Genomic DNA, 576,716 nt, shown 5'->3' with positions numbered 1-576,716 from the left:
TTTCAGAATGTAACTGGCTTTTACTGCCATTTCAAATTAAACTCAATAAAACAAGTCTCCAATATTAGGAAAATGTCGATACATTTCAGCTGTTCTCAAAAACATTGCTCTGCTATTAACATTCATACTGTAGGAGCTGTTGGCAGCCGTGCTTCAAGGGGGGCAACTGTTGTTCGATACCTCTAGAGGTAGCGGTCGAGACGTGGAGTATTTGAGTAAAATGTGTAGTCAACAGTACTTTTACAATAGTAAGTGTGAAGAGGCTCTTACGGTACTTCCTTGAACCCTCTATGAGCAGCATGCAACAATTTCAAAGATTGTACCGAGTTCAGTTCATAGAAGGAAATCAGTAAATTGAAATTCATTCATTAGGCCCTATGGATTTCATATGACTGGGAATACAGATATGCATCAGTTGGTCACAGAGACCTTACAAAAAGGTAGGGGCGTGGATCTGAAAACCTGTCGGTATCTTGTGTGACCACCATTTGCCTCATTCAGCGTGATGCATCTCCTTCTCATAAAGTTGATCAGGCTGCTGATCTTGGCCTGTGGAATGTTATCCCACTCCTCTTCAATGGCTGTGCAAAGTTGCTGGATATTGGTGGGAACTGGAACACGCTGTCATACACATTTATCCAGAGATTTCCAAACATGCTAGGTCATCATTGTAAATAAGAATTTGTTGTTAACTGACTTGCCTTGTTAAATAAAAAATAAAAATGATCAATGGGTGACATTTCTGGTGAGTATGCAGGCCGTGGAAGAACTGCGACATTTTCAACTTCCAGGAATTGTGTACAGATCCTTGTGTCAGGGCACAGTGCATTATCATACTGAAACTTGAGGTGATAGCGGTGGACGTATGGCACAACAGTATGCCTCAGGATCTCGTCACGATATCCCTGTGCATTCAAAATATCATCGATAAAATGCAATTGTGTTCTTTGTCTGTAGCTTATGCCTGCCTGCCCATACCATACCCCACCGCCACCATGGGGCACAGCAAACCACTCGCCCACACGTCACCATACATGTGGTCTGCATTTGGATGTACTGACAAATTCTCTAAAACAACGTTGGAGGTGGCTTAGGGTAGAGAAATTAACATTAAATTATCTGGCATCAACTCTGGTGGACATTCCCGCAGTCAGAACTTGAGACATCTGTGGCACTGCACATTTCACAGTGGCCTTTTAGGATCCTCAGCACAAGGTGCACCTGTGTAATGATCATGCTGTTTAATCCACTTCTTTACATGCCACACCTGTCAGGTAGATGGATTTTCTTGACAAACTAGAAATGCTCACTAACAGGGATGTAAACAAATTTGTGCACATAAATTGAGAGAAATAAGATTTTTGTGCATGTAGAACATTTCTGGGATCTTTTATTTCACCTAATGAAACATTTACATGTTGCGTTTATATTTTTGTTCAGTGTGTATCATAAGGCTTTTCTTTGAGGGCCTAATTATACCCTAGCACAGTTGTATCAGAAAACTCCTGGTTATGCTGACTTATAAAAGGGATATGTTTATCGCTATTGGAATAAAGAGTTAGGCCGTACAACAAATGCCACTTTCAATCACCCACAACCCACATTCAGACTACCAGGGTAGAGAAGATTAATGATTAATGAGACTCATTTAAACTGGAACAACCATCTCAATCACAGGTACAATAAGTCCACCTACTAACAGATTGGTTTAGTTTAGAATAATGTCTGTCATTTATGTTTGGTAACAGTTTAATCAACCAATAAATGCAAAAACACAGATATTGAAGCAATCAACTCAGAAAATCAACCTGCAATAGCGCATGTTGGGAAATTATGATGTGTGGGGTTTTGAGTGTTTTACCCAACACAGAGTGGAGGGGAGGGTAGCCTAGTGGTTAGAGCATTGGACTAGTAACCGCAAGGTTGCAAGTTCAAACCCCCAAGCTGACAAGGTACAAATCTGTCATTCTGCCCCTGAACAGGCAGTTAACCCACTGTTACTAGGCTGTCATTGAAAATAAGAATGTGTTCTTAACTGACTTGCCTGGCTAAATAAAAACATTTTTTTAAAGAGTAAAAATAACACAACCACACTCAACTCTAGTGTTCACTGGGGTTATTTTACACCGCTAAGTGTGAATTTAACTACTGAATCAACAATAAAAAGTTACACTGACAAATCAACACTAGTAAAACTGGCCAATTTGCTGAGTACCATACAATACACTGCTAGTTCAATCATCCTCCTTTCTATTCTCCTACTCTCTGCTCAATAAAATAACAACAAATTATAATTTGAAAGACATGGCAAAGATCATGGAAAAGATATCAAATACACTCACTGGACAGATTATTGGATACACCATCCCGTTCACTAAAGTGGATTGCTCCTACAGTCAGTCACGTGGATGGGGCTTGCTATATAAAGCAGACAGCCAGGCATCAAGGCATTCAGTAACTGTTAGATTAAATCAAATCAAATTTTGTCTCATGCGTTGAATAAAACCAGTGTAGACTTGACCGTGAAATGCTTACTTACAAGCCCTTAACCAACAGTGCATTTCAAGGAGAATTAAGAAAATATTTACCAAGTAGGCTAAAATAAAAAGAAACACAATAAGAATAACAATATTGAGGCTATATAGACCTGTACAGAGTCAGTGTGCGGGGGTACAGGTTAGTTGAGGTAATTTGTACATGTAGGTGGGGGTGAAGTGCCTATGCATAGATAATAAACAGCGAGTAGCAGCAGTGTACAAAAAGGAAGGGGGGTCAATGTAAATTGTCCAGCGGCAATTTTATTAATTGTTCAGCAGTCTTATGGCTTGGGAGTAGAAGCTGTTGAGGAGCCTTTTGGTCCTAGACTTGGTGCACTGGTACTGCTTGCCATGCGGTAGCAGAGAGTCTATAACTTGGGTGACTGAATTTTATGGGCTTTCCTCTGACACTGCCTATTGTATAAGTCCTGGATGGCAGGAAGCTTGGCCCCAGTGATATACTTGGCCGTTCTCACTACCCTCTGTTGCGCCTTATGGTCAGATTCCGAGCAATTGCCATACCAGACGGTGATGCAACCGGTCAGGATGCTCTCGATGGTGCAGCTGTAGAACCTTTTGAGAATCTGGGGACCGATAACAAATCTTTTCAGTCTCCTGAGTGGAAAATGTTTTGTCATGCCCTCTTCATGACTGTCTTGGTATGTTTGTACCATGACAGTTCGTTGGTGATGTGGACACCAAGGACCTTGAAACTCTCGACTCGCTCCACTACAGCCCCATCGATGTTAATGGGGGCATGTTCGGCCTGCCTTTTCCTGTAGTCCACGATCAGCTCCTTAGTCTTGCTCACAATGAGGGAGAGGTTGTTGTCCTGGCACCACACTGCTAGTTCTCTAATCTCCTCCCTAAAGGCCGTCTGATCGTTGTCGGTGATCAGGCCAACTACTGTTGTGTCGTCAGCAAACTTAATGATGGTGTTGGAGTAGTGTTTGGTCATGCAGCCGTGGGTGTACAGGGAGTAAAGGAGGGGACTAAGTACACACCACTGAGGGGCCACAGTGTTAAGGATCAGTAGACGTGTTGTTACCTTCTCTTAGGTCCAGAATCCAGTTGCAGAGGGAGGTGTTTAGTCCCAAAGTCTGTAGCTTAGTGATGAGCTTTGTGGGCACTATGGTGTTGAATGCTGTGCTGTAGTCAATGAACAGCATAATCACATAGGTGTTCCTTTTGCCCAGGTGAGAAAGGGCAGTGTGGAGTACGATTGAGATTGCGTTATCTGTGGATCTGTTGGGGCAGTATGTGAAATGGAGTGGGTCTAGGGTGTCCGGGAGGATGCTGTTGATGTGACCCATAACCAACCTTTCAAAGCACTTCATGTTTACCGAGTGCCACGGGGCGCTAATCATTTAGGCAGGTTACCTTCACTTCCTTAGGCACAGGGACTATGTTGGTCTGCTTGAAACATGTAGGTATTACAGACTCGGTCAGTGAAGACACTTGACAGTTGGTCCGCACGTGCTTTGTTTACACGTCCTGGTAATCCGTCTGGTCCAGCGGCTTTGTGAATGTTGACCTGTTTGAAGGTTTTGTTTACATCGGCTACTGAGAGCGTTATCACATACTTATCCAGACCAACTGGTGCTCTCGTGCATGCTTCAGTGTTGCTTGCCTCGAATCGAGCATAAAAGACATTTAGCTCGTCTGGTAGGCACACGTCACTGGGCAGCTCGCGTCTGGGTTTCCCATTGTAATCTGAAATAGTTTTCAGGCCCTGCCACATCCGACGAGTGTCAGAGCCAGTGCAGTAGGATTCAATCTTAATCCTGTATTGACGCTTTGCTTGTTTGATGGTTCGTCTGAGGGCATAGCGGGATTTCTTATAAGCGTCCGGATTAGTCTCCGGCTACTTGAAAGCGGCAGCTCTAGCCTTTAGCTCTATGCGGATGTTGCCTGTAATCCATGGTTACTGGTTGGGATATATACGTACAGTCACTGTGGAGACGACGTCGCCGATGCACTTACTGATGAAGCCAGTCTGTTTAGCAAAAGAGTCCTGTAGTGTAGCATCTGCGTCATCTGTCCACACGAGTCACTCGTACTTCCTGCTTTAATTTTTGTAAGCAGGATTCAGGAGGATAGAATTATGGTCAGATTTGCCAAATGGAGGGCGGAGGAGAGCTTTGTATGCATCTCTGTGTGTGCAGTAAAGGTGGTCTAGGTCTTTGGTAAAACTGATTTAAGTTTGCCTGCATTAAAGTCCCCGGCCAATAGGAGCACCTCTTCTGTGTGAGCATTTTCTTCATTGCTTATGGCCTTATAGAGTTGGTTGAGAGCAGTCTTAGTTCCAGCTTCGTCCTGTGGTGGTAAATAGACGGCTACGAATAATATGGGATGAGAACTCTCTTGGTAGATAGTGTGGTCTACAGCTTATCATAATGTACTCTACCTCAGACAAGCAATACCTCGAGACATCTTTAATATTAGACATCGCGCACCAGCTGTTACTGCCAAATAGACACACACCCCACACCTCGTCTTACCAGAGGTAGCGTCTCTGTTCTGCCGGTGCATAGAAAATCCAGCCAGCTCTATATTGTCCATATTGTCGGTGAAATATAAGATGTTATAGTTTTTGATGTCCCGTTGGTAGGATAATATTAATCGAAGGGCATCAATTTTATTTTCCAATGATTGCACATTATAGCAAGAATGGATGGCAATGGGAATTTGCTCACCTACGGATTCACAGAAGGCTGCCCGATCAGCGGCCCCTTTTCCTGTGTCTTTTCCTCACACAAAAGGCGGGGATCTGGGCCTGTTCCAGTGAAAGCAGGATATCCTTCTCGTCGGACTCGTTAAAGGAAAAAATTGATTCCAGTCAGCGGTGAGTAATCGCTGTTCTCATGTCCAGAAGATCTTTTCGGTCTTAAGAGATGGTAGCAGCAACATTGTGTACACAATAACTTCTTTTTTTTAAGTTACACAAAACGCAAAAAACCTAACAAAATAGCACAATTGGTTGGGAGAATGTAAAATGTAAATCGTCAGCCATGTTCTTCGGCTCCATCACTGAACATTGTGAATGGCAAAACGAGTGACCCAAGCAACTTTGAGACTTTGAGTATGATCGTCGGTGCCAGGGGTGCCGGATCAAGTATCTTAGAAACGGCCACCCTCCTGGGCATTTCACGCACGGCAGTACTTTGGGCGAAAACATCTCATTGATGAAAGAGGTCGAAGGAGAATGGCAAGAATCGTGCAAGCTAGTGTAACCGACGTGAAATGGCTAGTTAGTTAGCGATGGTGCGCGCTAATAGACACCGATGAAAGGGGATATATATATATATATATATGAAAGGGGCGGCAGCATAGCCTAGTGGTTAGAGCATTGGACTAGTAACCAGAAGGCTGCAAGCTCAAATCCCCAAGCTGACAAGGTACAAATCTGTCATTCTGCCCCTAAACAGGCAGTTAACCCACTGTTCCTAGACCGTCATTGAAAATAAGAACTTGTTCTTAACTGACTTGCCTAGTATAATAAAGGTAAAATTTAAAAAATATATATATATATACATATCTTTACCATAAATAAATATCATCAACTTTTTTGGCACCAGTAGATTAGCTATCTAGTGTTATAAACCACGCCCATCTGCAAGCAAGCCTTCTCTGATGTTGGTTACAAGGCAATACTTATTTAAATTAGGTAAGAGAATATCATATTACCATTGGTGTCTTAAAATGAGAGTTAAGGTAATGTCACCATTTCTCCTTAATAAAGAATCTTAGTGCTTAACGTGGCCGAGGGGACCAGTAACTTTATGATCAAATATTATGAATGTAGAAGCAACAGTTTCCTTAGGACATCAAACAATTTTATAAAAAACCTGATTTTGACCTTTCATGGCATTTAATTATTACAAATAGAGCAAAGAACATTATTGTGAACTGCAAAGAACCATTGAAGGGTTCAAAGAGTTCTTTGAGTCATTATGGTTACACATAGAAGCATAACCATTCCCAAATAACCCTGTTTTTAGTGTGTACTACTGCCAGTCTCTACAGAGGGACACACACATGCACACACACACACACCTGCTATTCCTTAACAACCCACAGACAAGCAACTAATCTCAGGCCAGCCCAGCCCTCTAGTCTGCCTCCCCTGGCACTTCTCTGAGCTTCTCTAACCTCTCAAAGTCAATCAACTCTCTCTCTCGTCTGCCCAGGGCGGAGACAAACCACAAACGGCAGACTTGTCTCACTTTTTCTTTCTTTCTCACCTCTCCTTGAGATGATATGCTGCTGGCTCAGGATCTGTTTAGAGTTTAACACCTGTAATTATGAAGCGATGAATAATGAAGACAATACAAGGAGGGAGCTGCTTAATTCTTAATCACATCCCTGGCTTGGTGTCTCACTCGCAGGATGAACACTCAGAAACCACTCAACTCCACAGTTCGAGTCCCGGCTTGTTTGATCTGCGTGCTCGTATTAGTGCAGTAAATGATCCCTTTCAAACCTGGTTTGTATGTCTTCTCCTGAAGGTTATGAATTTCCCTGAGAATAATGTGTATTAATTAGTCCTCTGACTGATGAAGGCTCATTCCACTATATTGACTGTGTGTGTGTGTGTGTACTCCAGCTCATTCCACCATGTTGACTGAGTCAATGGAGGAATTACGTAATGAAGGAAAGTATAAAATATGTAAATGAAGTGAAAACATAACTGGGAAAATCTCTTTGAAGTACCATCCGTTCATTTTGATTTGTGTGCTTGGCAAGCGTACAACGTAAACGAAAAGCTGACAAGGATAGAATATACCCCTTGTCATTTGTGTGTGTGTGCTTTTGTGTGGCCAATATTCGTTGTTTCGTTATCCTCTTTGTCTCAGTAATATATTTTATGGTAGCCCTTTCTTGCAGTCAAATGACCTATTGGCCTCATGGGTGGAATCTTATTAATATTTTTCATAATTTACAAAACCCGCCAAAAATCTGGTGATTCTATGTCGGTTTGTTATATTTCAGTCTTCTGTGATGTGTAATATTGGGATGCAAACTCAAAATGGTATGCATTTTAACTCAATATCTGACATGGTACAGGTGTCTTACTTTTTTTAAGGCTGTAACCATGTGTGTGAGGAGTATACTTTTGTTTCAAAGTAGATTTGTTCAAACTACCAAGAAACCTTGTGTGACCCTGATTTAGTCCACTGCAGTAAAAGGTTAAACATCCTTTACTAGACCTTGATTTGAGCATACATTTACTTTTGCAGACTTCGGTGTAATATCACAGGCATCAATCGTATAGGGTAAAGGTCATAGGTTATTAAAAGGGTGAAGAGAACGAAGCAGTGTTCTGATATGAAAAGGACGATTCAGATGAACTCAATCGAAAGACTTTAAAAAGTTCAAGAAAACATCTTACTCTTACAATCATTTTTGTCATATAATATAGATGCAAAACAGCCAATCAAAACAGGAGTAACCACATGAGAAATAGAATTTGAATGAAAGACAGAAACACCAAATAAGAAGAGGGGACACTATTGGGACTGTTATAGGGAGCTAGTGAGTCACTCACCGATCCTCCAAACCCTTTCTGCATGCCTGATGACTCCATAACATATTCCCTTAGTGTCACAGTGGACCCAGGGTGTGTGTTTGTATTATATTTGATCATAATAGTCATCTTTTATATGCCTATCCTGAGGATATCCATACTGATTAGGACAAGAGTCACCTCTATCCATTAAAGACTGTGAGCTGGAGTTGGGGCTCCCTACCCACACAGTGAGGGGGTCTGTTTGTGTGTGTGTGGGTGTGTGTGTCTGTGGTGTCTGCTTGTCTGTGTGTGTTTGTGTGCTTTTCTTAAATTGCTTGTAAATATTGTATTTTTTTAATGTGTTGGAATTGTAAGTTGTGAACTTGTTTGATAGTGTGCAGGGCTGCCTTGTAGAAGATTCCATGGTCTCAATGGGATTTACCTGTGTAGATAAACATGTGTGTGTGAGGGAACAGGGAAGAAGCAGGGGTAAGACAGGGGGAGACTTATTGAGGAGGAGGAATGAAGAAGATTAGAGTATTGATTTTTTGGGGAGAAATTGTCAACCAGTCGCGAACGGCAGAGCAAGTTTTTGTGGGAGAGAGGGAGGGGGACTGAAGAATAGAGGGAGGAGAAAAATAAATAGAGCTAAATACAGAGAAAGAAGAGAGAGAGAGAGAGAGAGAGAGAGAGAGATCAAGAACGGAGAAAGACGAGAAGATAGTGACATGCAAAGTTAAAATGCTGTCAGAGGGAGAAGCCGAGGTCTCAGGCAAGGTTATCATACAAAAGCTGTTCATCGAACCCCCTCTGTTACACAGACACCTCTCTGACCTCTTCTCTATAATCTCTTTCCTTTAAGCACACACACAGACAGAAACCCTCTTCAAGGGAGGCAGGCAATATGAAACAGACGACTATACACTCCACGAACATGCAGTATTTATCTTCTGTGCCGTAACTGTAAATGTACCAATCCATACCCATTCATTTAACTCTGATGCTGTAGGTGTGACTGGAATGATTAACGTATGTTACTCACTTCTTTTGTAGGTATTTATTGAACCAGATTTAGCTTGTTTACAGAATATCAAAATGGACATGTACAGCAGCTGACCAGCTTGTTTGGACATATTGATCGGCGTCAGCCCAAAGAAATCAAACTGGACGGGTAATATTTAGACAGTACTGGACCCACATTTTTCTTCTGAAACAGATTTTTAAGGTTATTTTCAGATTGGATGAAACAGATAGAGAGAGAGAGAGGGGAAAACAGAGGGGAGAGAGAGAGCGAGGTTGCAGACACTGTAGATGTGTGCCAGAAGCTGAAAAGCATTGACACTTAACATTAGAAGGTTTGGGCTTGGTTATGTGATACTCATGGTGAGGTGGTGAAGTATTGCTTTTGTCAGTAATGGTAAATGCATTTTACCGATCTGAAAATGCATATAATTTGAAATCAGTCATAATGATAATCAGTAATTGGAAAAGTTTATGCATTGCCTTTCCAGTCAACTTCTAGAAAGTTCATGTGATAGGAAGATGCAGAACATTCTACAGTGTGGTCTATTGCTGCCACACACACACACACACACACACACACACACACACACACACACACAAACACACACACACACACACACACACACACACACACACGTACGTGCAGGCACACGAATATAGACGTGCACTCTCGGGCAGTCACACACACACACACACTTAACATACACTGGCACACACACAGCAGATGGCACAGTGGGCGTCAGGTACAGTAGCTATCTCCTGACACCACCAACAGCTGTTACCATTACAGCTAATTGCCATCAATCAGGACAGCACCTTGGTGGATTCATACGCAACACTCTGTGTGTGTGTGTGTGTGTGTGTGTGTGTGTGTGTGTGTGTGTGTGTGTGTGTGTGTGTGTGTGTGTGTGTGTGTGTGTGTGTGTGTGTGTGTGTGTGTGTGTGTGTGTGTGTGTGTGTGTGTGTGTGTGTGTGTGCACTGCATGGCATTTGGGGAAGTGATGTCTATATCTCCCCTGGAGTGGTGTCACAGTGCCAGGGTGAAGGGTCTGTGTGTGTGTGTGTGTGTATGAATGTGTAGGGCAGGCTGACAGCTTGTTACTGTTGCACCCAGGCCCTTGTAGCACAAGGAGCAGAGGCTGTTGGTTGTATTAGTGCCATGTCTCCTCATGTCCTCTAATTCAACGACAAGACCAATTGGTCTGGTTAACAAAAATGTACATGTACAGTGCCTTCGAAAAGTATTCAGACCCCTTGACTTTTTCCACGTTTTGTTACGTTACAGCCTTATTCTTTAATTGATTCAATCGTTTTTCCCCTCATCAGTCTATACAATACCCCATAATGACAAACCAAAAACATGTTTTTAGACAGTTTTGCTAATTTATTACAAATAAACTGGGCCACTCAAGGACATTCAGAGACTTGTCCTGAAGCCACTCCTGCGTTGTCTTGGCTGTGTGCTTAGGACCGTTGTCCTGTTCGAAGGTGAACCTTCGCCCCCAGTCTGAGGTCCTGAGCGCTCTCAAGCAGGTTTTCATCAAGGATCTCTCTGTACTTTGCTCCGTTCATCTTTCCCTCGATCCCGACTAGTCTCCCAGTCCCTGGTGCTGACAAACATCCCCACAACATGATGCTGCCACCACCATGCTTCACTGTAGGGATGGTGCCAGGTTTCCTCCACATGTGACGCTTGGTATTCAGGCCAAAGGGATCAATTCCTTCGACCTCATGGCTGTTTTTGCTCTGACATGCACTGTCAACTGTGGGACCTTATATAGACTTTCCAAATAATGTGCAATCAATTGAATTTACCACAGATGGACTCCAATCAAGATGTAGAAACATCTCATGGATGATAAATGGAACCAGGTGTCACGCCTTGGTCTTAGTATTTTGTGTTTTCGTTAATTAGTTGGTCAGGCCAGGGTGTGACATGGGTTTATGTTGTTGTATTTCGTAGTGGGGTTTTTTAGTTATTGGGATTGCGGCTGAGTAGGGGTGTTGCATAGGTTTGGCTGCCTGAGACGGTTCTCAATCAGAGTCAGGTGATTCTCGTTGTCTCTGATTGAGAACCGTATTTAGGTAGCCTGGGTTTCACTTTGTATGGTGATGTAGGTTTGTCCTTGGAGGAGGTGGGTTATTAAGGTTGTCCATGTACCCCATCTGTGCTTGGTGGGTTGAGGGGGTTCACATTTGACATGGGAGATATCATGTGTGTGTGTGTGTGTGTGTGTGTGTGTCAAAGTGGACCAGCGTGCTGCCAAGGACCTAGTGTGAGACCCCCTGGTGCCACCAGAGAGATGTGTTTGTGTATGTTGTGATTTGCGCATGTGTGTGTATTTATGTGTGTTTGCAGCGATGCCATTCGCAAGCCATGCCAAGAAGCCCGTGCTTCACCCCTCTGTCACCACTCCTCCCCAGACTCCCTCCTGACTCACCCGTCTGTCCGTCGGAAGCTGAAGCCCATATGTCTCAGTCCTTGTGAGTGTGTGTGTTTTGTGTGTGTGTGTATACCAAGTGTGTGTGTGTGTGTGTCTGTGTGTGTATGTGTGTAGGGGGGTGTTAGATGGGGAGAATCATGAACCCACTCTGTTTTTGGAAGCAGAACCCTGCTTGGTAAAGACATGGTACAGTAAACAAGTAGCCCGGTGTAGTCCCTCTCTCACACTGGGTTTTGTACTCTTCTGTCTCCTCGCCTTAACTTCACCTTCATCCTGTCTTCTCCCCTCCCTCCACTCCCCTTCACGACACCTCCTCAGCAGTTGCAGGTCCTTCCTCTGCTCTCTCTCTTTTTCTTTCTGTTCTCTCTCTCTCCCTCTCCCTCTTCTCTCAGTCATCAACTCAGAGTATCTAACCTCAGTCAAAGATCAGACCTTGGTTACATATAAAATTGTACCCAATTACATATATAGTCCCTATGGGTTCTGGCCAAAAGTATTGCACTATATAGGGAATATGGTGCATTTGGGGTACACACCTTGAGTCAGGGTTATTGTTGAGTTAATATTATCTGAAAGAACAAATCACACTCTCGTGATACAATATCACAAACTGTGTGAGTAGATTTGTCTCTCCTCAAATGCTACAGACAGACACACAACCACAGACACACAATCCCACACAAATACAAATAACATTATCGCCCGATGATCATACACATTTTCACAACTCTCTAATCAACCTTTGAATAATCTACATATTAAAATATTAAAATATTAGTTTCAGGGACATTTTTAGAGGGAATGTTGTAAATAGAGATTGGGGAGGACAGCAAATAAAACCTTTTGCTTTCAAAGCCTGTAGGTCCAATTTAATGTTTAATATGTTCACAAGCTATTGCACAAGCACCAAATGTTGTGGATGCAGGTATTACAAATTACATTTGGGTGAGGGCTGTTTGGAAACACGAGTGGAAGGCTCCACTTTTTATTCCTTTTTATCAAAATTGTTGCCAAGTATACGCACACGCACACACACATACATACACATGCATGCGTGTTAGTGTGTGACTGAGAGACCAGCAGACTCCAGTCCTGGTTTATGGACATGAGGCAGAGAGGCATGCCAGATTCCCTGTGGAACTGACTCTCAGACAATCACCTTCAACACACACATAGACGGTGACACACACACACACACACACACTTGCACATCCAGTCTGTTGGGTTGGCAGACGTACTGCTGACTCTGTCACCTGTCTGTGTGCATGAAGGTGATAGTGTGTGAGTCGCCATAGTAAGGAATTGTGTGTTTAGGTGTGTGTGTCAGCAAATACCTGATAGTTAGCATATATATTATTGTGTGTGTGTGTGTGTGTGTGTGTGTGTGTGTGTGTGTGTGTGTGCGTGCGTGCGTGCGTGCGTGTGTGTGCATGCATGATAGCAGACAATATTGCCACTCCTATTTGCCATCTCTTCAATCTAAGCATACTAGAAAGTGTGTGTCCTCAGGCCAGGAGGGAAACAAGAGTAATTCCACTCCCCAAGAATCGCAAAGCACCATTTACTGGCTCAAATAGCTGACCAATCAACCTGTTACGAACCCTTGGTAAACTTGTGAAAAAAATGGTGTTTGACCCGATACAATGCTATTTGACAGTAAACAAATTAACAACAGATTTTCATTGGCTAAGAGAAAGTCACAATAAAAGATTGTGGAATCCGTTTTCTTAGACTTTAGTGCATCTTTTGACTTTATCAATCATAATCTGCTGCTGGAAAAACATGTGTTATGGCTTCACATCCCCTGCAATATTGTGGATCTTTTGGTATTTGTTTCATTAGTCCATTGCTGACATAGTCACACAATTCTTTGCATGTCAGCAATCAGGTTTTCAAGATATGTAACTTTCAAAGTACAGAAATCTGGCCCGTATCATATGATGTAAAACGCAGCATGTTATGATGCAAAATGCATATAACCAGACAGATATGTGTATTTTGAAAGTTACATATATTGAAAACTTGATTTCTGGACATGCAAAACATTTTGGGAAACAAATAACAAACAAATACCAAAAGATTGTTAAAGGAAAACGCCACACAAAAACTAAGAGCTGCAGTCAATTTCAGAATGGGTGACAAGACATAAATAAGTTAACTAAAAGCGTTTGGTACAAATCATTCACTAAACCGTAAACCTCAGCTAAATCTTGCAATGAATAATGTGGAAATTGAGCAAGTTGAGAAGACTAAACTGCTTGGGTAACCCTGGATTGTAATCTATCATGGTCAAAACATATTAAACACAACAGTAGCTAAGATGGAGAGAAGTCTGTCCATAAGAAAGCGCTAATCTACATTCTTAACATCGCTATGAACAAGGCAGGTCCTACAAGCTCTAGTTTTGTCGAATCTGGACTACTGTCCAGTCGTTTGGTGAGGTGCCACAAAGAGGGACTGAGGAAAATTACAATAGGCCCAGAACAGGGCAGAACAGCTGGCCCTTAAATGTACGGAGAGCCAACATTAATAAAATATAAAGTAGTGACTTCAGCACTACTTGTATTTGTGAGAAGTATTGACATGTTGAAAGCACCGAGCTGTCTGTTTAAACTGCTAGCAGACAGCTCAGACACCCATGCATAGCTCACAAGACATGCCACCAGAGGTCTCTTCATAGTCCCCAAGTCCAGAACAGGCTATGGGAGGTACACCGTACTACATAGAGCCATGACGACATCTATTTCACATCAAGTAACTCATTCAAGCAGTAAAACCAGATAAAAAAACAGATTAAAATATACCTTGTGGAACAGTGGGGACTGTGAAGAGACATACACACAGCAACACATACACACATACACACACACATGATAGCATATGCACTATACACACACACATGATAGCATATGCACTATACACACACGTACACATGGATGTGTTGTAGATATGTGGTAGTAGAGGCAGCAGCTAATGAGGATCCATAATACAAACAAATACAAACTATATATCTGTATTAATTCTATCTGTCTCTGTAGTACTTACAGCACCTTCAGAAAGTATTCATACCCTTTGTCTTATTCCACATTTTGGTGTGTTAAAGCCTAACTTCAAAATGGTTTAAATAGACGTTTTTTTCACCTATGTACACACAATAACCCATAATGACAAAGCGAAAACATGTTTTTTGAAATTGTAGCACATTTATTGGAATTTAAATACAGAAATATCTCATCTAAATAAGTATTCACACCCCTGAGGCAAAACTTTGTAGAAGCACCTTTGGCAGTGATTACAGCTGTGAGTCTTTCTGGGTAAGTCTGTAAGAGGTATCCACATGTAGATTCTGAAACATTTGCCCATTATTTATCTTCAAAATTCTTCAAGGTCTGTCAAATTGATTGTTGATCATTGCTAGACAACCATTTTCAGGTCTTGCCAAAGGTTTTCAAGTAGATTTAAGTCAAAACTTAAACTTAAAACTCGTCCACTGGTAAGTAACTCTAGTGTAGACCTGGCCTTGTGTTTTTGGTTATTTTCCTGCTGAAAGGTGAATTCATTACCCAGTGTCTGGTGAAAAGCAGACTGAACCATGTCTTCCTCTAGGAATTTGCCGGTGCAATTTTTTTGGGGCCTGTGGTCCATTCAGTTTCTATTTTATCATGAAAAACTCCCCAGTCCTTAACCATTGCAACCTAACATACCCCTAACATGATGCAGCCACCACTATGCTTGAATATACGGAGAGTGGTACTCTGTACAGTTTTGTAATGAATTTGCCCCAAACATAACACTTTGTATTCAGGACCAAAGGTTAATTGCTTTGACAAATGTCTGCAGTGTTACTATAATGCCTTCATGCAAACAGGACACATGTTTTAGAATATTTTTATACAATAATCATTATTTTCACTCTGTCAATTAGGTTAGTATTATGGAGTAACTACAATGTTGTTGATCCATTCTCAGTTTTCTCCTATCACAGCCATTAAACATTGTAACTGTTTTAAAGTCACCATTGGCCTCATGGAAAAATCCCTGAGCGCTTTCCTTCATCTACGGCAACTGAGTTGGGAAGAACGCAGGTAGCTGTGTGGTGACTAGGTATATTGATACACCATCCAAGGTGTAATTAATAACTTCACCATGCCCAAAGGATGATTCAATGTCTGCTTTTTTGTTTTGTTTTACTCATGTATCAATAGGTGCTTTCTTTGTGAGGCATTGGAAATCCTCCCTGGTCTTTGTGGTTGAATCTGTGTTTTAATTTCACTGCTTGACTCAGGGACCTTGGAGATAATTGTATGTGTGAGGTAGTCATTCAAAAATCATGTTGAGCATTAATAATTGCACACATCGTGAATCCATGCAACTTATTATGTGACATATTTTTACTCCTGAATATATTTGCCATAACAAAGAGGTTGATTACTTACTAACTCAAGACATTTCAGCTTATAATTTTGGATTAATTTGTCAAATAAAAAATAAACATTATTCCACTTTAGCATTATGGGGTATTGTATGTAGGCCAGCAACAAAACAATCAAGGGGCATGAATAGTTTCTGAACGCACTGCATAAGACACGTTAGAGCTGAATCTCTAGTGATGAGATTTTAACAGAGAAACACTTCAAGTCCCCTGCTGTGGTTCGTTCTAATACTGATATCTCTTTAAGCTACCTTTTCCTACCACAATGTAACGCTCGTCGTCGGTGGAAGGAAGAGTGGACGAAAGCGCAGTGTGGAAAGTGTTCATGATATTTATTTTCAAGAAACACTCAAACAAAAATAACAAATCCAAAAACAAATGCAAACAGTTCCGTCAGGCACAGACACTAAACAGGAAATAACACCCCACAAAACCCAAACGGAAAATCACAACTTATATATGATCCCCAATCTATAGACAGTTGCCTCTGATTGAGAACCACACTCGGTAAAACAACAAAGAAATAAAAAACCAGAGTCACACCCTGAACTAGCCAAACATAGAGAATAAATAAGGATATCTAAGGTCATGGCGTGACAGTACCCCCCCCTCCCCAAAGGTGCGGACTCCGGCCGCAAACCTGAACCTATAGGGGAGGGTCCAGGTGGGCTTCTACTCTCGGAGGGGGATTCGGTGGGGGCTTCGGTGTGGGACGCAGACCCCGCTCCGCTTTAGGCTCCCCCCACTTTGGTGCTGCCTCCAGTGCAGGGATCGTCACCGGGACCTCCGGACCGTAAATTGTCGCTGCAAGTTCTTGACCGTGGACCGTCGTTGGAGGCTCCTGACCGTGGACCGTCGTTGGAGGCTCCTGACCGTGGACCGTCGTTGGAGGCTCCTGACCGGGGACCGTCGCAGGAGGCTCCGGATCGGGGACCGGCGCTGCAGGTTCCGGACCGGGGACCGTCGCTGGAGGCTCACACCGGGGACCGTCGCTGGAGTCTCCAGACCGGGGACCATCGCTGGAGGCTCCGTGCCCTGGGGACCGTTGCTGAAGGCTCCGTGTTCTGGGGACCGTCGCTGGAGGGTCCGTGTCCTGGGGACCGTCGCTGGAGGGTCCGTGTCCTGGGGACCGTCGCTGGAGGTTCCGTGTCCTGGGGACCGTCGCTGGAGGGTCCGTGTCCTGGCGACCGTCGCTGGAGGCTCCGTGTCCTGGGGACCGTCGCTGGAGGCTCCGTGTCCTGGGGACCGTCGCTGGAGGGTCCGTGTCCTGGGGACCGTCACTGGAGGGTCCGTGTCCTGGGGACCGTCGCTGGAGGCTCCGTGTCCTGGGGACCGTCGCTGGAGGGTCCGTGTCCTGGGGACCGTCGCTGGAGGCTCCGTGTCCTGGGGACTGTCGCTGGAGGCTCCGTGTCCTGGGGACCGTCGCTGGAGGCTCCGTGTCCTGGGGACCGTCGCTGGAGGCTCCGTGCCTGGATTTTCTCTGCAGGCTCCGGGCCATGGATCATCCCTGGAGGCTTCGTGCCATGGATCATCACTGGAGGCTCCGGGCCATGGATCATCACTACAGGCTCCGGGCCATGGTTCATCACTGGAGGCTCCAGGCCATGGTTCATCACTGGAGGCTCCAGGCCATGGATCATCACTGGAGGCTCAGAGCCATGGTTCATCACTGGAGGCTCCGGGCCATGGATCGTCACTGGAGGCTCCGGGCCATGGATCGTCACTGGAGGCTTCGTGCCATGGATCATCACTAGAGGCTTCGTATGTGGAGCCGGAACAGGTCTCACTGGACTGAGGAGACGTACTGGAGGCCTGGTGCGTGGAGCTGCCACAGGGCATACCAGGCTGGGGAGACATACTGGAGGCCTGGTATGTGGAACCGGAACAGGTCTCACCGGACTGAGGAGATGCACTGGAAGCCTGGTGCGTGGAGCAGGCCCCGGATACACAGGGCCATGAGGCGCACTGGAGGTCTCGAGCGTAGAGCAGGCACAACCCGTCCTGGCTGGATGCCCACTTCCACCTGGCTGGATGCCCACTTTCTCAAACTATGGTATTGTTGTTTCTGGCTCATTAACATATTTTTAGGCGTGCCCTGTAAGAGTCTATATTTGTTGCAACCTTTAGTTTTTGCTGTACCAACTTAACTGAAATCTGGTAGTAGTTCCTTAAAGATTTAATGTCTATCGGGGACAGATCAGAGCGGCACCAAGTCTCAAACCTTTAATGATTGAGTGTTTAGTCATGTCGCTTAACCTCTTGAAACTCCCCATCCCGGATCCGGGATTGTGACTAAGCCTCAGGCTCATTAGCATAACGCAACGTTAACGATTTCTGAAAATCGCAAAAAAAATTAAAATAATGCGTTTGCTCTCAAGCTTAGCCTTTTCTTAACAACACTGTCATCTCAGATTTTCAAAATATGCTTTTGAACCATAGAAATTGACTAATTTGTGTAAGAGTATGCAAAGCTAGCATAGCATTTTGTGTAGCATGTAGCACGCAACATTTTCACAAAAGCCAGATAACCAAATAAATAAAATCATTTACCTTTGAAGAGCTTCTGATGTTTTCAATGAGGAGACTCCCAGCCACATACCAAATGCGCAGTGTTTCCTGAAAGCGTCTGTGTGTAGGAGAAATCGTTCCGTTTTCTACATTGCGCCTGGCTACCGAAACGAACCGAAAATGCAGTCACCTACAACGTGAAACTTTTTCCGGATTAACTACATAATATCGACCGAAACATGGCAAACGTTGTTTGGAATCAATCCTCAAGGTGTTTTTTCACATATCTCTTCATTGACATGCAGTTCATGGAAGCTTGCTTCTCTCTCTGTGCCCCATGGAAAAATACTGGCAGGTGACTTTTGCGCACCAATTTCGGCGCAGGACACCGGGCGGACACGTGGTAAATGTGGTCTCTTATGGTCAATCTTCCAACGATCTGCCTACAAATACGTCACAATGCTGCAGACACCTTGGGGAAACGACAGAAAGGGCAGACTCATTCCTCTTGCGTTCGGTGAATTCACCAATTTGTAAGTCGCTCTGGATAAGAGCGTCTGCTAAATGACTTAAATGTAATGTAAATGTTCACAGCCATATAAGGAGATCATGAAAGACAGAGCCTCAAAAATCCTTGTCATTTCCTGGATGCCAAGTCATCTTGGTTTTGCCTGAAGCTCACGTTAAAGGGCACGCACAGAGAAGATATTTGTATTTCTGGACACGTCAGAGTGTTTTCTTTCGAACAGTAGCAATTATATGCATAGTCGAGCATCTTTTTGTGACAAAATATCTTGTTTAAAACGGGAACGTTTTTCTTCCAAAAATGAAATAGCGCCACCATAAGTGTAAGAGGTTAATCTGTTTTGCCTAGTGATGTTACGTTTGACACTGAAGCTCTGAGGCTTGCATCATAAGTGCTAAGCAGTGTGTCGATGCTTGTATCACTTTATCAGAAACACGTGATCAATGACATCCAATGCTTTGTTTTGTCAAACAACCACCTGATTGGTTTGATATTGGTTTTGTTAGAAGACAAAAATGTAACCCTGTGCAGGTGTTATGGCATGTGGGAGTCATCCATAATAATTTGGCTGGTCTAAATTCTTTTGACCAGCAGGTGCCATTAGTGTAGAACGTGTTGATCAAAGCCTTGAGATATGAACCAAGTTTTGACACAATTGATTGGAAATGCTCAATGCTTTATGTATCTTTGTTTCCCCATCACTACCAATCCAATGTATTTACAGTAAAATGCTGTAAAATAGCAATATTATGATTACAGAATAGGTATGTAGATGTTTTAGAATTGTATTGTAATCACTGCTCTGATATTACAGTAACGTAAAGAAAGCTGGTGCCAAGTTACTGTGATTATTATAGTAAAATACTTGGCATTAGCCAGAAACGGGCAAACAAACATCAAACTGCGCCTTTTTTACAACTACAAAATACCTTGAAGACCAATGTACACTTAACTTCAACAACATTCTCAGTAAGTTACAGAAACGTTTTACTTGCTATGTCTGTGATGTGTTTTTTTAATCAACCTTAGTTTAATGCACTGACTGTAAGTCACTCTGGACAAGAGCGTCTGCTAACTGACCAAAATCTAAATCTAAATGTAAAAATTAACATTTGCAAAGCCCATTGCTGGATATTATTAAAATTTGGCCTTGTTTTGCGGCAGAGCTCATTAGAATAATACCCAGCAGTGTGCTTTGCAAGAGTTCATTTTTTATATTTACATTTTGATAATTTAGCAGACACTCTTATCCAGCGCAATTTACAGTCAGTGCATTAAACTAAGGTAGATTAACAAGAACATATCACATTCATAGCAAGTAAAAAGATTATGTTATCGTTATTGAGAATGTTGTTGTAGTTAAGCGAGCTACTTGGTATTTGTTTTACATAAATACACTACTGTTCAAGTGTTTTGGGTCAATTAGACATTTCCTTGTTTTTGAAAGAAAAGCAAATTTTTTGGTCCATTAAAATAACATCAAATTGATCAGAAATACAGTGTAGACATTGTTAATGTTGTAAATGACTATTGTAGCTGGAAACGGCTGATTTTGTTATGGGATATCTAAATCGGCTTACAGAGGCCCATTATCAGCAACCATCACTCCTGTGTTCCAATGGCACATTGTGTTATCTAATCCAAGTTTATCATTTTAAAAGGCTAATTGATCATTAGAAAACCCTTTTCCAATTATGTTAGGACAGCTGAAAACTGTTATCCTGATTGAAGAAGCAAAAAAACTGGCCTCCTTTAGACTAGTTGAGTATCTGGAGCATCAGCATTTGTGGGTTCGATTACAGGGTCAAAATTGCCAGAAACAAATGAATTTCTTCTGAAACTTGGCAGTCTGTTCTTGTTCTGAGAAATTAAGGCTATCCCATGCGAGAAATAACCAACAAACTGAAGATCTCATACAACGTTGTGTACTATTCCTTTCACAGAACAGCGCAAACTGGCTCTAACCAGAATAGAAAGAGGAGTGGGAGGCCCCGGTGCACAACTGAGCAAGAGGACAAGTGCATTAGAGTTTCTAGTTTGACAAATGCTGGCCTTCTAGGCAGAGTTTAGTGTCTGTTCTTTTGTCCATCTTAATAATTGTCCTTTTATTGGTCAGTCTGAGATATGGATTTTCTTTGCAACTCTGCCCAGAAGGCCAGTATCCCAGAGTTGCCTCTTCATCAATTAGCCTTTTAAAGTAATAAACTTGGATTATCTAACACAATGTGCTAATGGAACACAGGAGTAATGGTTGCTGATAATGGGCCTCTGTACACCTATGTAGATATTCCATAAAAAATCAGCCATTTCCAACTACAATAGTCATTTACAACATTAACAATGTTTGCACTGTATTTCGATTTATTCGAAGTTAATTTAAATGGACAAAAAAAATAGCTTTTCTTTCAAAAACAAGGACATTTCTAAGTGACCAAAAACTTTGGAACGGTCATGTATGTTCATACAAAAATACAAAATGCATGTATTCTAATTAAACTGTTTCAAAATAAATTAATTGGATGTCAGGCCAAATACCTGAAATACTTGAAACTATTGAAATATGTATATCAAATACATACAATATAAATGCTGCCCACAATGTAAATCTGCAACTGTGTACTACTGTTCTTCCAGTAATGCAATGTAAATTCTAGAAATACAGCATGTTGCTGTTGAAAGGTGTTATAGTATTTTGCTGCAAGTTTGTGTTTTCAGTAAAAATCCTGCAAATCTACAGTAAAAAATACTGGTTTTTACTGTAAATGTACAGTAATCTCCTGGCTACTCTGCTGCCAGTAATTTACTCAAAAAATTACAGGATATTTTTTACAGTGCACATCTTATGCCTCATTAATCTGATCGGAAACTCAGAAATGTCCGACTTGCTAACTGGTTGTAGTTGAACACTTGCTGCATTCAACAAGTTAGCAAGTCGGATATTTCAGAGTTCAGACAAGCACGTGAATGCGACATTACGCAATAGTCACACAAACACACACACACACACGCACACACACACACACACACACACACACACACACACACACGCGCACACACACACACACACACACACACACACACACACACACACACACACACACACACACACACACACACACACACACACACACACACACACACACACACACACCATGACAGAGTGTGTCGGCCTTTGACTAGCATATTCTGTGAACCCCCCCCCACACACACACAGATTATCCTGCAAACAAACAGACTAAAGCATGTGCTCTCGGACACGCAAACGCAAATCGTTTACCATTCATTGATTCAAGTTACTACATTAACAGTCAAGAGTTTCACCACCTCTCCTTTCCTTGCTCCATTTGCAGATTGATTGTTATTTTCTCCCCTCTTTAGTCACTTTCAATCTAACACCCAGCAATTAAAATCAATCGGCCATTGGATTGGCCTGCCTCTGAGGAGCACATATAAGATGGCTGCCTGACAGAGGGCAGACAGGGATTGAGTCCCAAATGGCATCCTATTCCCTATATAGTGCACTACTTTTGTCCATTGCCCATAGCAAATGTAGGGAATAGGGTGCCATTTGGGACATATACTCTGATTTGTCCCACACAGACACTTAAATTATCTTCTTTTTTCTTCTCTCATTGGTGCTGCTTCTTACCTCATGCACACGCACACGCACACACACACACACACACACATGCAAGCACACATGCGGACACGCACACGCAAAAATACCACTACCAGGCCACTGTTGGCAGGACATGACACACAGGGGAGGACATGTTTACGCTTTGAAATACTACTGTCATCCATATAAAGGGGAGATGGTGGAGGGGGGAAACAGGGGAGCAATATGTGTGTGTGTGTGCATGTGCGTGTATGGATGTGTGTGTGTTTGTGAGTACGTTTGTGTATGTGTCTGTGCGAGGGGGTAGTATAGGTAGGACAGAGGGAGCTATGATGAAGTGTAAAACTGAGATGGAGGACATAATAGAAAAGATAATAAAAGGTGTGAAGGATTATGGGTAGGTGGTGGCGAGGGCCATTTCACACTGAAATTCAATCTGCTTCGTGTGGAGAAGTACTACACTCACTGTGTTGTCCACCCCCCCCCCCCCCACTCGCTATCAACACACACACACACACAAACACAAACACACACACACACACACCGATGCTATATTGCTATTGATCAACAGCAGTTATCAGACATGAGAGAGGCATGGTACTGCCTGCGAGAGCACAGAGAGAACAATTCACTATATCATATAAAATACATCATAAAACGCACAGGGAATCTCATTGGAAAAGCAGACTAAAAGCCACCAATATTGATAAAATGACTTGGGTTCTGTCCAAAATGACACCCTATTCCCTATACAGTGTAATACTTTTGACCAGGAAGTGCACTATGTAGGGAATAGGGCAGAATTTTGGATGCAAACTAGGATGCACCACAGTGGATTGCAGTGCAGTGATATGAGAATCCACTGGAATAAAAATGTATAACTTATAGTTATATTCTATACTGATGTCTTGTGTGTTGGAGAGTGTTTGGTAGGATGAGTACAAGTTTTTCAGTCAAGTTTCATATTACATTTTTGGACTACGACTAGTCGCCAAGGATCCGCCCCTTTTTTTTCAATTTCAGCCTAAAATGACATACCCATATCTAACTGCCTGTGGCTCAGGACCTGAATCAAAGATATGCATATTCTTGATCCCATTTGTAAGGAAACACTTTGAAGTTCGAATATAACACATTGGATCTGGTGAAAGATAATACAAAGAAAAAAAGCATTTTTTTGTATTTTTTTTGTGCCATTATCTTTGAAATGCAAGAGAACGGTCATAATGTATTATGCCAGCCAAGGTGCCATTTTGATTTTGGTCACGAGGTGGCAGCAGTGTATGTGCTAAATGTTTGACTGATCAAATGAACCATTGCATTTCTGTTCAAAATGTTGTATCATGACTGCCCAAATGTGCCTAATGTGCCTAACAATAGCAGGGTATTATTTCACTGTAATATCTACTCTAAATTGAACAATGCATTTAGATTAACAAGAATTTAAGCTCTGCCAATATCAGAAAATGTCTTGTTACTTATAACCACATGCTAATCACATTAGCCTATGTTAGCTCAACCATCCCACGGTGGACCCACTGATCCTGTAGAGGTTTAACCTAGTTCATTCACAGCCAAAGAATTCGCTGTTTGTAACTCTACCCACACAAAGCAACACCTGGCCTGTGTACTAATCCTTTCAGACCCCCCTCAAGCTCTGGAGCTCCATCACTCCCCTGGTGACCTGAGCTAACCACACTAGCTACTGTAGCTCCCTTCTAGCATCAGGCTAAATCCAGCTGGAGTCCTCAATGCGAATGATAGATTCTAGCGCTTTTGGGAGGTAAAAAAGAGAAAAAACTGAATTGTAACCGATTCAGTCCATTTTTTAAACTGCTTTGGGAGAAAGGGTAGATGGGGGAGACGAGGGGGAGGCGAGAGGGAGGGATAGAGGGTGGGAGGGTGCAGTATTAAATTCTTCCAAGAAGTTCCCCAAAGCTTTGGCATGCATATTTCTGCAAGATTTTGCAATCCAAGTCCATCACACACACATCCAGGCCTAACCAGTCCCTCGGAACCCTGCTGCCCCCGGCCCAGTTTCTCTGGCTCTGTTGTAGTAATTGTATGGGAACGCCTGTGTATTAATTACATTTATATGGATTTCTTCCCCCAAGCCACATTAATAGCCTCTGGTCTCCCATGTATGGAGATAATGGTAATGAGATTCAATAAACTATTAAACTGTTCACTCCATGCATCCACAAACTATTACAAATATATCAGCTCTTCACTCCATGCACCCACAAACTATAAAACATATATAAACTATTCATTCCAAACACCCACAAATGACTAGAAACATGTAAACTATTCACTCCATAAATCCACAAACTATTAAAGAGTAGCAGTGGCAGGGTAGCCTAATGGTTAGAGCGTTGGTTAGAGCAAGTTCAAATCCCCGAGCTGACGAGGTACAAATCTGTCGTTCTGCCCCTGAACAGGCAGTTAACCCATTGTTCCTTCATTGAAAATAAGAATTTGTTCTTAAATGACTTGCCTAGTTAAATAAAGGAAAAATAAACTATTCAACACATACATCCACAAAATATTACAAATATATTCAATTTCATACATCCACAAAATATAATAAAAATATTCAATACATACATCCACAAAATATTATAAAAATAAAACTATTCAATACATACATCCACAAACATATGAGCAATTCAAACATTCATTCCATACATCCACTAACTATTATGAATATTCACAGAGCTCATAGTACACTTTTTAACAGTCAGTTTAAAACTGAAAAGCAGAGTCAGAGTGAGGGTTGTGTACTAAAAACGCCTTGTCGATAGAAATTGTTAGTTGTAATGCATACAACTGCAAGTTGTCATTCATAGGATAGGTAGTCAGTGTCAGTGTTAATGTTACATTTGAGGGAGGGTCTGGATAGCCATTAATAGCTGTAATGTGTAATGAGGGGTAAATTAGATAATATATACAGTAACAGTTAAAAGTTTGGACACACCTACTCATTCAAGGGTTATTTTTTATTTTTCCTATTTTCTACATTGTGGAATAATAGTGAAGATATCAAAACGATGTAATAAAATATATGGAATCATGTAGTAACCAAATAAGTGATAAAGAAATCGAAATATGTTTAATATTCTTCAAAGTAGCCATCCTTTTGCTTTGATGACAGCTTTGCAGACTCTTGGCATTCTCTCAACCAGCTTCATGAGGAATGCTTTACCAACAGTCTTGAAGGAGTTCCCACATATGCTGAGCACTTGTTGGCGGCTTTTCCTTCACTGCAGTCCAACTCATTCCAAACCATCTCAATTGGTTTGAGGTCAGGTGATTGTGGAGGCCAACTCATCTGATGCAATACTCCATCACTCTCCTTCTTGGTCAAACGGACTGTACACAGACTGGAGGTGTGTTGGGTTATTGTCCTGTTGAAAAGCTAATGATAGTCCCACTAAGAGCAAACCAGATGGGATGGAATATCGCTGCAGAAAGCTGTGGTAGCCATGCTGGTTAAGTCTGCTTTGAATTCTAAATAAATAACTGACAGTGTCACCAGCAAAGCACCCCCACACCATCACACCTCCTCCTCCATGCTTTATGGTGAGAACCACACCCACGGAAATCCTCTGTTTGCCTACTCTGCGTCTCACAAAGACACGGCAGATGGAACTAAAAAGGACAGATTTCCACTGGTCTAAAGTCCATTGTTCATGTTTCTTGGCCCAAGCAAGTATTTTCTTCATATTGGTTTCCTTTAGTAGTGGTTTCTTTGCAGCAATTCAACCACCAAGGCCTGATTCATGCAGTCACCTCTGAACAGTTGATGTTGAGATGTGTTTGCTACCTGAACTCTGTGAAGCATTTATTTGGTCTGCAATTTCTGAGGCTGGTAACTCGAATGAACGTATCCTCTGCAGCAGAGGTAAGTCTGGGTCTTCCCTTCTTGTGGCGGTCCTCATGAGAGCCAGTTTCATCATAGGGCTTGATGGTTTTGGTGACTGCACTTGAAGAAACTTTAAAAGTTCTCGAAATGTTCCGTATTGAATGACCATCATGTCTTAAAATCATGATGTACTGTCATCTGCACATCTATTACTCCAGTATTAATTGCTAAATTGTAATTACCTCGCCACTATGGCATGTTCATTGCCTTACCTCCTTACTTAATTTGCACACACTGTATACAGATTTTCCATTGTGTTATTGACTGTACATTTGTTTATCCCATCTGTAACTCTGTGTTGTTGTTTTTGTCACACTGCTTTGCTCTATCTTGGCCAGGTCGCAGGTGTAAATGAACTTGCTCTCAACTGGCCTACCTGGTTAAATAAAGGTGAAATATCTATATTTTTTAAATAATTTTCTTTGCTTATTTGAGCTGTTCTTGCCATAATATGGACTTGTTATTTTACCAAATAGGGCCATCTTCTGTATACCACCCTACCTTGTCACAACACAACTGATTGGCTCAAATGCAATAAGGAGGAAAGAAATTCCACAAATTAACTTTTAAAAAGGCACACCTGTTAATTGAAATTTAATCCAGGTGACAACCTCGTGAAGATGGTTGAGAGAATACGAAGAGTGTGCAAAGCTGTCATCAAGGCAAAGGATGGCTACTTTGAAGAATCTAAAATATCAAATATACTTTTATATGTTTAAAAAAAATTGGTTACTACATGATTCCATATGTGTTATTTTATACTTTTGATGTCTTAGTAATAAAAACCCTTAAATGAGTAGGTGTGTCCAAAAGTTTGACTGGTACTAGATAGATAGATAGATAGGTAGATAGATAGATAGATAGATAGATAGATAGATAGAGTAGAAGTAGTGTGTGTGTGTGTGTGTGTGTGTGTGTGTGTGTGTGTGTGTGTGTGTGTGTGTGTGTGTGTGTGTGTGTGTGTGTGTGTGTGTGTGTGTGTGTGTGTGTTGTGTGTGTGCGTGTGAATGCGTGTGTGTATGTGTGTGTGTGTGTGTTTATAGGTTTGGAAGGTAAGGAAGATGAGTCCTACCTTGTTGTATCTGCAATCTCAGAAGAACTTGGTCTGGAAAGATGATGTCCACTGGTGTCTGATGCTCCTCGCTTTCTATCACACACTCAGCATCTATACTCTTATTCACGCTTGAGAGAGAGAGAAAGGGAGATAGAGAGAGAGAGAGAGAGTGTTGGTTAGTGAATTCCCACAGGGATAGATTGTGTGTGTGCTGACCTTATCATTGAGCTGTGTCGATATCAGTTCATGATCATCACCTCTGTCTGTCTATATGTGAGGGTACAGAACCAACCCCACACACACACACACACCAAGGTATGGGGTCAATGCAAAGGTGTGCTGGCGGGTGGGCAGAGAAACAGGGAAACTCAGCAGTAGAAAATAGTAGAAATAGTAAAAATAGTAGAAGTAGAAAGACAGTTGTACTGACTGTGTGTATTGGTGCTACAGAGACACAGAATAAGATTGTTCTGAAATTGTTAAATAAGATAAGCATTCCGGAAACATTATTTTGTTGAAATATAATTTGATTTCTGAGGAAATGAGGTTGTGGATTGCACCCAAATTGTCTATTTGAATTTATAGGATTAATATAATATTCAATAATTACAGTATCTCATCAGATTTGGACCAAAAGCCATCCACGGACACCCCACACCCCACTCCAATCCCACCTCAACAACGAGTATATACTATCAGTTCTCTATGTTTGACAACTAATATGTTGCTGCGTCTTGGAGTATTGTTTCTTCATCCAATGTCATGTATTCTCAGTGAATGTGGTGATGTCTCTTTTTTTTCTTTCCTGTTCAGATAAATTTGTCTTTGAAGTTGTTCGGTTTATGTCCAATCTTACAACCTGATATTGCCAGGTTCTGACCTCTGACCTCTGTTCCTGCCATTAGGTAATTGTTTTTTTAAAGAACGTTAGTTTGTTTTAGAAAATATTTAGGACTTATTTATTTCTTGCCACCCACTCTAAAACTAACTGCAGCTCTTTGTTCAGTGTTGCAGTGATTTCAGTCACTGTAGTAGATTACTTGTATAATGTTGAGTCATCTGCATACATAGACACACTGACTTTACTCATGTCAGTAAAGATTGAACAAAGTAAGGGGCCTAGACAGCTGCCCTGGGGAATTTCTGATTCTACCTGGATTATGTTGGAGAGGCTTCCATTAAAGAGCACCCTCTGTGTTCTGTTAGACAGGTAACTATTTTTCTATAATATAGCAGGGGATGTAAAGCCATAACACTGAAGACTAACCAAACAGCCCCCACAACATTTTAATCATAAATGTCTCTCAGCCAATCATCAGTAATTTGTGTAAGTTCTGTGCTTGTGTTAATATCCTTCCCTATAAGCGTGCTGAAATTCTGTTGTCAATTTGTTTACTGTAAAATAGCATTGTATCTGATCAAACATTTTTTTTCCCAAAAGTTTACTAAGGGTTGGTAACAGGCTGATTGGTTGGCTATTTGAGCCAGTAAAGGGGGCTTTATTATTCTTAGGTAGCAGAATCACGTTTGCTTCCCTCCAGGCCTGCGGGCACACACTTTCTAGTAGGCTTAAATTGACAATAAGGCAAATAGGAGTGGCAATATCTTCCACTATTATCCTCAGTAATTTCCATCCAAGTTGTCAGACCCCGTTGCTTGTCATTGTTGATAGACAACAATACTTTTTCATCTCTTCCACACTCACTTTACAGAATTCAAAATTACAATACTTGTCTTTCATAATTTGGTTGCTGTCATACCTGGTCCATAGACTGCTTACAGGGAAAGAAAACCAATATTTCATTTTGTAATGTGATTGAACTATCACTTTAACAATGTGGGTGTGAGGGATTCCTTAAAAAATTATCACCTAATAGCAGGAACAACACCATCTAGACGTCAGAACCCGGTAACATCAGGATGTAAGATGGGACATAAACCCAACAACTTCAATGACAAATTTCTCTGAACAAAAAATAACAACAACATTATTCAATGAAAGTACAAGATGAAGAAATAATACTCCTAGCCGCAACTCCATACAACTTGTCAAAGACAGAGAACTGACACGATATGCACGTTGTTGGGGTGGAATTGGAATGGATTGTGGGGTGTGAGGTATCCATGGCTTTTGACCATTTCTTTGGAATGCTCATGTCTATCTCATTGTTAGAACAAAGGTTAGTCCAAATTGGATGTTAGGTACTATATTTATTGAATATTAAAATGGCCAATTTGGTTGCAATCAATTAGCTTAATTTCAACAAAATAGTATTGCACGAATTCTTATCCGATATCTTTCTAACAACAGAAATGATTTTCAGAACAATCTGAGATGGTGGGTGTCTAAATCCTTTGAGGTGGAACGACCGAACTGTGTAGTGTGCTTTGCAGTATGGTGTCTTGGCAGAGATGAGGGGGACTGTCATCAATCCGTTGGCCTTGCACAGACTGCAGTGACTCAATACGAAAAACATTTATTTTCTCTCTCTATTGCTCACGTTCACTCTCACTCTCTTAGATATACTCTCCCTCTGTGTCCCGCTTGAACCTCTTTTACCTATTCTTCTCTGCCTCCAGCAGCCAATACAGTACATATATTTTACCCCTCTCTCTCCCTCTCCCCTATCTTTTACTCTCCTTCTCCCTCAGTATCCCGCCCTCGCTCTCTCTGCCTCTCTCTCAGTCACAAAATAAGGACAGAGAGGACTCAGCTTTCCTGAAGAGTGGAAAGTGAAGCGGTAGAGCAGAGGAAAGGACGAGAGGAGGAGAGGCCTGGGGCGATACACAAACAGGATCAACACTTCAGCCAAAAATACAGCAGGCTGTATCTCTCTTAGAAACAACCCAGGAAAAGAGAGGGGAAATGAAAGAGATGGGGGATGGAAACAGAACTAGCAAGAGAAAGAAGTAGTGTGAAAAACCCAAGGTGCAAGAGAGAGAGAGTGAGGAGAAAGATGGCAGTCTCACCCAGGCATGGGGGGGATTAGTGAAATCTAAGCCCCCTCTCTGTGCTGCTCCTTTTGGGTTTACTGTCAAATAACAGCCCTTGGCTTTGGCCTATATATTGCTGCTGAGAGAGAGGCTGTTGGAATGTTCCTTAATTTCATTCTGAATTAAATTAAGGGGTGGTTTGGAGAGTCATGTCTGGGAACTCAAACTGGGAACAGAGGAATGTGTGTGTGTGTGTGCTTGTGCGTCTGTTCGTATGAGTATGCGACTGGCGAGTGTGTGTGCGTGTAGTCAAATCTACAACTATTATCTTCATAAACAACTTATAAAATTGTAGTATATAAAAGCATATTGTTTTGTAATTTCCATGCATTTTCCGTTATGATTTCAATGAATGTATCTTTTAAAGATAAAAGACAAACAATAAACCAACAACATATGTCCTTCACCTAGACACAGTTGAAGTCAGTGCACTAAACATTTAGTTAAAGCCTGCCTGATTAAAACGTATTTAGAGAGGAGTTGGGTACAAGAGAGACACTGCAGAGAGTCAAACTCAAAGCACTAAACAATTACCTTGCCAGGGACTACAGGAACATTACCATATTAAAGGGACTGGGACACTTGAGGACAAAGATAATGATGGTGGGATGAAAATAGCTCACACTTTAATTTGGACACACAGACGTGCAAACACACACATGCACGCACGCACGCATGCACACACACACACACACACACACACACACACACACACACACACACACACACACACACACACACACACACACACACACACACACACACACACACATAACACCTATGCTGAGGTGTGTGTGCGTGTGTTTATGTGTGTGTTTGTGTGTGTGAGTGTGAATGTCCAACATAGTTTCTGCTCATTCCATGACAGCATCACTGTCATTGTCAACAGTGACATGGCTGAACTTGGAGAAACTTTCATTTTCAACTGCTGGGGAATCTCGCAGCTCTGCCCTTCCAGCCATGGCCGCGTGCACATGGATGTGTGAGTGGTTTGTGTGTGTGTGTGTTAGTGTGTGTTAGTGTGTGTTAGTGCGTGTGTGTGTGTGTGTGTGTGTGTGTGTGTGTGTGTGTGTGTGTGTGTGTGTGTGTGTGTGTGTGTGTGTGTGTGTGTGTGTGTGTGTGTGTGTGTGTGTGTGTGTAGAGACATGGAGTTCAGTGGCATGGAACTGATTGCCCTGCCAAACTCTGACAATTACTATATGGGCACAGAGACATTGCCACTGACACACACACACACGCGCACACACACGAACACACACACACACACACACACACACACACACACACACACACACACACACACAGACACACACACACACACACACACACAGACACACACACACGCGCACACACACACACACACACACACACACACACACACACACACACACACACACACACACACACACACACACACACACACACACACACACACACACACACACACACACACACACACACACACACACACACACACACACACACACACACACACACACACAGCCTCCAGACGTCTGACCCATACACCTCTCTGAGACGGATGTGAGAATCCTGTTCCCTGCTGACTGGGTTCACGGGAGCAAACACATACACAGTCTCACACACACAACACTTTCACTATCCCAATATAACCTGGTCACACACATCAGACCCAAACATTCATACACTGTATGCATTTTATTCTAGTAAACAATGCCAAAGAATGAGTATGAAAGAAGCCCTATAGTATCCAATTACCTCAAATCCTGAAGTGAAACTATGAGATTAAGTTGCAGGCTGCAGACATTGTGTAGGATTAATGTAGTACTCTGTTGAGGCTTTTTAGCTGTATATGTGGAGCTAATACACTGTGTGTGTGAGCCTGCGTGTGGCTAATACACTTCTCTGACTAGCCTACACCTGCTAACCACAGCTATCCATCAGAATTAGACGTTCATCAGTGCTTCTCAAACATCAAACTTTGAACTTGTTGCAAATGTCAAATTTCAAAGTGTTTAAGGTTGTTTAGGCATTAACTCCAAAATCTTAAGGTTAAGCATTACGTCCGAATAGTTAATCTAAGGGTTAAGGTTTTAAGTACGCTTAAAACTAAAATCTCAATAACAACTTTCTATCACTGGATACGAACTTGCAACCTTTAGAGTCAAAAACACGTTCACACCCATCCAACACCATAAGCAAAACCAAAACCTACTTGAAGGTAGCAGCGCTTGCTCACTGTTGCCAGACATTGTCAGACATGGATGGAGGTCGAATACTGACCTGTATCACGGGTGACCTGGCTGGCTAATCACAATGCATCTGTATCTGGACCTTAGTTCAACACCATAGCACTATTGGGGAAGAGAGAATAGAGAGAAAAGAGATAGCATAGCTCTCTCTAGCTCTCCTCTCTGTCCTTCTCCTCTCGTCTCTCCCTTTCTACCACACATCATCTCTATCTCTTTTTAACTCCTACTATTTTTTATCCTCCTGTTTCCCTGCTCAACCTTCTCTCTCTCTCTCTCTCTCTCTCTCTCTCTCTCCCTCTCTCTCTCTCTCTCTCTCTCTCTCTCTCTCTCTCTCTCTCTCTCTCTCTCACCTCTGTTGTCTCCCTTTCCACAGCTTCTGATCTCTATCCGTAGCACTCACTTCTGTCATCATGAAGTGCTTTGAGAGGCTCGTTAAGGATCATATCACTTCCACCTTACCCGACACCTTAGACCCACTACAATTAGCATACTACCCCAACGGATCCACATATTACATAATCGCCATCGCACTGCACACTGCCCTATCCCATCTGGACAAGACGAATACCTATGTAAGAATACTGTTCATCAACTACAGCTCAGCCTTCAATACCATAGTGCCTTCCAAGCTCATCGCTAAGCTCAGGGCACTGAGTCTGAACCCGCACTGTGCAACCTGGTCCTGGACTTCCTGACAGGCCGACCCCAGATGGTGAAGGTAGGCAACAACAACTCCGCTATGCTGATCCTCAACACAGGGGCCCCACAAGAGTGCATGCTCAGTGTGCTCTCTCTCTCCTCTCTCTCTCTCTATCTCTCCTCTCTCTCTATCTCTCTCCCCTCTCTCTCTCTCTCTCTCTCTCAATTCAGTTTTTTCAATTTAAGGGGCTTTATTGGCATGGGAAACATTGACAAAGCAAGTGAAAAACATGTACGTTAAACATTACACTTACAAAAGTTCCAAAATAATAAATACATTTCAAATGTCATATTATGTCTATATACAGTCTTGTAATGATTTGCAAATACAAAAGGGAAAATAAATAAACATAAATATAGGTTGTGTTCAAAATGTTTGTTCTTCACTGGTTGCCCTTGTGGGCAACAGGTCACACATCTTGCTCTCTCTATCTTCTTCTCTAACCCTCTCTTGTGTTCTTCTCCTCCTGTTTCTCTGCTCCTCTTCTCTCCAGAGTACAGTTGTCTCTCCCACTGTGATTCTATCAGATCGATCTCTCGCTTATTCATTTTTCATTGATAGCCTGAGAGAATGGGATGAGTGTTTTGAAAAGCAGTCTAACCTGCCCTCCCACCTCAAACGAACATGCACACACTCACACACGCACACAGTCACACCCACACACACACACTCTAACACGCGCACACACACACACAAAAACACATTCACAGGATTTACCATGAGCCCCGGCCTCACACCAATTCCAAAAAGAAAGAAAACATTAAAATACATCATAAAACACACAATCTCACGGGAGAAACTGACAAAAAGGGCTCATAAAAATATGAGTCTAAATATCTCCAAAACACTCACAAAATAAGGCCTAAACTCTCACAATGTTTTGTAAGTCCTAAACCCCTCCCAAACACATCACAAAGCCTAAGCCCTAACTTCTCATCAAGGTCCCTTAAACATTTCAACACAAGACACTGTTGACAGCTAGTCATAGTCAATTAGGCAAATTAGCGGTTATTTCTTCAACAGAGTCCTTTACAGAATGAGCAATAGTGTTGTAATGAGTTTAATGCTGATAATACTGGGGTTGCTTTGCAATCACGCACTCTGTTGTCTACAACAACGCTAGAGGCATCAGGGTGAGGACACTCATGAAGACATGTTTGTGTAAGTCCGCCCACCCGTCTGTCACTTTCTGTCTCTGTGTGTGTGTGTGTGTGTGTGTGTGTGTGTGTGTGTGTGTGTGTGTGTGTGTGTGTGTGTGTGTGTGTGTGTGTGTGTGTGTGTGTGTGTGTGTGTGTGTGTGCATGTGTGAGTGCGTGCGTGTGAGCATGTGTTACAGCCCCAAGGGATTCCCTAGCATGGTGAGAGCATTTTAGCAGGCAACACTCTTTCTGTTCATGAGTTTATCAGTGGGATCTTAAAACAACAAAAAAATCACCAAGCTTTAGAATCATCCCATTCATGTCTAAACAGGTTGACAAGTTGTGTGACATTTTGTTTCTTAACACCCTAGAGTCGATTGACACACCGCATCCGCCAGTGTCGCACTTCCGCATCTGCAGTGAAAGGTCGCAGAGCTAGAGCTGTGTTTGTCAGGCCATGAGACTTCTCACATGAATGTCTGCAGCGTCCGAACAGTTTTGCTCTACGACCCCCACAAGTGTCAGGCAACTCGTCCAAAGTCAGTACAGTCGATATGACAACTTCTGTTTGGTAGCATCCGAACCGTTTGGCCTACAAACTAACGTTACCGTTGTGGAAAGGGGAGATTCTCACGAATACGATGGCGTTCTCCATTTTGCTCTACAACCCTCACAAGTGTCATGGGACTTGTCTGAAGGTTAACAGTACCGGTTTTAAAAAACAAATGGAAGTATGAAGGTAGTTTTGTTCCTACCCCAAAAAAGGGGTTAAATGTGTGTAAAAAAAAATATAGAATTACGACAGACACTTCAAAACCTTGTTTCTTACGATGTATTTTTTACTGTCCTTTTTGCCATTTATGAATGTGTTAGTCAATGCGTTTCTATGGGCTATAGTAGTCAGCCAAAATCTACATTTTATAAAATCATGCCTAAATGATACCTAAAGGGATCCTCAAATTCTAAATCAAATAGCTAAATGATCCATAGTATGATCATCTTAAAACAGTTCCATTTGTCAGTTTAGCCCCCCTCTACCCCAAGAAGAATTAAGAACAAAGGTGCCATAACCACTTGGTATGTGTACTGGTAGCAGAGGTTCAGGAGAGAGAGAGATAACAAGACGGCCTCATCAAACTGTCATTAATCATGGTAGGAAAGAGGGGGAAGGGTAATTGGAGGGATGAGGGCGGGAGGGAGAGAGGGAGGAGAAAAGGGGGAGGAGGGCGGGAGGGAGGGTTCGAAGGAGAGATGGAGGAAGGGATCAGTTAGATTTTCTTGTAAATACAATTCAACAATAAACTACTGTATTGCTATTTTGGTATATGTTTACCCCAGCAAACTGGAAATTATGGTGGATTGTGGAGATATATTATGGGGAAGAAATAATTGCTGGCTCATTAACATATTTGAAGGCGTGCCTTGTAAATGGCTATATTTGTTGCACACGTTAGTTCGTGTCCTGTACCAATTTAAGTAATATATGGTAGTATTTTTATTCCAGCAATTAAGTGTATATATGAAACAAATCATAATGGTGGTTGGTCTTAACATTTTTAATGGTTGAGTATTTATCTGTTTGCCCTGTTATCACGGCTAGTTTGGAAACCTTTGTTTAGGTCTCTAGAAGTTTAACTGATTTAAAAGACCTAATATTCATTAATATACTGTATTATGTGATGTCTACAGTCAATCAGCTTGCTCTAATCCCTTGTTATTACAGTACAATAATGTGGATGTCATTTGAATGACAGTTGAATAGTCACTTTTACTGCATTGTACTGTGTTTCATTGCTCTTTCATCAAGTTACCATTAATATCTCAGTAGTGTATTGGTGTAACAGTATAGACTTTACGTCCGTCCCCTCGCCCCGACCTGGGCGCGAACCAGGGACGCTTTGCACACGTCAACAGTCACCCTCGAAGCATCGTTACCCATCGCTCCAAAAAAGCCGCGGCCCTTGCAGAGCAAGGGGAACCACTACTTCAAGGTCTCAGAGCGAGTGATGTCACCGATTGAAACACTACCAGCGCGCACCACCGCTAACTAGCTGGCCATTTCGCATCGGCTACATTGGCATTATCCAGAGATGGTCAGAGATATATGTCTTGTTGTAGTTAAAATTATTTTGAAGACCAATATATTCTTAAGTACAATAAAATTTTCAATAACAGTTATAGAAACATTTGACTTGCTATGACTGTGATGTATTTTTTAATCAACCTTGGTTGAATACACTAACTAAGTTGTTAAGGACAAGAGCATCTACTAAATGACCAAATTGTACAAATGAAAAAAAATGTTTTACAGTGTATCAACACATTTAGCTTTCTATCTGGGCATTCAACATTTGTATGAACTGTAATTTGTGTTGTTTAATGTTTTAGAAACTCCAAAGCAAACTAGCAAACCAGGCTGTCCTCTTGTGAAACCCAGCAGATGCAAAAGTAATTGCTAACTAGCTAAAGCATTTTCTGCAATTTTAATGTGCAATTTTGTAAGCTTGCCTTGCTGTTCATGAAAAAAACATATTTTAAAGTAAATCACCTGTCATTGTTCTTTATTGTTGTAACGTTAGAGATTGAAGATATTCGCCAATGCAGGCAATGTAGCAGTAGCTAAGTCGTGCTTATTGTGTAGTGCAGGATGACAATACCTGAATTCTATGGATGAGTAGCTATGTAGCCGATCTGTGCATGGACCCTATGCTTAGAATAAATATTAGTTCAGAACGGTGGTTTTAATTGTTCTAGCTACAATGCTCAAACTGGTAATGACTGAGTGATGGAAATTTGACTGTTACATGTCAAATTGGTATGGAATGAAAGTCCTGCTTCAGTACTACTTCACATTGAACCACAGCCAGAGAATGGGTACATTATGCTGTTCCATCTGCTAGCCCCGCCCTGCTAACTCCCTGAACGCTGTGTCTCCCGCTCACTCAACGTAGTAAATGACTACCGACTGTTCCCTGTTTCATCTAGTGCTGCTCATTGGACTTTATGATCACTCGGCTACACAGCCGATGCCTGATAGACTGTCCATTAACACAAACCGAAACCCCCAACAGAAGCTAGCCAGCTAACTAGCTACTAGCTAGTAGTCAGTTAGCCACTACTAGCGGTCATCAGCTAACCTTAACCCGGTCAACTCCTGCCAGTCTGAACAGCACGATTCAGCCCATAGCATACCGGACTGCTTTTTCTAAACCAAATCTCCATATCTCCGGATTCCTACCGCAAGCTCTAAACCTTTTTACCTGGATCAGCGCAGCTAGCTAGCTGCTATCCGAGTGGCTACTCCTGGCTAACATCCCGAAGCAAGCAAGCACCAATTAGCTAGAAACTAGCCCCGTGCTAGGCCCATCTCCCGGCCTACCTATTTTGCCTATTTTGCCTATTTGGCCTGTACCCCTTTTACTGCCAACACGGAGCCCCGCTAATCCACCACGACTGGTCTACCAATGTAATCCGCTCCAGGGGGTTTCAACAGGCTCCTCCGTCATGACGTTCCCTGAAGGCCCATCCGCTAGCCTGCTTGCCGTGGCCCGCTAGCTATCTAGAACTTATCGAACTGTTAGCTAAAGGGGTCCATCAGCCAATTTGTTGGGCTACAATACCTATTTTGCCAATTGGCCTGGACCCTTTTTACTGCCTACATGGAGCCCTGGAGATCTATCACGACTGGTCTGCTGATGTAATTGTCAGAGGGGAATACAACAGACTCTTCTGACGCGAAGTCCCCTTAAGGCCCTTCTAGCCTGCTATCCCGCCCCGCTAGCTGTCTGAGTCACCGTGTCTCCACCTCACCTAACTATTCACTGGTCCCTATGATCACTCAGCTATGCATGCCTCTCCCTAATGTCAATATGCCTTGTCCATTGCTGTTGTGGTTAGTGATTATTGTTTTATTTCACTCCGATTTGACACACTGAACTCTGTCTGGGGAGTAGTTTGTGAACCAGGCGAGGCAGTTATTTGAGAAACCAAGGCTGTTGAGTCTGCCGATAAGAATGTGGTGATTGACAGAGTCGAAAGCCATGACAAGGTTGATAAATACGGCTGCACAGTATTGTCTCTTATTGATGGCGGTTATGCTATAGTTTAGGACCTTGAGCGTGGCTGAGGTGTACCCATGACCAGCTCGGTAACCAGATTGCATAGCGGAGAAGGTACGGTGGGATTCGAAATGGTCGGTGATCTGTTTGTTAACTTGGCTTTTGAAGACCTTAGAAAGGCAGGGTTGGATACAGTGCCTTGCGAAAGTATTCGGCCCCCTTGAACTTTGCGACCTTTTGCCACATTTCAGGCTTCAAACATAAAGATATAAAACTGTATTTTTTTGTGAAGAATCAACAACAAGTGGGAAACAATGATGAAGTAGAACGACATTTATTGGATATTTCAAACCTTTTTAACAAATCAAAAACTGAAAAATTGGGCGTGCAAAATTATTCAGCCCCCTTAAAACCTCTTGATGCTATGGGGGCGCTATTTCATTTTTGGATAAAAAGACGTGCCCGTTTTAAGCGCAATATTTTGTCACAAAAAGATGCTCGACTATGCATATAATTGATAGCTTTGGAAAGAAAACACTCTGACGTTTCCAGAACTGCAAAGATATTCTCTATGGGTGCCCTAGAACAGGAGCTACAGGCAAAACCAAGATGAAACGGCTTCCAGGAAACCAGCAGGATTTTTGAGGCTCCGTTTTCCATTGTCTCCTTATATGGCTGTGAATGCGAGAGGAATGAGCCTGCCCTTTCTGTCGTTTCCCCAAGGTGTCTGCAGCATTGTGACGTATTTGTAGGCATATCATTGGAAGATTGACCATAAGAGACTACATTTTCCAGGTGTCCGCCCGGTGTCCTCCGTCGAAATTGGTGCGTCTTTTTCAGCTGCTGGTATTTTTCCATGCGATTCTGAGGGGAAAGCAGGCTTCCACGAACTGCATATCAATGAAGAGATATGTGAAAAAACACCTTGAGGATTGATTCCAAACAACGTTTGCCATGTTTCGGTCGATATTATGGAGTTAATTCGGAAAAAGTTTGACGTTTTGGTGACTGAATTTTCGGTTCGTTTCGGTAGCCAAATGTGATGTACAAAACGGAGCGATTTCTCCTACACAAAGATTCTTTCAGGAAAAACTGAACATTTGCTATGTAACTGAGAGTCTCCTCATTGAAAACATCCGAAGCTCTTCAAAGGTAAATGATTTTATTTATTTGGTTATCTGGTTTTTGTGAAAATGTTGCGTGCTAAATGCTACTCAAAATGCTAAGCTAGCTTAGCATACTCTTACACAAATTAGTTATTTGCTATGGTTCAAAAGCATATTTTATCTGAGATGACAGTGTTGTTAAGAAAAGGCTAAGCTTGAGAGCAGGTGCATTATTTTCATTTTATTTGCGATTTTCAGAAATCGTTAACGTTGCGTTGTGCTAATGAGCCTGAGGCTTTATTCACGATCCCGGATCCGGGGTGGGGAGTATCAAGAGGTTAAGTTAATACTTTGTAGCGCCACCTTTTGCTGCGATTACAGCTGTAAGTCGCTTGGGATATGTCTCTATCAGTTTTGCACATCGAGAGACTGAATTTTTTTCCCATTCCTCCTTGCAAAACAGCTCTAGCTCAGTGAGATTGGATGGAGAGCATTTGTGAACAGCAGTTTTCAGTTCTTTCCACAGATTCTTGATTGGATTCAGGTCTGGACTTTGACTTGGCCATTCTAACACCTGGATATGTTTATTTTTGAACCGGTCCATTGTAGATTTTGCTTTATGTTTTGGATCATTGTCTTGTTGGAAGACAAATCTCCGTCCCAGTCTCAGGTCTTTTGCAGACTCCATCAGGTTTTCTTCCAGAATGGTCCTGTATTTGGCTCCATCCATCTTCCCATCAATTTTAACCATCTTCCCTGTCCCTGCTGAAGAAAAGCAGGCCCAAACCATGATGCTGCCACCACCATGTTTGACAGTGGGTATGGTGTGTTCAGGGTGATGAGCTGTGTTGCTTTTACGCCAAACATAACGTTTTGCATTGTTGCCAAAAAGTTCAATTTTGGTTTCATCTGACCAGAGCACCTTCTTCCACATGTTTGGTGTGTCTCCCAGGTGGCTTGTGGCAAACTTTAAACGACACTTTTTATGGATATCTTTAAGAAATGGCTTTCTTCTTGCCACTCTTCCATAAAGGCCAGATTTGTGCAATATACGACTGATTGTTGTCCTATGGACAGAGTCTCCCACCTCAGCTGTAGATCTCTGCAGTTCATCCAGAGTGATCATGGGACTCTTGGCTGCATCTCTGATCAGTCTTCCTCCTTGTATGAGCTGAAAGTTTAGAGGGACGGCCAGGTCTTGGTCGATTTGCAGTGGTCTGATACTCCTTCCATTTCAATATTTTCGCTTGCACAGTGCTCCTTGGGATGTTTAAAGCTTGGGAAATCTTTTTGTATCCAAATCCGGCTTTAAACTTCTTCACAACAGTATCTCGGACCTGCCTGGTGTGTTCCTTGTTCTTCATGATGCTCTCTGCGCTTTTAACGGACCTCTGAGACTATCACAGTGCAGGTGCATTTATACGGTTAAAAAAGTTTGAAATATCCAATAAATGTCGTTCCACTTCGTGATTGTGTCCCACTTGTTGTTGATTCTTCACAAAAAAATACAGTTTTATATCTTTACGTTTGAAGCCTGAAATGTGGCAAAAGGTCGCAAAGTTCAAGGGGGCCGAATACTTTCGCAAGGCACTGTAGATATAGGTCTGTAGCAGTTTGGGTCTAGAGTGTCTCCCCCTTTGAAGAGGGGGATGACCACAGCAGCTTTCCAATCTTTGGGGATCTCAGAGGATACTAAAGAGAGGTTGAACCGTCTAGTAGTATGGGTTGCAACTATTTCAGCAGATAATTTTAGAAAGAGAGGTTCCAGATTGTCTAGCCCGGCTGATTTGTCGGGGTCCAGATTTTGCAGCTCTTTCAGAACATCAGCTGTCTGGATTTGGGTGAAGGAGAAATGGGGAGGCTTGGGCAAGATGCTGTGGGGGGTGCAGGGATGTTTACCAGGGTAGCCAGGAGGAAAGCATGGCCAGTCACAGAAAAATGCTTATTGAAATCTTGATTATCGTGGATTTATCGGTGTTGACAGTGTTTCCTAGCCTCAGTGCAGTGGGCAGCTCCATGGACTTTACAGTGTCCCAGACCTTTTTGGAGTTTGTGCTACAGGATGTACATTTCCGTTTGAAAAAGCTAGCCTTTGCTTTCCTAACTGCCTGTGTATATTGGTTCCTAACTTCCCTGAAAAGTTGCATATCGCGGGGGCTATTCGAAGCTAATGCAGAACGCCACAGGATGTTTTTGTGCTCGTCAAGGACAGTCACGTCTGGAGTGAACCTGGGGCTATATCTGTTCCTGGTTCTACATTTTTTCAGATATTTTTTTCATTTGGGACATTTCAAATGTCCCAAATGATTGCACAACTTGTAATACGATAGCCTAACATGATCCACTATTGCTAGCGATCCTCAGGAACAACAACACGGGCGTGATAGAGGACAAAATGTAATGTAATCATACAAAATGTAAGGCAACTAACACTAAAGTGACAGTTATAAATGTATGTGAGTATAACTGACAGTTGCTATGGATAGTGGCTAATATTGAACACATTGCATACAGTGAAACATCTGGGCATATAATTAAAACATTGTAGAAATCATAAATCAACTTGGTAGGTTTGGCGCTATACTGTCATTTGCGCATGGCGAAGAAGCCTATAGTTGGGTCTCCAAATTTCATCCTTGCAAGTTAGAAACCCAGCATTTCATAAACTTCACAGTGGAAAAGGTGAAATTCTACCTGTTCCACATTTGTCTCCAGCAATCATAAGGAAAAATAGATCCAAAACAATTGTCATGTATATTTACAATCCCCTCATCCAAACGGCTTACTCATTTACCTAGCTCTATCAATAGCTCTTATCAATTAGTCAATTACAGTACATGGATAATGGTGTCATTTATATTGGAAAAAAATTAAGTAGATGTTGTTCTACTTGGAACCGACAGGTTGCTCAACCTTATTCATCGTTTAATCGCATGCAAAGGTGGTGAAATTATGAGGGAAGTCTAGGTCAGAATGTGTTTTATCTGTATCTTTTTCAATAAATATGAATCAAATGCAACCACCAACTGTTTACTCATTGCTGTTCTAAGATGGCAACTCAGCAGAAAGACGCATGTGCACATTGAATCTAAACAAGGAAACAATCTGTGGTGGTATTTGATAACGTTTATTGAAAAAGTATGGATTTCAGCAAACAAAGAAATGCACAAAAGGACAAATATGGACATTTCAATTATTGATTTTGGTCAAATCAATGTAGTCAACTTAATTCTACAAAGCCTGGAATGGGTTAAGTCCCTTTTTACGTTCTGGAAAGTTTACAGTTTTTCGCAATTGCTAAAAACACTAAAACCCATTTGGCTGAACAGCGTTCTCAGTTGCCTGGACTCATTTAGCTAATTATGCCTTAAACCATTTCACATGGTAAAACACAGTCTGTTGTCAATACCTTCAACCATTTCACATGGTAAAACACAGTCTGTTGTCAATACCTTCAACCATTTCACATGGTAAAACACAGTCTGTTGTCAATACCTTCAACCATTTCACATGGTAAAACACAGTCTGTTGTCAATACCTTCAACCATTTCACATGGTAAAACACAGTCTGTTGTCAATACCTTCAACCATTTCACATGGTAAAACACAGTCTGTTGTCAAAACCTTAAACCATTTCACATGGTAAAACACAGTCTGTTGTCAATACCTTCAACCATTTCACATGGTAAAACACAGTCTGTTGTCAATACCTTCAACCATTTCACATGGTAAAACACAGTCTGTTGTCAATACCTTCAACCATTTCACATGGTAAAACACAGTCTGTTGTCAATACCTTCAACCATTTCACATGGTAAAACACAGTCTGTTGTCAATACCTTCAACCATTTCACATGGTAAAACACAGTCTGTTGTCAATACCTTCAACCATTTCACATGGTAAAACACAGTCTGTTGTCAATACCTTCAACCATTTCACATGGTAAAACACAGTCTGTTGTCAATACCTTCAACCATTTCACATGGTAAAACACCATTTGCAGATCTCACTTAGACTTTTCAGCAAAACTCTAAACACATTCTCATTCTCAAAACACATTCTGCATTCTAATGCACATGTTGTCCATACTGGTAAACACAAGTGGCAACAATCAAATACAAATAGAGAACATATGTCATTGATTGAACACAACCACTCAAAATTGATTTAACCTGTTTCAAATGATGCGACACAACCAATATAAGCCAGTTCAGAGAGCAAACAGGTTGTTGAAGGTGGGAAGGAGAAAGTCTGAGAATGGATACGGTAGTACAGTGCATTGTAGGCTGTATACTGTACAATGGACAAATTGTATGGCCCTGAACATTGTGCTTTCCATTTATTAACAGTTCTGACTGCTCAATAGATTTTGACTGGTTGCAGGTTCATATCAACAAAGAACAAGAATTACAGTATCACAGAGACAAAGGACAAGTTTGTGAGATGCAGGGTACAGTACTGTAAAAATAGGGGTACAAGGAGGAAGAACAAAAAACAAAATTGCAAAGAGCAAAGCAGAGTAGTAATATCTGATCAATTTTGAGATACTATGATAGAACATGTTTTCGTTCATCAAAACACAATGAGGGGAAAAATATTAATATTTTTTTAGATTAAAAATGTACTTCTCCCTGAGAATTGTATGCTTTGAACAGTGTTTTCTATTTTCCGGTGTATTGTTTACTGACTGCTTGAGTGTATATCATTTTGATCACTTTGTTTATGATTTGAGAGCAGTGTTTTATTTTGAACACAGGTAAAACTGTTTTGAGGCGAATGTTTCATTTTGCAAGAGGAGTCAGAGGTTATGTAAATAGTGCTTGACAACCCGGTCAACATTCCGCCTCGCTCCACAGGTAGTATCACATTTTCATTTCACTTCATTACAGTACAACGGTTTGATTTGTTTGATCGTAGCTAGCTAGCTACATAGCCGTCTTTGTATCTAAGACAATTGTGTAGTCTGGAGCGATTTTCTAGGTTAGCTAGCCAGCTATTGTCTTTCTTTTAACGTAACGTTACGTAATCAACACTGCTAGCTAGCCAGCTAGCCCCCGAATAGCAGCACTGTAGAAACTATTACACTCGACGGAACGACTTGATTAGTGTAGTGTCAACAACGTAGCCACTGCCAGCTAGCCTACTCCAGCAGTACTGTATCATTTCAATCATTTTAGTCAATAAGATTCTTGCTACGTAAGTTTAACGGTCTGAACATTCGATAAGTGTAGTCCACTTGTCATTCCAATCTCCTTTGCATTAGCGTAGCCTCTTCTGTAGCCTGTCAACTATGTGTCTATCTATCCCTGTTCTCTCCTCTCTGCACAGACCATACAAACGCTCCACACCGCGTGGCCGCAGCCACCCTAATCTGGTGGTCCCAGCACGCACGACCCACGTGGAGTTCCAGGTCTCCGGTAGCCTCTGGAACTGCCGATCTGCGGCCAACAAGGCAGAGTTCATCTCAGCCTATGCCTCCCTCCAGTCCCTCGACTTCTTGGCACTGACGGAAACATGGATCACCACAGACAACACTGCTACTCCTACTGCTCTCTCTTCGTCCGCCCACGTGTTCTCGCACACCCCGAGAGCTTCTGGTCAGCGGGGTGGTGGCACCGGGATCCTCATCTCTCCCAAGTGGTCATTCTCTCTTTCTCCCCTTACCCATCTGTCTATCGCCTCCTTTGAATTCCATGCTGTCACAGTTACCAGCCCTTTCAAGCTTAACATCCTTATCATTTATCGCCCTCCAGGTTCCCTCGGAGAGTTCATCAATGAGCTTGATGCCTTGATAAGCTCCTTTCCTGAGGACGGCTCACCTCTCACAGTCCTGGGCGACTTTAACCTCCCCACGTCTACCTTTGACTCATTCCTCTCTGCCTCCTTCTTTCCACTCCTCTCCTCTTTTGACCTCACCCTCTCACCTTCCCCCCTACTCACAAGGCAGGCAATACGCTCGACCTCATCTTTACTAGATGCTGTTCTTCCACTAACCTCATTGCAACTCCCCTCCAAGTCTCCGACCACTACCTTGTATCCTTTTCCCTCTCGCTCTCATCCAACACTTCCCACACTGCCCCTACTCGGATGGTATCGCGCCGTCCCAACCTTCGCTCTCTCTCCCCCGCTACTCTCTCCTCTTCCATCCTATCATCTCTTCCCTCTGCTCATACCTTCTCCAACCTATCTCCTGATTCTGCCTCCTCAACCCTCCTCTCTTCCCTTTCTGCATCCTTTGACTCTCTATGTCCCCTATCCTCCAGGCCGGCTCGGTCCTCCCCTCCCCGCTCCGTGGCTCGACGACTCATTGCGAGCTCACAGAACAGTGCTCCGGGCAGCCGAGCGGAAATGGAGGAAAACTCGCCTCCCTGCGGACCTGGCATCCTTTCACTCCCTCCTCTCTACATTTTCCTCCTCTGTCTCTGCTGCTAAAGCCACTTTCTTCCACGCTAAATTCCAAGCATCTGCCTCTAACCCTAGGAAGCTCTTTGCCACCTTCTCCTCCCTCCTGAACCCTCCTCCCCTCCCCCCCTCCTCCCTCTCTGCAGATGACTTCGTCAACCATTTTGAAAAGAAGGTCGACGACATCCGATCCTCGTTTGCTAAGTCAAACGACACCGCTGGTTCTGCTCACACTGCCCTACCCTGTGCTCTGACCTCTTTCTCCCCTCTCTCTCCAGATGAAATCTCGCTTCTTGTGACGGCCGGCCGCCCAACAACCTGCCCGCTTGACCCTATCCCCTCCTCTCTTCTCCAGACCATTTCCGGAGACCTTCTCCCTTACCTCACCTCGCTCATCAACTCATCCCTGACCGCTGGCTACGTCCCTTCCGTCTTCAAGAGAGCGAGAGTTGCACCCCTTCTGAAAAAACCTACACTCGATCCCTCCGATGTCAACAACTACAGACCAGTATCCCTTCTTTCTTTTCTCTCCAAAACTCTTGAACGTGCCGTCCTTGGCCAGCTCTCCCGCTATCTCTCTCAGAATGACCTTCTTGATCCAAATCAGTCAGGTTTCAAGACTAGTCATTCAACTGAGACTGCTCTTCTCTGTATCACGGAGGCGCTCCGCACTGCTAAAGCTAACTCTCTCTCCTCTGCTCTCATCCTTCTAGACCTATCGGCTGCCTTCGACACTGTGAACCATCAGATCCTCCTCTCCACCCTCTCCGAGTTGGGCATCTCCGGTGCGGCCCACGCTTGGATTGCGTCCTACCTGACAGGTCGCTGCTACCAGGTGGCGTGGCGAGAATCTGTCTCCTCGCCACGCGCCCTCACCACTGGTGTCCCCCAGGGCTCTGTTCTAGGCCCTCTCCTATTCTCGCTATACACCAAGTCACTTGGCTCTGTCATAACCTCACATGGTCTCTCCTATCATTGCTATGCAGACGACACACAATTAATCTTCTCCTTTCCCCCTTCTGATGACCAGGTGGCGAATCGCATCTCTGCATGTCTGGCAGACATATCAGTGTGGATGACGGATCACCACCTCAAGCTGAACCTCGGCAAGACGGAGCTGCTCTTCCTCCCGGGGAAGGACTGCCCGTTCCATGATCTCGCCATCACGGTTGACAACTCCATTGTTTCCTCCTCCCAGAGCGCTAAGAACCTTGGCGTGATCCTGGACAACACCCTGTCGTTCTCAACTAACATCAAGGCGGTGGCCCGTTCCTGTAGGTTCATGCTCTACAACATCCGCAGAGTACGACCCTGCCTCACACAGGAAGCGGCGCAGGTCCTAATCCAGGCACTTGTCATCTCCCGTCTGGATTACTGCAACTCGCTGTTGGCTGGGCTCCCTGCCTGTGCCATTAAACCCCTACAACTCATCCAGAACGCCGCAGCCCGTCTGGTGTTCAACCTTCCCAAATTCTCTCACGTCACCCCGCTCCTCCGCTCTCTCCACTGGCTTCCAGTTGAAGCTCGCATCCGCTACAAGACCATGGTGCTTGCCTACGGAGCTGTGAGGGGAACGGCACCGCAGTACCTCCAGGCTCTGATCAGGCCCTACACCCAAACAAGGGCACTGCGTTCATCCACCTCTGGCCTGCTCGCCTCCCTACCACTGAGGAAGTACAGTTCCCGCTCAGCCCAGTCAAAACTGTTCGCTGCTCTGGCCCCCCAATGGTGGAACAATCTCCCTCACGACGCCAGGACAGCGGAGTCAATCACCACCTTCCGGAGACACCTGAAACCCCACCTCTTCAAGGAATACCTAGGATAGGATAAAGCAATCCTTCTCACCCCCCCCTTAAATGATTTAGATGCACTATTGTAAAGTGGCTGTTCCACTGATGTCAGAAGGTGAATTCACCAATTTGTAAGTCGCTCTGGATAAGAGCGTCTGCTAAATGACTTAAATGTAAAATGTAATGCTTGAAGATGAGGTTTTGTGTTTAATGTTTTCAGGAAATGGAGCAAGGTTTCAGAAATTGTGTTTTGGCAATTGAGAAAAACTGTAATTGAACATAAACGGTGCTGTATTGAACGACCAGTTGAAAAATAGGGAGGGATTGGGTTGTGAGTTGTGGGTTGGCATGGCTACTTCATCACTCAGTAAATACGTCACTCAATGCTTCAAGCCACACCCCGCCACACCCACGAAATGGGAGCAAACATACCTCAAAGTCTTTTCAAGAAAGTACAAGAACGTTTTGTGGAAACCTGTCAAACCATTCCGCAACATAACAAATGCTCACGAGAACTGAACACACCTCAGGTCTCGGCTCTATGTTATTGGGGAAGTTCATCAGAAACTTCCTTCACCATGGCATGGAGTTTAGTCTGCTAGGAAGGTTATTGGTTCTATGTGGAGCCAAAATGACTCAAAGAAACCTTTGAGCCCTTCAATGGTTCATTGCAGTTCAGTTTTTTCCTATTTCAGTGATAATTAAATTGTTGGGCTGCAGCTCATTCAAATATTTTGGGGCGTGGTTTGCGCACAGCCCTTTTCGTGCACTAGTGAGTGAGAGTGTAATTCCAGTTTATCTAATCTTTTGTGTTATGCTATTATATGCTAAATATGACTGGCTAGTTATGGTGTCTTGTGGAAAGACTCACATAGTGCCTCAACTGAGAACAGTAGTCTAAATAAGTAGTCTCTACCTAGGGACTCCCATCTGTTACAGAGCTAAAGTAGCACACTGATTCAACTTCCAATCAAATCAAATCAAATGTTATTTGTCACATGTGCCGAATACAACAGGTTTAGTAGACCTTACAGTGAAATGCTAACTTACAAGCCCTTAACCAACAATGCTTTAAGTTGTTAAGTTGTTGTTAAGTAAAAAATATAAAATAAAACAAAGAAATAATTAAACAGCAGCAGTAAAATAATAATAGTGAGGCTTTATACAGAGGGTACCGGTACAGAGTCAATGTGGAGGCTTTATACAGAGGGTACCGGTACAGAGTCAATGTGGAGGCTTTATACAGAGGGTACCGGTACAGAGTCAATGTGGAGGCTTTATACAGAGGGTACCGGTACAGAGTCAATGTGGAGGCTTTATACAGAGGGTACCGGTACAGAGTCAATGTGGAGGCTTTATACAGACAGACGGTACCGGTACAGAGTCAATGTGGAGGCTTTATACAGAGGGTACCGGTACAGAGTCAATGTGGAGGCTTTATACAGAGGGTACCGGTACAGAGTCAATGTGGAGGCTTTATACAGAGGGTACCGGTACAGAGTCAATGTGGAGGCTTTATACAGAGGGTACCGGTACAGAGTCAATGTGGAGGCTTTATACAGAGGGTACCGGTACAGAGTCAGTCAATGTGGTCAATGTGGAGGCTTTATACAGAGGGTACTGGTACAGAGTCAATGTGGAGGCTATATACAGAGGGTACCGGTACAGAGTCAATGTGGAGGCTTTATACAGAGTCAAGAGTCAATGTGGAGGCTTTATACAGAGGGTACCGGTACAGAGTCAATGTGGAGGCTTTATACAGAGGGTACCGGTACAGAGTCAATGTGGAGGCTTTATACAGAGGGTACCGGTACAGAGTCAATGTGGAGGCTTTATACAGAGGGTACCGGTACAGAGTCAATGTGGAGGCTTTATACAGAGGGTACCGGTACAGAGTCAATGTGGAGGCTTTATACAGAGGGTACCGGTACAGAGTCAATGTGGAGGCTATATACAGAGGGTACCGGTACAGAGTCAATGTGGAGGCTATATACAGAGGGTACCGGTACAGAGTCAATGTGGAGGCTTTATACAGAGGGTACCGGTACAGAGTCAATGTGGAGGCTTTATACAGAGGGTACCGGTACAGAGTCAATGTGGAGGCTTTATACAGAGGGTACCGGTACAGAGTCAATGTGGAGGCTTTATACAGAGGGTACCGGTACAGAGTCAATGTGGAGGCTTTATACAGAGGGTACCGGTACAGAGTCAATGTGGAGGCTTTATACAGAGGGTACCGGTACAGAGTCAATGTGGAGGCTTATACAGAGGGTACCGGTACAGAGTCAATGTGGAGGCTATATACAGAGGGTACCGGTACAGAGTCAATGTGGAGGCTTTATACAGAGGGTACCGGTACAGAGTCAATGTGGAGGCTATATACAGAGGGTACCGGTACAGAGTCAATGTGGAGGCTTTATACAGAGGGTACCGGTACAGAGTCAATGTGGAGGCTTTATACAGAGGGTACCGGTACAGAGTCAATGTGGAGGCTATATACAGAGGGTACCGGTACAGAGTCAATGTGGAGGCTTTATACAGAGGGTACCGGTACAGAGTCAATGTGGAGGCTTTATACAGAGGGTACCGGTACAGAGTCAATGTGGAGGCTTTATACAGAGGGTACCGGTACAGAGTCAATGTGGAGGCTTTATACAGAGGGTACCGGTACAGAGTCAATGTGGAGGCTTTATACAGAGGGTACCGGTACAGAGTCAATGTGGAGGCTTTATACAGAGGGTACCGGTACAGAGTCAATGTGGAGGCTTTATACAGAGGGTACCGGTACAGAGTCAATGTGGAGGCTATATACAGAGGGTACCGGTACAGAGTCAATGTGGAGGCTATATACAGAGGGTACCGGTACAGAGTCAATGTGGAGGCTATATACAGAGGGTACCGGTACAGAGTCAATGTGGAGGCTATATACAGAGGGTACCGGTACAGAGTCAATGTGGAGGCTTTATACAGAGGGTACCGGTACAGAGTCAATGTGGAGGCTATATACAGAGGGTACCGGTACAGAGTCAATGTGGAGGCTATATACAGAGGGTACCGGTACAGAGTCAATGTGGAGGCTTTATACAGAGGGTACCGGTACAGAGTCAATGTGGAGGCTATATACAGAGGGTACCGGTACAGAGTCAATGTGGAGGCTATATACAGAGGGTACCGGTACAGAGTCAATGTGGAGGCTATATACAGAGGGTACCGGTACAGAGTCAATGTGGAGGCTATATACAGAGGGTACCGGTACAGAGTCAATGTGGAGGCTTTATACAGAGGGTACCGGTACAGAGTCAATGTGGAGGCTATATACAGAGGGTACCGGTACAGAGTCAATGTGGAGGCTATATACAGAGGGTACCGGTACAGAGTCAATGTGGAGGCTTTATACAGAGGGTACCGGTACAGAGTCAATGTGGAGGCTATATACAGAGGGTACCGGTACAGAGTCAATGTGGAGGCTATATACAGAGGGTACCGGTACAGAGTCAATGTGGAGGCTTTATACAGAGGGTACCGGTACAGAGTCAATGTGGAGGCTATATACAGAGGGTACCGGTACAGAGTCAATGTGGAGGCTATATACAGAGGGTACCGGTACAGAGTCAATGTGGAGGCTTTATACAGAGGGTACCGGTACAGAGTCAATGTGGAGGCTATATACAGAGGGTACCGGTACAGAGTCAATGTGGAGGCTTTATACAGAGGGTACCGGTACAGAGTCAATGTGGAGGCTTTATACAGAGGGTACCGGTACAGAGTCAATGTGGAGGCTTTATACAGAGGGTACTGGTACAGAGTCAATGTGGAGGCTTCATACAGAGGGGAGGCTTTACCGGTACAGAGTCAATGTGGAGGCTTTATACAGAGGGTACCGGTACAGAGTCAATGTGGAGGCTTTATACAGAGGGTACCGGTACAGAGTCAATGTGGAGGCTTTATACAGAGGGTACCAGTACAGAGTCAATGTGGAGGCTATATACAGAGGGTACCGGTACAGAGTCAATGTGGAGGCTTTATACAGAGGGTACCGGTACAGAGTCAATGTGGAGGCTTTATACAGAGGGTACCGGTACAGAGTCAATGTGGAGGCTTTATACAGAGGGTACCGGTACAGAGTCAATGTGGAGGCTTTATACAGAGGGTACCGGTACAGAGTCAATGTGGAGGCTTTATACAGAGGGTACCGGTACAGAGTCAATGTGGAGGCTTTATACAGAGGGTACCGGTACAGAGTCAATGTGGAGGCTTTATACAGAGGGTACCGGTACAGAGTCAATGTGGAGGCTTTATACAGAGGGTACCGGTACAGAGTCAATGTGGAGGCTTTATACAGAGGGTACCGGTACAGAGTCAATGTGGAGGCTTTATACAGGGGGTACCGGTACAGAGTCAATGTGGAGGCTATATACAGAGGGTACCGGTACAGAGTCAATGTGGAGGCTATATACAGAGGGTACCGGTACAGAGTCAATGTGGAGGCTTTATACAGAGGGTACCGGTACAGAGTCAATGTGGAGGCTATATACAGAGGGTACCGGTTCAGAGTCAATGTGGAGGCTTTATACAGAGGGTACCGGTACAGAGTCAATGTGGAGGCTTTATACAGAGGGTACCGGTACAGAGTCAATGTGGAGGCTATATACAGAGGGTACCGGTACAGAGTCAATGTGGAGGCTATATACAGAGGGTACCGGTACAGAGTCAATGTGGAGGCTTTATACAGAGGGTACCGGTACAGAGTCAATGTGGAGGCTTTATACAGAGGGTACCGGTACAGAGTCAATGTGGAGGCTTTATACAGAGGGTACCGGTACAGAGTCAATGTGGAGGCTTTATACAGAGGGTACCGGTACAGAGTCAATGTGGAGGCTATATACAGAGGGTACCGGTACAGAGTCAATGTGGAGGCTTTATACAGAGGGTACCGGTACAGAGTCAATGTGGAGGCTTTATACAGAGGGTACCGGTACAGAGTCAATGTGGAGGCTATATACAGAGGGTACCGGTACAGAGTCAATGTGGAGGCTTTATACAGAGGGTACCGGTACAGAGTCAATGTGGAGGCTTTATACAGAGGGTACCGGTACAGAGTCAATGTGGAGGCTTTATACAGAGGGTACCGGTACAGAGTCAATGTGGAGGCTATATACAGAGGGTACCGGTACAGAGTCAATGTGGAGGCTTTATACAGAGGGTACCGGTACAGAGTCAATGTGGAGGCTTTATACAGAGGGTACCGGTACAGAGTCAATGTGGAGGCTATATACAGAGGGTACCGGTACAGAGTCAATGTGGAGGCTTTATACAGAGGGTACCGGTACAGAGTCAATGTGGAGGCTTTATACAGAGGGTACCGGTACAGAGTCAATGTGGAGGCTTTATACAGGGGTACCGGTACAGAGTCAATGTGGAGGCTATATACAGAGGGTACCGGTACAGAGTCAATGTGGAGGCTTTATACAGAGGGTACCGGTACAGAGTCAATGTGGAGGCTATATACAGAGGGTACCGGTACAGAGTCAATGTGGAGGCTTTATACAGAGGGTACCGGTACAGAGTCAATGTGGAGGCTTTATACAGAGGGTACCGGTACAGAGTCAATGTGGAGGCTATATACAGAGGGTACCGGTACAGAGTCAATGTGGAGGCTATATACAGAGGGTACCGGTACAGAGTCAATGTGGAGGCTTTATACAGAGGGTACCGGTACAGAGTCAATGTGGAGGCTTTATACACAGGGTACCGGTACAGAGTCAATGTGGAGGCTTTATACAGAGGGTACCGGTACAGAGTCAATGTGGAGGCTTTATACAGAGGGTACCGGTACAGAGTCAATGTGGAGGCTATATACAGAGGGTACCGGTACAGAGTCAATGTGGAGGCTTTATACAGAGGGTACCGGTACAGAGTCAATGTGGAGGCTTTATACAGAGGGTACCGGTACAGAGTCAATGTGGAGGCTATATACAGAGGGTACCGGTACAGAGTCAATGTGGAGGCTTTATACAGAGGGTACCGGTACAGAGTCAATGTGGAGGCTTTATACAGAGGGTACCGGTACAGAGTCAATGTGGAGGCTTTATACAGAGGGTACCGGTACAGAGTCAATGTGGAGGCTATATACAGAGGGTACCGGTACAGAGTCAATGTGGAGGCTTTATACAGAGGGTACCGGTACAGAGTCAATGTGGAGGCTTTATACAGAGGGTACCGGTACAGAGTCAATGTGGAGGCTATATACAGAGGGTACCGGTACAGAGTCAATGTGGAGGCTTTATACAGAGGGTACCGGTACAGAGTCAATGTGGAGGCTTTATACAGAGGGTACCGGTACAGAGTCAATGTGGAGGCTTTATACAGAGGGTACCGGTACAGAGTCAATGTGGAGGCTATATACAGAGGGTACCGGTACAGAGTCAATGTGGAGGCTTTATACAGAGGGTACCGGTACAGAGTCAATGTGGAGGCTTTATACAGAGGGTACCGGTACAGAGTCAATGTGGAGGCTTTATACAGAGGGTACCGGTACAGAGTCAATGTGGAGGCTTTATACAGAGGGTACCGGTACAGAGTCAATGTGGAGGCTTTATACAGAGGGTACCGGTACAGAGTCAATGTGGAGGCTTTATACAGAGGGTACCGGTACAGAGTCAATGTGGAGGCTTTATACAGAGGGTACCGGTACAGAGTCAATGTGGAGGCTATATACAGAGGGTACCGGTACAGAGTCAATGTGGAGGCTTTATACAGAGGGTACCGGTACAGAGTCAATGTGGAGGCTTTATACAGAGGGTACCGGTACAGAGTCAATGTGGAGGCTTTATACAGAGGGTACCGGTACAGAGTCAATGTGGAGGCTTTATACAGAGGGTACCGGTACAGAGTCAATGTGGAGGCTTTATACAGAGGGTACCGGTACAGAGTCAATGTGGAGGCTATATACAGGGGGTACCGGTACAGAGTCAATGTGGAGGCTATATACAGAGGGTACCGGTACAGAGTCAATGTGGAGGCTTTATACAGAGGGTACTGGTACAGAGTCAATGTGGAGGCTTTATACAGAGGGTACCGGTACAGAGTCAATGTGGAGGCTTTATACAGAGGGTACTGGTACAGAGTCAATGTGGAGGCTTTATACAGAGGGTACCGGTACAGAGTCAATGTGGAGGCTTTATACAGAGGGTACCGGTACAGAGTCAATGTGGAGGCTATATACAGAGGGTACCGGTACAGAGTCAATGTGGAGGCTTTATACAGAGGGTACCGGTACAGAGTCAATGTGGAGGCTTTATACAGAGGGTACCGGTACAGAGTCAATGTGGAGGCTATATACAGAGGGTACCGGTACAGAGTCAATGTGGAGGCTTTATACAGAGGGTACCGGTACAGAGTCAATGTGGAGGCTTTATACAGAGGGTACCGGTACAGAGTCAATGTGGAGGCTTTATACAGAGGGTACCGGTACAGAGTCAATGTGGAGGCTATATACAGAGGGTACCGGTACAGAGTCAATGTGGAGGCTATATACAGAGGGTACCGGTACAGAGTCAATGTGGAGGCTATATACAGAGGGTACCGGTACAGAGTCAATGTGGAGGCTTTATACAGAGGGTACCGGTACAGAGTCAATGTGCAGGGGCACCGGTTAGTCAATTAACATTGTAATAATACATATGGCATCTTAACAATATAACATGGCTAACCAGAATAAAAAACACTGTATAGTTCTTCAAAAGGATCTACAAATAACCTTTGAGATTGAGGAAGGTTCTATAGAATAATTATCCATAAAGGTTCTAAAAAGAACCATAAAAAAACAGGTTCTATATAATCCCAAAAAGGGAACCACTATGGTTACAAGCCAAACAACCCCTACTTGGCACTTTATATTACCATTGTTTTTAGTGTGTACTGTACAACACTACCTTTACTTAATTATGAATACATAAAGATAAAGACAGTTGAGACAGAGCAAATACTAACTTTGTTCTAGTAAGTCAGAATACAGACAGCCTCTAAGAAATACATGTAAAATACTGTCTTATTTTGATTCTAAATACAGTATGTGGAGAGAGACAACTGAATGAACTGACAACACATCTTTTAATTACTTCTAGCAGATATCTGAGCTATATCTAATGAATTATGTTCCGTGTACAGAAGTGACATGGACAGCATGACTGTTAATGAATGCAGGTATCTGAGCTGTCCAGTGACAGGCAGCATGTAAACACCTACCATTACCTCTCCTTTAAACATGTTTTAACCATCTGCTGCATGTCCTTAATTACCACGCACACATTTATCAATGAATTACAGATAAATAAACACTGACTAGCACCAACCTGGCTACAGCACCATGTCACATCACATCACTCGCTCTCTCACTTTCTTTAGCTTTCTCTCTCCCCATCTCTTTTCCTACTCGCTTCCCTCCCTCCCTCCCTCTTCCAGCCCTTCTTCCCTGGTTCCAGTCCATATGTGTGTTAAGCCTCTTTAATATATGAAAGAGGACAGTGCTACACAGAGCTCCAGTAATTAGTGGACTAGGGCCGGGAACAGACTGTGTGGGAAAAGGGAACGAAGAAGAGAAAAAAAGGCGAGAGAGAAAGTGAGAGACATAAATAATAAAATATAATCCCCAGTGTCCACCAAAACAGAAGCACCATTCCTCCTTTATCTTATCCATCTATATATATCCCTTGCTTCTCCTTTGGTGGACGATTGCTTTAGCTAGGGATGCAGGGAGAGAGGGAGAAAGAGTGTTCCATGGGAAAGGATGCCAGCGTGTGCATGTCAGCTGACTGGCAGGCATGCAGTCTCCTCTCTCTCTTTTTCACTCTCGGTCTCTTCATTACACCATCTCTCTTTCTTTCTCTCACTCTCTCACCCCCTCCCTTTCTCTCCTTCTTTCTCTCTTCTAGTCAAAGGGCAGGCAGGTGAGCGCAGAAGGGTCTAAGTAGCACAGGGATTTAGGGATAGGGGTGAAGAGAGGTGGAGGGATAGAGAGATGGTGAATTGAGGTGGAGGTGAAGAGAGGTGGGGGCGGAGGTCTGGTTACACAGACTCGGCTGGACTCGACCCGTAGGGATCATCTCTGGCCGACTCAGAACACTGCTCTGGCACCACGGAGACGGCCGGGCTGTCTCTCACACACACACACGCACGCACGCACACACGCATGCACACACGCATGCACGCACACACGCACACGTACACACACACACACGTTATAGGTTCTTGTTTAATTTATCTACCAGTGGGCCATGCAGCCTGTCCATCCCTATCCCTGCATGGCCGACCCGGGCTGTCAGGCACGGCGTGTCAGAATATTTATCAGCTGGGAGAACAGCTTGTCCTCGTTGCTGCTGCCATGTCTATCTTGCCAGATGAAGCAGAGAGGAACGCAGAGCTACATACACTAACAAGGAGGGGTGACATCTCTCCATCCTACTCTCTCTTTTTTTATCAGTCCCTTTTCCCTCTCTCTTCTTCCATATCCTATCCTCTCTCTTCTTTCCTATCCTATCCTATCCTCTTCCACTTTCCCTCTCTCTTCTTCCCTATACTATCCTCTCCTCTTCCCCTTTCCCTCTCTCTTCTTCCATATCCTATCCTCTCTCTTCTTTCCTATCATATCCTATCCTCTTCCCCTTTCCCCCTCTCTTCTTCCCTATCCTATCCTCTCTCTTCTTCCCTATCCTATCCTCTCTCTTCTTCCCTATCCTATCCTCTCCTCTTCCCCTTTCCCTCTCTCTTCTTCCCTATCCTATCCTCTCCTATCCTCTCTCTTCTTCCCTATCCTATCCTCTCTTCTTCCCTATCCTATCCTCTCTCTTCTTCCCTATCCTATCCTCTCTCTTCTTCCCTATCCTATCCTCTCCTCTTCCCCTTTCCCTCTCTCTTCTTCCCTATCCTCTCCTCTCCTATTCCCCTTTCCCTCTCTCTTCTTCCCTATCCTACCCTCTCCTCTTCCCCTTTCCCTCTCTCTTCTTCCCTATCCTCTCCTCTCCTCTTCCCCTTTCCATCTCTCTTCTTCCCTATCCTATCCTCTCTCTTCTTCCCTATCCTATCCTCTCTCTTCTTCCCTATCCTATCCTCTCTCTTCTTCCCTATCCTATCCTCTCCTCTTCCCCTTTCCCTCTCTCTTCTTCCCTATCCTATCCTCTCTCTTCTTCCCTATCCTATCCTCTCTCTTCTTCCCTATCCTATCCTCTCCTCTTCCCCTTTCCCTCTCTCTTCTTCCCTATCCTATCCTCTCTCTTCTTCCCTATCCTATCCTCTCCTCTTCCCCTTTCCCTCTCTCTTCTTCCCTATCCTATCCTCTCTCTTCTTCCCTATCCTATCCTCTCTCTTCTTCCTTATCATATCCTCTCTCTTCTTCCCTATCCTCTCCTCTCCTATTCCCCTTTCCCTCTCTCTTCTTCCCTATCCTACCCTCTCCTCTTCCCCTTTCCCTCTCTCTTCTTCCCTATCCTCTCCTCTCCTCTTCCCCTTTCCCTCTCTCTTCTTCCCTATCCTCTCCTCTCCTCTTCCCCTTTCCCTCTCTCTTCTTCCCTATCCTATCCTCTCTCTTCTTCCCCTTTCCCTCTCTCTTCTTCCCTATCCTATCCTCTCTATTCTTCCCTATCCTATCCTCTCTCTTCTTCCCTATCTTATCCTCTCTCTTCTTCCCTATCCTATCCTCTCTTCTTCCCTATCCTATCCTCTCCTATCCTCTCTCTTCTTCCCTATCCTATCCTCTCTCTTCTTCCCTATCTTATCCTCTCTCTTCTTCCCTATCCTATCCTCTCTTCTTCCCTATCCTACCCTCTCCTCTTCCCCTTTCCCTCTCTCTTCTTCCCTATCCTCTCCTCTCCTCTTCCCCTTTCCCTCTCTCTTCTTCCCTATCCTCTCCTCTCCTCTTCCCCTTTCCCTCTCTCTTCTTCCCTATCCTATCCTCTCTCTTCTTCCCCTTTCCCTCTCTCTTCTTCCCTATCCTATCCTCTCTATTCTTCCCTATCCTATCCTCTCTCTTCTTCCCTATCTTATCCTCTCTCTTCTTCCCTATCCTATCCTCTCTTCTTCCCTATCCTATCCTCTCCTATCCTCTCTCTTCTTCCCTATCCTATCCTCTCTCTTCTTCCCTATCATATCCTCTCTCTTCTTCCCTATCCTATCCTCTCCTCTTCCCCTTTCCCTCTCTCTTCTTCCCTATCCTCTCCTCTCTCTTCCTCCCTATCCTATCCTATCCTCTTCCCCTTTCACTCTCTCTTCTTCCCTATCCTCTCCTCTCCTCTTCCCCTTTCCCTCTCTCTTCTTCCCTATCCTATCCTCTCTCTTCCTCCCTATCCTATCCTATCCTCTTCCCCTTTCCCTCTCTCTTCTTCCCTATCCTATCCTCTCCTCTTCCCCTTTCCCTCTCTCTTCTTCCCTATCCTATCCTCTCTCTTCCTCCCTATCCTATCCTATCCTCTTCCCCTTTCCCTCTCTCTTCTTCCCTATCCTATCCTCTCCTCTTCCCCTTTCCCTCTCTCTTCTTCCCTGTCCTCTCCTCTCTCTTCTTCCCTATCCTATCCTCTCCTCTTCCCCTTTCCCTCTCTCTTCTTCCCTATCCTCTCCTCTCCTCTTCCCCTTTCCCTCTCTCTTCTTCCCTATCCTCTCCTCTCTCTTCCTCCCTATCCTATCCTATCCTCTTCCCCTTTCACTCTCTCTTCTTCCCTATCCTCTCCTCTCCTCTTCCCCTTTCCCTCTCTCTTCTTCCCTATCCTATCCTCTCTCTTCTTCCCTATCATATCCTCTCCTCTTCCCCTTTCCCTCTCTCTTCTTCCCTATCCTATCCTCTCTCTTCTTCCCTATCCTATCCTCTCTCTTCTTAACTATCCTATCCTCTCTCTTCTTCCCTATCCTATCCCCTCTCTTCTTCCCTATGCTATCCTCTCTCTTCTTCCCTATCCTATCCTCTCTCTTCTTCCCTATCCTATCCTGTCTCTTCTTCCCTATCCTATCCACTCTTCTTCCCTATCCTATCCTCTCCTATCCTCTCTCTTCTTCCCTATCCTATCCTCTCTCTTCTTCCCTATCCTCTCCTCTCCTCTTCCCCTTTCCCTCTCTCTTCTTCCCTATCCTATCCTCTCTCTTCCTCCCTATCCTATCCTATCCTCTTCCCCTTTCCCTCTCTCTTCTACCCTATCCTATCCTCTCCTCTTCCCCTTTCCAACTCTCTTCTTCCCTATCCTCTCCTCTCCTCTTCCCCTTTCACTCTCTCTTCTTCCCTATCCTATCCTCTCTCTTCTTCCCTATCCTATCCTCTCTTCTTCCCTATCCTATCCTCTCCTATCCTCTCTCTTCTTCCCTATCCTATCCTCTCTCTTCTTTCCTATCCTATCCTCTCCTCTTCCGCTTTCCCTCTCTCTTCTTCCCTATCCTATCCTCTCTCTTCCTCCCTATCATATCCTATCCTCTTCCCCTTTCCCTCTCTCTTCTTCCCTATCCTATCCTCTCCTCTTCCCCTTTCCCTCTCTCTTCTTCCCTATCCTCTCCTCTCCTCTTCCCCTTTCCCTCTCTCTTCTTCCCTGTCCTCTCCTCTCCTCTTCCCCTTTCCCTCTCTCTTCTTTCCCTATCCTATCCTCTCCTCTTCCCCCTTCCCCCTATCTTCTTCCCTATCCTATCCTCTCCTCTTCCCCTTTCCATCTCTCTTCTTCTCTATCCTATCCTCTCCTCTTCCCCTTTCCCTCTCTCTTCTTTTCTATCATATCCTCTCCTCTTCCCCTTTCCCTCTCTCTTCTTCTCTATCCTATCCTATCCTCTTCCCCTTTCCCTTTCTCTTCCTCCCTATCCTCTCCTCTCCTCTTCCCCTTTCCCTCTCGCTTATTCCCTATCCTCTCCTCTCCTCCTCCCCTTTCCCTCTCTCTTCTTTCCCTATCCTCTCCTATCCTCTTCCCCTTTCCCTCTCTCTTCTTTCCCTATCCTCTCCTATCCTCTTCCCCTTTCCCTCTCTCTTCTTCCCTATCCTATCCACTCCTCTTCCCCTTTCCCTCTCTCTTCTTCCCTATCCTATCCTCTCTCTTTACTTTCTCTCTCCTCTTTACTTTCTCTCTCTTCTTTCCATATCCTCTCCTATCCTCTTCCCCTTTCCCTCTCTCTTCTTCCCTATCCTCTCCTCTCCTCTTTCCCTTTCGCTCTCTCTTCTTTCCCTATCCAATCCTCTCCTCTTCCCCCTTCCCCCTATCTTCTTCCCTATCCTATCCTCTCCTCTTCCCCTTTCCATCTCTCTTCTTCTCTATCCTATCCTCTCCTCTTCCCCTTTAACTCTATCTTCTTTTCTATCATATCCTCTCCTCTTCCCCTTTCCATCTCTCTTCTTCTCTATCCTATCCTCTTCCCCTTTAACTCTATCTTCTTTTCTATCATATCCTCTCCTCCTCCCCTTTCCCTCTCTCTTCTTTCCCTATCCTCTCCTATCCTCTTCCCCTTTCCCTCTCTCTTCTTCCCTATCCTATCCACTCCTCTTCCCCTTTCCCTCTCTCTTCTTCCCTATCCTCTCCTCTCTCTTCCTCCCTATCCTATCCTATCCTCTTCCCCTTTCACTCTCTCTTCTTCCCTATCCTCTCCTCTCCTCTTCCCCTTTCCCTCTCTCTTCTTCCCTATCCTATCCTCTCTCTTCCTCCCTATCCTATCCTATCCTCTTCCCCTTTCCCTCTCTCTTCTTCCCTATCCTATCCTCTCCTCTTCCCCTTTCCCTCTCTCTTCTTCCCTATCCTATCCTCTCTCTTCTTCCCTATCATATCCTCTCCTCTTCCCCTTTCCCTAACTCTTCTTCCCTATCCTATCCTCTCTCTTCTTCCCTATCCTATCCTCTCTCTTCTTAACTATCCTATCCTCTCTCTTCTTCCCTATCCTATCCCCTCTCTTCTTCCCTATCCTATCCTCTCTCTTCTTCCCTATCCTATCCTCTCTCTTCTTCCCTATCCTATCCTCTCTCTTCTTAACTATCCTATCCTCTCTCTTCTTCCCTATCCTATCCCCTCTCTTCTTCCCTATCCTATCCTCTCTCTTCTTCCCTATCCTATCCTCTCTCTTCTTCCCTATCCTATCCTCTCTCTTCTTCCCTATCCTCTCCTCTCCTCTTCCCCTTTCCCTCTCTCTTCTTCCCTATCCTATCCTCTCTCTTCCTCCCTATCCTATCCTATCCTCTTCCCCTTTCCCTCTCTCTTCTTCCCTATCCTATCCTCTCCTCTTCCCCTTTCCCTCTCTCTTCTTCCCTATCCTATCCTCTCTCTTCTTCCCTATCATATCCTCTCCTCTTCCCCTTTCCCTCTCTCTTCTTCCCTATCCTATCCTCTCTCTTCTTCCCTATCCTATCCTCTCTCTTCTTAACTATCCTATCCTCTCTCTTCTTCCCTATCCTATCCCCTCTCTTCTTCCCTATCCTATCCTCTCTCTTCTTCCCTATCATATCCTCTCCTCTTCCCCTTTCCCTCTCTCTTCTTCCCTATCCTATCCTCTCTCTTCTTCCCTATCCTATCCTCTCTCTTCTTAACTATCCTATCCTCTCTCTTCTTCCCTATCCTATCCCCTCTCTTCTTCCCTATCCTATCCTCTCTCTTCTTCCCTATCCTATCCTCTCTCTTCTTCCCTATCCTATCCTATCCTCTTCCCCTTTCCCTCTCTCTTCTTCCCTATCCTATCCTCTCCTCTTCCCCTTTCCCTCTCTCTTCTTCCCTATCCTATCCTCTCTCTTCTTCCCTATCATATCCTCTCCTCTTCCCCTTTCCCTCTCTCTTCTTCCCTATCCTATCCTCTCTCTTCTTCCCTATCCTATCCTCTCTCTTCTTAACTATCCTATCCTCTCTCTTCTTCCCTATCCTATCCTCTCTCTTCTTCCCTATCCTATCCTGTCTCTTCTTCCCTATCCTATCCACTCTTCTTCCCTATCCTATCCTCTCCTATCCTCTCTCTTCTTCCCTATCCTATCCTCTCTCTTCTTCCCTATCCTCTCCTCTCCTCTTCCCCTTTCCCTCTCTCTTCTTCCCTATCCTATCCTCTCTCTTCCTCCCTATCCTATCCTATCCTCTTCCCCTTTCCCTCTCTCTTCTACCCTATCCTATCCTCTCCTCTTCCCCTTTCCAACTCTCTTCTTCCCTATCCTCTCCTCTCCTCTTCCCCTTTCACTCTCTCTTCTTCCCTATCCTATCCTCTCTTCTTCCCTATCCTATCCTCTCCTATCCTCTCTCTTCTTCACTATCCTATCCTCTCTCTTCTTTCCTATCCTATCCTCTCCTCTTCCGCTTTCCCTCTCTCTTCTTCCCTATCCTATCCTCTCTCTTCCTCCCTATCATATCCTATCCTCTTCCCCCTTTCCTCTCTCTTCTTCCCTATCCTATCCTCTCCTCTTCCCCTTTCCCTCTCTCTTCTTCCCTATCCTCTCCTCTCCTCTTTTCCTTTCCCTATCACTTCTTCCCTATCCTCTCCTCTCCTCTTCCCCTTTCCCTCTCTCTTCTTCCCTGTCCTCTCCTCTCCTCTTCCCCTTTCCCTCTCTCTTCTTTCCCTATCCTATCCTCTCCTCTTCCCCCTTCCCCCTATCTTCTTCCCTATCCTATCCTCTCCTCTTCCCCTTTCCATCTCTCTTCTTCTCTATCCTATCCTCTCCTCTTCCCCTTTCCCTCTCTCTTCTTTTCTATCATATCCTCTCCTCTTCCCCTTTCCCTCTCGCTTATTCCCTATCCTCTCCTCTCCTCCTCCCCTTTCCCTCTCTCTTCTTTCCCTATCCTCTCCTATCCTCTTCCCCTTTCCCTCTCTCTTCTTCCCTATCCTATCCTCTCTCTTTACTTTCTCTCTCCTCTTTACTTTCTCTCTCTTCTTTCCATATCCTCTCCTCTTCCCCTTTCCCTCTCGCTTATTCCCTATCCTCTCCTCTCCTCCTCCCCTTTCCCTCTCTCTTCTTTCCCTATCCTCTCCTATCCTCTTCCCCTTTCCCTCTCTCTTCTTCCCTATCCAATCCTCTCCTCTTCCCCCTTCCCCCTATCTTCTTCCCTATCCTATCCTCTCCTCTTCCCCTTTCCATCTCTCTTCTTCTCTATCCTATCCTCTCCTCTTCCCCTTTAACTCTATCTTCTTTTCTATCATATCCTCTCCTCTTCCCCTTTCCATCTCTCTTCTTCTCTATCCTATCCTCTTCCCCTTTAACTCTATCTTCTTTTCTATCATATCCTCTCCTCCTCCCCTTTCCCTCTCTCTTCTTTCCCTATCCTCTCCTATCCTCTTCCCCTTTCCCTCTCTCTTCTTCCCTATCCTATCCACTCCTCTTCCCCTTTCCCTCTCTCTTCTTCCCTATCCTATCCTCTCTCTTTACTTTCTCTCTCCTCTTTACTTTCTCTCTCTTCTTTCCCTATCCTCTCCTATCCTCTTCCCCTTTCCCTCTCTCTTCTTCCCTATCATATCCTCTCCTCCTCCCCTTTCCCTCTCTCTTCTTTCCCTATCCTCTCCTATCCTCTTCCCCTTTCCCTCTCTCTTCTTCCCTATCCTATCCTCTCCTCTCCTCTTTCCCTTTCCCTCTCTCTTCTTTCCCTATCCAATCCTCTCCTCTTCCCCCTTCCCCCTATCTTCTTCCCTATCCTATCCTCTCCTCTTCCCCTTTCCATCTCTCTTCTTCTCTATCCTATCCTCTCCTCTTCCCCTTTAACTCTATCTTCTTTTCTATCCTATCCTATCCTCTTCCCCTTTCCCTTTCTCTTCCTCCCTATCCTCTCCTCTCCTCTTCCCCTTTCCCTCTTGCTTCTTCCCTATCCTCTCCTCTCCTCTTCCCCTTTCCCTCTCTCTTCTTTCCCCATCCTCTCCTATCCTCTTCCCCTTTCACTCTCTCTTCTTTCACTATCCTATCCTCTCCTCTTCCCCCTTCCCCCTATCTTCTTCCCTATCCTCTCCTCTCCTCTCCCCCTTTCGCTCTCTCTTCTTCCCTATCCTATCCACTCCTATTCCCCTTTCCCTTTCTCTTGTTCCCTATCCTATCCACTCCTCTTCCCCTTTCCCTCTCTCTTCTTCCCTATCCTATCCTCTCTCTTTACTTTCCCTCTCTGCTTCACTTTCTCTCTCCGCTTCACTTTCTCTCTAGTCTTTACTTTCTCTCTCTTTACTTTCTCTCTCCTCTTCACTTTCTCTCTCCTCTTCACTTTCTCTCTCCTCTTTACTTTCTCTCTCTTCACTTTCTCTCTCCTCTTTACTTTCTCTCTCTTCACTTTCTCTCTCCTCTTTACTTTCTCTCTCCGCTTCACTTTCTCTCTCCTCTTTACTTTCTCTCTCCTCTTTACTTTCTCTCTCCTCTTTACTTTCTCTGTCCTCTTCATTTTCTCTCTCCTCTTTACTTTCCCTCTCCTCTTTACTTTCTCTCTCCGCTTCACTTTCTCTCTCCGCTTCACTTTCTCTCTACTCTTTACTTTCTCTCTCTTCACTTTCTCTCTCCTCTTTACTTTCTCTCTCCTCTTCACTTTCTCTCTCCTCTTCACTTTCTCTCTCCTCTTTACTTTCTCTCTCCGCTTCACTTTCTCTCTCCTCTTTACTTTCTCTCTCCTCTTTACTTTCTCTCTCCTCTTTACTTTCTCTCTCCTCTTTACTTTCTCTCTCCTCTTCACTTTCTCTCTCCTCTTTACTTTCTCTCTCCTCTTTACTTTCTCTCTCCGCTTCACTTTCTCTCTCCGCTTCACTTTCTCTCTACTCTTTACTTTCTCTCTCTTCACTTTCTCTCTCCTCTTTACTTTCTCTCTCCTCTTCACTTTCTCTCTCCTCTTTACTTTATCTCTCCTCTTTACTTTCTCTCTCTTCACTTTCTCTCTCCTCTCTACTTTCTCTCTCTTCACTTTCTCTCTTCTCTTTACTTTCTCTCTCCTCTTTACTTTCTCTCTCCTCTTTACTTTCTCTCTTCACTTTCTCTCTACTCTTTACTTTCTCTCTCTTCACTTTCTCTCTCCTCTTCACTTTCTCTCTCCTCTTTACTGTCTCTCTCCTCTTTACTTTCTCTCTCTTCACTTTCTCTCTCCTCTCTACTTTCTCTCTCTTCACTACTTTCTCTCTTCTTTACTTTCTCTCTCCTCTTTACTTTCTCTCTGCTCTTTACTTTCTCTCTCCTCTTCACTTTCTCTCTCCTCTTTACTTTCTCTCTCCTCTTTACTTTCTCTCTCCTCTTTACTTTCTCTCTCCTCTTCACTTTCTCTCTCCTCTTCACTTTCTCTCTCCTCTTCACTTTCTCTCTACTCTTTACTTTCTCTCTCTTCACTTTCTCTCTCCTCTTTACTTTGTCTCTCCTCTTTACTTTCTCTCTCCTCTTTACTTTCTCTCTCCTCTCTACTTTCTCTCTCCTCTTTACTTTCTCTCTCCTCTTCACTTTCTCTCTCCTCTTTACTTTCTATCTCCTCTTTACTTTCTCTCTCCTCTTTACTTTCTCTCTCCTCTTTACTTTCTCTCTCCTCTTTACTTTCTCTCTCCTCTTCACATTCTCCCTCCTCTTCACTTTCTCCCTCCTCTTCACTTTCTCTCTCCTCCACATTCTGTTCATTCTCCCCCTGTCCCTTTCAACTGCACTTCTACCATTGTTTCCTATTTCTGTTTTTCATCCTCTCTTGGAACTTTATACTGCATGGCTCCATCATCTGTGGGATTTCATTTCTCCTTTAATTGATGATTCCATTCAACTTCATTGATCATTAATCACTGATTGAGTCCATTCACCTCTGCCCAAAATGTGCCTAGGAGACCCATGCCTGCCCAACCCATTCCACTCCAACCAGTCAACAGATGTGCATCCCAAATGACACCCTATTCTCTACATAGTGCTATACTTTTTTACCAGGGCTGGTAAAAAGTAGTGCACTATATAGTGAATAGGGTGCCATGTGGGACGCATAATTATTCCCTAACCCTTATTTCTCATTCCCTATTATTCTCATTCTCTCATTCCCTATTCCTCAGCCCAGTCTGCATTATCTAACACAGTGTTTGGCTATTTCTGTTGATTGCCTTTCATGTGAGTATTCCAGTCTCTGCGTGGTGCCTTGTCTTCCCACAGCTTCCCTGCTTCAAAAGACTGCCTGACCTCGTTTCCCTGCTCCCTGCTGCGCTGGGCCGGCTGCAGATGGCTAGGTACAGGGAGTCGATCGTCCTGCTGCACAACAACGCATCTTTGTTTCATTCATTTGCACTGGTAGGGGGGCCATGATGCTATTTAGGTATTTAGAATGGGTGGATAATGTGACTGTATACATGTAAAGGAGAGATTGTCTTATGTTGCTAATTGGTGTGGCGGGCTGAGTGAGACAGAGAGAGACAGAGAGCGACAGAGACAGAGACAGAGAGAGAGAGAGAGGGAGAGAGAGAGAGAGAGAGAGAGACAGAGACAGAGACAGAGACAGAGACAGAGACAGAGACAGACAGAGACAGAGACAGAGAGAGAGAGAGAGAGGGAGAGAGAGAGAGAGAGAGAGAGAGAGAGAGACAGAGAGAGAGAGAGAGAGAGAGAGACAGAGACAGAGACAGAGAGAGAGAGAGAGAGAGAGAGAGAGACAGAGACAGAGACAGACAGATAGTCACTTCATCCTCTCCTCCTTTTTTTACGACTGTCTGTCTACTATTCATCCCTCTCAGAATGACAACACTTCACATACACACACAGACGCATGCATACGTACACACACGGCTTGGCTAAGCCTGAAAATTAAGTACAGGATTGATGCGTAGGCTGTTTTCTGTCCGTTCCAGTCATAAAAATGCAGAGTGAGGCAAGCATGATTACTTTTGCCGCTACTCGCAAAGCTACACATCTGACACACACACACATGCACACATGTACACACACACACACATACACACTTGCAGAAAAATATTCACATACACTCACAGATACGGAAAGGGCACAAAGACCTTGAGACTTAAGAATGAGACTTACGAATAAAGTCAAAGAATACACAATGAAGTTGAATCTGGGAATCTGCTAAGGCAATCCAAACACACCTAAACCTTACCTTTCTATCCTAACAGTGCCCAATCACTAGGAAGTTGAAGTCTCCAAATCACCATGGAAACCAACAAATACTGGTTTTATTCACATGCAGCCGAAAAATCACATGAAAATTAGGATAGATATTCAAACATCTTAGTTTTGTGTTGTACTTACAAGTGAGTTTGAAAAGAAATGCCTCCATCTGCTTGCTAAGTATTCATACTCCGTCTACCTCAAGACACTCTCACACTGAGATTGACTGGTCAATAACACTCACACATGCACGCAGGCACACAAACACACCCGTGCGCATGAACACAAATACACACACACACAGACGCCAGTCGATCAGTCAGGCAATGAAGTTATTGAGGTTTTTAATTAAAGTGGAAGAACATGGGGAAACCAGGGCCTGGTCATATGACTGCCATAAATAACCACGCACGCACACACACCCACACGCAACCAAGCTCGCGCACACACACACACACACACACACACACACACACACACACACACACACACACACACACACACACACACACACACACACACAACCGAGCGTGCGCACACACACACACACACCAACCCACCCACACATGCACACGGAAACACACCACAAATACAATAAAATGTTATTTGTCACAGTGAAATGCTTACTTAGGGGCCCTTCCCAACAATGCAGAGATAACAATTATTTAAAAAATAAAAACACAAGGAATAAATACACAATGAGTAACGATAACTTGGCGATATACATGGTGTACCAGTTCCGAGTTGATGTGCAGGGGTACGAGGTATTTGAGGTAGATATGTGTATATATAGGTAGAAAAAAAATGACTAGGCAACAGGATAGATAATCAGCAGTAGCAGCAGCGTATGTGATGAATCAAGAGTTAGTGCAAAAAGGGTGTCAATGCAGATTGTCCAGGTAGCTATTTGGCAGTCTTGCTCAGCAGTCTTATGGCTTGGGGGAAGAAGCTGTTCAGGGTCCTGTTGGTTCCAGACTTGGTGCACCACTACCAAGTGGTAGCAGACAGAACAGTCTACAAATTGGGTGGCTGGAGTGTTTGACAATTTTTAGGGCCTTCCTCTGAAACCATGTGCTATAGAGGTTCTAGACGGCAGGTAGCTCGGGCCCAGTGATGTAGCTTGTCAACGTAGTCTCGTCAGAATGCTGGGAATTAGGGCCTGGACCGGAGTAAACAGAACGTTCAGAGCTGCCAAATCATTGAAGTAGAAATTCTCATTCAAATTGAAGTTAGTGATCGCTGGACGGATGTCCAAAAGTAGTTTTCGGTCATCAGACATGATGGGGGAGATATTACGTACAAAAACACTTCAGATCAGAGAAAAAAACACACAAAACAGAAGAATTGGTCACCCTTACAGAAAAACCACATGAATTTCACCAGATCACATGACCTTGAGTGATCACGTGATTTAATGTGAAGTTAATTTGAAAACGTGTGACGACATGTGAAGCAACGTGACAACTTGTGAACTAACATGTGATTACATAAAACTACACGTGACAACATGTGAGAACATTTGAGAACATGCATTCTTGTGAAAATAACGCAAAATAAATGTTACAACATGGGGAAGCAAAATGTCAACATTTGAGATTATGAAACTACACGTGACAACATGTCAACACATGTGAAAGCCGAGATGTCAAATGCAATTTAGAATACTTTAAAAGGCATAATTTATATGAATTCAATCAGTCATGTTCCCTTACAGGTTATTTCTAGTCTCCGGTTTGTTCTTAGAACATTGTGTCATGGTCCCCAGGAGGGTTTTGACAAATACACTGAAAATCTACAACTAGTCACTGTCTTTTTACAGCTAGGTTAAGGAAATAACAGTCCTTCATTACCTTAAGACATGAAGGTCAGTCAATATGGAACATGTCAAGAACTTGGAACGTTTCTTCAAGTGCAGTTGCAAAAACCATCAGGTACTGTGATGAAACTGCCTCTCATGAGTATCGCCACAGGAAAGGAAGATTCAGAGTTACCTCTGCTGCAGAGGATACGTTTTATAGAGTTAACTGCACCTCAGCCCAAATAAATGCTTCACAGAAGTAACAGACACATCTCAACATCAACTATTCAGAGGACACTGTGTGAATCAGGCCTTCATGGTGAATTGCTGCAAGGAAACCACTACTAAAGTACACCAATAAGAAGAAGAGACTCACTTGGGCCAAGAAATACAAGCAATGGACAGTAGACCAGTGGAAATCTTTCTTTTGGTCTGATGAATCCAAATTTGAGATTTTTGATTCTAACCGCAGTGTCTTCGTGAGACTCAAAGTAAGTGAACGGAGGGTCTCCACATGTGTGGTTCTCACCGTGAAGCATGGAGGAGGAGGTGTAATGGCGTGGGGGTACATTGCTGGTGATGCTGTTTGTGATTTATTTAGAATTCAAGGCACACTTAAGCAGCATGGATTCCACAGCATTCTTTATCGGTATACAATCCCATCTAGTTTGCGCTTACTGGGACTATCATTTGTTTTTCAACAGGGCAATGACCCAAAACACACCTTGAGTCTGTGTAAGGGCTATTTGACCAATAAGGATAGTGAATACCAAAACCAACTCTGAACCAATTACATCCATGTGGGGACAGGTCAAAAAGCATTAAACATTTATGGCAATTTAGCTAGCTAGCTTGCTGTTGCTAGCTAATTTGTCCTGGGATATAAACATTGGGCTCTTTTTTACCAAATTCGTTTCAAAATATTTCTCCACCTTCCTTCAGGCTTCAACTTCTTCTTTGGACTTTATATGGCCGTTGTCTAACGACTTTAAGGTGCATTACCACAACCGACAGGATTCTGAACCTCACTTCATCTTTTAATCATCCACGTGGGTATATGCTCCTAAATACCAATGAGTCGATGGCAAGTTGGTATATGCTCTTAAAAACCAATGAGGAGATGGGAGAGGCAGGATGCTCACTGATGCTCGCGATCAGTGTGGGTGCAATAATTGAATAATGTGTAATAATGTGTAAACGTATTTTGCAACGCGTGCACACGCGATGCGAGCGGTGTGTTCAGCATGTAAGGAGAGTGATGGAGTGCTGCATAAGATGACCTGGCCTCCACAATCACCCAACCTCAACCCAATTGAGATGGTTTGGGATGAGTTGGACCGCAGAGTGAAGGAAAAGTAGCCAACAAGTGCTCAGCATATGTGGGAACTCCTTCAAGACTGTTGGAAAATAATTGCTCATGAAGCTGGTTGAGAGAATGCCAAGAGTGTGCAAAGCTGTGTGTTATTTCATAGTTTTGATATCTTCACTATTATTCTACAATGTAGAAAATAGTTTAATAATGAAAAACCTTTGAATTAGTAGCTGTGTCCAAACTTTTGACTGGTACTGCATATGAACTCACTCTCAAAAAATAAGGGCATGGTTAGGGTAGAGTGCTGTTCCCTGGGGTACAAAAAGGTAAAAGGCACACTTCATAGCTACACATATAAACTCAAATGTTTGAGTTTGTAGAGTTTGGTACCTTCCTGTACAGTTCGGTACCTCCTAGGTATGGGAGATTTTTCAACCCAATATGTTGAATATAAGTTATGATCCTTACTGCGATTTAAAATATAGGAGGGGGTATGTACTGGTTGGGGCTCATTTACCTATTTGGGGCCATGGTTAAATATATGTGTTGGAGCAGTTTAAGTGTTTGTTGGTTATTCCAATGTAAAATGGGCAACTTGTTGCTGTGAATTGCTTACCTGGAAATTATTTCTCAGTAAGTTATTGTAAAAGTAATGATAATGTGCTTGCAAAATGTTGCCAGGAACCTATGGAACACTTGCTGCCACTAATATACTGTGCCTTCACTGATATTGCAGTTGACAAAATGTATACCAATCATTTGGTATACACTATACCAATCAGAAAATTTCAGGACGGGTTTATTCGAGGCGTAGTATTCATTTAGCTCTTTTTGGTGTCCCATGAAAGGGAATGTCATCCCAGTAAACGTAATGTATTCAAAGATGCTTAGTTTAGTATACTTTCAGCTCTGCAACCTTGTTGAGACAAAAGGGCCATAAGGAATGTTGTTAATAGCTAGTCACCATGCTACTGTAACTTTTACTTTCCTTCTGGACGTGACAGACTTGTTACAGTAAATTATTATGAAATTTACGACAACTCACTTGCAACTAGTTGATAGTAAATTATTAACCTCTGCGCACCGAACCCGTTAGCGGGATGAAATTCGACAACATACGGGGATCGCTACATACATATTAATATAAACATTAATGAAAGTACAAGTGTCTCACATGTTTCGAAAGCCTAGAATCTTGCTAATCTAACTGCTTTGTCAGATTTAAGAAAGGATTTACTGCAAAATAATATGATGCGATCATCTGAGGAAAGAGCCCATAAAAAATAACTATTTCAACCATCACAGGCGTAACAAATTCACAAACTGCAATAAAATAAATTGTTTATCTTTGACAATCTTCCTCTGTTTGCAATCCCAATGCTCATTGTTACACAATTTTTTTATTTTTTTTTTATTTTACCTTTATTTAACCAGGCAAGTCAGTTAAGAAAAAATTATTATTTTCAATGATGGCCTGGGAACAGTGGGTTAACTGCCTGTTCAGGGTCAGAACGGCAAATTTGTACATTGTCAGCTCGGGGGTTTGAACTCGCAACCTTGCAGTTACTAGTCCAACGCTCTAACCACTAGGCTACCCTTCCGCCCAGACAAAGAATGGTCTTTTGTTTGATAAAATCAATTTTTATAGCCTAACACAAAACATTTTGTGAACCGCTTGTGTCGTGAATTCCGTCTCATTCCATTATCGACGACGCATTCGATGTAAATACACACACTAAATGTGACTTTTCCAGTCATGTTTGGTTACATTGCAATCAACTGGTTTGTTTGTAACACAACCAATGGGTCATTTCGCGGGACGTATTGACTGAAAGAAACCGATTTGAAGACAACCTGTCATGACATCATTGTGCACCAATGATATGACTGCTGTTTCGTTGATTGACTGTATTTTAACCCAATGACCACTGATCGTCTTGAAATCTAGCAGGGTAGATAGCCAATGAGCTGAGGTAAACGGCAATTTGTAATGTTTATGTGTTGGAAGACCAACCCATGTAGTAAACTCCGGCGTAAAGTGGGTCATTCGCCATTGAAGTTTCATACCGGAAGGAGCAACGCATGTTACGCACAGCGTTGTTTTGGTAAAGCGCATCTTCAGCTGCTTATATATCAATGAGTATGGCGGCTAAGTCAGGGAAAGCTACATCTAAGTCTAGATATACAGATGTACACACAATTTTAGAAGAAATTGATCGGGAAAGTGAGACAGAGATTGTTGGAGGACGATTAATTTCGCGATTCCCAAATGGAGGAATATTTTTTTAAACGGAGAGGATATCGTTTTGGACTGGAAAGTTCTTCTCATGCTAATGCCGTTGTTTGAAATTAATAATATAAAATATTATTTGTGATTTTTTTACATTTTTGTAGCAATATATAAAAATGTAATGTAATGAAATGTGAGATGCGTGTCTGCTGCTCCACCCCCACATGAAATAGCCTATTTGAGGCTGTTGAGGGGAGGGCAGGCCCACAACAATGGCCAAAGTGAAATGGAGACAGTAGATACAGCTGGTCTGTTGTAATATAATAAAGACAGTAGATCTAGCTGGTCTGTCATAATATAATAGAGACAGTAAATCTAGCTGAGATGTCATAATATAAAATAGTCAGTAGATCTAGCAGGTCTATAATAATATATTCAACCTTATGTACTCTATATATATATATGTTTATTATACCTGTTGATACAGGGCTCATATGTGAAACTATTCTAACTGAACATTTTCTTTCACAGTGACTCTGACTCCGAATGGGAGCCCCCAGTGCCAAGGTGTCCATCCCCCACTGAAGCTGGTTCATCCAGCTCCTGCCACAAGTGGTGTTCATCTGCCCAAATGTATTTCTGCAGGCATGGATGTGCCTCAGGGCCAAAAGGGCACAGCATGGAGGCGTTGCTGTGTTCTTTGCAAAATGAAGTCCCCCATCACCTGCACCACATGCTTGGTGACCCTCTGCTTTTCAGGAGAAAGAGACTGCTATGGCACCTGGAATCAGCAGCATAATATTGTGTTGAGGACTGAGAGTCTTCCAAATATTGAAAGTGTTATTTTGTAAATGTATATATTTTTTTCATGTTTTTCTCCATTTTTGGGGGTGGTGTGTTAGAATACCATTTTGGTATTTTGTATATAGTTATTCCATTCCAAATGTATAACTTCACCAATTTGGCCACTTGGGTACATTTGGGCTACTTGTGTGGGACACCTGGGTGACTTCATGATAAACGCCATGTAGCACACTAATTTTGGAAGTTATCATTTTGAAACTTTGCACGAGTACTGTTGCCCTCTTGTGTTTTTCACTGAAATTGTCCCCATCATCCTATGTTTGTTTTGTCTTGTTCATTTTAAAGATGATGATACAACAATAAAAATGAAAAAATGTATGTTTTTTTCATTGTATTATCTAAACCAGGTCTATTGTGTTATATTATCCTACATTCAATTCCCATTTACACAAACTTCAGAGTGTTTTCTTTCAAATAAAATCAAGAATATGCATATCCTTGGTTCTGAGCCTGAGCTACAGGCAGTTAGATTTGGGTATGTCTTCAGGCAGAAATTGAAAGAAAGTAGGGTGTAGCTGTAAGAGGTTATTTAAAGGCACAGTCAACTTAGTGTATGTAAACTTCTGGCCCACTGGAATTGTGATACACTGAATTGTAAGTGAAATAATCTGTCTGTAAACAATAGTTGGAAAAATTACTTGTGTCATGCAAAGTAGATGTCCTAACCGACTTGCCAAAACTATAGTTTGCTAACAAGAAAATTGTGCAGTGGTTGAAAAACAAGTTTTAATGACTCCAACCTTCCGACTTCAACATTATATCCACACACTCTCAAATATAAAAGTATTTTTATGTTACAGTGTTCTTCTCAGGTGTACTAAAAGGTCAAAGGTACATACGGTACCTTCAGAGGTAGGAACTCACATGGCACTGAACAGTACCTTTTAGGGTAAATGTCTAGTACATAATCTAGTATAATGGTGAGTTCTTCTACCAAATACATTCAATATAATGATGCATTCATAAACATGCTGGAAGTGGGAATTTACCAGTTGGGAAGTTGTAAATACCAGTTGGAGGCATTCTCATGCTTTGAAGTCATTGAGAAATGCCATTTGGCTAATGTCCAACAAGCTCAATCAACCATAAACTAAAAGTGCAGCTATCATGCTTGCAAAAAAATAATAGAGTTTCAAAAACCATGTAAATAGATTGTTTTTATACATAATGTTTTGTTGTTTCATTGAACTGCAGAAAATGCTCTTTTCGAAGGGTAATTTCCTCAGTAGGTGATGTCAAAGTTCGTCATGAGGGAGAAGTCAGAACTGAGGGATGATTCCCACACGTAGTTACCAGTTGGAGGACCGTTAATGTGGATTTTTCCCAGTCGTATGTGTAATCTCCCACTTCCCCCTAGGCTACTAACGCAGGATGAGATACAATCATTTCTGCGTGTTGAAATGTAGGTGGGGGACAATGTATTAGCATACGTGGGTGCGTGATAAACATGGTCCCCAATGATGTCACCATTGCCCTTGATTCTAAGCAATGTTGTGCTGCTATTTTTATTGACTTGGCCAAAGCTTTTGATAGGGTAGACAATTCCTTTCTTGTGGGCCGGCTAAGGAGTATTAGTGTGTCTCTGAGGGGTCTTTGGCTTGGTTTGCTAACTACCTCTCTCAAAGAGTGAAGTGTATAAAGTCAGAAAATCTACTGTCTCAGTCACTGCCTGTCATCAAGGGAGTACCCCAAAGCTCAATTCTAGGCCCCACGCTCTTCTCAATTTACATCAACAACATACAGTGCCTTGCGAAAGTATTCGGCCCCCTTGAACTTTGCGACCTTTTGCCACATTTCAGGCTTCAAACATAAAGATATAAAACTGTATTATTTTGTGAAGAATCAACAACAAGTGGGACACAATCATGAAGTGGAACGACAGTTATTGGATATTTCAAACTTTTTTAACAAATCAAAAACTGAAAAATTGGGCGTGCAAAATTATTCAGCCCCTTTACTTTCAGTGCAGCAAACTCTCTCCAGAAGTTCAGTGAGGATCTCTGAATGATCCAATGTTGACCTAAATGACTAATGATGATAAATACAATCCACCTGTGTGTAATCAAGTCTCCGTATAAATGCACCTGCACTGTGATAGTCTCAGAGGAGGTGCTGTCCTCAGATAATCGCATGGTTTGCTTTTGCCATAAAGCCTATTTGAAATCTGACACAGCGGCTGGATTAAGCTTTCTTTTGATGTATTACACTTATATTTTTGTGAAGGTTGAATACGAATATTTCTGTAGTCTGAATTTGGTGCACTACAATTTCACTGGATGTTGTCAAATCAGTCCCGCTAACGGGATTCGCACTTAAGGGATCCATAAGAGGTTAACGTGTTCACGCTACACGTTCCCCAAGGGCGCCAACTCCCCCCCCCGCTCAACTCAAAAGGTGGCACACAGAATGCAAAAATATTCTTAAAAGTATTTAACCTCCACACATTAACAAGTCCAATAGCTCAAATTAAAGATAAACACCTTGTTCATCTACCCAGCGAGTCAGATTTCTAAAATGTTTTACGGCAAAAACGTAGCACATATGTATGTCAAACCACCACAAAGACACAGACGATATGTAGCCATTTTGTCGAACAAAAGATGCAATCACAAACGCAGGATTAAAAGAAAAATAATTCACTAACCTTTTGAAAATCTTCATCAGATGACAGTAATATGACATGTTACACAGTACATTTATGTTTTTTTCAATAATATGCAATTTATATCCATAAATCTCCGTTTACATTGATGCCATGTTCAGAAAATCCTCAAAAATGTCCGGAGAAATGATAGATAGCTCCGCCAGATAACGCCAGATAACAGCAATACACATCATAAACTTTGACTAAATATACATGTTCTACATATAGTTAGAAAGATACACTGCTTCTTAATGCAACCGCTTTGTCACATTTCTTTGTAGCGTTACAGAAATCGTTCACTATCACTATTCAATAATCTGAGGCGGCACTCAGACGTAAGCAATATTTCTCCGCTATGTTGGAGTCAACAGAAATACAAAATTACAACATAAATATTCCCTTACCTTTGATGGTCTTCGATCAGAATGTAGTGGAAGGAGTCATACTTACCCAATACATCGTTTTGTTTCAGTTCGTGTGTAGTTATAGTAGCATAGGCTACCCGTGTCAGCTGAAATGCATCCAAAATGACTTCTGGTCCCGAAGTTGCGCATCAAAACTTCAAAATTACATATTATATGTCGACTAAACTGGTCAAACTAAGTGCAGAATCAAGCTTTAGGATGTTATAAACGTACAAAACAATTGGCGATTCAACCGGACAAAAGGAATTCTTCTAAGACCTTCTGGAACGGAGGGATGACTGTGTACAATTCGCGCTCGAATGCGCATGTATTTTCTCGCGACACCCACTATTTTGCCTGCCAAATGGTCAAAGCTCACGGGATTTGCGCAATTAAACGCTCTACTGATAGAGGACATCTCGTGCTTCCAGATCCATAGCTGGTTGGGAAGGGTGGGGGCGATGACGTCAAAGTTGCACCAACATTCTGGATGCCAAAACTAGTTTGGGAGATTGCCTACCCTGTGAGTTCTGCTATACTTACAGACATATTTCAAACGATTTTAGAAGCTTTAGAGTGTTTTATATCCAATAATAATTATTATATGCATATATTAACAATTTTGGACAGATTTTGTTTCAGTTTACTATGGGCACGCAATTCATCCAAAGGGGGCAGTATTGTCCCGAGCCTTAACAGGTTTAAACAGCTTGGAAAATTTCAAAAAATGATGTCATGGCTTTAGAAGCTTCTAATTGACATCATTTGAGTCAATTGGAGGTGTACCTGTGGATGTATTTCAAGGCCTACCTTCAAACTCAGTCCCTTTATGCATGACATAATGGGAAAATCTAAAGAAATCAGACGAGACCTCAGAAACAAAATTGTAGACCTCCACAAGTCTCGCTCATCCTTGGGAGCAATTTCCAAATGCCTGAAGGTACCACGTTCATCTGCACAAACAATAGTACGCAAGTATAAATACCATGGGACCTAGAGATGAACGTACTTATGTGCAGAAGTGCAAATCAATCCCAGAACAACAGCAAAGGACCTTGTAAAGGTGCTGGAGGAAACAGATACAAAATGATCTATATCCACAGTAAAACGAGTCCTATATCGACATAACCTGAAAGGCTGCTCAGCAGGGAAGAAGCCACTGCTCCAAAACCGCCATAAAAAAGCCAGGCTACGGTTTGCAACTGCACATGGGGACAAAAATTGCACTTTTTGGAGAAATGTCCTCTGTTCTGATGAAACAAAAAAAGAAGTGTTTGGCCATAATGACCATTGTTATGTTTGGAGGATAAAGGGTGAGGCTTGCAAGCCAAAGAACACCATCCAAACTGTGAAGCATGGGGGTGGCAGCATCATGTTGTGGGGGTGCTTTGCTGCAGGAGGGACTGGTATAATTCACAAAATAGATGGCATCATGAGTGAGGACAATTCTATGAATATATTGTAGCAACATCTCAAGACATCAGTCAGGAATTTAAAGCTTGGCCGCAAATGAGTATTCCAAATGGACAATGACCCCAAGCATACTTCCAAAGTTGGCAAAATGGCTTAATTAAGGACAACAAAGCCAAGGTAATGGAGTGGACATCACAAAGCCCTGACCTCAATCCTATAGAACATTTGTGGGCAGAACTGAAATGCGTGTTTAAACATTTCAAATCATGTGGTTTTTCCATAAGGACACCCGCCCGTAACGGCGCCGCCATCTTGACTTTCTGAAATTATGCTAAATTTATGCAGGGGAAGAAAACATTAAATAAACAACCAATAACAACAACAGTAGTAAACATGCATAGAAACGCACCTTAGGCCCTTACACACAGATGGTCTCGAACAGGACGTTTCGTCTAATCAAAAAGCTCTGTTGGTCTCCAGCCTCCCGGCCAGCAACAGAGGGTAAACGGCCCTCATAGATTGTCTTTCACATCTGTCTGGTTGCCTAATATTTACACAATCACATTCACATACAAACCTGAACATACACTGAACAAAAAATGTAACGCAACATGTAAAGTCCCATGTTTCAAGAGCTGAAATAAAAGATCCCAGAAATGTTCCATATGCACAAAAGTTTATTTCTCAAAAATATTGTACCCAAATTTGTTTACATCCCTGTTAGTGAGCATTTTTCCTTTGCCAATATAATCCATCCACCTGACAGGTGTGGCATATCAATAAGATGATTAAACAGCATGATCATTACACAGGTGCACCTTGTGCTGGGGACAGTAATAGGCCACTCTAAAATGTGCAGTTTTGTCACACAACACAATGCTACAGACGTCTCAAGTTTTGAGGGAGCGTGCAATTAGCATGCTGACTGCAGGAATATCCACTAGAACTGTTCCCAGACAATTGCACGTTAATTTCTCTAACATACGTCCCCTTCAACGCCATTTTCGAGAATTTAGCAGTATTTCCAACCATCCTCACAACCGCTAATCACATCAGCCCAGGATCTCAACATCCGGCTTCTTCAACTGTGTAATAAAGCCCTTTTGTGGGGCAAAAATGATTATGATTAGCTGGGCCTGTGTAATAAAGCCCTTTTGTGGGGGAAAACGAATTCTGATTAGCTGAGCCTGTGTAATAAACCCCTTTTGTGGGGAAAAACGAATTCTGATTAGCTGAGCCTGTGTAATAAAGCCCTTTTGTGGAGAAAAACTCATTCTGATTGACTGGGTCTGTCTCCCCAGTGGGAGGGTCTGGCTACCATATATGTACGCCTATGCCCTCTCACCCCTGCACAGTCATGTGAAATCCATAGATTAGGGCCTAATTTATTTATTTCTATTGACTGATTTCCTTATATGAACTCCAAAAAATATTTGTAATTGTTGTGTGTTGAGTTTATGTTTTTGTTCAGTCTGCAGGTGTCACGCCCTGACCTTAGAGAGACTTTTATTTCTCTGTTATTTTGTTAGGTCAGGGTGTGATAAGGGTGGGCATTCTTGGTTGGTTTCCTTCTTCAACCCACGCGAGCCGTTACAGAACTCCCCAACATAAAAAGACCAAGCAGCGTGGCATGGAGGTTTGGACGTGGGAGGTGATCCTGGCTGGGAAGGATCGCCTCCCATGAGTGCAGAAGGAGGCAGCAAGGAGGGAGCAACCATACAAGGGGTCACGGCTAGCATGGAAGCCCGAGAGGCTGCTCCCCCCAAAAAATTGGGGGGGGGCGGCACACGGAGAGATTGGCGGAGTCAGGGTTTAGACCTGAGCCAAAACCCGTGGAGAGCGTGTGACAGGTCGGGCACCGTGTTATGCGGTGAAGCGCACCATGTCTCCAGTGAGCAGTCACAGCCCGGTGCCCTATATTCCAGCTCCCCGCATTTCCCGGGCTCGAGTGGGCATCCAGCCAGGACGGTTGGTGCAGGCTAAGCGCTCCTGGCCTCCAGTGCTTCTCTTTGGCCCAGGATATCCTGGCCTTTGAATGCTTTGGTACCTACTGGAGAGCTCCTCCTTGTCGACACCCGTTCAGAATTGTTCACATCCTCTTAAGCTTTAGCCTCAAACATCTCTTTAAGAGTTGATCCGAGCGTTCTGTACTAACGACAGCAGTCAAGCACCCAACTTGCTAGCTATTTCCAGCAGACACAAATGAGAAAACAGCTCACTGACCATTACTCGGTCTAGCTGAGCTGGTTAGGCTGTTTTTATGTTATACATAGCGTTAGTGACTGCAACTGTGCTGCAGTCGCTCTCGCAGAGTTCAGAGCGCACAATGGACGCTCTGGCCGATGAGTAGGGTTGATCCGAGCATTCTGACCCCACAACGCCAGTCAAGCACCGAAGCTAACTGGCTAACACTAGCTAGCTAGCTAGCTAGCTCCAGACACAAATGAGAGAACACCCCACTCTGACTATTTTACTCACCTTCGTGGAGCTGGTTAGGCTGTTTTCATATTATCCAGAGCGTTGGTGACTGTAAGTGTGCTGCTGCCAATAATTTAATTTAACTTTTTTTGTCTATGTTTACTGACACCAGCCATATTCAACAGGTAGTGAACGTTCGTAGATTCATCAGTTATTCTGCACTCTGGCACACTCAGACCAGAGTGCCCTGAAATCAGAGTAGTTGGCCAGACTGAATTTATGAACGCACCCAAAATGGTTACTTGCATAGTGGAGTCTTTTGTTAACTTCTTGAAACTCCCCATCCCGGATCCGGGATCGTGACTAAAGCCTCAGGCTCATTAGCATAACGCAACGTTAACGATTTCTGAAAATCGCAAATAAAATGAAAATAATGCACCTACTCTCAAGCTTAGCCTTTTCTTAACAACACTGTCATCTCAGATTTTCAAAATATGCTTTTGAACCATAGCAATTGACTAATTTGTGTAAGAGTATGCTAAGCTAGCTTAGCATTTTGAGTAGCATTTAGCACGCAACATTTTCACAAAAACCAGATAACCAAATAAATAAAATCATTTACCTTTGAAGAGCTTCGGATGTTTTCAATGAGGAGACTCTCAGTTACATACCAAATGCGCAGTTTTTCCTGAAAGCGTCTGTGTGTAGGAGAAATCGCTCCGTTTTTACATCACATTTGGCTACCGAAACGAACCGAAAATTCAGTCACCTACAACGTCAAACTTTTTCCGAATTAACTCCATAATATCGACCGAAACATGGCAAACGTTGTTTGGAATCAATCCTCAAGGTGTTTTTTCACATATCTCTTCATTGATATATCGTTCGTGGAAGCCTGCATTCTTCTCTGAATTCTGTGGAAAAATACTTGCAGCTGACTTTTGCGCACCAATTTCGGCGCAGGACACCGGGCGGACACCTGGTAAATGTGGTCTCTTATGGTCAATCTTCCAATGATATGCCTACAAATACGTCACAATGCTGCAGACACCTTGGGGAAACGACAGAAAGGGCAGACTTACTCCTCTCGCATTCACAGCCATATAAGGAGACAATGGAAAACAGAGCCTCAAAAATCCTGCTCATTTCCTGGATGCCGTCTCATCTTAGTTTTGCCTGAAGCTCACGTTCTAGGGCACGCACAGAAAATATCTTTGCAGTTCTGGAAACGTCAGAGTGTTTTCTTTCCAAAGCTACCAATTATATGCATAGTCGAGCATCTTTTTGTGACAAAATATTGCGCTTAAAACGGGCACGTCTTTTTATCCAAAAATGATATAGCGCCCCTAGAGTTTCAAGAGGTTAAGACATGTTGCTAGCTAGGTAAACATTGAACCATAATCCCAACTCATGACACTACTACCCTGCATGAATCTGCAGGTGGAGACAGGTGTTTTCTCTACCTCCTAAGCAATCAAACTCTAATTCCACTGATTTCCAAACTCTGTCCTCCAGAAAGTGGAGAGCAACACTTGCACAGTTCTACTACACGATACATAAAAAATACACATTATGCAGGATTATCTACACTTACTGACCAGCTCAAATAGACAGACGCTTGCTATATGGTAGATCAATTCAAACTCGTCTCTCTGCATGTCCAGCCCACTCATTATCTATGCCAATCATGGCTAGTGGGTAGGTTGCTGACTTTTTCTGTGGCTCAACAAACTAGGCTAGTAATTTAACACATGTATTTACAGTTGGCATACAAGTTTGTTATTAAGGTATATGACAGTTCATATGTTCCAGAAGGCATTTCTGCCCAAAAACACAGTTTGATTTAAAAAAAAGTTTACGTTCAAACGGCTCTCCTGTGAAAGTAGTGACCCGCGACATACGCCTATTTCCCATGAAAACATTGTACATTATTGTAAAGCAAGGGTTTCTGATTGTTGGTGAATGTCTAGACAATTACATGTATTCAAGGTCACTGACTGTACTTGATAAGGTAATAGTGAAGATAAAGAGGTAATAAGGGCTGTATATATGCACCATATTTAACCCTTTAGCCCTTAAACCTTTCACGCTGAAAGCTAAATCACGGCAACATTAAATGACGAGACACGCTGTTCAACATTCAATGACTCTACATGCACACAAACACGCACGCACACACACATTCACTTTATTCCCCAGCAGCAGACACTCCGCCACCTTCAGAATGGTGTGTTTAATGTGTAGTCGATAAGACCATAAAGAAGTCTATGAAACAGGAGTGATTGGTCATTGACTGCAGTGCCTAAACTATATAGGGATTATTTTACTACCGAGTGAATCTTGGGCAGAAAGATACATAAGAGCTTATAGAGCTGATAGGTAATTCTGTATTTACTAATAAAAGCAGGGGTCAAGATTTGCATAAAAGGGTCTGCTAAATTACATGTATTGGGCATCATCCTAATATGTTCCTTTGCACATTTATAAAAACATACAAGAACACATCCACCCAAACCTACACTGTAACAAATTATTCCATATTACTGTATAGTACTGTAAAAAGCAATGCATTATGGGGGCTCAATGGCATTCCGCTACACTGCTGTAATTTTACAATACAATTTTACAGTAAAGCAATGTATTACCTGTTTTGCTGTGTATTTTAAAGTGGCACACTGTTAATTATGGTGCATTATTGGAAAACGTTGTGGGCTGGGAAAGAGTCTATGGCTCATTAACATATTTTGAGGCGTGCCTTGTAAGAAGCTATATTTGTTGCACCCATTAGTCAGAATCCTGAAAATACTATACCACACAGAAAACAATACCATAATGTAATTCGGCAGTCTAAGAACCTTGACTTGTAAATCTATAGTAATTTATTGGCTACTGTGCTGCTAGTAAGTTACTGTACTGCCAGTTTACTGTAAAAAGTACAATATTTTTTTACAGTGTACCTGGAGAGACGAAAATTGCTTCGACTGCCCATCAAAATCCACAAGTAAATAAGTCATTGACTACACTCAGCTGCTCCCCATTCTTCATTTGTAAGGCATTCTGAGAAGTGGCAGGCAGGCAGCCAAGACAGTAAACACAAACGCGCACACACACACACGGCACTCAAGGCATATGGTGGACCTTTCGCTGGCCGAACACAGGGCCATATTGAAGCATGGGTGTGTGCTCTTTACATTTGCATTGGCGGAGCGGCTAGTGGGTTGTAATTAGCGGCAGTGATTAACCAGTCAGTGGAGAGGGAGCGCAGACCTGGGAAGAGCGGAGGACAGAAGGCTTGTAGATTGATAGAGCTGCCCCTACTGACCCTGGCATGCTGCGCTGAATCTTAAGCAGTGTGTGTGTGTATGTTTATTTGTGTGTGTGTGTGTGTGTATGTGTGTGTGTGTGTGTGGCAGCGTCCAGGCAGTATCCAGAGGAGCAGTGATTAATGTTGACACAATAAGAGGAGGCCAGGCTGTTGACATCTATTACTGCTCTCTGCATTAACAAGCACTGGGCCATATTCCCTTTATAGTGCACTACTTTTGACCAGAGCCATTTGGGACGCAAACAGGGAGACCGGGAATCAGGGATCATCCTTCCTTTCAATCCTTTTCATGGCTTCCACAGCACCTAGAGCACCTAGCATACTGGGAGAGAAGAGAATAACACCACCACTACCATCCCTCCACTCCACTCCAATCCCATCACAATAATTTCATCACCATCCCTTACATGGCTTCTACTGTCCATTCTGATATAGGTCATTATCAATACAATTCCAAAATACGGTGTGGAGCGTTAGATTGGGACGCAGACAAGGAGTCCAATGAGCCCGACGTGAACAACATACTGCTTTCCCAGGGAACGGGCCCAAATCTCTGTAATTTGCATGGAGAGACGATGAAGAAAAAGAGTACGGAGGTCGGGCTGCCTTCTGAGAATTTGCAGGCGATTGAATACCCCCCCCCCGGCCTTCCATTGTACTAGCTAACGTGCAATCATTGGAAAACTAAAATCGACGACCTACAAGGAAGATTAAACTACCAACGGGACATTAAAAACTGTAATATCTTATGCTTTACGGAGTCGTGGCTGAACAACAACATTATCAACATACAACTGGCTGGTTATACGCTGAAACAGCAGGATAGCAGGACAGCAGCGTTTGGTAAGACAAGGTGTGGCGGACTATGCATATATGTAAACAACAGCTGGTGCATAATATCTAAGGAAATCTCAAGGTTTTGCTTGCCTAAGGTAGAGTATCTCATAATAAGCTGTAGAACACACTATCTACCCGGAGAGTTTTCATCTGTATTTTACATAACTGTTTACATACGACCACAGACCGATGCTGGCACTAAGACTGCACTCAATGAGCTGTATATGTCACACCCTGATCTGTTTCTCCTGTCCTCGTTATTGTCTCCACAGCTGTTGCTTGTTTTCCCCAGTGTATTTATCCCCGTGTTTCCTGTCTCTCTGTGCCAGTTTGTCTTGTATGTCCAAGCCTAGAAGCGTTTGTCCCGTTTTCCTACTTTGCTTTTTCTCCATTTTTTAGTCCTCCCGGTTTTGACCCTTGCCTGTTCTGGACTCTGTACCTGCCTCATTTTGACCAATATCTTAAAAAAAAGCTTTTACTAATTGTTAAACAAATTGCATTTTTTCTGAGCAATTGTATTAGTATAAAATAACATAATTGCTTTATTTTTTGAGAACACAATATAGCTTAGTATTTGTATTATTTATATTATGGTATTTTTTGCTCATCTTTTTCAAGGGTGCCAATAATGCTAGACCTCGATTCACACCGACACAAAACATAACAGTCGTCCCTGCACAGCAAGGTTCAATAGCTGTGTGATTGCACAGAACCAATCTATCCCCTAGTTGAGTCATGCCCCCACTATTTAGAGTAACACCCCCACTAAGTTATGCCTCCAATATAATTCCCCAGTGTGCCTTGCCTCTTTGCGTGAATTATAGAGCTACCCCACATGACTATTTGTTAGTGACAAAGTTGTTGAATACATTCGTAGTAGTAGTTGTTGAATACATTCATGTTCAGTCCTGTGGCCTTCACCGAGTGTGTTCTTTAGGTGAATGTTATTGTAATTAAATTCTTAAAGACAATACATATGTCCTTACTTTGAAGCTTAGCAAAATTCTGGTAACTTTCCCAAAACTCCCAGTTTTTCAAAAAAAGCAGGATTGAAGGATTTCCAGGAACCTTCCAAATGGGATTTCTGGAAAAATGTACCAGAATATTGCAACCCTACCTGCAAATCACATTATTCTGGCTTTCAAAAGGATATGTAAATCCTATTGGAACCAAGCCAGAGTTAAGATATCCAGCAGTTTTCATTCACCCGCAACCTGCATTCATAATGACTGCCAGGATTAGGAACAGTGTGAGGAGACTACCTAAGCCATTTAAACTGGAACACCCATTTAAACTGGAACACCCATTTCAGTAACAGGTGCAAGGTGTCTAACTAAATCATTGGATTAGTTTAGAAAAATATGTTATTTATCTTTGTGTAGCGTAAGATTATTCAATCAATCAATGTACATGGAAAACACAGATATTATTTTAAGTAATAATGACTTTTCAGTTTGAGATCAACTTACTTGAGGTATTTGAGTTTACATTGTACCACTCTTTGTACTAGAACTAAGATCGCCATTACACTCACCTTCCATTTGACACTTCTCTTTTTCCTTGATCCCTTCTCATTATCACGATCTGTGACTTGTCTTTGAAGGAGCTGAGACGATAAAGCACCCAATATCAGCCAATCTCCACCTCCCGCTACCACACAACCTGACTCTCAATCAGATAGCGGAAACTTTGCAGTGGTGTGTGTGCGGTGGCCTTTCAAACCTAAACCCTGTTCAAAGGCAGCCCTTAGAAAGAAGATAAGCCCTGTTTATACTGAAGAGAATGGGACTAGAAGTCAATTACCTGCTCTGTAAAAGGTAATGGGAATGATTGCACAGCCCATTCACTGGGCTAGGTCTATGTTATATACAGTAACAGAAATGCCCCCATCCTAGTCTTTTTAACAGTAGGGTTTCCCTGCACTGTAAAAGGGGTTACCATGAATTTGACAGTAATTTACAGGTAGCTCAGTGACAAGTAAAATTCACACCTACTGTAATATAAATACGGTATCAAAGCAAACACATAATGCCGTAAATATTATGCATTATACTGTAAAAGTAAAAGTACTACCGAAATCAGAATTATTTAATTAATGGATGAATGAATTAATTGTAATGAGGGGAGGGGTTTGTATTTCACAGTATTTTACTGTAATTACAAGGGATTGGTGCAAGCAGGTTGACTGCTAGGTAAAGTGTTTACACATTACAGCATATTCATTCATATTTGATGTTTTAAATCCCTTGCACTTCTAGAGGCCTTAACAAAGGCTCCCAAAGTGCCAGTGACTACAGGACAAAACAGAACAAAAGGAAATGGCAAAATGTTCAACCATTAAAGGTTTAAGACTCACTGCCACACCAATGTGTCTCCATTACATTTTAAATTGATTGCGCAGTATAACCACATAGGAGTTAAATTGATGAAGCATTCCCTCAAGGGAACGGCCTAGGAACAGTGGGTTAACTGCCTGTTCAGGGGCAGAACGACAGACTCGTACCTTGTCAGCTCGGGGTTCCGAACTTGCAACCTTCCAGTTACTAGTCCAACGCTCTAACCTCTAGGCTACTCTGCCGCCCTCATGGATACAACAAATATAGCCTCTTACAAGTCACCTTCAAAATATGTAATTGAGCCAGTAACAACAATGCCATTCACCCACTAGTGGTCAAAATACTTTTGGAGCTCCAAAGCTACGGTACAGTACTGTATTCTGTGGGGTGAAATTACAGGACCATTTGAATTACAGAACATATCTCACAATGCACCATAATTTACAGTATGCTGCAGTAAAATGTTTCAGTTGATTTACATTTGATAATACCTCAAATTACCATATAAATTACAGTTTTCCATTACAGTGTGGTTTTCCTGAAATCCCAGTTGGAGTCAGAAGGGAATAAAGAGAATATTTGACAATTCTTCAACCAGGATTTCAGGAAAACCAGGGAATTTAAGGAAAGTTACTGGCATCATCCTAGATATCATTGCCTGTTCTTGTGCCATTGACCCATTGCATCCAACCCAAAGGCGTTTGTATGTGTGTCAGTTGGGTTGAATTGTGAACATTAAGACATATTTCCGTTCTCTGTAACTTTATGGACAATAAAGTACATCTTATCTAAACCGTCATTTTGCAACTGTAATTCACAGTAAGAGACTGATTAAAATGTTTGTACAGTATGTGTGTGTGTGTGTGTGTGTGTGTGTGTGTGTGTGTATGTGTGTGTGTGTGTGTGTGTGTGTGTGTGTGTGTGTGTGTGTGTGTGTGTGTGTGTGTGTGTGTGTGTGTGTGTGTGTGTGTGCGTGTGTGTACAGTTGAAGTCGGAAATTCTGAAATTGATATACACTGAGGTTGGAGTCGTTAAAACTTGTTTTTCAACCACTCCACACATTTCTAGGTAACAAAATATTGTGTTGGCAAGTCGGTTAGGACATCTACTTTGTGCATGACAAAAAAAATCAACAATTGTTTACAGACAGATTATTTCACTTATAGATCACTGTATCACAATTCCAGTGGGTCAAAAGTTTGCATACACTAAGACTGTGACTTTCAACAACTTCCAGAAAATTCCAGAAAATTATGTCATGGCTTTAGAAGCTTCTGATAGGCTAATTGACATCATTTGAGTCAATTGGAGGTATACCTGTGGATGTATTTCAAGGCCTAGCTTCAAACTCAGTGCCTCTTTGCTTGACATCATGGAAAAATCTAAGGAAATCGGCCAAGACCTCAGAAAAATAATTGTAGACCTCCACAAGTCTGGTTCAAAATTGGGAGCAATTTCCAAATGCCTGAAGGTACCACGTTCATCTGTACAAACAATAGTATGCAAGTATAAATACCATGGGATCACGCAGCCTTCATACCGCTCTGGAAGGAGACGCGTTCTGTCTCCTAGAGATGAACGTACTTATGTGCAGAAGTGCAAATCAATCCCAGAACAACAGCACAGAACCTTGTGAAGGTGCTGGAGGAAACAGGTACAAAAGTATCTATATCCACAGTAAAACGAGTCCTATATCAACGTAACCTGAAAGGCTGCTCAGCAAGGAAGAAGCCACTGCTCCAAAACTGCCATAAAAAAAGCCAGACTACGGTTTGCAACTGCACATGGGGACAAATAATGTACTTTTTGGAGAAATGTCCTCTGGTATGATGAAACAAAAAAATAACTGTTTGGCCATAATGACCACCGTTATGTTTGGAGGAAAAGGGGGAGGCTTGCAAGCTGAAGAACACCATCCCAACTGTGACGCAGAGGGGTGGCAGCATCATGTTGTGGGGCTGCTTTGCTGCAGGAGGAACTGGTGCAGTTCACAAAATAGATGGCATCATGAGGATGCAAAATTATGTGGATATATTGAAGCAACATCTCAAGACATCAATCAGGAAGTTAAAGCTTGGTCGCAAATGAGTCTTCCAAATGGACAATGACCTCAAGCATACTTCCAAAGTTGTGGCAAAATGGCTTATTAAGGCCAACAAAGTCAAGGTATTGGAGTGGCCATCACAAAACCCTGACCTCAATCCTATAGAAAATGTGTGGGCAGAACTGAAAACTTGTGTGCGAGCAAGGAGGCCTACTAACCTGACTCAGTTACACCAGCTCTGTCGGGAGGAATGGGCCAAAATTCACCCAACCTTTTGTGGGTAGCTTGTGGAAGGTTACCCGAAAAGTTTGACCCAAGTTAAACAATTTAAAGGCAATGCTACCAAATACTAATTGAGTGCAATGTAAACTTCTGACCCACTGGGAATGTGATGAAAGAAATAAAAGCTGAAATAAATAATTCTCTCTAATATTATGTACACTTTCAACTTCAACTGTGTGTGTGTGTGTGTGTGTGTGTGTGTGTGTGTGTGTGTGTGTGTGTGTGTGTGTGTGTGTGTGTGTGTGTGTGTGTGTGTGTGTGTGTGTGTGTGTGTGTGTGTGTGTGTGTGTGTTAGCGTGCCCACATGTGTATCCTGTAGTCATGATTAATGGAATTAAGTAGGGACTCTTCTACCTCCCAATTGGCAGCTTATTCCCATTGGGCTCTGGTCAAAAGTTGTGAGGGAATAGAGTGCCATTTGGGATGCACCCACTCTCTGACCAGTGTGCCCAGTCCATAACCACAGGGCAGCTCATCGCGTGGTCTAACCAGTAACAGTGGTCTCCTCCCTTCCTACTGACCATCTATCTATCACACCCGAGGAAAGCAATACCGGTCCCACGGACGTGCATGTCTTCTGCTCTTTAATATCTGTGTTGATATATAGTCAATATTATTGGCTTTGTAGGTTTTTCTACGAGGTCCATTTATTTTGTATATCATTTGCCAAATGGTGTTTGTCTCAAATATAGGGTTAACAGAAGGGTGTTTAGCTCAAGGTTATTTGATTTGAATAACGTACAAATAGACAGCCTGTGAGAGAAATAATTTTGAATGGTTTCTATGTCCGTCTGTCTGTCCTATTGTCTGTCCTATGTCACCATGAGAGGGAGGTGGTTGGAAACTGTTGGTCGGTATAAATTATTTGGGAATTGATTGAAGGAATGTGTTATGTCTATAAAGTGGCCATCTGCAATTGGGAAATGCATTTTGAACTTTTAAATGAATGATATGTACAGATTTGTTATTGAAGAATATAACTTAGAAATGCCTCATGAGCGTAGTTTAACTATCGCACCCCATCAGAACCCTTTAATAAAAACATCCTCAAAAGAACACTACCAAACCAGCCTGTCTGCATTTAAATCCGTGACCTCCTATTGACTCATTTCTCTCTTAATATCTGATGAGATAGCATCCAGGCCAAAACCTCAAGCCTCTAAACTGAAGGTTCGACTTGACTTTTGCATCTCTTTCTTCCTCCCTTTCTTGTCTCTGTGGTCCAATAGTATCGATTGGCCATTTGGAGCCAAGGAAGTCCAAAGAGACAGGAATAATTACAAGGAGATAAGGCAATCTACTGCAATTAACCGCTGTTCTTCCCCCAGTGGCCGAGCCCAGCCCTGCCAGGGCAGCAGCCCATCAGAATCTTCCTTTTAAATAGAAAATTAATTACCTCCCAGATTCTAGCTAACCTCCACCACACACACACACACACACACACACACACACACACACACACACACACACACACACACACACACACACACACACACACACACACACACACACACACACACACACACACACACAAACCACTGCCATTCCTGCCTTCGCACCACTGAAATGTAGAAACAATTAACCAGGAATTAATTCTAACACATGCAGCCCCTTATCACTAAAGGGGCATATTTTAACTGCGGCATTATAGCACTATTAAACTAAATTAATTGTAAACGTTGGGTTTTTGATCCATGGTAGTAAATCACAGGTTTTTACAGCTCTGTGGTAGAGATAACATTAAAGTCATTGTTAGACATTTTGTAAGGTCGCAGAGGTCTTTCTGAAAGACATTTCTTTGAAAAGGCTTTTCATTAAAATAAATAAATCGTGTCAAGTAATTTAGTCCAAAGCCTGTTCAGAGAGAGGGAAAGGAATTATCTTTAAATGTCAGGGACATATTTTTATGTTTTAGAAGCCAAAACCATTTTAGTAGTCAGAGCACCAATATATATATTATTAATCTGAACTGCCAAGTGATAAGTATTAAAACTATTGAAAAAACTATGACAATAGAATGTCGTTCTTATAAAAGAGAATAACCTAAATGGGCAAATCAAAGTAATAGATCATTCTCCTCAGGTCCAAAGGGTAGCATGTTAGTTTTGTCCTGAGAACAGGTCAAAGTCAAAAATGGGGTGAGATAGAGGATATTTCACCTTTTACTGTACTAGTTATAAATATCAATGAACACACATATACACACACCAGAGTGGGCTGGTGGGAGGAGCTATAGGAGGATGGGCTCATTGTAATGGCTGGATTGGAATAAATGGAACATATGGAAACTACATGTTTGACTTCATATATTTCATTACAGCCATTACAAAGAGTCCAACACACACACGCACACACACACCCACACACACACACACACCCACACACACACACACACACACACACACACACACACACACACACACACACACACACGCACGCACGCACGCACGCACTGGACCTGTTTATTTCAACTTCTGCAGCATCAACTCTCTCTCTCTTCCCCTCTCGCTCTCTATCTCTTCCTTTCTCTCTCCCTCTCTCTCTTCCCCTCTCACTCTCTCTCTTCCCCTCTCACTCTCTCTCTCCCCCTCTCTCTCTTTCTCTGTCTCTTTCTCCCTAGTTGTTGTTTATTTCAGAATTACACATTTCAGCCAATTTTACAGCAGATTACCGCAATGTCAGGCCTAGCCCTCCCTCTCCCCTGGTGAAGTGAGCGAGGGAGCAGTTTTATCATTTCTCCCAGAAAAAACTTTCAAGGCAGTTTTGGTCTCACAGCTCTTTGATATTTCTATGCCTTGTTCCCCCGGTTCCATGTTGTAGCCTGTGAGGTTAAAAACAAGTCGGAACTTTTTTGAAAGGGAATTTTAATAAGCATACGGTCACCCTGCAGGTAATTAGCAAGGGGATGATGAGAGAGAGGGGGGACGAAGAGAGAGAGGGATGAAGAATGAAGAGAGAGTGGGGGGAGAAGAGGGAAAGAGGGAGAAGTTGTCGGCTTGATTCAGCTCCAATTTGAACCGCCTGTTGTGGAGCTGGAGAGAGAGGGGGTGGGGTAGAGAGAGGGAGAAGGAGAGGGAAAGAGAGTGAAGCTATGTTAAAAGAGACAGCCTCCAGCCAGCCTGTACAGAGAGTGAACAGCCCAGTGTAGTGTACAGCCCAGTAGCAGCCTGCACGATGTTCTCCACACAAAACCTCATACCATCAAAAAGCATTTCAAATCCATTTGTTTCTCTCGTTTTCAGCAGGGACTCCCCCCTTTAATCACACCCGTCCCTGGCTGTCCTTTTCCCCCCTCTCTGTTCTACAGAAATCAGGCTATTCCCAAAATGTCCATGTTCCCCCCTCTCTGTTCTACAGAAATCAGGCTATTCCCAAAATGTCCATGTTCCCCCCTCTCTGTTCTACAGAAATCAGGCTATTCCCAAAATGTCCATGTCCCCCCCTCTCTGTTCTACAGAAATCAGGCTATTCCCAAAATGTCCATGTCCCCTCCCCCCCCCAAGTTTGAGGAAAACATGTTTTAGAAAAACAACAGCAAAAACAGCAAAAACAACAATACCACAAATCGCTTAGAATTATTTTAGACATCTCACCATGGAGTGTAATAGAAATTCACTGTCCCTATATGGCCGTTGCTAGCTGGGAATTTCTCTGGATCTCCCACTGTTCTGATACAGAAAAAATACAGACGTTGGCATAGTGGGAAAAAGCCATCAACAAGTAAAAATTTGGAAGGGGGTCTATTTCTAAATGCTCACTCAGCCAACTTACTCAGTACTTTGAGAGTCACTTCCAGGAACTGGAACTGTGTAAGCAACTGTTGATATTCACCCCCCTCCCTCTTTAAAGGGAAAATCCATATGTTTTCCATATGCAATAATCCGTTCTATAGGCAGGGCCCGGTTTTCCGATGGCGATGGAAGTTAAGCTTAAAAGTGTTTTAACGATGCATCATTTCTACAACGGTCGAAGGATTCACATGCGTTTCCCAGAACACCACATGGGGAGAACATTCAATAAGTGTGTCGATACTGATAGCATCGAAAGAAAGATATCTGCTCTCGGATCAGCAAACTCCATTAAAATCTTAACTTTAACATTAGATACTGACGATGGATCAGCTCCAAGAGAGATATTATCACCTATGTCTGCAAATATTCTAATTCTTAGCCTATACACGAAATCCAACATTTGCCACATCATTATGCACATGTTGTTTGAGGCAAAATTACAGACAGTAGCCTACAATTATCAAATCATATCAAATTTTACTTGTCACATTCGCCGAATACAACAGTGAAATGCTTACTTACTTACAAGCCACAAACCAAAAATGCAGTTTAAAGAATATGAATACGAATAAGAAATAAAAGTAACCAGTAGTTAAAGAGGAGCAGTAAAATAACAGTAGCGAGACTATATACAGGGGGTACCGGTACAGAGTCAATGTGCGGGGGCACCGGTTAGTCGAGGTAATTGATGTAATTTGTAAATGTAGGTAGAGTTATTAAAGTGACTATGCATAGATAATAATAGGGGCCCCCGGGCGTGCTCGGTCCTTCTTTTTCTGTAGTCCGCAATCATCTCCTTAGTCTTGATCATGTTGAGGGAGAAGTTGTTGTCCTGGCACCACACGGTCAGGTCTCTGACCTCCTTCATATAGGCTGTCTCATCATTGTCAGTGATCAGGCCTATCACTGTTGTGTCATCAGCAAACTTAATGATGGTGTTGGAGTCGTGCCTGGCCGTACAGTCATGAGTGAACAGGGAGAACAGGAGGGGACTGAGCATGCACCGCTGAGGGGCCCCCACGTTGAGGATCAGCATGGCGGATGTGTTGCTAACTACCCTCATCACCTAAGGACCCTGGGTGTTTAGTCCCAGGGTCTTTAGCTTATTGTTGAGCTTTGAGGGCACTATGGTGTTGAAAGCTGAGCTTTTGTAATGATGGTTTTGGGAAACAGCTTGGAGATTTAATGATGTGCCTACGAAGGCTATAACATTTAACTTGGCCTTAAGATGCTTTTTGGAAACCGGACCCTGGACAATAAAATATGTGATACAAAACACATGCATTTTTTAAACATAATTTGAAGTGCACATTATGTTTTTGAATAACACCTTTTGCATGTGGAATTGTTGTATAATTTTGTATAATCACCTTCCAGTGTAAATTTCAAAATTCAAAAACAGTTGTTTTAATTAATGAATTAGGCTGTTTGAGAAGGGTTGAATCCTAAGTAAGATGCATACACATTGTTTGAAGTATAATAGACCAACATAGCTAATTTAGTCGGTCAAAGCTGTGTTCTGCAAAACCTTGGTAGAGCATGGGTGGAGAAGGCATTGTGGTGCTCAGTCACAGCTCAAACCACCACATAGCACAGACAGACTTTTCAAACGATACCATGCTCTTTGACCAGACAGGCCAATAAGTATAAACAACAACATGAGTATGTCTCTCCACAAGGTTGTGATTTGGTATGTGTTAAATCTTACGACAAAGGACTTCGTAAAATGTGTAAGCAGCTGATGAAGGTCTTCTATCTAACCTTAAGATAGAACCTGCTTTAAAAAGAATTTCATCGAGGCTTAATATAAACTGTGACAGGAAGGAGCCTTTAACTCAGTGGCTGTGGCTGGCTCCTCCTGACTGACTCTGATCTGATCCTGGATCATTTAACACAGTAGCTCTGTCTGACTCCCGTCTGACTCGTTCTGATCTGATCCTGGATCATTTACTGCTGACATTACTCATCTGACCTCGTCTGGCCGGGGCAGTTCTGCCGGCGCCTCCCCACTCCCTCTGTCTCACAGAGTTATTTACCTTTGAACCTGCCAGCCCAGCTGAGCCCAGGACAAGGCAGAAACCAAAATGTGCACCCATGGGGGGGCCCCAGGACCGAGTTTGGGAAACCATGGTGTACGGCGTGGATTGGATTATGTGCCTTTTGTGAGTATGAGTGTAAATTCGGTATCAAGCGTCATCGCTGTTTGTGTGTGTGCCCAGTGACATGTCACACAGCGTGGTACCTGACAGCTCACCAGGAGGTGTGACATGGGGCGAAGCAGACGTACAGAGGTACATACAATCACACAGCGGTGACACAGAGGAGAGCCTCGGTAAAGGGCACGTTAGGGGAGATGGGACATATCTAAGCCCTACCACCCACACACACACACACACACACACACACATATACCCTTATACCGAGGATTGGTATAGCTAGCTAAGGGGCCAGGGGACTGTGGGGGGGAGCTGTCAGACAGTTCTGCTTGGATGCTCGGTGGCATCGAGGCTACACACACACACACACACACAAACCGCTGAGTTTGGTTGGCCTTGTCTCAGACAGAATCGGGCGTTCGAGCGGATCACTTTTGTCAAGTCTGTGGCCATCGTTGGTCACCGCCTTTTAAAGTGTGTTGCATTCTGGGGATAAAAATTGTCCGACTTGTGCCTACTTGTGCTGACTGCATGAACTTTACAAAAATCATGTGATTAAAGGTTATGAAGTTTTAACTGCATGTGTCAGCAGTTGCTCTTCACCAACTTTATCCTGAAGACATCACTTACATTGTGGGAGCTTCTATTGTCAACCAGTCATTTGGGTGTTATTGTTTGACCCACACGAACGTGACCAAAGACATGACTGAAACAGGAACCAACTTTCTTGTACACAGTGTAAATGTACAAATAAATGTAAGATGATGCTCTCTCTCATCAATCTATGTACAATATACACACATATGTTCAGTTTGTGAGTGTGTGATATGGGGTTTGGAGGCATTTATTTCAACATTATAAAAAAACAATTTTTATAAAGAATGTCATGTTGCACTGAACCTTACTGTTGGAAAACCTCATCAGTGTCTGACTTTCACCTGTTGCAGATGCACCTCCCCCGACTTCACTCCTCGAAATTTGTCTGTACTGTTGGTTGCTTTCACTTTACCACTCAAACAAGCCCAATATTTGTAACCACAGGGGGTGTGTCCATTGTTAATCACCATGGTGACAGTTGATTGACAGCCAAAAACAACCACCGAAAAGCACACAAAGCCACAGCAATGCAGCTGTCAACAAGCCGACCAACCAACCGACTCCTCAGCACCCACAATCTCCTCTGTCAGGAACAGAATGTAACTCTGCTCTGACAAATGACAAACTGAAACCCAGCTCTCTGAGAACATGGTCCGGCTGTTGTTGTATTGTACATTTGTGTGTGTGTGTGCATGCGCTCGTGTACATGTGTAATAGAAATAGGCTCTGTGTGTCATCCCTCGTTCAGTAGAGTGTGATGATGGAGGAAGGATGTGATGGAGGAGAGAAGACAGGTGACCTTAAGGTCACCACTGAGCTCTCCTCATCATCTTGAACCAGTGTGAGATCACATGCAGGGGGTCGCACAATCACTGGCCTAAACACATGGACACACACACACGCACAGACACAAACACACACACGCACGCAAGGGGGTGGAAAATCCTTGCCCTGCACAGCATCCCTGTCCAAACTTGAGTTAGCTGTTCGAAGGAGGAGAGAAGAACTCAAGATATAAGTTATACATACTAACTTGACAGTAAGATGGGTCTAGTTCATAGAGCAATTGGGCAGTAGTTTGCAAACAAAATACCTTTTGAAACAATGCAATGACGGGTTTGCTTGAATAAAAAGCTCCATTCCATGGCACATAAACACTATACTTTTACCATGTTCACCACGTCTTTTTCTCTTTAAGAATAGGTTTCATTACAAGTAAAAACAAACTATTGATTATTGAACAAACTATTGACATTGGGTTTTATTACACGTAAAAGTAGACTATTGATTCCAGTCTTCCCTCTCTTAAGTTACATCCCAAATCACACTTCATTCCCTATATTGAGCACTACTTTTGACCAGGGCCCCCAGAAGTAGTGAACTACATAGGGAAAGGGGATACCAAGTCAGGTGTACAATGTTTGTTTTTTTACCTTTATTTTACTAGGCAAGTCAGTTAAGAACAAATTCTTATTTTCAATGACAGCCTAGGAACAGTGGGTTCACTGCCTGTTCAGGGGCAGAATGGCAGAATGTACCTTGTCAGCTCAGGGGTTTGAACTTGCAACCTTCCAATTACTAGCCCAACACTCTAGCCCTAACCACTAGGCTACCCTGCTGCAACTGGGTAGCCTAAACTAAATGCATTCAACTGAAATGTGTCTTCTGCATTTAACCCAACCCCCCTGAATCAGAGAGTTGCAAGGGGCTGCCATAATCAACATCAGCACCTGGGGAACTGCCTCGCTCAGAACAACACATTTGTATTATCTTATCAGCTCAGGGATTTGATCCAGCAACCTTTCATTTACTGGACCAACACTCCTACCTGCCAGGCTACCTGCCATCCCGGGAAGTGAACAGGATTGCATTTGGGACACAACTTGAGAGAGGAAAGACTTGAATCTATAGTCTGCTTTTACGTGTAATAAAACCCATTCTTAAACAGAAAAAGACAGTGTGCTAAAGACTAGTGTTTGTCAGTTAGCACAGTGTTGATGGTGGAGAATGGAACGTTGTCAGGGGAACGCTTGATCACCTCATCTAATTGGTAGCTAGCTAGAATACCTACTCTACTCTCCAAAATAAAAACAGCTTTAACACCTCCAACCCTAACACAAACTCACACACTTGCAGACATGCATGCATGCGCACGCGCACACACACACCACACACACCTCCAAGCTAACCGTCTCAGACAGAGAAAAGAGAGAAACTTCCATCACTTCCTATGGTGAAGAGTGGGAGGATGGAGGAGGGTGTGACTATTTCTCTCTCTCTCTATTATTTCTTCCTGTTTTATGGTTCAAAGGCAGCCCAAAGCAGCATGATGGGTCGGAGGCATCTGCTTGATATGTTGGGCTGTGCGTCCCAAATGGCACCCTATTGAGCTCTATGGGATCTAATCAAAAGTAGTGCACTACATAGAGAAAATGGTGTCATTTGGGAAGCATTGTAGAAGTTCAAAGTGGGGGAACAGCAGACACAAACACATGAGGAGGAAAGAAATAATATTACATTTTCTTCAGAAAATACACCATGGCCTTATTGTAAGAAAAGCTGAGAAGTACTGAATCATTATTTTGATGAGTCAACGGATGCATCCCAAATGGCACACTATAGTGCGCTACTTTTGACCACTTTTGACCAGGGCCTTTCCCACTGGGCACAAACTGGTTAAATAAGTATTGTTTCACCGTAATTTGTCAACGTATTGTGAGGTGGAATCTACATTGGATTCGAAAAAAATGTATCAACATTAACTGTTGTTTTGAGGGTAACATTTCAATAACAGGATTATGTCATCATGGTAACCAAAATAGACAAACCTTGTATAAAATATGTTGAATCTGTACCTTTGAAAAAACATCAGATCTTCAATCAGATATCCACTATAAGAAAAGAAAAATAGTCTGGGCAGCACCTCCTACTGGAGCATTGATCTATCTACAGCTATCTCTTTGGTCTCCTATCCATTGGTTTTAACGAAGCCCTGCTCAGCTTTGATATTTGTCACTGACTGTTACCAATGTGTTATGGTGAGAATGATTGCTGACAAATCTCCAATTAATATATTCCCTGTTGCTATCGAAGTCATTCCAAAGGGTAGGTTCAACAGAGCAAATTAAATGTAACCATACTTTATCACTCATACAGTATATCATCAATGACGCTATTTTGGCCTATACAGCATTTGGGAAATCATCAACAGCTATTGTTTAAATTCAGCCCAGGATTCAACTAAACATAGACAATATTGTACATATAGATTTAGGGCAGGGGTGTCAAACTCATTCCATGGGGGGCCTCGTGTCCATGGGTTTTTGTTTTTAGACAACCAGGTGAGGGGAGTTCTTTACTAATCAGTGACCTTAATTCATCACTCAAGTACAAGGGAGGAGCAAAAACCCGCTGACACTCTGCACTCCGTGACATGAGTTGGACACGCGGCTTAGGGTTTCAAGCTTTGGTTGATTTCAAATGAAGTCCACAAGTTAATAATAAACATGTTGGACTCACGTCTCCATCTCAAACAAAAAGTGAAATAGTAGGTTTAAAATGAAATCAAACTGTGTTTAAAGTGCATGTAAAGTTTGATTTGATTTAGCCCTATTATTATTTAAATGGAGATGTGAATCCAACATTATAAATTATACATTTGTAGACAAAAAATAAATCTCGTTGATATTTGGTTGCGTTGACAATACGGTAAATAGCCTATTAGTTTACAGATTATATGTTGCATTCCCGTCTCCATCTAAACCAAAAATAAAAGTTACAGAATGAGATTAAGCCAATGGCTCAGATTGAACTATCCAATCAGTAGATACATCTCCTTTAAATGTTTCTATTTGGTTGCGTTGTCCACCAAACACAATTCCATATTACTATACAAGACAGTAAACAGCCTAATGACAAGGCTATCTCACAAACTAATGTAACAGTATCATTCAACCTTCAAATGAGTAACACATCCATGGCCACATACTGAGGTTACTGTAACAAAAATGTCTTCTTATGTAATCATAGAAACCGTGCATGTCTAGGGTCACAGGTCTGTGCAAATCTGCTACATTAACTGCTATAATAATCTGCACATAATCTCAAACGGCATTGATCACTTGCAACATGTACTTTAATGTAATCTCAACTGCAGGTCACAAGTAAACAAAAAGGTGACAAGTAAACCAAAAATCAGACATTGATTTCCCATTGGAATTTGGTTGTGCTTTTAGATGGTTGACAGCATAGTGATAACACATTGGGAATTCAACAAACTTTTGGCTGTGTTTTTGAGTGGGCGAAAATAGGTTGGAATCTCATTGATCAAAGTATCTACCAAACATTACCTACTTCTCCAAGTTGAAGTGACATGTTGTGCCCAGTGGGATAGGACTATAACAAAAAAGGTGCCCTTTGGGAAGCAACCATTTTATGTATCACTGCACTGATATGTATGCATTTGTGGTGTGAATACACCAATGTGTTTGAAATATATGATTCTGTACTGAATGTCTGTTGTTGCAGTGGTTAAATTGAATACTGGTTTTATCATCACTATGACATTACAGGCTAGCTTCTTTCTTTCTCTCTCTCTTCCTCTCTCTCTCTCCCTCTCTATCTCCCTCTCTATCTCCCTCTCTATCTCCCTCTCTATCTCCCTCCCTCCCTCCCTCCCTCCCTCCCTCCTTCTCTCTGTATCTCTCTCTCTCTCTACCTGGCTCACTCCCTCCCTCCCTCATTCTCTCTGTATCTCCCTCCCTCCTTCTCTCTGTATCTCTCTCTCTCTACCTCACTCCCTCACTCCCTCACTCCCTCCTTCTCTCTGTATCTCTCTGTCTACCTCGCTCACTCACTCACTCACTCACTCACTCACCACTCACCACCACCACCACCACCACCACCACCACCACCACCACCACTCACTCACTCACTCACTCACTCACTCCTCCCTCCCTCCCTCCCTCCCTCCCTCCCTCCCTCCCTCCCTCCCTCCCTCCCTCCCTCCCTCCCTCCCTCCCTCCCTCCCTCCCTCCCTCCTTCCTTCTCTCTGTATCGCTCTCTCTCTCTACCTCGCTCACTCCCTCACTCCCTCAATGCAGATCTGCCCACTATCCCTTTCCAGAAATAGAGACTAAATACTCTGATAGGGACAGACCGAGCATGGCTAAAAACCTTGCTCCTTTTGTGAGTGGCTCGCCCTACACAGCGCTATTCCACTACTCCTATTTTAAGGTGCTACCCTCCCTGATGTCAGTGACACACACAGGCACACACACACACACACATGCACACACAGTGAGCTGGTCACAACTGGCCATCAGAGGCACAACATGTTAGATCTAAAGCCACAGAGGAACAGGACCAAAGGAGAACACAGAATAATCTCTATTGTCCATACAACTAACCTCTAGCAACAGGATCAATGGAGAACACATAATAATCTCTATTGTCCATACAACTAACCTCTAGCAACAGGACCAATGGAGAACACACCACAAGAAATGTATCAAACTTCCTGAACAAACGCACTCCCACACTATCCTGTGGTGTCTTCAGCATTGTCCGTTAATGCCTTTCTGGAGGCTGTAAACTCACCATGACCAATGGTGTGACTTCTGAACATATCCCCACTACAAGTCCCAAGGTGTGTGTGTGTGTCTCTCTCTCTCTCTCTCTCTTCTCTCTCTCTTCTGTCTCTCTTCTCTCTCTCTTCTGTCTCTCTTCTCTCTCTCTCTTCTGTCTCTCTTCTCTCTCTCTTCTGTCTCTCTTCTCTCTCTCTTCTGTCTCTCTTCTCTCTCTCTCTCTCTTGTGTGTGTGTTATAGCAGCATCAGTCTGGATGACAGAGCACTGGACATTATCTAAGTGGAGGCCAGTAGGGCTACATCATTATATCATCCATCCAGGGGACTCCTCCAGGGCTGCTCGGTACTCAGTATACCTGGGAAACAGCTATCATTTCTGGGTAGTGCAGACTGGGATGAGGAGAGATCTCCAGATATGGTTTATAGCAGAGGGGTGCACAATTCCTAAAGTCTTACTGGTCTTTCCTTTGTCCCGGATTTTAATTGATCAATTAGTGTGTCTGATGTAGAAGTTGATCCAAACGTCAAACGATTAAGTGTTTTTTGACTGCCTGGGTTGTCTCCTCCTGCTCAGGTTTATGGTTTTGGAAAGGGTTAAAACGTTAAGTTTACGCATTCATTCCAAATGGTTAAGTTAAGGGTTAAGGTTTGGGATAGGGTTAAAATAAACAAATAAAATTGAGTGTGCACCACTGGAATTGAACATGCAACCTTTGGATCCGGACTAATGTTTGTACATCTATCTGGCACCCCAAACCACAACCCCCAAGCAAAACCCAAGCCTACTTGATGGTAATAGTGATCACGTTGCCCAAGTGGCCGGTTTTTAAGGTTTTTCCCGATGTCTTCAGTAAATGAACAGACGTCTAATTTCGAAGTCAATCTTGAGCAATCTGCCCGCTGAAATGTATAGTTTTTTAGTAGCCGAGCATGAATATCATAAGCGGCTAACATGCTGCTTTGAAACATCGGGACTGACTTTTTAATTTCACACTACATTAAGCCTTCTACAATGCAGGCTTAATCGCAAACAGTAAACTATCAAGAGAGAAATACAAACCTTACATGAAATCCTGCTATTTAGAATATTATGATGCAAACTGACAGACTATTGGTTCAATTTTCTCCTCCCCTGTGAGTTTGTTGGGTTTGATAAAAACATTCCTCAATCTAGGTGATGGTCCTTGATATATGCACGTCCTGGTTGGCGTGAAGGTTGTGTGAAAGTTGTGTGGATGTCACAGGGCTCATCAATGTGTTCTGCCGGAAGCCTAGTGAAGTCTTGACACTCCCTAGGGTAGACACTCCCTAGGGTACACTCACATATTGACTATAGAGTGGACACGCTCAATGTGCACTTAAAGAGGTCTGTCATTCATAGGTTGATATAAGGAGACATATAAAAGGGTGCGTTGCGGCCTGAGTGTCAAAACCTACATTCTACAGTGTAAACATTCTAGAATGTTTTAAGTTGGAATCAGAAAGAATTCCACAGGTTCTAGAGCTAAGATGCATTCTAGAAATTGTGTGATCACAAAACTTGAATTCGTTTTTAATTCTGAAATCAACCCTTACTGAAAAAACACATTAACTTCAAACGTGATCACGTTTCACAACATTTAAAATTAACATGTGATAACGTGTGACAACATCTGCAATTCTGCAATTCACATGTGAGGTGGAAACATGTTATTCTCCTCACGTGAAAAAAGGTGGTGTTAAAATATACTGAATACATGTAAACATAAGGTCTCACATGTGAACAACTGACCTCACATATGTTTATTTTGTTTTGACATGAACATTTCAGCTCAACATGTGAAAAGCCTATTTCCACCATGACCTGCTGAAATCATTTTCATTTCGGCACAAATGAAAATGTAGCTCTGACTCGCCCATGGCTTGACATTCCAGCATCTCAATGAAGAGTTTGGCATTCAACTAGCCATGCGCGCAGTTACAAGTTAGCAGCAGGTGGACGAGCAATATCTAGTACAGACGATGCCTGAGCTGAAATGTGAAGCTAATTAAGGCTAGTTAGCTTTAGAAAACCCGAGTAGATCTAGCTTGCTTCGTAGGTTACGACTCAGGTCACTGTCTCCATGACAACCCTGTCAATTCATTACCGCCTCAAGACCAATACTGACTCCTGTATCACCTTCACTCTGACACACACACACATTTTGCCAGAAGTTTGTCGACATGATACATGATGATGACTGCTAGCTTGCTAGCTAAGATTTTGAAAGTATGATGTTGACATGATCATTCCAATCAAAGCTAATGTACATATAACGTCATTTTATCTGTGGCCAATGGCCTTGAGCCTTCCTTGATGGGCACTTCTAATGTAACTCTATGGCAGCCCCCAAGGGGCTAGAATTGTCTAGCTCTCCCCTTAAACTTGGCGGTGACGTATAGTCCCCACGAGTGACAGAACACTCTGCCAGTCACGGCACAAGGCTCCGTATTTTCTGCTTGCTTTCCCCACCACCACAGAAAGCACAGAGCTAGGCTGAAACACCTGCATTTTGGAGCTGCCTTACTCAAGAAAAGAAACAAGAGACCATGTTTGCATGAGGCTTTATTAACTCAATGATATATATATATATTGTTCTACTTTTACTTACTTTTTGCTAAAAATGTGTCTCTGCCCCACCTGCCCAGAATGACGGGTCGCCATTGCTCCTGTCCTTTAACAGACCTCTGTCCTCTCCTCTCCTCTCCTCTCCTCCCAACTGGTTCCAGAGCCTGTCCTGGCTCTGTTGGTCTGTATTAGTATTGGTGCCCGCACCCATCCCTGTCAATTACCAACCAATGTCTCTCGCGGCCTCCTAACCCTCCTAACCGGCCCCAAATCAAATCAGGACCCAATCATCAGCCTAAAGGGCCCCACGCCGACCCACACACACACACCACCAGCCATCACAGACACAAGCACGCACATGCACGCACACACACACACGCACACACACACATGCACACGCACACACGCACACACACACACACACACAGTCTATCCATAATAAACAGGAGGAATGAAATAGATTCCCAGGTGAGAGAGAGAAAGCATTTACGCTGTTTAGTTTATGTTCCCCTTGTGTCCGACAGAGAGAGCGGTGTGTGTGTGTGTATGTGTGTGTGTGGGTAAATCAAATTGTTTAACAGCGTAACAGGCGATGTACAGAGCCCCGGAGCAATGTCAAAGTGTGATACACACACATGCACACACGCAAAAGACACACACACACACACCCTGGGAGGGGCTTCATTATCATATTTCCCAGCACAATTTGTTGCAGGTTGCTTTTTAGGATAGTTTGTTTTAATATCTATGTTTCTGCAAGCACATTGATTGATTAATTGATATTATACTACACAAAGATAAAAAAACATACTTTTTTAAAATAAACAAAGTTGTAGGTGGTTGGACTTATTTCACCCGTTATTGAGTTGGCTGTGCCAGTTTAGATGGTTTAGATAGTCTTGTTTATCAATCATCTTTACATTGGCAGTCATTGTTATTAAAAGTTCCAATTGTTATATAGCTGTTTTTACTGACTTTGAACACCTTGACAGATTCCCTGACAATTTTAGCGTAGGGAGTGTGACTCTTTTACGTTAAAAAAATGAGAGGACTCACCTGAAGAACTGGGGACCAATTACCCTTTTCAATTTTGATTGTAAACATTTTACCAAGGTTTTAACACTCAGAATGTCTTCTGTTTTAGGGGAGGTGATCCACCCGGACCAAACCTGTGCCGTTCCCGGAAGGAAGATCACGGACAGCCTGGTACTGATCAGAGATGCCATCTGTTATAGTCCTAAAGTAGTCCTAAATTTACATTTTGAAAATGCCTTTGATCGGGTCTCGCACCAGTACCTCTTCAAGGTACTGCGTCCGTCAGGGCTGCCCTTTATCTCCTCCTGCATCGAACCACTGGCACAGGTCTTGCGAAGGGACCAACGGATCAGTGGGGTGGGTATCCCGGGGAGTGGGGGGATGACTGCCAAGTGAGTTTTTTACATGGACGACGTGATGTACCAACCTTTTATCCGCCGACAGGACCCTGGACAGGACTGACTGGTACGGACGAGCCTCTGGGGCGAGGCTGAACAAAGACAAGACAGAGGCTCAACATTTCGGGCTGTGGGCAGACCCAGACTTGACCAGACTACCACTGACTGTTAAAACAATGGACATGAGGGTACTGGGGGTAAACTTAGACCGGGAGGGAGGAGGGAGCGGCAACTGGAGTGGGATCCTGGGGACAGTAAGACAGAGAATGGGTTGGGTTTTGAGGGCAAGGTTTTAATCATTAAAGCTGTGATTTTACCTGTGCTATTATTAATCAGTTCTGTTTTTATCCCCCCACGAACAAGTCTTTTAGCTCTGGAAAGGATGCTGTTCTTCTTCCTGTGGGGAAGCAAGTGGGAGAGGCTGAGGAGGGAAAGGCTTGCCTGGCCTCTACTTGCTCCTGGGCAGCCCCTACACAGCATTACATCTCACTCTTGCCACCTCCCTGGTCAACAACAAGACACAGGCCCTCGCAGAAGTTTTTAAGACATTTTAAACTGGAAAAAGAAGCAGTCACAGTTTTAACTAAACACCACTCTCTTCTCTCTCTTGTGCAGGAGCGGGAACCAGTGTGTCCAGTGAGCGGGCTTGCTATAAGCAAGCCCATAATGGTTTGGCGTAACGTGACCCATCCTGCTCTCCTGAATCGGCACCGGGACCTGTCCTGGATGGTTGCCCATGAGATCCTCCCGGTCAGGGCCATTATGCACTCCTGGGGCATGGCGAGTATATCCGCGTGCCCCCGACCAAGCTGTGGCCAAGAGGAGTCGGTGAGGCACTTGCTCTGGGAGTGCAGAGCCACCAGGGACCTGTGGAAGGAAGCAGGCCCCCTGATCTCACCGTGTCTGCAAGCAGGGGAGGACCTAACACCCCAGCTCGTGCTTTATCGGCCCACCCCACCGAAGGCCTTCACCAAGTTCTGGCCCACCCTCACAAGTCTGAAGGATGCACTGTGGTCCTCCCACAACCTGCTAGTAGCAAAATGAGTAGAGACCACCCCCCAGGCAGTGGCCATGGTAGCCACGGAAGCCCTGGGGTGGTACAGAAGAAAGGGGGCCTCGACCCCAGGTGAAGGGTCCCCCACAACACCCAAGTTCCCGGAGGCCACGGCCCGACAGCACTGCGGCGCCTAGGGTGATGCGCCTAGGGGAGGGACCTCATATGGGCCCCGAAGGACAGGATGGTGATTGATTCGGAAGAGCAGGAGGAGGCGAGTTTTATAAGGACTTACTCCGCTCCCGTACAAAGGACCGAAGACAGCTTTTTAACAAAGTGACTTTTTAACATGTTTTCCATGTCTTAAAAATGTTTTACTTTTGTTAAATAATTTGTACACATTTTAGATGGCTTTTACAGAATTGGATGTTTTACATAGAAAAGTACTTTTATGTATGGTTGTTTTTATTGGTTTTAACAACATGCACTTTTTAACTAATTTAAATGTAGTATCCAAATGCTGTTTTTATGCTTTTATGACGTTTTTATGTGTAAAAAAAATTATATGATCTGTTTAAGATAGATAATACAACTGGGTGGTACTGGTACCTCTAACATTCACTTGAGAGGCATCCTGGGAATGCAAATAAGGCTTTACACCCTACAGTGTTAAAACAACACCCTAAAACGAGTTACTGTAACACCACAGGTGTTCATTCCCTAACACTGAGAAAGTGTAACAGCATCAGCTCTAATAGATTTTTTATTTAAGTCAGAATACAATAGCAGGTGAAATAAATCCAAACACCTACAATTTGGAATAGTTTAATCAAGATAAATAAATTATTAACTCTGGTGTTATGGACCAACACTCTTGGGGTGTTAGTTTATCTTCACTTTGAAAAGTGTTAGTTTAATACTATTTTGGTGGTTCACATGCAATTACAATGAAAGTGGTCTGCATAGACTATGTGACTGACTGGCAGCCTTTGACTTTGAGCTCAGGGAAAAGATCCTTGAACATTTAAACTAAGGAATGTGACCTACGCATTCAATATTTACCGTTCCCAAAGCAAACACAGAAAAGCACAGTGCCGTATATCGTCAATGGGGCTAGGATGGCATTTGAGGACAGAGTCAATGTGTGCACTCCAAATTGCACCCTATTCCCTTTATAGTGCACTGCTTTTGACCAGGGCACTATTGACCTGTGTTGATTTTTCAGTGTGACATTTCTAGTGTTGATTCAGGGGTTAAATGCACTTTGTAAGAGTACAATGAACACTCAATGGTGTAAAATAACCCTGAGTATTGGGGTTAATAACCAGAGTTATTGTTTTAAACCGTGGAGAGAAAAACTGTCCCATTAAAACCACACCCATAATTATCATATTTCCCAGCATGATCTACTGGAGGTAGATTTTTTTAGGATTGTTTATAATCTCTGTGATTTGCAAGTATATTGATTGATTGAGACATCTTATGCTACAAACATAGAAATAACACATTTTTCTAAACTAATCCAATCAATTAGTTTGATTTATTGCAAGCATTACTGAAATGGTTGCTCCGGTTTAAACAGTTTAGGTAGGTATTTGTTTCATCAAGATTCTTAACCCTGACAACCATTTTGAATGCAGGTTTTAGTTGAATAACTCTGTCTGGATTTTAATAAGAATTACGTGACTAGCAGGCCTGATGTGGTCTGTAAACCAGGAGTTTCATAACTAGGCCATCAACTACTGTAGGCCAATAAGTAAGGTCTTATGATACATGTAATGTATTGTTATGGTTTCATTTACATGATTACATTCACCTATGTACTCATTTGTTGAAAGCCACAGACCTTGAAAAGGAAAGAAAATGAAATAATATTTGTCACTAACAAACACAGCCATGGGAGGTAAACTCTACAATTTACTCAAAATGAAAAGGGAACTTGGGAAATATCCAAATTACACTTTACACCATAACTGATTTACTGTAACACAACAGGTGTTAATTTCTTACACTGAAAACGTGTATTAGTGCCAGTAAAGTGAGTCCAGTTTACTCTAAGTAAAGTGTTATGTTTTACACTTAGGTGTTGCATATAACTCTACAGTAGAGCTTTGCAAACACCACAATTGAGTTTCTATGCATACTTTAAGAGTTAAAGAGGGAACACTGCAACAGAGTCACATTTGTAACACTTTCAAAAGTGTTATTTTAACACCAGTTCTGTGAGACTCATATGTTCACTGAACATAGTGTGCATTTTACACTTTCAGATTTAGAAGTACACCATTGATTTTGCTGTGTGTAGAAGGTAGGGTGCTGTTTGGAACGTACCCTGTCTAAGTGTCATACCAGTATTTCTCCCTTCCCAAATCTCAGAGACTTACAGCATCACATTCAGCAGTAGCAACTTCTTAGAAATGCCCACACTTTAAATCTCCATGAATAGATTGGAGAACAGACATTGGAGAAGGGCAGACTAGATATAATTTTAAATCATTAAGACCAATTCAGCGGAGAAATTAATATTGTTTATGTGAACGTTGGTGTCGTACAGGTATCTGGTTATCTATCAATTACACTGTAGATCTATACCTCTAGTTATTCTAGTGACTGTCTGCATCCTAAATGGCAATAGCGCCAATAGGGCTCTAGTCATGCACTACAAAGGGAATAGGGTACCATTTTGAGAACACTTCTGTCAAATCTTTTGGGACGACATCATCCACATTCAATCCAATGGGGTCTCACTCAATCAAAACCTGCATCAGGAAATTCTCAAGATGAGGCACAACAACTACCACCCCCTGCTGTGAGCACAAAGTATTAATCTAAAATTGTACAAAACAACATTCTCCCTCTCACACTGAGAGGGCCAAATACCCACAGCAAGCCATCCTCTCCCATCCCCTGCCATTGTTTTATAATCATTATTATTCTATACACTGCAGTGTTTTATATTACATTCGTTTTCCAGGCTATTGATTTCACTCAGAACAACATACATGTTTTAATGGATCATTAGGAAGGCCTTCCGTAGTTCCTGTAGAGTGTGTGGGGATGAATCTGCCCAAGGCTGCATTTGAGCAAATGTCAGAAAAACCAACGTGATATTCATGGAATTGCATCAAACGCTCAAAGAACAGTCTCAGAACCCTCTTAACTCATCCAAATCTTATCTGTGTCCCAAATGGCACCCTATTTCCTGTATAGGGCACTACTTTTAAACAGGGCTCTGGTTAAAAGTAGTACACTTTTATGGATTATGGTGCCGTTTGGGACATAGGGGCAATCAGCTCCTAACACAAACGGAGGAGACACGAAAACAGACTGACACAAACAATTACTGTGATAGATCCTCAATTAATCCACTGTCTTTTAGACGTTTGTGTTAATTGCAATTTAAACTTCCAGGGCTTGACAGTAAGTGAAATTCATTTGGTTGCTTTTAGGAACTCTCTGTCAAAGAGTATAATGATCGCCTTAACATAACGAGAGCGAGCAGCATCCTTTTCTCTCTCACTATTTGCACTAAAAGGTCATACAATGTCAGTTTACGGAGTGTGTGAGGCAGGGCTGAGGGCTATATGGTGTGTGTCTATGTATGTGTGTGTGACTGGGTGTGTGACTGTGTGTTTGTCGGAGGGTGTATGGTGTAGTATTAGCCATTCCTCTGGGTCAGTATGAACTCAAACAGATCCCCCACTTGGTAACATTTTACATGGACGCACACACAGAGACACACTTACACATACGCACACACATCAGGTTGTTCCCGGCCCATCCCTGCAGCTCTGAGGGGACTTCCCTAATACTGCCTCTCTGAATGGCTGTTTAATCAAGCACTGATTATTAACGCAAGTGTGGCAGAGCGATTGCACACACACACAAACACAGACTGACACAAACATGAATGCAACCATATACGCACTCACTCACACACACACACACACACACACACACACACACACACACACACACACACACACACACACACACACACACACACACACACACACACACAAACCCAATCTTGTGTCCCCCGGTGTCCCTAAGCAGACAGGCAAACAGAGAGGATGACCTCTGCAATACTAAAGTACCCGTTCACTACTCTCTGGCTTTCAGTACTATATGTTGTCTCACTTCTTTCATTCCTCTTTTTCTCTCTCTTTTTCTTATTTTATCTATCACTCTCTCTCTTTCTCTCTTTCTCAATCTCCAGTTTTTTTAAATCTCTTTTTCACTCTCTGTCCCCTCTCTCTCTCCCTCTCTGTCCTTCCTTTTTCATTCTATCCCGACCACGGGAAAAAGAGGGAAGTAAAAGGGGTGAGAAACAGAATGTCAATCTCTTTTTCTTCCCTGCTTCTTTATTTCCTGCTGTCCTCCGGCACCCTGACAATGAATTAAACATCAGGTCGTCGGCTTGCTGCCGTGGCGATGCACGCCAAGCCAGACACTTTGTATATGCAGAGAGGGATGTCATGCAAAAAAAATACTTGTTTCCTAACGGAGCAAAGGAACTAGAAAAGTGACAGGTGGGGAGAGTGTAGGAGAGCAGTGGATGGAGGGATGGAGGGAGGAAGTAGGGGCGGTACGTGTGACCTCCACTCTATGTCCTCTGGATGCTCAGTCTCTTTTTTCTTTTTCTTTTTTCTTTTTTTTGCTGCCAGTCTCAACTTTTCTGCCTTTAAATCTCACCAGATTGGTTTTCTGGTCCTCGCTTCGTTTCAGCAGTCTCGTCTCATCTCATCTTGTCCTGCTTTGGGTTCCAAGGCGCTCGTTGCGCCGCCACTACAAAGGTTTGCCTTCTCCACCCTGGTTACCAGTTTCAGACAAACAACAGAAGAAAAAATCTACACTTCTCTCTTCCTCTACTTTTTTCATATTTATTCTCTTTGACTTTTCTCCTCTGAGGGTAGCAGAGACTTGCTCTACAAGTCTGACAAAACTGTTCTGTAAAATATTATCAATGAACAGTAGGGAACTGTTAGAGTCCACTGGCATCTCATAAAGTTCAATTATATAGAGAGTGAGTAAATTACACTGGACATCACCCAAATACAATCCAGAGAAAGAGAGAGAGAGGGAGAGAGATCCAGAGAGCTAAAAGATGTCCTGACTTTTATCTCCAATAATTGACTGTCACCCTTAAATGGCAAGTTCCAGTTAAAAGGGATGATCCAATGAAAGGTTTTCTTGAAGCAAGATGTCGGATTATTATTATTAAAGTAATGATGCAAACGGATATAAGGAAAAGACTGACTCTCTCTCCTATTTTCCTATGTCATCCCCCTAATCTATTAAATCTCTCTCTCTCTCTCTCATTCCCATAAACACTCTTAAACCAGGCACTCGGCCCTGGGCAGTGGAAGACAGACAGATGAATACAACGATCTCCGAGTCTCTGTCTGCTAGTGATAATGCTTAACAATGGCCTATGTGTGTGTGTGTGTGTGTGTGTGTGTGTGTGTGTGTGTGTGTGTGTGTGTGTGTGTGTGTGTGTGTGTGTGTGTGTGTGTGTGTTAGCCCTCACAATGTATTCCCCATTTGCAGGTTGTGTGTGTGTGTGTGTGTGTTAGACCTCACAATTTATTCCCCATTTGCAGGTTGTGTGTGTGTGCTCGCTTTAGTGCGTGTGTGTTACTCGCTCTCCCTTACAATTCAATCCCGTTTCGCAGGTTTGTTTTCACAGAGCTGCAGCCAGAGTTTGGTTGATGAATGAAATGCTTTAAAGGAGGTGTCGGCAACAAGCACACTGGGACACTGCATCTCTCTCTTTCTACCCTTCTCTCTCTCTCTCTACTCTCTCCTTCTCTCCCTCTCTCCATCACTCTCACTCTCTCATTTTATCTCTGTCTACTTCCACTCTGTCCCTCTTCACCTTCTCTTTCTCTTTTTCTCTCTCTCTCTCCATCTCTGTACCTTTCTCTGTCCCTCTTTCTCTCTCCATCTCTGTACCTTTCTCTGTCCCTCTTTCTCTCTCCATCTCTGTCCCTCTTTCTCTCTCCATCTCTGTACCTTTCTCTGTCCCTCTTTCTCTCTCCATCTCTGTCCCTCTTTCTCTCTCCATCTCTGTCCCTCTTTCTCTCTCCATCTCTGTACCTTTCTCTGTCCCTCTTTCTCTCTCCATCTCTGTCCCTCTTTCTCTCTCCATCTCTGTCCCTCTTTCTCTCTCCATCGCTCTCACTCTCTGCCTCTATATTTCTCCTCCTTCACTTTGTCTCTCTCTAAGGCCTAGTGAGGGTGACTATGTCTGCATTCCATGCCTCTCCTGTGAGATTCACCCCTCCATACCTGGGCTGGTACACATCTTACCTCTTAGAAGAGCTATAGGAATCACAGTAACAGTAGGATTAAGACTGTAAAATTAACCCGTGAGAACAATGGTATGTACTGAGGCATGTAATCCGTCCCTTGCATTGTTTCCTTAAGCATCGTTTTTTATTCTAAGATCTAAAAGTTTACAGTTCGCTCAGATTTTCCAGAGAGGTTGGGAGCAGAATTCCCCTTTGGACCAAGGAACAACAAAGTAAGCGTGCTATCTACACTCACATGAGGGAATACTATATTCACATAGGTTTCTGATCATGTGCATATTAAACATCGAAGCATCTGCTTTCTCAAACACTGTTATCTATTCCCCCCCTGAAGCATTTGCAACAATAAGCACACAATTAAATGCTAACACTAACACCCAGCAAGGTGGCGCGATACACACAGAGACTGTATCCCAAATGGCACTGCATTATAGTGCACTACTATTGACCAAAGCTGTGGTCAAAAGCAGTTCATTATATAGGGAATAGGGTGCCATTTGGGATACACAAAGAGACTCCACAACACATTTGTTTTCATGTTTTAATTATTTAGCACCAAATCTGCTGATTAAAAGTCAGAGCAGCGCCGAGCTGAGGTGTTTTCGTCGTTTGCTGGCTTGCCCCGAGTGCGTGCCGTCGCCACGGCAAGATGAAGGTCGCTAAACTAGTTCAAAACGACAACACTGAACACGCACTCTGTTGGGTGGTTTTTGGTGTGTGTGTGTGTGTGTGTGTGTGTGTGTGTGTGTGTGTGTGTGTGTGTGTGTGTGTGTGTGTGTGTGTGTGTGTGTGTGTGTGTGTGTGTGTCAGATCCGATACTATTGATAAATAGAGAGAGCTGCATCCAGCCCCAGCAGAAATTAGAATATTTATATATGTTCCCTATTTCACTCTTTATTTCACCCTCTTTCCCTCCATGTTCCTTCCCTCTCTGTCTCTCTCTCTTTATACTCACCCTCTTTCCATCCATGTTCCTTCCCTCTCTGTCTTTCTCTCTTTATACTCGCCCTCTTTCCCTCCATGTTCCTTCCCTCTCTGTCTTTCTCTCTTTATACTCACCCTCTTTCCCTCCATGTTCCTTCCCTCTCTGTCTCTCTCTCTTTATACTCACCCTCTTTCCCTCCATGTTCCTTCCCTCTCTGTCTTTCTCTCTTTATACTCACCCTCTTTCCCTCCATGTTCCTTCCCTCTCTGTCTCTCTCTCTTTATACTCACCCTCTTTCCCACCATGTTCCTTCCCTCTCTGTCTTTCTCTCTCTTTATACTCACCCTCTTTCCCTCCATGTTCCTTCCCTCTCTGTCTTTCTCTCTCTTTATACTCACCCTTTTCCCCTCCATGTTCCTTCCTTCTCTGTCTTTCTCTCTTTATACTCACCCTCTTTCCCTCCATGTTCCTTCCCTCTCTGTCTTTCTCTCTCTTTATACTCACCCTCTTTCCATCCATGTTCCTTCCCTCTCTGTCTTTCTCTCTTTATACTCACCCTCTTTCCCTCCATGTTCCTTCCCTCTCTGTCTTTCTCTCTTTATACTCGCCCTCTTTCCCTCCATGTTCCTTCCCTCTCTGTCTTTCTCTCTTTATACTCACCCTCTTTCCCTCCATGTTCCTTCCCTCTCTGTCTTTCTCTCTCTTTATACTCACCCCCTCTCTCTCTCTATCAATCAATAAAGATGGATAGAGTGGTACCAAAATGAAGGGGGAAAGAAGGAGGGAAGCCTCTGCAGGGAAAACACTGCTTTGGAGCTAAGCCCTCCTTATCTGTTTAAAACCACTGAGCTTATTCTTGTCAAATCTTACATGGTAAGCCATTGAGCGCCAGAAAACAATAAACAACATAATTTATAGATAGAGGCAGAGACAGAGAAGGAGAGAGAGAGATCCTCTGTCATCTGCTGGGAGATTAGGTTAATATGCTCAACTAGAGGCACTTCAGTTATTCAGATTAAAACCTGGCCAAGGCTTTGTCATCCTTCAACGAGCACCAGGCATAATAAGGCATTACCTTGGAAAAGATTAAGCTGTGATTAAGCAGATCGGATACAATAATAATATGTGATCACGTCAGCGCATGACGAGACAAAGCCGGGGAAGCTGGGATGTGAATGGTGTGAATGGTGGTTATACAATAAAACCATGAGACTGGGATTTCTACTCACGGTAAAGTTAAGTTTTCCTTTCTGCATGATCAACTGTGTGAGAAGCGAATTTAGAAGTGATTTCTGAAATGTTCTCATTCAAGAATGATCTATTGTTGTATTCATGGGTTCCAACTCCATCAATCTGTCACGTCATGCCTTTATAATGAACGTTCTAAAAACACCTGGTTGTTTTGTCCAAATTAGTTAGTTAGCTAAATTCCAGTGCCGTCCCCTCAATCTTAGCTATCGCTAAGGTTAAACTGCATCTGAAGTAAATCTGGGGACATCACAAAAGGTTTTGATACAAATTATTTGCTTGCTTTTGAAGTGTCATTGTGATTCCCCTATAATACACTTCAGACAAAATCTTCATCAGCACCCATTGAGAACGCATTGAGTAGAATGTTCAGAACGCACTGAGTAGAATGTTCAGAACGCATTGAGTAGAATGTTCAGAACGCATTGAGTAGAATGTTCAGAACGCATTGAGTAGAATGTTCAGAACGCATTGAGTAGAATGTTCAGAACGCATTGAGTAGAATGTTCAGAACGCATTGAGTTGAAGGTTCAGAACGCATTGAGTAGAATGTTCAGAACGCATTGAGTAGAATGTTCAGAACGCATTGAGTTGAAGGTTCAGAATGCATTGAGTTGAAGGTTCAGAACGCATTGAGTAGAATGTTCAGAATGCATTGAGTTGAAGGTTCAGAACGCATTGAGTAGAATGTTCAGAATGCATTGAGTTGAAGGTTCAGAACGCATTGAGTAGAATGTTCAGAACGCATTGAGTAGAATGTTCAGAATGCATTGAGTTGAAGGTTCAGAACGCATTGAGTAGAATGTTCAGAACGCATTGAGTAGAATGTTCAGAACGCATTGAGTAGAATGTTCAGAACGCATTGAGTAGAATGTTCAGAACGCATTGAGTAGAATGTTCAGAACGCATTGAGTAGAATGTTCAGAACGCATTGAGTTGAAGGTTCAGAACGCATTGAGTAGAATGTTCAGAACGCATTGAGTAGAATGTTCAGAACGCATTGAGTTGAAGGTTCAGAATGCATTGAGTTGAAGGTTCAGAACGCATTGAGTAGAATGTTCAGAATGCATTGAGTTGAAGGTTCAGAACGCATTGAGTAGAATGTTCAGAATGCATTGAGTTGAAGGTTCAGAACGCATTGAGTAGAATGTTCAGAATGCATTGAGTTGAAGGTTCAGAACGCATTGAGTAGAATGTTCAGAACGCATTGAGTAGAATGTTCAGAACGCATTGAGTAGAATGTTCAGAACGCATTGAGTAGAATGTTCAGAACGCATTGAGTAGAATATTCAGAACGCATTGAGTAGAATGTTCAGAACGCATTGAGTAGAATGTTCAGAACGCATTGAGTAGAATGTTCAGAACGCATTGAGTAGAATGTTCAGAACGCATTGAGTTGAAGGTTCAGAACGCATTGAGTAGAATGTTCAGAACGCATTGAGTAGAATGTTCAGAACGCATTGAGTTAAAGGTTCAGAACGCATTGAGTAGAATGTTCAGAATGCATTGAGTATAACGTTCAGAATGCATTGAGTAGAATGTTCAGAATGCATTGAGTAGAATGTTCAGAATGCATTGAGTAGAAGGTTCAAGATGCATTGAGTATAACGTTTAGAATGCATTGAATAGAACGTTAAGAAAGTATTGAGTAGAAGGTTCAGAATGCATTGAGTAGAATGTTCAGAATGTATTGAGTAGAATGCTAAGAATGCATTGAGTAGAACTTTCGGAATGTATTGAGTAGAATGTTCAGTACACATTGAGTAGAACGTTAAGAATGCATTGAGTACATCATTCAGAATGTATTGAGTTGAACATTACAAGCACTTGGAGTAGAATGTTCAGAATGTATTGAGTAGAATGTTCAGAATGCATTGAGTAGAACGTTCAGTTGAGATTCTTCACAACCATATGGTGACGCAACGTGCAATCCATGAATATATTCCGAACTTAGTGGAAACAAACTTAAAGACAACAGAAACAGAAGACCTTATTTTGCTCATAGTGTTTCATTTCAACAACAACCAGAAAACATTTGCCCCTTATGGGGTTTGAATAAACCTTGATAGCTTTTAAGCTGAAACGTTTTGGTTTTTGCAACAATACAAAAGCATTTTTTTAACATACATATTCCTCCGAAGACAGAGTGGCTGAACATCTTTTGTAGATATAGCTAGTTTGTTCTTCTCATTTCATGCATCTTGCTTGGACTACGAAGTAGTGACTGTATGAAAACCCCAGAACACACTCTCACATTGTCCAAATTGGCACCCTATTGCCTACATAGTGCACAACTTTTCACCAGCACCTTATGGGCCCTGGTCAAAAGTAGTGCACTATGTAAGAATAGGGTGCCATTTTGGACGCACACTCTGTGATGTGTTTAACAGACTGATAGCATTCAGCTCTTGGTTTTTGTATTCCCTCAGGCTTTAGACAAAGCAGGCCTGTAGCTCCTCTGTACTTTCTCTACGCTCTAAATGAGATTTCACAGCTACACTGTGAGAGATGGAGAGCTAGCTGTAGGGAGCCTTTTGGGATGGGGGTGTTTGGAGGGGGGTGGAGAGGGAAATCACAGGGTGAACTGAAGAGAATGCAGTGATGAGAGCCCTCATAGACTTTCTTAGTGTCACTCTTTGACATGGATGAGGCTAGAGAGTATGTTCTTAGTGTCACTCTTTGACATGGATGAGGCTAGAGAGTATCTTCTTAATGTCACTGTCTTCTTAGGGTGTTTTGAAATATAGTCCTCTTTAAAATAACCGATCTCAGTCCTCTTTAAAGTGAACTCTGGGGTAAAAAATAAGCGATACAACTCAGTTCTTTTTGTATTCACACTGCCCTTGCATTTGAATGAGGACTCAACTCTTTTGCCAGATCACTTCACCTGTCTCCTGGAACGAGCAGGACCCACTCCAGGCATTAGTGACATAAGCGGTCGCTAAGGGCCCCCGGCTGCTAGATGCCCCCCCAACTAATAAAGATAAACAACTCGTCTGGGTTTCAACTTACTGTTGAGAGTTACAATAGTAGAATACACAAGGTGTAAGTTCAATATTTAGCTGTGCATCAACAGTTTATCTCTTGTTTTGTCTTTCACTGACAGTAACTCAATTGGCAATGTCAAATAACAATTTTTGTATTGGTAAGTTCGTCTAGCAAGTTATCTAAACTTAGAAATCATGGCCGAATACTGACGTGCCCAGAGGCCCTGACCTCCAGGGGGCCTCCATTGATTTTGTTAGTCACTCACACTCAGATATCATTAACATGGCATTGGTAATGGCAAAATGGGTAGAATTGCAGGTAATTAGCTTTAAATCTGCTCAAATGTATCTCTGCCCCGTGTCAAAATGAGTAGAATTGCATGACATTTGTTATAAACTTGTTAAATGTTATTTCTGCCCCACGGAAAAATGTGTAGAACTGCAGATAATGTGCTTTGAACCTCAAACGTGTATCACTGCCCCATGGCAAAATAAGTAGAATAGCATGACATTTGTATAAAATTGCTACAATTTCTCTCCACCCAACTGCAAAAGATGTAGAACTGTAGAAAACTTGGGAAAATGTGTAGTATTTACTTGAAAACTTACATTTTTCTCTCCAAGGTCAAAAAGGGGGCCATACATGTATTTTGCCTGTTTGGTCTCAACCAAATCTCGATTACGGCCCCCAAAATGCTAGAACCAGCCCTGGCGTCAAGCCCTCTTCGCATTCATATTCATTTGTTTAAAAAGGAACCAAGGTGCTTTTCCAACATTCACTCAATGCATGTTTTTTTCTAAAGTGCAGGAAGGAAAGCCATTCCATCAGAACAGGTTATCAGACAGCTGTATTTACCTCCTTACATTTGGGAAGCTATCAGATTGCATTTAGTTCCAAAATAAGACATAATAATTGTATTCAGAAGATACTCATAATTTTAACATGGGAATATTATTGGTAACAGAATAAATAGCTGCAAGTTAAATAATGCTGAAAAAGAAGTGAAAATGTTTCACCCGATGTAGGCTTGAATTGATTGTGTACTCTATGTTGTGATTCTCACCAAAAATGTTGTTGTGGTTGCACACTATTAAAACCCCACAAGTGATTAAACATCTTATGAAGCTCTCTTAGTCTATAGATCACATATTGCAAACAAATAATCTGAACTAAAAACTCCACACATATATTGTAATGTCTTTGCATCCTTGATAATCGCTAATCAATATCCAAAAAAAGCACATTTTTTTTCTGCGAACCTGTATGTGGAGAAACAGAGAGAGAGAGACAGCTGCATGTGAGCTCTCACGTTTTTCAACATATTTATTTTACAAAATGATAGATTTGGAGTTAGATAAACTTGTTTTTTTTGGTAGGGACATTTGTATGATGCTACCCTCCACCTGCATGGCCTTCGCTCCAGATCAAAACTCCAAACCTGCAACCTAATTTTGGCCGAAACTAACTGGATAGATTACTGCTACTAAGGTTTCCTGTTTCCAAGCTATACGGAGGGTGCTCTAGCAAACAAACAGCAGAGACCTGAGGACACCATCCAACATGGAACTGAGTAAGTATTGTTTGGTCCAATGCAATTTTGAAAGCCAAGAAGAAAAAGACAAATAAATGTTTTTTAAATAAAGTACAATACAATGATATATTTGACTTTATGGGGACTGAATGCTGTGTTAAGGCTGCCAGGCTTGAAGGGACAGACCAGATACAACTTCAATTAGCACTGAGGTGTGTAGTGAAAGGTGTCAAGGCCTTTGGGCCCAACAAGTGGCTGGAGTCTTTGAAGCCTCCTCCTGCTGTTCAAAGTCCATCCACTGGTATTTTCTATGAGAAATCTGCCTCCAGAAATAAAAGCTTCTCCCAAGTGGGTGTAACACCTACTCCTGTTGAATGCCGCACTGCTGCTTGGATTCCACCTGGCAATCTGTTCACAATCTTCCCTGGCCTGTCTCACCCTGTCTGGTACACGTACCCCCACCACACTCCCCCCTCTCTCCTGAGCTTTCGCTTTCCTCCAGCACACAGGTACTGTTAGGACGAGTGACTCTGAACTTACAATGGCTAGCCCAAAGTGGTTATATACACTACCTTTAAAAGTTTGGGGTCACTTAGAAATGTCCTTGTTTTTGAAAGAAAAGTAAATTTTTTGTCCATTAAAATACCATCACATTGATAAAAAAATATATAGTGTAGACATTGTTAATGTTGTAAATTATTATTGTAGCTGGAAATGGCAGATTTTTTTATGGAATATCTACATAGGTGTACAGAGGCCATTATCAGCAACCATCACTCCTGTGTTCCAATGGCACATTTTGTTAGCTAATCCAAGTTTAGCATTTTAAAAGGCTAATTGATCATTAGAAAAACCTTTTGCAATTATGTTAGCGCTGATTAAAGAAGCAATAAAACTGGCCATCTTTAGACTAGTTGAGTATCTGGAGCATCGGCATTTGTGGGTTCGATTACAGACTCAAAATGACCAGAAAAAAAGTACTATGTTCTGACACTCGTCAATCTACTGTTGAAGTTATAATTTTATATATATACATTTTTTTTTATCCCAGCACCCGTCGACACGCAGGAGGCCTTATGGAAGGCCGTAATTGTAAATAAGAATTTGTTCTTAACTGACTTACCTAGTTAAATAAAGGTTATATAAATAGAAATAATAAAAAATCATCATCTACTCTCTTTTGTGGCACCAATGTGAGGGGTTATTGCAGGGGGAACTGTGTTGCCGTAGTCTAGTGTGTGGTGGCGGGAATAATGACAAGTGAACCTGGGTAGCTTTGTGTTCACATTGCCCTAAAAAAAGGGAACCGGAACAAGGATTTCAAGCCAACCGAACAGACCACCTCTCGAGATGGTCTCACTTTGGTTTGCTTCGGCGGCTCTTTTGAGTGGTCTGAGTTCCTTTGGATTGTTCACACTAGACAAAAACAAGTAATCAAATCAAACTTTACAGTGAAATGCTTACTTACAAGCCCTTAACCAACAATGCAAATAGTCCGGGTAGAACCGCACTCAGATCACAAAAATTGTCTGAAAGGGACCAAGTGTGAAAACATCCTTAGTCTCAGTCTTAGACATAGATGAGTGTGATGTTCAGTAAATAGAGCATCGCTGACACTTTCTTTCATCTGAAAACAACAGGGTGTCCTCAGATCCCAATGGATGAGGAGCATGATCAATTCCAAAATTTCTTGCTTTATATGCAGTGCTGTTAACAATATAAGAGTACAATTCAGTTGTGAAAAAGTTACTGACTGACTAAAATCTATTAATTTAACCAGATGTTAAAGCCATTGTTTCACTGAAAGACCTAACATGTATTGCACAATTTACAATACACTGTAAACCATAAGGCATGTTTACTCAAATACTTATTATAGTTGAACTCAAAGTCAACTAAAAGTAAATATTACTGAAAAACTAAATGAGAAGACTAAATGAGAAGACACATCAACAATTTAAAAAATAAGTTATGACAACAAAGAACCTTTGTGCCCAGCATGCTCTACTGCAGGTACAGTTGATGTCGGGTGTGTACAGTGGGGCAAAAAAGTATTTAGTCAGCCACAAATTGTGCAAGTTCTCCCACTTAAAAGATGAGAGAGGCCTGTAATTTTCATCATAGGTACACTTCAATTATGACGGACAAAATGAGAGAAAAAATCCAGAAAATCACATTGTAGGATTTTTAATGAATGTATTTGCAAATTATGGTGGAAAATAAGTATTTGGTCAATAACAAAAGTTTATCTCAATACTTTGTAATATACCCTTTGTTGGCAATGACAGAGGTCAAACGTTTTCTGTAAGTCTTCACAAGGTTTTCACACACTGTTGCTGTTATTTTGGCCCATTCCTCCATGCAGATCTCCTCTAGAGCAGTGATGTTTTAGGGCTGTTGCTGGGCAACACGGACTTTCAACTCCCTCCAAAGATTTTCTATGGGGTTGAGATCTGGAGACTGGCTAGGCCACTCCAGGACCTTGAAATGCTTCTTACGAAGCCACTCCTTCGTTGCCCGGGCGGTGTGTTTGGTATCATTGTCATGCTGAAAGACCCAGCCACGTTTCATCTTCAATGCCCTTGCTGATGGAAGGAGGTTTACACTCAAAATCTCACGATACATGGCCCCATTCATTCTTTCCTTTACACGGATCAGTCGTCCTGGTCCCTTTGCAGAAAAACAGCCCCAAAGCATGATGTTTCCACCCCCATGCTTCACATTAGGTGTGGTGTTCTTTGGATGCAACTCAGCATTCTTTGCCCTCCAAACACGACGAGTTGAGTTTTTACCAAAAAAGTTATATTTTGGTTTCATCTGACCATATGACATTCTCCCAATCTTCTTCTGGATCATCCAAATGCTCTCTAGCAAACTTCAGACGGGCCTGGACATGTACTGGCTTAAGCAGGGGGACACGTCTGGCACTTCAGGATTTGAGTCCCTGGCGGCGTAGTGTGTTACTGATGGTAGGCTTTGTTACTTTGGTCCCAGCTCTCTGCAGGTCATTCACTAGGTCCCCCCGTGTGGTTCTGGGATTTTTGCTCACCGTTCTTGTGATCATTTTGACCCCACGGGGTGAGGTCTTGGTTGATTTCTTTTGGTTTTCCCATCAAGAAAAGAGGCACTGAGTTTGAAGGTAGGCCTTGAAATACATCCACAGGTACACCCCCAATTGACTCAAATTATGTCAATTAGCCTATCAGAAGCTTCTAAAGCCATGACATAATTTTCTGGAATTTTCCAAGCTGTTTGAAGGCACAGTCAACTTAGTGCATGTAAACTTCTGACCCACTGGAATTGTGATACAGTGAATTATAAGTGAAATAATCTGTCTGTTAACAATTGTTGGAAAAATTACTTGTGCCATGCACAAAGTAGATGTCCTATCCCACTTGCCAAAACTATAGTTTGGTAACAAGAAATGTGTGGTGTGGTTGAAAAACAAGTTTTAATGACTCCAACCTAAGTGTATGTAAACTTCCGACTTCAACTGTAGATATTTTGGAATAGTTAAATGTCTATGTTTTTGCATGTACATTGAGCGATTGATTGATTCATCTTATGCTACACAAATATAAATAACATGCATTTTTCATAACTAATCCAATCCTTTAGTCAGATTTTTTCCACCTGTTACTGAAATGGTTGTTCCAGTTTATATTGTTCAGGTATTCTCCTCACGCTGTTTGTAATCCTGGCAATCTTTATGAATGCAGGTTAAATAAGACATATGTTGGATGTCGTTACGCTGGCTGGAGTCCAATAGGAATTACACATCACTTTGCAAACCAGCATAATGTGACATGCAGATAGGTTGCAATTTTCTGTTCAATTTCCAAGGTTTTCCAGAATTCCAACTATGATTGTTTTTCCGGAATGTTACAACCCTACTTGTGGGCCTGATGTGGCCTGTAAAACATGAGTTTCATGCCACTGTATGAGGGTAAAACTAGGCCTCAAAACAAGGCCTTATGAGATACTGTATGTAATGTATTGTTATAAAGAGTTTAATTATAATGATAATATTTGCCACAGGACTGAAAATGATCGAATTCAACAACCATGTCTCTGTCACTAACGAATACAGTCATTGGTCGTAACTCTACAATTCACTCGAAAAAGCAAGGCACACAGAGGAATTATATTGGAGGCGTGGCTTTGTGGAGACATTACTCAAAAATATCAAGCTGATACAACTCAAATCCAGGCCCCCTACAGGGTCACAATTACAAAACCCAGTAACTGTAGTCAGATATATTAAGTGCAATGGGTTTCCTGAGAGGTGTTGAGTAATGACAGCACATTGGGGATTACGGTGCAGCCAACATCAGTGTTAGTGATATCCCTGCTTCAAGGCCCAGATGAAGGCAATTCATGCTGAAACATAAGCATATTGTTTGTGTGTCAGATTTACGTAGCAACAGAGTGCTCCTATTTCTTTATTCTCCGTGATAGTCACCAGTGAAGTATCCTTGGGTAAGGAATGTTTTGGGGATTTTCAAGTCCCTCAGATGAGCACCTGATCCCCCCTTTTTCATTTAAGCTGGGCTGAAGCGCCTGTGGGTATACCTTTTTTCCACCTTGCTGCTCTTGTCTGTGTAGCCTGCATTGAAACCTGTTCAGGTCTAGTGGTCTCCCTCTCTCCCTCTCTGTCTCTCCCTCCCTCCCATCCTCCCCTCTCTATCCACAGGCAGAAAATTACAGCGTCTCAGGCTCTACGGTCAGACGTAATGGAGGACATTAGAACAGCAGCAATTACCATGAACTGTCATTCTGTAATAGGAATTGAATTAGATCACTCACTCAGTCGAGAGAAGGAGACACAGAGAGGGGGAGAAGAGAGGAGGAGGAGAGAGAGTGTAGGGGAGAGAGGGAGGGAGAGGGAAAGGAAGATTGGAGGGGAGGAAGAGTGAGAGAGAGAGAATGTGAGAGAGATTGAGCGAGAGAGAGAGACAGAGAGAGAGCGAGGTTACCACATTTCCTGGTGCATATTTAGCCTCTACTTCATTATAAAGAGGCAGCAAACTGGAACAGGGAGAAAATAGAGGCAGTAAAATGGACTGGATAAACCCCAGCAAATCCATTTACTGTGCACAATTTCATTTCTACAACTCCAACAAAGATGAAGAAAAAGGGACCTCAGACTGCCATACACACACGGGCGCACACGCACACACACACACGCAGACGCACACGCACACGCACACACACACCCCCACAAATACTTGTAGGCTAAAGGGATGAGGTGGGGGAGTAGGGCAAGGCTAAAGGGATGAGGTGGGGGGAGTAGGACAAGACTAAAGGAATGAGGTGGGGGTGGAGGGCAAGGCTAAAGGGATGAGGTGGGGGAGTAGGACAATGCTAAAGGGATGAGGTGGGGGAGTAGGACAAGGCTACAGGGATGAGGTGGGACAGCAGGGCAAGGCTAGAGGGATGAGGTGGGGGAGTAGGAAAAGGCTAGAGGGATGAGGTGGGTGGTTAGGACAAGGCTAGAGGGATGAGGTGGGGGAGTAGGACAAGGCTAGAGGGATGAGGTGGGACAGTAGGGCCAGGCTAAAGGGATGATGTGGGGAAGTAGTGCAAGGTCAAAGGGATGAGGTGGGGGAGTAGGGCAAGGCTAAAGGGATGAGGTGGGTGAGTAGGCCAAGGCTAAAGGGATGAGGTGGGACAGTAGGGCAAGACTAAAGGGATGAGGTGGGGGAGTAGGGCAAGACTAAATGGATGAGGTGGAGGAGTTGGTGCGACAGGTTTAAGCCCATCCTCTATCTCCATCCACAACACCCTAGCAAGCTGCCAGCCTACTAGATGGTAATAGGCGGTCAAGTTGCCCCTAGTGGACGGTCTTGAAGGCATCTCCCGACATCCTACGGACCTGGGCAAACGTTGAATACTGAAGTCTATCTTGTGTGACCTGGCTGGTATAGGGATAAGGAGGGGAGCCAGACACGCTCATGCATATCACTGTATAATATGCTATTTATTTGTAATAATAATGAAGATGCGATTTCCTTCACATTCATTATGAATTATTATATGAACTATAACACAAGAAAGTGAGAAAATACCATTTCTTTAGAGGTCCAGTGAGGTTGGGTGAAGACACTGAACACATACACACACCAACACAAGCCCTTGAGTACCCGTTGAATCAGGGGTGTTAATGTTGGTTCTGGAACAAATATGTGCAGGCTTGAGAAATCCCCTGCACTAGAGTGAAGTCCAGCCTGGCTACTATGGCAACCATTCTGTTCCTTAAACTCTGAGGTCAGCCCTTTCTTTCACCCATAATTCCCTGTTTCAGGAGGAGCGAGCGGCCGTTTCCAGCCGGTCAGTCCCCATCAGTGTCCCTGCCAATCCCACAATAAACTGTGGCTAAAAGTTGTGTGTTTCATATCCCTTCCCTCCTTGACACAAATAGCCCCTGTCAGACAGAGGCAAATGCTTTCTACCCTGCGTCCTTCATTTTACTTGCAAAAACATGGCGGCTCTTAAGCTAAATACAACATAAACTAAATGCCTGAGACGTGTGTGGTGTGTGTGTGTTCCTTTACGGAAAAATGACATGAATTTCACGTGATCACGTGTTTCACATCACTGCATGACCAGGCACGACTCCAACACCCAGGGGCGCTACCAGGGATTTTGGGCCCCATGAAAAGACATCACATTGGGCCCCACCACGACAGGCCACACCAACCCTGTGCAATTGCTGTAACCACACACCTCCAGACCCCAATCGACCCATTCAGAGCTTTAAATAACTCTATCTTTGCAGGCTTGCAACTCTCTTGTAGTCCAATATTTACTGTACGATATTTACTGACAGTGAGCTGTGAAAATGTAATACTGTGCAGACATGCATGTAACATGCTGCATACATTGGAATTCACTAATTGATGCAAGACTGATACCCTCTATAAGAAATACATTTTACAGTCTAAATGTAATTTTTATGTGAAAAATATTGAATGGAAAATTCTCTTAACATGAATGAATAACTTCAAATAAATATAACTTAAATATACATTAACCTCTTCAATTAAAATAAATTAACATTATCATCTATAGAATGATATAACAAAAATAAACAGCAGCCGTTTCTGAACTAAGTACACAGTTGAAATCGGAAGTTTACATACACTCAGGTTGGAGTCATAAAAACTAGTTTTTTCACCCACTCCACAAATTTCTTGTTAGCAAACTATAGTTTTGGCAAGTTGGTTAGGACATCTACTTTGTGCATGACACAAGTAATGTTTCCAACAAATGTTTACAGACAGATTATTTCACTTCACATTTCCAGTGGGTCAGATGTTTACATACGCTAAGCCGACTGTGCCTTTAAACAGCTTGGAAATTTTCAGAAAATTATGTCATGGCTTTAGAAGCTTCTGATAGGCTAATTGACATCATTTGAGTCAATTGGAGGTGTACCTGTGGATGTATTTCAAGGCCTACCTTCAAACACAGTGCCTCTCTGCTTGACATTATGGGAAAATCAGAAGAAATCAGCCAAGACCCCAGAAAAAAACTGTAGACTACAAATTTAGTTCATCCTTGGGAGCAATTTCCAAATGCCTGAAGGTACCACGTTCATCTGTACAAACAATAGTACGCAAGTATAAAAACCATGGGACCACACAGCAGTCATTCCGCTCAGGAATGAGACGTGTTCTGTCTCCTGGAGATGAATGTACTTTGGTGCGAAAAGTGCAAATCAATCTCAGAACAACAGCAAAGGACCTTGTGAAGATGCTGGAGGAAACAGGTACAAAAGTATTTGTATCCACAGTGAAACAAGTCCTATATCAACATAACCTGAAAGGCCACTCAGCAAGGAAGAAGCCACTGCTCCAAAACCACCATAAAAAAGGCAGACTACGGTTTGCAACTTCACATGGGGACAAAGATTGTACTTTTTGGAAAAATGTCCTCTGGTCTGATGAAACAAAAATAGAACTGTTTGTCCATAATGACCAACGTTATGTTCGGAGGGAAAGGGGGAGGTTGCAAGCCGTAGAACACCATCCCAACCGTGAAGCACGGGGGTGGCAGCATCATGTTGTGGGGGTGCTTGCTGCAGGAGGGACCAGTGCACTTCACAAAATAGATGACATCATGAGGAAGCAAAATTATGTGGATATATTGAAGCAACATCTCAAGACATCAGTCAGGAAGTTAAAGAGTGGTCTCAAATGGATCTTCCCAAATAGACAATGACCCCAAGCATACTTCCAAAGTTGTGGCAAAATGGCTTAAGGACAACATAGTCAAGGTATTGAAGTGGCCATCACAAAGCCTTGACCTCAATCCTGTAGAAAATGTGTGGGCAGAACTGAAAAAGCGTGTGCGAGCAAGGAGGCTTACAAACCTGACTCAGTTTCACAAGCTCAGTCCGGAGGAATGGGCCAAAATTCACCCAACTTATTGTGGGAAGCTTGTGGAAGGCTACCTGAAACTTTTGACCCAAGTTAAACAATTTAATGGCAATGCTACCAAATACTAATTGAGTGTATTTAATCGTTTGAACCATTGGGAATGTGATAAAAGAAATAAAATCTGAAATAATTAATTCTCTCTACTATTATTCTGACATTTCACATTCTTAAAATTAAGTGGTGATCCTAACTGACCTAAAACAGGGAATTATTACTCTGATTAAATGTCAGGCCTTGTGAAAAACTGAGTTGAAATGTATTTTGCTAAGGTGTATGTTAACTTCCAACTTCAACTGTACATATCAACTAGAAAATAAGCAACTGTACAAGTGGAAATGGAAAATGGACAACAAAATGGAAATTTAAATGAAAAGGCCTGAAGGTGGCGCTAGAGGAAAGGTCAAGTGGTCACCAAATCAATAGGTTTCTTCCACTTGGGGTCTTGATTGTGCACATCAAATTTTATGGCAATCCAGCCATTACTTTGAGATATATTGTGTTCTCAGTCTGTTCTCAGTCTTGTTCTCGGCCTGTGGGCATCATGTGTGTAGTGATCCAATATCCATAGACATGCCATTTAACAGTTATCTCTGGCCCTTGCACAGCCTTGTTCACCAAGAGCCCAGCACCGAGCCTTCTTGTTAGCAAAGTCACTGATCAAGTCTTTGAAGTCCAGCTTTCTAGCTAACTGACTTTTAATGGACAGCATGGCAAGACTGCAAAGCCTGTCCTGGGACATAGTGGACCTCAAAGAGCTTTTTATCACCAGCAACAGACACAGGCAGTGTGCAAAATATATGTAAAGCAATGCACACTTCTCCAAAAATGCAAATTGCATTCGGGAGACCAAGAGGGGACAAGTTTAGGAGGAAACTGGCAGGATATACACTGTTCAGGTGTCTTACTTTGTGTTGAAACTCAGGTGTAAGAAAACTCTGGAATACTTCATGATCTCTGGTTGGCACACAGAAGGGACTTTATCCTCACTAATCTGCCCAACTTTCAGAACAGCAGAACATTATTCTACAGTTTTTGCAGTGATGTGGAACCTAAGTGACTTGGACATGAAATCAAATCAAATTGATTTGATTTGATTTAATGTCCAAGTCACTTATGGTGTTGTCCATAGCCATAGAAAACACTCTGTTCTGAAACACCGTTGCTGCAAAGCCCTGAGTCTCCTCTTGAGAGGTCTCATCATGGAATCTCTTCTTTTCCTCTGATGGCTGTGTTCCTTGCTAAATTGAGGTGCAACATCCATTTGCATAGCAATCAGTGTTGCCTCAGACAGGAGAGACTCCCATCCATCTCTAAGAGCCTGCATCTCTTCCTTTAAGGCTCTGATATTGGCTGCCTCTGTGTCAAGTGAGGTTTTTCCTGACTGGAGCTTCACATTTCTGATCTCAATGCATTGCAGTACCTGCAATTATGCCAAATGACATGTCATTCAATACAATGCTGTTCACCTCCTTCTTCAGTAGGAGTAGGGCTGGTTCAGGGGTATGGGCATGGGGAGACAGGGCTGCTGAGCCTGAAGCTGCATCTGTTGGGCCTGGCACCAGGCAGGGGCAGCAACAACTCATTTAGTATGAATAGCTTGCTAAAAGTTTGCCTGCATTGATTAAATGTTGGCTAAAAGAGGAGCGAAAGGTAAACACTCTGTGAAGATATTAAGTAACTAATGTTAGGAGAGCAAAAGTTGCCTATTTCACTAAGAACAAGCTAACAGGTTAATTTCCACCACTCAAGGACTACACCCACCTTCCTTTGTGAAGGATTGGGTGACCTACTGTCTTTCTTTTCTCTCTCCTGTCTTTCTTTTCTTTCTCCTGTATTTATTTTCTTTCTCCTGTCTTTCTTTTCTTTTGTTTTCGATATTGGAAGCCAGATTTTTCTTTTGGAAGCTGAGACATGATGCTCCACCAGCACTCCTTACTCGCAATTCTCTGGTAGGCAGTACCGTTACGCCTTTTTTGGGGGGCAGGACCGAACCTTTTCATATAAATAGAGGGAGTGGGTTGGGCAATACAGAGGCTTTCTGGATGGTATTATTTTTTGCCGAAAACAAGAAAAAGAAAAAGAAACCGTTAGTTTTATTAGTACATTGTCAATAAAATATTATATTAATGATGATGATGGTTAATCATTTAATATTGAAAAAAAAAACTGTCAGTCACAGGTCCTTAGACCCCACCCAAAACGGCGCCCCGACCAACACCATCGTCTAGTTTGCCGATGACACAACAGTGGTAGGCCTGATCACCAACAACAACGAGACCTGGCCTTGTGGTGTCAGGACAACAACCTCTCCTTCAACATGATCAAGACTAAGGAGATTATTGTGGACTACAGGAAAAGGAGGACCGAGCACGCCCCCATTATCATCGGTGGTGCTGTAGTGAAGCAGTTTGAGAGCTTCGAATTCTTTGGTGTCCACATCACCAACAAACTAACATGGTCCAAGCACACCAAGACAGCCGTGAAGAGGGCACGACAAAACCTATTCCCCCTCAGGAGACTGGAAATATTTGGTATGGGTCCTCAGATCCTCAAAGGGTTCTACAGCTGCACCATTGAGAGCATCCTGACTGGTTGCATCACTGCCTGGTATGGCAACTGCTCTGCCTCCGACCACATGACACTATAGAGGCTAGTGTGTACAGCCCAGCACATCACTGTGGCCAAGCTTCCTGCCATCCAGGACCTTTATACCAGGCGGTGTCAGAGGAAGGCCTTAAAAATGGTCAAAGTCTCCAGCCAGCCGAGTCATAGACTGTTCTCTCTGCTACCGCATGGCATGAGGCACCGGAGCGCCAAGGCTACTCTCTGTTATTATCTATGCATAAGTCACTTTAATAACTCTACCCACATGTACAGTTGAAGTCCATTTATGATATCTGGTAATGGTTGTATTCGCAGCATGTGACAAATAACAGTTTATTTGATTTGACATGTGATTACGTGTGATCTTATGAGAAGCTAATGTGATAACATGTGAAAACATGATTTCATGTTCAAAAATATGACATTGGGATGCAAATTGTCAACATGTGATTCCATGACTTTGACATTTGAAAGTTGTGAAAATGCAATTTCACATGTGAGAGTTACATTTTCACATAAAATGTTTGTGTAAGTGCAAATTAGTTTCCACGTGAAAAAAATGTGGACACTTTTAGCCGAATAGCGTGCCAGAGAAAGAGAAAGAAAGAAAAAGAGAGATAGAGAGAGATATAGTGTATCCTTTAAGTGGAAACAGGACTTCAGTCAGATAGCACTCTCCTCTCCTTCTTACGACTCATTTACCAAAGTGAACGTCTCTCAGACACATTAGAATAACTAATGCGCCCAACAAAGTTGTCAAGTTATATTAATTGCTTAATTAAAAAGAATGCATTGTCTCCCCGAGTTTACGGACAGCTTAGTCTCCCCTCACTGCCTTTAAACTAATACCATGTACCAGAACTATGGAGGACAGGGGGAGGATGGAGGGAGGAGAGGAGGGAGGAGAGGACGGGGGGAGGAGAGGGGAGGACAGGGGGAGGATGGAGGGGAGATGAAGAGAGGGAGGCATAGAGGATACGCCTCTCTACAGCACAATACAATAAACACACACACACACATACATAAACAAACACAAAAACACACATGCACACGCTGAAAGAAGTATAAAAACAGAAGTATAAAAAAGTGATATATTGCTTCAAAGACATCCGCTATCCATTTTCAGACTCCTACTCTTCCTCTCTGCGTGTGTGAGAGTCTGCTTGCCTGTGTGTCTCTCCACCTGCTCACCTCTGTGTGCGTGTGTTCGTGTGGCCCATAGGAGGAAGGGTGAAGTAGAGGTATGTGTTACGGTGTTGCCCACCTTGGTAGCTTCTGAGAGGGGCTCTCTGGGGGTGCAGAGCGGTGTGGAGGGGGTGTGGACACCCCTCTCTCTCTGGCTGTCACCATGTGAGAGCTGGATTAACGTCTCTCCTTGGCACAGACTATTCCCTCATCAGTGTTCCTTTCACTAATCCCCACACACTCCACCCTCACACAAACAAACTCTCCAACACACACATCCTTTTTGTGTGTTTTTACACACTCCAAACACTCCCTCCCTGTGCATCTCTGAAACACCTCCGGCCCCTGTTGTGACTAAAGCATGCTCCAGGAAGGATTGAAAAGAAGTAGAAGCCCCAAGAACTGATTTGAGGTCAGTTTTGTAGTGTACCTCCCATTGGTTATGGCTAAGATTAGGTGTGGTTTAGGCTAATCCTAGATCTGTTCTTACAGGTAGATTAGACCCCCAAGCATCCATTAAGGCAGGCGGGACAAGAAAGGTTATTTGGCAAACTCTCCAACGGGTCCAGAAGAGAACAAAAGAGTAAAAGAAGCACCGTCACTTTAAGAGTGGAAGTTATCTTCAGCCGAGCAGACGGTGAATGAATCACATTTACATAACAAATGAAATATTACAGGAATTAAGAGAGGGAACATGATGGATCTCATATGCTTTAGTCGCAGATACTTATAGTGATATGGTAGTAGATTAGACTTAGCTATACATGAATAATCACTACTATTTCCTTTGCATTCATAAGTGTTTCACACTCTGTGAGAAATGAAATAGTGATCTACAGTGGGGCAAAAAAGTATTTAGTCAGCCACCAATTGTGCAAGTTCTCCCACTTAAAAAGACGAGAGAGGCCTGTAATTTTCATCATAGGTACACTTCAACTGTGACAGACAAAATGAGAAAAAAAAATCCATAAAATCTTTTCTATTTTTGTATTTTTTATTTCAAGTTTAGCTAAGCAACTTGTCATGCCACAGAGCCAGTGGCCTGTTAGTAAACCTCAAAAAATGACATGCTCTTGGTATTTGAGTGTGTATTTGCAGTATAGAGAGAGAGAAAAAAGAGAGCGAGAGAGAGAGTTAAAGAGAGGGTTATGTATGCCATTCAATTTTGCTTGCGTGTGTGTGCTTGTGTGTGTGTTCCTATGAAAGCCTGGCCTGATGAGTTATGTACTATGATATTGACAGGCTGTGGTTAAGACGGGACAGGGCACACGACTCCTTAGAGGTGACATGTTATTGGTAGCTTTGCCTTGTCATCCAATCCAATAATGTCTCCTCAAGCCCTGGGCACATTGACCCGTGTGTGTGTTGTGTTGTGTTGTGGTGTGGTGTGGTGTGGTGTGGTGTGGTGTGGTGTGTGTGTGTGTGTGTGTGTGTGTGTGTGTGTGTGTGTGTGTGTGTGGACACTTTTAACCAAACTTGTAGGGACCAGAAGTCCCCACAAGAAGAGTAAACCATTTTTGGCGTCCAACTGGGGTCATTGTATTGGTCCCCATAAGGTCAAATTCTATATCTAGGGGGTTTATTGTTAAGGTTAGAATTAGTGTTAGAATTGGGTTTAGGGTTAGGAGCTAGGGTTAGTTTTAGGTTTAGGAGTTAGGGTAAGGGTACAGGTTAGGTTTAGGGAAAATATGATTTTGAATGGGACTGAATTGTATGTCCCCACAAGGTTAGCTGTGCAAGACTGTGTAGGTATGCATGTGTGCCTTTCACACACACACTGCCTTGTTCACTCTCTGGTTCTCTCTCAGCCCTGACATTCTCTAACAGTCTAATGTCTATTTCTATCAGTTCATAGTCTCCACTGTCATTCAGAACTATTGTATCTGTCTGGGGGACTAGCTGACCCTTGTTCCTGTCTCAACTCACATTAACTACATTATCCTGAATGTGCCATGGCCACCTGATAGGGAGACTCTCTGTCTGTCTGTCTGTCTGTCTGTCTGTCTGTCTGTCTGTCTGTCTGTCTGTCTGTCTGTCTGTCTGTCTGTCTGTCTGTCTGTCTGTCTGTCTGTCTGTCTGTCTGTCTGTCTGTCTGTCTCAAAGGTTCAACAACGAATCATATGAAGAACCATACATGTTTTTTTTATTCTGGTTAGGCATATTATATTGTTAAAATTCCATTGGTGTTATTATTGTGTTAATTGACCAGTTGAATAAGGTGTGCTAGCCCTGGAACAGCTGGGGGTCCCTGAGAAGAGGTCTGATAACCACTGACTTAGATGTGATTTCTCAATTGACCCAAGGCCATATGTGCATCTTTCTCAAGACACTCTCACTGGCCATAGTTATTTTTTAAATGTAATGGCATAACACCGCAAATGAGATAAACTGACATGACACTCTTACTCACAGTTGTTCTCAAACCATGCCCATCCCCCCAAAAAACATTATATTGAGATGCCAACCCTATATTTTAATCATCACTACCAGATGAAAGAACCCTTTCTGAACTGCAAAGAACCATTGAAGGGCTCAAAGAGTTATTTGGGTCAGAATGGTTCCACATAAAACCATCACCCTTCCCAAAGAACCTTTGAGGAACCCTCATTTTTCGTGTGCAATCTGTCCAAAAGTCACTAGCTTTGTTTCCATTAACTTGTCCAGTGATATTTTGGCAACAATTTGAAAGTTTGCATAGAAAATAGATGCAACAATTGCCTGCTAGGGTGCGTCACACCCCCCCAAAAATATGTTTTTGCAAAAACCTATAATGTCAAATAAAAATGTAGTGTTTACATTACCCATTTAGGCCAATTGTGAAATGATATGTTGTTGACAGCCTGTATGCCCTCCCACCTATTTGTTTCATGTCTCAGGTAGCCTGTATGCCCTCCCACCTATTTGTTTCATGTCTCAGGTAGCCTGTATGCCCCCCCACCTATCTGTTTCATGTCTCAGGTAGCCTCTATGCCCCCCCACCTATTTGTTTCATGTCTCAGGTAGCCTGTATGCCCCCCCACCTATCTGTTTCATGTCTCAGGTAGCCTCTATGCCCCCCCACCTATCTGTTTCATGTCTCAGGTAGCCTGTATGCCCTCCCACCTATTTGTTTCATGTCTCAGGTAGCCTGTATGCCCCCCCACCTATCTGTTTCATGTCTCAGGTAGCCTCTATGCCCTCCCACCTATTTGTTTCATGTCTCAGGTAGCCTCTATGCCCTCCCACCTATTTGTTTCATGTCTCAGGTAGCCTCTATGCCCTCCCACCTATCTGTTTCATGTCTCAGGTAGCCTGTATGCCCTCCCACCTATTTGTTTCATGTCTCAGGTAGCCTCTATGCCCTCCCACCTATCTGTTTCATGTCTCAGGTAGCCTCTATGCCCTCCCACCTATTTGTTTCATGTCTCAGGTAGCCTGTATGCCCTCCCACCTATCTGTTTCATGTCTCAGGTAGCCTCTATGCCCTCCCACCTATCTGTTTCATGTCTCAGGTAGCCTGTATGCCCTCCCACCTATCTGTTTCATGTCTCAGGTAGCCTGTATGCCCTCCCACCTATCTGTTTCATGTCTCAGGTAGCCTCTATGCCCTCCCACCTATCTGTTTCATGTCTCAGGTAGCCTGTATGCCCTCCCACCTATCTGTTTCATGTCTCAGGTAGCCTGTATGCCCTCCCACCTATTTGTTTCATGTCTCAGGTAGCCTCTATGCCCTCCCACCTATCTGTTTCATGTCTCAGGTAGCCTCTATGCCCTCCCACCTATTTGTTTCTCAGGTGCCTCTCAGGTAGCCGTATGCCCTCCCACCTATTTGTTTCATGTCTCAGGTAGCCTCTATGCCCTCCCACCTATCTGTTTCATGTCTCAGGTAGCCTGTATGCCCTCCCACCTATCTGTTTCATGTCTCAGGTAGCCTGTATGCCCTCCCACCTATTTGTTTCATGTCTCAGGTAGCCTCTATGCCCTCCCACCTATCTGTTTCATGTCTCAGGTAGCCTGTATGCCCTCCCATCTATCTGTTTCATGTCTCAGGTAGCCTCTATGCCCTCCCACCTATCTGTTTCATGTCTCAGGTAGCCTGTATGCCCTCCCACCTATCTGTTTCATGTCTCAGGTAGCCTGTATGCCCTCCCACCTATTTGTTTCATGTCTCAGGTAGCCTCTATGCCCTCCCACCTATCTGTTTCATGTCTCAGGTAGCCTGTATGCCCTCCCATCTATCTGTTTCATGTCTCAGGTAGCCTGTATGCCCTCCCACCTATCTGTTTCATGTCTCAGGTAGCCTGTATGCCCTCCCACCTATCTGTTTCATGTCTCAGGTAGCCTGTAGGCCCTCCCACCTATCTGTTTCATGTCTCAGGTAGCCTCTATGCCCTCCCACCGATCTGTTTCATGTCTCAGGTAGCCTGTATGCCCTCCCACCTATTTGTTTCATGTCTCAGGTAGCCTCTATGCCCTCCCACCTATCTGTTTCATGTCTCAGGTAGCCTGTATGCCCTCCCATCTATCTGTTTCATGTCTCAGGTAGCCTGTATGCCCTCCCACCTATCTGTTTCATGTCTCAGGTAGCCTGTATGCCCTCCCACCTATCTGTTTCATGTCTCAGGTAGCCTGTAGGCCCTCCCACCTATCTGTTTCATGTCTCAGGTAGCCTGTATGCCCTCCCACCTATCTGTTTCATGTCTCAGGTAGCCTGTATGCCCTCCCATCTATCTGTTTCATGTCTCAAGTAGCCTGTATGCCCTCCCATCTATCTGTTTCATGTCTCAGGTAGCCTCTATGCCCTCCCTTCTATCTGTTGCATGTCTCAGGTAGCCTGTATGCCCTCCCACCTATCTGTTTCATGTCTCAGGTAGCCTCTATGCCCTCCCACCTATCTGTTTCATGTCTCAGGTAGCCTGTATGCCCTCCCACCTATCTGTTTCATGTCTCAGGTAGCCTGTATGCCCTCCCACCTATCTGTTTCATGTCTCAGGTAGCCTGTATGCCCTCCCATTTATCTGTTTCATGTCTCAGGTAGCCTGTATGCCCTCCCATCTATCTGTTTCATGTCTCAGGTAGCCTCTATGCCCTCCCTTCTATCTGTTGCATGTCTCAGGTAGCCTGTATGCCCTCCCACCTATCTGTTTCATGTCTCAGGTAGCCTCTATGCCCTCCCACCTATCTGTTTCATGTCTCAGGTAGCCTGTATGCCCTCCCACCTATCTGTTTCATGTCTCAGGTAGCCTCTATGCCCTCCCATTTATCTGTTTCATGTCTCAGGTAGCCTGTATGCCCTCCCACCTATCTGTTTCATGTCTCAGGTAGCCTCTATGCCCTCCCATCTATCTGTTTCATGTCTCAGGTAGCCTGTATGCCCTCCCGCCTATCTGTTTCATGTCTCAGGTAGCCTCTATGCCCTCCCTTCTATCTGTTTCATGTCTCAGGTAGCCTGTATGCCCTCCCACCTATCTGTTTCATGTCTCAGGTAGCCTGTATGCCCTCCCATCTATCTGTTTCATGTCTCAAGTAGCCTGTATGCCCTCCCATCTATCTGTTTCATGTCTCAGGTAGCCTGTATGCCCTCCCATCTATCTGTTTCATGTCTCAAGTAGCCTGTATGCCCTCCCATCTATCTGTTTCATGTCTCAGGTAGCCTGTATGCCCTCCCATCTATCTGTTTCATGTCTCAAGTAGCCTGTATGCCCTCCCATCTATCGGTTTCATGTCTCAGGTAGCCTGTGAAAGTCCAGCATGGATAGAATGCAGAAATGGACTAATATTTGCCATATTCTAATAATTCTCATGTGCCAACGTATTGCCATGGTCTGTGGCATGGTGAGACTTACACTCCTGTAGATCTGGAATCATTTGATAGTGAAACACAATTCAGGCATTCTTGAAAGTCAGGACAATCCTTGTCCTGCAAAGAAACATTATTTTTTATAGTTAAAAAATATATATTTAGCAAGCAGTAGGCATTTAGAATTCAATGTGGAGTGGTGTTTATAGTTACGTGATGACATCACGTGTCCGCATACCTTTAAAAATATATGGCAATCATAATTTATTCCAAAAACACTGTTTCCATTCAAATTTGTGGCAATAAAGATTGACAAAACAAAAATCCACCCCTGTCGAATGAATGAACATTTTTGTACATTTATATCTGCCGTTTCCAATGCATATGTCGCAACGATTTTTTTTGCAACATTGCTTTTGTTGAATAAACCAATTGACACCTGCCTACAGTGTGTTAGAGCACTGGCCAAATGTCCTCCACTGCCCTGCGTGCATGTCTCACAGCTGAGAGAAGTTAGGTTTTTCTCTGCTTGTATTGCAAGGCACCAACAACTAAGTAATCCTACAATTATGGTGCGTAAAATGTCAATTGCCAGTCAGTGACCTAGAGAACAGTCTGTGTGTGGGTGAAGTCAGGAAGGGATTGGTATTAACACGACTACAGCTCATATTATACAACAAGCAGAGAGAGGGAGCTGAGAGAGAATTAGAGAGATACTGTAGATATATAGATAGATAAATAGATAGACAGACAGATAGATCTGCTCTCTCTCTCTCTTTGTCTCTCACTCTTCTCTCTCTCCATCTTTATCTCTCAACTGGCATGGCTGGTCAGGGCAGAGGCAGGATCAGGATTTATAAACAATGACACATCCTGCTAAATAAAAGCACCCACCATTAGACACACAGACACACAGACACACAGAGACAGAGAGACAGAGAGACAGAAAGAAAGAAAGAAAGAAAGAAAGAAAGAAAGAAAGAAGAAAGAAAGAAAGAAAGAAAGAAAGAAAGAAAGGAGAGTGAGAGCTGAGCGAGATGGACATTGAACCAATCACTAATCCAGACTGTCCAAATGATTAAATGAGGTCCTCTCCTCTCGTTCCCTACTCTCCACTTCCCCTCCTTTCTTCTTCCCCTCTTGTCCTCCTCCTCTCTCCTCCTCCTCTCCTCTCTTCATGTCCTCCTACTTTCTCCTCCCCCTCTCCTCTTATCCTTTGTCCTCTCCTATCTTCCTCTCCTCCCCCTCTCCTCTTATCCTCTGTCCTCTCCTATCTTCCTCTCCTCCCCCTCTCCTCTTATCCTCTGTCCTCTCCTATCTTCCTCTCCTCCCCCTCTCCTCTTATCCTCTGTCCTCTCCTATCTTCCTCTCCTCCCCCTCTCCTCTTATCCTCTGTCCTCTCCTATCTTCCTCTCCCATCCCTTTTCCTCCTCCTCTCCAGTCTATATATAGCTCTTGTATAACAGAGTGGCTGGGGCTCAGTGACTTTCTCTGTCTCAGGAGATTTAAGGTCAGGACGTCATGTCAGAGGCGAAGGAAGGTGGCTGTCAGCCAAACAAACGTGTCACCGGGCTGTGTCCAACAACTGTGTCCGAAATGGTACCCTTTTCCCTGTACAGTGCACTACTTTTGACCCTATGGGCCCTGGTAAGCATTGAGTCAAAGTAATGCACTATATAGGGAATAGGGTGCCATTTGGGACGCAGATAAAGACTGATGGGATGCTTGCCCCCGACCCTCTGCGTCGATGGCTGCTGCGCTGCTAGGGGCCAATCACTTACACCCTGACTTCTAACCACTAACCCTGAGCCCTAGCCCTGACTTGACCGTTGACCAGGTAGGTCACCCTGACCTCTCCTAGACTGTGACATCTCACTAGGACACAGAAAAAATAATTCATATCAATACCCTCTAAATTGTTTCCAGTGTCTGGGTATGGAATCGGTAAGAGTGTATCTGATCTTGTTTTCTGTAGCAGTTGTAGCTTTGTTGTAGATTATTTTCACAGGTATTGTCTCCTATTCTCTATTCTCCTACCCTATACTCCTCCCCTCCCTCTTATCATCCTCTCCTCTCCTCTCTTCTCCTCTCTTCTGTCTGTCTGTCCGGCCTGGTCCAGGGTAGAAAAGTCAGTCTGGTTAGCAGTACTGTCACAGACGGGTATAAGCTGTGTGCTTGGCTAAGTCTCCTCCCTGGGATCCTTCGGTGTAGGCCGTGCCAACCCTTTCACCAGCTAATACCACTTCACCCATTTTTACCCTCCTCCCCCATGGGCCCTTATTCAATGGCGCTATCTTCCCACAGCAGGCCTGTCAAATGCCCGCTGCCGCCGCCGAGCAAGGCAAATCAGCCCACGGAGAGAGGGGGATAGAGGGAGGGGAGGGTGGAGAAGATAGAGATATCTTGGTGAAGAGGATGGAGACTGGAGGAGTCAAAGGATAAAAGGATGGAGAGGTAGAGGAGGGTAAGGAAGGAGGGATGGGGCAGAGGAAGAATAAAGGTGTTGAGGGTTAAAGGGTGGAGTGGTGGAAAGGTAGAACGTGACAGTCGCGAAGGAGGGGAAAAGGGATTGAGAGCTGGAGAGAGAGGGAGAGAGCAAAGGACAGGGAAAAGTAGCGGTTCAATGGTAGAGGATAGCCCACACAGAAATCCCACATCAAACGTTCTGTAGGATAAGCTCTCTCTCTCTCTCTATTGCTCTCTCCATTGCTCTCTCCATCGCTCTCTCCCCACCCCCCCTCTCTCCATCAATATATCTCTATCCCCCTTTCTCTCCACCCCTTCTCTCTCTCCATCTCCATCTCTTTCTCTCTCTTTTCCTCTCTCTCTCTCCAGCCAGGGGAACAGTCAGATTAGCTGTTCATTGTCTGTGAGTCTCCAGTAGCCGTTGTCTCTCTGTCTCTGTCTGTGCACCAGTCTGGCTTTGGGTTGTAACTGTACCAGCATGTTTCCTGAGGGGGTTTGGGGGGGGGGGGGGGGGGGTAGTAGCTATTGTGTCCTCTTTGGATATTTCATTAATCGAGTTTGCATTTGATACCATATAAACAGTACATATGAGATGAGTAATGCAAGATATACAGTGCCTTGCGAAAGTATTCGGCCCCCTTGAACTTTGTGACCTTTTGCCACATTTCAGGCTTCAAACATAAAGATATAAAACTGTATTTTTTTGTGAAGAATCAACAACAAGTGGGACACAATCATGAAGTGGAACGACATTTATTGGATATTTCAAACTTTTTTAACAACTCAAAAACTGAAAAATTGGGTGTGCAAAATTATTCAGCCCCCTTAAGTTAATACTTTGTAGCGCCACCTTTTGCTGCGATTACAGCTGTAAGTCGCTTGGGGTATGTTTCTATCAGTTTTGCACATCGAGAGACTGAATTTTTTTCCCATTCCTCCTTGCAAAACAGCTCGAGCTCAGTGAGGTTGGATGGAGAGCATTTGTGAACAGCAGTTTTCAGTTCTTTCCACAGATTCTCGATTGGATTCAGGTCTGGACTTTGACTTGGCCATTCTAATACCTGGATATGTTGATTTTTGAACCATTCCATTGTAGATTTTGCTTTATGTTTTGGATCATTGTCTTGTTGGAAGACAAATCTCCATCCCAGTCTCAGGTCTTTTGCAGACTCCATCAGGTTTTCTTCCAGAATGGTCCTGTATTTGGCTCCATCCATCTTCCCATCAATTTTAACCATCTTCCCTGTCCCTGCTGAAGAAAAGCAGGCCCAAACCATGATGCTGCCACCACCATGTTTGACAGTGGGGATGGTGTGGTCAGGGTGATGGCTGTGTTGCTTTTACTCCAAACATAAAGTTTTGCATTGTTGCCAAAAAGTTCAATTTTGGTTTCATCTGACCAGAGCACCTTCTTCCATATGTTTGGTGTGTCTCCCAGGTGGCTTGTGGCAAACTTTAAACAACACTTTGTATGGATATCTTTAAGAAATGGCTTTCTTCTTGCCACTCTTCCATAAAGGCCAGATTTGTGCAATATACGACTGATTGTTGTCCTATGGACAGAGTCTCCCACCTCAGCTGTAGATCTCTGCAGTTCATCCAGAGTGATCATGGGCTTCTTGGCTGCATCTCTGATCAGTCTTCTCCTTGTATGAGCTGAAAGTTTAGAGGGACGGCCAGGTCTTGGTAGATTTGCAGTGGTCTGATACTCCTTCCATTTCAATATTATCGCTTGCAAAGTGCTCCTTGGGATGTTTAAAGCTTGGGAAATCTTTTTGTATCCAAATCACTCTTTAAACTTATTCACAACAGTATCTCGGACCTGCCTGGTGTGTTCCTTGTTCTTCATGATGCTCTCTGCGCTTTTCTATCACAGTGCAGGTGCATTTATACGGAGACTTGATTACACACAGGTGGATTGTATTTATCATCATTAGTCATTTAGGTCAACATTGGATCATTCAGTGATCCTCACTGAACTTCTGGAGAGAGTTTGCTGCACTGAAAGTAAAGGGGCTGAATAATTTTGCACGCCCAATTTTTCAGTTTTTGATTTGTTAAAAAAGTTTTAAATATCCAATAAATGTCGTTCCACTTCATGATTGTGTCCCACTTGTTGTTGATTCTTCACAAAAAAATACAGTTTTATATCTTTATTTTTGATGCCTGAAATGTGGCAAAAGGTCGCAAAGTTCAAGGGGGCCGAATACTTTCGCAAGGCACTGTAATTCGTAAAAATCCAAATAACTTCACAGATCTTCATTGTAAAGGGTTTAAACACTGTTTCCCATGCCTGTTCAATGAACCATAAACAATTAACATGCACCTGTGGAATGGTCATTAAGGCACTAACTGCTTACAGATCGTAGGCAATTAAGGTCACAGTTATGAAAACTTAGGACACTAAAGAGGCCTTTCTAATGACTCTGAAAAACACCAAAAGACAGATGCCCAGGGTCCCTGCTCATCTGCGTGAACGTGCCTTAGGCATGCTGCAAGGAGGCATGAGGACTGCAGATGTTGCCAGGGCAATAAATTGCAATGTCCGTTCTGTGAGACGCCTAAGACAGTGCTAAAGGGAGACAGGACGGACAGCTGATTGTCCGAGCAGTGACAGACCACGTGTAACAACACCTGCACAGGATCGGTACATCCAAACATCACACCAGCGGGACAGGTACAGGATGGTCACAACAACTGTCCGAAACTTCCAGAGTTATACCAGGAACACACAATCCCTCCATTCGTGCTCAGACCTACCCCAATAAACTGAGATACGCTGGACTAATGGCTTGTAGGCCTGTTGTAAGCCAGGTCCTCACCAGACATCACCAGCAACAACGTCGCCTATGGGCACAAACCCACCATCGCAGGAACGGACAGGACTGGCAAAAAGTGCTCTTCACTGACGAGTCGTTGTTTTGACTCACCAGGGTTCATGGTTAGATTCATGTTTATCATCGAAGGAATGAGCGTTAAACCGAGAACTGTACTCTGGAGTGGGATAGATTTGGAGGTAGAGGGTCCGTCATGGTCTGGGGCGGTGTGTCACAGCATTATCGGACTGAGCTTGTTGCCATTGCAGGCAATCACAACTCTGTGCGTTAAAGGGAAGACATCCTCCTCCCTCATGTGGTACCCTTCCTGCAGGCTCATCCTGACATGACCCTCCAGCATGACAATGCCACAAGCCATACTACTAGTTCTGTGCGTGATTTCCTGCAAGACAGGAATGGAAGTGTTCTGCCATGGCCAGCGAATAGCCCGGATCTCAATCCCATTGAGCATTTCTGGGACCAATTGAATCGGAGAGTGAGGGCTAGGGCCATTCCACCCAGATATTTGCAGGTACCTTGGTGGAATAGTGGGGTAACATCTCACAGCAAGAACTGGCTAATCTTGTGCAGTCCATGAGGAGGAGATGCACTGCAGTACTTAATGCAGCTGGTGGCCACACCAGATACTGACAGTTACTTTTAATTTTGACCCCCCCTTTGTTCAGGGACAAATTATTCCATGTCTGTTATGTCTGTGGAACTTGTTCATTTTATGTCTCAGTTGTTGCCTCTTGTTATGTTCATACAAATATTTACACATGTTAAATTTGCTGAAAATAAATACAGTTGACAGTGAGGGGACTTTTCTTTTTTTGCTGAGTTTACAAATATTTACTCCTTTTCTGAAGATTTAACTACCGGCAGGAGATACAGTCGGGAGTTTACATAGACCTTAGCCAAATACATTTAAACTCAGTTTTTCACAATTCCTGACATTTAATCCTAGTAAAAATTCCCTGTTTTAGGTCAGTTAGGATCACCACTTAATTTTCAGAATGTGAAATGTCAGAATAATAGTAGAGAGAATTATATATTACAGCTTTTATTTATTTCATCACATTCGCAGTGGGTCAGAAGTTTACATACACTCAATTAGTATTTGGTAGCATTGCCTTGAAATTGTTTAACGTGGGTCAAACGTTTTGGGTAGCCTTCCACAAGCTTCCCACAATAAGTTGGGTGAATTTTGGCCCATTCCTCCTGACAGGGCTGGTGTAACTGAGTCAGGTTTGTAGGCCTCCTGGCTCGCACATGCTTTTTCAGTTCTGCCCACAAATTTTCTATAGTATTTAGGTCAGGGCTTTGTGATGGCCACTCTAATAGCTTGACTTTGTTGTCCTTAAGCCATTTTGCCACAACTGTGGAAGTATGCATTTGGAAGACCCATTTGCGACCAAGCTTTAACTTCCTAACTGATGTTTTGAGATATTGCGTCAATATATCCACGTAATTTTCCTCCCTCATGATGCCATCTATTTTTTGAAGTGCGCCAGTCCCTCCTGCAGCAAAGCACCTCCACAACATGATGCTTCCACCCCTGTGCTTCACGGTTGGGATGGTGTTCTTCGGCTTGCAAGCCTCCCCTTTTCTTCCAAACATAAAGGTGGTTGTTATGGCCAAATATTTCTATTTTTTGTTTCATCAGACCAGAGGACATTTCTCCAAAAAGTACAATCGTTGTCCCCATGTGCAGTTGCAAACCATAGTCTGGCTTTTTTTCTGACAGTTTCGGAGCAGTGGCTTCTTCCTTGCTGAGCGGCCTTTCAGGTTATGACGGCAGCGTGGTCCCATGGTGTTTATACTTGTGTATTATTGTTTGTACAGATGAACGTGGTGCATTCAGGCATTTGGAAATTGCTCCCAAGGATGAACCAGACTTGTGGAGGTCTACACATTCTATTTCTGAGGTCTTGGCTGATTTCTTTTGATTTTCCCATGATGTCAGGCAAAGAGGTACTGAGTTTGAAGGTAGGCCTTGAAATTCATCTACAGGTACACCTCCAATTTACTCAAATGATGTAAATTAGCCTATCAGAAGCTTCTAAAGCCATGACATCATTTTCTGGAATTTTCCAAGCTGTTTAAAGGCACAGTCAACTTAGTGTATGTAAACTTCTGACACAGTGGAAACGTGATACAGTGAATTATAAGTGAAATAATCTGTCTGTTAACAATTGTTTAAAAAGTGACTTGTGTCTTGCACAAAGTAGATGCCCTAACCGACTTGTCAAAACTATAGTTTGTTAACAAGAAATTTGTGAAGTGGTTGAAAAATGAGTTTTAATGACTCCAACCTGTGTGTATGTAAACTTCCGACTTCAACTGTATATCTCCTATTGTTTACACCCCTCGATCTTTACCCTATAATAAGGGACTGATTTAGACTTGGGGCACCAGGTGGGTGAAATTAATTATTGGCAGCCTCCTGTCATTATACTGTAAGAGTTAAATACCCCTGGTATACATTGTTGTTGTATTGAAGCTTTCATTTTGGACCCACATAACAAGATACAATCAAATGTATTTATGAATTAGATTTTCACATGTGAAACTGCAATTCACATGGGAGGTGCAAACATGTTACTCTCCTCACATGTGAAAAGGTGGTGTTAACATGTGAACTCTAAATGTAATACCACTGACCTTACATGTGTCTCTTTTGTTTTCACAATTGAAAATTTCAGCTCAACACGATTTAAAGGTAGTTTTTTGTTTTTTAATTTTGTAAAAGGGAAACAATTAAATGATATTGGGGTTTTAAGGTAAGTGGTACGTTGTTCAGTTAAAATAGTATAAATATGTTTACATTTGACATGGCCACCAAGTGCTGACTGTTCAATATGATCCCACCTGGGATTTGAACTCCCAATCTCAGGTACACTGATTGTTCTGCTACGCAATAAAGTCTGCATCATGCTAAGAAGTCCCCTACAGATTCATTACCAATAATGTTGGGCTCCCGAGTGGCGTAGTGGTCTAAGGCACTGCATCTCAGTGCTAGAGGCATCACTACAGACCCTGGTTTGATTCCAGGCTATATCACAACCAGCTGTGATCAGAAGTCCGATAGGATGGCGCACAATTGGCCCAGCGTCGTTAGGGTTTGCCCGGGGTAGGCTGTCATTGGAGAAGAGTGCCATCTCTACTACTATTTTAGTTAATCTGATTTAATCTCTGATTTATTTTGACTTTTGACTTATTTCAGCAATAACATGGTTTATTGCATAACCAAGGAATGAAAGAAGGGAGTAGAGAGAAAGATTTGGTTGTCCCCATTACTGCAACGAGCATCACCTTGAACAAGATGCTCACTCTCTCTGTCTTTTTCAATTCCTCTCTTTCGCCCACCTCCTGTCTTTCTCTCTTTGTCTCTCTTTCTCAGTGGGAGCCTAAAAGACAAGACACTGTAAAAGAATGCCAGAGTGACAACATGGAAGAAAGGACTGTGTGTTTGTATTGAGGATATGTGTGTGTATGTGTGTGTGCCCATGTGGATGTTTGATGGTGTGTGTGTGCATGGGTGTATGTGCATGTCAAAACAAATCAAATTTTATTGGTCACATACACATATTTAACAGATGTTATTGAGGGTGTAGCAAAATGTGTGTATGTGTGTGTGTGTGTGTGTGTGTGTGTGTGTGTGTGTGTGTGTGTGTGTGTGTGTGTGTGTGTGTGTGTGTGTGTGTGTGTGTGTGTGTGTGTGTGTGTGTGTGTGTGTGTGCCTGAAGCCTCTGCAGCAGTAGATTTATGTGTGTATGTCCAGGCGGTGGGAGAGCAGGCATAAATAAGGCTGAGGGGAGAAAGCTCTGAACATAATCAAGTGGATCCTTTAGAAGACCATTTATCTCTCTCTCTCACATACACACACTCACGCACACATGCACATGCACACGCACACACAAACAGCAATGGCCAAGGAGAGGTCAGCGTATCACTGTGTATGGCTTAGTCCTCTGAAGTTACAATACAACACTGAGAATTACAGAAGAAGACAATTCTAGAATAGAACACAGAGTTCTATAATCATTCTCTACACACCCACTCAGTGAGTGAAATGTCACACACACACACACGCACCACTCAATCACACACACACACACCTGTGCTGAGGATAGGAGCTAACTCTCAAGGTGGTGGTAATGCGGTTAAAACCTCGTTCACATGTAAGTCTCAGTGTACATCCAGTGGTCTTTACTTCCTGTCTCCTCTCTCTAAAGCCTCTCAGTACAGCCTCTGAATACAGCTTAATTTCTCTCGTCTAAATACTTACAGACAGGAAGGAAGGAGAACCATAGTCTCTGGCTAGCATCTTAAAATGGCTCAGTGCATTCAGAAAGTATTCAGACCCCTTCCCTCTTTCCCAATTTGGATTTTTTTTGTTACGTTACAGCCTTGTTCTAAAATGGATTCAATATAAAAATAAAAAAACTCAATCTACACACTATACCCCATAATGACTAAGCAAAAACTGTTTTTTTTGTACTTGTGACCCGTTTCAGGAATCTAGGCATATGTCGCGGGTCACTACTTCACAGGAGAGATGTGTGAACATAAACTTTTTTTTAAATCAGAATGTGTTTCTTGGCAGAAATGCCTTCTCGACATGTGAACTGTCATGTGCCTTAATAACAAGCGTGTATGCCTTCTGTAAATACAAATATAATGTTTAAATTACGAGCCTAGTTGGTTAAGCCACAGAAAAAGTCAGCAACCTTCCCGCTAGCCATGATTGGCTGAGATAATGAGTTGGCTGAACATTCCGAGAGATGAGTTTGGATTGGTCTGCCATATAGCATGCTTCTGTCTATATGAGCTGGTCAGTATGTGTAGGTAATCCTATCTAACACAGCTTTTTTTATGTATTGCATAGCCAAACTTAACAAAAGACTCCAATATGCAAGTATCCATTTTAATAGAATGTCACTTCAACAACTGTTTCAGAGACTCTTGTGCCAGAGCACAGAATGACTTATGAATTTACAAATGCTCAACATCGGTTGAATATGGCCGGTGTCAGTAAACATCAGCAAAAAAGCTTAATTACAGTTAGTCACCAACGCTCTGGATAACATGAAGACAGCCTAACCAGCTCTGCTAGGGCAAGTAAAAAGGTCAGCGTTTGGGTGGGAGCTAAACCTAGATGATTCTTATGGCATTGCACATTGTCGTTGTGAACCAGAGTGACTTGAAACAATGGGCCAAACAAGCTGTACAAACAAAACATCCATGTATACGGGTAAGAGTCTAGCTCCAGTTTCAGATAATGTACGTTTCTAATTTTGTTAAAGCTTACTGTTAGCTAGATAGCTGACGTTAGACGGCTGGCTCGCTGGCTAACATTACGTTTATGATCTGTGTACAGTAATGTTATCTCAGAATGCCATTTCACATTGCTAGTTAAAAACTGTGAGATTCAAGCCCTGAATGCTGATTGGCTTACAGTCATGGTATATCAGACCGCATACCATGGGTATGTCAAAAACTTTATTTTAACTGCTCTAATTAACCAGTTTATAATAGCAATAATGCACCTCGGGGGTTTGTGGTATATAGCCAATATACCACGGCTAAGGGCTGTGTCCAGAGACTCAAATTTGCATCGTACCTAAGAATATCCCTTAGCCATGGTATATTGGCCATTTACTACTACTCCTCGGGCCTTATTGCTTAATTATAGCCTAATGTTAGCTAGCTAACTAAATTAGCTAACATTGAACATATTTGGTTAACTTTAGCTAGATATGACAATCGGTTTGTATTGCTAGTAATCTATGGATTGGGATTATGGTTCATTGTTTGTTTAGCTAGCTAGCCAGCTACATGTCTAAACAAAAGACCCCAAGTTAATGCTTACTGTTAGCTAGCGAGCAGACGTTCGATGGCTGGCCCGCTAGCTAACATTACGTTTATAATCTGTGTGTAGTAGTGTTATCTCAGAATGCCATTTTGTATTGCTAGTTATAACCTAATGTTAGCTAGTTCACTAAGTTAGCTAACATTTAACTTATTTGGTTAACTTTAGCTAGCTACGACAATCGGTTTGTATTGCTAGTACTCTATGGATTGGGATTATGGTTAATTGTCTAGCTAGCATGTCTAAACAAAATACTCCACTTCACCAGGGGATTACATGACCCATCAAGTTAGCCAGGTGAGTCTGACGGTGATTATGGCTATATGTTGCATAATAATTACAAAATATTTGTATCTGGACTTTGTCTTTCAGCATCAGTAGAGCACACCTGACTCTCCTCCACCATTCATACAAGGAGAATTGTCTAATGCCTCCAATCAAAAAGAGAGCTGGCCCAAGCAAGCACAGGTTACACCTGAAGTATGAGGACTTGCAGCGAGTTGTGAACTTCATCAACTGCTATGCAGAGGATAATGCAAGAGTATTACCACGAAGCCACCCAGGACACAAACACTTTGGTGGAAAGCTGCTGCCATCCCATGTGACAAAAGCAGCGGTGTGGTGTCACCACAAGGAATCGATGACAACACTTGGTATGTAAAGCATAAACAACGTTTTGATTATTTAATTTACCTCCAACATGATTGACACTACATTTATTGATCTCACATATTTGTTTTTGTTATTTCCTGTTTAACAGCTTCGATGCTCTGGAGCCTGGTGTTGTTGTCGCCAAGGAGCGTTCGGGACCAGGTTTCAACTGCTGTGCAACGCGGACATCCTTCCTCCCACAGATGGTCTGCCTGTTCAAGCACCACCTGGACTGGACACAGCTAGACAAACGTATCTTTTTGAGAAGATCCGGGAGTTTAGCGACAAAAAAGGCTATGGACATCACATGCCCTGCACCAAAGTCAAGGGCAGGACAGAAACAGGCTCTCCGAATATAGATTCCCTTGTTCATGCATGGTTCAGACGGACCAGTCATCAGCATTATCTGCAGTGCCTCTATTCACATGACTTTTTTTTCTGCTTCTCAGCCACTTTACCCCTGATTCTATGTATATAACTACCTCATCTATCACTGATATTGTTATTGATATTGTTCTTGTACATACTGTATATTATTTGATTTATATTGACACTATCTATATCTGATATTGGTACTATGCACGTAACCATTTGGCTGTACCATTTACACTTCCTGTAGAAACCCATCCACTTAGCAAGATGTGGCTGGTGTTACAGCATTTCTTTCATATGACCCATCAATATAGACAAGTGTGTCTGGGTAAGCATCATCTAATATTTATCAAATATTTTTATCTGGACACTTTCTGTTTACCTGGAATTTTTCCTTATTGTAGGCAGTGGTGTAAAGTCCTTAAGTTATGTTTACTTTTACTCAAGTTTGACAATTGGGTACTTTGTCCATCACTGATTTTAGGCTATTGCTTTTACCACTTTTAGTCTTAATCTTTACTACACTACTCACTGTTTAGCACATGACCTCACATGTGAATCCTTAAAGAGATGGGTGGGGCTGGCTTAAGAGGGTGTGAACAATGCTGAATGGGTGTAGACAAAAGAGAGCTCTCCAGCAGTAGTCCCAAAACATTCAAAGACCATTTTCTCAGAAATGAGGTTACAAGTTTATCAACTTTCCCATTGTTCTTCAAAATGCAGTGAACGCTATACCATTTTGTAACGCTGTGTCTCTACTTTTATCAAATTTAAACAACAGAGTTTAAAAGACCGGGAAAAGGTGGTCAGTCACATTTTAGCAAATTTATCAAAAAGAAAAACGTATTTACATAAGTATTCAGAACCTTTGCTATGACACAGGAAATTGAGCTCAGGTGCAAGCTGTTTCCATTGATCATCCTTGAGATGTTTCTACAACTTGATTGGAGTCCACCTGTGGAATATTCAATTGATTGGACATGATTTGGAAAGGCACACACCTGTCTATATAAGGTACCACAGTTGACAGTGCATGTCAGATCCAACACCCAGCCATGAGGTCAAAGGAATTGACGGTAGAAAACGGAGACAGGATTGTGTAGAGGCACAGATCTGGGGAAGGGTACCAAAAAATGTCTGAACACAGAAGGGTGAGAATGGCCTTGTTCAGGGAGGTGACCAAAAACCTGATGGTTACTCTGACAGAGCTCCAGAGTTCCTCTGTGGAGATGGGAGATCATTCCATAATGACAACCATCTCTGCAGCACTCCACCAATCAAGCCGTTGTGGTAGAGTGGTCGGACGGAAGCCACTACTCAGCAGTAGGGACTGGGAGACTAGACAGGATCGAGGGAAAGATTAACAGAGCAAAGTACAGCGAGATCCTTCATGAAAACCTGCTCCAGAGCACTCAGGACCTCAGACTGGGGTGAAGGTTCACCTTCCAACAGGACAATGACCCTAAGCACGCAGCCAAGACAATGCAGGAGTGGCTTCGGGACAAGACTCTGAATGTCCTTGAGTGGTCCAGCCAGAGCCCGAACTTGAACCCCATCAAATGTCTCTGAAGAGACATGAAAATAGCTGTTGAGCGATGCTCCCCATCCAACCTGAGAGAGCATGAGAGGATCTGCAGAGAAGAATGGGAGAAACTCCCAAATACAGGTTTGACAACCTTTAAGCGTCATGCCCAAGAAGATTTGAGACTGTAATCACAGCCACAGGTGTTTCAACAAAGTACTGAGTAAAGGGTCTGAATACCTGTGCAATGTGATGATTAAGTTTTTTATTTTGTGTAAATTTGCGAAGAAATATAATACACATATATATACACTATGTATAACCTTTCATTTAACTTTTAAACCTTTATTTTAGCAGCAAATACATAATGGGGCAGCAGGTAGCCTAGTGGTTAAAGCTTTGGGCTAGTAACCGGAATGTTGTGAGATCGCATCCCCCAAGCTAACAAGGTAAAAATCTGTTGTTCTATCCTTGAACAAGGCAGTTAACCCACTGTTCCTAGGCTGACATTGAAAATAATGTGTTCTTAACCAACTTGCCAAGTTAAATAATGGTAAAAAGAATTGAGACCTAGGTCTCTTTTTCAAAAATATCCTGTGTAATACAACATACACTACCGGTTAAAAGTTTTAGAACTGTCACTCCCTGATCTGTTTCCCTGTGATTGTCGATTATTTTCCCCAGTGTATTTATCCCTGTGTTTCCTGTCTCTCTGTGCCAGTTCGTCTTGTATGTTTAGTCAAGTCAACCAGCGTGTTTTCCCCATGCTCCTTTTCTATTTTCTTTTGCTAGTCTTCCCGGTATTGGCCACTGCCTGACTCTGGACTACTTTCCCGCCTGCCTGATCATCCTGCCTGCCCTGGCCTTGAATCTGCCTGCCCTTCGGTACCTATTGGACTCTGAACTGGTTTTGACCTTTGGCCTGTACATGGCCATTTTCTTGTCTACCACTTTTTGGATTCATAAACATTGTAAGACTCCAACCATCTGCCTCCTGTGTCTGCAACTGGGTCTTGCCTTGTGCTTTGATAAGAACATCTACTGATTCAAGGGTTTTTCTGAATTGTTACTATTTTCTACATTGTCGGATATTACTGAAGACATAAAAACTATGAAATAACACATAGAATCATGTAGTAACCAAAGCAATGTTAAACAAATCAAAATATATTTTATATTTGTGATTCTTCAAATAGCCAACCTTTGCTTTGATGACAGCTTTGCACACTCTTGGCATTCTCTCAATCAGGTTCACCTGGAATGCTCTTCCAACAGTCTTGAAGGAGTTCCCACATATGCTGAGCACTTGTTGGCTGCTATTCCTTCACTCTGCGGTCCGGCTCATCCCAAACCATCTCAATTTGGTTGAGGTCGGTGGATTGTGGAGGCCAGGTCATCTGATACAGCATTCCATCACTATCCTTCTTGGTAAAATAGCTCTTACACATCCTGGAGGTGTGTTGGGTCATTGGTCTGTTGTTCTGAGTCCCACTAAGCACAAACCAGATGGAATGGCGTATCGCTGCAGAATGCTATGGTAGACATGCTGGTTAAGTGTGACTCGAATTCAAAATAAATCACAGACAATGGCACCAGCAAAGCACCCCCACACCATAACACCTCCTCCTCCATGCTTTACGGTGGTTAATACACATGCAGAGAACATTCGTTCACCCACACCGCGTCTCACAGAGACACGGTGGTTGGAACTAAAAATCTTCAATTTGGACTCATCGGACCAAAGGACAAATTTCCACCGGTCTGATGTCCATTGCTCGTGTTTCTTCGTCCAAACAAGTCTCCTCTTATTATTGGCGTCATTTAGTAGTGGTTTTTTACAGCATTTCGACCATGAAGGCCTGTTTCATACAGTCTCCTCTGAACAGTTGATGTTGAGATGTGTCTGTTACATGAACTACCATGTTGTGTTGCTACCATGTTGTGGTAATGTTGTGATGCTTCCATGTTGTTGTCATGTTGTGTTGCTACCATGCTGTGTTGTCATGTTTTGCTGTTAAGTTGTTGTCTTAGGTCGCTCTTTATGTAGTGTTGTGTCTCTCTTGTTGTGATGTGTGTTTTGTCCTATATTTATGTTGTATTTATGTCAGGACCCGGTTACGAACCTGGGTCTCCGGAGTGAGAAACAGTCACTTAACCAACTGAGCCACGAATAGTCAGCAGAACCCAGAAGATGAGGCAGACACAGCAGTACTTAAGACGGTGTATTTAATAAAGTAAAAAGGAGAAGTCCTTCAATACAAAAATGGCAAATCCAAAAGGTGGTAGGAATAGCACAAAAAAGCCTCAAGAGATACTCAAAAACAAAAACAGAATTCCACAAGAGCATCCACCGGAATCGACAAGAATACACAGAACACTAGGACTGGGTGCTAACATACAAATACAGAGCACAGAACTGAGGGAAACTAAGGGTTTAAATACAATCAGGGGAAACGAGGCACAGGTGCAAATAATAATGGGGAACAAGGGAAAAAACATAAGGTCAAAAAGCACAATGGGGGCATCTAGTGACCAAAACCCGGAACAACCCTGGCCAAATCCTGACAATTTATTTTAAAAAAAAATAATCCCGGGCCCCCGTCCTTGCAGGAGGCCTTTTGCCTTTTGGTAGGCCGTCATTATAAATAAGAATTTGTTCTTAAACTGACTTGCCTAGTTAAATAATGGTTAAATAAGTATATAAAAACTCTGTGAAGTATTTATTTAGGCTGCAATTTCTGAGGCTGGTAACTCTAATGAACTTTCCTCTGCAGCAGAGATAACTCTGGGTCTTCCTTTCCTGTGGCGGTCCTCATGAGAGTCAGTTTCATCATAGCGCTTGATGGTTTTTCGGCTGCACTTGAAGAAACTTTCAAAGTTCTTGACATTTTCCGGATTGACTGACCTTCATGTCTTAAAGTAATGTTGGACTGTCATTTCCCTTTGCTTATTTGAACTGTTCCTGCCATAATATGAACTTGGTCTTTTACCAGATAGGGCGATCTTCTGTATACCACCCCTACCTTGTCACAACACAACTGATTGGCTCAAACATATTAAGAATGAAAGAAATTCCACAAATTACCTTTTAACAAGGCACATCTGTTAATTGAAATGCTTTGCAGGTGACTACCTCATGAAGCTGGTTGAGAGATTGTCAGGAGTGTGCAAAGCTGTCATCAAAGCAAAGGGTGGCTACTTTGAAGATTCCAAATTATAAAATATATTTAGATTTGTTCAACACTTTTTGGGTACTACGTGATTCCATATGTTTTATTTCATAGTTTGTTTTCACTATAATTATACAATGTAGAAAATAGTAAAAATAAAGAACTACTTCCCTGTATTGATCACTACAAAAACATTATATAGGGCAGTGTTTCCCTCCTCCAGTACTCCCAACAGCACACATTTGTGTTGTAGCCCCAGACAATCTCACCTGATGCTGGAGGACTGGAGTTGGGACGCAATGCCTGTGTACAGTAACCCTCTCATAATGCAACAATCTCCTTCTCAAATACACCACTAACCCACTGGACAGGTAATAAATAGCAAAGCTGGATGTTGTTGGATGTTGCTTTGCTGGCGTACAAAATAAAACATCATATTTTGGAGATTTAAATGTTGAATATAATAGTAAATCATCTACAAATTTACTACAAGGGACTGTACAGTTTTGTCAGCTGGAAGGTTGTCCTGATTTAAATACAACATATACAGTGGGGCAAAAAAGTATTTAGTCAGCCACCAATTGTGCAAGTTCTCCCACTTAAAATTATGAGAGAGGCCTGTAATTTTCATCATAGCTACACTTCAACTATGACAGACAAAATGAGAAAATAAATCCAGAAAATCACATTGTAGGATTTTTAATGAATTTATTTGTAAATTATGGTGGAAAATAAGTATTTGGTCACCTACAAACAAGCAAGATTTCTGTCTCTCACAGACCTGTAACTTCCTCTTTAAGAGGCTCCTCTGTCCTCCACTCGTTTCCTGCATTAATGGCACCTGTTTGAACTTGTTATCAGTATAAAAGACACCTGTCCATACCCTCAAACAGTCACACTCCAAAATCCACTATGGCCAAGACCAAAGAGCTGTCAAAGGACACCAGAAACAAAATTGTAGACCTGCACCAGGCTGGGAAGACTGAATGTGCAATAGGTAAGCAGCTTGGTTTGAAGAAATCAACTGCGGGAGCAATTATTAGGAAATGGAAGACATACAAGACCACTGATAATCTCCCTCGATCTGGGGCTCCACGCAAGATCTCACCCCGTGGGGTCAAAATGATCACAAGAACGGTGAGCAAAAATCACAGAACCACACGGGGGGACCTAGTGCATGACCTGCAGAGAGCTGGGACCAAAGTAACAAAGCCTACCATCAGTAACACACTACACCGCCAGGGACTCAAATCCTGCAGTGCCAGACGTGTCCCCCTGCTTAAGCCAGTACATGAAGTTTGCTAGAGAGCATTTGGATGATCCAGAAGAAGATTGGGAGAATGTCATATGGTCAGATGAAACCAAAATATAACTTTTTGTTAAAAACTCAACTCGTCGTGTTTGGAGGACAAAGAATGCTGAGTTGCATCCAAAGAACACCATACCTACTGTGAAGCATGGGGGTGGAAACATCATGCTTTGGGGCTGTTTTTCTGCAAAGGGACCAGGACGACTGATCCGTGAAAAGGAAAGAATGAATGGGGCCATGTATCATGAGATTTTGAGTGAAAACCTCCTTCCATCAGCAAGGGCATTGAAGATGAAACGTGGCTGGGTCTTTCAGCATGACAATGATCTCAAACACACCACCAATGAAGGAGTGGCTTCGTAAGAAGCATTTCAAGGTCCTGGAATGGCCTAGCCAGTCTCCAGATCTCAACCCTATAGAAAATCTTTGGAGGGAGTTGAAAGTTCATGTTGCCCAGCAACAGCCCCAAAACATCACTGCTCTAGAGGGGATCTGCATAGAGGAATGGGCCAAAATACCTATAACAGTGTGTTAAAACCTTGTGATGACTTACAGAAAACGTTTGACCTCTGTCATTGCCAACAAAGGGTATATAACAAAGTATTGAGATAAACGTTTGTTATTGACCACCATAATTTGCAAATGAATTCATTAAAAATCCTACAATGTGATTTTCTGGATTTTTTTTCTAATTTTGTCTGTCATAGTTGAAGTGTACCTGTGATGAACATTACAGGCCTCTCTCATCTTTTTAAGTGGGAGAACTTGCACAATTGGTGGCTGACTAAATACTTTTTTGCCCCACTGTATATTAGCAGTTTGTATATAATCTGTCTAATCAATTACTTAGATTAGACATTTAATTGAAATATACAACAAATAATTAATCCTAGGCAGTGTCTGTTGTCTGAACATACAGCAAGATTGACTTTGAAATAGCATGTCTGTCCATGTCCTGAAGATGCCAGAAAATGCCCTCAAATCTGGCCACTAGGGACAACAGTGAGTGCTGTTAACATTAAATAGGCTTGGGTTTTGCTAAAACATAATCCCATTACTCTGGATCCGATATTTGCGTGTTCAATCCCAATGGTAGACATTTTTTTCTATCCCAAAACTTTAAAGTCCTGCCCAGTCAAGCTATTTCACTAGTAAAAATAACCTTTGAATGACCAAAACGTCACCATGTCATGCCCTGACCATAGAGAGCCGTTTATTATCTGTGTTGGTTGGCGTGTGATAGTGACTAGGGTTGGACATCTAGGTGATTAATGATTTTATGTTGGCCTGGTTTGGTGTGGTTCCCAATCAGAGAGAGCTGTTTATCGTTGTCTCTGATTGGGGATCATATTTAGGTAGCCATTTTCCCCATTGTGACTTGTGGGATCTTGTCTACAGTTAGTTGCCTGTGTGCACACCAGTAGCTTCACGTTTCATTTAGTAGTTTGTTGTTTTTGTTCGGTGTTCAGTTATTAAAGGATAATGTACGCTTACCATGCTGCACCTTGGTCCAATCATTACATCGATCGTGACACACCCATAATATTTTTACACTAGAAAATGCTCAGAATTTTTTTCTTCTCATCTCTAACTATCAGGAAGCCCGAAAGAATAGGCTGAGTGGGGGGGGGGGGTTTATTCATGAGCTTGCCTTGACTGACTGCTCCTTGTGGTCGTTGCCAGGTAACAAGCTAAACAATTGGCCACATGTCATTAATGACGAGGTAAACAATGGGCAACATGTCATTCCGAGCATAAATAGTATGCCTCAACCCATTTTCTCTGCAAAATGCTCTCATGGTCAATAGATCATGGACTGTTGAATATCAGACAAACAGCAGCAATACCCAATTGCAATTCTATTGTTTTGTACCTAATTACAGAACACAGTTCACTTATACACTTCTTCACAAGAATTAGTAAATCACCTTAGAAGCTTAGACTTAAGGGAATGTACAGTGCCTTCAGACAGCATTCATGCCCCTTGACTTAATTTACATGTTGATGTTTCAGCCAAATCAAAAAAAAAATCTCACACATAATACTCCATAATGACAAAGTGAAAATATGTTTTTTCAAATGTTTTGCCACAAATTATTGAAAATGAAATACAGAAATAATTTATGTAGGTATTCACACCCCTAAGTCAATACTTTGTAGAAACACCTTTGGTAGCGATTACAGCTGTTAGTTTTTCTGGGTAAGTCTCGAAGAGCTTTCCACACCTGGATTGTGAAACATTTGCACATTATTCTTTTTTAAATTGTTCAAGCTCTAAATTGGTTTTTGATCATTGCTAGACAAAGATTTCCATGTCTTGCCATAGATTTTCAAGTAGAATTAAGACAAAACTGTAACTCTGCCACCCACGCATATTCACTGTCTTCTTGGTAAGCAACTCCAGTGTAGATTTGGTCTTGTGTTTTAGATTATTGTCCTGCTGAAAGTTGAATTAATCTACAAGTGGGTGGTGGACGGCAGACTGAACCCGGTTTTCCTCTAGGATTTTGCCGGTGCTTAGCTCCATTCTGTTTCTTTTTTTATCCTGAAAAACTCCCAGTCCTTAACGATTACAAGCATACCCATAACATGATGCAGTCAGCACTATGCTTGAAAATGGGGAGAGTGGTACTCAGTAATGTGTTGTATTGAATTTACCCTAAACATAACACTTTGTATTTAGGACAAAAAGTGTATTACCTTGCCACATTGTTTGCAGTATTACTTTAAATGTGTAAAATATTTATATTCTGTACAAGCTTCCTTCTTCTTTGACTATGTCAATTAGGTTAGTATTGTGTAGTAACTAAAAATGTTGTTGATCCATCCTCAGTTTTCTCATATCACAGCCATTAAACTCTGTAACTATTTAAAGTCACCATTGGCCTCATGGTGAAATACCTGAGCAGTTTCCTTCCTCTCCGGCAGTTAAGTCAAACACTAATATTGCACACGGAGTCCATGCAACTTATTATATGAACTCATTTAGACTTGCCATAATAAAGGGGTTGAATACTTATTGACTCAAGACATTTCAGCTTTTCCTTTTTAATTCATTTTTACAAATTCCGAAAAACATTAATTACACTTTGACATTATGGGGTATTGTGTGTAGACCAGTGACAAAAAAAACTATATTGAATCAATTTGAAATTCAGGCTGTAACACAACTAAATGTGTAAAAAGTAATGGGGTGTGAATACTTTCTGAAGGCGCTGTACATAAAAACAGCATACAATAAGTGTACTGGTCAATTTATTGATGACTCTTCATTCGCAATATAGCTGACAATATGTTCCGAATTGTATATATTGATCAGACTTTTATTTTAAATTTTACAATAGGCCAGCATAGCCAAAATATTTTTCAAAATGAACATTCTTCAGAAATAATGGTGAGACATCATTTGACAGAAAAAATATATCACAGCCTAATATACAGTGCATTCGGAAAGTTTTCAGACCCCTTTTTCCAACATTTTTTATTACATCCTTATTCTAAAATGGATTCAATTGTGTTTTTCCCCATCACCAATCTGCACACAATACCCCATAATAACAAAGAAAAACAGTGTTTTATATTTTTTTGCGAGAGAAAATAACAGAAATATCACATTTACAATTATTCAGGTCAATTACTCTGTACTTTGTTGAAGCACCTTTGGCAACGATTACAGCCTTAAGTCATTTTGGGTATGACAATACAAGCTTGACACACCTGTATTTGGGGAGTTTCTCCCATTATTTTCTGAAGATCCTCTCAAGCTCTATCAGGTTGGATGGAGAGGGTCGCTGCACAGCTATTTTCAGGTCTCAACAGAGATGTCTGATCGGGTTCAAGTCAGGGCTCTGGCTGGGCCACTCAAGGACATTCAGAGACTTGTCCCGAAGCCACTCCTGCATTATCTTGGCTGTGTACTTAGGGTAATTTTCCTGTTGGAAGGTGAACCTTCGCCACAGTCTGAAGTCCTGAGCCTCTGGAGCAGGCTTTCATCAAGGATCTCTCTGTACTTCAATCCGTTCATCTTTCCCTCAATCCTGTCTCCCAGTCCCTGCCGTAGAAAAGTATCCCCACAGCATGATGCTGCCATCACCATGATTCACCTTAGGGAAGGTGCCAGGTTTCCTCCAGACGTGACGCTTGGCATTCAGGATAAAGAGTTCAATCTTGGTTTTATCAGATCAGAGAATCTTCTTTCTCATGGTCTGAGAATCCTTTAGGTGCCTTTTGGCAAACTCCAAGGGGGCTGTCATGTGCCTTTTACTGAGGAGTGGCTTCCGCCTGGCCACCCTACCATAAAGGCCTGATTGTTAGAGTGCTGCACAGATGGTTGTCCTTCTGGAAGGTTCTCCAATCTCCACAGAGGAACTCTGGAGCTCTGTCAGAATTACCATCATGTTCTTGGTCACCTCCCTGACCAAGGCTCATCTCCCCCGATTGCTTAGTTTGTCCTGGCGGCCAGGTCTAGGAAGAGTCTTGGTGGTTCCAAACATTGTCCATTTAAGAATGATGGAGGCCACTGTGTTCTTGGTGACCTTCAATGCTGTAGATTTCTGTAGATTTTGTTGGTACCCTTCCCCATATCTCTCCATTGAGCTCTATGGACAATTCCTTTGACCTCATGGCTTGGTTTTTGCACTGACATGCACTGTCAACTGTAGGGCCTTATATAGACAGGTGTGTGCCTTTCCAAATCATGTCCAATGAATTGAATTTTCCATAGGTGGACTTCAATCAAGTTGTAGAAACAGCTCAAGGATCATCAATTGAAACAGGAAGCACCTGAGCTCAATTTTGTGTCTCATAGCAAAGGGTCTGAATACTTATGTAAATAAGGTATTTCTGTTAATTATTTTTTTAAATTAGCACAAAAAAACTAAAAACACACTAAAAACCTGTTTTTGCTTTGTCATTATGGGGTACTTTGTGTAGATTGATGAGGATTTGTTTTTTATTTCACCCATTTTAGAATAAGGCTGTAACGTAACAAAATGTCGAAAAAGTGAAGGGGTCAGAATACTTACCAAATGAAATGTAGGCACACAGACACCCTACAATGTGCAGGACCCCATCCAAACACTTTTTCTTTACTATAAGCCTAATAGGTACACCACCCAGTTCTTGAAAATGTTTCGCTCCTACAGACAGTGAGTCCCGTGGCAGTGGCTTGCTATATAGAGCAGGCAGACAGGCATCAAGGCATTAAGTTACTGTTCAATTGAATGTTAGAATGGGCAAAATGAGTTACCTAAGTGTCTTTGAGTGTGCTATGACCGTCGGTGCCAGGCCTGACATTTCCAGTATTTCAGAAACCTGGGATTTTCACGCATGACAGTGTCTAGGGGTTACCGAGAATGGTGCGACAAACAAAAAACTTCCAGTCAGCGGCAGTCCTGTGGGCAAAAGAAACCTTGTTGGTGACAGGACAAAGGAGAACAGTGGTGTGTAGAACGGCATCTCGGAATGCACAACTCATCCATTCTTTTCACGGATGGGCTATTGCAGCAGATGAGCTCACCGGGTTCTACTCCCATCAGCTAAAAACAAGAAGAAGTGGCTCCAGTGTGCACGCGATCAATTGAGGAGTGGAGAAACATTGCCTGGTCCAATGAATCCCGGTTCCCATCCTGCCTGTTGTCAACGGTATAGGCTGGGAGCGGTGTTGTAATGGCGTGGGGATTGACCCATGTACCCTGCTTCAATCAAGCAGGCTTCAGTCACCCACTTAGCTTCAGTCATCCCCAAGACTGAAGCAGGAGACAAATCCAGCAATTGCCTCCTCCTTGTTAGGCCTATCACACTGGATAGAAAGGGGTCCTGGGATGGACAGCTAGCACAGCCTCCCCACATACGGCGCTGGATCAAGGTGACCTCGTTGAAGTGTAAGGATTTGGAAAGTGAAATGCTAATAACCCCCTCCCTAATCATCATGATTAGCCCCAATGACAAAAGCTGCATCAACTGTAAGACAACAACCCACACACTCGAATGGCAAAATATGATTTTCAGGGGTGATTTACAAATACTATACACACCGGAAAAAAAACACATAGTGACTATCAGGTTTATTACAGAAAATATATAATTTACAAGTCAAAAGCAGCCACAGTCACAGTTGCATTATCTCATGTTAGGCCCCCAGATCCCCCCCAAAATGTTGGCTACCGTGTCAGACTCATCAAACTCTGATACTTACGTTACGGTCAGCACTTGCAAGATTCACTGTCAATGAAGGTATAGCATCCGTCTTCAGGATTATCTTCCTGGCAATACCCATTGAATGTTCTCCCTAGTTAATAAAGCAACTTCATTCCAAATGTGCACTGCACAGACGCTACATGATTGTAATTTCCGGTGCAGCCTGTCCACTCAAAATGAAAGCAGCCACTGCTGTCCGATGTCTTCATTCTTCAGAAAATAGCATAAGGTTAGATTTACACTATGGTATCCAGTCACAACACCGTGTGCATTTGCCGGCATTCTGGTAAATAGCTTGCGAGCTAAGAGTGTTGCAATTGCATGCAATAAGGTCAGAAACACTTTTAAACATTTCATTTCTTATTTCTTTCTTTTTATAGAAGCTAACGTATATAGTCTAATTCCATTCTTCTCTCTACTTAGAACTGTGTCTTTTCACTGTAATTACAAGCTACTTAACACTACTGCAATGTTCTGCTTCCTGGCTAAAGTAAGAGCCTCCAGGGGATATGGCTCCCAGTGTTACTGTCCTCACTGAGACAGGCAAACACTCTCTCATCCCAACAAACACGCCTACGCTCACACACACACACACACACACACACACACACACACACACACACACACACACACACACACACACACACACACACACACACACACACACACACACACACACACACACACACACACACACACACACACACACACACACGCACACACACACACACACACACACTTACTTCTTGGGACAGATGAAAACTAAAAGGTATCTTCACAAGCTCTCATTTCCATTGCTCAAACCTCAAACTCACATCACATATAGAAAATCATTTTTACATGAACAGACACAGAAATTCCCTGTTGTGTAGGAATACAGAGAATATAGGACAAATACTGATAATTATGGGGAAGAATTCAGAGAAATAGGCCTACAGAGAAAATCACTGCATAAGCTTCAGAGATGCTGTCTACCACACTCCCCATATAAGCCCAGAATCTACCCACAAACACTGCACACACAAACTCCTGCAGACACACTCTCCTGAAGACATATAGATCATACACACCCGCAAAATGCTGAACACTGCAGGTGCACTCCCACAGATACACACACCCCTGCTTACACACTCACATGCAAACACAAACACTCCAGCAGATACACACTCCTTGAAGACAATACATTCCTGCTCACAAACACACTTTCTTGAGGAAATGTTTGTACTTTCACGATACTAGAACATTAAACATGGTTTGGTACTAGAATGTGTGTTACTTTTGGTACTTTTGTCAAATGTGTCTCATGTCGTCTACTGATTGTCCCCTTGTAGCACGAGAGCACCGGGCCTGCTCCCCTTACTCATTGCTAGCTCTAGTCTGTCCTGAGGAAACACCGCAATCACTGGGAGTCTGGGCTGCATCACCACTTACACTGCACAGAAGTTAACACACTTGAATAATGCTACACAGCATGTAGAGATGTTGAATCTACTAATTACTGTTCTCAAAACAATGTTCAGTACGGAACACAACTATGCAAGAAGATACCGCTTCCAGCTTTGTAGGCTAACGTTCCATGCTAGCTTACAGCTGAAGCCAACCCTAGTACCTTGTTTGCGATAATATGCAAACCATAAAGGAACATTTTGCTCATAACAAAGCTGATTGCGACCACAAACGTTATTCATTCACTTCGTCTCCCCCGCCTCATGTCTCTCCCAGTCAATATCATCTATGCTCAAGCCTGGAACAGACTTTGTGTGTGAATGATGTCATTCATCTTAAAGAGACAGCACACACTTTTATAAAATAAAAATTATTTATTCTATGCAAATGTTGTTGATCAGTACAATAAAATAAGTCCAAATTGGAAGGTAAACATCATCTGTAGCCATGTGAAATCAGACAAAACCAACTCAACAAACTCAATGCATGAGCACACTCCTATTGAACATGCCCCCGCTGACAAGCTAAAGGCCCATATAGGTTTTTCTGTGGGACGTTGGTCTGGAAAGACAGAATGTCACAAATCACTAAATGTATTTAGCTCTACAAAGAATCTATTCCTAATCTATTCAAATGGACTTGATTGAACACACACACGCACACAGAAAATACACTCACACATACCACACTTGACTATGACAGACAAAAAATTCTGAGTTGTAAAAAGTAATCAGGAATGGTAATATCGTCTTTCACTCTATTTCGCTATCTCTCTCTCGCTCTCTCTCTCTCTCGCTCTAACTCTCACCCCTCTCTGCTGTCCTCAGCGTCAACGCAGCACTCTATATCTTATCCCTTCCCTACCTCCCTCCCTCCCTCGCCACCATCCATCTATATTTTACAAAAGAGAAGCGGAAAGCTGAAATGAATAAATCTTATCTTACTCTGAAGTCTGTGTGCTACACTGGTGATTCCACAAATCAGACGCTTCACTTCGTGGAGGAGAGGGATATAGGTTAGTGTAGCCACAGAGAGATACAGCTCAGGCTAACAAAATAGCTAGTGTTGTTTCCCATAATAAAACAGACAATACTAGACACTTCAATATGCCTCTTCACCAACTGTAAGACCGTAGAATCACTAGAGAGCCCCTGAAACTAAGTCTCACACTGACTCATATTCACACACGCGTTGTATATTTCATGTCAGTCCTAGACCCTTTATCTTGGTCCCGGTCTTGTGTCTGTTTCTGACCTTGTCGTTGGATCTCTGAGACCTCTTCACATTGATACCCTGAATAGACATAGACACACACACACACACACACACACACACACACACACACACACACACACACACACACACACACACACACACACACACACACACACACACACACACAGTCCAGTGTTGTCTCAGTAAAAATGTTTACATACTGTGTGACCAAGTCTACCTACATCCATGAAAATACCACTTTTCCACCAACCAGCATGACATCAACTCATATAATTACTCTGTACATAATTCTGTAGAAGGAGAATTTCATACCTTTGATTGCATACCTGTGTATGTATGTGTGTGTGTGTGCGCGCGTGCGCGCGTGTGTGCGTGCGTGTGTGTGTGTGGGCGGGTGCATGTGTGAGGTGTATGCACAAATGCGTACAGTGTAGGATGTACATTGCATTAACGTGTGATGGCTGGTGATTCACACAGTTTTGCCCTACTGTATTATCGTGATGAAATGTGTGAATATGAGACGTTTATTTACATCTGTGGATGTGTGTGTGTGTCTGAGTTCATATGCAATCACACTTGTATACACTTGTAAATGTGGGTACTATGTCTGTATTACTGTACGTATGACTAGCATGTGTGACCAGTCTTTCCCATGCTTCTCTGTGTGTTCAGTAATCACTGTATATGCTCTACTGTATGTCTACAGCGTGTGTACAGTGTGTGTGTGTACAGTGTGTCTGTGTGTGTACAGTGTGTGTCATTCCTCCATAAGAAACACAACTATTCCAGTACAGTAGTTACCGGGTCCTCCATTGTAAGAGAGTGAGAGAAGAGGATAGAAAATAATTGGCATGCGATAGAAAAAAAGAGTACTCACAGTTAGTCGTAGTCTCAAGGTCCTCTCTCTTCTCTCTCTGTCCTGTTACTGACTGCTGGCTGTCACTCTGCTGGCATTCTGTCTCTGTCTCCGTCTTTATCTCTCTCTCTCCTCTGCTATCCCTGCACTGGACACACACACACAGTTACACACTCCTCCGCTACCAAAGGAAGTGTTCAGAGCAAGAGAACGAGGGAGAGCGAGTGATGGAGAAAGCGAGTAAGCGAGAGGAGCGAGTGAGCGAAAGAGAGAGAGAGGAGGAGGATGAAGAGGAGGAAAAGGGAGGGCTGTGTGTGTGTGAAGTGATCTGTTAGCCAGTGTGTGATTGGGTCAGAGCGGATTCAGAGGCTCTACTGTTGCTAGCGTGTCTCAGTAGCGTGGGTCTAGTGTGCTGTGTTTGTGTGTGAGCGCTCACAAATTGCTCGGAGCCAGCACGGTACAAGAAACACACACACACCAACACACACACACACACACACAAGCAGACTCTGGATTCAGCGCTGACACAGAGAGAGGGGGAGTGAAAAAGATATAAAGAATGAGGCGCTCACACACACGCCTGTTCTGGTTGGCACTCGTTGAACGAGGGATGGAGAGAGAGGGGAGGAGGACGAGGAGATGGGAAAGAGGAGGAATATAGAGAGAGAGAGAGAGAGAGAGAGAAAGAAAGAGAGCACTGACCTGGTGCCAGTTTGATGTGTGTGCTTCAATGGGACCCAACGCAACACACACTGACATGTAATGAGCCACGGAGGACAGACAGACAGAGGCATCTCTCGCTCCACTCCTAATTTACGCCATTCTCTCCATCCCCCCTTCCTCTCTTCATTTACAAATAAATAGATTTTAGTCTTTCTGCGGCATCATCACGTATGTGGAGTCCAATGTTGTGAGTTCATAGCAGATTGAGGCAGGTTGGATGGCCCTGTCGCTGCACTGCCTTCTCCCCAGCCCTCTCTCTCTCTCTCCTCGATACGAGACACTGCACTCCACCAGATTCAATTAAAAGTGAGATTAGCAATTACCCAGCGCTCATGACCTAACACTGATCCAATGTAGCTCTGCTTGGCTGCCTACCCCACTCTGCTCGGACTGCTACTTCCCTCAGGGATCAGACTGTCATGAGGTGTCTTACTGACTCTGAAGATTTGTTTTTCACCCCAGAGTATGTGTCGGGTGGGGGGGTGGGGGGGGTGGGGGGGGGGATATTAGTGTGTGTGTGAACGTGTTTAAATATTCTTGAGGGGACCACAACAATTTGATCAACTGGGGACATTTTGTTGGTCCCCACAAGGTCAAATGTTACTTCTGAGGGGTTTAGGGTTAAGGTTGGAATTAGTGTTAGGGTTATAATTAGGTTTAGGAGATAGGGTTAGTTTTAGGGCTAGGGTTAGGGTTAGGAACTAAGGTTAGGTTTAGGGTTAGGATTAAGGTAACGGTAAGGGAAAAAAATATTTTGAATGGGTCAGTGTGTGTGTGTGTGTGTGTGTGTGTGTGTGTGTGTGTGTGTGTGTGTGTGTGTGTGTGTGTGTGTGTGTGTGTGTGTGTGTGTGTGTGTGTGTGTGTGTGTGTGTGTGTGTGTGTGTGTGTGCGTGCATGCAGGAGAAGCTATCTGCAAAGGTTGTTGCAATGTCATGATAGGTATTGGTAAAATTTGATTTCGTAGCCAAACCTACCTGTTACATTGCATTAGGTAAATGGAATATTAATGTGTATGTGTGTGTGTGTGTGTGTGTGTGTGTGAAGGGGTCCCTTGCATGTTCTATCACAGCCAGTTAACACCTCCACCCACCACCCAGATAGGCTGACATGAGACACATCCAAGCCAACCTGAGTGCTCCCTCACACCCCTGGTCCCCTGGAGGTTCCATGCAGTAACTACTACTCAACACCTCTATACAGCTTAATTCATTCATACCTGGAGGGACAGGGATTGCCTTTTAGTGTGTGCTCCAAATGCCACCCTATTCCCTATATAGTGCAGTACTTTTGACCAGGCCCATATCCCCTTACAAAGTGTCATGGCGTTGGCCTGTGGGTAAGGTTTATAAACCCCCCCATAAATACCTTTCTCCCTTTCCTCTCTTGACTCTACTGAAGGACGTTTGAAAAGCCTTTGTTAAACATAGAGAGTCGGGGAACATAAAAAGGTGGGGGGAAAGGAACCATATTTCGGTAATCCAACCAGTTGAAAATATACATTTGTACTTAATGAATATGATCTTAGTTCGGTTGTCATCAGAGACATTCTTATTAAGATAGGATGACATAAACTGTATCTTGGAAAGTCTACACACAGATTCACATGGAATTGTTATGCAATTTAAATGTTTAAATATGAAACTACTTGTGAAAAGATTAAATGTAATTTTAGCTTCCAAGTGAGAGAATTGGGTTTTCATAAGGTTAAAGCTCTGCTCCATCAGTGGCCCGCCCCTGTGAAGAGACATTGGTTATAAACTATGAAACACAACCTTCTCTCCCTCCACTATATAAGCCCTTTACGAAAATATAACTTTCTGTTCCGGGTACATTAGGGCGACGGTCCGATGTCAGAAGGATTCAGATAATAAGCTGTTCCGGGTACATTAGGGCGACGGTCCGATGTCAGAACGATTCAGATAATAAGCTGTTCCGGGTACATTAGGGCGACGGTCCGATGTCAGAACGATTCAGATAATAAGCTGTTCCGGGTAAATTAGGGCGATGTTCCGATGTCAGAAGGATTCAGATAATAAGCTGTTCCGAGGATGTGAGGACGACGGTCCCACGTTAAAAGGACTAACATGTCAATTACAGAACTAAGCCAACCTCAGCGTGAGCTTTGGTTGTGAATGGTATGAACTTTGAACTCCTATTCACTACAGAAGTTATACATCCTAGCCATTGAGTTAGCAGCGGCCGCTGTAAACGTGGGCTAGGAAAGGACGGACGACGGACCCAGTCTAACACACAACGACGATACTACAATGTATCCAGTTTACCACCAGAGACATTCTTCCGAGGACAGGAAGATCTCTGTTGGGCAACATGGCCAGCATCTACGATCAACCTACCGAAGCGCAGCTCAGAGTAAATATTGATAGCATTTTCCTTTTCCAAATGGCCGATAATTTAGTATGCATAAGATACTGTATTTACGACAGCATAGCTTCTCCCTTTGTTCCTCAGTCTTCCCGTTCTTTCACTCAAACCCAACCCCCTTTCCTTTGTTTAACCAGCCGTCATTTCAGCTCCGTTCACCCGGGACGTTTTCTGTATGACATAATTTGCATTCTGTGTATATGTAATTCTGTGTGATTATTTAGGTATTTAGTAAATAAATAATTAAACCAAAGTTTGTATTGCTGATTCAACTTGTTTAGCCAGGGTTCGTGAAGAGAGATGAGACTGAAATAAGGTGACGATTAATGTTGTCTGCTATTGATGTAAAATATTACCAAGTCTTTAAGAGTTTATTCGGATGATAACAGCTCTATAAACATTATTTCATGGTGCCCCAACTTTCTAGTTAATTACAGTTACATGATTAGCTTAATCAGTTAATATTAATTACAGAGAAAGGATTTGATTTTATAGAATAGCATGTCATATCACTTAATCCGGCATAGCCAAAGACACAACAATAGGGAATAGGGTGCCATTTGGGATGCAACTAGTCTGCTAGAGCTAGAGGCTGCCCTTGACCACAGATCAACGATCAGAATACCTTAGCCCTGAAGATATTCCTATTCATAATGGGATGATAAATAACTGTCCCTGTATCAGTGGTTGGGAGCAAGTTGGAAAGCCAACCGTTTTTAGAATGCAGAGAAGAAAATGTATTTTGTAGTAAGGACATACACTGAGTGTACAAAACATTAAGAACACTTGCTCTTTCCATTACATAGACTGACCAGGTGAATAGAGGTGAAAGCTATGATCCTTTATTGATGCCACTAGTTAAATCCACTTCAATCAGTGTAGATGAAGAGGATGAGACAGGTTATAGAAGGATTTTTAAGCCTTGAGACTATTGAGACATGGATTGTGTATATATGCCATTCAGAGGATGAATGGGCAAGAGAAAATATTTAAGTTCATTTGAACAGGGTTTTGTGGTAGGTGCCAGCCACACCAGTTTTAGTGTGTCAAGAACTGCAACGCTGCTGGATTTTCTACACTCAATAGTTGTTTCCTGTGTGTATCAAGAACCCACAGGACATCCAACTAACTTGACGCAACTCTGGGAAGCATTGGAGTCAACATGGGCCAGTATCTCTGTGGAACGCTTTCGACACCTTGAAGAGTCCACAACCTGATAAATTGAGGCCGTTTATCTTAGGAAGGTGTTGTTAATGTTTTGCACAGTGTAGAATGGTAATAAATATTCTCTCCCTCTCTCAGCCCCCACACTGAGGGTCACGGGATTTTGTGGGTGGCGTCTGTAAATAGATAATCATTTCCGTTGGCCTTTAGATACACACACACGTCAAACACATGTTCACACCAGTGGAGGCTCCTCAAAGGAGCATCATCCTCAGTGAATTTCATAAAAATGTAAATAGTGAAACATTTAAAAAGCTATCCTTTTTAGGAAAAACTATACTAAATATATTCACGTCACCAAACTATTGAATAAAACACACTGTTTTGCAATGAAGGTCCACAGGAGCCTCAGCAGCACGCTTTAGGGTAGCACCATGGTGTACCCAGAGGACAGCTAGCTTCTGTCCTCCTCTGGGCACATTGACTTCAACACAGAACCTAGCAGGCTTATGGTTCTCACCCCCTTCTATAGACGTACGCAGTAAATATGACAACTTCCTGAGGACGCCCTCAAACCTATCAGAGCTCCTGCAGCATGAACTGACATTTTGTCCACCCAATCAAAGGATCAGAGAATAAATCTAGAACTGAAAGCATAAACTACAGCTAGCTAGCACTGCAGTGTGTAATATGTGGTGAGTAGTTGACTCAAAGAGAGAGAAAGACAATAGTTGAACAGTTTTGGGAAAAAAGTATTTCAAAATGAAGGACAAATAAGAAAGAAAGAGGGAGAGAGATTTCCTATTTTTTTTTACTTTCACTTACACTTACTTAGCTAGAAAATGCAGCTAGCTAGTTTAGCCCACTGAAAGATAAAACTGGAACTCTAAATAAGAAATAAGGCCATACTCATGAAAAAGATTTTCCTCCCTCATCTTAAACGGCACTGACCGCCACTGGGTGATACAGCCTGACAGTATGCTCTCAATTGTACATCTGCAAAAGTTAGGGACCAAGCCTAAATTTCGCTGTTGCGCCTTCTTCACCACACCGTCTGAGTGGGTGGACCTTTTCAGATTGTCAGTTATGTGTACTCTGAGGATTTTGAAGCTTTTCACCTTCTCCACTGCTGTCCCGTGGATGTAGATGGGGCATGCTCCCTCTGCTGTTTCCTGAAGTTCACAATCAGCTCATTCATTTTATTGATGTTGAAGAATAGGTTATCTTCTTGGCATGGCCCTCCCCTCCTCCCTGTAGGCTATCTCGTCATTGTTGGTAATCAGGCCTACTTCTCTTGTGTTGTCTGCTAAGTTGATGATTGAGTTGGAGGCGTGCATGGCCACGCAGTCACGGGTTAACAGGGAGTGCAGGAGGGGGCTGAGCATGCACCCTTGTGGAACCCCTGGGTTGAGGATCAGCATAGTGGGGGTGTTGTTTCCTGCCTTCACCACCTGGGGTCGGCCAGTCCAGAAGTCCAAGTTGCACAGGGTGAGGTGCAGACACAGGGCCGCAAGCTTGATGATGAGCTTGGAGGGTACTATGTTGTTAAAGGCTGAGTTTTGATCAATGAAAAGCATTCTTACTTAGTTATTCCTCTTCTCCAGAAGGGTTGCGGCGGTGCGATGGCAATTGCATCGTCTGTGGATCTATTGGGGCGGTAAGCGAATTGGAGTGGTTCTAGGGTGTCAGGTAAGGTGGAGGTGATGTGATGTGATCCTTAACTTAACTTCAAATTTTGATTTGATTTGAAGGTGGAGGTGATGTGATTCTTAACTAGCCTCTCAAAGCACTTCATGATGACAGAAGTGCATGCTTGGAGGGATGCCTTCTGGTCTGGCAGCCTTGCGATGGTTAACACGCTTAAATGTCTTACTCACGTCGGTCATGGAGAGCGAGAGCAGTCTTGGGAGCGGGCCACATCTGTGGCACTGTGTTATCCTCAAAGTGGGTGAAGAAGGTGTTTAGCATGTCCAGGAGCAAAATGTCGGGGGTCTGCGACGTGGCTGGTTTTCCATTTGTAATCCATGATTGTTTGTAGACCCTGCCACATACGTCTCGTGTCTGAACTGTTGAATTGCGACTTCACTTTGTCTCTGTGCTGACATTTTGATTGCCTTATGGAGGGAACAACTACACTGTTTGTATTCAACCATATTCCCAGTCACCTTGCCATGATTAAATGCGGTGGTTCGCGCTTTCAGTTGTGCACGAATGCTGCCAGATATCCACGTTGTTTGGTTTGGCTAGGTATCAATAGTCCCAGTGGGAACAACATCCCCTATACACTTCCTGATGAACTCAGTCACTGTGTCTGTGTATACGTCAATGTTATTCTTAGAGGCAACCCACAACATATCCCAGTCCACGTGATCAAAACAATCTTAAAAGATAGATTCCGATTGCTCAGACCATCGTTGAATAGACCTTAGCAAGGGTACTTCCTGTTTGAGTTAATGCCTATAGGAAGGGAGGAGCAGGACAGAGTTGTGATCTGATATGCCAAAGGGACGGCGGGGGAGTAACAATGGTCAAGAGTTTTTGTTGTGCGAGTACTACAGGCAATGTATTGATAGAACTTCAGTAGCGTTTTCCTCAAATTTGCTTTATTAAAATCCCCAGCTACAACTACAGTCTCAGGATATGTGGTTTCCAGTTTTCCACAAATTCCAGTGTAGATCCTTGAGGGCAGTTGTGGTATTGGCTTGAGGGGGAATATACACGACTGTGACCATAACTGAAGAGAATTATCTTGGGAGGTATACGGTCAACATTTGATTGTGAGGTATTCTAGGTTGGGTGAACAAAAGGACTTGAGTTCCTGTACGTTATCACAATCACACCATGAGTAGTTAATCATACATCACCGCCTTTCTTCTTCCCAGAGAGTTTTTTATTCCTGTATGTGCAATGTACTGAGAACCCAGCTGGCTGTATGGATGGGGACAGAGAGAGAGCTGGAGAGAGCCATGATTCTGTGAAACAGAATACGTTACAGTCCCTGATGTCTCTCTGGAAGGAGATCCTCTTCTACTTTATTGTCCAGGGACTGAACATTAGCGAGTAATATACTCAGAAGCAGTGGATGCTGTACACACCTCCTGAGTCAGACTATAAGTCCATTCCGAATACCTCTTCTCTGCCGATGGTGTCTTGAAGCAGCCTCTGGGATAAGTTCAATTGCCATGGAGGGTAGAAACAAAAGATCCAATTCGGGAAAGTTGTATTTCTGGTCGTAATGTTGGTGAGTTACCACCGCTCTGATATCCAAACGTTTTTTCCAGCTGTAAGTAATAACAAACAAAGCATGCTGGGCTAATAATGTACGAAATAACACACAACAAAACAAAATAGTGCAAAGTTGCTTAGGAGCAAGAAGCAGCCCTGCCATGTCTGTCAGCGCCAATTTCTCCCTATCAGATTGACTGCTTATCAGATTGGAGGCATGGCTTTCAGATAGTTCTTTTCAGCCACCCATTAACGTAAATGTTATTCCTGTTATTCCTGTTAATCATTTTAGGTTTGTATACGTCGAATTTAACCTGATCCTGAATATTTATGCACATTAAGTACACACATTGAATATTGTACATATAATGTTCCAACTTTGCAATTTAAATAGGCTCTTGAGGAACTCATACTCCTCTGTTAGCCTTATTTAATTCACCAAACGGTCAGTGTTCAACCTTAACATGTGATGACTATCATGTTTCAGGTAAGACCCAGATGCCGACAGTGTCGAAGTAACAAAAGTGTATTACTAATACGGGGACAGACAAAACAACAGGTCAAGGGCAGGCAGAGGTCAATAATCCAGATAGGGTTCAAAAGGTCCAGAACAGCAGGCAGTCTCAGGGTCAGAGCAGGCAGCGGTCAACAATCCGGGTGTTGTGTGCGTACTCAACCCACACTAGTTGCTGGCTCCAGGTGGTGTGGTTGGCGGAGACCAGGCAGAGCAGAGTCAGGGTGGAACCTGTGGGACAGGCTGGCCGACGACCCAATGAGTGTGCAAAACACCTTCCAGAACCGGGTCAAGAACTGAGGACCCCGGTCGGAGACCATGTCCACTGGCAGTCCATTGATACAGAAGTTGTGCTGCACCATGAGCAGGGCTGTCTCTTTGGCAGAGGGTAGCTTGTGGAGAGGAATGAAGTGGGCGGCTTTGGAAAACCAATCCACTACAGTCAGGATGACAGTGTGGCCATCAGTCGGGGGGACACATGTGACAAAGTCGAGGGAAATGTGAGACCAGGGGCAGGGAGGGACAGGAAGAGGTTGAAGGAGACCAGACGGAACTTGCCGAGGAGTCTTGTTCTGTGCACAGATTGTGCATGTGGTGACGAACGCGGAGACATCAGGAACCATGGTAGGCCACCAAAAGCATTGTTGCACAAAGGCCAGGGTCTGCCGGGAGCCTGGGTGGCAGGTAAGCATTTAGAAGAGGGCCCACTCCAGGACCGAGGAGCAGACCGCATCAGGAACCAACATCCTTCATCTGGCAACCCCCCTGGGGTTCAGCTCGGAACACTGCACCTCACGAACCTGCTTCCCTATTTTCCAGCTGAGTGCCGTCACCAGACATGAGGTGTGAAGGATGATCTCAGGTTCCGGGGTTGAAGGGATATAGCGGCGTGACAGCACATCCGGCTTGACATTCTTGGACCTCAGCAGGTATGAGAGGGAGAAGTTAAACCGGGTGAACAGCAGGGCCCACATAGCTTGCCTGGAATTGAGGCGCTTGGTGGTGCGGAGATATTCTACATTTGTGTGATCCGACGAGCTTCTCCTTCACGTCTCTATGGATTAAAATGACAATTTTAACAGATGTTCCGCCCTCCAGTCAGTACCTCCACTCCTCCAATGCCATCATCACTGCGAGAAGCTCAAGATTCCCCACATCATAGTTCCTCTCCACGGCATTGAGGCGGGGGGAGAAGAAAGCGGAGGGATGTAACTTGAGGTCCAGGGCAGAATGCTGGGACAGGATAGCCCCCACTCCAACATCCAAAGCATCGGCCTCCACCACGAACTGGGTCAGGATGAACCGGGTCAGGATGAACCAAGATGGGAGCTGTGGTGAAACGGTGTTTGAGATCCCGGAATGCACGGTCAGCAGCTGGGGACCACGTGAACGGAAACTTGGGAGAGGTGAGTGCAGACTGGGGGGAAGCCAGGGTGCTGTAACCCCGGATAAAGCGACGAGATAAGTTGTCGAATCCCAGGAAACATTGCAGCTACACCCTGGACATAGACTGGGGGCAATCCTCCACTGCTCTGACCTTTCCAGGATACATTTGTACACTCCCTGCAGCGATAATGTAACCCAGAAGGGGCATGATGGAGCAATGTAATTCACACTTCTCTGCTTTACAAAGAGCTGGTTCTCCAGGAGGTGTTGGAGAACCTGTCGGACATGGAGCACATGTTCTTGGGCAAAGAGGGAGAAGATGAGGATGTCATCGAGGTAGACGAAGACGAACCGGATCAACATGTTGCGGAGAACATCATTAACCAGAGCCTGGAACAAGCAGGGGCGATGATAAGGCCAAATGGCATGACCAGATACTCATAGTGACCGCTGGCTGTGTTGAAGGCAGTCTTCCACTTGTCCCCATCCCGTATCCCCACCAGGTGGTCCAGTTTGGAGATCACGATGGCCCCCTGGTGCAGCTCAAAGGCAGAGGAGATGAGTGGAAGTGGGTAGCGGTTCTTCACCGTGATGAGACCCCAGTCGTCAATGCACGGGTGCAGGATTTTGTCCTTCTTCTCCACAAAGAAGAACCGGCAGGGGAGGCAGAAGGACGTATGAACCCTGCAGCTAGGGAGTCCTCAATGTAGGTCTCCATAGCTTTGGTCTCCGGGCCGACAGAGAGTACTGTCCCTGGGGCGGAGTGGTGCCTGGGAGAAGGTCAATCCCATAGTCATATGGTCAGTGCAGCAGAAGGGAAGTGGTCCGGACCTTACTGAACACCTCCCGGAGATCCTGGAACTCCGCAGGGGTGGGGCACATAGGGTGGGGAGAAGGGGCATAGGTCAGATATGGAGGGCCCTATATAGGGTGTGGCCAAGGTTTGCTTGGGGTGGTCATAACTGGTTGGGGTGTGGCTGGTGATGCTTTGGTCTGGCTGTAGGTCCTCTTGGCATGGGTTCTCTCGAGGCCTGGGAATATGACTGAATATAAACAGTGTAGTTATTCCCTCCGCAATGCAATCAAACAAGCAAAATGTCGGTACAGGGACAAAGTGGAGTCGCAATTCAACAGCTCAGACACGAGACTACAGGAAATCACGGACTACAATAAGAAAACCAGTCACATCACGGACACTGACGTCAAGCTTCCAGACAAACTAAACACCTTCATTGCCTGCTTTGAGGATAATACAGAGCCACCGTCGTTGCCCACTAACAAGGACAGAGCCCCAACCTCTCCTTCTCCGTGGCCAACGTGAGCAAAACATTTAAACGTGTCAACCTCTGCAAGGCTGCTGGCCCAGACGACATCCTTAGTAGAGTCCTCAGAGCATGTGCAGACCAGCTGGCTGGTGTGTTTATGGACATATTCAATCGCCTTCTATCCCAGTCTGCTGTCCTCACATGCTTCAAGATGGCCACCATTGTTCCTGTACCGAAGAATGCAAAGATAACTGAACGAAATGACTACTGCCCGGTAGCACTCACTTCTGTCATCATGAAGTGCTATGAGACTAGTCAAGGATCATATCACCTCCACCTTACCGGCCACCCTAGTCCCACTTCAGTTTGCATACCTTTCCCAACAGGTCCACAGACGAAGCAATCACCATCACACTGCACACTGCCCTATCCCATCTGGACAAGAGGAATACCAATGTAAGAATGCTGTTCATTGACAATAGCTCAACATTCAACACCATTGTACTCTCCAAGCTCATCATCAAGCTTGAGGCCTTGGTTCTCAGTCACGCCCTGTCAAATGGGTCCTGGAGGTAGGAAACAACATCACCACTTCACTGACCCTCAATACTGGTGCCCCACAAGGGTGAGTGCTCAGCCCCCTGCTGTACTCCCTGTTCACCCATGACTGCGTGGCCTTGCACGCCTCCAACTCAATCATCAAGTTTGCAGACGACACAACAGTAGTGGGCTTGATTACCAACAATGAAGAGACAGGGAGGAGGTGAGGGCACTTGGAGTCAGGAAAACAACCTCTCACTCAACATCAACAAAACAAAACAAAGGAGATCATTTTGGACTTGGGGAAACAGCAGAGGGAGCACCCCCCTATCCACATCGAAGGGACAGTAGTGGAGAAGGTGTAAAGGTTTAAGTTCCTTGGCGTACACATCACAGACAAACTGAAATGGTCCACCCAAAGAGACTGTGTGGTGAAGAAGGCGCAACAGCATCTCTTCAACCTCAGGAGGCTAAAGACATTTGGCTTGTTACCCAAAACCCTGACAAACTTTTACAGATGCACAATCGAGAGCATCATGTCAGGGTGTATCACAGCCTGGTACGACAACTGCACCGCCCTCATCCGCAAGGCTCTCCAGAGGGTGGTTGTCACGGCCGTCGAAAGAACTGGGCCAAAGCCCTGCGTGGTGAGCGTACATTTTTTCCTTTATTTAAAATGACGCCAACAAAACATTAAACCATACAACACGACTGTGAAGCTTAAGGACTATAGTGCCACAATCAGAGACAACTTCCCACACAGAAAGGAGGGAAAGGGCTACCTAAGTATGGTTCCCAATCAGAGACAACGCTAGACAGCTGTCCCTGATTGAGAACCATACCTGGCCAAAACATAGAAACATAAAATCATAGAAAACAACACAGAATGCCCACCCCAAATCACACCCTGACCAAACCAAATAGAGACATAAAAAGGCTCTAAGGTCAGGGCGTGACAGTGTTGCGGTCTGCACAACGCATCACCGGAGGCAAACTACCTGCCCTCCGTGACACCTACAGCACCCGATGTCACAGGAAGGCCAAAAAGATCATCAAGGTCAACAACCACACGACCCACTGCCTGATCACACTGCTACCATTCAGAAGGCGAGGTCAGTTCAGGTGCATCAAAGCTGGGACGAGAGACTGAAAAACAGCTTCCATCTCAAGGCCATCAGACTGCTAAACAGCAATCACCAACTCAGAGAGGGTGCTGCCTACATGTAGACCAAATCACTGGCCACTTTAAATAATGCCACTTTAATAATGCTTACATATCTTACATTACTCATATCATATGTATATACTGTATTGCACCTTGCCTATACAGCTCGGCCGTCGCTCATCCATATATTTGTATGTACATATTCTCATCCACACATTTAAATTTGTGTGTATTAGGTAGTTGTTGGGAAATTGTAAGATTACTTGTTAGATATTACGGCATTATTGGACCGAGAAGCACAATAATTTCGCTACACCCGTATTAACATCTGCTAACCATGTGTATGTGACCAATAAAATTTGATTTGATTTGATTTTACTTCTGTTGTTGGGGAAAGTGGAAGAAGCATTTTCAATCATTCCCTTGAGTGCTGTTTCCTGCTGGGTCCTCAGGTCATTTTTGCCCGTGTGAATTATGATGTGGCTGGGGGACAATAGTCTGTCCTCTGACAACAGCTCCAGGGCATGACTAGTGTTTGGGCACCAGAGTTTAGCCACTGTGTTTGGGAAAGTTTATCCTCTTGAATGTATTTGCCATTTGAGTCAATGAGGAGCACTATCTCTGGCTTTTGTGTGTCCTCAGTGGATGTGGGGGTGGGTTGTCAGGAGGGCTGTTAGGAGGGGGTGGGGTTTGTTGGGTTGGGTTGGGGGATCCTGTGTTGTCTGTCCCATTGTGGTGTTGAGGTTGTGGTCTGAGGTGGGCTGTTCTGCTGGCTTGTCTGGGGGAAGTGTCCTGCTCTCTGACATTCCTCAGCTTTCTGACCTCGTCCTTCAGTGCCATGTGTGCATCTTTAAGTTCTCTCAACTCAGTCCATAGAGCAGCCAGCTCTCTCAGACAGCCGTCCATCTCCACCTTCGGCCCTCTGGGTCTTGTTGGGGTGTGTTGTTGTGCTGGTCTGTTTTGTGGTATTATTCTGGTCTGGATTGTGTGGTCTAGCTCTCTGAAGTCCACCATCTCTCTCTCTCTCTTTCACCCCACAGCTCAAACACTTCCCTGTCATTCTCAAAAGGTCATTCTTAATACCCAAGTGCAATAAAAAGGGATATTTTTCTTATTACCAAGTCTCCTTATTCACCGGTTCCAATTAGCTAGCTGGGGTTAGGTGTAAATATGCTGGTTTGGCACGGTCATGAGGAGGAGTTTGTTGCCTGTGAGCACACACACAAAGGCACGCAACACACAGACACACACACATGCATGCACACATGCATGCACACAGGCAACACACACACACAGCAGCCCTAAATTTACTCCACAGCAAGAGACAGAAGAGGATATATATGAATACCTAACTTGGCCCAAGCTGCCTCCCGTGTTGGTGGGTGTGCTGCTGTGCTGCTGGCTAGTTAGAGCACAGGCACTAATCTCTTCTGCCAGGAATAAAGAGAGAATAGGGCAATATATTTAATCAAATCTCTTCAAATTTAACCAAGTTGGAAAATAATATTGTTATTGTGCTGTAAGAAGACATGCTTGTAAGTCTATTCATGTGACAAAACAATGTCTTGAAAAAGGTTTACTTAATTAAACGCAGAACTGTATAGATCTATCTGCCTGTGAGCCATCACATCCATTTCTCCCCACACAAACGGGCTGGTTGTTTGGTAAAAACATTGCTTGCTAAATGAACTATGCTATCGCAAGCCTGATCAAACATTGCTTGCTAAATGAACTATGCTAATGCTAGTCCCATCAAACATAGCCTATTTCAGTCTGTGATGGCAAAACAGTCCTGTAGTTTAGCATCTGCTTCATCTGACCACTTTTTTTATAGACTGAGTCACTGAGGCTTCCTGCTTTAATTTTTGATTGTAAGCAGGAATCAGGAGGATAGAGTTGTGGTCGGATTTACCAAATGGAGGGATGAGGGAGAGTTTGTACGTGTCTGTGTGTGTGGAGTACAGGTGATCGAGAATTTTTTTCCTCTGGTAGCACATTTAACATGTTGATAGAAATTAGGTAGAACTGATATGTTTCCCTGCATTAAAGTCTCCGGCCACTAGGACCACCGCCTCTGGGTGAGTGGTTTCCTGTTTGCTTATTTCCTTATACAGCTGAGTGCGGTCTTAGTGGCAGCATCTGTCTGTGGTGGTAAATAGACGTCCATGAAAAGTACAGCTGAAAACTCTCCAGGCAAGTAGTGTGGCCTGCAATTTATCACAAAATACTCTACTTCAGGTGAGCAAAATCTAGAGACTTCCTTAGATTTTGTGCACCAGCTGTTGTTTACAAATATGCACAGACTGACCCCCCCTTGTCTTACTGGAGTGTGCTGTTCTGTCTTGCCAGTGCAGCGTATATACCGCTAGCAGAATATCCATGTCATCATTCAGCCACGATTCCGTGAAACATAGGATATTACAGTTTTTGATGTCCCATTGGTAGGATATTCATGATCGTACCTTGTCTAATTTATTGTACAATGATTGCATGTTGGTGAGTAATATTGATGGTAACAGCAGCTTTCCCATTCACCTTCTGCGGATCCTCACAAGGTATCACAAGGGTGGGCGTCCGTAAAACTGCTGCCATTTCTTCCAGCGCAAGTCCCATCAAACTAGCTTCCTAAATGAACTATGCGATTGCTTGTCCCATCAAACATTGTTTCCTAAATGAACTATGCTATCGCTAGTCCCATAAAAGATTGCTTGCTAAATTAACTTTGCTTTTTTAGTGATAATTAAAACGTAGGAGACGGCGGCTCATTCAAATATTTTAAGGCGGCTCAATCAAATATTTTAAGGTTTGCGCACATCTCTTTTTGATCAACCATTGAGTGAGAATGCCAAGAGTGTGCAAAGCTGTCATCTACGCAAAGGTTGGCTACTTTAAAGAATCTCAAATATGTTAAACACTATTTTGGTTTTTACATTATTCCATATGTGCTATTTTCTGGTTTTGATGTCTTCATTATTATTCTACAATGTAGAAAATAGTAAAAATATAGAAAAATCCTGGAATGTGTAGGTGTGTCCAAACTTTTGACTGGTACTGCATATACAGTTGAAGTTAGAAGTTTACATACACCTTTGCCAACTACATTTAATCTCAGTTTCACAATTTAATCCTAGTAAAATTTCCCTGTTTTAGGTCAGTTAGCATCACCACTTTACTTTATGAATGTGAAATGTCAGAATAATAGTTGAGAGAATTATTTATTTCAGCTTTTATTTCTTTCATCACATTCCCAGTGGGTCAGAAGTTTACATACACTCAATTAGTATTTGGTAGCATTGCCTTTAAGTTGTTTAACTTGGGTCAAACGTTTCAGGTAGCCTTCCACAAGCTTCCCACAACAAGTTGGGTGAATTTTGGCCCATTCCTCCTGACAGAGCAGGTCTAACTGAATCAGGTTTGTAGGCCTCCTTGCTCGCACACGCATTTCAGTTCTGCCCACAAATGTTCTATAGGATTTAGGTCAGGGCTTTGTGATGGCCACTCTAATACCTTGACTTTGTTGTCCTTAAGCCATTTTGCCACAAATGTGAAAGCATGCTTAGGGTCATTGTCCATTTGGAAGACCCATTTGCGACCACTCTTTAACTTCCTGACTTATGTCTTGAGATTTTGCTTCAATATATCCACATAATTTTCCTCCTCATGATGCCAACTATTTTGTGAAGGGCACCAGTCCCTCCTGCAGCAAAGCACCCCCACAACATGATGCTGCCACATCCGTGCTTCACGTTTGGGATGGTGTTCTTCAGCTTGCAAGCATCCCCCTTTTTCCTCCAAACATATGGTCATTATGGCAAAACAGTTTTATTTTTGTTTCATCAGACCAGAGGACATTTCTCCAAAAAGTACAATCTTTGTCCCCATGTGCAGTTGCAAACCATACTTTTTATGGCGGTTTTGGAGCAGTGGCTTCTTCCTTGCAGAGCGGCCTTTCAGGTTATGTCGATATTGTGGTTTTACTGTGGATATAGATAATGTTTTACCCGTTTCATCCAGCATCTTCACAAGGTCCTTTGCTGTTGTTCTGGGATTGATTTTGCACTTTTTGCATTTTTCGCAAGTTCATCTCTAGGAGACAGACCGCCACTCATTCCTGAGCGGTATGACGGCTGTGTGGTCCCATGGTGTTTATACTTGCATACTATTGTTTGTACCGTTTAAAGTGGAACCTTCAGGCATTTGGAAATTGCTCCCAAGGAGGAACCAGACTTGTGGAGGTCTACACATTTTCTTCTGAGGTCTTGGCTGATTTCTTTTGATTTTCCTATGATGTCAAGTAAAAAGGCACTGAGTTTGAAGGTAGGCCTTGAAATACATCCACAGGTACACCTCCAATTGACTCAAATTATGTCAATTAGACTATCAGAAGCTTCTAAAGCCATGACATCATTTTCTGGAATTTTCCGAGCTGTCCCACTGGAATTGTGATACAGTGAATTAAGGGATATAATCTGTCTGTAAACAATTGTTGGAAAAATTACTTATGTCATGCACAAAGTAGATTTCCTTACCGACTTGCCAAAACTATGTTTTGTTAACAAGAAATGTGTGGAGTGGTTGAAAAGTGAGTTTTACAACTATAAAATAACACTTATGGAATCATGTAATAAGCAAATGAAAATTAGGTCGTGAGAGAGTTTCCAAAATCCTGAAGAAACAAAATATATACAATATATATATATATATATATATATATATATATATATATATACACACAGTGGGGGAAAAAAGTATTTAGTCTCTCCGTCTGCTCCCTCCAGGTGCTCCCGCCTGTCCAGCGCTGCCAGAGTCTTCCTCCTGTCCAGCGCTGCCAGAGTCTCCCTCCTGTCCAGCGCTGCCAGAGCCGCCCTCCTGTCCAGCACTGCCAGAGCCGCCCGTCTGTCCTGAGCTGCCAGAGCCGCCCGTCAGTCAGAACCTGCCAGAGCCGCCCGTCAGTCAGGAGCTGCCAGAGACGCCCGTCAGTCAGGAGCTGCCAGAGCCGCCCATCAGTCAGGAGCTGCCAGAGACGCCCATCAGTCAGGAGCTGCCAGAGACGCCCGTCAGTCAGGAGCTGCCAGAGACGCCCATCAGTCAGGAGCTGCCAGAGCCGCCCGTCAGTCAGGAGCTGCCAGAGACGCCCGTCAGTCAGAACCTGCCAGAGCCGCCCATCAGTCAGGAGCTGCCAGAGATGCTCGTCAGTCAGGAGCTGCCAGAGCCGCCCATCAGTCAGGAGCTGCCAGAGACGCTCGTCAGTCAGGAGCTGCCAGAGACGCTCCTCAGTCAGGAGCTGCCAGAGACGCTCGTCAGTCAGGAGCTGCCAGAGACGCTCGTCAGTCAGGAGCTGCCAGAGACGCCCGTCAGTCAGGAGCCGCTCTTCACTCCGGTTCTGCCGGAATCTCCCTTCACTCCGGAGCTGCCGGAATCGCCCTTCACTCCGGCGCTGCCGGAGTCTCCTGCCTGTCTGGTGCTGCCGGAATCTCCCGTCCATTTGGGACCCGCGGCAAGGGTCCCCAGTCCGAGGTCGGCGGGGTTTTTCGTTACCTTACAGAACTGTTTTGGTTTCGTTTCATTCTCTTTGTTATTTTGTGTAGTGTTCTGGGTTTAAATAAATATGATCATGAACACTTACCACGCTGCGCTTTGGTCCTCCTATCCTTCCACGGATGACAACCGTTACAACCACAGCATTTGGCTGCGATACTCCATCCCATCTGGTTTGTGCGTAGTGGGATTATAATTTATTTTTCAACAGGACAATGACCCAACACACCACCAGGCTGTGTAAGGGCTATTTGACCAAGCAGGAGAGTGATGGAGTGCTGCATCAGATGACCTGGCCTCCACAATCACCAGACATCAACCCAGTTGAGATGGTTTGGGATGAGTTGGACTGCAGAGTGAAGGAAATGCAGCCAACAAGTGCTCAGCATATGTGGGAACTCCTTCAAGACTGTAAAAAAGCATTCCAGGGGGGTTGGTTGAGAGAATGCCATGAATGTGCAAAGCTGCCATCACGGCAACATATCTTCCTACTATTTATTGATTTTTAATTTCTTAATATTGAGCAAAGTACAGTCATTGGAGCCAATTCATCTCACTGGAGTATCTAACATACTCTAGTCTTTGCAGCAAGTGTCGCTGGCTGCTGGTTAGCTTTCTTGACGTGGTTATACATTTTTGCCAACACATCGTTAACCTTTGTTTAATAAAGGTCCAATAAAGCAGTTTTTTATCTCAATAGCAAATGTTCCTATATAACAATCAAGTACCTTACTGTGATTATTTTTAATTTAAAATGTAAATAAAAAAGAAACAAAAATTCCTTCGGAGCATTTTCTCGACACAAGAATTTAGCTAGGACTGTCTGGGAGTGGTCTGGGTAGGGAGGGGACAACGAAAATTGTGCTTTTCTTGGCAGAGAGGATTGGAACTCTCTTTCTTTCAGGTCTATTAACTAATTTACCGCATGGTGATGTCACCGTCGAAGGCCAAAACTCAATTCCACCATAACAGGCTGAAATTTCAGGCGCTTATCATACAGCTCTTACACTAAATGGGCATTATCATAATTTTCACAATTTAAGAGGGCTTCTTGTAGTTTTTTACATAGTGTCACAGTTGTTATATGGAGGCGACCAAGGCGCAGAGTGGTAAGCGTACATACTTCTTTATTAAAGAAAGAACACTGAGCAAAACTAACAAAACAAACCGTAAAGCTATTATGGCTAGTGCAGACAACCAAATAAACATACACTCAGAACCCACAAAATACCCAAGGAATTTGGCTACCTAAATATGGTCCCCAATCAGAGGCATCGATAAACAGCTGCCACTGACTGAGATCCAATCTAGGCAACCATAGACGTATAAACACCTATATTTTCAAAAAACCCTAGACATACAAAAAAACCTAGACAATACAAAAACTAAACAAACCACCCTCGTCACACCGTGACCAAACCAAAATAATAAAGAAAATAAAGATAAGGTCAGGGCGTGACAGAACCCTTCCCTAAAGGTGCGGACTCCCGGCCGCAAACCTACACTTATACGGAAGGGTCTGGGTGGGCATCTAACTTTGGTGGCGGCTCTGGTTCTGGATGCCGCCACCCTTCCTTACACTGATCCCTCTGCCCTTGTAGCACTGACCCGTGGATCATCGCCGAAAGCTCTGGACTGGGGACCGTCGCTGGAGACCACAGGCTGGGGACCGTCTCTGGAGGCCCAGGGCTGGGGACCGTCGCTGGAGGCCCCGGGCTTGGGACCGTCGCTGGAGGCCCCGGGCTGGGGACCGTCGCTGAAGGTTCTGGACTGTAGCCCGTCGCTGGAGGTTCCGGACAGTGGCCTGTCGTTGGAGGTTCCGGACTGTGGCCCGTCGTTGGAGGTTCTGGAATGTGGCCCGTCGTTGAAGGTTCTGGAGTGTAGCACTGACACAACTCATCCTGGCTGGATGTTTATTTTCGCTGGCACAGGACGCACTGGGCTGTGCAGCCTCACCGGAGACATAGTGCGCAAAGCCGGTGCAGGATATCCTGGTCCAAGGAGGTATACTGGAGACCAGGAGCGCTGAGCCGGCAAATTCCTTCCTGGCTGGATGCCCATCCTAGCCCGGCCAATGTGAGGAGCTGGAAAAGAGAGCACCGGGCTATGAACGCGAACTGGAGACACCGTGTGCATCCCTGCATAACACGGTGCCTGACCAGTCACACGCTCCCCACAGTAAGCACAAGGAGTTGGCTCAGGTCTCCAACCGGACTCAGGCAATCTCCTCGTGTGCTTCCCCCAAAAAATACTGGGGCTGCCTCTCGGGCTTCCGTGCTTGCCGAGTCCCTTCGTATCATCCATGGCAGGGTCTTGTCCCATGCTATTACCTCCTCCCAGGTCCAGGATGTCCTCCACTCCCGGGTCCAAAATGTCTATTTCTCTTTAGCATGTTGCTTGGTCCTTTTTTGGTGGGTTCTTGTGTCACTGTCGTCATATGGAGGAGACCAAGGCGCAGCGTTGTAAGCATACATACTTCTTTATTAAAGAAAGAACACTGAGCAAAACTAACAGAACAACAAAACGAACCGTGAAGCTAATATGGATAGTGCAGACAGGCAACTAAACACAGACTAAGAACTCACAAAATACCCAAGGGTTATGGCTACCTATATATGGTCTCCAATCAGCTTCCCGCTATGCCCTGCGACGAACCATCAAACAGGCAAAGCGTCAATACAGGGCTAAGATTGAATCATAATATACCGGCTCCAACACTCGTTGGATGTGGCAGGGCTTGCAAAGTATTACAGTCTACAAAGGGAAGCGCCTCCGAAAGCTGTCCAGTGACACGAGCCTACCAGACGAGCTAAATCACTTCTATGCTCGTTTCGAGGCAAGCCACACTGAGGCATGCACGAGAGCATCAGCTGTTCCGGACGACTGTGTGATCAAGCTCTCCATAGCAGACGTGAGTAAGACTTTTAAACAGGTCAACATACATGCAGGGCCAGACGGATTACCAGGACGTGTGCTCCGGGGATGTGCTGATCAACTGGCAGGTGTCTTCACTGACATTTTCAACATGTCCCTGATTGAGTCTGTAATACCAACATGCTTCAAGCAGACCACCATAGTCCCTGTGCCCAAGAACACAAAGGCAACCTGCCTAAATGACAACAGACCCATAGCACTCACGTTCGTAGCCATGAAGTGCTTTGAAAGGTTTGGACCCAGATCCACAGATGATGCAATTTCTATTGCACTCCACACTGCCCTTTCCCACCTGGACAAAAGGAACACTTATGTGAGAATGCTGTTCATTGACTACAGTTCAGCGTTCAACACCATAGTACCCTCAAAGCTCATCACCAAGCTAAGGATCCTGGGACTAAACACCTCCCTCTGCAACTGGATCCTGGACTTCCTGACAGGGCGCCCCCAGGTGGTGAGGGTAGATAGCAACACATCTGCCACGCTGATCCTCAACACTGGAGCTCCCCAGGGGTGCATGCTCAGTCCCCTCCTGCACTCCCTGTTCACCCACGACTGCATGGCCAGGCACGACTCCAACACCACCATTAAGTTTGCTGACGACACAACAGCGGTAATCCTGATCACCGACAACGACGAGACAGCCTATAGGGAGAAGGTCAGAGACCTGGCCGGTGGTGCCAGAATAACAACCTATCCCTCAATGTAACCAAGACTAAGGAGATGATTGTGGACTACAGGAAAAGGAGCACAGAGCATGTCCCCATTCTCATCGACGCGCCTGCAGTGAAGCAGGATGAGAGCTTCAAATTCCTTGGTGTCCATATCAGCAACAAACTAGATTGTTCCAAACACATCAAGACAGTCGTGAAGAGGGCACGACAAAGCCTATTCCCCCTCAGGAAACTAAAAAGATTTGGCATGGGTCCTGAGATCCTCAAAAGGTTCTACAGCTGCAACATCGAGAGCATCCTGACCGGTTGCATCACTGCCTGGTACGCCAATTGCTCGGCCTCCGACCGCAAGGCACTTCAGAGGGTAGTACGTACGGCCCAGTATATCACTGGGGCAAAGCTGCCTGCCATCCAGGACCTTTACACCAGGCGGTGTCAGAGGAAGGCCCTAAAAATTGTCAAAGACCCCAGCCACAGACTGTTCTCTCTAATACCTTGTGTCCCACCACCTGCCAACCCCTCTTTTTACGCTTCTGCTACTCTCTGTTCATCATATATGCACATTCACTTTAACGATACCTACATGTACATATTACCTCAATAAGCCTGACAAACAGGTGTCTGTTTATAGCCTTGCTACTCTTTTTTATAAATTTCTTTCTGCAGTTGTTTTATTTCTTTACTTACACACACACACACACACACACTTTATTTTTTTGAGCAGTGTACATATTTTTTTAGGTCATGAAAGGATTATAAACCTTCATCATTCATTATGTCTGAATGTTTATGAATTTCTTTTTAAAACATTGTTTAAAAAATAATAGGTTTCCATCCTAAAGGTGGGGAATTCTTTATAAATAGTGGTGTTTGGGTATGGCATTGCACTTCCCAATAACCCAGTGTTTCGATTTTTTGCCAGGTCTGTATTGAGTGGGTAATGATCGGTCCAAACTGAGTACGGCAAAACTTACGAGATAAGGCAGAACATAGCAATGGTGTAAAAAGTACCCAACTGTCATACTTGAGTACACAATTGGTACATGATATATTCAAAAGTATGCGGACACAACTTCAAATTAGTGGATTCGGCTATTTCAGCCACATTCATTGCTGACAAGCTTATAAAATCGAGCTCACTGCCATGCAATCTCCATAGACAAACAATGTCAGTAAAATGACCTTTCTGAACAGCTCAGTGACTTTCAATGTGTCACTATCATAGGATGCCACCTTTCCAACAAGTCAGTTCGTCAAATTTCTGCCCTGCTAAAGCTGCCCCTGTCAACTGCCCCTACCAATTGTGAACGCTACCTGACCAAATACATAGTGTCAGCTGTAAAGTTTGGGGGAAGAGGAATAATGGTCTGGGGCTGTTTGTCGTGGTTCGGGCTAGGCCCCTTACTTCCAGTATACGGAAATCCTAACGCTACAGTATTACAATGAAATTCTAACCGATTCTGTGCTTCCAACTTTATGGCAACAGTTTATGGAAGGCCCTTTCCGGTTTCAGCATGACAATGCCCCCGTGCACAAACCGATATCCATACAGAAATGGTTTGAGATCAATGTGAAAGAACTTGACTGGCCCTGACCTCAACCCCATCGAACACCTTTGGGATGAACTGGAACGCTGACTGCGAAGCAGGACTAATTGCCCAACATCAGTGCCCGACCTCACTAATGCTCTTGTGGATGAATAGAAGCAAATACCCGCTGCAATATTCCAACATCTAGTGGAAAGCCTTCGCAGAAGAGTGGAGGCTGTTACTGCAGCAAAGGGGGACCAAATCCATCTTGATGCCCATGATTTTGGAATGAAAGTTTCAATGAGTAGGTGTCCACATACACTACATGACAAAAAGTATCTTCGATTCTATATTGAGATTGAACATTGCTTTGTTAAGTGGGAGCAGAGATGTTTTAGTGAGGTTAATCTTATAACTTGATATACTGCTGAATTGTCTGAATATACTTAATACATTAGGGACGGATAGTGATACATTGTCAAGGTACAATAGTATGTCATCTGCATATAATGAGATTTGGTGGTCCATGTCATTAACTGATATGTGCCCAATATCTTGGGATGTACATATTTGTTTAGCGAAAGGCTCCATTGATAGGAGAAATAGGAGGCTGGGCGCTGGACAGCCTTAACGAGTTCCCCGTTTGAACATAGTCAGAGTTTGTAACATAGTCAACGTCCTTTATAGAACCTTAGGCTTCTTTATGGCACCATATATGTTCAATTTAGAACCTTATGAGAATGGCTCTTTATTGGGCATTCAAAAAAGGGTTCTATGTAGCACCAAAAAGGGTTCCGCTATGCTTACAAGCCAAAGAGCCACTATCTGGTACTACTTCGATGTGTACATACAGTACCACCACAGTGACCTGGCTTCCTCGGTGAGCGAGCACCTTTTGTTAATTGGTTTCTTCCGTTTCGGTTTTGTTATGAAAGTTTATTGTAAAGGCTAATGTTAATGCATATTGTATCTTTGTTTTCAGCAACGTGTGAAGTATTGGACATTAATATGTCAAATCCGAGTTGGGTTATTGACATTGGCAAAGTTTAAAATATGTTATTTTTGTTCTCTAAAAAGTATTACGTATTTTTTCTCAAGCAATGTTTCATCATTTGTATATTTTTGTTAATATATACATCCTCTGAATCCAGTCTTCTCCACCTGCACTCTCAATGAATACCACCTATTTGTGCACCTGAACCTCAGTCTCAACTGTTGCTTCTCCACAACCAACTTAACCAGAATTTAAGCCTTTCGCCCAATATCAGATATGTCTGTCCTGGGAAATGTTCTTGTTTACTTACAACCTCATGCTAATCAAATTAGCCTACGTTAGCTCAACCGTCCCATGGGGGACCCACTGATCCTGTAAAGGTTTTAATAGACTGCTGGGCCCTCCATCTTATCAGTAACATAAATGCAACCAGAATGCAACCATGGCGGCAGGTAGCCTAGTGGTTAGAGCGTTGGACTAGGAACCGGAAGGTTGCAAGTTCAAACCCCCCAGCTGACAAGGTACAAATCAGTCATTCTGCCCCTGAACAGGTAGTTAACCCACTGTTCCTAGGCCGTCATTGAAAATAAGAATTTGTTCTTAACTGACTTGCCTAGTTAAAAGGTAAAATAAAAAAATATGCACACTGGTTGAAGTTGAATTGAGTCCTGAATCACAAAATATATTCTGAATGTGATTGCTCTAAAAAACAGTTACTGCCTATCTTCCACCTTCCTTCCAGATGTTGTAGCTGTTTACTGAGTCTTCTAGCACAAAATGGCTGCCGTGCATCACCAACACCCAGGTGGTTGTCAGTCATACAAACAACGTGAAGTGCTTTGAGACCTGAATGATGAACGAGCCTATATGAAAGCAATTCATCATCCTTCATCAGTATCATTAAAGTTGCAAAGCAACTAAGACGTGAATGCAACACCACCTACTTAAGGAGATATAACTATTCTAAAAAGTTACACAAACTCTTTCCCCAAAGTTCCAGTTTGGTTTTTGTGACTCACTCCCATTCCCCTTCCGTCTCCATAGCATCCCCGTTTTAATGTCGGGATGTCGCAACCCCCCCCCCCCCAAAAAAAGTTTGTGCAACCTAATCCTCTGCCACCAGTCACTTTAATTAACAACCAAGTTTTAATTAAACATTGATTACCTGCTAATTAGCGTAATGATAGCTCCCAGATATACGTGGAACAGGTAGGGCGAGTGACAGGCGAGGGGAGAATGAGGGATCTGTGGCACAGCCAAATTGTGTTGAAGACTTCCCCCTGCGGCCGATATTTCGTGATTATTTTTTTGTTATAAATGAGGCCTTCGCCGCACATTTTCTCTAATTGATGTTGCTCTGATGACTCCCGGATGACAGGCTGGCGAATGCGGTATGCACGGCATGGAAGATTGACTGTGTGCACATTTTCATCAGATTTAGGCAATTTTCTACAAAGCAATAAATACATTTTGAAAAGTCAGGGAGTCGCCATGGTGATGAATTAATCTCTGTGGTGATAATAAGAGAGCTTGTTTGTTGGAGAGAAATAGATGGAGTTACTGTCTGTCTACCTGTCTGCCTGCCTGTCTGCCTGCATGTGTCTGTTAAGTGAGACTTCAGTATCAGTTTTGCCAAAGACAGAGCCTCTGAGAGTTGTAGAGACATTGGTTGTAAAATTGTGTCAGGGAAAAAGTTGCATTCTCTCTCTCTCTCTCTCTCTCTCTCTCTCTCTCTCTCTCTCTCTCTCTCTCTCTCTCTCTCTCTCTCTCTCTCTCTCTCTCTCTCTCTCTCTCTCTCTCTCTCTCTCTCTCTCTCTCTCTCTCTCTCTCTCTCTCTCTCTCTCTCTCTCTCTCTCTCTCTCTCTCTCTCTCTCTCTCTCTCTCTCTCTCTCTCTCTCTCTCTCTCTCTCTCTCTCTCTCTCTCTCTCTCTCTCTCTCTCTCTCTCTCTCTCTCTCTCTCTCTCTCTCTCTCTCTCTCTCTCTCTCTCTCTCTCTCTCTCTCTCTCTCTCTCTCTCTCTCTCTCTCTCTCGTCCCTATAAACAACACCTTGCCGTGCGTGAGAGACCCCACCGACCCAGAGGACTGGGTAATCTTGCTCTCCGAGGCCAACGTGAGTAAGGTCTTTAATCAGGTCTACACTCGCAAGGCCACGAGGCTGGACGGTATTCCAGGAGCGCATGCTCAGAGCATGCGCAGAACAGCTGGTACGGTCATTTTCAACCTCTCCTTGTCCCAGTCATTAATCCCCACGTCTTAAGATGACCACCATCATTCCTGTTCCCAAGACCTCTAAGGCTTCATGTGACAATGGTTACCACCCTGTAGCAAGTGCTTTGAAAGGTTGGTTATGGAACACATCAACTCTGTCATCCTAGACACCTTAGACCCACTCCAATTTACACACTGCCCCAACAGATCCATAGACTACTCAATCTAAATTCCACCCCACACCTGCCCTCACCTACATAAGAGGAAAACCTATGTGAGAACCTATGCTGTTCTTTGACTACATCTCAGTGTTCAATGCCTTTGTCCCCTTCATGCTCATCACCAAGGTTAGCACACTGGGACTGAACACCTCCCTCTGCAAATGGACTTCCTGGCTGGCCGACCGCAGGCGTGGAGTTTAGACAACATCCCCTCCGCCACACTGACCCTCAATACAGAGGCCTCACCGGGGTGTGTACTTAGTCCCCTCCTGTACGTGCTGTTCACCCACGACTGCATGGCCATGCACGACTCCAACACCGTGTTTTCTAATGACACGGTGGTAGGCCTGATCACCGGTGACGATGGGACAGCCTACAGGGAGGAGGCCAGTGACCTGTCAGTGTGGTGCCAGGACAACAACCTCTCCCTCAATGTCAGTAAGACCATAGTTTGCTGGTTCGGATACCAGTTTTGACCTTGTGGGAGATCTGTCGAAATGCCCTTGGGGAGGGTGTTGACCCTGGTTGCTTCTGTGGTCGCTCTGGATGGGAGATTAATGAATGCCATGTAAATGTTGAGCGGCTTCACTGCAAGTAGATTGTATGTTTTAATATAAAAAATAGATGAGGTCCAAAGAGGTGATTGCCGACTACAGGAAACGGGTAGGGCGAGCCCCCGTCCACATCCACGGGGTTGCAGTGGAGCGGGTCGAGAGCATCAAGTTCCTTTGTGTCCAAATTACTAAGGACTTAAAATGGTCCACACACACACACACCCACACAGTGATAAGGTTAAGCAATCGAATGTAAATCCAATAGCAATAGCACCGCCCTCGATAGCACAGCTCTGCAGAGGGTGGTGTGTACAACCCAGTACATCACTGGGGCTGAGCTCATTGCCATTCAGAACCTCTATATCAGGCGGTGTGAAAGGAAGGCTCGGAAAATCATGAAGGACTCCAGCCACGCAAACCATAGACTGTTCTCTCTGCTTCCACACGGCAAGTGGTCTGACACCAACAGGCCCCTGAACAGCTTCTATCCCCAAGCCATAAGACTTCTGTATAGCTTACTAAATGCCTACACGGACTAACTATCTGTTGACACTTGTATTATTATTTTTAAAATTGCACTGTCTCTAAGCACACTCACAGGACACTACACACGCACACACATACTCACTTAATTTGCTTACACACACATGGGGTAGACATTTATACTGACTCTACACACCCAGTCACATACAATCATCATATACGCTGATGCTACTCTTTTACCATACTGTGCCTTTAGAAAATATTCACACCCCTTGATTATTTAAAAATGTTGTTGTGTTCCAAGGTCGGAAAAAAAGGGATTTCATTGACATTTTTGGCAATTCTCTACACAAAATAATCTGTAATGTCAAAGTGGAAGAAAAGTTCTAACTTCTGTAAAACAATATATACAGTTGAAGTCGAATGTTTACATACACTTAGGTTGAAGTCATTAAAACTCGTTTTTCAACCACTCCACACATTTCTTGTTAACAAACTATAGTTTTGGCAAGTTGGGTAAGACATCTATTTCGTGCATGACACAAGTCATTTTTCCAACAATTGTTTACAGACAGATTATTTCACTGTATCACATTTCCAGTGGGTCAGAAGTTCACATACACTAAGTTGACTGTGACTTTAAACAGCTTGGAAAATTCCAGAAAATTATGTCATGGCTTTAGAAGTTTTTGATAGGCAAATTTTAGTCAATCTGAGTTGTACCTGTGGATGTATATCAAGGCCTACCTTCAAACTCAGTGCCTCTTTTCTTGACACCATGTGGAAAATCAAAATAAATCAGCCGAGACCTCAGAAAAAAATTGTAGACCTCTGCAAGTCTGGTTCATCCTTGGGAGCAATTTCCAAACACCTGAAGTTATCAAGTTCATCTGTACAAACAATAGTACGCAAGTATAAATACCATGGGACCACGCAGCCGTCATACCGCTCAGGAAGGAGACTCGTTCTGTCTCCTAGATATGAACATACTTTGGTGCGAAAAGTGCAAATCAATCCCAGAATAACAGCAAAGGACCGTGTGAAGATGCTGAAGGAAACAGGTACAAAAGTATCTATATCCACAGTAAAACAAGTCCTATACCGACATAACCTGAAAGGCCACTCATCAAGGAAGAAGCCACTGCTTCAAAACCGCCATAAAAAAGCCAGATTACGGTTTGCAACTATGCATGGAGACAAAGATCATACTTTTTGGAGAAATGTCCACTCGTCTGATGAAACAAAAAAAATAACTGTTGGCCATAATGACCATCATCATGTTTGGAGGAAAAAGAGGGAGGCTTGCAAGCTGAATAACTTTAAGGGTGTGTGTGCTGGTGACAAGGAAGTCAGGCGCAGGAGATCGAACTTGGTATAAACGGAGCAGTTTAATAAGAGCTCAAAAACTTAGAAAACCAAAATTTACAAAATAACACAAGTGGGTTCAGAACCCGTCGCACACCAGAACATAACTTGCACATGGCTTACAAACAAACTATCACCGACAAGGACATAAGGGGGAACAGAGGGTTAAATACACAACATGTAATTGATGGGATTGGAACCAGGTGTGATACAAGACCAGACAAAACCAAAGGAAAATGAAAAGAGGATCAGCGATGGCTAGAAATTCAGTGACTTCGACCGCCGAACGAACAAGGAGAGGAACAACTTCGTCGGAAGTAGTGACAATAACACCATCCCAACCATGAAGCACGGGGGGGCAGCAGGCGATCATGTTGTGGAGGTGCTTTGCTGCAGGAGGGAGTGGTGAATGTCACAAAATAGATGGCATAATGACGGAGGAAAATTCTGTGGATATATTGAAGCAACATCTCAAGACATCAGTCAGGAAGTTAAAGCTTGGTCGCAAATGGGTCTTCCAAATGGACAATGACCCCAAGCATACTTCCAAAGTTGTGGCAAAATGGCTTAAGGACAACAAAGTCAAGGTATTGGAGTGACCATCACAAAGCCCTGACCTCAATCCTATAGAACATTTTTGGGCAGACCTGAAAAAGCATGTGCGAGCAAGGAGACCTACAACCTGACTCAGTTACACCAGCCCTGTCAGGAGGAATGGGCCAAAATTCACCCAACTTATTCTGGGTGTCACGGTCGTCCTCCTCTTCATCTGAAGAGGAGAGGCGAGAAGGATCAGAGGACCAAAACGCGGCATGGAATGTGTTCATTGTGAATATTTAATTAAAGAAAGTACTGAACACTGCATACAAAAACAGTAAACCGATAATGACCGTGAAGCTACAAATGAGACCTGTGCTGACACAAGCCACTAACATAGACAATCACCCACAAACAAACAGTGCAACCCAGGCTACCTAAGTATGATTCTCAATCAGAGACAACTAATGACACCTGCCTCTGATTGAAAACCATACAACTCCCCAAATCATAGAAAAACAAACATAGACTGCCCACCCAACTCACACCCTGACCATACTAAATAAATACAAAACAAAGGAAATAAAGGTCAGAACGTGACAGTACCTCCCCCCAAAGGTGCGGACTCCGGCCGCAAAACCTTAACCTATAGGGGAGGGTCTGGGTGGGCGTCTGTCCGCGGTGGCGGCTCTGGCGCGGGACGCGGACCCCACTTCACCATCGTCTTAGTCCGCCTCATTGTCCACCTCCGTGGCTTCCTAACCATGGCAACCCTTCTAAATGACCCCACTGGACAGAGGGGCAGCTTGGGATAGAGGGGCAGAGGCTCTGGCAGCTCGGGACAGAGGGGCAGGGGCTCTGGCGCCTCAGACTCCGGCAGCGCCGGACAGGCGGGAGACTCCGGCAGCGCCGGACAGGCGGGAAGCTCCGGCGGCGCCGGACAGACGGGGCCACCTGTAGGGAGGAGACAGAGAAACAGCCTGGTGCGTGGGGCTGCCCCAGGACCCACCAGGCTGAGCAGGCACCATACGCCCTGGCTGGATGACCACACTCGCATGACACTCTCGGGGGGCTGCCCTATAGCGCACCGGGCTATAGGCACGTACTGGTGACACCGTGTGCTTAACCGCATAACACAGTGCCTGACCAGTAACGCGCTGCTTATAATAAGCACGAGGAGTGAGCTCAGGTCTGCTACCTGGCTTAGCCCCACACCTCGTGTGCCGCCCCCAAACAAAATTTGGGGGCTGCCTCTTGTACCTGTCGCGCTGCCATGCTGCCTCCTCATATCGCCGCCGCTCAGCTTTCGCTGCCTCCAGCTCTGCTTTGGGGCGGCGATATTCCCCAGCCTGTGCCCAGGGTCCCTCTCCGTTCAATATCTCCTCCCATGTCCAGGAGTCCTGTGATGCTGGCCACTGTTGTTGCTGCTGCCGCTGCTGTCGTCGCTGTCCTTCACCACGCCGCTTGGTCCTGTTGTGGTGGGTGATTCTGTCACGGGATTCTTCTGTTGAAGGAGAGGCGGGAAGGATCAGAGGACCAAAATGCGGCATGGTATGTGTTTATAGTGAATATTTAATTAAAGAAAGTACTGAACACTGCATACAAAAACAATAAACAAATAACGACCGTGAAGCTACAAATGAGACCTGTGCTGACACAAGCCACTAACATAGACAATCATCCACAAACAAACAGTGCAACCCAGGCTACCTAAGTATGATTCTCAATCAGAGACAACTAATGACACCTGCCTCTGATTGAAAACCATACTAGGCCGAAACATACAACTCCCCAAATCATAGAAAAACAAACATAGACTGCCCACCCCAACTCCCGCCCTGACCATACTAAATAATGACAAAACAAAGGAAATAAAGGTCAGAACGTGACACTGGGAAGCTTGTAGAAGGCTACCTGAAACGTTTGACCCAAGTTAAAGAATTTACAGGCAAAGCTACCAAATATTAATTGAGTGTATGTAAACTTCTGACTCACAGGAAATGTGATGAAAGAAATTAAAGCTGAATGAAATCATTATTTCTACTATTATTCTGACATTTCACATTCTTAAAATAAAGTGATGATCCTAACTGATCTAAAACAGGGAATTTTTACTAGGATCAAATGTCAGGAATTGTGAAACACTGAGTTTAAATGTATTTGGCTAAGGTGTATGTAAACTTCCGACTTCAACTGTATATGAAAAATAAAAAACTAATGTACAGAGAGCTCCAAAAGTATTGTATAGGGACATTGACCATTTTGTTGTTATTTTGGCTCTGTACTCCAGCACTTTGGATTTGAAATGATACAATGACTAGGAGGTTCAAGTGCAGACTGTCAGCTTTAATTTGAGAGTATTTTCATCCATATCGGGGGAACCGTTTAGAAATTACAGCACTTTTGTACATAGTCCACCCATTTCAGGGGACCAAAAGTAGTGGGACAAATTAACTTATCAGCATATTAAACTAATCAACAATTTGTTGCTTCATTATTCCTAGCATACAATGATTACATCAAGCCTGTGACTCTAAAAACTTGTTGGATGCATTTGCTGTTTGTTTTGGTTGTGTTTCAGATCCTTTTTTGCCCAATAGAAATGGAAGGTAAATAATATATTGTGTCATTTTAGAGTAAATGTATTGTAAATAAGAAAATTACATGTTATTGTTTCAAATATGTTTTATTAAACACACACAAGAATGGTGTATAGGTATACAAGACAGGTATACAATTCTTATCTAAACATAAAAGAGCATTCAGGAGCAACAAGACCCAGATCCCTGGGTGCAAAACAAATAATACAAAACACGACATACAAAACAAGGACACGTAGAAAGAAAGAGGGTAGATGTCCCCCCCCCTCCCCCCCCCAACTGCTCGGGTGGCAGGGCCAGCACATGCTGCCCAAAGGTAGATTAAAATATTACAATTGAGAGTGCGTTAATAAGTACAAATTCACAGCGCCGACTCGACCAAGTAGGAGAGGAAAGGCTGCCAGATTTTATCAAATGTTGATAATTTATTGATCAGAATATATCTAATTCTTTCTCAGTGTACAGTGTTTGCCAATTCACTGAGCCATAATTTGGTAGAGGGCGCTTCCCTCCTTTTCCAAAACAACAAGATGAGTTTTTTTGCCGAAATGAGACCGTACGAGATTAGTTGTTTTTGGGGGTTGGTTAATCCGTTTAGGGACTCAGATACTCCCAGGATTATCAGAAGCGGGTCTGGATCTATTGAAGTCTCCAAAACTTCAGAGAGGATCCCAAAAATTCCACACCAATAACCATGCAAGCTAGAGCATAGGGCAAAGCAGTGGAGTAGTGTACCCTGCGCAGCCTGACATTTATCACACATAGGGGATGTATCAGGAAATATCCTATGCAGTTTAGTTTTGAAATAGTGTAATCTGTGTAATACCTTGAATTGTATGAGACGATGTCTGGAATTAATGGAGCATGTGTGGATATACTCCAAGCTCTCTTCCCAGTCTGCCACAGAAATGTCAGTCCCTAGTTCTTCCTCCCATTTTGCCTTGATGGCATCTGTAGAAGGTGTGCTAACAGATTGAAAAGCATCATATAGACGCAATATCAGTTTATCTGAGGTGGGGAATATTTTATGCATCCGTCAAACGTGGAAGGTTTAGCATTCCCAAATGTTGGGAGGTGTTTTCTAACGTAGTCTCTAATTTGTAGGTATCTGAAAAAATTACTTCTGGGAAGATTATAAGTTTCCCTCAGCAACTCAAAGGAAGCAAAGGTCCCTTCTATGTATAAATCCCCTATGGTACTTATCCCCAGCTCTCCCCATCGCTCAAATGTGTTATCAAGGTTAGAAGGGGCAAAGGAGGGATTCCTGGGACAGGGAGCATGAATGACATTGGTCTAAGCTCAAAGTGGACTTTAATTTGCTTCCAGATTCAGACTGTGCTATGTATAATAGGATTGTTACAATAAAGTGACATCTCCAGATTGACAGGCGACAAAATCACAGCGCCAATAGAGAAGGGGTGACACTCCTTACGCTCCATACTAAGCCAGCTGGATGCTGAAAGTGCGTCATCCAGCAGAAACGTAAAAACGCGGAGTTTAGCGGCCCAGTAATAAAAGATAAAATTTGGGAGAGACAATCCTCCTTCCATCTTGGATTTACAGAGGTGTTTTTTACCTATCCTGTGTGTTTTATAATCCCAGATGAAAGGATTTATAATTGAGTCCAGTTGTTTATGAAAGGATTTCAGTATGAATACTGGGATGTTCTGTTATAGGTAGAACAGTTGTGGGAGGAAGACCATTTTAATGGCATTAATTCATCTGAGCAGAGAAATTCTGAGAAGTTCTCCAAAATAGTTTGTTTGCTTTGAGTTTTTGTATCAGAGAGGGGAAATTCTCTTTAAATAGTAAGGAGTATTGTTTGGTAACTACAATTCCTAGGTAGGTAAATTTTTCTGAAGATAACTTAAATGGGAGATGTTCTAGCCAGGAGGTGTTTTGCGACCGTATGGGCATTAATTCACTCTTGTTCCAATTTATTCTGTATCCCGGGAAGGTACCAAACAAATTGATCACATCAAGAATAGCTGGGATACGAGCCTGGGGTTCTGTTACATAGAGGAGGATGTCATCTGTGTATAGGGAAATCTTATTTAGAGTATCTTTAGTATTATAGCCGTGTATTGCTGCATGAGATCTTATCGTCTGAGCGAGGGGTTCGATAATTAGGGCGAAGAGCATAGGCGACAGCGCACAACCCTGCCTTGTCCCCCTGTTAAGGTTAAATCGGGGCGACAATGATTGGTTAGTGAGTATTCTGGCACAGGGGTTCCTATATAAAAGCTGGATCCAATTTATGAACTCATCTCCAATATTACATTTCTGTAGGACCTTGAATAGATCGGGCCACTCAACTTGGTCAAAGGCCTTTTCGGCGTCAAGAGATATGATGGCAAAGTACACGTTGGGCAACCTCTGAAAATACAGAATATTGAAGAGGCGCCTGAGATTGAAGAATGAGTGTCTGTTAGGGATAAAGCCGGTCTGATCCGAATGGACCAATTTGCCAATTAAAGTGCTAAGCCTGTTAGCCAGAGTTTTTGCTAAAATCTTTTGGTCTGTATTAAGGAGAGATATTGGTCTGTATGACCCTACCTCTTCTGGATCTTTACCCTTCTTATGTATAACTGTAATGAACGCTTCGTCCAAAGTAGAAGGGAGAGCTCCATCCTCATTGGCCTGAACCAACATTTTGTGCAGGTAGGGAGAGAGCATGTTGCTGAATGTTTTATAGAATTCACCAGGGTATCCATCTGGGCCCAGGGTCTTGCCACTCTTTAGATATTTAATTGTTTCTCGAATTTCATCAAGAGATATTTCCTTATTCAGGAAGTTAGAATCTTCCTGGTTCAGGGCAGGAAGATTACAGTCCTCCAAAAATGTTTGCATAATTAAGGGGTTATGATCCACTTTAGATGTATATAGAGTCTCATAAAACTGCCGGAATCTGTCATTGATGTCTTTGGAGGAAAAGAATAATTCCCCAGATGCAGATTTAACTTTGTGAATCATTTGGTCACTCACATTTTTTCGAAGTTGTCTGGCGAGTAATTTGTGTGGTTTGTCACCAAACTCAAAATATTTTGGCTTGGCATAGAGAAAAGATTTAGCAATTTTAGCTGAGAGAATCAGATTATATTCAAATTTTAAAGACGTAATTTTTTAATGTTTCTCCATGGGTCAATGTCACCCAATCTCAGGGAGAAGGTGAGTGGACTGTGGTCCGAGATTATAATATCATGATACCTCACATTACAGGTATAGGGGAGTAGTCTAGCATCCAACAAAAAGTAGTCAATTTGAGTGTAAACATTGTGAACATGAGAGTAAAAGGAGTATTCCCTACCCGTAGGGTTAGCGATCCTCCATATATCAAATAAGTTTGAATTCTCTCTGTAGGTATTCAAGAATTCGCTTGAATAGGAGGTAGGGGTTCGCCGGGTAGAGGATCTATCCAAATACTGGTCCCCTCCAATGACCAGGTTAGTATGGGAGATATCTGGAATCAGGGCAAGGACTCTTTTGAAAAAAGAGGGGTTATCAATGATTGGCCCATAGATATTTAATAGAGTTACTGAGGTAGAGTGGATTTCTCCTATTACGACCACATACCGACCCTCTTTATCCGCAAGGGTGGTTTTATGTAGAAAGGGAATTCCTTTCCGTACCAGAATCGCTGTGCCTCTCGTTTTGGCAGAGAAGTTAGAGTGATACACTTGCCCCACCCACCTACACTGCTATGAGAGTTATTCTTCAGATGGGTTTCTTGCAAAAATATGATACAAACATTCATACCCCAGTATAACAATCTACACTGATTTAAAATATACACATACATAATCCTAAAATGCTAAGAGAAAATAGTAATAAAGTACAAATACTAATTATATGTATGCACACCTACACAGCCATAAGCACTAAAGAGGGCTGGTGGGACTCTAGTCGGGAGAGCGGCCCACGGCGAGACAAAGGCAGAACGGCACAAAACATCAACTTGCTAACCAGGTGTCTGCGTCTGCCCAACCATCACCCCCAGTCCCCTGCAAGCAATAAATAAATTGTATGGTAGTAAGAATAATGTAAGGATTGTAAAATAAATAACAAAAGAACAAAACAAAAGTGGGGGAATATAAGTATATCCATCCGAAGGTGTCAGTGATCAAACCTGGAAGTAAAAATATGCATCGCTCTGAGCACAGGGATGAAAGTGAATTTAACATTAAATGAGAGCTCTGACTTCCATCCATTGGTCGGCTCAGCGTCTTACATGTTCGGTAGCCCTTGTTGAGCCCGTTTAATATGGTTTCAACCAATATGGTATAGTATGGATTCGAGTCCAAGAGCAGGCCCTAACACGCAATGACAAGGCACTCTAACCTGTACGGGGGATTGGTGTATATCCCCGGATAAACTTCTCTGCGTCCAAAACCGAGGAGAGCCAAATCTTCTCACCGGAAGGCGGGGTAATTCTTAGTCTTGCAGGGAAGAGTAAGGCTTGGCGAAGATGGAGTTTGAAGAGTTTGGTCATGACATCTCTGTCGTCGCCGCGATGCTTTGCCACATCCTCATATACACGGAATGGATGCCCTTTATGTGACAGGTTGCCCCTCATTCGAGCTTCACGCAGGATAAGATCCATGGTCTTGAAACTGTGAAAGCAGATGATTACTGGGTGAGGACGTTGGCCCTGTCCAGGCACTGGGACAAGGGAGCGATGTGTACGGTCCAGCTGGGGAACCGAAGCCAAAACATACGATCCCATTGCATCCTTCAAATGCTTGGCAAAGAAGTCGGTGGGGCGAGAGCCCGCCTCTACCCCCTCTGCCAGACCAACAACTCGAAGGTTATTACGTCTGGATCGGCCCTCCAGGTCCACCACTTTCACAGAAAGCCTCTGCACACTATCCTGCAATGACGTGCATAGCTTCTCTAACTCGTCGATCCTACCAGCATTGAATTCAGAAGCTTTCTCAAGGTCCACAATACTCTGGCCATGCGAAGCGACCGTTCGAATGATGCTCTCGATTTTGGTGTCCAATTCAGCAATAGTGGCCTTAAGATCCTCAGCTATAGCAACACGTAGCTCCCCCAAAGCCCGGGTAAGTTCTGTAAGTGTCAGGTTGTTGCATGTGCCTCCCGCCATGTCTGTGTCATTGTTTAGTGGGGAGTAGGCCTCCGCTGTGGATTTATTGTCCTTTGGTTGCTTATTACTCGGCATTTTCATATAAAAAAGTTACAATCTTGTATTAGAAAGAAACGTTTGTTGTAAAAAGTGCCATAAAGTAGGTTAAATTCGATTATTTCGCAAAAAAGTTGCAGGAGCCTCTCACGCACAGCCGTTCACTCCAACATGCTAGCGCCGCCCCAAAATGATATGTTTCTAAACACATTTACATTAATGTTGCCACCATGATTACGGACAGTCCTAAATAACTCGGAAATAATGATCAGTGAGAAAGTTACACAAATGTCATACCCACAAAAACATGCTAACCTCCCCTGTTATTGTAATAGTGAGAGGGAAGCATGTCTTGGTTTGTGCATCTGTAACTTTATCACTTATCAATACTTTTGGTCACATAAAATGAGGGGACTATGTGCAATAATTTCTAAACAGCTTTCCTGATATGGATGAAAATACCCTAAAATTAAATCTGACAGTCTGCTATTTAACCTCGTAGTCATTGTATCATTTCAAATCCAAAGTGCTGGAGGACAGAGCCAAAACTACAAAAAATGGATCACTGTCACAGTACTTTTGGAGTTTACTGTATGTTGATTAGATAACTATTCAACCCCCTGAGTCAATACATGTTAGAATAACTTTTGGCAGCAATTACATCTGTGATTCTTCCTTGTTGCAAACAGGATGTATGTTTTGGAATATGTTTCTCTGTACATGCTTCCATCTTTTCACTCTGTCAATTAGATTAGTGTTGTGGAGTTAGTACAATGTTGTTGATCCATCCCCAGTTTCCTCCTATCACAACCATTAAGCTCTGTAACTGTTTTAAAGTTACCTTTGGCCTCATGGTGAAATCCCTGAGTGTTTTTTTTACCCTTCTCCCAATAGGACCTCTTCTTTTCGAGGCATTGGAAATCCTCCCTGGATTTGGTGGTTGAATCGGTGTTTGAAATTCACTGCTCAACCGAGGAAACTTTCAGATAATTTTATGTGTGGGGTACAGAGATGTCATTCAGAAATCATGTAAAAACAAAAATATATAATTACATAACGGTACTTTGGCATTATGGGGTATTGTGTGTAGGCCAGTGACAAAACAATCGCAATTGAATACATTTTCAATTCAGGCTGTATAAAAGTGTGTAAAAAGCCCAAGGGTGTGAATCATTTCTGAAGGCACTGTATGATGACTTGTCACCTGACCCCTATAGTGTACATATCTACCTGTATCACTCGAGTGTCCCTGTACATTGTAAATATGGCATTGGAACTGACACTACTTACTTTTTCTGTTTGTTCTCTTTCTTATTATTATCTCTTGTGTGTTTTTGTTCTACCTTGTGTTATTTTTAGTACTACATTTATATTCTTTACTGCATTATTGGGTTTAGAGCTGCAAGAAAAGCATTTCACTGTAACTTGAAATATGTTCACCAAAGTAGGTAGAATTGTGATAGAAATAAGTATCCAAGCCAGAGCATTGTTGGCTAGTTGTGACTTGTGAGTGAGAATGTATCTGTGTATTGATGTTGGCAGTTGGTGCTGCAGGCCACAGCAATTTTTATGTGGCTGAGATGTGTTTGTGACAGAGGATGGACACACACGCACGCAAACACACACACGCACACATACGCACACGCACACACACACACACACACACACACACACACACACACACACACACACACACACACACACACACACACACACACACACACACACACACACACACACACACACACACTCACACACACGCACACACAGGCTGAATCAAACAGAAAAGTCCTAATTGAAATAGGAATGACAGCTTATTTATTCATGGTCTGGCTGTTTGTGATGTGTAGCATTTATTCATGTATTTAATGCCATCCATACACATGATGACACATCCAAACACACATCACATGGCTCTCTACGGCATGACTGGGAATCATTAACACAGTTGTGCACACAGTTGTTCTCTACACACATGATTTCTGGCAATTATCTGCCATAAGCATAAGCGGTCGTGCATTTGAATGTTAAAAATATATGCTGAACAGACAAATAAGGAGAGAGAGAAAACAAGAGAAAAGTCAGAGAGAAAGAACGAGAGGCAGTGAGAGTCAGAAAAGAAGGGAGCGAGAGGGAGAGGTAAAGAGCAAGAGAAAGGGAGTGAGAGAGAGGTAAAAGAGAAAGGGAGTTAGAGAGTGAGGTAAAGAGCGAGAGAAAGGGAGTGAAAGAGAGGTAAAAAGCGAGAGATAGGGAGTGAGAGAGAGGTGAAGAGTGAGAGAAAGGGAGAGGGAAAGAGAAGTAAAGAGCCAGAGCGAAAGAGAGTCAGAGATTAGAGAGAGAGAGAGAGAGAAAAGCACTCACAAACTTTTATTGATCTGTGTATCTCTTCTCAGTTTGTTGGGAACAGAGACGAGCACAGAGGTAATGAGTGTCTCAGAGTGAAAAAGACGAGAGTAAGACGATAGAGAGAAACGGTGGGTGTGTGTGTGGGGGGGGGTTGTACACCGCTGTGACGATAACTGACGAGAATTCTCTTAGGAGATAACATGGCCGGCATTTGATTGTAAGGAATTCTAGGTCTGGTGAGCAGAAGGAGAGAAAGAGAGAGAGTGAGAGTGGGAGAGAGAGAGGCCTGTGTGTTTTGTGAGGGAGATGGCTATGGTACTTGTCTGTGTGTGAGAGAGAGAGAGAGTGAGAGAGGTGTGTGTTTTGTGAGGGGGATGGCAGTGTTTGTGTGTTTTCAGGAGTGGGTATAATTCTTGGTTTGTAGATAATGTAGAACCAATGTCCTCACTCCTCAATAGTCTTGCCCTTATCACCACACAAATCCCCAACCCCCTGGTCTCTGGTCTCTCTCTTTCTCTCTGGGTTAATTTCTCTCTGAGATCAGTGGTGATTACGGGCGCGGCGGAGCGAGGTGCGGCAGCACAGAAATGGATGACGGAAAGATCAATTTCTGTTTTTACCAGCTTAATTCAATACCGCCTATTTAAACTGGCAGGGCAGGCAGAAATTAGATTGTATTTGCTGGTTATGGATTTTTTCCCCTTCAGAAAGCAGCCAGAGCAAAGAGGTGTATGGTTTACAAGGCCCCGACTCCGTTTAGCCACCCTACACACGTACTGGGATAATCACAGAGAATTACTCTGCATTGATTATTCAATATTTTCCCAGATCATGTTGTTTTCATCTCAACTAAAAGTCCTAACAGGTTACTGATACTCAGTAAAGTGGAGTGGAGGAAGAGAAAGAGAGGGAGAGGGAGAGAGGCTTGGTGTGTAGACTAGCGTGTAGTGGGACTCCTTGTGTCTCCTCTTCTACCTGGACGGCAACATACGTGTGTCATGTAAAGAGAAGAGGGAACTAATGGAGTCAGTGTGTCTGTTGAGGTTACTGTTCACTCAGGCAATGGATAGAGTAGTGTGTTTGTGTATAAGTGTGCATGCCTGTACACATCCGCCTGTCCGTCTGTGTGTGTTTGCATCTGTCTGTCCGTGTGCCTGGGTGAGAAAGACCGGAGTCAAAACAGTGGCAAACAGAATGTAGGGGTGACAGCAGAGGGTCATTTCACTGGACAGATCTTTGCAAGAGTGTGGACCAAATTGAAAATCACAGCTTACTGTATAAGTCTTTATGAAAAACTATAAACTATCTGACTGTCTCTAATAGCTGGGTCAGATAACAAATCAGAAAGATAAAGCATGATTACAGATCATAACAGTTTACAAGCACTTTATGACAGTTTACTGATCCTGTTGAACATTAGTCAAATTAGGAACAGTTATAAATCATTAACATTTTTTTTTTAATCAGCCTGAACATAAATGTACATTCATATATGCAAATATATTATCTAATGTTAATATTCATATGACTATATGCATGTATGAACATAATGATTACTTTGCATGTCACTCTGAAAATCACGTAACCTCTGCCTGGCTGGGCTTTGGAGAGATACCACTTATAAAAGCTTCGTAAATGGCTTATGAGTTGTCATAAACAACGTATAAACAAATCAAATAAATAAAGGTCAAATATATATATATATTTTTTAAATAAACAAATCAAATCAAATTGTATTGGTCTCATACATTTGTTTTGCAGATGTTGTTGTTGGTGTAGCGAAATGCTTGTTTCGGAGCGAGGAACACCAGCATTTCGCTACACTCGCAATACCATCTCCTAAACACGTGTATGAGACCAATACAATTTGATTTGTTCATAAGCTGTTTATGACAACTCAAAAGTGGTATCTCTCCAAAGCCCAGCCAGGCAGAGGTTACGTGATTTTCAGAGTGACATTCAAAGTAATAATTATGTTCATACATGCATATGGGCAAACATATATTAACATTAGATAATATATTTGCATATATGAATGTCCAATAGGGGTACATTTATGTTCAGGTTGTATGTTCAGGCTGTTAAAAAGTCATGTTAATGATTACTAATATGACTCATGTTTAACAGGATCATTAAATGACAAAAGGCATTTTCCATATAATCCATATGAACACACACACACACACCTGACCCTGAAAGTCACATAGGTCAGCCTTCCCATCAACCATCTCTTCTTCCTGATTACAGGGCGCAAACGTTAGCCTTGGTCCTCCCATTAATTTCCATTCATTCTTATTCATGTTATGTAGATTAGTGTGTCGCAGGCCTTGGTACAAGGCTGGGGAGACAGACGCCTTACAGCAGATATCTTCTTAACCTTCTACAGTGTGGCCCTGGTCCAGATGAATTAAAGAGAGTCTGAGGGGAAATACCAGGGCCCGTATCCACCAATGTAGGAAAAAGTACCCAATTTTCATTCTTGAGTAAAAGTAAAAATACCTTAAAAGAATTTGACTCAAGTAAAAGTAAAGGTCACCTAGTAAATTACTACTTGAGTAAAAGTCAAAAAGTATTTGGTTTTAAATGTACTTAAGTATACAAAGTAAAAGTATAAATCATTTAATTTGTTTTTTTTTTGTATTTAGGGATAGTCCGGGGCACAGTTCAACACTCAGACATCATTTACAAACAAAGAATTTGTGTTTAGTGAGTCTGCCAGATCAGAGGCAGTAGGGATGACCAGGGGTGTTCTCTTGATAAGTGAGTGAATTAGACAATTTTCCTGTCCTGCTAAGCATTCAAAATGTAACGAGTGCTTTTGGGTGTCAGGGAAAATGTAAGGAGTAAAAAGTACATTATTTTGTTTAGGAATGTAGCGGAGTAAAAGTAAAAGTTGTCAAAAATATTAATAGTTAAGTACAGATACCTAAAAAAACTACTTAAGTAGTACTTACCGACCCGTTGCACTCACGTCTGTAGCCATGAAATGCTTTGAACGGCTGGTCATGGCTCACATAAACACCATTATGCCAGAAACCCTACAGCCACCCTAATTTGCATACAGCACAAACAACCTCTCCCTCATCGTGATCAAGACAAAGGAGATGATTCTGGACTACTGGAAAAGGAGGACCGAGTACGCCTCTATTCTCATCGACGAGGCTGTAGTGGAGCAGGTTGAGAGCTTCAAGTTCCTTGGCGTCCACATCACCAACAAACTAACATGGGCCAAGCACACCAAGACAGCCGTGAAGAGGGCACGACAAAACCTATTCCCTCTCAGGAGACTGAAAAGATTTGGCATGGGCCCTCAGATCCTCAAAAGGTTTTACAGCTGCACCATCGAGAGCATCCTGATGGGTTGCATCACTGCCTGGTATGGCAACTGCCCTGCCTCCAACTGCAAGGCACTACAGAGGCTTGTGCGTACGGCCCAGTACATCACCGGGGCCAAGCTTCCTGCCATCCAGGACCTCTATACCAGGCGGTGTCAGAGGAAGGCCCTAAAAATTGTCAAAGACTCCAGACACCCTAGTCATAGACTCTTCTCTCTGCTACCACACGGCAAACGGTACCGGAGCGCCAAGTCTAAGTCCAAGAGGCTTCTAAACAGTTTCTAGCCATATTCATTTTTTTGTTTGTATTTTCTTCAAACTGCATTGCTGGTTGAGGGCTTGTAAGTAAGCATTTCACTATAAGGTTTGTTGTATTCGGCTCATGTGTCACATACAATTTATTTTGATTTGAAAATGTTACTTAAGTACTTTACACCACTGGTATCTACAAAGCATCTCAGAGTAGAACACTGGTCGTACGTGCTGATAATAGAGACATTTTACTCCTACTCTTATGGGTAAAAATAAAAGCGTTGAGCAAAGCCTCTTTAGTCATCAGAGTCACTCCTAGTCGACAGATACGCTACATGAACAAAAGTACATGGACACCTGCTTGTTGAACATCTCATTCCAAAATGGGCATTAATATGGAGTTGGTCCCCCATTTGTTGCTATAAGAGCCTCCACTCATCTGAGATGACTTTCCATTAGATGTTGGAACATTGCTGCGGGGACTTGCTTCCATTCATCCACAAGAGCATTAGTGAGGTCGGAACTGATGTTGGGCGTTCTAATTCATCCAAATTCATCCCACATGTGTTCGATGGAGTTCAGGTCAGGGTTCTGTGCAGGCCAATCAAGTTCTTCCACACAGATCCATTTCTGTACTGACCTCGCTTTGTGCACGGGGGCATTGTCATGCTGAAACAGGAAAGGGCATCCCCAAACTGTTGCCACAAAGTTGGAAGCACAGAATCGTCTAGAATGTAATTGTATGCTGTTGTGTTAAGATTTCCCTTCACTGGAAGTAAGGGACCTAGTTTGAACCATGAAAAACAGCCCCAGACCATTATTCCTCCATCACATTACATTTGACACTATGCATTTGGGTAGGTAGCGTTTTCTTGACATCCACCGAACCCAGATTCGTCCTTCGGAATGCCAGATGGTGAAGCGTGATTCATCACTCCAGTGAACACCATTCCACAGATCCAGAGTCCAATTGCGGTGAGCTTAACACCACTCCAGCTGACCCTTGGCGTTGTGCATGGTGAACTTAGGCTTGTGTGTGGCTGATTGGCCATGGAAACCCATTTCATGAAGCTCCCGACGAACAACTCTTGTGCTGATATTGCTTCCAGATGCAGTTCGGAACTCAGTAGTGAGTGTTGCAACTGAGGACAGGCGATTTTTACGCGCTTCAGCACTCTCCGGCACTTGGCGGTCCTGTTCTGTGAGCTTGTGTTGTCTACCAGGGGAGAAATTTGACCAACTGACTTGTTGGAAAGGTGGCATCCTATGACAGTACCAGATTGAAAGTCAGTAAGTCAGTAAGTAAGGCCATTCTTCTACCAAAACGTATCTAAATTGGTCATGCCTATGCAGACGACTGCAATTAAAGGCATTATGTTAACTTTAATAGTGTTAAAGGAAAATGATAGATCTTTCAAAACATGTCAAATATGTAGCAACATTATCAGCAAGTTGCTTGATGTCTACTGTACCGAAGAGACAGAGTTGTTAAATGGGAGTGACGACGAGTGTGTTGATAAAGGTGAAATTGTGAAAATTCCGCTTTTAACAACCATCAACATTTTACAAAAAAAAGGCTAGGCATGCCAAAACATTAGGCAATAATTAAGAGGAGGCAAAGTGATCGTGTCAGGCAAAAATGATTTCAAATGTTTTACCATTACAACATTTGCTGTATAGTCACATTCACTGTGGATATCTGAAGGGTGCTATATAGAGTTCACAGCTGGTGATGCCTTATCATAATTAGTTATTCCCCATCATTTGCAACAATGTATATTATTTTGCGGTACCGCAAACTGTTGTGATTACCAGCTGAGATAAACTTTTATGAGTCGATTTTAATTTTAATGGCTCAGAGTTTGTCTGAGCAGTGTCTTATCATCCTAAAACCTACTCTGAGCTGGGATTTGTTTGTTGTTTTAACAGAATTCCTGGGAGGTTTTCTGAGATGATTTGTGGATACGGGCCCAGGTCTCTCCGGCTGCATCTGAAATGGCACCCTATTCAATATATAGTGCACTACACACTTAGAAGTAAAGGTTGCCTCACCGGCGGAACCTTTCCAGTTGAAAAAGGTTCCCAGAGGAACCCCTCTGAAAAGGGTAATCGAGGAACTCCTGTGTAAAGGTTCAAACCAGAACCTTTTTGTGACAGGAGAGGTTACGTTTCTTTTTACCATTTTAATAATATATCGTAGAGGAGGAGGAGCCTATCATATTGAAGGCATGGCTTATCGGAGGTGTGGTTTTCAGATGGTTACATTTGGATAATTTATTTTCATGTTAAGTTTGTATACTGCATGATAAAATGTCCTTGCATATTTCTTCATATTTCATACAGTAATATAATATTAGCATTGTATACAGTAATAAAGTGGTTACTGTTCTAACTTTAGGTGGCATTCGCTCTCAAGGTACTCACACGCCTCAGTTAGCCTTGTTGAAGCTAACTGAAACATGCCATGACAATACACAGGAACACATGAACAGGAATGACATTTACTCTAACGGGTGGCCCCCAAAAAATATATATCTTCAAGCCACGCCCCTACTAAGCCTTGCCTCCACTACGTTGAACCATTAAAGGTTCCTCCAAGAACCCCTCAATTAAACAAAGTTGCAAATATGAAACATTGACTAGCAATGGTTCCTTGAAAAACTCCAGGTGTTCCTTGAGTATCTCCAGGGTTCCCCGAGTCACCATTAATTCTTAGAGATTGACTAGCAATGGTTCCTTGAAAAACTCCAAGTGTTCCTTGAGTATCTCCAGGGTTCCTCGAGTCACCATTAATTCTTAGAGTGTACTTTTGACCAAAAGTAGTGCACTATATATAGAACAGGGTGCCATTTAAGACACAGACTTTGAGCTAGCCTCTAGCTTCTCCCCTCCCTATCTGTCTCTCTGGCACTGAAGGTGCCAGTGATTTGTAGCCATTGGATATTGAGTGCCTTGGCTTTGGATGGGATTGTGTGTTCTGCTTGCAGTTTAGAGACGGACAGAGCCTAAATCACTGTCAGAGCAGTGTATGTTCTGACATGCTCTCTCTCTCACTCACACACACACACACACACACACACACACACACACACACACACACACACACACACACACACACACACACACACACACACACACACACACACACACACACTGTTGACCAGTCAACATTCCAGACACAGTGTCAGGGCACTCTTGCCAGTGCCCCATGTTCTGACCTCTCCTCTCCTCTCCTCTCATCTGCCTTTCTCTCTCATTATCTAATAGCCTTGTTCTGCCTTCTTTTCTCTCTCTACCAGATGTCAAGTCTCTCAGCCTCTGTCCAGGCACAACGCCAGCATCACTTCAACTCCCTGTACACATACACATACACACACAGACACGCATGCACACACACACTCACATGAACATACACACACACAGAGTGAGAAGAGATAGGGATTGAGGAGAAGGAATTGGAGGTTACAATTAGGGACAAATGAAACGGTGTCTCTTCGGGATTCTCCTGTGCTCCAAACCTGCTACCTACCTCATGTAACTCTCCTGTAACCCTCCATTCATCAGACAATACCATCCCCCTACACACTTTGTGCATGTGTGTGTGAGGGCATGCATGTGTGTGTGTGTATGTGTGTGTGTGTGTGTGTGTGTGTGTGTGTGTGTGTGTGTGTGTGTGTGTGTGTGTGTGTGTGTGTGTGTGTGTGTGTGTGTGTGTGTGTGTGTGTGTGTGTGTGTGTGTGTGTGTGTGTGTGTGTGTGCATGTGTGCGTGTGAATGTCTGTGTGTGTGTGTGTATATGTGGCCTGCCTCTGTGGTCATCTCAGCGTACTCTCCAACAGTCTGGCAGGCTGTAGGATTAATAACACTTTTCACTCTGCTTCATTTTCTCTTCCTCCGCTGGACCGTCATCCTAAGGATGAGAGGAGTGTGACAGGTCTGACAGCAGATAACACACACACAGAAAACACACACACATGCACAAATGGACAGAAAAAACATGCACACACACATATACACACAGACAACTCAAATTGACAAATAACACATACACAGACACACACACACACACACACACATACACACAAGGAAAAAAACACACACAGAAGAAAACAGAATATACAAACAAACCAAAACTGACAAGTCGAAAAGACATACACACACACACACACACACTCAAACGCACACAAATAAGCATGTGGGCTATTCCAGGGGTATGAAAGGAGATGAGTACAGCAGAAAATAACATTCCAGACACAAAGGAATGAATAAATAAATCACTGTCTCGATCCCCTGAACAGTAACATCACACACACACACACACACACACACACACACACACACACACACACACACACACACACACACACACACACACCCACACACACACATCAACACCCCCACACACACACACGCACATGCAGGCACACAAATATCATATTTGGATTGTTTGAAACCTGCAGCAGAGCAGGGCTCCTCAAGGTCTTGTACTTTACACACATTCTGTCCTTGGATAAAACAATCAAATCAATGAGATCCATAGCCCAGCTACACCCAGAAATCAAACATGCCTAGGAAACCTTGGCCAGAGGAGAAGTAAGCAGAATGAAGAATATATTTCAATTTCTCAAACTACCATCATGAAATGGATATTGTTTGGGGAAAATAATTCACATAAAAGTTTTCTAGGATCTTGAAAAACATGGGTGTGCAGATGCACTTTCTTTTTCTCTCTCGCTTTTTTCCTCACTTGCTCTCTCTTTTTCTCTCATTCACTCATGCACTCTGTCTCTTGTTCTCTCTCACTCACTCTCTCTCGTTCTCTCTCACTCACTGTCTCTCGTTCTCTCACTCCCTCTTTCTCTTTCCCTCTTTCTCTCACATACAGTAAAACAACACCAAACAGCAACACAGAGAGAAAACACATCTAGAAATCCACCAAAACCACCGCCTCCATAATTTTTCACTAGAAAAACAATCAGCAGTGTGACTAACAACTCCTTTAATATGCTGCTCTCAGGAACACACACACAAACACACTCGCTCTCATTAAGCATCTCTAATAAACCCACCAAGATGACCAATTAGAACTCTCCGTAATAAATGTGTATTTATGACTCCAGATGTAAATTATTACGATGTGGAAATAAAAGTTGAATTGAAGGCGACAGTATGGGCTGTAAATCTGAGTGTGTGTGATAATTAGTGGAGCCTTAGTGACGATACATTCATCTCAATGATCTGATGTACAAAACGTGATGGATCGCTACACAACCTCGGGATATGGGCAAGATAAATCACACAACACGTTGGCCAACCAACGTCACTCCCTGTGTGAAAGAAACACAACAAATTGGACACACAATAGTGTTTCATGAGTGAGCGGCTTTTGTCTAGTGGAACTGCATTATGAGAGAAATGTGGTAGGGAGTAGGCTTAGCAATTTACCCCACAAAAATATACACACCTACTGTAGGCAAGCAGAGACCTACAGGATCTGTTCTATGGGAAATGCTGAAGTGCTTATAGAGTTGTTGGCCTAAAGTTTAGAGGGGGTGAGGTAAGTGTTGTTAAATAACCTGGAGTTACAGACAGTGAGGGCAACCAATCAGGAGAGAGAGAGAGAAACAAGACAGAGACAGTCCCAAGGTCATCCTCCAATCATATCGCAGAAAGCCTGAGGACTCCCATTGGAGAAGCCAAAACGCTATTTTCCAAATTGGCAAGGGTCGGCTGCGCGACACACATCTCCTTCCCCCCTGACGCTGGAGGGTCCATTACAGGGACGGACCAGGCAGGTAACGAGCGCGGCTGTCTGACCTCTGTGATCTAACTAGGTGTGTGTCAACGTTAAATCTGTCCCCTGTGCCCCACTCAGGGCCAGGTCTTTCCCTGAAGGACAGTTACGTGGTATTGTGATGCATAGGCTGACTGAGAACAGAGCGGGTAGAGGGCCTAGACAGACTGGTCAATACGACAGACAGAGAGAGAAAGACCTGGAGAGGATACACACACACGCACACACAGGGGCCAGGCCGAGGGCTTAGGGCTGAGGGTAGAGACAGACTGGTCAATACGACAGACAGAGAGAGAAAGACCTGGAGAGGATACACACACACGCACACACAGGGGCCAGGCCGAGGGCTTAGGGCTGAGGGTAGAGACAGACTGGTCAATAAATCAGGGAGACAGAGACAGAGAGAGAGAGGGGGGGGACCTACAGGAGAAAGACACAAACACTCACATGGGAAGACTCTACTGAGGATGCATACAGACACCTCTAAATGTTTGCCTGACTGTCCGTCGGTCTGTCTCTCTGTCCAACCTTTCCACCTGTCTGCCCACCTCTCCATCTGTCTGTCTGTCTGCTGTCTGTCCGTCCGTCTGTCCTTCTGTCCGCCTTACTCTCTAGATGTCTATCCAAAAAGCAACTGTCACTGAATCCAGTGTTCCGCCGGTCCACAATACCCTCTGTCTTTGGTTGCCTTCGGCGACAACAGTCTCTCCAGGAGCATTGAGACAGAAAATTAAGTCTGTGCTCAAATATGAGCCTTTTGACACAATGCTAGATTGTTATTCTTCCCCCTGCACACACTGTCATCAGGTGAAAGTCCATCTCAATGTTATCTGATGCAGAACTTAAGACACTGAGATGCATTGGTCTTTTTTATTCAGAGTCGAGGAAAAATTGACTCACTTTGATTAATCAAATGTAACACAATGAAAAGAGCCACGGATAACCTACTAAACACACATATGCTTGGATGCAAGCAAATTCTGACACATGAATGCACGCACACGCAAGCACACACACAATGATTTCCACTAATATGCACACCATGCACAGAAACATACTTATGTGTGTCTCTCAAAAAGCAGCCATTCTTAGGGAGTTGGTTTCTAGAGAGATGCCAGTTAAAAGAAGAAGAATGGGGAAAAGACTCTCCCTCTGGGGCTGTCACCAAGAAAAATGATGCTGCCACCAGAGCATTCCGCCTGGACTTACCCACAACTCACAGTGGCCTGCCGCACAATAAACGTTTATCAATAATACTGGAGCGGCCGGGACAGGGGGCGATTTCTAGCCTCCACACAGACCTCTGACAGCACTCTGGGGAGAGGCGGAGAGAGAGTGGAGAGAGAGAAGGGGGAGAGGAAGGGAGAGAGCAAAGAGGGAGGAGAGGTCTTCGAGAAAGGCCAAAACATTTGTAACTCGCTCCAGTCTAGGAAACTCCTCTGTAGAACTCCAGTGTACATTCTTACAAATATAAGACAACTTAAAGATGCTGCAGATAAATGTTTTGCATTTAAGAACATCTCAATGCATTGGCAAGACAAAAACACGTTGGCAAAGGCAGAATCTACCTGTCGAACAGCCACCAGCGTACCGAAACCTAGGATTTTAGACACAACACAATGCATTAGAGACTCTTTGGCATCATAACTGAGAAGAATGGAATAAGTGATGCTTTTAATCATACTTTTATCTCGGCATGATTTTTGGGGGAGATAAACGTTAGTAGATGCATTTCTTAAAATGTATGTTTTAACAAATCCACTGGAGCTGATATGCTTGAAATATTGTTGCTGCAGTTCACTGCCACCCTGAGTGCAGAATCACGAACCAATATGTTTTTACCACATGATTATACATGGCACTATCCCCAAGATTTGGAAGGCGGCCCATGTACTCCCCTTCACAGAAGTTTTGACCCTTGGGGCCTAAATAACTATTGCCCTATTTCAAAAACTTTCTTAGCTAGTTAAAATATTAGAATAGTTCATACATTTTCAGTTAAGATCTTTGTTATCTGTGAAATGTATTCTAAATGTACATCAGCCAGGTTTTAGACCAGGTTACAGCACTATCTCTGCTGTATCCCTAGTTATAAATAATGTTATTAGCTGTATTGATAAAACAGCCAGGTTTTAGACCAGGTTACAGCACTATCTCTGCTGTATCTCTAGTTATAAATGATGCTGTTAGCTGTATTGATAAAACAGCCAGGTTTTAGACCAGGTTACAGCACTATCTCTGCTGTATCCCTAGTTATATATGATGTTGTTAGCTGTATTGATAAAACAGCCAGGTTTTAGACCAGGTTACAGCACTATCTCTGCTGTATCCCTAGTTATATATGATGTTGTTAGCTGTATTGATAAAATAGCCATGTTTTAGACCAGGTTACAGCACTATCTCTGCTGTATCCCTAGTTATAAATGATGTTGTTAGTTGTATTGATAAAACAGCCAGGTTTTAGACCGGGTTACAGCACTATCTCTGCTGTATCCCTAGTTATAAATGATGTTGTTAGCTGTATTGATAAAACAGCCAGGTTTTAGACCAGGTTACAGCACTATCTCTGCTGTATCCCTAGTTATAAATGATGTTGTTAGCTGTATTGATAAAACAGCCAGGTCACCCATGATACAAGTCAGTATTCGACATCCATCCATGTCTGAGGACGTTGGAAGATGATGTGTAAACCGGCCACTAGGGGCAACAGTGAGTGCTGTTACCTTCAAGTAGGTTTCAGTTTTGCTAAGGTGCTGTACATGGGGATGGTGGATGGGTGTAAGCATCTGCCTCTGCCTCTGATTCCAAAGGTTGCAAGTTCAAATTCAGTGAAAAATTAAGCCTATCCCTGACCTTACCCATTCAGAGTTCATGCCAACCTTAATACCTTGGAGTTCATGTCTAAACTTAACCTTAAACACTTCAAAATGTGATGTTGGGAACAACTTTGAAATGTTGACATTTGAGAAACATGGATGAACATCTAATTCTAAGGTACAACTGTGAGAGCTGGTAGGGATCAAAGCAATGTTGTGCTTCCCTAAACAAACCCCAAAATCTATGGATATCATTATTGGAATTATGCTGTAGTAACAACAACCAATCCATTAGTATTGTGCTGGGCAAGATGGTTTCCAACCCAAAAAGGGTGCCTAATGAGTTTAACTCATTTTCATTCAGTTGCCAGTAATATGGTTGACAACTTACCCAAGACCACTGGTTTGTTTGGGACTGACCAAGTCAAGAACTACTACACCAAGTTAGGGGCCCAACCAAACTGGGGTGTCAGGGTAGCCTAGTGGTTAGACCTGTAACCAAAAGGTTGCAAGTTCAAATCCCAGAGCTGACAAGGTACAAATCTGTTGTTCTGCCCCTGAACAGGCAGTTAACCCACTGTTCCTAGGCTGTCATTGAAAATAAGAATTTGTTCTTAACTTACTTGCCTAGTAAAATAAAAAATAAAATAATATTTCTCCTTTCAAAGTGTTTCAGTAGCCAAGGTAGCTATAATTCTAGCTAAGCCTAACTGCTCCAAGGTCATGACATGGATGTTATACCAGCAAGGTTTTAGAGAAATGCAGCGGTTCGAATTGACCCATGGATTACTCATGTCATTACCCTCTCTCTCTATCAAGGTACATTTACATGAAAATGGCAAAAGTAATGCCTTTGCACAAGAAGGCGCATAAGACCAAGCCTGGGAACTACAGGCCAGTCTCAATTCTCAGTTTCACATCCACATGACACGCGCCCAGACGTTCTGGTTATCTCAGAGAACTGGTTGAATAATTAGATAATGGATAGGGATGTTGCCATTACGGACTACAACATCTTCAGATGTGATAGACAAAGAAAAGAGGGAGGGGTGAGTATTTCTGTAAGATTTTCTAGATAAACTGTCTCGTTAGCTGATTGGCAGCTATTTAGGATATTGAGAAATAGGTGCACTGCCTCGGTTAACCTCTTGATGCTATGGGGGCGCTATTTCATTTTTGGATAAAAAGACGTGCCCGTTTTAAGCGCAATATTTTGTCACAAAAAGATGCTCGACTATGCATATAATTGGTAGCTTTGGAAAGAAAACACTCTGACGTGTCCAGAACTGCAAAGATATTCTCTGTGCGTGCCCTAGAACGTGAGCTACAGGCAAAACCAAGATGAGACGGCATCCAGGAAATGAGCAGGATTTTTGAGGCTCTGTTTTCCATTGTCTCCTTATATGGCTGTGAATGCGAGAGGAGTAAGTCTGCCCTTTCTGTCGTTTCCCCAAGGTGTCTGCAGCATTGTGACGTATTTGTAGGCATATCATTGGAAGATTGACCATAAGAGACCACATTTACCAGGTGTCCGCCCGGTGTCCTGCGCCGAAATTGGTGCGCAAAAGTCAGCTGCAAGTATTTTTCCACAGAATTCAGAGAAGAATGCAGGCTTCCACGAACGATATATCAATGAAGAGATATGTGAAAAAACACCTTGAGGATTGATTCCAAACAACGTTTGCCATGTTTCGGTCGATATTATGGAGTTAATTCGGAAAAAGTTTGATGTTGTGGGTGACTGAATTTTCGGTTAGTTTCGGTAGCCAAATGTGATGTACAAAACGGAGCGATTTCTCCTACCCACAGACGCTTTCAGGAAAAACTGCACATTTGCTATGTAACTGAGAGTCTCCTCATTGAAAACATCCGAAGCTCTTCAAAGGTAAATGATTTTATTTATTTGGTTATCTGGTTTTTGTGAAAATGTTGCGTGCTAAATGCTACTCAAAATGCTAAGCTAGCTTAGCATACTCTTACACAAATTAGTCAATTGCTATGGTTCAAAAGCATATTTTGAAAATCTGAGATGACAGTGTTGTTAAGAAAAGGCTAAGCTTGAGAGCAGAAGCATTATTTTCATTTTATTTGCGATTTTCAGAAATCGTTAACGTTGCGTTATGCTAATGAGCCTGAGGCTTTAGTCACAAACCCGGATCCGGGTTGGGGAGTTTCAAGAAGTTAACAGAGTCTGCCATAGCGTTAAGGAAGTAGTTTGATTTGACCTGTTTAACTCTTGAAACTCCCCATCCCGGATCCGGGATCGTGACTAAAGCCTCAGGCTCATTAGCATAACGCAACGTAAATGATTTCTGAAAATCGCAAATAAAATGAAAATAATGCGCCTACTCTCAAGCTTAGCCTTTTCTTAACAACACTGTCATCTCAGATTTTCAAAATATGCTTTTGAACCATAGAAATTGACTAATTTGTGTAAGAGTATGCAAAGCTAGCATAGCATTTTGTGTAGCATGTAGCACGCAACATTTTCACAAAAACCAGATAACCAAATAAATAAAATCATTTACCTTTGAAGAGCTTCTGATGTTTTCAATGAGGAGACTCTCAGTCACATACCAAATGCGCAGTGTTTCCTGAAAGCGTCTGTGTAGGAGAAATCGTTCCGTTTTCTACATTGCGTCTGGCTACCGAAACGAATCGAAAATGCAGTCACCTACAACGTAAAACTTTTTCTGGATTAACTACATAATATCGACCGAAACATGGCAAACGTTGTTTGGAATCAGTCCTCAAGGTGTTTTTTCACATATCTCTTCATTGACATGCAGTTCGTGGAAGCTTGCTTTACTCTCTGTATCGTTTGGAAAAATACTGGCAGGTGACTTTTGCGCACCAATTTCGGCGCAGGACACCGGGCGGACACGTGGTAAATGTGGTCTGTTATGGTCAATCTTCCAATGATCTGCCTACAAATATGTCACAATGCTGCAGACACCTTGGGGAAACGACAGAATGGGCAGACTTACTCCTCTCGCGTTCACAGCCATATAAGGAGACCATGGAATACAGAGCCTCAAAAATCCTTGTCATTTCCTGGATGCCATCTCATCTTGGTTTTGCCTGAAGCTCACGTTGTAGGGCACGCACAGAGAAGATCTTTGTATTTCTGGACACGTCAGAGTGTTTTCTTTCGAACGGTAGCAATTATATGCATAGTCGAGCATCTTTTTGTGACAAAATATCTTGTTTAAAACGGGAACGTTTTTCATCCAAAAATGAAATAGCGCCCCCATAGATGTAAGAGGTTAAACAGGCCAAATCAAACTACTTCCTTAACGCTATGGCAGACTCTGTTAAACAGGCCAAATCAAACTACTTCCTTAATGCTATGGCAGACCCTGTTAAACAGGCCAAATCAAACTACTTCCTTAACGCTATGGCAGACTCTGTTAAACAGGCTAAATCAAACTACTTCCTTAACGCTATGGCAGACTCTGTTAAACAAGCCAAATCAAACTACTTCCTTAATGCTATGGCAGACTCTGTTAAACAGGCCAAATCAAACTACTTCCTTAACGCTATGGCAGACTCTGTTAAACAGGCCAAATCAAACAACATCTTTAGCGCTATGTCAGACTCTGTTAGTGATCCCTCTAAATTCTGGAAAACCATTCATTCACTGAAGCGGGGTAATTCCTCTGCTTCTGTCTCTAAGCAAGTAGTTTTAGACTCCTGCATCATTAAGGAAAAATATGTTTGATGCTTTTAATCAGCATTTTATCTCAGCTGGTTTCCTCTTTGAAAGAAACGGTGGTCACACTGGTCTTGGCCAGTTAGTTGACTTTTCTTCCAACATACAGCCTCTAGTTGCCTCAATGGAAGATCAGTCAACCTCATGTGACTTGGGAAATGGTAGTCAGGGTTTTTCTATTTTGGCAACTCACAGAAAAATAAGTTCTTGCTGCCTTATTAGCTATTGACAGCAAGAAGTCATTAGGGGCAGACAATTTGGACCATTCTTTGCTTACGTATGCAGTGCCCCTCATTGCCAGCTCAGTAACACACTTTCATTTTTTTATACTTTAGTATCAGGAAATACATTAAAAGTGAGGAAATCAGCTTTTGTGTTACCACTCCATAAGGACGTGGAGAGTAGTGATCTTGATAACTGTCGACCCTTTTTCAGGCTACCTTCTCTTGCGAAAATACTAGAATCATTGGTCAACATGCAGCTATGATATTTTGTATCTGTAAATGGTTTTATTTTTAATCATTCCGGTTTCAGACCTAAACATAGCACCACCACGGATACTATGTGTAGTAGGATGTCCCTTGGGGGCATCCGTACCTATGTAGGACATGCAAGGGTTAGGTTAATAAACAGGCTGGAGCTAGCACCTCGTGGTCGCACGTCTTTATTTTAGATCATACTACATGGTGTCAGAAGTGGTTTAAAAATCACATAAACGTGAAGGAGGTACCAAGTAAATCATACATTCAGGCTGTTTCAAAGCAGGGAGGGCACAGTGTTGGAGATAAAACAGCGCATATCATTATTTTGCTAGCTAACGAGCAAGGACTTAGCTACTGCTAAGCAACATGTTGCAAGAGGAAGAAGCTGCCGGGATTTCAGGATTTGCGACTCCCAGGTTCAACGGGCTCTGGCGCAAACACGGACAGGCCAGTGGCTAGTACTGACTGATTTCACATTACTCCCCCGGAGAATTTTGTTTGTATGGACATTCAAAACTAGCCGAAATGGATCAGGCGCTTTGAATGGTACAGGGTAGCATCAGGCTTAAACGTGAAAATGAGGCATTTCAAGTTAATACACTGATCAACTCCATGGGTGATGAAGTCGAGGATATATTAAATGCTTCAACGTTGACCGAGGAAGAGAAACTTAACTACAGTGCCGTTAAAGACTGTTTTGAAACGCATTTTGTAGGGAGACACAACATCATTTTTGAGAGAGCTAGGTTTAATATGCGCAAACAGGAGCAGGGTGAAACCACCGACAGTTTTATCACAGCTGTTCACAAACTAGCAGAACGTTGTCAGTTTGGAGGCTCAGGGAAGAGTTGATCCGAGATCGGATTGTAGTCGGAATAAGAAATATATCACTTTCTGAAAAGTTACAGTTGGATTCCCAGTTTACCTTGTCCAAAGCTGTAAACCAGGTTAGGCAGAGTGAGACAGTAAAAAGACAGCAGACGATACTGCGCGACAGCAGCTCCTTGCAGAACGAAGAGAGTGAGGAAATACATGCATTTTCATACAGAGCTAAAAAACGGAGGAAAACACAAAACAGAGACAGACGTGGAGAAAACAATCACAGACAGCACCAGTAGCTAGTTCAAATGTTTGTCGCAAATGTGGGAATTCCCCTTTCCACAGATGGAAAGATTGCCCAGCAAAGGATGCGGAATGCAGGAAATGTCACAGGAGAGGACACTTTTCAGCTGTCTGTCGATTAAAGCAAATGCATGAGGTTTCAGAGGAGGTACAGCAGGACAGCATCTTGCTGGGAGAAGTAAAGGGAAACAATACTGGCTGGCATTCAGACATTAAACTCAATGGGGAGGTTGTGTCATTTAAACTAGACACTGGGGCAGCAGTGACAGCTATCCCAACTAGGCTGTATAGCTATAGCAGAGATGGCCCTTTGCTCTCTACAAACAAAAAACTGTACGGGCCCAGTAATAACATTTTACCAGTGGTAGGGCAGTTTTTGATTAAACTGGAGAGTAAAGACAAAAGTGCCATCCAGCCTGTCTTCGTCATTGACTCTCTTGCCAGACCGTTGCTGGGGCTGCCAGCAATTGAAGCATTGCAACTCATTGAAAGAGTGAGCGAACTGGAGGACCCAGGTGAGGTTTTCAAAAAGAAATTCCCAAAAGTGTTTTCTGGTCTAGGAAGGATAGAAGGTGACTACAAAATCCACCTGAAAGAGGATGCTGTTCCCCATGCGTTTACCACCCCCCGCCGGGTGCCTATCCCTTTATTGGCCAGAGTAAAGGAAGAGTTGGGGAGGATGGAAGACATTGGGGCGGTGTCTAAAATAGAGAGTCCCACAGACTGGTGTGCAGGGATGGTGGTGGTCCCAAAAGCCAATGGGGAAATAAGGATCTGTGTGGACATGACTAAATTAAATGAGGCACTCTGCAGAGAGAGACACATCTTACCATCAGTGGAGCAGTCACTTGCTCAGTTGGATGGCTCACAAGTCTTCACAAAGCTGGATGCCCGCTCAGGTTTCTGGCAGATACCGCTGTCATCAGAGAGTAGGGCACTCACAACGTTTATAACACCGTTTGGCCGGTACTGTTTTAATGTTCTGCCATTTGGAATCGCTTCCGGTCCTGAGCATTTCCAAAGACGCATGTCCCAGCTGTTGGAGGGGCTGAGTGGTGTCATAGTCCACGTGGACGATGTGCTCGTGTGTGGAAGGGACAGAGCAGAACATGATGTAAGGCTCACAGCAGTTCTGACCCGACTCCAGGAGACTGGCCTGACACTCAATGAAAAATGCACTTTTGCACAATCAGAGGTCTTGTTCTTGGGACACAAAATCAGTGCAGCTGGAATAGAGCCGGACCCAGAGAAGATCAGCGCCATCACAGATATGCCCAGACCCCAGAATGTGGCTGAAGTCGGGACCTTCTTAGGCATGGCCACAGTTGTGGGTAAGTTCCTCCCACAGTTCTCAGATACCACCAAACCTCTGAGAGACTTACTAGCCAAAGAGAATGACTGGTCATGGCGTCACTTGCAACAGGTAGCGTTTGACAAAATCAAAGGAGATCTGGCCTCACAGAGAGTGCTGGCCCAGTACCGTCCCCACGCTAAGACAAAAACATCAGCAGATGCATCATCCTTTGGGCCAGGGGCGGTCCTCACACAGATGCAGGACAACATGGAGTGGCGTCCAATAGCATACATCTCCCGAAGCTTATCCGACACAGAGCAAAGATTTGCTCAAGTGGAGAAGGAGGCGTCGGCTATCACATGGGCATGTGAAAGGCTCAGCCAAATACCTTATTGGCCTCCAGTTTACAGCAGAGACTGACCACAAACCACTGTTGGCTCTGTTAGGGACAAAAGCACTGGACGACTTGCCTCCCAGAGTTCTGCGCTTCCGCCTCAGATTACTGAGGTTCACCTACAAGGTGGTGTATGTGCCAGGGATGGCACTGATCACAGCAGATGCACTCTCCAGGGCCCCAATTAAATGTCCATTATCAGAGGAGGAGCAATGTCTAGAGGGTGAGGTACAGGTGTCCATTAATACAATAAGGGACAGTCTACCTGCATCTCAGACCAAACTGCAGCAGATTGCAGAGGAGCAACAACAAGACCACATCTGCCAACAGATAGTGCAGCAGTTCAAAAAGGGATAGAGGAACTGCCTCAGCTGCTGAAGCCCTATTAGGTTCACCAAAGTGACTTCCACTGTAATGGAGACCTTCTCATGAAAGGACTACGGATAGTTATCCCAGAGACTCTACAACCAGAAATGCTAGACAGAGTGCATGATGGACACATGGGGATAACCAAATGCAGACTGAGGGCTCAACAGTCAGTGTGGTGGCTTGGTCTGAGTACTCAGATTGCCAAGATAGTGGCCCAGTGTGAGGTCTGTACAAAATGTCAACCTTGTCATCCAGAGCCAATGATGGCAACGGAGCTGCCAAAACGGCCATGGCAAAAGGTAGGGGCAGATAAGTTCTATTGGAAAATGACACTTATCTGCTAGTGGTAGATTACTACTCAAGATACATTGAAATAGCAAAGACACCCATAACCTGGTCCTGGTTACAGATAACGCTCCCCAGTTCTCTGCGAGCTCCTTTTCTGCTTTTGCCGCAGAATATGACTTCATACATGTGACCAGCAGCCCCTACCATGCACAGAGTAATGGTGAGGCAGAGAGAGCTGTGAAGACAGTCAAGGGACTGCTGAAAAAGAACAAGGATCCATACAGGGCTCTGTTAGCTTACAGAGTTACACCACTGCATCATGGGCCGTCGCCTGCCGAGCTCCTGATGGGCAGGAGGCTGCGTTCCCCATTGCCTGTCTCGCCGGCTCAGCTTAAACCCCGACGGCCTAACAGAAAGGCCTTTGCTGAGAGGGACAAACGTCTGAAACAAACGCAAACTGGAGACTTTAATCGGAGACACCGTGCTAAGGAGAGGCCAGAGCTGACCGAAGGTCAACACGTGTGGATTACAAACTCAAAGACACCAGCAACAGTGCTGAGGAAAGCAGGTGCCCCACGCTCCTATGTGGTGGACACAGGCTCAGAAGAGGTATGAAGGAACAAAACACACCTCAGAGCTCTTCCAGATCTACCAGCCACACAGACCGAGGCCACAGAAAATGCACAAAAAGAGGGTGAAGGAGAGAGAATGCTCACAGAGCCACAAGAGCGCCCAAAAAGGGATGTGAAGCCACCAGAGTGGCTGAAAGACTATGTTACGTGAAGAGAAAACATACTGCTGGGGAACATACCCAGCAAAAAGAGACTGTACCTAAGTTAATGTTCATACTGTGTGATTTAATGCTTTTCACGATGGGAAGTAGCATGTTAGAGAATAATAATGGTTTCCAAATTGCATTTCAGTTATGCTTCAGTGGTTATGCATGTTGAGTTCTTGTTCATGGGAGAGGGGAAGATGTAGTAGGATGTCCCTTGGGGGCATCTGCACCTATGTAGGACATGCAAGGGTTAGGTTAATAAACAGGCTGGAGCTAGCACCTCCTTGTCGCACGTCTTTATTTTAGCTCATACTACACTATGCTTGTTGTAAATTATATTGCAAATGCCTTAGATGATAGTTCTTTTTGTGTTGCCATGTTTGTAGACTTCTCAGAAGCTTGATAGTGTATACCATGTTATTCTATTGAAGAAGCTGTCCTCGATAGGGTTGGGTACGGATGCTTGCCGATGCTATCATAATTATCTCAATGATAGAACTCAGGTCATTGGGTCAAATCTGAGTTCCTTGAGTTACATAAAGGGGTGCCCCAAGGTTTGATACTCGGCCCAATATTGTGTACAATCTACATAAATAACATTGCTATTTTTTTATGTGGACAACTTCCAGAGCTCTCTGAAATGAGATGTTCTGGTCCCCTTTGGTCAGTTCAGAGTAATGATCGGAGAACTCTATGTTGAAAAAATGAGTCTGTTTTTCTTCATATGTTTTGTAATTTTGTATATGGTCTGTTTTTGATGTATATATGCAGGGCTCATTTTATAATAATAATATTATAAAATGAGCCCTGCATATATACATCAAAAACAGACCATATACAAAATTACAAAACATATGAAGAAAAACAGACTCATTTTTTCAACATAGAGTTCTCCGATCATTACTCTGAACTGACCAAAGGGGACCAGGGACCAGGGGACCATTTTAAAAAGAGACCCTAGTCTCACCCTGTCAAAATAAAGGTTAAATAAAAATGTAATAGAAATTAGATGACTCTGCACTCCTGGTGTCTCACAAAAACCAAACCGCACTATATTGGGTTTGGGTTCATCAGGGTACAGCTGGTAGGAGAGGTACTCACAGCCAAAACAGCAGTTGGTTACTTAGCATGTACTCTAGATGGCAACATGAGAGGGGGAGGTCACTGTCAGGACCAAGTTCTTGGCTAGGAAGTCTAAGCTGTTAGAAAAATATTCAAAGAAAGTTCTAGCTAATGCACTCATACAATGTAATTTTGACTATACAAGCACCTCCTGGTTTGAAGGCTTCTACTAAAAAGCAAGCTTCAGATAGCCCAGAACAAGTTGATTAGGGTGGTGATGAAGCTGAGCCCACATACTCAAATTGGTTGGAAACAGTTTCAGGAGCTCAACTGGCTGCCCGTTGAGTCAAGGGTCACACAGACCAGGCATAGTCTGGTTCATAGAATCATCCAAAATAAATCACATTTCATTGGTCACATACACGTGTTTAGCAGATGTTATTGCGGGTGTAGTGAAATGCTTGTGCTTCTAGTTTTGACAGTGCAGCAGTATCTAACAAGTAATATCTAACAATTTCACAACATATACCCAATCCACACAAATCTAAGTAAGGAATGGAATTAAAATATATAAATATAAAGCCGAGCAATGTCAGAGCAGCATAGACTAAGATACAGAGGAATAGTATAGAATACTGTATATACAGTACATATGAGATGAGTAATGCAAGATATATAAACAATTGTAAAATTACATTATTAAAGTGATGAATGTTCCATTTATTAACGTGGCCAATGTCTGTGTATATAGGCCCTGTCCGGGGGTGTCCTCGGATGGGGCCACAGTGTCTCCTGACCCCTCCTGTATCAGCCTCCAGTATTTATGCTGCAGTAGTTTATGTGTCACAGGGCTAGGGTCAGTTTGTTATATCTGGAGTTCTTCTCTACTTCTTCTATTCGGTGTCCTGTGTGAACTTAAGTGTGCTCTCTCTAATTCTCTCTTTCTCTCTCTTGGAGGACCTGAGCCCTAGGACCATGCCTCAGGACTACCTGACACGATGACTCCTTGCTGTCCCCAGTCCACCTGGCCGTGCTGCTGCTGCAGTTTCAACTGTTCTGCCTTATTATTATTGGCCCATTCTGGTCATTTATGAACATTTGAACATCTTGGCCATGTTCTGTTATAATCTCCACCCGGCACAGCCAGAAGAGGACTGGCCACCCCACATAGCCTGGTTCCTCTCTAGGTTTCTTCCTAGGTTTTGGCCTTTCTAGGGAGTTTTTCCTAGCCACAGTGCTTCTACACCTGCATTGCTTGCTGTTTGGGGTTTTAGGCTGGGTTTCTGTACAGCACTTTGAGATATCAGCTGATGTACTAAGGGCTATAAAAATACATTTGATTTGATTTTGATTTGATACACAGCAGCCTCTCTGTGATAGTGATGGCTATTTAACAGTCTGATGGCCTTGAGATAGAAGCTGTTTTTCACTCTGCTGTTTCCTGAAGTCCACGATCATCTCCTTTGTTTTGTTGACGTTGATTGATAGGTTATTTTCCTGGCACCACACTCCCAGAGCCCTCATCTCCACCCAGTAGGCTGTCTTGTCGTTGTTGGTAATCAAGCCTACTACTGTTGTGTTGTCTGCAAACTAGATGATTGAATTGGAGGCATGCATGGCCCCACAGTCATGGGTGAACAGGGAGTACAGGAGGAGGCTGAGTACGCACCTTTGTGGGGCCCCAGTGTAGAGGATCAGCGAAGTGGAGGTATTGTTTCCTACCTTCACCACCTGGTGGCAGCCCGTCAGGAAGTCCAGAACCTAATTGCACATGGCGGGGTTCAAACCCAGGGCCTCGAGCTTAATGATGAGCTTGGAGGGTACTACGGTGTTGAATGCTGAGCTATAGTCAATGAACAGTATTGACTTTAGCCTCAGGATCTCATCACGGTATTTCTGTGCATTCAAATTGTCATCGATAAAATGCATTTGTGTTCGTTGTTCGTAGTGTATGCCTGCCCGTAACATAACTCCACCGCCACCATAGGGCACTCTGTTCACAATGTTGACATCAGCAAACTGCTCACCCACACAATGCCATACACGTGGTCTGCGGTTGTGAGGCCGTTTCGACGTACTGCCAAATGCTCTAAAATGGCGGCTTATAGTTGAGAAATGAACATGATATTTTCTGGCAACAGCTCTGGTGGACATTCCTGCAGTCAGCATGCCAATTGCACACTCCCTGGAATCTTTAGACATCTATGGCATTGTGTTGTGTGACAAAAATGCACATTTTAGAGTGGCATTTTAGAGTGATCTCTGGACAAGATGCACCTCTGTAATGATCATGCTGTTTAATCAGCTGCTTGATATGCCACACCTGTCAGGTGGATGGATTATCTTGGAAAAGGAGAAATGCTCACTAACTGGGATAAAAAAAAATGTGCACAACAATTTTAGAGAAATTAGCTTTTTTTGAGCATGGAACATTTTTGCTCATGAAACATGGGACCAGAACTTTACATGTTGTGTTTATTTTTTTGTTCAGTGTAGTATTGAATGCAAGTCAAATTAAGTATATGTTCTTCTCTAGAGCACATGATTTAAGTGTATGTACTTTGGATGGTGCCCATATTGATCGTGTCCCTGCTTATCTGGGCATCTAGATAGACAAAAAGCTTCATTTTAAAAAGCATATTGATGAATTAATTGAGAATAAAAAATGGGCTTCTTCTATAGAAATCGGTCATGCCTCTGTCTAGTAGAAAGCAGATTATTCAGTCGACGTTCCTACCAGTCATAGACTATGGCGGAATCATCGACTGTATATGAATAAGTATATGAATGCAGCTGCTACTTAATTGAAGATGCAGTTCATCATAGCGCACTGCCAGTACCGGCTACTATTTCAGTCCAAGTCAAGCACTGCACACTGCGCTTTATTACGATTACAGTTTTAGTACTCATCACTGCGTTCTCTACAAGAAAGATGCTTGGTCCTCTTTGAAGTCGTGTAGGTTGGTACATCTTTACTAACCTTTAGACATATGATTTACCACACCCGGTCTCAGGGATGGCTAACTCTGGAAATTCCTATGGTCTCTACTAAGTTAGGTAAATCATCCTTTAGTTTTCTTGTAACTTATTTGTGGAACAGTCTAAAATGTTCTTAAATTTATTTGATGGGTTTTTTTGCCTGTGGGGCAATTCAGAAAGCTGGTTGAGGACCTTTTTACTGAAAAAATGTGTGTTTTTTATGACCGTGTTTTCTTTCTGCTTGCTTTTTGTATTTCTTTTTTGATGTGTGTATTTCTGTCATTTCAGTCATTTAGGACTCATCTGTAAAAGAGACCTTGGTCTTAGTATGACTCCCTGATGTAATAAAGGTATACAAAAATACATACAAATCATCAACCAAAGTGTTGTTTAATAGACTACTGAACGTGAGTGTGTGTGTCTGTGTGTGTATGTGTGTATGTGGAACTGCTCACTAAAGCCTTGGCTGCGGTTTCCATAACAACTAATAAAAATGGAAGGTGTCACAATGAAACACCCCATTCTGGCGAGTCGAATGCACGGAACTTATGCATAACTAACGACTGGGATGAAACAACACACACACTTCCTGTCACACTCACTTTGCTGTGTACTAATTCACTGTTAATGCAAAAAAATCAAAAAAGCAGCCTAGCACACATATATATACACACACACACACACACACACACACACACACCCACACACACACACACACACACACACACACCACTACTACACACAGACCTGTGACACCACACACAACTCCATCTATACAAGTCTAAACCATCTTAAACCCCACTACTCCTGTTGTTCTATTCTAATGAAGACAAATCGCAGCTTTCTCTGTTCTCTGTGCTCGGTGAGACCTCCAGACACACAACAACAAACAAACAAACAGACAAACTACATGGCCTTCCCGGCGCGACCCCTCTCTGCACCCAAAACTTTATCATAACTCCTTTTTAATGGAAAAGACAATGACAAGCTCAAGGACTTCAGAGAACACGTCCACCGCCTGAAAAACTATTTACGATTCCAAAGTACAAAAGAGCGAAAGGGAGAGAAGGGGGGAGGAAATGAAAGACAACAATGAAAAATAAAACGTTGTTTAAGTCTTGTTGTTTTTTTTATTTAGATTTTTGGTGTTTAAGCCTGATATGCAATACAATACAACTATAACACAACTATAAAAGTTGTTTAAGTGTTGGCCTGATATCATTGTAAATCGTTAGCAATAGTTGTATTTCTGTCAAGCTCAGACGAAGGCAACCTTGGGTGGAAGGGAGGGAGGACTGGGATGGATAACGCTAGCAGGAGTGGGTGTGCATTCTAAATGGCACCCTATGGGCCCTGGTCAAAAGTATTGCACTATAAAGGGAATAGGGTGCCAGTGGGGATGTACTGTAGCCAGGGATGGGGATTGAGACTGGCAGCACAGAATAGGAATTCAGCTTCACTTTCTTTTTAGCTGCATATTTACATGAGCTTAGCTTTACATTAATGCTCAGCACGTCTAACCACAGTATGCAAACATACATACAGTACAGCTGAGTATGCCATTAATGTATGACTGCTTTCCCCCTCACACAGACACATGCGCACACACACGGACACGCACACATGCACCTCATCTCAAGGGTGTCCAGGAGAGCGGAGTGAGAACACACACTTTCTGAGCAATCGGCCTGCAGGGCCCACAAAGTGACCTCCTGCCAAAGTCACTCCTGTTTGCTTTTTCTTTGCCCCTCTTTTTTCCTCCCCCCTCTCCTGCCCTTCCCTCTGGCCTCTCCCTCACAATTTCTCTGGTGGTCGATTGGAGTTTGTGTTCCATTGCTTCACCTGTCAAAGAGAAAGGATAGGAGCCAAGTTAAACACACGCACGCACACACACACATAAAACACAGTTTCTCACTTTCCTAAACACACACACATACACACACAAACAAATAGATTCAATATTAGAATCCCTCTCCATCAGAAAATAAAGCTCCATCAGCAGGCATCCTCATTTGTCACATTTCACATGAATTACTAACATCCATTAGATTTAAACCAATAGCCCCCATCCTCATCAGTCCCTAATCCTGATCAATCCAGCCCCACAGACCTCTTATTCATTTCTATTTCAGCAATGCCTTCCTTTTTACCCCCAATGTTTATGAATTATGGCGCTTAATACGTCTACAAATCACATCCATCTAACTGCTTGTCAGTCAAATTATAGAATGTGTTGAGTGTGAGATGTAATTATTTATGTTCCCACAGCCTGATGCACCGTGCTTTCAGAAAGTATTCACACACCTTGACTTTTGTTGTGTTACAGCCTGAATTTAAAATTGACTAAATTGCGATTTTTTTTTGTCACTGGCCTACACACAATACCCCATAATGTCAAAGTAGAATTGTGTTTTTCAACAAATTAATGAAAATGAAAAGCTGATAGTTTCTTGAGTCAATAAGTATTCAACCCATTTGTTATGGCAAGCCTAAATAAGTTTAGGAGTAAAAATGTCCTTAACAAGTCACATAACAGGTTGCATGGACTTACTCTATGAGCAATGATGATGTTTAACACTATTTTTAAAGAGTGCCTCATCTCTGTGCCCCACATATACAATTATTTGTAAGGTCCCTCAGTCGAGCAGTGTATTTCAAACACAGATTCAAACAGATTAAAAGCAGACAAGAAGGAAGCCTGTACAGAATAAAACATAATCCAAAACTGTCACACCCTGATCTGTTTCACCTGTCTTTGTGCCAGTCTCCACCCCCCTCCAGGTGTCACCCATCTTCCTCATCTATTTATAGCTGTGTTTTCAGTTTGTCTGTTACGAGTTTGTTTTGTTTTATCAAGTCTACCAGTGGGTTTTCCCGTGTGCCTGGCTGTCTCCAGTTCCTGTTTTCTAGCTTTCCCGGTTTTTGACCATTCTGCCTGCCCTGGCCTTGCCTGTCGTTCTGTACCTTGTCACACCACCCTGGATTAATGACCTCGTCCTGCCTGCTGTTCTATATCTTTCGGACTACTGACCTCTGCCTGCCCTTGACCTGTCATTTGCCTGCCCCCTGTTTTTGTCATAAACTTTGGTTACTTCGAAACTGTCTTTATCTGCATCTTCTCCTGAGCCTTGACAAAAACATGCAACCCGTTTGCAACAAGGCACTAAAGTATCACTGCAAAACAGTTAGCTTTTTGTCATGAATACAAAGTATTATATTTAGGGGGAATCCAACACAACACACTACTGAGTACCACTCTCCACATTTTCAAGCATAGGGGTGGCTGCATCATGTTATGGTATGCTTGTAATTGTTAAGGACTGGGGAGCTTTTCAGGATAAAAAAATAAATGGAATGGAGCTAAGCACAGGCAAAATCATAGAGGAAAAACTGGTTCAGTCTGCTTGGAAATCTATGGCAAGACCTGAAAATGGTTGTCTAGCAATGATCAACAGCCAGTTCGACAGAGCTTGATGAATTTTGAAAAGAATAAATGGGCAAATGTTGCACAATCGAGGTGTGAAAAATTCTTACCCAGAAAGACGTACAGCTGTAAACATTGCCAAAGGTGATTCTAACATGTATTGATTCAGGCGGCTGAAAAATATAATTTTATTTGTCACATGCGCCGAATACAGCAGGTGCAGTAGACCTTACTGTGAAATGCTTACTTTCAAGCCCTTAACCAAAAATGCAGTTCTAATGTCCCGTTGGTAGGATAGTCTCAAATGGAGCTCATCCAGTTTATTCTCCAGTGATGCACGTTGGCTAATAGAGGTGGTTTACACACTCACCGACGAATTCTCACAAGGCACCCTGATCTCCGCCTTATGTATTTCCTTCTTTTCTTCATGCGGATGATGAGGATTTGGGCCTTCACGTCCAACTCATTAAAGAAAATTCTTCTTCCATTTTGAGGTGAGGAATCGCTGTTCTGATATTCAGAAGCTCTTTTCAGTCATAACAGACAGTAGCATCAACATTATGTAACAATAAGTTACAAACACTGCGGAAAAAAACACAAAATAGCACAATTGGTTAGGAGACCGTAAAACGGCAGCTATCCCCTCCGGCGCCATTCTTCAATCCAATAAATGTGTGTTTTATTTTTTATTAATTCGTTACAAATGTTCGAATTTTACTTCCACTGACATTTCAAAGTATTTTGTGTAGATCGTTGGAAAAAATGACAATTAAATCCATTTGAATCCCACTTTGTAACAAAACAAAATGTGGAAAAATAAAGATGTGTGAATACTTTCTGAAGGCACTGAATAGATCAACGATTACACGTGTCAGTGGCAGTCGTCAGGACGACACAGAGGTGAGGTTGCTATGATGAATTATGGGATAGTTGACACTCCGCCAAGGTCAGAACATCATACATGGAAGCATGACAAACAGACACACACACACACACACACACACCTGGTGTGACTCTCCCTGGGTTTGTGCCAATCAATGGGGTTTTATCTGTCCTACAGTCCTTTTAAAGGTTTACCATTAACTAAGGCTAGAAGACTGAAATGTAGGTCTTTTTAGCAACAAAATATGTGACATGTTAAAGTAAAGCGTTGAAGTTTAGCATTGGTTTAATCATTTCTGCTACATCTCCACTCCACTCCACCTATGAAAACACTTGCACACACACACACACACGCACAGACCTTCAGATCCTCGTGGAAAGCGGAGCTGTTGAGAGCCAACAATGAAGCAGTACTTTCTAAAACCCTACATGACAGGTCTGTGCCTGAGGCTACACGCAGGCCCTCTCCACTACTCCGCTGTACACTCTTCACCTCCCTCCCTCCCTCCATCCATACATCCACCCCACCATCAAAGCCCTGCTGACCCTGAGAAGGGGCAACCATTTGAAATGTTCCCCCTGGAAGCCAAGGGAGGGAGGAGGAGAGTGGAAAAGGAGGGAGGAGGAGAGTGGAAAAGAGGGGGGGGGGAGAGTGGAAAAGAGGGAGAAGGAGAGTGGAAAAGAGGGGAGGAGGAGAGTAGAAAAGTGGGAGCAGGCAGATGGAGAAAAAGGAAAGTGCAGTAGAGAGAATGACAGAAATGGAGAGAGGGGAGAATGGAGGAGTAGGGAGAGGGTGAGCATATGGGGATGAGAGAGAAGAAAAGTGTGTGAAATCTCAGTGTCTGTTTTAAAATTTCCAGCAGTGAGAAACAGACAGAAAATCAATCACTTCATTTTTTTTTCGATATAAAAAACTTAAGGGGGAGAGAGGGGTGAATCTCTCTCTCTCTCTCAGAGAGAGAGAGAGAGAGAGCTCTGCTCTGAGTCATACAGAGAGAGGAGAGAGAGAAAGAGAGAGAAAGAGTCAGAGAGAGAAGGATGGAGAGAAATAGAGCGGGATAGAAGAGAGAAGAAAGGAAGTGCGGGTGAATGGAGAGAGGAGATTTTCTGTCAAGCATGTTGAGTCTGTCTTTCTTACGTTAAACCTGGTCGGGATTCAACGTAATTTACTTGGTCGGGCTTCGACCCCTGGTATCATATAAACACACATGGAAGAATGCGTAGAAATGCAGGAAATTAGCTTTAAAACTGCAACATTTTCTTTCCTCCATCAAGAGGGGTGTGAACACTTTGGGGTCGCGAGGGTTTGTTACTATGCCGATAAATGACATTATTCATCCGGACCTTTGCCACCTAGGAAATTTGTGTGACCGGACCTTCTCAAATAGTACTTGAGTACCTCTGGTGTAGATCAGATATAATCTACTGTCAGATAGATTGACATATTATAGTGGATTGTGTGTGCTCTATTCATTCTATTTCTATCTGCAACATGCAGTTCCAGATGCAGCCCTGCCATTAGTTGAAGGCAGCAAATCCTGTAGTTTCTGAAAAGTAGTCACTTCCTGAGATTTGTTTAAAACATTTTTTTCAAGTAGTTGCTTTCTCAGATCTGTATTCAAATAGTTTTTAAAAAAGTTGTTCTTTTTTGGATCTGTATTCAAATAGTTTTGGAGAAATGTTAACTCCAAAGTAACTATTTGTTCAGCCCATCAATGTTTAACTTTCCACAGAGCATATTTAAAACTATAGTTATCCCAGGTCTGATGTGTCCCTATGACGGTACCTTATGTGAACCGTTGACCTTTTTGTACCTCCAGGGAACAACACTGTATCCTAACCGTACACTTGTTTTTGAGAGTGTGTGGATATATACTACTTAGCCAAAAGTATATGGACACCTGCTCGTCGAACATTTCATTCCAAAATCATGGGCATTAATATGGAGTTGGTCCCGCCTTTGCTGCTATATCTGCCTCCATTCTTCTGGGAACGCTTTCCACTAGATGTTGGAACATTGCTGTTGTGACTTCCTTCCATTCAGCCACAAGAGCATTGGTACACTGATGTTGGGCGATTAAGCCTGGCTCGCAGTTGGCGTTCCAATTCATCCTGAAGGTGTTCGATGGGGTTAAAGTCAGGGCTCTGTGCAGGCCAGTCAAGTTATTTCACACCAATCTCAACAAATAATTACTGTATGGTCCTTGCTTTGTGCACGGGTGCATTGTCATGCTGAAACAGGAAAGGGCCTTTCCCAAACTGTTGCCACAAAGTTGAAAGCACAGAATCGTCTAGAATGTCATTGTATGCTGTGGCATTAAAATTTCCCTTCACTGGAAAGAAGAGGCCTAGCCCGAACAATGAAAAACAGCCCCCAACCATTATTCCAGGTAGCGTTCTCCAAGCATCCGACAAACCCAGATGGTGAAGCGTGATTCATCACTCCAGAGAACACATTTCTACTGCTTCAGAGTCCAATGACAGCAAGCTTAACAACACTCCATTCGATGCTTGGCCTTGCGCATGGTGTTCTTAGGCTTGTGTGTGGCTGCTCGGCCATGGAAACCCATTTCATGAAGTTCCCGACTAACAGTTCTTGTGCTGACATTGCTTCCAGAGGCAGTTTGGAACTTGGTAGTGTGTGTTGCAACTGAGGACAGATGATTTTTACGCACTACGCGCTTCAGCACTCGGCGGTCACATTCTGTGAGCTTGTGTGGCTTACCATTTTGCGGCTGAGCCGTTGTTGCTCCTAGACATTTCCACTTCACAATAACAGCACTTACAGTTAACCGGGGCAGTCTAGCAATGCAGAAATTTGACAAACTGTCTTGTTGGAAAGGTGGCATCCTATGACGGCGCCATGTTAAAAGTCACTGAGCTCTTCCATACGGGCCATCTAATGCCAATGTTTGTCTATGGTGAATACATGGCAGTGTGCTCGATTTTATGTACCTGGTGGCATTGCAGAAACATCTATTAACTGCCAACCAAGAAGTTGCAAGGTCAAATCCCATTAAAGTGTTCCTGAGCACTGCTATATTTCAACAGCGCCTCTACTTCTTAAAGCAGCTGAAGAAATTTGGCATGCCACCCCGGGTCCTCTCCAAATACTACCGCTATACCATCGAGAGCATCCTGACCAGTTGCATCCAGCACATCTACTTGAAACGGTGTTTGAGGAAGTCATACAGCAGCTGTTCCATCCTTACCGTTGTGCAGACGTTATCGGAGCATGAGGTCTGATACCAACAGGCTCAGAGACAGTTTCTATCTACAAGCCATCACACTACTGGACCACCTGCACTAACTCTCTGGACCTTAGCACACACACGTACATTCATGCCACACACACGGCAATTGCTTCTACCAGATTCTTACTATTCACTATTGCACAATTTAAACACTTGCCGCCCAATCAGCCTTTCTCTGATACATGTGTAAATATTGTAAAATAAATAATTCTTATATATTTATGCTAAAATGTTTCTTCTCTTCTACTGCGCCATTGACTTTATGTTCGTATTTGTGTATTTTAGTATTTGCTAACCTTTCATTGGACGGTGTAAACCATATGTATGCTGTACAGAAGACTAATAACACAACTTGAACATGTCCCTGAGCCTTTGCTATATTTAAGTTGGTGTTGTCAGATAATAAGACAATTATTTACTTAATTCTGGGCAACTTTTAGAAAAGTCCAGAAATGTAATCTTGCCAATACATATTTGGCCAATCTTTGTCAAACCCACAGACCTGGTGGTGTATTACAAAATAGCCTCCAATACCCTACTCAACAAATTGGATGCAGTCTATCACAGTGCAATCTGTTTTGTCACCAAAGCCCCATATACTACCCACCATTGCGACCTGTACGCTCTCGTTGGCTGGCCCTCGCTTCATACTCGTCGCCAAACCCGCTGGCTCCATGTCATCTACAAGACCCTGCTAGGTAAAGTCCCCCCTTATCTCAGCTCGCTGGTCACCATAGCATCTCCCACCTGTAGCACACGCTCCAGCAGGTATATCTCTCTCGTCACCCCCAAAACCAATTATTTCTTTGGCCGCCTCTCCTTCCAGTTCTCTGCTGCCAATGACTGGAACGAACTACAAAAATCTCCGAAACTGGAAACACTTATCTTCCTCACTAGCTTTAAGCACCAACTGTCAGAGCAGCTCACAGATTACTGAACCTGTACATAGCCCACCTATAATTTAGCCCAAACAACTACATCTTTCCCTACTGTATTTAATTTATGTATTTATTTAGCTCCTTTGCACCCCATTATTTTTATTTCTACTTTGCACATTCTTCCACTGCAAATCTACCATTCCAGTGTTTTACTTGCTATATTGTATTTACTTTGCCACCAAGGCCTTTTTTTGCCTTTACCTCCCTTATCTCACCTCATTTGCTCTCATATAGACTTGTTTATACTGTATTATTGACTGTATGTTTGTTTTACTCCATGTGTAACTCTGTCGTTGTATGTGTCGAACTGCTTTGCTTTATCTTGGCCAGGTCGCAATTGTAAATGAGAACTTGTTCTCAACTTGCCTACCTGGTTAAATAAAGGTGAAATAAAATAAGTAAATAAAATAAAAAGACATTCAGGTAGCTGGAAACCAAGAGGTTGTGAGTATAAACCCAGGTGAGGTGGAGTCCTAAGTAATCAGACTATAGCACCAAACTGTCCTTTTACAGCAATAACACAGAAATATAGCTTTAAAAATATACAAATATTTAGCTTATAAAAATAAAAACTTGTTATATACGGTTGAAGTCGGAAGTTTACATGCACCTTAGCCAAATACATTTAAACTCAGATTTTCACAATTCCTGACATTTGATCCAAGTATAAATTCCCTGTCTTAGGTCAGTTAGAATCATTACTTTATTTTAATAATGTGAAATGTCAGAATAATAGTAGAGAGAATGATTTACTTCAGCTGTTATTTCTTTCATCACATTCCCAGTGGGTCAGAAGTTTACATACACTCAATTAGTATTTGGTAGCATTGCCTTTAAGTTGTTTAACTTGGGTCAAACGTTTCAGGTAGAGTTCCACAAGCTTCCCACAACAAGTTTGGTGAATTTTGGCCCATTCCTCCTGACAGAGCAGGTCTAACTGAGTCAGGTTTGTAGGCCTCCTTGCTCGCACACGCATTTCAGTTCTGCCCACAAATGTTCTATAGGATTTAGGTCAGGGCTTTGTGATGGCCACTCTAATACCTTGACTTTGTTGTCCTTAAGCCATTTTGCCACAAATGTAAGAAGTATGATTGGGGTCATTGTCCATTTGGAAGACCCATTTGAGACCAAGCTTTAACTTCCTGTCTTGAGATGTTGCTTCAATATATCCACATTATTTTCCTCCTCATGATGCCATCTATTTTGTCAAGTGCAACAGTACATCCTGCAGCAAAGCACCTCCACAACATGATGCTTCCACCACTGTGCTTCACGGTTGGGAAAAACATAACAATGGTCATTATGGTCAAATAGTTCTATTTTTGTTTCCTCAGACCTGATGACATTTTTTTTTAAGTACGATCTTTGTCCCCATGTGTAGTTGCAAACCATAGTCTGGCTTTTTTAATGGTGGTTTTGGAGCCGTGGCTTCTTCCCTGCTGAGTGGCCTTTCAGGTTATGTCGATATAGGACTCGTTTTACTGTGGATATAGATACTTTTGTACCTGTTTTCGCCAGCATCTTCACAACGTCCTTTGCTGTTGTTCGGGGATTGATTTGCACTTTTCGCATCAAAGTATGTTCATGTCTAGGAGAGAGAACGTGTCTCCTTCCTGAGCGGCAAGATGACTGCGTGGTCACATGGTGTTTATACAGTGCCTTGTGAAAGTATTCGGCCCCCTTGAACTTTGCGACCTTTTGCCACATTTCAGGCTTCAAACATAAAGATATAAAACTGTATTTTTTGTGAAGAATCAACAACAAGTGGGACACAATCATGAAGTGGAACGACATTTATTGGATATTTAAAACTTTTTTAACAAATCAAAAACTGAAAAATTGGGCGTGCAAAATTATTCAGCCCCTTTACTTTCAGTGCAGCAAACTCTCTCCAGACGTTCAGTGAGGATCTCTGAATGATCCAATGTTGACCTAAATGACTAATGATGATAAATACAATCCACCTGTGTGTAATCAAGTCTCCGTATAAATGCACCTGCAGTGTGATAGTCTCAGAGGTCTGTTAAAAGCGCAGAGAGCATCATGAAGAACAAGGAACACACCAGGCAGGTCCGAGATACTGTTGTGAAGAAGTTTAAAGCCGGATTTGGATACAAAAAGATTTCCCAAGCTTTAAACATCCCAAGGAGCACTGTGCAAGCGATAATATTGAAACGGAAGGAGTATCAAACCACTGCAAATCGACCAAAACCTGGCCGTCCCTCTAAACTTTCAGCTTATACAAGGAGAAGACTGATCAGAGATGCAGCCAAGAGGCCCATGATCACTCTGGATGAACTGCAGAGATCTACAGCTGAGGTGGGAGACTGTCCATAGGACAACAATCAGTCGTATATTGCACAAATCTGGCCTTTATGGAAGAGTGGCAAGAAGAAAGCCATTTCTTAAAGATATCCATAAACCAAAATTGAACTTTTCGGCAACAATGCAAAACGTTATGTTTGGCGTAAAAGCAACACAGCTCATCACCCTGACCACACCATCCCCACTGTCAAACATGGTGGTGGCAGCATCATGGTTTGGGCCTGCTTTTCTTCAGCAGGGACAGGGAAGATGGTTAAAATTGATGGGAAGATGGATCGAGCCAAATACAGGACCATTCTGGAAGAAACCTGATGGAGTCTGCAAAAGACCTGAGACTGGGACGGAGATTTGTCTTCCAACAAGACAATGATCCAAAACATAAAGCAAAATCTACAATGGAATGGTTCAAAAATCAACATATCCAGGTGTTAGAATGGCCAAGTCAAAGTCCAGACCTGAATCCAATCGAGAATCTGTGGAAAGAACTGAAAACTGCTGTTCACAAATGCTCTCCATCCAACCTCACTGAGCTCGAGCTGTTTTACAGCTGTAATCGCAGCAAAAGGTGGCGCTACAAAGTATTAACTTAAGGGGGCTGAATAATTTTGCACACCCAATTTTTCAGTTTTTGATTTGTTAAAAAAGTTTTAAATATCCAATAAATGTCGTTCCACTTCATGATTGTGTCCCACTTGTTGTTGATTCTTCACAAAAAATACAGTTTTATATCTTTATGTTTGAAGCCTGAAATGGCAAAAGGTCGCAAAGTTCAAGGGGGCCGAATACTTTCGCAAGGCACTGTACGTGCGTACTATTGTTTGTACAAAGGAACGTGGTACCTTCAGGCATTTGGAAATTGCTCCCAAGGACGAACCAGACTTGTAGAGGTTTACAATTTTCTTGGTCTCAGCTGATTTCTTCTGATTTTCCCATGATGTCAAGCAAAGAGGCACTGAGTTTGAAAGTAGGCCTTGAAATACATCCACAGGAACACCTCCAATTGACTCAAACAAGTCTTTCAATCCAAATTTGGAAATTTCACTTACTATACTAGGTTGAAGTAACTTAAGATAAAGTTAACTCAACATGAAATGTAGATTGGACTTGGGTAGCAGGGTAACAAACTATTTAAAGTTGAGTCAACAAATCTTTTTTTATAGTGTTGTTCTTCCGGTGCATACTTGCGAAGGTATAAATGAGGCTTATAAATGGGAATGCTAGTGTGGATATTGGACCAAGGCGAGAGTCCTGGCCTGGCCAAGTAGGCAGCAGCTCCAACTGGGTTGATGTGGTGGACTGTTTCTGTTTGGGCCACTGGCTCATTGTCAAGCTCTCGGAGAGAGGTTAGAAAGAGTGTACAGTTTACTGTTCATTTTTTAAAATTTATTTCACATTTGTTTATTATCTATTTCACTTGCTTTGTTTCCCATGCTAATAAAGCCCCTTGAATTGAATTGAGACAGAGAGAGAGAGAGAGAGAGAGATCTAAATACAATTTATTTACAAAGCTCTTCTTACATCAGCTGATGTCACGAAGTGCTGTACAGAAACCCAGCTTAAACCCCCAACCAACAAGCAATGCAGGTGTAGAAGCATGGTGGCTAGGAAAAAACCCCTAGAAAGGCCAGAACCTAGGAAGTAACCTAGAGAGGAACCAGGCTATGAGGGGTGGCCAGTCCTCTTCTGGCTGTGCTGGGTGGAGATTATAACAGAACATGGCCAAGATGTCCAAATGTTCATAGATGACCAGCAGGGTCAAATAATAATAATCACAGCGGGGACTAATCTGTAGAGGGTGCAACAGGTCAGCACCTCAGGAGGAAATGTCAGTTGGCTTTTAATAGCCGATCATTCAGAGTATCTCTACCGCTCCTGCTGTCTCTAGAGAGTTGAAAACAGCAGGTCAGGGACAGGTACCACGTCCAGTGAACAGGTCAGGGTTCTATAGCCACAGGCAGAACAGTTGAATCTGGAGCAGCAGCACGACCCGGTGGACTGGGGACAGCAAGGAGTCATCAGGCCAGGTAGTCCTGAGACATGGTCCTAGAGCTCAGGTCCTCCGAGAGAAAGAAAGAATGAAAGAAAGAGAGAAAGATAGAGAAATAAGGAGAAACAAGAGAGAGCATACTTAAAATTTGCACAGGACACCGGATAGACAGGAGAAATACTCCAGATATAACAGACTAACCCTAGCCCCCTGACACAAACTATTGTAGCTTAAATACTGGAGACTACTATCAAGTTTAGTGGTGCCACCCATCCCCAATGGAGCAACCTGCACAGGCTCCAATATAACCCTTACACACACAGACACCACACAACCCCCACCCCCACAGATCTATGAAGTAGAGGGGAGGGGAGGAGAGGAGGGAGGGAGGGAGCCCTGAGACATGGACCTCTGTCTGTTTTCCTCTCTCCTACCTTCAGGTTTACTATCTCCCCCTTCTACTCTCTCTTCTGTTCCATGTCTCTTTCTCTCTTTCACAATAATTCATTCACCTTTTCCCTCCCTCTATCCCATTCATTCAGTGTTTAATTCTACCCATTTCCCTTCTCTCTCTGTCTCTCTTTCCAGTCTCCATCCCCTCGTTCCTCCTCCTCCTGTCCCCATAACAGTGTAATCGTGCAGCAAAATCATTGATGTTACACCCTCACATTACCCGATGTGCACTCACTATAATATTCACATACCTATTCTAGTAAACAAAACAAAACACACACACACTTAATGAAAAACAGCATTCATGGGAATGTCTTGGACGGAATCTGAACAATGGGAGTAGATTGTGGGGGCTGCAGTTGGGCTCACATTCCCACTCAAAACTATTATACTGAGAAAGTCTGAGCTGGTTAAATACTAATATCACAGTTTACTAATATAAAAGCCTCTCTCTCTGTCTCTCTCTCTCCGTGATAGCCCGCAAGTTTTCCCTCTCACAGATTTAATGAAGTGAAAACCAGCTGCTACAGTATTTAACAGACAACTCACACAGAGTAGACTGTGGTCAATTTCCATGTTTCATACCGATATCACACAGTTCTGTATGGATTTAAGCAATACTGTTAAACCACCTCCTAGCCTGTCAGAAGGAAAGGTTGGGCTATGGCTGAGTGAGAGAGAGACAGAGAAAGTGAAAGAGAGAGCCAGAGATGGACCGAGCGAGAGTGAGAGAAATGTTGTGATCTTTCTGAGGTGCTGCTGGGAAATGGTGTTCAGGGGGTTTTCCTCCCTACTCTGCTGATGAACCATGTCATCCATCAATGTCAACTATGTCAGATTTTATAATTGTATTCAATCACAGGCAGGGGTAAGAGGTGTTTGACCCCCTCATACTCACACAATGCCCCCCTCAAGACGCACACACGCATGCATGCACGCACACACACCCCTCCCTGGGTGAGATTGTGTAACCATGCATTGGCCCCTCATCAATCTGTGTGCCCTGTTCTGCTCTTGATTCATGCAGACCAACCTTTACTGGCTCTCTCTCTCCTTGACACCAATGACTGATAGTCAACACACACTCACACACCACACACACACACACTTGAATAAACATGCACTGTACTTCAAAAAAAACACACACACACACCTAAACCTAAACACATGCATAAACACACATGTACACATACATACCTCTCCACCCTTACCTCGGCCTGCCTAGGGCCCGTTCATGTAAAGACTAAAGATGACTGTGTTTGTGTGTGTGTGTCCTAGCTCTGCTCTGACATCTTCATCTCCCCAGACTCAGAGAAGAGAGAGCCCTGAGACATGGTCCTTTACTCTGTTTTCCTCTCTCCTAACTTCAGCTAAACTATCTCCCCCTTGCTCTCGCTCTTCTGTTCCATATGTCTCTTTCTCTCTTTCACAATAATTCACTCAGCTTTGCCTCTATCCTGTTCATTCAGTGTTTAATCCTACCTCCTCCTGTCCCCATAACTGTATCATTGTACAGTAAAAACATTGATGTAACATCCCATTTATGTAATTGCCTGGTCTACTAAATCCCAAAAAACATTTATAGGGCTTGCAGGGTTACATCTTCTCTGACCACCCGTCAAATGAAGGACATCTCGGTGGTCACATGGGAAAACCTCTATACTGCTAACAACCTAAACAAACACATAATATTAGATGTCTAAATAGGAGGTTATCCTTATGATTGTAGTAAAAATAAACTATACATAGCTCTGTGTGTGTGTGTTAGATGTAGATGAGGTTTCTCTGCTGTAGGGGGAATGGGCTGCGGTTGGCTGGGCTGCCAGCAGACCGCTCCACGGAAAAGAACGACTTTTTAAATTACCTATACATCACTGTCAGAGCCGCACAGCACACAGCAGAGCAGCACTACAGAACCTCACCCGTACACAAACACACACACACACACACACACTAGGGTTGGGATCAATTCAGAATTAAATTGACAATACTTCAATTCTAATTCAATTCTTGAAATTTAGTAGTAAACAGGTTTCAGAATTGCAATTTGAATTTGAAAGAAATTAAATATAATTTAATTCAGTTAAATTCAAGTGCCTCTTCTATTCTATAGTGTAGTTTATACAAATATACATATAACATCAAACATGTTATATACATGCATACAAAATATTGTTGAAACAATTGATTTTCAGGACAAACTCTTACAATGATTGACCAAGGAAAACAAAACATGTGTGTGAATAGTTATTATACTGTATTTCATTAATCACTTAAATATGTTTGAAAATGGGGAAAATACTACATGCATTAGAATGCATTAGTTTAACCCTGCAAAAAGACACCAAACAATTAACATGTTTGGTGGAAATATAATTGGCTATTCTAAGCAGTAAGTTTTCCAGAGAAATGTGATATATTCTTTGGTATCTGGAAGTGTGACCTGTCAGATTCAATGAAACTCATGTTCTATGAATGTGTGGAATTTCATGGAATTGTACTGAATTAAATTCCTGTCACAAACTCAAACTCAGATCTACATCCTGTAGGGTGTGGCCAATTCAATTTGAATTTCAGCTCATGAGTTGAATTGGAGTAAATTCCAAAATTCTGAATCAAGCCCAATACTGACACTGACACACAAACACACACAAAATAATGGGTATATAAATAACCACATCCGTCCACAAGAATACATACTTCACACATAAAGACCTCTACATATGCACAAAAAGCTCATACCTGCCACTACACACACACACACAAATCAATTTCTCATAGATTTACATAAGCAACATAGCTGCACCTCAGCCATAACGCTCAGCCAACATTCCCACAGCATTTTCTATAACACAACACGGTGCACTGTTATGTGTTGATGCCTGCCTGGCTATAGCTTTCTCTCTGGCTGCATCCCAAATGTCACCCTATTCCCGAAATCCAGTCAAAAGTAGTGCACTATATAGCAGTGGAGGCTGCTGAGGGGAGGACGGCTCATAATAATGGCTGGAACGGAGCGAATGGAATTCATCAAACACATGAAAACCATGTTTGGTGTATTTGATACCATTCTACCTATTCTTCTCCTGTCATTACCACGAGCCCATTATCCACAATTAAGATGCCACAAACCTCTTGTGCTATACAGGGAATAGGGGGCCATTTGGGATGCAGAATCTCTCTCTACTGAGGTGACTCTTAATTGCAGGTACTAAAATTGCTTGTCTTTTAGAAAGCAGGAGAATAAGTGAGAGGAACATACAGTTATCCATAAAATACAGAGCCATATGTGGGGTTAGGCGTTGTGGGTGGGTGTAGCATATATATATTCCCTCATATACTTACACACACACAACCAAAGCACTTATCAGGGATTAACATCCTGCCATGACAGAATCTGGGGTGAGAGGGCACACACATAGACACGTTTCTTCCAATTAGTGGTGTAAATGAGAGATGCAATTATCACTGTACAGGATAGACAGTTAGGTGTTTCTGTGTTGATATTACCGAATTTAAAACAGCAGAGGGCGCCACAGGCCTCTAAAGTTGGAGACAGTTTTGCAGTTCCCGGCCAGTGTAGTGGGATAGCTCTAGCTAATATGTTGATAACTCTGACTCGGTTCGTGTGCTTGTGTGTCTATATTTGAAAACACCTCAAGCCTCTCTCTTTTCCCTCCCTCCCTCCCTCTCTCCTCATCCCCCTCCCCTCATCTCTCTAGGCCTCCCTCTATTTAAGGCAATCTGTTTTGTGTACACTGGTTATACAAAACACTAGGAACACCTTCCTAATATTGAGTTGCACCCCTTTTACCCTCAGAACAGCCTCAGTTTGTCAGGGCATGGACTCTACAAGGTGTCAAAAGTGTTCCACAGGGATGCTGGTCCATGTTGACCCCAATGCTTCCCACAGTTATGTCAAGTTGGCTGGATGTCCTTTGCGTGGTGGACCATTCCTGATACACACGGGAAACTTTTGAGTGTGGAAAACCCAGTAGCGTTGCAGTTCTTGACACACTTCAACTGGCACTTACATATTTTGCCTTGCCCATTCACCCTCTGAATGGCACACATATCTCAATGTCTAACTTTTCTCAACCCCTCTTTAACCTGTCTCCTCCCCTTCATCTATACTGATTGAAGTGGATTTAACAAGTAACATCAACAAGGGATCATAGCTTTCACCTGGTCAGTCAATGTCATGGAAAGAACAGGTGTTTCTAATGTTTTTACATAGTGATTATATAAAGAATATAAACACAACATGTAAAGTTCTGGTCCCATGTTTTATGAGCTGAAATAAAAGTTCCTAGAAATGTTTCATATGCACAAAAGGCTTATTTCTCTGAAATGCTGTGCATAAATTTGTTTATATCCCTGTTTGGGAGCATTTCTCCTTTGCCAAGATAATCCATCCACCTGACAGATGTGGCATATCAAGAATTTGATTAAACAGCATGAGCATTACACAGATGCACCTTGTGCTGGAGACAATAATTGTGCAGTTTTTTCACACAACGCCACAGATGTTTCAAGTTTTGAGAGAGCGTGCAATTGAATGCCGACTGCAGGAATGTCCACCAGAGCTGTTGCGAGATAATTTAATGTTCATTTCTCTACCATAAGCCGCCTCCAACGTCATTTTAGGGAATTTGGCAGTACGTCCAACCGGGCCTCACAACCGCCGTCCACAAGTAACCATGCTAGCCCAGGAACTCCACATTCAGCTTCTTCACCAGCGGGATGGTCTGAGACCAGCCACCCGGACAGCTGATGAAACTGTAGGTTTGCACAACAGAGGAATTGTCAGAAACCGTCTCAGGGAAGCTCATTTGTGTGTTCGTCGTCCTCAGCAGGGTTATGACCTGACTGCAGTTCGGGGTTGTATCAACTTCAGTAGGCAAATGCTCACCTTCTATGGCCCTTGGCACATTGGAGAAGTGTGCTCTTCAGAGTTGATATTTTGAACAAAACAGGATTTAAGACTTCGTGCTTTTCACCTAAAATTATTATATAGAATTCTTGCCACCAACAAAATGTTTCTGGTCTCAGGTTCAGGAATGGCTGAAAGTGCATAGCATTGATCTAAAATTGACCTAAAAAGTACTGTCGGGAGATCTGGAGAGACCGGGTCAGTCAATTACTAATATACTAATACTCTTAGTAAAAGTATTTATCTTCAACTCGCAATCTGTGTATTATATTCGATGAGATAGATTGAAATTGTACGTTAAACATCACAGCGTAGTTGAAAGATATGTGTTGCATAGAAACCCGAAGAGGTTGGCCAGCAGAGATAGATGGGATGGGTTGAGGGTTGGGATGTGGAATTGGAGACAAGTGGGAGGGGAGTTTCTGTGCGTGCGGGAGATAGAATGATGGTCAAGGATAAAAGTTTTTTTTTAAGTCAAAATATATGATAAAAAGTATGTTTGAATGACACTGAGGGACAGTGTCTTTACAGCTAATGCCGGTTTGTCTGAGGCTGATGCCGTGCAGGCGTTTGTACACATGCATATAGACACACTCTCATTCAAATAAACACATACAAGAACACACACATACATGTAATAGTGTTGTTTGCTGTTTTCTTTTTTCTCTTTAGTGGGGACTGTGGGAGGGGTCTCAAATGGTTGAGGGACAGCTATTGGGGAACTGTGGGGGATCTTGAAGGGTTCGGGTTCACATTTTTTGGCCTGGTGGGAGACGTGCCCTTGAGCAGGGCATTGACCCTGGATGCTTCTGTGTGTCGCTCTGAATGGGAGTCGGTTGGATGACTGGTATGATGTAGTTGTTGAGCGGCTTCACTGCAAGTGTATTATATGTTTCGGATATTCAATAAAAACATTTTATTTTAAGAGTGCTCTTCACGGATGAATCCTGGTTTCAACTGTACGGGATAGATGGCAGACAGCGTAGCGTGGGCTAGTGGGTTGCTGATGTCAACATTGTGAACAGAGTGCCCCATGGTGGTGGTGGGGTTATGGTTTGCGCAGGCATAAGCTACGGACAATGGGCACAATTGTGTTTTATCGATGGCAATTTGACTGCACAGAGATACCGTGACGAGTTTCTGAGGCCCATTGTTGTGCCATTCATCTGCTGCCATCACCTCATATTTCAGCATGATAATGCACAGCACCATGTCGCAAGGATCTGTACACAATTCCTGAAAGCTGAAAATGTCCCAGTTCTTCCATGGCCTGCATACTCACCAGACATGTCACCCATTACACATGTTAGGGATGCTCTGGATCGATGTGTATGACAGTGTGTTCCAGTTTCAGCAAATATCCAGCAACTTCACATAGCCTTTGAAGAGGAGTGGGACAACATTCCACAGGGCACAATCAACAGCCCGATCAACTCTATGTGAAGAAGATGTGTTGCGCTACTTGCGCAAATAGTGGTTACACCAGATAATAACTGGTTCTCTGATCCACGCACCTACCTTTTTATCTGGGACCAACAGATGCATATATGTATTCCCAGTCATGTGAAATCCAGAAATTAGGGCACAATTAATTTATTTCAATTGACTGATTTCCTTATATGAACTGTAACTCAGTAAAATGTTTGAAATTGTTGCATGTTGCGTTTATATATTTTCTCAGAGTATATATTGTTATTTTTTGGGAGATATAGTTTACAACCTCACCTGCACACCTTTTTACCTTGTTTTTATCTGCTCTGTTAATCTTTCACTGTTTGTTTGTATGTGAGTAAATATAACTGAAACAGAAGAAAAGCTGTACAATTGAGATAACTGAGTGATTTGGAGGAGTAGTGAACTCTGCTGTATTTTATCTGCTCCTAGATTAGAGCCTCCTAGATTACAGCCTCCTAGATTAGAGTTTACCTGAACTTGTACTGTAGATCAAGGCCTTGAGGGGCAGACAACGAATCATTTGGACCGCTTTCAAACACTATGATGGACAGTTAACTAAGGCAATATAAATACTATGGCTGCACCTCAATACTTTTAACAGAGGCATCATAAATACTATGGCTGCATTTTGATCTTCTTACCTGGCTTCTAGTATCGCCCCACAATAGTATATGCATTGGTTGAAGCTCAATGTTAAATTAAAATCTCTCTACTATCATACCTATCTAAGCCAATATGAAACCAATGTCAATGAAAATGTGCAAATCGAATTGATTAGAGGTACCCGCCTCTCGTTATGAGTTGTCCTGCCATTACCGAGAACCACATACCATATTCTTAACAGGGTGTATAGCATTAGGAAAACATTTTTCAATTTCTATCACTTATCACTCTCTCATGCTTATTTCTGTCCGTTAAAATTAAGAACCAATGATGTGCTACCTTTTTGTAGCATTTCTGACAACGATGACATTTTTTCAGCCAAATCTCAAGAGTTCTAAAACAAGACCATATCACTTGGATTGCACATCAACAGCGCTTGTAGCTAACACCAGTCGGAGAGAGGCAAGCCACAAACAAAGCTTGCTATATTTTGCTACGGAAGGTTTGTCACTTGCCTGAAGTAATCTGTGTAAAACTGTTGGCCTTAACACTTACATGTAGTCAGAACACAAACAAATAAGCATACATTAGATAGAGATCGTCCTTGGCTGCTATTGCCAGTTAGCTAGTAATGCTATGCCTTGTTGGCCAGTTAGCTAGCCAACTAACGTTGCCAGTAATGTTAGCTAGCTACAAGACAACAAGGCTGTAACATTAGCTTTTTGGACAGATCCCAATGCACCGGCACTCAATCTTGACAATATCTCCCAAATTCTTCCACAAAGCACAGCTAGCTAAGTAAAGTTCATAATCAACACCAAACATTGGGAAACTGCCACACTGATAATGTGTAACACATGCAGCGGGCATTTCTCATTTAACGTTAGCTAACATTACGTCATACAATAGTCAACCTGGCTTGCTTAGTAATGTAGCTGGCTAACGTTATAGCCCTTACCTTATGCATTTTTCTTTTTATCATCATATTCCACGTGTTCTGACTGATTAACACAGTGTCAAGTTACTTTTCAATTTATTCCCGAAAATCTAAAGTCACCATCCAAGTTAAAAGTTGCCAAAGGGGTGCGGGTGCACCCAGGCTAAACAACACCAACATCATTGCTTGCGCAGTCAAAAGAAAATGACATGCTCGCTAACTTGGTTAGCAATGTGACTGTTTTCAACACACGCCTCCGGTCATCACCAGATTGTCCATTTAAAGAGTGTGAACATAATGCGTTCATGACAGGGTTCGTAGCATACGCACGCACGGTGTGTGCTTATTTTCAATTATTAGGTGGGTCTTAAAAGAGCATAGTTGAGAAGAAATGGACAGGGACTTTGGTGAGTGTACCACTGCATGCATCTTGCCAATAGTGTGCGATTGTGGCCCGCAAATAGGGGCGTTACTGCATGTCATTCCACTGCAGGAATACTTTTCCCACCCTGTAACACACTTGATATTCTGGATTTCAAATGATTGTCTATGTGATTAAAATGTGGGTCAAAGGAAAATACAAGTATTATCTGAGTTTTCATGGGGGAAGGATACTGTCTACTAGTGTCCTAACTAGCTAGAGCTAGGTAGCTACCGGTGTCAACCCCACCTCCCGCCTACTGTGTACCAGCGTCCTTCTAGCTAGCTAGCTAATTAGCTAGCACACAGTGTCCTTCCCTCCAGTGCCCAACAGGCAGGGGCAAAGGACACTGTCTACATTTGTCTCTAGCTAGCTAGCTGGCGGTATTGTCGCCCCCACCTCTTCTTCTGTGGAGTTTATCGGCGGTTGGCATCCAACGTTAAGGTGCATTAGCATTACCATTACTGGAGCACTGGTGTGTGAAGAATCCAATACTTTAGCTTGTATGCGGTACAAATCACATTCTTGTGGAAGCACCTCCTCTAAGAGTAGGAATTAGGCTGTTTGAGGTTTGAATCCTAAACAACCTGCATACAGATTGTTTGAAGAAATAGACCCTTCACACCTACTGTTGTATGTGTGTGCTGGAAATTTTTCACGTCTCTTCTCTTTCATTTGTCTCCTCTCCTTTGTCTCCTCTCCTTCATTTGTCCCTTCTCTTTCACAGATATGGAAACACAGAATATGTATGTTTTCCAGCATAACTCTAAAGCAACCAGGTTACAGTTAGTTGATGATGAATAAAACACATTAAAACAACCTACCTTAATTTTAGGAAAATAACTTGTATCAACTTTCTCCCATTTGACAATTCAATAAAGATAACTTACCAAAAGGATTTAGCCAATCCCTTCCAACCTGTATCACACGTACGTACGTACACACACACACACACACACACACACACACACACACACACACACACACACACACACACACACCATTGAATAGACAGTTGACACAGCAAACCCATTAATGTCAAACAGCTCAACTTTTAAATCCTGAAATGAACTTTACCTCATACTGGTTTCCACTTATACGCCAGTTATAACCGATTTAAATAATACAATTATAGTTGAAATCATACTTAACTTATTCTCTTTCTCTCTCCAGGGGTACATACATTACATAAAATGTCATACATACATTACATTTCTATATAGTAATATATGATAATGTCATACATTTGCCAAGTCAAGCATGACCAGAAAGAGAGGGAATGAGAGGAAGAGAGAGGGGGAGATATAGAATAGAGGGATGAGCTCAAAGACAGAGAAAAATAGCTGGAAGGAGTTGAGGATATCTGGAAAGAGAGGGAATGAGAGGAAGAGAGATGGGGAGATATAGAATAGAGGGATGAGCTCAAAGACAGAGAAAAATAGCTGGAAGGAGTTGAGGATATCTGGGAGGAGGTGGGGATTACCTGGGGTGTATTCACTGGGAACCAAACATAAACAAATGGAAGCAAACAGAACAAAACGGGGAGAAACCTAGCTGAATTTGTCCAATAAAAACTCTAGTTTTCGTTGCAAAATGTTTTCCATTAGGAGTTAATGGTTTTCGTTGCAAAATGCGACTACTAAATGCACCCCAGAAACTCCAGCAGTGAGTTCCAGTTACAGCTGACAGACTGCAGAGTTCAACAGCATCCCATGTATCATCAATGAAGTACTGTCTCCACCTGGTGGGGAATAGAGGTTATTAGAAAAAAGGGTTTCCTACTTTTGGTCATAAAAATAATTCATACATAAAAGAAGGCTATAATGATTAAACTAAAACACAACTATTCAAAAATATAAGCACACACACACACACAACCTCAGATCAATTTAGATGAACCATATAACTTTAATAGTGGTGATGAGAAGATCAGACAGGAGGTTGTAGAACAGGACCTGTATAATAAACCTCAAAAGGTGGATTTATGCTCTGATAGCGATAGGGTGAGAGAGATAAAATAATATCTTATCTCTCACAGCATGCAGTGACGGTGTTCGCTCTTTATCTCGGTAGGTATGAAGTGTATCAGTGTGTGATTGAACACAGTCAGTTGAAGGGTAGGAAGCTACAGGACAGAGTCTGTCAGTCAGTAGTGGTGGTGCTCAGAGTAGTTTTGCTTGGACTCTGGTGTGACTACAAAGTGTTTTGGACATATTGTGGGTTATTGTGGGACATATAACCATTAACTGTGATCCCGAGGTGACCGTGAAGCACAAGACATGCTGCTAAGACTAGGTCTTCTCAGCCTACTGGCCCTCTCTCCATCTCTGGCTGCCCCACACCAAGGCTCCTTCCCTGGAGTGGATTCTCCCCACAGGAGATCCAGAAACAACAAGCTGCTGCTCATCTCATTCGATGGGTTCCGTTGGGACTATGACAGGGACGTGGACACCCCTCACTTGGACGCGATGGGCCGGGACGGCGTCAGGGCTGCCTACGTCACACCCCCCTACCTCACCATCACCAGCCCCACACACTTCACCCTGCTCACAGGTAAACTATTACCAGGGTTGGGGAGTAATGAATTACATGTAAGGGATTACCCCAAAAAACAGTAACTGTAATCCGTTACATTACCAGCAAAAACATTGTAATCCGATTACAGATATTTTTTTAACTCGATGATTACATCAAGGATGACTTTTAATTCAGAAAGGATGTTCACGAAAAAAATCTTTGACACTTCTCTGTTTTGTCAATAACATTCAAATCAGCATTGAAAAAAGGCACAAATTTAAGTTAGTTCCACCTGAGCATGTATGCCTACAAGTCAGAGACCGCTATGATGACACCAAATGTGTTTGATGGATTACGGGAAAAGAGCAGGAATAGGCTTCTGTAGGCTACAGTCCAAGCTATGTCTTCCAATGGTGCGACTGCTGTCGGCATCCAAATATTATCCAATTTCAATAAACGCTTGCAATTAAGGATGAGAGCAATGGTGTAGTTTACAGCGATACGGATATCTATATAGCGCATTGACGTGAGTCACACTGCTGCTCTCTCATTTAGCTATTTGCGCCATACGGATTGTGGTTGTTGTGGATGACTGTTCAGAAATCTAAATGTGTATTTGAATCCAATAATGGTTGAAATCAATAAGTTTATGCTGCCTATCAATCATTGTTTTTGAAACCAGTGGACAGCAAGTGAAAAATGCGCTCTTGAAACAGCTGCATGGTGCGGTTCCCAGCCTATGGATTAGAAATCAGGCTTTTATTGCTCAATCTAATTCATGCTGATTTTTTAAAAAATCCATAGGCCTAATGGACACAAGCTCAAACTCGCACACGTTTGATAGAGTTAAAGGGGCAATCTGTAGTTGCCACTGTACATCGATTTTTGGACTTAAAAAGGACAAAGATGTAAATATATAATTTTATCATATCATTATATGTAGTACTTGTGTCCCTTTAGGGCACCTGTAACCCCCTTGCTTACCTACATTGAAATGCTTGGAATGTTCTTCATGTGGAACGCATTAAACAATGCCGACGTTAATTTCTACTCCCGTCTCATGTCCTGTCCTTATTTTAGTTGTAAAAGTAATACAGTGTGCTATACAACAAAACTGGCGACGAGGAAGAAACGTTCTCACATTTGTGCTCATTATCTTCGGCAGAAAGTCTGAGTTAAATTCGTAATTTCTTCTGCTGTAGAAAGACGCAAACAAAACATGGAGCTAGCCAGTCAAGTGAAGCGAGTTCGCTTTTGATGTCACAGCAACGAGAGCCTCCAGGGATAGGAAGAGTTTCGCTGAGGGAGAAAGTGAAGTCATCGTGAGTGAAAAGACAAAAAAAAGGGTCGTAGTAAGGGACCGTCTGAAAGGTGAAAGAAAAATAAACCTAAAATGTCTCCATTGGTTGGAAATATAGGAACATTTGTTGAATCTGTGGAACAATGGAGTTCTTGCACTTTACGTTTTGAGTACTTTGTGTTGGCAAATGGAATTAAAGCAGAAGTCGTGCCAACATTTTTTACTGTTTTGGGAGGAAAAACATCAATCTACTGCGCAGCCTAGTAACACCTGAAAAACCTGGTGATAAATCATATGATGAAATTGTGGCTACCTTTTTAAAAGGACATTATTCTCCAAACCACTGATAATCGCAGAGATTCAGGTTTCATAAAATAAATCAAGAGGAGGGGGAATCAATCTCTCAGTTTGTGGCTGTATTGAAACAGTTATCTGAACACTGTGAATTTGAGCGAACGATGAGTGACACTATACTAGCTCGGTTATTCTGTGGCATGAGCAGCGAGGCAATTCAGAAACGCCTTTTGACTGAGAGTAACTTAACATTCCAGAGACGCACAACAGCTAAGTGCATCGACCCAAGTGCACAAGGTGTCTACCGAGTTAAAAAACAAGGCAGGAGGTGGCAAGCCATGCTATCGCTGTGGGAAACCAGGTCACCAAGCAGAAGAGTGTTGGTGCAAAGACTTAGACTGCAGAAGTTGTGGAAAAAAGGGTCAAATCGAACGTGCATGTAAAAACAAAAAGAGACAATCAAAGAAAAGTACTGAACAAAGGAAAAGCGACTTCAGGGAGCACAAAAAGAAAGTGCATAAAATGGAGCACACAGAGGATGAACAAAGTGATACCCTGTCTGAAGGGAAAGAATCTTTGCACGTTATGTCAATTTCAGACAATGGATACGGGTACTGGGTGACACCGCTACTGAATGGAAACGCAGTACGGATGCAAGTGGACACTGGAGTAGCCATATCTTTGCTGTCTGAGGCTGTATACAAGGAGAAACTACATCACCTCACACCACAGCCCACAAAGATGACGCTGAAAACATACACCGGTGAGATTATTCCAGTGAGAAGAAGCGTGATTGTGGAGCTCAACAAACAGAAGGTAAAGCTACCACTCTACATTGTGAAAGGCAACCATCCAGCATTGCTAGGCACACATGGCTGGAAAATATCAAACTAAACTGGCAGGAAATTCACATGGTTGCAAATGAGGACACAAACCTACAAGGAATATTGAGGAAACACGCGGATGTGTTCAAAGGAGAACTTGGCAGTGTGAAGGACATAACAGTTAAACTGACCTTGAAACCAGACAGCAAGCCAAAATGCTTCAAAGCTAGACCTGTCCCATACACCATAAAATCAAAAGTTGAAATTGAGCTAAACTGACTAGTTGAGAATGGGGTATTGGATCCAGTGAATGTTAGTGAATGGGCTACACCCGCTGTTCCAGTCATGAAAAAGATGGATCACTCAGACTCTGTGGTGATTTCAGTCACCATTAACCCAGTCTTGGCTGCTGAAAAATATCCACTACCCCTCATTCACAACCTCTTTTCTGATTTAGCTGGAGGACAAAAATTTAGTAAGATAGGCCTGACATAAGTCTATCTACAGATGCATGTGGACCAAGAGTCACAAGAACTGTTGATCATGGTGACTCACAAAGGACTATACAGGTACCGGAGGCTTCCTTTTGGAATCACCTCAGCTCCGGGCCTTGTTTCAGAGAGCTATGGACCAGATACTGAGCGGGATTACTGTGGTCCAATGTTACCTCTGATCTACTCATCACCGGCAAAGACTCGTGGGAGAACATGAGAAACCTGAACGCTACACTACAGAGATTGGAAGAGTACGGTCTGAGGGTCCCGAAGGACAAATACAAGTTTTTCCGGCCATTTGTTGAGTACCTGGGCCACGTCATTGACAGTTCGGGGCTCTACAAGGTACCATCGAAGGCCGTTGTGGAAACTACATCCCCACAGAACGTGAGTCAGCTGAGATCATTCTTAGGACTACTGACATACTACGCAAAGTTTGGGCCAAACCTCGGTAACATGTTAAAGCCACTGCATGAACTTTTGAACAAAACCAAACAGTGGAAGTGGACAGACAGATGTCATCATACCGCCGCCACTGAGAAGGCAGGTGCTTGAGGAACTCCATTCAGGGCACTGTGGCATGGTGCGAATGAAGGAGATTGCATGCAGCTACTTTTGGTGGCCAGGTTTGGACGCAGAAATCGAAAACAAGGTCAAGTCATGTCCTGCATGCCAAAAGATGAGGAACATGCATCAGCTAGCGCCACTACACCCGTGGGACTTCCCAGAGGAGCCTTGGCAGCGAGTCCACATAGACTATGCAGGCCCACTGGAGGATCGTATGTTCTTAGTTGTGGTTGACGCACACAGCAAATGGCCTGAGGTCACAGTGATGAAGAGAACCTCAGCGGAGAGAACCATCGAAGAGCTACGGTCAATCTTCAGTCGCTTCGGCTTGCCAATGCAACTCGTTAGCAATAATGGCCCCCAACTGGTGTCTGAAGAGTTCCAGTCATTCATGGAAGCAAATGAAATTCAGCACATCAAGTCAGCACCGATTCACCCTGCAATGAATGGCCTCGCTGAAAGGTTTGTCCAAACAATGAAGCAAACTTTAAAATCATCACAAGGGAACGGCTCCCGCAATAGGTGTCTAAACACCTTCCTGTTAACCTACAGAAACACTCCCCACGCTACAACCGAAGTGGCACCCGCGTCAGTCATGATGAAAAGACAGCTTCGCACGTGACTCGACCTCCTGAGACCTCCAAAGACTAAACAGGTTGTACAGACACAACAGGGAGCACAGGTGGAGAGACAGCAAAGCAAAAGACAGAAGCTTTATAGCTGGAGAGAGAGTTCTTGCTCGGATGTGGAACGTGCTCCAGACTCACCTGAACCAGCCAGAGTGCCTACTGAGGGTACTGTTGCACCTCAGTCTGGGCATACACCATCACCACTCAGCCTCAGAGACAATGTGACTGTAGACTCACCTGTATTACGTACCCATTACAGGTTGACTATTTAGTTCAGACTAAGACTTAAGTCTGGGAACCCTCTTTCCCTAGTTTAGAAAAGGTTATTCTGAAAAGTTCATTTATTTATATTAAGAGAACTGTTAAAAAGAAAACAATAGGCTAAACAGTGAATATTTACTTTTTCCTTATCATTTACATTACATTTAAGTCATTTGGCAGACGCTCTTATCCAGAGCGACTTACAAATTGGTGAGTTCACCTTATGACATCCATATGAGTCATCAAAAGTAAATGGGGAGCAATACGTTGTGTATTAATATTCTAGTTTAGTCCCTTTAGGGCACCTGTAACCCCCCATGCTTACCTACGTTGAAATGCTTGGAACATGCCGACGTTAATTTCTACTCCCGTCTCATGTCCTGCCCTTTTATTTTTTTGAATTTCACCTTCATTTAACCAGGTAAGCTAGTTGAGAACAGGTTCTCATTTACAACTGCGACCTGGCCAAGATAAAGCAGTGCGGCAAACAACACAGAGTTACACATGGAATAAACAAACGTACAGTCGATAACACAATAGAAAAAAGAACATCTATATAGAGTGTGTTCAAATGGCGTGAGGAGGTAAGGCAATAAACAGGCCATAGTAGCGAAGTAATTACAATTTAGCAGGTTAACACTGGATTGATAGATGAGCAGATGATGATGTGCAAGTAGTGATACTGGTGTGCAAAAGAGCAGAAAAGTAAATAAAAACAATTTGGGGATGAGCTAGGTAGAATGAGTGGGCTATTTACAGATGGACTATGTACAGTTGCAGTGATCGGTCAGCTGCTCAGATAGCTGATGTTTAAAGTTAGTGAGGGAAATGTAAGTCTCCAGCTTCAGCGATTTTTGCAATTCGTTCCAGTCACTGGCAGCAGAGAACTGGAAGGAAAGGCGGCCAAAGGACGTGCTGGTTTTGTGGATGACCAGTGAGATATACCTGCTGGAGCGTGTGCTACGGGTGGGTGTTGTTATCGTGACCAGTGAGTTGAGGTAAGGCGGAGCTTTACCTAGCATAGACTTATAGATGACCTGGATCCAGTGGGTCTGGTGACAAATATGTAGCGAGGGCCAGCCGACTAGAGCATACAGGTCGCAGTGGTGGGTGCTATAAGGGGCTTTGCTGACAAAGCAGATGGCACTGTGATAGACTGCATCCAGTTTGCTGAGTAATACATTTGATTTGATTTTTGATTTGATTTTGGTAGTATAGTCAGTTTTGCTAGGGTGTGTTTGGCGGCATGAGTGAAGGAGGCTTTGTTGCGAAATAGAATGCCGATTCTAGATTAGATTTTGAATTGGAGATGTTTGATATTAGTCTGGAAGGAGAGTTTACAGTCTAGCCAGAGACCTAGGTATTTGTAGTTGTCCACATATTCTGGGTCAGAACCGTCCAGAGTAGTGATGCTGGTCGGGCGGGCGGGTGCGGGCAGCGAACAGTTGAAAAGCAGTTGGAGGCCACGGAAAGAGTGTTGTATGGCATTGAAGCTCGTTTGGAGGTTAGTTAATCTTGAAGCTAGGGGGCACTATTTTTATGTTGGAAAAATAACGTTCCCAAAGAAAACGGCCTATTTCTCAGGACCAGATGCTAGAATATGCATATAATTGACAGATTAGGATAGAAAACACTCTAAAGTTTCCAAAACGGTCAAAATTTTGTCTGTGAGTTAAACAGAACTGATATTGTAGGCTGAAACCTGAGGAAAATGCAATCAGGAAGTGCCCCTGTTTTTGAAACCTCTCTGTTCTTAAGCATCCCTATTGCCCATTTAAAGGGATATCAACCAGATTCCTTTTTCTATGGCTTCCCTAAGGTGTCAACAGCCTTTAGACATAGTTTCAGGCTTTTATTTTGAAGAATGAGCGTGAATGACCACATTGTGTAAGTGGATAGGTGGGGGCTCTCAGAGTGAATTGTGCGCAAAAGAGAAAGGCGGCCATTGTTACTCCCGGTCCTAGTGAAAAGCCAACTGTCCCGGTTGATATATTATCGAATAGATATTTGAAAAATACCCTAAGGATTGATTATAAAAACCGTTTGACATTTTTCTGTGGACATTATGGATATAATTTGGAATGTTTGTCTGCGTTGTCGTGACCGCTCTTTCCGGTGGATTCCTGGGCATAACGCACCAGGTATTTGGATATAAACAACAAAAGAACAAAAGGAACATTTGTTGTCTAACTGAAAGTCTCGTGAGTGAAAACATCCAAAGATCATCAAAGGTAATCAATTAATTTGATTGCTTTTCTGATTTTCGTGACCAAGTTATCTGATGCTAAGTGTACTTATTGTTTTGTCGAGCGTTCAATAAACTTACACAAATGCTTGTATTGCTTTCGCTGTAAAGCATAATTTCAAAATCTGAGACGACAGGTGGATTAACAAAAGGCTAAGCTGTGTTTTCCTATATTGCACTTGTGATTTAATGAATATGAATATTTTCTAGTAATATTATTTGACTGTGGCCCTATGCTATTCAGCGTTGCTGTTGACAATTATACCGGATCCGGGATGGGTGGTTCAGAGAGGTTAACGTGTTCACGCTACACGTTCCCCAAGGGCACCCCCCCTGCCCCCTCAACTCAAAAAGTGGCGCACAGAATGCAAATATATTCTTAGAAATATTTAACCTCCACACATTAACAAGTCCAATAGCTCAAATGAAAGATACACACCTTGTTCATCTACCCAGTGAGTCAGATTTCTAAAATGTTTTACGGCGAAAACATAGCACATATGTATGTCAAACCACCACAAAGACACAGACGATATGTAGCCATTTTGTCGAACAAAAGATGCAATCACAGACGCAGGATTAAAAGAAAAATAATTCACTAACCTTTTGAAAATCTTCATCAGATGACAGTAATAGGACATGTTACACAGTACATTTATGTTTTTTCAATAATATGCAATTTATATCCATAAATCTCCGTTTACATTGACGCCATGTTCAGAAAATGCTAAAAAATGTCCAGAGAAAATATAGATAACTCCGCCAGATAACGCCAGATAACAGCAATACACATCATAAACTTTGACTAAATATACATGTTCTACATATAGTTAGAAAGATACACTGCTTCTTAATGCAATCGCTTTGTCACATTTATTTTTAACCTTACAGAAATCGTTCACTATTCAATAATCTGAGACGGCGCTCAGACATAAGCAATATTTCTCCGCTATGTTGGAGTCAACAGAAACACAAAATTACAACATAAATATTCCCCTACCTTTGATGGTCTTCGATCAGAATGTAGTGGAAGGAGTCATACTCACCCAAACATTCGTTTGGTTTCAAGTCGTGTGTCTTTGTATTAGCATATTGCGACAAGTTCCAGCTGAAATGCATCCAAAATTACTTCTGGTCCCGAACAGTTGCGCATCAAAACTTCAAAATTACATATTATATGTCGACTAAACTGGTCGAACTAAGTGCAGAATCAAGCTTTAGGATGTTATTAACGTACAAAACAATTGGCGATTCAAACGGACAAAAGCAATTCCTCTCAGACAATCTGGAACGGAGGAATGACTGTGTACAATTCGCGCCAGAACGCGCATCTATTTTCTCGCGACACCCAATATTTTGCCTGCCAAAGGGTCAAAGCTCGTGGGATTTGCACAATTAAACACTCTACTGATAGAAGACATCTCACGGAAGACATAGAAACTGTTCCCAGATCCATAGCTAGTTGGGAAGGGTGGGGGCGATGATGTCAAAGTTGGCCCAACTTTCCTGATGAGAAAACTAGTTTGGGAGATTGGCTGCCCTGTGAGTTCTGCTATACATACAGACATAACTCAAACGGTTTTAGAAGCTTTAGAGTGTTTTCTATTCAATAATAATTATTATATGCATATATTAGCAATTTTGGACAGATTTTGTCCCGACCCTTAAACACAGTGTCCAAGAAGGGCCAGATGTACTGTATACAGAATGGCGTCGTCTGCGTAGAGGTGGATCAGGGAATCACCCGCAGCAAGAGCGACATCGTTGATATATACAGAAAAAAAGAGTTGGCCCCAGAATTTAACCCTGTGGCACCCCCATAGAGTCTGCCAGAGGTCCGGACAACAGGCCCTCAGATTTGACACACTGAACTCTGTCTGCGAAGTGGTTGCTGAACCAGGCGAGGCAGTCACTTGAGAAACCAAGGCTATTGAGTCTGCCAATAAGAATGTGGTGATTGACAGTGTCGAAAGCCTTGGCATGGTCAATGAAGACAGCTGCACAGTACTGTCTTTTATCGATGGCAGTTATGATATCGTTTAGTACCTCAAGCGTGGCTGAGGTGCACCCATGCCCAGCTCGGAAACCTGATTGCACAGCGGAGAAGGTACGGTGGGATTCGAAATGGTCAGTGATTCTTTCATTGACTTGGCTTTCGAAGACTTTAGAAAGGCAAGGCAGGATGGATAACAGTTTTGGTCTAGAGTGTCACCCCCTTTGAAGAGGGGGATGACCGCGACAGCTTTCCAATCTTTAGGGATCTTGGACAATATGAAAGAGAGGTTGAACAGGCTAGTAATAGGGGTTGCAACAATTGCGGCAGATAATTTTAGAAAGAGAGGGTCCGGATTGTTTAGCCCAGCTGATTTGTACGGGTCCAGGTTTTGCAGCTCTTTCAGAACATCTGCTATCTGGATTTGGGTGAAGGAGAAGCTGGGGAGGCTCGGGCAAGTAGCTGCGGGGGTTGCGGAGCTGTTGGCTGGGGTAGCCAGGAGGAAAGCATGGCCAGCCGTAGAGAAATGCTTATTGAATTTTTCGATTATCATGGATTTATCGGTGGTGAACTAGCCTCAGTGCAGTGGGCAGCTGGGAGGAAGTGCTCTTGTTTTCCATGGACTTTACAGTGTCCCAAAACTTTCTGGAGTCAGAGCTACCGGATGCAAATTTCTGTTTGAGAAAGCTTTGCTTTCCTGACGGACTGCGTGTATTGGTTCCTGACGGACTGCGTGTATTGGTTCCTGACTTCCCTGAACAGTTGCTTATCGCGGAGACTATTCGATGCTATTGCAGTCCGCCACAGGATGTTTTGTGCTGGTCAAGGGCAGTCAGGTCTGGAGTTAACCAAGGACTATATCTGTTCTTAGTTCGACATTTTTTGAAAGGGGCATGCTTATTTATGATGGTGAGGAAATTATTATTATTATTTTTTTTACCCCCCTTTTTCTCCCCAATTTCGTGGTATCCAATTGTTGTAGTAGCTACTATCTTGTCTCATCGCTACAACTCCCGTACGGGCTCGGGAGAGACGAAGGTTGAAAGTCATGCGTCCTCCGATACACAACCCAACCAGCCGTACTGCTTCTTAACACAGCGCACATCCAACCCAGAAGCCAGCCGCACCAATGTGTCGGAGGGTACACCGTGCACCTGGCAACCTTGGTTAGCACGCACTGCGCCCGGCCCGCCACAGGAGTCGCTGGTGCACTATGAGACAAGGACATCCCTACCGACCAAGCCCTCCCTAACCCGGACGACGCTAGGCCAATTGTGCGTTGCCCCACGGACCTCCCGGTCGCGGCCGGTTGCGACAGAGCCTGGGCGCTAACCCAGGGACTCTGATGGCACAGCTGGCGCTGCAGTACAGCGCTTTTAACCATATATGGATCTGTGCCATTCACTTTGAACTGGACTGTGTTTAGACTACAGTATGAGCTGTCACAAGTAGATGCGCTTGTTTTGAGATCAAAGTGAGAGCTCCATGTAACCATGTGTGCACATTTGTTCATATTCTTTGCTAATTAGTGAGTTATTAGCTCAGTTATAGATCATTTCTAGTCAACAATTGGGGAGTGGTTGCCTTAAACAATAGCACAAAATGTGGACCGTCTTTGAAAAGCAAGTCAGACAAAGAGCTTTTTTTATGTCTTAAAGGGGAATTTGTTTTATTTTAAGGCAGTCTTGAATAGGCTAAGTAGCCAATAGACATAATTTGTCTAATTAACAATTAATTGTATTTTGTACAGTGGTTTCTTGCATCAGACACAACATTGTCAGTCACCTCCTTGACTGAAGGACAAGTGGATTAACAGGTTAATTTCAATCCCTGCAGGTTTTTTTTTCAAAAGTCTCATGGAATGTTTGTGTTGAACACCACACATGGGCTGCTACTGTAGGCTGAATGATAGAACAGATATTTCCATGTTAAAATGTTATGTGATGTGTTTTTCTCCATTGTTTTTTATGGTAGGCCACTCTGGTAGACCTACATTATGATCAAATAGCCACAGTAGCCTACTTGTAACTTAAAGGGGGTCGCCTCAGTGTTCACAGTAAAAAGGGCCGGAAGTTGCAGAAAATGTTATTAATTTTCAAGTTTGAGCTCAGCATACCTGAAATGTTCTTTGTGCCCAAAACACATTTTAGGGAATATTGGCCAGCGTCCCTGTGGAACGCTTTCGACACCTTGTAGAGTCCATGCCCCAAATAATTTAGGTTGTTCTGAGGTCAAAAGGGGTGGAGCTCAATATTAGGAAGATGTTCCTAATGTTTGGTATACCCAGTGTAAAATATCGCTAAAGCAAGTTAAGATTCTGTTTTTAAGACATTATGATAAAACAAACGCCAGAGTCTGATTACTATTAGGCTGTAATTTACTTTGTGACAGACACCATTCTGCAACCCATCCGGCTCCAGAAGAGATGAATGAGTGTCCATGGTCCTATTGGCCTATTATAAGCCAACAAGACAATGGAGGCCTATCAACACCACATTCACAGCTCCACTTATAAGGACTGCTTGTTGCTTGTCTCTGTTCCTCAGGCCGGTACATAGAAAACCATGGAGTGATCCACAATATTTGGTTCAACACTACGACCCAGGAGAAGAAACAGTACTACATGACCCAGTTTGTGGATTCCTACTGGGACAACGGGAGTCTGCCCATCTGGATAACAGCTCAGAGACAAGTGATTGCAACACACACACACACAAATCATCTCTGTCATACCTTTCTTAATTCCTTCTACGTCCCTTGGTGGGTCTGAAGCTACTGTATAATTGTAATGTAATACAGCTCCGTTATAAATAAGGTTAGAATCATTTTCACCCTTCCTCTGCCATGCAGGGTCTGAAGGCAGGCTCCCTCCACTTCCCCGGCACGGCCGCCACCTACAAAGGTGAGAGAGTAAAGGTCAGCCAGGTGGAACCTCGTTTCTATGAGCACAACAATGAGACGGACTGGAGGATCAATATCGACAAGGTGATTGGTCAGTGGTTCTCCAAGGAGGACCTAGACTTTGTGTCTTTGTACTTCGGTGAACCAGATGGAACGGGACACAAGTATGGACCAGAATCCCCGGAGCGCCAGGAGATGGTTCAACAAGTGGACCGGACCGTGGGATATATCCGCGATACCACCCGGAATCACGGCCTGTCTGATCGGCTCAACATCATTATCACTGCTGATCACGGAATGACCACTGTGCTCCGGAATGGCCTGGTCGACGAGATCATCCTGTCCAAGATTCCAGGATTTGACTTCCGGGATATCAAGTTCCAACTGGTAGATTATGGACCAACAGGAATGCTTCTTCCCAGAGAAGGAATGCTGGAGAAGGTGTACCAGGCCCTGAAAGGGGGCCACCCTCACCTGCATGTGTATAAGAAGGAGGACATGCCTGGTAGGCTTCACTATAGTAACCACCCTCGCCTCCTGCCCCTGATTCTCTTCGCTGATCAAGGATATGTCATCAATGGCGTGAGTGTGCCGAAACAGTATCCTAACATTACTATATTGTTGTTCTTTATACACGCTACTCAGGAGACGGGCATAATTTTTCCTGATCAGGTCATGTGGTCAGAACAAACTCTCTTCATACTGTCTTGATGGCATGCATTGAAGTTCTGTTACCAAAAACCATTGCAATCTCTGCACTAAAACCCTATAAGCACTCTTTCATTATCATCTTTACAGTTTTTCCCAGTCCAGTTCAACAAGGGAGAGCATGGCTATGATAACCAGATGATGGACATGAAGCCGTTCTTCAGAGCTGTGGGGCCTGACTTCCAGAAGAACCTGGCTGTGGGACCCTTTGAGACGGTGAACGTGTATCCGCTGATGTGCCACCTCCTGGGCATTAAACCGGAGGTCAACGATGGGTCCCTGGAGGTCACTCGCCAGATGCTGGTTCCCAAGAAGGACCAGGGATCCTATGAGAGTAAGCCTTTACGTTTATAATTTATTGACAGAACATTTATGTGCAGAACAACATAGGATATTCAAAATGTGAATGCTGCTTGGACAGAATTATAAACTGTTCCTATTCCCCATTAAGTAGGTTTACCAATGGAATTACATTAGTATTTTGTACTTTTGGCTTCATAATAGAGAAACATATTTTGATCACATGAAAGTGAGCTTTTATTTGTCATCAACTGTTAACAGGTTAGTAATCAATATTCAACAACAAAAAAGCTTAAATGTTGAGGAAATGAATTTAAGCTTGACCAAGGACAGAATCATAAGCTGTCTTTTTCTTACACCCCATTGCTCAGGTTTACCCAGGGAATTATATGACCCTTATCTCACGTTGTTGAACCTTTGCCTTTATAGAGAAACATGTTTTGAATACATCAGTAAGATCTACCAAAATGCCTATCCCAAGATAACAATCTTTCCAATGCTAGTTCTAAACCTTGAACCCATGCAGATGTATCTGATAAACTATATAACATTCTGATAATAAATGTTGCAGATACATATCTTGTTTTATGCCTTGATATGAGAATGTAATCTAACAGAATGATCGCCATGTGATTGTGTCCTACACAGACAATTCCCCAGTGTTAAATTAACACTAAAGTGTGTACCCATATAGACACTATTGAATTAGCACACTGCTTTATGCAAAGCTTTTTTGCATATTTCCCAGAGTGCGTTGGCTTTCATGAGAATTATAGAGTTACCACATGACTGAATTTGTTAGTGAATTTGTTTTTTGCGAGTAAAGTACATGTTAAATAAAAAATGTCATGACAGGCATCAAATCAAATCAAAGTGTATTTGTCACGTGCGCCTAATACAACAGGTACCTTAAAGTGAAATGCTTACTTACAGGCTCTAAGCAATAGTGCAAAAAAGGTATTAGTTGAAGAATAGGTAAGTAAAGAAATAAAAACAACAGTGAAAAACAGTAGTGAGGCTATACAGTGGTGAGGCTATTAAAGTATCGAGGCTACATACAGACCCCGTTTAGTCTGGCTGATTGAGGTAGTACGTACTTGTAGATATGGTTAAAGTGACTATGCATATATGATGAACAGAGAGTAGCAGTAGTGTAAACTGGTTGGTGGGTGGTGGGTGGCGGGACACAATGCAGATATCCCGGTTAGCCAATGTGCGGGAGCACTAGTTGGTCGGGCCAATGGAGTGACTATGCATATGTGATAAACTTGATGGAAACAGCACATTTTTCGGGCAAAATTTCCAAATGAGGACAAAATAAAACACGCTTGACAAGGTGGGAACATTTTGTGTTTGTAAAATTAAATATGCAAGAAACTATGTAGGAAACCCTTTTATGAGCAAATATTGATATAATAACCCTCATATGAAAGTGAACTTGGAGTCACCCGATGACATGTTGTGTGGTCCACTACGACTTTTCGGGGAAGCATGCACTTTATTAGGCTACAGATTAAATCAATTATGATGAACTTCACAGGGTGGTGAAAGTGCATGGTGATGAGATTGATGCTCCTTTCTAATAAATAGCGAGGGTCTTATTCAGGTGACATGGGGTAGATTTTTGGGGTAGATTTTTGGATTCCTTTCTCTGCAAGTTGAATGACTGGATTACTCCAATCAATGGTGCCAACTATACAGACCTTTTGGTAATATAAAAAGGATTTTATCTTAAAAACGACACTACACGTTATCTAGTATAGTCTAACTTATTTGTAAATGTTTTCCAGACAGGGACATCCAGTGGGAAGTCTTCATCGGCCTGACATCGGTCGCTGGTATATTAGCTCTGGTGTTTGTTGTCACCACAGCTCATGCCATGTTGAAAAGGACTCAAATGGACAGGAGGTAGGCTACATTTGAAAGTCCTTCTCAGAGGACAAGACTTTTATTTTATTCTATTCTATTCTATTGTAATCTGTCTCAGCAACATCTTTACATGATTACCACACGTCTGTAGTACTGACTACTACCTTGCCCTCACTTTCTGTTACAGATCTGAAGTCACCCACGAGGATCTCAATGAAAAAGAGTCTGATAAACAAACCTCCTTTTGAAAACCATTACCTTTGTGGGAAGTCATTTGTTTAACAAGTTATTGGGCTTCTGTGTGATTTGAGTGCTAATATCCTAGTTTAACCAAACAGAATGTTGTTTTAATACCAATGCAATATAAATCTGTATCAGTGTATCAGGAAGGCCAACATCCTAACTCTAACCCTAGCTCTAACCCTGGCTTCATGTCCACACCCGGTTCAACCATACAATATGTTTCAAAACCAATAACAAGCTTATTGATTATGCTGCACTCGTTGTGTCTAGGGGTCTAAGGCCTACACGGTCAGTAACCTGATTTTTATGTGTGCATAAATGTGAGAGGTATGTGTATACGACCAGGTGTCGGATGCATGTACCCAGAAGATAGCAACCTTAACTTGGAGCTATACAGTAGAGCTATGCAAACACCACAATCGAGTTCCTTTGAACACTGAGTTAAATGGGGAACACTGCAGCATATTAAATATTTAACACTTTCAAAAGTGTTATTTTAACACCAGTACAGTGGACTCATCTGTTCACTGAAAATAGTATGTTTTACACTTTCAGAGTTAAAGGTATACCATTGATTGTACTGTGCAGCTGCCCAATCAGATTATTGTTATTTCTAAATGGTGACCAAAATACATACAGTACTGTATATACAAAAATAATCCAAAGGCCACATCTCCACCAAGAAAAAAACCTACAGCCTCCCAAGTCTGCAAGCTTACACACTAATCTCCCCTACAAAGGCTAAATGCAGTAAGTAACTACCCTTTTGGTCAAAATTAATGTAAGACTGAAATCAGGCTCTGCAGCATCTGTATTTTATTCTTGTGACAATGTGTCCGTCCTGGTTCAATTTTGTTCAGTCAGACAAAATGGAATGTGAAATTTGCAGTAACTACAAAATACAAGTAGAAACCAAGGCAAACAGCAGCAACTGAAGTTACTGTACTTTGGCTTAGTTCCAGCATGTTTTGACTGCAGTAACAACACTACGGTTCAAAAGTTTGTGGTCACTAAGAATTGTCCTTGTTTTTGAAAGAAAAGCAATGTTTTATCCATTAAAATAACATCAAATTGATCAGAAATACAGAATAGACATTGTTAATGTTGTAAATGACTATTGTAACTGGAAACTACAGATTATTTTTTTTGGGGGGGGGGGGTATCTACATCGGCGTACAGAGGCCCATTATCAGCAACCATCACTTCTGTGTTCCAATGGCACGTTGTGTTAGCTAATCCAAGTTTATAATTTTAAAAGGCTAATTGATCATTTGAAAACTCTTTTGCAAATATGTTGGCTCAGCTGAAAACTGTTGTTCTGATTGAAGAAGCAATAAACTGTCCACCTTTAGACTAATTGAGTATCTGGAGCATCAGCATTTGTGGGTTCGATTACAGGCTCAAAATGGCCAAAAACAAATACTCTTCAAAAAAAAAAAAAATACTTTTCTTCTGAAACTCGTCAGTCTATTCTTGTTATGAGAAATGAAGGCTATTCCATGTGAGAAATTGCCAAGAAACTGGAGATCTCGTACTACTCCCGTCATAGAACAGCGCAAACTGGCTCTAACCAGAATGGAAAGAGGAGTGGGAGGCCCCGGTGCACAACTGAGCAAGAGGACAAGTACATTAGTGTCTAGTTTGAGAAACTTTTTATTTGTATTTTTTAAACATGTTCTTTTTTTCACTTCACCAATTTGGACTATGTTGTGTATGTTCATTAGATGAAATCCAAATTAAAATCTATTTAAATTACAGGTTGTAATGCAACAAAATAGGAAAAACACCAAGGGGGTGAATACTTTTGTAAGGCACTGTATATATACATATTTTTCCAAACATATTAATAATAAACTTAAATATCACATTTACATAAGTATTCAGATCCTTTACTCAGTACTTTGTTGAAGCACCTTTGGCAGCAATTACATCCTCAAGTCATCTTGGGTATGGCGCTACAAACTTTGCACACCTGTATTTGTGGAGTTTCTCCCATTCTTCTCTGCATGTCCTCTCAAACTCTGTCAGGTTGGATGGTGAGCGTTGCTGCACATCTATTTATAGGTCATGTCCGAGCTCTGGCTGGGCCACTCAAGGACATTCAGAGACATGTCCCGAAGCCACTCCTGCATTGTATTGGCTGTGTGCTTAGGGGCATTGTCCTGTTGGAAGGTGAACCTTCACTCTGGAGCAGGTTTTCATCAAGAATCTCTCAGTATTTTGCTCCGTTCATCTTTGCCTCGATCCTGACTAATCTACCAGTCCCTGCAGCTGAAAATCATCCCCACAGCACGTTGCTTCCACCACCATGCTTCACCGTAGGGATGGTGCCAGTTTTCCTCCAGACGTGACGCTTGGCATTCAGGCCAAATAGTTACAACTTGGCTTCATCAGACCAGAAATTCTTGCATCTCATGGCCTGAGAATCCTTTAGGTGCCTTTTGGCAAACTCCAAGCGGGCAGTCATGTGCCTTATTACTGAGGAGTGGCTTCCGTCTGGCCACTCAACCATAAAGGCCTGATTGGTAGAGTGCTGCAGAGCTGGTTGTCCATCTGGAAGGTTCTCCCATCTCCACAGAGGAACGCTGGAGCTCTAAGGCCCTTCTCCCCTGTTTAGTCAGTTTGACCCGCTCTAGGAGGAGTCTTGGTGGTTCCAAACTTCTTCCATTTAAGAATGATAGAGGCCACTGTGTTTTGGGGACCTTCAATGCTGCAGAAATGTTTTGGTACCCTTTCCCAGATCTGGGCCCTGACACAATCCTGTCTCGGAGCTCTACGGACAATTCCTTTGACCTCGTGCCTTGGTTTTTGGTCTGACATGCATTGTCAACTGTGCAACCTTATAAAGACAGGTGTGTGCCTGTCCAAATCATGTCCAATCAATTGAATTTACCACAGGTGAACTCCGATCAAGTTGTAGAAACATCTCAAGGGATGATCAAGCTCAATTTCGAGCCTCATAGCAAAGAGTCTGAATACTTATGTAAATAAGGTATTTCTGTTTTTCAATTTTAAGAGACGTGCAAACATTTCTAAAAACCTGTTTTTTTGTGCCTTTTCTGATAAAATAAAAAGGTTGAATCAATTTTAGAATTAGGCTGTAACGTTAAAAAAAATGTGGAAAAAGTCAAGGGGTCTGAATGCACTGTATACAAGATTTCAGTAAGTGTTTAACTGATTATGTGTCAGTGTATGCGGCCGAGTTGATGGCCATGATTATAGGTTTGAGATGAGTGGAGGAGGTGAAACCACTGAGTGGTGATCTGCTCTGATTCGGCTGCAGTGTTTATTAGTGTGAAGGCTGGAAGGTTGGAATGGGGAGACTTGTTTGTGGGGATGATGGTGCTGTAATGGAATTGGAGTGGTGGTAAGCTTTTGCTGGGTTCCCACCCATGTGGGAGTGGAGGGTAATGAGAAGGCCAACGTGGTGGCTGAGTGTGCTGTGAGGAGAGAGGGGGTAGATATTCAGGTCCCACTGGGCAGCAGGGAAGTCAAGTCCTTGATCCGGGCAAAGGGGCTCGAGCTTTGGCAAAGGGAGTGGGATGCTAGTGGTATGGGAAGGCAATTTTATTGTGTGCAACGGTCAGTAAAGGAAGAGGTGGGGAGTATGGGATGTAAGAGAGAGGAAGTTGTGTGTAGTAGACTACTGTTTGGCCACACAGGTTTGAATGCCACTTTGTGGATGATGGGGAGACATGAAACAGGTCTGTGTGATGAGTGTTTAGTGGGGGAAACGGTGGAGCATGTGTTGATATTTTGTGAACTGTATGATGTAGATTATATAAAAAATTGTCAGATTAGATTCACCCAAGTTATAGACTGTTCTCTCTACTACCACATGGCAAGTGGTAGCGGAATGCCAAGTCTAGGTCCAAAAGGCTCCTTAACTGCTTCTACCCCCAAGCCATAAGACTGCTGAACAATTCATCTAATGGCTATTTTCTTAACACTATTTTCTTAAAACTGCATTGTTGGTTAATGGCTTGTAAGTAAGCATTTCACAGTAAGGTCTACACCTGTCGTATTCGGTGCATGTGACAAATACAATTTAATTTGAGATGCTGAGAGATTGTGTGAAAGGGTCAGAGTGACTGGATAGGTTTGGGGTTTGGGTGCTATAGTGGGGGGAAGGGAAGTGGTGTCGAGGGCTCTATTTCACTTTCTTAAAGGAACAGGACCAATGAAGATAATTTTTCTTGCCACTGTACATTAAATTATGTGAACCCTTTGGAATTACCTGGATTTCTGCATAAATTGGTCATCAAATTTGAGCTGATCTTCATCTAAGTCACAACAATAGACACACATAGTGTGCTTAATAAACTAATAACACACAAATTGTTGTATTTTTCTTGTCTATATTGAATACATAACTTAAACATTCACTGTGTAGGTTGGAAAAAGTACGTGAATCCTTAGGCTAGTCACTTCTCCAAAAGCTAATTGGAGTCAGGAGTCAGATAACCTGGAGTCCAATCAATGAGACGAGATCGGAGATGTTGGTTAGAACTGCCTTGCCCTATAAAAAACACTCATCAAATTTGGGTTTGCTAAACACAAGAAGCAATGCCTGATGTGAATCATGCCTCAAACAACCGAGATCTCAGAAGACCACCGATTAAGAGTTATTGACTTGCATGAAGCTGGAAAGGGTTACAAAAGTATCTCTAAAAGCCTTGATGTTCATCAGTTCACGGTAAGACAAAGTGTCTATAAATGGAGAAAGTTCAGCACTGTTGCTACTCTCCCTAGGTGTGGCCGTCCTGCAAAGATGACTGCAAGAGCACAGCGCAGAAGAGTCATAGAATGTCAGCTAAAGACTTACTGAAATCTCTGGAACATCTCTGTTGATGAGTCTACGATACATAAAATGCTAAACAAGAATGTTGTTCGTGTGAGGACACCACAGAAGAAGCCATTGTTGTCAAAAGAAAAACATTTCTGCATGTCTGAAATTTGCAAAAGTGCACTTTGATGTTCCACAGCGCTACTGGCAAAATATTCTGTGGACAGATGAAACTACAGTTGAGTTGTTTGGAACAACACTGTGTGGAGGGGAAAAAAGGCACAGCACACCAACATCAAAACCTCATCCCAACTGTAAATTATTGTGGAGGAAGCATCATGGTTTGGGTGTGTTTTGCTGTCTCAGGGCCTGGACAGCTTGCTATCATCAACGGAAAAATGAATTCCCAAGTTTATCAAGACATTATGCAGGAGAATGTTAGGCTATCTGTCCACCAGTTGAAGCTCAACAGAAGTTGAGTGACGCAACAGGACAACAACCCACAATGCAGAAGTAAATCAACAACAGAAGAAAATATGCCTTCTGGAGTGGCCCAGTCAGTGTCCTGACTTCAACCCGATTGAGATGCTGTGGCATGACTTCAAGAGAGCAGTTCACACCAGACAACCCAAGAATATCGCTGAACTGAAACAGTTTTGTAAAGAGGAATGGTCCAAAATTCCTCCTGATCGTTGTGCAGGTCTGATGCGCAATGACAGAAAATGTTTGGTTGAGGTTATTGCTGCCAAAGGAGGGTCAACCAGTTATTAAATCCAAGGGTTCACATACTTTTTCCACCCTGCACTGTGAATGTTTACATGGCGTTCAATAAAGACATGAACATGTAGACTTGTTTGTGTTATTAGTTTAAGCATACTGTGTCTATTGTTGTGATTTTTGTTGTGATCCAGATATTTCCAAAGGGTTCACATACTTTTTCTTGCCACTGTAGGTAGGCCGTGACTGGCCTCACACTCCAGTACAGTAGGTGGCGGTGTATGCACCTTAAAAGTTGGATGCGATCCGCCAACCCAATCACAAAAGAAGAACAAGGAGGCGCAGGACAGACTTGCCCAAACGAGAGAACCCCACTATTTCGATTGTCCATACCTGAATGCCGTACTTCCTGACTTTAGGGGTGTGGTTTTTAGAATTAGCTTCGCTGAAATAAACTAGCAAAGTAATACGATATCTAGCCTGTCGACCGCTCTACAAACTAATTGTAGGCTTACGCAATGTTCTTCTGAGAAATAGACTTGTTTACAAGTCGACTCTTTAGTTGCACAGAGTGGCGGGGATGCGGAATCAAAATGGGAAACATTTTCGGCAGAAAGAGACGCACGCGAGTCACAGAGCAGGACAGAGCCGTTTTGGTGAGTAGCCTAACGTTACTGTCGCTAGCTAGCCGTAGCCAACTATTTAGCAAGTCAGCCTGCTAACATAGTTACTATAGTTAGCTACAAACATGTTCCAGTTGGCTCTCTACCCACACTACCCAGATAGGGAATTGATTTATAATGTTAGATCTGCAAAGTACACTACATGACCAAATGTATGTGGACACCTGCACCTCGAACATCTCATTCAAAAATCATGGGCATTAATATGGCGTTTGCCCTCCCCCTTGCTGCTATAACAGCATCCACTTTTCTGGGGAGGCTTTCCATTAGATGTTGGAACATTGCTGCAGGGACTTGGTTCCATTCAGCCACGAGTATTAGTGAGGTCGGGCACTGATGTTGGCATATTAGGCCTGGCTCAGAGTCAGCATTTCAATTCATCCCAAAGGTGTTTGATGGGGTTAAGGTCATGGCTCTGTGCAGGCCAGTCACGTTCTTCCAAACCGATCTCGACAAACCGTTTTTGTATGGACCTTGCTTTGTGCACGGTGGTATTGCCATGCTGAAAAAGGAAAGGGCCTTCCCCAAACTGTTGCAACAAAGTTGAAACACAGAATCATCTAGAATTTCATTGTATGCTGTAGAGTTAAAAAGTCCTTTCACTGGACCTAAGGACAACCATGAGTAACAGCCCCTCCTCCACCAAACTTTACATTTGGCCTATGCATTCAGGCATGTAGCGTTCTCCTGTACTTACATTTACATTTACATTTAAGTCATTTAGCAGACGCTCTTATCCAGAGCGACTTACAAATTGGACTGCATCATTACATATCGAGCATATTTAATACTCAATGAAATGGTGTATCATGCTACTAAAATGACACCACATGTCAATATGCATGATAAGCTGGATACTGCGGTCATTTCTCACAGTCAGTCCTGCACTAAGAGCTACGACGCTAATATTTGTGTAAACTCTACTCATTGACATCCACAGAACATTACTGTAGACTGTTACCCCATTTTCATTGATCCACAATTCATAGGTAAGGCTGTACAGTGAAATATAATTATGCCCCCAATGCAATGATGAAGTTTAATACATCCACAGTGCAATTTCAACTGATATAAGAATTTAACATTGTCTATTGAATTAAAACATTCCAAACTTCTTTTGCGTTATCTAGTTCAGATATAGCATTTCACTAATTGTATCCGTTTGCATCATATTCAATGTGACTTATTTTGAAGGCAAACCACTGATAACGCTATTGTTACTCACACTGTTGTTTAAGACACGCTGGTGGGTTAGGGGCAGTCTGACAACCCATACTAACCAGGGCTAACACCAAATTCAATTGACTGTACTGGCAAGCTAGACAGTAAACTGAAGCGATTTAGCCTTGTTGGAATACCACTCATTTCAATCACGTTAAAATTTCTGTCTTCTCCATTCCAGCAACTGAAACAGCAGAGAGATAAGTTGAAGCAGTACCAAAAGAGAATCACTCTGCAGCTGGAAAAAGAGAGGAATCTGGCCAAGCAGCTGCTGAAAGATGGCAAGAAAGAGTAAGGACCTTCTCTCACCATAAATAATGCCTAAAGTAAATGTCACTTTAAAGCTCTTGAGATTGAAAGCTGTCATGATCATACATTGATACATACAGTTTAAGTCGGAAGTTTACATACACCTTAGCCAAATACAGTAAACCCAGTTTTTAACAATTCCTGACTTGTAATCCTAGTAAAAAATTCCCTGTCTTAGTCAGTTACGATCACCACTTTATTTTAAGAATGTGAAATGTCAGAATAATACTAGAGTGATTTATTTCAGCTTTTATTTTTTTCATCACATTCCCAGTGGGTCAGAAGTGTACATACACTCAATTAGTATTTGGTAGCATTGCCTTAAACAATTTAAACTTCTTATGGCGGCAGGGGCAGTATTGAGTAGCAGTGGATGAAAGGTGCCCAGAGTAAACGGCCTGCTCCTCAGTCTCAGTTGCTAATATATGCATATTATTATTAGTATTGGATAGAAAACACTGAACAAGTTTCTAAAACTGTTTGAATGATGTCTGTGAGTATAACAGAACTCATATGGCAGGCAAAAACCTGAGAAGAAATCCAAACAGGAAATGAGAAATCTGAGGTTGGTCGATTTTCAACCCAGACCCTATTGAATTCACAGTGGGATATGGATGAAGTTGCACTTCCTAGGGCTTCCAATAGATGTCAACCGTCTTTAGAAACTTGAATGAGGCTTTTACTGTGTTGTGGGACTGAATGAGGTGGGTTACTGGCAGAGAGCCATTTCCTGGTCACATGCATTTCGCATGATATCGACATGTTTAATTGCTTTTCTAGACATAAAGGAATTCTTCGGTTGGAACTTTATTGAATATTTATGATAACAACACCCTAAAGATTGATTCTATACTTAGTTTTAAATGTTTCTTCGACCTGTAATATCACTTTTTTACGTTTTTGTCCGAAGTTATGCAGGACCTGCATGAGCGTTTGGATATGTATACCTAACGCACTAACAAAAGTAGCAACTTGGACATAAATAATGAACATTATTGATCAAATCAAGCAATTATTGTGGAACTAGGATTCCTAGGATTCCTATTTTTTCCATACATTTTTTTTAAAATGTGACATTGGCTGCATTAAAGAGAGGTATATCTATAATTCCATTTGTATAACTAGTATTATCATCTACATGAGTATTTTTGTTGAATTGATGTGGCTATGCAAAATCACTGGATGTTTTTGGAACTAGTGAACGTAACGCGCCAATGTAAACTCAGATTTTTTTTAAATATGAACTTTATCAAACAAAACATACATGAAGACCTATGAGTGTCATCTGATGATCATCAAAGGTTGGTGATTAATTTGATCTCTATTTGTGCTTTTTGTGACTCCTCTCTTTGGCCGGAAAAATGGCTGAGTTTCTCTTTGGCTTGCTGGTGGCCTAACATAATCGTCTGTGGTGCTTTTGCTGTAAAGCCTATTTGAAATCGGACACTGTGGTGGGATTAACAACAAGATTACCTTTAAAACGGTATAAGATACATGTATGTTTGAGGAATTTTAATTATGAGTTTTCTGTTTTGAATTTGTCGCCCTGCACTTTCACTGGCTGTTGTCATATCATCCCTTTAACGGGATTGCAGCCCTAAGAAGTTTTAACTTGGGTCAAACGTTTTGGGTAGTCTTCCACAAGCTTCCCACAACAAGTTGGGTGAATTGTGGCCAATACCTCCTGACAGCACTGGTGAAACTGAGTCAGGTTTGTAGACCTCCTTGCTCGCACATGCTTTTTCAGTTCTGCCCATACCTTTTCTATAGGATTGAGGTCAGGGCTTTGTGATGTCCACTCAAATACCTTTGTTGTCCTTAAGCCATTTTGCCACACCTTTGGAAGTATGTTTGGGGTCATTGTCCATTTGGAAGACCCATTTGCGACCAAGCTTTAACTTTCTGACTGATGTCTTGAGATATTGCGTCAATATATCCATGTAATTTTCCTCCCTCATGATGCCATCTATTTTTTTGAAGTGCACCAGTCCCTCCTGCAGCAAAGCAACCCCACAACATGATGCTGCCACCCCTGTGCTTCAGTTGGGATGGTGTTCTTCGGCTTGCAAGCCTCCCCTTTTTCCTCCGAACATAATGATGGTCATTATGGCCAAACAGTTCCATTTTTGTTTCATCAGACCAGAGGACATTTCTCCCAAAATTACGATCTTTGTCCCCATGTGCAGTTGCGAACTGTAGTCTGGCTTTTTTATGGTGGTTTTGGAGCAGTGGCTTCTTTCTTGCTGAGCGACCTTTCAGGTTATGTCGATATAGGACTTGTTTTACTGTGGATATAGGTACTTTTGTACCTGTTTTCTCCAGCATCTTCACAAGGTCCTTTACTGTTCTGGGATTGGTTTGCACATAAGTACGTTCATCTCTAGGAGACAGAACGTATCTCCTTCCTGAACGGTATGACGGCTGCGTGGTCCCATGGTGTTTATACTTGCATACTATTGTTTGTACAGATGAACGTGGTACCTTGAGGCATTTGGGAATTGCTCCCAAGGATGAACCAGACTTGTGGAGGTCTACTATCATTTTTTTCTGAGGTCTTGGCTGATTTTCTTTTGAATTTCCCATGATGTCAAGCAAAGAGGCACTGAGTTTGAAGGTAGGCTTTGAAATACATCCACAGGTACACCTCCAATTGACTCAAATGATGTCAATTAGCCTTTCAGACCCTTCTAAAGCCATGGCATCATTTCTGAAATGTTCCATGCTGTTTAAAGGCACAGTCAACTTAGTGTATGTGAATTTCTGACCCACTGGAAATGTGAAGTGAAATAATCTGTCTGTAAACAATTGTTGGAAAAATTACTTGTGTCATGCGCAAAGTAATGTCCAAACCGACTTGCCAAAACTATAGTTTGTTAATTCACAAGAAATTTGTGAAGTGGTTGAAAAACTAGTTTTAATGACTAAGTGTATGGTAACTTCCACTTCAACTATACCGACATAACCATTCAACGTTTGGGAAATGTCCTTGATTTCTGAAAGAAAAGCAAAAGAAAATGTCCATTAAAATAACATCAAATTGATCAGAAATACAGTGTAGACATTGTTAATGTTTTAAATGACTATTGTAGCTGGAAACAGCTGATTTCATGGAATATCTACGTTGGCGTACAGAGGCCCATAATCAGCAACCATCACTCTGTGTTCCAATGGCACGTTGGTTTAGCTAATCCAAGTGTATCATTTTAAATGGATAATTGATCATTAGAAAACCCTTTTGCAATTATGTTAGCACAGGTGAAAACTGTTGTCCTTCTTTAGACTAGTTGAGTATCTGGAACATCAGAATTTGTGGGTTCAATTACAGGCTCAACTCGTCAGTCTATTCTTGTTCTGTGAAATGAAGGCTATTCCATGCGAGGAATTGCCAAGAAACTGAAGTTAACGTACAACACTGTACTACTCCCTTCACAGAACAGCGCAAACTGTCTCTAACCAGAATAGAAAGAGTGGGAGGCCCCAGTGCACAACTGAGCAAGAGGACAAGTACATTAGTATCTAGTTTGAGAAACAGACTCCCCATAAGTCCTCAACTAGGAGCTTCATTAAATAGTACCTGCAAAACACCAGTCTCAACTAGAGGTTGACCGACTGATTTTTCAACGCCGATGCCGATTATTGGAGGACCCAAAAAAAAGCCGATACCGATGAATCGGCCAATTTTTTTCATCTTTTTTTTTTTCAATTAAAAAAAAACTATACATACAATTACAACAATACTGAATGGTCAATGAACACTAACTTAATATAATACATAAAATCTCATAAGTATTGAAACATGCTCAATTTGGTTTAAATAGTGCAAAGTGTTGGAGAAGAAAGTAAAAGTGCCATGTAAATAAAATAAAAAGCTAACGTTTAAGTTCCTTGCTCAGAACATTTAAAAGTTGGGTGTTTAAATATTCCCAGTTCTTCAATATTCCCAGTTAAGAAGTTAATTATTATAGTAATAATGACACGTCAACTATTTCTCTCTATACCATTTGTATTTCATATACCTTTGACAATTGGATGTTCTAATAGGCACTTTTAGTATTGCCAGCCTAATCTCAGGAGTTGATAGACTTGAAGTCATAAACAGCGCTGGGCTAAGCATTAAGAGCTGCTGGCAAACGCAGTAAAGTTTGAATGAATGTTTGAGCCTTCTGCCGCCTACCATCGCTCAGACTGCTCTATCAAATCATAGACTTAAATCTGGAACCATTCCATATTTTATTGAATGGGTGGAAACCCTAAGTCTTTATACAACCTTCAATGTTATGTCATAATTATGTACAATTCTGGCAAAGTAGTTCGCAACGAGCCAGGCGGCACAAATTGTTGCATATACCCTGACTCTGCGTGCAATGAACCCAAGAGAAGTTACACAATTTCTCTAGTTAATATTGCCTGCTGACACATTTATTTTAACTAAATATGCAGGTTTAAAAAATATTTAATTCTGTGTATTGATTTTAAGAAAGACATTGATGTTTATGGTTAGGTACATTCGTGCAACAATTGTTTTTTTTGCGAATGTGCTTTTGTTAAATCTTCCCATTTGGCGACGTAAGCTGTGATTTGATGATAAAATAACCGGCACCGCATTGATTATATGCAAAGTTGAACAAGCTAGTTAACTGCACACGGTTGATGATATTACTAGGTTAACTAGTGATTATTTGAAGATTTTTTTTTTTTTTTTTACATAAGATAAGTTTAATGCCAGCTAGCCACTTACCTTGGCTCCTTGCTGCACTCGTGTAACAGGTGGTCAGCCTGCCATGCAGTTTCCTCGTTGAATGCAATGTTATCGGCCATAATCATTTATGAAAACGGCCCTGATTAATCGGTCAACCTCTAGTTTCAACGTCAACAGTGAAGAGGTGACTCCGGGATGCTGGCCTTCTAGGCAGAGTTCCTCTGTCCAATGTCTGTGTTCTTTTGCCAATGTTAATCTTTTCTTTTTATTGGCCAGTCTGAGATATGGCTTTTTCTTTGCAACTCTGCCTAGAAGGCCAGCATCCCAGAGTCGCCTCTTTACTGTTGACGTTGAGACTAATGTTTTGTGCAAAGCTGTCAAGGTAAAGGGTGGCTACTTTGAAGAATCTCAAAAATACAATATATTTTCATTAAACACTTTTTTTTTACTACATGATTCCATGTGTTATTTCATAGTTTTGATGTCTAAGCTATTATTCTACAATGTAGAAAATAGTAAAAAATAAAAACCCTTGAATGAGAAGGTGTCCAAACTTTTGACTGGTGTACTGTGTATGTTATTATTTCCATTAGTATATTGTATTGCATTTTCTAACCTTTCTGTATTTTGTTTTCAAACAGGAAGGCCCTCCTCTTGCTCAAAAAGAAGAGATACCAAGACCAGCTCCTAGACAAGACGGAAAACCAGATTAGTAACCTGGAGCGCATGGTAAATAGTTGAAACATTTTTCAAACATTTACACTCACACCACCAGGAATAGTATAACATGGTAACTTATTCATTACTGTAACATGGGTTGTATTGCACCGTAGCAACAAAATGTTCACTGTGAACAGAAAACGCTTTGCAACAATAACAACATTTTTTTAGATAAGTCCCTCTGTTTTGTTTGCTTCCATTTGGTTCCGAGTGATAACCTACCTGTACTCAACTAATGCTTTCTAATCGTGTTTTCTTTAGTGTCAAGACATTGAGTTTGCCCAGATTGAGATGAAAGTCATTGAAGGCCTTAAAGTTGGAAACGATTGCCTGAAGTCATTGCATGAGGTATGTGAAGGTATCAGAGATCTAAGTTTGTTCTCTATGCCTATGACATAGATGGGTAGCATACTGTATGTGTTTTTCCATAAGCCATCAGTAAGATAAATAGGTTGCTCAGGGATTTCGGTACCCCCGTTCGGTTTCTTGGAGCATTTGTGAGAGTTCTACAAAATAAGTTTAGCTTCCACAACACCTGAAAATAAGCGTTTCAGGATGCAACTTGTCAGGCACACATTCTACACGTTGTGCTTGTAACGGGCACAACGTTTCACTTGAATTGCGCTGCCGACACTTAACTTCTTGCGTCGAGCAATCCCGGATCCAACGTTAACTATTCATGAAAATCGCAAATGAAATAATTATTTGCTCTCAAGCTTAGACTTTTGTTAACAACAGTCATCTCAGATTTTCAAAATATGCTTTTAAACTATAGCTAAACAAGCATTTGTGTAAGAGTGTTGATAGCTAGCATAGCTATAAGCCTAGAATTCAGCCAGCAACGTTTTCACAAAAACAAGAAAATCATTCAAATAAAATAATTTACCTTTGAAGAACTTCGGATGTTTTCAATGAGGAGACTCTCAGTTGCATAGCAAATGTTCAGTTTTTCCTGAAAGATTCTTTGTGTAGGAGAAATCGCTCCGTTTTGTACATCACGTTTGGGTACCAAAAAAAAACAAATTCAGTCATCAAAATGGCGAACTGTTTTCCAAATTAACTCCATAATATCGACTGAAACACGGCAAACGCTGTTTAGAATCAATCCTCAATGTATTTTTCACATATCTCTTTATTGATATATCGTTCGTGGTAGTCTCCTTTCTCCGGTGAATCGCTTGGAAAAAGACGTGCAGTTGAAGATGACGCACCAATTTCGACGGAGGACACCGGGCGGACACCTGGCAAATGTAGTCTCTTATGGTCAATCTTCCAATGATATGCCTACAAATATGTCACAATGCTGCAGACACCTTGGGGAAACGATAGATCGGGCAGGCTCATTCCTTGCGCATTCACAGCCATATAAGGAGACAATGAAAAACAGAGCCTCAAAAATCCTACTCATTTCCGGGTTGAAGTTTCATCTTGGTTTTGCCTGTAGCATCTGTTCTGGGGCACTCACAGACAATATCTTTGCAGTTCTGGAAACGTCAGAGTGTTTTCTTTCCAAAGCTATCAATTATATGCATAGTCGAGCATCTTTTTGTGACAAAATATTGCTCTTAAAACGGGCACGTCTTTTTATCCAAAAATGAAATAGCGCCCCCATAGATGTAACAGGTTAATACCTGGTTCTCCTGTCCTGGATGTTGGACCTGCTACTCGTGCAGTGTTTGTTTCAGCCAAGGTTTGTTAGCAGTATAGTGTGGATCAGGCTACTTAATGCTCCAGAATCCGCATCGTACAGGGGACATTTGAAAGCGCCCTTAGTTACCTTCATTGCATCTGCAGTCCAAATGGCATTCCACATGAATAATCCATGGCTATAACATTGGCTTCCCTGTACTTACTGTTTTGTTCTTTCGTATTAGGCGATGTCCATCGAGGATGTGGAGAGAATTATGGATGAGACCCAAGAAGCCATTGAATACCAGAGGGTAAGGTCCCCACTGTTTCTTTACAGAGGCGTTGCTATCTTACTGAAATTACTGTCATTTCTTGATATGTATTTGTACCTTTTTGATCTATCTTCAGGAAATAGATGAGATGCTGGCAGGTTCCCTGACACAGGAGGATGAAGATGCTATACTGGCTGAACTGGAGGCCATCACTCAGGTCAGTCTGAATTACTCAACAACAACACTGGCTGGCAAGGCAGAAACCATCTCATCATGAGACTGTCAACCTGGACAGTATCTCTCTTTCAATAGAAAGTTCTATTTCATTCAAATGGAAGCTTCTATTTTGTGGACTAGAACATTTCTCTGCTCAAGTCCCTCCCCCATTTCTCTGTCTTTCTCTTTCTTATTATTCCTTTCTCTAAAACCTTGATTTGTTATTGTATGTGTAGGGAGACCTTGACCTACCAGAGGTACCTGATGAGTCCCTGCCTGAAGTCCCAGAGACAGCTGAGGAAGAGCCAGGTCAAGGTTAGACTCCTCAGATATGTCAACATGCGGAATTACAATGAGGGTTAATTTCACGTTGAAAATGTGTTCAGATTTGGATTCAGATTTAGGTTGAATGATAATTAGGAGTCATTCTGAATCTGTCTGCTTGTCTTTATTTCAGAGAGACCGAGGAAGAAGCAAGAACGGGAGATGTTGGCTGTCTAGAAACATGTTTGTTTGCCAGTGGACTTGGTACGCCGGCCACTATATCCCCCTCGTAGGGGTCTCATGCCCCAACCACCCCAAACACACAGCCACAGAAAGATTATCTTCAATCACTGGAAGCAGAAGCATCTCTTCCAGTCCCTTACCATCAAGACTGATGCTCCTGCTGCCCTGCTAGTCCTTGGTCTTGTGAGCCCCACTATGGCTCTATAGGGCTCCTCTGGACTCAACAACCCCATCACTCCAACCATGGACATGAACCTTATTTTTCAGATCATTGCCTGCAGGTTCTTTCCTATTCTTTTTATGTTTAGGGCCTATTTTGATTGTGCCTATTGCTTAAGTCCCTTGACAGGTGTTTTTTGTCTTCTGTGAACAAATTGTGATTAACGGATAAATGAATGCATGTCACTTTATTGATTTCCCTTCAACCTTTTGTGACTTAGGCTTATTATCTGACCACAGAACATATTATCTTTGGAAGGAATAGCCTACATTCATGTTTTAAAGTCATGACTGTTTTCATAAACCTAACCTGTTTAGATGCCAAATCTTTATTAAAAATGATTCTGCCTCCCGGGTGGAGCAGTGGTCTAGGGCATTGCGGTGCTAGCCGTGCCACCAGAGACTCTGGGTTTGTTCCCAGGCTCTGTCGTAGCCGGCCGCGACCGGGAGGTCCGTGGGGCGTTGCACAATTGGCCTAGCGTCGTCCGGGTTAGTGAGGGTTTGGCCGGTAGGGATATCCTTGTCTCATCGCGCACCAGCGACTCCTGTGGCGGGCCGGGCGCAGTGCACGCTAACCAGGTCGCCAGGTGCACAGTGTTTACTCCGACACATTGGTGTTAAAGAAGCAGTGTGTCTTGGTTGGGTTGTGTTTCGGAGGACGCATGGCTTTCGACCTTCGTCTCTCCCGAGCCTGTATGGGAGTTGTAGCGATGAGACAAGATGGTAACTACTAACAATTGGATACCACAAAATTGGGGAGTAAAGGGGGTAAAATTCAACAACAAAGAATGCCTTGATTCCTGCCAAACTGTCAGGAATGCATTTGACTTTGGCTTTGATTTCAACTTGTTGATCTGGCGACAGAATCTTTATAACGACACTAACCTATTTGCTAAAGCAGCCATTTCATGTCTATTCTTTTTCTTCCTCGCTGTCAAACTGTTTAACTAATCTATAGCTACAATTCCTTTTGACTTGGGAATTAGTTTAGTGTCATTGGTGAAAGGAAGGGCTAATCGTATATTGTCAGTGGGCTTACTTACCTCTGTACCTCACAGACAACACTGGTGTTATTATCGGATGCCTAGATTTGACTGATTTCAGTCAAAGACAACCTCGCTGAGCCTGACCTAGTATTATGATATTCGGTCTGTCTTACAATGAAGTGTGATATTGGGTTGCTAACTGCCTGGATTTGTAATATTTTACTGGCATATCATATTCTCAGAGCCTTGGCTAATTATTTCTTCATCGAAAATGGAGGGCCTACATATAAAAGATAAGCACTACCAACATATTTGATGTAATATGTATGTGGACTATCAGACCAGATATGTATTGTATAAAAAATAAATGAGTTCTCTAATCTGTAGTGTCTCTCTGAGCCACTCTTGATAATAACTGTGAAGACCAAATTGACAGTTATATCATATTGACAAACCTGTGGCGTGTCTATACGAAATCTCTTCTGTAACGATACAAGCATTTTTAAAGGTAGTGTTTGGCCAGTCTGGTTGTACTCTGTATGTTATATAAACAACCACTAGAGGGCAGCAGATAGCAGTGTTTTTCTTGTTCATTGGTTCGTGAATGTATTGTGTGGATTGGGGTGCTGTCTCATGTTTTTATTATGTGTGCTGTGCATGTATATGGGACAGTAACTAAACTCAGCAAAAAAGAAATGTCCTCTCACTGTCAACTGGGTTTATTTTTAGCAAACTTGACATGTGTAAATATTTGTATGACCATCAGATTCAACAACTGAAAGAAACTGAATAAGTCACACACGTTACTAACAGAAATGGAATAATGTGTCCCTGAACAAAGGGGGGTCAAAAGTAAGTCAGTATCTGGTGTGGCCACCAGCTGCTTTAAGTACTGCAGTGCATCTCCTCATGGACTGCACCAGATTTGCCAGTTCTTGCTGTGAGATATTACCCCACTCTTCCACCAAGGCACTTGCAAGTTCCCGGACTTTTCTGGGGGAATGGCCCTAGCCCTCACCCTCCGATCCAACAGGTCCCAGACGTGCTCTTCGATCAGGGCTCTTCGCTGGCCATGGCAGAACACTGACATTCCTGTTTTGCAGGAAATCATGCACAGAACGAGCGGTATGGCTGGTGGCATTGTCATGCTGGAGGGTCATGTCAGAATGAGCCTGCAGGAAGGGTACCACATGAGGGAGGAGGATGTCACTGCGTTGAGATTGCCTGCAATGACAACAAGCTCAGTCCGATGATGCTGTGACTCACCGCCCCAGACCATGATGGATGCTCCACCTCCAAATCCATCCCGCTCCAGAGCACAGGCCTCGGTGTACTGCTCATTCCTTGGATGATAAATGCGAATCTGACCATCAACCCTGGTGAGATAAAACTGCGACTCATCAGTGAAGAGCCCTTTTTGCCAGTCCTGTCTGGTCCAGCGACGGTGGGTTTGTGCCCATTGGCAATGTTGTTGCTGGTGATGTCTGGAGAGGACCTGCCTTACAACAGTCCTACAAGCCCTCAGTCCAGCCTCTCTCAGCCTATTGCAGACAGTCAGCATTGACGGAGGGATTGTGCGTTCCTGGTGTAACTCGGCCTGTTGTTGCCATCTTGTCCCGCAGGTGTGATGTTCGGATGTACTGATCCTGTGCAGGTGTTACACGTGGTCTGCCACTGTGAGGATGATCAGCTGTCTGTCCTGTCTCCCTGTAGCGCTGTCTTGGGTGTCTCACAGTACGGACATTGCAATTTATTGCCCTGGCCACAGCTGCAGTCCTCATGCCTCCTTTGCAGCATGCCTAAGGCACATTCATGCAGATGACTAGGGACCCTGGGCATCTTCCTTTTGGTATTTTTCAGAGTCCGTAGAAAAGCCTCTTTCGTGTCCTAAGTTTTCATAACTGTGACCTTAAATGCCTACCATCTGTAAGCTGGTTGTGTCTTATTGACTGTTCCACAGGTGCATGTTCATTAATTGTTTATGGTTCATTGAACAAGCATGGGAAACAGTGTTTAAACCCTTTACAATGAAGATCTGTGAAGTTATTTTGATTTTTACGTATTATCTTTGAAAGACAGGGTCCTGAAAAAGGGCCGTTTCTTTTTTTTGCTGAGTTTGCATAGTTATGGAGAGACTCGTGATGAATTAAATGTAACTATAGAGATTATACTAAGGCGCTTTTAAATAATTACATAGTTGGTCACAGAGAATTGTTATACAGCAACATACATCACTAAAGATTCCAAGCAACGAGTAAGTGGTAGGTCTCCTTGATGACCCATATTTTGGGTGAAATCTGTGAAATGTACTTCTATGGGATAAGTACTTCATTATGTCACTGATTGTTCCCGTCAAACCAATGACCATGTGGGAGACAGGGAGTAGGTGGGCAAAGGCATTAAGGGAACCTGAATAACAGTGAATAGCTGTGCTCTATGATTCACAAAAGGGAGATTTGAACCTGCGAGATGATTACAGGCAGGGAAAATGGAGTGAGGGGGTGTGTAGGAGGAGAGGAGGCTGTTTTCAAGTTCTCCTGAAAAAGCCAGGTCTGCAGAGGAAGGCACCATAATGATGATCTGGGGGATATGGGAGGCAGGGAGTGTGTGTGTCTGTCCCCTTGCTGCCAATCCATCAGGCAGAATGCTACATCCCCCCCCACCCTGTGTTCAATTGTTGTAGTTACCTACAGTTCCTGCTATGTTGCATGTCATTAGGGACCAATGTTGATTGATGTCGTCCTCTATTTATTCTCACCTGCTGTCTCAATTGAATAGGAAGCTGTCTCGTCGTTGATGTTTCATTCTGTCCACCTGGACAAAAGGAATACCTATGTAAGAATCACAGAAGGTTGGTGGCACCTTAATTGGGGAGGATGGGCTCATGGTAATGGCTGGAGCGGAGTAGTTGGAAATGTATCAAATACAACAAACATGGGTTGATGCCATTCCATTTGCTCCGTTCCACCCATTATTATGTGACGTCCTCCCCTAAGCAGTTTCCACTGGTAAGAATGCTGTTTGTTTACTACAGCTCAGCATTCAACACCATAGTCCCATTCAGGGCATCCTAAGTGGCGCAGCAGGCTAAGGCACTGCATCACAGTGCTAGAGGTGTCACTGCAGATCTGGGTTGTATCACAACCGGCCCTGATCGGGAGTCCCAAAGGCGCATACATTTGGCCCAGGGTTGTCCAGGTTAGGTGAGGGTTTGGCCGGGGTAGGCCGTCATTGTAAATAAGAATTTGTTCTTAACTGACTTGCCTGGATAAATAAAAGCTCAGGACCCTGGGACTAATCATATTTCTCTGCAATTAGATCCGCCACACTGGCCATCAACACAGGACCCTCAGGGGTGTGTGCTTGGTCCCATCCTGTACTCTCTGTTCACCCATGACTGTGTGACCTGAACTCCAACACCATCATTTGCTGCCGACAACTGTGGTAGGACTGATCACCGGCCACGATGAGACAGCATCTAGGGAGTAGGTTAGAGGCCTGGCAGTGTGGTGCCAGGACAACAACCTCTCAACGTCAGCAAGACGAAGGAGCTGATTGTGGACTACAGGAGACAGGGGTGAGCACTCCCCCATCCACATCAACGGGGCTGTAGTGAAGCGGGTTGGGAGCTTCAAGTTCCTCGATGTTCATTCCTTAGTGATGTGGACATGGTCAACACACCCACACCATTGTGAAGAGGGCACAACATGGCCTCTTCCCCCTCAGGAGGCTTTAAAGATTTGACATGGGCCCTTAGATCCTTAGAAAGTGCTATAGCTGCACAATTGGGAGCATCTTCACTAATTGCATCACCGCTTGGTATGGTAACCGCAAGGCACCTGACCACAATTCGCTACAGAGGGTGAGTACGACCCAATACATCACTGGGGTAGAGCTCCTTGCCATCCAGGAACTCTATACGAGGTGTCAGAGAAGGCCCCCCAAAAATTAAGACTCCAGTTACCCAAGTCAGACTGTTCTATCTGCTGCAACATGGCAAGCGGGACCAGTGCCCCAAGTCTAGAACCAACAGGACCCTGTACAGCTTCTAGCTCCAAGGCATAAGACTGCTAAACAGATCACTAAACGGCTACTCGGACTACCTGCATTGCCCCTTTTTTGGACTAGCTCTCTTGCACTAACACTATGCTCTCATACACTGGACTGTACCTACACACTCACACATTCTTACAGTACACTGACACACACACACACACACATAACATGCATACTGACCCCATACACACACACACACTTTCACACTCACCACATACGCTGCTGCTACTGTCTTATCATCCTGTTGCCTAGTAACTTTATCCCTACGTATGTACTGTTCATAGCTACCTCAATTACCTCGTACCCATGCACATCATATAGCCATGTTATTTTCAACTCCTTGTATATAGCCATGTTATTTTCAACTCCTTGTATATAGCCATGTTATTTTCAACTCCTTGTATATAGCCATGTTATTTTCAACTCCTTGTATATAGCCATGTTATTTCCAACTCCTTGTATATAGCCATGTTATTTCCAACTCTTTGTATAGCCATGTTATTTCCAACTCCTTGTATATAGCCATGTTATTTCCAACTCTTTGTATAGCCATGTTATTTCCAACTCCCTTTGTATAGCCATGTTATTTCCAACTCCCTTTGTATAGCCATGTTGTTATTCACTGTATTTATGCTTCATGTCACTATTTAAATGTTTTAATTTAACGTTATCTTTAACTCTGCATCGTTAGTCTACACTTGTTGTTTAAGAAGCATGTGACATAACATGTGATCTTATTTAATTTTGGAAACCACTTGTGGGCCCACTCCTCTTCAATGGCTGTGCGAAGTTGCTGAATATTGGCGGGAACTGGAACGCGCTGTTGATCTAAAGCATCCCAAACATGCTCAATAGGTGGCATGTCTGGTGAGTATGCAGGCCATGGAAGAACTTGGACATTTTCAGCTTCTAGGAATTGTGTACAGATCCTTGCAACGTGGTGCCGTGCGTTATCATGCTGAAACACGAGGTAATGGCGGCAGACGAATGGCACAACAATGGGCCTCAGGATCAAGTTATGGTATTTCTGTGCGTTCAAATTGTCAGTGATAAAATTATATTGTTTTCATTGTCCTTAGCTTATGCTTGCCCATACCATAACTCCACCTCCACCATGGGGCACTCTGATCACAATGTTTTCATTAGCAAACCGCTCGTCGACAAGATGACATGCATACTGTCTGTGATCTGCCTGGTACAAACCGGGATTCATCCATGAAGGGCACACTTCTCCAGTGTGCCAGTGGACAACGAAGATGAGCATTTGCCTATTGAAGTCTGTTACAACGCTGAACTGCAGTCAGGTCAATATCCTGGTGAGGAGAACGAGCACACAGATGAGCTTCTCGGAAACGGTTTCTGACAGGTTGTGCAGAAATTATTTGGTTGTGTAAACCCACAATTTCATCAGCTGTCTGGGTGGCTGATCGTAGATGATCCTGCAGGTGAAGAAGCCGGATATGGAGGTCCTGGGCTGGCGTGGTTACAATCGAATGTTAATTTCTCTACCATAAGCCACCTCAAACATCATTTTAGAGAATTTGACAGTACGTCTGCGGTTGTGAGGCCGTTTGGACGTACTGCCAAATTCTCTAAAATGATGTTTGAGGTGGCTTATGGTAGAGAAATTAACATTCGATTGTCTGGCAACAGCTCTGGTGGACATTCCTGCAGTCAGGAATGATATCTACTGCAGCCCTCATCCTCCACATACAACACCCGTTCTGCCAATCACATTCTGTTAAAGGTCCCCAAAGCACACACATCCCTGGGTTGCGCCTCTTTTCAGTTCGCTGAAGCTAGAGACTGGAACGAGCTCCAACAAGCACTCAAACTGGACAGTTTTATCTCAATCTCTTCATTCAAAGACTCAATCATGGACACTTACTGAGAGTAGTGGCTGCTTTGCCGGATGTGTTTTCACTACCTTCTTGCCGTTTTTGCTGTTGTCTGTGCCTAATAATGTTTCTACCCTGTTTTGTGCTGCTGCCATGTTGTCATGTTGTGTTGCTACCATGCTGTGTTATGTGTTGCTGCCATGCTATGTTGTTGTCTTAGGTCTCTCTTTATGTAGTGTTCTGTTGTCTCTCTTGTCGTGATGTGTGTTTTGTCCTAGGCATTTTTCCTTTTGGTGGGCAGTCCATTGTAAATAAGAATTTGTTCTTTATTGACTTGCCTAGTTAAATAAATAAATAAATTGCACGCTCTCTCAACATGAGATATTAGAGGTATTTTAGAGTTGAATTTTATTGTCCCCAGAACAAGGTGCACCTGTGTAATGACCATGCTGTTTAATCAGATTATTGATATTCCACACCTGTCAGGATTATTTTGGCAAAGGAGAAATGCTCACTAACATAGATGTAAAAACAAATTTGTGCACACAATTTGAGAGAGAAACCTTTTGTGCATATGGAACATTTCTGTGATATTTTATTTCATCTCATGAAACATGGGACCAACTCTTTACATGTTGCGTTTATATTTTTGTTCGGTATTGATCATCACACAAGCAATGGCAAAATTGAAAAATGCTTTTCAACAAAACTTAATTCGGGATTTTTAGTGTTGGGTTATGTGTTGGAGGGTTGTCAAAAGAGGTACCTAAACCCAGGGGTTGAGTGTCCTGTATATCTCAACAATGTATATGGTACTGTGCTTTTTCCCCATCTGCATGTTTATAATGATAATATGTTTCTGGAATATTGGAGACAGACAGCAGCAGCACTGTTTTCCCTCCATTACAAAATAAAATAGTAGAATAGAAGTTTATTTTTCACCTCCACCAGAATGTAAATTGCCCCATCACTACTAGCCTACTCAATGAAAGGTGACTGAAAATAGGTTTGGTTTTCTATCCAAGGCCCGCTTTTAGAATTGGCCTTGACATTTAGAGATATTTTACAATAGGCTCTTGTAGTTCAGATCGTGACTTTCTGAATAAGGTGTGGAGTATTCCCCTGCCTACGTTACATACTGTAGCCAATACGAGAAAAGTGACCCCGTCCTACACACACACCCACTTTACATCCCACTCACTAAGCCTATTCATACATGAATAGATATAGGCACAACTGTAACAGTTAAATAGAAATAAATGAACAGAGCTATTCAGTGGTAGTGTTTTGTACAATGTTCGATAAATACACTTGGTTCTACGCCATTATACGGTATATGTTATGCATAAAATGTGTGCAGAATTTGTTAATTTACCTTGACCGCAAGAGCACAATCTGTTGAAATCATTATTGTTGTGTATAGAGATGTGTGTACTGAAGTCATTCAGGCATGCAGTTGTTATGAATGATCTTTATGCAGAAGAGGAAAAGCGGAGGCAGTGGTGTGGGCAGAGAGAGAGAGAGAGAGAGAGAGGAGGCAGAGCCCTTTAAAATGGCAAGCAGCGCTATCCCTATGACATGTTTCCCGCTGCGCTCCACGCGTGGTATATCCTCCAGACTGCGTGGGTTAATGTGGGTGCAGTAGACGAGTTTCGTATAAAACCCCTGATTCCGGAGTCTCATATTACGCGCGTTCGCCTCCCTCTGTAGTTGTTTGTTACTACGGCTCCTTCCACCTACTCTGTGTTTTTCTTCAGTAGTATTTCTTAGGAAAGCTACCGTCACTAAAGAAATCTGTTCTATGGTTTTGGCTGAAGAAGATCCCACGATGTCTCGGACTGACGAGGTGCACCGTATAACGGAGAATGTCTATAAGGTAAGAACACCCATGCACCTGTCCATTCATTCCCGCTTCAATAATTCCTCCCTCGATTATTGTTTTCCTAAAGTGGGTTGATGAGTAGAGTCTCGTCAGCTGGTGAAACCTGATAAGATTGTGGTTGCTGTTGGATACGTTTTGAACTTTGTTTTAGGCACAGGTCAAGATAAGTATATGTTACTCTCTATATTCGAATATAACAAATCAAACATCCTATTTATGTTATATATTACAATAGTCGAAACCATTAATAATGATAACGACTTTGGCTTCTATGGTGTACTGAGGAAATGTCCAATCTCACCCCATCCGTCCACAGAGGGTCTTATCACTGCTCCAAAATGATGTTCTTTTTCTCAGCAGTGAGTGACAGATTGCTCGCAGTGACGCCAACAGCCATAGACTCACAGGTGACAAAAAAACAAGTTCCCCAGTCCAAGTTTAATTTGAATACATCATTTTACTTAAGGATGTGTAACAAAGTGACAGTTTGCCTCGAGGCAGACCAACCTGGTCTCAGAGCATTTTGTATTATTCTGTACATAAATCCCTCACACTCCATTTACTATTACGTGGTACGTTTTGTATGGCATGTATTAATTTGTGCACTAATTTTGTGTGATATGTTTTGAATTACAATTTGTGTACGGTACGAATTTGCAATGAAAATATGTTATGAATTGGCTAAATGTACAATATGTTACAAAATGAGCAAACCTTATGAAATGTTACAAATACTAGCTAGGTGGCTAGGTGCCTAACATAAGCTAGCTGGTTGGCTAAAGTTAGCTAGGCTATGGGGTTAAGGTTAGGGTTAAGTTTAGGAGTTAAAGTGTTAGGCCATTAGGGAAGGGTTTGCTAAAAGGGTTAGGGTTAGGGGAAGGGTTAGCTAACATACTGGTGAATTCACCAATTTGTAAGTCGCTCTGGATAAGAGCGTCTGCTAAATGACTTAAATGTAAATGTAATACTAAGTAGTTACAAAGCAGCTAAAATTAGTAAGTAGTTGCTAATTAGCAAAAATGCAAAAGTTGTCTGTGATGACTTTGATACTCTCAACCTTTGGGTTAGTAGACGTTTGCATTATACGCCCAACCAACCACCCTACTTTGTTTTTTCCTTAAGTAACCATCTGTCTTATGTAACCATACAAAACTTATCACACTAATTTCAGTGTTTCAGATTTACATTTACTATGTTACGTTTAGTCTATGAAACCAGGCTGGGCAGATAGGGACAGCTCAAATGGCATGGTATGACATATTGCGGACCAGCAGTTCTTGACTTGACTTGCCTAGTTAAATAAAAATGTGCACTTGAGCAAGGCACTTAACCCTAATAGTTTCTGTATCAGAGCGTCTGCTAAATGACTAAAATGTTTCTAGGCTGGGTCGTATTTAAAAATCAGGTAAAGTTTATATTAAAATAAAAAACGAACAGCTCTCACAGTAGGTGGGGTTCACCCAATAAAGCCTAGCTGTTGGGAGACATCTGTTAGGGGAGTTATAGGAGTCTCCTGTGTGAGGAGGGATGAGTGAGGAGGGATGAGTGAGGAGGGATGAGTGTGTGTTGCAGCGATCAGTGAGGAGGGATGGGTGGCACTCTTTCTGTAATTATCATGTGAGGGTGTTGTTCTTTGTCTCAGAGGAGAAGAACTTGGCTAAATAAACATGTGAGCAAATATAATACAATTCAGAATAGTAGTGTCATGTTACTCATGTTCTCTCCCTCTGTTATCTTAGCAAGGTGGCTTATAAGCAGTGCTTGACTTGGGCAGGAGCTCACCTGAACTGAGTACCGGCAACTCATATTTTCTACTGTTTGAGTTCCTGCACCTCTTCTAGAATATTAGCTCAAAAGTATTGCAGAGTTACTGCACTAAATACAAACAGTAGCGGCACTCCAAATTAGTATCGGCACCTATTTTAATTCAAGTCAAGCACTGCTTGTTAGAGATTCTGAACTATGGCAGTATTTGATGTTTTTTTTTCTCTACATATTTTCATCACCCTTTTCACCAAGCTAGAGGAGTTGATAGAGGGAATCAAGGACCGTCCCATGTTTGTTGAAACTACGCTGTAGTCTAAAACTCCCCTCCTGCCATTTCCACAACAAAGCTCTCCTTTAGCAGAGCCAAGGGCGGAGGTGCTACTTTTGAGACTCACTGCACTGTAAGATGTTCTTGCATTCCAAATGGCACCCTATTCCCTTTGGACCAGGACCCATAGGGAAAAAGATGCCATTTGGGAGTCACATGTTTTGTCCAAGCAGGCTAGATTTCATGTAGTGAAGAGAGTGAGGGAGAAGTACAAAGGGGCAAGAGGTTGCACAACCTGGGAAAACTGGTCACTGTTCTCAGTACTCCCTCTTATGACATAGTCAGATGGTAACTAGAGCCTAGTGGCTGCTAGGATGTAAGTTCTCTCTAGTTGATCTGTCATGGCCATCCGCTACCATGCAACACAGATAGCACTGAGCTGTACACTCATATACGTACTCTCCTTTTGGGGTTAATTTCTAACACCTAGACCTGACCCTCCACATACCCCTGTAGGTAGACTTTAATGATCAGTGGTGGTGGAGCAGCAGCCTGATGCTGAGACCAGTAGGAGATATGTTAGTGTTGTTAATGAATGGCCAGGGTGGGGCCATGGAGAGAAATACGAGGAGAGGTGGTAGTTTCATGTGAGAGAGAGAAAAATTGAGGCAGTTTATACCATTTTAAAACATTACAATACATTCACAGATTTCACAACACACTGTGTGCCCTCAGGCCCCTACTCCACCACATATGTACAGTACTAAATCCATGTGTATGTATAGTGCGTGTGTGTGTGTGTGTGTATGCATGTGTCTGTGCCAATGTTTGTGTTGCTTCACAGTCTCCCCTGTTCCATAAGGTGTTTTGTTTTCTGTTTTTATTTTTATTTTGCTGCTTGCATCAGTTACTTGATGTGGAATAGAGTTCCATGTATCATGGCTCTATGTAGTACTGTGTGCCTCCCATAGTCTGTTCTGGACTTGGGGACTGTGAAGAGACCTCTTGTGGGGTATGCATGGGTGTCCAAGCTGTGTGCCAGTAGTTTAGACAGACGGCTAGGTGCATTCAACATGTCAATACCTCTCATGAATAAGCCGAGAGAGATTGACATGCATATTTTTAATATTAGCTCTCTGTGTACATCCAAGGGCCAGCCGTGCTGTCCTGTTCTGAGCCAATTGCAATTTTCCTAAGTCATTTTTTGTGGCACCTGACCACATGACTGAACAGTAGTCAAGGTGCGACAAAACTAGTGCCTGTAAGACCTGCCTTGTTGATAGTGTTGTTAACAAGGCAGAACATTGCTTTATTATAGACATACTTCTCCCCATTTTAGCTACTACTGCATCAATATGTTTTGACCATGACAGTTTGCAATCCAGTGTTACTCCAAGCAGTTTAGTAATCTCAACTTGCTCAATTTCCACATGATTTATTACAAGATTTAGTTGAGGTTTAGGGTTTAGTGAGTGTTTTGTTCCAAATACAATGCTTTTAGTTTTAGAAATATTTAGGGCTAACTTATTCCTTGCCACCCACTCTGAAACTAACTGCAGCTCTTTGTTGAGGGTTGCAGTCATTTCAGTCGCTGTACTAGCTGACGTGTATAGTGTTGAGTCATCCGCATATATAGCAACTCTGGCTTTACTCAGTCAGTGGCATGTCGTTAGTAAAAATGTTAAAAAGCAAGGGGCCTAAACAGCTACCCTGGGGAATTCCTGATTTTAACTGGATTATATTTGATAGGCTTCCATTAAAGAACCCTCTGTCTTCTTGTAGACACGTAACTCTTTATCTACATTATAGCAGGGGGTGTAAAACCATAACACATAATTGTTTTGAGCAGCAAACTATGATCAATAATGTCAAAAGCTGCACTGAAGTCTAACATCATCCTGTGTTTTGGAATGAGAGGAACAGTCAGTTAATCAGTCAGTGGGGGGATATTTTCCTGATCAGTAGGCTGCATCATTAAAGAGCCCAGCAGGAGAGGGAGAGATGGAGTGGTGGAGAAACGCAGAGGATAGGAGATTAGTAGCTGCCCTGGTAATTTGACCCACGGCTGGGGGCCTATTTTTGGGAGACGGATGCTACCTGGCGGGGGCTGTAAGTGTGTGTGTGTGCGTGCGTGCGTGCGTGCATGCATGCATACAGCTCTTAGGCTGGTAGAGTGGTGTGTGTTTCAGCATGGGTTAATATCTCTAAGGGCCTCTCTAAAGAAACACTTAGATGTCTTGATTTGTTCATTAAACACCTGACCAGATGAGTGACAGCTTCTATTACATACCATACAACCAGGTCTGTTACTGAGGGTGAGTGTTAAGGAGATGCTAAAAGTTTAAGCATTTATTTATTTATTCAGTATTTATTCAAGAGCAAGTGCTTTCAATCAGTATCACCTCATGCAGTTAATTAATTGGTCAATTGCATTTCAATCGTATCAGTTTTGCATGGCAGATCACATTACAGGTGTATCTAATTAACTAATTGCTCAATCCACATCATAACAGGTATGCTGAGAATGTTCAAGATCTCTCAAACTCAACTCTGGACCTCAAAGCAAGTTCTACTGGACCTCAAAGCTAGTTCCTCTGCTTGTTTTCATTGTCCCCTTCTAATATGGGACTGATTTAGTCCTGGCACACCAGGTGTGTGAAATTCATTATCAGGTATAAAACCAGCAGGCACTGACCTTTTTATATGGTAAGCGTTGAATACCACTGTTCTAGAGAGTCCATGTCTGAAAGGTGAGCTGTTATTTTAGCACCTGATACTCCCAATTGTTTTATCTTGCTCAAGTTTTACCCTCAGTGTACTTTTCAAGCCTGTAAGTGCACAAGGCGATGGCTGGTCTTGTCACAGGGAGGAGGAGGAGGAGAAGAAGAAGAGCTGGATGCTTGCAGTGTAGGCTCCTCAGAGGAGGAGGGGGGACCATCCTCAGTGAATTTCATAAAATTTGAGAAACATTAAAGTGATTTTATTTAGATAAAACTATACAAAATATATTAATGTCACCAAATAATGTATTAAAATACATTGTTTTGCAATGACGGTCTACAGTAGCCTCAACAGTACTCAGTAGCACCATGGTGTAGCCAGAGGATATCTAGTTTCCATCATCCTCTGGGTACATTGACTTCAATTCAAAACCTAGGAGGTCCATAATTCTCACCCCTTTCCATAGACTACCACAGTAATTATGACAACATCCAGAGGATGTCCTCCAACCTATCAGGGCTCTCTTGCAGCATGGACTGACTGATGTTGTCAAAGGATCAGAGAATGAATCTAGTACTGAAAACACATATTGTGGTACTTTTTATTATTACTTTTTATTTCAGCTTACTTGGTAAATATGTTATTCTTCTTGAACTACACTGTTGTTTAAGGGCTTTTCATGGTTTGTTGTAATTGTTGCACTTGTTGTATTCAGCGCATGTGGCAAATAAAGTTGGATTTGATAAGCTACAGCTAGCTAGCACTGCCGTCCATAAAATGTGGTGTGTTGTTGACTCAAGAGAAAGACAATAGTTGAACAGTTATGAACAAATTCATTTCTTACAAAATGAAGGAGAAGCAAGAGAGAGCAAGAGCTAGCTAAGTGATCATGCTGTTTGTATGTGGAGGCTATGGAAATGAACTGTGTTTGCGCATGATCAGGGGTGTATTCATTCCGGTGATTCAGTTGAAAAATATTTCTCAAATGGAAGCAAACGGAACGAAATTGGAATAAAAATACCTGAATCTTTCCCATAGAAACTGTCGTTTGCAACTGCTGGACTAATGATTACACCCTAGATCAGCTAGATGCAGGCAAGAGTGTGCAAGGCAGTATGGAATGTGTCACTGTCTGTCAACTTGATTACTAAAAAATGTAATTCAGAGGCTAGGTTTTAGCAACCTCATGATGGGTATAGGGACCATTTGAGTACCATGTAATAGTCTAAACCAATCAATGTTACATTGAACTGGGGGAATGATAAATTAATGACAGTCATCCAATATGCTGTAATAGAAATAATAATAATAACATGCTCAGAAAGAAAATGATCATCCGCCCTCATCTTAAATGGCACCGACCGCCACTGATGCTAGCAGATGGTATAGTATTAACAAAGGGATTTATTTCATCAAGACAAGGTGTGAACATCACTCTGTTTGGGAGTTGAGTAGGGGAAATGCCATAGCAGTAAATTGTGTGTCATCCCCTGAGAAGCGGGGATATTGGCAGCCTGTCTGTGATGGGGTGCAGTGTGGCAGTGCAGTCTCTCTGAAGACCTTGCTATGGCCTGGCAGCTGCTTGCTGAGTAATCTACAAGCTCGCTCAGACTCCAAGAAGACAAGACGCCGTCTGCAACATTTGGCTGTGTGACTCACACGCAGATGTGTGTGTGCATACGTGTGGGCAGTGTCTCACGACTATATGTGTGTGTGTATGCCTCTGCCTGCCTACATACTTGACTTGGCCCTGAAAGGAGGACACCCCCACCTCCAGACAATCTGCTGTTTACACCTATTACAACCTCTGCACACACACACACACACACACACACACACACACACACACACACACACACACACACTTCAACATTGTGTGGGTGTGTCAGAGCTTAATCATCCTGGATCGCTTGCTCAATTGAGAGTCCAAGTGAGTATTTCTCTATTAAATTACATTTTAGCATTTGCCGCAGATCGGTGAAACACTTTTTTGCCTCATGTTGAGATAAATGACATAGTTTCAATAGTTATATTTGATATTATCCATCTCAGTGAGTTATTATTGTGAAATACGTCACTGAATATAATCAAAGCAAAGCTCATTATGTCTGAATATGGAAAAGAATCATACAGCTACATATACTGTACATATTCAGTTGAAGTCGGAAGTTTACATACACCTTAGCCAAATACATTTAAACTCAGTTTTTCACAATTCCTGACATTTAACCCGAGTAAAAATTCCCTGTCTTAGGTCAGTTAGGATCACCACTTTATTTTAAGAATATGAATTGTCAGAATAATAGCAGAGAATTGTTTATTTCAGCTTTCATTTCTTTCATCACATTCCCAGTGGGTCAGAAGTTTACATACACTGAATTAGAATTTGGTAGCACTGCCTTGGGTCAAACGTTTCAGGTAGCCATCCACAAGTTTCCCACACTAAGTTGGGTGAATTTTGGCCCATTCCTCCTGACGGTCAGGAGTCAAGATCCTGTCATTATGGGATGTTGTGTATGTATTGATGAGGGGGGAAAAAACAATTGAATCAATTTTAGAAAGGGAAATGGAAATGGGAATACCTAGTCAGTTTTACAACTTTATAACTTCAACTGAAATGTGGCTTCCGCATTTAACCCAACCCCTCTGAATCAGAGAGGTGCAGAGGCTGCCTTAAAAGGACATCCACGTCTTCGTCGCCCGGGGAACAGTGGTTTAACTGCCTTGCTCAGGGGCAGAATGACAGAATAAGGCTGTAACGTGACAAAATGTGGAAAAAGTCAAGGGGTCTGAATACTTTCCGAATGCATAGGGTGCTATTTAGGTTCAGTTTGCTCCTAGCCAAACTCGGCTAGGCGACGCAAATGTTTGTGCCTTGCATACTGCCTTAAAAGACCTTCGCTTGGAAAACGAGAAGTATTACTGTTTGTCCCTCTTGAGACGCCGCAGCAACAACATAGCCAGTATACGCTTCCTTAAGATAAATAAAAAAAATCTAATTAATTTTGACGTTTTTGCCAAGGCATCATCATGTTGTGGGGTTGCTTTGCTGCAGGAGGGACTGGCGCACTTCACAAAATAGACAGCATCATGAGGGTGGAAAATTATGTGGATATATTGAAGCAACATCTCGACATTCAGGAAGTTAAAGCTTGGTCGCAAATGGGTCTTCCAAAGGGACAATGACCCCAAGCATACTTCCAAAGTTATGGCAAAATGGCTTAAGGACAACAAGGTCAAGGTATTGGAATGGCCATCACAAAGCCCTGACCTCAATCCTAATTTGTGGGCAGAACTGAAAAAGCATGTGCGAGCAAGGAGGCCTACAAACCTGACTTTGTTACACCAGCTCTGTCAGGAGGAATGGGCCAATATTCACCCAACTTATTATTATTATTATTTCTACTAGGATTAAATGTCAGGAATTGTTAAACCTGAGTGTAAATGTATTTGGCTAAGGTGTATGTAAATTTACGACTTCAACTGTATACACTGTTACACACACACACTTATCACATAGTTTTCCATACATAAGTTAAGGCCATGCAACCTGAGTGAGGTGCACATGTACAGTCAATAAACACATATTTATGTGGTGGACACTTGATACAGTCACATGATATTGTTGTATGTCTCAAAATCATGTTACGACCACACATAGCAAGATATTGATATATAAAATGAATGTTGTTATGTCTTGCTAAGTGGATGGATCTCTACAGAAGGTGTAAATGGTACAGCCAAGTGGTTACTTGCAGAGTAGCAATATCAGAAATCGATACTTTCTAATATTTTACTTATTTTCAAACTATGTACAAGAACAACATCAATAATGTCAGTGATAGACAAGGTAGCCTCCTCCCTAAGTTTGTTTTACTCACTGCTTTAGCACACTCCGCCAACCCTGATGTCCTTGCGTGTCTGAATCCTGGCTTCGGAAGGCCACCAAAAATAGAGATTTCCATACCCAACTACAACGTTTTCCGTCAAGATAGAACTGCCAAAGGGGGAGGAGTTAGCTTGTACAGAGCTTTCATACTTTCCAGGTCTATACCCAAACAGTTCGAGCTTCTAATTTTAAAAATTAATCTCTCCAGAAATAGGTCTCTCACTGTTGCCGTCTGTTAAAGACTCCCCTCAGCTCCCAGCTGTGCCCTGGACACCATATTTGAATTGATTGCCCCTCATCTATCTTCAGATTTCATTTTGTTAGGTGACCTAAACTGGGATACGCTTAACACCCCGGCAGTCCTACAACCTAATCTAGATGCCCTCATTCTCACATAAATGATCAAGGAACCCACCAGGTACAACCCTAAATCCATAAACATGGTCACCCTCATAGATATTATCCTGACCAACCTGCCCTCTAAATACACCACTGCTGTCTTCAACCAGGATCTCAGCAATCACTGCCTCATTGTCTGCATCCGCTATGGATCCGCGGTCAAACGTCCACCCCTCGTTACTGTCAAACGCTCCCTAAAACACTTCTGCGAGCAGGCCTTTCTAATCGACCTGGCTCGGGTATCCTGGAAGGATTATGACCTCATCCCGTCAGTCGAGGATGCCTGGTCGTTCTTTAAAAGTAATTTCCTCACCATCTTAAATAAGCATTCCCCTTTCAAAAAATGTAGAACTAAGAACAGATTTAGCCCTTGGTTCACTCCAGACCTGACTGCCCTCGACCAGCACAAAAACATCCTGTGGCAGACTGCATTAGCACCGAATATTCCCCGCGATATGCAACTTTTCAGGGAAGTCAGGAACCAATACACGCAGTCAGTCAGGGAAGCAAAGGCTAGCTTTTTCAACCAGATATTTGCATCCTGTAGCTCTAACTCCAAAAAGTTTTGGGACATTGCAAAGTCTATGGAGAACAAGAGCACCTGCTCCCAGCTGCCCACTGCACTGAGGCTAGGAAACATTGTCACCACGGATAAATCCACGATAATCGAAAATTTCAAAAAACGTTTCTCTACGGCTGGCCATGCTTTCCTCCTTGCTTCCCCTACCACAGCCAACAGCTCTACACCCCCCGGAGCTACTTACCCGAGCCTCCCCAGCTTCTCCTTCACCCAAATCCAGATATCAGATGTTCTGAAAGACTTGCAAAACCTGGACACGTACAAATCAATTGTGTTAGACAATCTGGACCCTCTCTTTCTAAAATCATCTGCCGCCATTGTTGCAACCCCTATTACCAGTCTGTTCAACCTCTCTTTCGTATCGTCCGAGATCCTTAACAATTGGAAAGCTGCCACGGTCATCCCCCTCTTCAAAGTGGCTGACACTCTAGACCCAAACTGTTACAGACCTATATCCGTCCTGCCCTGCCTTTCTAAAGTCTTCGAAAGCCAAGTCAATAAACAGATCACTGACCGTTTTCGAATCCCCCCGTACCTTCTCCACTGTTCAATCAGGTTTCCAAACTGGTCACGGGTGCACCTCAGCCACGCTCAAGGTATTAAACAATATCATAACCATAAAAGACAGTACTGTGCAGCCGTCTTCATCGACCAGGCCAAGGCTTTCGACTCTGTCAATCACAGTATTCTTATCAGTAGACTCAACAGCCTTGGTTTCTCAAATGACTGCCTCGCCTGGTTCACCAACTACTTCTCAGACAGAGTTCAGTGTGCCATATCGGAAGGCATGTTGTTTGGACCTCTGGCAGTCTCTATGGGGGTACAACAGGGTTCAATTCTCGGGCCGGCTCTTTTCTCTGTATATATCAACGATGTTGCACTTGCTGCGGGTGATTCCCTGATCCACCTGTACGCAGACGACACCATTCTGTATACATCTGGCACTTCTTTGGACACTGTGTTAACAAACCTCCAAACGAGCTTCAATGCCACACAACACTCCTTCCATGGCCTCCAACTTTTCTTAAATGCTAGTTAAACTAAATGTATGCTCTTCAACCGATTGCTGCCCGTACCCGCCCGCCCGACTAGCATCACTACTCTGGATGGTTCTGACTTAGAATATGTGGACAACTATAAATACCTAGGTGTCTGGCTAGACTTTAAACTCTCCTTCCAGACTCATTAAACATCTCCATTCTAAAATGAAATCTAGAATCGGCTTTCTATTTCGCAACAAAGCCTCGTTCACTCACACCACCAAACGTACCCTCGTAAAACTGACTATCCTACCAATCCTCGACTTCAGCGGTGTCATTTACAAAATAGCCTCCAACACTCTACTCAGCAAACTGGACGCAGTCTATCACAGTGCCATACGTTTTGTCACCAAAGCCCCATACGCCACCCACCACTGCGACCTGTGTGCTCTCGTCGGCTGGCCCTCGCTACATATTCGTCGCCAGACCCTCTGGTTCTAGGTCATCTATAAGTCTTTGCTAGGTGACCCTTGACTTTGGTGCAGGGCTTGTGATGTTCATAGCAAAACTCCCTGATCTTCTCAAAAAGATAAGTTTGTCTAGCGGAAGTATGTCAGCGTTGCGCAGCTGCTGAAACCTAATCCCGACAGTCCAAACGCTCCTTGGCGACAACAACACCAGGCTCCAGAGCATCGGAGCTGTAAAACAGGGAATAACAACATCAAAAAATCTGAAGACATTACAACCCTGCACAACATCAATTCACCTCCCAAGTTTAGATTAGAAGAATAGCCGCATACAATGCAATGAAAATGATTTTCACCTAAAGTGCTGGTACTGCTTGATATGTGGCAGCTGCCTGAAGTACAGAGTCAGGTGTTGTTGCCAGCCATAGCTTTCCACCAGCACCGTACCATCCTCCAGTCCAACCAGCTGTGGGATGTTGACCCCGTCACAGTGCTGTCCTTCACAACACCACCAATCTCAGACAAAGTGTTCATTCTGGTCATTCTAAAGCGCAGCTTGATGAGGCCTGAGCATCAGCCGGGGGCAAACTTGGTGTGACCTGTGATCAGGAAATGAAGGTTCAGACTGTGGTGGAGCTTGTGCAGGCACAATACCAGAGCACAAACGTGTTCTTGTTTTGACCACTGCAGTTATCACAATTCAGGTCCACACGTGTTTCCCCAGTTGGTGAGAAATGGTGCATGTAATTGATGACTGCATTTCTGCCTTTGCCTGCTTGTTCAGCTCTCTTTTTGTTTTTATGGGAGGCATTAGACCATTCTCCTTGTATGATTGGTGGAGGAGAGTCAGGTGTGTTCTACTGATGCTGAAAACAATTTCCAGATAAAAATATTTTTTCATTTTTATGTTACCTTTATTTATCCAGGCAAGTCAGTTAAGAACAAATTCTTATTTTCAATGACGGCCTGGGAACAGTGGGTTAACTGCCTGTTCAGGGGCAGAACGACAGATTTGTATCTTGTCTGCTTGGGGGTTTGAACTTGCAACCTTCCGGTTACTAGTCCAACACTCAAACTACTAGGCTACCCTGCCGCCCCATATATGTTCTCTCAGAATGCCATTTCACATCACTACACCCAGTTCATACACGTAATGTTAGCTAGCTAGCCAGCCATCTAACATCAGCTGGCTAACGAAGAGCAAGCTTTAACTAGCATTACCAACCGATTGTCATAGCTACCTAAAGTTAACCAAATAGGTTCAATGTTAGCTAGCGAACATTAGGCTATAACTATAAATGCGAAATGGCATTCTGAGAAAACGTCACTAACGTTACACATACTTTGTAAATGAATGTTAGCTAGCAAGCCAGCCATCTAACCTCAGCGAGCTAACAGCAAGTTTTAACTTGGTTGTTTGTTTAGACATATAACGTTAACATTAACTAGCTAAAGAATTAACTATAATCCCAATCACTAGAGTAACGTTACTGGCAATACAAACCAATTGTCATAGCTAAAGTTAACCAAGTAAGTTAGGTTCAATGTTAATGTTAGCTAGCATGCCAGCCATCAAACTCCAGCTGGCTAGCTAACAGCCATCCTTAACTTGCGATGAAAACAAATTTCTGACAAAAGCTTCTCGGCAGACTACAACCCCTTTCATTAAATAAGACGTCCTGTGTAATTTCTGTTTAGTTTGCACAGCTTGTTTGGCCCGTTGTGTTCCATTGATCTAAAAACTCTGTCAATTTCTTCCATGACAACAACACTGTTGATCGCCGTTTCTTCCCCATCACCGTCATTTCAAAGACTCTACAATGTCTTCAATGAAAATGTTTTTACCTAAATCAGGGATGTCCTCAACGTCTGATTCATTTTCAGAGTCAGAGAGAGTCAGCATGGCACGATGTTCCTCCAGAACGTAGTCCATCACAACTTTTTCCCATTGACCTTTGTTGATAGCATCTGATAAATTCAGGGCAGCAATGTTATTGAGAACAGTAACAACATATAACCAGAGCCGCCACCGATGCTGGCGGATCCGCGAGCTGAGTGGGTACTTCGCCCTGCACCGGAGCCGCCACCGTCACTAATCTAACTGTCACGCCCTGACCATAGAGAGCCATTGTTTCTCTATGGTGTAGTAGGTCAGGGCGTGACTAGGGGGTGATCTAGTATGTCTATGTTGTGTTCTAGTTTTTTTTCTATGTTGGTGTTTTGTATGATTCCCAATTTGAGGCAGCTGGTAATTGTTGTCTCTAATTGGGGATCATATTTAAGTAGTTATTTTTCCCACCTGTGTTTGTGGGATATTGTTTATGTATAGTTGCCTGTGAGCACTCCATTGTCTTCACGTTTCATTCATTCTTTATTATATTTGTGCGTTTCATGTGGAAACCATATCACGCTGCACCTTGGTCCGATAATTCTTACAACGAACGTGACAAGAGTAGAATTCCACTATACCTCTTGTATTTTTTCTTTATTTAGACATGCACATTGAATGAAAGGTGGAGACAGGTATTAAACCCCTGGTCTCCAGGGTGGAAGCACATATTAACTTGTTGCGTTGCCCACATGACCATGGCGCTGCACGATCCTCTTATGTCTGCAATGAGTCTTATTTCAAACTATGCATTGAAGCACTCAACAAAATGATGTGCAAATGTTACATAAAGGGTTTTGTTTGAATATTAAAAATGTGTAGCAAATCTGTTTGAGGTGTTTCCCAATATCATCAAAAATGATTTTGGTGATTATAATTGTTTTTAGAGCAAAACCAAGGGGGGAAAAACTGTTTAACGCAATATTAAATAATAGAGTAATCACTACCCAGTTGAATAGATTATTGAGCATTTTTGGCATTATTTTATGCTGTTCAAACAGCTTTTCACACAACTGATATTCACTAATTGGGTGGGTTATGTTTAAGAATGTTTGTTTCATCTTTATGGTTGTATGTTTTAATTTGAAAAGGATCTTATTGCATTATTTTATATATTTTGCACTTGTTAAGCTAATTTTCAAATTCCTGAAAATTCAGTGCAGAGAACATTTCGAGATTTACCAGGAAGATTCCCTTTTAGGTATTTGAGAGGTTAAATTGGTCTTTTGAACATGCCATGATTTAAGGTAGTTGGGTTGAGTTTTGCTTGAGTTGAAAGAAGTTTAGAGAAAGAATTGAATTATGTGAATTGTTGTGGCAGAATATTGAATTAGAAATTGTAGTTTTGAATTGAAGAGTTGCTATGAAATTTTTAAATGAATTGATGGAATTTATAGGGAGAGGGAATTTAATTGTAATTGACCCCAACCCTGACTAAAATGTTTGGTGCAGTATTTCTCAAATGAAAAATTTACATGAAAACTAAACATCTCTTGTTGAATGATAACAAACACTTCATTGAAGAATCCTGTCCATAGTTTCCACTCCTACTAGGAGTAGCACTGTTGACCAGACTTTGGCTACTGTACTTCGTCTTGCCTAAAGATTTTTTGTGTGTGCGCGCACAAAAAAGACAACAACTGGCAAACACCAAAATGAACAAAACCACAAAATGTTGTCATAATATATGTTCAAACTTCGACTGGGAAGCATGCTACAGGCTTTAGTCTCAGTGACATCCCAGGTTGTTTTACACCTGCTACACCTGTCAGAACAAACTCTGTGTGTGTGTGTGTGTGTGTGTGTGTGTGTGTGTGTGTGTGTGTGTGTGTGTGTGTGTGTGTGTGTGTGTGTGTGTGTGTGTGTGTGTGTGTGTGTGTGTGTGTGTGTGCGTGGTTCAGGCCTGTATGTATTTTTTGCACAGCCCACCATGCGAGTACTGTTAAGGGGAGGAATGTGGGGTATCAAGGTGGGGCTGGTTTTCGGTAGACAGTGACAGACAGTGATAGCATTACATGGACTGTTACATGAATGGTGGAGCCTGCATGTTCTCCCTTCCATCTCATCTCTGAGCTGTCAGTGAAGGTTTGATATGCTAATTAATCAAAGGCATTGACAATGTTAAAAGTTTGCTAATCTATAGTGTTATAATCAGAGGCATTATCAATGTTGAAAAGTCTGCTAATCAATAGTGTTATGATGATCAAAGCAATAAATCAAACAAGATCTGTTGATCGTAGAGACTGAGAGATTGATTTCAATAATACATTATCTGACTTGACTATCTTCATTTATTGAAGGGCTTTTTATCTTACGTTTAAGAACCAAACAGGTGGTATCTTAGTATCATGCATTAGTTTCTTGTGTGTGTGTGTGTGTGTGTGTGTGTGTGTGTGTGTGTGTAGCCTATGTAACTGAAGGGCACTCAGTTGATGAAAGCGCCTGTCTAAATCAAATGCGGCATTGTTCTCAAACCTCTTAGTGACAGATGTGTTCCATTAAAGAGCCACACCACTGTTATAAAGTGTCTCTCTTATAAATCTTCTCCTAAACTCAAGGCTCATGGCTGTGTGTGTGTGGCTGAGATGTAACACTCACCCCTCTTAATCACCCTCACCCTCATTACCACCCTCACCCTCCCTTTGTCACCCTCACCCCTCTTTATCTTCGGAGAGCTCTTCTCACTCTTTGTTGAACATACCACTGTACATATTGCTCATGGTTAGCAGGGACAGACTTTACACAGGCTACACTGGACACTACAACTACGCCTTTAAAATAGTTGTTGATAACAATAACACTGGTCCATTGGCAGAGGGATTTGTTTTCTGAGAAAGCTCCTGTCAGAAATCAGTTGGGGGTAGGGACTAATGTAGTGCTTACCGAGATGTTCACACTTCAAAAGTACAGAGTGGTTTAAATACCTATTTCCTGTTGACATTACTCACAACCCCCCACTGACGTCTGAAAGTATCCTTCTCAAAAAACAATCATTTTGGTGGTGGACATGTGTTTTCAATAAGGTGGTAGCTTCCATATCCTTTGGAGTATTCACTGTAAAACCTTTGTTGTTGTTCCAGGGTGTTCAAAGGTGTGGAGATCTATTGTGGTGTCTAGACATTTTAGGCAGGTGTGAGTTATCACTTATATGGTACACTGCAGAGACAATGTCAGTAAAAACCTGTCCTCTAAATGATGGATGGTGTGTGTGTGTGTATCTCAGCCTCGACATAGACTGCAACAGCTGTTGACCGAGTATCAGTCCTCTGCAGGTGAGATACAGTACAGCTGTTAGGGAGGGGATAGAGGGATGCAGCAGATAGAGGGATGAAAGGAGGAGAGAACGCCTGCTCTCTCTCTCTCTTGGCATCCTCCTCATAGCCAAATTAATGTTCTGCCCGCTCAAAGTAACACAAAGTTCTATCAGTGTCCGCTCGCTAGGATGACATCATATTTCCTACCACAGCAGTAGCCATTACATTAGCCTGTGTCTCTGTCCCAAATGGCACCCTATTCTCTACATAGTGCCCTTTTGACCAGGGCCAATACGGCTCTGTTCAAAGGTAGTGTACTATATAGGGAATAGGCTGCCATTTGGGATGGAGACAGTGACTCAGCAGCAGAGGCGGCACGGCGGCCATATTAATTAATCCAAGGTCATTCTGGGTGAATTCTCTGCTCTCTGATCCCATGTTAATGCTACAGTACTTAACAGAGTGTTCCAGTTCTATTAAGACTAGAGGATTATCTCCATGCAGTGTTATTGTTACAAACCAGTGATTTATCTTAGATTAGTCACAGCGCTTCACTTATTTTTTCTGTCTCAACTACAGTAGCACCTAGCTACAGAGATTCTTTGGCAGCCGTGTTTGGTGATACTCGTCATCACCATCATTAAACTGACTCCGTGTGTGCTTGCATGTTCACACATGTACTGTTGTATATCTGTCAGAAGATTGAAAGATCAGGGAAAGAGGTGATTGGTAGTGAAAGAGGTAATTGGTAGTGAAAGAGGGGAGAGGTAGTGAAAGAGGGGAGAGGTAGTGAAAGTGGGGAGAGGTAGTGAAAGTGGGGAGAGGTAGTGAAAGTGGGGAGAGGTAGTGAAAGTGGGGAGAGGTAGTGAAAGTGGAGAGAGGTAGTGAAAGTGGAGAGAGGTAGTGAAAGTGGAGAGAGGTAGTGAAAGTGGAGAGAGGTAGTGAAAGTGGAGAGAGGTAGTGAAAGTGGGGAGAGGTAGCAACTCGAGGCAGCACTCTATGCATCTGCTGTGAATATGGTTCTGCAGTACTGTTAGCTGTTGTTTTGTCAGTTATTTATCTTATAACTTGTCCTTGTGGTAAAAATTATGTGGGTAAAACAAAGCGCAAATTAAAAGCACGTATCTCAGAGCATCGTAGCACCATTTAGGTGTAAAAACTTGACTTACCCAGTTGCGGCCCACTTCTTGGAGGCAGGCCACTCGATTTCGTCTCTGCGTTATATTGGCATCGAACATGTCACCCTCCCTAGGAGAGGGGGTGACCTTGATAATGTATTGTTAAAACGAGAGGCTGCCTGGATCTTTAACTTAAAGACCCTTCCTCCCTTCGGTCTCAACGTAGACTATGATCTGAAGCCATTCTTGTGATTATGACTTTGCAATTGTAATTGTTTTTAAGCTTGTGTAGTCAAATGATGTTATGATCGTATGCTATCCATTTTTTGTTTGTATGCTGTTCTTTGTATGCCATTTTAATATTTGATAATTAACCAATGATATTAGGCCACTCTTGGCCATGATTACAGACACCTGTGTCTTCTGACACTACATAAACAAGTCATCCTGCAGTGTTTGTGATTATACCCTGATGAAGACAGCCATGGTTGTCGAAACGTTGGTAATTCAATTTTTGCATCTGAGCTCCTAGTGTGTGCGGCTCTCTTTTATTTTCAAGTTTTGTCAGTTATTATCTAACCAGAGTTGTGGGACTGGAGAGGTGGGTGTTTTCTGGGGAAGGGGGTTGGCAGTGGATGAGAGGAAAGTTACTGGGACAGCTCTCAGAAGAGAGGGGGGGGATAGAGGAGCGAGGCAGAGAACACTGGGAGGGGGGCAGAGAGAGATTTTCTATCCCTCCGTCTTATTTGAAATTACCGTGTGGGTTCTGGTTCTAATTAGAGGGAGAGAGAAACATGACTGGGGAAGAAAACATTGTGTGTGTGTATATTTTACCAGGCAAGTCAGTTAAGAACAAATTCTTATTTTCAATGACGGCCTGGGAACAGTGGGTTAACTGCCTGTTCAGGGGCAGATCGACAGTTTTGTACCCTGTCAGCTCTGGGGTTTGAACTAGCAAGCTTCTGGTTGCTAGTCCAACGCTCTAACCACTAGGCTACCCTTATTGCCAGGAAAAATGCCTCCCTCTTGCAGGTAGCTTTTAGGGTGATGTTTAATCTTAGATCTGAGAGGGAAGGGGAGAGGGGGAGATTGAGAGAGGAGGGGCTGATTTTCATCCAGCAATCCATCTCTCAACAACAACCTGTGTGTGTGAATGAATAGATAGATAGAAGTGAGGAGGGGTGGGTACCACCTTCAAGTGTGTGTGAGAGTGAGTAGATGGAAGGAGGTGATGGATGTGATGAGGAGGGGTGGATACAACCTCCAAGTGTGCGTAGCAATCGGAAGTGATGATTATCACCACACACGGCAGAGGAGACTCCCTCTTCTCCCCCTCCCATCGCTTCAGGTTTCCAGTGGTACGAGCCAAACGTGTGGAATCAAAACGAGGTGCCCTTTTGCGGGGGAATTCCGACATTTCGACATATGGCTGCATAAGTGCCTCTTCTCCTCCCGTCCCCTCCCTTCTCCGTTTCTCTCCTCTCCCTGACTGGAGTGGGTTTCACAGTGTGTGTGTTAGAGGGGGTGATGCCTGTCCCTCTCTCTCTCTGCTGGCTTGCCTGAGCACAGATAACAGCTCATCTGAAAGGGAAATGGGCTACACACATACACACACCCACACACACACACACACACATTGGCAGTGCTGAAATGCCCTCCCTTGAGGACACTCGGACATGACAGTTTTAGCCCAATCATTGACACACAGAGGCGGGGCAGAGGCATGTAATGGCCATCTTTTAGAGGAGCTGGAGGGAGGGGGATAACACCATGGGACCATAGTAATAGGTAGTGACTAGGAATGGAAGAATAGCTGGATTTCTGTGCTGCATGAGTGGATTTCTAACGCGGTTTCTATTTTGCTTTTGGCAATGACATTCAACATCAGTTCTCATTCAAATTCTTCAGAACTGTCATTGTGTCAAGGTCATTCGTGTGTGTGTGTGTGTGTGTGTGTGTGTGTGTGTGTGTGTGTGTGTGTGTGTGTGTGTGTGCTTATCCATGCTGTACATGTAATGTGTTTGTGGTATCGCTGACATATTTCTCTGGTGTATTGTATACTGTATGTAAGGACAGTGTTGGGGGAGACATATAGAACGTAGTAATAATATTATGTATGAGTCAAAAAGAGGACGACGAGAAGTCTTTTCAAACAGCTCTTACACTAAAAGTGCATTATTATAATTTTCTCAATTTGATAGTATTGAGCCAACCTCATAGTGTGGAAATGTATATTAAACACAGGCAAATCATGTTTTTGACTGCAATAGTCCTTTAAATTTTGACTTCTGTACTGTTACAGTGTATTCAGAAAGTATTCAGACCCCTTTACTTTTTCCACATTCTAAAATGGATTTAAATTGTTGTTTTTTTCCTCATCAATCTACACACAATACCCCACAATGACAAAGTAAAAACAGGGTTTTAGAAATGTATAAAAAAATAAAATAACAGATGCCTTATTTGCATAAGTATTCAGACCCTTTACTATGAGACTCGAAATAGGTGCATCCTGTTTCCACTGATCATCCTTGAGATGTTTCTACAACTTGATTTGAGTCCACCTGTGGGACATTCAATAGATTAGACATGATTTGGAAAGGCACACAACTGACTATATAAGGTCCCACAGTTCACAGTGTATGTCAGAATAAAAAAAGACATGAGGTCAAAGGAATATAGTAGCCTAGTGGTTAGAGCGTTGGACTAGTAACTGAAAGGTTGCAAGTTTGAATCCCCGAGCTGACAAGGTACAAATCTGTCGTTCTGCCCCTGAACAGGCAGTTAACCCACTGTTCCTAGGCCGTCATTGAAAATAAGAATTTGTTCTTAACTGACTTGCCTAGCAAAATAAAGGTAAAATAAATACAAAATATTAGAGGTTCCCACGAACACAGTGGCTTCCAAAATTCTTAAATTGAAGAAGTTTGGAACCACCAAGACTCTTCCTAGTGCAGGCTGCCCGGCCGAAATGGGCAATCGGGGGGAAGGGCCTTGGTCAGGGAGGTGACCAAGAACGCGAGGGTCACTCTGACAGAGCTCTATGGAGATGGGAGAACTCCACTAATCAGGCCTTTATGGCAGAGTGACCAAATGGAAGTAAAAGGCACATGACAGCCCACTTGGAGTTTGCCAAAAGGCACCTAAATGACTCTCAGACCATGAGAAACAAGATTCTCTGGTCTGATGGAACCAAGATCGAACTCTTTGGCCTGAATGCCAAGCATCACATCTGGAGGAAACCTGGCACCATCCCTATGGTGAGGGAGATTAGTCAGGGTCGAAGGAAAAATTAACAAAGAAAAGTACAGAGAGATTGTTGATGAAAACCTACTCCAGAGTGCTCAGGACCTCAGACTGGGATGAAGGTTCATCTTCCAACAGGACAACGACCCTAAGCACACAGCCAAGACTACGCAGGAGTGGCTTCGGGACAAGTCTCTGAATGTCCTTGAGTGGCCCAGCCAGAGCCTGGAAATTGAACCCGATCGAAAATCTCTGGAGAGACCTGAAAATAGCTGTGCAGCGACGCTCCCCATCCAACCTTTTTAATTTTTTCCATTTTTTTATTTCACCTTTATTTAACCAGGTAGGCTAGTTGAGAAAAAGTTCTCATTTGCAACTGTGACCTGGCCAAGATAAAGCAAAGCATTGTGACACAGACAACAACACAGTTACACATGGAGTAAATAATAAACAAGCCAATAACACAATAAACAAGTCAATGACACAGTAGAAAAAAGAAAGTCTATATACAGTGTGGCAAAAGGCATGAGGAGGTAAGGCATTAAATATGCCATAGGAGCAAATACTTACAATTTAGCAGATTAACACTGGAGTGATCAATGAGCAGATGATGATGTGCATGTAGTGATACTGGTGTGTAAAAGAGCAGAAAAGTAAATAAAATAAAAACCGTATGGAGATGAGGTCGGTAGATTGGATGGGCTATTTACAGATGGACTATGTACAGCTGCAGCGATCGGTTAGCTGCTCAGATAGTTGACGTTTAAAGTTGGTGAGGGAAATAAAAGTGTCCAACTTCAGCGATCTTTGCAATTCGTTCCAGTCACTGGCAGCAGAGAACTGGAAGGAAAGGTGGCCAAATGAGGTGTTGGCTTTGGGGATGATCAGTGAGATATACCTGCTGGAACGTGTGCTACGGGTGGGTGTTGTTATTGTGACCAGTGAACTGAGATGAGGCGGAGCTTTACCGAGCATACACTTTTATAGATGACCTGGAGCCAGTGGGTCTGGCGACGAATAGCGAGGGGCAGCCGACTAGAGCATATAGGTCGTAGTGGTGGGTGTTATAATGGATGGCACTGTGATAGACTGCATCCAGTGAGTCGAGTGTTGGAGGCTATTTTGTAGATGACATCGCCAAAGTCTATGATCAGTAGGATAGTCAGTTTTACTAGGATAAGTTTGGCGGCGTGAGTGAAGGAGGCGTTGTTGCGAAAAAAAAAGAAAGAAAGCTGAGTCTAGATTTGATTTTGGATTGGAGATGTTTAATATTAGTCTGGAAGGAGAGTTTACAGCCAGACAGGTATTTATAGTTTTCCACATATTCTAGGTCGGAACCGTCCAGGGTGTTGATGCTTGTCGGGCAGGGTGGTGATGCTTGTTGGTTTTACTAGAGTTTAAGAGCAGTTGGAGGCCACAAAGGAGTGTTGTATGGCATTGAAGCTCGTTTGGAGGTCAGTTAGCACAATGTCCAAGGAAGGGACAGAAGTATACAGAATGGCGTCATCTGTGTAGAGGTGGATCAGGGAATCGCCCGCAGCAAGAGCGACATCATTGATATATACAGAGAAAAGAGTTGGCCCGAGAATTTAACCCTGTGATACCCCCATAGAGACTGCCAGAGGTCCGGACAACAGGCCCTCCAATTTGACACACTGAACTCTGTCTGCAAAGTAGTTGGTGAACCAGGCGAGGCAGTCATTAGAGAAACCAAGGCTATTGAGTCTGCCGATAAGAATACGGTGATTGACAGAGTCCAAAGCCTTGGCCTCGTCGATTTTTTTATTTATTTTTATTTCACCTTTATTTAACCAGGTAGGCTAGTTGAGAACAAGTTCTCATTTACAACTGCGACCTGGCCAAGATAAAGCATAGCAGTGTGAACAGACAACACAGAGTAAACAATTAACAAGTCAATAACACAGTAGACAAAAAAAGGGGAGTCTATATACAATGTGTGCAAAATGCATGAGGAGGTAGGCGAATAATTACAATATTGCAGACTAACACTGGAGTGATAAATGATCAGATGATCATGTACAGGTAGAGACATTGGTGTGCAAAAGAGCAGAAAAGTAAATTAATAAAAACTGTGGGGATGAGGTAGGTGAAAATGGGTGGGCTATTTACCAATAGATTATGTACAGCTGCAGCAATCGGTTAGCTGCTTAGATAGCTGATGTTTGAAGTTGGTGAGGGAGATAAAGGTCTCCAACTTCAGCGATTTTTTTGCAATTCGTTCCAGTCACAGGCAGCAGAGTACTGGAACCAAAGGCGGCCGAATGAGGTGTTGGCTTTAGGGATGATCAGTGAGATACACCTGCTGGAGCGCGTGCTACGGATGGGTGTTGCCATCGTGACCAGTGAACTGAGATAAGGCGGAGCTTTACCTAGCATGGCCTTGTAGATGACCTGGAGCCAGTGGGTCTTGCGACGAATATGTAGCGAGGGCCAGCCGACTAGAGCATACAAGTCGCAGTGGTGGGTAGTATAAGGTGCTTTAGTGACAAAACGGATGGCACTGTGATAAACTGCATCCAGTTTGTGGGGAAGAGTGTTGGAAGCAATTTTGTAATTGACATCGCCGAAGTCAAGGATCGGTAGGATAGTCAGTTTTACTAGGGTAAGCTTGGCAGCGTGAGTGAAGGAGGCTTTGTTACGGAATAGAAAGCCGACTCTTGATTTGATTTTCAATTGGAGATGTTTGATATGGGTCTGGAAGGAGAGTTTGCAGTCTAGCCAGACACCTAGGTACTTATAGGTGTCCACATATTCAAGGTCGGAACCATCCAGTGTGGTGATGCTAGTCGGGCATGCGATGAAGACGGTTGCACAGTATTGTCTTTAATCGATGGCGGTTATGATATCGTTTAGGACCTTGAGCGTGGCTGAGGTGCACCTGTGACCAGCTCGGAAACCAGATTGCATTGTGGAAAAGGATAAGGTGGGATTCTAAATGGTCGGTGATCTGTTTGTTAACTTGGTTTTGAAGAATTTACAAAGGCAGTGTAGGGTAAATATAGGTTGGTAACAGTTTGGGTCTTGAGTGCCTCTACCTTTGAAGAGGGAGATGATCGTGGCAGCTATCCAATCTTTAGGGATCTCAGACGATACGAAAGAGAGGTTGAACAGGCTATTAATAGGGGTTTCAACATTTTTGCGTGATCATTTTAGAAAGAGAGGGTCCAGTTTGTCTAGCACAGCTGATTTGTAGGGGACCAGATTTTGCAGCTTTTTTAGAACATCAGCTATCTGGATTTGGGCGAAGGAGAAATGGGGAGGCTTGGGCAAGTTGCTGTGTGGGGTGCAGAGCTATTGACCTGGGTACTGGTAGCATGGCCAGCCGTAGATAAATGCTTATTGAAATTCTCAATTATCGTGGATTTATCGGTGGTGACAGTGTTTCCTAGCCTCTGTGCAGTGGGCAGCTGGGAGGAGGTGCTCTTATTCTCTATGGACTTTACAGTGTCCCAGAACGTTTTGGAGTTTGTGCTACAGGATACCATAAAACTGCTGTGATGGATCTTAATGCTTACAAATTCAGAACATATTGTATGAATTGTAATTCGTAACATATTATACGAATTGAATATATAAAAATAAATATATTATATATGAATATTTTAAAAATATGTATATAATATATTGTATTTTTTTGCAAGATGTAACATATCATACAAAATGGATGGCATTGTACACAATTGGATTAAGTTTTGAGGACCTGTTTTGACTTGTGCTAATTTCAGATCTACTAGATAAAAAGTATACGTAACCTCTGAAACGCATCTTTAATATAATACAAAGGTCTCCTCTTTCCTCATCCAGCTAAATACATTAGCATAACAAAGACAGAGGCTGAATCCCAAATGGCAGCCTATTCCCTATACAGTGAACAACTTTTTGCCAGGACCATTAGGGGGTAATGTAGGGAATAGGATGCCATTTAGGACATTAGAGTTTGAAATCTGTTCTTGAGAGACTGTAGCTTAATGAGACACTCTTCCTCTGAATTCAGTTGCTTTTGCTTCTGTATTCCGTATCTATGTGGTCAAGCAACAGCAGCAACCTGCAAGCATGTGCATACGCATGCATGAACACACACAAACTCACACTAACACACGTACACTCTCCAAACACGTACCCATGCATGCACATACACAATCTCAGACACACAGTATGGGGTATTTTATCTCTGTTCTACTGTGAAGCCTGTGGATGTCTCCTCACCTCTTAACCCCTCTCTCAATCTCTTGAACAAATTGGAAAATAATTATTAATTATTATTATTATTAATAATTATTATTATAATAATCGATAATTGCACTTGGCTGTCCCATTCTGTGAGCTTGTGTGGCCTACCACTTCTTGGCTGAGCCGTTGTTTCTCCTAGATGTTTCCACTTCACAATAACAGCACTTACAGTTGACCGGGGTAGCAGGGCAAAAATTTGAAGAACTGACATTGAAAGTCACTGAGCTCTTCAGCAAGGCCACTCTACTGCCAATGTTTGTCTATGGAAATTGCATGGCTGTGTGCTCGATTTTATACATCTGTCAGCAAGAGGTGTGTCTGAAATAGCCAAATCTACTCATTTGAAGGGATGTCCGCATATTTTTGTATATTTAGTGTATATAATTCCATGCCAACCTACCTTTCCCCTACCTTTCCTCTTTGGCTAAACCTAAAATAAGAACAAACGCTAACTAATATTTCATGTAAATACAACCCATTTTTCTAATTGTTTTTGACTATGGAGTTACCTATCAACATTTCTTCAATTGGGTTAGAAGCAATTATATCAATTCCATGTAAACCAACTTGAAATAACTTACTTTTTACACAATATTTTATATTTAGTAACCACAACATCAGTACCATAGATCAGTTGAACAGCAAATACAATAGACCAGATGAACTAGAATGACATTCACTCTCACGGGTGGGCAAAAATAACAAACGGAAAGCCACTTCCCCAATAGGCCACGCCGCCAACTCCTTTGATAGGCTGCCGCCGCTACGTTGCCCCACCGCTATTCAATGCGTATATTATGCATGTGGTGTTGAAAGCAATTTTGAAGCTTTCATTCAATTTTAAAATCACATTGATCTGACTAATACATTTTTTGATTACAGACAAATTGAATACAGTAGGTTGAACGAGCCAAAGGGAAGTTTTCGATTATTCCCATCAGTAAAAGCATTTCTGACGAACAGTTATGCCGTCCCACTTTTTACAGAGCATTTGGTATCATTGAGAATCCATTTCCAGCTTTCATTAGGCTAGATGGATCTATATTTGATCTATATTTAATTAGCTTGACCAATTAGAGATATGGTTCAACACAAGGTCAAATGTAAATACATGGCTAAAGCACATGAGCCAAATTACAACTGCAAACATAAGGCTTAAGCCTCTCCTTAAAAAGCTTTGTGTGACTCTGTACAAAAATATCTTCCCTTTTCAAATTCAACTTCAAATATTGGCTTTCAGAAAGGGAGCGAGCGAGAGAATGTTTGTGTGTGTTTATAGTTTAATCTGTTTTAGTCCTGCTAAATGAACGAGCTGTGTTGCTGAATGGATTAAGCTGGAATCAGCAAAGTTAACATTAACTAACATACGTGTGTGTGTGCGTGTGTCTTAGTGAGGGGAAACTCCTTTCTGAATTAGCCAAGTCCCTTATTAGCATATACAAGAGCACGAGGATGATGACTGGCGGTTGCCGTGTCGGACGCTTTGAGTTGATTTGTGTGAGACTGGAACTAAGCAGGAGAGGCTTTCTGGAGCTGGTCCATGATTAGCTGGCTTTAAAGGGACATAAATTCAGAACCCCACATATAAGCTCCAATGTTTGTAAACAAAGTCAATATAAACCAAATCTGTATAGCTTCAAAACATGGTTAAACTATACTTCTGATCTAACAAATGGGGGGGAGGTACAAACCCACGTCTGTGAAATACAAGCCACGTACATTCACCTTTGAGTCAAGTGCTGGACAGATAACTCCTGCTCCTTTCCTGAAAACCCTGAGAAGTTGGTGGATGGTGAACTCTCAGAAATATGACCAGAACAAAATGAAGAGGAAAAATCTGCGCAGACAGGTGAAGTAAAGGCTTCTGAGCCACACCCCAATGATCAGGGAAATGTCCGGATGCTCACCCCAATGATCAGGGAAATGGCCCGATGCTCACCCCAATGATCAGGGAAATGGCCCGATGCTCACCCCAATGATCAGGGAAATGTCCGGATGCTCACCCCAATGATCAGGGAAATGTCAGGATGCTCACCCCAATGATCAGGGAAATGGCCCGATGCTCACCCCAATGATCAGGGAAATGGCCCGATGCTCACCCCAATGATCAGGGAAATGGCCCGATGCTCACCCCAATGATCAGGGAAATGGCCCGATGCTCACCCCAATGATCAGGGAAATGCCCCGATGTTCACCCCAATGATCAGGGAAATGGCCCAATGCTCACCCCAATGATCAAGGAAATGGCCCGATGCTCACCCCAATGATCAGGGAAATGGCCCGATGCTCACCCCAATGATCAGGGAAATGCCCGGATGCTCACCCCAATGATCAGGGAAATGCCTGGATGCTCACCCCAATGATCAGGGAAATGGCCCGATGCTCACCCCAATGATCAGGGAAATGGCCCGATGCTCACCCCAATGATCAGGGAAATGGCCCGATGCTCACCCCAATGATCAGGGAAATGCCCGGATGCTCACCCCAATGATCAGGGAAATGCCCGGATGACTCTTATTCACCGAGAACATTGATCTCTCCATTTTGACTGACCTGTTTGTGGTTTCAGACTGCGTGAAGAAGGAGTTGGGTTCTGTCAATTCAGTTAAAGTATCCCGAAATTGACTTTTGTGGATTTCTTTGTGTGTCTGCTGCCCAGAAGGAGAGGGCATTACGCGTTTTGTGACTCAGGACGAGAGCTCTTCCCTGCTTTGCTCTCCAGAGCAGAGCGCCACTGAAAGGATTAATAACTGGGGTGGCATTGATTGACCGAAGTTGAGGATCCCCGGTGTCTGTGATGTGCACTGTTTGATGCGACGCAGACCCAGCAGTGAGCACGAGACTGAGGAGACCTTGTCTGTCCTTCTGAGTTTTGATGCAATGTGTTTGCCGGATAAAGTCATGCTTGGCTATGTAAGATATCCCATGAGAGCATTTTTTCTGAACACACTACGGTGTTTCAGTTGCCAAATTATGGTCATGTTGCAGCAGTATGTAGAAGGGAGATACCGAGGTGTGAGACGTGTACAAAAGAGCATAGGACAAAGGAGTGTGTCATTATGGTGGGAAAAGTGGTGTGTTTCAATTGTGGGGGTGGCCATGTTGCCAGGGATCAGAAATGTTCCGTGCGAGTGAGACAGGTTTAAGTTTCCAGGGTGAGAGCAGTTCAGAAAGTGTCACATGCTGAGGCAGAGAGGAAAGTAGAGGATGGTGGATAAAGGGTAAGGGAGCCTGAGATGATCCCTGTGAGTAGTAGGCAAGTACAAAGTGACCTAAACAGTTTGTGCTTTAGTAAGGTTGGCTTCTTGGCGTTTTATTGCGATGGTCCTCAATTGTACCGCACAGATGAAAAGAACATCACAGAAGATTGAATTGGTAGCAAATACATTTTGGGGTGTCCTATATTTTAGTGCAGAATTACTACAGGGGGTTTTGAGAGAAGAGGTTGCAGCCTCTCAGGCCAACAGCCTGGTGTAGGATCAGTTAGGGCCAAAGTAGTGAGAAGGGGTGGTGTGTTTGTTGAGGATATTATTATACATCTTGGGTTAGATGCTGGTGCAATTTCCTTTCTCCCCTTTTCCCTTTCCCTTTTTGTTGTGAACAAATTAAATGCTCTAATAAAACAGTTGGTCTGCTCTAATATATAATTACATATTCACTATTAGCAATTGCTTATAGGTTTTCCATGTAATTCAACAAATATAACAATATTGCTGTTTTGCTGTATATTAAATGCAGCATACTGTAAATTATGGTGCATTGTTGGAAAATGTTGTGGGGGGGAAGAATCGCTGGCTCCTTCTGATTGGGCTGGGAGCTTATATATGCTCCCGAGTGGCACAGCGGTCTAAGGCAATGCATCACAGTGTTAGAGGTGTCACTACAGATCCTGGTTCGATCCCGGGCTGTATCACAACCGGCTGTGATCGGGAGTGCCATAGGGCGTCGCACAATTGGCCCAGTGTTGTCCTGGTTAGGGTTTGGCCGGTGTAGGCCGTCATTGTAAAACATGAATTTGTTCTTAACTGGCTTGCCTAGTTAAATAAAGGTGGTTAAAAAAAATGTTAATGAGCTCGCCATTTTTTATATCTCTCGTAATGAGGTTCACAGCAGCAGTGACGGATGTGTTAACATGACAACTGTGTCAGAGTTTTGAGTGACCTTTCTCCCCCTTTTGTTCCATGCTGGCTGAAGACCTAGCTAGCCAGTAACTAGCTATCACCAGATACAGATGGAAATATATAAGTATCATTTAAACCACGCCCCTCTGAAAACATGCCTTCTCTGATGTTGGTTGCAAGGCGGTACTTATTTGAATTAGCTAAGAGAAAATCATGTTACCATTGGTGTATTAAAATGAGAGTTAAGGTGATTTCACCTTTTCCCCTTAATAATCTAACATCCTGAATTTAAGTGTTTCACATGGTGGAGGGGACCAGTAACTTTCTATTGAAACTTTCTTTTGAAACTTTATCATACTCTTGTTTGATCCAAAGAGCATTACATTAAATGAAGAACATGCCTTTGACTGTTCATGACATTTTAATGTGTACAGGACTCAAATAGAGCCAATTACAAGGCACACCTTGAAATGTGTTAACAGTCAGCCGAACCTTTCCAACTTCTTGGTAGTTAGCCATGAGAGAAAAATGACGTAACATTTTTGTTTCTATACCTATACGATATTATGGGTAATATCTTAGTCACTCAAAAGGCTACCGGGACGTTTACGTGATCTGTGGTAGTAGTTTTCTAACAATTAAATGTATAAAGGGGACAGATCACAGTGGCAGGTCGTAAACCTTTAATGGTAGAATATTTAACAATGTCCATTTGATCTGTTCTGCCCAGTAATCACAACACGTTTGGAAGCCTTAGTTTAGGCCTCTTGAAGGTCAAGTGATATAAAACACCTCACATTTATTAATATGCTGTAATGTACAAATGCCTAGCAGCCAACATGCTTGCTTATTTTAAAAAGTAAAATACTGTTCAAAATAACTTTCTTACAGTTTATAAGTCACTTGTACAGTATTGTGCTGTGTTTATTTCTTTTAGTAATTTATATGAAAATGGCATCAAGTTACCATGAATATCTCGGTAATGTATTGGCACTCTCCAGAGATGGTAAGAGATTTATCATAACATATCTTGTTATAATTACAATAAATGTGTAGACCAGTGTATCATCTATAACAACATTCTTAGTAACAGTTATAGAAACATTTGACTTGCTATGGCTTTGATGTATTTTGTTTCAATATCCATATTGGTTGATCCACACTGGACAAGAGCAAGAACACTCACTAAGTGATCTAAATGCAAATGAAAACTTGCAAAGAACACTGGGTAATATGTCATTGGGTAATTACAGTAATATATTGTAATTGGCACTGTAAATATGATTACAGTAACTTACTTGGTACTGCAAATTAGATTAAAGTAACATTTTTGTAACCATAAAATAGATTAGAGTAGCTGTACTGAAAAATAGATGACAGTAACTTACTGGCCAAATGCTGCCAGTAAGTTACTGTACATTTTCAGGAAATGATTTGCCGTGTGTCTATGAATTTGTCAGTGGTTATATTTATTAAGAATGTGAGTGTTGTGTGTGTGTGTGTTAAGACTCTAGGGCATACAGTAGAGAAGAGGGTACAGAGCAGTTAATGAAAGTCTAGTTCCTGTTCTGCTTCAGTGGGTGTACAGAAGCCTTGATTACATCAATTAATTAACAAACCATTTAACTAGCCAAACATTGGTGATGGTTGATTGTGGTGTGGGTGTATGTGTGCACGTGTACGGAGAGTTTGTCCATGTTTGCGTGTCCATCCACCTGAGGGAATTTGCTTGTCAGTTTGTGTGCATACTACAGTGGGGCAAAAAAGTATTTAGTCAGCAACCAATTGTGCAAGTTCTCCCACTTAAAAAGATGAGAGGCCTGTCATTTTCATCATAGGTACACTTCAACTATGACAGACAAAATTAGAAAAACAAATCCAGAAAATCACATTGTAGGATTTTTAATGAATTTATTTGCAAATTATGGTGGAAAATAAGTATTTGGTCACCTACAAACAAGCAAGATTTCTGGCTCTCACAGATCTGTAACTTCTTCTTTAAGAGGCTCCTCTGTCCTCCACTTGTTACCTGTATTAATGGCACCTGTTTGAACTTGTTATCAGTATAAAAGACACCTGTCCACAACCTCAAACAGTCACACTTCATAATCCACTATGGCCAAGACCAAAGAGCTGTCAAAGGACACCAGAAACAAAATTGTAGACCTGCACCAGGCTGGGAAGACTGAATCTGCAATAGGTAAGCAGCTTGGTTTGAAGAAATCAACAGTGGGAGCATTTATTAGGAAATGGAAGACATACAAGACCACTGATAATCTCCCTCGATCTGGGGCTCCATGCAAGATCTCACCCCATGGGGTCAAAATGATCACAAGAACAGTGAGCAAAAATCCCAGAACCACACGGGGGGACCTAGTGAATGCCCTGGAGAGAGCTGGGACCAAAGTAACAAAGCCTACCATCAGTAACACACTACGCCGCCAGGGACTCAAATCCTGCAGTGCCAGACGTGTCCCCCTGTACATGTCCAGGCCCGTCTGAAGTTTGCTAGAGAGCATTTGGATGATCCAGAAGAAGATTGGAAGAATGTCATATGGTCAGATGAAACCAAAATATAACTTTTTGGTAAAAACTCAACTCGTCGTGTTTGGAGGACAAAGAATGCTGAGTTGGATCCAAAGAACACCATACCTACTGTGAAGCATGGGGGTGTAAACATGGGGCGGCAGGGTAGCCTAGTGGTTAGAGCGTTGGACTAGCAACCGGAAGGTTGTGAGTTCAAACCCCTGAGCTGACAAGGTACCAATCTGTCGTTCTGCCCCTGAACAGGCAGCTAACCCACTGTTCCCAGGCCGTCATTGAAAATAAGAATGTGTTCTTAACTGACTTGCCTGGTTAAAAAAAGGTTAAAAAAAAAACATCATGCTTTGGGGCTGTTTTTCTGCAAAGGGACCAGGACGACTGATCCGTGTAAAGGAAAGAATGAATGGGGCCATGTATCGGGAGATTTTGAGTGTAAACCTCCTTCCATCAGCAAGGGCATTGAAGATGAAACGTGGCTGGGTCTTTCAGCATGACAATGATCCCAAACACACCGCCCGGGCAACGAAGGAGTGGCTTCATAAGAAGCATTTCAAGGTCCTGGAGTGGCCTAGCCAGTCTCCAGATCTCAACCCCATAGAAAATCTTTGGAGGGAGTTGAAAGTCCGTGTTGCCCAGCAACAGCCCCAAAACATCACTGCTCTAGAGGAGATCTGCATGGAGGAATGGGCCAAAATACCAGCAACAGTGTGTGAAAACCTTGTGAAGACTTACAGAAAACGTTTGACCTCTGTCATTGCCAACAAAGGGTATATAACAAAGTATTGAGATAAACTTTTGTTATTGACCAAATACTTATTTTCCACCATAATTTGCAAATTAATTAATTAAAAATCCTACAATGTGATTTTCTGGATTTTCTTTCTTCTCATTTTGTTTGTCATAGATGAAGTGTACCTATGATGAAAATTACAGGCCTCTCATCTTTTTAAGTGGGAGAACTTGCACAATTGGTGGCTGACTAAATACTTTCTGCCCCACTGTATATGCAGTGGATGTGTGTGGTGTGTGGTGTCACTGTGTGTGTGCAATGTGTTTTTTTACATTTATTTTTATTTAACCAGGTAGGCCAGTTGAGAATAAGTTCTCATTTACAACTGCGACCTGGCCAAGATAAAGCAAAGTAGTGCAACAAAAACCAAAACAGAGAATTACACATAAACAAGCGTACAGTCAATAACACAACAGAAAAATCTATATACAGTGTGTGCAAATGTAGAAGATTAGGTAAGGCAATAAATAGGCCATAGAGGCGAAATAATTACAATTTAGCTTTAACACTAGAGTGAGAAATGTGCAGATGATGATGTGCAAGATACTGGGGTACAAAAGAGCAAGAGGGTAAGTAATAATATGGGGATGAGGTAGTCGGTTGTGCTATTTACAGATTGGCTGTATACAGGTACAGCGATCGGTCAGCTGCTTTGACAGCTGACGCTTAAAGTTAGAGAGGGAGATAAGTCTCCGTCTTCAGTGATTTTTGTAATTCGTTCCAGTCATTGGCAGCAGAGAACTGGAAGGAAAGGCGGCCAAAGTGTTGGCTTTGGAGATGACCAGTGAAATATACCTGCTGGAGTTTTACTAACATTTAAAAGCAGTTGGAGGCCCCTGAATGAGTGTTGTATGGCATTGAAGCTCGTTTGGAGGTTTGTTAACACAGTGTCCAAAGAAGGGCCAGATGTATACAGAATGGTGTCGTCTGCGTAGAGGTGGATCAGAGAATCACCAGCAGCTAGAGCGACATCATTGATATATACAGAGAAAAGAGCCGGCCCGAGAATTGAACCCTGTGGTACCCCCATAGAGACTGCCAGAGGTCCGGGCAACAGGCACTCCGATTTGACACACTGAACTCTGTCTGAGAAGTAGTTGGTGAACCAGGCGAGGCAGTCATTTGAGAAGCCAAGGCTTTTGAGTCTGCCGATAAGAATGCGGTGATTGACAGGGTTGAAAGCCTTGTCCAGGTTGATGAAGACGGCTGCGCAGCACTGTATTTTATCGATGGAGGTTATGATATCGTTTAGAACCTTGAGCGTGGCTGTGGTGCACCCATGACCAACTTGGAAATCAGATTGCATAGTGGAGAAGGTACGGTGGGATTCGAAATGGTCAGTGATCTGTTTGTTAACTTAGTTTCAAAGATTTTTAGAAAGGCAGGGTAGGATGGATATAGGTCTGTAACAGTTTGTTTGGATCTAGAGTGTCTCCCCCTTTGAAGAGGGAGATGACCGCGGTAGCTATCCAATTGTTAGGGATCTCAGATGATACGAATGAGAGGTTGAACAGACTAGTATTAGGGGTTGCAAACATTGCGGCGGATCATTTTAGAAAGAGAGGGTCCAGATTGTCGAGCCCAGCTGATTTCTCGGGGTCCACATTTTTCAGTTCTTTCAGAAAATCAGCTATCTGGATTTGGGTGAAGGAGAAATGGGGAGGCTTGGGCAAGTTGCTGTGGGGTTTGCAGAGCTGTTGACCAGGGTAGGGGTAGCCAGGTGCAAAGCATGGCCAGACGTAGAAAAATGGTTCTTGAAGTTCTCGATTATCGTAGATTTATCTGCCTCAGTGCAGTGGGCAGCTGGGAGGATGTGCTCTTATTCTCCATGGACTTTACAGTGTCCCAGAACTTTTTGGAGTTTGTGCTACAGGATGCAAATTTCTGTTTGGAAAAGCTAGCCATTGCTTTCTTAGCTGCCTGTGTATATTGGTTCCTAACTTCCCTGAAAAGTTGCTTATCGCGGGGGCTATTCGATGGTAATGCAGAACACCACAGGATGTTTTTGTGCTGGTCGAGGGCAGTCAATTCTGGAGTGAACCAATGGCTATATCTGTTCTTAGTTCTACATTTTTTGAATGGGGCATGCTTATATAAGATGGTGAGGGAAGCACTTTTAAAGAATAACCAGGCATCCTCCACTGATGGAATAAGGTCAATATCCTTCCAGGATACCCGGGCCAGGTCGATTAGAAAGGCCTGCTTGCTGAAGTGTTTTTAGGGAGCGTTTGACAGTGATGAGTGGTGGTCGTTTGACCCCAGACCTATTATGGACACAGGCAATGAGGCAGTGATCGCTGAGATCCTGGTTGAAGAATGCACAGGTGTATTTAGAGGGCAGGTTGGTCAGGAGGATATCTATGAGGGTGCCTGTGTTTACAGATTTAGTGTTGTACCTGGTAGGTTCCATGATAATTTGTGTAAGATTGTGGGCATCTAGCTTAGATTGTAGGATGGCCGGGGTGTTAAGCATATCCCAGTTTAGGTTACCTAACAGTACAATCTCTGAAGATAATTGGGGGGAAATTAATTCACATATTGTTTCCAGGGCACAGCTCGGGGTTGAAGGGGGTCTATAACCAGCGGCAACAGTGAGAGACTTATTTCTGAAAAGATGGATTTTTAAAAGTAGAAGCTTGAACTGTTTTGGCACAGTCCTGGATAGCATGACAGACCTCTGCAAGCTATCTCTGCAGTAGATTGCAACTCCACCCCCTTTGGCAGTTCTATCTTGTCGGAAAATGTTGTAGTTGGGGTTGGCGGAGTGTGCTAAAGCAGTGAATAAAACAAACTAAGGGAGGAGGCTTCTGATGTTAACATGCATGAAACCAATGCTTTTACGGTTACAGAAGTCAACAAATGAGAGCGCCTGGGGAATTGGAGTGGTGCTGCAGGGCCTGGGTTAATTTCACCAAAGGAACAGAGGAGGGGTAGGATAAGGGTACTGCTAAAGGCTATAAGAGCAGGTCGTCTAGTGCGTTCGGAACAGAGAGTAAAAGGAGCAGATTTCTGGTCGAGGAAGAATAGATTCATGACATAATGTACAGACAAGGGAATAGTAGGATGTGAGTAGAGTGGGAGGTAACTCAATGCATTGAGGTACGATGAGAGAGGTTTTGTCTCTAGAGGCACCAGTTAAGCCAGGTGAGGTCACCGCATGTGTCAGGGGTGGGACAAAAGGCCTATCTAAGGCATGTTTAGCAGGCCTGGAGCCTCTACAGTGAAATAAAACAACAATAACGCACCAAAACATCAATAGACAAGGCATATTGACATTAGAGAGAGCCATGTGTAGTCAAGTGATCATAGGGTCCAATGAGCAGCAGTAGGTGAGTAAGGGAGCCGTTCGGTAGTCGCTACTGTGGTAGTCGAGCTGGAGACACGGCGATTCAGACAGCTAGCAGGCCGGGGCTAGCAGATGGGCCTACGGAGACGTCGCAACGGAAAAGCCTGTTGAAACCACCTTGGATGATTACGTCAGCAGACCAGTCATGATGGATCGGCGGGGATATGTGTCGGCAATGAAGGGTCCAGGCCAATTGGCAAAAAAGGCATTGTAGCCCAAGAACTAGCTGATAGACCTCTTCGGCTAGCCGGGAGATGGGCCTAGCTTGAGGCTAACTGGTGCTTGCTTCAGGACAGAGGCGTTAACCAGCAGTAGCCACTCAAATGCAGCTAGCTAGCTGCGATGATCTGGTGTAATGGACCAGGGCTTGCGGCAGGAATCCGGTGATGAGGTAGAGAAAAAGCAGTCCTATATGTTTTGGGTTGATATCACGCTGTGCAGACTGGCAGGTATTGCCCGAGCTGAAGCTGGCTGTAGTCCGAGTTAACGGTGAAGACCGCCAGCAGTGGCAAACTGACAACTAGCTAGTAGCTAGTTAGCTGGCTAGCTTCTGATTGGGGTTCCGATTCTAAGATATAAATAGCAGATCCGTACCACATTGGGTGAGGCTGGTTGCAGGAACGTATATTCAGTTCGTAGGTGGAAAGTAATATTAAAAAATTTAGGAGAAAAACGACTATGTAAATGGGACAATACGGGACAAGACAAAACACACGTCCGACTGCTACACCATCTTTGTGTGGAGAACGGTTGTGGCTGCAGCAGCATCATCTCAGTGGAGGAATGTGACACAGACCAAAGCAGACCCATGAGAAGCTGCTGCTCATCATGATGAGTTCAGGTTTTTGTGGCCCCTACCCCCACCGAAGTTGCCCATCGCTGTTCTAAACAGTACAGTTAGTTCTAAAAAATAGAACTAACTAACTAACGTCTAAAAAAACTAAAAGGTTCTTTGTAGATACTTTTGAAGAACCATGCAGGGTTTTTTGTTCTGGTCAACTATATTATTTTGTTAATTATCAGCCAACAGAGCAAATAACCATTTTGTGAACAGCAAAGAATCATTGAAGAGCTCAAAGGGTTCTTTACCAAAGAACCATTGAGGAACGCTAATTTTTTAGTGTGTTCTTGGGGGCTTGAACAAAAAAGTGGTTTGCGATTTTGTTCATCCTGGTGAGCCGGCATTTTGAGTTATATCTCTGGCATATCTTGGCATGCATCATTCAAGACTAAGTTTAAATTGTGTCAGTGCAATTGACATATATTGCAGAATGTCTCAGGAAAGACTGTCAGGGTTGGAAATACTCAGTGTAGAAAACAGTCGGGCTCACAACCTGGACCCTACAGGCCATGGTGAACACATGCATTGTGATTGCTAGCTACGCTAGTTATTTAGTTGTGGCCATCTGGTTAGAATCAACAAAAGCTTACTACAAATTCTAGCTAGCTAGCAACAACATTAGCGCAGCTCGCTAGTTAGCTTACATTAGCTACATCAGGCACAAGCTACTGCCACCTTGTGGCCTGGAGTATTTAAATGAAGCATATCGAAAGTAAATCTGTTCTATGTGAAAAACAATAAGTTGACTGCAGACACTCTGAGATGCTGAGATGCTAAGTATCTATCGGCAGTCAGATTTATTGGTGTGTCTGACCCTTAACAAAATCAATGGGGCCCCCCTGGAGGTCAGAGCCCTTGGGCACGTGCCCTGCATGCCCTGTCAGTATTCAGCCAAGATAACTTCCTAGACTAACTTACCAAAGTGTTAGCTGACATGACTAATTGAGTGAGTGTCAGTCAGTGAAAAATGTCGAACTTGCACCTTGTGTATTCTTCTATTGGAACTCTCAAAGTTGAGACCCCTTCATTAGAGTCGTCTGACAGCTCTGTCGGGAAAAGGTTTGACTGATGAAGTGGAGAGGAGAAAAGCTGTGTGTGTGTGTGTGGTTAGAAGCATAGCTGTGTGTGTGTGTGGTGGGGGGTGATAGATAAAGCTGCAGGACCAAACTGGATGTTGTGAGAGAGAAAGAGAAAGTAACATAATAAAGGACAGATCGCCTCGGACTGTGGAGGAGGGTGACTCACTGCTCCTCCGCACAACGAGAGAGAGACAGAGAGAGAGAAAAAGAGACAAAGACGGAGAGAGAGAGAGGTTGTACTCCTCTGCCTCCGCTCATTCCATTCCCCACCTTTGCTTATTGTGTGCTGAGGCATCCACTTGTGGGCTATGGTGTGGGCATACATATACATCAACACGTCTGTGGGCTTTGTTGTTTTTGTTGTTGTTGTTGTGGAGGAGGAGGAGGAGAACCAGGGTGTAGGTGGGGGATGGGAGTGTTCCAAGACAGAGGTAGGTGACCTTGGCCTGGGTTGAGGTTCGAGGGCCCCCGGCCCAGGTAGAAGCAGGTAATTGGTGTATACCACAGAATGGTGTTCTGACTGAAGAGATCAATACCCTGGTGTGTGTGTGTGTGTGTGTGTGTGTGTGTGTGTGTGTGTGTGTGTGTGTGTGTGTGTGTGTGTGTGTGTGTGTGTGTGTGTGTGTGTGTGTGTGTGTGTGTGTGTGTGTGTGTGTATGTGTGTATGTGTGTTTTATCCAGGCAAGGATTAAGAGGTTGTCTGGAGAAGATGTTGGCTATCTATCTGTTTTATCACCTGGAGAACTTTGCTTTGGTTACCACCTAGACTACATTTGGTTACCACCTAGACCACATTTGGTTTCCACCTAGACTACATTTGGTTACCACCTAGGCCACATTTGGTTACCACCTAGGCCACATTTGGTTACCACCTAGGCCACATTTGGTTACCACCTAGGCCACATTTGGTTTCCACCTAGACCACATTTGGTTACCACCTAGGCCACATTTGGTTACCACCTAGACTACATTTGGTTACCACCTAGACCACATTTGGTTACCACCTAGGCCACATTTGGTTACCACCTAGACCACATTTGGTTACCACCTAGGCCACATTTGGTTACCACCTAGGCCACATTTGGTTACCACCTAGGCCACATTTGGTTACCACCTAGGCCACATTTGGTTTCCACCTAGACCACATTTGGTTACCACCTAGACTACATTTGGTTACCACCTAGACCACATTTGGTTTCCACCTAGGCCACATTTGGTTACCACCTAGGCCACATTTGGTTACCACCTAGGCCACATTTGGTTACCACCTAGGCCACATTTGGTTACCACCTAGGCCACATTTGGTTACCACCTAGGCCACATTTGGTTACCACCTAGGCCACATTTGGTTACCACCTAGGCCACATTTGGTTACCACCTAGGCCACATTTGGTTACCACCTAGGCCACATTTGGTTACCACCTAGGCCACATTTGGTTACCACCTAGGCCACATTTGGTTACCACCTAGGCCACATTTGGTTACCACCTAGGCCACATTTGGTTACCACCTAGGCCACATTTGGTTACCACCTAGGCCACATTTGGTTACCACCTAGAGCACATTTGGTTACCACCTAGACCACATTTGGTTACCACCTAGATCACATTTCCTGATCTTGTGTGTCTCTCTCTCGTACACATTATCACACACGCACAATACTTTCCTGGCTGTACCCTTCTATTTCAATTTCCCCTTCATGGTTTCATATTCCATCATTTTATTCTCTCTGGCCTACTAATAATGATATGGTCAATTCCAATGAGCCATTTTAAATATAATTATAGCTCATACTGGAACCCAAAAAATACTACAGTCTACTATAGAATACTACAGTACTTACTATAGAATTATATAATGCACACTCGTATCCCTATGTCATGGGTAGTACTTACTATAGAATGTTATAGAATACTGTAGAAAAAACACTGCAGTAAATACTACAGTAATGTCTGCAAAAACACTTTTCTAACAATAGTAAATACCACAGTGTTTAATTTGCATATACCCTACCCATTTCCTTCCTCTATATCTCAATTTGAGCCACCCACTCGTGAGAAACCTACATGGCAAGTGTAGACCATATTGTGATCCCTACAGGTTATAGGAAAGAGCACACCCCTGTCCTACCCACCCACCCACCCACAAAACCAGAAGTTTACATACACCTCAGCCAAATACATTTAAATTCAGTTTTTCACAATTCCTGCCATTTAATCCAAGTAATCCCTGTTTTAGGTCAGTTAGGATCACCACTTTATTTTAGGAATGTGAAATGTCAGAATAATAGTTGAGAGAATTATTTATTTCAGCTTTTATTTCTTCATCACATTCACATTGGGTCAGAAGTTTACATACACTCAATTAGTATTTAGTAGCGTTGCCTTTAAGTTGTTTAACTTGGGTCGAACGCTTCCCACAATACATTGGGTGAATTTTGGCCCATTCCTCCTGACAGAGCTGGTGTAACTGAATCAGGTTTGTAGGCATCCTTGCTCGCACACGCTTTTTCAGTTCTGCCCACACATGTTCTATAAGATTGAGGTCAGGGCTTTGTGATGTCCACTCCAAGACCTTGACTTTGTTGTCCTTAAGCCATTTTGCCACAACTTTGGAAGTATGCTTGGGGTCATTGTACATTTGGAAGACCCATTTGTGACCAAGCTTTAACTTCCTGACTGATGTCTTGAGGTGATGCTTTAATATGTCCACATAATTGTCCTCACTCATGTTGCCATCTACTTTGTGAAGTGTGCCACCCCCACAACATGATGCTGCCACCCCCGTGTATCACGGTTGGGATGGTGTTTTCAGTTTGCAAGCATCCCCCTTTTTCCTCCAAACATAACGATGGCCATTGTGGCCAAACAGTTCTATTTTTGTTTCATCAGACCAGAGGACATTTCTCCAAAAAGTATGATCTTTGTCCCCATGTGCAGTTGCAAACCGTAGTCTGGCTTTTTTGTGGCGATTTTGGAGTAGGGGCTTCTTCCGTGCTGAGCGGCCTTTCAGATTATGTCGATTTAGGACTCGTTCTACTGTGGATATAGATACTTTTGTATCTGTTTCCTCCAGCATCTTCACAGGGTCCTTTGCTGTTGTTCTGGGATTGATTTGCACTTTTCCTTCCAAAGTACGTTCATCTCTAGGAGACAGACCGTGTCTCCTTCCTGAGCGGTATGACGGCTGCGTGGTCGCATGGTGTTTATACGTGCGTACTATTGCTTGTACAGATGAACGTGGTACCTTCAGGCGTTTGGAAATTGCTCCCAAGGACAATCCAGGTCTTTTTGCTGAGTTCTTGGCTGATTTCTTTAGAAACACTATAGTGTTTTTGCAGACTTCCCGAAGACTTTCATTCTGAAAGCCTTGAATATGCATTTTGTTTTTAGATGCAGGCAGTTTATTTGAAAAGGTCAAAGGTATAATTGAGCCCCCTATGAATTTACCTGACACCCCTGTGCACTCCTTTACCAGGTTCTCCTTTTCATCCTTCTCTGTTTCAGAAGTGTGTAAAGCCGGAAAGAAATTGATTTTAAAAAATCCCCTGGCCCTAATGAACTAGACCCCCGCCTCCTACACCTAGCTGCAGACATCATCCCCCCCCCCTAACATGTAGTTTTAACCTCGTGCTTGATGTTAAGAAAATCCCCAAGTTATGGAAATCTGCTTTTGTACTGCCTCTCCTGAAAGGTGGAGATCCTTCGCTACTTGACAACTATTGACCCATATCAAAATTGTCTGTACTGTCAAAGGTACCGGAGTCCTTAGTTTTTAGGCAGTTAAAGGTCTACTTCCAAGAAAACAACATCTTAAATGGAATGCAATCAGGTTTTAGGTCTGGCCACAGCACTGTTATGGCAACATTGAAGGTTTTGAATGACATCCACTGTGCTCTTGATAAGAAGTTACATTGTGTGTCTATTTGTATTGATTTGGCGAAGGCTTTTGACACCGTGGACCATGCTGTGTTAGTGCAAAGGTTCAAATGTTGTGGAATTACTGGTCATGTTCTAGATTGGTTTATAAATTACCTATCAAATCGTACACAATGTGTAATGGTGGATGGTTGTAAATTTGAGCCCATAGAGGTGTGCTCAGGTGTTCTGCAAGATTCTATTTTGGGCCCACTGCTGTTAATTTTGTATATCAACAACATTGGGGATCTTATTTAAACAGCGGATGTTCATTTTTATGCAGATGATACTGTTCTTTATTCAAGTGATTATACACTGATTTATAAGGCCATATTGGGTAAAATGCCATTTTATCTCTTTTTTTTGTCTATATCATAGAAGAGTGTAATTGTTTTTAGGCCAGCTGTTTTTAGTCAAGACGTTTGTTTTTAATGTACAATGTTTTTGTTGTACTGTATGTGTGTTTATAGTTTTGTTTTAATATTGTGTTAGTGTATGTAAGTTGTTTTGTCTGAAACATTGTTCCTTCTGCTGCTCTTGGACCAGCTCTCTATTGGAAAAGAGATGTTATCTCTTGTTATTATACAACCCTAAATCTGTAACCATGATATCATCATGACCAACTTGCCCTCTAAAGTCTCCTCTGGAGTCTTCAACCAGGATCTCCGCGATCACTGCATCATTGCCTGCGTGCGTAATGGGTCCGTGGTCAAACGACCACCCCTCATCACTGTCAAATGCTCCCTAAAACACTTTCTCCTTTTATTCCTCCCTCCTCCTCGCCTCCCTCCTCCATTCTTATCCTTCCTACCCTCATATGCCTCTGCTCCACAAAAAAAGTAATTAGCACAAATTACACGAGAGAGAGAGAGAGAGAGAGAGAGAGAGAGAGAGAGAGAGAGAGAGAGAGAGAGAGAGAGAGAGAGAGAGAGAGAGAGAGAGAGAGAGAGAGAGAGAGAGAGAGAGAGAGAGAGAGAGAGAGAGAGAGAGAGAGAGAGAGAGAGAGAGAGAGAGAGAGAGAGAGAGAGAGAGAGAGAGAGAGAGAGAGAGAGAGAAAAAAGAGCCAGGCTGAGCAGGGCTTTCCGGGCATCAACATCCAAAGCCAGGTTTTATTTTGGGGTGAGGTGCAAAGACACCCTCCACCTCTTTCCTTCTCCCTTTTGCTCCCTCACTCCTTCTCTCTGATTTCTGAATGAGTGTAGATGATTCCGATTTACACTCTTTCTCCTGGTTGGCTGTGCTCCTGGTTGGCTTGCTTGCAGTGTGTGAGCGCACGTGTGTGTGAGCGCGCAGACTACAGAGTAGGGTAGAGCACTGCTTCTGCTAGGCTTATTGCTGCTTGTGTCGACTAAAAAACATGTTATTTCTCTTTTCAGTCCATCATGGAGCAGTTCAACCCATGCTTGCGGAACTTTGTGGCCATGGGGAAGAGCTACGAGAAGGCCCTATCCAGTGAGTACATCCTTCTCTTCTTCTTTTCCTTTATCTCATCCCCCCTTCCTCTCCTCCTGTCCAGAGGACAGGCAAAGACCCATATCGCTTGACACTGTTTTATCTGAACTAGAAATAATCTCAGATGCTGGGGATATATTTCTCACGTTGGCAACTGTGTGTAGCCTATAGTCAGCATCCTCAGCATCCCTGAGCTCTTCTTGGACTTAGCTATGAATTTGATTGATTTGATAGTCTACTATTTGGAAAAGAGAACGCAAAGACCCCTAACAGAGAACGACTTCACTGTGTCCCCACCCTACATTGATTAAAACGCCAAATTAACTCCCAGCTAGCCGTCAGTAGGTGTAGTCTCCCCTGAATGTTGATGTTTGTTTGATGTTTTCTGTTCTTTGTTGGGAGGCTCAGGATGCCTTCCTCCTTTAATGTCCCGTTAGAATTTTTCATGTCAACATCTTGCCCTCTCTTCTCCTCTTTTCCGCTTCACTAGCATCCCTCCATCCCTGCATATCTTCAAGTCAAGTCATTTTCATTGTACTTCTTTGGTTGTTCACAAGTCGGGATATGATGTGGTGATCCAGGTGTTTGTGTGGAGTAGATACATGGGTGAGAGCAGGAGCACACCACTTTTGAGATATCTCCAGGAAGGTGTGTAGGGGGGTGGGGGGTGTGTGTGTAAGTGGAGCGTAGTCTAATAAGAACTAGGGCAAGCGGCGCTGAGAGAATAAAACTGGTATCCAGGACAGAACTAGTATCCAGGTCAGCCAGAGGAAGGAGAGGAGGAGAGAAAGAGAGAAGAATACATTGGAGTTACAGAGTCTTGCTGCTTCTATTCATCAGTATGCCTGTACTATGAGAGAGAGAGAGAGAGTGAGAGAGAGAGAGAGAGAGAAGTGCAGGGATTGAGAGATAGAAGTGCAGGGATTGAGAGATAGAAGTGCAGGGATTGAGAGATAGAAGTGCAGGGATTGAGAGAAACAGGGAAAGCGTTAGAGCGAGAGGTGCACGAAAACCAGGAATGACTGTGGAAGCCCCGAGGACCAACAAAGGAGGACTCAGTGTAGTCTGATAGATAAGACTAAAATTAGCCAAACAGGTCTCAGGTGGGGACTTGCACTTCATCAATGCCAGGCAGGCGCAAGGACTGGGGTTCTGGCTCGGTCTACAGTTGCAGAGGCACAGGGCACAGTCAGCATTCAACTCACCACAGGGCGCCTGGTGGGCATCCATCTGCTAGCTGAATTTGTAAATATGCCAGTTCTGCCTTCGCTCTTAGGATATAAAGGAAGGAGAGGTGGTGCTGGACTTTACTGGAGATCCCTGGAGCTTTGTTGACTAACATAATGGTCCAGGGAGAGTGCTGCCTGCTGTTAGTGGGTGCTACCCAGAGTGGAAGAGAAATACAGTGGCTGTAAGACTCAGGCTGGTTCCCAGACTTGCCCTCTACAAGATCATCAGCAAACTCCATCACCATCATCTACCATTCTCTGACCAGCTCTCTCCGCTCAAGCCATGAACGGACCCTCCATCTTCGGAGGATGCAGCTTTCAAAGACTTGGCCTCTATTGGTTGAGCTGTCCAGATAAATTGCTTGTTTGTTTTTTGCTGTTGAAGCGCTTTGAGATTCTATGAAAAGCGCTATAGAAATGCCGTACATTGTTAGTTATCCTCAGAGGAGATGCTGTTTGATCAGTTTGTGTTTGGTTTTGGAGGATAGGATAGTGTGCAGTGGGTGTAGTGCTTGAATAGGATGCAATGCTTTGACTAGTATTTAGTCAGGTACTCTGTTTATCATTGAGCTTTGGTACCGGCGACAGAAGGTGGGGCAATTTCACACAACACACATCCAAACTGGGCATCATGTTGAAGGTGGGGCAGAGAGAGATGTCTCAACAGGGACAAACTGTGTTGGAGAGATGGAGGAGAGAACAAAAAAGAGGCTGAGTGTGAAGACTGAAGGGATTTGATAAAGGAGTAGAGGGAGGGAAGGATTGTGAGAGAGAAGGGGGTTGGATGGTGGATTTGGAAAAGAGCGAGTTGAAGATGGATGAAGTACTCAACACATCAAGCTGCAGCCTGATCTGGTTTATACCGGTTTTACTCCTCCTAGAGTGTGTGTTTAATTTACTCTGGAATAGGTGGGAGGAATGGATGGCGTGTCTCACCTCCAGTCTGTATATTATCAGCTGTCTGCTTCATATCAGAGGTTTAATCCTCTTTACTGAAGACATACACACACACACACACACACACACACACACACACACACACACACACACACACACACACACACACACACACACACACACACACACACACACACACACACACACACACACACAATCCCCCGGCTTGCAAAGCTCTCAGATCTCTTCCCAGTTAATCCAGCCATACCTGGCCTGCCACACTCCACCGCTCGTCGCTGGCTGGGATTTCTGTGGACATTGCTAAATTAGCCCATCCACACAAGGTGTTACCGTACCGCACAATCCCACTTCTGGCCCCTTACCCTCATTCTTCTATCCCAACCAGTCTTAACCAAAGTTGGGCTCAGGAAGAGCTGAGAGAAACGGTCTCTCTTCCTGGTTGTGTCAGTCTGAGTGAACCCAGCTACAGTGTAGTATGCTGTCGGCTTTAGGCTCTGGAGTCTGGGGTGTTCTTGTGGGCTATTATCAGTTCAGTGACCTCGGGATAACGATTCTGATAAATGTAGAGAATGGAAAGAAAAATTAATAAAGGAAATAATGGAGACAGAAATGAGCTGGGGCTCTCAATCTTAGTGTTTGAAGTGAAAAGGAATATAATAATGTAGCATCAGCTTGTTGGCTGCATTTCCGGGGAAATGATTCCCATATGATTGCATTACTGTAGAAAACTCAACTCAACTAGACGAACAGATTTGAATTCTTCCCAATAAGATTCATGATGTATTTGGGTAACACTTTATTTCACTGTCCGGATTAAATAAAGTTCTGACACTCCACATAAATATGTATCAGTCAAAATGTTTGTTTATTTTAATTATTTTTGTATTGTTATATACTCCTTTTTCTCCCCAGTTGGAAATGACAGTTTTGCCCCATCGCTGCAACTCCTGTACGGCCTCGGGGGAGGTGAAGATTGTGAGCCATGTGTCCTCTGAAACACGACCCCACAAAGCAACACACTGCTTCTTGACACACTGCTCGCTTTGCCTGGAAGCCACCCGCACCAATGTGTCGGAGGAAACATTGTATAGCTAGCGACCAAAGTCAACGTGCATGTTCCCGGCCCACCACAAGGAATCGCTAGAGCGCGATGGGACAAGGACATCCAAGCAAGCCAAACCCTCCCCTAACACAGACGACACTGGGCCAATTGTGCGCCACCTCATGGGTCCCCCGGTCACGGCCGGCTTCGACACAGCCCATGATCGAACCCGGATCTGTAGTGACGCCTCTAGCACTCCAATGCAGTGCTTTAGACCACTGCGCCACTCAGGAGGCCGTATCCGTCAAAGTTAATACATTCTGAGTGGAGTCTGCTTGTCGCATACATATGTATCCATCTAACTGGACATCCTGTCCCCTTGTTATGAGAGCAACTCTGTGCCTACTCTGTGTTCCTTGTCCCTGTTCCTGGACTGAGACCTGAGTCACTGGTAGATGTTTCAGTTAGTGTCTCTGTCACTCTGCATGAGTAACAGTCTAAAGGAGCACACTGGCTTCATTGGTATTGCAGTAGCCTATGAATCACCTTGAAAGTTAGGCAGGTTGTCATATTATGTTTTAAAAGTTTTGCAGTTGTTAAGACTGGTATTATCTTGCCTTTCCTGGACTTTCCTAACTTTCTCTAGTCTGTATTTCCTGTAGTTCCACTTTCCATCCAGCATCTGCTCTATCCAGCAATCGTTCCTATAGCTGTTTCTCTTCTTCAGTGCTGTCCTTTCCTTTTAGCCACCATTTTTATTGTTGCATGAGCCCTTTCCATTGTCGCCTGTAGTAGCATTAGCCCTTTCCATTGTCGCCTGTAGTAGCATTAGCCCTTTCCATTGTCGCCTGAAGTAGCATTAGCCGTTTACATTGTCGCCTGCAGTAGCATTATTCCATTCCATTGTCGCCTGTAGTAGCATTAGCCCTTTCCATTGTCGCTTGTAGTAGCATTAGCCCTTTCCATTGTCGCCTGAAGTAGCATTAGCCGTTTACATTGTCGCCTCTAGTAGCATTATCCCATTCCATTGTCGCCTGAAGTAGCATTAGCCGTTTACATTGTCGCCTGCAGTAGCATTAGCCGTTTACATTGTCGCCTGCAGTAGCATTATTCCATTCCATTGTCGCCTGTAGTAGCATTAGCCCTTCCATTGTCGCTTGTAGTAGCATTAGCCCTTTCCATTGTCGCCTGAAGTAGCATTAGCCGTTTACATTGTCGCCTGCAGTAGCATTATTCCATTCCATTGTCGCCTGTAGTAGCATTAGCCCTTTCCATTGTCGCTTGTAGTAGCATTAGCCCTTTCCATTGTCGCCTGAAGTAACATTAGCCGTTTACATTGTCGCCTCTAGTAGCATTATCCCATTCCATTGTCGCCTGAAGTAGCATTAGCCGTTTACATTGTCGCCTGCAGTAGCATTAGCCGTTTACATTGTCGCCTGCAGTAGCATTATTCCATTCCATTGTCGCCTGTAGTAGCATTAGCCCTTCCATTGTCGCTTGTAGTAGCATTAGCCCTTTCCATTGTCGCCTGAAGTAGCATTAGCCGTTTACATTGTCGCCTGCAGCAGCATTATTCCATTCCATTGTCGCCTGTAGTAGCATTAGCCCTTTCCATTGTCGCTTGTAGTAGCATTAGCCCTTTCCATTGTCGCCTGAAGTAGCATTAGCCGTTTACATTGTCGCCTCTAGTAGTATTATCCCATTCCATTGTCGCCTGAAGTAGCATTAGCCCTTTCCATTGTCGCTTGTAGTAGCATTAGCCCTTTCCATTGTCGCCTGAAGTAGCATTAGCCGTTTACATTGTCGCCTCTAGTAGCATTATCCCATTCCATTGTCGCCTGTAGTAGCATTAGCCCTTTCCATTGTAGCCTGTAGCAGCATTATCTCTTTCAATTGTCGCCTGTAGCAGCATTAGCTCTTTCCCATTATAGACTATAGTTGCCTTTAGCCCTTTCCCTAACTGACTGGGGCTATAGCTATAGCTGGGGTGATGAAGGCTTTAATGTCCAATATTTCCACTCCGCCCCTGATCTGACGCCCAATACTTCCATGTTTCCAGGTGTCACATTTGCTGCAAAGGGCTACTTCGAGGCACTGGTGAGGATGGGAGAGATGGCCAGCGAAAGTCAAGGCTCTAAGGATCTTGGTGAGTCCTAGTGTTGGCTGTAGGAGGTTGCAGCACCCCTAGTGGGGTGGAGGGGGTTGTAGAACCCCTATTTTTTATTTATTTATTTTTTTCACCTTTATTTAACTAGGTAGGCCAGTTGAGAACAAGTTCTCATTTATAACTGTGACTTGGCCAAGATAAAGCAAAACAGTGCAACGAAAACAACAACAGAGTTACACATAAACAAACAAACAGTCAATAACACAAAAGAAAATTAAAAAATTAAAAATCTATGGAGAGTGTGTGCAAATGTAGAAGAGTAGGGAGGTAGGCAATAAATAGGCCCTAGAGGTGAAAATAATTACAATTTAGCATTAATACTGTAGTGCTAGATGTGCAGATGATAATGTGCAAGTAGAGACACTGTGGTGCTAAATAGCAAGAGGGTAAGTAATAATGGGGATGAGGTAGTTGGGTGTGTTATTTACAGATTGGCTGTGTACAGGTACAGTGATCGGTCAGCTGCTCTGACAGCTGATGCTTAAAGTTAGAGAGGGAGACTCCAGCTTCAGAGATTTTTGCAATTCATTCCAGTCATTGGCAGCAGAGAACTGGAAGGTAAGGCGGGCAAAGGATGTGTTGGCTTTGGGGATGACCAGTGCAATATACCTGCTGGAGCGTGTGCTACGGGTGGGTTTTGCTATGGTGACCAGTGAGCTGAGATAAGACGCGGCTTTACCCAACAAAGACTTATAGATGACCTGGACCTTATAGATGATCCTGGCGATGGATGTGTAGTGAGTGCGAGCCAACGAGAGTATACAGGTCGCAGTGATTGGTAGTATATGGGGCTTTGGTGATAAAACGGACTGCACTGTGATAGACTGCTATTTTGTAAATTACATCGCCGAAGTCAAGGATCGGTAGGATAGTCAGGATAGTCTGGAAGGAGAGTTTACAGTCTAACCAGACTCCTAGGTATTTGTAGTTGTCCACATATTCTAGGTCAGAACCGTCCAGAGTAGTGATGCTAGTTGGGCGGGAGGGTGCGGGCAGCAATCGGTTGAAGAGCATGCACTTAGTTTTACTAGCATTTAAAATCAGTTGGAGGCCATGAAAGGAATGTTGCATGGCGTTGAAGCTCGTTTGGAGGTTTATTAGCACAGTGTCCAATGAAGGGACAGATGTATATAGAATGATGTCGTCTGCGTAGAGGTGGATCAGAGAATCATCAGCAGCTAGAGTGACATCATTGATATATACAGAGAAAAGAGTCGGCCCGAGAATTGAACCCTGTGGCACCCCCATAGAGACTGCCAGAGGTCCGGACAACAGGCCCTCCGATTTGACACACTGAACTCTGTCTGCAAAGCAGTTGGTGAACCAGGCGAGGCAGTCATTTGAGAAGCCAAGGCTATTGAGTCTGCCGATAAGAATGCAGTGATTGACAGAGTCGAAAGCCTTGGCAAGTTGCTGCAGGTGCTGAGACTTTGGCCAGGGTAGGGGTAGTCAGGTGGAAAGCATGGCCAGCCTTGGAAAACATGCAAATGATCAATCATCGTAGATTCATCGGTGGTGACAGTGTTTCCAATCCGCAGTGCAGTGGGCAGTTCGGAGAAGATGCTCTTATTCTCCATGTACTTTACAGTGTCCCAAAACATTTTGGAATGAGTGCTAGAGGAAGCAAATTTCTGTTTGAAAAAGCTAGCCTTGGCTTTCCTAACTGACTGGAAAGGATTGGTTAATGACTTCCCTGAAAAGTTGCATATCGCAGGGGCTATTCGATCCTAATGCAGAACACCACCGGATGTTTTTGTGCAGGTCAAGGGCAGTCAAGTCTGGTGTGAACCAAGGGCTATATCTGTTCTTAGTGCTACATTTTTTGAATGGGGCATGCTAAATTAAGATGGAGAGGAAAGCACTTTTGAAGAGCATCCAGGCATCCTCTACTGACGGGATGAGGTCAATATCCTTCCAGGATACCCGGGCCAGGTTGATTAGAAAGGCCTGCTTGCTGAAGTGTTTTAGGGAGCGTTTGACAGTGATGAGGGGTGGTCGTTTGACCACGGACCCATTACGCATGCAGGCAATGAGTCAGTGATCGCTGAGATCCTGGTTGAAGACAGCAGAGGTGTATTTATAGTGCAGGTTGGTCAGGATGATATCTAAGAGGGTGCCCATGGTTACAGGTTTCGGTTGTACCTGGTAGGTTCCTTGATGATTTGTGTAAGATTCGGGGCATCTAGCTTAGATTGTAGGACGGCCGGGGTGTTGAGCATGCCCCAATTAAGGTCACCTAACAGTATGAACTCTGAAGGTAGATGGGGAGCCATCAATTCACATATGGTGTCCAGGGCACAGCTGGGTGCCGTGGAGGGTCTATAACAAGCGGCAATGGTGGGGGACTTGTTTCTGGAAAGGTGGAATTTAAAAAGTAGAAGCTCGAATTGTTTGGGCACAGACTGGATTGTATGTCAGAACTCTGGATGCTATCTCTACAGTAGATTGCAACTCCGCCCCCTTTGGCAGATCTATCTTGTCGGAAAATGTTATAGTTAGGGATGGAAATTTCAGGATTTTTGGTGGCCTTCCTAAACCAGGATTCAGACACGGCTAGGACATCCGGGTTGGCGGAGTGTGCTAAAGCAATGAATAAAACAAACTTAGGGAGGAGGCTTCTAATGTTAACATGCATGAAACCAATGCTTTAACAGTTACAGAAGTCAACAAATGAGTGTGCCTGGGGAATGGGAGTGATGCTGGGGGCTACAGGGCCTGGATTAATCTCTACATCACCAGAGGAACAAAAGAGTAGTAGAATAAGAGTATCGCTGAAGGCTAAAAGAACTGGTCGTCTAGTGCGTTCGGAACAGAGAGTTAAAAGAGCAGTTTTCCGGGTGCGGAAGAATAGATTCCAAGCATAATGTACAGACAAGGGTATGGTAGGATGTGACTACAGTGGAGGTAAGCCTAGGCATTGAGTGAAGATGAGAGAGGTTTTGTCTCTAGAGGCACCATTTAAGCCAGGTGCGGCCACTGCATGTGTGGGGGTGGAACATAAGGGCTAGCTAAGGCATATTGAGCAGGGCTGGAGGCTCTACAGTGAAATAAGGAAAAAATGACTAACCAAAACAGCAATAGACAAGGCATATTGACATTAGGGCGAGGCATGTGTAGCCGAATGATCATATGGTCCAGTGAGTAACTAGGCGAGCTGGAGGCACGGCGATTCAGACAGCTAGCAGGCCAGGGCTAGCTGCAGGCTAGCAGATGGGCCTCAGGGAGACATCGCAACGAGAGTCTGTTGAAACCCCCTCGGACAGTTACGTCGGCAGACCAGTCGTGATGGATCAGCAGGGCTCCGTGTCGGCAGCAAAGGGTCCAGGCCAATTGGCAGAAGAGGTATTGAATCCCAGGAATTATCTGATGGAATTCTTTGGCTAGCCGGTAGAAGGGCCTAGCTTGAGGCTAGCTCCAGGCTAACTACTAGCTAGTACCTAGTTAGCTGGCTAGCTTCAGAAGGCGGTTCCGGTTCAAAAGTGTAAAAATAGCAGATCCATACCACATTGAGTGAGGCGCGTTGCACGGGAGTATGTTCAGTCCGTAGATGGAAAAAGAGATAAAAAAATATATATATATACTAAGAATAAACGATATATATATATATATATATATATATATATATATATATATATAGGGACAAGACAATCAAAACAGACATCCCCACTGCTACGCCATCTTGGAAGAGATTTATTGGGCTGGAGGGGGTTGCAGAAAGACCTGCTGTACAGGGGACAGATAGCAAGGGGTGTGAATGGGAAAAGGACAAATAATGACCAAAAGTAGCTGAAGCACCACCTGAAACTGGACCCACTCACTCACTCACTCACTCACTCACACATAAACACACACTCACTCACTCACTCACTCACTCACTCACTCACTCACTCACTCACTCACTCACTCACTCACTCACTCACTCACTCACTCACTCACTCACTCACACATAAACACACACACTCACTCACTCACTCACTCACTCACTCACACACACACACTCATTCACTCACTTACACATGCACACACACAAGCATGTTCTGTTTGTTGTTGTTGTTTCTTACAGTCAGTTATTACTGCACTATGGGAAAGGGGAGCTTACAGTACTCTGTTTCCAACATTTTCCACTGACATACTGAGGCAATCACATCCCCTTAGACTTTTAATCTCTTATATTTGATATGGAAAAACTTATTTTGTTTAGCGCTTGTTTTCCCTCAAACTCAGCATCCTATGAATTATGCTGTTTTGCTGTTTTATTTTTCCCTTAGACCCCAGAGAAGATAAATATTCAAAATAATTCTGAAACGTATCTTACTCTTTTTTTAATATTGATTAACCCGACACACATATTATCAGCAGATTTTTATTTCTTTCACAACATCCTTATTGATTATGTTCATTAATAGGAGTGTAAAGACACTGTTTTGGGGGTGACGACTATTTGTACTCACTTGTCATTTTCCAGTCAGTGAGAACGAACACAACCTGTGTGTGTGGAACGGTTTGGGTTTTCCTGGTCTGTTTCTGTTCATGTCAGGCTATCAAAGACATGGTGGCGAAAGAGGGATGAATGAAGGAATGTGACTGGGGGTGGGGTATAGGCGGTGATGGTGATGGTGGGGGAGGGAAGTTCTGATTTGGAGCTAAGGTGTTGAAATGGGAAAAAGCATCAGGTTATATCTCTACTAACGACATCTAGAATAAATGATTGGGTTGTGTTTAAGTCCCGCCTCCTGAGTCTGAGCACTGTGTAGCCGAGTCTCTTGCTCCCTTCTCTGACCTTTTCTAAATCTGAGGGGAATTTGGATAGTGGATGGAAGTGGAGGAAGGAGGGAGGGATGATGAGAATAGAGGAAAGCGGAAAGGAGGGTTGTCTGAGATCAGAGGTTAGAGAGGAGGATAGAAAGAATAGCTTCCTCATTCATTATTCATGGTCGAAGAAGTCTTTTATTTTGGCCTTCACATTTCTTCTGAAGTTTTGATCTTTTCATCCCCCCACTCTGCCTCTCTCAGTCAATACTGATTGAACTGAGTTGGTTTGCCCACTCCAATCTGAACAGTAGAAGCCCATTATAGTCTGTATACAGCCTCAATGACATTATCTGTGCAGTGACCGTTCAGATTAGGATTTCAATATGCTAGGGGAGGTTGTTACAGAGTACAGTATGCTAGGGTAGATGAGGCTCTATTGCTGCTGATGATTCTATTCTAAACAGGTGTTGAAACATCTCCATATTAAACAGGTGTTGAAACATCTCCATATTAAACAGGTGTTGATGGGCCTCCCGAAATGGCACAGCTGTCTAAGGCACTGCATCACAGTGCTAGAGGCGTCAATACAGATCTGGGTTCGATCCTGGACTGTTTCACAGCCGGCCGCAACCGGGAGATCCATGCACCAGCGTCGTCCGGGTTAGGGGAGGGTTTGGCTTGCTGGGATGTCCTTGTCCCACCGCGCTTTAGCGACTCCTTGTGACAGGCATGCCTGCTGACTTTCGGTCGCTAGCTTTATGGTGTTTCCTCTGACACATTGGTGCGGGTCGCTTCCGGGTTAAGCGAGCAGTGTGTCAAGAAGCAGTGCAGCTTGGTGGAGTCGTGATTCCGAGGACGAATGGCTCTCGACCTTGGCCTCTCCCGAGTCCGTACGGGAGTTGCAGCGATAGGACAAGACTGTAACTACCAATTAGATATCACAGAATTGGGGAGAAAAATGGTTGATCCATGTCCATATTGATTCTGTACTCTCTCCTTATCTACTGCCTGTCCTAAAGTGTCTGTGTGTGATTTGTGTTTTATGAGGTCCTTTGGTTGTTTTTGCAACCCTAGCCCCTAGCCATAACTAAGCAGCACAGTATATCCCTCCCTCCCTCTCTGCAGTCTAGTGACAGTCAGGGCTGAACAGAGGAGACTGATTCTGTCTCTGGACATCAGTGTTGCCTAAAGCAACCAAAGTATGTGTGTGTTTGTGTGTGTGCATGAGTGCGTGTGTATGTACTACACCTGAGCATGCATTTATTTGTCACAGTACTTGCATGTATGATATGAGAAACATCACAGGAGATGCTCTATGTATTCATTCTTTGTAGTTCAATGGCTCACCAGTCAGGCTAACCTGCAGTGACAGTGTGATTGCATGATCAGCCATTCTATCTCCACACAGTGATGAAAGGAAACAGTTGTTGTATAGATTCCAATTAACTACATGGTCGAAGGCTTGTTTTGTATTTGACAGCTGACTGTTTATATCACGCAGAGGGAGGAGGGGAGGCAGAAATGCAGTACTATAGCCTAATGGATGAACATCGGCATTGAATAGTCTAGAACAATTATAAAAAGAAGCAATGAAACCAGAAAGACAGCCATTATTCGCACAATTTGCCTCATGTCAGCCCATTACATTGTTGTTGTTTTTTACCCAGGATAGTGTAGTCAGCCCAAGGGGCAATAACAGGCCAGGCAGGCAGTGAGCAAAAGGGGTCATTTGGGATCTCCCGGGCCGACTGGGTGGGCACGCGGACCCCTTTGATAGCCGTGCTGTCTGTGGGCGGGCTGGGATGGCTGGCAGCACTCTGCTGTGGCATGAAGTACAAACAGCCTGCTCACTTTCATTATCCGCAGGCCCCATGATCTCTCTCTCTCGGTCTGTCGCTCTGTCGCTCTCTCGCTCTCTCGCTCTCTCGCTCTCTGTCTCTCTGTCTCTGTCTGTGCTGCCTGGCATAGAGAGAGTGTGGACACACACACACACTCCTCTGCCATGTCTCCACCAGTGGACAGGCAGATAAGGAGCGGCAGGATGGATAACAGGTGATGGCTGGGTGGTGCCACGTCACTTGGCTTTAAACAATCTCTTGCAATGGTAGTACTTACCCCCAGTTTATAACTGATGCGGATAGAGAGACAAGGGGAAGGATTTGTAAAATGGGGGGCAAGTAATTATTGCATTATTATCATTGCGTTTCTTGAGGGGAGACATAGCTGGATGCGTCAGGCAGTCGACAGAGTAGTAGAGACGTGTCTTCATTTAGTGGAGAGGGACTCCATGTGCGTCCCTATAGTGCACTATATATAAAACTGTTTGCAGGCTGTGGTGCAGCCCATGTCCCACGGTCGCCTCTACAATGTAATGACTGTAAAATATCTGTGATGCAGCCCATGTCCCACGGTCGCCTCTACAATGTAATGACTGTAAAATATCTGTGATGCAGCCCATGTCCCACGGTCGCCTCTACAATGTAATGACTGTAAAATATCTGTGATGCAGCCCATGTCCCACGGTCGCCTCTACAATGTAATGACTGTAAAATATCTGTGATGCAGCCCATGTCCCACGGTCGCCTCTACAATGTAATGACTGTAAAATATCTGTGATGCAGCCCATGTCCCACGGTCGCCTCTACAATGTAATGACTGTAAAATATCTGTGATGCAGCCCATGTCCCACGGTCGCCTCTACAATGTAATGACTGTAAAATATCTGTGATGCAGCCCATGTCCCACGGTCGCCTCTACAATGTAATGACTGTAAAATATCTGTGATGCAGCCCATGTCCCACGGTCGCCTCTACAATGTAATGACTGTAAAATATCTGTGATGCAGCCCATGTCCCACGGTCGCCTCTACAATGTAATGACTGTAAAATATCTGTGATGCAGCCCATGTCCCACGGTCGCCTCTACAATGTAATGACTGTAAAATATCTGATTAATCCAAGCAGAATAAATGAACAGTAGTTAATGGTATTAGGATTATAGAGAGAGGCATGCACAGTCTTGACCCATAGATGACAAGGCAAAAAGAGGGCGAAGAGGATGGAGAAGGGAGGAGGGAGGAGGAGGATAAGGGAGGAGTTAGTGAGAGAAAGCCAATGTGAATGGGTAGCTAAGAGTACTGAACAGAGCTGTAGTTGCTAACGTTGTACGTTGATTGACGATCATTTAAGCAGATACTACCTCTGGGTTAGACATATACATAATTGATCAGAAGTCATCATCCAACAAATCAATAATATATCAACCCAAGCTAACCAGGGGAAATCACAGCCAATGAAAACAATCCAAAAAAGTTCTCCCATCACACTCTCACATCCCATCATCTAAATTATGTGGCTTTGCTCTCAAACTGAGCTCCCAGGATGCGTCCCAAATGTCACCCTATTCCCTATGGGCCCTGGTCAAAAGTAGTGTAGTATATAGGGAATGGGGTGGCCTGATTGCCTGTTCCCTACAGTTATCCTGGTTCTAGGTTATATAAAGAGAGGGTATTTTTAAGGTGACGCGCTCCGCTAGAGGACTTTTGTCACGTGAGGATAAATAATGTAGACGTCTCTAATGTGTGTTAGAGACAGGGGAATGGAACTGCACTGCACACACAGGACTGAATAATCAACTAACATCACCCCTAAGGGGTGTATGCAGTAGCTGCAATACTGTAGTGTTACAGATAATCAAATCAAATCCAAATGCATTTGTCACATGCAGCAGACTTTACCGTGAAATGATTACTTACAAATCCTTGACCAACAGCACAGTTCAAGAAGAGTTAAGAAAATATTTACCAAGTAGACTAAAATAAAAAGTAATAATAAAAAGTAACACAGTAAGAATAACAATAACATGGGACACCGGTACCGAGTCAGTGTGTGGGGGTACAGGCTAGTTGAGGTAATCTGTACAGTTGAAGTCAGAAGTTTACATACACTAAGTTGACTGTGCCAGCTGAAAAATTCCAGAAAATGAAGTCATGGCTTTAGAAGCTTCTGATAGGTTAATTGACATCATTTGAGTCAATTTGATAAGTACCTGTGGATGTATTTCAAGGCCTACCTTCAAACTCGATGTCTTTTTGCTTGACATCATGGGAAAATCAAAAGAAGTTGTAAGTTGTAATAAGTTGTAGACCTCCAGAAGTCTGGTTCATACTTGGGAGCAATTTCCAAATGCCTGGTACCACGTTCATCTGTCCAAAAAACAGTACACAAGTATAAACACCACGGGACCACGTAGCCGTCCTACCGCTCAGGAAGGAGACGCGTTCTGTCTCCTAGAAATGAACGTACATTGGTGTGAAAAGTGCAAATCAATCCCAGAACAACAGCAAAGGAACTTGTGAAGATGCTGGAGGAAATGGGTACAAAAGTATCTATATCCACAGTAAAACAAGTCCTATATCGACATAACCTGAAAGGAAGCTCAGCAAGGAAAAAGCCACTGCTCCAAAACCGCCATAAAAAAGCCAGATCGCAACTGCACATGGGGACCAAGTTCAAACTTTTTGGAGAAATGTCCTCTGGTCTGATGAAACAAAAATAGAACTGCTTGGCCATAATGACTGTCGTTATGTTTGGTGGAAAAGGGAGGCTTGCAAGCTGAAGAACACCATCCCAACCATGAAGCACAGGGGTGGCAGTATCATGTTGTGTCGTCAGCAGACTTAATGATGGTGTTGGAGTCGTGTTTGGCCACGCAGTCGTGGGTGAACAGAGGACTAAGTACACACCCCTGAGAAGCTCCAGTGTTAAGGATCAGCGTGGCAGGTGTGTCTTACTAGTCTTACCACCTGGGGACGGCCAATCAGGAAGTCCAGGATGTGTGGAGTGCGATTTGAGATTGCGTCATCTGTGGATCTTTTGGGGCGGTATGCGAATTGGAGTGGGTCTAGGGTGTCCGGAAGGATGCTGTTGATATGAGCCATGTCCAGCCTTTCTTTTTTTTCTTTTTTCTTTCTTTCTTTATTTTTTACCCCGTTTTCTCCCCAATTTCGTGGTAACCAATTGTTTAGTTGCTACTATCTTGTCTCATCGCTACAACTCACGTACGGGCTTGGGAGAGACGAAGGTTGAAAGTCATGCCTCCTCCGATACACAACCCAGCCAAGCTGCACTGCTTCTTAACACAGCGCGCATCCAACCCGGAAGCAAGCCGCACCAATGTGTCGGAGGAAACACCGTGCACCTGGCAACCTTGGTTAGCGCGCACTGTGCCCGGCACGCCACAGAAGTCGCTGGTGCGTGATGAGACAAGGATATCCCTACTGGCCAACCCCTCCCTAACCCGGACGACGCTAGGCCAATTGTGCGTCGCCTCACGGACCTCCAGGGCCCGGCTGGTTACGACAGAGCCTGGGCACGAACCCAGAGTCTCTGGTGGCACAGCTGGCGCTGCAGTACAGCACCCTTAACCACTGCGCCACCCAGGAGGCCCCCATGTCCAGCCTTTCAAAGCACTTCATGGCTACCGACGTGAGTGCTACGGGGCGGTAATCATTTAGGCAGGTTACCTTTGCTTCCTTGGGCACGGGGGCTATGGTGGTCTGCTTGAAACATTTTGGTATTACAGACTCGGTCAGGGAGAGGTTGAAAATGTCAGTGAAGACACTTGACAGTTGGTCCACGCATGCTTTGAGTATATGTCCTGGTAATCCGTCTGGCCCAGCGGCTTGTGAACGTTGACTTGTTTAAAGGTTTTGTTCACATCGGCTACCGAGAGCGTGATCACACAGTCATCCAAAACAGCTGGTGCTCCCTTTATGCATGCTTCAGTGTTGCTTTCCTCGATTTGATCATAAAAGGCGTTTAGCTCGTCTGGTAGGCTATCTTCAATGGGCAGCTCGCGTCTGGGTTTCCCTTTGTAGTCTGTAAATAGTTTTCAAGCCCTACCACATCTGACGAGCGTCAGAGCCGGTGTAGTAGGATTCAATCTTAATCCTGTATTGACACTTTGCTTGTTTGATGGTTCGTCTGGGGGCAGCTGTATAAGCGTCCAGATTAGTGTCCCGCTCCGTGAAAGCGGCAGCTCTAGCCTTCAGCTCGATACGGATGTTGCCTGTAATCCATGGCGTCTGGTTGGGATATGTACATACAGTCACTGTGGGAATGATGTCATCGATGCACTGATTGATGAAGCTGGTGAATGAGGTAGTGTTCTCCTCAGTGCCATTGGATGAATCCTGGAAAAGATTCCAGTCTGTGCTTGCAAAACATTCCTGTAGTGTAGCATCTGTGTAATCTGACCACTTCCGTATTGAGCGAGTCACTGGTACTTCCTGCTTTAGTTTTTGCTTGTAAGCAGGAATTGTGGGGATAGAAATATGGTCAGATTTGCCAAATGGAGGGCGGGGGAGAGCTTTGTATGCATCCCGGTGTGTGGAGTAAGGGAGGTCTAAGATTTTTTTCCCCCTGGTTGCACATGTGATATGCTGGTACAAATGTGGTAAAACTGATTTAAGTTTGCCTGTGTTAACATGTCTAGGACTGGGACCCCCCCCCCCCCCCCCGCAACAACCAGTGAACGTGCAGGGCGCCAAATTCAAAACAACAAAAATCTCATAATTAAAATTCCTCAAGCATACAAGTATTTTACACCATTTTAAAGATAGAATTCTCGTTAATCCAGCCATAGTGTCTGATTTCAAAAAGGATTTACAGCGAAAGCACCACAAACGATTGTTAGGTCACCACCAAGTCACAGAAAAACACAGCCATTTTCTTTCCAGCCAAAGAGAGGAGTCACAAAAAGCAGAAATAGAGATAAAATGAATCACTAACCTTTGATGATCTTCATCAGATGACACACATAGGACGTCATGTCACACAATACATGTATGTTTTGTTTGATAAAGTTCATATTTATATAAAAAAATCTGAGTTTACGTTACGTTCAGTAGTTCTAAAACATGTGGTGATATTGCAGAGAGCCACATCAATTTACAGAAATACTCATAATAAACATTGATAAAGATATGACTATTACACATGGAACTTTAGATAAACTTCTCCTTAATGCAACCGCTGTGTCAGATTTCCAAAAAACAAACCATGCAATAATCTGAGTACAGCTTTTAGACAACAAAGCAGCCAAAATATACCCGCCATATTGGGTAGTCAACATGACTCAGAAATAGCATTTTAAATACTCACTTACCTTTGATGGTCTTCATCAGAATGCACTCCCATGAATCCCTGTTCCCACTTAAATGTTTGATTTGTTTGATAATGTCCATCAGTTATGTCCAAATATCTTCTTTTATTATGGCGTTTGGTAAAGAAATCCAAAAGCATGTTCAGGTTTCGCCAAACGTCGGACAAAAAGTTCAAAAGGTTCCGTTACAGCCCGTAGAAACATGCAAAACTAAGTATGGAATAAATCTTTAGGATGTTTTTAACATAAAACTTCATTAATGTTCCAACCGGACAAATCCTTAGTCTGTACAAATAAAGTGGAACGTAGTGAGCTTTCACGTGAGTGCGCCAGACCGAGGCTGTGGCACTCTGCCAGACCACTCACTCAAAGAGCCCTTATGAGCCCCTCCTTTAGAGTAGAATCCTCAACAGGTTCTAAATACTGTTGACATCTAGTGGAAGCCTTGGGAAGTGAAACATAACTAATATTACCCTGTATCTTCAATGGGGGCTGAGTTGAACAACTACAAACCTCAGATTTTAACACTTCCTGGTTGGATAGTTTTCTCAGGTGTTTGCCTGCCATATGAGTTCTGTCATACTCACAGACATCATTCAAACAGTTGTAGAAATTTCAGAGTGTTTTCTATCCAATACTAATAATAATATGCATATATTAGCATCTGGGACAGAGTAGGAGGCAGTTCACTCTGGGCATGCTATTCATCCAAAAGTGAAAATGCTGCCCCCTATCCCAAAAAGGTTAAAATCCCCAGCCACTAGGAGTGCTGCTTCTGGGTGAATGTTTTCTTCTTGGCTATTGGCCTTATAGAATTTGTTAATAGCGGCCCTAGAGCCAGCTTCATTTTGTGGTGGTAAATAGACGGCTAAGAATAAGACAGATGAGAACTCTCTTGGTAGATAGTGTGGTCTACAGCTTATCATAAGGTACTCTACCTCAGGCGAGCAATACCTCGAGACTTCTTTAATATTAGATATCGCTCACCAGCTGTTATTGACAAATAGACACACCCCTCGTCTTACCAGAGGTAGCGTCTCTGTTCTGCTGGTGCATGGAAAATCTCACTAGCTCTATATTGTCCGTATCTTCATTCAGCCACGTCTTGGTGAAACAACATAAGATGTTAGTTTTTAATGTCCCGTTGGTAGGATAATCTTAATCGTAGGTCATCAATTTTATTTTCCAATGATTGCACCTTAGCAAGAAGAACAGATGGCAGTGGGGGTTTACTCGCTGGCCTCCGGATTCTCAGAAGGCTGCCCGATCTGCCCCTTTTCCAGCATAATTTCTTCATGCAAAAGTTGTGGATCTGGGCCTGTTCCAATGAATGCAGGATATCCTTCTCGTCAGACTTGTTAACTCCCTTTGGTGTGTGTGTGTCCTTCCTCTTATCATAAATGAGTGTGATTACCTGCAAAGACAGAGCCCAAGTGCTCACTAACAAGGAACACTTCCTCATAGAACAGTACATGTTTGATTTGGATCTATGTTGAACATAGTGAACATACTTCTAGCATGTGCCTTTGGCTTGAATACAGAGACGCTTCTTCCTGCTGTATTACAGGCTGTGGGGAATATTGAGGGAAAATTTTTCATAACAGTGTTCCTGTACCAAAAGAAAAAGGACAACAAAGAGAAACAAAATAACTATGCGGTATTTAAACGTAAGTGACTCTCATCCGGAGCGGCGCCTATGAGATTCACAATTCATTTCACTGTTTTGATCCTATTATTCATTCCAAAATCATTCTTTCATTATTACTAACCCTATTCCAAACCAATACACCACAACTGACTCATAGAAGATCCATTCACACATGTGAAGACACCTTTTATTATGTGAGCCATTGTTGGGCTACAAATAGAAGTTAAAAAGTAATTCTAGTCATAGTGTTTTCATTTCAAGTTATTCAAGTGGAGGAATTTTCGCTTTTCATCCATCTCTTTAAGAAGTAGGAAAGAATGGATGTTCAGTAATTGTTCCACTCCAGCAGAAGTGAGAGTCAGTCTGCCCCCCTCCATCCCTCCCTCTCTCCATCCCTCTCTCTCTCAATCTGGGCGCCCACGCAATGATGTGGGAGCGTACGCAGGCAGGCAGACAGGCAGGGAGCCGTAAGAGAACACTGCCGCCGCACACAGAAAACTATAAATAGATCAAATTGGTTCCTTTATGGGAGAGATTCCGTAAAAGGGAGCTGGAAGAGGGAAGGTGGAGAGGAGAACCCAAATAGGCCGGAACAACGCGCAGGCTGCCCAAAAATGGCTCGTTGATCATGTCACGTGGCTGAAAATGGCATCTCTGGCTTCCGCACTGCCACTACCGGTTAGCGTCTATGCCCAAAACAGGGCATCAGTCATCAAACTTGTCATTCTGAATCAAATGATATTGCTGATATATTTGTCATTATACTATAGTAAGGTCAGAATTGGTTCATCTGGTATAAAGTGTAGAGTATGTGAGGGAATAGAACAGAACATAAATAGTATCAATACCCTTGAATTAGATTCTCAATATACTCTGTTATTAATGGTTTCCTCCACATGTGTAACGGAGTTAAGAACGAATCAATCCACAGCTGGCCTGAATTGTTGCCAATGGAGATGTCAAACTAGATCTGAAACGGTAGCTCAAATGGTTGGTACCTCATCAAGGAGGGCGGTTGGTTGTTCTAGCAAAGGAGGAGGTGCTGCATGGGTTCGAGCCTCGGTGTAAGCTGAATCACGGGGAAGCGATACTCACAAATGAAGCAGTGTGATGTCTGTAACATAGACTTAGGTTGGAGTCATTAAAACTAGTTTTTCAACCACTCCACATATTTCGTTTTAACAAACTATAGTTTTTCCCAAGTCGGTTAGGACATCTACTTTGTGAATGACACAAGTCATTTTTCCAACAATTGTTTACAGACACATTATTTCACTTATAATTCACTCTATCATATTTCCAGTGGGTCAGAAGTTTACATACACGAAGTTGGGCGTTTGCACAGCTTGGAAAATTTCAGAAAATGATGTCATGGCAATTTGAGTCAATTGGAGGTGTACCTGTGGATATATTTCAAGGCCTACCTTCAAACTCAGTGCTTCTTTGGCTTGATATCATGAGAAAATTAAAAGAAATCAGCCAAGACCTCAGAAACCTCAACAAGTCTGGTTCATCCTTGGGAGAAATTTCCAAATGCCTGAAAGTACCACGTTCATCTGTACAAACAATAATACGCAAGTATAAACACCATGGGACCACACAGCCGTCATACCACTCAGGAAGGAGACGCGTTCTGTCTCCTAGAGATGAACATACTTTGGGGCGAAAAGTGCAAATCAATCCCAGAACAACAGCAAAGGACCTTGTGAAGATGCTGGAGGAAACAGGTACAAAAGTATCTATATCCACAGTAAAACGAGTCCTATTTCGACATAACCTGAAAGGCCACTCAGCAAGGAAGAAGCCACTGCTCCAAAACCCCCATTAAAAACACCAGACTACATTTCGCAACTGTACATGGGGACAAAGATCGTACTTTTTGGAGAAATGTCCTCTGGTCTGATGAAACAAAAATAGAACTGTTTGGCCATAATGACCATCGTTATGTTTGGAGTAAAAAGGGGGAGGCTTGCAAGCCGAAGAACCTCATCCCAACCTTGAAGCACGGGGGTAGCAGCATCATGTTGTGGGGGTGTTTTGCTGCAGGAGGGACTGGTGCACTTCACAAACTAGATGGCATAATTTGGAGAGAAACGTATGTGAATACATTGAAGCAACATCTCAAGACATTAGTCAGGAAGATTAAACTTGGTCGCAAGTGGGTCTTCCAAATGCACAATGACCCCAAGCATACTACTGAATGAATGTCAGAATTTGAAGGCAAATTGGTAAAACTGTGAGATCTTGTTATGCAGCTAGCCTACCACCCGGCTGCACATAAACTCAGCAAACAAAAGAAACTTCCTCTCACTGTCAACTGCGTTTATTTTTAGAAAACCTAACATGTGTAAATATTTGTATGAACATAACAAGATTCAACAACTGAGACATAAACTGAACAGGTTCCACAGACATGTGACTAACATAAATGGAATAATGTGTCCCTGAACACAAGAGTGGGTCAAATTCAAAAGTAACAGTCAGTATCTGGTGTGGCCACCAGCTGCATTAAGTACTGCAGTGCATCTCCTCCTCATGGACTGCACCAGATTTGCCAGTTTCTTGCTGTGAGATGTTACCCCACTCTTCCACCAAGGCACCTGCAAGTTCCCGCTCAATGGGATTGAGATCTGGGCTCTTCGCTGGCCATGGCAGAACACTGACATTCCTGTCTTGCAGGAAATCACACACAGAACAAGCAGTATGACTGGTGGCATTGTCATGCTGGGGGGTCATGTCAGGATGAGCCTGCAGGAAGGGTACCACATAAGGGAGGAGGATGGCGTCCCTGTAACGCACAGCGTTGAGATTGCCTTCAATGACAACAAACACAGTCCCATATTGCTGTGACACACCGCCCCAGACCATGAATGACCCTCCACCTCCAGATCGATCCCACTCCAGAGTACAGGCCTCGGTGTAATTCTAATTCCTTCGACGATAAACAGGAATCCGAATCAGAAAAAAACGTGGCTCGTCAGAGAAGAGCACTTTTTGCCAGTCCTGTCTGGTCCAGCGACTGTGGGTTTGTGCCCACAGGCGACGTTGTTGCCAGTGATGTCTGGTGAGGACCTGCCTTACAACAGTCCTACAAACCCCCAGTCCAGCCTCTCTCAGCCTATTGCGGACAGTCTGAGCACTGATGGAGGGATTGTGCATTCCTGGTGTAACTCGGGCAGTTGTTGTTCCCATCCTGTACCTGTCCCGCAGGTGTGATGTTCGGATGTACCGATCCTGTGCAAGTGTTATTACACGTGGTCTGCCACTGCCAGGACGATCAGCTGTCTGCCCTGTCTCCCTGTAGCGCTGTCTTAGGCGTCTCACAGTACGGACATTGCAATTTATTGCCTTGGCCACATCTGCAGTCCTCATGCCTCCTTGCAGCAGGCCGAAGGCATGTTCACGCAGATGAGCAGGGACCCTGTGCGTCTTTCTTTTGGTGTTTTTCAGAGTCAGTAGAAAGGCCTCTTTAGTGTCCTAAGTTTTCATAACTGTGACCTTAATTGCTTACCGTCTGTAAGCTGTTAGTGTCTTAACGTCTGTTCCACAGGTTCATTAATTGTTTATGGTTCATTGAAGAAGCATGGGAAACAGTGTTTAAACTCTATAAAATGAAGATTTGTGATGTTATTTTGATTTTTACGAATCATCTTTGAATGCCAGGGTCCTGAAAAGGAAAATTTGAAATATGCTTCTTTGTTAGATACAGAGATAGGAAAGGGGAATTTTTGAGTGACACTTGATGTAGAGAATAAGAAAACAATAGGGGAAATATATAGGATAGAAAGAAATAGATTGAAAAGGAGGATACTAGAGATAATCTCATTCTAATCGGGTCAGAGGGACAAAGTCAGGAGGGAGAATCTTTTTGTGAGGTTCGATATGTATCAGTGGATTTTGCATATATCATTTCCCCTTCCCTTGTCTGTCAAAAGGGCTACGACAGTAAATAAATGGAGAGAAATCAAAATGCCACTGCTGCTGCTCAGCTGGCCGACACACGCACTAACGCCCACACACAGCTGGTGGACACACACTCAAACGCCCACACACACACAACTGTTGGACACAAACTCACACGCCCACACACACAACTGGTGGCTACTCACTCGCACGCCCACACACAAAACCGGTGGACACACACTCACACGCCCACACACACAGCTGGTGGATACACACTCACACGCCCACACACACAACCGGTGGAAACACTCACACGCCCGCACACACAGCTGGTGGACACACACTCACACGCCCACACACACAGCTGGTGGATACACACTCACACGCCCACACACACACAACCGGTGGACACACACTCACACGCCCGCACACACAGCTGGTGGACACACACTCACACGGCCACACACACAGCTGGTGGACACACAGTCACACGCCCACACACACAGCTGGTGGACACACACCCACACACTCACACACACAGCTGGTGGACACACACTCACACGCCCACACACACAGCTGGAGGACACACACTCACACACTCACACACACAGCTGGTGGACACAAACTCACACACCCACACACACAGCTGGTGGACACACACTCACACACACAGCTGGTGAACACACACTCACACGCCCACACACACAGCTGGTGGACACACACTCACACGCCCACACACACAGCTGGTGGACACACACTCAGACGGCCACACACACAGCTGGTGGACACACACTCACACGCCCACACACACAACTGGTGGACACACCTTCAAACGCCCACACACACACAGCTGGTGGACACACACTCACACGCCCACACACACAGCTGGTGGACACACACTTCCATGCCCACACACACAGCTGGTGGACACACACTCACACGCCCACACACACAGCTGGTGGACACACACTCACACGCCCACACAACAGCTGGTGGACACACACTCACACGTCCACACAACAGCTGGTGGACACACACTCACACGCCCACACACAAAGCTGGTGGACACACACGCCCACACACACAGCTGGTGGACACACACTCACAAGCCCACACACACAGCTGGTGGACACACACTCACACGCCCACACACACAGCTGGTGGACACACACTCACACACCCACACACACAGCTGGTGGACACATGCACAGCTCGTGGAAACACACTCACACTCCCACACACACAGCTGGTAGACACACACTCACACACCCACACACACAGCTGGTGGACACACACTCACACGCCCACACACACAGCTGGTAGACACACACTCACACACCCATACACACAGCTGGTGGACACACACTCACACGCCCACACACACAGCTGGTGGACACACACTCACACGCCCACACACACAACTGGTGGACACACACTCACACACCCACACACACAACAGGTGGACACACACTCACATGCCCACACACACAGCTGGTGGACACACACTCACACGCCCACACACACAGCTGGTGGATACACACTCACACGCCCACACACACAACCGGTGGACACAAACTCACACGCCCACACACACAACTGGTGGCTACTCACTCGCACGCCCACACACACAACCGGTGGACACACACTCGCACGCCCACACACACAGCTGGTGGATACACACTCACACGCCCGCACACACAGCTGGTGGACACACACTCACACGCCCACACACACAGCTGGTGGATACACACTCACACGCCCACACACACAACCGGTGGACACACTCACACGCCCGCACACACAGCTGGTGGACACACACTCACACGCCCACACACACAGCTGGTGGATACACACTCACACGCCCACACACACAACCGGTGGACACACACTCACACGCCCGCACACACAGCTGGTGGACACACACTCACACGGCCACACACACAGCTGGTGGACACACAGTCACACGCCCACACACACAGCTGGTGGACACACACTCACACACTCACACACACAGCTGGTGGACACACACTCACACGCCCACACACACAGCTGGAGGACACACACTCACACACTCACACACACAGCTGGTGGACACAAACTCACACACCCACACACACAGCTGGTGGACACACACTCACACACACAGCTGGTGGACACACACTCACACGCCCACACACACAGCTGGTGGACACACACTCACACGCCCACACACACAGCTGGTGGACACACACTCAGACGCCCACACACACAGCTGGTGGACACACACTCACACGCCCACACACACAGCTGGTGGACACACACTCACACGCCCACACAACAGCTGGTGGACACACACTCACACGTCCACACAACAGCTGGTGGACACACACTCACACGCCCACACACAAAGCTGGTGGACACACACGCCCACACACACAGCTGGTGGACACACACTCACAAGCCCACACACACAGCTGGTGGACACACACACACACGCCCACACACACAGCTGGTGGACACACACTCACACGCCCACACACACAGCTGGTGGACACATGCACAGCTCGTGGAAACACACTCACACTCCCACACACACAGCTGGTAGACACACACTCACACACCCACACACACAGCTGGTGGACACACACTCACACGCCCACACACACAGCTGGTAGACACACACTCACACACCCATACACACAGCTGGTGGACACACACTCACACGCCCACACACACAGCTGGTGGACACACACTCACACGCCCACACACACAACTGGTGGACACACACTCACACGCCCACACACACAACAGGTGGACACACACTCACATGCCCACACACACAGCTGGTGGACACACACTCACACGCCCACACACACTGCTGGTGGACACACACTCACACGCCCACACACACAACTGGTGGACACACACTCACACGCCCACACACACAACAGGTGGACACACACTCACATGCCCACACACACAACTGGTGGGCACACACTCACATGCCCACACACACAACTAGTGGACACACACTCACATGCCCACACACACAACTGGTGGACACACACTCACACGCCCACACACACAACAGGTGGACACACACTCACACGCCCACACACACAACAGGTGGACACACACTCACACGCCCACACACACACAGCTGGTGGACACACACTCACACGCCCACACACACACAGCTGGTGGACACACACTCACACGCCCACACACACAGCTGGTGGACACACACTCACACGCCCACACACACAGCTGGTGGACACACACTCACACACACACAGCTGGTGGACACACACTCACACACACAGCTGGTGGACACACACTCACACACTCACACACAGCTGTTGGACACACACTCACACGCCCACACACACAACAGGTGGACACACACTCACACGCCCACACACACAACAGGTGGACACACACTCACACACTCACACACACAGCTGGTGGACACACACTCCCACACACAGCTGGTGGACACACACTCACACGCCCACACACACAGCTGGTGGACACACACTCACACACTCACACACACAGCTGGTGGACACACACTCACACGCCCACACACACAGCTGGTGGACACACACTCCCACACACAGCTGGTGGACACACACTCACACGCCCACACACACAACTGGTGGACACACACTCACACGCCCACACACAGAGCTGGTGGACACACACTTCCATGCCCACACACACAGCTGGTGGACACACACTCACACGCCCACACACACAGCTGGTGGACACACACTCACACGCCCACACACAGCTGGTGGACACACACTCACACGCCCACACAACAGCTGGTGGACACACACTCACACGCCCACACACACAGCTGGTGGACACACACTCACACACACACAGCTGGTGGACACACACACACAGCTGGTGGACACACACTCACACACTCACACACAGCTGTTGGACACACACTCACACGCCCACACACACAACAGGTGGACACACACTCACACGCCCACACACACAACAGGTGGACACACACTCACACACTCACACACACAGCTGGTGGACACACACTCACACGCCCACACACACAGCTGGTGGACACACACTCGCACACACAGCTGGTGGACACACACTCACACGCCCACACACACAGCTGGTGGACACACACTCACACACTCACACACACAGCTGGTGGACACACACTCACACGCCCACACACACAGCTGGTGGACACACACTCCCACACACAGCTGGTGGACACACACTCACACGCCCACACACACAACTGGTGGACACACCTTCATATGCCCACACACACAGATGGTGGACACACACTCACACGCCCACACACAGAGCTGGTGGACACACACTTCCATGCCCACACACACAGCTGGTGGACACACACTCACACGCCGACACACACAGCTGGTGGACACACACTCACACGCCCACACACACAGCTGGTGGACACACACTCACACGTCCACACAACAGCTGGTGGACACACACTCACACGCCCACACACACAGCTGGTGGACACACACTCACACGCCCACACACACAACTGGTGGACACACACTCACACGCCCACACACACAACAGGTGGACACACACTCACATGCCCACACACACAACTGGTGGGCACACACTCACACGCCCACACACACAACTAGTGGACATACACTCACACGCCCACACACACAACTGGTGGACACACACTCACACGCCCACACACACAACTGGTGGACACACACTCACACGCCCACACACACAACAGGTGGACAAACACTCACACGCCCACACACACAACAGGTGGACAAACACTCACACGCCCACACACACACAGCTGGTGGACACACATTCACACGCTCACACACACAGCTGGTGGACACACACTCACACACACACACAGCTGGTGGACACACACTCACACACACAGCTGGTGGACACACACTCACACACTCACACACAGCTGTTGGACACACACTCACACGCCCACACACACAACAGGTGGACACACATTCACACGCCCACACACACAACAGGTGGACACACACTCACACACTCACACACACAGCTGGTGGACACACACTCACACGCCCACACACACAGCTGGTGGACACACACTCCCACACACAGCTGGTGGACACACACTCACACGCCCACACACACAGCTGGTGGACACACACTCACACACTCACACACACAGCTGGTGGACACACACTCACACGCCCACACACACAGCTGGTAGACACACACTCCCACACACAGCTGGTGGACACACACTCACACGCCCACACACACAACTGGTGGACACACCTTCATATGCCAACACACACAGATGGTGGACACACACTCACACGCCCACACACAGAGCTGGTGGACACACACTTCCATGCCCACACACACAGCTGGTGGACACACATTCACACGCCCACACACACAGCTGGTGGACACACACTCACACGCCCACACACACAGCTGGTGGACACACACTCACACGCCCACACAACAGCTGGTGGACACACACTCTCACGCCCACACACAAAGCTGGTGGACACACACGCCCACACACACAGCTTGTGTACACACACTCACACGCCCACACACACAGCTGGTGGACACACACTCACATGCTAACACACACAGCTGGTGGACACACACTCACACGCCCACACACACAGCTGGTGGACACATACACAGCTCGTGGAAACACACTCACACTCCCACACACACAGCTGGTAGACACACACTCACACACCCACACACACAGCTGGTGGACACACACTCACACGCCCACACACACAGCTGGTAGACACACACTCACACGCCCACACACACAACTGGTGGACACACACTCACACGCCCACACACACAGCTGGTGGACACACACTCACATGCCCACACACACATCTGGTGGGCACACACTCACACGCCCACACACACAACTGGTGGGCACACACTCACACGCCCACACACACAACTGGTGGACACACTCACACGCCCACACACACAGCTGGTGGACACACACTCACACGCCCACACACACAGCTGGTGGACACACACTCCCACACACAGCTGGTGGACACACACTCACACGCCCACACACACAGCTGGTGGACACACACTCACACACTCACACACACAGCTGGTGGACACACACTCACACGCCCACACACACAGCTGGTAGACACACACTCCCACACACAGCTGGTGGACACACACTCACACGCCCACACACACAACTGGTGGACACACCTTCATATGCCCACACACACAGATGGTGGACACACACTCACACGCCCACACACAGAGCTGGTGGACACACACTTCCATGCCCACACACACAGCTGGTGGACACACATTCACACGCCCACACACACAGCTGGTGGACACACACTCACACGCCCACACACACAGCTGGTGGACACACACTCACACGCCCACACAACAGCTGGTGGACACACACTCTCACGCCCACACACAAAGCTGGTGGACACACACGCCCACACACACAGCTTGTGTACACACACTCACACGCCCACACACACAGCTGGTGGACACACACTCACATGCTAACACACACAGCTGGTGGACACACACTCACACGCCCAAACACACAGCTGGTGGACACACACTCACACGCCCACACACACAGCTGGTGGACACATACACAGCTCGTGGAAACACACTCACACTCCCACACACACAGCTGGTAGACACACACTCACACACCCACACACACAGCTGGTGGACACACACTCACACGCCCACACACACAGCTGGTAGACACACACTCACACGCCCACACACACAGCTGGTGGACACACACTCACACGCCCACACACACAGCTGGTGGACACACACTCACATGCCCACACACACATCTGGTGGGCACACACTCACACGCCCACACACACAACTGGTGGGCACACACTCACACGCCCACACACACAACTGGTGGACACACTCACACGCCCACACACACAACAGGTGGACACACACTCACACGCCCACACACACAACAGGTGGACACACACTCACACGCCCACACACACACAGCTGGTAGACACACACTCACACGCCCACACACACAGCTGGTGGACACACACTCACAAGCCCACACACACAGCTGGTGGACACACACTCACACGCCCACACACACAGCTGGTGGACACACATTCACACGCCCACACACACAGCTGGTGGACACACACTCACACGCCCACACACTCAGCTGGTGGACACACACTCACACGCCCACACACACAACTGGTGGACACACTCACACGCCCACACACATAGCTGGTGGACACACTCACATGGCCACACACACAGCTGGTTGACACACACTCACACACACAGCTGGTGGACACACTCACACTCCAACACACACAGCTGGTGGACACACACTCACACGCCCACACACACAGCTGGTGGACACACACTCACACACACAGCTGGTGGACACACACTCACTCGCCCACACACACAGCTGGTGGACACACACTCACACATACAGCTGGTGGACACACACTCACACACACAGCTGGTGGACACACACTCACACACTCACACACACAGCTGGTGGACACACACTCACACGCCCACACACACAGCTGGTGGACACACACTCCCACACACAGCTCGTGGACACACACTCACACGCCCACACACACAGCTGGTGGACACACACTCACACACTCACACACACAGCTGGTGGACACACACTCACACGCCCACACACACAGCTGGTGGACACACACTCACACACTCACACACACAGCTGGTGGACACACACTCACACGCCCACACACACAGCTGGTGGACACACACTCCCACACACAGCTGGTGGACACACACTCACACGCCCACACACACAACTGGTGGACACACACTCACACGCCCACACACAGAGCTGGTGGACACACACTTCCATGCCCACACACACAGCTGGTGGACACACACTCACACGCCCACACACACAGCTGGTGGACACACACTCACACGCCCACACACACAGCTGGTGGACCCACACTCCCACACACACAGCTTGTGGACACACACTCACACACACAGCTGGTGGACACACACTCACATGCTCACACACACAGCTGGTGGACACACACTCACACGCCCAAACACACAGCTGGTGGACACACACTCACACGCCCACACACACAGCTGGTGGACACATACACAGCTCGTTGAAACACACTCACACTCCCACACACACAGCTGGTAGACACACACTCACACACCCACACACACAGCTGGTGGACACACACTCACACGCCCACACACACAGCTGGTAGACACACACTCACACGCCCACACACACAGCTGGTGGACACACACTCTCACGCCCACACACACAGCTGGTGGACACACACTCACACGCCCACACACACATCTGGTGGGCACACACTCACACGCCCACACACACAACTGGTGGGCACACACTCACACGCCCACACACACAACTGGTGGACACACACTCACACGCCCACACACACAACAGGTGGACACACACTCACACGCCCACACACACAGCAGGTGGACACACACTCACGCGCCCACACACACAGCTGGTAGACACACACTCACACGCCCACACACACAGCTGGTGGACACACACTCACAAGCCCACACACACAGCTGGTGGACAAACACTCACACGCCCACACACACAGCTGGTGGACACACAGTCACACGCCCACACACAGCTGGTGGACACACAGTCACACGCCCACACACACAGCTGGTGGACACACACTCACACGCCCACACACACAACTGGTGGACACACTCACACGCCCACACACATATCTGGTGGACACACTCACACGGCCACACACACAGCTGGTTGACACACACTCACACACACAGCTGGTGGACACACTCACACGCCCACACACACAACTGGTGGACACACACTCACACGCCCACACACACAGCTGGTGGACACACACTCACACGCCCACACACACAACTGGTGGACACACACTCACACACCCACACACACAACAGGTGGACACACACTCACACGCCCACACACACAACAGGTGGACACACACTCACGCGCCCACACACACACAGCTGGTAGACACACACTCACACGCCCACACACACAGCTGGTGGACACACTCACACGCCCACACACATATCTGGTGGACACACTCACACGCCCACACACACAGCTGGTGGACACACACTCACACGCCCACACACACAGCTGGTGGACACACACTCACACAAACAGCAGGTGGACACACACTCACACACACAGCTGGTGGACACACACTCACTCGCCCACACACACAGCTGGTGAACGCACACTCACATATACAGCTGGTGGACACACACTCACACACACAGCTGGTGGACACACACTCACACACACAGCTGGTGGACACACACTCACACGCCCACACAAACAGCTGGTGGACACACACTCACACGCCCACACACACAGCTGGTGGACCCACACTCCCACACACACAGCTTGTGGACACACACTCACACACACAGCTGGTGGACACACACTCACATGCTCACACACACAGCTGGTGGACACACACTCACACGCCCAAACACACAGCTGGTGGACACACACTCACACGCCCACACACACAGCTGGTGGACACATACACAGCTCGTTGAAACACACTCACACTCCCACACACACAGCTGGTAGACACACACTCGCACACCCACACACACAGCTGGTGGACACACACTCACACGCCCACACACACAGCTGGTAGACACACACTCACACGCCCACACACACAGCTGGTGGACACACACTCTCACGCCCACACACACAGCTGGTGGACACACACTCACACGCCCACACACACATCTGGTGGGCACACACTCACACGCCCACACACACAACTGGTGGGCACACACTCACACGCCCACACACACAACTGGTGGACACACACTCACACGCCCACACACACAACAGGTGGACACACACTCACACGCCCACACACACAACAGGTGGACACACACTCACGCGCCCACACACACACAGCTGGTAGACACACACTCACACGCCCACACACACAGCTGGTGGACACACACTCACAAGCCCACACACACAGCTGGTGGACAAACACTCACACGCCCACACACACAGCTGGTGGACACACAGTCACACGCCCACACACACAGCTGGTGGACACACAGTCACACGCCCACACACACAGCTGGTGGACACACACTCACACGCCCACACACACAACTGGTGGACACACTCACACGCCCACACACATATCTGGTGGACACACTCACACGGCCACACACACAGCTGGTTGACACACACTCACACACACAGCTGGTGGACACACTCACACGCCCACACACACAACTGGTGGACACACACTCACACGCCCACACACACAGCTGGTGGACACACACTCACACGCCCACACACACAACTGGTGGACACACACTCACACACCCACACACACAACAGGTGGACACACACTCACACGCCCACACACACAACAGGTGGACACACACTCACGCGCCCACACACACACAGCTGGTAGACACACACTCACACGCCCACACACACAGCTGGTGGACACACTCACACGCCCACACACATATCTGGTGGACACACTCACACGCCCACACACACAGCTGGTGGACACACACTCACACGCCCACACACACAGCTGGTGGACACACACTCACACACACAGCTGGTGGACACACACTCACACACACAGCTGGTGGACACACACTCACTCGCCCACACACACAGCTGGTGAACGCACACTCACATATACAGCTGGTGGACACACACTCACACACACAGCTGGTGGACACACACTCACACACACAGCTGGTGGACACACACTCACACGCCCACACAAACAGCTGGTGGACACACACTCACACGCCCACACACACAACAGGTGGACACACACTCACACGCCCACACACACAACAGGTGGACACACACTCACACGCCCACACACACACAGCTGGTAGACACACACTCACACGCCCACACACACAGCTGGTGGACACACACTCACAAGCCCACACACACAGCTGGTGGACACACACTCACACGCCCACACACACAGCTGGTGGACACACACTCACACGCCCACACACACAGCTGGTGGACACACAGTCACACGCCCACACACACAGCTGGTGGACACACACTCACACTCCCACACACACAACTGGTGGACACACTCACACGCCCACACACATAGCTGGTGGACACACTCACACGGCCACACACACAGCTGGTTGACACACACTCACACACACAGCTGGTGGACACACTCACACGCCAACACACACAGCTGGTGGACACACACTCACACGCCCACACACACAGCTGGTGGACACACACTCACACACACAGCTGGTGGACACACACTCACTCGCCCACACACACAGCTGGTGGACACACACTCCCACACACAGCTGGTGGACACACACTCACACACACAGCTGGTGGACACACACTCACACACTCACACACACAGCTGGTGGACACACACTCACACGCCCACACACACAGCTGGTGGACACACACTCACACACTCACACACACAGCTGGTGGACACACACTCACACGCCCACACACACAGCTGGTGGACACACACTCACACACACAGCTGGTGGACACACACTCACACGCCCACACACACAGCTGGTGGACACACACTCCCACACACAGCTGGTGGACACACACTCACACGCCCACACACACAACTGGTGGACACACACTCACACGCCCACACACAGAGCTGGTGGACACACACTTCCATGCCCACACACACAGCTGGTGGACACACACTCACACGCCCACACACACAGCTGGTGGACACACACGCCCACACACACAGCTTGTGGACACACACTCACACACACAGCTGGTGGACACACACTCACATGCTCACACACACAGCTGGTGGACACACACTCACACGCCCAAACACACAGCTGGTGGACACACACTCACACGCCCACACACACAGCTGGTGGACACATACACAGCTCGTGGAAACACACTCACACTCCCACACACACAGCTGGTAGACACACACTCACACACCCACACACACAGCTGGTGGACACACACTCACACGCCCACACACACAGCTGGTGGACACACACTCACACGCCCACACACACAGCTGGTGGACACACACTCACACGCCCACACACACATCTGGTGGGCACACACTCACACGCCCACACACACAACTGGTGGGCACACACTCACACGCCCACACACACAACTGGTGGACACACACTCACACGCCCACACACACAACAGGTGGACACACACTCACACGCCCACACACACAACAGGTGGACACACACTCACGCGCCCACACACACACAGCTGGTAGACACACACTCACACGCCCACACACACAGCTGGTGGACACACACTCACAAGCCCACACACACAGCTGGTGGACACACACTCACACGCCCACACACACAGCTGGTGGACACACAGTCACACGCCCACACACACAGCTGGTGGACACACAGTCACACGCCCACACACACAGCTGGTGGACACACACTCACACGCCCACACACACAACTGGTGGACACACTCACACGCCCACACACATATCTGGTGGACACACTCACACGGCCACACACACAGCTGGTTGACACACACTCACACACACAGCTGGTGGACACACTCACACGCCCACACACACAGCTGGTGGACACACACTCACATGCCCACACACACAGCTGGTGGACACACACTCACACGCCCACACACACAACTGGTGGACACACACTCACACGCCCACACACACAACAGGTGGACACACACTCACACGCCCACACACACAACAGGTGGACACACACTCACGCGCCCACACACACACAGCTGGTAGACACACACTCACACGCCCACACACACAGCTGGTGGACACACTCACACGCCCACACACATATCTGGTGGACACACTCACACGGCCACACACACAGCTGGTTGACACACACTCACACACACAGCTGGTGGACACACTCACACGCCCACACACACAGCTGGTGGACACACACTCACACGCCCACACACACAGCTGGTGGACACACACTCACACACACAGCTGGTGGACACACACTCACTCGCCCACACACACAGCTGGTGAACGCACACTCACACATACAGCTGGTGGACACACACTCACACACACAGCTGGTGGACACACACTCACACACACAGCTGGTGGACACACACTCACACGCCCACACAAACAGCTGGTGGACACACTCTCACACGCCCAAACATAAAGCTGGTGGACACATACACAGCTCGTGGAAACACACTCACACTCCCAAACCCACAGCTGGTGGACACACACTCACATGCCCACACACACAGCTGGTAGACACACACTCACACACCCACACACACAGCTGGTGGACACACACTCACACGCCCACACACACAACTGGTGGACACACACTCACACGCCCACACACACAACAGGTGGACACACACTCACACGCCCACACACACAACAGGTGGACACACACTCACACGACCACACACACAGCTGGTGGACACACACTCACAAGCCCACACACACAGCTGGTGGACACACTCACACACACACAGCTTGTGGACACACACTCACACGCCCACACACACAGCTGGTGGACACACACTCACACGCCCACACACACAGCTGGTGGACACACAGTCACATACCCACACACACAGCTGGTGGACACACACTCACACACCCACACACACAACTGGTGGACACACACTCACATGCCCACACACCGCTGATGGACACACTCTCACGGCCACACACACAGCTGGTTGACACACACTCACATGCCCACACACACATTTGGTGGACACACACTCACACACACAGCTGGTGGACACACACTCACACACACAGCTGGTGGATACACACTCACACGCCCACACACACAGCTGGTGGATACACTCCCACACACACAGCTGGTGGACACACACTCACACTCCCACACACACAGCTGGTGGACACACACTCACACACACAGCTGGTGGACACACTCACACACCCACACACACAGCTGGTGGACACACACTCCCACACACAGCTGGTGGACACACACTCACACGCCCACACACACAGCTGGTGGACACACACTCACACGCCCACACACACAGCTGGTGGACACACACTCACACACACTCACACACACAGCTGGTGGACACACTCACACACCCACACACACAGCTGGTGGACACACACTCCCACACACAGCTGGTGGACACACACTCACACGCCCACACACACAACTGGTGGACACACACTCACACGCCCACACACACATCTGGTGGGCACACACTCACACGCCCACACACACAACTGGTGGGCACACACTCACACGCCCACACACACAACTGGTGGACACACACTCACACGCCCACACACACAACAGGTGGACACACACTCACACGCCCACACACACAACATGTGGACACACACTCACGCGCCCACACACACACAGCTGGTAGACACACACTCACACGCCCACACACACAGCTGGTGGACACACACTCACAAGCCCACACACACAGCTGGTGGACACACACTCACACGCCCACACACACAGCTGGTGGACACACAGTCACACGCCCACACACACAGCTGGTGGACACACAGTCACACGCCCACACACACAGCTGGTGGACACACACTCACACGCCCACACACACAACTGGTGGACACACTCACACGCCCACACACATATCTGGTGGACACACTCACACGGCCACACACACAGCTGGTTGACGAACACTCACACACACAGCTGGTGGACACACTCACACGCCCACACACACAGCTGGTGGACACACACTCACATGCCCACACACACAGCTGGTGGACACACACTCACACGCCCACACACACAACTGGTGGACACACACTCACACGCCCACACACACAACAGGTGGACACACACTCACGCGCCCACACACACACAGCTGGTAGACACACACTCACACGCCCACACACACAGCTGGTGGACACACTCACACGCCCACACACATATCTGGTGGACACACTCACACGGCCACACACACAGCTGGTTGACACACACTCACACACACAGCTGGTGGACACACTCACACGCCCACACACACAGCTGGTGGACACACACTCACACGCCCACACACACAGCTGGTGGACACACACTCACACACACAGCTGGTGGACACACACTCACTCGCCCACACACACAGCTGGTGAACGCACACTCACACATACAGCTGGTGGACACACACTCACACACACAGCTGGTGGACACACACTCACACACACAGCTGGTGGACACACACTCACACGCCCACACAAACAGCTGGTGGACACACTCTCACACGCCCAAACACAAAGCTGGTGGACACATACACAGCTCGTGGAAACACACTCACACTCCCAAACCCACAGCTGGTGGACACACACTCACATGCCCACACACACAGCTGGTAGACACACACTCACACACCCACACACACAGCTGGTGGACACACACTCACACGCCCACACACACAACTGGTGGACACACACTCACACGCCCACACACACAACAGGTGGACACACACTCACACGCCCACACACACAACAGGTGGACACACACTCACACGCCCACACACACAGCTGGTGGACACACACTCACAAGCCCACACACACAGCTTGTGGACACACTCACACACACACAGCTTGTGGACACACACTCACACGCCCACACACACAGCTGGTGGACACACACTCACACGCCCACACACACAGCTGGTGGACACACAGTCACATGCCCACACACACAGCTGGTGGACACACACTCACACACCCACACACACAACTGGTGGACACACACTCACATGCCCACACACCGCTGATGGACACACTCTCACGGCCACACACACAGCTGGTTGACACACACTCACATGCCCACACACACATTTGGTGGACACACACTCACACACACAGCTGGTGGACACACACTCACACACACAGCTGGTGGATACACACTCACACGCCCACACACACAGCTGGTGGATACACTCCCACACACACAGCTGGTGGACACACACTCACACGCCCACACACACAGCTGGTGGACACACACTCACACACACAGCTGGTGGACACACTCACACACCCACACACACAGCTGGTGGACACACACTCCCACACACAGCTGGTGGACACACACTCACACGCCCACACACACAGCTGGTGGACACACACTCACACGCCCACACACACAGCTGGTGGACACACACTCACACACACTCACACACACAGCTGGTGGACACACTCACACACCCACACACACAGCTGGTGGACACACACTCCCACACACAGCTGGTGGACACACACTCACACGCCCACAAACACAGCTGGTGGACATATCTCACACGCCCACACACACAGCTTGTGGACACACACTCACACGCCCACACCCCCAGCTGGTGGACACACACTCACATGCCCACACACACAGCTGGCGGGCAATCTCAGTAATTTCCAGTGGAAGAAAAATAAAAGAGCATGATGAAACTCAGGGAGGAAAACAAAAAGAGAGAGAGAGAGAGAGAGAGAGTGAGAAGAAAGCACACTTAATGCAACACTGTAACTAGCAATAGAGAAATCAACAGAAAAAGTCAGTTAACCAAGACAAGGAGGCTTCCCTTTTCCCTTTCTCTTCATTGAAGGAATAGACAGCCACAGTAGGTGCAGATGATGTACATGCCTTGCAGTGAAGGAGTGGGCATACTGAATTTGATGCTATCACTTAGAAGTGGTGTGTGTGCTTTGTGTGTGTGTGTACCTTGTTATATTGAGGACGGTGAAAGAGCTCTTTTTTCATCCTCTGTCTGCTCCTCCATGGAAGTTTGTGCTGCTGCTATTAATGTGCATTCCAAACGGCACTCAATTCCCTATTTGGTGCTCTACTTTTGATAATGACCAATCGGATTCTGGTCAAAAGTAGGGCACAACATAGAGAATAGGATGCCATTTGGAAAAGCAGTTCGGGCTTTATTAGAGAGTTGTGAAAAGCATGAAGGGAGACAATAGGGTGGCCTGTCACACACACACACATACAATCGCAGGTCTTTGGGACTCGCGACTCACTTTTACTAGCTTCAGATAGTGGTATTTGAATTATATTTTTTAGCTAATTTGACTTTCTGTCTTTGAGAAGTACAGCTGACGCCTTGGTGACCCGTCTCTGAGTTTCTCCCCTTAGCTCTACTCTGTCTGAATTCCGCAAAATTCACAAAGAGGCGTAATGGGTTCGCACTCAAAAAGGTGTTGCATAAAGCTTACTTCATTATTCAATGTTTTTAATTATTTTCCGGCGCTCACACTGCAGTATGTATGAGGAAACTGCAGCTCCTGCGAGAACACTCTTTCAAACGGAATCTTCTTATTTTTTCCTTCCTCTTGCCACCATCATCACAAACCCCTCGTCTTCTATAAAAGTTCTCCCAACTCCCCCCACACTGTGCACTGTACTCCCACACATTTCGCCTGCAGGAGATGTCTCCTCTCTAAAATGGACGTTTCAAAGGAGTGCCTCTCTAATTTAGGAATATATTCTGATCAGTAGATAACAACATATTATGCCTGAGAATGTTTTTGTATTGCATTTCTGATAGAGCTGAAATTAATTTGGCTATGTCCATGGCTCTGTCGCATTAAGGCTGTGTACCAAATGGCATCCTTTTCCCTTTATAGTGTACTACTTTTGACAAGGGCCATAGGGATCTGGTGTAAAGTATTGCACTATGTAGAGAATAGGGTGCCATTTGGGATGCATCCAATGAGGCAAAAAGCCAGGGATAAAGCCTCTCTGTCTCTGTCTGTTCCCTGGTGTGTCCTTGTCCTCAAATCACCCTGGAGAGGGATAGTGGGAGGGAGAGAGAGAAAGGTGGGGAGGGTGAGGGAGAGAAGTAGAGGGAGAGAAGTAGAGAGAGAGAAGTAGAGGGGGGGAGGGAGAGATATACACACACACAAGATCACAAGTCTTTGAGACTTGCAACGCACTATTACTGGCTTCAGATAATTATATATTTCTTTCTCTTTTGATCTAATTTGACTCACAAACAACACTATTGTTCTCAAAACTCTCTCCTATCTGCGTTCAGCAGGTGAAACAAAGCTCTTCTCTCATTCTTCTCCTCATGTTGTCCATCAGCTGAACAATACTTTCTCTTCTTTTTTGAGCAAAAGAAGAGAGACAATAAGATAAAGAGAAAGAGAGGGAGGGAAGGAAGCAGGGAGAGAAAGAGAATGAGATAGACATGAGAAAGATGAAGGGCTGATTCGCAGCTCCTCCGTGCTTCAGCACAAGTATGTGTGATATCCATAAGCATCGCCGATTTGTTCAGTGATTGTTCCAGTGCTCCAGTAAGTGGTTGGATCTTAAAATGAACAGCTCGACTCTATCAGATATGTCCTGTTGTGCCTCCCGTCCTTGGTACGGGTAGTCTGTCAGTCTGCCAAATAGTGACTTAATGGGCATGATAATAGAGTAGAACACAGGAACAGAGCACACAGGGCTCTGCGGTACTATACCCCTGGCACTCACTCACACACGCGCATGCATGCTAACAGTCACCTCACTATCACAAAGATCCAGACATTTCAGACTCTTTTCCTACTCTCAGTCATACACTGGTTCTCAGTTCCCCCTATTGGGAACTCTGTGGAACCAGAAACAGCAACTGGAACACAGCTGTTGTCAAGTGTACTCCGGCCTCTAGGTCACCAGGCTGCTCATTATGGTGCACTCCTGTCACCATCATTACGCGCACCTGCGCGTCACCAGACTCACCTGGACTCCATCACTTTCCTTTTTATTTTATTTTTTATTTTTTTATTTAACCTTTATTTAACCAGGTAGGCCAGTTGAGAATAAGTTCTCATTTACAACAGCGACCTGGCCAAGATAAAGCAAAGCAGTGCGACACAAACAACAACACAGAGTTACGCATGGAATAAACAAACGTACAGTCAATAACACAATAGAAAAAGTCTATATACAGTGTGTGCAAAAGGCGTGAGGAGGTAAGGCAATAAATAGGCCATAGTAGCGAAGTAATTCCAATTTAGCAAATTAACACTGGATTGGTAGATGTGCAGATGGTGTAAGTAGAGATACTGGTGTGCAAAAGAGCAGAAAAGTAAATAAAAACAATATGGAGATGATGTAGGTAGATTGGATGGGCTATTTACAGATGGGCTATGTATAGCTGCAGCTGATTTCCTTCCCTATATACGTCTCTCCCTTGGAAGGAACCAAAGCGTCATTGTTTCTGTTTCATGTCTGTGTGCTGTTAGTGTTTCTTGTTTTGTATTATGCTCCATTTATTTTATTAAAGCACTCACTCCCTGAACTTGCTTCCCGACTCTCAGCGCACATCGTTACAGCTATGTGTGACCTCTATTATGAATGGTACATAAACTTACTGTGTGTTTATCTATTCACACCTGAGCCTGGTACAATCAGCCTTGAGGATATGCTAGGCATACTGTGTTCAGTCACTACTGCTAGGAAAAACACTCGGCTCTAGTTTTAGGTTATCCGTCCTGTCTAGGGAAAACGCTAGGCTCTAGTTTTAGGTTATGCATCCTGTCTAGGGAAAACGCTAGGTTCTAGTTGTAGGCTATGGGTCCTGTCTAGGGAAAACGCTAGGCTCTAGTTGTAGGCTACGCGTCCTGTCTAGGGAAAACGCTAGGCTTTAGTTTTAGGTTATGCGTCCTGTCTAGGGAAAACGCTAGGCTTTAGTTTTAGGCTATGCGTCCTTTCTAGGAAAAAACACTAGGCTCTAGTTTTATGCTATGCATCCAGTCTTGGAAAAAAGTTATAGATTTATTTTATTTTATTTAACCTTATATTTAACTAGGCAAGTCAGTTTAGGACAAATTCTTATTTTACAATGACGGCCTACCCCGGCCAAACCCTAACCCGGACAATGCTGGGGCAATTGTGCTCCGCCCTATGGGACTCCAGGGAGTAGCTATGAAAGAAGAGGTAACTAAGCAACCAACAACCTGTTGTAGATTCAGAGATTTGTCTCTCTGGGACCCTATAGAGGTCAGAGGTTATAGATCAGAGGGTAGAAAATAGATATTGGCTACTTGCTGAATCTGACCAACAGTAGGCCAAAGTCATCAGTCTTTGTCACTCCTTCCCTACCTGGCTGCCTGCCTGCCTCCTTCCCTCCCTGCCTCCCTCCCTCCCTCCCTCCCTCCCTCCCTCCCTCCCTCCCTCCCTCCCTCCCTCCCTCCCTCCCTCCCTCCCTCCCTCCCTCCCTCCCTCATGTCTGTGGTCTGGAATAATCAATCTCCATTTTGTGCCCCATCTATCAGTAATGATCATGTAGAACTTGTTTGTTTGTATTGATCTATGTGTACGTAATTCATGTTTAAGTGGTTAATTTTTATTTTCGATACTTTCTGAGCTGGTGTTGTATACTAAAGACGTCAAGTGTGTCTAATCAAACCACGTTACATGTAACTACACTTGCTGGTGTGGACATGGATCAGCCAAAGCTCTGCCTTGACTTGGTTAGTTTCTCATCGACGCCCCCAGCAAGGATGATGCATGACACCACAACCTTAATGTGTCCAGCTGAATATTTTGCAAAAAATGATGTTCATGTTTTTAAGGCCGTGTGATCAAGGACACAGCAACGGTATTGAGTCCTGGCCTATTTATAAGATGTGAGATGCTGGATTTCTGTAGGTGTACTGGAAAATTACTTTAATGTCGTGCAGAGGTCTAGTAAGTGAAGAATATGGTATCTGGGTCAGAACTTTTTGTTTAGCCAATAATTGTGTGTGTGTGTGTGTGTGTGTGTGTGTGTGTGTGTGTGTGTGTGTGTGTGTGTGTGTGTGTGTGTGTGTGTGTGTGTGTGTGTGTGTGTGTGTGTGTCTCCTCCCTGAAAAGCAACAGCTGGAGTCACTGATGTATTCAGGACATGTAAGGAACAGTTACTGTAGATGACGAACCACAGCACAAAACACAGGCATTTAATCAACCTTACTTTGAGTAAAGACAACCTTCTAGAAGCATCATGCTATATTATATACTGTTCTATGTCTTCCAGCTGCAGCTTGCTGTGGATTAGCTGACCCTGTTTGTGTTTGATCACATTATGCCACCCCAGTAGAAACGCTCACAGTCACAACACCTCTCCCTCGGTAGTCCATTAATGGGTGTTTTGTCTCATGAAGTGCATTGGAAAATGGTGCTTCCTCCCAACAGCTAGAGAGAAATAGATATGCTGCTGGGAAAATAAAGGAAGCCTGGATGGCTCGGGAATGTTGCCCTCAGGGTAGTCACATTGGATAATGGGGCCGTTTCGCTCCCTCCCTCCCTGGGCTAGAACACTCTACCTGCAGACAGGGTCAGCTCAGCACAGCATCACACAGACAGACAGTAGCACATCACATCACACACACACACACACACACACACACACACACACACACACACACACACACACACACACACACACACACACACACACACACACACACACACACACACACACACACACACACACACACACACACACACACACACACACACACACACACACACACACACACACACCATAACACACACCATAACACACATCCTGCTGAACAGAGGAACACAGTAAGACTGTAACTGATTCTACTGTGCCAGACAGACAGTGGTTTTAGTTTTAGACCATTCAGGGGCATTGAAGCTGACGCTATGGTCTTTCTCTCCCGCTTTTTGTCTACTGCTCACAAGCTGGTTTATTTTGTTTGATGCAGGGATCAAAGTTTATACAGCTTTAACCGACAAAAAATATTTATTTTACCTGTCTAGTTTTTCAAGACACTGACTCCTGAGCCGAGAACTGTCTGTCCTTTTCTCCAGAGATGGTCTCCTTCACACATTATGTACAAGATTGTTATCTAGGTGTATTAAAATACAAAAACACACTACTTCATCCAATTCATAATAATGTCCTTTTAACACATCACCAGACTCTGAGAGCAAGTAACAAAGTGAATGACAGACCAATCCTCAACCCCCATGAGCCAATTACATTTGTTGAAAGAGGGAAATGGAAAAAACAATGATTGTGTGACAACCAGGCTCCTGAGTGGGGACACTTAAGAATCAAATCAAATCAAATTTTATTTGTCACATACACATGGTTAGCAGATGTTAATGCGAGTGTAGCGAAATGCTTCTGCTTCTAGTTCCGACAATGCAGTAATAACCAACAAGTAATACAATTCTAAAACTACTACCTTATAGACACAAGTGTAAGGGATAAAGAATATGTACATAAATATATATGAATGAGTGATGGTACAGAGCGGCATCGGCAAGATAAAGTAGATGGTATCGAGTACAGTATATACATGTGAGATGAGTATGTAAACAAAGTGGCATAGTTAAAGTGCCTAGTGATACATGTATTACATAAAGATGCAGTAGATGATATAGAGTACAGTATATACGTATACATATGCGATGAATAATGTAGGGTATGTAAACATTATGTTAGGTAGCATTGTTTAAAGTGGCTAGCGATATATTTTACATTTCCCATCAATTCCCATTATTAAAGTGGCTGGAGTTGAGTCAGTGTGTTGGCAGCAGCCACTCAATGTTAGTGGTTGCTGTTTAACAGTCTGATGGCCTTGAGATAGAAGCTGTTTTTCAGTCTCTCGGTCCCAGCTTTGATGCACCTGTACTGACCTCGCCTTCTGGATGATAGCGGGGTGAACAGGCAGTGGCTCGGGTGGTTGTTGTCCTTGATGATCTTTATGGCCTTCCTGTGACATCGGGTGGTGTAGGTGTCCTGGAGGGCAGGTAGTTTGCCCCCGGTGATGCGTTGTGCAGACCTCACTACCCTCTGGAGAGCCCTACGGTTGTGGGCGGAGCAGTTGCCGTACCAGGCGGTGATACAGCCCGACAGGATGCTCTCGATTGTGCATCTGTAGATGCTGATACCGCAGGGCACCCTCAGTGGACAAGACAGACTGTCCCAAATGGCACCCTAATCCCTATACAGTGCACAATTGCACCAGCGCAACCATGGTCAAAAGTAGTGCTCTGTCCCCTGCAGTCGATTAGATTCTTAGGTTATCCCTGAATCTTGTGGCCTAAGAATTGACCCCAAGACCAGTGGACCCAGTGTGAACAAGACAAACTAGCTGAGGGACATTAATTGTGTATTCTTTAATTGATAGGGCTCCACTACGACCAGACAACAATAGTCTCTCTAAGCTTCAGATGTTGTGATCTGTGCTGATTATCTGTAAGAGGCTTAGACAGGCCTGCAGGGACAGGAGAGAGAAAGAGGCAGATATTTCAGCTGGCAGGATGGAGGTAGATCAGAGAGAGAAGGAAACACAGACATGCACACATAGTCTTGTATGCCTAACCTTGTGGGGACACAATTTAGTCCCATTTGAAATCCTATTTTCCCTGATCCTAACCCTAACCTTTACCTCAACCCAAACCCGACACCCTAAACCTAACCATAACTCCAAACCCAACCCTAAACCACAGCTCCGAGCCCTAACCCTAACCTTAACACTAATTCTAACCTTAACACTTATCCCCTTTCCCTTTTCTAAACTCCCAAGAAATACCATTTACCCTTGTCTGGTCCCCACAAGTATAGTTGAACACATCCACACACACACACACACACACACACACACACACACACACACACACACACACACACACACACACACACACTGTGGTCTGTTTAGTCTACATCAGCAGGTGTCTCCATAAGGCTCAGTAATCTTCAGATGCTGTAGTCACGCTACTCAGAGCATGGAGCTACTATATCCTCCCTCCCTCACCTTCATTTTTTACTGTCCACAAATGTAGTTAATGGCCTGTGGTATTCGCAAGATTGAGTAAAGGAGTGGAGGGTGGATGGATGGATGCAGGGAGAAAAGGAAGGAGAAGGAAGGTGGTTGATGGATAGAGGGAGTTGTAGGGTGGTGGAAGATTGCGGAAGGAAGGAGGGTGGTGGAAGAGGAAGGAAGGAAGGAAGGAAGGAAGGAAGGTTGTGGAGAGAGGAAGGAAGGAGGAGGAGGGTGGTGGAGAGAGGAAGGAAGGAGGAGGAGGGTGGTGGAAAGAGGAAGGAAGGAAGGAAGGAAGGAAGGAAGGAAGGAAGGAAGGAAGGAAGGAAGGAAGGAAGGAAGGAAGGAAGAAAGGAAGGAAGGAAGGAAGGAAGATGTGGGAAAAGGAAGGAAGGAAGGAGGGTGTGGGGAAAAGGAAGGACGGAAGGTAGGAAGGAAGGAACGAGGAGGGTGGTGGGAAGAAGAAGGAAGGAAGGAAGGATGGAGGAGGGTGGTGGGAAGAGGAAGGAAGGAGGAGGTTGATGGGAAGAGGAAGGAAGGAAGGAGGGTGGTGGTTAGAGGAAGGAAGGAAGGAGGAGGGTGTGGGAAAAGGAAGGAAGGACGGTAGGAAGGAAGGAAGAGGGTGGTGGGTAGAGGAAGAAAGGACGGAGGAGGATGGTGGGGAGTGGAAGGTAGGAGGAGGAGGATGGTGGGGAGTGGAAGGAAGGAGGAGGGTGGTGGGAAGAGGAAGGAGGAGGAGGGGGTGGTGGGAAGAGGAAGGAAGGAAGGAAGGAAGGAGGAGGGTGGTGGGTAGAGGAAGAAAGGAGGAGGAGTGTGGTGGGTAGAGGAGGAAGGAGGAGGGTGGTGGGAAGAGGAAGGAAGGAAGGAGGAGGGTGTGGGAAAGGGAAGGAATGAGGAGGAGGGTGGTGGGAAGAGGAAGGAAGGATGGAGGGTAGTGGGAAGAGGAAGGAAGGACGGAGGAGGATGGTGGGGAGTGGAAGGTAGGAGGAGGAGGATGGTGGGGAGTGGAAGGAAGGAGGAGGAGGGTGGTGGGTAGAGGAAGAAAGGGAGGAGGGTGGTGGGTAGAGGAAGGAAGGAAGGGTGGTGCGTAGAGGAAGGATGGAGGGTGGTGGGTAAAGGAAGGAAGGAAGGAAGGAAGGAAGGAAGGAAGGAAGGAAGGAAGGAAGGAAGGAAGGAAGGAAGGAAGGAAGGAAGGAAGGAAGGAGGGAGGGTGGTGGGTAGAGGAAGATAGGAAGGAGGAGGGTGGTGGGTAGAGGAAGGAATGAAGGAGGAGGGAGGGAGGGAGGGAGGGAGGGAGGGAGGGAGGGAGGGAGGGAGGGAGGGAGGGAGGGAGGGAGGGAGGGAGGGAGGGAGGGAGGGAGGGAGGGAGGGAGGGAGGGAGGGAGGGAGGGAGGGAGGGAGGGAGGGAGGAAGGAGGAGGGTGTGGGAAAAGGAAGGAAGGAATGAAGTGGGTGTTGGGAAAAGGAAGGAAGGAAGGAAGGAAGGAAGGAAGGAAGGAAGGAAGGAGTTTGGTGGGAAGAGGAAGGAAGGAAGGGAGGAGGGTGGTGGGAAGAGGAAGGAAGGAAGGGAGGAGGGTGGTGGGTAGAGGAAGGAAGGAGGGTAGTGGGTAAAGGAAGGAAGGAAGGAAGGAAGGAAGGAAGAAGGGTGGTGGGTAGAGGAAGGAAGGGAGGAGGCTGGTGGGTCGAGGAATGAAGGAAGTAGGAGGGTGGTAGGTAGAGGAAGGTAGGAAGGAGGAGGGTGGTGGGGAAAGGAAGGAAGGAAGGATGGAAGGGAGGAGGCTGGTGGGCAAAGGAAGGAAGGAAGGAAGGAAGGAAGGAAGGAAGGAAGGAAGGAAGGAAGGAAGGAAGGAAGGAAGGAAGGAGGGTGGTGGGTAAAGGAAGGAAGGAAGGAAGGAAGGAGGGCGGTGGGTAAAGGAAGGAAGGAAGGGAAGAGGGTGGTGGGTAGAGGAAGGAAGGAAGGAAGGAAGGAGTGTGGTGGGTAGAGGAAGGAGGAGGTGGAGGGTGGTGGGTAGACTAAGGAAGGAGGGTGGTGGAAAGAGGAAGGAAGGAAGGAAGGGTGGTGGGTAGAGGAAGGAGGAGGAGGAGGGTGGTGGGTAGAGGAAGGAAGGAAGGGTGGTGGGTAGAGGAAGGAAGGAAGGAGGGTGGTGGGTAGAGGAAGGAGGAGGAGGGTGGTGGGTAGAGGAAGGAAGGAAGGGTGGTGGGTAGAGTAAGGAAGGAAGGAGGGTGGTGGGTAGAGGAAGGAAGGAAGGAAGGAGGGTGGTGAGTTGAGTAAGGAAGGAAGGAGTGTGGTGGGTATTTTAAGGAAGGAAGGGTGGTGGTAAAGGAAGGAAGGAAGGGAGGAGGGTGGTGGGTAGAGGAATGAAGGAAGTAAGGTAGTGAGTAGAGGAAGGAAGGAAGGAAGGAAGGAAGGAAGGAAGGAAGGAAGGAAGGAAGGAAGGAAGGAAGGAAGGAAGGAAGGAAGGAAGGAAGGAAGGAAGGAAGGAAGGAAGGAAGGAAGGAAGGTGGTGGTGGGTAGAGGAAGGATGCTGTTTCACTCCCTCACCACCATTGTTATCCTCTGATGTCCTCTTAGAGGTCTCGCCGTGTGATGGATCAGCACTGTGACTGCACAGTCCACCTTGGCATGGAGCCAGACCTGTAAACAGTGCGTACAAATAAATACAGTTCCACATTTAATTTTTAAATGAATATTTCTAACAACAACAGATGTTGTTTTGCTGTCATTGTAGCCCTAGTTATTTTGTTGCTTTGACAAAGTCATTTCTGAAGAATATTATTCAATTAGTGTTAGTGATTTTAAAGTCAAACCACTTTTTTTTTAGAAAATATGAAGAAACATTGAACATCTAATAGTCAAAAACAGGTGAGCTGGTTCTTCTATTCTGGACCATTTTCTGGTGTTTTGTGGAGGAAAACTGAGCAGGTCAAGCATAACAAGTCAACCCTGTTACCCATAGATAGGCAGGCTAGAAATATTTAAACGTTTGTTTTGTGATGCTTCAATTGCCACTCCCTGTTGCACACAGCAAGTTTCAATTCCCCCTGTCACATGGGGATTTATGGCTGATTCAAGAAGAATGTTACTTTATTTGGTACTTAATAGGCACTTACTAAGTAGTATTTTTATTTATTTATTTACCCTGTTGAGATCGGGAAACATGTTTTATGAAGTTGAACATGTGCTCTTTATGACAGAATGTAACAATGAAATCAAATGTTTTTTCGGACCAAGTTCCACTTCTCAAAAGGCACCGAATTGGTGGAACGAATATACAATTTCTTAATCCTGGGCAACATGGGTCTGGGAGGCATATGGGTATCCATAATATTCCACCAATTATACATTTTTCAACTCAATAATTCTTCTCTTCCCCCCAATTAGTATTTTATTTAAAACTACAAAGTTTTCTCTTTGTCTCATGGCAAAATGTGTGGTGTTGCAGGATATTCGTTTTCATGCTGCAACAACAACAAAATCTCTTGCGTCATGGCAAAAAAAAGCCAGTTAAGAACAAATACTTATTTACAATGACGGCCTACCAAAAGGCAAAAGGCCTCCTGCAGGGACGGAGGCTAGGATTAAAAATAAAGAAATCATAAATATAGGACAAAACATACATCATGACAAGGGAGACAACACTACATAAAGAGAGACCTAAGACAACAACATAGCAAGGGAGACAACACTACATAAAGAGAGACCTAAGACAACAACATAGCAAGGGAGCAACATGTGACAACACAGCATGGTAACAACACAACCTGACAACAGCATGGTAGCAATACAACATGGTAGCAGCACAAAACATGGTACAAACATTATTGGCCACAGACAACAGCACAAAGGGCAAGAAGGTAGAGACAACACTACATCAAGCAGCCACAACTGCCAGTGAGTGTCCATGATTGAGACTTTGAATGAAGAGATGGAGATAAAACTTTCCAGTTTGAGTGATGGTTGCAGCTCATTACACTCGCTAGCTGCAGTGAACTGAAAAGACAAGCGGAGGATGAGGGCTGCAGTATATATCTCAGATAGGGGGGAGTGAGGCAAAAGAGGGTTTTATAAATAAGCATCAACCAGTGGGTCTTACGACGGGTATACAGAGATGACCAGTTTACAGAGGAGTATAGAGTGCAGTGATGTGTCCCATAAGAAGCTTTGGTGGCAAATCTGATGGCCGAATGGTAAAGAACATCTAGCCGCTCAAGAGCACCCTTTCCTGCCTAAATATAAATTATGTCTCTGTAATCTAGCATGGTTAGGATGGTCATCTGAATCAATGTTAGTTTGGCAGCTGGGGTGAAAGAGGAGCGATTACGATAGAGGAAACCAAGTCTAGATTTAACTTTAGCCTGAAGCTTTGATATGTGCTGAGAGAAGGACAGTGTACTGTCTAACCCTTAGAGGTAATAATTACACTGGTGGGGAGAGGGGAATTCGTTTTACCAAACCACATGACCTTTGTTTTGGAGGTGTTCAGAACAAGGTTAAGGGTAGAGAAAGCTGGTTGGACACTTAGAAAGCTTTGCTGTAGAGCGTTTATCACAAAATCCGGGGAGGGGCCAGCTGAGTATAAGACTATCATCTGCATATAAATGAATGAGAGAGCGTCCTACTGCCTGATCTATGTTGTTGATGTAAATTGAGAAGAGCGTGGAGCCTAGGATCGAGCCTTGGTGTACTCCCTTGGTGACAGGCAGTGGCTGAGACAACAGGATCAGCTTGATCTCCCCTTTTAAATAAAGGAGAAACCATGGCTGCCTTCCAAGCAATGGGAACCTCCCCAGAAAGGAGAGACAGGCTTGGCGGTGATAGGGGCAGCAACCTTAAAGAAGAAAGGGTCTAAACCATCTGACCCAGATGTTTTTTGGGGTTCAAGTTTCAGGAGCTCCTTTAGCACCTTGGACTCAGTGACTGCCTGCAGGGAGAAACCTTGTAGCAGGGTAGGGGAAAAAGAGGGAGAAGCATCAGGGATAGTCACATGGGAGGGAGATGAGGAAATGTTTGACGGGCAAGGAGGAAAGGTTGAATAAAATAAGAGTCCTGACTTAATGAAGTGGTGATTAAAGAGCTCGGCCATGTGCTTCTTGTCAGTAACCACCACATCATCAATATTAAGGGACATGGGCAGCTGTGAGAAGGAGGGTTTATTCTCCAGGTCTTTAACCGTTTTCCAGAACTTCTTGGGATTAGACCCACAGAGAGAGACCTACTCCTCAAAGTAACTAATTTTGGCCTTCTGGATAGGCTGAGTGCACTTATTTCTCATTTTCCTGAATGAGAGCCAGTCAGCCTGAGTATGCGTGTGCCAAGCCTTTGACCAAATGCAATTCTTGAGTTGGAGTAATTCTGCAAGATCAAGGTCAAATAAGGGGCTGAACCTGTTTTTAATTCTCATTTTCTTAATGGGGGCATGTTTGTTAACAATACAACTGAAAATATAAAAAAGAAGGTCCAAGCGTATTCGACAGAGGGGATCACGCTGATTCTATACCATTTTACAGAGGCCAGTTCATGAAGGAAGACTTGCTCATTACATTTTTTTTAGCAAGCGTCTATGACAAATCAGGACAGGTCGTTTCACTGAGCAGTCATTATGAACACAGGCTGTAAAACAGTGATTGCTACGGGTGGCAGGTAGGCTAGTGGTTAGCGCGTTGGACTAGTAACCAAAAGGTTGCCAGATCGAATCCCCAGGCTGACAAGGTAGAAATCTGCCTTTCTGCCCCTGAACAAGGAAGCAAACGCACTGTTCCTAGGCCGTCATTGAAAATAAGAATGTGTTCTTAACTGACTTGCCTAGTTAAATAAAGGTCAATACAGAAGACACTAGACTGAAACCTATCAGGATTATTTGTGAGCATAACATCACAGAGAGTAGCCTTTTCTGGGTGTTTGTAGTCAGGGCAAATTCAGACTTAGTGTAAGGTGCCAGGAGAGAGCTTAGGGCAGGTAGGGTATAGGCCGGTATCAAGACTTGAAGGAGACAACCGAGCACTGAAGGTGATCCTTGGTAAAGATTACCAATCCCCCACCTTTGGAAGATCTGTCTTGCCGAAAACAGTTATAACCAGAAGGGTTAACATCAGTATTCAAAACACTCTTCCTTAACCACGTCTTTGTAATGACCAACACATCTGGATTGGAGCTGTGAACCCACACTTTCAATTTATCCATTTTAGGTAATAAGCTTCTCGTGTTAACGTGCAGAAAACCCAGGCTTTTACGAGAGCAGAAATCAGTGAAGCAGATATCAGAGCACAAGTCAGAATTGGGGCTAGCAATAGTAGATGGGCCAGGGTGTACATGCACGTTTAAAGATATCATCAACAGTAGTAACACAATCAAGGCATGGCATAGGACAGGGAGAGCTCTGCAGTGCTGATTTATGACATTTGAATATGTATCAGATGGCTTACACGAACTGTACAATTTTCTCTCAGATGCCAAGAGGCGGGCCTTGAAATGTTCATTCCCAGGGCCCATGTATTGATTCGTCCAGCCATGCACGGCTGAAGTCATATTAAAACTCATTGTATGCTATGTTTCTCTCACTCGAATTGCATTCTGATTACGATGGGGTCCCTGATGAATTTGCTATCACAAAAGGGGTCACCAGACTCAAAAAGTTTGAGGACCCCTTCACAGACTAGAGAGACCTCAGAAATAAATTGTAGACCTCCACAAGTCTGGTTCATCCTTGGGAGAAATTTCCAAACGCCTGAAGGTACCATGTTCATCTGTACAAAATAGTACAGCGTGGTCCCAAGTATTAACACCATGGGACCACGCAGCCATCATAACACTCAGGAAGGAGACACGTTCTGTCTCCTAGAGATGAACGTACTTTGGTGCAAAAAGTGCAAATCAATCCCAGAACAACAGTAAAGGACCTTGTGAAGATGCTGGAGGAAACCGGTACAAAAGTCTCTATATCCACAGCAAAACGAGTCCTATATCAACATAACCTGAATGGCCGCTGAGCAAGGTAGAAGCCACTGCTCCAAAACCACCATAAAAAAGCCAGACTACGGTTGTCCTACAAACCTGGTGTCCTACAAACCTGACTCAGTTACACCAGCTCTGTCAGGAGGAATGGGCCAAAATTCACCCAACTTATTGTGGAAAGGTTGTGGCAGGCTACCTGAAACATTTGACCCAAGTTAATCAATTTAAAGGCAATGCTACCAAATACTAATTCAGTGTATGTAAACTTCTGACCCACTGGGAATGTGATGAAAGAAATACAAGCTGTAATAAATCATTCTCTCTACTATTATTCTGACATTTCACATTCTTAAAATAAAGTGATCCTAACTGACCTAAGACAGGGAATTTTTACTAGGATTAAATGTCAGGAATTGTGAAAAACTGAGTTTAAATGTATTTGGCTAAGGTGTATGTACATTTCCGACTTCAACTGTATATGTGAGAAGGAATACAACATGGCTGATGTGAAAGTGAACTGTTTATGCTTGAACATGGTTTCCTTTTTTTACTTTATTTTAAAAAATCCTTTGTGAACAGTAATGGCTGACATTTTATTTCAAACCTAGACTTTCAATTCTCTTACTAGGAAGAGATTTGTAGTAGTCACATCATTGTAGTCTTGTAGATTTGTAGTAGTCGCACCTAGACACCATCAGAATCCACAGTTCTTACCTTTCTAACAGTACTAAGCATGTGTTAGTAGGTCTTGTATTTTTTAAACCTAAATGTACTTGATCAGGGTTGTATACAATATTATGTGTTGTTTAGAAAATGCCACCAGTGGGTGTAAGAGTTTAAGATTTTTTACGTGTGTGCATTGTGCAGCTAACAATATAATCTCTAAGCCAATAAACTCATATGTTGTGTGCACTGTAACAGTTTTGCATAACATGCTGTTTTTGTGGATTTGAAAATGTTGAATCCGGTCCAAACCTTGTTAGAAGGGACCTTAATGCTTTCCAAACCTTCCCTATTCCTAAATCCTCTTCTCATTTCGAGTCGTAGCTTGATGACCTCAACACCTCCTGATAAGCCTCCCTATGCTGTGATGTCATAAAAGAAAGCCCCATAGAGATCCTATTAAATTAATTTGTATTCTAATTCCTAATTCTCTGGAAAGCCCCCCTCTAGAATGTTCTCTTAGAATGTTCCCCTTACTTCTTTAGTTCCACATGGGAAGGATCATCATGTTCCCTTAGTTTTACACTCTACCCTCACCTCTTCTTCTCCTTTCTAACGTCTTTAATAACCTAAATTACTGAACTCAGAACGCCACTGACCACATATTATACAGCAAATGATGTCAGGGTAGGGCAGTGTGTTACATAGAAATAGAGAGGGTGCGGTGAGATTGGAAATTAGAGTTCTTTGACTTATATATGGATAATGAATAGATTACAATAAGTCGTCTCCCGTTGAATGTCTGCTAAGTCAATATTTGAGTGAACACAATCACCGTTTGTGTGTGGAACCCTTTCATGTGTCTCATTCTTTTATCTGGGGAACCTATTTGGAAACCTGTCTTGTCTCGTTTCTCTGCGGTAGTTTGATCTGTCACTGTCTCTCCAGTTCTTTACCCTTCTATTCGTTCTTTGCTCAAACTAGATCTTTTTGTTCCTTTTTTTTTACAATGCATTGCATATTCAGAAGAGGCAGCATGTAGGTATCTTAAAATGACACGCATTATATCTCCCTGGCTGCATGAATCACCCTTTACTTTCTGTTTGTTTTATTTTCAACTTTTCTCTTGGTTCTGCTTTTTGTTTGAAGTATTTATGTTGTTTTATTTAATGCAAAGCACTATCTCTTAGTATAAAGAAGTACTCATTAATTTGTGGAAGTTTCATTTGATTTCTTTCTCATAATATGACACATTTGTACTGAATATATGGAGTATTTGTGCTGTATGTTCTCAGTACTAGTAAAATGAGCTAATATTACCATGAATACTTTCATTTATTTTTACAGACAGAGTTGTGTCTTTAGATATCTTGTTTAGCTCGTGATTTTCTTACATTCTCTGTTTCTCTTTTTGTATTTGTGTTCTATTCTTTTAAGTTTACAATGTTTTCAGTTCCGTGACTTGACTGATGTTCCATCCTGTTCATTCCCATCCTCTCCTCCCTCGTCTCCCTCCCTCACTCCACCTGTCTTCCAAGTGTTTTGTGTGGCTGCATGGTCTGGTTTTTGCACGTTGATGTAGCTTTCAACGACACGCATAATATTTAATATCATTCTGTCTCTGTTTCTCTCTCTCTCTCTTTTCCCCATTTTCTTTCCCGTCTGTTCTCTCTTTAGGGGACGTACTCTTTCAGATGGCTGAGGTCCACAGACAGATCCAGATGCAGCTTGAAGATATGGTGAGAAGAACACAGGACCTTGATCAGGATGATGAAGGCTTATTGTCTCTTACATTTGCTCTGGCATCTCAACTCTAGTATCACCCAATCACAATCTATACCAGGAGCTAACTAAGTATTTTGCTAATCCTCGTTTTAAAGCCATTGCCTGAAAATATGAAGATACTGTGCAATGCTTGAATTCAAAGGAACAGAGCTCTACTACGCACACACAAACAATGGACTACTGGCCTCTTAACTATTGTTTTTATACACACTTACATCTCGTCTGTTCCTGCTCTTACAGCACACAGCCAACTTCTAGAATTTAAGAAAATATTATTGCTTCAGACTACTAAGACAAAAAGAGAAGAAAAGAGACCAAAGGGCTTTGATACAGTTTCAGTCTCGAATGGCACCCTATTCCCTGTGCAGTGCACTACTTTTGACTAGGGCTCATAAGCTCTGGTAAAAAATAATGTACTTTAGAAGTAATAGGGTACCATTTGGGACACAGTAACTTTAAGGGCCCTTTAGAAAGAGCAGTACTCCAAAGCAGAGCGAAGGGGACTTTCTTGTTTTTATTAATTAGAGTCCCTCTGTCATCTGAAGACACCACCTCAGCATGTGTTAATCTGAGATGTTTCATTATTTAGAGGCACCATTGATTCAGTTGTTTTGTAGTTTGTTTTCAGTTCCGCCTGGTCTGGGACTGGAGATAACTCTGCTATTTGTCTCTATTGACACAAAAGTCAATTGTCAACATACACACTTAGAAAAAAAGGTTCCAAAATGCTTCTTCGGATGTCCCCATAGGATAACACTGTCTGGTTCCAGGTAGAACTCTTTTGGGTTCTATGTAGAACCGTCTGTGTAAAGGGTTCTACAGTACATGGAACCAAAAGGGTTTCTCAATTAGTTCTCATATGGGGACAACACTTTTTTTACTGATAGTACACAGGCACGTGTTCACACACACATAAATAACCTCAACATTGGCATGACTTTCGACATAATTCACATACCGGTGCTATACAACCTCCCCTAATCCTTTGAGTGTGTTAGTTTTGATGTCACGACTAACGTCTCTCTCCAAGTCATGTTGACACCACAACACACGCTGACAGCCAGCCAGACTAGTCAATGTTTTTAAAAACAAACAAGTCTGGTTTGGAAGTTGAGAACGTAACAACTTGAAGCAGGTTCTATTCCTGTCTGTGTTGGTGATGAGATGTGTGGGTGTATCTTATGTTAATATTAACTCTTTGGAGTCCTTTCTGTCCTCTAGCTGAAGTCTTTCCACAATGAGCTTCTGACAGAGCTGGAGAAGAAGGTGGAGCTGGATGCACGCTACCTAAATGTGAGTGTCCTCCTAGGAAAGGTCATGCATTGTTTTCATTCGCTGTAGTAACTCCTTGTTGTTTAGCACCCTCTAAATATACCTTTAGGTGTGTTCTCACCTTCACTCTATGGTAATGGTTATAGGTTGATGGCCCTTACAAATATTGCTTATTATGACCTATAATTATTCATAGTTACTAACTGTGTTCTCATGACATTACAGCAGAGTTAATTTCATTTTAGTTCAGATTTATATAATGCCTCTATATACTTCTGTGTCAGTGGTGTGTATATTCTGAAGTGAATGCCTCATTAACAAAGAGTTGAAGCAGACTAGTGCTTTTAATTGTATTTTAAGTCAGCTAGCTAGGCCTCCTTATGGAGCAGCAGGAACCAGGATAGGATCCACATTCTCATCAAATCATCAGTTAGAGACAAACTCCACAGCTTTCTGAGAATTTCCCACAGGTTTTAATCAGGTTTTAATCAGGTTTTAATCATAACTACTCTGCAATAAAGTTACATGAATCACTTTCTTCTCTTACTTTCCGCTCCATGAATTACTGGCTATTACCCATTTTAGGGAAATACAAAGATGTAGAAGTTTGAGTTTTATTAAAGCGATAGACACATTTCTAGAGTTATTTGAAGTGTTGGATTTGTTTCTTGAGGTTTTCCTTTCTTTTTCAAAGCTTTCCCAGACAACTTCTGTAGAATTGGGAATAATAAAGGCCTACTATGAATGTCATCCCACTGAAACATCCCTTTAAATGAAAGTGTAATTTCTGGATGCTCACAAAATAAAATCTGTACCAGAGTCACTAATTTAATAATACTGTAGCATCTATTTGAAATTCATATTTACCTCATCAGTTCATTTGAGGGCGTTTTTGGCATGCTGACATATGCTGCCCTTCTCTTGCTCTGCTCTGTTAATTCAGCATTGACAAAAGTAATTAGCCACGCTCAGCTAGGTTTTTCCATCAGACAGAAATAAAAGATTGGAAACATTGTTTTGCGGCCACCAGAAAGGCAGGCAGGCAACCCATTCACTTGGATTATGCTATATTGCATCAATCAGTGAATAAAAGGTGGTCAGTGGATGGAAATGGGACCAAACAAATAACTTAATTGGTAGAGCACTAGTTTAGGATAGCCAATGACTGTATACACAAAAAAGTGCTAGTTAGTACCAACATGTTTTGTTTTTTTCATTTTGTCCCTGTAGGGGAAAACTTTTGATATTGGTTCTTTGGATAACCCTTTGTATAACAATTTGTATAATTGTGGACAGTTATACCATGAAGCAGAGGGTTCTTCATTACATTGTTAAATATTTCCCGGCTACTGGTAAGGGACAGTACGCTTCTTTATTCTGATTACTTAGGAGTTAACCTCACTTGGGATTTTAACTCATAACCTCACTGTTGCTAGCGACCTGAATTTCCTGCTACACCACTGGGTGTGTGGGTATGATAGAGATTAATAAAGATTAGAACCAGTAGAAATGATTTAATTTGTCCCTATGGGGGAACCCTTTTGGGTGATACGTAGAACCCTTCCATTTTTTGTAGAACCATCTCATGAAGAACCCACTGGTTCCAGGTTTCTGTAATTTGTCCCTATGGGGGAACCCTTTTGGGTGCCCCATAGAACCCTTTAATTTGTACCTGTAGGGAAACCCGTTGGAGATGCATTTAGAACCCTCTCATGAAAAACCCTCTGGTTCCAGGTAGAACCAATGACAGGTTCTACAGTTACACTTATACGATACTCCAGATGGACTTATGGCAGACACTGTTAAAAACTACCTGAAATATGGCATTATGTTACTAGCTACTGAGTTGCACAAAAAATACAGGAACAATTTATATTGTATTTTTGACAGTTGAATTTAGGCGTTATTGTTGTAAAATGACAGAATTCAGCTGTATGCTGGTTACAGTACACTCTTGTAAATTATTATATTTATTATATTATATATTATTATATTTATTTATATTTAATTTTACAGGATAAGTATTACAGTGAAATCATGTAAATATTGTTTCATTCGTGTTGTCAGATTGGACTTGATTCTGGGCAACTTTGAGCAAAAATGCAGAAATGTATTCTTGCCATTAAATCTGTGGCCAATCTTTTTCATGGCCTGGCAGGAGCATTGGGCCAATAACCGAAAGGTTGCTGGATCGAATCCCAGAGCTAACAAAGTAAACATCTGTTGTTCTGCCCCTAAGCAAAGCAGTTAACCCACTGTTCCCCGTGTGCCGATGATGTGGATGTCAATTTAAGGCAGCCCTCCACACCTCTCTGATTCATAGGGTTTGGGTTCAAAGCGGAAGACACATTTTAGGTGAACGAATTCAGTTGCACAACTGACTAGGTATCCCCTTTTACCTTTTTATATTCCTCTGGTGGCATAGCAGTTCAAATCCCAGTTGAGGTTTATAATATTACTTATCCTGTACAATTACAGAACTTACGGCAGTTCATTAAATCAAGTAATCAGCATTCACCTTAATTCAGCTGTGTTATTGCAGTAACTTGCTGTTGTTTAAAGTACTTTTACTGCAAACAGTAGCCGTAGTGTAACATAAAATTACAGGAACTTTTTTAACAGTTTAGCATTTCATGGAATGAAATAAAAACATTTTGGAGAGGGGAAGAACCGGTCGGTTCTTCACAACCATCTCAGCAGTAAATAACCCTTCCTGATATGCAAAGGAAAATGCTTACCCATATCACCCTGAAGAAGAACACCTCAATAACTTTTTTTTCTGTGTAGAGCTTTTAAAACTGAATCTATACTCCCCCTACAGGCTGCTCTGAAGAAGTACCAGATGGAGCACAAGAGTAAAGGAGAGAGTCTGGAGAAGTGTCAGGATGAACTGAAGAAGCTACGCAGGAAGAGCCAGGGCAGCAAGAACACCTCTAAGTACGGAGACAAGGAGATGCAGGTGAGTGACTGGGGGAGGAGGAGGGAGACTGTGGGGGAGGCAGGGGGAGTGAAGGGGGAGAAGGACCTCAGGTTTGTATTGCTACTGTGAATGAACAGACAGACTGGGTCCCTAGTCAGCCTAGAGATGATGCAGTGCCAGCTCGTGGGTCAAAAGGTCACCGTATGGGAAGGTGGTGAGGACACTGCTACTGACTCTGAGCCAGAGAAATATCATACTATTGGCCACAGCCCAGCAGGTGTCAGAGATGGGTAGCCGATCAAATCCAAAAGGGGATTTGGGCTGAGCAGGTATCTTATGGACCCTTTCACTGAAGCAGAGCACTTTGTCCATGACTAAAATGTAAAACTTGTAGTGTATTTGAGGTTTATACAGCTTCTGAAGTTTGTAATTTCCACTTTGAAATGTCAGACTTGATTTCCCCTTACAAAAAATGTATCAACTTCTCCAAAGATAACCATTTATTATAATCCACATAATGATTCACATTTCCTGTTGCTGGAGGATTCTTTTCCTGCTGTAGCAAACTGGCTCAATTTTAGAGCCTACATCTGTGGCTCTGTGACTGTGACTTGTGCTGATGACTGGAGGGGTAACGCCTGGATCACATCATGATTGCATTTTGGTGCACTAGAAGTACATTAATATCCATAGAACACTGCGTTTGCCTTGCAGCATTGCGTTGCAGAGGCAGTTGCAGTGCATTCTTTGTTCTGTGGATATAACCAACATGTGCATCAAACTGTATGTGTAGACTTGACATAAATGGTAGCAAAAGGTAAATGTTGAACTTTTGTTGAACACATATCCAGTAAAGATGTTGGATTACATAATGAAAAGGTTTGACTGCAGAATTTATTATGCATCATTGATGCAATGACACTGTTGATCTAATCAAGGCGTAAAAGAGGTACCCTCTATTGGGCCCGGGGTCTGTGGGACTCAGACCGCCCAGAGCCAAGCTCACTGAGAAGAGAGAGTGGGTGGAGAGAGTGACATAGAGATAGAGAAAGCAAGTGAGATGGGGTTGCAGGGGAAGAGGCAGACTGATTTGAATGTATTGGGAATGTCACTGGTCTGCTGCTGATGAAATAGCTAATGTTATATAACATATCAATTGGGTGTTAGAGGAGCAGTGGTACATCAATTATTCACCCTGGTTTAACACCACGGTCTTCTCTCATTCCCATTTTTAATCAATAGATGTTTTCTAATCGTATTGCATTGGGTGTGTGCCTGCATTAGAGGTAGGTTAGTATATAATTTATTTTGCACAGTCTTCTCTGATTCCAATTTATTCATTCAGTTGTCAGTTCAAAACTGAAAATCGAAGTTGAATGATTGCTTTTGTGAATCCATTGGTTTGACTTCAGCGTTTAGAAAAGATGAGTATTGTACATTTATTCTGTAGCTAAGGGCAGTGGGTTTCCCTTTGTTGAGACAGACACTGTAGATGAGTAATATCCTTCTGTCTATATCTCTCTCTCTATTCAATTTCAATTTAAGGGCTTTGTTGGCATGGGAAACTTATGTTTACATTGCCAAAGCAAGGGAAATTGATAATAAACAAAGGTGAAATGAACAATAAAAAAATTACAGTGAACATTACACACACAAAGTTTAAAAAGAATAAAGCTATTTCAAATGTCATTATGTCTATATATAGTGTTGTAATGATGTACAAATAATTAAAGTACAAAAGGTAAAATAAATAAACATAAACATAGGTTGTACTTATAATGGTGTTTGTTCTTCACTGATTGCTCTTTTCTTGTGGCAACAGGTCACAAATCTTGCTGCTGTGATGCCTGTCAGGGAAATTCCAGAGGAAGAGAGAGAATGTACATTCTTCCAACAACAACTTTATTATAAGATTTGCAAAAATTAAGCAATCAACATCACCAAGAATGGTTCAGAGTTGAAAGCCTAACAAACATAGACAGGTCTCTGATTGTATAGGGAAAATACAACCCCTTTCTGTATACGTGGCAGTCAGCAGATTGTCTGTAAAAGGTAATAAGTTGTCTGTGCAGACTTTAAGATTGCATGAGGTTGATAGCCCGAGGGCTAACATATAACATATAACATATAACTAACATATAACGAGACTATTCTTTAAGCAGTAAAACATGGCATAGCATGACAAATTATGTAATTTTCCATGACATTTCATCCCTTTTGAGACTAAGTCTCAACCTAATAGAAAATGACATAGAAGCATTTTCATTAAATAAGCATTGACATGAGGAAAAAAAGGAAAAGGAAATACTTTTCTTACACTTTGCACATAACAATTTGTAAATGATCGTTGTCATTAAGTTTCAAACGTTCACATAGTGCAAAGAAATAGGGAAAAGAACATATGAATATAAACATTGGAACATGTTTTATCACCACACACAAGGCAATCACTTCGTTGAGCTTGTTCATATTGCCACAGGGTCATCATGACGGTTGGCCCTTAACTCTACCTTGGGAGCACCCTTCACATAACCCCCACTGTGAACATGGACTATGGACATGCTGCACCATTAACTCAATGTTTTAACCTTGGTTTTATGGATTATCATCGTCTTCATCTGCCATGTAATCAGACATAGGAAATAAATCAGGTAAATAGGGTTCTGAGGCGTCTCCTTCAGGGGTCAGTAATGGCACAGCAAGAATAGTCTCAACGGCTTTGCAGCACAATTTCTTAACATAAATTATAATAAGCATTATTGAAGAAAAAAAATAACTTAGCCATAAATCAACCAATGAAATATTGTAGCTCTCATAACACCAAATAATGGCTGAACCGATCCAAACAGATTCCAATCGTTGTCTGGTTGGAGTTTGTTTGTGAGATCACTGCTGAGTTCTTTCAGATGTTCCACTACCATAGTCAAGTTACCCTCACCTTCGGGGTATGAATGTACAGCAATGGTCACCTATCATTTTGCACACTCCCCCCTCCCGTTCTAGCAACATTTCATGCGTTACCCTATTCTGTATAGCCGTGAGGCGAGCGGCTTGCAATTCCGGTCTTATTATTGAAAATCCTAAAGTGGATAAATTTACCGAAGATGAAAAATGATATCATAATAAAGCTAAATCATGGGCATTCTCCGATGCCCCATATCAAGAAATGAACCTGTGCCAAAACCTTTCAGGTCTCGAGGATCGTCATGACTCAATTGGAACGTAATTTAATTGTGAAATGCTCCTTCTAACCCATCTTAATCTGCTTGGAATGGAGGAGTTGGATTTATGCATTACTTTTATGCATTACAACAATGGATATATTTAGTTTACCAAAAACACAGCACCCTGTCCAATTTGTCGGTAAATAAAGATATGCCTTATTACCACAGATCCAATAATGATCAGTAACTGTGGCTGAGCCATATTGATGTGGAGAGTAAATGTATATTTCTGTCTGAATAGCGGTGTACCCCACATTCAGTTTAACGGTAATGCTGGAAGCTTATGTTCCATTTATCCAGCTACATCCTATTGGGAAGACACTGTAATTGACACATGTTGACATTCCCAGATAGGATTCATTGAATTGTGGTATGGAGATATTACTTGGGTTGTGACAATGGCAGGTTCGGAATGGGGTTCACCGGGGTTGGATTAGAATAGGCTCTGGTACACGGTGTCTGGGACACCGACGTGTACAATCAAATCAGCCTCTCATATCTTTTGTCAGTGAAAAATTCCCATTAATGCATTTTTCCCAAAGTTTTACCCTGTGAAGGTTTACCCCATGAAGTTAAATTTGATAAGAGCACTTCCAGTGCACATAGTGTCATGAACCTTTCTAGGGCAGGGGTTGCGCTAGAAAAGGCAGCGCGCGGAATTCAAAAATATTTTTTTGAAATATGTAACTTTCACACATTAACAAGTCCAATACAGCAAATGAAAGATGAACATCTTTTTAACCTTTTGTGACGAGGGGGCAGTATTTTCATTTTGGAAGAAAAAAAAATGTTCCCATAGTAAAAGGGATATTTTGTCAGAACAAGATGCTAGAATATGCATATAATTGACAGCTTAGGATAGAAAACAGTCTAACGTTTCCAAAACTGTAAAAATATTGTCTGTGAGTATAACAGAACTGATGTTGCAGGCGAAAGCCTGAGAAAAATCCAATCCGGAAGTGCCTCGTGTTTTGAAAGCGCTGCGTTCCAATGTGTCCCTATTGAGCAGTGAATGGGCTATCAACCAGATTACTCTTTCTCCGTATTCCCGAAGGTGTCTACAGCATTGTGACGTAGTTTTACGCATTTATGTTGAAGAATACCCGTAGGCGGCTACATTGCGCAAGTGGTCACCTGATGCTCCCAGAGAGATGCTCGCGTAAAATACAGAGGTAGCCATTACTCCAATCGGTCCTACTGAAAAACTAATTGTCCCAATAGATATATTATCGAATAGATATTTGAAAAACACATTGAGGATTGATTATAAACAACATTTGCCATGTTTCTGTTGATATTATGGAGTTAATTTGGAATATTTTTCGCTGTTTTCGTGACTGCAATTTCCGGGCGATTTCTCAGCCAAATGTGAAGGACAAACGGAGCTATTTCATCCTACAAAAATTATATTTTTGGAAAAAAGGAACATTTGCTATCTAACTGGGAGTCTTGTGAGTGAAAACTTCCGAAGCTCATCAAAGGTAAACGATTTAATTTGATTGCTTTTCTGATTTCCGTGACCAAGTTACCTGCTGCTAGCTGGAGAAAATGCTATGCTTGGCTATCGATAAACTTACACAAATGCTTGTCTAGCTTTGGCTGTAAAGCATATTTTGAAAATCTGAGATGACCGGGTGATTAACGAAAGGCTAAGCTGTGGCTCAATATATTTCACTTTTGATTTTCATGAATAAGAATATTTCTAGTAATATTTTTGTCCGTTGCATAATGCTAATTAGTGTCAGATGTTGACAACGGCCCTGTTCACAGGATGGGGTGTCTCTAGAGGTTAATCTACACATCGTGTCCAATTTCAAAAATGCTTTACAGCGAAAGCACAACATATGACTATGTTAGGTCACCACCAAGTCACAAAAACACACACAGCCATTTTCCAGTCAAAGATAGGAGTCACAAAAAGCAGGAATATAGATAAAATGAATCACTAACCTTTGATGATCTTCATCAGATGACACTCATAGGACATCATGTTACACAACACATGTATGCTTTGTTTGATAATGTGCATATTTACATAAAAAATGCCAGTTTACATTGGCGCGTTACGTGCAGTAATGTTTTGATTCCAAAACATCCGGTGATTTTGCAGAAATCATAATAAACATTGATAAAAGATGCAAGTGTTATTCACAGAATTAAAGATAGGCTTATCCTTTATGCACCCGCTGTGTCAGATTTCAACGGAAAGAGCATAATTTGAGAACGGCGCTCAGAACCCAAAACAGCCAGAGGAATATTCACAATTGTGGCATCAACAGAAGCTAGAAAAAACACTATAAATATTCACTTACCTTTGATGATCTTCATCAGAAGGCACTCCCAGAAATCCCAGTTCGACAATAAATGACTGATTTGTTCCATAAAGCCCATCATTTAGCCACTTGTTGTTAGTGTGTTCAGCCCAGTAATCCATCTTCATGAGACGCGAGCACTTCCTCCAGACAAAAACTCGAAAAGTTCCGTTACAGTCCGTAGAAACAAGTCAAATGAGGTATGCAATCAATATTTAGGATGTTTTAAAATAAATCATCAATAAGGTTCCAACCGGAGAATTTCATTGTCTGAAGAAAAGCCTTGGATCGAGAGCAAACTGTCGGTAGCGCGCGTCATGTGACCGAGTCTTCTGCCAGACCACTCACTCAAGAGTTATTATGAGCCCCTCCTTTATAGTAGAATCCTCAAACCAGTTTCTAAATATGGTGACATCTAGTGGAAGCCCTAGAAAGTGCATCCTCATTCATATCTCACTGGGATTTCAATAGGCATTGTTTTCCTGTTTGGATATCTTCTCAGGTTTTTGCCTGCCATATGAGTTCTGTCATACTCACAGACATCATTCAAACAGTTTTAGAAACTTCAGAGTGTTTTCTATCCAATACTACTAATAATACACATATATTAGCATCTGGGACAGAGTAGGAGGCAGTTCAGTCTGGGCACGCTATTCATCCAAAAGTGAAAATGCTGCTCCCTATCCCAAAAAGGTTCATGCTGGCCTCAACTGAATACTATAAGAATGGTGAAATCGCTGAGTGTGGAAAAAGGAGGTGTTTTTTACCATCAGTTCAGTTTTTAGTGTATGATTAAGCAGTGACCACCAAGTGTTTCCCTCGTGATTCCGGCCGTGATGCTCGTCAAGTGGATGCATCGACCTCCTGCTTCTTCTTGTATTGGAGCGGCAATTATTTGCAGGACTCCTGTCCTGAGCCTGCCGTTGGCTCGTGCTGGAGCAGCTGTTAGTTCAGTCCCGCCGTGGAACTATGATGGTGTTGTATTCTTCAGTTGGATTGTGGCCTGTTCTGTGGACCATCTTCATCTGGGTTGTGGGGCACCTGCAGTGGCTGGCGTGAACCCACGTAGACCTCTGTGCAAAGGTCCTTGATGACCAGCCAATCACCTGGCTGAAGTTTGTGAAGTGGTCCTCCCTTTGATTCAGGTAAAGCCGCTTTTCCCCTGGGTAAAATAGACTTCAGAACATTGTTAAGTACAGCACAGTAACTTAGTGGCTTTTTTTTGGCAACTCTGCCTTGAAGACCAGCATCCCAGAGTCGCCTCTTCACTGTTGACATTGAGACTGGTATTTTGCGGGTACTATTTAATGAAGCTGCCAGTTAAGGACTTGTGAGGAAACTGTTTCTCAAACTAGACACTCTAATGTACTTGTCCTCTTGCTTAGTTGTGCACCGGGGCCTCTCACTTCTCTTTTTATTCTGGTTAGGGCCAATTTGCGCTGTTCTGTGAAGGGAGTAGTACACAGCATTTTACGAGATCTTCAGTTTCTTGGAAATTTCTCGCATGGAATAGCGAGAAATCATTTCTCAGACTGATGACTTTCAGAAGGAAGTATTTGTTTCTGGACATTTTGAGCCTGTAATCGAACCAACACATGCTGATGCTCCAGATACTCAACTAGTCTAAAGAAGGCCAGTTTTATTGCTTCTTTAATCAAAACAACTGTTTTCAGCTGTGCTAACATAATTGCAAAAGGGTTTTCTAATGATCAATTAGCCTTTTAAAATGATAAACTTGGGTTAGCTAACACAATGTGCCATTGGAACACAGGAGTGATGGTTTCTGATAATGGGCCTCTGTACGCCTATGTAGATATTCCATAAAAAAATCTGCTGTTTCCAGCTACAATAGTCATTTACAACATAAACAATGTCTACACTGTATTTCTGATCAATTTGATGTTATTTTAATGGACAAAAAAATGTGCTTTACTTTCAAAAACAAGGACATTTCTAAGTGACCCCAGTGCACATCAGAGGCATTACTGTTACCCATGGCAATCCTGTCTCAGCCATCAGTTTAGTCAATTTCATTTTCAACATTTGGTTGACTCTCTCTACGAGACCACCACTGGACGGATGATAACTGAAATGTGTTCTCAGGTCAATTTGCAAACGTTCAGAGATGTTATGAATAACAATATTTTTTAAATGAGAGCTGTTGTCTGACGTTAATTTACATGGCAGACCCCACCTAGGGATGATTTCCCTTAGTAGGTTCTTTGCCACAGCCATTGCTGCCGTGCTTACAAGGAAATGCTTCTACCCATTTGGAGAAGGCATCAACTGCAACCAGGTAGTGCTTTATACCCCTGGCATAGATTAAGCTCAATGAAGTCCATCATTATGTGCTCAAAAGGTCCTTCAGACATTGGGTGGGCTGACATAGGCATCGGAATGCCTCTGCCTGTATTGTTAGTCATGCAAATCGAATACTTAGCACAAAATTGCTCCTGCAAAACAGAAAATCCAGGAGCAAACCAAATATTATGTACAATTTCTACAATTTCTGCCAACTTAGCCACATAGAGGAAGCAAGATCTGGGTAAAACGGGAAGGCCATTTGGCCCATGCCAGAGGTTCCTCAGTGTGTCAAAGGAACACTTCTTCCTCCACTGTCTCACCTCCCCAGGCCCTGCACCTGATTGCCGATCAGAAACATCCTATAATGAAAACATATTTGCAGCAGAAACAGGAAGTGAAACTATTTGGAGAGTGGTGGAAACAATAGCCATGGCAGCTGCTTTCGCAGCCATATCAGGCATAGCATGTCCTTTAGAGACAGGGTCAGATGCGTTAGTGTGAGCTTGACACTTGCAGACAGAAATGGATGTAGGGCAAGAGAATGGTTTCCAACAGGTTCGCAATCAGTTTAGAATGTGAAATTGTCTTACCAGATGAAGTAAAGAACCCACGATGCTGCCCCAATGTTCCAAAATCCTGCACCACCCCGAACACATATCCGCTATCAGTATAAATGGTAACAGTTTTATCCTTAGCTAGAATGCACGCCCTAGTCAGTGCAAACAATTCTGCAGCCTGATCTGACAGACGTGATGGCTGTTTTGCACTCTCTAAAGTATCAACAGCAGTAGTGACTGCGTAGGCCACCAATCGTTCACCCTGTGGTGACTTTTGGCCAGAGCCATCAACAAACAGCTTCAGGTCAGCATTCAGTATTGGCACGTCAGAGAGGTCAGGGCGGGGTTTGCAGACCTGGTCCACAAGGACAGCACAATCATTTGGTTCCCCATCAGCGTCAGTTGGCAAAAGAGTATCAGGGTTAAGAACAGTACAGCGTTTAAGAGTTACATGAGACATTGTCAACAACACATTCTGATAATGCACGAACCATCCTGGAGTGAGATGGGCGGTCCATGCCTGTGAGATAAGGGCATTGACACCATGAGGAACTTAAACAGTTAATGAGCACATTGCAACAATTCTAGCACAAGCTAACACTGCTTATGTAGCAGCAGCTACAGCCCTGAGACAACATACCAACCCTCTTATCACACTGTCAAGTCTTTTAGAATAGTAAGCAACAGACCATTGCTTCCCACCATGGTCCAGAGGGAGGACAGTTGACATAAAACCTTTTTTCTCGCAAACAAATTGATGAAATGGTTTAGAGTGATATGGCAAACCTAAACAATGAGAAGAGGTTAGAAATTGTTTCAATTTGTCAAGTGCCTGCAGTCCTTCAGGTGTGACTTCTTCTGAGTGACTTCAGCATAATCAGGTAGCCAGGCTCTGCAATAGCCTGCCATTCCTGTGAGTGTCATCATGTGCTGTTTTGTAACTGGCTGTGATATCGAGAGAATTTCAGCCACACACTCCAAACCCAATTTCCAACCATTAGTTGTAATGTCATGTCCCAGGTATTTAACTGTTTGGGAAACAAGTTGTAACTTTTTCTTTAAAACTTTGTGGCCATTTTCAGCAAGAAACACTAACAGAGCTCTGGTGTCAACTTCACAAGCTTGATGGGTTTCAGAACACAATAACCGGTCATCGACATACTGTATTAACATGCTCCCATCGAGGGGTATGAAACCCTATAAATGTTGCGCCAAAGCAGCAGAAAATACTGCCTGGAGATTCAGAGTAACCTTGGGTGCAGACGGTCCAAGTCCAACGCTTGTTTAAGAATGTAAACGCGAACCAGAACAGTGATTCTGGTGCTACGGGAATGCTAAAAAAACAAACATTAGCCAAATCAACAACTGAAAACCATTTAGCCGATGCTGGCACAGCATATAGTATAGTAATGGGGTTTGGCACAACAGGAGCCCTTGTATAAACTGCACTGTTAACAGGTCTGAGATCTTGAACAAAAAATCCAATCAACTGAGGCTTTTCAGACAGGAAGAATGGGGGTATTACATGGAGAGTCTGTATGAAGCATGAAGGAAAATGAAGCATGAACAGGGGTAATCCCAAAGATAGCTTCCTGACTTAGGGGATACTAAGTTCTGCTTGGTTTGTGTATGCCGTTAGGTGTGACAGTAAGAGATTCAACCCCCCTCATCTGCCCAATGTCATATTTATCTTTAGCCCATAGAGAGTCCGAGAGACCAATCAACAAGGGTGACTCATTCTTCATGGAAATCATCTATTTAGTTAGTTTAGTGTTATCAAGGCCATGTACATCTTATTGAACATATACAGCTCCAAAAAAATGGAACACACACAGTTTGTATGCTGGGGGAGAATTTAGACTCATCTGTTCAAAGTTCTTAATCAGTAACCTGCAAGACGGACTTCAACCAAATACCAGTATTCTCCCAAGCAACATCATCTGTTTTTGCTATCGATACATGTGGCACCATGTCACTAAATACATACAACAAAGCCTGTTCTTTAGTCAATGTAATACTTAAAACGCAAAATTGGGGCCCACTATACAGTTGAGGTCAGACATTTACATACACCTTAGCCAAATACATTTAAACTACATTTTTCACAATTCCTGACATTTAAGCCTAGTAAATATTCCCTGTTTTAGGTCAATTTGGATCACCACTTTATTTTAAGAATGTGAAATGTCAGAATAACGGTAGAGAGTGATTTATTTCAGCTTTTATTATCTTCATCACGTTCCCAGTGAGTCAGAAGTTTACATACACTCAATTAGTATTTGGTAGCTTAAATTGTTTAACTTGGGTAAAATATTTCGGGTACATGCTTCCCACAATAAGTTGGATGAATTTTGGCCCATTCCTCCTGACAGCTGGTGTAACTGAGTCAGGTTTGTAGGCCTCCTTGATTGCACACGCTTTTTCCGTTCACATATTTCCCACACATTTTATATTGGATTGAAGGCAGGGCTTTGTGATGGCCACTCCAATACCTTGACTTTGTTATCCTTAAGCCATTTGCCACAACTTTGGAAGTATACTTGGGGTCATTGTCCATTTGGAAGACCCATTTGCGACCATGCTTTATCTTCCTGATTGATGTCTTGAGATGTTGCTTCAATATATCCACATAATTTTGCTCCCTCATGATGCCATCCATATTGTGAAGTGATTCAGTCCTCCTGCAGCAAAGCACCCCCACAACATGATGCTGCCACCCCCAAGCTTCACGGTTGGGATGGTGTTCTTCAGCTTGCAAGCATCCCCCTTTTTTCTCCAAACATAACAATGGTCATTATAGCCAAACAGTTCTATTCTTGTTTCATCAGACCAGAGAACATTTCTCCAAAACGTACGATCTTTGTCCCCATGTGCAGTTGCAAACCGGTCTGGCTTTTTTATGGTGGTTTTGGAGCAGTGACTTTTTCCTTGCTTAGCGGCCTTTCTGGTTATGTCGATATAGGACTCATTTTACTGTGGATGTAGATACTTTTGTACCTTTTTCCTCCAGCATCTTCACAGGGTCCTTTGCTGTTGTTCTGGGATTGATTTGCACTTTTTGCACCAAAGTACGTTCATCTCTAGGAGACAGAACGCATCTCCTTCCTGAGCGGTATGACAGCTACGTGGTCCCATGGTGTTTATACTTGTGTACAATTGTTTCTACAGATGAATGTGGTACCTTCAGGCGGAATGGGAATTATGGAAATTGCTCCCAAGGATGAACCAGACTTGTGTATTTCTAAACATTTCTTTTGATTTTCCAATGATGTCAAGCAAAGAATCACTGATTTTAAAGGTATGCCTTGAAATACATCCAGGGGTACAACTCCAATTGACTCAAATGATGTCAATTAGCCTAGCTTCTAAAGCCATGACATAATTTTCTGGAATTTTCCAAGCTGTTTAACGGCACAGTCAACTCAGGGTATGTAAACATCTGACCCACTGGAATTGTGAAACAGTAAATTATAAGTGAAATAATCTGTCTGTAAACAATTGTTGGAAAAAAGATTTGTCCTGCACAAAGTAGATGTCCTAACCGACTTACCAAAACTATAGTTTGTTAACCTGTTACATCTATGGGGGCGCTATTTCATTTTTGGATAAAAAGACGTGCCCGTTTTAAGCGCAATATTTTGTCACAAAAAGATGCTCGACTATGCATATAATTGATAGCTTTGGAAAGAAAACACTCTGACGTTTCCAGAACTGCAAAGATATTGTCTGTGAGTGCCCCAGAACAGATGCTACAGGCAAAACCAAGATGAAACTTCAACCCGGAAATGAGTAGGATTTTTGAGGCTCTGTTTTTCATTGTCTCCTTATATGGCTGTGAATGCGCAAGGAATGAGCCTGCCCGATCTATCGTTTCCCCAAGGTGTCTGCAGCATTGTGACGTATTTGTAGGCATATCATTGGAAGATTGACCATAAGAGACTACATTTGCCAGGTGTCCGCCCGGTGTCCTCCGTCGAAATTGGTGCATCATCTTCAACTGCACGTCTTTTTCCAAGCGATTCACCGGAGAAAGGAGACTACCACGAACGATATATCAATGAAGAGATATGTGAAAAACACATTGAGGATTGATTCTAAACAGCGTTTGCCGTGTTTCAGTCGATATTATGGAGTTAATTTGGGAAACAGTTCACCGTTTTGATGACTGAAGTTTCGAGCGATTTCTCCTACACAAAGAATCGTTCAGGAAAAACTGAACATTTGCTATGTAACTGAGAGTCTCCTCATTGAAAACATCCGAAGTTCTTCAAAGGTAAATGATTTTATTTGAATCCTTTTCTGTTTTTTGTGCAAATGTTGCCCGCTAAATGCTACGCTAAATGCTACGCTGGCTATCACAAATGCTTGTTTTGCTATGGTTTAAAAGCATATTTTGAAAATCTGAGATGACAGTGTTGTTATTGTTGTTATTGTTGTTATTTCATTTGCGATTTTCATGAATAGTTAATGTTGCGTTATGCTAATGAGCTTGAGGCTATAAATAGAATCCCGGATCTGGGATTGCTCGACGCAAGAAGTTAACAATACATTTTTGGAGTGGTTAAAAAACAAGTTTTAACTTCTTGCGTCGAGCAATCCCGGATCCGGGATTCTATTTATAGCCTCAAGCTCATTAGTTAACTATTCATGAAAATCGCAAATGAAATTAAATAAATATATTTGCTCTCAAGCTTAGACTTTTGTTAACAACACTGTCATCTCAGATTTTCAAAATATGCTTTTCAACCATAGCTAAACAAGCATTTGTGTAAGAGTATTGATAGCTAGCATAGCTATAAGCCTAGAATTCAGCCAGCAACATTTTCACAAAAACAAGAAAATCACTCAAATAAAATAATTTACCTTTGAAGAACTTCAGATGTTTTCAATGAGGAGACTCTCAGTTAGATAGCAAATGTTCAGTTTTTCAAAAACTATTATTTGTGTAGGACAAATCGCTCTGTTTTGTTCACGTTTGGCTATGAAAAAAAACTGTATCCAGTTATAGCCTCAAGCTCATTAGCATAACGTAACGTTAACTATTTATGAAAATCGCAAATGAAATGAAATGAATGTGCTAGCTCTCAAGTTTAGCCTTTTCTTAACAACACTGTCATCTCAGATTTTCAAAATATACTTTTGAACCATAGCAAAACAAGCATTTGTGTAAGAGTATTGATAGCTAGCGTAGCATTTAGCGTAGCATTTAGCGTAGCATTTAGCGGGCAACATTTGCACAAAAACCAGAAAAGGATTCAAATAAAATCATTTACCTTTGAAGAACTTCGGATGTTTTCAATGAGGAGACTCTCAGTTACATAGGAAATGTTCAGTTTTTCCTGAAAGATTCTTTGTGTAGGAGAAATCGCTCCGTTTTGTACATCACGTTTGGGTACCAAAAAAAAACGAAAATTCAGTCATCAAAACGGCGAACTGTTTTCCAAATTAACTCCATAATATCGACTGAAACACGGCAAACGCTGTTTAGAATCAATCCTCAAGGTGTTTTTCACATATATCTTCATTGATATATCGTTCGTGGATGTCTACTTTCTCCTCTGAATCGCTTGTAAAAAGACGTGCAGCTGAAGATGACGCACCAATTTCGACGGAGGACACCGGGCGGACACCTGGCAAATGTAGTCTCTTATGGTCAATCTTCCAATGATATGCCTACAAATACGTCACAATGCTGCAGACACCTTGGGGAAACGATAGATCGGGCAGGCTCATTCCTTGCGCATTCCCAGCCATATAAGGAGACAATGAAAAACAGAGCCTCAAAAATCCTGCTTATTTCCTGTTTGAAGTTTCATCTTGGTTTCGCCTGTAGCATCAGTTCTGGGGCACTCACAGACAATATCTTTGCAGTTTTGGAAACGTCAGAGTGTTTTCTTTCCAAAGCTGTCAATTATATGCATAGTCGAGCATCTTTTTGTGACAAAATATTGCGCTTAAAACGGGCACGTTTTTTTATCCAATAATGAAATAGCACCCCCATAGATGTAAGAGGTTTTAATAGGTAGGGGCATTGTGAGCAACTCTTTCATAGTCACTCCCAAGGCTCCTACAGTGGTGACTCATTCATTTGACATGGGAGGTTTGGACATAGATTTAGAATTTATGACAGACATTGCAGTGCGAGTATCTACTAGATATTCAATGGACTCACCATTGACTTTGCTGCATGGTAGGGGTGGACATCGATGGTGGACTATGTTCCCAGAGTCCATCAACACCAGAGTCGGGTGGTGCATGGAACAGATTTACACTGCTCATGGGCCACCTCCGAGGGGTCTGCTGGTAGAGCTGCGGTGCGGGAGACGGCTGAGTGAGCTGCTGTCAGACAACCAGGGCTGGTGCAGTGGATACAGGGTTATGATAGGGGGGTGGAATGTCATTATCATCAACAACATCCCTGTTTCTTCTTCTTACTTTATTTCACCCTTATTCCTTTAACTTTCCTCTCTGACTGCTTTTTGGCTTCCCTCTCCCACTTTCTAAACATACCCCAATCTATTAGACATGCCTTGCCTTTCTTGGTTTCTTCAAACTTCTCCAATTTCTTTCTACATTCTGCTAATAAAACTTCACTCAATGTGCCTTTTAAGGGAAAATCTGCTACTTTGTGCCAGAGCAGTACCTGTTCCAGATTATCCCTGCCCCATTCTTTCGCAATGACCTTCCCCTGGTCCAGTCAGTGGATCAAGCAGGAAAGGTTTGCCCTTGCTGCTCTTGGCTCCCATTGTGAAACTCCACTACACGCAGACAGACAGACAGACAGACAGACAGACAGACAGACAGACAGACAGACAGACAGACAGACAGACACACACACACAGACACACACACAGACAGACACACACACAGACAGACACACACACAGACAGACAGACACACACACACACACACAAACAACAGTGTTTAATTAGAAAGGAATGTCTTCCTTCCTTTAAATTATATATATATATAATTATTCTATGTAATTTTAAAATATATTAGTTCCTCCTACAGTGGTTCCTCCTTTATAAGTTGTCATACTGCGGCACACCCTGCCTGCTGCTGCAGCAGCATTCTGTGGCACGTAATTTAATTCTCAGCCATTTCTTCTGTTACTGTTATTGCTAGTTTGACCACCAGAGGGCATCTTTGAGAAGCATTTAATTGTATTCTGTATTCTGTATTTAAATCCTTTTTTGTAATAACAGTATATGGGATTGATTTTAAGAAATGTGGCTTAATTGATTTGATTAATATTATGGTGTTTCCATTCAGAGAAAAAAATTGTCAGTTTGTAAATTCAGACCGTTTCGCTCTTGGAGCGCACACTGGATGTTCGGGCCAAGGAGTCGGGTTGATTTGTGTGTTCTGGTCTTACAACGGCAGTCAAGCACCCAAGCTAACGTTGAGACCACTCTGAACATTTTACCCGCCCTAGCAAGGCTGGTAAGGCAGTTTTCGTGACTGTAAATGTGTTGCTGGAAACAATTTAATTACGCTTTTTTTCCAACATTTACTGACACCGGCGGGTATTGAGCGTAATTATTCTGCACTGTGGTACACTCAGACGAGAATGCTCTGAAATCCGATGAGATAGTAGGCTGGACAAATTAAATTTTTAACAACGTTATTTTCTGATAAAAAGTAATCACGAAAAAACAGGCCTTATTTTAGTGCATTTTTCACCCTGCCAGCTCCGATTAGTTCTATTGAGCACTGTGGCACCAACTCGCCTTCCGAATGTTCTATTCCCAGCTTATTGTTCAACGTCACAATGACTGCTTCAACTATTGTTGGCAATGAGACCTGCTCATGTTGTTTTATAGTTAAAATGTAAACATCAAAATGTAAACAACAAAAATAATATTGGAACTCTGCGGTCTTCATATTGATTCCTATGGGGGGAATATAGGCATATCTGTCTATTTCGTCAAATATCTCACAATGTGTATATTATAATTTTTTAAGTCGGGTGTAACAGGTGTGAAATGGCTAGCTAGTTAGCGGGGTGCGCTCTAATAGCATTTCAATTGGGGACATCACTCGCTCTGAGACCTTGAAGCAGTTGTCACGATGCTTCGAGGGGAGCTGATGTATATGTGTGCAGAAGGTCCCTGGTTCGAGCCCGGGTAGGGGCGAGGAGAGGGATGGAAGCAAAACTGATACACGATACAATTTTAATCAGGAGAATCTCCTCTTTGTAATTATGTAAGTCTGGGCAGCGAGCTCATTTGTCATCGATCACTAGACCAGTAATAGTCAGAAGTTTTTTATTTTTTCCCTACTTTTCATTATGCAGACACAGTTAACAGCATCGAGGTACGGATGTTTACTTTCTACACAAGTTGTTTTTTTCCAGTTTTGTCCGGCGAACAGATTGTAGTGGTAAAATGAAAAAGGATACATTTTTAATGGAATTCTAAACATCACTCCATTCAAATACGGGCTCTGCGAACGTTAGATTCCACAAATTTGCTATGGGCTCCCGCTAGCGTTCCAGTTTAGCCAACGGTCTTAAGCCTTTTTTCAGCCTTGGGTGAATTTTGACTCGTTCTATTGTCCAGCCTATAGATAGCCAGAGCGAATTTACAAAAGTACCCGAATGTCCATTGAGAAAGCACAACGACTATACCATTTAGCTAAGCTAAGAATGACGTGAATAATCAAGTCAATAAACGTTTGGTAGTTAGATAGCCTATAGTTAATTTACAGGCAAGTTTGATGTATAACTACTAATGTTAGGTAGCTAGCTAACATACCTGTACATACTGCTGTACATGCTATGTGGTTCATAAGGACAGCCAACATAACGTGTAAGGTAACTTTTTTGAAAAGTCATTACTTCATTATATTGAGTAGCAAGTTACCCCTTGGTCGCTAGGGCAAATCTGGTCTGTGATAGGAGGGGGGGGGGGGTTCACACCTAGCTTGGCTATTAGACTATTCTTAGTAAAGGTTGAATAGTCTATTGTTCAGCTATTAGCCCTCTTCCCCAACTTGCAACAAATTGCTGTTCCCATCTCATTCCTTTCCCTCTTCCACGCGTCATCATTCTGATCCTGAATGGCTCGCTTCTGGGCTCGCTTATACTGCCTGCCTCTGTTTTTACCTCTTTCCCTTTCTGTCTTCTACACCTCTCTCCCCACCTCATCTTTCTTCCTCGTTGTATAATGCATACCATATGTGCATTAAAGTACAGATTGAACTTGTATTTATAATATTACAATTATCATAATTATAATGCATTTATGTATTTATAACACCTGGATAATTAACTTCTTACAATAAAGCATCTCACATTCTCCACTGGTTGAAATTAAGTATCTCAATAAAATAGTATCCTGTGTCCTCAGATTAATGCAGATGAAACGAGATATATCTGCATAGTTTTTTTCTGTATAAATGAATTACAAATCAATCATGTTTCTAGTCTATTGCATAGTTACAGTTTGTACTCATTGATGTCCCAGGAGCAGGAGTGGTAAACACTGTTGAAGTGTATAATTGTAATACATACATGCAGACAAAGCATCATTCAAATAATGGAGTTTGATATGACTGAAAAAGAGTGTCTTGCCAAGGAAGAGTACATGATCAGTGAATATATTCAATGTACAATGTGGGAATCTCATGCGTGGTAATAACTACAGTACATGTGTATATAGGACTTGCTTCCTTGGCACAATAAAGTTAATATATATGTCTTTTTTGTATATATTTCAATTTATTTTCAATCTCTTTTCAATTTTTTTATTAAACATACCTTCAGGCAACCCGCGTCACCCAATGTGATGCGGATCTGCTATTTGTAGACCTTATAGCCAGAACCTCCATCACAATTGGACTGTGCATTGGACTGTTTTTCTCCACTTCTACACCGGATTCCTGCCGTAAGCCCTGTACCATTACTCCTGATCAGCACAGCTAGCTAGCTGCCACCGAGTGGCTCAACCCCTAAGCTAGCTTTGAGCCAGGCCCAACTCCCGGCCTGCTCAGTGATCACTCGGCTACACAGCTGATGCCTCACGGACACTTCACTAACCAGACTTGAATCCACTACTCCACCGGATTCTTGCCGTAAGCTCTGGACCTTTGCATCGGATCATCGATGCTAGCTAGCTGCTACCGAATGGCTTTAGTAGCTAACACCCTTGTCCCGAAGCTAGCACCACTTAGCCGCGAGCCAGGCGCATCTCCCGGCTAGCAAACAAATTACTCCAGCTCCAATACCTCCTTTGCCAACTGGTCTGGACCCTTTGTCGACACGGAGCCCCGCCGTTCCATCACGACTGGTCTGCCGACGTAACTCCATCCGGTGTGACCTCAACTGGCCTTTGCCGGACGTCGGAGCAGACGCTTTTACTAGCCCCGGCCAGTGAACGTTTTTTGAACGCCATGTCTCCCGCTTGCTAGCTTAGTAACGACTACCGAATGGCTTCCCTGTTTCATCTATGACTGTTCACTGGACCCTATGATCAATAGGCTACATAGCTGATGCCTGCTGGACTGTTCATTAACCTCTTGAAACTCTGGGGGCGCTATTTCATTTTTGGATGAAAAACGTTCCCGTTTTAAACAAGATATTTTGTCACAAAAAGATGCTTGACTATGCATATAATTGATAGCTTTGGAAAGAAAACACTCTGACGTTTCCAGAACTGCAAAGATATTCTCTGTGCGTGCCCTAGAACGTGAGCTACAGGCAAAACCAAGATGAAACGGCATCCAGGAAATCAGCAGGATTTTTGAGGCTCCGTTTTCCATTGTCTCCTTATATGGCTGTGAATGCGAGAGGAATGAGCCTGCCCTTTCTGTCGTTTCCCCAAGGTGTCTGCAGGATTGTGCGTATTTGTAGGCATATCATTGGAAGATTGACCATAAGAGACCACATTTACCAGGTGTCCGCCCTGTGTCCTGCGCCGAAATTGGTGCGCAAACCTCAGCTGCAAGTATTTTTCCATGGAATTCAGAGAAGAAAGCAGGCTTCCACGAACGATATATCAATGAAGAGATATGTGAAAAAACACCTTGAGGATTGATTCCAAACAATTTTTACATGTTTCGGTCGATATTATGGAGTTAATTCGGAAAAAGTTTGACGTTGTTGGTGACTGAATTTTCGGTTCGTTTCGGTAGCCAAATGTGATGTACAAAACGGAGCGATTTCTCCTACACAAAGATTCTTTCAGGAAAAACTGAACATTTGCTATGTAACTGAGAGTCTCCTCATTGAAAACATCAGAAGCTCTTCAAAGGTAAATGATTTTATTTATTTGGTTATCTTGTTTTTGTGAAAATGTTGCGTGCTAAATGCTACTCAAAATGCTAAGCTAGCTTTGCATACTCTTACACAAATTAGTGAATTGCTATGGTTCAAAAGCATATTTTGAAAATCTGAGATGACAGTGTTGTTAAGAAAAGGCTAAGCTTGAGAGCAGGCACATTATTTTCATTTTATTTGCGATTTTCAGAAATCGTTAATGTTGCGTTATGCTAATGAGCCTGAGGCTTTATTCACGATCCCGGATCCGGGATGGGGAGTATCAAGAGGTTTCACAGTACTCCATTTTGTTGTTTTTGTTTATCTGCCGGCCCAAGCCTCAAACTCAGGCCCTATGTGTAGCTAACTTACCCTCTCTGCCCATTCATTGCCATTTTACCTGTTGTTGTTGTCTTAGCTGATTAGCTGTTGTTGTCTTACCCGTTGATGTCTTAGTCAGTTCTCCCAATCAACACCTGTGATTGCTTTATGCCCCACTTTATGTCTCTCTCTAATATCAATATGCCTTGTATACTGTCATTTAGGATAGTTATCATTGTTTTAGTCCCACTCAACATGCCTCTGATACCTCCTTTGTCCCTCCTCTCACACATGCGGTGACCTCACCCAGCATAACTACTCCAGAGATGCAACCTCTCTTATCGTCACTCAATGCCTAGGTTTACCTCCACTATACCGCACCCTACCGTACCCCTGTCTGTACATTATTCCCTGAATCTATCCTACCACGCCCAGAAATCTGCTCCTTTTATTCTGGCGCCAATGCACTAGACGACCAGTTTTGATAGCCTTTAGCCGTACCCTCATCCTACTCCTCCTCTGTTCCTTGGGTGATGTGAAGCTTAACCCAGGCCCTGGGTGTTCCCAGGCACTCTCATTTATTGACCTCTGTAACCGTAAAAGCCTTGGTTTCATGCATGTCAACATCAGAAGCCTCCTCCCTAAGTTTGTTTTATTCACTGTGTCGTGACGTTGTATTAGTGAATGTGACGACTGTTGCTCATCGAATGATTACAAGTTTCTAATTACGTGATTAACTGAATCAAGCAATTATTAACTGATTAACCTGGAGCACCATGGGAAAACTTGTTTTATTGAGTTTCTATTTCCCAAATGAACTCAAAGAATATCAGAATATCGATTTTTACAAAAGCCGCTACTTAACCAGTTTCCTCTATCAGTCTCATAATCTGAACGTCGTATAGCCCTTGAATCTGCACGGATCCGGGTCCCACTAATGAATTCGTACCACACCAATCTTAATTGAATATTTACTGTATTTACTAAAAGCTAAAATGATGATAAAAGATACACATAGACAAAGCACATTATAGGCTATTGATTAGAACTTAGTATAACGGGCCAACACACTATGACGCGTGTTACCCACAATGGGAATTTCAAAAGAGAGAGAAAAAGAAGTACTCAAGTCAAATATACATTTGGGTGAATTTGTCAGCTATGCTATTCTAACCCTAGCCTTGCCTCAAACTGCTGCTCTTATGGGTCAGAATATAATGATGTAATTACGTGGTGATGATCTCCGGGGATTCTCTGGGTGGACCGTTCCGCTGTTCGATGACGCACTTCTCCTGCGCACCTCCCTGCTCGTCCTCCCGGTGTCAGTGTCCTTTTTGGCTTAGGAGTCTGTTCCCTCACACCTTTCTCTGGAAGTGGTCTTCTGAGGACAGACAGCTATGTAGCTCAGAGCTCACAGCATAGGAATGAAACCATTTAGATACCACGATTCGATGGGAGATGGAGGCTAGGTGGTTCGACTTGAATTCACCCGCTTAGACACAGCTACTCATCCGTAGCTTGGGTAGAAAAGGATTTCTTTGTCCTCAAACTTGCGTTGCGTTCTGGGTTGGTTGACTTTTTCAGACCCTGCTGCAGCTGGGGTCACGTAGTCCTGTTGTAGATTCTATACTCACAGGTTTTATACCCTTGGGTCAGAAGTGGGCGTAACCGCCTTTAGGGCAATTCTCTGGGCGCACCAAGTTAATGAGGCAAGGGCTAGATTTTTCTCAAATCCCATTTTAGACAACTAACTTAACATTTCATATTCCCCAAAACATTCTCTTTGATTTGGATATTTTCCACACAACGTACAATGTATAAACATCAGACATATACTAGGAAAACCCTTCACATTACAATGTTTTTGTAATAACGTCATCTATTAACCTTTAATAACAGATCAAAAATGACATAGGTACACTTCAACTATGACAGACAAAATGAGAAAAAAAAATCCAGAAAATCACATTGTAGGATTTTTTAAGCCAGTACATGTCCAGGCCGTCTGAAGTTTGCTAGAGAGCATTTGGATGATCCAGAAGAAGATTGGGAGAATGTCATATGGTCAGATGAAACCAAAATATAACTTTTTGGTAAAAACTCAACTCGTCATGTTTGGAGGACAAAGAATGCTGAGTTGCATCCAAAGAACACCATACCTACTGTGAAGCATGGGGGTGGAAACATCATGCTTTGGGGCTGTTTTTCTGCAAAGGGACCAGGACGACTGATCCGTGTAAAGGAAATAATGAATGGGGCCATGTATCGTGAGATTTTGAGTGAAAACCTCCTTCCATCAGCAAAGGCATTGAAGATGAAACATGGCTGGGTCTTTCAGCATGACAATGATCCCAAACACACCGCCCGGGCAAGAAGCATTTCAAGGTCCTGAAGTGGCCTAGCCAGTCTCCAGATATCAACCCCATAGAAAATCTTTGGAGGGAATTGAAAGTCCATGTTGCCCAGCAACAGCCCCAAAACATCAATGCTCTTGAGGAGATCTGCATGGCGGAATGGGCTAAAATACCAGCAACAGTGTGTGAAAACATTGTGAAGACTTACAGAAAACATTTGACCTCTGTCATTGCCAACAAAGGGTATATAACAAAGTATTGAGATAAACTTTTGTTTTTGACCAAATACTTATTTTCCACCATAATTTGCAAATAAATTCATAAAAAATCCTACAATGTGATTTTCTGGATTTATTTTTCTCATTTTGTTATAGTTGAGGTGTACCTATGATGAAATGTACAGGCCTCTCTCATCTTTTTAAGTGGGAGATCTTGCACAATTGGTGTCTGACTAAATACTTTTTTGCCCCACTGTATAACAAGAGACTATTCTTTAAGCAGTGAAACATGGGATAGCGTGACTATTTATGTCATTTTCCACGACATGTCTCCCCGTGGTATTTCACCCAATAGATATAGGAGTTTATCAAAATTGGATTTGTTTTCAAATTCTTTGTGGGTCTGTGTAATCTGAGGGAAATCTGTGCCTCTAATACAGTCTAAAAAGAAAAGGTTCCTGGAGTATCCTTTAGGGGTTCTTCAAACTGAAACTGTGGGGGAACACCTATACGTTCTCTGAAAAAACGTTTAAAAGGGTTTAAAATAACCTTTTGAAGAACCTTTTAATAATAATAATAATAATACCCATAACAATAACACAATATTTTAGTTATCAGTGTTTATTATGATTTTAGTGGTAAAGCAGAATTTAAAAAATCTAAATATGAGGTAAACTCCCAGCAGAGTCCCAAGATCAATGATTATATCCTCTGGCGTGTTGATGTTCATGTGTTGATGTTCTCCATGTCCATAGCCAGAATGATTTTGCAGTGCATGGTGATGAAACAGGTTTCCTGTTATATTCATCAGAGGTGTAGGGAGGGTTAAGTCTGTGAATCCAAAAAATAGTAATTATACAGATGATTAACAAAACATGCACACGACAGAATCTTGGTATTTGTGGTGAATGTATTTGTGGTGAAAAAAAACTGTTTTGATAATGGTTTTCATACACATACCTTGTGATCTGCATAACATACCAATACCAATTGGAATACCTTTGAATGCCTCCTCATCTGTATACCTGCAGACACAGAAGTGAGTAGTTCAGTCATCAGCACACAATTCCGCTAGTCTTCAACATATTCTTATAGCCTATATATTCTTACCTGTTTGTTGATTGATATCCATTGAAATGTGTCCATTTTCTGTTTTAGAAAGAATTGCACAAATATGAAAATAGTATCACCATAAAACAATATCAATTTAGATCATACAAGGGTCAAACCTTACCTTAAATTGAGGAGATCTTTACATTTTTCCGTTAAGTGCCTACTCCTGCTGTCCTTTCAAATAAAAAATGTTAGGTTCCTGCAAGAACCCCAACCAACTAAGGAGGTTCCTTGATGAACCCCACCTTCTATGGGGTTCTTGGAAGAACCTATTGGGGGGCATTTTCAGTGCCAAGAACCCTATGGTTATTTGAAGAACTTTGAGGATCTTAGAAAAACTCTTGTTGAACCACACATTTTTTGAATGTATGGTCCTACATTTGGCGGGAGGTTAGGAAGTGCAGCTCAGTCTCCACCTCATTTTGTGGGTGGTGTGCACATAGCCTGTCTCCGCTTGAGAGCCAGGTCTGCCTTCGGCAGAGTTTCTCAATAGCAAGGCTATGCTCACTGAGTCTGTACATAGTCAAAGATTTCCTTAATTTTGGGTCATTCACAGTGGTCAGGTATTCTGCCACTGTGTACTCACTGTTTAGGGCCAAATAGCATTCTAGTTTGCTCTGTTTTTTTGTAAAACCTTTCCAATGTGTCAAGTAATTATCTTTGTTTTTGCTCATGATTTGGTTGGGTCTAATTGTGTTGCTACCCTGGGGCTCTATGGGGTCTGTTTATGTTCGTGAAGAAAGCCCCAGGACCTGCTTGTTTAGGGGGCTCTTCTCTGGGTTAATTTCTCCGTGGGTGATGGCTTTTTATGGAAGGTTTAGTCTCTCTGTCTCTGTCTCTTTCTCTCTGTCTCTCTCTCTCTCTCTCTCTCTTCTTCTTCTTTTGCTCTCTCTTGCTGCCTTAGGCTCTGGTAACTGTGAGGAGGAACGATCACAGAATGTCTCAGTTTCTAAATAGTAGAAACAAACCACATCAGCCCATGTTTCATCCCTACAGCCTCTGGGGAATTACAATGTGAGCAGAGTGGTAACGCCAATCAAACAGCTCATTAGCAAGTTATAATAACAACTCTGTGAGAGTGAAACTGCACATGGTGCTGCCGTGTGAAAACAAGACAGATTGAATTTACTCATGCCACACGAACACAAGTACGCACGCACACACACACACACACACACACACACACACACACACACACACACACACACACACACACACACACACACACACACACACACACACACACACACACACACACACACACACACACACACACACACACACACACACACACACACACACACACAGTTCAGTTCCCTCTGCATTGGAACCGTTAGCTTGATGGCGTCAGAGCTGTTGGGATGGTAGTGCATCAGAGAGAAACACAGAGGTAGTGTGTGTGTTGACTACTGAGGGCCCCAGTCCCTCAGGCTAATGTGGGGAGAATGAAAGAGATGCTATGGTGCCACTGCTGACTCAGTCTCTTTAGAGACAGACAGAGCAGAATGTTAGAGAGAGAAAGATCAAGAAAGTGAGGGAGGGAAAATGAGAGAGTGAAAGAGGGGGGGTCTGGGTTTGTTCTGTTCTGCTGCAGTTCCGTTATTTTCTTCAATTATTCAAACCAGTCTCTCCCTTCCTCTTTCCCCAACTATCTCTTTCTCTCTCCTGCTCTCACCCTCTCTACATTCCTCTTTCTCTCTCTCATTCCCACTTTTATTTCTCCATCCCTCCCTGTTCCACTGTGTGATCTCTTTTCTGAATGACCTATTTCTTGTTGTCATGTTAATAAGTCAGTTGGATGTAAATTCTTAAAGGGTTTTGTAGGGAGGAACTCCACAACATCAGAGGAAGCTGTGCTCTGACAGTCTGACAAAAGATCAAGCTTAGTCCTCGGCTTGACATAAATAAAAGATGATTCTAGGAATCAAGTTCCATTTGAGTCAATATTAAACTAATCTCTTTGTACTGCAGGTATCAAGGAACTTACTGGTTAATAATCTAGTTTTAAAAGTTTACCTTCATGGAATCTGACATTTCCGTTGACATACATTTCAGTATGGAGGTATTTGTATTTCGTAATCCATTTAGCTGAGGTTTGACATTTCCTTTTCAGATCTCTCTTCTCTCTCTCTATTGTTAGACTAAAGCATGTGTCAAGGGGCATAATATAAAATATATTGTTTTATACTCTCTATTCCAAATCCCTCCAAATCCTTCATTCCCCAGACATGTGACTCGTGATCGAGTTGTGTTATATTCCTTCCATATGACCCTTTGTTCTTAGCCCTCTGAAACCCCTCGAGTTCAGCCCCCTTTCTCTTCCTGTTGAATCTGCTTCCTGTCAACACAACCAGGAGTCCCATGCTCCCCCACCACCACCGTTAAGGTTTCTGCGTCGACGACAGTTAGGTTCAGGGACAAAGCCAGAACGTATAGGAACCTTCAATGTTTTTCTCCTCGTTTTGTTAAGGACAAGAGGTAGGACATAAGGTATTAAGGAAATACAATTGAGAGTCACCCCCAGGCTGTGTGTGTATGTGGGGCATGGCGTTGTAGTGACTGCATTTTCCGGTCATTTTCTTAGCCAAACGTGATGAACAAAACGGAGCTATTTCGCCAACACAAATAATCTTTTTGGAAAAAATGAACATTTGCTATCTAACTGAGAGTCTCGTCATTGAAATCATCCGAAGTTCTTCAAAGGTAAATTATTTTATTTGAATGCTTTTCTTGTTTTTGTGAAAATGTTGCCTGCTGAATGCTAGGCTTAATGCTATGCTAGGCTATCAATACTCTTACACAAATGCTTGTGTAGCTTTGGTTGAAAAGCATATTTTGAAAATCTGAGATAACAGTGTTGTTAACAAAAAGCTAAGCTTGTGTTTCAGTATATTTATTTCATTTAATTTGCGATTTTCATGAATAGGAAACGTTGCGTTATGGTAATGCGCTTGAGGCTATGATTACGCTCCCGGATACGGGATTGCTCGTCGCTCGAGGTTAACACAACCGCTGTGTCAGATTTCAAAACAGCTTTACGGAAAAAGCAAACCATGCAATAATCTGAGTATGGCGCTCAGGGACCAACAAGCCAAAAAGATATCCGTCATATTGTGCAGTCACCAGAAGTCAGAAATGACATTATAAATATTCACTTACCTTTGATGATCTTCATCAGAATGCCCTCCCAGGAATCCCAGTTCCACAATAAATGTTGGATTTGTTCGATAATGTCCATCATTTATGTCCAAATAGCTACTTTTGTTAGCGTTTTTGGTAAACAAATCAAAACTCATGAAGCGCGTTCACTAATTGCAGATGAAGAAGAAGCCTCAAACAAGTTTCTAGAGACGGTTGACATCTAGTGGAAGCCTTAGGAAGTGCAAGATGACCAATATCCCACTGTATCTTCAATAGGGGCTGAGTTGAAAATCGACCAACCTCAGATTTCCATTTCCTGGTTGGATTTTTTTCTCAGTGTTTTGTCTGCCATATGCGTTCTGTTATACTCACAGATATCATTCAAACGGTTTTAGAAACTTCAGAGTGTTTTCTATCCAAATATACTAATAATATGCATATATTAGCAACTGGGACTGAGGAGCAGGAAGTTTACTCTGGGCACCTCTGGGCACCTTATTCATCAAGCTACTCAATACTGCCCCCAGCCATAAGAAGTTAAATAGCCATCATTAGCCAGCTACCACCCAGTTACTCAACTCTGACCCTTAGAGGCTGCTGCCCTATAGACATTGAATCACTGGTCACTTTAATAATGGAACACTAGTCGCTTTAATAATGTTTACATACTGCTTTACTCATTTAATATGTACAGTATATACTGTATTCTATTCTACTGAATTTTAGTCAGTACCACTCCTACATTGCTCGTCCTAATATTTCTGTATTTCTTAATTCCATTATTTAACTTTTATATTTGTGTCTATTGTTGTGAATTGTTAGATATTACTGCACTGTTGGAGCTAGGAAAACAAGCATTTCACTAGCCCTGAAATAACACCTGATAAAAATGTGTGTGACCAATAAAGTTAGATTTGATTTAAAAATTTGATTTGAAATTTGATTTGATTTTGACAGTGCATGTTAGAGCAAAAACCAAGATATGAGGTCAAAGGAGTCCGTAGAGCTCCGAGACAGGATTGTGTCGAGGCACAGATCTGGGGAAGGGTACCAAAACATTTATGCAGCACTGATGGTCCCCAAGAACACAGTGGCCTCATCATTTTTAAATGGAAGAAGTTTGGAACCACCAAGACTCTTATTAGAGCTGACCGCCCAGCCAAACTGAAGAATCGGGGGAGAAGGTCACTCTGACAGAGCTCCAGAGTTCCTCTTTGGAGATGGGGAACCTTAGAAGGAAAACAATCTCTGCAGCATTCCACCAATCAGGCCTTTATGGTAGAGTGGTCAGACAGAATCCACTCCTCAGTTAAAGGCACATAACAGCTTGCTTGGAGTTTGCCTAAAGACACCTAAATGACTCTCAGACCATAAGAAACAAGATTCTCTGGTCTGATGAAACCAAGATTGAACTCTTTGGCCTGAATGCCAAGCGGAAAACTGGCCCCATCCCTATGGTGAAGCATGGTGGTGGCAGCATCATGCTGTGGGGATGTTTTTCAGCAGCAAGGATTGGGAGACAAGACAGGATCAAGGGAAAGATGAACGGAGAAGTGAGATCCTTGATGAAAACCTGCTCAGGACCTCAGACTGGGGCGAAGGTTCACCTTTCAACAGGACAACGACCCAAAGCTCACTCCCAACAAGACAATGTAGGAATGGCTTTGGGACAAGTCTCTGCATGTACTTGAGTGGCTCAGCCAGAGCCCAGACTTGAACCTGATCGAACATCTCTAGAGACCTGAAAATAGCTGTGCAGCGACGCTCTCTATCCAACCTCACAGAGCTTGGGTGGATCTGCAGAGAATATTGGCAGAAACTCCCCAAAAACAGGTGTGCCAAGCTTACGTAGTGTCCTACCCAAGGAGACTAGAGGCTGTAATCACTGCCAAAGGTGCTTCAACAAAGTACTGAGTAAAGGGTCTGAATACTTATGTAAATGTAATATTTCAGTTAAATTTGCTAACATTTCTAAAAACCAGTTTTTGTTTTGTCATTCTGGGGTATTTTGTGTAGATTGATGAGAGGGAAAAAGTTCAGCAATTTTAGAATAAGGCTAAAATGTGGAAAAAGTCAAGGGGTCTAAATACTTTCTGAATGCACTGTTTACCTATTTTTTTCTACCTCCCCTACATCCTCTCCCCATCCCCTACTATCTCAGTAGTTTACGTTCGATAATCCCCATACACATCCAACACACTCTGTTATCTTTATCTATTCTCAACCTCAACTTCTATCTCTCTATCTCAATCTCTCTATCTAGCTCTCTGTGTCCCCATTTCTCTCACTTTATCTTTCTCTCTCTCTCTCACTTTATATATCTCTCTCTCTTTATCTCTCTCTCACTTTATCTCTCTCTTTATCTCTCTCACTCTCTCTCTCTCTCTCTCTCTCTCTCTCACTTTATCTCTCGCTCTCTCTCTCTTTATCTCTCTCTCTCTCTCACTCACTTTCTCTCTCTCACTTTCTCTCGCTCTCTCTCTCTTTATCTCTCTCGCTTTATCTCTCTCTCTCTCTCTCGCTTTCTCTCTCTCACTTTATCTCTCTCTCTCTCTCACTTTATATCTCTCTCTCTCACTTTCTCTCTCACTCGCTCTCGCTCTCTCTCTCTCTCTCTCTCTCTCTCTCTCTCTCTCTCTCTCTCTCTCTCTCTCTCTCTCTCTCTCTCTCTCTCTCTCTCTCTCTCTCTCTCTCTGCTGCCTGAAGCACCCTAAGCCTTTGGCACCACACCGCGATAATAATAATCTGTGTGCTTTAGCATGCTATCGTGTTATCATTCCCCTCTCTCTCCGTGATACATATAGCAACCCCCACATCCACCCCCCCCATCTTCTCCTGCAGTTTTTCATCTCTGTTTATTTTTTTGATATATTCCACCTCCTTTTGTGTCCATGTCATTTGTCCTGGGATACCTGTGCTAAAGTCTATTTAAGTCCCCAGTCACAGCAGGGAATGCATCAGAAAATGCCTGATCCTTCCCTGTCGAATTTCTGTTCTTTTCCACAGCGCATGTGGGTACCAGGTACAGGGAGTCCTTCTCTTTGATAGATGTGGGTGTGATATATGTGGTGTAACTGACTCAGTAGCTCCTCCCTGTGGCTGATGCACAGATGTGTTTTTTTCAATGCATGTTATAGTAAAGAACATAGGCAGTTCGTGAGTTTGGGGAGCTTGCAATCTCGCCTACCATTTCTAGCAATCTGCGTGACAGTTATGATGATTTTTTTTGTTTCTCAAAATCATAATTTTTCCTGTAATTATTTAGGCAAGTCAGTGAAGAACAAATTCTTATTTACAATGACGGCCTACCCCGGCCAAACCCTAATGACGCTGGGCCAATTGTGTGCCACCCCATGGGGCTCCCAATCACGGCCGGTTGTGATACAGCCTGGAATCAAACCAGGGTCTGTAGTGACGCCTCTAGCACTGAGATGCCGTGCCTTAGACCACTGTGCCACTCGGGAGCCCAAATTATCCCGTGGTTAATCATAAAAATTGAATTCAACTAAGGCGAGAGCACCAGCCTCTGCCATATGGACACATTGATACACTGTGGTCCAATGGCAGCTAAAGAAATGAGCACATAGAACTCAGAGAGGTAGCTGTAGACCTATAACTTCCATTGTCAACTATGTAAAATACATAGGCCTAAAGCCGACAAATAAAAACAGTAGAAAATATCCTGATGACAATTCTGGTTCTTTCAATCACATTCATCTCTCTACTCTGCCTCCCTGCCTCCCTTTGACTTGAGATATTGCTGGTGAAGTGCAGCATTATATCAAATCATCAAATGGGTCCGGCCAGAAGCTGTCGCTAGCGAACTTGCAACATAGTATCAGCCCTCAGAGTTTCCGCACCAGTTAGCTCGGTACAGACAGCTGTTTTTTATGAAGTTTCCACTGGATATATGGGATTATCAGATCATGATATTTAGATTTTTCACACAGAGGCTTGGTGTTTAAGGAGGCAAGGAGCGTTGGAAAGATTTTACAAATACTGAGGAGCTATCATGGATGTTAAAAAAACAGACTTTGTTTACGATATGTGAGGTGAAGAAAAAAATGGATGAGAGGCTCAGCTTATTAGTGTTGGACTTGGTGAGTTAAGACAATCAGAAATCAAAAGGCCTCCTGGGGGGACGGGGGTTGGGATTAAAAATGTAATAGAAATAGAAGACAAAACACACATGACGACAAGAGATACAACACTACATAAAGAGAGACCTAAGACAACCTAAGACAACACAGCATGGTAGCAGCAAAACATGGTAGCAGCACAAAACACGGTGCAAACATTATTGGACACAGACAACAGCACAAGGGAAAGAAGGTAGAGACAACAATATATCACGCAAAGCAGCCACAGCTGTCAGTAAGTGTCCATGATTGAGTCTTTGAATGAAGAGATGGAGATGACTCCAGTTTGAGTGTTTGTTTCAGGGATGTATGTGCTTTGGGGACCTTTAACAGAATGTGACTGGCAGAACGGGTGTTGTATGTGGAGGATGAGGGCTGCTGTAGGTATCTCAGATACGGGGGTGTGAGGCCTAAGGAGAGAGTGAGGCCTAAAATTTAGGAAGGAAGATCATCAGGCAATTATTGTGTATTTCATCTTTCTTAGAACAGAAGATGTGTTCCTGAGAGTCTTAGCTTTCAGGAATGGGGTCATATTTGCTAATAGCCCAAACTGTTCTAAGGCGGGAGCCAAATTCATAGCAAAAATATCACAATTGCAATTCAATTCTTTTCCCCCAGCCATTCTGTGCTATTTTTTTGTCAAAGTCCCTTCTAATGAGTCTTGTATAACTTGTAAACGTTGTAGAGGGGAGGGGAAGGCACATATATGTTCCTGAGAGTCTTAACTTTCATTTGGGGGTCATAATAGCTAATGGCCCAAACCGTTCACATGCTCGAGCCAAATTCAAAGGAAGAAAACAAATTCAACATTCCACACTGGCTTTAGAAACCGCTGGGTGCAGAATAAAAACAGCCTGCCCGCTTGTTCCGAGGCATCTGCATGGTCCTAAAGCACATCAGCACATGTTTTTTTCAACCATCCAAAAAAGGTGGGCCAAAGGCATTTGGGGATGCAGCCCCTGAAACCCACCCCAAACGGCGCAGATGAAAAGAACCCCATTTTAATTGAAAAGAACATTATCCTCTTTGTCGTTCCATCAACCTGCTGCACTGAAAGCTAATTAAACTCCTAAAGTGTTTCTCCTTTCTCTGTAATCAGTCTACATACACACAGATGAGAGAGAATAAAGGAACGGCTGGGCGTCTGTGTGTTTGTCACCTCTTCTTAATCATCTCTGAGTCATTAGGCTCGTTACCGAAAGCCGAGGCCACAGTCACACTGTGTAGTCATGTCATCGCTGATGGTTCAACTATGGTGAGGAGGGAGGCATCCTATTGTGTAACAATGTGGGAGGGAGGCATCCTATTGTGTAACAATGTGTGAGGGAGGCTTCCTATTGTGTAACAATGTGTGAGGGAGGCATCCTATTGTGTAACAATGTGTGAGGGAGGCATCCTATTGTGTAACAATGTGGGAGGGAGGCATCCTATTGTGTAACAATGTGGGAGGGCGGCATCCTATTGTGTAACAATGTGTGAGTGAGGCATCCTATTGTGTAACAATGTGTGAGGGAGGCATCCTATTGTGTAACAATGTGGGAGGGAGGCATCCTATTGTGTAACAATGTGGGAGGGAGGCATCCTATTGTGTAACAATGTGGGAGGGCGGCATCCTATTGTGCAACAATGTTGGAGGGAGGCATCCTATTGTGTAACAATGTGGGAGGGATGTATCCTATTGTGTAACAATGTGTGAGGGAGGCATCCTATTGTGTAACAATGGGGGAGGGAGGCATCCTATTGTGTAATAATGTGTGAGGGAGGGATCCTATTGTGTAACAATGTGGGAGGGAGGCATCCTATTGTGTAACAATGTGGGAGGGATGGATCCTATTGTGTAACAATGTGGGAGGGTGGCATCCTATTGTGTAACAATGTTGGAGGGAGGCATCCTATTGTGTAACAATGTGGGAGGGTGGCATCCTATTGTGTAACAATGTGGGAGGGATGGATCCTATTGTGTAACAATGTGGGAGGGAGGCATCCTATTGTGTAACAATGTGGGAGGGAGGCATCCTATTGTGTAAAAAAAGTGTGATGGAGGGATCCTATTGTGTAACAATGTGGGAGGGTGGCATCCTATTGTGTAACAATGTGGGAGGGTGGCATCCTATTGTGTAACAATGTGGGAGGGAGGCATCCTATTGTGTAACAATGTGGGAGGGATGGATCCTATTGTGTAACAATGTGGGAGGGATGGATCCTATTGTGTAACAATGTGGGAGGGGTGGATCCTATTGTGTAACAATGTGGGAGGGATGGATCCTATTGTGTAACAATGTGGGAGGGATGTATCCTATTGTGTAACAATGTGTGAGGGAGGCATCCTATTGTGTAACAATGTGGGAGGTAGGCATCCTATTGTGTAACAATGTGGGAGGGATGGATCCTATTGTGTAACAATGTGGGAGGGAGGCATCCTATTGTGTAACAATGTGGGAGGGATGGATCCTATTGTGTAACAATGTGGGAGGGATGGATCCTATTGTGTAACAATGTGGGAGGGAGGCATCCTATTCTGTAACAATGTGGGAGGGATGGATCCTATTGTGTAACAATGTGGGAGGGAAGGATCCTATTGTGTAACAATGTGGGAGGGATGGATCCTATTGTGTAACAATGTGGGAGGGGGGCATCCTATTGTGTAACAATGTGTGAGGGAGGCATCCTATTGTGTAACAATGTGGGAGGGAGGCATCCTATTGTGTAACAATGTGGGAGGGATGGATCCTATTGTGTAACAATGTGGGAGGGAGGCATCCTATTGTGTAACAATGTGGGAGGGATGGATCCTATTGTGTAACAATGTGGGAGGGATGGATCCTATTGTGTAACAATGTGGGAGGGAAGGATCCTATTGTGTAACAATGTGGGAGGGATGTATCCTATTGTGTAACAATGTGGGAGGGAGGCATCCTATTCTGTAACAATGTGGGAGGGATGGATCCTATTGTGTAACAATGTGGGAGGGAAGGATCCTATTGTGTAACAATGTGGGAGGGATGGATCCTATTGTGTAACAATGTGGGAGGGGGGCATCCTATTGTGTAACAATGTGGGAGGGAAGGATCCTATTGTGTAACAATGTGGGAGGGAAGGATCCTATTGTGTAACAATGTGGGAGGGATCATATTGTGTAACATTCTCAGAGAAGAAACACTTTGAAGTGGATAGTATCTTCATGCAGGTATCATACAGCATCTCTGACTGTGCATCATTCTGAGGGGCGGAGGGAGACGGGGAGGGACAGAGAGATGAAAGGGAAACAGAAAGCTCCAGGGTAGCAGTGTGGGGAGTGGTAAATGGGAAGCTGTGAATTTTCAGTAAACACCTGCTCACATTGCCTTAATGAGTTCTGTAATTGGGCTGACATTTCTATCTGAGACCCCTGTGTATGTGTGCGCGTTTGTGTGTATATGATGCGCGTGCGTTTATGTGTAGGCGTGTTTGTGTGTATATGATGCGCGTGCGTTTATGTGTAGGCGTGTTTGTGTGTATATGATGCGCGTGCGTTTATGTGTAGGCGTGTTTGTGTGTATATGATGCGCGTGCGTTTATGTGTAGGCGTGTTTGTGTGGATATGATGCGCGTGCGTTTATGTGTAGGCGTGTTTGTGTGTATATGATGCGCGTGCGTTTATGTGTAGGCGTGTTTGTGTGGATATGATGCGCGTGCGTTTATGTGTAGGCGTGTTTGTGTGTATATGATGCGCGTGCGTTTATGTGTAGGCGTGTTTGTGTGTATATGATGCACGTGCGTTTATGTGTAGGCGTGTTTGTTTGTATATGATGCGCGTGCGTTTATGTGTAGGCGTGTTTGTGTGTATATGATGCGCGTGCGTTTATGTGTAGGCGTGTTTGTGTGGATATGATGCGCGTGCGTTTATGTGTAGGCGTGTTTGTGTGTATATGATGCGCGTGCGTTTATGTGTAGGCGTGTTTGTGTGTATATGATGCGCGTGCGTTTATGTGTAGGCGTGTTTGTGTGGATATGATGCGCGTGCGTTTATGTGTAGGCGTGTTTGTGTGTATATGATGCGCGTGCGTTTATGTGTAGGCGTGTTTGTGTGGATATGATGCGCGTGCGTTTATGTGTAGGCGTGTTTGTGTGTATATGATGCGCGTGCGTTTATGTGTAGGCGTGTTTGTGTGTATATGATGCGCGTGCGTTTATGTGTAGGCGTGTTTGTGTGTATATGATGCGCGTGCGTTTATGTGTAGGCGTGTTTGTGTTTACCTGATGTGAACTTAGAGGATCAAGCCCCACAAGTGTTTTGTGGAAGATTTTAGTCAAGTTTTCAACAAGGTTTTTGTTGTTATGCCTTTGTCTGGTGGTTGATGACTACTGTGTGGATAACAAAGTTTTCAGGACAAGTCTAATTGTACCTCTATGGTAACAAAGGATGAACTCAATTTTTTCTTGTCTTAGGCTGGGCTCTGTGTCATTAACATCATTAGCGACTATTGCTACATTATAAACTAGATGATTCAAGCCTTGAATGCTGATTGACTGAAAGTCGTGGTATATCAGATCATATACCACAGGTATGACAAAACATTTCTTTTTACCTCTCCAATTACGTTGGTAACCAGTTTATAATAGCAATAAGGCACCTCTGGGGTTTGTGAAATACAGTGCCTTGCGAAAGTATTCGGCCCCCTTGAACTTTGCGACCTTTTGCCACATTTCAGGCTTCAAACATAAAGATATAAAACTGTATTTTTTTGTGAAGAATCAACAACAAGTGGGACATATTCATGAAGTGGAACAACATTTATTGGATATTTCAAACTTTTTTAACAAATCAAAAACTGAAAAATTGGGCGTGCAAAATTATTCAGCCCCTTTACTATCAGTGCTTTAATGACTATTATTGCTTTAATGACTAATGACTTTAATGTATTGGCCATTTTTTTCTAATCAGGCAGGGAATTAGTGCTCCATTGTGTACCACTGGGGAATTAGTGCTCCATTGTGTACCACTATGGAATTAGTGCTCCGTTGTGTACCACTGGGAAATTAGTGCTCCGTTGTGTACCACTGGAGAATTAGTGCTCCATTATGTACCACTGGGGAATTAGTGCTCCATCATGTACCACTGGGGAATTAGTGCTCCATTGTGTACCACTGGGGAATTAGTGCTCCATCATGTACCACTGGGAAATTAGTGCTCCGTTGTGTACCACTGGGGAATTAGTGCTCCATCATGTACCACTGGGGAATTAGTGCTCCATCATGTACCACTGGGGAATTAGTGCTCCATTGTGTACCACTGGGGAATTAGTGCTCCATCATGTATCACTGGGGAATTAGTGCTCCATTGTGTACCACTGGGGAATTAGTGCTCCATTGTGTACCACTGGGAAATTAGTGCTCCATCGTGTACCACTGGGGAATTAGTGCTCCATTGTGTACCACTGGGGAATTAGTGCTCCATCATGTACCACTGGGAAATTAGTGCTCCATCATGTACCACTGGGGAATTAGTGCTCCATCATGTACCACTGGGGAATTAGTGCTCCATTGTGTACCACTGGGGAATTAGTGCTCCATTGTGTACCATTCATTGTTTAGCAGTTAATCAGAATATATGGAATGTTTATGTGCTATTCTCTGTCAATATTGTCCCCACTGGTTTAGCTGCTGACACCTTATTCTAGGTCCACACATCTTGAATCCGTTTAGGTGGGAAGATTCAAACAGACACAAATGTTGCTCCTAAGTACATACTGTGTCTAGGAAATAAGACAATACTAACCTTAACCATTGAGACATAAACACACACACACAAAACTGACCTTAGATCGGTGTCAAGATTCTAGACTTAGGGGCAACTTCATGATATGCTATCCTTATGGCTTCTGCTCATCCCGTCCCCATACTCCTCCCTTCCTCTCTCTCTCTCCTCAGTATGTTGAGACCATCAGCAGCAAGCAGAGTGACCTGGACCAGTACACAGCAGAGGGCTACAAGAATGCACTGTCAGAGGAGAGGAGGAGGTACTGTTTCCTGGTGGATAGACAGTGTGCCGTGGCCAAGAACAGCAGCTCCTACCACAGCAAAGTGAGCAAAGTCTGACTTTTCCCTTTTCATCTATGTGTCAACAGTTTCTGTACCTAAGGTTGGAAACTCTCCTGGTTAAGATCCGAAGGGAATAGGCAGGGAGCACTGACATTTTTCCACCCTACACTGTCTAGAAGGTTCTATCTAGTGACTGAGCAGTGAGCTGAGAGAGGTGGAGGAAGATAAGAAATGAGAGGAGGGGATGGGGTGAGGAGGAGAGGAGGGGATGGGGATGAGGGGAGCAGATAGACTGAGCAGTGGGATGAGAGAGGAGGAGAGGTGGAGGAGAAGAAAGGTGAGGAGGGGAAGGGGGTGAAGGGAGCTGAGACACTGAGCAGTGGGAGGTGGAGGAGAGCAGGAGGAGTGAGGAGAAGAGGAGGGGAAGGGGCAGTGGAAAGCGAGAGGAGCGAGAGGATATGAAGGGAAGAGGTGCAGAGAGAGAGAGAGATCAAGGGAAAGAGAGAGAGAGATCAAGGGAAAGAGAGAGAGAGAGAGATCAAGGGAAAGAGAGAGATCAAGGGAAAGAGAGCAGAGAGAGAGAGAGTTTGAGATCAAGGGAAAGAGAGCAGAGAGAGAGTTTGAGATCAAGGGAAAGAGAGCAGAGAGAGAGAGAGTTTGAGATCAAGGGAAAGAGAGCAGAGAGAGAGAGTTTGAGATCAAGGGAAAGAGAGCAGAGAGAGAGAGAGTTTGAGATCAAGGGAAAGAGAGCAGAGAGAGAGAGAGTTTGAGATCAAGGGAAAGAGAGCAGAGAGAGAGAGAGTTTGAGATCAAGGGAAAGAGAGCAGAGAGAGAGAGAGTTTGAGATCAAGGGAAAGAGAGCAGAGAGAGAGAGTTTGAGTTCAAGGGACAGAGGAATAGAGAGAAAGAAAGGAGGGGGAGAGAGAATTAGTTTAGAAGCGATTTCGAAAGACTCGGTGAAAAGGGAAATATGGAGAACGAGAGATTGTATATGAAAAGAAGTTGTAGGGAGACAAAGACAGAACGATTGAGGGCGTATTGTGTGAGTCACATAGGACGAGTGGGTGAGAGAGGACCCACTCTTCAGACAGGTTCTCCCTCCCTCTCTCTCTCTCTTTCTCTCCCTTTCTCTTTCTCTCCCTTTCTCTTTCTCTCTCTCTTGCTCTCTCTCCCCCTCTCTATCTCCCCCTCTCTCTCTCTCTCTCTCTCCCTCTCTCTCTCTCTCTCTCTCTCTCTCTCTCTCTCTCTCTCTCGTCCACTCTGTAGAACACTGCAACTTAATATGGTATGGTCGTGCCCTCCATGTATAAGACAGCCATAATGAAGGTGAATGAGTAGGAGCAGGGGAACCGAAACGAGCAGGTTTAAGAAGTGTATTGAGATGAAAGATGAAGAGGCAGACCATCTGCCAGTGGAGTTTATATCATCTCTCTGGCAAGGTGCTCCACAGGCCACACTACCACGCACACAAGACACGGTACATTACCTAGGCAATACTGCCAACTGGGAGCTTAGTCACCTTCTGGCACTGCTATCCGGTCCACCAACAGAGAGAGACCAAGGACGAGCACTCTGATTGGTACACAGAATGCGATAAGGAAGACAACAACAAGACATATTTATGTACGCTATGGACAGAGAGACAAATAGTAACAAAGATTGAAGGATATATTTTTTAAATTGAACCTTTATTTAACTAGACAAGTCAGTTAAGAACAAATTATTATTTTCAATGACAGCCTACACCAGCCAAGCCCTAACCCAGATGACGCTGGGCCAAATGTGCGCCAATCACGGCCATTTGTGATACAGCCTCGAATTGAACCAGGGTCTGTAGTGACACCTCTAGCACTGGGATGTAGTGCATTAGACCACTGCGCCACTTGGGAGATATGGCACTTGGATAAATACTGTCTGACAGTCAAACAAATGTAATTGGTATTTGGTATCTATGGGCACACTCAATGTGCTATTGAGAACCTAAATGTGTTATTTTGCTGTCCTCATAGGAGAACCCTTTTCAAGAACCCTTTTTGGTTCTAGGTAGAATCATTTTGGTTCAAGTTAGAACTCTTTTGGGTTCCATGTAGAACATTTTCAACATATGGTTCAACATGGAACCCAAAAGGGTTCTACATGGAACACTAAAGGGTTCTCCTATGGTGACAGCCAAAGAAAAAGGGGTTCTAAGAGTGTTCTAAGAGTGTTTAAGTTTATGGAGAAATCTGGCAACCCTGCTGAGTACTACAGCCTTTGTTAAACTCAGAAAGCTTTAACGAGTGGATGTGGAGGTAAAACTGATCAGAGGTAAGCTAGAGCAGGAAACCCAGAGTTGAGGAGAGAGCTGGAGGGAAGGCCTAGAGGCTACAGATGGTGTCGCAGGCTGCCTTGAGTGTTATAATCCTGGGAGGCTGCTGGTGGACAGCTTTGTGCTGAAACGGCTGCTTCAGCTCCACAGCCAATAGATACCGTAGAAGAGCTGTCAGAGCCGAGAGAGAAAGATGTCTTGGTTTGGTGATATGGCAGAGGGTGTGAGGTGAAGCTCTCTCTCTCATTCTCTCTCTATCTCTCTCTCTTCTCCTTCTCCCTCTCTTTCTCTCCTCTCTCTCGCTCTTTCTTTCTCTTTCTTGCTCTCTCTCTCCTCTCTCTCTCTTTCTCTCTGGGATGTGATAATGTAGTTATGTTCTCAATCAGTGAACCTTTCACAGCATAACGATTTGTTTAACAGTTTCTCCTGATCTTTATAACCCTATAGTCTTCTGATAAATCTCCTTAAATACACATACCTCACATCACTTACCTTTTGAGTGGGTTCAAAGGAACACCTTGTTAATCACTCCTCTTCCATCACCAGAACATCTCTATATTCACCTATCTCACCCCGACACAATGTCTCACCTTTCACCTTTCACCTGTCTCACCTTTCTCTCCCTTTGTTTTTATTTACCACTCTTCTCCAGGGTAAGGACCTTCTAGCCCAAAAGATCCCAGCATGGCAGCAGGCGTGTGCTGATCCTACCAAGCTGCCTGACCGAGCTATGCTCCTGGCTCAGCAGATGACCTCTACAGGGGGTACCCTGGCGTCCGGCTCCCACACTCACCACGGCTCCAAGGGCAACCTGCTCATCTCTGACCCAATCCCCGGGGCCAAGCCTCTGCCTGTACCCCCCGAGCTGGCTGCACTAATGGCCCAACAGGTGGGTCACTGTTACTAAGATGTTACTGTGCTATTACTATGGTACAGCTACAGATGTAGGATCTATTTTGATCATTGATAAGGTTCCTGCACAGCAGGAAATGCAAACTTGAAGAGTATTCAAGGTTGAAAGGGGATTCTAAAGTTTGTCACTTCCACTTTAAAATGACAGACTTGGTTTGCCCTAATGAAAAATGTATCAACCTCTACAAGATTTTTCCAGTCATTATATTTCACATAATAATTCACATTTCCTGTTGCTGCAGGATTATTTTCCTGCTGTAACAAAGTGGCTGAAATTAAGATCCTACATCTAAATAGAGCTGCTATGGTTTTTCAGCCCTATTGGTGTGGAGAAACATTCAGCTAATCGAGTGCCACAGGCATCAATTGTTGCTCATCATCACTAATTGTGTTTTTGATTATCAAGCTTTGAAGAGCTTTGTGTGAGTGCCTGTGTTTGTGTACGAACCTCTGTTTGTGTGTTGCATCAGCGATTGAGTGGGTATTCTTGAGTCTTGAAGCACACAGCAGGTTTGTGGGCTGCAGCTCTAATGACAAACCTTAATTAAATTAACACCACCAGCTATTCTGTCAGCTAGGTCATTCAAGATTGAGGTCGAAATTGGACGACTGTCCATGTCCTGAGGACATCGGGAAATGCCTTCTAGGGGCAACAGTGAGCACTATAACCATCCAGTAGACTAGGTTTGTGGATGGGCGTAATCCCATGACTCTGGATCACTATCTTACGTGTTTGATCCCAGTAGTGGACACTGTTTTTTTATTTTTTGTTTTATCCCTATCCCAAACCTTAACCCTTTTCTTAACCCTTTGTAATGAGTTTGAACCTTGCAAAACTGAAAGGGAAAACCACCACATTTAACCATGGCAAGGTGACTGGGAATATGGCTGAATAGAAACACTGTAGTTATTCCCTACATAAGACAAACAGACAAAATGTCAGTACAGAGATGTATGTGTCAGGGTCAACAGACAATCACGGACTAGAAAGGGAAAACCAGCCACGTAGCGCACAACGACATCTTGCTCCCGGACAAGCTAAACACCTTCGCCCACTTCGTGGATAACACAGTGCCACCGACGCTGCCCACTACCAAGGACTGTGTGCTCTCCTTCACCGTGGCCAACGTAAGACATTTAAAACCTCTTCAAGCTAGGGGGCACTACTTTTATTTTTGGAAATAACGTTCCCGCAGTAAACGGCCTATTTCTCAGGACCAGATGCTAGAATATGCATATAATTGACAGCTTAAGATAGAAAACACTCTAAAGTTTCCAAAACTGTAAAAAATATTGTATGTGAGTATAACAGAACTGATATAGTGCCTTGCGAAAGTATTCGCCCCCCTTGAACTTTGCGGCCTTTTGCCACATTTCAGGCTTCAAACATAAAGATATAAAACTGAGGCGAAAGCCTGAGAACAATCCAATCAGGAAATTACTCTTATTTTGAAAGCTCTGTGTTCCTATGCATCCCTATTGACCATTGAAAGGGATATCAACCAGATTCCTTTTTCTGTGGCTTTCCTAAGGTGTCTACAGTATAATTTTATTCAGCTTGGTTCACTTGTATTCTTCATAATATAAAATTATGCCACGGAATTCTAAGCAAATCTTGTCTGCTAACTATGAAATAACGCATATGGAATCATGTAGTAACCAAAAAAAGTGTTAAACAAATCAAAATATATTTTATATTTGAGATTCTTCAAAGTAGCCACCATTTGCCTTGATGACAGCTTTGCACACTCTTGGCATTCTCTCAACTAGCTTCATGAGGAATGCTTTTCCAACAGTCTTGAAGGAGTTCCCACATATGCTGAGCCCTTGCTGGCTGCTTTTCCTTCACTCTGTGGTCCAACTCATCCCAAACCATCTCAATTGGGTTGAGGTCAGATGATTGTGAAGGCCAGGTCATCTGATACAGCACTCCATCACTCTCTTTGGTCAAATAGCCCTTACACAGCCTGGAGGTGTGTTTTGGATCATTGTCCTGTTGAAAAACAAATGATAGTCCCACTAAGCGCAAACCAGATGGGATGGTGTGTATTGCCCCAGAATGCTGTGGTAGCCATGCTGATTAAGTGTGCCTTGAACTCTAAATAAATCACTGACAGTGTCACCAGCAAAGCACCATCACACCACCTCCTCCATGCTTCACGGTGGGAACCACACATGCAGAGATCATCCGTTCACCTACTTTGCATCTCATAAAGATTTTCGGTTGGAACCAAAAATGTCAAATTTGAACTCATCAGATCAAAGGACAGACAGATTTCCACCGGTCTAATGTCCATTGCTCATGTTTGTTGGCCCAAGCAAGTCTTATTATTGGTGTCCTTTAGTAGTGGTTTCTTTGCAGCAATTCGACCTTGAAAGCCTGTTCACACAGTCTCCTCTGAACAGTTGATGTTGAGATGTGTCCGTTGGTAACTCCAATGAACTCTGGGTCTTCCTTTCCTGTGGCGGTCCTCATGAGAGCCAGTTTCATCACAGCACTTGATGGTTTTTGCAACTGCACTTGAAGAAACCTTCAAAGTTCTTGATATTTTGGGAATTGACTGACCTTCATGTCTTAAATTAATGATGGACTGTCGTTTCTTTTTGCATATTTGAGCTGTTCTTCATATGGACTTGGCCATAATATGGGCTTGGTCTTTTACCAAATAGGACTATCTTCTGGATACCATCCTTACCTTGTCATAGCACAACTGATTGGCTCAAACACATTAAGCATGTTAACCCTCACAAGGCTGCTGGCTCACACAGCATCCCTAGCCGCGTCCTCAGAGCATGCGCAGACCAGCTGGCTGGAGTGTTTACGGACATATTCAATCTCTCCCTATCCCAATCTGCTGTCCCCACTTGCTTTCAAGATGTCCATAATTGTTCCTGTACCCAAGAAAGCAAAGGTAACTGAACTAAATTACTATCTCCCCGTAGCACTCACTTCTGTCATCATGAAGTGCTTTGAGAGGCTAATTAAGGATTATATCACCTCTAACTTACCTGATACCCTAGGTCAGGGATGGGCAATTCCAGTCCTCAAGGGCCTGATTGGTGTCACAGTTTTGCCCCAGCTCCAGGTAACACACCCGACTCCAATAATAAACTAATCATGATCTTCAATTTAGAATGCAATTTGATTAATCAGCTGTGTTTGCTAGAGATAGAGAAAAAGTGTGACACCAAATCAGGCCCTCGGGGACTGGAGTTGCCCACACCTGCCCTAGACCCACTTAAATTTTCTTACTGCCCCAATAGATCCACAGACGATGCCATCGCACTGCACACTGCCCTATCCCATCTGGACAAGAGGAATACCTATGTAAGAATGCTATTCATTAACTATAGCTCAGCATTCAACACCATAGTACTCTCCAAGCTCATCATTATGTTCGGGGACCTGGGTCTGAACCCCGACCTGTGAAACTGGGTCCTGGACTGCCTGACGGGCTGCACCCAAGTGGTGAAGGTAGGACACAACACCTTCACTTCGCTGATCCACAACACAGGGGCCCCACAAGAGTACATGCTCAGCCCCCTCCTGTACTCTCTGTTCACCCATGACTGCATGGCCACACACGCCTCCAACTCAATCATCAAGTTTGCAGATGACACAACAGTAGTGGGCCTGATTACCAACAATGACGAGACAGCCTACAGGGAGGAGGTGAGGCCCCTGGGAGAGTGGTGCCAGGAAATTACCTCTCACTCAACGTCAACAAAATAAAATATCTGATTGTTGACTACAGGAAACTGCAGAGGGAGCACACCCCTGTCCACATCGATGGGACCGCAGTGAAGGTGAAAAGCTTTAAGTCCCTCATCGTACACATCACTGATGATCTGAAATGGTCAACCCACACAGACAGTGTGGTGGAGAAGGCACAACAGCACCTCTTCATCCTCAAGAAACAAAATGTGGCTTGGCCCCTAAAACCTTCACAAACTTCTACAGATGCACAATTGAGAGCATCCTGTATCACCGACTGGTACGGCAACTGCACCGCCGCAACCACAGTGTTCTCCAGAGGGTGGTGCAGTCTGCCCAACACATTAGCGGGGGCGAACTACCTGCCATCCAGGACACCTACAGCACCTGTTGTCACAGGAAGGCCGAAAAATATCAACCACCCGAGCCACGGCCTGTTCATCTCGCTATCATCCAGAGGGCGTGGTCAGTACACTTGCATCAAAGCTGGGACTGAGAGACCGAAGCTGTTTTTCATTCTTAAGGCCATCAGACTGTTAAATAACCATCACTAGCCAGCTTCCACCCGGTTACGCAAGCCTGAAGCTTACAGGCTGCTGCCCTATATAGATAGACTTGGAATCACTGACCACTTTAATAATGGAACACTTCTCACTTTAATAATGGACATTAGTCACTTTAATAATGTTTACATACTGCTTTACTTATCTCATATGTACATACTGTATTATATTCTACTGTATTTTAGTCAATGCCACTCTGACATTGCTCAATCTAATATTTATATATTTCTTAATTCCATTGTTTTACTTATAGCTTTGTGTGTATTGTTGTGAACCGTTTTTAGATACTACTGCACTGTTAGATGCTACTGCACTGTTGGAGCTAGGAACACAAGCATTTCGCTACACCCATAATAACATCTGCAAAATATGTGTATGTGATTTGATTAGTACCTTAACCCTTTGTAATGAGTGACTGAATGTAATGTTTTAACTCCATCCCAAACCTTAACCCTTACCTTAACCATTTGTAATGAGCGACTAATCCCTTAACCCTAAATTTGATATTTGGAGCAACTTCGAAATTTGACGTTTGGAGAACGTGGCTGAATGTCTAATTCTGCTGTGAGACTGTGAGAGCTTGGTGAGTCTGTTGCCTAGCGATGCCCCAGGATGTTGGGATTCCATTACGGAATCTCTCAGAGCTTCTCCACACACATACACACACACACACACACACACACACACACACACACACACAAACAAACAAACATTTGCTGATGCAAATAAAGTTGTTAGTGCTGCATGCTAATTAAAATGTTGCCAGTAGGAAGAAACAGAAACATGTTCCTTGGAGCTGTTGGGCCATGGTTCTTTCACACCCTGACTCTTCTCCAGTCTTCTGTCATGTTATAATTATTATCATTGTTGTGTGTGTGTGTGTGTGTGTGTGTGTGTGTGTGTGTGTGTGTGTGTGTGTGTGTGTGTGTGTGTGTGTGTGTGTGTGTGTGTGTGTGTGTGTGTGTGTGTGTGTGTGTGTGGTACAGTAATACACTACATGCCCCAAAGGATGTGGACACCTGCTTGTCTAACATCTCATTCCAAAATCATGGGCATTAATATAGAGTTAGTCCCCCCTTTGCTGCTATAATAGCCTCCACTCTTCTGGGAAGGATTTCCACTAGATGTTGGAACATTGCTTCGGAGACTTCCATTCAGCTATTTGTGAGCTGTTGGACAATTAGGCCTGGCTCGCAGTTGGCATTCCAATTCATCCCAAAGGTGTTTGATGGGGTTGAGGTCAGGGCTCTGTGAATGCCAGTCAAGTTCTTCCAAACCGATCCTGACAAATCATTTCTGAATGGACCTTGCTTTGTGCATGAGGCATTGTCATACTGAAACAGGAAAGGTCCTTCCCCAAACTGTTGCCACAAAGTTGGAAGCACAGAATTGTCCAGAATGTCATTGCATGATGTAGCTTTAACTAACATTTACATTTACATTTAAGTCATTTAGCAGACGCTCTTATCCAGAGCGACTTACAAATTGGTGAATTCACCTTCTGACATCCAGTGGAACAGCCACTTTACAATAGTGCATCTAAATCATTAAGGGGGGGGGGAGAAGGATTACTTATCCTATCCTAGGTATTCCTTGAAGAGGTGGGGTTTCAGGTGTCTCCGGAAGGTGGTGATTGACTCCGCTGTCCTGGCGTCGTGAGGGAGTTTGTTCCACCATTGGGGGGCCAGAGCAGCGAACAGTTTTGACTGGGCTGAGCGGGAACTGTACTTCCTCAATGGTAGGGAGGCGAGCAGGCCAGAGGTGGATGAACGCAGTGTCCTTGTTTGGGTGTAGGGCCTGATCAGAGCCTGGAGGTACTGCGGTGCCGTTCCCCTCACAGCTCCGTAGGCAAGCACCATGGTCTTGTAACTAGCTCAAACCATGGTCTTGCCTAGCTCAAACCAAAAACAGCCCCGGTCCTCTGACAGTTGATGTTGAGATGTGTCTGTTACTTGAACTCTGTGAAGCATTTATTTGAGCTGAAATTTCTGATACTGGTAACTCTATTGAACTTATCCTCTGCAGCAGAGTTAACTCTGGGTCTTCCTCATGAAAGCCAGTTTCATCATAGCGGTTGATGTTTTTTGCGACTATATTTTCCGTATTGACTGACTTTCATGTCTTAAAGTAATAATGGACTGTCATTTCTCTTTTCTCTTTCGCTTATTAGAGCTGTTCTTGACTTGGTCTTTTACCAAATAGGGTTATCTTCTGTATACCACCCTCTTCCTTGTCACAACACAAATGATTCTCTGAAACGCATTAAGAAGGAAAGAAATTCCACAAATTAACTTTTAACAAGGCGCACCTGTTAATTGAAATGCATTCCAGGTGACTACCTCATGAAGCTGGTTCAAATCAAATCAAATTTATTTATATAGCCCTTTTTACATTAGCTGATATATCAAAGTCCTGTACAGAAACCCAGCCTAAACCCCCAAACAGCAAGCAATGCAGGTGTAGAAGCACGATGGCTAGGAATAAGGGGGCGGCAGGGTAGCCTAGTGGTTAGAGCGTTGGGCTAGTAACCACAAAGGTTGTAAGTTCAAATCCCCGAGCTGACAAGGTCTGTCGTTCTGTCGTTCTGCCCCTGAACAGGCAGTCAACCCACTGTTCCTAGGCCGTCATTGAAAATAAGAATTTGTTCTTAACTGACTTGCCTGGTTAAATAAAGGTATAAATAAAAATAATTCCCTAGAGAGGAACCAGGCTATGAGGGGAGGCCAGTCCTCCTCTGGCTGTGCTGGGTGGGGATTATAACAGAACATGGCCAAGATGTTCAAATGTTCATAAATAGTTGTCAAGGGTGCAACAAGTCAGCACATCAGGAGTAAATGTCAGTTGGCTTGGTTGAGAGAATGCCAAGAGTGTGCAAAGCACACTCAAGAATGCAAAAGGTGGCTACTTTGAAGAATATACTTTGATTTGTTTAACACTTGTTTGGTTACTACATGATTCCATATGTGTTATTTCATAGTTTTGATATCTTCACTATTATTCTACAATGTAGAAAATAGTAAAAACGTAGAAAATAGTAAAAACAAAGAAAAACCCTTGAGTGGGTATTGTCAAACTTTTGACTGGTACTGTATGTTGCCACGAGCAGCACTGCATATATTGCGATGAGCGAGATGCACGACTTAAGGTCACACACAGTATCGGCACTGGTTTGCTTCACGCCTCTACAATGTGGTAGCCACGGGAACAAAACAGCCGAGAAGTTGAGCCTCGCGCTTTAAAGATCCAGCACAGTCATCCTGATTCCCATGTACAATTGCCTTTTGACTGACTAAAACATAACCCATAATTTTTTTTACAATAAATACACTGACTTTGAGAAAACATACTTTGTCTCTCATTTCCAATCAGGAAGTGTAAAAAGACAGACTGGGTGGGCAGGTAGCTCACCTTGACTGACAGTTCTTTGAAACACCTACATCAGGCAACATGGGCACAGTATTGCAGTGAGATCATCTCAATCAAATTTGCTTATACGTAAAACAACTCAAGTCACATTGAAATTGCATGCAACATCCAATCCTTTCATACATCACATCATCGTTTCACAAATTATTTGTTTATCCAACAGTTTGGTTATTGTAACAGCATCAATGTAGACAAAATGTTGGCTGCACAATTTAGCTAGCTAAATTCCCTAATTCCCTAATTCCTAATGGAATTGTCAGCGCTGTTTAATCTTGCACAATTTCAGTTGAAATTAGACAGGGTGAGTTCTGGGTACAGTTCATAATATATAGACCCAAGTGTGAGGTTGAATTGAACACATACAAGCAGGGACGGGACAATAAGTAGAACAGAGCCAGCTGTTCTCTCTCTCATGTGAGCATGTCAGAGATTATGAAGAAACCGTGAGCATGCCAGAGATTATGGAGGAACCGTGAGCTCACACAGGAAAGCATGCTCAAGCGAAAGAGGGAACGGCCTCTTACACAGACAGGAACCTTGTAAAAAATATGATATGGTAAATGGCTTAAAGTAGTTCATCTTAATTTATCCACCATCTTTGCTTAATAACAAATCAACACATGCTTTCCTTCCTTCCTCCCTACCTCCTTCCCTGCAGCGTCTAATGGGACCAGGAGGAGTGGACGGAGGGATGCCCATAATGAACGGAACGGCAGGGGCGCATGGAGGAGCAGGAGGGGGAGGAGGGGAGGACTACCAACACTGGATGGAGGGGAAGATGGCCCAAGCCCAGGCTCAGGCCCTACAGGCTCAGGCCCTACAGTCCCAGGTGGCTAAGGCCTCCTCCCAGCACCACTCCCAGCCCCACAGACAGGGCAGCGAGGTCTACTCCAACACCCTACCCGTACGCAAGAACGCCCCCGCCAAGAGCAACACTACCATGGGTAAGGAGGACCAGGATAGCGGAGCTCCAAAAACATTTTGAGAGGCCCTCAAAGTTGGGCACCGGAAACACATGTATAGTAGCTACACTGTAACAAATTGATGAAAATGTTTTTCTAAAATCTTACAGTTAGCTACTGCAATTCAATATTACAGTACAGTACTATAAAACCAATTCATTATGGGGGCTCAATAGCATTCCGCAATATAGGCAGTCAAGTTAGAATATTACAGAATACATCACTAGTGTACTTTTAGGAATTTAGCCACAGTCACAAAGACCTTGGTGACAGAACTGCTTGTTTGTGACCTTCAAGAATTAGATATACACTCCATGCGGTCAAGGAGCACATTTTGTGCAGTGTGTGCTGCTCTTGTTCTCTCCATCTACTTTTAATGGCTCCTATCCCACCTTTTATCACAGTGTACACCTGCAGTTAGAGGGGTTGGGTTAAATACAAAGACACATTTCGGTTGAATGCATTCAGTTTTGAATAGGTATCCCCTCCCCCGACAGTTTAGGAATGACATTAGGTACAGTGGGAGTTTATGTAAAAGGGCTTTATTAATGAAAAAATAGAAATGTATCAACCTACGTGACATCTAAGAGGGACCAGTGGTGTAAAGTACTTTAGCAGAAATACTTTATTAATTAAAGGATCAACCTTTTTTTCAATGACATACCCAAATCTAACTGCCTGTAGCTCATGACCTGAAGCAAGGATATGCATATTCATGGTACTATTTGAAAAGAAACACTTTGAAGTTTGTGGAAATGTGAAATGAATGTAGGAGAATAACACATTTGATCTGGTAAAAGATAATACAAACAAAAAAACATGTGTTTTCTGATTTTTTTTTTGTTCCATCTTTGAAATGCAAGAGAAAGACCATAATACAATATTGCCGTTTAGGCACAATCAAAATTTTGGCCATTAGATGGCTGTAGTGTGTTTCAGATTGATCCAGTGAAGCATTGCAATACTGGACAATATTTTGTATCAAGTCTGCCCAAATGTGTCGAATTGGACAATTGATACTTTTTCAAGTACATAACTATAGAGAACATACAACAATGATATGGTAATACAAAATGTAAGTTTACAGACTCCCAGGAATGTCATATATGATGGCTCATTAGCTTATACAGTAACTTTCACACATCTAGATGGCCGGGCGGGGTGGGTGTGGAGCCATAGACAGCAGGGGTTCAAACTGTAGAACCCAGTTCCTACATTTGAATATAAAAATGCATTTTATCAAACAAAACTATGCTACATTTTATCTCTGGGACCCTCAGAATTACAAATCAGACCATGATTACTGAATATAAGTACATTATTTACCTTCAGAGGTGAATGTATCCAATCAGTTGCCGTAATAAACATTTTTTGATGTTGTGCACTCTACTCAAACAATGGTATTTATTTCACTGTAATAGCTACTGTGAATTGGACAGTGAAGTTAGATTAACAACAATTTAAGCTTTCTGCCTATATAAGACATGTCTATGTCCTGGAAAGTTTGCTGTTACTTACAATGTCATGCTAATCACACTGGCACACGTTAGCTCAACCATTCCGGTATAGGTACACTGATCCTATAAAGGTTATAAAGTACTACTTAAGTAGCTTTTTGGGATATCTGTACTTTACTTTACTATTTATATTTTTGACAACTTTTACTTTTACATCACTAAATTCCTAAAGAAAATTATGTACTTTTTACTCCGTACATTTTCCCTGAAAATGGTCTAATTCACACACTTTTCAAGAGAACATCCCTGTTCATCCCTACTTTCTCTGATCTTGCAGACTCACTAAACACACATGCTTAATTTGTAATGATGTCTGAGTGTTGAAGTGGAACCCTAGCTATCTGTAAATAAAATAAAAACAAGAAAAGGGCACCATCTGGTTTGATTAATACAAGAAATTAGAAATTATTATTGATACTTGAGTATATTTTAGCAATTACGATTTTGTAAACATTTGTCTGTTTATATCTTTCAGGCAAAATGGCACAAATCCTAGGTGAATTAGGTTCATATAAAAATGAGGTGAAGGGCAGAGGCAAGGCTTTAAGAATAATGGAAAATATACTTATGGTTTGATTCAACCTGTATCTCAGAAGTTCTGTGCTATAGAGTGATTTAAAATTCTCAACAACAAAAGAGTGATAAAATTAAGATCTGACTGGCCATCTGTATAGGACTAAGGACTAAATCTTGGAGCTCAATTGAATCCGTATCAATTTTAGATTGAGCTGACATAACCGTGTGTTAATGCAGGTTTTCAGTAAATGTATGAAAATCATGATTTTGAGTAACAGTATTGCACATTTCATATAGCCTAATTTTGTCCAGACAGCCTAGCCACCAATCAAGCAACATTATGGACTAAATGTTCAAATCCTTTTGCTCAGGATTCTTTTGCTGCGACAACACTGGTCAAATTAAGATCCTACACCTGTAGATATAGTCTCTGCTCCCACTGTAGTGAAACGTTTTAAGAAGTCCAGCTAGTAACTCCCTGTTTCATTTGGTTTTCTTCCGTTTTGGTGTCCATTGAACACATCCCTAGATTTGTTGTGATAGTCTCTGTTCCTTTCTCCCTCGCTCCTCCAGGTCCAGAGACCCGAACCCTTCCCCGGTCTAGCTCTATGGCAGCAGGGCTGGAGAGGAACGGTCGTACCCGTGTCCAGGCCATTTTCTCCCATGCGGCTGGGGACAACAGCACCCTGCTCAGCTTCTCTGAAGGAGACGTCATCACCCTGCTGGTGCCTGAGGCCCGTGATGGATGGCACTATGGAGAGAACGAGAAGAACAAGATGTAAGTAGCCTAACTCCATCTGATTCACTTTGTCTATGGCACCAGTAACATTTAGTTGGTGGTCCTCTGAAGCTCATTTGGCAGAGCATGTCACTGGCAATGCCACAATAGTGGGGTTTGATTCTCGGGACCACCTATACTTGAAAAATGTATGCACGCATGACTGTAAATTGCTCTGGAGAAAAGCATAATGGTATTTATTAGGGTGAATCTTTACATGAGATATGAAATCATACAGTAAGTTTCCTAACTCTTGGTTTTGTTGTCAAATGCTGCTGTCAATGTTGAATTACTGTTGCTGTTGTTGAATCTTTGTGTCTCCTCATCAGGCGGGGCTGGTTCCCTTTCTCTTACACACGTGTCATCCCCGAGACTGAAAGCGACAAACTACGAGTCAACAAGTACATTTTCTCTTTTTTTTGCAGTATTGTGTTGGGTATTTGCAAGGAAACAGGCCTTTAATGCTCATCTTTGTGTTATTCATTAGAAAATTATCTGTTCATGTGAGATTAGTTATTTTCAGTTCTGGCTATGTCTTTGTCTAATTATGTCTGGTTCCAGTAATCAGCTATTCTCATTTCAGTCTGTGTGTAACTAACTGTCTGTATGTCTGTTTCCAGTCTCCACCATGGTAAGAGCAGCAGCACAGGCAACCTGTTGGAGAAAGAGGACATGGCAAGTGCCCCTCCCCCTGACTACGGTATGTCATCTCGCCTGCTGGCACAGAGCGCTGCGATGGCACACAGCAGACAACAGCGCCCATACAGCATGACAGGGCCAAGCTTCTCACAGGTAAACAACAACAACACGCACACAGACACAGACACACAAAAAGACACACACACTTGACCCCCAATCCCTTCTTCCCCCAAACACGTGTAAATATTGGGCTATAAATTGTGCCTTGCTGTGTTATATTTATGCTAAAATGTGTCATCTATTCTACTGAGCCATTTACTTTATGTTCGTATTCTCATCTTTTATTATTGTTGTTGCATTGTCGAGAAGGAACCTGCAAGTAAGCCTTTCATTGTACAGTATATACCATGTGTATCCTGTACATACGACTACTAAAACACGAAACTTGAACTTTGGCATCCACACGTAACCTTTATTCAACCTTTATTTAACTAGGCAAGTCAGTTGAGAACAAATTCCTATTTACAATGATGGCCTACACCGGCCAAACCCGGACGACGCTGGGCCAATTGTGCGCCGCCCTATGGAACTCCCAATCACAGCCGATTGTGATAGAGCCTGAATTTGAACCAGGGTGTCTGTAGTGACACCTCAAGCACTGAGATGCAGTGCCATAGACTGCTGCGCCATTCGGGATCCACATACAACCCCCCCAAAAAAGACTCACACCCAGAGTTCAGTTCCCTCTGCTTTGGAAACGGTAGCTGAGCTGATGGGATGGTAGTGCGTCAGAGAGAAACACAGAGAGACAGTGTGTGTCTTGTAAAACTTGTGGGGACACACAATTCAGTCCTATTCAAAAACCGTACCCTTACCTTAACCCCACTGGCGATTTTTAGCATGCAAACAAACACAAAAATGGTGGGGATGCATGCCAGCAAAGCCACTACACAACACTAAACAATATATTAATTGCACTGTAACGGTGACAAACTGTGCCCACAAACTGTCCCAACAGCAGAGACCGAACAGCAGTCCCAACACCTAACCACTACTAAACCTGGCTATCAGCTGAGCCTTGTCTGGCAGCGAAACAGTTCATTCAGCCTCATTTACTGCCTTTAAAAAAACATAGCTGATATGGCTGACTTGCTTAAACAATTGTGGTTTCTGCTGAGAATTGAGATGTGCAAACTATGGTATAAGGGGACGACAAGCGGATAAGAGGCAATTAATGAGTGAGCGAGGACAGACGTAGTCAATATAACTATTTGTTCAACACTTTTCAAATATACAGCGACAGAATTCAGAACGTGCCGTTCTTACAGTGTTCTCCCTGTACACCAAGTCCAAAGTGTAGGATAAATAAAGGGGGCATATAAGCAGACAATGAAATCTCTTACAAAATTCAATGATTACATTTCTCTAAAACAGGTTATAGGCTACATGTGCACCACCAAGTCAAAACAGTGGGCAAAATTAAGAAGGGAAAATACACCAAATTATTAGGGTGAGGCAAATGGGCTACTAACGGCTTACTACAAAGCATACATTTAGTATTACTTTCTTAGCTACTGTATACATATCTCCCTGGCATATTACATAATTTATGCAGCAGCGTACAATATATTTTTGGACTCACCTTCTAGTGCTGTGCTTACTTGAAGGTGGCGCGGGAGTACTTTTTGGCCAAATTTTATCATCAAAGTCACGCATTCTCTGGGTTTTTGGTGCTTTCAAAGACAACTGGGAACTATTGGGAAAAAAGGTTGACTCATGATGACATCAGTGATCTTCAGGTCATAGCTCTAGAAAGAGGCCCGAGTTCCCAACTTACAATTCCGAGTTGAATGACCGTTTAAATGTACTTTCCCAGTCGGAGCTCATTTTTATTTATACCTATATTTAACTCTGCAAGTCAGTTACGAACAAATTCTTATTTACAATGACAGCCTACCCCGGCGGCACTGGGCCAATTGTGTGCGGGACTCACAATCACAGCAGGATATGATTCAGCCTGGGTTCAAACCGGGGACTGTAGTGACGTCTCTTGCACTGAGATGATGTGCCTTAGACGACTGCGCCACTGGGGAAGTTCCCAGTTGTCTTGAACTCATTGAAGTCAGATTTCCCAGTCCCGAGTTAAGTTGTTTTGTGTGCGGCAGAAATCATGCTGGATTGACAAATCAAATCAAATCAAAGTTTATTTGTCACGTACGCTGAATACAACAGTGCAATAGTGCAAAAAAGGTATTGGGTGAACAACAGGTAGGTAAAGAAATAAAATAACAGTAAAAAGACAGGCTATATACAGTAGCGAGGCTATAAAAGTAGTGAGGCTACATACAGACACTGGTTAGTCAGGCTGATTGAGGTAGTATGTACATGTGGATATGGTTAAAGTTACTATGCATATATGATGAACAGAGAGTAGCAGTAGCGTAAAAGATGGGCTGGCGGGTGGTGGGCGGGACACAATGCAGATAGCCTGGTTAGCCAATATGAGAAAGCACTGGTTGGTCGGCCCAATTGAGGTAGTATGTACATGAATGTATAGTTAAAGTGACTGCATATATGATCAACAGAGAGTAGCAGCAGCATAAAATAGGTGTTGGGGAGGTTGGGGGGCTGCACACAATGCAAATATTCTGGGTAGCCATTTGATTACATGTTCAGGAGTCTTATGGCTTGGGGGTTAAACTGTTGAGAAGCCTTTTTATCCTAGACTTGGCACTCAGGGTACCGCTTGCCATGCGGTAGTAGAGAATAGTCTATGACTGGGGTGGGTGACTGGGGTCTTCCTTTTTTAGGGCCTTCCTCTGACACCGCCTGGTGTAGAGGTCCTGGATGGTAGCTTAGCCCCAGTAATGTACTGGGCCGTATGCACTACCCTCTGTCATTCCTTGCGGTCAGAGGAAGAGCAATTGCCGTACCAGGCAGTGATGCAACCAGTCAGGATGCTCTCGATGGTGCAGCTGTAGAACTTTTGAGGATCTCAGGACCCATGCCAAATCTTTTTAGTTTCCTGAGGGGGAATAGGCTTTGTCGTGCCCTCTTCACAACTGCTTTAGTGTGTTTGGACCATGATAGCTTGTTGGTGATGTGGCATATATTAGTATTATATATACAGTACATACAATACTGTACATACACTACTCAAGCTCACTTAGCTAGGTACAGCCAAATATACTGAACAAAAATAAATAAAAAAATGCAACATGCAACAATTTCAACGATTTTATTCAGTTACAGTTCATATGAGGAAATCAGTCAATTGAAATACATTTTTTAGGCCCTAATCTATGGATTTCACATGATTAGGCAGGGGCACAGCCATTGGTGGGCCTGTGAGGGCAGAGGGCCACCCACTTGGGAGCCAGGCCCACCCACTGGGGAGGCAGGCCCAGCCAATCAGAATAAGTTTAATACAGCCAAAAAAGGGCTTTATTAAAGACAGAAATACTCCTCAATTTCACCAGCTGTCCGAGTGGCTGGTCTCAAATGATCCCGCAGGTGAAGAAGCTGAGTGTGGAGGTCTTCGGCTGCTGTGGTTACACGTGGTTTGCGGTTGTGAGGCCGGTTGGACGTACTGCCAAATTCTCTAAAATGACATTGGAGGCGGCTTATGGTAGAGAAATTAACATTACATTTTCTGGCAACAGCTCTGGTGGACATTCCTGCAGCCAGCATGTCAATTGCACACTCCCTCAAAACTTGAGACATCTGTGGCATTGTGTTCTGTGACAAGACTACACATTTAAGAGTGGCCTTTTATTGTTCCCAGCAAAAGGTGCACCTGTGGTATGATCATGTTGTTTTTTAATCAGCTTCTTGATATGCCACACCTGTCAGGTGGATGGATTATCTTGACAAAGGAGAAATGCTCACTAACAGGGACGTAAACCAATTTGGGCACAATATTTTAGAGAAATAAGCTTTTTGTGCTTATGGATCTTTTCTAGGATATTTCATTTCAGCTCATGGAACATGGGACGAGCACTTTACATGTTGTGTTTATATTTTTGTTCAGTTTATATAGGAGGGGTCAACCATCAATGTGACAGGCTGTGTGTTTTACCAGTACACCAGGTCCCCAGTCTCACTCAACACAGCTTTCTCACAACGTTCGGGCCCATTAACTTACGTAAACAGGGGATCAGTTCCTCTCTGCCTCACACACACAATCTGTGTGTCTGTTTGTCAAGGATGTGTGTGCATGTGTGTGTGTGAGCATGTGTTTCTGAATCTGTCTGTGTGTGTCTGTCCGTCCATGTGCGTGCGTGCATGTGTGTGTGTGACTGGCCTCACAGAGATGACAGAGCCCAGATTGGAGAAGGCTGCTTGCTGCTTGGCTGCCTCTGGTACTGACGAAAGTAGTTGTGACAGGAGCCCGCTGATAACATGAAGAGGGACTGGCCCAGCTGACTGTAGACACACACACATTGTCGCTGTTTGCGAGAGTGAGCGGGAGCTATGTCACATTATGTAACACCAAAACCCTCCAAACTCAACCCTTTACAGGGCTTTCGGGTAGGAGGAGGTGGAGAGGTACTGTACGTGGGCATGATAATAGTCTCTAATTGCTCAGATAGTCACGTAACAACTCCTTTGTCTTGTTTTCCAAACCTCAAATCATTTTAGGGATATGTCTCTAGTGGCGTTCTGAGAGAATAGAGATAGTTACAACAGACAGTTCTGTTAGTTCTATAGTTGTATCACTCTGACTAAAGGCAATGGTGTTCTGCTGATGCCCCCTACTGGCTCATATCAGTATGTCAACTGTCAACACTTCATTGACTGATAATATCATATTTATATAGGCCATTTAGCACTTTTATCCAAAGCAACATATAGTCCTGTATGCATAAATGTTTCTTAATTGTGGCCCTAGCAGGAATCAAACCCACGGTTCTTGGCATTGTAAGCACCACATGCTATCGACTGAGATACATTGGACCATAAACTACTGCTGATAAACAATAGCCTACCTGTCTGTCTGTCGACCTTGCCTAACATGGCAGTACAATATAGCCAGCAAATCAATTGCTACTGTTTAGGATTGCCAATCAAGCAATACTGTTGTCATGAATTCTCAAGTTTCCAGTGTGACACAAAAGTGGCAATGACTTGATGACTGAAAAGTGGTTTGTCTTTGTCTCAACAGCAAGGACTTGAAGAGTATGAGCAACGTTTTTCAACAAGGTAAGCTCACTCTTCTCTCTATAAGATACAAACAAATACCTTTGATTGTGATACTGAATTGGTAAGGTTTGGACAGGATTTCACTAGAAAGACTGGGGATGCATTACATATACAGTATCAAAGAGTAGCCAGTACAAGTAGGCAGGTCATTCCACTGATTGGAACTCTGACTTTACAGCATCAACTGTCAAACTACAAACAAGGACACATCAGGTTTTTGTTGTGTTATTTTCCATTTTAATTGTTTCCTTTCTGTGATTTATGTTTCTGTTTTCTCCCCTCAATTTGATTATGAGACTTAGCTATGATATTATCATGATCATGTGGGATAAAAAGGTTGGTTTAGGTTTGTTTGATACTGACATTTGGGCCAGCCGATCACAGTAAGAGGTGAGATTCTAGACCCGGTACCCAAAAGCCCAATGGTGGTCCACCTCAACCCATGTTGGACCAATGGGAATCACTTATCCTTATCCCATTTATCCTAATAAGTATTTTACCTCAATGTTTTTTCCTTTTACCTTGAAACATATGTTTTGCATGAGCTTTTATCGTTAAGTTTAATTTGGGTTATTTTTACATTCATTTTTTCTGTTTTTAAATTTGAAGTCAGGGAAAAGCCTCAAACTTACACACTCCCATACTGACCCTCCACGCATCATGCAGCTAGCTAGCGCCTCCATATTATTACTACTATCCCGCTGCGACCCACACTGTGCTCAGTGTCAATGTGTAGACTACAGTATAGTAGACCTGGGTCCATGTAGTCTGTGTTTTCTATACTATTTGAACTCAGGTCTGCAGTCAACATTGACTGTGAAAGGCTGTCAGTTCATGTCCGAGAAATGAAATGAAAAACATTGTACTGTCTCCTCCCTATACCTCTGGGGGAAATGTTATGTTTACTGTATGAAATACTATGATATTGAAATAATCGTTGTGAATGGATGAAGGGAATGTTCAGACAGAGGCAGTAACATGACACCCAGCTCCAGTACATGCGTTGCTCCACTGTTGTTTCTATGAGTGCCTATATACCCCACCTACCTGGAAGCTTCTCCTTCTCTTTTGTTCCACAGTTCCGAAGGGGGAACAGTTCCGAAATTGATTTCAACAGTGTGAGAAGGGACAGACAGACACACAGACAGACACAGACTCAGCTTGCTGCTGCTGCAATAGGACTGACTGCCTGCCAGGCACCTCTGCAATCCCTCATCAATAGCCCTCCTCGCCAGTCACTCTCACCCCTTCTCTCCCACCCTCTCTCTAACCCTCAGCCCTCCTCTCTCGCATTCTCTATAACCCTCACCCCTCCTCTCTCACCCTCTCTCTAACCCTCACCCCTCCTCTCTCACCCTCTCTCTAACCCTCACCCCTCCTCACTCTAACCCTCACTCCTCTCCCGCCCACTTTCTATCCCTCACTCCTCCTCTCCCACCCTCTCTCTAACCCTCACCCCTCCTCTCTCGCATTCTCTCTAACCCTCACCCCTCCTCTCTCACTCTATCTCTAACCCTCACCCCTCCTCTCTCACCCTCTCTCTAACCCTCACCCCTCCTCTCTCACCCCCTCTCTAACCCTCAATCCTCAACTTCCACCCTCTCTCTAACCCTCACCTCTTCTCTCGCCCTCTCTCTAATCCACCACAACACTCCCCTCTCCACCTGAGCATACCAGTCCATTTCCCGTCCCCCCCCCGTCCCCCCGTCCTCTCCTTTCCATCCCACCAAGGGGCAGACTTGTCTTTCCCCCTATACTCTTCCTCCTCACTCTCCTCACACCCTGCACTTCCACGCTACGCTGCAGTTCCCAGGCCAAGCACTGGTGGAACCAGAACCACAAAGCAGAACCAACTAACCCCACGCTAAAGGACTGACACCATCCTGAGCCATCTTTATTAAAATCATTGGAATGATGGACTTTGTCTGAGGAGGAACAGTTGTCAAACCTTCGCTTGTCTTTCATGCATGTACATGTCTTTTCTATTTAATCGGAATTTCTTCCTCTGCAAACATACAATAAAATTAAACAAATGTTTTTAAATAAAATCTTCAGTGTTCTCCAGCAGAATCAAGGCTGAAAGATGAAGGATTTATAATACCAGTGTAAATCAAAATGGTAATCCAAAGGGGATTGTTTTAATAATGTAAAGATGATCATGTATGATGATCAAAAAGTTCAAGTTCATCTACAGTATACTGTGTCTTCTTATGCTTCAGACAGTGACTTTACTTTACAGACTGTGAGGCCCTTCGGGTAACTTCTAATATCGCTCTTTAAATGAGAGGTTATGTATCACATGTAGTGAAATAACTCAAATGGAAATGTTCATTTTTCATTTGAATTTATGAGGGAATGCGACCAATGAAATAGATGGCAATGAATATGTACTGTACATAAATGTACCATACAATAAAATGGATGATAAATTATTATTATTATTTTTATTTCACCTTTATTTAACCAGGTAGGCCTGTTGAGAACAAGTTCTCATTTGCAATTGCGACCTGGCCAAGATAAAGCATAGCAGTTTGACACATACAACAACTCAGTTGCACATGGAATGAACAAAACATACAGAAAATAATACAGTATAAAAAAAGAAAACAACGTATATAAACAGTGAGTGCAAATTAGGTCAATAAGTGATCTGTGAGCTGCTCTGACAGCTGGTTCTTAAAGCTAGTGAGGGAGATGGGAATCTCCAGCTTCAGTGATTTTTGCAGTTCGTTCCAGTCAGTGGCAGCAGAGAACTGGAAGGAAAGGTGAACAAATGAGGAATTGGCTTTGGGGGTGACCAGTGAGATATACCTTCTGGAGCGCGTGCTACGAGTGGGTGCTGCTATGGTGACCAGCGAGCTGAGATAGGGCGGGGCTGAGTAGTTTATGTAGTGTATGGGGCTTTGGTAGCAAAACGGATGGCACTGTGATAGACTACATCCAGTTTGCTGAGTAGAGTTTTGGAGGCTATTTTATAGATGACATCGCCGAAGTCAAGGATCGGTAGGATGGTCAGTTTTACGAGGGTATGTTTGGCAGCATGAGTGAAGGAAGCTTTGTTGCGAAATAGGAAGCCGATTCTAGATTTAATTTTTGATTGGAGATGCTTAATGTGAGTCTGGAAGGAGAGTTTACAGTCTAGCCAGACACCTAGGTATTTGTAGTTATCCACGTATTCTAAGTCAGAGCCGTCCAAAGTAGTGATGCTAGATGGGCGGGCAGGTGCGGGCAATGATCGGTTGAATAGCATGCATTTTGTTTTATTTGTGTTTAAGAGCAGTTGGAGGCCACGGAAGGAGAGTTCTATGGCATTGAAGCTCGTCTGGAGGTTAGTTAACACAGTGTCCAAAGAAGGGCCAGAGGTATACAGAATGGTGTCATCTGCGTAGAGGTGGATCAGAGAATCAAATCAAATCAAATTTTATTTGTCACATACACATGGTTAGCAGATGTTAATGCGAGTGTAGCGAAATGCTTGTGCTTCTAGTTCCGACAATGCAGTAATAACCAACAAGTAATCTAACTAACAATTCCAAAACTACTGTCTTATACACAAGTGTAAGGGGATAAAGAATATGTACATAAAGATATATAAATGAGTGATGGTACAGAGCAGCATAGGCAAGATACAGTAGATGGTATCGAGTACAGTATATACATATGAGATGAGTATGTAAACAAAGTGGCATAGTTAAAGTGGCTAGTGATACATGTATTACATAAAGATGCAGTAGATGATATAGAGTACAGTATATACGTATACATATGAGATGAATAATGTAGGGTATGTAAACATTATATTAGGTAGCATTGTTTAAAGTGGCTAGTGATATATTTTACATCATTTCCCATCAATTCCCATTATTAAAGTGGCTGGAGTTGAGTCAGTGTGTTGGCAGCAGCCACTCAATGTTAGTGGTTGCTGTTTAACAGTCTGATGGCCTTGAGATAGAAGCTGTTTTTCAGTCTCTCGGTCCCAGCTTTGATGCACCTGTACTGACCTCGCCTTCTGGATGATAGCGGGGTGAACAGGCAGTGGCTCGGGTGGTTGTTGTCCTTGATGATCTTTATGGCCTTCCTGTAACATCGGGTGGTGTAGGTGTCCTGGAGGGCAGGTAGTTTGCCCCCGGTGATGCGTTGTGCATACCTCACTACTCTCTGGAGAGCCTTACGGTTGTGGGCGGAGCAGTTGCCGTACCAGGCGGTGATACAGCCCGCCAGGATGCTCTCGATTGTGCATCTGTAGAAGTTTGTGAGTGCTTTTGGTGACAAGCCGAATTTCTTCAGCCTCCTGAGGTTGAAGAGGCGCTGCTGCGCCTTCTTCACAATGCTGTCTGTGTGAGTGGACCAATTCAGTTTGTCTGTGATGTGTATGCCGAGGAACTTAAAACTTACTACCCTCTCCACTACTGTTCCATCGATGTGGATAGGGGGGTGTTCCCTCTGCTGTTTCCTGAAGTCCACACTCATCTCCTTAGTTTTGTTGACGTTGAGTGTGAGGTTATTTTCCTGAGACTACACTCCGAGGGCCTTCACCTCCTCCCTGTAGGCCGTCTCGTCGTTGTTGGTAATCAAGCCTACCACTGTTGTGTCGTCCGCAAACTTGATGATTGAGCTGGAGGCGTGCTGGCCACGCAGTCGTGGGTGGACAGGGAGTACCGGAGAGGGCTCAGAACGCACCCTTGTGGGGCCCCAGTGCTGAGGATCAGCGGGGTAGAGATGTTGTTGCCTACCCTCAACACCTGGGGGCGGCCCGTCAGGAAGTCCAGTACCCAGTTGCACAGGGCGGGCTCGAGACCCAGGGTCTCGAGCTTGATGACGAGCTTGGAGGGTACTATGGTGTTAAATGCCGAGCTGTAGTCGATGAACAGCATTCTCACATAGGTATTTCTCTTGTCCAGATGGGTTAGGGCAGTGTGCAGTGTGGTTGAGATTGCATCGTCTGTGGACCTATTTGGGCGGTAAGCAAATTGGAGTGGGTCTAGGGTGTCAGGTAGGGTGGAGGTGATATGGTCCTTGACTAGTCTCTCAAAGCACTTCATGATGACGGATGATGATTTCTTTTTGTAGTCCGTGATTGACTGTAGACCCTGCCACATACCTCTTGTGTCTGAGCCGTTGAATTGATATTCTACTTTGTCTCTATACTGACGCTTAGCTTGCTTGATAGCCTTGCGGAGGGAATAGCTGCACTGTTTGTATTCGGTCATGTTACCAGTCACCTTGCCCTGATTAAAAGCAGTGGTTCGCGCTTTCAGTTTCACGCGAATGCTGCCATCAATCCATGGTTTCTGGTTTGGGAATGTTTTAATCGTTGCTATGGGAACGACATCTTCAACGCACGTTCTAATGAACTCGCACACCGAATCAGCGTATTCGTCAATGTTGTTGTCTGACGCAATACGAAACATATCCCAGTCCACGTGATGGAAGCAGTCTTGGAGTGTGGAATCAGCTTGGTCGGACCAGCGTTGGACAGACCTCAGCGTGAGAGCTTCTTGTTTTAGTTTCTGTCTGTAGGCAGGGATCAGCAAAATGGAGTCGTGGTCAGCAGCAAGAGCGACATCATTGATGTATACCTAGAAGAGAGTCGGCCCGAGAATTGAACCCTGTGGCACCCCCATAGAGACTGCCAGAGGTCCGGACAACAGGCCCTCCGATTTGACACACTGAGCTCTATCAGAGAATAGTAGTTGGTGAACCAGGTGAGGCAATCATTTGAGAAACCAAGGCTGTTGAGTCTGCCAATAAGAATGTTGTGATTGACAGAGTCGAAAGCCTTGGCCAGGTCGATCTATACAGCTGCACTGTAATGTCTCTTATCGATGGCGGTTATGATATTGTTAAGGACCTTGATCATGGCTGAGATGCACCCATGACCATCTCGGAACCCAGATTGCATAGCGGAGAAGGTACGATGTGATTCAAAATGGTCAGTAATCTGTTTGTTAACTTGGCTTTCAAAAGACGTTAGAGATGCAGGGTAGGATAGATATAGGTCTGTGGCAGTTTGGGTCTAGAGTGTCCCCCCCTTTTGAAGAGGATGACCGCGGCAGCTTTCCAATCTTTGGGAATCTCAGACGATATGAAAGAGAGGTTGAACAGGCTAGTAATAGGGGTTGCAACAATTTCGGCAGATCATTTTAGAAAGAGAGGGTCCAGATTGTCTAGCCCGGCTGATTTGTAGGGGTCCAGATTTTGCAGCTCTTTCAGAACATCAGCTATCTGGATATGGGTGTAGGTGAAATGGTGGGGGCTTGGGCGGGTTGCTGTGGAGGGTGCCGGGCAGTTGACCGGGGTATGGGTAGCCAGGTGGAAAGCATGGCCAGCCGTAGAGAAAGGCTTATTGAAATCCTCAATTATAGTGGATTTGTCGGTTGTAACAGTGTTTCCTACCCTCAGACCAGTGGGTAGCTGGGAGGAGGTGCTCATATTCTCCATGGACTTTACAGTGTCCCAGAAATGTTTTGAGTTTGTATTGCAGGATGCAAATTTCTGTTTTAAAAAAGCTAGCCTTGGCTTTCCTAACTGCCTGTGTATATTGGTTCCTAACTTCCCTGAAAGGTTGCATATCACGGGGGCTATTCGATGCTAATGCAGAATGCCACAGGATGTTTTTGTGCTGGTCAAGGGCAGACTGGTCTGGAGTGAACCAAGGGCTATATCTATTCCTGGTTCTACATTTTTTTGAATGGGGCATGCCTATTTAAGATGGTGAGGAAGGCACTTTTAAAGAATAACCAGGCATCCTCTGCTATCGGGATGAGGTCAATGTCATTCCAGGATACCCCGGCCAGGTCGATTAGAAAGGCCTGCTCGCAGAAGTGTTTTAAGGAGCGTTTGACAGTGATGAGGGGTGGTCGTTTGCTCGCATACCCATTACGGATGCAGGCAATGAGGCAGTGATCGCTGAGATGTTGGTTGAAAACAGCAGAGGTGTATTTGGATTGTGAGTTAGTTAGGATGGTATCTATGAGGGTGCCCGTGTTTACGGATTTGGGGTTATATCTAGTAGGTTCATTGATAAATTGTGTGAGATTGAGGGCATCAAGCTTAGGTTGTAGGATGGCCGTGGTGTAAAAATTAATATGGCTATTGATTATATCAGTTGATCAAAACGCAACGTAAAAACCAAATTACTTGTATTATCATGTTATTATTACTATTATTAGCCACAAGGTAATATGTTTTATGATGTCTGAGGTCTAGCAGGCAGTGTGAAAGACACCTTGTACTACGGGGCCTCTGAATATTTTTGTTTTGTCTGAATATCAACATACTGTACTTTATCAAGACTGAATGGGTAAAAAAACAACCCTCAACCCTGAAAGACAGCGATGCAAGGCTCTGAGTAGGGTTACCGTTCAGGCGTTCATGCATGAAAGAAAAGACAACAGATACCTGTTCAACACCTCTGCCATCCAACGACAAAGGTGCTATATTTCATGCGGCCCGATTGACCTTTGCTAAGTAGGACTTAAGTCAAGAAAACATGGAGTTAATTCAACATTATTTGACTTAAGTCCATGTTAAGTCAACGTATCTCAAGTCTGAATAGGGCCCATGGTGCATAAACCATGTTGCCAAAGCAACACCCTCTCTTCTCATTCTCTCTCATCCCCTTCAATCAGTGCTGCCTGGCTGCCAACTGTTTACAAAAAGCTTTAATAATTTACTAGACCGCGTCTCTTGCTATGCATACAATAGGATAATGATTTGGGAGCAACATCAATAAATGTTTTCTATCTATAAACCATTCAATCTAATCGTGTCCCCTGTGCAATTACCATATGTCACAGAACAAATAGGTAATTATAGTCTGCCCAGGTATATACTTTACAGAGACCTTTAGAGACAAAAAATGGGTCAGATGCCCTTAAAAGAGTCATCATTTGCCAACAGCACAACTGCAAATTATGGCAATAACTGAATTGGATCGATAGCCATTTAGATCTTCGTAATAAATAAGCTTGCATGTACTGTGTCTCTTGCTATTTTGACACATATTTGCACTACACAATGAGAAACCTTTAAAAGGGAGAAGGGTTGATTCGTTATTGTAACTTTGTTCAGCCTTCTTGTACTTTAGTCTTTGTAGTAAAAGACTTGAATAAAGAAAGGAAATGAAAAAGCATGACTCTGTATCTGAGGCAGGATAAAATATGTATGTCTGTTATTTCTGTGTGCTGAATAAAGAACGACACTAGTCTGTTTGTTTGTCTGTCAGTACCTGTCGATATCAACCCCTGTCCTGTCCAAATCAGAAATGATTGCCGCTAAGTATGAGGCTATTTGCAATGACAGCACTATCTTTGAATTCCCCTTGAAATCCTATTAGATTGACCCAATTGTTATAATTTGCTAAAGGGAGAAAAAGTGACATTTACTGCCAAACTGTACTACCCAAAACTCCTTCCCTGCCACAAACAAAATGTCTCCTTGCTGTGTCTCTCTTGCTCCCTGTCCTTCTCGCTGTCTGTGTGTAATTCCTGTCTTCCCCTAGCTTTTCCAACCCCCTTCTCTGTCTATCTGTGTTTTGATAAATGTAGAGACAAAAGCGCTGTCAAACGAGTTACTACGACCGAAAGCTGCCAATGTTTCTTCTTTCTCCACTAGAATAAGGCTAAGGTATGAGTGATCAGACTGCAACATCTGAAGAGATGGCACACCCACTCTCTGTAAAAAATAATAATACAATATAGTATTCTTCTATTATTTGTGATTACATTTTTTGGAACAATGCATTTTTTGTTGTGAAGATGAATTTGAATAATGTACAGAGAATGATTGATATTGATGTGCATGCTTTGGGGGACACCAAAATAGTGTAATGTTGAAAAATGACCTCAAATGTATGGTGACTTTCTACTATAAAAATAAGCTTAATAAATATTATTTCAGTTGAGCACTCTATTGTATTTCTGTACCCTTATTCATGCACATCTATCTCTAAGGCCTTTGCAATCTCGGGGGACTTTTAACATAACACTTCTTTATTTTAAAGACCATTATGCTTAATTGGGAAGTTAGTTCATTTGTCTAACATGATATACAGCTGAAGGCCAACAATAGTGGCTTCTCATTGGTTGAGTAATCTATAACAACTCTTATGTGTTGCAGTAGAAGAAGTATTTAAGACGCTTGGGGAATGCAAACTTGGTAATGGATGATGTAATTCATTATTAATCCAAATGCATAACACTAATGGTAACACTTTACTTGACACCCAGTGTCACAACACATGACACGGTCATAACCATGTTATAATATGTCATAACAACTGACATTACTTGTCAACCTGTCATAATATGGTCATAACACTGTCATGACCAATATATTTACACCTGTTGTGACATACTGCATTATTGCATTATTTTATGGCTGGTTATGACACCTACATGCGAGTGTCAAAATCCACATTTATTCAAATGTGTGGGGGGGTTCAAGAACTTTCCTTTTGTCTTAAGTCCGTTGTTGTTGTAATTAATTCTTTACAGTCCTGTTTGTTTTTCCATCATATTTTAAATAACTTGTAAAAAATACACTTTATTACACTGCCATAAAGCATTATGGCCTTCCTGTGTCACTTTACTTGGACAAAGAAAATGCATTTTATAACACTGTCAAGAAGCATTATGACCTTCCTGTGTCACTTTACTTGGACAGAGAAAATGCATTTTATAACACTGTCAAGAAGCATTATGACCATCCTGTGTCACTTTACTTGGACAGAGAAAATGCATTTTATAACACTGTCAAGAAGCATTATGACCTTCCTGTGTCACTTTACTTGGACAGAGAAAATGCATTTTATAACACTGTCAAGAAGCATTATGACCTTCCTGTGTCACTTTACTTGGACAGAGAAAATGCATTTTATAACACTGTCAATAAGCATTATGACCATCCTGTGTCACTTTACTTGGACAGAGAAAATGCATTTTATAACACTGTCAATAAGCATTATGACCTTCCTGTGTCACTTTACTTGGACAGAGAAAATGCATTTTATAACACTGTCAATAAGCATTATGAAGATCATAATCATATAAGCCAGATAGGCCTATTACATACTGCCCTTATGTCAGTCAGCAGTCACAAAGAGGGTGTCTTGTCTTGCTCCTAAAATCTACTCCTACATTTATCCCAGTCATCAGAAACATAGCGTTGGGGTCGGTGTATGTCTGATATCAATGTGTGCACAATTACAATGATAATTTAATGTGGTCAATTTCAAAACATTTTAAAATAACATTATTGACAAGTAGTCTATGGTGTAATGGTACGTTTTGCCTTGTGTGGTAGGTTATGTAATTTTTTACACTTATGTAGTTGTCACAACCAACCATAAAATAACTACCATGGTAGGTTTTGTGTTTTTTGTTACACTCTTATGTAGGTGTCATAACCAGCCATACAATAACGCAATATATGTCACAACAGGTCTAAATATGTGTCATGACAGTGTTATAATCATATTATGTAAAATTATGAAATTACAAATTATGTCATAATACAAGGGTTTGGTCCAATCCTGAATGCTGACTGGCTGGTTTTATACAACAGGTGGGTCAAATCCTAAATGCTGACTGGCTGGTTTTAATCCTGAGTGCTGACTGGTTAAAACCACATTCCAGCCTGTGTCTATTCCACAAATTACCACCAGCTAAATCTATGATGTTAAAATGCCTATTTACTCTGTTCCATCTGACTGGGCAGTCCACTGTCTCATCAGTCCAGCCAGGCACTTTATAAACTTGATCTGCACTATAAAAAGTATATAGACATTATCTCACATTTATTTTAGACTGACATTTAGTTTTCAACAGCAGATATTTGTATGAACCTTGTAGTCTTGTCTCTCTGACATTTGAAACATTGTTTCAATATTCAAATTCGATCTTCAGCTGTCCCATAGCAATGAACGAGTCGGGTGTCGGGACGGGACAGGCAGGCAGCGTTTCTCAGCCAGTCGAAATCATGAAACAGCTGGCATCATTTTTATGGATATATACAAAAAATATATATACAAAAAAGGTTAAACGAAACGAGGTGCAGCTAGTTTGCAGTCTTTCCAGCTTCAGTTTGAAGTGATAGTGTTAGCTGTGTTGTTGTCTAGCTCCTCTGGACAACAGTGTCCTGACGAGTCAGCACATGTTCTTTGCCAGGCAACATCGCGCTGCATTAGCTCTGTGTTATGGATGTATCCAAATAAATGTCACTAGAAAACATCTTAAACAAACCCAAATGTGGCTACTGTTATTCTGGCTGCACTTTTTGACGTGACTAAGTTAGCCGTAGTTGGCTAGCTAGCAAGCAAGGGATAAGAACGTTGCCAGCCAGTATGTCAACAAAATATTTAGAACGAGCGACTGGGTCGCATCCATAGATACAGAACAAAAAGACTGAACGACTGGGTCGCGTCTCTAGCAACCGAACCGATAGAATGAACGACCAACCGGCTTGGGTAGCAACCCTAGATTTGTGTAGCGACTATATCTTGTGGAATAATTAAATAGTGAATACATTCATCAAAATAACAATTGAATGAAAATATTATTATTCATTATTTGAATTTTTCAAAGTTGGTGTTTGGAGGATATATTGGAACGTTTCGCCAGACCTCGACTTCATCTCGGGCCTAACAACACCTGTGCCAATATATCCTCCAAACACCTGCTTCTCAGGCATTATCACTTAATTGTGACATGGCTATGACCGTGTCATAACGTGTTATGATGCTGTGTGTCAAGTAAAGTGTTACCACAATAACCATATTACTATTGTACAAATTAGTTTGTGTTCAAATCTAGTAGGAGTCGTCACCTTAGCCTCCTCTCCCACTACCTCATGCATGCAGTGCTTCACCCCACCTTACTTTACACATTTGCTGTCGCCTTCTATCTCAATGTTATTGTCAGGATTGTGGTCTGCCCACTGCCCTTTCTAGTACAGTACAGTAAGTCCCATTTTATTTAGATAGTCCCCTATCGATGGTCTATAGATGCTCAAACTGCATCTTTGTTGTTTTATAGCAGCTTGTGAGGGTTAGGGTTTGTGGGTGGAACTAGGGTTAGTAGATAGTTTGTTAAACAGTTTGAATATTTACTGAACATCTGTATGGAGACTATCCAAACAAAGTGTTAGCGGAACTATCCAAACAACCCCCAATCCACCGCTATACCCTAGCCGGCCAGCTCCTCCTGCTGCTCCCAAACAGGTATTTTTCCTTACTGCAGATTAACTTTACCTGTGAGTCCTCCTAACCTGCTCTGGGTATCGTGCCATTTAACTGTTGTCTGTATTTACAGTACTCTGTGGACATTTGATTGGTGGAATGTTTATGGAGTGTCATATGCCTGTTTATTTGTGTGTGCCTGCTTGCTTGCTTGCCTCGATCCTCTCTTTTTGCTTGTAACTTTATGTTGGTTCTTTTGTTTTGTTGTACTGAACAAATTGCATTTTGGGGAGTAACACGCTTTGGTATAATAGCCTAAGATTATTAACTTTAGTGTTATTAACATCAGTTGCGGTTTTGTCAAAATATGTCAAACTAAACATACACCGTAAAAAAAAGTCCTGTTGTTTTTACAGTAACTTACTGGCAACAAGTTACCTGTAAGTTACTGTATAAAAAAGTACAGTATGTTACCGTAAATTCCAAAGAAACTTTGGTTTAACAGTTCTTAACTGCATCTCTTTACATGAATGTACTGTTAAACCAGTTTATTTGGAATTTACAATAACATTCTGTAGCTTTTCTTACAGTAACTTACAGTGTACTTATGTGAAAACAGTGTTTTGAATATGTTTTGCTGTCTTTAAATGATTAATTGTTTATGTAAAGTATAAGTTCAAACAAATGTAAATATGTTATAAATATGTCATTATTATTTGAACACTGTGGCTATGGTTAGTTTACTAAGAAGTTAGACAGTGTATCGAAAAGTAAGTTAAATGATTTACCCAATGTTTTAAATGAACATGAATGTTCACACCATAGGACTGTTTACCTTTTCAGTTTGGGACTTTTGAGTGAACAGTTTGCCCGCTTTTGAGTCAAACGGACCCCTCGTAAGTGACAAGATGATTCCCATGTCACCATTCAGCCTAAATATCAGCCATTCACCAGCTTCTTCTCCCTTCTATGTGCCTTGCTATGTTCCCTTCCGCTATCTTAGTGTACCTCCCTGTCATCATCTGGTTTCATGAGGAGGGTCCTAGCCTATTCCCCCATTCTATGGCTTTGTCTGAAATTGCACCCTATTCCCTATATAGTGTATAATTATTTTGTAGAGCCAGCACACTATTTAGGGAATGAGGTGTCATTTTGGAAGTCCCCACTATCTCTTGAACAGTTGACATTATTTTATTGTCTTACGTCAGATTGTCTCACATAGGAGTGATGTCACTTGGCGGAAAATAGTGGATATTTGTCATCATTGAAGTGCTTTCATTCGGTGTCTCGCCAACCAATCAGGGATGGGCATTGGTTGTGCATTCCACCCAGATAATAATATACAATCTGAAAATATTAATTTAGGGCTCTATTCAATATGTATCGCGCAAGTTCAGCATTACAGCGTATTTACATTTCAAGGCAATGTTCCTGCGTTAGCGGAGACTGCATTCACGGTAAACCTTATGTCGGCTCAATCAGAAATGACCTTTACATTTCTATCGCGCATTTCTAAAGCTTCAGTGATACAGACTGACGAGAGCCTTAACAGAATCTTAATTCTCTGTTGATGGTTTTGTTGCATGACGCTTGCCTTGCACACATCAAAGCCTTATTTCACCCTTACTCCATTTTCATCCAGAGGCAGCTCCAAACTCACTCGCCAAACTTCTCTACTCTGAACTCCGTAATGTTTAGTCTTAACTAATGGATCATTTGGTTCCCTCCACCTCTCCTCCCGTTCTTCATCCATTCTGTCCCTATCCCTTCCTCCTGTTTTCCTCCCTTCCTTCTACCTATCCGTCTTCCCTCCCTCTTCTCCGTACAGTGTCCCTCTGCCTCAGGAGGAACCAGCCCAGGCCACTGAGGACCAACCCAGGCCTCTCATCTCTGTCGATGACCAGTCTCCTCCTCCAATCCTCTATTAGCTCAATGCTCTACTTCCTATTATCCTTGCCTCTGATTGGTTGCTGTGAGCACAGATACATTTAGCCAGTCAATTGGAAGAAGAACCCTGATTTTGTTTGACAAATCCAAGCACACACAGGACTAATATTTCACAAGTAGTGTAGACTATGTGCTGCACAAGTTTTAGCACAGACTGAACTATCCATAGCATTCAAGCACACCTAGCCTTGGACTGCCTCTTCAATACAATTAAAGCATTTGAAAACAGTAATAAACTGTATGCAGTAAATTATAACTGAATCTGTTACTTGTTAATAATGTATGCATATGCTTAAGAAAATGTAATTGTTTGATCTATCTTATTGTGGGTGTCTAGTTCTATGATCTAGTCGTATTTTACTTCTTGCTATTAGCGATTTGTAAGATTTGGAGGAATTTCTTTGAATTTGTTTGTGTGAGCAATACATTTGTCACAAAGTAAACTATGTTATACAGTATATGTTAAAGGGCCTGTATCAGGGAGAATATAAAGAGCACAGGGCATGGCGGCTTGTAGAAGCACATTTCTACATGAGTCTGAGCCGCACACTAGATTAGGAGACGGAGAAAGAAAAGGTCAATGTACACAATATTGTAAGTTATAGCATTCAAATGCTTTTCACTGTTATTCGCATATTTTAAATGACAGGAAAACAATAATATTAAGCATTCATGCATATATCAACTGTATAGTATGACATTAATACATAACAATACAAAGGAGTTGTTGTATTTCGTACTATTTTATAAATGTATTTGCTTCTCATCCCGTTTCATTTGTCTGTAAATTTATCGGAAAAAAAACACAATTTACTAGAGAAAATAAAGTGATATTGCAGAGTATATTCCAGATATTACCTGTGCGTTTACTGTGTTTATAAGAAACTCTTGAAAAGCACGTCTCCTTTTATACTCTTTTTTTTAAGTGAGCATTATGAGTTGGCTGGAGAGCACAAACACATTTGGGACCAGGCTATGTAATACATGTAGGGTCCTGTGTGGCTCAGTCGGTAGAGCATGGCGCTTGGAACGCCAAGCGTCGTGGGTTCGATTCCTGCTGGGACCACCCATATGTAAAAGTAGTGGCCCCAGCCGACTTGTAAGTCGCTTTGGACAAAAGCGTCTGCTAAATGGGATATATTTATATACATGAGACCCACATCCTTGTGTAAAACAGACTTTATTTATATTTCATAATAAGGTACAGAAAGTAACCATGTGACCAGTAAGTGAGTGTGGGTGGGGCACATTTACTGACAGCATGCCTAAACTAGTCCTGCTCGTTTAAATCACAACCAGCGCATTACCAAATGTTGCTCCTTATCACAATACCCCCTTTGTCTCACTAGCCTGGGTACCAGTTGGTTTGTGTCATCATTACAGTGGCATGATGACACAAACAGACTGGTACTCAGGCTATCATCTTGCTATACAGATGTAGGATCTTAATTTGATCACCCTGTTGCAAGAGAACTTTCCTACAATGCAGGGCATTTCAACATTGTAGAGTATTTGATGTTTAAAAAGCCTTTGGAAATTTGTAATTTCCTCTTTGAAAATTGTATCAAGCCCTACAAAAATGTCCATGAATTATAACCCACAAAATTCACATTTCCTGTTGCTGCAGAATTATTTTCCTGCTGTAGCAAACTGTCTCAAATTAAGATCCTACATCTGTAGGGTTAAAACATTATAGATCAAATATATATTCCTGTTCCTGTTTGCCTCATGACTTCATTAAATATATCTCTTTGGCAACAATAAAACAAAGACATCTCCTTTTATCTCCCACTTCCAAGTCATTTCTTGATATGTTCTTTCTTTTTTTGAGATATAAAAATAGTACATACACAGACGGCGGTCTAGATAGATCTATAGACACTATACTAGTGAACAATATTAAAGCTCTAGAAAGGCAAACAAACAGAACAAAACACACTGACTGCTGGAGACTAGAGTGGATCTGAGAACCATAGAAATAGAACCTACTGTATGTAATTCTATATCTATGTGTTGAACTAAATTGGCACCCTGGTTCTTTGAAGCTAAAGCCTACAGTGATATTAGCCTGGTCCCAGATCTGTTTGTACTGTCTTGCCAACCTATGGGGATTGAGGTAGACAAGACTGCACAAACATACCTGCGACCATGCTGCAGTGATACTGCTGTAACACTGCATTATCTTACCAGCCTGACTGTACGGAATGCTTTCTATGTTACACCCACAACCACCTGTCTTCCTTTCTATAGCAGAAACATTTTCACATACTGTACATAGCAATGTAAGGTCCATCAATTCCAAATGCACCTTCCATTGTTAAAATCATGAACAGAACCGTGAAACATTACACAACGACAAACCCATGTAGCATCACCAAACCCTTGACCACCACACAGCTGAACATAAACAATATGTTAACACTGAACTGGTACTCAGTTCTGTAGTCTTCCAATAGTCATTGGATTATTTAATCTTCAACATGTTACCAAAGCCACTTGAAAATAATTTGTTTGTTCTTCCATTCTTTAAGTTTCATTTTTAGGTTTCATATTTCTTAAAAGTGATAATTTCATCAAAGGTGTTCTATAAAAATGATATGCTACTGTATCTGTACGTTTATCTGTGTATTTGTAAGCTTGCTGTTCTTATACTGCAGTACGATTTTCAGATTCGGAAATGTACAAGTTCTTTGATCATTTAACAAAGTATCTTCACCTCAAGACAAGGAGACCTATTACACAGCATGTGATGACGTGAAGCTCAACACAGAAGCCAACATATGCTGTGATTTACCCACACTATCTGCTGCAAAGCATGTGGATCCATAATCCTAAAAAAGAAGTACAGCATTTATTAAAAGTCATCTGAATGATATTGCCTCAAAATGGATTTGCACAATAGTTTATGTCCAGGGATGTATGTAAAAGCAGAGGTGGATTCACTGGAAACAAAACGGAAGCAAACGGAACCAACAGGGGAAGGACATACCTGAATTTGTTTTCCGTCACAAAACGTTTTGCAACTGTTTGCTACGGTGTGCACTAATGATTACACCCCAGGCATTCAGAGGGAGGGGAATAGTGACCCACACAGACAGAGGGAGAGGAATAGTGACTCTGGAATTCTGATTGGTGGGAATCATAAGGGCGATACATACAGTAAATACAGTGGTGGTCCTACTCCTTATAGGAAACTCTGGAGTCACTAAATGCAGCATTGATCATCTCTGCTAATACAGTCATTTCAAGGCAACAACTTTCTGCCTTGTTCAATAGCTCCATTCCTTCACATATACTTAGGTGTCCCATTATTATCTTCAATGGAATTAAAAGTGTTTGGAAACATGTAACGTTATTATATTACATGTGCCATTTCGTTTATATTTGAAGAGGAAAGGTGAAGCAATGTCTCAAAGATATGTTGTTGGTCACTTTCCAACACCGATCCTTCAGTGAAAAGCCTGGATTCTGTCCTTTCCTCCATTTTTTCACTCCCTCCTCCTCTGAGTGGGGTACACGGTGTGTTCTGTTTAGATACCCTTGTTTTTTGCTCTCCATAACATACTGTAAATGAGTGATGACTATGGTAGCAAACAACATTCCAAAGTTTGTCCATAGATCTGTGTTGTCGCTCAAAAAACATGTTGAACGCAACATAAACGTCTTTACCTGCATATAAGTTCTTTGTAACGTATATTACTCTGTGTATTTACAATTGAAGTAGGAAGTATACATACACCTTAGCCAAATACATTTAAACTACGTTTTTGTCACAATTCCTGACTTAATCCTAGTAAAGAATTCCCTGTCTTAGGTTAGTTAGGATCACCACTTTATTTTAAGAATGTGAATAAATCAGAAAAATAGTAGAGAATGATTTATTTCAGCTTTTATTTCTTTCATCACATTCCCAGTGTGTCAGAAGTTTACATACACTCAATTAGTATTTGGTAGCATTGCCTTTAAATTGTTTAACAAACATTTCAGGTAGCCTTTCACAAGCTTCCCACAATAAGTTGGGTGAATATTGCCTCATTCCTCCTGACAGAGCTGGTGTAACGGAGTCAGGTTTGTAGGCCTCCATGCTCGCACATGCTTTTCCAGTTCTGCCCACAAATTTTCTATAGGATTAAGGTCAGGGCTTTGTGATGAACGGAACCACTTCCTTGCAAGCCGAAGAACACCATCCCAACTGTGAAGCACGGGGGTGGCAGCATCATGTTCGGGGGGTACTTTGCTGCAGGAGGGACTGGTGCACTTCACAAAATAGATGACATCATCAGGGAGGAAATTATGTGGATATATTGAAGCAACATCTCAAGACACCAGTCAGGAAATTAAAGCTTGGTCGCAAATGGGTCTTCCAAATGGACAATGACCCCAAGCATACTTCCAAAGATGTGGCAAAATGGCTTAAGGACAACAAAGTCAAGGTATTGGAGTGGTTATCACAAAGTCCTGACCTCAATCCTATAGAAAACTTGTGGGCAGAACTGAAAAAGCGTGTGTGAGCAAAGAGGCCTACAAACCTGACTCAGTTACACAAGCTCTGTCAGGAGGAATGGGCCAAAATTCACCCAACGTATTGTGGGAAGCTTGTGCAAGGCTACCAAAAACGTTTGACCCAAGTGAAACAATTTAAAGGCAATGCTACCAAATACTAATTGAGTGCATGTAAACTTCTGACCCACTGGGAATGGTGAAAGAAATGAAAGCTGAAAGAAATCATTCTCTCTCGTATTAATCTGACATTTCACATTCTTAAAATAAAGTGGTGATCCTAACTGACCTAAGACAGGGAATTTTTACTAGGATTAAATGTAAGGAATTGTGAAAAGCTGAGTTTAAATGTATTTCGCTGAGGTGTATGTAAACTTCCAATTTCAACTGTATTATCATATATTATTTTATATATTCTCATAAGAGTTGATTCTCTTTTCCCTTCTTCTTCCACACCATAAACAATAAGAGGCACTGTCTTTTCAGAAACCTGATGTCCAAAAAGCTCTACATAAAAGTCACGATAAGTTTATGTGGTGCAGCTCCTGGGTGGCTGTCTACTCTCTGTCTCCATCCTCACTGCTCCCTGAAGAGATGGAGAGAGTGAGAGAGAGACAGAGGGAGAGTGACAGAGGGAGAGGGTGACAGAAAGAGAGAGAGAGAGAGAGAGCGCGAGAGAGAGAGAGAGAGAGAGAGAGGCGGATAGTTACAACTTATTCATTATGTTTCATAATTCACTTTGTAAAATCCATACAATAAGTTCTCCTCAGAAATGTTTCTATTGAAACATCACTCACCTGGACCAGAGTCTATGTCGGAGTCGGAGACGTGTGTGATGGAGAAGCGAGACACATGGCTAGGGGAAACGGTGAAGCGGGAGTACTGCACCACTGGTTTGGGCTCCGGGGCCTTGGAGGTGGCGGGCAGGCTGGGTGTGGAGGGGGTTGAGGCTGAGGAGGAGGCAGCCATCTTGGATGAGGAAGTCGGGAGGGGCAACAAGGGGAAGTCATCCTCCCACTCATACCCTGCACCTGAAGTGAAAGAGGGAGGAAGGTAGAGAGAAAGGAAGAGAAAGAGAGGGAGGGAGGAAAGTAGGTATGGAGAGAGGAAGAGAAAGGGAGCAGTTTGGAAACATCCCGAAACATCATAGATTTGAGATTGATTATGAAATGAAATACTGATTGACTTTAATCAATGTTTCAATGTAAGTAGTGGACTCTGGACTAGTGCACTTACTCTCTTCTGAGATGTTTCCGTCTGAGGAGTCATCAGAGGTTGGTTGTTTGCTCTCTAAACCCTGTCTGCTGGTCTCAGCTTCTGGAGGGAAACCATGCTCAGCCAGCTCTTTAGTTGGGCTCTGCTGGAAACGGACAGTTGTCAAAAGGTTAGAACTATGGTTAGTGTGCATTTTAAACAAAAATATACTGAACAAATATATAAACACAACATGCAAAAATTTCTAGGATTGTACCGAGTTACAGTTCATATAAGGAAATAAGTCAATTGAAATAAATGCATTAGGCTCTAATCTATGGATTTCACATGACTGGGCAGGGGTGCAGCCATGGGTGGACCATGGAGGGCATAGGCCCACCCACTAGGCACTCAGCCCCACCCAGCAGGGAGCCAGGCCGAGCCAATCAGAATGATTTTTCCCACACGACAAAACTGCACATTTTAAAGTGGCCTTTCATTGTCTCCAGAACACGGTGCACCTGTGTAATAATCATGCTGTTTAATCAGCTTCTTAATATGACACATCTGTCAGGTGGATGGAGTATCTTGGCAAAGGAGAAATGCTCCCTAACAGGGATGTAAACAAATTTGAGAGAAATAAAGTTTTTGTACGTATGGAAACTTTATGGGATTATTTTACTTTCAGCTCATTAAACATGGGACCAACACTTTACATGTAGCATTTATATTTTTGTTCAGTGTCTATAGTAGTATGTCTAGTTTAATTCAAGGCACAAAAAAAATCTTATTTGTCTTATACCATGTGACTTAGATAGAATGAAAAAATCAGAAAATGACTATGAACTTGTGAACTAGCATGATGCAGAAACTACCCTTTCCGTTATCTTGTTTTCCTTCATCTGTGATTGACTACTCACCTGGTCAAACAAGTAAACAGTGACATCATCAAAGAAGGACACCACCTTCTTCTTTCGTCCCAGCAGGTCATCAGCGAGCGACTCTGAGGTGAGCGTCGTAGGCACCTTCAGTAGACTACGTAGGTTATGAGCATCGCTACAGTCGCTGACCACGATGGGTACCACATGGTTCTCCTCCTCGCTCTCCTCCCCTCCACTCTGCTCCTCTTGAACACTGTAACACCTCAGCTCCTCATCTGACTCACTGTCATCCGAGTCACCATCTCCGTCCTCCTCATCCGCCTCCCCCCCGTCTGTGAGGGACACCCGGACCGGAGGGAGAGTCATCGGGGGGAGAGGAGGAGGAGGAATGAAGGGAGGGGAGGAGGAGGAGAAGCGTTGACGTTGTGCGGGAGGTCCGTTCTCTTCATCATCATCGTCCTTGTCAATGCTCTCTGACCTTTCGGAAGATGCTTCTTCTAGGACATCTGCTAATTCTAAGGCTTCAGATGAGTCCTCCATGTCTCTTCGCTCTCCTTCCTCTTCCTCCTCCTCCTTGGTACCAGAGTTAGTTTCAGTACTGCTGCTCCTCTGGAGTTCCCCCAGGGCTTCTTCCATAGCCCCCACCACCTCTGCTGCCCAGTCTCCCAGGGAAGAGGGCTCCTCCTGGGCAGGCCATCCCTCTGACACTTGCTCTACTTCTCCAGAGATATTGGAGGCCAATTCTAGCCCCAGCTCCAGCCCTTCATCATGGTGGCACTCTTCTGTCAGGCAACCCTCCATCTCTGGGTCTTCACTCTCCTCCAGAAGAGCTGAGGTCTCATCTCCCTCCTCCTCTTCCTCTATATGAAGAGGGCTGAGCTCCCTCTCTGTCAGACTCTCCTCCTCCTCCTCTTCCTCTATATGAAGAGGGCTGAGTTCCCTCTTCTCTGTCAGGCTCACCTCCCCCTCTCCCTCCTCCTCTTCCTCCATATGAAGAGGGCTGAGTTCCCTCTTCTCTGTCAGGCTCACCTCCCACTCTCCCTCCTCCTCTTCCTCTATATGAAGAGGGCTGAGTTCCCTCTTCTCTGTCAGGCTCATCTCCCCCTCTCCCTCCTCTTCCTCTATACGAAGAGGGCTGAGTTCCCTCTTCCTTGTCAGGCTCTCCTCCTTTTCTCCCTCCTCCACTCCTACATTTTCATCACCCCCCACTGTCTCATCCTCATCATCCCTGGAAAGGCGCTCATTCTCATAGTCAGAGAAGTAGGCAGAGTCCCTGTAAGGGTTCTTCTCACTGAGGGGGGCCAGCTCCTTCTCTTTGTCTGTGGTCTGTGAGGCTGCTAGAGTTACATCTTCATCCAGGGTAGGTTCATCCTCATCCTCCGGTGGGGCCACCTCGGCCTCCTCACCCCCCTCCTCCCCCTCTTCATCCAGGCTGGTGTCCAGGACAGACTCCCCAAGTGGCTGGGTGAATGTCTTTGGGTCCCGGGGCTCATTGTGGGGCTCCTTGGGGACGAACTCTGGGCTCTCGTTATTCTCTGTATCGTACCCGCTATCCATTGCCTTGGGGGAGGAACTAGATGGGTGGGAGGAGCTGGAGGCAGGGCTGAATGGCTCTGTGGTGGAGCTGGCAGCTAAAGGCATCAGGTCCATGGAATCCATGGAAGTCATGGAATCGGGTGTTCCCACCTGCTTCTGCAGGGACTTGAGGGGACGGGCCAAGGAGGGGGAGGCGTTAAGGTCCCCGGCCGACGCCTCGTCAGCAAAGATCCCTGAGGTCACGTCAGTAATGTCATCGTCTTCATCATCGTCGTCGCTATAGCAGTCGGAGATGTCCACTAGACTGATGCTGGAGCAGTGGTCTCTGTCCAGGCCGCTGTCTAACGTATGGCTCAGCTCTGACTCTGGCTCAACCAAGCAGACTAGGCCAGGCACATTCACTGAGGGAAGTGGGGCAGTCATAGCCATAGTCATGTCCTCTGGTTTAGGATCAGTGAGAACCCCTTTGTCTTCTGTGACAACCTCTTGCTTGTGTTCTATGGAAAGGGTATCGTCCATAGTGATGTCAACATACTGCTCCGGGTGGTCAAGGTTGGTTACGGTTGTGGTTGTGTTAGTGTTGTGTGTCAGGGTTGATTTAGACACACTAGGCCCTCCCGGTGCTGGAGACAGATTCATACTCCCTTCCTCGTTGTTGAGCATCTCTACAATCTGATCTCTGTAGCCATCACAGGTGAAGTTTCGCACCACTAGGCCTGTAAGGGGGTCGACGAAATGAGAGTGACAGCACTCGATTGGTTGAGGCTTTACCTCCCTCTCCCCCTCCCTCTCATGGCACAGATAGATGTAGGTGTTGTAGGCGTCGTCGGAGGGTATCAGGGTATGATGCTTCCCCAGGGACAGACAGCTGCTGTCTTTAGCCGAAGCCGCCGTAGCCTCCAGACAGTCTATGGGTTTAACTGCAGCAGAGACAGAGGAGCGGAATGTCAGGTTGTGCTCCTCAGGCCACGAGTCCTCTATGTCGGTAGTGGGCATAGTGTAGAGGAAGTCTACATAGGCATCCTGCTGTTGCCTACAGCCAGCCTGTCTACTACGGCCCAGGCCTAGACTGTTGTTGTTAGTGCAATGGTTGGAGAGATTAGAGGGCCATGTGTTACTACTGTTGATTCTCTGCCTCTCTGAGAATATATCCTCTTCCTCGTCCGAGTCTTCCGACGCCATGGTGATGCTGACTGAATGGGTGTGGCCTGGCATGGTCGGCATGGTTTTCCTCAGAGAACCCATCATGTCATAGTAACCCCCAGTGACGCTACTCCCCCCAATGATGGAGCCTGGTCCCTCGGTCGTCTCCAGGTAGGGGTCCCCTACTCCAAAAGGAGGACCACCACCCTGGGGAGGGGTACTGATGGAGGGAGATATCCCCAAAGGGTTTTCCAGTTCCCCCAGGGCCTGACGCAGGCTCCGGGACCCCCAGCTCTCCTGGTGGGGCTCAGGGGGAGAGTGTTCCCGCCCCATCAGGTAGTGCTGGTGATGGTCCAGACCCAGACCCATGTGGTGGCCTATGCCCATAGGGGGTGAGTGTTCGTAGTAGAACCCCCCATCCCGGTCCTTGTAGGAGACGTAATGACCAGCCTCCCAGGGTCTCAGGGGGCTGGAGTCAGAGACTTGCCCCAGCAGGGGTTCCATGGTCAGGGAGATGGCCGGGCTTCCATCTGGGTCCGAGTCATACGCTCCACCACCCCCAGCTTTACGGATGTCTGCCGACCAGTACGAGTCCACAGGCTTGGAGTGGGCCTGGGAGGGACATGCACCCATCCCCATAATACACTCCCCTGAGTCTGCACTGCCACTGCCTGTCAGGAAGCTCCCGTTGCTGCCCTGGTAGTCTGGGCTGTAGGAGCACATGGTGTAGTCCAGGTCCATGTTGATGTGACAGTCCACACCAGGCTCCTCCATGCGGACGTAGTACTCAGCACTCACTGAAGGATTACAGGCGCTGAGCACCGGCACCACCCCGACCCCAGAACCATGCAGCATCTTGGGCTCGTAGTAGGCCACCCCACCACAGCCCCCCACCATGCCCCCTGGCCCAGGGGGGTAGTACAGGTCCTGGCGGTGGTAGTTGATGGCCCCCAGGGTACCGCTGGAGGACAAGGCAGCATGGTGGTAAGGCTGCTCAGCCCCCGCCCGAGCCTTCTCCCACTTGTACTCGAAGTTCAGGCCGTGGCTAGTCTCGGTCACGGTCAGTATATCATCTCCTGACTCACTGTGGTAGCCGTCGCATCCAGAGAACTGCTCCAGCAGGGGGAAGGAGGAGGAGGGAAGGTCTGTAGACAGATAAGTGCTTTGGTAATCCCCTAAGGGAAAATTTCATGTCAAACAGCAGCAGACTGTAATCAACTAAAGCAGGGTTGATGGGCCCTGAGTATGTGAGTATTCTTTTACCTTTATTTAACTAGGCAAGTCAGTTAAGAACAAATTATTATTTACAATGACTGCCTTGTTCAGGGGCAGAACGACAGACTTTTACCTTGTCAGCTCAGGGATTCGACCTCCCAACTTTTCGGTTACTGGCCCAATGCTCTAACCCCTAGGCTACTGCCTCCCCGAGTAATGAGTAAACATTTATAATCACACGCTATTTCTTCTTAACTTGGTTCATTTGAGGACAGTATATTTCTCTGAACAAAAAGTGTTCCTGAAAAGAGCAATGTGCAGATTTGTATTTTATTTTAAAACAGAAGCAGACAATAAAACATAATGCAAAGTAGACAGGAGCAATAAAAAGTGTCGTAAACGTACCAATGGCCTGGGCTCCTGCCCCATTGTGGAGGCTGTTGTTGGGGCCAGCGTTGGGGTTGGGACGCAGGGAGTTCCAGCGCCTCTCAAAGTCCTCCTCGGCCTCGTTGGCCCCCTTGGCACACAGGTAGCTGAGTAACAGGTGGACCTCCTCTGCATTGGGCCTCTGGTCTGGTTGGAGCCAGCAGAACTGCATCACCTCATACCTGGTGACACAAGAACACACGCCCACACACACACACACACACACACACACACACACACACACACACACACACACACACACCGCGACAACCATTACAACAACCATGGGATACAGGAAGATATAATGAACCACAAGTGAATCTATCGGCTGTAGTCAAAAGTAGTACATCACACATCAGTCATTTTGTGTCTGTGTCCAAAATGCCACACTATTCTCTATTTAGTGCACAATGTTTGACCAGTGTGTGTGTGTGTGTGTGTGTGTGTGTGTGTGTGTGTGTGTGTGTGTGTGTGTGTGTGTGTGTGTGTGTGTGTGTGTGTGTGTGTGTGTGAGAGAGAGGGACACTCACCAGCGCTCTGCCAGGGGTATATTGAGCAGGGGCTTGGGCAGTCGGAGCTGCTGTTCCCTCACAGCGTACGTCAGGACCTGTCTGTCAGAATAGTGTCTGTACGGCTGGTTGCCCAACTCAAACAACTCCCAGATAGTCACGCCCAGAGACCTGAAAAAACACTCAACATCAGACTATAGAATCACGGGGAAGAGCAACACATCAAATCAAATTACACATACTTCGTAAACAAAAGGTGTGGACTAACAGTGAAATGCTTCCTTACATGTAAAGCATAACAATCCATATTTATTGGGGAAAACATTGGGCAATTATGATCACTGAGAACAAAATCCAGATAGGGTCAGTTTCCTGGACACAGATTCCTCGACTAAAAAGCATGCTCCATTGAGATTGGTCTTCATCCAGAATTTGGCTGAATCAATCTATTTATCTATCAGTCGATTGATGTTCTTACCAGACGTTGCTCTGTTTGCTCTGGCCTACTACCAGTACGTTGCCATGGACTTCATCTATGAGTTCTGGAGCGATCCAACGCAGTGGCACGTACATCTGGTCTGACGTCACAAAGTAGTCATCTTTGTACTTATTGTGTGACAGGCCGTAGTCTCCAATCTTCACTGTGACATCAGCGGTCAAAAGGCAGTTTCTCAGGGCCAAGTCACTGCAGGGAAGACAGAGAACACAATTGTACATGAGATGATAATTGATTGATGATGTATATGCATAATGAGCAAGTTATCATGGTGAGTCAATGGACAGTCTGACATTTTCAATACTGTACTAAAAGCCTTACAGAACTTCATGCAGTCAATCAATACAGTTTTACTCATCAATTCCTTATAAGTGGATGCTGTGTAGACAGTGAAGAGAAGGGGTCACTCTGGAGAGAAGAGGTCTCCCCCTGCAACAAAATCACTGATGCTGGAGTCTATGAAAAGGCACTCAGGCAGCACCAGGATATTGTTACAGGAAGGAACCAATAGGAACCAAGAAGAAATCCAACAACTCACAGCTACGGGATTCTGGGAACCTAGTTTGTCATAGGTTTCTACAGAACAAGAATATGATGTGACGTCTGGCAGCACGTGACTACCGGGTACCACCAGTCTACAGGGTAATAACAGTATAATTCCAATGAGTGGGTTGTAGTATAAACACTATAACATAGTGGTAATGATATATAGATAGAGGAAGTGACACCCACCTGTGTACGAAGTTGTGTTTGTGTAGGTGCAGGAGTCCTGAGGCAATCTCACAGGCCATCCTCTGCAGTATCAGGGGTTCAGGGGTCATTGTGTCTGCAGCCCGACAGCTCCGCATGTAGCCTTTCACATCACCCTGGTGACATGGAGGAGATATATAGAGATGTTATTTTTTTGAACCGTTATTTAACTAGGCAAGTCAGTTAAGAACACATTCTTATTTACAATGACGGCCTACCTAGATATAGTGAAGATCTGAGTATGAGGCAATTCCAATTTCAATTCCACTCAATTCAGGAAGCAAACTAAATTCAAAATGTTCATCATTAAAAAGCATTGAGGAGAACTGGAATTGGAATTTGGACATCCTGAATTGACTGGAATTGAAATGGAGATATTCGAGATATTTAGATATTGACACAATAAAGGATGCTGCTTAGACAGTAAAGGATGCTATAATTACAGTACAGCTAGGTCACTGCACACTGGCTGAAGGACCTTTTGGAAGTGAAACGTCCTGTCAATGAGTGTAGGTAGGTCTTCCCTCAGAATGGATACGTCACAATCAGTTAATTGCTCACTCAGCCAGTATTACAATATCTGGTCACTGGAGGACTGACAAATGCAAACTAATATAATATATTGGCACAATCACTTCAGTAGAAAGATGAGTATCATAGACGTGATTATAGATATACAGTGGTCCAGTAGTCCAATCAGTCCAATAGATGATGAGGGTCATAGACGTGATTATAGTAGCCAGATATACTGTGGTCCAGTAGTCCAATCAGTCCAATAGATGATGAGGGTCATAGACGTGATTATAGTAGCCAGATATACTGTGGTCCAGTAGTCCAATCAGTCCAATAGATGATGAGGGTCATAGACCTGATTATAGTAGCCAGATATACAGTGGTCCAGTAGTCCAATCAGTCCAATAGATGATGAGGGTCATAGACGTGATTATAGTAGCCAGATATACAGTGGTCCAGTAGTCCAATCAGTCCAATAGATGATGAGGGTCATAGACGTGATTATAGTAGCCAGATATACAGTGGTCCAGTAGTCCAATCAGTCCAATAGATGATGAGGGTCATAGACGTGATTATAGTAGCCAGATATACAGTGGTCCAGTAGTCCAATCAGTCCAATAGATGATGAGGGTCATAGACGTGATTATAGTAGCCAGATATACAGTGGTCCAGTAGTCCAATCAGTCCAATAGATGATGAGGGTCATAGACGTGATTATAGTAGCCAGATATACAGTGGTCCAGTAGTCCAATCAGTCCAATAGATGATGAGGGTCATAGACGTGATTATAGTAGCCAGATATACAGTGGTCCAGTAGTCCAATCAGTCCAATAGATGAGGGTCATAGACGTGATTATAGTAGCCAGATATACAGTGGTCCAGTAGTCCAATCAGTCCAATAGATGATGAGGGTCATAGACGTGATTATAGTAGCCAGATATACAGTGGTCCAGTAGTCCAATCAGTCCAATAGATGATGAGGGTCATAGACGTGATTATAGTAGCCAGATATACAGTGGTCCAGTAGTCCAATCAGTCCAATAGATGATGAGGGTCATAGATGTGATTATAGTAGCCAGATATACAGTGGTCCAGTAGTCCAATCAGTCCAATAGATGATGAGGGTCATAGACTGCCTGCAGTAAAGAGATCGCAATAGACGCTGGACCATGACTCTAGCAAGTCCAGCAGGCTACTGACTACAATGGCCGTAGACAGATAGGCAGGCCTATATGAAGTGGTGCAGTGACAGTCACAGTCCAGTTTAGTACTCACCAAAGGGCAGAACTCCATGACCAGCAGGTAAGGGGTGACCTCAGTGCACTGCGCCAGGCACTGCAGGAGGGCTGGGTGCTGGAGGGCACTGGAGACGGACGGGTGCAATGTCACAGAGTTAGTGTCGGCACAAAGCACTGTCATGACAAATAAAGAAACAGGACTTGGTCTTCAATCAACTCGAGGTCAATTCCAGAAAAAGTGGGAAAGATAGACAGAGAAAGATTAAGTCTGTTCACCGGTATGGCTGGGCCTCTTCCAGGAAGTGCATCTGGTCCTGAACACTGGCACTGGCCTTCAGCTCCTTAACCACCACCTGGGTGGTGCTGAGACCCGCATTCACCTCCCCCAGGAGAACCTGGTAATAGAGCCACAGAGACACACCGAGGGGGTACGCACAATACACACACACACACACAGAAACACAGAGACACACCGAGGGGGTACGCACAATACACACACACAGAAACACAGAGACACACCGAGAGGGTACGCACAACACACACACACACACACACACACACACACACACACACACACACACACACACAGAAACACAGAGACAGATGGGGAGGAATGGAAGGCATAAACACAAAGTCAAACAGAGAGACACGCAGCGAGACAGTCAGAGACAAAGACAAAGGAAAGGCACACAAAAAAATTATTCCCAAACAGTACACACACGGAAGTGGTTATTGTGGAGGACAAACATGATTGAGGAGGATACACACACATTCAGGCAAAAGGCGGATGGGACAGTCACACAAATGCAAGTAAACAGAGAGATACACAGAGACAGAGAGGCATACACAGAGACAGAGAGGCATACACAGGACATGCAGATTAATATAGAGACCAACAAGAAATACAGAACCACACGTGACAGAGTGGTGTGCATGCGGTCACAGAGACAGACACACAAGAATGGACATACCCAGTCAAGATACACAAGTGTGGGGAAAGGGTGTGTGCACGAGTGTATGAGCGTGAGAGAGAACAGACAAAGGGAGGGAACGAGAGAATGACGATAATCAGTTATCTTCATGTCAGAGTAGCTCAGAGTAAGCTGATCGCATGAAAGCCTGGGTAAACCTTCTACTACCACTTCACATATTAATATGCCATTTAACAGACACTTCTAGCCATAGTGACTTGCAGTGACTTTACGTATCAGTGGCCCCAGGAATCCAACAGACAATCAGGTATTGCAGGCATCGTGCCCTACCAACTGAGCCATACAGGAACCTGCACAATGTAACATGTCTTGTAACTACTCATTTTCACACTATATTCATAACCATGAACCCAATGAGTAACTGCAATACTTGTTACAGTCTTTCAAATCATAATTACACAGTAATAGGAACAGTGAAATGAGTGAAATGTAAAGTAAAACTCCTGCATTGCTAGGACAGTCTACACGGTTCTATCTGAGTAATATCTGCCATTCAGCAGATGCTTTTATCCAAAACACATTTTTCATGTATGTGTGGTCCCGGGAATCAAACCCGCTATCCTGGTGTTGCAAGCGCCATGCTCTACCAACAGAGCTACAGAGGACCACAAGTCCTTTGTGTGGCGTTCTACCTCTCTGTACCCGGCCGTGTCAGTCAGTCAGGGAGACATCACGGGGATCAGCCCAGGATTACCGTTACAGACACACATTACAGGTAATGCACCGTCAGCCATTTGAACAGGCTTGCTCCTTACAACGACTGGGACCACAGCTCAGGGCACAACAACCGTGAACGTGACAGAACATTTCATCTAGCTACCTCTCCTAATCCTGTACAGTAGCCTCCAGCACAGCGAAAATAACCAACAAAATAAAACCAAAAGAATTCACAAGTAAACGTGAGGAGGGAGAGAGTGGTTTTACCTTTCCGAACCAGCCATCGCCGATCTCCTTCAAGTAGAGAAGACTGTGGCGACCGAGTTCTGTGGACTTCAGGAGTTGGACTTGGGAGACAGAATAAAAAGAGAGATGTTAGAGAATGACCTTGCACGTTTTACAACACAACTATTATTCAGTTTCAAACAATACAAACATCCACATACAAAATACAACATACGGATAAACACCAACAACATCACACCTGCCGAGACCCACCTCAGCATTGGTTTATTTCAGACAATAACTCTCGATTTCAAGCCTCAGGCTTAAGAAAGAAATGTCATCCGGCCATATACACATCTCCGTCAAGTACAATGAAAGCGATATAAGCCATCCATCTTGCAATGGGTCAAGCATCCTCTAAGTCCCAAAACTCGCCATGTTGATTTGTTTTGATTTGAGACAAAAATGACAGCAAAAGCCATGGTCCAAAAAGAAAGTTCCTCTAAGGTCAGTCAGAGGCAGGCCCTGGCATCATAGCATCAGCCTCAGTCCTTCTCTCCCATTGCTGTATCCTATCTGTCAGTAGCACGGTGATGTCCTGTGTCCCGCGTCTATCCTTTCCCCTGCAAACACCAGCCTGCTCTCACGCTCACTCTCAGCCCAAACCCATCCAAACGGGACAGGAGTGACAGCAACATTACTCCTCTGTCCTTCCCCCTCTCTCATTCCCTCCATCCCTCGCTCCCCCAACAATGACCGATGACACTCACATTCTCTGCTCCAGAGGAGGACAGACGGATCTTTGTGGCAGTAAACCCCCCTCAGACCGGCCTACACAGACCCCTCCCTGTGTGAGGGCCATATCTGACGCCTCTGCCCTATAATGTTCCAGAGGCTAGTCATTCCGTGGGGAGTGGGTACGCTCGCTCGCTACTGCAGACTCTGGCCTACAGAGAATCACAGCTATTGTCTGTGTACTACCACTGGGACTGTATGGTACCAGAAAGGACCAACCACACAGACACTGGGCCTCGAAGCTCAGTGACACAGTTGTGAACTGACCCTCTAGTGATAACTGACAACTTAGAAAAGAGGTTACGCCATTTTGTTTCCTCCATCTTTCCCTCTTACTTCTAGAATGGCTTGGAACTCCAACTTCTTAGAACTCGTCTCAGAACGTCTTCAACTCTGGGTGTACCCATTCTCTCACACCTAATTCAACTAATCAACTCCTCAGTAAGCCTTTGATGAGTGGAATCAGGTGCCTTACTGCTGGGTGGGAAAAAAGCCTGCACGCCCAGTGGGTCTCCAGGACCAGGATAAAGACGCTTGCTGAGGGCCACAGATAGTCCAAGGAGATGCCCATAGTAACAGCCATGACTATCAGCCTACTACCATACATTCAGAGTCTTCCATCTTTCCTGTCAACAGTAAGACAATTCATTTCTGACAGGAAGTCTTTTTGAAAGATGAGGATCACTCGGGCCAAATGGAATTCCCATTATCATCATCATCAACATCGCAGAAGCACATGGGGCGGGAGGGGGTTCATATATATATATGTGTGTGTGTGTGTGTGTGTGTGTGTGTGTGTGTGTGTGTGTGTGTGTGTGTGTGTGTGTGTGTGTGTGTGTGTGTGTGTGTGTGTGTGCGTGCGTGTTCACACCAGTGCACCCTGTGACCTGTGCGGGTGTAAGTGTGACTGTATAACAGCACAGCTGTATCAGGGTGGGTCTTCGTCTTGGGGACCAGTTCTGGCTCTGGACCTAGCCAAGGTCTGACAGTATGGGAGCCCCACCTCTCCCCCATCTTCCTCCCACCTCTCCCCCTCTACCTCGAACCTCTGCCTCCCAGCAACACAGCATATACAACAGGGGAACTGTTGATCTTGACAGCCTGTATTCACTGGTCCATCTTGGAAATGAGAGAGCCTTGAAACCTAAATGATCCTTTAAGAGAGAGAGTGAGAAAGAGAGAGAGAGATAGTGAAAGAGAGAGATAGGTATGAATAGAGAGATAGATAGATATAGAGAGAGAGAGAGAGAGAGAGAGAGAGAGAGAGAGAGAGAGAGAGAGAGAGAGAGAGAGAGAGAGAGAGAGAGAGAGAGAGAGAGAGAGAGAGAGAGAGATAGGTATGAATAGAGATAGGCATAGAGAGAGAGTGAGAAAGAGAGTGAAAGAGAGAGAGATAGGTATATATATAGAGAGAGAGACAGTGAGAGAGAGAGAGAGAGAGAGAGAGAGAGAGAGAGAGAGAGAGAGAGAAAGAAAGAGAGAGAGAGAAAGAGAGAGAAAGAGAGAGAAAGAGAGAGAAAGAGAGAGAAAGAGAGAGATAGTATACCTGTCTCTCATCCTGTGATGTCGGCAGCAGGCCGGGGAGTGGTCTGAAAAGATTGAATGTCTGACCTCAGCCCCCTAACTACCCAAGCTCATGCCCTTAATCAACTCTGTGTGTCACTATAGGTCTCCTACTTACTCCAAAAACCTCATACAGCTATATACAGCCATACATACCACAGTGGCCATATGGAAAACACATGAGGAACACAAACTCAGCAAAAAAAGAAACAACCCTTTTTCAGGACCCTGTCTTTCTAAGATAATTAGTTAAAATTGAAATAACTTAACAGCTCTTCATTGTAAGGGGTTTAAAAACTGTTTCTGCTTGTTCAATGAACCATAAACAACGAATGAACATGCACCTGTGGAACGGTCATTAATTAAGACACTAACAGCTTACAGACGGGAGGCAATTAAGGTCACAGCTATGAAAACTTAGGATACTAAAGAGGCCTTTCCACTGACCCTGAAAAACACCAAAAGAAATATTCCCTGCTCATCTGCATGAATGTGCCTTAGGCATGCTGCAAGGAGGCATGAGGACTGCAGATGTGGCCAGGGCAATAAATTGCCATGTCCGTACTGTGAGATGCCTTTGACAGAGCTACAGGGAGACAGGACGGACAGCTGATCATCCTCGCAGTGGCAGACCACGTGTAACAACACCTGCACAGGATCGGTACATCCGAACATCACGCCTGCGGGACAGGTACAGGATGGCAACAACAACTGCCGGAGTTACACCAGCAACGCACAATCCCTCCATCAGTGCTCAGGCTGTCCACAATAGGCTGAGAGAGGCTGGACTGAGGGCTTGTAGGCCTGTTGTAAGGCAGGTCCTCACCAGACATTCCCGGCAACAACGTCGCCTATGGGCACAAACCCACCATCGCTGGCCCAGACAGGACTGGCAAGAAGTGCTCTTCACTGACGAGTCGTGTTTTTGTTAGTCACATGTCTGTGGAACTTGTTCAGTTTATGTCTCAGGTGTTGAATCTTATGTTCATACAAATATTTACACATGTTAATTTTGCTGAAAATAAATACAGTTCACAGTGAGAGGACGTTTCTTTTTGTGCTGAGTTCATGTCCTGACAGAACAGCTGTTTTTTTCAGCATAGGCCTACAGCATGTACCGCAAGTTACTCCATTTGTGATAGTATGTTGAAATAAGATAATGGACTGAGTTAAAAGAAAGTTTGCACGATATATATTCCACAAATCTAACAATGTAGATTGATTATAATCCATCTAAACTGTCTTTATGCAACAGTTTATAAAACACATACTAAGTATACACTATTTTCGCAATTTGAATTACATTCATCAAAAATTCTACACCAACAATAGCAAAATGAACTGGCCCACTCAGATTTAGCAAGGTCTTTGTGGGTTGAATAAGCTTTCAAGCAAGCTACAAGAACTCAATAAACACAGCACATTTTGCAGAAATTAATGGTCAAATAGTAATCGGATTAATGTCATTGTTTATTTCAAGGTATGTCTTTATTTTTGCTGAACTACTTGATCTTTATTGGTTTTATATAACTTGCAGGATATCATGGTAGCCAATATTTATGTTAGACATTATACCTGGATTTACTGTTACTGCTGCTAATGTAGTAACGTTAGCAATGTTAGCACTAAGGTTAGCATGTGGCTAGCTATAGCTACCATCGGCCAACAACAGAGTGTAGCCAGTTTGGTTATAGATGTTCAATGTCTATTAGGATGGTAAAGGTTCATCTTGATTTTGTGTAAAAGTATGAGAAATGCTAATGTGCTGAACTGCTAATAAGCGATGTGTTTCAAGGACACTAGTGGTTGGCTAGTAAGGGTAAGGCAGCAGGTGTGTAAAGTAGGCTAAAGGCCTGAGCACTGTATGAGTGATAAAACATACAGAATAAATAAATCACAGGATATGGTCAGATGATAAATTGGCTATATTCAGAGTGCCAAAATACTTATTCAGAAACAATAAGGACTCTGTATAATGTGGGTCATTACCGTCTTATATGGACAGTGGCTTCGATCCTGCTGTGTATTCACTCTTGTGATCTTCTCTTGACCTCACTTTTATCGACAAGACTTCGGTCAAATTCAGATAAAATATACATTTCTCCTAAAATAAAAATGTAAAGTGATATGTCGTATTGGGACTTTTAGTCCCAATACAACAATGTTAATCTCCTTGGGAACAAGATTACTCTCATGTCCACTAAAGTGCTGGGCCCATACTCACAAAACCTCTCAGAGTAGGAGTGCTGATCTAGGATCAAGTCCTCCCTGGCCATATAATATACATTGTGATCTCAAAGACAAAACTGATCCTAGATCAGCACTTCTACTCAGAAACTCTTTATGAATATGGGCCATGGCTTTGATGAACAGTATATTGGAATTGCTAGTCAAGCAGCAGACTGACCTACGAACTGACCCACAGCAAACTGTCTACTACAAATCATTAATTCAGCCCGCCTTCTGATGTCATGGGTGTATCAATCCAGATCGGCATGCATCAGCCCCATAGCCTACACATCAACACACAACCAGGGCCATTGTCACGGATAGACAGAAAGAGAAAGAGGGATAGAGAATGAGGGTCTATCTCTCCCGCATGCCTGACATACCAAGGAGCAATTGTGTAGGCTGGCTGGACAAGGGAAACAACAGGCAGATGTTTGTTGGAGAGAGAGAGAGAGAGAGAGAGAGAGAGAGAGACAGAGAGACAGAGAGACAGAGAGACAGAGAGAGAGAGAGAGAGAGAGAGAGAGAGAGAGAGAGAGAGAGAGAGAGAGAGAGAGAGGGGGGGGGGGGGGGTAACAGGGTAAGAGGAAAAGAGAGAGCTCATTCATGGACCACAAAGTTAATTCTACAGGGACCGAGAGCTCTAAACCAGGGCAGAGGGGACGGTGAGATAGGTGGAAGCCAAGCCCTGCAGTGGTCCAGTGTTAGAACTCGAAACCAGGGCAGAGGGGACGGTGGGATAGGTGGAAGCCAAGCCCTGCAGTGGTCCAGTGTTAGAGCTCTAAACCAGGGCAGAGGGGACGGTGGGATAGGTGGAAGCCCTGCAGTGGTCCAGTGTTAGAGCTCTAAACCAAGGCAGAGGGGACGGTGGGATAGGTGGAAGCCCTGCAGTGGTCCAGTGTTAGGGCTCTAAACCAGGGCAGAGGGGACGGTGGGATAGGTGGAAGCCCTGCAGTGGTCCAGTGTTAGGGCTCTAAACCAGGGCAGAGGTGACGGTGGGATAGGTGGAAGCCCTGCAATCGTCCAGTGTTAGGGCTCTAAACCAGGGCAGAGGGGACGGTGGGATAGGTGGAAGCCCTGCAGTGGTCCAGTGTTAGAGCTCTAAACCAGGGCAGAGGGGACGGTGGGATAGGTGGAAGCCCTGCAGTGGTCCAGTGTTAGGGCTCTAAACCAGGGCAGAGATGAAGGTGGGATAGGTGGAAGCCCTGCAATCGTCCAGTGTTAGGGCTCTAAACCTGGGCAGAGGGGACGGTGGGATAGGTGGAAGCCTGCAGTGGTCCAGTGTTAGAGCTCTAAACCAGGGCAGAGGGGGCAGTGGGATAGGTGGAAGCCCTGCAGTGGTCCAGTGTTAGGGCTCTAAACCAGGGCAGAGGGGACAGTGGGATAGGTGGAAGCCCTGCAGTGGTCCAGTGTTAGAGCTCTAAACCAGGGCAGAGGGGACGGTGGGATAGGTGGAAGCCCTGCAGTGGTCCAGTGTTAGGGCTCTAAACCAGGGCAGAGGGGACGGTGGGATAGGTGGAAGCCCTGCAGTGGTCCAGTGTTAGGGCTCTAAACCAGGGCAGAGGGGACGGTGGGATAGGTGGAAGCCCTGCAGTGGTCCAGTGTTAGGGATCTAAACCAGGGCAGAGGGGACGGTGGGATAGGTGGAAGCCCTGCAGTGGTCCAGTGTTAGGGCTCTAAACCAGGGCAGAGGGGACGGTGGGATAGGTGGAAGCCCTGCAGTGGTCCAGTGTTAGGGCTCTAAACCAGGGCAGAGGGGACAGTGGGATAGGTGGAAGCCCTGCAGTGGTCCAGTGTTAGGGCTCTAAACCAGGGCAGAGGGGACGGTGGGATAGGTGGAAGCCCTGCAGTGGTCCAGTGTTAGGGCGTTGGTCACTAACTTTGGGAAGACTTTTTGGGTCAACACCAGAACCAGAATATATAGTACAGTGCACCCTGATATTCTTAAAAACTCCTCACTGAAAGTATGCCAATTATGAATAATTTTTTGAAGAAGAGAATTAAGGCACAAAATAAAAGCTGTATTTGTACCTTTTCTCTTTATCCTCTCAACTTCATCTGACCTTTTCCTCTACCGTTTATATTTTATTCCCTTTGAGAAAAGCTGTGAATGTTAGTGACTGTCTGAATTTGATATGGTTCTCTCTGACTGTCATTCCCTGTGCTTATGTAACATCCCCCTCACAGAGATTACTTCAAATAAAGTGCATTTGGAAAGTATTCAGACCCCTTCCCTTTTTCCACATTTTGTTACGCTTCAGCCTTATTCTAAAATGGATTGAATTCAATTACATTTTTCCCTCATCAATCTACACACAATAACCCATAATAACAAAGTGAAAACAAGTGTTCAGAAATGTTGCAAATTTATTAAAAATAAAAAACAGAAATACCTTTGCTATGTGACTCGAAATTGAGTTGTTTCCATTGATCATCCTTGAGATGTTTCGACAACTTGATTGGAGTCCCCCTGTGGTAAATTCAATTGATTGGACATGATTTGGAAAGGCACACACCTGTCGACATAACGTCCCACAGTTGACAGGGCATGTCAGAGCTAAAACCAAACCATTAGGTCTAAGGAATTGTCCGTAGAACTCCGAGACAGGATTGTGTCGAGGCACAGATCTGGGGAAGGGTACCAAACAATGTCTACAGCATTGAAGGTCCCCAAGAACACAGTAGCCTTCATTATTCTTAATTGGAAGAAGTTTGCAACCATCAAGACTCTTCAAAGAGCTGGCCACCCAGTCAAACTGAGCAATGGGGGAGAAGGGCCTTGGTCAGGGAGGTGACCAAGAACCCGATGGTCACTCTGACAGAGCACAAGAGTTGCTCTGTGGAGATGGGAGAACCTTCCAGAAGGACAACCAGCACTCTACCAATCAAGCCTTTATGGTAGAGTGGCCAGGCGGAAGCCACTCCTCAGTAAAAGGTACATGACAGCCCGCTTGGAGTTTGCCAAATGGCAAAGGACTCTCAGAAAATGATAAACAAGATTCTCTGGTCTGATGAAACTAAGATTGAACTCTTTGGCCTGAATGCCAAATGTTATGTTTGGAGTCGAGGTCGACCGATTATGATTTTTCAACGCCGATACCGATACCGATTATTGGAGGACCAAAAGGGCTGATACCGATTAATCGGCCATTTTTTTTAACATTTATTTGTAATAATGACAATTACAACAATACTGAATGAACACTTATTTTAACTTAATATAATACATCGATAAAATCAATTTAGCCTCAAATAAATAATGAAACATGTTCAATTTGGTTGAAATAATGCAAAAACAAAGTGCTGGAGAAGAAAGTAAAAGTGCAATATGTGCCATGTATGAAAGCTAATGTTTAAGTTCCTTGCTCAGAACATGAGAACATATGAAAGCTGGTGGTTCCTTTTAACATGAGTCTTCAATATTCCCAGGTAAGAAGTTTTAGGTTGTAGTTATTATAGGAATAATAGGACCATTTATCTCTATATCATTTGTATTTCATTAACCTTTGACTGTTGGATGTTCTTATAGGCACTTCAGTATTGCCAGTGTAACAGTATAGCTTCCGTCCCTCTCCTCGCTCCTACCTGGGCTCGAACCAGGAACACATCGACAACAGCCAACCTCGAAGCAGCGTTACCCATGCAGAGCAAGGGGAACAACCACTCCAAATCTCAGAGCGAGTGACATTTGAAACGCTATTAGCGCACACCCCGCTAACTAGCTAGCCATTTCACATCGGTTACACCAGCCTAATCTCGGGAGTTGATAGGCTTGAAGTCATAAACAGCGCAATGCTTGAAGCACAACAAAGAGCTGCTGGCAAAACACACGAAAGTGCTGTTTGAATGAATGCTTACGAGCCTGCTGGCGCCTACCACCACTCAGTCAGACTGCTCTACCAAATTAGACTTAGTTATAACATAATAACACACAGAAATACGAGCCTTAGGTCATTAATATGGTTGAATCAGGAAACTATCATCTCGAAAACAACAACATGCCAACAACGGTTGGCATCCATAAGTCTAAATATTCCTGTTACATTGCACAACCTTCAATGTTATGTCATAATTACGTAAAATTCTGGCAAATTAGGTGGCCCAAACTGTTGCATATACACTGACTCTGTGTGCAATGAACGCAAGAGAAGTGACACAATTTCACCTGGTTAATATTGCCTGCTAACCTGGATTTCTTTTAGCTAAATATGCAGGTTTAAAAATATATACTGTGTATTGATTTTAAGAAAGGCATTGATGTTTATGGTTTGGGACACATTGGCGCAAGGACAGTCCTTTTTCGCGAATACGCACCGCATCGATTATATGCAACGCAGGACACGCTAGATAAACTAGTAATATCAACCATGTGTAGTTAACTCGTGATTATGATTGATTGATTGTTTTTTTATAAGATACATTTAATGCTAGCTAGCAACTTACCTTGGCTTACAGCATTCGCGTAACAGGCAGGGTCCTCGTGGAGTGCAATGTAATCAGGTGGTTAGAGCGTTGGACTAGTTAACTGTAAGGTTGCAAGATTGAATCCCCGCGCTGACAAGGTAAAAATGTGTTGTTCTGCCCCTGAACGAGGCAGTTAATCCACCGTTCCTAGGCCGTCATTGAAAGTAAGAATGTGTTCTTAACTGACTTGCCTAGTTAAATAAAGGTGTTTTTATTTTTTATTTGAACCCAACCCAATCGAACATCTCTGGAGACCTGAAAATAGCTGTGCAGCAACGCTCCCCATTCAACCTGACAGAGCTTGAGAGAATCTGCAGAGAAGAATGGGAGAAACTCCCCAAATACAGGTGTGCTAAGCTTGTAGCGTCATGCCCAAGAAGACTTGAGGCTGTAATCGCTGCCATAAGGTGCTTCAACAAAGTATTGAATAAAGGGTCTGAATACTTATGTAAATGTGATATTTAAAAAAATAAAAAATAATTATAAATTCGCAAACAAAACTAAAAACGAGTTTTTGCTTTGTCATTATGGGGTCTTGTGCAGATGGATGACTGAGAAAAAAACTATTTAATTCATTTTAGAATAAGGCTGAAAATGTGAAAATGTGAAAAAAGTCAAGGGGTCTGAATACTTTCCGAATGTGCTGTACTTAAATCTTCTTGTTGAAAGAAAAGTATTTGAACTGCATTGAACTGAAACTAAATGAGGGTGAGAGACAGAGAGACAAAGACATGTTGGTCCTACCTGATCGTCCTGGTTGTTTGGCCATGGGGAGTGACACCTCAGTCAGGGGCAGGATGTAAACATCAGGTCCGCTCTGGGATGCAGGGGATGCCAGGGTGGACAGGTCCGCCTGGTACTCCTCCCCCTCGGCATTCTCAAACTCCTACAGGAGAGGACAAAAAGATCAGAGGTTAGATAGTTCATACTGTGTCATTCCCTGGAGTTTGAACCCTGGGGAGCGCGTGCGTGTGTGTGTGTGTGTGTGTGTGTGTGTGTGTGTGTGTGTGTGTGTGTGCGTGTGTGTGTGTGTGTGTGTGTGTGTGTGTGTGTGTGTGTGTGTGTGTGTGTGTGTGTGTGTGTGTGTGTGTGTGTGTGTGTGTGTGTGAGTGAGTGTTTGTGTAGAGAGAGAGAGAATATTGGAAGAATTTGGAGACAGGATATAAGTGTAAAGCCCCTTAGTTGTATTGAGTTGTGTAGTGGGGTGGAAACTATGGAAAACTGTGACCCTTTGTAGCCTCCTCCAGCACCCACTCCAATGCTTCCCCCCATCGTCCTCACCCCTCCTTCCATCCATCCCCCCATCCATCCATCCTGTCCCACGAGGGAATATACACACACAGGACACACACACCCTCTTGTCTCTAGGTCCACAGCTTCACACGGTCCCTAACGGCCCCTCTAACATGTGTTTTCACTCTCAGGGTCACTAGAGAGCCAGGAAAACACATGCCTCTAACACGTACCCTTACAGAGATCACACACATGCAGTTCCCATAACATGTACTGCTACAGAGTTCACACAAACACACATAAACATCCACTCACATATCTCTCCCACATACAGCACATACGGAAAGAATTCAGACCCCTTGACTGTTCCACATTTTGCTACGTTACAGCCTTATTCTAAATACCCAGAGATGTTCGATCAGGTTCAAGTTTGGGCTCTGGCTGGGCCACCCAAGGACATTCAGAGACTTGTCCCGAAGCCACTCCTGCATTGTCTTGCCTGTATGTTTAGGGTTGTTGTCCTGTTGGAAGGTGAATCTTCACCCCAGTCTGAGGTCCTGAGCACTCTGGAGCACATTTGCAAGGATCTCTCTATACTTTGCTCTGTTCATCTTTCCCTCTGTCCTGACTAGTCTCCCAGTCCCTGCCGCTGAAAAACATCCTCACGGCATGATGCTGACACCACCATGCTTCACCATAGGGATGGTGCTAGGTTTCCTCCAGACATTACGCTTGGCATTCAGGCCAAAGTGTTCAATCTTGGTTTCATCAGACCAGATAATTTTGTTTCTCATGGTCAGAGTCTTTAGGTACCTTTTGGCAAGCTCCAAGCGGGCTGTCATGCGCATTACACTGAGGAGTGGCTTCTGTCGGGCCACGCTACCATAAAAGCTAGATTCTCCCATCGTCACAGAGGAACTCTGGAGCTCTGTCAGAGTGACCATAGGGTTCTCGCCACTGTGTTCTTAGGGACCTTCAATGCTGCAGACATTTTTTGATACCCTTCCCCAGATCTGTGCCTCGACACAATCCTGTCTCGGAGCTCTTCAGACAATTCATGTCCATCATGTCCAATCAATTGAATTTACCAAAAGTGGACTCCAATCAAGTTGTAGAATCATCTCAAGGATGATCAATGGAAACAGGATGCACCTGAGCTCAATTTCTAGTCGTATAGCAAAGGGTCTGAATACTTAAGGGAATATGTTTGTTTTTTTTGTTTGTTTTTTTTAATTTGCAAAGAATTCAAAAAACTTGTTTCGCTTTGTCATTACGGGGTATTGTGTGTAGATTAAGGAGGAAAAATAAATATATATAATACATTTTAGAACAAGGCTGTGATCAGAATACTTTCCGAATGCTCTGTACTGTATACAGCAACCTAGATCAAACAGACACATAAACATGCAGCCCTCTCACATATAGCTGCACACGTGTACATATGCACAAACCACAGTGCTCGCACACATAAATAATAATAATACATGATCTTTATATATCACTTTAAAAGTTGCTGTACAATTGTAGAAATTAAAAAACAAGAAACAGAACTCTAAACAACACAACACATTTGCAACTATTGAACTCCAGTGGTTCATTTTCTGTGTAACATTCTCAAAGCACTAAAAACACAAAAGAATGTAATAACATTCCCTTTCTATGACATCAAGCATTGGACACTTTCACAGAGCACATTCACAGAACACATTCACAGCGAAAGTTCAGACTACACTTGTGCCTCTGATAATATCCTTCACTGATTTGCCAACTAAAAGACTAAACACTCTCCGACCAGACCTCAGGAATCTGTCCAGGTGCTGCTTCCTAAAGCTAGCTTGATGGGTGTTCTCCGGTCCGCAAAACTGTTTCTGGATTTGCTCCAGTCTGCGATGCGGAAAAAGGTTGGGAACCCCTGTTCTATAAGAACCTTCTGCAAGAGCAGCTGGAGCTGAATATCAGCCTGATACAGACTCTTAGCGAGAGCTCAGACTACACTTGACCTTCTGATGACATTCCCTTAAATAACATCCCCACCATTTCTTACCTGAGCTCAAGTTCCATTGGGAAAGCAGGCGTGTTGGTCACCCACAAGACACAAGATCACTTGCACCCTGTACCCCAAATGTCTCTGCAGAGCAACAAGCTAAAATAACCTGTTTCCCTACCTCCCACCCAGGGTGGCCCAGCTGGTTTTCAGGGCATGGTAGTGGCAGTGCCAAGCACAGAGCCTACAGTAGGAGCATGGTCCTGCAGCTGAGATAGTCTTCATTGTTGAGTTCAGCAGATAACAGCTAGCTAGCACTCTGGTGAGACCACAATGGTTCATCTCAATATCACAGATGGAGAGAGAGAGAGAGAGAGAGAGAGAGAGAGAGAGAGAGAGAGAGAGGGAGGGGAAAAGAGAGAGGAGAAGGGATGAGCAGTGACTCCCAGTCCAAAAGGAAGTTCCTGTGCTCCTCCCGAGCGGGAAATAAAGGTGGGAGGGCAATTGAGAAAACGAGAGAAAAAAGCCTCCACAAAAATGTGAGGCACAAGGAAAACTTTTCACATTCTATCGTCATGACATCACTCTCCAATCTTCTATACTTCTTTCTCTTCTATCACTCTCGTCTCCAGCCAGGGAACATGTGCAGGGCAGGCCCCTGCCCCACTGAATGATGAACACATACACACACACAAACACACGCACATACACACACACACAAACACACAATAACTAATCCTAAAATCCCCTCTTCCTGCTCTGGGAGAGGCTATGTCTAATTCCAGATGGGGGCCTTGGGGTCTGGGGGGCCGGATGTACTGTGGGCTCTGGGGTATGCCCTTCCTCACGCCCTCGCTCAACCCCTGCTCACCCCTTTCTCCCTCTCCTCTTGTTTGAATTACTTCGGCCATGTCTGTCTTTCAAACGTAATGGAAGAGAGATATATAGATTGAGAGACAAAGGGAGAGAAAGAAGAGAGTGAGAGAGAGGGCGAGACAGAGGGAGCACAAAGAGAGAGGGGGATACAGCTGGAGAGGGAGGGAGATGCATATGGAGAGCAGAGAGAGAGGAAGATGCATAGGGAGAGCAGAGAGAGAGGGAGATGCAGAGGGAGAGCAGAGAGAGAGGGAGATGCATAGGGAGAGCGGGAGTGAGAGGGAGTACAAAGACTGCGAGAGTGAGAGAGATACAGAGGGAGAGGGAGAGAGAGAGAGAGAGAGGGAGAGAGAGTGAGTGAGAGCAGAGAGCGGGAGAGACAGAGACAGAGTGGAGGGAGAGAGAGACAGAATGAAGAGAGAGAGGGAGAGAGAGAGAGAGAGAGAGAGAAGAGAGATTGAAGTTCTTAGAGGGAAGAAATGAAAGAGAATCAATCATTGGTGATTAAGGAGAGTATCAGTCTTCTTAGCTCCCCAGTGACAGATAATTGACAGACTTAGCCTCAAGTATGCCCTTTCTTTTTTTAATTCTCTTCTTCAAAGTCACTATGGCATGAGTCTTCATTTGAAGTAGAGCGTGGAAACTGTCATAGGCATCTGTGCCTGTTTCACTTTAAAACAATCCTCTGTATGTGTGTGTGCGCAGATGGTTAATTCATTGAAAAATGTATCGTTCTGCCTCACTCAAAAGGTCTCAAAGCACTTAGCGTGTCTTCTTTAAGGTTGCTGGGAGCGGTAAGCACAGTTAGCAGAGAGTCTCTGGAAGACACAAATCAAATCTAATTGTGTTACCGCATACACATATTTAGCAGATGTTATTGCGGGTGTAGCGAAATGCTTGTGTTCCTAGCTCCAACAGTGCAGTAGTATCTAACAATTCCCAACAATACACACAAATCTAAATGTAAAAGAATGCAATTAAGAAAAATTAATATATTATGAGCAATGTACAGTGTGTATATATATATATATACATACATATATACATATATATACATACATATATATACACATACATATACATACATACACACACACACACACACACACACACACACACACACACACACACACACACACACACACACACACACATACACATACACATACACACACACATACATACATACATATATATATACACATACACATACATATACATATACATATATATATATATATATATATATATATATATATATATATATATATATATATATATATACACATGTATATACATATATATACACAAACATATATATATAAATACCTTATTTACATAAGTATTCAGACCCTTTGCTATCAGAATCAAAATTGAGCTTAGGTGCATGCTGTTTCCATTGATCATGCTTGAGATAATTCTAACATTGCGTCAACCCATACGTCATCAAAGTGCATAGCTGAACACTGTATGCTGGCAAAACTTGGTTTGTTATTTCAACAAAAAACGAACAAATATTTTTTCAACATAACTAGCGAACTTGTTGTTGCATGGATTCCGCGATGCAGTTTTCTTTTACCAGCTAGGACCTCAATTTCTTGTCCCAGAATCCCGCTTAACTGACAGATTAAAGTTTGCTTGAAAGAACCGCTAACCTAGCTAAGCTGTTAACGTTAGCCATCAAGCTAATGAAGTTAGTCCCAGATGAATTTTCCAATGGAGCCTCCTTTGTCTGGTGAAGTAAATGAACGGTTCCAGGGCTGTAGGAGGTGTAACTACAACGCTTTGTTTTTTGGGACAAACTGGATCACTCAGAATTCCAATGCGGCAATTGTTTGCTTGCCGAGGATTATAGGCTTAAATTGGCTTCCTTAATCACGCAGGTCGCCAGCCTTCGTAAGAAACTTGGGAAAACGCAGGGTGGAATGTTTACCCTTTTTACGCCGGTGGCTGGATGGAGTTTGCGCATGTTGGATGCATCCCATCTTGTCATTTTTCGTAATCCGACTGGGCGGTGTTCCCCTGCCTCTCTTCCCACATCTGATATCAGAGTCGAAGAAGCACAGCAAGTGGAGCATGGCAATCAAAGATGGTCATGTCACGAGCCATGGAAGCCAAAGACAGTCTACACTCCCAACGAGAGACCTAGAGCAGATACAAACAACACATAGCTTCACCGCCCTGGTGCCTGATCTTCCTGCACCTTCGTCGCTTGGGGTACCTGTGACTGCGAACACTGTGCCTACTCCTACTCCTACCCCTACGATTTCGAAGTTGATGCAGGCAACCTTCTGTCCCTGCTCTGGATCGAGCAGGGCTTCTCCATCTGTCGGAGGCCTGGAGCTACGTGTTCAAGTTATCCTGCCTCTCGCCCGTCCTTAAAGGATTCTCAGAATCCTGGATTTCCTCATCCTTCTCACCAGCCGTAATTATGGTCAGCTCCATAGTAATAATGTGACTGTTCCTGGTGCAAAAACAATGTCTTATCCCGGAGGTCGAGTAAATGACATTACTAGGCTGCTCATAAATGTACTACGCCAGGACATGGACATCAATTCTAACATAGTCCATGTGGGTTACAATGACATTATGAAGGGCAGGTCTTAATAGTGGATTGCAAAGAGCTGATTGACTCTCTGCTAGGCACTAATAAAATACCCATCATATCTGGCCCTGTGCCCTCTCTCAATCATGGTATTGAACGCTTTAGCATGATTCTTTCTCTTCACAACTGGCTACGTGATTATTGCAGCTCAATGTTAGATCACCACCAAATCCAAAGAAACACAGCCATTTTCCCCAGCCAAAGATAGAGTCACAAAAGCAGAATTAGAGATAAAATTAATCAATTCAATTCAAGGGCTTTATTGGCATGGAAAACGTGTTAACATTGCCAAAGCAAGTAAGGTAGATAATATATAAAGTGAAATCACTAACCTTTGATCATCTTCATCAGATGACACTCATATGACATCATGTTACACAATACATTTATGTTTTGTTCGATAATATGCATATTTATATCCACAAATGTCGGTTTACATTGGCGCAATGTTCAGAAATGCCTCCAAAATATCCAGAGTAATTACAGAGATAACAGATAACAGAAATACTCATCATAAACTTTGACGAAAGATACATGCTTTACATATAATTAAAGATACACTGGTTCTTAATACAACCGCTGTGTCAGATTTTTTTTAAACCTTACGAAAAAAGCATACCATACAATAATCTGAGACGGCGCTCAGACGTAAATATATTTCTTCGCCATGTTGGAGTCAACAGAAATACGAAATTACATCATAAATATTCTCTTACCTTTGTTGATCTTTCATCAGAATGCAGTGCAAGGAATCCTAGTTCCACAAGAAATTGTTTTTTTGTTCCATAATGTTCATTACTAGTGTCCAATTAGCTACTTTTGCTAGCACGTTTAGTTCACATGTCCAAAAGCTGGCGCTGGTCCAGGCGAACTCGGACGAAAACGACAAAAAGTTATATTCCAGGTTGAATAAACTGGTCAAACTAAGTAGAGAATCAATCTTCAGTATGTTATTATCATATATATCCAATAACGTTCCAACCGGAGCATTCGTTTTTGTCTACAGAGTAATGGAACGCAAGGCGATATAATGACTACTGCGTAACCAGGAACTGACATTCTGCCAGACCAGTGACTCAAATAGCTGCCATCCGGTCCCACATCACACTAGAGGCATCATTCCACGTTCTACTGACTGTTGACATCTAGTGGAAGGCGTAGGAAGTGTGAACAGATCCATATCTTATTTGGATGTGAATAGGCAATGAGTTGAAAATCAACCAGCACCAGAATTTCCACTTCCTGTTTGGAAGTTTGCCTGCCCTATGAGTTCTGTTATACTCACAGACATAATTCAAACAGTTTTAGAAACTTCATTGTGTATTCTATCCAATAGTAATAATAATATGCATATATTAGCATCTGGGACAGAGTAGGAGGCAGTTCACTATGGGCACGCAATTCATCCAAGGTGAAAATGCTGCCCCCTATCCCCGTCTATGACACAGGTTCCGCTAACGGAACCCCCCCACAACATTCCGCCGAAAAGGCTACGCGGGAAATTCATATGTTGTGTTTTCGCTGTAAAACATTTTAAAAATCGGAAATGATGGGTAGATTAACAAGATGTTTATCTTTCATTTGCTGTATTGGACTTGTTAATGTGTGAAAGTTAAATATTTCTAAAAAATATTTTTGAATTTCCCGCGCTGCCTTTTCGGCGGAATGTTGTTGGGGGGGGGGTTCCGTTAGCGGGACTAATAGTGGATTGCAAAGATCTGATTGACTCTCTGCTAGGCACTAATAAAATACCCATCATATCTGTCCCTGTGCCCTCTCTCAATCGTGGTATTGAACGCTTTAGCATGATTCTTTCTCTTCATAACTGGCTACGTGATTATTGCAGCTCAATGGGTGTAGCTTTTGTTGACAATTTTGAAACCTTTTGGAAACAAAACACGTTTTATAAGGAGGATGGAATCCACCCAAATCATTTGGGTTCCTAGATCCTTTCACAGAATTATAAGGCTGCATTGAGACAATGACTTATCAATGACCCAAGCCCAGCTCAGTAAATCCCAACTATTGGTTTGCAGAGTCATCATAATGCTTTAGAAAATGTACATTATACCAGGGGCATTGGTAGACACAATGTAAGTAACCTAATTTATGTCCCTCTAACTGCCCTGAATGTCTCTGCTGATCCTGCAGCTATTGTATGTAGCAATCATGTGCCTATGAACCAGATCTATGCTGTTAGCACTGGGGCGGTAGGCCCAAGTAGGAAGTCCACTGTGTGCAGCTCAACCTGCACTAACCTAAATAACATGATAATATCTACTTCTGCTAAGCTTCCCAGTAAAGCAACGAAATCAAGCAAGTGCTCTAAATAGCCCATGTTAACATATGTAGCTTAAGAAACAAGGTTCATACAATTAATAACTTGCTAGTAACAGATGACATTCATATTCTGACTATCTCTGAAACTGACTTAGACAATACCTTTGATGATAACAGTGGTAGCAATACAAGGTCATAACATTTACAGAAAATACAGAAATGCCAGGGGTGGAGGTGTTGCTGTTTAAATTCACAACCACATCCCTGTAAAAAAATAGAGAGGAACTCCTGTTAAATCCTGTTGAAATAATATGGCTACAGGTTCATCTGTCTTACCTAAAACCCATTCTTGTGGAAAGCTGCTATAGACCACCAAGTGCTAACAGTCATTTTCTGGGTGACTTAAATATTGAGTGACTCATCAAGCTGCCCACTCAAGAAAAATCTATAAACTGTAACCAGTGCCTGCAAACTCAGCTCCATGATTAATTGAATCAGATGGCTCATGCATCACAAAACTGACTAATATTGCTAACTACTTTAAAAGGATAATAGCAGATGATATTTCCACTCCTATTTGCCATAGCTTTCTTTTAAGCCTACTAGAAAGTGTGTGCCCTCAGGGCTGGAGGGAAGCAAAAGTCAGTCTGCTAAGAATAGTAATGCCCCCTTTACTGGTACAAATAGCTGACAAATCAGCCTGTTACCAATCCTGAGTAAAGTTTTGGAAAAAAAATGTGTTTGACCAGATATAATGCTATTTTACAGTAAATAAATTGACTACAGACATTCAGCACGCCGATAGGGAAGGACATTCAACAAGCACAGCATTTACACAAATGACTAATTATTGGCTGAGAGAAAGTTATGATGAAAAGATTGTGGGGGATGTCTTGTTAGACTTCAGTGCAGCTTTTGACATTATCGATCATAGTCTGTTGCTGGAAAAACTTCTGAGTTCTGGCTTTACACCCCCAGCTATAATGTGGATAAAGAGTTAACTGTCTAACAGAACACAGAGGGTGTTCTTTAATGTAAAACTCTCCAACATAATCCATGTAGAATCATGAATTATCCAGGGCAGGTGTCTAGGTCCCTTAATTTGTTCAGTCTTTACTAATGACATACCACTGGCCTTGAGTAAAGCCATGCAGATGACTCAACACTATACACGTCAGCTGCTGCAGTGACTGCAACACGTAACAAAGAGCTGCAGATAGTTTCAGAATGGGTGGTAAGGAATAAGTTAGTCCAAAATATTTTAAAAACTAAATCATTCACTAAACCCTAAACCTCAACTAAGTCTTGTAATAAATATTGTGGAAATAGAGCAAGTTGAGGTGACAAAGGAAAAGAGAAGGGCTTTTCTCAGGGAAGTGACCAAGAACCCGATGGTCACTCTGACAGAGCTCCAGCGTTCCTATGTGGAGATGGGACAACCTTCCAGAAGAACGACCATCTCTGAAGCACTCCACCAACCAGGCCTTTATGGTAGAGTTGCCAGACGGAAGACGCTCCTCAGTATATGACAGCCTGCTTGGAGATTGCCAAAAGGCACCTAAAGGACTTTCAGACCATGAGAAACAAGATTCTCTGAGCGCTCAGGACCTCAGACAGGGTTGAAGATTCAGCACACAGCCAAGACAACGCAGGAGTGGCTTCAGGACAAGTCTCTGAGTGTCCTTGAGTGGCCCAGCCAGAGCCCGGGCCTCAACCCGATCGAACATCTCTGGAGAGACCTGAAAATAGCTGTGTAGCGACTCTCCCTTTCCAACCTGACAGAGCTTGAGAGGATCTGCAGAGAAGAATGGGAGAAAATCCCCAAATAAAGGTGTGCCAAACGTGTAGCGTCATACCAAAGAAGACTCAGAGCTGTAATTGCTGCCAAAGTTGCTTCAACAAAGTATTGAGTAAAGGGTCTGAATACCTATGTAAATGTGATATTTCCGGGGTTTTTTGTTTTATAAATTTGCAAAAATGTCAAAAAATCTGTTTTTGCTTTGTCATTATGGGTTATTCTGTGCAGATCGATGAGGGAAAATCTATTTAATCAATTTTAGAATAAGGCTGTAACTTATCAAAATGTGGAAAAAGTAAAGGGGTCTGAATACTTTCGGAATGCACTGCATATACAGCAATAGTTGAATAGGATGTGGCCTTGACTAAAAAACATATTAGTAAAACAGTATGTAAACATTGTTCCATGTCTACGTACAGTACAAAGGGCAGCAACCTCTAAGGTGCATGGTACAGTAACCGGGTGGTAGTCAGCTTGTGACAATGACTAAGTTCAGGGCAAGGTACTGGGTGGCCTTGAGATAAAATGGAGCCGGAAGAAATGTCAGCAGTTTTACGGGCGCCCAACCAATTGGGCTATTATGTGTTTTTTTTGTTTGTTTTTTTTTTTTTTGTACATAATGTTTCTGCAACCGTATCTTATGGCAAAAAAAGAGCTTCTGGATATCAGGACAACAATCACTCACCTCGGATTAGACAAATACTCTGTTCATCCTCTCCTAGCCCACGTCTACAGTTGCTGCGCTAACGCGACAGCTAGGAGTATCACTTCTTTAGTGATTAAGAGTTCAAAGTTCATACCCAGTTGCCATGCTATATGCTCAGCCTGACTAACCCTTGCCTGTATATAGCCTTTCTACTGTTATAGCCTCGCTACTGTTATTTCCCACTGTCTTTTTACTGTTGTTTTATTTCTTTACTTACCTATTGTTCACCTAATACTTTTTTGCACTGTTGGTTAGAGCCTGTAAGTAAGCATTTCACTGTTATAGTCGGCACACGTGACAAATAAACTTTGTTTTGATTTGATAGATGTTTTTCAGTCTCTCGGTCCCAGAATTGATGCACTGTACTGATCTCGCCTTCTGCATGATAGCAGTGGGTGAACAGGCCGTGGCTCGGATAGTTGATGTCCTTAATGATTTTTTTGCCCTTCCTGTGACACCGGGTGCTGTAGATGTCCTGGAGGGCATGCAGAGTGCCCCCAGTGATGCGTTGGGCTGACCGCATAACCCTCTAGAGAGCCCTGCGGTTGCAAACGATGCAGTTGCCATACCAGGCGGTGCTGAAGCCTGACAGGATGCTCGCAATAGTGCATCTGTAAAAGGTTGTAAGAGTCTTTGTGTCGTAGCTGAATTTCTTCAGCCTCCTGAGGTTGAAGAGGAGCTGTTGTGCCTTCTTCACCACACTGCATGTGTTGGGAGGACCATTTCAGATTGTCAATAATGTGTACACCAAGGAACATGAAGCTTTTCACCTTCTCTGCGGCCCGTTGATGTGGATTGGGGCGTGCTCCCTCTGCTGTCCCTCTGCTGTTCAGCTCCTTCTTTTTGTTGAGGGAAAGGTTATTTTCCTGGCACCACTCCACCCGGGCCCTTACCTTCCCCCTTTAGGCTGTTTCGCCATTATTGGTAATCGGGCGAGTTGGAGGCATGCGTGGCCACACAGTCATGGATGAACAGGGAGTACAGGAGAGACCTAAAAACGCACCTTTGTGGGGCTCCTGTGTCGAGGATCAGAGAAGTAGAGGTGTTGTTTCCTACCTTCTCTACCTGTGAGCATTCCATCAGGATGTCCAGGACACAGACAGGGCACGGTTCAGACTCAGGGTCCCAAGCTTAATGATAAGCTTGGAAGGTATTATGGTATTGAAGGCTGAGCTGTAGTCAATGAACAACATTCTTACATAGGTATTCATCTTGTCCAGATGTGCGATGGCATTGTCCGTGGGCCATATGCAAATTGCAGTGGGTCTAGGGTGTCAGGTAAGGTGGAGGTGATATGATCCTTAATTAGTCTCTCAATGTCACACTTGCATAAATGATTCAGGAGACAAACGCAGGAATGCATAATAGTTTTTTTTATTGTAGCCAAATTACATCATGACCAAACAAACACTATACAAAAACACAGTGTTGAAACCAAAACAAAGAGCGAGGAGTACCTCGAATAAATAACACGTGCGCACAATGATTAACACACGGGATTAGACCTGTAATCATCTGCGCAATCCTCAAGGGCACGAAAGCCCAAAACAGTCACCACAGGTACACACACGCACCAATGGACATTGTAACAACAAACGACAGCCCAATGGAAACCAAAGGGCTTACTTATACAAGTACTAATCAGTGGGAATAGGGGACAGGTGTGTGTAATGAAAGTTCCGGATGGATCCGTGACACTCAAAGCACTTCATGATGACAGAAGTGAGTGCTACGGGGCGATAGTCATTTAGTTCAGTTAACTTTGCTTTCTTGGGTTCAGGAACAATGGTGGACATCTTGAAGAAAGTAGGAACAGCAGACTGGGATAGGGAGAGATGTAATATGTTTGTAAACACTCCAGCCAGCTGGTCTGTGCATGCTTTGAGGACTTAAATGTGGTGGGTAACCCTTTCAGTTTGAATGCTGCCAACTAGCCACGGTTTTTGGTTTGGGTAGGTTTCAATCATCACAGTGGGAACAACATCCCCCATACATTTCCTTATGAACTCGGTCACCTTGTCAGTATATACGTCAATGTTAGTCTCAGAGGCAACCTGGAACATATCCCAGTCAGCGTGATCAAAACAATCTTGAAGCATAAATTTCGATTGGCCAGAACAACATTGAATAGACCTTAGCACGGGTACTTTCTGTTTGAGTTCCTGCCTGTAGGAAGTGTTGTGTCTTTACTATCATTAACTGAAGACTGATAGTTTTTATCAATGGTTCTCTGTAATTAGTTACTATGCGATCAACTGATTAATCACGTAACTAATTAACTAGGAAATCGGGGCACCAAGGAAAAATATTCAGATTACAAAGTTATCATTTCCTAAAATAACTTTTCAGATATTTTATCTGATCAATTAGTCTTCGAATTAATGAATTATTTACTTTACCTCACGTTAGTCTCATTCCAAACGTCGTAAATTATTGGTTATCTGCACGAACCCAGTCTTCACTATGAGTCGTCCATACATCAATTGTCTTAAATCATTTATTTAATACTAGCTAAGTAATTCACAGAAATGCATAAACAAACTTGGTAAATGTGGTTACATGAAATGATAGGAGAATGTGCCCTCGTGGCTGAACCGGCATGGCGGCTTGTTAGACAAAGGAGAAATGGGGGGTCAACTAAGAAGTCACCACAGAGTTAATTATAACAATTAAAATGCTAATCCTTTACACATGAACGCTCACTCATGTCTGACCCTAACTGGGCTCAGGGGCAGTTCTCTGATTTAAATCAAAAGGGAATTGTATTTTTCTTCATTAAACAGTCCACAATCATATGACACAATTATACAAACAGTATCATACTCACTCATTAATCTTATACAACACTTAGATGTAAACCTCATATCTGAGGCTATTATATAAACAGCGTTATGGTAATGTGACCACACAGTCTCTCTTGAGCTTCCCAAGTTGTGACAAACGGACCAGTTCGTAGCTGGATTCTTCACCGATCTTTTACACTTTCTCTGGAACATGAAATTTGTTCGTACCTCAAGTTCTGTGAGGTGGAAGGATTTCCTTTGTCTCCATGAAAAACTACTCTGTAACGGTGTGTCCATGAGGTCTCAGGAATTTACGACCTCTGACCACAGCAGCCTAGTTGAAGGAGGCAAGAGCGGGAGGCAGGGAGAGAGGGGGATGGGGTTGCTATACTCAAAGAGGCCAACGTCATGACAGAAGGGAGGAGCAGAACGGATTTGTAACCTGATTATCCGAAAGGAGAGAGTAACAAAGTGAGAGTACTACAGGCAATGTGTTGATAGAACTTTGGTCGCGTTTTCCTCAGATTTGCTTTGATAAAATCCCCTGCTACAATAAATGACGCCTCGAGATATTCGTTTTCCAGTTTTCAAAAAGTCCAGTGTAGTTCCTAAAGGGCCGTCGTGGTATCGGCTTGAGGGGGAATATACACGGCTGTGACAATAACCAAAGATAACTATCTTGGGAGGTAATGCGGTCAGCATTTGATTGTGAGGGATTATAGGTTGTGTGAACAAAAGGACTTGAGTTCCTGTATGTTACCACAATCACACCATGAGTAGTTAATAATGAAACACACTTCCGCCTTCCTTCTTCTCAGAGAGTTCTTTATTCCTATCTGCACAATCTACTGAGAACCCAGCTGGCTGTATGGACGGGGACAGTAATGTATATCCGGAGAAAGCTATGATTCCGTGAAACAGAGTATGTTGTCTCTCTGGAAGGAGATCTTGGCCCTGAGCTGGTCTACTTTATTGTCCAGGGACTGAACATTTATGAGCAATATACTCGGAAGTGCACACCTCCTGAGTCGGACTAGAAGTCCACTACGAATACCTCTTCTCTGCCAGCGGAGTCTTGGAGCAGCCTCTGGCATAAGTTCAATTGCCCTGGAGGGTATGAACAAAGCATCCAATTCGGGAAAGTCGTTACTGCCTCTCTGATATCCCAAAGTTATTCCGGGTTTATGTAATAACTCAAAGAAATGTTCTAGGCTAATAATGTAAAAACAATAATACTGCGGAATTGCTCAGGAGCTAAAAACAGAGCTGCCATGCTGTCAGAGCACACACACACAGTCACTGGAGGAGGTTTTATCTGAGTGCAGTTTGAGAGAGTAACATGTCAAACCCATCTAATGGGTGTCATCAGCTCTGTGTTTGTGTGCAGGTCACTTGTATGAACTTCCAAATGGAAAATAGTACATGGTGCAGTGTGCGGGTCTGTGTGTGTGTGTGTGTGTGTGTGTGTGTGTGTGTGTGTGTGTGTGTGTGTGTGTGTGTGAGTCCATGAGTATGTCGGTGTCTGAGCCTCACCTTAAAGCCGATGTGTCCCTTCTTGCAGCAGAGGCAGGCCAGCATGAGGAAGACAAAGGTGAAGAGACCAGACAAGGAAACAGCCACCACCGCCAGAGACGACGGCCACGACAGCCCACTCAGAGGAGCACCATCTGCAGGACAGATTGAGGTATTACAGCTTAAAATCAACAACAACAACAAATACACTGCCAGAGAAGACGGCCATGACAGCCCACTCAGAGGAGCACCATCTTCAGAACAGATAGAGGCATTAGCATAGACAATATATCATATAGGGGCTCGACAACACCAGCTTATCTAGCTAGGGTTCTATATCTATGGTTATCAAAACCAGAGATCCAGACAATAGATCATACAGCCTAGCCTCTGGCTATGATGCCGTCAGCATAAGACAATGACACCCCCTCAATTGGGTAAAAATATTATTTTTATTATTATAATTATTGCTGAAAATTGGACTTTGTTTAATATTATATTTCCTATGGTCCAGAACATTTAGACAATGATGACACCTTGCCAATTAATGAACAATGGTAAATTTATTGAAGAGTCATACAGACTGGGGCTACAGCGCACTGCATTCCTTGTGGGGCTACAGCGCACTGCATCTCTATATGGGCTAAATATGGCCATTTAAATTGGAAGCTATTCCCCTACTATTTCTATTGTACTACTGTTTAGGATAGACGGCCAGTACCACACAATTCCTTTTTTATTTATTTTTGCTGTCACCCTCCGTTTACGCTAATGAGGTTATCTCCCAGGGAGGACTTGGGTTACAGGTTATGATGAATTATTGTGAAGATCTAGATTATAGATTTCATTTCTTGCACATAATTTTTGACGACCAATGGGTGGGTTCCCCAGTGGACCCTGCTTTTGTTACACATCCATGGGCTTATCAACACTAAAGATAACAATGACATTTTTAATATAACATTCCTGTTTGAAAAACAACGGCAACGCTAGCTACTCTCTCTTGCAATCTAAAAAGCCCTAAATTGTCCTATTTTTCAGCTATTTCAGCTATTTTAATACCCTAGCAAGAAACCATATTGGCATAGCAACGCTTCAAAGAAACACACCTGCTCCATAAGGACACACATAGAATGCATAACCATTCAAACTGGCTGCCTCTTCTACTCAAGCAGGCATAAAACATTCTCCCTAATCGATTTTATAATATTATCTAGACCTCTATTTTCAAAAATTAAGAAATGCAATATATGATCTTGTCCAATCACCACACCTTCTACTGCCAATTACACATTTCAGAATCTCCTAAGGGTCACAAGATGTGCGTTTCAATGTTTCACTACTACATAATCGTACATTTTGTGATCAATTTGAAATTGAACTAAGGTCATTCATAATGATTAATAAAAATTCAGTCGATGACCCCCGGATTCTATGGGATGCCACCAAAGGTTTAATTAAAAATAATGCAACTGCTTTGCAGCTGCGTTGAATGAATCACAATTCAATAAGATATCAGAACTGGAAATGTTAATTTATTGATAAGACAGAGAGCAGAATTTTCTTTCCATTGAGTTAAACTCAACCTTTACTTCCATGGTAATCGTTCCAGTTGTTTATTGGCCAACACGCTATGCAGTAATGATCACATACTGGGAATTACGGGCCTCCCGAATGGCGAAGCGGTCTAAGGCGTCACTACAGACCTGGGTTCGATCCCGGGTTGTGTCGCAGCTGGCCGTGACCGGGAGACCCATGAGGCGGCGCACAATTGGCCCAGCGTCGTCCAGGTTAGGGGAGGGTTTGGCCTGGCTGGGATGTCCCTGTCCTGTCGCGCTGTAGCAACTCATGTGGCGGGCCAGGCGCATGCACGCTGACACCGTCGCCAGTTGTACAGTGTTTCAAATTGGTGAGGCTGGCTTCCAGGTTAAGTGAGCAGTGTGTGAAGAAGCAGTGTGGCTTGGCAGGGTTGTGTTTCTCCCCAATTGTAAATACCAATTGGAGAAAGAAAAAAAGTAGGTATACATTTTTTTATAAGATAGCAGGGGATTACTATCAGAACCTAAATGAATCAATCAAAGATTCTCCTGCTTCTATAAAGAACTGTGCACCTCAGATTGTAAATCCTTTCTAAAAGAATGACGAGCTGAATAAGATGGTATTCCTCCTATTGCTCGAAATGATTAACACAGGCGTTCACAAAGGTTGATTTGTGAGAGATGTGAATACAGCACTAATGGTGTCATCAATGGTGAGGTTGCCAGCTTTGGTGAGAGTGGATTTGGTGCCTATGAAGAGGACTTCCGACTGTTGCATCCATTTATTGTGGAGAGGCAAAATTCAATGTGGGTCAGAGGTGGGTTGAGGAGGGATTTGGTGCTGAGGCAGATCTGGATGTCATCGGCATAGTATTGGAAGTCAAGGTTGAAACGTGGGTAATCACCTACCTCACTCTCACCCAATCCGCCAGTGGATACAGTTACTATTAGAAGTTATAACATCAGAATCATCCAAAGCCCAAAACATAGGGGATAAGTGGTGGGAAGGCAGGTGGGTAAACAGAGATATGTGGGAACTGACAACCAACATGTGTTGCTAGCGGGGTGGGACCTGGTGGGGGGGATGCGGGTGGTTGGACAGAAACAGAGGAGAATAGGAGTTGGGGGTGTAGGCCCACTTTCTTTTCCTTTACATACCAATTATTACAAAATCCTAACTTCTTCTGTGTGATCAATATGATGTATCTCTTAGTGGCAGCCTACAGGTACATACTGGTATAAACTGAGTGTGTGAATTGATATGAATATTGGACCTGTAACCTCCCCGCCCCAACAATGAAAATAATGATTTATTTGGTAAGAAAAAGAAAAATACACCATGTTGCAGAGACATGAGTATCTTCTTCAACTAGATACATTTACTATAATTAGATAGTCAATTAAATATTTTGCAGAAGTAATATATTGATGTCTGTTATTCAGCAAACACTTTGAAAACTCCACTTTGAAAACAAGTTAGACATTTCCTAGATAATGTATCACCTGTGATTTAACGTGTTTTAAAGAAATCTACATGTTATTATGTGAAAGTGCCTTAAATATGGTATGAATCAGCAATTTGAATGAGATTTGCATAATAGCATATTTTCTAGTGTTGCTTCACACCTGAAAGTAAATTATTTAACTTACACTACAGCGAATTCAAATGAATATGTACTTTTTCTTTCATTTCTGAGAGAGAGAGAGAGAGACTAAGAGAGACAGAGAGAGAGACTAAGAGAGACTAAGAGAGACAGAGAGACTAAGAGAGAGAGAGAGAGAGAGAGAGAGAGGCTTATGGAAAAACCCTGGTTGAAGTTGGTGACAGACTAGTGATCAGCCGACAGAAGGCTTAATATGCACACAATTTGTTTTCTGCTCTGCATTTTGCATATATATTAGCTAGATATCCTCTCCTATGGATGGAGGCCTTCGTAACATTATGTAGGGATCAGGCTATGTGACATACTCAGAGTCCTATGTGCGTCCAAAATTGCACCCTTTTCCATGTATACAGATGTAGGATCTTCATTTTTGCTTTCCAGTTTGCTAAAGAAGGAAAATAATCCTGCAGCAACAGGAAATGTGAAATATTATGTGAATTATAATTAATGGACATTTTTCGTAACGGAAAATCAAACCTGAAATGTAAAAGTGGCTAAAATTAAGATACTACATCTGTATATATGGAAAGGGGTGCAAATGCACTATAAGTAAAAAATGTCCTGCATTGCAGAGACGTTCTCCAGCAACAGGGTAATCAAATTAGGATCCTACAACTGTACTGCAATATAGTGCACTACTTTTGACCAGAGACACATGGGCTCTGGTCAAAAGCAGTGCACAATATAATGAATAGGGTGCCATTTCAGACACTTACTTTGTCTACAGAAGTGTTTGGCTGATCTAATTAAAAGCAATAGACACACAGAGACACAAACACACAAGCAAAGTAATGTACGGCAACATGCTATTATGATGAAATATTAATTAGAGGTCTGAGTTGATGTTGTTTACTACCACCACAGCGCGCACTCTCTCTCTCTCACTCCCTCCCTCTGCCTCCCTCTGCCTCCCTCTCTCTCATTTTTAACTGTGTATTTTTTCCAATCTTTTTGAATAATATCTCACATCTAATTTCGTCTCTTAGACCCAAGTTGTTATTTTTACCTAACTAAGGGTTGAGAGGGCCAGTGGTTACCATGGAAACAGATTGGACAGACAGCCATGTAGGATTGTCTTCAGCTGTAAATCTCCTGTGTTGATCCATGCCAACACACACACACACACACACACACACACACACACACACACACACACACACACACTGTCATGTCTGCTGCCAGTTTGTGCTGATCCTGTGAGCGCTGGTACCACTGCTGGCAGGCTCTTAGTATGTATCATGCTTTTAGGATAATTGGGCATAGAGATAATGCAGAGTGTAAAGATCACAGTAGGAAACAAAGATGGGATCTACCATCGTAGCAGTCAGTTGTTGGATTTGCTCATCATCCTCAAATAAAGCCACATTTGTGGAACTATAATGGAACAGTAGTACTTTGTATTATGTAGTACTTTAATTAAAGACATCTAAAATGTCCTGAACACACCAGTTAACAGAGAGGTGGAGGAACACCTTAGCAAAAGCCTGCTTATTGGCTAAACCAGTCAATGCTTCTCTAGCCCTACAAAAGAGCAATTTGAAGGCTTTCTATAGGGCTAACATCAAATTATACTAGTTATTTGGCTTGGGACTATAAAGGATCACCAAGAGGAAGATTATTATTCTCTAGTACTCTGCACTGTGCTGTTGTGAGCTGTATTAAACCCACTCACCCTCCACACAACGTCTACATCGATCAGCCCTATGGTTCAATGGGGGGACCATACCAGGACCAGAGCACAGCTCTCCATTAATATTAAAGGAGTAGACTATATTTGAGAGGCACACTAGGGTCTGCTGTGTTCAGCCTCAGATTGAAATAAAACACTTAAAGCTGAGCTAATACTAAAGGCCTGTTCAAATAGAGATGACAGGAAAGACAAGGGGTAGTATTCAACCCAATGTGCTATATAGCCTATACAATGTGCTATATAGCCTATACAATGTGCTTGGCAGACTAGGCAGGCTAGCTCTTTTAATGGGGCTAGTGGTGGTGAGGAGATAGTAAATAGTGGTTTAATGCCTGATCCTGGATCCCTGTTCAAACAGAGAGTGTCTCCCAGTGCTTCCCATAATGGTGGGCTATTGGGTAGAGGCCAGGGAAAATGGCGAGAGTGGATAAACAGATACATTGGAAGGTCTATACTGTATTGAAGTGTGTTTAGAAGCCGAGCTGGGTTTACCTGCAGACGTGTGTGTGTGTGTGCGTAAAAGCAATAACTATACAGACACACACACTCAAATATAGATACACACACAGGTAACTGCCGAAATAAAGGAAAGACCAACATAGAGTGTCTTAATAGGATGTTGTGCCACCATGAGCCAGAACAGCTTTAATGCACCTTGGCATAGTCTACAAGAGTCTGGAACTCTATTGGAGGGATGTGACACCATTATTCCACAAGAAATAATATATTTTGTTGTTTTGTTGATGGTGGTTGAAATCACTGTCTCAGGCGCCGCTCCAGAATCTCCCATAAGTATTCAATTGGGTTGAGATCTGGTGACTGAGACGCCCATGACATATGGTTTACATTGTTTACATGCTCATCAAACCATTCAGTGACCACTCGTGCCCAGTGGATGGGGGCATTGTCATCCTATGGGGGCTTAGCTATGGTAGCCAAAATAATGGCCTGCCCGGCATTTTTATACAATGACCCTAAACAAGATGGGATGTTACTTGCTTAATTAACTCAGGAAACACACCTGTGTGGAAGCACCTGCTTTCAACATACTTTGTATCCTTCATTTACTCAAGTGTTCCCATTATTTCGGCAGTTACCTGTAGATAGACAAACACACACACACACACACACGCACATGCTCGATGCACGTCGATACACAAACACAAACAATGCCTCTGTGCTGCTTTGCTGTTGAATAGCTGGGTGAGAGTTCGATGGCATTGTCTCTATCCCGCCTAATGAAGCTGGTGCAGATGGAGAATCTCCCTCTCCTGCTCTGAGCTATAATGAGCACAGATCTTAAGAAAGACAAATAGCTTCTAGCTCCCTGAAGGTCACTCCTCCTCTGGGAGATAGAGACATACACCAAGCACATCCCTTCAGATACAGTGCCTTGCAAAAGTATTCGGCCCCCTTGAACTTTGCGACCTTTTGCCACATTTCAGGCTTCAAACATAAAGATATAAAACTGTATTTTTTTGTGAAGAATCAACAACAAGTGGGACACAATCATGAAGTGGAACGACATTTATTGGATATTTCAAACTTTTTTAACAAATCAAAAACTGAAAAATTGGGCGTGCTAAATTATTCAGCACCTTTACTTTCAGTGCAGCAAACTCTCTCCAGAAGTTCAGTGAGGATCTCTGAATGATCCAATGTTGACCTAAATGAATAATGATGATAAATACAATCCACCTGTGTGTAATCAAGTCTCCGTATAAATGCACCTGCACTGTGATAGTCTCAGAGGTCCGTTAAAAGCGCAGAGAGCATCATGAAGAACAAGGAACACACCAGGCAGGTCCGAGATACTGTTGTGAAGAAGTTTAAAGCCGGATTTGGGTACAAAAAGATTTCCCAAGCTTTAAACATCCCAAGGAGCACTGTGCAAGCGATAATATTGAAATGGAAGGAGTATCAGACCACTGCAAATCTACCAAGACCTGGCCGTCCCTCTAAACTTTCAGCTCATACAAGGAGAAGACTGATCAGAGATGCAGCCAAGAGGCCCATGATCACTCTGGATGAACTGCAGAGATCTACAGCTGAGGTGGGAGACTCTGTCCATAGGACAACAATCAGTCGTATATTGCACAAATCTGGCCTTTATGGAAGAGTGGCAAGAAGAAAGCCATTTCTTAAAGATATCCATAAAAGGTGTCGTTTGCCACAAGCCACCTGGTCAGATGAAACCAAAATTGAACTTTTTGGCAACAATACAAAACGTTATGTTTGGCGTAAAAGCAACACAGCTCATCACCCTGAACACATCATCCCCACTGTCAAATATGGTGGTGGCAGCATCATGGTTTGGGCCTGCTTTTCTTCAGCAGGGACAGGGAAGATGGTTAAAATTGATGGGAAGATGGATGGAGCCAAATACAGGACCATTCTGGAAAAAACCTGATGGAGTCTGCAAAAGACCTGAGACTGGGACGGAGATTTGTCTTCCAACAAGACAATGATCCAAAACATAAAGCAAAATCTACAATGGAATGGTTCAAAAATAAACATATCCAGGTGTTAGAATGGCCAAGTCAAAGTCCAGACCTGAATCCAATCGAGAATCTGTGGAAAGAACTGAAAACTGCTGTTCACAAATGCTCTCCATCCAACCTCACTGAGCTCGAGCTGTTTTGCAAGGAGGAATGGGAAAGAATTTCAGTCTCTCGATGTGCAAAACTGATAGAGACATACCCCAAGCAACTTACAGCTGTAATTGCAGCAAAAGGTGGCGCTACAAAGTATTAACTTAACGGGGCTGAATAATTTAGCACGCCCAATTTTTCAGTTTTTGATTTGTTAAAAAAGTTTGAAATATCCAATAAATGTCGTTCCACTTCATGATTGTGTCCCACTTGTTGTTGATTCTTCACAAAAAATACAGTTTTATATCTTTATGTTTGAAGCCTGAAATGTGGCAAAAGGTCGCAAAGTTCAAGGGGGCCGAATACTTTCGCAAGGCACTGTACACGCCAACCACATGGCACAGCATATCCCTCAAGAGAGAGGAGAACATTTTTAAGAGAGAGCACTGTTTTTTTAAGAAAGGAGGAGGGAGGGAGGGAAGGAAGGAGAGAGTGAGAGAGAGAGACACAGTCAGGTCCATAATTATTGGCACCGTTGATAAAGGGCAAAAAATACTGTATAAAAAAATTATACAAATACTGAGCAATATTGTATGCTCAATTTTTTTTTTACATTCTAATATTTTATACTAATACATATATTATATCATTTAGGTTCTAATACATATATTTTTCTTCAACAAGTAATGAAAACAAAAAAAGATAGGGCTAAAAAAGATAGGGCTAAAACTGACACCTGTTTTCAATACTCTAGCATACTCCCGTTGCAAGGATAACGACGTGGAGTCTTTAAAGAAAATGTTTTAAGAGATTGGTGAACACATTGGGAGGGATCTTAGACCATTCTTCCACACAGAATCTTTCCAGATCCTTGCTCTCCTTCATCTGCCCTTTTCAATTCAAACCACAGGTTTTCAAGGGGGTTCAAGTCCAGAGACTGAGACTTGTTGATTTTCAATGCCAAACCCACCGCTGCTGTGTGTGGCATAAGACCTGTATTTTAATGTCATATGACAGTGGCACCGGTTCCAATCCAAGTGCCAATGCCGTTTATCAAACTCCAGGCGGTGCTATGGTCAGACGACATGAAACTAGAGCTCTTTGGACACGCACACAAGTGGTTGGTTTGTCAAAAGCATACCGTATGCAGAAAAGTACACCATAGCCTATGGTAAAATATGGTGGTGTGAGAGAGAGAGAGAGAGAGAGAGAGAGAGAGAGAGAGAGAGAGAGAGAGAGAGATGGGGGGCTGTGTTCTAGAAACCCAACAGCCCCTTCTCTCTCCCCCTGAGTATTCTCCAGCACTTACAGGAACTCAGCTAAGAGGCCTTGCTTTGGCTTCAGACTCGTCTGAGCCAGACAGAACTGGATTGGAGTTGTATTCTAAACAGTCTGTTATGCCCAGGCAGGCTGACTCAAGCTGAGTTTCGCATGTCTGTTTCCTCCAATGCATTGTGAATAAATGAAATGTCTGAACTGTCATGACAGTTGGAGAACGATGGATGGACTCTTGTCAGCGGATGTCTCTCAATATTCAAAGTGCCGTGCCCCGAGCTCTGGGTGGAGAGATAGGACTAGCTCAGGCAATATAATCATGGCAGGGTGTGTATGTAGGGCATACTGTGCTGACAGAGGGCATGTTTGTCCTCTTATCACTGCTCTGTCAGCAGCGCAACACTCTGGCTATGAGCCTGTCTCTATGGAGCACTCCCAGTATTAACACTGAACAATAACACACACAACACCGTAGAGAATAGATACTGAATATCTTTGCAGAACACTGACACACCCCCCCTCGGATATCGGATATCACATTCATGGTAATTGCTTCGCATGTTGGCTCAATCGGATATTACCTTTAACTGTAAAGCGGATCAGATTGAGTCCGGGCCCAAGACTCTCGCCCAATGACTGTATATATGAATGGACAAAGCCATCGGTCACATCATTCATTCCTATGTGAAAACTCAATAGCACATTGAAGCCAAAAGAAGTTGGTTAAGATGGCGTCTCATGGAGACATAACATGTGCAGTTTGAGTTACTCCAGGAAGAGGCAGGCTAGCTCAGTGCTGCCCCTTATGAATGGGTAACTAAAGTTTAAGGCTGATAGGGGTACGGCAGGTTGCCATTCGCAACTAAATTATCCTTATAACTTCTTCTGTGTGCGATTTTAAAGACATACATCTGGTGTATAAGAAGCAATTATTGGTACCATGATTGTTTTCAAAATATGTTTTTATTTATACGAAGATTGTCATTTTTCTATTCACTATATTGGGGGATTTTGTTTTCTGATTACAATGCCTACAGTACCAAGGTCGGAACGTATGTGGCTTCAACGAGAGGGGGAAGTCATTCTCCCCTGCTCTCCCCCCTACAGCCACCTACTCCTGAACACCTAAACCCAGCACGGACCCAAAATAAAATATCCCAATAATACAGTATGTGTTTAACATTACAAGCCCTACTAGAAAATATATGTTCTGAGATCAGCCCTGGTCATCAAACCCCCCTGAGCAGAGAGATACAGGCTGGTACCCCCGAACCCCATGGAGGGACAGGACTGTCCCCTCACACACTGACAGATGTCGGAGTCTCTGACCACACACACACACACACACAAGCATGTATGAATTTGCTCACGCACACACTGCTCCATCTCTTGTCTGTGTCTCTGGGTGCGTGTGGGACTGGGACTGTGCCCTTTTCCAGACATTGTAGGTCAGGATTTGCATCCGGCTGCACACAAAGTTCTCTTTGAATCCTGTCTCACTGTCTACTGTTCTTCTCAGAGTTTGACATCACTGTGTGTGTGTGTGATGTGAGTGTGCACTTGCGTTCATGCGCTTCTGTGTATGCCTGAAAGCCGTGTGTGCGCCTCCGAACATAACTGCACAGTGCCTGCATGTGCCTGTATCTATATAATACATTCACTTTGTTGGGGAAACGTACAAAGTAAACGGGTTAGACTAGAGGAGGATGCTGATAGTCAGATGCTATCACTCTGGACACAGTCAGAGACTGATGGACCCATAGACCCACACACAAGCTAACAGACAGGCTCACATACAAGCTAACACACAAGCTAACACACAAGCTAACAAACAGGCTCACAGACAAGCTAACACACAAGCTAACACACGGGCTCACAGACAAGCTAACAGACAGGCTAAAAGACAGAGAGAGAGAGAGCGAGAGAGAGAGCGAGAGAGAGAGCGAGAGAGAGAGCGAGAGAGAGAGCGAGAGAGAGGGAGAGGGGAGAGAGAGAGAGAGGGGAGAGGGGAGAGAGAGGGGAGAGAGAGAGGGGAGGAAGAGAGAGAGAGGGGAGAGAGGGGGAGAGAGAGAGAGAGTGAGAGAGAGAGACCTTACTAGAATCTGAAGTCAAAATGTCTACTGTGGATCTGGTGCTTCTGTCCCCAACCAAGGAGGGCATACAGCAGTACCTAGATCTTCTGCACAGATTCTGGCAGATCTGGGCCCTGACAATAAATCTATAAAAAAAAACATCCAGTTGCCAGAACCAAAAATACAAATTCCATCTAGACACAGTTGCGCTAGAACACACAAAAGACTATACATACATCAGACTAAACATCAGCGCCACAAGGCAAGAAGGGCACAAAATGGGACAATCATCAAATTGTGACTTCTGCAAAAATATCCTCTGTGTCAAACGTACAACACCAAATAATGCATACAGAGCAGAATTAGGCCAATACCTGCCAATGATCAAAATCTAGAAAATAACCATTAAATTCTTCAACCACCAAAAAGGAAGCAATTCCCGAACCTTCCATAACAAAGCCATCACCTACAGAGAGATGAACCTGGAGAAGAGTCCCCTAAGCAAGCTGGTCCTGGGGCTCTGTTCACAAACAAACCCCACAGAGACCCAGGACAGCAACACAAATTAGACCCAATCATGAGAAAACAAAAAGATAATTACTTGACACGTTGGAAAGAATTAACAAAAAAAACAGAGCAAACTAGAACGCTATTTGGCCCAAAACAGAGAGTACACAGTGGCAGAAAACCTGACCACTGTGACTGACTCAGACTTAAGGAAAGCTTTGACTATTGTCGTGGAAATTTCCTCTATTTACCAAATCATGAGAGCAAACCACACACAAGTCAGAGTTAGTTATCAAAGTCCATCTTTAATCATATGAGCTCTATCACAACCCTGTGACTCTCAGATCAATTCAGTGTCTATCAATGAATTCTCTGAGAGTCCCTCACACATTGTTACTGAGATCCTTTATAGCAAACAAACACATATCCAGACTGCATAGAAATAATTTATCGTTCAGCTTTGTCTCAACTATGTTATTTTTTTTAAACTATGTTATTATCTCAAACTCAGAACCATAAACCAATCCTCCATATCAACAGGCATATATCAAATCCATCCTATCTTGACAAGATCACAGAGACACACTGACTGGCACACAGACATTGTGGAGCCAAGAGATACATGCTTGACCTCTCCCCTCTCTCCGGCCCAAGCAACTTAGTCTTGACATAGAACAGATACTGCAACCCCGCCACAGCATTATACAAAAATAACATTATGATGAGAAGTAACTTACAAACATATGATGAATATAAAACATCTTACCTATGTTACCAACTAATTCTGATTATTCCCCAACATTATGTACAGACTCAGTGAGCATTGCCTTGCTATTGAGAAAGGCCGCTGAAGGCAGACCTGGCTCTCCAGAGAAGACAGGCTATGTACACACTGCCCACAAAATGAGGTGGAAACTGAGCTGCACTTCCTAACCCTCTGCCAAATGTAGGACCATATTAGAGACACATATTTCCCTCAGATTACACAGACCCACAAAGAATTTGAAAACAAACCTAATTTTGATAAACTCCCATATCTATTGGGTGAAGAACAAACACTATTGTAAATACAAACATATTTTGATATATCTTCCATTTTGTACTTTAACTATTCACACATAATATGACATGTAAAATGTCTTTATTCTTTTGGAACAAATGTGAGTTTAATGTTTACTGTTTTTTTTTTTTTTTTCACTTTTGTTTATGTATTTCACTTGCTTTAGCAATGTAATCATATGTTTCCCATGACAATTAAGCCCCTTAAATTGAAAACTGAAACTGAAAGAAAAACATGGAGCTTCAAGACCCAGAATGGTGGAAGACAATGAGCAGAGATCAGAAAACACAGATGGGATGGGGGATCCAAGACAGACAGGCTACACATAGAGTATGGATCTGTCAGTCTGTCAACACAAAGACTGGTTGTTGTGGTGGACACAATGGAACAAGCAAATCAGTCTTTTACAAAACACTGTTTTTAAAGGTCAGCCCCAGTCATCCTGATTCCCATGTACAATATAGCCTTTTGAGTGGCCAAAACATCCCCCATAATGTTTATTGGAGTGTGCAGTCTTCAGATACGAGGTCACAGTTGCCAAACAAAAACCATTGACTGCAAAGTTAAACACACCATCTATTCGGACCTAAGATTCTAAGATTCTAAGATGTCTGCAGAAAGAATAGGGTGTCAACTATGACATGGCGTCTTGAGTTTGAAAAAATCTCTTTTGGTTATTGAACTACACTATTAAGTGGATTAACAACAGGTAACAGTTTTATAGTAACAGAATGACATCATGGGTCCTTGATCTGTACTATACAAAAACTCATAATGATGAATATCCTTCTGTCCATGGAGATGTATCCTGAATTGGTACACAAAGGTAGACAAATGTAATATCCTGCTTTGCATATTTGGGTATTATTCTACACACTGGCTATTAAGCTAACAATAACAAATTTAGTTGGTTTGGACGGGATTAAATCATAGATGTCAATGTTTCACAAGTTTGTACATCAAAGTACAGCACAGCACAGCAGAGCAGAGTAGAGTAAAGTTTAGTTCAGTACAACACAGTACAATAGAGTTCAGTGCAGCATAGTACAGTACAATATAGTAAAATATACTGTACTCTACTCTAGTGTGCACTACTGTACTGTACAGTACTCTACTCTAGAGTACAGTGTTGTACTAACCTATACTCTGCCCTACAGTACTGTATTGTCCTGTACTCTACTCTAGAGTACAGTATTGTACTAACCTATACTCTGCCCTACAGTACTGTATTATACTGACCTGTACTTTACTCTGCCCTATAGTACTATATTGTACTGACCTGTACTCTACTCTACAGTACTGTACTGACCTGTACTCCACTCTACAGTACTTTGTTGTACTGACCTGTACTCTACTCTACCCTACAGTACTGTATTGTACTGACCTGTACTCTACTCTACCCTACAGTACTGTATTGTACTAACCTGTACTCTACAGTTCTATATTGTACTGACCTGTACTTTACTCTGCCCTATAGTACTGTATTGCACTGACCTGTACTCTACCTTACAGTACTGTATTGTACTGACCTGTACTCTCCTTTAGAGTACCGTATTGTACTGACCTGTACTCTACCCATACAGTATTGTATTGTACTGACCTATACTCTACTCAACAGTACTGTATTGTACTGACCTGTACTCTCCTTTACAGTACTGTATTGTACTGACCTATACTCTACAGTACTGTAATATTACAGTACTGTAATGTACTCTACTTTACGGTGCTGTAATGTACTGACCTGTACTCTACAGTACTGTATTGTACTGACCTGAACTCTACAGTACTGTATTGTACTGACCTGTACTCTACTCTACCCATACAGTACTGTATTGTACTGACCTGTTCTCTACTCTACAGTACTGTATTGTACTGACCTATACTCTACAGTACTGTATATTACTAAACTTTACGCTACTCTACAGTACTGTATTGTACTAACCTATACTCTGCCCTACAGTACTGTATTGTATTGACCTGTACTCTACTCTAGAGTACAGTATTGTACTAACCTATACTCTGCCCTACAGTACTGTATCATACTGACCTGTACTTTACTCTGCCCTATAGTACTGTATTGCACTGACCTGTACTCTACCTTACAGTACTGTATTGTACTGACCTGTACTCTCCTTTAGAGTACCGTATTGTACTGACCTGTACTCTACCCATACAGTATTGTATTGTACTGACCTATACTCTACTCAACAGTACTGTATTGTACTGACCTGTACTCTACCCATACAGTACTGTATTGTACTGACCTGTTCTCAACTCTACAGTACTGTATTGTACTGACCTATACTCTGCCCTACAGTACTGTATTGTATTGACCTGTACTCTACCCATACAGTACTGTATTGTACTGACCTGTTCTCAACTCTACAGTACTGTATTGTACTAACCTATACTCTGCCCTACAGTACTGTATCATACTGACCTGTACTTTACTCTGCCCTATAGTACTATATTGTACTGACCTGTACTCTACTCTACAGTACTGTATTGTATTGACCTGTACTCTACTCTACCCTACAGTACTGTATTGTACTAACCTGTACTCTACAGTTCTATATTGTACTGACCTGTACTTTACTCTGCCCTATAGTACTTTGTTGTACTGACCTGTACTCTACTCTACAGTACTGTATTGCACTGACCTGTACTCTACCTTACAGTACTGTATTGTACTGACCTGTACTCTCCTTTAGAGTACCGTATTGTACTGACCTGTACTCTCCTTTACAGTACTGTATTGTACTGACCTATACTCTACAGTACTGTAATATTACAGTATTGTAATGTACTCTACTTTACGGTGCTGTAATGTACTGACCGGTACTCTACCCTACAGTACTGTATTGTACTGACCTGTACTCTCCTTTACAGTACTGTATTGTACTGACCTATACTCTACAGTACTGTAATATTACAGTATTGTAATGTACTCTACTTTACGGTGCTGTAATGTACTGACCGGTACTCTACCCTACAGTACTGTATTGTACTGACCTGTACTCTCCTTTACAGTACTGTATTGTACTGACCTATACTCTACTCTACAGTACTGTAATATTACAGTATTGTAATGTACTCTACTTTACGGTGCTGTAATGTACTGAGCTGTACTCTACTCTACCCATACAGTACTGTATAGTACTGACCTGTACTCTACAGTATTGCATTGTACTGACCTGTTCTCTACTCTACAGTACTGTATTGTACTGACCTATACTCTACAGTACTGTATTGTACTAACCTTTACGCTACTCTACAGTACTGTATTGTACTGACCTGTCCTCTACTCTACAGTACTATATTGTACTGACCTGTACTTTACTCTGCCCTATAGTACTGTATTGTACTGACCTGTACTCTACTCTACCCTACAGTACTGTATTGTACTAACCTGTACTCTACAGTTCTATATTGTACTGACCTGTACTTTACTCTGCCCTATAGTACTGTATTGCACTGACCTGTACTCTACTCTACAGTACTGTATTGTACTGACCTGTACTCTCCTTTACAGTACCGTATTGTACTGACCTGTACTCTCCTTTACAGTACCATTTTGTACTGACCTGTACTCTCCTTTACAGTACCGTATTGTAATGACCTGTACTCTCCTTCACAGTACAGTAGTGTACTGACCTGTACTCTACTCTACAGTACTGTATTGTACTGACTTGTACTCTACTCTACAGTACTGTATTGTACTAACCTGTCCTCTACTCTACAGTACTGTATTGTACTGACCTATACTCTACTCTACAGTACTGTATTGTACTGACCTATACTCTACTCTACAATACTGTATTGTACTGACATGTACTCTACAGTACTGTATTGTACTGACCTGTCCTCTACTCTACAGTACTGTATTGTACTAACCTGTACTTTACTCTACCCACACAGAACTGTTTTGTACTGACCTGTACTCTACTTTACAATACCGTAGTGTACTGACCTGTACTCTACCCATACAGTATTGTATTGTACTGACCTATACTCTCCTTTACAGTAATGTATTGTACTGACCTGTACTCTACAGTACTGCATTGTACTGACCAGTACTGTACCCATTCAGTACTGTATTGTACTGACCTATACTCTACACTACAGTACTGTATTGCACTGACCTGTACTCTACTCTACAGTCCTTTATTCCACTGACCTGTACTCTACAGTACCGCATTTTACTGACCTTTACTCTACCCATACAGTATTGTATTGTACTGACCTGTACTCTACTCTACAGTACTGTATTGTACTGACCTGCACGCTACTCTACAGTACTGTATTGTACTGACCTGTACTCTACAGTACTGTATTGTACTGACTTGTACTCTACCCTACAGTACTGTATTGTACTGACCTGTACTCTACTCTACAGTACCGTATTGTACTGACCTGCACGCTACTCGACAGTACTGTATTGTACTGACTTGTACTCTACGCTACAGTACTGTATTGTACTGACCTGTACTATACTCTACAGTACTGTATTGTACTGACCTGTAATTTACTCTACAGTACTGTATTGTACTGATCTGTACTCTACTCTACCCATACAGTACTGTATTGTACTGACCTGTACTCCAACTCTACAGTACTGTATTGTACTGCCCTGTACTCCAACTCTACAGTACTGTACTGTACTGACCTGTACTCCACTCTACCCATACAGTACTGTATTGTAATGACCTGTTCTCTACTCTACAGTTCTGTATTGTACTGACCTGTACTCTACTCTACAGTACTGTATTGTACTGACCTGTACTCTATTCTAGCCATACAGTAATGTATTGTACTGACTTGTACTCTACAGTACTGTATTGTACTGACCTATACTCGTCTCGACAATACTGTATTGTACTGACCTGTACTCTACAGTACTGTATTGTACTGACATGTACTCTACAGTACTGTATTGTACTCTACTTTACAGTACTGTATTGTACTGACCTGTACTCTACCCTACAGTACTTTATTGTACTCTACTTTACAGTACTGTATTGTACTGACCTGTACTCTACCCTACAGTACTGTATTGTACAGACCTGTACTCTACTCTACAGTACTGTATTTTACTGACCTGTACTCTACTCTACAGGACTGTAGTGTACTACCCTGTACTCTACTCTACAGTAATGTATTGTACTGACCTGTACTCTACTCTACCCATACAGTACCGTATATTACTGACCTGTATTCTACTCTACAGTACTGTATTGTACTGACCTGTACTCTCATTTACAGTACTGTAATGTACTGACCTGTACTCTCCTTTACAGTACTGTATTGTACTGACATATACTCTACAGTACTGTATTGTACTGGCCTGTACTCTACTCTACAGGACTGTAGTGTACTACCCTGTACTCTACTCTACAGTAATGTATTGTACTGACCTGTACTCTACTCTACCCATACAGTACTGTATTGTACTGACCAGTACTCTACACTACTGTATTGTACTGACCTGTAATCTACTCTACAGTACTGTATTGTACTGACCTGTACTCTACTCTACAGTACTGTATTGTACTGACCTGTACTTTACACTACCCATACAGTACTGTACTGACCTGTACTCTATTCTAGCCATACAGTAATGTATTGTACTGACTTGTACTCTACAGTACTGTATTGTACTGACCTATACTCGTCTCGACAATACTGTATTGTATTGACCTATACTCTACAGTACTGTATTGTACTGACCTGTACTCTCCTTTACAGTACTGTATTGTACTGACATATACTCTACAGTACTGTATTGTACTGGCCTGTACTCTATTCTACAGGACTGTAGTGTACTACCCTGTACTCTACTCTACAGTAATGTATTGTACTGACCTGTACTCTACTCTACCCATACAGTACTGTATTATACTGACCAGTATCTCTACACTACTGCATTGTACTGACCTGTAATCTACTCTACAGTAATGTATTGTACCGACCTGTACTTTACACTACATATACAGTACTGTATTGTACTAACCTGTACTCTTCTCTACAGTATTGTCTTGTACTGACCTATACTTTACTCTGCCCTATATTACTGTATTGTACTGACCTGTACTCTACTCTACAGTACTGTATTGTACTCTACTTTACAGTACTGTATTGCACTGACCTGTACTCTACTCTACAGTACTGTAGTGTACTGACCTGTACTCTCCTTTACAGTACTGTATTGTACTGACATATACTCTACAGTACTGTATTGTACTGACCTGTAATCTACTCTACAGTAATGTATTGTACTGACCTGTACTTTACACTACTGTATTGTACTGACCTGTAATCTATTCTACAGTAATGTATTGTACTGACCTGTACTTTACACTACCCATACAGTACTGTATTGTACTAACCTCTACTCTACAGTACTGTATTATACTGACTTGTACTCTACCCTACAGTACTGTATTGTACTGACTTGTACTCTACCCTACAGTACCGTATTGTAATGACCTGCATGTTACTGTACAGTACTGTATTGTACTGACCTTTACTCTACTCTACAGTACTGTATTGTACTGACCTGTACTCTACTCCACAGTACTGTATTGTACTGACCTGTACTCTACTCTACCCATACAGTACTATATTGTACTGACCTGTACTCCACTCTACAGTACTGTATTGTACTGACCTGTACTCCACTCTACAGTACTGTATTGTACTGACCTGTACTCTACTCTACAGTACTGTATTGCACTGACCTGTACTCTACTCTACAGTACTGTATTGTACTGAACAGTCCTCTACAGTACTGTATTGTACTGACCTGTCCTCTACTCTACAGTACTGTATTGCACTGACCTATACTCTACAATACTGTATTGTACTGACCTGTACTTTACACTACCCAAACAGTACTGTATTGTACTGACCTATACTTTACTCTGCCCTATATTACTGTATTGTACTGACCTGTACTCTACTCTACAGTACAGTATTGTACTGACCTGTACTCTACAGTACTGTATTGTACTGACCTGTACTCTACTCTACAGTACTGTATTGTACTGACCTGTACTCTACCCTACAGTACTGTATTGTACTGACCTGTACTCTACAGTACTGTATTGTACTGACCTGCACGCTACTCTACAGTACTGTATTGTACTGACCTGTACTCTACTCTACAGTACTGTATTGTACTGACCTGTACTCTACTCTACCCATACAGTACTGTATTGTACTGACCTATACTCTACTCTACTCTACAGTACTGTATTGTACTGACCTATACTCGACTCGACAATACTGTATTGTACTGACCTGTACTCTACCCTACAGTACTGTATTGTACTGACCTGTACTCTACCCTACAGTACTGTATTGTACTGACCTGTACTCTACTCTACATTACTGTATTTTACTGACCTGTACTCTACCCATACAGTATTGTATTGTACTGACCTGTACTCTCCTTTACAGTACCGTATTGTACTGACCTGTACTCTAATCTACAGTACTGTATTGTACTGACCTGTACTCTCCTTTACAGTACTGTAATGTACTGACCTGTACTCTACCCATAGAGTACTGTATTGTACTGACCTATACTCTACTCTACAGTACTGTATTGTACTGACCTGTACTCTACTCTACAGTAATGTATTGTACTGACCTGTACTCTACTCTACCCATACAGTACTGTATTGTACTGACCTGTTCTCTACTCTACAGTACTGTGTTGTACTGACCTGTACTTTACACTACCCATACAGTACTGTATTGTACTGACCTGTACTCTTCTCTACAGTACTGTATTGTACTGACCTATACTTTACTCTGCCCTATATTACTGTATTGTACTGACCTGTACTCTACCCTACAGTACTGTATTGTACTGACCTGTACTCTACCCATAGAGTACTGTATTGTACTGACCTATACTCTACCCATAGAGTACTGTATTGTACTGACCTATACTCTACTCTACAGTACTGTATGGTACTGACCTGTACTTTCCTACACAGTACTGTATTGTACTGACCTGTACAATCCTTTACAGTACTGTACTGACCTATACTCTACAGTACTGTATTGTACTGACTTGTACTCTACTCTACAGGACTGTAGTGTACTACCCTGTACTCTACTCTACAGTACTGTATTGTACTGACCTGTCCTCTACTCTACAGTACTGTATTGTACTGACCTGTCCTCTACTCTACAGTACTGTATTGTACTGACCTGTACTCTACTCTACAGTACTGTATTGTACTGACCTGTACTCTACTCTACAGTACTGTATTGTACTGACCTGTACTCTGCAGTACTGTATTGTACTGACCTGTACTCTACAGTACTGTATTGTACTGACCTGTACTCTACAGTACTGTATTGTACTGACCTGTACTCTCCTTTACAGTACCGTATTGTACTGACATGTACTCTCATTTGCAGTACCATTGTACTGACCTGTACTCTACCCATACAGTATTGTATTGTACTGACCTGTACTCTACTCTACAGTACCGTATTGTACTGACCTGTACTCTCCTTTACAGTACCGTATTGTACTGAACTGTACTCAACCCATACAGTATTGTTTTGTACTGACCTATACTCTACAATACTGTATTGTACTGACCTGTCCTCTACAGTACTGTATTGTACTGACCTGTCCTCTACTCTACAGTACTGTATTGTACTGACCTGTACTTTACACTACCCATACAGTACTGTATTGTACTGACCTGCACTCTTCTCTACAGTACTGTATTGTACTGACCTATACTTTACTCTGCCCTATATTACTGTATTGTACTGACCTGTACTCTACCCTACAGTACTGTATTGTACTGACCTGTACTCTACCCATTGAGTACTGTATTGTACTGACCTGTACTCTACTCTACAGGACTGTATGGTACTGACCTGTACTTTCCTACACAGTACTGTATTGTACTGACCTGTACAATCCTTTACAGTACTGTATTGTACTGACCTATACTCTACAGTACTGTATTGTACTGACCTGTACTCTACTCTACAGGACTGTAGTGTACTACCCTGTACTCTACTCTACAGTAATGTATTGTACTGACCTGTACTCTACTCTACCCATACAGTACTGTATTGTACTGACCTGTTCTCTACTCTACAGTACTGTATTGTACTGACCTGTCCTCTACAGTACTGTATTGTACTGACCTGTACTCTACTCTACAGTACTGTATTGTACTGACCTGTACTCTACTCTGCAGTACTGTATTGTACTGACCTGTACTCTACTCTGCAGTACTGTATTGTACTGACCTGTACTCTACTCTACAGTACTGTATTGTACTGACCCGTACTCTACTCTACAGTACTGTATTGTACTGACCCGTACTCTACTCTACCCTACTGTATTGTGCTGACCAAACTTGTGAAACAGGCTTCTATGATTGGTTCAGATTTGGATGAACCAAATTTCAACGTCCATGGACATCCGGTGTCGGTCGGTTCTTAGTGGGTGAGAGGGCAGGTTACAGTAAATGGAAAGAGTTGGGCTTATGGGTAGGTTTCAGTTAGAGCCTGAAGAAGTGACCTGTCTCGTGACCCCAGCAAAAATCGTCTTTTCATTTATCTGCATGTCCGGTCCTTATATTTAGCGTCACAGTGTTTTACAATGTTATTTTCAAAACAACCGGGGCTACAAATACAACACAAATCAATGTCACATAAACAGTTGCATTCATAAGGTCCGCCAAAGCAAAAAAAACATATAAAAATGAATTTATATGAATGCTGTAAGTACTGTACATAAATGATCTGCTCCTGTGAGACAGTGGAGGCTGCTGAGGGGAGGACGGCTCATAATAATGGCAGGAACGGCGCCAATAAATTCCATTTGTTTGATGAATTCCATTGGCGCCGTTCCAGCCATTATTATGAGCCGTCCTCCCCTCAGCAGCCTCCACTGTCTCACAAGCACCGCTCGTGCTCAGCCCCCGTTTATCACACAAACTAATGGTTGGTATCTACAGATGCAGAAGAAATAGACAAATCCAATGGTATATACAAATCTAATGTTTAAAAAGGGTTAAAAGTCCAAAACTCGCTTGCATTATGGTGAGACTCATTGGGTTAACTGGAGAGAGAGAGAGACCTAAAGCTCATCTCTTGGCAGTAGTACTGCAGACTACTTTATCACTGACCTCAACCCAGAGTCTCTCAGAGCGTTCACAGTCTACTTGAACAGAGCAATACTCAATCATGAGGCATCAAAGCCAAAGGAACTGAGTAACATTAAGAAATGCTATAGATGGAAGAAATGCAGTTTGGAAACCTACCAAAAAACAATTAGGCAACAAAAAATTCAATCCCTTTTAGACAATTTCCTGTTGTAAAACGTTCCACTGTAATAGTGAAGGTGTAAACTTGGCAGTAGAAAATCTTAACAGTATATTTGACCTCTCAGCTTCCCTATCAAATCTAAAAATCGCAAATAGAAAACCCGAAGAAAATGAACAACAATGACAAATGGTTTGATGAAGAGTGCAGAAATCTAAGAAAGAAATTGAGAAACCTGTCCAACCAAAAACATAGAGATCCGGAAAACCTGAGTCTACGCCTTCACTATGGTGAATCACTAAAACAATACAGAAATACACTACGGAAAAAGAAGGAACAGCATGTCAGAAATCAGCTCAATGTAATTGAAGAATCCATAGACTCTAACCACTTCTGGGAAAATTGGAAAACACTAAACAAACAACAACACAAAGAATGATCTATCCAAAATGGAGATGTATTGTATGGGTAAACCACATCTCCAATCTTTCTGGCTCTATAACAAAGAATAAAGAGAAAAAACATATACAGGATCAAAAACAGATCTTAGAATCAACTATTAAAGACTACCAGAACCCACTGGATTCTCCAATTACATTGAATGAACTACAGGACAAAATAAAAACCCTCCAACCCAAAAAGGCCTGTGGTGTTGATGGTATCCTCAGTGAAATGATCAAATATACAGACAACAAATTCCAATTGGCTATATTAAAACTCTTTAACATCATCCTTAGCTCTGGCATCTTCCCCAATATTTGGAACCAAGGACTGATCACCCCAGTCCACGAAAGTGGAGACAAATTTGACCCCAATAACTACCGAGGAATATGCGTCAACAGTAACCTTGGGGAAATCCTCTGCATTATCATTAACAGCAGACTTGTACATTTCCTCAATGAAAACAATGTACTGAGCAAATGTCAAATTGGCTTTTTACCAAATTACCGTACAACAGACCATGTATTCACCCTGCACACCCTAATTGACAACCAAACAAACCAAAACAAAGGCAAAGTCTTCTCATGTGTCACGTTCTGACCTTTATTTCCTTTGTTTTGTCTTTATTTAGTATGGTCAGGGCGTGAGTTGGGTGGGCAGTCTATGTTTGTTTGTTCTATATTTTGGGTATTTCTATGTTTCGGCCTAGTATGGATCTCAATCAGAGGCAGGTGTCATTAGTTGTCTCTGATTGAGAATCATACTTAGGTAGCCTGGGTTTCACTGTGTGTTTGTGGGTGATTGTTCCTGTCTCTGTGTCTGCACCAGATAGGACGGTTTGGGGTTTTCACATTTCTTGTTTTTGTGAGTTTGTTCATGTTAAGTGAATTATTATTTAAACATGAATCAAAGTAACCACGCTGCGCTTTGGTCAGCCTCTCCGTCAATGGAAGAAATCCCTTACATCATGCTTTGTTGATTTCAAAAAAGCCTTCAACTCAATCCGACATTATAAAATCCATGTACACAAACAACAAGTGTGCGGTTAAAATTGGCAAAAAACACACACATTTCTGCACACAGGGTCATGGGGTGAGATAGGGATGCAGCTTAAGCCCCACCTTCTTCAACATATATATCAACGAATTGGTGCGGGCACAAGAAAAATCTGCAGCACCCGGCCTCACCCTACTAGAATCCAAAGTCAAATGTCTGCTGTTTGCTGATGATCTGGTGCTTCTGTCACCAACCAAGGAGGGCATATAGCAGCACCTGGATCTTCTGCACAGATTCTGTCAGACCTGGGCCCTGACAGTAAATCTCAGTAAGACCAAAATAATGGTGAACCTGGAGAAGAGTCCCCTAAGCAAGCTGGTCCTGGGGCTCTATTCACAAACACAAACACACCCTACAGAGCCCCAGGACAGCAGCACAATTAGACCCAACCAAATCATGAGAAAACAAAAAGATAATTACTTGACACATTGGAAAGAATTAACAAAAAAACAGAGCAAACGAGAATGCTATTTGGTCCTAAACAGAGAGTACACAGCGGCAGAATACCTGACCACTGTGACTGACCCAAAATCAAGGAAAGCTTTGACTATGTACAGACTCAGTGAGCATAGCCTTGCTATTGAGAAAGGCCGCCGTAGGCAAACACCATTGTAAATACAACCCATATTTATGCTTATTTTATATTGTGTCCTTTAACCATTTGTACATTGTTAAAACACTGTATATATATATGACATTTGTAATGTCTTTATTGTTTTGAAACTTCTGTATGTGTAATGTTTACTGTTAATTTTTATTGTTTATTTCACTTTTGTATATTATCTACCTCACTTGCTTTGGCAATGTTAACACACGTTTCCCATGCCAATAAAGCTCCTTGAATTGAATTGAGAAAAGGGAGGTTGTCCAGACTGTTTTCAGACTCTTAATTTGGCCACCACGCGACAAAAATATTTTAAGTATTTCCTGAACATAACAGAATGCCAGTGGGAGGACAGTAGCAGGTGACTCAACTGTGGTTTGTGACTACTATGAATTCCCATTGTAGCCAATTCAGTTGCAGTCATTCCGTTACAGATTTTTTGTTCATTTTAATCACTTAATTAAAATGTAGTTGTGGCGACTCATTCAAATATTTTGGGGAGTGGTTTACTCACAACTCTTTTGGTGCAACCGCCAGTGAAAGTGTCATGAGCATGGTTCTTTATATAGCCTTCAACAAAGGCTTCTCTACAGCACCAAAAAGGATTCTGCTATGGTTACATGCCAAATAACCCTTATTTGGCACAATATAGAAAAAGCATGTTTTTGAGTGTAGGCAAAATTACTAAAACAGACAGAAGGCAAATAATATGTGCAAAACTTAATATAAATGTAGATATTATTTGGCAGGGGTCTTCAACATGACTGTGTTTTGATGTATTTCTAATAGCATTAATACTGTTTCTGCTAGGTGTTTTCTAAGACCCCTTTTCCATCTGTTTCATCAGAAATCAAAGCTTTTGCCTATTTATTTTAATCTAAAATGTCATGTGTGTGCTCCCATGAACTCCACTCCCATGAACACACACACACACACTCGTCACATAGAAATGCCAACTCTCCTCTGTCCCCATGAACAACTCCCCTGAACACAAGAAAAATCTAAATGGCCGCCAAGGAGAAATATGTTCCAGTAGCTGTAGCTCACCACCACAGTTAGCGTTGAAATACTGCTTCCTGGGTAATTGGATTACAGTTCGTGGGTTGTGTGTGTTTATAAAGGCTGAAGGGAGGCGGTTGGCCGAACAATGCCTGTGTGACATGAATAAATGATCAGTCGAAGACTTTCTGTCTGACTGACTGTCTGACTGTAAATGAGTCTTGTTGTCTTACTTCTCTTTGGATGTTCTGGAGGACACAGAGGACAGAGAATACAGAGACAAGTGGGAGGACAGAGAATACAGGGGACGGAGAGGAGAGGTGTCTGCTTACCCTGGGGTGGTGGTGGAGTTGAACAATCCTGAACAATCGAAGAGGGGGAATAGAAACGATAGCGATTGACTTTCACTTGTATGCTTAGCCCAGCTCTTTTAGTCAGGGTGACATAGTGATGCTGATGGTTACGTAAGCCTCATGGCTCTAACACAGGCTCAGGCTGGCTGAGATGGAGCCCAGCGGAAGGGAGGTAAATGCTAACTGCAGGGGGATAAATGCACAACCTGACATATCCTACAAAAGGATGGACCACAAGGGGGTGGGAAGGTTGGTTGAAGGAGGGTCTGGAAAAGGTCAAATCACACACAGGCGAACATCAGAGTCAGTGGCTGTGTATCCCTCAGCCAACACATAGCAGAACCTAGGAATATCTTCCCATGATTCATCCCTCCATCTCTTTTTTCTTTCTGTCTCATTACATCCTTGGTTTGGCCTAGGGACTGTTATTTGTATGAATATGTCGATCCTGGACTTGGAATCTCTCCTCCTGTCTGTAACACTTAACTTCCTGTTGTCATCGTGCATTCCTGTGGCAACGGTGTTCTTCTCTGGTGCTCAGTGATAGAAATCCTCTGTATGATAAGATACCCCACTCTTCATAACAGGGAAACCTGCTGGGAGGCATTTCATTTCCCACAGTGTGTGAGTATGTGTGCGTGTGTAAGAATAAACACTCACAATACAGAGGACATGGACACGTTTCGCACATGCAAACACACACTCTTCCATTTGTGTCTCCCATATCAGGATGATTCACTAAGAAAAGAAGAGGCTCATTGATGTTACACATCACTGAAGGAACAGCATGGTGTGTCTGTCCTCCATCCATCTCCTTTTTCTTCCATTCATTCTCCTTTCTTTTCTCAGCCTCTCTCTCATTCCTCTCTCACTCCCACGCTGCAGACTATTATTTGCTCTCTCCATATTCCGTCCTTTCGACAATCTCTCTCTCTCTCTCTCATATTTTCCAATCTTTTTGAATAATATCTCACATCTAATTTCGTCTCTTAGACCAAAGTTGTTATTTTTACCTAACTAAGGGTTGAGAGGGCCAGCGGTTACCATGGAAACAGATTGGACGGACAGCCATGTAGGATTGTCTTCAGCTGTAAATCTCCTGTGTTGATCTATGCCAACACACAAACACACACTTTGTCATTTGTGCTGATCCTGTGAGCGCTGGTACCACTGCTGGCAGGCTCTTAGTATGTATCATGCTTTTAGGATAATTGGGCATAGAGATAATGCAGAGTGTAAAGATCACAGTAGGAAACAAAGATGGGATCTACCATCGTAGCAGTCAGTTGTTGGATTTGCTCATCATCCTCAAATAAAGCCACATTTGTGGAACTATAATGGAACAGTAGTACTTTGTATTATGTAGTACTTTAATTAAAGACGTCTAAAATGTCCTGAACACACCAGTTAACAGAGAGGTGGAGGAACACCTTGGCAAAAGCATGCTTATTGGCTAAACCAGTCAATGCTTCTCTAGCCCTACAAAAGAGCAATCTGAAGGCTTTCTATAGGGCTAACATCAAATTATACTAGTTATTTGGCTTGGGACTATAAAGGATCACCAAGAGGAAGATTATTATTCTCTAGTACTCTGCACTGTGCTGTTGTGAGCTGTATTAAACCCACTCACCCTCCACACAACGTCTACATCGATCAGCCCTATGGTTCTCTCTCATTACATAATCACAGCTCCTCACTCGATAAACCATTCACAGCTCAATACACAGACCTGGGTGGACCTACTCCTTGTGGATGGAATCTATCCACACACGCACACACACACAGAGAGACGCATGCAGGAACACATGCACCCACGCACACAAACAAACGCACATTACATGCCTTTATTACTCAAGTGCCATTCCCTGTGTTCTCCTACATTCTGAAAGCATCTTTCCATCTTGCGGCTGTGTTCTGTTTCAAGCAGCAGTGTGAGTTGTTAAGTAGGATGTGCTCTCTATGATTCTGAATATCAGAAAGAGAAGAGAAGAGCACTCCAACAAACCCCGGCTGTGCACAGCGGTTGCTAAGCATGGTTACCAGTAGTTGGAGTAGTTGGAGTCTGTTTTGACACATTTCTGTTTTTGAAGGTTTTCAAGCTGCAATATGTTTTGGGGGCGACCTGACTAAATTCACATAGAAATATGTGTTTATAGATCTGTCATTCTCATTGAAAGCAAGTCTAAGTAGTAGCAGATCTGTTCTATGTGCGCTATTTCTAATCTTCCCGTTCTTAAGTTTTGTTTTTGCATCTTTTACTTTCGGTTAACATTGTCAAAGCAAGTGAAGTAGATAATAAACAAAAGTGAAATAAATAATAAAAATGTACAGTAAACATTACACTCACAGAAGTTCCAAAAGAATAAATACATTTCAAAATGTCATATTATGTCTATATACAGTGTTGTAATGATATGCAAATAGTTAAAGTACAAAAGGGAAAATAAATAAACGTAAATATGGGTTGTATTTACAATGGTGTTTGTTCTTTACTGGTTGCCCTTTTCTTGTGGCAAAAGGTCACATCTATCTTGCTGCTGTGGTATTTCTCCCAGTAGATATGGGAGTTGATCAAAATTGGGTTTGTTTTCAAATTCTTTGTGGATGTGTGTAATCTAAGGGAAATATGTGTCTCTAATATGGTCCTACATTTGGCAGGAGGTTAGGAAGTCCAGCTCAGTTTCCAACTAATTTTGTGGGCAGTGTGCACATAGCATGTCTTCTCCTGAGAGCTAGGTCTGCCTACAGCGGCCTTTCTCAATAGCAAGGCTATGCTCACAGAGTCTTAACATAGTCAAGGTTTTCCTTAAGTTTGGGTCAGTCACAGTGGTAAGGTATTCTGCCTCTGTGTACTCTCTGTTTAGGGCCAAATAGCATTCTAGTTTGCTCAGTTCTTTTTTGTTAATTCTTTCCAATCTGTCAAGTAATTATCTTTTTATTTTCTCATGATTTGGTTGGGTCTAATTGTTACTGTCCTGGGGCTTTGTGCCGTCTGTTTGTGTTTGTGAACAGAGCCCCAGGACCAGCTTGCTTAGGGGACTCATCTCTCCGTGGGTGGTGGCTTTGTTATGGAAGGTTCGGGAATCGCTTCCTTTTAAGTGGTTGCAGAATTTAACGTCTCTTTTCTGGATTTTGATAATAAGCAGGTATCAGACTAATTCTGCTCTACATGCATTATTTGATGTTTTACACAGAGGATATTTTCGCAGAATTCTGCATGCAGAATCTCAATTTGGTGTTTGTCCCATTTTGTGAATTCTAGGTTGGTGAGCAGACCCCAGACCTCACAACAATAAAGAGCAACTGATTCAAATATTTTTTGTCAGATCCTAATTGGTATGTCGAATTTTCCTTTTGATGGCATAGAAGGCCCTTCTTGCCTTGTCTCTCAGCTCGTTCACAGCTTTGTGGAAGTTACCTGTGGCGCTGATGTTTAGACCGAGGTATGTATATTTTTTTGTGTGCTCTAGGACAACGGTGTCTAGATGGAATTTGTATTTGTGATCCTGGCAACTGGACCTTTTTTGGAACACCGTTATTTTTGTCTTACGGAGATTTACTGTCAGGGCCTAGGTCTGACAGAATCTGTGCAGAATATCTAGGTGCTGCTGTAGGCCCTCCTTGGTTGGTGACAGAAGCACCAGATCATCAGCAAACAGTAGACTTCAGATTCTAGTAGGGTGAGACCGGGTGCCGCAGACTGTTCTAGTGCCCTCGCCAATTCATTAATATATATGTTAAAGAGGGTAGGGCTTAAGCTGCATCCCTGTCTCACCCCACGGCCCTGTGGAAAGAACTGTGCGTGTTTTTTTGCCAATTGTAACCGCACACTTGTTGTTTGCATACATGGATTTTTTAATGTCATATGTTTTTCCCCGAACACCACTTTCCATCAATTTGTATAGTAGACCCTCATGCCAAATTGAGTCAAAGGCTTTTTTGAAATCAACAAAGCATGAAAACAAAGGCAAAGTCTTCTCATGCTTTCTTGATTTCAAAAAAGCCTTTGACTCAATTTGGCATGAGGGTCTACTATATTTTCTGTCTGTGTTCTGTGTTCTGATCAATTTGATGTTATTTGAATGTACAAAAAAATTGCTTTTCTTTCAAAAGCAAGGACATTTCTAAATGACCCCAAACTTTTGAACGGTAGTGTAAATATTAGGATGAGCAATATCGGAGCGGCATTGACTAAAATGCAGTAGAATATTATACAGTATGTACATATGAAATGAGTAAAGCAGTATGTAAACATTATTAAAGTGACTAGAGGTCCATTATTAAATTGACCAGTGTTTCCATGTACAGTATATCACAAAAGTGAGTACAACCCTCACATTTTTGTAAACATTTGAATATATCTTTTCATGTGACAACACTGAAGAAATGACACTTTGCTACAATGTAAAGCAGTGAGTGTACAGCTTGTATAAATAACAATGTGAATTTGCTGTCCCCTCAAAATACTCACTTTTGTGATATACTGTATATAGGGCAGCAGCCTCTAAAGTGCAGGATGGAGTAACCGGGTGGTAGCCGGCTAGTGATGGCTATTTAACTTCTTCGATATAGGGGGCGCTCTTTTAATTTTTGGATAAAAAAACGTTCCCGTTTTAAACAAGATATTTTGTCACGAAAAGATGCTCGACTATGCATATAATTGACAGCTTTGGAAAGAAAACACAGATATTGTCTGTGAGTGCCACAGAACTAATGCTACAGGTGAAACCAAGATGTAATTTCATACAGGAAATGCCCCAGATTTTGAATGCGCTGTGTTCCAATGTCTCCTTATATGGCTGTGAATGCGCCAGGAATGAGCCTACACTTTCTGTCGTTTCCCCAAGGTGTCTGCAGCATTGTGACGTATTTGTAGGCATATCGTTGGAAGATTGACCATAAGAGACTACATTTACCAGGTGTCCGCTTGGTGTCCTCCGTCGAAATTATTGCGCAATCTCCAGCTGCGTCCACTTTTCCATTAGGTTCAGAGGAGAAAGGCAACTGCCACGAATGATTTATCATCGAATAGATATGTGAAAACACCTTGAGGATTGATTCTAAACAACATTTGCCATGTTTCTGTCAATATTATGGAGTTAATTTGGAAAAAAGTTTGGCGTTGTAATGACTGAATTTTTGTTTTTTTTTCTTAGCCAAACGTGATGAACAAAACGGAGCGATTTCTCCTACACAAATAATCTTTTTGGAAAAACTGAACATTTGCTATCTAACGGAGTCTCCTCATTGAAAACATCTGAAGTTCTTCATAGGTAAATTATTTTATTTGAATGCTTTTCTTGTTTTTGTGAAAATGTTGCCTGCTGAATGCTAGGCTTAATGCAATGCTAGCTATCAATACTCTTACACAAATGCTTGTGTAGCTATGGTTGAAAAGCATATTTTGAAAATCTGAGATGACAGTGTTGTTAACAAAAGGCTAAGCTTGTGAGCCAATATATTCATTTCATTTAATTTGCGATTTTCATGAATAGTTAACGTTGCGTTATGCTAATGAGCTTGAGGCTATGATTACGCTCCCGGATACGGGATTGCTCGACGCTAGAGGTTAACAGTCCGATGGCTGTTTTTCAGTCTCTCGGTCCCTGCTTTGATGCACCTGTACTCACCTGTACTCTTCTGGATGATAGCGGGGTGAACAGGCCGTGGCTCGGGTGAATTTTGGCCTTCCTGTGACGTCGGGTGCTGTCGGTGTCCTGGTGGGCAGGCAGTTTGCTTCGGTGATGCGTTGGACAGAGTGCACCACCCTCCGGAGAGCCCTGCAGTTGCGGGCATTGCATTTGCCGTACCAGGCGGTAATACAGCCCGACAGGATACTCTCAATTGTGCATCTGTCAAGTTTTTTTGTTCAGCCTCCTGAGGTTGAAGAGGCGCTGTTGCGCCTTTTTCTCTACACGGTCTGTGTGGGTGGGCCATTTCAGATCGTCAATGGTGTGCACTCAGAGGGACTTGAAGCTTTCCACCTTCTCCACTGCGGTCCCATCAATGTGGATAGGGGCGTGCTCCCTCTGCTTTTTCCTGTCCAGTTTTGTGAAGTTGGGGGAGAGGTTATTTTCCTGGCATCACTCCGCCAGGGCCCTCACCTCCTCCCTGTAGGCTCGTCATTGTTGGTAATCAGGCCTACTATGTTTGTGTCATCTGCAACCTTAATGATGGAGGCATGTGTGGCCACGCAGTCATGAACAGGGATTACAGGAGGGGGCATAGAATGCACCCTTGTCGGGCCCCTGTGTTGGGGATCATTCTTACATAGGTATTCCTCTTGGGATAGGGCAGTGTGCAGTGCAATTGCATCATCTGTAGATCTATTGGGGCGGTAAGCGAATTGAAGTGGGTCTAGGGTGTCAAGTAAGTTATAGATGATATGATCCTTCACTAGCCTCTCACATCACTTCTAGATGATAGTCATTTAGTTCAGTTACCTTTCCTTTCTTGGGTACAGGAACAATGGTGAACATAATGAAGCAAGTGGGGACAGCAGACTGGGATAGGGAGAGATTGAATATGTCCGTAAACACTCCAGCCAGCTGGTCCGCGCATGCTCTGAGGATGTGGCTAGGGATGCTGTCGGGGCCGGCAGCCTTGCGAGGGTTAACGTGTTTAAATGTCTTAGGTCGGCCACCGAGAATGAGAGCCCACAGTCCTTTGGAGCAGACCAAGTCGATGGCACTGTGTTATCCTCAAAGCGGTTGAAGAAGGTGTTAAGCTGGTCTGGGAGCAAGACGTCGGTGTCTACGATATGGCTGGTTTTCCGTTTGTAATCCGTGATTGTCTATACACCCTGCCACATACGTCTCGTGTCTGAGCTGTTGAATTGCGATTCAACTTTGTCTCTGTACTGGTGTTTTGCCTGTTTGATTGCCTTACGGATGGAATAACTACACGGTTTGTATTCAACCATATTCCTAGTCACCTTGCCATGGTTAAATGCGGTGGTTCGCACTTTCAGTTTAGCGCGAATGCTGCCATCTATCCGCGGTTTCTGGTTTGGGTAGATTTTAATAGTCATAGTGAGAACAACATCCGCTATACACTTCCTGATGAACTCAGTCACCGTGTTTGTGTATTCATCAATGTTATTATCCGAGGCTACCCGGAACATATCCCAGTCCACGTGATCAAAACAAACTTGAAGCAAGGATTCCCATTGGTCAGACAAGCGTTGAATAGACCTTAGCAAGGGTACTTCCTGTTTGAGTTTCTGCCTATAGGAAGGGAGGAGCAAAATGGAGTTGTGATCTGATTTGCCAAAGGGAGGGCGGAGGAGGGCCTTGTAGGCATCCCGGAAGAGAGAATAGCAGTGGTGGAGTGTTTTCTCAGTGCAAGTACTACATTCAACGTGTTCATAGAACTTTGGTAGCGTTTTCCTAAAATTTGCTTTGTTAAAATCCCCAGCTACAATTAATGCGGCCTCAGGATATGTGGTTTCCAGATTGCATAAAGTCCAGTGTAGTTCCTTGAGGGCCGTTGTGGTATCGTCTTGAGGGGGAATATACACGGCTGTGACTATAAACAAAGAGAATTCTCTTGGGAGGTAATACAGTCTGCATTTGATTGTGAGGGATTATAGGTCGAGTGAACAAAAGGACTTGAATTTCTGTAAGTTATCACAATCGCACCATGAGTGGTTCATCATGAAACATACACCACCGCCCTTCTTCTTCCCGGAGAGTTCTTTATTCCTGTTTGCGCGTTGTACTGAGAAGCCAACTGGCTCTATGGACGGGGACATTATATGGAGAGAGCCATGATTCTGTGAAACAGAGTATGTTACAGTCCCTGATGTCTCTCTGGAAGAAGATCCTCGCCCTGAGCTTGTCTACTTTATTATCCAAAGACTGAACATTATCGAGTAATATACTCAGAAGCGGTAGATGGTGTGCCCGCCTCCTGAGTCGGACTAGAAGTCCACTCCGAATACCTCTTCTCCGCCAGCGCAGTCTTGGAGCAGCCTCTGAGATAAGTTCAATTGGCCTGGGGGGTGCGAACAAAGGATGCATTTCGGGAAAGTCGTATTCCTGGTCGTAATCCTGGTGAGTTACCGCCGCTCTGAAATCCAAAAGTTATTTCCGGCTGTAAGTAATGACACAAAAAAAATTCTGGGCTAATAATGTAATAAATAACACACAAAAAACTATATACTGCAATAACAAAACAAGTTTCTTAAGAGCGAGAAGCAGAGCTGCCATGTCTGTTGGCACTTATAGAGCAACAATCTGATCTCGTGATATTAGTAATATTCTGTACTGTTTTGCCCAGTGAGATACAGTTTATCAGGCTCTAGTGGTCAGTCTGCAAACAGGTATTACATCATAACAGACTAGAAGTCCATTCTACCTCTCTGTCTGTGAGACACTGGAGTGAGTCCACTGTGAATCAAGGGTTGCATCCCAAATGGCACCCTGTTCTCTAGTATGTCGTGTACTACTATTGACCAGAACCCTATAGGCCATGGTTTAAAATACTGCACTATTTAGAGAATAAGAGTGCCATTTGGAGTGCAAACAATGTCTCGTTAATGGCTGGGCTGCATTGATGTATTGTGTTTCATCTGAGAAGCCCCAATTGTTTTATTCCGAAGGAGGTTCAATGCACTGTGTGAAAGCAATTGTGACGCAGACATTATGCAGTCAATAAACTGGCATTATGAAGGCATTATACAGACATCAAACTGACATCATACTGACATTATACTGACATTATGCTGGCATCACGCTGACGTCATGCTGGCATCACGCTGACGTCATGCTGGCATCACGCTGGCGTCATGCTGACGTCATGCTGACATTAAACTGACATTACGCTGACATTAAACTGACATTACGCTGACATTACGCTGACATTACGCTGACATTACGCTGACATTATGCTGACATTATACTGTAGTAAGTCTTTCTTCATCTTCTACTGTCTCTGTTCTTTTGTTTATAGAGGAAATGGAGCATCTCAGCAAGAAAATGTATTCTTAAACATTCTCCAAAGGAATCTATTGAAATAGCAGTTTAATTGACTCTCCATTGACTGCTCCTTAGCTGTTTGTACTGCATGCTGCTGTCCATGGTGCTGAAATGCCAACACAGGTGGAGCACAGCATTGAGCAGCCCTCCTTGTCAGCCACACACACACACACACACACATTTTACATATGGGTGGTCCCGGGAATCAAACCCATTATCCTGGCTTTGCAAGATGAGCTACAGAGGATCATCAGTGTGACCAGCAGTGTTTGCTAGGGAAACTGAAAGACAAGCTCCAGGGACTCAACAACAACTGTTGTCAACTGTTGTGCTAGTGTTATTAACAGTACTGCCACTGTGACTGTTGTGCTAGTGTTATCAACAGTACTGCCACTGTGACTGTTGTGCTAGTGCTATCAACAGTACTGCCACTGTGACTGTTGTGCTAGTGCTTTTAACAGTACTGCTACTGTGACTGTTGTGCTAGTGTTATCAACAGTACTGCCACTGTGACTGTTGTGCTAGTGCTATCAACAGTACTGCCACTGTGACTGTTGTGCTAGTGCTATCAACAGTACTGCCACTGTGACTGTTGTGCTAGTGCTATCAACAGTACTGCCACTGTGACTGTTGTGCTAGTGCTATCAACAGTACTGCCACTGTGACTGTTGTGCTAGTGCTATCAACAGTACTGCCACTGTGACTGTTGTGCTAGTGCTATCAACAGTACTGCCACTGTGACAGTTGTGCTAGTGCTATCAACAGTACTGCCACTGTGACAGTTGTGCTATTGCTATCAACAGTACTGCCACTGTGACAGTTGTGCTAGTGCTATCAACAGTACTGCTACTGTGACTGTTGTGCTAGTGCTATCAACAGTACTGCTACTGTGACTGTTGTGCTAGTGCTATCAACAGTACTGCTACTGTGACTGTTGTGCCAGTGCTATCAACAGTACTGCCTATGTGACTGTTGTGCCAGTGCTATCAACAGTACTGCCACTGTGACTGTTGTGCTAGTGCTATCAACAGTACTGCCACTGTGACTGTTGTGCTAGTGCTATCAACAGTACTGCCTCTGTGACTGTTGTGCTAGTGTTATCAACAGTACTGCCACTGTGACTGTTGTGCTAGTGCTATAAACAGTACTGCCACTGTGACTGTTGTGCTAGTGCTATCAACAGTACTGCCTCTGTGACTGTTGTGCTAGTGTTATCAACAGTACTGCCACTGTGACTGTTGTGCTAGTGCTATCAACAGTACTGCCACTGTGACTGTTGTGCTAGTGTTATCAACAGTACTGCCACTGTGACTGTTGTGCTAGTGCTATCAACAGTAATGGCACTGTGACTGTTGTGCTAGTGCTATCAACAGTACTGCCTCTGTGACTGTTGTGCTAGTGTTATCAACAGTACTGCCACTGTGACTGTTGTGCTAGTGCTATCAACAGTACTGCCACTGTGACTGTTGTGCTAGTGTTATCAACAGTACTGCCACTGTGACTGTTGTGCTAGTGCTATCAACAGTACTGCCACTGTGACTGTTGTGCTAGTGCTATCAACAGTACTGCCACTGTGACTGTTGTGCTAGTGCTATCAACAGTACTGCCACTGTGACTGTTGTGCTAGTGCTATCAACAGTACTGCCACTGTGACTGTTGTGCTAGTGCTATCAACAGTACTGCCACTGTGACTGTTGTGCTAGTGCTATCAACAGTACTGCCACTGTGACTGTTGTGCTTGTGCTATCAACAGTACTGCCACTGTGACTGTTGTGCTTGTGCTATCAACAGTACTGCCACTGTGACTGCTGTGCTAGTGCTATCAACAGTACTGCCACTGTGACTGTTGTGCTAGTGCTATCAACAGTACTGCCACTGTGACTGTTGTGCTAGTGCTATCAACAGTACTGCCACTGTGACTGTTGTGCTAGTGCTATCAACAGTACTGCCACTGTGACTGTTGTGCTTGTGCTATCAACAGTACTGCCACTGTGACTGTTGTGCTAGTGTTATCAACAGTACTGCCACTGTGACTGTTGTGCTTGTGCTATCAACAGTACTGCCACTGTGACTGTTGTGCTAGTGTTATCAACAGTACTGCCACTGTGACTGCTGTGCTAGTGCTATCAACAGTACTGCTACTGCCACTGTGAGGCTAAATACTTTGAACAGTCAATCAATGAGGAGATGAGTGCGATAAAACAAACAGCCAGTTGAGGTAAACAAATCTAACTCCACTATAGTTCATTCTTGTGGTTTTAGCAGAAACCTGAAAATGGCGTCCGACTAAACACGACCCAGCCTAGCAGAGTACAGGTTGTGCCTGCGGGAGCTAGCTTTAGCTACCTTTCACAGTGACTCCATTACAGGCTGTCACTGGGTGTGTAAACTGTCTAAGATCTGCCTGGAGATGGCATGGGATTTCTCCTTCTCTTCATCTTCCTCCTCCTACTCCTCTTCCTCCTCGTCTGGTGCTCTCTACATTAGGGAGTGAAGTACCGGCACCAAATTGACTGCAGGATTGATTTTTTTAATCACTTTCTGACTCTACTCTGAATCCCATGGCCTCAAGTCTCAGACCCAGCTTCAAATCTAAAATGTTTCTAGTTATTTGACTTTCACTTATTATTGGATAAGTTCAGGTAGTGCCTTACTGTTTCATTCAGTTTTAAAATATTTCCTCCATACTGAACATGCTCCTGGTCTCTGGGCTGTGTTAATACATCAGAGAGCCAAATGGCAAAATAACACACTGCCCTCTCTTATCTCTCTGTTTGTCTCGACTGAAAAACAAGCGCACAATGTTTTCCCTAATCCCTCTCTAAAAGCCCCTTAAAAATAGCCTATTCCCATTGCAAATCTGACTCTGTGAGATCCTAAACGTTGATAATCTTTCCCCATAACACAACAAATACCAGGCTGATTCGGGTTTTAAAGCAGTGAGGTTCAACACACACTCCACCGTTTCAGACACATAAAAGACAAAGCAGACAAAGCAAATGATCAAATCACTGGGTTTCTTTCTTCATGATGTATCAAGCTATTAGCCAGAATCAAGGGCAAGGTGCCTGCATCTGCATCACAGTGCTAGGGGCATCACTACAGACCCTGGTTCAATTCCAGGCTGTTTCACAAATGGCTGTGATTGAGAGTCACAGGGCAGCGCACAATTGGCCCAACGTCGCTAGGGTTTGGCCAGGGTAGGCTGTCATTGTAAATAATATTTTTTTCTTAACTGACTTGCCTAGTTTAATAAAGTATAAATCTTTTTTTTTTTGCCTATTATGACTGAAATCTGTTTTCTTCACCTCGAACATGAAAATGAAATGGAATGCTTTCCCTGCTATCAGAATGTATAATTCTCCAACTTACTATCTTACGCCTCTGCTATACTCACACGCACGCACACACAGAGCGCTCAGGACATTCACAATATGTAGCATTACTGCAGCAACCTCACCTAAAACACTTTGGCTGTTGAACAGAAGGACTTTGGGCTTACAGAACACTGAGTTCTTCAGTTTTGGAATATGCATCAAATAATAGAAAACCAAATTAGATACTCAACAAAGAATAGTTGAATACCCCAAGGGAGTATATAGATGGAAATCCGTGATTGTCTCACTCAATAGAACATAGGGAAAAACACATCAACAAAATGTTGCTGTATTATACTATGGCACACATCCAAATTTAGTTTCAGACCAATATCCATATAAACAACATAAACCCGCAGTACACTTACTGTAATATTATGAAAAGCTTGTCAATGCTATGCCATTACTGTATACATACGATGTCCTTTCTCTTCCAGTCAAACAATTATGACATCAATAGAGACAGTAGCTAGCACAGTTTGTTTACCACGGTTCAATGTCACTGCTCCTTCCCTGTCGAGAGACCCCTCCCCTCCCCCACCCCTGTCCGGTGACTCCTCCCCTCCTCTCCTCCTCTCCTCCCCCACCCCTGTCCGGTGACTCCTCTCCTCCCCACCCCTGTCCGGTGACTCCTCTCCCCCTCTCCTCCCCCACCCCTGTCCGGTGACTCCTCTCCCCCTCTCCTCCCCCACCCCTGTCCGGTGACTCCTCTCCCCTCTCCTCCCCCACCCCTGTCCGGTGACTCCTCTCCCCCTCTCCTCCCCCACCCCTGTCCGGTGACTCCTCTCCCCCTCTCCTCCCCCACCCCTGTCCGGTGACTCCTCTCCTCCTCTCCTCCCCCACCCCTGTCCGGTGACTCCTCTCCTCCCCCACCCCTGTCCGGTGACTCCTCTCCTCTACAGTCCTTCATAACAAACTGGGATATAGTCAGTCAAAGCCCCAGCGCACATAACCAAAACAACACCACACCCTGCCAGGGCTGCTTCTCCTCCACCTATAGGCCTACTAAGATTAGTCTATTGTCGCGTCAATGGTAAGAGAACAGGCGCTCACCATTTTTTCCAATCCCAATCATTACCATCTCCACCATCCCATCCCCACCCCATTTCCACCATCCCATCCCAACCTCATCCCTAAACCCTTATCACCATCCCATCCCCACCTCATCCCTAAACCCTTATCACCATCCCATCCCCATCTCATCCCTACCCCCTTTCCACCATCCCAACCCCATCCCTCCCATCTCCATCCAACACATCTTACCTAGACCTCCACCTCCTGTCTCTGTCCCTGTCCCTGTGGGGACCCAGGTGCCACAGCCGCTGCCTGCCCTGAGAGAGGTGTCCAGCGGGGGTAAGGACCAGCTTAAACACCCTGCTGTCTCTCCTCCATGCTGGGTGGGTGTTCTGTGCTACTGTGCTGCTGTGCTGCTGATAGCCGATCGGACGCTGAGAAATGTGAAATGGATAACCTGGAGGATAGCCTGGGACGCCTGCCAACACTGCCAGTAAAACCCCCATCAACCTCTGCTTCCTGCTGCTCGCTCATAGCATGATGTCATCACAACCCTCCCCAGCACCAAGCCAGAAAATGTTCTGACTCTCTCCATCTCTCTTTCCCTTTTATACCTTCTTATATTTCTATCCTCCTCTCGCCCACTCCTCTACTTCTCTTTCACCCTCAATCTCTCTCTATCCCTCTCTTCCCCTGTCTCTCTATCTGTCTCTTTCCCTCTCATCCATCCCTCCGTCTATCTTTCCTTCCCTCTCTTTCCTCCTTTCCTAATCTATCTATCCTTCCCTCATTCTATCTTGGGGTGGCAGGTAGGTAGCCTAGTGGTTCAAATCAATTCAAATTTTATTTGTCACATACACATGGTTAGCAGATGTTAATGTGAGTGTAGCGAAATGCTTGTGCTTCTAGTTCCGACAATGCAGTAATAACCAACGAGTAATCCAGCTAACAATTCCAAAACTACTACCTTATACACATAAGTGTAAAGGGATAAAGAATATGTACATAAAGATATATGAATGAGTGATGGTACAGAGCGGCATAGGCAAGATGCAGTAGATGGTATCGAGTACAGTATATACATATGAGATGAGTATGTAAACACAGTGGCATAGATTAAAGTGGCTAGTGATACATGTATTACATAAAGATGCAGTAGATGATATAGAGTACAGTATATACGTATACATATGAGATAAATAATGTAGTGTATGTAAACATTATATTAGTGATATATTTTACATAAATTCCCATCAATTACCATTATTAAAGTGGCTGGAGTTGAGTCAGTGTGTTGGCAGCAGCCACTCAATGTTAGTGGTGGCTGTTTAACAGTCTGATGGCCTTGAGATAGAAGCTGTTTTTCAGTCTCTCGGTCCCAGCTTTGACGCACCTGTAGAGTGTTGGACTAGTAAACGAAAGGTTGCAAGATCAAAGCCCCGAGCTGACATGGTAAAAATTTGTCAGTCTGCCCCTGAAAAGGGCAGTTATCCCACTGTTCCTAGGCCGTCATTGAAAATAAGAATTTGTTCTTAACTGACTTGCCTAGTTAAATAAAATAAATGAAAACCTTTTCCTCTCTCTCCAGCCTTCTCTAATCCTCTCTTCATCCCTGTCCACCCCTCCCTCGCTCTCTTTCTCTCCGATGACCTGATTCATTATTACACAATAAAGATTTTGATCTTTTAGCTTATGTTTCACATACACTACATCTTGCAGACTCAAAGATGCAATCCTTTCTGCAGTATGGCATCACAGACAGGTCCATATGGCGGCTCTGGTCTAAAGCAGTCCACTATATAGGGAATAGGTTCCCATCTTTAGGGCTCAGCGATCGAAGGCACAGTATCTCAGTGTAAGACGCATCACTACAGCGTCGTCCTGGTTTGACCGGGGTAGGCAGTCATTGTAAATAAGAATTTGTTCATAACTGACTTGCCTAGTTAAACAAAACAAATAAAAATATCATGGAACTCCACAGGGTCAGTTTATTCCCCCTCACCCCTTTTCTTTCTTAACGGAAAATAAGGAAAATAATTCAAGTAGAAAAATAACTATGGAAGTAATTTTACCCACAAGACATAACTAGTGATGACAAAATAATTGAAGAGGGAGAGAATGAAAAACGGCACCGGAAGAAATAGCAGCAGTTTTATGGGCAAAACCAAATGTGCTATTGTGTGGGGTGTTTTCACATTATTTGTAACTTATTTTGTACGTAATGTTTCTGCCACCATATCTTACGGGGAAAAAAGAGACTCTGGATACCAGGACAGCGATCATTCACCTCGGATAAGACAAAGATTTTTTCTTCAATAAGGCAAGACGCACAGGATGTACTTCAGACACCAGACAAGGCCAAAATCCCCATCATTGGCACGAGAAAGAGAAGCAGGTACAGAGGACACAAAGCGGGGTGCCTCGTAAGAATCCGCTGACGGCAAGTGGGAAAGCTGTCGTAACGTCAGTATTAATTGCCAATGTACAATCTTTGGACAATAAATTAGACGAGGTATGATTACGGACATCCTACCAACGGGACATCAGAAACTGTAACATCTAATGTTTCACGGAATCGTGGCTGAATGATGACATGGATATTCAGCTAGCGGGATATATGCTGCACCGGCTAGATAGAACAGCACACTCCGTGTCTTTGGGGGAGGTCTGTGCATATTTGTAAACAACAGCTGGTGCACGAAATCTACGGAATTCTCTAGATTTTTCTCACCTGAAGTAGAGTATCTTATGATAAGCTGTAGACCACACTATTTGCCAAGAGAGTTTCCATCTTTACATTTTGTGCTGTTTATTTACCACCACAGACAGATGCTGGCACTAAGACCGCACTCAGTCAGCTGTATAAGGAAATAAACAAACAGGAAACCACTCACCCAGAGGTGGCGCTCCAAGTGGCCGGAGACTTTAATGCAGGGAACCTGAAATCAGTTCTACCTAATTTATATTGACATGTTAAATGTGCAACCAGAGGGAAAAACATTCTATATCACCTGTACTCCACACACAGAAATATGTACAAAGCTCTCCCTCGCCCTCCGTTTGGTAAATCTGACCACAATTCTATCCTCCTGATTCCTGCTTACAAGCAAAAATAAAAAGCAGGAAGCACCAGTGACTCGGTCTATAAATAAGTGGTCAGACGAAGTAGATGCTAAACTACAGGACTGTTTTGCTAGCACAGACTGGAACATGTTCCGGGATTCTTCCGATGGCATTGAGGAGTACACCACATCATCAGTCACTGGCTTCATCATTAAGTGCATCAACGAGGTCATCCCCACAGTGACTGTACGTACATACCCCAACCAGAAGCCATGGATTACAGGCAACATTTGCACTGAGCTAAAGGGCAGAGCTACCATTTAAGGTGCGGGACTCTAACCCTGGAGCATATAAGAAATCCTGCTATGCCCTCCGACGAATCACCAAACAGGCAAAGCGCCAATACAGGGCTAAGATTGAATCATACGACACCGGCTCCGACTCTCGTCTTATGTGGCAGGGATTGCAAACTATTACAGACTACAAAGGGAAGCACAGCCACGAGCTGCACAGTGACTCGAGCCTACCAGACGAGCTCTATCACTTCTATGCTCGCTTTGAGGCAAGCAACACTGAGGCATACATGAGAGCATCAGCTGTTCCGGGCGACTGTGTGATCACGCTGTCCGTAGCTGATGTGAGTAAGACCATTAAAACAGGTCAACATTCACAAGGCAGCAGGATCAGACAGATTACCAGGACGTGTGCTCTAGGCATGTGCTTACCAACTGGCAGGTGTCTTCACTGACATTTTCAACATGTCCCTGATTGAGTCTGTAATACCAACATGTTTCAAGCAGACCACCATAGTCCATGAGCCCAAGAACACTAAGGCAACCTGCCTAAATGACTACAGACACGTAGCACTCACGTCTGCAGCCATGAAGTGCTTTGAAAGGCTGCTCATGACTCACATTTAACACGTTATCCCAGAAAACCTAGACCCACTATAATTTGCATACAGCCCAAACATATCCACAGATGATGCGATCTCTCTTGCACTCCACACTGCCCTTTCCCACCTGCACAAAAGGAACACTGACATGAGAATGCTATTCATTGACTACAGCTCAGCGTTCAACACTAGAGGTCGACCGATTAATCGGAATGACCGATTAATTAGGGCTGATTTCAAGTTTTCATAACAATCGAAAATCGGTATTTTTGGACACCGATTTGGCCGATTTTCTTATTTTTTTTACACCTTTAATTTAACTAGGCAAGTCAGTTAAGAACACATTCTTACTTTCAATGACGGCCTAGAAACGGTTGGTTAACTGCCTTGTTCAGGGGCAGAACAACAGATTTTTACCTTGTCAGCTCGGGATTCAATATTGCAACCTTACGGTTAACTAGTCCAACGCTCTAACCACCTGCCTCTCATTGCACTCCATGAGGAGCCTGCCTGTTACGCGAATGCAGTAAGAAGCCAAGGTAAGTTGCTAGCTAGCATTAAACTTATCTTATAAAAAACAATCAATCGATCATAATCACTAGTTAACTACACATGGTTGATGATATTACTAATTTATCTAGCGTGTCCTGCGTTGCATATAATCGATGCAGTGCGCATTCGCGAAAAAGGACTGTCGTTGCTCCAACGTGTACTTAACCATTAACATCAATGCCTTTCTTAAAATCAATACACAAGTATATATTTTTAAACCTGCATATTTAGTTAATATTGCCTGCTAACATGAATTTCTTTTAACTAGGTAAATTGTGTCACTTCTCTTGCAACAGAGTCTGGGTATATGCAGCAGTTTGGGCTGCCTGGCTCGTTTCGAACTGTGTGAAGACTATTTCTTCCTAACAAAGACAGCCAACTTCGCCAAACGGGGGATGATTTAACAAAAGCGCATTTGTGAAAAAAGCACAATCGTTGCACGAATGTACCGAACCATAAACACCAATGCCTTTCTTAAAATCAATACACAGACGTACATATTTGTAAACCTGCATATTTAGCTAAAAGAAATCCAGGTTAGCTGGCAATATTAACCAGGTGAATTTGTGTCACTTCTCTTGCGTTCATTGAACGCAGAGTCAGGGTATATGCAACAGTTTGGGCCGCCTGGCTCGTTGCGAACTATTTTGCCACAATTTTACGCAATTATGACATAACATTGAAGGTTGTAGAATGTAACAGCAATATTTAGACTTAGGGATGCCACGCGTTAATGGCATATTAATGTGTTATTATGTTATAATTAAGTCTATGATTTGATATTTGATAGAGCAGTCTGACTGAGCGGTGGTAGGCAGCAGCAGGCTCGTAAGCATTCATTCAAACAGCACTTTTGTGCATTTTGCCAGCAGCTCTTTGCTGTGCTTCAAGCATTGAGCTGTTTATGACTTCAAGCCTATCAACTCCCGAGATTAGGCTGGTGTAACCGATGTGAAATGACTAGCTAGTTAGCGGGGTGCGCGCTAAATGCGTTTCAAACGTCACTCGCTCTGAGACTTGGAGTAGTTGTTCTCCTTGCTCTGCAAGGGCCGTGGATTTTGTGGAGCGATGGGTAACGATGCTTCGAGGTTGGCTGTTGTCGATGTGTTCCTGGTTCGAGCCCAGGTAGGGGTGAGGAGAAGGACGGAAGCTATACTGTAACACTGGCAATACTAAAGTGGCTATAAGAACATCCAATAGTCAAAGGAATATGAAATACAAATGGTATAGAGAGAAATAGTCCTATAAATACTATATTAACTACTACGTAAAACCTCTTACCTTGGAGTATTGAAGTCTCATGTTAAAAGGAACCACCAGCTTTCATATGTTCTCATGTTCTGGGCAAGGAACTTAAGTTAAACATTAGCTTTTTTACATGGCACATATTGCACTTTTACTTTCTTCTCCAACACTTTGTTTTTGCATTATTGAAACCAAATTGAACATGTTTCATTATTTATTGGAGGCTAAATTGATTTTTTTGATGTATTATAAGAAAGTTCAAATAAGTGTTCATTCAGTATTGTTGTAATTGTCATTATTACAAATACATTTTAATAGGTATCGGCTTTTTTTGGTCCTCCAATAATCAGTATAGGCGTTGAAAAATCATAATTGGTCGACCTGTATTCTAAACCATAGTGCCCACAAAGCTCATCACTAAACTAAGGATCCTGGGACTAAACACCTCCTTCTGCAACTGGATCCTAGACTTCCTGACGACACATCCGCCACACTGATCCTCAACACTGGAGCCCCTGAGGGGTGCGTGCTTAGTCCCATCCTGTACTCCCTGTTCACCCACGACTGTGTGGCCAGGCACGACTCTAACACCATCATTAAGTTTGCAGACGACACAACAGTGGTAGGCCTGATCACCGACAACAACGAGACAGCCTATCGGGAGGAGGTCAAAGACTTGGCCGGGTGATGCCAGAATAACAAACTATCCCTCAATGTAATCAGGACAAAGGAGATGATTGTGGACTACAGGAAAAGGAGGAGTGAGCATGCCCCCATTCTCATCGACGGGGCTATAGTGGAGCAGGTTCAAGTTCCTTGGTGTCCACATCACTAGAATGGTCCAACAAACTAGAATGGTCCAAACACACCAAGACAGTCGTGAAGAGTGCACAACAAAGCATATTCCACCTCAGGAAACTAAAAATATGTGGCATGGGTCCTCAGATCCTCCAAAGGTTCTACAGCTGCAACATCATGAGCATGCTGACTGGTTGCAACACTGCCTGGTACGGCAACTGCTCAGCCTCCGACCGCAGGGCACTGCAAAGGGTAGTGTGTACGGCCCAGTACATCACTGGGGCTAAGCTGCCTGCCATCCAGGACCTCTATACCAGGCGGTGTCAGAGTAATTACATCGCTACTGTATACAGCCTCTCTACTGTTACTTTTCACTGTATTTTTACTGTTGTTTTTTATTTCTTTAATTATCTATTGTTCATCTAATACCTATTTGTTACTTAAAAATTCCACTGTTGGTAAGGGCCTTTAAATAATAGGCATTTCACTGTAAGGTCTACACCTGTTGCATTCGGCGCACGTGACAAATACACTTTGATTTCATTTGATTTCATTTGGAGGGCTAGAGAATGGAGCACATCATTCTTTCATTAGCCCTCTGCGATTACCAGACGAGGGAGTAAGGGAAGGGGCTGAATTCAATAAACAAACTAAGATAGTGAAATAGAGAGTTCCGCAATTCATAACAATTCAATACGCTCGACCTCATCTTTACTAGATGCTGTTCTTCCACTAACCTCATTGCAACTCCCCTCCAAGTCTCCGACCACTACCTTGTATCCTTTTCCCTCTCGCTCTCATCCAACACTTCCCACACTGCCCCTACTCGGACGGTATCGCGCCGTCCCAACCTTCGCTCTCTCTCCCCCGCTACTCTCTCCTCTTCCATCCTATCATCTCTTCCCTCTGCTCATACCTTCTCCAACCTATCTCCTGATTCTGCCTCCTCAACCCTCCTCTCTTCCCTTTCTGCATCCTTTGACTCTCTATGTCCCCTATCCTCCAGGCCGGCTCGGTCCTCCCCTCCCGCTCCGTGGCTCGACGACTCATTGCGAGCTCACAGAACAGGGCTCCGGGCAGCCGAGCGGAAATGGAGGAAAACTCGCCTCCCTGCGGACCTGGCATCCTTTCACTCCCTCCTCTCTACATTTTCCTCCTCTGTCTCTGCTGCTAAAGCCACTTTCTACCACTCTAAATTCCAAGCATCTGCCTCTAACCCTAGGAAGCTCTTTGCCACCTTCTCCTCCCTCCTGAATCCTCCTCCCCCCCCCTCCTCCCTCTCTGCAGATGACTTCGTCAACCATTTTGAAAAGAAGGTCGACGACATCCGATCCTCGTTTGCTAAGTCAAACGACACCGCTGGTTCTGCTCACACTGCCCTACCCTGTGCTCTGACCTCTTTCTCCCCTCTCTCTCCAGATGAAATCTCGCTTCTTGTGACGGCCGGCCGCCCAACAACCTGCCCGCTTGACCCTATCCCCTCCTCTCTTCTCCAGACCATTTCCGGAGACCTTCTCCCTTACCTCACCTCGCTCATCAACTCATCCCTGACCGCTGGCTACGTCCCTTCCGTCTTCAAGAGAGCGAGAGTCGCACCCCTTCTGAAAAAACCTACACTCGATCCCTCCGATGTCAACAACTACAGACCAGTATCCCTTCTTTCTTTTCTCTCCAAAACTCTTGAACGTGCCGTCCTTGGCCAGCTCTCCCGCTATCTCTCTCAGAATGACCTTCTTGATCCTAATCAGTCAGGTTTCAAGACTAGTCATTCAACTGAGACTGCTCTTCTCTGTATCACGGAGGCGCTCCGCACTGCTAAAGCTAACTCTCTCTCCTCTGCTCTCATCCTTCTAGACCTATCGGCTGCCTTCGATACTGTGAACCATCAGATCCTCCTCTCCACCCTCTCCGAGTTGGGCATCTCCGGCGCGGCCCACGCTTGGATTGCGTCCTACCTGACAGGTCGCTCCTACCAGGTGGCGTGGCGAGAATCTGTCTCCTCGCCACGCGCTCTCACCACTGGCGTCCCCCAGGGCTCTGTTCTAGGCCCTCTCCTATTCTCGCTATACACCAAGTCACTTGGCTCTGTCATAACCTCACATGGTCTCTCCTATCATTGCTATGCAGACGACACACAATTAATCTTCTCCTTTCCCCTTCTGATGACCAGGTGGCGAATCGCATCTCTGCATGTCTGGCAGACATATCAGTGTGGATGACGGATCACCACCTCAAGCTGAACCTCGGCAAGACGGAGCTGCTCTTCCTCCCGGGGAAGGACTGCCCATTCCATGATCTCGCCATCACGGTTGACAACTCCATTGTGTCCTCCTCTCAGAGCGCTAAGAACCTTGGCGTGATCCTGGACAACACCCTGTCGTTCTCAACTAACATCAAGGCGGTGGCCCGTTCCTGTAGGTTCATGCTCTACAACATCCGCAGAGTACGACCCTGCCTCACACAGGAAGTGGCGCAGGTCCTAATCCAGGCACTTGTCATCTCCCGTCTGGATTACTGCAACTCGCTGTTGGCTGGGCTCCCTGCCTGTGCCATTAAACCCCTACAACTCATCCAGAACGCCGCAGCCCGTCTGGTGTTCAACCTTCCCAAGTTCTCTCACGTCACCCCGCTCCTCCGCTCTCTCCACTGGCTTCCAGTTGAAGCTCGCATCCGCTACAAGACCATGGTGCTTGCCTACGGAGCTGTGAGGGGAACGGCACCGCAGTACCTCCAGGCTCTGATCAGGCCCTACGCCCAAACAAGGGCACTGCGTTCATCCACCTCTGGCCTGCTCGCCTCCCTACCACTGAGGAAGTACAGTTCCCGCTCAGCCCAGTCAAAACTGTTCGCTGCTCTGGCCCCCCAATGGTGGAACAAACTCCCTCACGACGCCAGGACAGCGGAGTCAATCACCACCTTCCGGAGACACCTGAAACCCCACCTCTTCAAGGAATACCTAGGATAGGATAAAGTAATCCTTCTCACCCCCCTTAAATGATTTAGATGCACTATTGTAAAGTGGCTGTTCCACTGGATGTCAGAAGGTGAATTCACCAATTTGTAAGTCGCTCTGGATAAGAGCGTCTGCTAAATGACTTAAATGTAAATGATAACTGCATATGGAGGAGAGAATTAAATAATGTACTGTCCAAAACAGCTGAAACTTATTTTCACTTATTGTCATTTATTTTCAGATCTCCAGAGAAAGATGGCCAATATAGGCTACTGTACTTTGTGAGCTATTGAAATTAAATCCATCAGGAGAACCACAGAACTGTATACTGCACATCAGACAGGCAACAAGACAAATAACGACAGAACAGGCTAACTAGCACCCCCTGCTAACATTATTGTCCACAGCTGAACATCCATGAACCAAATTAATTCACATGTAATCAACAAAGCCACAGCCACTTGGAATTGTGAGCTCCAAGAAGAAGCAAATTTTCTTGAAAAGGCTCAACAACAGAGACTCTGGACTCTGGGTTCGCGCCCAGGCTCTGTCGTAACCGGCCGCGACCGGGAGGTCCGTGGGGCGACGCACAATTGGCATAGCGTTAGGGAGGGTTTAGCCGGTAGGGATATCCTTGTCTGATCGCGCACCAGCGACTCCTTTGGCGGGCCGGGCGCAGTGCACGCTAACCAAGGTTGCCAGGTGCACAGTGTTTCCTCCGACACATTGGTGCGGCTGGCTTCCGGGTTGGATGCGCGCTGTGTTAAGAAGCAGTGCAGCTTGGTTGGGTTGTGGATCGGAGGACGCATGACTTTCAACCTTCGTCTCTCCCGAGCCCGTACGAGAGTTGTAGCGATGAGACAAGATAGTAGCTCTAAACAATTTTATACCACGGAATTGGGGAGAAAAAGGGGGTGAAATTCACACAAAAAAACACACAAACACAAAAAAAAGTCTCAACAAATCTGATCTAACAAAGTGAATATTTGTCAAATCCATCATAATGTATGTGTTGTAACAGGCCCACAATGTAGTTACTTCAGTCTGCATACAGAAATTGGTGGTGGTAGTGAAAGTCATTTTTAACTGTGATACAGTTGATTGGTGACGATGACATGAACATTTATTTTTATTTTTTTACCTTTATTTAACCAGGCAAGTCAGTTAAGAACAAATTCTTATTTTCAATGACGGCCTAGGAACAGTGGGTTAACTGCCTGTTCAGGGGCAGAACGACAGATTTGCACCTTGTCAGCTCGGGGGTTTTAACTTGCAACCTTCCGGTTACTAGTCCAACGCTCTAACCACTAGGCTACCCTTCCCCCAACATGTGTTGGGGTTGACATCCATACCAGCATTATACTCAGAGTTTTAATTCAACATAGTGTGAAAAACACATATAAACTATAGCCTAAATGTAGGCTAATTTTGCTGGGGGGCAATGAGGAAATTTGTGATCTTTCCCCAGCAACAATTTCCCACACGTGTTTCCATGACAATCCCATTGTTTTGGTCGAATTCGATCAATCCATACCCCGAGTCGAAAACTCTAACAAAAACCAATCAGTCCTTTAATTTACAGTATTAAATAACACTAATATGTGAGAACAATATCTTTAAGAATAAATATTTGAAATTTTCCATTATAAAAAAATATCATTGTGGAAATCTGTAGCTCAAGTCGACTACAAAATCCGCAATGCAATGCTCTCTCTATGGGCTGGCTGGCTGGCTAGCAAGCTAGGTAGCATGCAAACAAAGCTACACACAATAATACCAAAAACAATATCAGTATGTAAAGTAGCTACAGTTGAAGTCGGAAGTTCACATACACTTAGGTTGGAGTCAATAAAACTCGTTTTTCAACAACTCCACAAATTTCTTGTTTTAACAAACTATAATTTTGGCAAGTCGGTTAGGACATCTACTTTGTGCATGACACAAGTCATTTTTCCAACAATTGTTTAAAGACAGTTTATTTCACTTATAATTCACTATATCACAATTCCAGTGGGTCAGAAGTTTAGATACACTAAGTTGACTGTGCCTTTAAACAGCTTGGAAAATTCCAGAAAAGTCTGTCATGGCTTTAGAAACTTCTGAAAGGCTAATTGACATCATTTGAGTCAGTTGGAGGTGGACCTGTGGATGTATTTCAAGGCCTACCTTCAAACTCAGTGCCTCTTTGATTGACATCATGGGGAAAGAAGAAGAACACATTGCCAACCGTGAAGCACAGGGCTGGCAGCATCATGTTGTGGGGGTGCTTTGCTGCAGGAGGGACTGGTGCACTTCACAAGACAGATGACATCATGAGGGAGGAAAATTATGTGGATATATTGAAGCAACATCTCAAGACATCAGTCAGGAAGTTAAAGCTTGGTCGCAAATGGGTCTTCCAAATGGACAATGACCAAGCATACTTCCAAAGTTGTGGCAAAATGGCCTAAGAACAACAAAGTCGAGGTATTAGAGTGGCCATCACAAAGCCCTGACCTCCATCCTATAGAAGATTTGTGGGCAGAACTGACAAAGCGTGTGCGGGCAAGGAGGCCTACAAACCTGACTCCGTCATACCAGCTCTGTCAGGAGGAATAGGCCAAACTTTACCCAACTTATTGTGGGAAGCTTCTGGAAGGCTCCCCGAAACGTTTGACCCAAGTTAAACAATGTAAAGGCAATGCTACCAAATACTAATTGAGTGTATGTAAACTTCTGACCCACTGGGATGAAAGAAATAAACGCTGAAATAATTCATTCTCTCTACTAATTATTCTGACATTTCGCATTCTTAAAATAATGTGGTGATCCTAACTGGCCTAAGACAGGGAATTTTTACTAGGATTAAACGTCAGGAATTGTGAAAAACTGAGTTTAAATGTATTTGGCTAAGGTGTATGTAAACTTCTGACTTCAACAGTATTTAGCTGTGAAATCACCCAAACAAACTGCATTATCAATTTTGGAGTATACAAGCTCACCCTGTTCAAGCTCACCCTGTTCAACCTGCAGATCAATGTGCCTCACAGAGTGGAGTCTGACATTCGCAGCTGCAGATATACTTTTGAGGAGATGGGAAACATTGCCCATGCTATGTCAATGGGCCGTGCAGTGCATTCTGGGCGATTCTTGGACAATGAGCTCTCCTTCAGTGAATGGGAGTCTATTGGGCGCGAGCTCGAAAACCCAACATTAGCACGAATTTGGTCAACAAGAAGTACAACATTACAAATATTTTCAGAGATGTGAGATGATTAACTTGCTATCTGTACTATCGTATAGCTTTTGAATCGTGACATTATGTACTTTAGAGAAAAATTGGCATGTTTTGACATACACTGACTTTGAGAAGGGATTGCATGATGATTTGCTTAGCAACCATGTGATGCAGCATGACCGCGTGAATACGATTGGTCGACAGTCTGCTGGGTGGGGCGTTATATGTTCCTTCATTCATTGGATTCCTATCTCCTTTCTATAATATCTCTGGCAACGGCACCATACAATGCACCCTGGACTAAAGAGGCTGACAAATAGGAAGAATGTGCAAGGACCTCTGTTAAATTGCACATTCCTCGAGGTAGGAATATCGCAAAAATATGATCAACGGCTCATTCGAGAGAAGACATCCTCCCGAGTTATGACATCGGCCAGTATTAAAATCTGACATGTATGAAAGACATGTTCGAGATCTAAAATTCATATTCCTATTAACTTCCAGTGTAGTGAGAGAGACTTTAGCACAGTGCTACGTAATACAAGCCAGATGTCTGTCTGCTCGAACGCCAATAACTCAGATACACATGAAAACATGAAATGACCCAGGGAATTGATAGAACATCACTCAGATATGAACAAAAACAATATAACATTCCAAATTGGTGAACCTTCCCTTTAAATTCGAGTATGCATTCCATTGACCCCTTTACCGCATCTAGTTATGGGAAGAAACTCACTGGAGCCGTACCAACAGCAGCACTTCCTTCCTGTCTACAGTCCTGCAGGTACCAAGCATTCACTTGTCTCTCGTGACACTTTCATGATTCAAGATCATTTGGTTCTGGGTGGTGAGACTTTCTTGAACTTAAATACATTTACAGGTGAATCCGTATAAGAGTGCAATCTACGGTGTTGTCATTCATTCATTCTTTTAAACTCCTGATTATACCTCTTTCTGATCTGACTGGATCTACAGACAGTACATCCTCCAATATGCTTCTTCCAGAAAATCCCTCTGTAGGCTACCTTCCCTTTCACCTTCATCTCCTACCTCTAATGCTTTAACCTAGCAGGGTAGTCGAAAGGTTGAACGGGATAAATTAATGGCTTTTAGGAGTGCCCAGGCCAGCCAGTACTTTGCAGAAGGTTAAAAGATGAATACTATGAGATATTAGGCTACTGTCACAGTTGAATGGCCAATCCTACTAAGTAGGTTCACCCACAGGTGTAATGGAAGGCTCTCTCTCTCTCTCTCTCTCTCTCTCTCTCTCTCTCTCTCTCTCTCTCTCTCTCTCTCTCTCTCTCTCTCTCTCTCTCTCTCTCTCTCTCTCTCTCTCTCTCTCTCTCTCTCTCTCTCTCTCTCTCTCTCTCTCTCTCTCTCTCTCTCTCTCTCTCTCACACACACACACACACACACACACGACTGTCAGTCGGCCACCTTTATAATTGAACAGCTCCAATGTATTTAGCCTACGAATGCATGCATTTGTGGATCTGACAGTGGTAAATGTAATAAACATGATGACACGATTATCTTTCTGAGCTAGACAAACATTACTTACAAAGACACTTGGTTTTCTAATTCTATCAAGCAATGGGATGTCGGCATTTCAGTCAGAACTCACCTAAATTGAAATGGGAACTGAGGGCAAACCCGGGGACGAAGAATGATGAAGACATGATGACCATCAGCAGAATCGCCAACATCTTCCTCGCCATGGGGGAGTTACTGGTGTTGCAGAGACACTATTGCAGGTAGCTTCTAATCAAAGAAATGGTAGAGAGAAAAGCTCCATATTTTGCCAGGCATAAAATAACAATCGGATTTAGAAGCAGATGTTGACAGAATGCCCCCCCCCCTCCCCTCCCTTTACAGATGTTGACAGAATGAATCAGCCTCTCCAGTGCAATTTACCGTTTTCCTATTGCCGTCCAATTGTGGAAAATGTGCAGAGATTGTCGCTGCAAAGTGCCACCGCCACAGTGAGTGCGGTTACCAGATACCGCACAGTATTTAAATTGATGCTATTCCCTGTGGTCTCTGCTGCTGCAGCAAACCGCGAACAGGTCCAGTGTATCATCCCATTTATAGATTAACTCGTCCGAATGCGATGTCCTTTGATGATGATATCAACAACAATGGCTCAACTATGAATCAATCACGCATTCGCCTTTAAGTAATACCAGCTTCTCATAGCTGTTGCACTAATAGCGCGAGCACAGAGCGGGAGATGTCGGTGTGCTGACAGCGAGAGCGCCATCTTGCTTGCTAATGTTGCGTTCCCAAGTATAATTTCTGACTGAGCTGGTGTTTCGCTCTGCTCCAGAGACTGCAGGGGAGGGGGTTTTGCTGGGCCACTATAGCCTATTTGCGGGTGAGCAATTGAGCAAAATCAGTTTATCACGATGAACCAGAGTTATGCTTTAATATCTCACTAATCAAAATGAGTTAGGGTTTTGAGTAGCCTGCCCTGGCTATAACTGTCACAATTCATATTGTTGATCTTAACTCATCAGTGGCGATTTTAGCATGTACATCTTGATGGGTCAAAAAAAATACATGTTTTAGATTCATGCCAGCAAAGCCACAACACAACACTAAACAATACATTAATTGCACTATAACAGTGACAAACGGTGCCCAAACTGTTAGGGCCTAGATAAAGCTGTCACAAAAGAAGAGCTTTCTTTTAAGCACATGGAGTGAATCTTACCACTGCTAAACGTAGCCATCAGGAGAGCCCTGTCTGGCAGCGAAACAGGTCATTCAGCCTCTTACTGCCTTTAAAAAAAATATAGTTGAAATGGCTGACTTGCTTAAACAAATGAGGTATCTGCTGACTATTGAGATGTACAAATTATGGCATCAGGGGACGACGAGCAGATAAGAGGCAATCCGTAATTTCAATTAAGACATGAATGACCCAGCTAGGGCATAATCAATATAACTATTTGCTCAGCACTTTTGAAATGTAAGGCAACAGAATTCCGAACATGGGCCATCCTTACAGGATTCTCCTTGTATACCAAGTCAAAACCAAATCAAATGTATTTATATAGCCCTTCGTACATCAGCTGATATCTCAAAGTGCTGTACAGAAACCCAGCCTAAAACCCCAAACAGCAAGCACATGAACATTTGAACATCTTGGCCATGTTCTGTTATAATATCCATCCGGCACAGCCAGAAAAGGACTGGCCACCCCTCATAGCCTGGTTCCTCTCTTGGTTTCTTCCTAGGTTTTGGCCTTTCTAGGGAGTTTTTCCTAGCCACCGTGCTTCTACACCTGCATACACCTGAGATATCAGCTGATGTACGAAGGGCTATATAAATACATTTGATTTGATTTAAGCAGACAATGAAAGCTCTTACAATATTCAATAATTTCATTTCTCTGAAACGGGCTATAGGCTACATGTGCACCAAGTCGGAACAGTAGGCAAGTTATGAGGGTGAAAGGGACCAAATTATTAGGGTGAGGCACATGGGCTGCTATACACTTACATAGTCTACTCTTAGTCTACTTTTAGACTCTTAGTCACTTAGTTTGCCCTTAGATTTGGCTGTGAAGTAGTGTCCCCATGAGTGACAGAACACTGAGCCAATCATGGCACAATTAGAGAGCATTACTCAATCACGGTGCAACTAGAGATCATTACCAATCACTACGCTCCATATTTTTTCACTGGCTGCCCAAACCACCACAGAAAGCACTGAGCTAGGCTGAAACTCCTGCATTTTGGAGCTGCTTTACTCAAGAAAGCAAAAAAATTGACCATATTTGTATGCAGCTTTATTAACTCAATGATTTTTTTATTTTTACATTGTTTGCAAACTGATATGTGACACATTAAATAACATGCAAAACAAGCATGAAAAAAATACTAGAATTTTATTACATATTTTTCTAAACAGGCGGGGGCTCTGCCCCACCTGCTCTGAATGATGGGTCGCCACTGCAAATCATGATGTGATTTAATTCATTTTCCTTAGTCTACATGTTATAACTTCTAACTTTACATTTAAATAAATTTAAAAAATAGGCTACTAAGTTGCACATCCTTGATGTTTCACATAATATTATTTTATTCTATAGATCCTAGTGTGCAATAGCAAATATTTCCCTGCATGTGTGGGTGCATGTTTCCTGTGCATGGGCCAGAAGGATGCAAAGTTGAAAAGTATTTATGGTTGACAATACGTATTTCTCGTGGAAAATACGTATTTCTGATGGAAAATACCTATTTTCAACATTGGCCAAAAGGTGTAGTGAGGAATTGATATGTCCCTCTCACATTGCATTCACTCAAAGCAGAAGCTATGGATCAACAGCACAATGCAGCAGCACCCATGAACACACAGAGAGATTGTGATGTAACAGCATAGAAAAGGCACAAGCCGTGGTTCTCTCTCTATGAGAGAGAGAGAGAGAGAGAGAGAGAGAGGGATATTCCAGCTAGAGGTTTGCAGTCAGTCAGCTCCCCCCTGGTCTCCTCACATGTCACAGTCCGTATGTTAAACCCAGAGAGAGGGATAAAAATGTCACAGGCTGTCAAAGAACATCTGTTTCCCATTCCATGGATGTAATTCCCTCTTTGTCACATTCTTTCCACCATATGTGAACACACGGTGCCTCGTTAAAATCTACACACCCCTTGCACATTCTTCACAGGTGGAATCTAAATTTTAAAAATGATTCAATAGTTTTTTTCATAGCGATATACAACCTACTCCACATTTGATAGAAGCTTATTCAAAATGATTCAAAGCTGTAATGGCTGCCAAAGTTGCTTCCACCAAGTATTGACTCTGGGGTGTGAAGACATACGTAATCAATACGTATGTCTTCAAATTAATATTAATAAGGAACATTTTCTAAATGTTTTTGAGTTAATATCGAAAACCCTATACCCACAAACGTTTCACATTAGTGTTTCACATCAGTGTGTTTTTTCATCAGAAATGATTGCTTATGGGCACCTTCATGTGTGTGTAAAATATGACTGTTCTCAGATTTCATTCATAGATTTCTGATGTGTAGGAACATTTTTGTTTAAATGGCACAAAAAAACTCCATTGTTTAGCTTGAATGGAATGTTAATATCCTGTATATTTGACTGTGATATGTGGTTGTCTCAACTAGCTATTTTACAATGAATACACTTACTGGAAGTTGCTCTTACTGGAAACCCATGCAAAAAAACAGATATCGCTAGCTTAAACTGACATTTTGATGGGGATTTTGTAAAGCAGGCCCAAACCATGATGCTGCCACCACCATGTTTGACAGTGGGGATGGTGTGTTCAGGGTTATGGGCTGTGTTGCTTTTACGCCAAACATAACGTTTTGCATTGTTGCCAAAAAGTTCAATTTTGGTTTCATCTGACCAGAGCACCTTCTTCCACATGTTTGGTGTGTCTCCCAGGTGGCTTGTGGCAAACTTTAAACAACACTTTTAATGGATATCTTTAAGAAATGGCTTTCTTCTTGCCACTCTTCCATAAAGGCCAGATTTGTGCAATATACGACTGATTGTTGTCCTATGGACAGAGTCTCCCACCTCAGCTGTAGATCTCTGCAGTTCATACAGAGTGATCATGGGCTTCTTGGCTGCATCTCTGATCAGTCTTCTCCTTGTATGAGCTGAAAGTTTAGAGGGACGGCCAGGTCTTGGTAGATTTGCAGTGGTCTGATACTCCTTCCATTTCAATATTATCGCTTGCACAGTGCTCCTTGGGATGTTTAAAGCTTGGGAAATCTTTTTGTATCCAAATCCGGCTTTAAACCTATTCACAACAGTATCTCGGACCTGCCTGGTGTGTTCCTTGTTCTTCATGATGCTCTCTGCGCTTTTAACGGACCTCTGAGACTATCACAGTGCAGGTGCATTTATACGGAGACTTGATTACACACAGGTGGATTGTATTTATCATCATTAGTCATTTAGGTCAACATTGGATCATTCAGAGATCCTCACTGAACTTCTGGAGAGAGTTTGCTGCACTGAAAGTAAAGGGGCTGAATAATTTTACACGCCCAATTTTTCAGTTTTTGATTTGTTAAAAAAGTTTGAAATATCCAATAAATGTCGTTCCACTTCATGATTGTGTCCCACTTGTTGTTGATTCTTCACAAAAAAATACAGTTTTATATCTTTATGTTTGAAGCCTGAAATGTGGCAAAAGGTCGCAAAGTTCAAGGGGGCCGAATACTTTCGCAAGGCACTGTAGCTACTATAATCTGCTTGCCTCTTATGGGGATGGATTAGTTATTCTAGCTGACTCTCATTCCCTTGTATTTGCCATGATGGGAAAAAATGGACCTAGAAATAATGACATAATGAAAATAAATGTTACTGTTTTGAATCTGTTGCTACATGACAGGGCTACAGAATGTATAATCCTTGCTCAGGTCCTCCAGCTAACTCATTTTCCGTCCGAGTGAATATTGGGTGTAGCCTATACTGTACAACACAACAAAAGGATAAGATGTATTCCTTGTCATATCTGTCCTTGATTCCATCCCAGCCCCATTTACTTCCTAATGGTGTAGATTATATTAGATAGAACATGGATGGAAAAATGGAATCAGTCAGTGTCTACTCATATACTGTAGGGCTGTCGTCAAAACTAGTGCACTATGTAGGTAATTTGGTGCCATTTAGTTTGCAAACAAAGCCTTATATTCATAATAGAAGGCTCTGAAACCAGCTATCTAGGATATTCTATTTCTGTTCTTATTCTCTTTGCTCTGTGTTTTTCTCTGTCGATATACACTGACTGTACAAAACATTAGGGACAGCTTCCTAATATTGAGTTGCACCCCCTTTTGCACTCAGAACAGCCTCAATTTGTCGAGGCATGGACTCGACAAGGTGTCGAAAGTGTTCCACAGGGATGCTGGCCCATGTCCACTCCAATGTTTTCCACAGTTGTGTCAAGTTGTCTGGATGTCGTTGGGACCATTCTTGATACACACGGGAACCTGTTGAGCGTGAAAAACCCAGCAGCGTTATAGTTCATGACACAAACCGGTGCGCATGGCACCTATTACCATACCCCGTTCAAAGGCACTTAAATCTTTCGTCTTTCTCATTCACCCTCTGAATGGCACACATACACAACCATTTCTCAATTGTTTCAAGGCTTGAAAAACCTTCTTTAACCTCTCCTCCCCTTCATCTACACTGATTGAAGAGGATTTAACAGGTGACATTAATAAGGGATCATAACTTCCACCTGGTCAGTCTATGTCATGGAAAGAGCAGGTCTTCCTAATGTTTTGTACACTCAGTGTATATCTTCCTCTGAGGCTGTTGCTATTTTCTCTGTATAGTTACTTTATATTCTGATCCCTGACTGAATGATACACTGTGTTGCTTGTGTCTTGTTGCCCTGGTAACAGCATGGATGGATAAAGGGGGATGGAGCAATGATTTTTAAGGTGAATAGAAGTGGTCGTCTCACAACACACGTCTCACCCCCACTCCGATTATGTTCATATGTTGTTCATAGGCCTTGCTGTTTGTACCTGCATATCAAATCATTGGTATGTTGAAGCATCTATATTGGTGTTCTCTGACTGACACACACACACTTTGTGTTATTCCTTTTCAAATGCACATGCAAAAATAAACACAACCTCCTAAATGATCATGTTCAAATACATCACAGATAATTCACAAATCCCTCTGCTGTGCTTACAGGGCAAGACAGTGATGGTTTCACTGCATCAGAATTTGTAAAAATACTGTAACCTCACCCCTCCTCCTACCTACCCTCTACTCCCTCTTCTGCCCTCACCACTCTCTCCTCAAACTAGACTCCAATGCTCTCCCTTCCTTTCTCTCCCATCGTCCTCTTCCCTCCCTCCACCCGACTCAGAGCGGTCTCAGAGGGTGATGGAGGAGTAGAGAGGGCCTGCGGCTGCAGACTTAACTAGCCTCTGTGGAGCACGGGTCATTCTGCACCTAAGAAGCTGCAGCTGTGGATCACGGGTCATTCTGCACCTAAGAAGCTGCAGCTGTGGATCACGGGTCATTCTGCACCTAAGAAGCTGCAGCTGTGGATCACGGGTCATTCTGCACCTAAGAAGCTGCAGCTGTGGATCACGGGTCATTCTGCACCTAAGAAGTTGCAGCTGTGGATCACAGGTCATTCTGCACCTAAGCAGCTGCAGCTGTGGATCACAGGTCATTCTGCACCTAAGAAGCTGTAGCTGTGGATCACGGGTCATTCTGCACCTAAGAAACTGCAGCTGTGGATCACAGGTCATTCTGCACCTAAGAAGCTGCAGCTGTGGTGTCTACCACTACAACACACTGGTTCCTCCCCCTTCATGCCCACAGCTCTACCCTCACTCCTTCTTTCGCTCTCTCATTCTCTCTCCCCCTCTCTGTACATCTCTCTCCCCTCTCTCTCTCTCTCTCTCTCTAGCCAGCTGCTCTAACGGTCTGGAACCATTCCATCTCAAGGACCCTGGAGCCTTCAATATGTGGGTGTACAACTTCTCTTAGTAGAAAAACATACCAAATACCCCATATGTTGAATTAAATAACACACACAAGAATACATCTCTCTATGTCTAAACCATACATCCCAGAAGCTGAAAACTGATGCATTGCACCAAATACAACAACATCTCCCTCAAAATAATCAAGACAAAGGAGATGATTGTGGACTACAGGAAAAGGAGGACCGAGCACACCCCCATTCTCATTGTCTAGCAGGTTGAGAGCTTCAAGTTCCTTAGTGTCCAAATCACCAACAAACAATCATGGTCCAAACACACCAAGCAGTCGTGAAGAGGGCACAACAAAGCCTATTCCCCCTCAGGAGACTGAAAAGATTTGGCATGGGTCCTCAGAGCCTCAAAATATTCTATAGCTACACCATTGAGAGCATCCTGACTGGTTGCATCACTGCCTGGTATGGCAACTGCTCGACCTCCGACCTCAAGGCACTACAGAGGGTAGTGCTTAAGGCCCAGTACATCACTGGGGCCAAGCTTCCAGCCATCCAATCTTCCAGCCATCGAGATTCTTCAAATAGCCACCCTTTGCCTTGATGACAGCTCTGCACACTCTTGGAATTCCCTTATACATGTATGTGTATTCAAGTAGTCAAATGTTTAGTATTTGGTCCCGGTAAATAATGTAGTGTGTCATTTTAGAGTCACATTTATTGTAAATAAGAATTGAATATGTTTCTAAACACTTCTACATTAATGTGGATGCTTCCATGATTCTGGATAGGCCTGAAAGAATTGTGAATAATGATGAGTGGGAAAGTTACAGATGCACAAATAGCATACCCCCAAGACACGCTAACCTCTCACCTTTACAATAACACAGGCATTTATCTTTTTTTTTTTTACCAGGGCCCATAGGCTGCCATTTGGGAATAGCGTGACACTTTGGACGTAGACTATGTCTCTGTAATGAGATTCTTCATAATCATACTAAATGTGTCCATACCAAGTCATTTTAACCAAGTCATTTTAACTAGCCCCTGTGGAACATGGGTCATTCTGCACCTAAGCAGCTGCGGAGTCTACCACTACCACACTCTCCCCCTCTCTCACACTCCCGGTCTCTTTTGCTCAAACGAAATGTGTCCGTACAAAGTCATTTTACATTAGGCCTTCAGGGTAGTCAGAATCAGAAACACTTCATTTGGAGGAAGTATGCAGTGAGTGTTATGAAACTATAAAATGTTAAAGACGCAGTAAGTCATGTCAGAAGTGTGCCGATTCATCACTTACCAACAACAGCTGCAACTTCTAAATATAGCTGGAAGCAGCAATGAACGGGGTTCGCAGGATGACATAAAGGACACAAAACAACGCAAGCCCTCTGTCATGTAAGAACTATCTTCCTTTATGTGCAATCAATGAAAACATTACCATGTTTACCTCACAATATCACAAGGATGACAGAAGTGAAGTTTGGTCTAGTTTGTGTAAATTATTTAAATCTCAGTTGGTACACCACATTAGCATTCCAAAATACACTCTCACAGATGTAATATGCTGACTGCTCAAGTGGTCCAGTTTCACATTTCCCCTCCCAAAAATATAAACTTTTCACTATGGTCATAATAGGGCAACTATATGTGATCTTACAGATATACTAATCACGATATTTCACGTTGTTCGTCTGTATAATTTAAATCTAACATTTGCATGAGGCAAGGTCCACTTGATCAATACTTATTACTCTAACATCCACAGTGTTGCCACTGGTGCCAATGACATCTATAGCGCCACCAAATGTTCTGGTGCAGCCATCTAAGGTTGCAGTGACTTTATATTCACACCGCTTCTAAGGACATACTGGGGTCCGACATTATTGACACACTTGGTAAATATGAGTAAATGTGACTGTGTAAATCAATCATTCCAATACTGAGCTATATTGTTTGCAGAAAAAAGGGGGGGGGGGTTATATTATTTTATACTAATACAATTGCTTGGACAAAGAGATTTTGTTAAAAATATATATATATTTTTCTCAAAAGGTAGGGGTCAATACCTTTTAATACCTCACCTTGTGAGGATAACTGCACTGGGCTTGTTTCTAAAAGGTTTTCTGAGTTGGAGAACACATTGGGAGGGATATTAGACTATTCCCTACTACAGAGTCCTTCCAGATCCTTGATATCCTTTGTCTGTACTTATGGACTACCCTCTTCCATTCAAACCACAAGTTTTCAAGTCCAGAGACTGAGAAGGTTATTGTTATTATTGATGGTTATTGTCTTGCTGGGAGATCCACTTGTGGCCAAGTTTTAAAATCCTGGAAGCGGCAACCATGTTTTTGGCTAAAATATCCTGGTACTGGGTAAAGTTCATGAATTCGTTGACCTTAACAAAGGCCCTAGGACCAGTGGATGCAAAATAGCCCTTTTTAACATCAATGATCCACCAACATATTTTATAGTAGGTAAGGGATTCTTTTCTGCTCATGCATTCTCATTTTGACACCAAACCCACCACTGGTGTGTGTGGCCAAAGATCTCAATTTTCATGTAATCCAACAAACGTAAATGCTTGGAGTTTGCTTTACGGCATTGGCACTTGGATTGAAACCAGTGCTTTGGTCAGATTACATGAAAATGAAGATCTTTGGCCATGCACACCAGTGGTGGGCCATTTTTTTTGTATTTTTGATTTTCATACGATTTAATTGTATATTTTTATAAACAATACAAAACACATACAAATTACATCATACAAGCATCACTACAAACACCTGCCCAGACCCACTAGCCCCAACCCCTACTTTTTTTAAATGGAGAAGCGAGAAAGAGAAAGCTATATTTCATTTTGTTTTTCCCTTTCACTTATTTAGTTAATGAATTCAGCTACTCGAGCTCGTTTAGCCTTCTCAAACACCGAGAGATGCTGTTACCTAGCTGGCTATGGCTATTCAACACTGAAACTCAAGGTACTGTAAGCCTTTGGATTTATTTATTGCCACTAGGGCCCACCGGTGAAACTGCTAAACTGCTTGCTAACTGTACACTGTACTGCATGATTGTAGTGTGTTTACTAACGTGTTAATTCTAGAAGCTATGCTATTGACTTGACATTAGCTAATATGGTGACAACGTGTGGGTTGTGTGTAGCGATTAGCATTTATAATATGAAGGAATTTGTCCAATAGAAGCTCTCGTTATCGACTGTTGGACTAATGTTTACACCCTAGATCAGCTACTATAGATGCAGGCAAGATTATGCAAGGCGTTATTGAATGTCTCAGTGTTTGTCACCTTGATGACTCAAATTTATATCAACCTGTGCACCTACGTTGTAAACTTTCATTCATAGGCTAGGTTGTAGCAACCTCATGATGGGTATAGGGAAATGTGAGTTTCATGTAGTGGCCTATATCTATCAATGTTACATTGAGCTGGGTGAATGGAATATAAATGACAGTCATCCAATATGCTCTAATATAAATAAGGCCATGCTCATCAATAAAAAAAAAAACATCCTCCCTTATAAAACGTCACCGACCGCCACTGTATTCCATACACAGTGATTAACATTGGGGGCATTTATTTGACCTTGGAACACATTTTAAATCCAGATTTAATTCAAATGGCACTTAAATGTGAACAAATATGAGTCATTGTTAATGTTTTGCAATCATTTTTCATATATCATGAATAAATACAGGTTATTAATACCTTTCTACTATTAAATTAAATCACATTTTATTAGTCACATGCGCCGAACAAAAGGTAGACCTTACAGTGAAATGTTCACTTACAAGCCCCTAACCAACAATGTAAAAACACCAACAACAAAAAAACACTCACTAATGTACCAAATGAACATACAACGTGCACAAACACGGAACCATATCCTGGCCCGTCACAATAACAATAAACAACTTCACACAAAGACATGGAGGGGAACAGGGGAAGAAATACATGCAGTGTGATTAGGGAATGACAACCAGGGGTGCAGGGAACAAGACAAAACAAATGGAACAATGAAAAATGGAGCGGCGATAGCTGGAAAGCCGGTGATGTCGACTGCCAAACGCCGCCCGAACAAGGAGAGGAGCCGACTTTGCCGGAAGTCGTGACAAATAGATAAAAAGACTATAAAACTATAGATCTCCCCTATGAGACCCTCTCTGGGATGCCGTCTTCTGGTGTTCTGGGTCTGGCGGTATCCTGTCGGGCACAAAACTGAACGCCCTCTTCTTACCTCTGCAACCGTCAACCATACCACGGGAGTTCTTTCTTCCCCCTTCCTCCTGTGTGCTGCCCTTCTGGCAGCTTTATGGACCTTGCACAGCTGGTGAGCAATCCGCCCTTGATTACTCACCAGCTCCCAATCAGCCCCAATTAGTCCTGGCTGGAGAGCCCGTTGAGACCTGGCACGTCCAGCAGATGGAGCCATCGCCTCGTGATGTATACTCCATCTGTTACCAGGCCTCGACGAGTCTCCCCCTGGTGGCTGACCTGCTGTACGCCACAATATATACAGCCTGGTACAATCCAATGACAGAGCACACATCTTCAGTTGAAGTCGGAAGTTTACATACACTTAGGTTGGAGTCATTAAAACTTGTTTTTTCAACCACTCCACAAATTTCTTGTTATTAACAAACTATAGTTTTGGCAAGTTGGTTAGGACATCCACTTTGTGCATGACAAGTAATTTTTCCAACAATTGTTTACAGACAGATTATTTCACTTATAATTCACTGTATCACAAGTCCAGTGTGTCAGAAGTTTACATACACTAAGTTGACTGTGCCTTTAAACAGCTTGGAAAATTCCATAAACAGCTTGGAAAATTCCATAAAATGATATCATGGCTTTAGAAGCTTCTGATGACATCATGACATCATGACATCATTTGATCATCTGATGACATCATCTGATGACATCATTTGAGTACCTGTGGAATTATTTCAAGGCCTACTTTCAAACTCAGTGCCTCTTTGGTTCACATCATGGGAAAATCCCAGAAATCACCCAAGACCTCAGAAAAAATTTAACGTGAAGGTACCACGTTCATCTGTACAAACAATAGTGCACAAGTATAAACACCATGGGATCACGCAGCCGTCGAACCGCTCAGGAAGGAGACATGTTCTGTGTCCTAGAGATGAACGTACTTTGGTGCAAAAAGTGCAAATCAATCCCAGAACAACAGCAAAGGACCTTGTAAAGATGCTGGAGGAAACAGGTAAGAAAGTATCCATATCCACAGTAAAACGAGTCCTATATCGACATAACCTGAAAGGCCGCTCAGCAAGGAAGAAGCCACTGCTCCAAAACCGCCATAAAAAAAGCCAGACTACTACTACAAAGATTGTACTTTTTGGAGAAATGTCCTCTGGTCTGATGAAACAAAAATAGAACTGTTTGGTCATAATGACCATCGTTGTGTTTGGAGGAAAAAGAGTCAGGCTTGCATGCCAAAGAACACCATCCCAACCATGAAGCACAGGGGTGGCAGCATCATGTTGTGGGGGTGCTTTGCTGCAGGAGGGAATGGTGCACTTCACAAAACAGATGGCATCATGAGGAAGGAAAATGATGTGGATATATTGAAGCAACATCTCAAGACATCAGTCAGGAAGTTAAAGCTTGGTTGCAAATGGGTCTTCCAAATGGACAATGACCCCAAGCATACTTCCAAAGTTGTGGCAAAATGGCTTAAGGACAACAAAGTAAGGTATTGGAGTGGCCATCACAAAGCCCTGAACTCAATCCTATAGAAAATTTGTGGGCAGAACTGAAAGCGTGTGCGAGCAAGGAGGCCTAAAAGCCTGACCAACAAACATTTATTTGATTTGAGGGATTTTTTTTCTTGGATTAAATGTCAGGAATTGTGAAAAACTGAGTTTAAATGTATTTGGCTAAGGTGTATGTAAACATCCGACTTCAACTGTATATATTTTGTTTTGCTACAGAAAGCCTCTCTCTCTCCTCTCAAAGAATTGACATGTAATGAATTTTCAGTCGTAACAGGTGGTAATGTATGTGATGATGAATAGACTCGTGCAAATATGTACTTGGATCCTTGAAAAGCTCTATATAAAATCTATGTATTATTGTTATTATTATTGTTAATAATAAAGAGTTCCAAACCTCTCTACCAATTAGAGCTAGTTTTCCATTCTCAGTTCCACACTCAGACCATTCCCAGATAGTGATAGCAAAATTCTTGGTATTTTAGTATGTTCCCATTTGAATGGAAAACTATTACAGTAAGATACTAAATTAATACCTTCAAATGATTTGATATTGAATTATTTTATTACTTTTTCAAGACTGCATCTCCTACCTCTCTTCCTATACAGTCTGCAGCATCCGGCCTCACCCAGGTTTGGAACTC

The 576,716-nt window shown here is 43.4% G+C and overlaps 6 protein-coding genes, 1 non-coding gene and 1 pseudogene across 13 annotated transcripts in view; 5 read left to right on the top strand and 3 right to left on the bottom strand.

Annotated features, from left to right (window-relative positions):
• Positions 1–166,363, bottom strand: part of LOC135512079 (RNA binding protein fox-1 homolog 3-like) — a 798,827-nt gene extending 632,464 nt beyond the window's left edge. The window contains exons 1-2 of the mRNA XM_064933722.1: positions 166,014–166,363; positions 27,596–27,705 (exon numbers count right to left, since the gene is read on the bottom strand). The gene's annotated coding sequence lies outside the window, so the exon portion shown is untranslated. The remainder of the gene's footprint in view (positions 1–27,595; positions 27,706–166,013) is intronic.
• On the bottom strand, positions 16,592–17,443 carry LOC135511376 (proline-rich protein 2-like). Its single transcript, XM_064932909.1, has one exon. It carries the CDS (start codon positions 17,441–17,443, stop codon positions 16,592–16,594), a length of 852 nt encoding a protein of 283 aa, XP_064788981.1.
• LOC135511375 (uncharacterized) lies at positions 95,931–107,257 on the top strand (annotated as a pseudogene).
• Positions 166,364–253,837: 87,474 nt separating the features above from the next.
• Positions 253,838–270,270, top strand: LOC135512076 (ectonucleotide pyrophosphatase/phosphodiesterase family member 7-like). Its single transcript, XM_064933718.1, has 6 exons — positions 253,838–254,321; positions 265,439–265,584; positions 265,743–266,375; positions 266,592–266,835; positions 268,592–268,709; positions 268,858–270,270. The coding sequence occupies exons 1-6, from the start codon at positions 254,048–254,050 to the stop codon at positions 268,916–268,918; spliced, it is 1,476 nt and encodes a 491-aa protein (XP_064789790.1). The 5' UTR covers positions 253,838–254,047; the 3' UTR covers positions 268,919–270,270.
• Positions 270,271–273,543: 3,273 nt separating this feature from the next.
• Positions 273,544–286,447, top strand: LOC135512078 (charged multivesicular body protein 6-like). Its single transcript, XM_064933719.1, has 8 exons — positions 273,544–275,072; positions 276,502–276,611; positions 281,970–282,057; positions 282,310–282,396; positions 283,923–283,988; positions 284,086–284,166; positions 284,402–284,480; positions 284,623–286,447. Exons 1-8 carry the CDS (start codon positions 275,010–275,012, stop codon positions 284,664–284,666), a joined length of 618 nt encoding a protein of 205 aa, XP_064789791.1. The 5' UTR covers positions 273,544–275,009; the 3' UTR covers positions 284,667–286,447.
• Positions 286,448–293,358: 6,911 nt separating this feature from the next.
• LOC135512075 (brain-specific angiogenesis inhibitor 1-associated protein 2-like) lies at positions 293,359–470,581 on the top strand. 6 transcript variants are annotated; one of them, XM_064933716.1, is made up of 15 exons: positions 293,359–293,647; positions 336,496–336,571; positions 341,820–341,906; positions 392,568–392,629; positions 393,897–393,968; positions 396,769–396,906; positions 433,721–433,873; positions 436,792–437,028; positions 445,414–445,699; positions 448,324–448,528; positions 448,858–448,929; positions 449,149–449,320; positions 454,332–454,369; positions 467,391–467,443; positions 468,376–468,466. In XM_064933716.1, exons 1-14 carry the CDS (start codon positions 293,573–293,575, stop codon positions 467,425–467,427), a joined length of 1,710 nt encoding a protein of 569 aa, XP_064789788.1. In that variant the 5' UTR covers positions 293,359–293,572; the 3' UTR covers positions 467,428–467,443; positions 468,376–468,466. The 6 variants fall into 6 exon arrangements, with proteins under 6 accessions (XP_064789788.1, XP_064789786.1, XP_064789784.1 ...); XM_064933714.1 differs by lacking the exon at positions 468,376–468,466 and adding an exon at positions 462,919–462,997 and having other exon boundaries at positions 467,391–467,441; XM_064933712.1 differs by lacking the exon at positions 467,391–467,443 and having other exon boundaries at positions 468,376–470,581.
• On the top strand, positions 469,485–469,560 carry trnap-ugg (transfer RNA proline (anticodon UGG)). The gene has a single exon. It is a non-coding gene; the product is annotated as a tRNA-Pro (tRNA).
• A 2,019-nt stretch (positions 470,582–472,600) lies between the features above and the next one.
• Positions 472,601–564,076, bottom strand: LOC135512074 (serine/threonine-protein kinase LMTK1-like). 2 transcript variants are annotated; one of them, XM_064933710.1, is made up of 15 exons: positions 563,765–564,076; positions 563,475–563,611; positions 509,619–509,752; positions 494,565–494,706; positions 484,812–484,891; positions 483,172–483,290; positions 482,933–483,020; positions 481,127–481,260; positions 480,377–480,583; positions 479,920–480,069; positions 479,369–479,571; positions 475,109–478,923; positions 474,231–474,354; positions 473,792–474,025; positions 472,601–473,580 (listed from the first exon to the last, which is right to left on the bottom strand). In XM_064933710.1, the coding sequence occupies exons 2-15, from the start codon at positions 563,566–563,568 to the stop codon at positions 473,552–473,554; spliced, it is 5,553 nt and encodes a 1,850-aa protein (XP_064789782.1). In that variant the 5' UTR covers positions 563,569–563,611; positions 563,765–564,076; the 3' UTR covers positions 472,601–473,551. The 2 variants fall into 2 exon arrangements, with proteins under 2 accessions (XP_064789782.1, XP_064789783.1); XM_064933711.1 differs by having other exon boundaries at positions 475,109–478,893.
• Positions 564,077–576,716: the final 12,640 nt, after the last annotated feature.

Source organism: Oncorhynchus masou, chromosome 24 (assembly GCF_036934945.1).
Source record: "Oncorhynchus masou masou isolate Uvic2021 chromosome 24, UVic_Omas_1.1, whole genome shotgun sequence".
In the NCBI taxonomy this organism is placed as follows: domain Eukaryota; kingdom Metazoa; phylum Chordata; class Actinopteri; order Salmoniformes; family Salmonidae; genus Oncorhynchus; species Oncorhynchus masou.
Note: the sequence above shows the minus strand (reverse complement) of the source record. Positions and strands in the feature narration are given on the sequence as shown.

Bases quoted from the DNA above. Each gene is read 5' to 3' on its own strand.
- LOC135511376 (XM_064932909.1), bottom strand. From the start codon at position 17,443: ATGGCCCGGAGCCTGCAGAGAAAATCCAGGCACGGAGCCTCCAGCGAC.
- LOC135512076 (XM_064933718.1), top strand. From the start codon at position 254,048: ATGCTGCTAAGACTAGGTCTTCTCAGCCTACTGGCCCTCTCTCCATCT. The intron at 266,376-266,591 runs GTGAGTGTGCCG...TCATCTTTACAG, and splicing joins AAGGATATGTCATCAATGGC to TTTTTCCCAGTCCAGTTCAA. The intron at 266,836-268,591 runs GTAAGCCTTTAC...AATGTTTTCCAG, and splicing joins GGACCAGGGATCCTATGAGA to ACAGGGACATCCAGTGGGAA.
- LOC135512078 (XM_064933719.1), top strand. From the start codon at position 275,010: ATGGGAAACATTTTCGGCAGAAAGAGACGCACGCGAGTCACAGAGCAG. The intron at 275,073-276,501 runs GTGAGTAGCCTA...TCTCCATTCCAG, and splicing joins AGCAGGACAGAGCCGTTTTG to CAACTGAAACAGCAGAGAGA. The intron at 282,397-283,922 runs GTATGTGAAGGT...CTTTCGTATTAG, and splicing joins GCCTGAAGTCATTGCATGAG to GCGATGTCCATCGAGGATGT.
- LOC135512075 (XM_064933712.1), top strand. From the start codon at position 293,573: ATGGTTTTGGCTGAAGAAGATCCCACGATGTCTCGGACTGACGAGGTG. The intron at 336,572-341,819 runs GTGAGTACATCC...CCATGTTTCCAG, and splicing joins CTACGAGAAGGCCCTATCCA to GTGTCACATTTGCTGCAAAG. The intron at 454,370-468,375 runs GTAAGCTCACTC...TTCTCCGTACAG, and splicing joins GAGCAACGTTTTTCAACAAG to TGTCCCTCTGCCTCAGGAGG.
- LOC135512074 (XM_064933710.1), bottom strand. From the start codon at position 563,568: ATGGCGAGGAAGATGTTGGCGATTCTGCTGATGGTCATCATGTCTTCA. The intron at 480,584-481,126 runs GTGGGTGTCACT...TCTTCCCTGCAG, and splicing joins AAACACAACTTCGTACACAG to TGACTTGGCCCTGAGAAACT. The intron at 478,924-479,368 runs GTACGTTTACGA...ATTTTCCCTTAG, and splicing joins GGCAGGAGCCCAGGCCATTG to GGGATTACCAAAGCACTTAT.